The 514,695-nt window shown below is 64.8% G+C and overlaps 14 protein-coding genes across 37 annotated transcripts in view; 10 read left to right on the top strand and 4 right to left on the bottom strand.

Annotated features, from left to right (window-relative positions):
* NOL9 (nucleolar protein 9) overlaps positions 1-15,160 on the top strand; it is an 18,774-nt gene extending 3,614 nt beyond the window's left edge. Inside the window, exons 5-12 of the mRNA XM_045859397.1 lie at positions 1-91; positions 1,366-1,463; positions 7,155-7,316; positions 7,529-7,826; positions 8,179-8,290; positions 10,291-10,468; positions 11,677-11,810; positions 12,077-15,160. The exon at positions 1-91 is cut by the window's left edge and continues 6 nt beyond it. Of these exons, the coding sequence (XP_045715353.1) occupies positions 1-91; positions 1,366-1,463; positions 7,155-7,316; positions 7,529-7,826; positions 8,179-8,290; positions 10,291-10,468; positions 11,677-11,810; positions 12,077-12,226 (1,223 nt within the window). The 3' untranslated portion in view covers positions 12,227-15,160. The remainder of the gene's footprint in view (positions 92-1,365; positions 1,464-7,154; positions 7,317-7,528; positions 7,827-8,178; positions 8,291-10,290; positions 10,469-11,676; positions 11,811-12,076) is intronic.
* A 13,141-nt stretch (positions 15,161-28,301) lies between these two features.
* On the top strand, positions 28,302-64,665 carry PLEKHG5 (pleckstrin homology and RhoGEF domain containing G5). Of its 8 annotated transcripts, none has more exons than XM_045859871.1 (22): positions 28,302-28,316; positions 36,899-36,978; positions 52,550-52,679; positions 53,650-53,752; positions 54,127-54,187; positions 54,478-54,569; positions 54,943-55,079; positions 55,373-55,518; positions 55,929-56,132; positions 56,210-56,398; positions 56,737-56,832; positions 57,507-57,557; positions 57,824-57,973; positions 58,331-58,441; positions 58,581-58,730; positions 58,820-58,957; positions 59,118-59,237; positions 61,874-62,006; positions 62,094-62,209; positions 62,321-62,520; positions 62,992-63,768; positions 64,051-64,663. In XM_045859871.1, the coding sequence occupies exons 2-22, from the start codon at positions 36,955-36,957 to the stop codon at positions 64,058-64,060; spliced, it is 3,138 nt and encodes a 1,045-aa protein (XP_045715827.1). In that variant the 5' UTR covers positions 28,302-28,316; positions 36,899-36,954; the 3' UTR covers positions 64,061-64,663. The 8 variants fall into 8 exon arrangements, with proteins under 8 accessions (XP_045715827.1, XP_045715825.1, XP_045715826.1 ...); XM_045859869.1 differs by lacking the exon at positions 28,302-28,316 and adding an exon at positions 35,930-36,066; XM_045859870.1 differs by lacking the exons at positions 28,302-28,316; positions 64,051-64,663 and adding an exon at positions 35,930-36,066 and having other exon boundaries at positions 62,992-63,772.
* Positions 64,666-65,240: 575 nt separating this feature from the next.
* Positions 65,241-69,485, top strand: TNFRSF25 (TNF receptor superfamily member 25). Of its 3 annotated transcripts, none has more exons than XM_045859361.1 (10): positions 65,241-65,326; positions 65,877-66,006; positions 66,147-66,281; positions 66,622-66,789; positions 66,876-66,948; positions 67,532-67,587; positions 67,684-67,791; positions 68,016-68,050; positions 68,490-68,670; positions 68,858-69,485. In XM_045859361.1, the coding sequence occupies exons 1-10, from the start codon at positions 65,285-65,287 to the stop codon at positions 69,202-69,204; spliced, it is 1,275 nt and encodes a 424-aa protein (XP_045715317.1). In that variant the 5' UTR covers positions 65,241-65,284; the 3' UTR covers positions 69,205-69,485. The 3 variants fall into 3 exon arrangements, with proteins under 3 accessions (XP_045715317.1, XP_045715314.1, XP_045715318.1); XM_045859358.1 differs by having other exon boundaries at positions 68,013-68,050; XM_045859362.1 differs by having other exon boundaries at positions 66,622-66,793; positions 66,883-66,948; positions 67,512-67,594; positions 68,013-68,050.
* A 229-nt stretch (positions 69,486-69,714) lies between these two features.
* Positions 69,715-100,082, bottom strand: ESPN (espin). Its single transcript, XM_045859838.1, has 15 exons — positions 99,627-100,082; positions 96,360-96,553; positions 86,921-87,107; positions 86,616-86,798; positions 86,331-86,462; positions 83,568-83,769; positions 82,338-82,609; positions 79,687-79,848; positions 79,398-79,596; positions 78,173-78,199; positions 76,903-77,048; positions 76,562-76,825; positions 71,965-72,044; positions 71,858-71,869; positions 69,715-70,620 (listed from the first exon to the last, which is right to left on the bottom strand). Exons 1-15 carry the CDS (start codon positions 99,918-99,920, stop codon positions 70,473-70,475), a joined length of 2,502 nt encoding a protein of 833 aa, XP_045715794.1. The 5' UTR covers positions 99,921-100,082; the 3' UTR covers positions 69,715-70,472.
* A 3,633-nt stretch (positions 100,083-103,715) lies between these two features.
* Positions 103,716-107,310, top strand: HES2 (hes family bHLH transcription factor 2). Its single transcript, XM_045859180.1, has 4 exons — positions 103,716-103,896; positions 103,989-104,084; positions 104,291-104,390; positions 104,517-107,310. The coding sequence occupies exons 1-4, from the start codon at positions 103,852-103,854 to the stop codon at positions 104,759-104,761; spliced, it is 486 nt and encodes a 161-aa protein (XP_045715136.1). The 5' UTR covers positions 103,716-103,851; the 3' UTR covers positions 104,762-107,310.
* A 10,443-nt stretch (positions 107,311-117,753) lies between these two features.
* On the top strand, positions 117,754-180,631 carry ACOT7 (acyl-CoA thioesterase 7). 5 transcript variants are annotated; one of them, XM_045858786.1, is made up of 9 exons: positions 117,754-117,905; positions 143,956-144,073; positions 150,964-151,120; positions 155,753-155,844; positions 157,442-157,556; positions 161,280-161,366; positions 166,813-166,929; positions 170,437-170,621; positions 180,218-180,631. In XM_045858786.1, exons 1-9 carry the CDS (start codon positions 117,769-117,771, stop codon positions 180,314-180,316), a joined length of 1,107 nt encoding a protein of 368 aa, XP_045714742.1. In that variant the 5' UTR covers positions 117,754-117,768; the 3' UTR covers positions 180,317-180,631. The 5 variants fall into 5 exon arrangements, with proteins under 5 accessions (XP_045714742.1, XP_045714744.1, XP_045714746.1 ...); XM_045858788.1 differs by lacking the exon at positions 117,754-117,905 and adding an exon at positions 124,005-124,384; XM_045858790.1 differs by lacking the exon at positions 117,754-117,905 and adding an exon at positions 132,635-132,862.
* A 2,851-nt stretch (positions 180,632-183,482) lies between these two features.
* GPR153 (G protein-coupled receptor 153) lies at positions 183,483-194,442 on the top strand. The gene is made up of 6 exons (XM_045858779.1): positions 183,483-183,649; positions 187,464-187,931; positions 188,339-188,768; positions 190,740-190,932; positions 191,545-191,729; positions 192,169-194,442. Exons 2-6 carry the CDS (start codon positions 187,576-187,578, stop codon positions 192,805-192,807), a joined length of 1,803 nt encoding a protein of 600 aa, XP_045714735.1. The 5' UTR covers positions 183,483-183,649; positions 187,464-187,575; the 3' UTR covers positions 192,808-194,442.
* Positions 194,443-196,482: 2,040 nt separating this feature from the next.
* HES3 (hes family bHLH transcription factor 3) lies at positions 196,483-197,527 on the bottom strand. The gene is made up of 3 exons (XM_045858803.1): positions 197,432-197,527; positions 197,240-197,321; positions 196,483-196,859 (listed from the first exon to the last, which is right to left on the bottom strand). Exons 1-3 carry the CDS (start codon positions 197,510-197,512, stop codon positions 196,483-196,485), a joined length of 540 nt encoding a protein of 179 aa, XP_045714759.1. The 5' UTR covers positions 197,513-197,527.
* A 7,382-nt stretch (positions 197,528-204,909) lies between these two features.
* ICMT (isoprenylcysteine carboxyl methyltransferase) lies at positions 204,910-214,461 on the top strand. Its single transcript, XM_045858799.1, has 5 exons — positions 204,910-205,199; positions 205,936-206,024; positions 207,176-207,345; positions 208,131-208,348; positions 211,082-214,461. The coding sequence occupies exons 1-5, from the start codon at positions 205,005-205,007 to the stop codon at positions 211,262-211,264; spliced, it is 855 nt and encodes a 284-aa protein (XP_045714755.1). The 5' UTR covers positions 204,910-205,004; the 3' UTR covers positions 211,265-214,461.
* Positions 214,462-214,579: 118 nt separating this feature from the next.
* On the bottom strand, positions 214,580-224,135 carry RNF207 (ring finger protein 207). 3 transcript variants are annotated; one of them, XM_045858778.1, is made up of 17 exons: positions 223,763-224,135; positions 222,984-223,116; positions 221,682-221,826; positions 221,488-221,569; positions 221,334-221,409; positions 221,122-221,247; positions 220,651-220,697; positions 220,390-220,462; positions 220,229-220,297; positions 219,751-219,819; positions 219,567-219,673; positions 218,863-219,049; positions 218,540-218,725; positions 218,207-218,258; positions 217,780-217,897; positions 216,610-216,690; positions 214,580-215,761 (listed from the first exon to the last, which is right to left on the bottom strand). In XM_045858778.1, exons 1-17 carry the CDS (start codon positions 223,951-223,953, stop codon positions 215,590-215,592), a joined length of 1,914 nt encoding a protein of 637 aa, XP_045714734.1. In that variant the 5' UTR covers positions 223,954-224,135; the 3' UTR covers positions 214,580-215,589. The 3 variants fall into 3 exon arrangements, with proteins under 3 accessions (XP_045714734.1, XP_045714731.1, XP_045714732.1); XM_045858775.1 differs by having other exon boundaries at positions 223,023-223,116; positions 223,763-224,063; XM_045858776.1 differs by having other exon boundaries at positions 223,026-223,116; positions 223,763-224,063.
* A 6,896-nt stretch (positions 224,136-231,031) lies between these two features.
* RPL22 (ribosomal protein L22) lies at positions 231,032-238,660 on the top strand. Its single transcript, XM_045858804.1, has 4 exons — positions 231,032-231,086; positions 233,083-233,187; positions 235,033-235,157; positions 238,460-238,660. The coding sequence occupies exons 1-4, from the start codon at positions 231,075-231,077 to the stop codon at positions 238,602-238,604; spliced, it is 387 nt and encodes a 128-aa protein (XP_045714760.1). The 5' UTR covers positions 231,032-231,074; the 3' UTR covers positions 238,605-238,660.
* A 5,693-nt stretch (positions 238,661-244,353) lies between these two features.
* CHD5 (chromodomain helicase DNA binding protein 5) lies at positions 244,354-296,593 on the top strand. 3 transcript variants are annotated; one of them, XM_045858762.1, is made up of 42 exons: positions 244,354-244,501; positions 253,844-253,971; positions 258,966-259,145; positions 261,226-261,344; positions 261,775-262,013; positions 263,566-263,690; positions 264,994-265,117; positions 265,743-265,909; positions 266,108-266,329; positions 267,369-267,575; positions 267,763-267,974; positions 270,295-270,426; positions 270,518-270,626; positions 271,647-271,838; positions 271,929-272,129; positions 273,938-274,075; positions 274,166-274,287; positions 274,968-275,141; positions 275,508-275,649; positions 276,769-276,900; positions 277,335-277,452; positions 278,742-278,866; positions 279,973-280,204; positions 280,396-280,506; positions 280,833-281,005; positions 281,299-281,473; positions 281,905-281,997; positions 282,186-282,274; positions 282,507-282,640; positions 283,098-283,242; positions 283,744-283,903; positions 285,794-285,873; positions 286,078-286,210; positions 291,076-291,165; positions 291,827-291,964; positions 292,224-292,332; positions 293,780-293,912; positions 294,270-294,465; positions 295,110-295,273; positions 295,395-295,509; positions 295,621-295,673; positions 296,400-296,487. In XM_045858762.1, exons 1-41 carry the CDS (start codon positions 244,423-244,425, stop codon positions 295,626-295,628), a joined length of 5,865 nt encoding a protein of 1,954 aa, XP_045714718.1. In that variant the 5' UTR covers positions 244,354-244,422; the 3' UTR covers positions 295,629-295,673; positions 296,400-296,487. The 3 variants fall into 3 exon arrangements, with proteins under 3 accessions (XP_045714718.1, XP_045714717.1, XP_045714716.1); XM_045858761.1 differs by lacking the exon at positions 295,395-295,509 and having other exon boundaries at positions 291,079-291,165; positions 296,400-296,593; XM_045858760.1 differs by lacking the exon at positions 295,395-295,509 and having other exon boundaries at positions 296,400-296,593.
* Positions 296,594-300,278: 3,685 nt separating this feature from the next.
* KCNAB2 (potassium voltage-gated channel subfamily A regulatory beta subunit 2) lies at positions 300,279-360,112 on the bottom strand. 5 transcript variants are annotated; one of them, XM_045858792.1, is made up of 16 exons: positions 359,983-360,112; positions 337,993-338,120; positions 336,944-336,985; positions 320,640-320,683; positions 320,155-320,192; positions 315,099-315,178; positions 312,539-312,583; positions 312,145-312,189; positions 311,337-311,380; positions 310,643-310,729; positions 306,938-307,023; positions 305,292-305,412; positions 305,112-305,206; positions 304,163-304,283; positions 303,685-303,773; positions 300,279-302,532 (listed from the first exon to the last, which is right to left on the bottom strand). In XM_045858792.1, the coding sequence occupies exons 2-16, from the start codon at positions 338,067-338,069 to the stop codon at positions 302,443-302,445; spliced, it is 1,104 nt and encodes a 367-aa protein (XP_045714748.1). In that variant the 5' UTR covers positions 338,070-338,120; positions 359,983-360,112; the 3' UTR covers positions 300,279-302,442. The 5 variants fall into 5 exon arrangements, with proteins under 5 accessions (XP_045714748.1, XP_045714749.1, XP_045714750.1 ...); XM_045858793.1 differs by lacking the exon at positions 359,983-360,112 and adding an exon at positions 342,770-342,904; XM_045858794.1 differs by lacking the exon at positions 359,983-360,112 and adding an exon at positions 341,771-341,897.
* Positions 360,113-360,303: 191 nt separating this feature from the next.
* Positions 360,304-428,693, top strand: NPHP4 (nephrocystin 4). Of its 3 annotated transcripts, XM_045858765.1 has the most exons (30): positions 360,304-360,485; positions 365,669-365,849; positions 369,378-369,530; positions 376,043-376,215; positions 376,933-376,997; positions 379,325-379,480; positions 382,800-382,936; positions 384,833-385,014; positions 385,479-385,605; positions 393,559-393,741; positions 398,194-398,323; positions 402,756-402,817; positions 403,793-403,906; positions 405,240-405,391; positions 405,509-405,700; positions 406,092-406,279; positions 409,353-409,513; positions 410,406-410,586; positions 413,936-414,061; positions 415,977-416,188; positions 420,377-420,603; positions 420,700-420,871; positions 421,383-421,466; positions 424,296-424,452; positions 424,914-424,999; positions 425,480-425,565; positions 426,486-426,657; positions 427,193-427,372; positions 427,603-427,746; positions 428,257-428,693. In XM_045858765.1, exons 2-30 carry the CDS (start codon positions 365,715-365,717, stop codon positions 428,395-428,397), a joined length of 4,278 nt encoding a protein of 1,425 aa, XP_045714721.1. In that variant the 5' UTR covers positions 360,304-360,485; positions 365,669-365,714; the 3' UTR covers positions 428,398-428,693. The 3 variants fall into 3 exon arrangements, with proteins under 3 accessions (XP_045714721.1, XP_045714720.1, XP_045714719.1); XM_045858763.1 differs by lacking the exon at positions 360,304-360,485 and having other exon boundaries at positions 365,714-366,084; XM_045858764.1 differs by lacking the exons at positions 384,833-385,014; positions 385,479-385,605 and having other exon boundaries at positions 360,361-360,444.
* Positions 428,694-514,695: the final 86,002 nt, after the last annotated feature.

Here is a 514,695-nt window from a genome sequence, read left to right as displayed (position 1 = left end):
TGGACGGCTGCCCCGTCATTCTGGTGTGCGGGTCGCAGGACGTTGGGAAGTCGACATTTAACAGATACCTGATCAACCAGCTGTTAAATAGGTGAGAGTGTTTTTCTTGTTTTGGCGTGTTGCCAGATTTGGGGCACAAAGTAGTTTCAATTTAAGAACCTATGTGGGGCCCTGGCTGGCGTAGCTCAGTGGATTGAGCGCGGGCTGCGAACCAAAGTGTCACAGGTTCGATTCCCAGTCAGGGCACATGCCTGGGTTGCAGGCCATGGCCCCCAGCAACCGCACACTGATGTTTCTCTCTCTCCCTCTTTCTCCCTCCCTCCCCTCTCTAAAAATAAGTAAATAAAATCTAAAAAAAAAAAAGAATCTATGTGGGAATGCCTCCTGACTTTGGGCGGAGGTGGTTTACAACTTCGGACCAGGCCGCTCATCTGAGTGACGGCATCGGCCGTTTCACTGTGTCCCGGGGGGAGGTGGCCGTGTCTCAGGGTGCGCTGGCCTCGCCTGTCTGTGAGCTTGTGGGAGCCCCTCGGTCTCAGAATCTGTGCTTGTCCACATCCAGAGATTCAGAGGAGGGACACATTCTGCTGCTGTTTTTTATGTTTATGTCTCTAAAGATTGTATTTATTTTTAGAGAGGGGAGGGGAGGGAGGAGGAGAGGGAGAGAAACATCGACGTGCAAGAGATGCATCCGTCCGCTGTCTCTCACACGCCCCCTACTGGGGACCCGGCCCACAACCCAGGCGTGCGCCCTGACTGGGGATTGCACTGGTGACCTTCCGGTCCTCAGGCCGGCGCTCAGCCCACTGAGCCGCCCCAGCCAGGGCTGTGCTGTCTGTTAAAGGCCAAGTTTTAGCGGGGTGGGCTGGGACAGGAGTAAAAGACAGAAAACTGTACTTGAACAACGATTAACATAAAAATTAATAAATAAAGGCCAAGTTTCAGGAAGGAAGAAGTTGTGCCGTATTATGGACGGACACCGCGACCCCAGCACGTGCTCTGTTTACGCTTTTCTAAAACACGGACTGAGCACCCCACCGAAGAGCTCGCCTGGCGTGGCTTAGCCTGCATCGCATAAATCTTTAAGATCTGTTGTATGCTGTTGACGTAGTGAAGCCAGCTGAGGTTTTTTTTTGTTCGTTTGTTTTGTTTTTAAGATTTTATTTTATTTTTTTAGAGAAGGAAGGGAGAGAGAGAGAGAAAGAGAGAAACATCAGTGTGGGGTTGCTGGGGGTCGTGGCCTGCAACCCAGGCATGTTCCCTGACTGGGAATCGAATCTGTGACACTTTGGTTCACAGCCCGCGCCCAATCCACTGAGCTACGCCAGCCAGGGCTTAGCTGAGGTTTCTCGTTTACGTTTTCAGCCTCCCCTGCGTGGACTACTTGGAGTGTGACCTGGGGCAGACAGAGTTCACCCCGCCGGGGTGCATCTCTCTGCTCAACATCACGGAGCCGGTGCTAGGTACGTATCCCGTACTCTGTGAATGTCGTGGTGTTACCGAGTGCGAGAGTAATGACATGTAACCAAGAACTCAGGAAAAATATAGGAGGATAAAAAAATAACCGTGAACGTCCCCCTGCCAGGCTCACGGTCTTCCTGTAACGGGGTCTCCAGCCCCCAGATGTTGGAGGACAAGCTGTGACACCGTCCAGGGCTGCGTTTTAGTAACCGGAACTGCGATTATCTTTGTCGTGTATAAATCGGAAGGACACCTTCCTGTAATATTTACATCTCAGCCTATACAGTGATCTAAACTGGGAAATTAATACCGATACAATACTATTAATTAACCCATAGAACTTTAAGAATTTTTAGAGAGGGAGAGAAACATCGATATTCGAGAGACACATTGATTGGTTGCCTCTCTCTTGCCCTCAGCTGGGTACCTGGCCTGCAGCCCAGGCATGTGCCCTGACTAGGAGTTGAACCGGCGACCTTTCGGTTCACAGGCTGGCGCTCAGTCCACTGAGCCACACCGGCCATGCCTAAGCTATAGATTTCATTCAAAACTAACTAGTTATCCTGCTAATACCTTTTTTCTGGTTCAAAACCCAAACCAGGAGTCCACATTGCTTGTTTTTTTTCCTATGGGAAAGTGTACATAACATAACATCATTGGAACCACCCACACGTGTACAGTTTACAACGTAGTGGCATTAAATACGTTCACAGCGTTGTATAGCCATTACGTGTATCCAAAACCTGCTCATCACCCTGAAGTGAGCGCCGTGCAGCGTTCTTGTCTGCGGGGCGCACATTCCGTCCCCCGGCGGGTGCCTGGGACCAGGGCCGCCCAGCGCTCTCCTGTGTGCACGTGCCTGCCTGCCTGCATGCGTGCGGCGAGGCCCGCGGCTGCTCTTGGGCGCGACCGTCACCAGCAGCGCCCCTCTCGTGCTTCGGGGTCGAACGGGGGATGGCTGGACGCAGACACTGCGACACTGTGGCGGCTGGCTCAAAAACTCAGCGACCGACGGGTGGATGTCCTGTACGGCGTGGGTGTGCCAGGCACGAAGGGCCGACTCTCGGGGCGGGTGGGGCGAGGGTTCGTCGCGCTTCCCCCGAACAGCGTGCCCTTTAGACTCAGGAACTGTGTGTATCTGGAGTTTTTCACGAGGTGCCTGCAGACTGTGGTTGACCGCGGGGTAGCTGGGACCACCGAAGGCGACACCGCGGATAAGGGGGTCTGCATCAGCACACAGCGACCCCCGTCCCGCTCTCCCTCAGCCCCGGGAACCTCTGCCCACTCTGCTTTCCGTCCCTGTGGAGTTGCCGGTGCTGGGTCCCTCACGTGGACGGGGTCCTGCAGTGCCTGTCCTCAGCGCAGTGCAGCCCGGGCCCAAGGCTCAGGGCCGAGCGTTGTTCCACGGGGGGCGTGTGTCACGTTTGGTTGGTCCATCCAGCGCTGTCGGGCCCTCGTCTTGTTCCTCCTCTGGGGCTGTTTTGAGCGGTGCTGTGCCAGACGCTGGTGTCTGAGAGTCTGCTCAAGCCCCGCTTTCCGTTCTTTTGGACTGGACTTGCTGGGGGGTTTGGTGCTTCCACGCCTGACCCTTTGAGAAACCACCCGCTGGCCTTCGCAGTGCTGGCCTTCGCAGTGACCACACATTTGACATCCCGTCACCAGCGCGGCGGGTCCCAGCCTCCGGCAGCTCTGGCTCCTTTGACTGGAGCCGTCTGTGTAGGTGCGAAGCTCTGTCTCGCTGTGGCTTTGAGGTGCGTTTCTCTGATCACTAATGATGTGCGTGTTTTCACACGCTCCCTGGCCACTCGTGGGTCTGCGTTGGAGGAGTGTCTGTTCAGGTCCTTTGCCCATCCTTGAACCGGGTTGTCTTTATTGAGTTTTAGGAGTTCTTTGTGTATTGTGGGTATTAATTCTTTGTCAGATATGCTTTGCCAATATTTTCTCTTATTCTATAGGTTGTCTTTTCATTTTCTTGACATCTTTGATGCACAAACACTGTTAATTTTTATGAAGTCAATTTATCTGTTTTTTCCTTTATTGCTTGTCCTATTGGTGACATATCCTCAAAGTTGTTGCCAAATCCGGTGTCATAAAGATTTCCTGTAATGTTTTCTTGTAAGGGTTTTGTAAGTTTCAGCTCCCAGCACCCCCAGCTCCCCCAGCAGGGAGGAGGGTTTACTTGTCCGGCAGCCGGACAGGGAGCCTGAAGAGGAAGCTCAGACCAGCCTCCCTGCTCCAGGATTCCGGGCCGTTCCAGAGCAAGCATGCGCAAGAAGTGGCGCGGCACGCTTTGTTAGTAATTTAGCTGGGGGAACTCGGTCATTTCTGGAAGGGGGCTTCGGCGCCGGATCTTCCCGGACTGCGGACCCTCCGTTTCTGAAAGGGTTCTGGTGTCGAGTTCCCGTCCTGTGTCAGTTCCTGGGTTCCCCGGGGGGTGGGGGGACACTTCCGTTCCGGATGCAGCTGGAGGTCGCAGTCCTCTCCCCTGTGCAGGCTTCGGCTGAGTGACTTGGGGTGTTTGTCGTCTCTGGTCTGACCCACTTTTTTTGGTAAGTTTTTCTGTACGACGTAAAGAAAGGCTCCACCTTCATTCTTGGTCATGGGGCTGTCCAGTTTTCCAGTCCCTGTTTGTAGGAAAGACTCCTTTCCTCATCGAATGGCCTTAACACCTCTTTGCAAATCACTTGACCAGATAGGCGAGACTTTCCCCGGGGCTCTGTTCTGTTCCGTGGGTCTTCTCTACGTCTGTCCTACGTCTGTCCTCATCCCAGCACCGCGCTCACCCAGTCACCGTAGGTTTGTAGTCAGTTCCAAGTCGGGCAGTGTGAGTCCTCCAACGTTACTCTTTTTCAGGGTTGCTTTGGCCCTGGCCGGGTAGCTCCGGTGGTTGGAGCGTCCTCCCGATACGCCAGGGTGGCGGGGTCAACCTCAGGGCACACACAAGAACCCACAAATGAGCACACGAATGGGTGGGACAGCAAATCGACGTTTCTCTGTCTCTCTTTACCCCTTCCCTCCCTTTTTTTCTCTAAAATCAACAAAAATGTAAAACAATTAAAAAAGAAAGACATTGTTTCCACCTTTCGGGACCCCTTGCAGGTTCATTTCCGGTTGAGAACTGCCTTGTCCGTTTCCGTGGAAGAGGCTGTGACGGCATCGACGGGCTGCGTTGAACCCGTGGACCGCCGTGGGTGGTGGTGTCTTCCTGTCCACGAACAGGACTCTTGTGGTTTCTCGTGTCCAATTTAATTTCTTTAAACAGTATTTTGTGGTTTAAATCCTTCATCTCCTTGGTTAGATATAGTTCTAAGAATAATTATTTCAGCTGTTACTATAAATGGAATTCCTTTCCTAATTTCCTTTTCAGATTGTTCACTGCTGGTGTATAGAAACATAATGGATTTTTGGTGTGTTGATGTTACTCCCTGAAACTTGGCTGAATTCCTTTATTCTAGTAGCATTCCAGCAAATTCTTTGGGATTTTCCATATGTAAGACTGTGTCACCTGCAAATAATGATAGTTTTATCTCTTCCTTTTTAATTTGGATGCCTTTTTTTTTTCTTGTCCAATAGCTCTGGCTAGGACCTCTAGTACAATGCTGAATGGAAGGAACCGTCCTTTCCTTGTTCCTGGTCTCAGAAGGAAGCCATCCAGTCTCTCACCACTAAGTGTGATGTTAGCTGTGGGTTTTCCTGGGTTTTGTCAGGCTGAAGAAGTTGGCTTCTACTCCTGGATTGTGGAGTGGTTTTATCATGACAGGATGGTGGACTTGGTGTCTATTGAGATCATCATGTGGTTTTTGTTTAGTTGACTTTTTTTTTTTTAAAGATTTTATTTATTTATTTTCAGAGGCGGGGGAGAGAAACATCAATGTGTGGTTGCTGGGGGTCATAGCCTGCAACCCAGGCATGTGCCCTGACTGAGAATCGAACCTGCGAGACTTTGGTTCACAGCTGGCGCTCAATCCACTGAGCTGCGCCAGCCAGGGCTTGTTTAGTTGACTTTTGAAAGAAGCAAATGGTATTATGTTAGGTTGCTAGGTACATTAGATTTTTAATAGACTGTCAAGAAGAATTCTTAAAACATTTGCATTGTGTTAACAGCTTGATCAAAAAATAATTGTTTAGGCTTAGCTCTTTGACTGGCTTCACTGCCCTTCCCCTTTTTACATTTTCTCTAGTCCATTTAGTAGTGTTTCTCTGTTTTTTTTGAGCCCTTAGTATTTCAGTAGGTAATTCTCAAAACAAGGACACTGCTGCGTAATCGTAATACGACCACCAAGACCAGGGCAGCAGGCATGTTGCCACAGTGCTGTCCTTGAACTTGGCCCGCTGTCCCTGTCCTCTGAACAGGCCTGGTGTGTCGTCAGGAATCTTTAGTCTCCTTCGGTCTGGAACAGTTCTTCCCGCGCTTCTTATGTTGTGTGACCTTGGCGGTTTTAAAGGGCAGGGTTACAGAACGCCTCTGGTGATTGAATGTGGAAGTGGTGCTGTGTTCCCGGGGCACCGCCCCGACACGCCGTCCGGCCGTCCTCTTCCTGGAGGCGTCAGCCCTGCTGCCCGGCCGAGGCGTGCTGGCCCGGGCGCTCCGCTGCAGCGGGAGCCGGGTGCGCTCCTGGGCGCCGTTGCTTCCAGCCTTCCTCGGGGGGTGGGTCCCCTGGGCAGGCCGAGGCAGGAAATGCATGCCTGTTTAAGCCCTTGCATGTCATGTATGCCACACACACACCTGGATCTCTGCCGTTTTCTGAGAGCCCCGAGTTTGCACCATTGTTCCGGTTCCACTCTGACGCCCAGGCCACTCTAGTCGTCTGTCCCCCTCCCCTCCTGTGTTGACAGGTCTCTTCTCTGACGACTAGAACCCTGGCTACGATGGCTCTCAAAATATTTACGTAGTTGCTCAGTCCCTTTGTGTTTGTCCCACCCCTTGACGACCTGGGCCACTCTCAGCTGCGAGCCCCCCCCCCCCCAACCCCAGCCAATGGGAGTCTCACTAGCTCTGTCTCAGGTGGCCCTGCACCAACCGCATGGGCCAGGACCCTCGCCCCACCAGCTGCGTCGTCACACGGCCCTGGTCACCTGCCTGCCGGGGCTCTGGCCTGGCTCCGGCCAGAGGAGGCGGAGAGTGGCCTGGGCTGAGCAGACTGGTGGTCTTGTTAGGGAGCGTGAGCTCCAGCGGTGACTGGGGTGCCTTCGTTTGAGCCCGGCTGGCCTCTGCCAGCTGTGTGACCTCGGCCAAGTCAGTCCCTCTCCGTGTCCTCGCCTGTGAAAATGAGGATGACGAATAACACCGAACCCCTCCTAGGGCTTTAGTGAAAGTTACGGACGGTGCGTACCGTACCCGGACACAGTGCTGTGTTCTCTCTAGTGGTTGCTGCTGCTCCCAATCCCCCCTCCCCAGGGCGTGAGCCCTGAAAGCAGGGAGACGTTCGTCGTGTTCGCAGGTGTGACCAGCATGTAACAGGTGCTCAGTAAACGTTGAGTGACCGGCCTTACTAGGACGTAACTGGAGCTACCTGTGCGGGTACAAGGGAGCCGCCTTTTACTGAGTTGAAAGTTCAGCGTTCTGCCGGTGGCGGCCCATCTGCTCCTGGTGGGGGGGCGGTCTCAGATCCCCCAGGACTCTGTCACGGAGCATGGCCGACCTCGCCCCCTCTTGAGTTGTGGGTTCATGACTCTCATCCCTGTCTTCTTAGGACCGCCTTTCACCCACCAGAGGACACCTCAGAAAATGGTGTACTTCGGGAAACCTGCGTGTAAAAACAGCCACGAGAATTACATAGAGATAATAAAGTACGTGTTCAGCGCCTACAAGCGAGAGGCCCCGCTCATCATCAACACCATGGGCTGGGTGACAGGTGAGCCCGCGGGGGCGCATCTGGCGGGAGAGGGCGGGCGATGGGGCTGAGCGCAAGCTGCCGGCCCGGGGGTCATCGTGGCCGGAGCCCGGTTTTTAGGGGATTCCCCGGCCGATCGCGTCCTTGTCTCGGAGCAAGCACCCCAGTTCTCCGTGGGTGCGCGGCGTGGCTCCGGCACGCTGACACCGCTGCTGTCGCCCGCCGCCTCGCAGACCAAGGGCTCTCGCTGCTCGTGGACCTGATCCGACTGCTGGCGCCCAGCCACGTCGTGCAGTTCAGCTCCGTCCGCTGCAAGCCCATGCCCAGCCTCACGCCCGACTACGTGGACGGCGTGGACGGCCTGTACACGAGGAGCAAGTCCAAGCGCAGAAGCCGAGGGTTCTTCCTGGCCGAGTTTGCCGAGAACTTGGAGTTCGGCGACGAAGAGAAGGAGAGCCCGGTCGTCTTTCCCGGACATAAGCTGATGTGCGTCCAGTCGGACTTCGTGTTCCGGAAAACTCCGAGAAACAGGTGAGCGGGCCACCACGGCTGGAGTGGCCCGCGGTCCTCCGTGTGACCGGCCGCGGTCCTCAGGCTGCACACGCGGCGCGTCCCCTGGGGCGGCCCAGGTCCCAGCACGGCCGTCTCTGTGTGGGGGAGAGTCAGCGGTCCCCGGTGGGGTACCCGGTGGGAGTGGCCGGGTTGGCTCGGGCGGCCGGGAGCTCTGGCCGGGAGGGGCTTGTGCTTCCTGTTCGGCCCCCGGGTTCACAGAAGGGCGGGGAGGGCAGGTACTAAGGTGTACGTGTCATCTGTGTGATGACGAGTGTCCTGTGTGTCTGAGTCAGTGACACCTTTAATTGCCGCCTCGTGATCTGCTTTTCAGGGAGTCGCATAACCGGGTGCTCCGGGACTTGGCGGTGCTGGGCTACCTCGGGCAGCTGCAGAAGCCGGTGCCGCAGCCGCTGCACCCCCTCCACGGCCTGACCCCCTACCAGGTAGGGCCCGAACCGGGCGGCGGGCGGCTTGGTCTCGTTCACTTGGCGGGCGCTTCTGCGGCTGCCGTGCCCCTGGTGCTCCCCTGACCCTCCATGACCCTCCTTCTCTCACTGACCCCTGAGAACCTGCCCCCTGACCCTCCACCGCCCCGAGTGCTCGCAAAGCCTTCCATGCTGGGTTATTGTCAGAAGTGGGTTCTAGCACCGGCGTGTTTGCCTCTCTTGGGGCGTAAGCTCTTAAGAATTATTTTGGGAAGAAACCACCTTAACGTTAGGCTTCCTGTGATGGAAGAATAAAATAACCACAGGTAGCATTCCTTAAGTGGCTTACTCTCGGCTGTGCTGTGCTCTGTTCTGAGCTGGTATTTACTCCCTTTTTTTTTTTTTTAAGATTTTATTTACTTATTTTTAGAGAGAAGGGAAGGGAGGGAGAAAGAGGAGAGAAACATCGATGTGCGAGAGGTAATGTTGATTGGTTCATGCCGCCCACTGGGGACCTGGCTTGTACCCCAAGCATGTGCCCTGACTGGGAATCGAACCGGCGACCTTTCAGTTCCTAGGCCAGCACTCAGTCCACTGAGTTACGCCAGCCAGGGCCTGTGTTGGCTCCTTGACTCACAACAGCCCTGGCATGATACCGTCTTGCAGATGGTAGGACCCAGGCCAGGGACAGTGAGGCCGCTGGCCCAAAGGGCCCAGTGAACATCTGGTCTGTGCCGGGGAGCCCAGAATGCCCCCCTCTCGGTGCTGTGTGGCTTGTCTGGTGTGGAGCCCTCGCTGGGGCCAGGTGCTCCGCCAGCTCCTGATGAGGCGTGGCGTGGTGACATGGTGGCACCCCCGAGGGTCATGCTGGTGTGTCCCCTGCCTCCAGCACAGAGACCTGGGCACCGCCAGGTGGGTGAGACAGGCCCGAGGGCCCGAGGGCCGGAGCGGTGGGCCCGGACATCAGTAGGCCTCCCGAGCCCGAGGGGGCGGCTGGCCCTCGGCTCCGCTTGTCCCACCGGAGAGTCCGAGGCCGTTAGTTCCTGGGGTTGTGCTTGCAGGGAGCTGCTGTGGGACTGGATGTGGGGCGCGTCTGCCAGTGATTCAACCTGCCTTGTGTTATTTCACACGTGTTTTCAAAGTCTAAATAACGTGTGTAGCAAAACACTTTCCTCCTTTCAGCATTCGAAATTGCCCAGAAAGTTACATGTTAAAGGTAGCTGTTTAACTTGTGCTCCGGGAGCAGGATCCATTGCTCTTAATTCATGTGTTACTTGGGGACGAATGGTGGCTGTTTTGTGAAAGGATTTGACTTTGTTATTTTAAAAAAAGTTGTTTTAGAAGATTTTATTTATTTTTAGAGAAGGGAAAGGAGGGAGAAAAAAAGGGAGAGAAACATCAATGTGTGGTTGCTTCCCTTGCGCCCCCTACTGGGGACCTGGCCCACAACCCAGGCTTGTGCCCTGACTGGGAATTGAACCGGCGACCCTTTGGTTCACAGGCCGGTGCTCAATCCACTGAGCCACACCAGCCGGGGCAGATTTTGGCTTTGTTGTGTTGGAGACTTAAGGCGTCTTCGGTCTCACTCGACCACAACTCCTCCAGGACATCTGCAAACTTGTGTCTTGTGCGTCTCTTCAGCCGAGAAAGTTCCAGGCATTAAGTTTAGGTTTTCAGCAAGCGTCGATGGTACGCAAGAGCTCGGCGTAGGTTTCTTAGGTTCTTTGCGTTAGAGCAGTGAGCGCCGGTTGGTGTTTCCGTTCCGTTCGGAGACTCTTCGGCAGCAGCTCGGCAGCCGAGCCTCAGGCAGCCGGCTGGACCGGAAGGGGCGGGAGACGGTGCAGCACGAAGGGGGCCCGCACGCGAGGTGGCGGGGGCTGTGACGCGGGAGCTGAGCCCAGTGCAGGCCACGGGTTGCGTGTTGTGGAGCTGTCCCTGAGACCTCCGTGGTTTTACTAACAATAACCAGCGTCACCCCCGAGACGTAACTGAAAGGACACTCGGCGCTGGCCTTCCAGGTGCCTTTCAGCGCCGTCGCCCTCCGGGTCGTCCACTCCGACGTCGCGCCCACCCACGTGCTGTACGCCGTGAACGCCAGCTGGGTCGCCCTTTGCAAGATCCTGGACGACGTCAGGGGCTACGCAGAGGGGCCCGTCCTGCTCGCCCAGACTCCCGTCTGCGACTGTTTGGGGTTCGGTGAGTGAAGCCCGCCCGCACACCGGCCGCAGCCGACGCCCGTCCCCAGCCGCGCGCTGCATCTCCTGTGGTGGTCCGGGCGCCCCTCGGGCTCCGAGGGCAGTGGGCCTCGGCGCCTTTCAGTCTGGGGTTCCCGAGGACCCGGCAACAGCCTTCTCACTCACGGGGCCACTGGCCCCCCCATCCCTCTGGGGCTCTCGTCCAGTGTCCTGCCGACTCCCCTACTCCCCAGAGCACTGCTCCAGTCCAGCCGTGCCCCGGCCCAAGCCCCTGTGCCCCATGCACTTCTCTGCGTGGGCCTCTTTTGGGCACCTGGGGCGTAGGTCCGAAACCAAGGTCCTAATGGGCCCGCACACATGAGGTTCTCCTTGGATTCTTCCTCCCACCCCATACCACCTCCCACCCCATATACCACCCCGCCCCACCTCCCACCCCGCGCCACCTCCTACACCACCACCCACCCCAGACGGCTCCCTGTTCCCTTGGGTCCGTTCAAGGGCCCTTCAAAGACCCACACTGGTGCTCGGGCCAGACCCTGGGTCCTCCTCGGCAGCCCTGCCCCTTCTCTGTTCTGCACACCTGACCCCCAGGCCGGGTAGCTTCTCTCTCCTGAGCGTCACACCGCTCCCTCGGTGTCCTCGGGTGCCGGTGCGGGCGCCGTCGTTCTGCACTGGGCACTGGAGACGCTTCCTGACTGGACGCCACACTCGGAAGTGTCTGAGTACACCTGGTGGTGGCCCGACCCACCATCCCGGCATTTCTGTAGCACGGGTCCGTCCCTTGGCTCATGATGACAATAAACATCAGTGAATGTTTCTCGAAGGGTGACCCGAAATTAGCAAAGTCCTTAAGTAATTACACGTTTCTGATTTATGCAGTACTGGGCTTCCCGAGAGAGTTTCGGCAGAAGTGGTGTCCCTTTGTGGCGGCCCGCCGTGTCCCCAGCGGACGGCCTCGGCCGGGCGGCCCGTAGGCGGGACAGCCTAGGCTCTGGCCTGAAGGCCGGCGCGGCGCCTCTCAGCTCAGCGAGGAGAGGCGAACGAGTCTTCCGACACTCGCACGCTCCGCCTCCTACGACCTTGCGCTTTCAGAGCAAACCCCAGCTGAAACCAAAACTCTTATTTTGAAAGCCGCTCTCCAGTTGGGAGAGGCGGGAGGTTTGCTCTCCTGCAGGAAGGGTGATTTCCGCGTGCCCTGTCGTCCTCCAGGGATTTGTCGCGGGCTCGACATGGAGAAGAGGCTCTACCACATCCTCACGCCTCTGCCCCCCGAGGAGCTCCGGCACGTGAACTGCCTGCTGGTCGGGGCCATTTCCGTCCCGCAGTGCGTGCTCAAGAGCCAGGTGGGTGCGGCTCCCGGGGCGGCCCTGGGGGGGCCGGCCGTGGGCGAAAGAGAGAGAGGGCCTGAAGGTGGGGCGACGGTCGTGGAACAGGCCGCTGTGGGGGGCCTGCCTTTTCAGAGGGGGACGCCACGCCCACCCGCTCGTGCCGCCTGACGTGTCTGTGCGGTGGAGCGGGATGGGATGGGACCGGGCGGGGCGGCCGCCTGTGTGCGGGGGGCCGGGCGGACCGCACGTGCGTCCACATCGTCTCTGTGTTTCCACTCCAGCGCGGGCCCGAGGGGACAATCCCGTACATCACGACGGATTATAATCTCAGAATTCCCGGGGCATCGGGGGAGATCGGAGCACGAGAAACCGAGGAGACCGGCAGAGAGAAGGCACACCCCAAAACCAGGTTCTATCGAAAGTCAAACTGATGCGGGGAGTAAGGGAAGAAGACGGACTCTGTCTCCAGCCCGACGTGGGCAGACTGGCGGGCTGTGCTGCCGCGGCCGGCGCCCTCCCGTCCTGGGGTTTCCCGCCTGCGTAGCTCCTGGAAGTGCTTCGTCGGTCAAGTCCCTCCTTAAAGCGACGTGGCCCGGCTTGGCCCTGGTCTGCCGTGTGGCTCCTCACACGTGGTGTTGTGTTTTCTGGAGAGACGTAGCAGACGGGAGAGGGCTGTGCACCACCGAAACGAAGAATACAGTCGGTTCCTCAGAAATTCTCCCAGGACCGAGCTGTTGGACTCGGGACAAAAACAGGGAGACCGGGGCCGCAGGAGCGCGCCCAGGACGAAGACGGGCTGGGCGGCAGGGTCCAGGCGCGCCGGGACGCGGAGACGCCCCTTGGTCCTCGCCCCTGATGGCCGGCGGGCGCGGGAGACCCCTGGAGGGGTCTGCCTGGGGCGGGTTGCGGCCCCCGCGGTTGTGCCTGCCCCCAACCCTGTGATGCGACCCTGTGATGCCGTCCGGCTGCTCTCCGGTCCCTGTGGGTCGGGTGTGGAAGGCGGGTCTCGTCTGGACTCGAGGGCTGGCAGGTGAAGCTCGGACTCCAGAGCCTTCACTGTCTCTGTCGGGTTGATGGTTCGATGCTGCAAAAATCGCTCCCAAAGCCGGGAAACCTGTCCTCAGGCCTCTGAAGCTAGATTTGTGCCGACTTCCCACCTAAGACTAAAGACGCAGCTTGGGCGGAGCTGGCCACGGGGTGTTTTGGGAGAGGCCCGGCAGGGCCGCTCTGGGAGAAGGGCCGGCCCTGCACGTGGCTGGACCTGAACCCACACACGGGCCCGGCTCTGGGCCTGTGAGCGTTCTGTCCCAGAGCACGGGAGGCTGCGGATGGGGCTGTCCCCCCGGGCGGCCGTCCGTTCCTCCTCCTCCCCTGGGGCTCGCGGCCCCTTGTCCTCCAGGGCTGGAGTGGCGGCGTGAGCAAGGGGGGGAGCTCAGAGGGTGGGGAGACGCCCCTGAGGCCGCGTCCCCGATTGGTACTCTGAGTCTCTGCTCTCGGCGGAGCATGGTGGAGCAGGCCGTCAGGGGGTTTGTTCCTGGGTCCGTGGGAATCATCAGTCATCGGTCACCACCGCCCATACGTGCCTGTGCCCGCATCTGGTAGACGTGGACGCCCTCCCGGGAGCCCTGGCCACTCCAGGCTGACTAGGAATGTCCTGGAGACCATGGCAGTCTGACTTCTAAGATGCCTCTTATTTGTATTTGAGTTTACCTTGTGCAGGTTTTCTGTCTTGGCCTCGCAGAGAACTTGGAGACAATCTCCCACCATCCACTCCTCGCTCCCGCCCCCCAGTTCCCTGTGTCTTCATCCTCATAGTCACTGTAAGCTACTGGCAGCTGGTCCCAGAAGGAAAGTGCCGCTCTGCCATTTACCCTTTCGTGATGTCCAGGCTTGCCTCTAGCCTCCCCTCCTGCTGGGGGTTCAGGACGACCTCTTGCTCCCGCCCCGTTGGGAAAGAAAGAAAGAAAAGAAAGAAAGAAAGAAAGAGAAAGAAAGAAAGAAAAAACGGATGTCGCCACTAGAGGGAGCCGTCGGCCGCAGTCGGAGCGCCAGACCCTCCAGAGCGGGCTGCCAGCCCTGGAGGCCTGTCTCGGGATTCGGAGGTCCTGGCAGCGGTGGGGGGGCGCTGGTGAGGCCAGCGGCAGTGACACAGACCTTGGGTGTCGGTTTGGCGGTCCTTGCCGGCGGTTTCGGCGTGTTCTCTCCGCGGTCTGTGGGGTTCAGGGTGGGCAGGCAGGCATGAGTCTGCCTTGGAGTTACTCTCAGTCTCGCGTGTGTGACTTCCAAAGCGGCACACGCGCATTTTAAGGAAACTAAAAGCCTGCGTGACTTAGAACGTGAGAGTCCTGGGCCCCTGATTCTGTAAAAGCGCTGCTTTCAAAGAGGCCCTTCTGCAGGAGGGGAGATACGCAGATGAATGACAAGACTCGCAAATTCTAGGGTTCCTTTTCTTTCTCAAACAAAGTCCAGTTGCTCCCACCTGTCCCCGTTAGGTGTGGCGGAGGGCACCCACGGACCCCCTGAGACCCCGGCCTGGAAACTGAAGACTGGGGAATGGGGGGCGGGGCGCGGTGAGCCGGTCCTCCAGGTGCTGTGGATTCCGGCCCGTGGGAGGGAGCAGCGGGCGGCTGCTTAGCCTGCCCAGCGCCCGGCTGCCTGCCTGCACACAGTGTGGGGACCCAGCAGCGTGGGTACAGGGCTCCTTTTGTACCAAATGGAGGGTTTTTTTACAAAAATTGTTTCATTGGTAGACTTTTTTTTTTAAGACTCCGATGCCGCAGCAGTGGGGTGAAGGAGACAGCAGCTCTGGGGGTCGAGCCCGAGGTCGGGTCCTGGCTGGACCGGGCGCCCTTCCCCGGCCCTGCCTGCGCAGGGCCTGAGGCCGGGCCGCGAGCGAGGGCTCGGCTCGGTGGGCGGCCCGTCTCCGGTCCTGAGGCAGACCCCCAGAAGGCAGGGACCAGGGTCGCAGTGTTCACGGTCACGTTGGGACGAAGCAGAAACTACATGTCAGGATCAGAAACCGTCCCGCCTGCCTCACCTCTGGGCAGGATCACCTTAAAGCCGGCTCTCCGGCGCCGGAGCTCCAGAGGAGGGGTTCCGCGGCTCCGCCGACCGCCCGTCCCTGGGGGATTGCCCTCACCCTCCAGCTAGTGCTTTTGAACTTGGTTATCCGTCCACAGGTGCTGAAAGCGGCCCCTAAGCCCGTCGCCACATGGTGGTCGCTGAACGCCCTGATGCCCTCCCCTCTGGTATTTTTCTAAACGGAGTGTGTTCTTTACATCGGTGTCCTGCTGTACATGTGGTTTTCTGCCAGCTTTTTTCATTTAACTTTATTTTGTATCATTAAATATTTTTGAGAACATGAACTGGTGTGATCTCATTACCTACATAGGCCATTGAGTTCCGGGAGATCATGTCAGTGCTTCGGAGAAACGGCGGCAGAAACCCGGGCCAGAGGAAGACACCGGAGGGGCCGGCCCCTCGGGGGGCTGCGCGGGGCAACGGGACACCCCAGCAGACGTCTGCGCCTCCTCCCATGCTAGCAGCAGACGCAGCGGCCGTCCGGTGTTTCCGCTGGGGCCTACGAATGTGGGTTGAGAGAGGGTGTCGTATCCCCTCTGGCCTGTCTGAGAGCATGTTAAAAGGGAAAACATTGCTCCCCGAAAATTTCAAATCAAGAAAGAAGAAAACAAAGGGCGGGAGTTTCCGCCTGTAACTGCCTCTCGTGAGCTTAGCCCCGGTCCCCACTCCCCGAGTCAGGCCCGCACAGCGGCTGAAATAAATATGGGGACCATCTGTGCCACGAGGGGGGGAAAGCCGCATGATTTGGGGGGCCCGTGCAGAAAGGCTTTGCTAAGCTCAAGATTTACAAGGTTTTGCCAGGAAAAGAGCGGTGGGGCAGAGGGTGGGCTGGGGGGGGACGGTCTGCGAGGAGCCGCCCCTGGAGCCGGGGGCAGCAGGTCCAATCTGGACGCGCTGGGAGCTGAGTAAGCAGCCGGGCGGCAGACAATGTGTTGGTCTGGGAAGCCCAGGGTTGCTGTGGCGACCGGCCCTGATGATGCTGCGGTGGTGTTCTGGTGCTCGCAGACTGTGGCTTGGGTTTTGCTAACGCTCTGGAACTGGCTCGCTGTCCGGGACGTGACCGTCTGTCTGCTGGGCAGGGAGGAGCCACCGAACTTTCAGGCCTTCCTCCTCGCCGAGGTGGCCGAGGGGCCGCTGCCGCTGGAACTGCAGAGACCGGGGTCTCCGTGGCGTCGCTGTCTGGGGAAGGCAGGAACGCCAAGGCAGGCGGCCGTGGGAGAACTCTGTTCCAGGGAGCGCACGGGTACTTGGGAGTGGAAAATCCAAGGGGTGGAAACCAGCGGCAGGGAAGCGCAGTGCAAACCGTGGCCACGAAGCCCACACGTTGAAACTTACGGTGCCCAGGGGGCCTGCAGCGGCGGGAAGCCGATTGGCCCTGCTGAGAGCCCCGCGGTTTTCTGTGCGGGCGGATCTGCGGAAGCTGAGATCGGGGCTGAGTCGGGGAGGAGGCCTCCAGGGCTGGGGCTGCAGCTGGGCAGAGGGACGCAGGCCTGCGGGTCTGGCACAAGGCTTGGGGGGGGGCCAGGAGAGGTGACCCTGTCCCAGAGGTCAAGCGTGAGCTCAGCTCTGACAAAGTCCGGGTCACCTCACAGGTGGCTCAGCCTTCGCCCTAGAACCCGTGAGTATGTTTTCTTCCTCTTTTGTCCAGAAAGGAGGGTTGGCTGATGACACGGAGCGGGGAGGGGAGACCTGGGGTCTGGGAGGAGCCCCGGAGGGCCCCTGCTTGCTGAGTCATCAGTCGAGACGCTTTTAAGAACCCCTCCTGCCGCCTGCGCCCGTTTCATCCTCACGGATCTGTGGGTGCGTGAAAGGCCAGGGCGTGGAAGTCCAGGGCCGCCCAGCCCCGCGAGGTTTGGTCCTCAGCCTGTGGGTGCAGACCGCTGTCCTGTCTCCTGGGCAGGCAGAGGAGGGAGGCTTTCCGTCTCAGCCATTGGCTCCACGAAGGAGGGAGAGCAAGAGCTGGGTTTAAGAATTGACCGGCTGGCAGACCTCGCTGGTGTGGCTCAGTGGACTGAGCGCCCGCCTATGAACCAACCAAAGAACCGCCAGTTCGATCCCCAGTCCAGGCACATGCCTGGGTTGCGGGCCAGGTCCCCAGGAGGGTCTCATGAGAGGCAACCACGCATTGATGTTTCTCTCCCTCTCTTTCTCCCTCCTTCCCCCTCTCTCTAAAATAAATAAAATCTTTAAAAAACAAAAACCACCCCCTGGCTGGCGTAGTTCAGTGGATTGAGCCCGGGCTGCGAACCAAAGCATCGCAGGTTCGATTCCCAGTCAGGGCACATGCCTGGGTTGCAGGCCATGGCCCCCAGCAACCGCACATTGGTGTTCCTCTCTCTCTCTCTTTCTCCCTCCCTTCCCTCTCTAAAAATAAATAAATGAAAATCTTTTTAAAAAATTTAAAATTCAGTATTCTGTCAAAAAACACCTCTCTTCCTTAAAAACAGAAAACAATTGCCCTGCCCTTCACACTGTCATGTTCTGTGCATTGCACTTGTGTTGCCATTGCTAGGATGGCGTGGAACGGGTCCTCACCTTGTCCTTTGTAGTGACTTTAAAAAGGGGACACAACCCTAGCCGGTGGGGCTCGGTGCAGCATTGTCCTGGATGCCAAAACTTCGCAGGTTTGATTCCCGGCCAGGGCACATACAAAAGGCAACTGATCCATAATGTTTCACTCTCTTGCTTCCCTTCCCTCTAAAATCAAAAAGCATGTTCTCAGGTGAGGATAAAAAGGGAGGGGGGGACATGAGATTCCTCCTCAGCCGTCAATATGTAAGTCCACCTGGCCACACGCCGGGACGCACTCTGGGGAGGTGGAGTCAGGAGGAGTGTGCACCCCGGGATCGAGCCCTGCCTCAGAACACCTCGTCCCTGCCCGCAGAGCCGTGGCCCGGAGCACGTCGGCTCAAAGAAGCACCCCCATTCTCATCCTGGTCTGCACCCCACCTGAGGCTGGCCCGGGGCAGGTCTCTGAAGCAGGCAGGGGGTCACGGCTCCTCCCTCCGGTGCCCACACGGGCCCCTCACTGCAGGGCTGCCCCCTCCCAGGAAGGGGTCCATGCGGCCCACTTCCTCCCACTGGCTTGCCCTGCAAGCCGAGCCTGCCTGTCCCACCGGGCTCCCCGCCGGGCGTGGCCAGGTGATGGAGGGACCAGCGGTCCACCCTTGCGGGGGTCTGTCACCATCATCCACCAGCCCCCGTGACTGATGTCTGGTTAATTCAAGGCCCAGCACAGCTTGCTCACTGAGGGGGCTTGTCTTGGGGATGGGTGAAAAAGGGGTTGCAGGCCTTTTGGGGTGCCCTCCAAATCACAGTTGCCACGTGGAGGGCAGAGAAGGGCCACCTGCTCTGCCTCAGCTGAATTGTGTCTTTAAACCGTCTGTTTGTTTGACAACTGTGAGTGTGTCATAGCCCCTCATTTCATCACGTGACGTGTTTACTGTCGGGCGGTGAGTACACCAGGGCTTCTGACAGGCCGGCGCGCAAGGTCAAAGCCCGTCCCGGAAGGTGGCTGACGGTGAGTGACGGGGGCTCGGACACGGGACTCGAATGGCTTGTGCGGTGAGAGGCGGGGATGCGGGCGGGTGAGCTCGCACCCGAGGGCTGGACCCCTGAGAACACCCACCCGAGGGGTCTCCTGGAGCAGGGACATCGCCTACGGGGCTGGCCGAGGCCAGCCGGGGAGAAGGCCGGGGTGGGAGAGGGGGAGAGGGGTCAGAGGGCACCTCTGGAAGAGAGACGGCAGGCAGAGTACTCGGTGATGGCTGTCCCCGGGCAGCTGCAGGGGGTGCTGCGGCCCAGGGTGGTCGCGCCGGGCAGCCGGGGACAGGCTGGCAGGCCCTGTCACACCACGCAGGTTCCCCCTCGGGCCAGGGGGCGCTGAAGCGTGTTTATTTAGCAGGGTGGGCGGCGTGACCCAGCTGGCGTTTTAGGAAAACCCTTTTTTTTAGACTTTATTTATTTATTTTTAGAGAGGGAAGGGAGGGAGAAAGAGAGAGAGAGAGGAACACCAATGTGCGGTTGCTGGGGGCCGTGGCCTGCAACCCAGGCATGTGCCCTGACTGGGAATCGAACCTGCGATGCTTTGGTTCGCAGCCCGCGCTCAATCCACTGAGCTACGCCAGCCAGAGCAGAAAGCTGTTTTTGAGAGCAGTTTGGAACGTGCATCCGGGAAGTCTGAGGAGGAGGGTCTGGCTAATGAAGCGCAGAAGGGCCAGGAGACTGTTGCGGTACTGTGGTAAAAGGCGGGCGCCGGAGCCCTTTGTTAGCATATAAACGAATAAACGCACACCCATACACACGTATGTGCACTCTTGGTTCTGCTTATACAAGTAATACATTTTCACTGTAAAGTGTTCAAAGACCCCGACCGGGTAGCTCAGTGGGTTAGAGCGTTGTCCCAATACGCCAGGGCTGCGGGTTCGATCCCTGGTCAGGGCACACACGAGAGGCAACCGATGGGTGCATCGATAACTGGACACCAGATGGATGCTTCTCTCTCTCTCTTTCTCCCTCCCTTCCCCTCTGCCTAAAAATAAATAAATACAATCTGGGGTTTTTTTTAGAAAACACCAGTGCATGAAAGCCTCCCTCATTTCCGAAATGGCTTTCTGATCCGTGTGGCCGCACCTCGCTTCTTACTCGGGTCCTGCGGGGGCAGACAGCGGGGGTTCCGGCTTTTCACTCGTGTGGACGGTGCGGTCGTGAACACTCTTGCGCCAAACCCCTGTGCCCTGGTGAGAGAGACCGAGCTCCCCCACGGGGAGCTGCTGGTGGGGAGGGGTGAGCCCCTGCCAGTTCCAGAGCTACTCCCAGAGAGCCTCTCACTTCCCCACCAGCCCCGTAGGTTGGCCCCGCCCCCCTGCGTGCTCTGCCTGCCTGGCCACCGTCTCCCATGAGCCCGTCCCTGACATACGACGGGGGGTGGCTGGGCAGGTGTCCCCTGACAGGGTCCTCAGGCATTTCTCTTCTCTGTCCACTCCCATTCCTGAAATGCCGTGGCTCCTGGCCGAGGCGCAAGGCAGCTGCAGGCCCTGACGCCCCACCTCTGGGACTTCCGGGGGTGCAGGGCACCCAGTGCATGCCTGGCGCAGACCACAGAGTCCCCCGGCCTGTGCTGCATCCCAGCTGTCCCGCCCGTTGGCCGTGGGGCCTCAGGCAAGGCCCTGGCTTTCTTAGCTTCAGTGTTCCATTGTCTTTAAAGTGGAAATGGTAGCAGCGCATGCCACTCGGTCAGGGCAGAAATCAGATGCGTGGTGGTGTTCCCGCGGGTGAGCGGCCGCCCCAGGGTGTCCTCGTGCTGTGTGTGTGTGTGTGTGAGAGAGTGTGTGTGTGTGTGTGTGTTCCAGTCGGTTCTCAGTCGTGGGGTCTCACTTACTTGTGCGCCTAGTTATTTTCGACTGTGTGTTGGACATTGTATTTTAAAAATTATTTGCAGCCCTGGCTGGCGTAGCTCAGCAGATTGAGCGCGGGCTGCGAACCGAAGCATCGCAGGTTTGATTCCCAGTCAGGGCCCATGCCTGGGTTGCGGGCCAGGCCCCAGTAGGGGCCACGTGAGAGGCAACCACACATTGATGTTTCTCTCTCTCTCTCTTTCTCCCTCCTTTCCCCCTCTCTAAAAATAAATAAACAAAATCTTTTAAAAAAATTATTTGCAAGACAAATCTGAGGCCTAGGACGATCGAGGGTCAGGCTGGGGAGGCCTCGCCCCAGACGCACATCTGCGGTCCATCAGCCTTTCTGCCCGTTTCCCCGGGCCTGTGGGGCCAGGAGAGGGGGGGGGCATGGTCTCCCAGCTCTTCCTTCAGAACACATGAATACCTTGAGAGAAAGACCATCTGCGCGTACCCCCCAATACCCTCCTCTTCTGTATTTTGGCTGGTTTGAAGTTTTTAAGATGAAAAAAATTTTTTTTATTCAGCTTTTTTTGGCTGTCCCAGGCTGGAAGCTTAGCCTCGTCTCCCTAACCCACCCCTGTGGGGAGCAGAGTCCCACGGAAGGCTCCAGATGTTCAGAGGACTTAGCACATCGTCTGTCTGAAGCTGGTGTTGGATCCAGAACTATCGTGTGTGTGCGTGTGCGTGTTTATGTGTGTGTGTGTGTGTGTGTGTGCTGGGACAGAACCCACAACCCAGACATGTACTCTGACTGGGAATCGAACCTGCGACCTTTTGGTTTATGGGATGATGCTCGAACCAACTGAGCCACACTGGCCAGGGCCCATCCTGCCTTGAAAACAGAAAGCACAGGGTCCTGAGAACCCTCCCAGTCTGGGGCAGACCGGACCAGGAGGTCAGTGCCGCTCGAGCACGGGCTAGGCCTCGGGGCCTTTGCACTGGCTGCCCTCTCAGCCCGAGATGCCGTCGTCCTTCCCCAGACGGCTGCACCTCACACCAGTCCAGTCCCCATTCCCGTCACCTTCCTCAGAGAGGCAGCACCCAGGATCATGTGCTCATGCACACGCAGACACTCGCAGCCAGCCTCTCTGTCCTTTATTGCCGGCTTTGTTTCCCTTGAGATACAAATGAACAGGACGCGGTCAGTCCCTTGCCAGGACCTGGAGGGCCAGCGTTCGCTGCAATGCTGATGCCGAGAGAGAGGCTGAGACCCACAGCTGCCCCGCCCTAGGCTGGGCCCGCATCCTGGGCCTGGGGGAGGGGGTGTCAGTCCTCTGTGGGCCGACACCCCACAAGGCCTGTCCTAGGCAGCCTGCGGCGTCTCTGCTGGGGACTTCCAAGGGGGCCGTAACGATCGTTTCCAAACCTCAGGGCCAGAGTTCCAACAATGAGCTAGATGCTTTGAAATCCCAGCTGTCTTGGAAGTCTCGCCTGCCTTTTCTGTGGTCAGGAGCCTGGCCCAGAAGCCTTTGTCCCTTGGACAGACTTGGCCCTCGAGTAGGCCCGGCCTCTCAGGCTGTCTGGCCAGGTTTAAAAGTCTGTGGTGGCCAGCGGCCGGCACGGAGCCTGGAACGTGGCCACGGAGCCATGGCCGCAGACAACACTGGGAAACCAGGCCTTCGTTTCCTCCCCTCCCCCCACCCAGGCTGGAAGACCCTGGCAGCCAGGGGACAGGGCCCCTGGGTCTGATGGGGGTCTCGGTTCCTCCCAGGGTCTGGCCAGATCTGACCCCAAGTCAAGCATCCAGGCCTGTGGGCTGCCCTCCGAGAGGGTCCTTCCTGGCGGCCCCCTACACCTTTGAGGGGGAGGTGGGCCCAGCTGGAGCAAGCCTCGCGGTATTTGGAAGTCAGCCCTGGCGAGAAACGGTTATCGAGGATTGACCCGAGTTCAAGTCCACAAGCGTTCCTCTGGCACCTGCTCTGGGCGGCTGGGCCTGGGCCGCCCCCCGGGGGAGAATGAAGCCAGCAGCTGCCCTCAAGGGGCTCCCAGTCTAGACGGAGACCAGACTCCCTTGTCCTGGTGTGTCACCTGCAGCGGAGCGAGGGCCCGAGGGTGGGGCCCTGGGGCTGGGGCCAGGGCTGGGTCCCAAAGGACCTGAGCGGCCGGGGCAGGGAGCACCGGGGCAGGCGTTTGGTCAGAGGGGCGCCACTCCCAGGTTTGCACGGCGTCCTCACTCTGGGCCACGCCCCCCCACCCTGGCCCAGCAGCCGACCCTGCAACCCTGTGTGTGAGGCCACTCTTCCGATCCAACTCCTTTCACCCCACAGCAACCCTGGGAGGTGGCCGCTGCACCGGGGAGGGGACTGAGGCCCAGAGAGCCTCAGCGGCGTGGCGAAGGCGACACGGCAGGCAGGGGCTCTAGCGGGGGCCGCCCCAGGTGCCAGGCTGTACTCGGGAGGCTGACCTGGCAGAGGCAGAGTGAGGCGAGGCAGGAGCCCCGACAGGATGGGGGTGGCCTGAGCCGGGGCCGGGCCACTCTCGACCCAGAGCTCAGAATGGCGTGGGCAGCTGCTCTGTGGCCAGCCCAGCCCAAGCTGCACTTGTGCCCAGGCTGTGGTGGGCAGATGGGTGGGTGCCAATGGTCGGCCTGCTGCCGGATGGTGACTGTGCCTCCCACCCCCTTGCCTCTGGGGGGGCCGCCTGGGTCTGAGGGGCCTGTTGCCTGGCTGTCCCCCACACTGAGAGAAGCCCAAGGAGGGACCCTCTTTCCTGAGACCTGTGGCCCATGGGCTGAAAGGTCAGGGAGGCGTGTCCAAGGCCGATGGGCCCCCGGAGTCCCGGGTAGGAGGGCATCTTGGGGAGGGAGGAGCTCCGGACTCAGGTCGCCTGGGATGGGCCGCCAGGGCCCCGTGCGCGGCCCAGGGTGCCGGGCAGCTGTGCAGGGAGGGCTGCGGGCGGGGCCCTGGCGCACGTGTAACTTAGACATGTTGGCCGGGGAGGGGGCAGCGGGGGCCATGGAGGGGGTGCGCATACTCTGGCGCAGCCCCTGCCCACCGCCAGCTGATCCGGCAGGTCTCCTGCAGCTCCCCGCCCCATGCAATGGGGGCGGCTGGAGCACAGAGACAGGACCCTTGGGCTCTGGGTCCAGGGCCTGGCCCATGTCTGCGTCCCAACCTGGTGCCCGCCGGGAGCTGGAGAAAGAGCCCCAAGTCAGGGCCCCTGGCTGGGCAGAAGCCTCTGCTTCTGAAGGGGCAAGAGCAGCCAGGCTTGCCCAGGGCCTGGCCGCAGGGCCCGGCCCCTCTGTGCCCGGGGCTGTCTCCACACTCGGCCACCTGCTGGGTCACGCCGTGCACACCCTGTAGGGCTGGGGCGGCCCAGCTGAGTGCGGGGGTGGGGATGCCTCAGTCCAGAAGCCTGGAGCGCCTACTCTGGGGACAGGGCGGAAACCCCTGTCCTGGGCCCTGTTGCGCCTGGACAGCTCTGGGACCCCCAAGGTGAATAAAAAGGTGCCACGAGGGCAGCACAGGCACATGGGGGTCCCCTTCAGGCCCTCCTGGCGTGGCGAGCACAGCCTGCCCTGCCGGGCGGTGGGCCCCCAGGGCCGGGGCTGTGAGGACGTGCTCAGGGAGCTGGCCCCGGGCTGGCCTCGGGCCAGGTGGCTGCAGCCCAGACTTCCACCATGACCTTCCGCAGTGCGGGGCCCAGAGGTGGCTGAGGCTCCAGGCCCGTCCGTGTTCCCAGTCTTCGGAGTGGTCACTCCACAGGGGAGGGCCTGGGCCGCCCGCGCCAGGCCCCACTGTCCAGCCCTCCCACAGGGGCCAGCCTGGGGTGCGCCCACCATTTGCTGGCCTCCATGCCACCCTGGGTCCCCACCAGGGGCCACCGCCACGCTGTGGTCCTGGAGGGTCCTCCGCTGGCCCCCCTGGCAGGCGGCGGCAGATTGTTCTCCTGACCCGGAGCTGGAGGTGGGGTGGGTGGGGGTGGTCGGCGGGGCACCCATCCTCTCGGCTCGGCTGACGGGCGGGTTTGGGAGAGCTGGAGGGCCGGGTTACGTAACGGACGTCTGGCTGCTGGCTCTGCACTCTGCAGGCGACCTGGGAATGCTTAGCGCGGTGCGACCGTGAGGCCGCCTCTCATGCAAGCCGAGGGCTGGCACGGGCGCCGCCTGTCAGCACCGGCTCTGCCCCAGCCGGCACTGCTGGCTGCCCCGGAGGTCCAGACGGGCCTTTCAAAGCACCAGAAGGAGGGAAGGATGTGGTCGCCAGCTCCTGGGCGGCTCAGGGACCGCAGAGGCTCATGGTGGACCTTGCCTGGGGGAGGGGGAGGGGGAGGGGGGAGGAGGGGCCAGGCTGCAAAGATCCCCCCCAAGTCTTCGTCCCTGGGGGGCAAGCACCTGCTCTTCACCAGGCGCCCTGCTGAGCCCCCTGTGGACAGGAGGGAGGGGCTGTCTCCTGAACCACCTCACGGACGGACGTGGAATTGGATGGGAAGAGCAGTGCCCAAGCCTGCCCAGCGAGTGAGGCTGAGGGCGGACCCTGGACGGGCCCTACTCCTTTGGGAGCAGCCCTGAGGAACGGGGCAGGCCGGGCTGGGGGAGGGGAGGGGGTCTGGGGGCTCAGCCCAGGTCTCTGATGGCCGTGGCTTGCTGGGGCAGCAGGCATGGGGTTGGGGGCAGATCAGGCCTCCTGCTCCGGTCCCCCCTCCAGCCCTCCCTCAGCAGCCTCTGGGGGCCACTTCCCCAGCCCTCCCGGGCACCTCTGCCCTCAGGGACCTGGCTGAGGTTCCCCCAAGCTCGGCCTGCCCCTCGCCCAAGGCCCTTGGCAGGTCCCGGACAGAGCAGCCCCCGCTCTTCAGCTCCACGCCCCTCTGTCCTGGGCCCAGCCCCACAGGGCCGTCCAGAGGGGGTGCAGCCACCAGCCTCCTTGCTCCCCTGAGGCCGTCCCACCAAGAAGCCCGGGGACTCCAGAGGATGGGGCGGGAGAGGGGGCCCGGGGCTGTGGGAGGGTGGGCTTCCGGTGTGGACCACCCCAACTCCGGCTGCTCCTCCGTCCCTTGCAGCGACTGTGTCATCAAGGCCAGGTGGCCCCCAGCCTGCCCCCCTGTTTGGTCTGTGTGGTCCTGGGCAGATTGCCCCCGGCCCCGCCTCAGCCTCCTCGCCCCTGTGTGGGGAGGACAGCGCCCGCTCCCCCCCCCCCCCGGGGTGGACCTGAGGACCGAAGGGGACAACGTAGGAGCCACACTCGGGGAGGACCTCTGGCCTGGGGGAGGTACAGGCACGGTCGGTCACGCTGCTGGCCTGGAGTTGGGGGACACAACAATGAGCAAGGCAGCCCCCACCCCCTCAAGGGACACTGACACCTCAGAGGGGCCGTGAAGACCCCCACGGCTGTGGGCCTCCTCACCAGCCATCTAGGTCCTTTCTTTTCTTTTCATTTTTTTTTCTTTTGCCTACCATCTGGTTTCTGCCAGAAAAAGGCTGGGTCCCCCAGCCTTTGCCATCGGTGCCTCGTGGCTCTAGGGCTGGTGTGGCACCCTGCAGCACGGTGGGCCCTTTCGCCAGCCTGGTGGGCTTGCCCTGACCGCCCCGCCTGCCGGCCTGCCCTTGTGTGTAGGGAAGGAGGCATGGCGGGGGCTGGGGGACCTCCGGCCCAGACAGAAGAAGTGTGGGTGACTCCACGTGGGAGCCGGAGGACGTCCTGGCAGACGGGCTGGCAGCAGCCGAGGCAGGGGGGTGGGAAGCAGGAGGCACGGTTGGGGACAGAGAGAACCTGGGGCTGAGGCGCATGCGCCCCAGAGAGCGGGGGAGGGAGGGGTGCAGCTGGGCCTCTGCAGGTGGGTGCTCGCAGGGGGGCAGAAGCTCCCTGTATCGTCCCCCCCCAGCCCCGGAAGCGGAGGGCGGGCAGAAATCTTCGCCCCTCCCCCTCCCCCACCACGAGGCTGCTCTGGGGCTGGCTGCTCTGCAACCGTCACCCAGGGTGGGCCCCCCAGGTCCTGCACAGAGGGCCTGGGCCGGGGGACTGCTGGGGACCACCCCCACCCTGCAGCCCCAGCCTCCGACGGGTGGACACTGAGACCAACCATGGCGGCCGGGGACAGATTGTCTCACTCCCCAAGCTCGGCTTGACACCCCCACACTGGCCACCTGCCCGCAAACACGAGCCGGGCACCCCCGACCTCCTGTAGGCGCAGACACAGGCCCAGGCCACGCGGGTGCCAGGGACCCAGGGCTGAGGGGCCTGCGTCGGTCCATCCCGGGCCCTGAGCCCGAGGAGGAGGGCAGGCAGGCAGATGGTTTGAATTACTGCGCTGCCTTTTGGCATCTCAGCCCTCCGCTAGGGGCGTTCGGGCTGCCTGGACGGCCACCCTGCCCCCCGCCACAGCCCTGGGGTGCCCCCACCCCTGGAAAGCAGAGCCCTCTGCTGCCAGCTTTCCTGCCCAGGCCTCCTGCCTCTCTGGGGCCAGGCGTCTGGTAGGCAGGGCGTTCGCCTCTGCCCCGGCTCTTCTCCCGACTGGACTGCGGGCCAGCTCCTCGGCGACCCTGGAAGGCCGGGGGCTGCGGGAGGGTCAGGCAGAGGCAACACGGCAGTATGGCGCTGCTGGGCCCCCACGAGGCCGACCCACTGCCCCCCCACTGCGGGCCCTGTGCCCTAGGCGGCTGCCCAGGCCCCCAGGTGGCCTTGAAGCCAGACACTCCTGGGTCTGGCTCCAAATCCCGCTGCTTGTGAGCTGAGCCTGGGCCCTCAGCCGCGCCAGAGGGCGACCCCCCTCCACGGGGGGACCCAGGTTCGTCTGCCATAGGGGGAACTCGGAGAGGAGGGCAGGCCCAGCTGTCCAGGGTGCCGGGCAGCTGCGGGTTTTCGTTTTCACTTTCTAAAAAGATAAAAAGATGCCATTTTTTATAAGGCTTGGCAATAAATTGACTGGTAACTTTCACTTTCTGTGTAGCTGTTTGCTGTTTTTAACTCTTCTCATGGTTCTTTTCTTGAGTGGCTCGTACCCCCCCACGCTCCCCTACCCGCCAGCCCTTCCCTGCCCCCACCCACCCCTGGGTCCCCACCCTCGTGCCCACGGTGCCGGGGGCACAGAAGCTCCGTGTGGACATGCCAGAGGCTCTTTGCACGCCTTCGGCCTGCCAGGGCCCCACGCACGGCGCCGCCTCTGGTGCCGCTGGCACAGTCCACGGGTGGGGGCGGGGGCGGCCTGGTGCAGCGTGGCCAGTCCAGGGAGGGGCCGGGCCCTCCGTGAGAGCTCAGAGGGCAGATTCTGGGCCTCGCTGGCTGCCCGCGGGCAGGGCCTGGCCGGCAGCTCCTGCCCTCTGACCCCTGGAGCCTCCCCCAAGGCCTTGGCTCAATGCAGTTGGGAGATGGACCTCGAGCTTCCTGGGGAGGGCGCCGAGTCAGGCGGCCGAAAACCGCTCCGGAGGCCGCTCCACGGCACCCGCACGGGCGCTTCCACTCCTCATTGAGAAATCCTGCAGGCCCAGCTAGGGCTGGGGCTGGGGTCGGAGGTCGGGCGGGGGGGGGATGGGGGGGTGCGCTGGGATTGCTCCCCGGGCAGCACATTTTTCTCCTCTGGAAACTTATCTTAGCCGAGAGACCACGGAACAATTGTACTCTTTTCCGGGCCTCCGCTGCCCCCAGACGGCCAGCCTAACCCAGCCCCACCGCGGGGACTCCGAGGGGGCCGGGAAGTCGAAATTTGTAAAATGTCTGTAGGAGGGGAAGAAAGGCGCTTTGTGTGGGGACGGGGCCCTGGCCATTGGTCAGCTCCAGGGCCCCCGGCCGCTCCCAGAATGCTCCCCGTCCCTGGGGAGGGCCGAGCCTGCCGGCCCAAGGCCAGCCCCAGGGTCCCCACAGCCCCTCTGCAGCCCCTGTGCCCACGGAGTCCGGGCCTCGGGGACCTGGGTCCCCGGGGCCACCCAGCCTCTGAGGGCGCGGGCCTGGTGGGGAGGCCTCCCCAGGCCTCAGCATGTTTCTCTACTGGAGGAAGCGGGGCGCCTATGAGCTGGAGGCCCTGCCCAGCGCCCTGGCCGGGCTGGAGCTGGGGGCTGGGGAGCGCTTCTCCTGGAGCTCCACCCTGGACATCATCGAGGACCTTGGGGGTAGGTGTGGACCCCCTTCCGGGAGGACTGTCCGGAGGCTCCCAGACCTGGTCTGCCCTTGGCCAGAGCCTGTGCCCGGTCACCACGCACAAGACACTGCCAGCTCCTCGCTCAGCAGTGGTGTGGAGGCCAGAGCCCCTCCTGAGGCCACTCCTGGTCGGGGAGAGGGGCCCGATCACAAGGAAGGACCCCAAGGGTCTCAGGAGCGGTGAGATGGGCTTACTGGGCTGGGCAGTGGGGGCCCCGACAGCTGGGCCCAGAGCAGGGCAGCCAGGGCGCCGGGCTTTAGGCCTGGGCTCCGCCTCTGCCCTCCACCCCACGATCGGGCGCAAGCGATGGGATGAGTTCTGGAACCTTCATGTCCAAGGCCCGGACACGTGTCATTTCTCCCGTTACCCCCCTTGCAGGCGAGGAAGCGAGGCCCTCGAAGGGCAGGACAGGTGGTGGGTCTGGTATGCGGAGCCCCGCAGCCTGCGTCTGCGTGCCGACCGGCCTTTCCCCCGGCGTGGGATGCTGGGAAGGCCATGTAAATGGGCATCATGGGGTGGCTGAGAGGACCCCCAGGGATGGCACAGAACAGGGGTACAATCTGGGCCTGACATCATTGCGGCTCACCCCATCTCGGGCCTCAGGCCAGGGGAGCGGGAGCCTCTCCTGGCGCAGCATCCCCACCCTGCGTGAGCCTCCCCTGACCCTTCCGGTGGCCGGAGGGGACCAGAAGTGTGACGGATAGGCCTGGGGTTCGCCATGGAAGGGAACCACCTGGGGTGTGAGTTCCACAAAGCTGCACCCAGAAAGGAGAGTGACAGGGGTCTTTCGTGTGGCAACTTCCCTCCTGGTTCCGGTCTTGCTGGCCGCAGTGGACAGGGGAATGCGGCTGCTTGGGGTGGGGCGCCGGGCCCCGGACACCTTCAGAGTGCGTGCAGGAGGCGGGCAGGGTGGACGTGAGAGGAGGAGCCGGATGCTGGGTGGGGGGTGGAGGGCAGCCAGGCGGGGCTGATGGGCGGGCGGCCAGGCTGGGGGGAGGGCCGTTCTGGAGGCGGAGGGTGGGCTTGGGACAGGGTGCCTGAGGGGCAGGCTGGGGCCGTCCTGACCGCATGTGCTGCTCCGCCCAGCAGGGTCCTGTCTCCCTGTGGCAGGCGAGGTGGCCGAGGTCCTCCCAGGTCCAGAGGTTTGCCTGAGGTCACTTGGCCAGTCCCAGTCACAGGCCCGGGAGGCAGCAGGGTCTCCATTCCCCCACAGACAGGCTGTGCGCCCTGGTCTCCCAGGGCTCCCCCCCTTCCCCTCTGTCTTCAAGGGGAGCCCACGCTCACTCCTGCTGGGTCCTCTGCGGGGTGCCCTGGCCACTCGGCGTGGCTCCAGAGCAGCTTCTGTGAAGCCTGCCTGCCCCCCCAAATCCCCAGGCCAGGCAGTCCCCATTAAGGGGACTTGTCCGGTGCCAGGACTTTCGAAAGCCCCGGCTCCTGGCTTCTCCACGTCCACCCTTTGAGGCAGGGACGATTCGTAGCGTCCCCTTCTGGAAGGGGAGGCTCAGCGAGGTCTGGAGTGGCTGCACCCAGACACGCAACTGCGGCCCTCAGCCTCAGAGCCGAGGACAGGGCGCCACTGACCCCCGCGTCCCTGTGCCCGCTCTGCCCCAGCTGGGAGAGGGGCCCCAGCACACGGTGGGGGGTGGGGGCACGGCATCCGAGCGGACCCCGGGGGTGAGCCGAGGCAGGCCGGGGCGGCGGGCCAGGCACACAGCGGCCTGTGTGGGCTCTGTCCGCTGCAGCCGGCCGGGCCCTGGCCAGGGCCCACAGAGGGTGGGTGGTGGCGAGCCCAGTGCCAGCCCAGCCCCGTGACGGGGGCGGGGCTCATGCCCAGAGGGTGACTGTCCTGACTCGGAATCTCGAGCCCGTTTCCGCAGCCCTGCGCCTGTTCCCCTCTTGGCCACTCTCGGTTCCCCCGAGGAGCCCGGAGAGGAAGCCCGTGGTGGACGGATGGGCAGGTGCCCACAGCAGCCTCAGCCAGAGGAAGTGGCCGGCCGGCGCCAGGCCGGGGGGGGGGGGGGCGGGGCGGGAGCTGTGCGGACAGTTTCTCCAGCCCCAGGAAGGAGCTCTGAGTGCGTCCTCCCTGCTCCTCTCACTGAGCCGGGGGGCTGCGGGTGGGCCGGGCCGTAGCCGGGGCCTCCGGGCCTCAGGGGAAGATGCCAGAGGTGTTCTGGCATTCCGTGAGGGGCGGCGCTGTGGCCCACACTCCTTTCTCCCTAGGGGACGGTCCTCCCCAGGATACCCTGTGAGGCCTTGGGCCCAGTTTCTTGGCCAGGCCACCTGGGATTCTCCGATGGGTGTCGGGGCAGGGTTAGCGGAAGGTTCCTGGGGCCGCTGGCATTTGCCCAGAACATGCCCTCTGGCCGTTGGCCAGGGGTGGGCAAATCTTGGCCTTCCGCAGGCTGCCCTGGTGAGAGGTCCGGCCCGGCCCAGCCTGCCGCAGCTGCCCAAGCACGCAGAGGCTGCAGGGCAGGCGGGGCTCCAGTGGGTGGGGCGTTCAAGGCCACACTGCTTCCAGGGAGTGGCAGCCTTTGTGCGGCCTGGCCTGGGGCTGGGGGATGGTGGGCAGAGGGGCTCTGCCTTCTCGGGTCTAACGGGTTCATTGGAGGGGGCTCACAGGTGAGGAGGGCACCTGAGGAAGGCCAACAAGTCCGGTTTCTCGTGCACTTGTGTCAGCCTGGGGCCAGCTGGGAAAGGGGCCACTGAAGTGACAACGGAGGGACCCATTCACGGGTGCCAAGCACCAAACTGTGCCAGGCAGCATGGGGGCACCATGGGGCGGTGTGGCCCAATAGTTGGGAGCAGGGACCGGGAGTCTCAGGGACCCGGGTTTAAGCCCCGCCTCATCCCCCAGGAGCCAGTTGCCCCGCCCTCTGAGACTCGGTGTCCCCGCCCGTGACGTGGCTCAGCCGGCACGCCTCCGCGTGGAACGGCGTCGCCCGATAGGTAGACGCGCCCATCCGCCAACGCGGATGGTGCTGTTTAAGATTTTTCTAGTAGCCGCATCCCCAAAGAACTAAATCTGAACGAGCAGGGAAAACTCATTTTAATAATCTCCTTGACTTCACGCAGCATGTCCCAAACGTGACCATTATTATAACACGCCATCGGTGTAAGCAGTCACCGGCGAGAGCTTACCTCCTTCCCTTCCCCCTGTCTGCCCTCGGTGATGAAAACCCAGGGTGGATGCCGCACCCTCAGGGCGGACTAGCCTCGCGGCCCGAGCTCAGTGGCCGCCGTGGCCAGTGCCGGTCACTTGGGGTCGGGCGACGCTGCAGGGGTCGGATGGTGAGACGGGACTGGGTGTGGAAGCGGAGGGCCCAGCAGGCGTGAGTGGAGGCAGAGCCACGGGATCGATCGATCCGTGGCGGTGTTCCCTGGGCGACCCGCGGGGGAAGACAGGTCAAAAGGATTAGGTCAGTTTGAAGGTCCTTTCCGGGGCAGGGGGATCAAGGAGGGAGAGATTCATCTGGCATCTGGATACGATGAGACGGACAGGCCCTCCTGAAGCTCTCTGTGTTTCGCTCGGGTCCTTGAGAGCGGGCAGGCCGTCAGTAGCCTGTGTCCTGAAGGATGAGGCAGGGGGCAGAGCCAGGGAGGGCTGGGCCAACGTCAGACGCTCAGCTCCATCTGCTGGGGGGCAGGAGGGAGGCGATAGGGAGTGGTGGGGAGTGCGGAGGGTGGTAGGGTGTGTGCCAGTCCAAAGCAGACACGGCTCGGAGACTGGAGCCATCGCGAATATGGGCTTGCAGCTGCCAGGCTCCTCTGGTTTGCGCAGAGAAGCCAGAAATCTGGATTTTTATGTGAAATCTGACTTTTCAGAGTTGGCAACCGATTCAAATTCTTTTGAAGCACGGTGATCAGCCAAAGAAAACGTGTCTGGAGGCCGGCTTCTGCCCAGACGCCCTGTTGGCCCGCGGGGGTAGAGATCTCGTCGCGGGAGAGGCAAAGCGACACCCTGGGACTGAGATAGAGGTGGGGGCGGGGCTGGCGGGGGGCTCGTCTGCCTGGCTGGGGGGCCTGGCCCTCCCCGGGTCGGTGGAGGCTGGAGGAGCTGGGAGGGCAGCTGGGCCACTTCAGACCCAGACAGACGGCCTCCGGCACGCTGGGGGTAGAGCAAGTTCAGGGTTGCAGGTCTGCCTGGGGCCTGGCCAGGGACGAGCGGCCAGACACCTGTGCAGGCTGACTCAGGTCAGAGGGGTGAGACAGGAGGTGGGAGCCGGCCAGGGGGGACCCAGGGCAGGCACAGCGCCGCTGCCCCCTCCCCCCATTGCTCTAGAGGGCCCTCTCCACGGACCCTGTGCCTCTGTGGGTCCCCTCATTTCTGCTCCCCGACGATGGCGGGGCTCTGTCCACTCAGATGGGCCTTCCCTGATCTCAGGGCTCTAGGAGCCCAGAAGGGGTTGCCTGTCTCAATTCAGGTTCTCAAGAGAGTGAATCTAATTGGCTGCGCTGGGTCAGGTGGCCACCAATCGATCTGCGCAGGGTAGGCCATCGCCGGGTCCACACGTCCCCTAGCCAGGCGTCCCCCCCCCCCCCCCCGCCCCTTGCAAGGCTGCTCACGGGCAGCCTGCCTACAGGGGAGCTCGTGGCAGGCCTGTGGTGGGGGAGACTTGTCCCAGTTCCCCAGACCCGCCCCCACCCCCGGTCCCCAGAGACCCCAGAGCCGCAGGGCCCTTCCCCATTTCCCTGTGTTTGGGGGCTGCAGGAAGTTTAACTGCCAGACGCTGCAGCTCAGCGCACACAGGGCGCTGGGGCCCAGGGGAGCCGGGACCCAGCAGCAGTCTGGAGTGGGGTGGGGGGGAACTCAAAGCCAGGCTGAGCACCTTGAGGGAGCTGGAGCCCAGAGAGGTTAGCTGGGCAGAACCCCGGTGCCTGAAAGAACTTTGGAACCCACACATCTGGGCTCCTCTGGGACCCAGGGGTGGCTGTGGTGGCCCTGCAGCGGCTGTGGCCTGGACCAGTCATGGCAGGGCCTAGAGGGCTGGGCTGGGGAGGCGGCTCCCTGGAACCCTGGTCTGGGGTGCACAGGATTTAGAGCCAGCACCCAGAAGTCTTGGGTCATAGGGCGCAAGAACTTGACCCCGGGCCCAGAGCTGTGAAAACCCAGGGACCTGGGGTCAACAGCACCGGACCTTGTCTGGCGGAGTTTGAGAAGCCCCCCGCAGGGTGCACGGGGAACACCCCCAAAGCTGACAGAGGGCCCAGGTCCCTGTGGAGACCCCGATGGCGGGGAGGGCTGCTGCAGCTGTGGTGAGGGACCCTGCCTCCCCCGCCCCCGGTCACCTGGCGGGCAGGGCTGGGCAGAGCCCGCAGACCACCGGCCCAGGGGCCCTTCGGGGTCCTCACCAGGCCCCCTCCGCCTACTAACGCATTCATTGGTTGCTTCTTGTATGAGCCGGGGCTCAACCTGCAGACCAGCCAATCCGGGAGGGACGATGCTCTAACCCAGGGGTCCCCCCCACCCCAGGCTTCGGACCCTGTCGGTCCCTGGCTGGCACCTTAGGAACCAGGCTGCACACCCGCAGGTGAGCGGTGGGCATGCCTGTCTCCCCCAACTCCCGTCCGTGGACCACCCCCACCCCGGTCTGGGGAAACATTTTCTTCCACGAAACCGGTCCCTGGTGCCAAAAAGGTCGGGGACTGCCGCTCTAACCCGCTGAGCCAGCTGGCCAGCGCTGGAAGCAGAGACCCCGAAGCAAAAGCTGAACTGTGGTTCCGTGGGCTGAGTGCAGCCGGTCAGCTCTGGTGGCCTCAGGGTGGCCTCAGGGTGACCTCACGCCGCTCAGGTCGCCCGAGGGACACTGTGCCCTGGCTCCCGCCCAGCTGAGAAGCCTCAAGCCGCTTGGAGCCCTCTGTGCAGATGCTCCCAAGTCAGCCTTGTCCCCGAGTGCCCTCCCTAAGGGTCCCCCGGCCTGCCAGGTCCCGCAGTGAGCTCCCCAAGGCTTGTCAGGGTCGCAGCTGCCAGTGGGTCCCCAGTGCCCAGCTCTGGGCTCGACACATGGTATAGGCCCTCAGGGGACCTGGGATGTTTGCTGGTTGACTCCAGAAGACACGGGGCCGACACGCTTCCCTCTGCCACAAGCCCTTGAGGGCAGAGGCTGGGTTCTGGTCTCCTCGGAGTCCCCGGCCGACGCATGAAAGGGATGCATGCAAGAGGGCAGGCCCCCTCCTCTGGCTGAGAGGCGCACGGGGAAGGGGCCGCGGGGCCTCTGGGAGAGGGGCCCAGGCGCCACTGGAAACGGGATCTCCCCGGCCTGGGTCTCATCCCCCCCAGAGCTCGGGCAGCCGTGTGGGCGTGGAACGGGGTCTCCCAGCCTCTGTCCCTCGGCGGGGGGCGGGGGGGAGCCTGGGCCTTCTCGTCTCCCGGAGGTTCTGTTTCTGCAGCGCAAGTGTTTTGTAACCATTAAAATGCTGACAAGTATCTCGTGATGCCATTTACATAAAGTACAAGACCAGGCAAAACGCACCCGTGCAGTCAGACGTCTGGACAGCAGCTCCCTCGCAGGGAGCTGGGCAGCCCCCCGCAGGGGGCTTCTGCAGGGGGGCCCGCGATGCCCTGCTGCTCCATCGGGGCGCTGGCTGGGTGGTCGGCGAAACACGTTTCTGAGCTGTGTCCTCCTGACAGCTGCACATCTCTGTGTGTGTTTGCACTTTCGTGGAGTTTTATAAATGTCAGGGAAGCAACAGTAGCCACCAAGCCCACTCCCATTTGTGGAGCCTTGACCCCATCCCTGACAGCGTTGCTGAAGTGGCGGGGGCGGGGGGCTCACCCTGGCCGGGTAGCTCAGTTGGTTAGAGCGGTGTCCCCATTCGCCAAGGCTGCAGGTTCGATTCTCAGTCAGGGCACTTACAGGAAGTAACCAACCAATGAATGCATTGATAAGTGGGACAACAAGTCGATGTCTCACTCTCTCTCAAATCAATCAATAGCGCTAGCTGGTGTGGCTCAGTGAACTGAGGGCTGGCCTGCAGACTGAAAGGCCTGGGGTTCCATTCCCAGTCAGGGCACGTGCCTGGGTTGCAGGCCAGGTCCCCAGTTGGGGGCGTGTGAGAGGCAACCACACACTGATGTTTCTCTCCCTCTCTTTCCCCTCTCTCTAAATAAATAAATAAGTGAATGATCAATAAATAAAATTATTTAAAAAATGAATGGGCGGGGGCGCTTTCCCGGGGGCAGGTGGGAGGTGAGGGCGCGGGGAGGTGTCCTGACCTGCGTTTCCACTTCGATGGCACCGTTTGGACCAGGAGACACGGCCAAGTCCCCTAACATGCCTGTATCCCCACTTTCCCGGAGATGGAGAAAATGTCTCCTACCCATCAAAACAGAGGTGTTGGCCTCCATTTGTGGTGGCTGGGGGGCTATGGGGGGGCGGAGGACGGAGGGACCACGGCCTTTGGTCACACCTGCGACATTCCAGATGGGGGTCGGGGTGGTGAGCGCTGGCGCCCCTAGCAGACACCCCACCACGGGTGAGGGCGGGGCGGGGCGGGGCGCGGGCCTCCGAGGCCGGCCCCCCCGCAGGCGGGGCCACGGCGCGGGCTCCGCCCGCCGCCCACCTGCCCCGCCCCGCCTCCCGCCGCTGAGGGTCCCGCGGCCGCGGTGCTCCGGCCTCTCTGCGCACCCCCGCCTGTCCCCGCCGCCGTCGCGCTCCCCCAGGACGGCCCGCGGCGTCCGCCACCCTGCCCGCGTCCCCGGCCGCCCGGCGCCTCCTCCATGGGTGAGTGCGGGCCCCTGGCCATCCCCTGCCGTGCAGGCCCACCAGCCCCGCCGCCTCCGCGCCAGCTCGGGGAAGGGGCGGGAGGGGAGGGGGCGCCGCGGTGGGGAGCTCGGTGCCCCCCTCCTCCGGGGAAGGCGTGCCCAAGGTGGTAGGTGGACTCCGGTCTCGGAACCAGGGGATCCAAACTCTGCCCCCATGTTGGGGCCCGCGTCAGCAGCACCCCTCCCCCTGGCCCTGCAGGCTAGCCGGGGCGGGCAGCCTCTCTGTCCCCTCGCTGCCCCCTCCGCCGCTGCACCCCAGCCCCTCGGAAGAGAGGCGGCTTGGAGGGGGCCGGATTCTGGGTCAGAGGTGGACAGCGGGTCCGGGGGGCCACCCGGGCCTCTGAAGGGCGTCTGGACAGAGTGCTGTGGAGGGCAGGGGCAGGAAGGGATCCTGGCCCCTGAGAGCCCCCTGCCCCCCAACAGCCCTGCAGGGATCCCCCTGGAAGTCAGGGGCCCCACAAGGTTCCCGAGCCACCCCCGCATACTTGTGGGACAGGGGGAGGGAGCGGATTTCCAAAGCCACTTCTCCCCGTGGAATCTGGACAGCTTCCCTGGGGAGCAGCAACCAGAACAGGGCTCTTCACAGCAGAGATCCCCGAGCAGATAAGTTGCCATTTAAAAGAGAAAGGGACACTGACCTCCTTTGAAGGGAGGTTTGAGGAGGCAGCCCCACCCATCCTCTGGTGGGGAGGCTACTGGGGCCCTGGGGGGGGGGCCTGGGTGCCCCTGTCTGGGGCGCACCCTTCCCTGGGCCTCACCCGCCTGATAACCTTCTGCTGTCTCCCCCGCAGACGCCAGGAGCCTGGCGGCGGAGGAGAGGGGCCTGCGCTGTCAGAACCCCGGCTGCATGGACAAGGGGCGAGCGGCCAAGGTAGGGAGCCCGGGGGCTGCTGGGAGCGGAGGGGACAGGGCTCTGATCATCCTTTCTGCCCGGGCACGGACATCCATGGGACCCGGGCGAGGGTGCAGCTGGCTCAGCCACGGTGCTGTCTGGGTTCACGGGCGGCTGGGGACACTGGGCGGCTGGCTCCGGAGCAGCAGAGGGGGAGGACTGCCACAGCAGGGGCAGCAGCGACGGGGGTGCCCCAAAGCCCCTGCACTGCACTGCAGCCCCCAGGTGACGGGAGCTGTGGCCCCACGTCACGGACGAGACCGCTGAGGCTCCTCTGCAGGGGGAAGGGCCTCCCCCTTCCAGCCCAGCTGGCCCTGTCTCTCCCTGTGCCGCCAGGCCACTCTTCTGGCCTGGGAATGGGTCAGGGGCACCGTGGAACTTCGGGACAGTGACTGTGGCCTGGGGCTGATTGACTGGCCCCAGAGGGCCAGGGCCCGGGGGCTGGGAGGAGGCAGACCCGAGGGATGATGGTCCGTAGGACGCAGCGCTCCTGCTCGTGACGCGCTGGGCATCGTGCCACACGCTTTCTGTGCCTGGTGCGCTGCTTGTGGGAGCGCTGCTGGGAAGACGTCACGGCCTCGTTTCCCTGGTGGAGATGCCGAGCTTGTGAGAGGCCCTGGGACGCGGCTGAGACCCTGCAGCCCCAGAGAGGCCCAGCCAGCGGTCGGACCCCTCCCGGCCCCCATTCGAGAGACGGTAGTCGTGACAGCCACAGGTCACTGCGTCTCAGGCTCCGAGGACTCGGTGTCACTTCCTGCAGGCCTTCCGAGCTCTGTCCTGTCATTATCCCCTTTTACAGAGGGGGAAACTGAGGCTCGGAGCGGCAGTGGCTCCCCCAGGGGACACATTGCTAGGATGTGGTAGAGCTGAGATTTGAACCCAGAGCCCAGACCTGGGTAGTGCCAGAGCCCGTGTCCCTAGCCCCTGTGTAGCTCTGCTCTGCTCTGCCAGCTGCAGGAGGTTAGGAGTGCCACCCCCTCCCCCCGGGCCCCCCTACCACCCTCCTCCACCCAGACACACAAGCGTGCGTTCTGCACAGGAAGACCACGTTTAGAAGGAACAGTCGGAAGGAACAGTCAGAAGGAACGTGGAGGGCTGTTCTGGGGGCGGGGAGAGGAGGGGGAGGCTTCCAGTTGCTGTGGTCACCAGGCAAGGGGGCGGCGTCTGTGATTCAGACACAATCTGCTGGCACGGGTGGTGCCTGGCAATGGGGCTTTGGTGTTGGCTGGTTGCCTCTCCCCCAGATGGGGGCTCCTGGCAGCAAGTTGGCCCCATCACCCGCACCGTACAGCCCGCCACGGGCCTGCACAGCCTTGTGGGCCGCTGCTTCGGGGGTGGGAGGCAGGTCCTCAGGCTGCTGGGGTAGGGTCCGGGCTGTGCGGAGGCGAGGCCTGTGGACGAGAGCTGGTTTCCGAGCAAGCGTGGATCCTCTGCAGTCCGCGGGTCCTCGCTGCAGCTCAGCCCTGGCCTGCCTGGAACCCAGCAGTGCCGGCGGCAGCGTCGGCAGCTGGGGGGTTACCGGGCCTCCAGGGGGAGAGACCAAGCCCCGTCACCGGTGGGACCCACTTTGGGACAAATGGAACCGACTCACATCAGGGGCCTGAGTGATCAGAGGGCGGAGCGCTGGTCAGGGCGGACGTCTGGAGGCGGCGGCCTCTCGTGGAAGTAAAACCACCACTAGGGGAGCAGGAAGGGGCACCGCCGCAGGCGGGAGTCAGAGGCGGCTGGAGGAGAGGGCGAGAGGCGGCGAGGGGACGCCCAGCTTGGTGGCGGCGATAATGAGCACCGCTGGCTGAGCCCTCGCTGAGCCCTGGTGAGACCTTCAGGGGAAGAGCACCGCTGTGACTCCCACGTGACGTGGGAGGAGCCGAGGCTCGCGGGGGTGAAAGGACTTGCCCGCACGGCGCAGCCGGACCGGCAGAGCTCGGCCTGGAGTGAGGGCCCGAGCTCTGGCGCTGCCTCGTCTCCTCTCCGGCTGCTCTAGGGGCGGCTAGCGGGACGCGGGAGCTTTCGGAAGGGGATGACATCACCCAGGCGCCGAATCAGCTTCCAGCATCTGCCGGGGCAGGCCCAGTCCTGACCCTGGAGGTGTCCAGGAAACACAGTTCCCGCCTCCAGGAGCTGGCATCCTCGTCCCGTCCCGTCCCGTTCGTTGGGAGGAGGAAGAGGGACGTGAGGACCGGGCTGTGCCGTACCGACCCCCCCCCGCCCCCCGGGCGGCCCTGGAGGCGGCAGGGCGGTCTTTCCACAGGGCCGGACCCTTCTGCTTCTGGGCCCACCCTGGGGCCCAGGGGTGTTTGAACCACTCCTGGGGTGCCGAGGCTTCTGAGATGAATCAGCCGCCCCACCCCTACTTCCTTCCCCTGGAGTTCAGTCTGGGGGCAGGGAGTAACCAGGATGAGCTTCCTGGAGGAGGCCGCTGGCATCCTGAGGCATGAGGAGGTGCTGAGACGGAGGAGCACCGAGTGAGCAGGGAGCCACGCTGGGGCTGTAAGGGTCGAGCACAGCCTGGGGGCGGGGAGAGGGAGGCAGAGCTGGGTGCGGAGCACCCTGATGCCAGGCGAGGAGGATGTCTGACCCATCTGCCTAGGATAGTGGTCCCCAACGTTTTTGGCACCGGGGGTCAGTGTCCTGAAAGACAATTTTTCCACCGAGGGGACGGTGGCCGGGGCAGGCGGGAGGCAGGGCTCAGGCGGTAAGGCCAGTGAAGCTTCGTGTGCTCAGCCTCTTGCTGTGCGGCCCGGTCCTAACAGGCCGTGGACCTGTATGGGTCCGTGCTGGGGACCGCTGGCCTGGGAGACCCCAGGATGAAGGTGTGTGGAGTAGCCCCCGTCTGTGAGCTCCAGGGTCAAAGCCCACCATTTCCAGCTGTGTGACGCCGGGCAGGTCAGTGCACCTCTCTGGGCCTCAGTGCCCAGGCGAGGTGCGGTGAGGATTGGGAGGGGGCGTGCATGTGTAGCTAGTGCTCCGCACAGAGTGTGGCCCCCTGCACCAATGTACTCGTCCACCCCAGAGTGGGGAGAAGCCCCCAGGCTTTGGACGCACCTTCCCTCCCCTCCCTGAGCCCTGAGATCCCCAGGGTCCTTCCCAGACCCCAGCTGACCTGTGGTTATGGCACATCCGTGCTGTGCCCTGGGCGAGTGGGGCTCTCGGAGTCTGTGGGGAGATGGGGAAGGGTCGCTTCCTCCCTCCTGGGGGCCAGTGATGATGTGAAGGGTGGGCCCGCTCTCCTGCAAGGGGACCACCAGCCAGACAGGGTCTGGGCCCTCTTGAGCTGGGCTCTTCGGTCCGAGTCTGTGGAAGGCACCCCGGGTCACAGGAGACATGGAAGAGGGCCGACCCTGGCCCTGGAGACACTGGGCTACCACATTTGCGGGGACAGAAGGTTTGGGTGTTCGTCCTGGAGATGTACCCCGCAGGGCCTCATCCTCAAACACAGGCAATGGTCTAGCAGCCCCCGGTCACTCAGCAGCTGCTGTGTGCCATGCCAGGCTTCGCCACGGGGACCTCAGCTAGTCCTCACACCCCCACGTGGCAGTGGGGGTGACCGCCTCTCCGTGTAGGAGACAGCCGCTGACAAGCAGGGCGGTGCAGTAACTAGCCAGGGCATGTCAGGCCAGTCCGTCCGCCCCCCTGGAGGAGCTGTCTGTCAGGAGGAGACCCCGAAGGGCCCTGGCAGAGAGATGAGTGTGGGTTCAGGGTAGGCGACCGTTTGCAACGACTGAAGCCATTTCCCCGATGCGTGCGTGTGTGTGTGTGTGTGTGTGTGTGTAGTGAGCACCCCGTGCCTAGAAGTATTCAAGCAGAGAGAGTGGAAGTTGGATTTTCTGACTTCAGAGTTCCCTCCCAGCCTAACAATGGGCTGTGAGGTGGCAGGGATGAGGGTGCATGTGCATGTCAAGGGGAGGGGTGGCCCGATGAAACCCAGGGGACATGTGGACACGAGGCAGAGGAAAGGGTGGATCTGAGGTCCCTGTAGAAGAATGGGCCGGATGTAGTGAATAATGGGACAGGGAGTCACCTAGTCTTCTGGGGGCAAGAGGTAGGGGGCCAGGGTGCTCTCAAGAGTGGCCAGATGCTGGACAGCTGTAGAGAGGGGGCCGTCCATGCTGCACCTGGAGAGGGGGTGGGGCCAGAGAGGCAGTGCCAGTGGAGCTCCCGCGCTTTGGCTAAGGAACTTTGAAGGGGGGTGGGGGGAGCAGGCGACGGCCTGGGGAGGCAGAGACAGATGGCCCAGTGCATGTGACCTGGCGGAGAGCAGTGGCTCTGGTGTGGATCCGGCCCCAAGGAGGGGAGCACCTGCCGGGAGCGGGCTGCAGGCTTGTGGAGGGGCCCGAGGGACGAGGTCTCTGATTGGGACAGTGCAGGTGGGCCTGAGCTGAGGCTCGCTGGGTCCCTGGCCCAAGATCTGTCCCCCGGGGGGGCGGGGGGCCTAGTCACTGCACCTACCTCAAGGGAAGGGGGAGGTGTGCGTGGGGCAAAGGTGCCTGCCGCCTCAGCGGTGCCCTTGTACCCCCATGCCCTCCCTGCACCCCCAGGTCCTAGGGGAGAGGGAAGCTGGGAACCGCCAAAGGGCGGGATGGCCCCTTTTCCAGCCGTGCGGTGCATGAGCCAGGAAAAAAGAGGGGGACGCAGAGACAGGCGGGCGGGTTTCTCAGGCGCCACGGAGGCGCAGTTCAGAATCCAGCCCTTTATAGCGGAGAGGAAGCGAGCCTGGCTTGGGGCGATTCCCAGGGCCGGCTCGGCCTGCGGGTCCCTCCGCCTGGAGCGCCCCGGCCCTTCTTGCCGGCCAGGGCAGCCTCCTGCGGCGGGGCCTCCCCCGGGACGGGCGAGCTTCTCTGTCTTCAAGCCCAAGTTAAAAACCAGGCACTTGAAACTTTCTGGAGATCTGTAAAGGGCCAGCCCCCCTCGGGGACAGTGACAACCGCCTCCCCCCTCTCCGCGCAGCCCGGACCCTAGATTACTCCCGGGGCGCCGGCTGGGCTTCCTGCCACCGCCTGGGCTGCCCCGTCGGCCTCCCGGCCCTTCCCGGGATGCCGGCGCTCCCCCCCCCCCCCCCCCGCCGATCCCAGCCGGGCGCGCCAATGGTACGTCCCGGCCCGCCCAGGTGGTAGCGCCCACGCCGGCCTACCGTAATTCCCCAACGCCCGGCGCCCGCGGATCCACAGAGCCCACCCCGCCCCGCGGCGCCGGCCCCCCTAGCCCTACGTGCCCCCGGGGAACTGGACAATCTTGGCCCGGGCTCCAGCTACAGGGGAAGAGACCCCATGTCTCTAGGTGAGTCTCACTGGGAATCTGGGGTCCCGACGGCGTGGGCCCGTGCGCCAAGGCTCCCCCTAAATTAATGGCTAGAACCCGGAGTGGAAAGTCCCGAGGAGTCCCAGGCCCGCAGGTGGGTAGGATGGGCGCCACTGGCTCTACTTACGCGGGTGGAACGGGCCCAAGCGCCGGCCCCTGTCCCCGCCCCCGTGATTCTAGGGGGTCATTGGCCCCGAGACAGGGCCCTAACGAGCTATGGAGCCCCAGCCCGGGTGTGAGTTTTGTTGCCTGGGCGCCGGGCGGTTGGGAGGCTCTGCGACCCTGCCCCGTTTGGGCCGCTGAGTTTGGTCCCAGGCAGAAAGTCCGCTAGAGGCCGGCAGGGGGCGAGAGTGCGCCTCCGGCTGTGGGGTGGCTGGGGGCAGATGGAAGAGGAAGGGGGTGCAGATGAACTCAGGAGAGGGCGGGCGAGCCTGGATCAAAGGCAGGGAAACGGAGGCCAGGGGTCCCTGGGCCCTGCAGATTCCCCAGTAACTTTCCCCCGGCGCTGGGCGTGGGGGGCGGGGGGGCGCTCAAAGGGAATTTTATTGTTCCTCTGCGCCTGGGCCAGGTTCCGGGCATGCATTCGGACCCAAAGCCATCCCTAGACAGAAAATTCCAGAGAACTAGCCAGTGCCCTCTGTGCACAGATGGGTAGGGGCAGGGTGTGGTGGGCCCCAGGTGCCAGTCTCCAGCAGCCCAGGCACTTGCCCCTGCCCCCGTCCCTCCCACAGAGCCTTCTTGTGCTGGAGAAAGGTGCCAGGAGAAGGCACCAGCTGTGGTGCCAGGGCCCTGGGCTCCAGGGTCAGGCACACATGCGTGGGGAACGGGACAGGGGACCAGGGCCGCTGCCTCTCTCCCTAGCACTGGGTCCCGGCCAGACCGCTCTCTGGGGAGGAAGGGGCCTCGCTGGCTTCTGGGGCCTGTGTAGTGGGCCCGGCCGGCGGGCAGGCTCTCCACACCCCTGCCGCCCTTGGCCCAGCGCAGGGCAGGGCCTTCGGGCAGGCGCTCCTCAGGGTGGGCCCCGGAGCCCAGGGGACAAGGGGTGAGGCCCAGGCCGAGGGGAAGGGAGGGGCTGGGTAGGCCGCTGGGAATGAGGCGAGCAGCCCGCAGCCCGGCAGAACTGGCCCAGCCCCGGCTGACCTGCCCACGCATGCAGCCTCCGCCCCTGGATCTCCAAGGTGCCGGATGGGGCCCTGGGGCCCGTTGTCTCTCAGGGGTGTGTAGCCCAGGTGGGAGCCCTTGGGCAGGGGTATCCCTCCAGCCAGGGAGCCCCAACTGCTGGCTCCAGGCTCATCTGCTGGGGGCAGAGCACGGAGCCGACCCCAGACCCTGCTCTACACCTGCGGTCTCTCCAGGGCAGGGACTCCCTCTCCCACAGCAGACCAGGAGGAGGCCCCAACCGTTGTGGGGGCGGGGATGCCCACAGGCCTCTCTCTCTTCCTCTGGGGCTGGGAAGCTGGTGGGAGGGGGCTCCTGCCTTGGAGACTCCATTATTCATCAGCCCCAGCATCTGGTTCCTGGGTATCAGTTTCAACAAGCCAGTCCTGACTCATGGGCCCGGAGCTGGGGCTGGGCTGGGGAGGGGCCCCCCTCCCCAGAGCGTCAGAGGCTGGGACCTCTTGGGCCTGCTGTGGGGCGCGGACTGTTTCAGCTCTGTCTCTTAGGGATGAGGTGGGAACCAGGAGTCTGTGGGGGGCTCCTCCCTCTCCTGGTGCAGGGTGGCAGCCTCCTGTCCTCCCCAGCGCCGTAGGCTCCTTGACCCCGCCGCACTCTTGGCCCTGGGGCAGCAGGGCCCTGGCCCTGTAGGAGGAGCCCTACCCTGCCCGGAGAACCAAGCAGGAGCACGGCTCGGGGCTGAGCCAGGGCCTGCTCACTCAGGTGACTTCCAGTGCCCTGCCCTGGGCCGGCCCTGGTGGTCTCCATTTGATCTGACCTGGTTGCCCGGGGCCAGTGGGTTCCCCTAAGCTGGCTTTGGAATCTGCCTTGTCCCCAAGGGGGTGGACCTCAAGGCATTGCTGCCCGAGCCACCACTTAGCCATGCCCGAGACAAAGCCCAGGTGTGTGTTTCACCACTTACTAGCTGGTGGCTTTGGGGCGAGCCGCCGAACCTTCCCAAGCCTCCGTTTCCTGGCCTGTTCAATGGGGGCAGTAGCAGTATCTCCACCCTTGGATCTTGCAGGAGAGTGGACAGGACGTGCTGCCCTGACCTCCTGGCACGGGCCTGGCACTTGGGAGGGCTCGGCTGTCGCCTGTGGGGTAGCAGCAGGGGCAGGACCCCCCAGGATCTGATGTGGAAACCGACCTGCCCCAGCCAGCAGGCCGGAGGTCATGGATGCCAGAAGGCAGGAGAGAGCCTGTGGTCGGGCAGCGGGGAAGGCCCTGTTGACCGTCGGCTGTGCGAAGGGACTTCCTGGCTGAGACATTCCCTGCCCCAGTGGGCTCCTCTGCCACGAAGACCCCTCCTCTGCCGTCTGCATCCGGTCACCACCGAGTCCACACGGGGCACCCCTGGGAGCCAGGACTGTTGAAGGGCTGCGGGTGCGGTGTGGGCCCACAGCCAAGGCCCCTGGCCTCCGGAGAGGGCATTCTAGCAGGAAGAGTGACCGCGAAGAAGCGGTCAGAGATGTAAAGTAACTTCGGGTGGTAATAAATACTTAGGAGGAAAGAATTGCATTTCAGAGATTGGAGAGGGAGAGGGTGAGGGGCTATTTATTTTGAGAGGGGGGTGAAGGCCTCCTTGGGGTGGCAGCACTGAAGTCGGGGAGCAGTGTGAGCCGTCGGAGGACCGGGGTCCCTGCTGTTCCGGACAGAAGACCCAGACGGACATGCAGGCGCTGAGCTGGGTGAGGGGCAGGGGAAGGGAGGCCAGCCAGTCGGACCACTATGCGGCCCTCCGTCGCCAGGAGGTGGGGCAGGAGCCAGGCCGTGTGGGGCTTTCATTCTAAGCCACTGGAGAAGTTTAAGGGAGCGAGGGGGGCGTTCCGGTGACCGGGCTTTGCTTTCCCAAAGGTCCGCCTGTGGCGTGGACCGCGAACGGGTCAGGTGGTGGGAGTAGGGGCGGAGCGAGGAACGTCCCAGCCGCTGCGGAACTGCCTCCTTCCTCACAGCCGTCCTCAGAGACGACCCCCTCCTCACCCTCTTTCCCAGGGAGCCACACTGAGGAGGTGGGCAGGCGGGGGACAGCTGGGTCCCCTCACCCCGTGGCTGCTGAGGAGTGTCCCCAGGAGGCCGTTCCAGTCCCCTGGAGTCAGAAACCTAGATTCCAGTGGGCTCTTACGTCGCTTTATCCCCCACACAATTAGAGTGTAAAAGAGCTTTGCACGCTGCAACAGTGTGGACCCCAGCACCAACCACACCGCGTCCCCGTGGGCCTCCTCTGAGCCCCGACTAGCGCCCCCTGGCGGTGGGGCGCGGAGGCGCACCCGGCGGGAGGATCTCGGGGGAAAGCCAAATCGGGCTGCGGGGTTTTCCTGACCCGTCTCACCCGACTCCTGGGGCTCCCAAAGGAATACCTTCCACGCCCTTTCCGCCCAGCGCCTCCGCCCCCGCCCCCCTCCGAGCCTCCACCTGTGGTTACCCGGCCCTCCGCTCCCTCGCCTCGGGCGCTGGCCTGGGCAGGAGGAGCGGGGTCCGCGCCCCAGGCTGCGAGGCGGGGTCTCCGGGCTGTGCGCTGCCGCTAGATGACCCTCGGGAGGCCCTCGGAGCGCCGGATGTGTGGCTGGGCGGTCGGAGGTCAGAGCTGAGAGGGGCGTCCCTGGTCGGACGGGGAGCGGGGTCTGAGCACTGAGGGGGACTGTGTGCCTGTCCCCTTTCTTGTGCTGCAGGCTTCCAGGAGCTCCCCCGGGAGGAGCGAGTCCAAGAGGGGCACTTGGGGGTGGGGTGAGGGCTGGGGGTCAGCGCGGAGGCCGGGCTGGCGTAGGCGGGGCCGGGACCCCGTGGGTGGGGCGGATGTTCCCGGCCCCCTCTTTGTCCGCCACCCACCCCTCCCCGTCCCCGCCGGGGTCCCGGGCTCGGCGGGGGCGGGCGCGGCCGCACAATGGCAGGAAGCGGGGCTCTGCGCTTTGTCCGGCGGGCGGCGCAGACCGCCTCCTCCTCCGGCCGCCATGGGGACCGGGCCCGGCGTCTCCGGGCACCGCGCGGCCTCCAGACCCAGCCCTGGGGTGCCCTCCCGGGACCTGGCGTCCTACTGGGCGGGGGGCCACGCCCGCGACCCGGAAGGCCAGGTATGGGGAGCTGGGGGCGGAGATGGGGCACGCGGTGGCCGAGCCCCCTATCCCGACGCACACTGGGGGACTGGGGCCCTGAGATGGGTGTCCCCACCCCACCACCGAGGGCCCAAGGCGGCAGAGGTGGGTCGCCCACCCTGGTCTTTTGTGTCTGGGGCTGCCTCCGGACACACCTGTGGGTCCCAGGCCCGGCTCAGGGCCAACCCTCCCCCTTTCCTTCCTAGGCCCAGGCCCTGCTACACCCCTCTTGCTCCTGCCCCTGGCCCCCGCCCTTGGGTGAAGGGGGAAAAAGCCACTTCCGGTGCCCCAACCCTGTGGGGCAAGGCCTTGACCGTGCTTCCCAAGGGACCCCCTCTGTGTTTGTGAAGTTCCGGTCCAGTCGCTCGCTGCCTTTTGAGACGCAGTGTGAACTGGCTGCACCGTCCCGTGCGCTCTCCGTCCTCGGGATTTAAGCTGGGCGCTTTGGTTCCTGGGCCCCCCGCTGCCCCTCCCCCACCGCCCTCCGGGTGGGAATGGTGGGCAGCCGGGAGAAGGGCAGTAGGCGCCTGGGTCTGAGAAAAGGGGAAGGGGTCGCCTCACTTTGGTGCCGGGAGGCCCCTGCCCCTGGAGCTGGCTGTAGGAGACCCTGCGGTTTGGCCATGGAGGTGGGAGAGGGGGTGGGGGAGCAGACAGTGCAGGGGGGCTGTGCCCACCCAGGGGGGTTCTGGTTCTCCCTGGGGGTTCCCGGAACTTCAGCCTCAACTAGACCTGCTGGATGAAGTGAGGATCCTCGGCCTGAGCCCACGTGCTGCAGGGCGGATGGAGGCGGACAGGGTTGGGGGGCCGGCCCGGGTCCATCATCGTTAGCGGTAGCAGTGGTAGCAGCGATGGTCATGCACGGTGGAGGCGCTGTGGTAGTGGGGGCACCGAAGCCCCACACGGTGCTGGGAAATGCCTTCCCACGTCTCCCCCAGGAGCCCGGCACCTCCACAGGGTGGGTACACAGTAGGTGCTCAGTAAATATGGGATGAATGCTGAATCCCCCGTAAGGAGTGAAGCTTTGTGTAAAATCTGCCATCTCTTCACCGGATTGATGCTTTTATGAGGTCGTGGCACAGAATCAGGGACTTGGACTGCAAGGGTCCCAGAGGTCCTCCACAGGACCCCTGCCACCCGGAGTGGTTCCTGCCATGTCACCCCCATCCACAGTGCGGCCAGGGCCTGTGTGACTGGCAGGCTGGTCTCAGAGGGCGAGAGGGCTGCAGAGCCGGCCGATTGCGGGGCTGCTGGGAAGAAGGGCTGATGAAGGGCAGGGGCCGTCCCCAGATTCACTGTCAGGAGTGGGTGCTTCTGCCTGGGGGCAGGGGGTCCGAGAAGCTGCAAGGCCAGACCCTCTGTCAGTGTGCCCTGGGGGACTTGAGGTGGGCCAGGCAGAGTTGAGACGGAGGACAGCAGTTTTCACGCTTTCTTTTAAAGATTTTACTTTATTTTTTAGAGAGGGGAAGGGAAGGAGAAAGAGAGAGAGAAACAGCGCCACCTACTGGGGACCTGGCCCAAAGCCTAGGCATGTGCTCTGACTGGGAATTGAACCCACAACCCTTTGATTCGCAGGTTGGCGCTCAATCCACTGAGCCACGCCAGCCAGGGCTCACGCACTCTCTTTAGGTGAAGTAGACAGAACCAGCGGCTTTGGTTGAAGGGAGCCCCTCAGCCCTGTCGTGAAGCCTGAGAACACCGTTGAAGACCACTGGAGAAGGCTGGGGGGGGAGGCACCTGGCACTCGGGCTGTCCTGGGGAATCTGGGCCGTCATGTCCGGGGCTCAGTGCCCTGAGAGCACGTGTGCCCCTCAGCCCGCCACTTTTCTGTCTGCCGGAGGCGTGCAGGGACTCCGGAGCCAAACCACCACTGATTTCCTATCGTCTCCGCAGCCCAGGGGCCGGCCGGAGACCCGCCTCCCGCACTGGGCGCCCTGTCCTCGGGCCCCGAGAGCTGGTGTGAGTGTGGTGGGAATCTGCTCTCTAGGGCTGTACACGCTGGGCTCAGCCCTGGCTCCACTGGCTGTGTGACCTTCGACAAGCTACTCAACCTCTCTGAGCTCTGCAGTCCTCTCCCGGAAAACAGGGGCGATCGGAGTCCCTGCTTCCTGAAGTCAGGAGCCCGGAGGGCAGCCCCGGGGAATACAGGCGACCACATGATCCGTGTGTGTGTGTGTGTGGATCAGACCTGCCAGCCACTCCCTGCTGTCGGGTGTGGTCCCTAGTGTCCAGGCCATCCTCATCCTGTCTGTCGTCTCGAAAATTTCTGATCGGGATCTCCCCGGGCCAAACGCTCTCCAGCAGCCCCCCACTGCCCTGACAGTAAGAACGTGTTTGTTGCGTGGGCAGGAGCGCAGGTAGGGCAGTGCGTGGGGTCCTTGCAGGGCGGACGAGGTGCAGAGGCAACCCTGTGAAGCACGCAGGTGTGGGAAGGTGGGGGGCGCCAACGAGAGGAAGAGGGAGGGTTTGGAGGAGCTGCAAGTCTGGAGGGGCCGGAAGTCGGGCGGCTGTGGGGTGGAGGCCTCCAGGGCGGGAGGCAGCCGGCGTTCCAGGCGGCTCCGGGGGAAGCACTGCAGGCCGAGGGACGGGCAGGTCCAGGGCTCCAAGAGGGGCCGTGCCCGACCAGGTGGTGGGCCAGAGTGAGCCGGGGAGGGGACGCAGCACAGGGGCCCAGTGAGTCCACATGCTTGAGCGACAGGGAAAACCACTGCGGGGCTCTGAGTGGGCATCTGTGTCCCTTCTTTGAGCAGGGTCCACTCTGGCCCCATGGAGGACAGACTGGAGGGCAGGGTGGGAACAGGGAGCCGGTTAGGGGGCGGTTGTTGAAATCCAGTGTGTCGTGGGGGGGGGTGGCCAGTGCCGCCTGGAGAACGCGGCCCGGCCTGGTCGAACCTGCAGGTAGCAAAGGTGGGGAATGTGGGGTCTGACTGGGCGGGGGTGTAACAGAAAGGTGGGAGGTGACCCATGGGTTTGTGTCCTGATGTGCGAGTTTCCCGGGGCTGCCGTCACAAACGGACTCCAGCAGGGCGGCTGTGGAGCACCCACAGTCCATTCTCACGGCTCTGCGGGCCAGACGCTGGAACCCGGGCTTGCGGCGCGGGGCCTGCTCGGGGCCTTCGGGTGCTCCAGGAGAGGGCCCGTCCCCGCCTCTTCCCGCTGCTCCAGGGCCCGGTGCTCCTTGGCGTGTACACTTGTCACTTCCGTAGCCGCCCTCGCTGTCCTGTGGCCTCCCCCACCCCCCCATCTCCATGTCTCTGTCTCTTCGTATGAGGACACTAGTCATGGGACTGCTCCACGGTCCATACTCTGTGATGACGGACCCCAGTGCGACCTCATCCTCACCAATGACATCTCCCACGACCCTGTTTCCAGACAAGGTCCCGTGCTGAGGTTTGGGGAGTTAGGACTGGACCTGTCTTTGTGGGGGGACGCACGCAACCCCTAACATGCACCTAGAAGGCGCTGGGCTGATCGAGCTGGCTGGCGCTGCCTGGAGAAGCCGGGAGTCCACATGCGGAGGTTTTGCGTCTGGGATGCTCGTTGGAATCTAGGGGAGGAGGTCGGAGGTCGGAGGTCGGTCTGGCCTCCTGGCTGAGGTGCTGCCTGGAGAGTTAGTTAGGTCTGGGAGCCCTCAGCACGTGGGGGGCGTTCCCAGTCTTGAGATCAGCCAGGTCACGGGAGGGGGAGGGCGGGAGTGGAGAGGCAGACCCACAGAGCATGGGTCCTGGGGGCAGAGAGACCTCCGATGGCAGATGCCCGGTCCTGTGAGACAGACAGTGGACCTGGATGCCCGGAGGCCACGGGGCCCGAGAAGAGTGGGTTTGGTGCGCCGGGCGGGGTCACCGGCTTGAGGAAGAGGGTCTGAGAGACGCCGGGAGAGCCGGGAAATGCCCCAGTCAGGTGTCGCGGTGCCGGTCGCACGGGCAGGAGTCTCGAATGAATGCTGCCGCCCCGGAGTGTGGGACTGCCGGGGGACAGGACCGCTCAGAGTGCCACCCCCGGGTGACTCATCCGTTTACCCAGAGAAAGGGGGGCCTTGCACAGGACGGCAAGGTCCCCAAACGGCCTGCCGTCGTGGGTGCACAGAAGTCACACAGCTCTCTCTGTGTCCCTGCCCAGAGGCTCCGCCTGCCGTGCCCGCGGCCCTCCAGACGAGTCCACCTGGAGGGGCTTTCTGCCAGACCCCTGGCCTGGACACGTCAAAACTCTCAGTGCCACGGGAGACAAAAAAAAAGGGGCATTTATTCTTTTTTTTAAGATGTTATTTATTTATTTTTAGAGAGGGAAGGGAGGGAGACAGAGAGAGAGAGAGAGAAATATCAATGTGCGGTTGCTAGGGGTCATGGCCTGCCACCCAGGCATGTACCCTGGCTGGGAATCGAACCTGCGACACTTTGGTTCGCAGCCCGGGCTCAATCCACTGAGCTCCGCCAGCCAGGGCGGGGCATTTATTCTTAAAGAAATACCCAGACTCGCCAAATGCGCATGCGGACATGGACTGGCTTCTGAATGGGGAAAACATCGATGTGCACGGCGTGGGGAACTCGGAGGTGGACTCTTCCCGGACGGGACACCGTGTGCCGGGAGCGGCCCCGGCCGCGGCGCCGGGGCGTGCAGAGCGTTCGCACTCCTGGGCGACACCGGGATCCCTGCGCCGGGGGCGGGGCGACGCGAGAGCCAGTGTGGCAGTCCCTGAACGAGCAGGTGAAGGAGGAGGGCCTGCGGGTGTCGTGCTGGCCTGCGACGTTCTGTAGGTTTGAGACATTCTAAAATGCGGAGCTGGGAAGCAGGGCGATGAGAGGAGCGACTGCGGGGGGGGGGGGCGGGGGGGCGGGGCGGGGCGCGTGGAAGCCTGGGTCAGGGAGCTGAGCTGCCCAGCAGCGGCGCCCCACCTTCTGGCACGGGGGACCGGTTTTGTGGAAGACAGTTTTTCCACAGACCCAAGGGAAGGAGGGGATGGTTTCGGGGTGATTTCAAGTGCATTACATTCACGCTCACCTCCTGCTGTGCGGCCCGGTTCCTAACAGGCCCGGACCGGTACCCATCCGCGGTCCTGGGGTTGGGGGGTCCCTGCGGTGGAGGGCGGAGGGGGATGGAGCACAGCTGAGAGGAGAGGGCAGGTTGGTGCGGGATGGGGGGGCAGCCCGAGGATGGAGGAGAGGGCGAATGCTCGGTCCTGTGGCCACACCATGGATGGCCACGGGGGCGCGGATCTCGGGGGGAAGGCCGGCCTTGGGTTGGAGCCGGGCCAGACCCCCCGCAGCCCGGCGCAGGTGGGCAGGCGTGGTGGTGGGGAATCACGGACCCTCGGCCTCGGATGGCTTCTGTGTCCCTCGAAGAGCAGGAACCAGAGTCTCGGGGCGAGTGTTCGGGGCGAGCCGTGGGAGGTCGGAGGAGAAAATAGGGAAGTCACGTGTGGCAGTGGGCGGGGGGGGGGCAGGGGCCTGGGTGAGAGGCAAATTGGGGACCACGTCACCACGCAGCTGCATGGACACCGCGAGGGAACCCAGACGCCTGCCCCCGACGCCTCCATGCCCCCTCCCCACCCAACTCAGGAGCCTGGGCAGGGTTGGCTCTGCCGTGGCCAGGCAGGTCACAGAACCAAGGGCAGAGCCTCCGAGTGGCCCTCGGGGGGTGAGGCATTCTGGTCGAAACAGTGTGCGGGCCAAACCGAGAGGCAGCCCGAGGTTCGGTTCGGGAGCCCTTCCTGCCCACGCTCCAGCAAGAGGCCCTGGCGGCATCTGCCCTCCGGCCGCTTGCCTCTGAGGAGCAGGTCTGCCCCTGGGCGCTGCGTTGCTGGGCAGGGCTTTGCTTCTCCCTGCGCCCCTCCGAAGGGACACGGAACGGTGCTCACGAAACGCTTGTTGAGTGGACCGCTGAGCACGCAGCCCCTGTGGGGGAAGGATGGTGGGAAGTGGGGAGCAGCAGCCCCTTGGGGGCCAGAGGTCGGAGCGGTGCCCTGCCGTGGTCCGGGCCCCCCGCCCAGCGCCCCTCTGCCCTTCGCTGCACAGGTATGCCACCACGCAGACTGCCAGCAGCTGCACCGCCGGGGGCCCCTCAACCTCTGCGCGGCCTGTGACAGCAAGTTCCACAGCACCATGCACTATGACGGACACGTCCGCTTCGACCTGCCCCCCCAAGGTGAGCGCAGGTCAGGGCGCCCGGCCCGGCCCGGCCCCTGGGGTCCCCAGGGTCGCTCTGGATCCCCTGTCTGGGGGCTCGGTGTCTTGGTAACTGTTGGAGCCGCGACAGGACCACGGGAAGGACAAGAGTCGACTGTGAATGAAACACAAGTACTTTCAGGCCCTTTTGTTCAGCAAGTTTTCTCACGAGAGACAAGGCTGGGGACTGTGGCCCGTCTCCGGAGCAGACCCGTCCCTCCCGGGTGCCGGCCTGCACCTCCCACTGCTGCCCTGCCCTTGCCCCTGGCCCTGGCCGGGGGCCAGCGTGGAGAAGGTCCCTTTCTTCTTGTCCCCGGGCAGGGGGCTTCGGGGCCGATCTTCCGGCCTGGAGCAGAGGCGGCGGGGGTGGGGGTGCAGTGGGAGGGCAGGTCAGAGGAGCTTGTAGCAGGAAACAAGAAACCCTCCTGCCCAGCAGGGCCCTGGCCCAGGCCCGCCGCCAGCTGGCTGTGCTAGGGTGCTGGCCGGCCCTTTGTCTCCTGTCTCAGCTGGTCGGAGGCACGGGGAGACTGCCCCTCTGCCAGGGCCCCCGGGGACTTTGGGGTATGGTCACGGGGTGGGGGAGGGGAGGCCCCGCAGAAAGAGCCACGGACCTCGCCCCTCCCGGCCAGCATCCAGGAGGCCAGGGTCCCATCCCTAGGTCACAGAGGGGCAAAGGGGGGCTGCAGGTGACCTTGGGCTGAGAGCAAGCGGGACGTCGTCTGCAGTGTCACCTCAGGGCCCTCGTGTGGTTTTTTGTCAGGGCGCGGACCGATGACAAGCAGTGGCCACGCCCCTCTCCTCACAGAACCAAAGGGCTCTCGGTAGCCCGGGGTGGTGGGGGCACAGGGTCAGCAGGCAGTGGTCCCTCCGGAGGTGGCCCGGCAGGAAGGCTGAGGAGAGGGACCCCAGGGAGGGGACAGGCATGACCCCGCTCCCACTCGACTCCACAGGCTCCGTCCTGGCGCGGAACGTGTCCACCCGGTCATGCCCCCCGCGCACCAGCCCCGCCGTGGACTTGGAGGAGGAGGAGGAAGGCCTGATGGACGGCAAAGGGTAGGTGAGGGGTGGGTGGGCGGAGAAGACACCTGAGGGGGCCCGAGATCAGGGATCCGGGCACCAGAGGCCTCAGAAGGGCTGACTGGAGACCCCTCCCTGTCCTTGGGGCTGCCAGCTTCCTGGAGGAGGCCACCTAGCCTGACCCAGCCCTCCAGGGCATCACCTGACCAGGTACCACTGGGTGTGGTCCCTGTGTTGGCCACCAGAGGGCGCACAGCCCCTTTGTGGGCCCCGGCCGGTCTGACTGCTCCTGAGTTCCCTGGTCACCTGGGGTGACTGAGGTGTGGGTAGCCAGCCATGGCCCACTCACAACACACCCCGGTGGGGAACCAGAGTGTCTCCAACCCCTGACCTCCCTGGCCTCCCTGCAGGGACCGGAAGAGCACAGGCCTGAAACTCTCCAAGAAGAAAGCCAGGAGGAGACACACAGATGTAAGGAGGCCGGGGCTGGCAGAGGGGCTGGGCAGCCTTTCCTTCCCACGGCCGAGGCCGGGCCCGCCTGCTCTGAGCTCCAGGACCGGGAGCGGGCCCAGTGCGTCCCTGCCTGGCCACCCTGCCCGGCAGCCCAGCACTGCCCACCTTAGCCAGGCAGGAGGGACCCTGGCGGCCTGCCTGGGGCAGAGCTGGGCTGGCGAGCCCCTGCACCCCCTCCCCCGCTGGGGCCCCCTGGGGTGGGGAGGGCGGGGGACGGGGCGCAGAAGCCGAGACCCGTGTCCTCTCAGGACCCAAGCAAGGAGTGCTTCACCCTGAAGTTCGACCTGAATGTGGACATCGAGACGGAGATTGTGCCCGCCGTGAAGAAGAAGTCGCTGGGGTAGGCTCAGCGGGCAGACCGTGGGGGCGGGCTGCGGGCGGGTCCAGCCCCTGCCGAGAGGAGTGTGGTGTCCCTGCGGTAGCCTGTGAGCCTGTCCGTCCATCCCCCACCCCCCGTGGGCAGACCCTCGAGGTGTGAACGCCGGCGTGAGGGAGCAGGTGACAGGGCCTCTGTGCCCTGCCTGTGTGGCCTGGTCCCCGGGTGTGGACCGGCCTGTGACAGTGTCTGCCCTCGTGTGTGATAGGAGCGTGTGTAAGCACACGTGCAGGACACGGGGGGTGTGTGTGTGTGCGTTGGGTGGAGCTGGGGCTGTGCCCAGGGTGGGGGTTTGCGTGACTGACCCCTCACAGACACAGCTCCCCTCCTGGGCCAGGGAGGTGCTGCTGCCCATATTCGAAAGGAAGGGCATCGCGCTGGGCAAGGCGGACATCTACCTGGACCAGTCCAACACGCCCCTGTCCCTGACCTTCGAGGCCTACAGGTTCGGGGGCCACTACCTGCGGGTCAAAGGTGAGCAGCAGGTTGGGTGGGAGAGTGGCTGGGCCCTGGCTGGGCCTCCCGGAGGTGAGCGCTTCTCCCCGGGCTCAGGTTCCCGTCGGCCGTGGCCTTGAGCAAGCTCATTACCATACAGGTGTCTCTCCTGGCTGGTGGTGGGTGGTGGCCAGTGCGGGCGGGGTGGAGTTTCAGGGAGGGGCCTTGCAGCTAGGCCTTGGTTTGGATCCCTGGGGGAGAGCAGGCTGGGCCCCCTCCCTCCCTGGACCTGGATGTTGAGGACCTGTCCTTGCCCCCTACTGCTGCGCCAGCCAAGCCGGGGGACGAGGGCAAGGTGGAGCAGGGGGTGAAGGACCCCAAGTCCCTGAGCCTGCCAATCCTGCGGCCAGCGGGGGCCGGGCCCCCGGCCCCGGAGCGCGTGGACCCGCAGAGCCGCCGCGAGAGCCTGGACATCCTGGTGAGGAGGCGGGTGTGTCAGGGCTGGGGGCCAGCAGGGGCCCCTCGAAGTCAGTGGGGGCCCTTGTTGCTCCCTCTTGGGGCTTTAATATCCCATTCTGGAAAGTGGGGCTGGCTCTGAGAGTTGGGGGCCCTGGCTGGATCTAGGGTGGTGGGGTCTGTCTCCGAGAGTCTGCTGGTGCCCAGAGAGCATGCGTGCGTGTGTGTGTTTGTGTGTGTCTCAGCAGATGCTGTGTCCCGTGTCACTGGCTGTGTGTTGTGGGTCACTCTGGAGCTGTGCTTCTAAGCACGTCTGAGCATGTGTGTGTTTGTGTGTGTGACCATCTGTCTCCGCACATGCTCCGGGCTTGTGTCTGCATGGGGCTGTGGCGGCCAGGGTGGGGCTGGCCTTGACTGCCCCTCCCGGGCTAGGCCCCTGGCCGCCGCCGCAAGAACATGTCGGAGTTCCTGGGGGAGGCGAGCATCCCCGGGCAGGAGCCCCCCACGCCGTCTAGCTGCTCCCTGCCCAGCGGCAGCAGTGGCGGCGGCAGCGTCAGCGACAGCTGGAAGAACCGGGCCGCCAGCCGCTTCAGCGGCTTCTTCAGCTACGGCCCTGGCTCCAGCACCTGCGGCCGGGTACGTGGTCCCACGGGCCCTGGGTCGGGGCAGTGGGCCGGCCCTGGCCCTGGCCCCTGACCCTGGTGTCCTTCCAGGAGGTGGACAAGATGGAGCAGCTGGAGAGCAAGCTGCACGCCTACGGCCTCTTTGGGCTGCCCCGGCTGCCCCGGAGGCTGCGCTTTGACCACGACTCGTGGGAGGAGGAGGGGGACGAGGAAGAGGACGAGGATGACGCCGGCCCGTGGCTGGAGGACAGCTGGCGGGAGCTCATTGACGGGCATGAGGTGGGTGCCACCGCACCCCTCCTCCTCCTCCTCCCTCTCCCGGGGAAGGAGGGACCCGATGCCCCTCCTTGGTGGGGCCCTTCTGAGGACCCAATGACGGGATGTTCCACGGGACAGCCCTGTCAGGCTGCTGTCCTCTTTGACCCACTCTGGGGAAACTGAGGCCAGGTGCAACCGCAGTATCATTTAGATGTCTTAGTGGCAGAGGAGGGCCCGGGGGCCTCCGTGTCTGCGCTGGCGGAAGGACGTTCCACCCGAGGTTGCTCACCCTCCCCCACCCCCACCCCCCGATGTGCCTGCCCACTCGGGCTCCCGACCACCCCCTGCCCTTCCCGCAGAAGCTGACCCGGAGGCAGTCCCACCAGCAGGAGGCAGTGTGGGAGCTCCTGCACACCGAGGCCTCCTACATTAAGAAACTGCGGGTGATCACTAACGTGAGTGTGGGCTGCAGGGCCCGGGGCCACCCCTTCTGCTTCCCCGGCCTCCTCTGGGTGCCCCGAGCAGAGCGTGGGCCTTTGCAGAAGGATCAGGTGCCCGGCCGCAAAGGGGAAGGAAAGCCAGAGGCGGCCGCACCCTGGGCAGGAGGTGGTTCCCACAGCCGGGGCCCCGGGAGGGGGCTTCCGGGAGGTTTGGTGGGTGGAGCTGAATGAACACAGGCCTCATTCTTTGACTCGCTCATTCAGCGGGTGTCCCCGAACACCTGCTGGGTGCGGGTGCCTGCAGCCCACACCCTAGACGGGGACACAGCCGGGGGCAGGTGCTGGGCAGTGCGTGTGTAGGGACTTCGACCTGGAGGGGGGGCACCTGCCCTGGGTCCCGAGGTTCAGGGAGGGCACCCTCTGAGCTGAGACGCAGAGGCTGAGCTGGGCCAGAGGTGGAGGAGGGTCCCAGGCGAGGCTGCTAGCCTGGGTCCAGGCGAGGCCTGGGCCGGGTGACCCCGTGGTGGGCCGAGAGGGTTGGGCTTTTTCTCAGAGGGTGAACCCTCTCTGTCCCAGGGTGCCTCAGGGCCTCCTGGGAGGGTTAAGGGGTGGAGGGGAGCCTAAGAATCTGGGTGGGGCATCAGGACTGGGATCACCCTGTCTAAGCTGCAGCGCCCCTGCCCCCGCAGCTGTTCCTGTGTTGCCTCCTGAACCTGCAAGAGTCGGGGCTGCTGTGTGAGGTTCGGCTGGGCCTGGGGGCGGGGAGGGTACCAGGAGGAGTGGACCTGGGCCCCATTGGGCGGGAGGGTCCGGGGGTAGGGGAGGGGCTTAAGGAAGGGCGGGGCCGGAGGAGGGCAGGACAAGTGGGCGGAGTAGGCCTTCTCTGGGGCAGAGCCTGGCAGTGGGAGCGGGAAAGGTGTAGGGTTGACAGGGTGGGACGTACAGGGGCGGGGCTAACGGGTACGGTAGGCGAGGGGCGGACCGAGCGCTCCTCTCGGGCTCCCAGGTGGATGCGGAGCGTCTGTTCAGCAACATCCCCGAGATCGCGCGTCTGCACCGCAGTCTGTGGGCCAGTGTGATGGCGCCGGTGCTGGAGAAGGCGCGGCGCACGCGGGCGCTGCTGCAGCCCGGGGACTTCCTCAAAGGTTTCAAGATGGTACGGCCTGGCCCGGCACAGGCGGGGGTGACACAGGGGCAGCGCTGGGGGGCCGATCCCATCTTCCTGACACCCGAACCTCCCTTGGACCAGTGGCCCCGAGTGACCCCAAGTGGTCAGAGGCAAGGAGTTCTGAGTCGGTCACCCGGGTTTACCCCAGCTGGCCATCCGCCCTTGCTACCTGGTGGAGGGTGGTCACGCTCGCCACGGCTCGGTTTCTTTGTATAGAAAACTGGGATCGTAAGCGTGCCACCCGCCGGGGCGGTCGCCAAAGTGCAGTCTGGAAGAGCTTGGAGCAGGGCCCAGCCCTCAGGGAGGGCCAAGTAACCGGCGTCTCTTCCCCCCTCCCCGCGCCAGTTCGGCTCCCTCTTCAAGCCCTACATCCGGTACTGCATGGAGGAGGAGGGCTGCATGGAGTACATGCGTGGCCTGCTGCGTGACAACGACCTCTTCCGGGCCTATGTCACGGTGAGGGCGGGGGAGCGGGCTGATGGGCAGGGGTGCAGGACCCGGCGGTGCCCACCTCCGCTGCAGCTGCAGGGGCGTGGGCGCCGGCAGTGGGCGTGGCCTGTCCTGAGCCCCGCCCGCGCTGCCCCTCCCGCCGCAGTGGGCCGAGAAGCACGAGCAGTGCCAGCGGCTGAAGCTGAGCGACATGCTGGCCAAGCCGCACCAGCGGCTCACCAAGTACCCGCTGTTGCTCAAGTCAGTGCTGAGGAAGACGGAGGAGCCCCGCGCCAAGGAGGCCGTCGTCACCATGGTAACCAGGGCGTGTCGGGCGGGGCTCCCTCTGCGGCTCTCCGCCGGTCCTTGGCGCTGGGCCTGAAACAGCCATTGTCTGCGCCCCAGATCAGCTCTGTGGAGCGCTTCATCCACCAAGTGAACACGTACATGCGACAGCGACAGGAGCGGCAGCGGCTGGCGGCCGTGGTGAGCCGCATCGACGCGTACGAGGTGGTGGAGGGCAGCAACGACGAGGTGGACAAGGTGGGCGGCCTGGCCCCGCTCGGAGGGCGGGCGGGTGGGCGGGCCAGACTGGACGGCAGGGGCTGTGCTGGAGTCTCGCGTGAGGACTCCTCGCCGAATGGAAGGTCAGCCCTGCCTGACCTCGCCCGCACCTGCATTCTCAACCCCTACCCGCCCCTAGCTCCTGAAGGAGTTTCTGCATCTGGACCTGACGGGGCCCATCCCTGGGGCCTCCCCCGAGGAGACCCGTCAGCTGCTGTTGGAGGGGAGCCTGAGGATGAAGGAGGGGAAGGACAGCAAGGTGACTCGGGGGTCACCCCGTACCCGGGGCCCCTGCCCCACTCGCTCGTGCCCCGCAGGTTTGGACCACCCCTTCCAGGGCTCCCCCCGCCCCCGGGTGTGGTCAGTGGGGCCCAGCTGCCCAGCCACTGGGCGGGGGGGGGGTTTGAGAACTAGTGGCCTTGCGGTCCTATGAGAGATAATGACTGGCCTGCATTTTACCCTCCCCCCCCCCATTCTGGAATGTGAAGCTCTTTTTCATTCGAGTGTAGTTCACGCGCAGCATGATATTAAAGGTGTGTAACATAGTGAGAGTTCACACTGGTACACCTTACAAAGTGATCAGCACAAAAGGCCCGCCGTACGAGTAATTGTGACATTTCTGCCCGTGCTTCCTGGGCTGCCCTTTACTCGCCTGCGACTTATTTATGTCACAACTGTCATTTCTACCCCTTACTGCCCTCGCCCTTCGCCCTTTTGCCCTTTTGCCCCTACGCCCAGCTCTGGGGCCGCCGTCAGGTCTCCTGTGTCTGCGAGTCTGTTTGCTTTGCTTGTTCGTTTGTTTCGATTCCACGCATATGGGAAATGCGACAGCATTTGTCTCCAACTTACTTCATGTAGCATGATGTACTTACTCTAGGTCCATCCAAGTTGTCACAATTGGCAAGACTTCATTCTTCTTTTTAAGAGTTTATATATTTATTTTTAGAGAGAAGGGAAGGAAGGGAGATAGGGAGGGAGAGAAATATCAACGTGTGGTTGCCTCTCACTTTGTCCCTTACTGGGGACCTGGCCTGCAACCCAGGCATGTGCCCCAACCGGGAATCGAACCGGTGACCCTTTGCTTCACAGGCCCGTGCTCAGTCCGCTGAGCCACAGCAGCCAGGGTGGGTTTCATTCTTTGTCGTGGCTGAGTAATCACTGCAGTGGGTGTGTGTACACAATGCATGCACGTGCACACACATGTATACCCACCTCTTTTCCATCCACTCCTCTACTGAGGAACACCTAGGTGGCTTCCGTATCTCGGCTCCTGTGGGTGACGCCGCCGCAGTGAACACAGGTGCATGCGTCCTTTTAAACAAGCGCTTTGTTTTCCTCAGACACGCGCCCAGAGTGGGGTTGCCGGGTCCTTCTTTGTCCGCTGTTCCAGGCTTTGTTTTAAAGTCTGTTCTGGCCCTGGCTGGCACAGCTCAGTGGATTGAGCGCGGGCTGCGAACCAAAGCGTCGCAGGTTCGATTCCCAATCAGGGCACATGCCTGGGTTGCAGGCCACGGCCCCCAGCAACTGCACATTGATGTTTCTCTCTCTTTCTCCCTCCCTTCCCTCTCTAAACATAAATAAATAAAATCTTTAAAAAAACACAAAAACAAAAACCTTTCTTTTAAAAATAATTAAAAAGTAAAGTCTGTTCTGTCTGATACGAGTGTTGCTACCCCAGCCGCTTTCTCTGTTGTGGGTGCTACTGTTGCCACTTTCATGAAACACCCTTCCCTTCCCGTCCCTGTCGGTCTGCGTGTGTCAATCTGGAGTCGAGGGTCGGCGGCAAGTGGACAGGTCTCGTTTTTTCAGCCACTCAGTCACCCTGTGGTTTTTCTGTGGGGCGCTTAGTCAGCTTACATTTATTTACTTATTTTTTAAGATTTTATGTATGTATTTATAGAGAAAGGGGAAGGGAGGGAGGAAGAGAGGGAGCAAAATACCAGTGTGTGGTCGCCTCTCATGTGCCCCCTACTGGCGATGTGGTCCGCAACCCAGGCATGTGCCGTGAGGGGGAATCGAGCTGACGACACTTTGGTTCGTAGCCCGCGCTCAATCCACGGAGCTACACCAGCCAGGACTCAGTTTACATTTAAAGTAATTATTGATAAGTATGTACTTATTGCCATTTTAATTGTTTTCATACTCTACAGTATTTATAAGTGGTTGGTCTCCTACCTTCACTATATGCTTGCCTTTACTCCTGAGATTTTTTTTTGTTTTCTTATTGCTAGTTTTGGCCTTTTCTTTCTATGGTTTTACTTTCCTGTAATGCCGGTTTAGCAGAGATGAGCTCCTTTAGCTTCTGTGCATCCGGGAAAGTCTTGCTCTCTCCTTCAGTTCTGAACGATACGCCTGCTGGGTACTCTTGGTTGTAGGTTTTTCCCTTTCGTCGTGTGGAATGTATCAAGTCCTTGCCCTCTGGCCTTGCTTGCCGTCTGCTCTGTACAAATACAGCGATGGGGTCACAGGCCGTGGGCCATCTGTCTTGCCCACGTGGTGCTGCGTGGGTTCCTGGTGGGAGGCAGGAGGCACATGCCCCGAGCCTGCCAGGGGCAGCCCAGACCCCCCGCTCCTGAGCTATGTTAACCCTTGAGGTACTGTGTCACTCAGAGCCTGCGAGTCACGATTGTAAAATGACCTCCCTCTTCATCTCTCGTGTCAATTTCGTTTTCGTTGAAATAAGTCACAAGTATGTAGCTTGAGGAAAGCAAAGGATGTTGCCTTGCGTTTTGATTTTGCTCTCGGGTCCAGGCGGGAGGGCGGGGGAGGTGTTTGACAGAGTCTGAGCACCCCCAGGAGAGGGGGTGTTGCAGCAGACAGGCCGAGACCCCTCCTGAGGCCCCACGACCCTGGCCTTGACCCCTGGCCTCTGCCGCTCCCCCTCCCCCCGCCCAGATGGACGTGTACTGCTTCCTCTTCACGGACCTGCTCTTGGTGACCAAGGCCGTGAAGAAGGCCGAGAGGACCAAGGTCGTCAGGCCGCCACTGCTGGTGGACAAGATCGTGTGCCGGGAGCTGCGGGACCCCGGTGAGGAGCCCGAGCCCCCGCTCCCGGGCGGGGGCTGTGGTGGGCAGGGCCCGTGGCCTCGGCTGACGCCGAACCCCTCCTCACCAGGCTCCTTCCTCCTCATCTACCTGAACGAGTTCCACAGCGCCGTGGGGGCCTACACGTTCCAGGCCAGCGGGCAGGCTCTGTGCCGAGGCTGGGTGGACTCCATTTACAACGCCCAGGTGAGGAGGGCAGGGCGCCGGCTGGGCGGGCAGGCGGGGTGGGCGGGGCGGCCCCAGCGGCCGCAGCTCACAGCCCGTCCTGCCCCTCTGCCCCTCCACCGCCACCTGCAGAACCAGCTGCAGCAGCTGCGTGCGCAGGAGCACCCGGGCGGCCAGCAGCGCCTACAGAGCCTGGAAGAGGAGGAGGACGACCAGGAGGAGGATGAGGAAGAGGACGAGGAGGAAGAGGAAGGCGGGGAGAGCAGCGCTTCGGCTGCCAGTTCCCCCACCATCCTGCGTAAAAGCAACAACAGCCTGGACTCCCAGCACTGGTATGCTTGCCCAGGACCACCCTGCGGGCCGGGCAGGGCAGGGCACCAGCTCCAGCCCAGGACTCCCGACCCCAAGGCCACAGACAGGGGGCAGAGCCTAGCTCAGACCCCTCGCCCGAATGGCTTCACGTTGTGAACCCAGCGGGGGTGGGGCGCGGTCTGTCTCCCAGCCCTGAAGCGCCCAGCCAGGGCTGGCAAACCATTTTCAATCTGACCACCAACTCTGATGCGTTAGGAGCTGCTTGGAGCTGAGCTGAGAACTCTTAGGCTGTGTCCGGCAGGGAGGGCTCTGGTGGGGACAGGCGCCGTAACTGGTGTCTGTTGTGGGCATTTGCCCCATGCTTGCCGTCCCCGAGCCCCTGAGCAGGGGGGACGGGGCCGGCAGACCTTTGCGGTGGCCGGCACGGGGCTGGGTCTCCTCTGCCTGTGCTCACTCCCTCCGCCCCCGGTCTCCCCACCCCGGCCCCGCAGTGCCTCGGACGGCTCCACGGAGACCCTGGCCATGGTGGTGGTGGAGCCCGGGGACACGCTGTCCTCCCCCGAGTGCGAGCACGGCCCCTTCAGCTCCCAGTCGGACGAGACGTCTCTCAGCACCACAGCCTCGTCGGCCACGCCCACCAGTGAGCTGCTGCCCCTGGGTCCTGGGGACAGCCGCTCCTGCTCCATAGACTCTGCCTACGGCACCCTGTCCCCCACCTCCTTGCGAGACTTTGTGACCCCCGCCCCCGCGGTGGAGCCAGCGCCGCGGCTCCCAGAGTCACCACGAGACCCTTCCCCCTCCCCCTCGCCCCGCCTTCGCCGCCGCACCCCTGTCCAGCTGCTGCCCCATCTGCCCCGCCTGCTCAAGTCCAAATCCGAGGCCAGCCTCCTGCACCTGCTGTCAGGGGCGACCACCCGTGGAGCGCCGCCCGCCCCCAGCCGCAGCCTGTCGGAACTCTGCTTGGCTACCGCAGCCACGGGCACGAGGACTCCTGGCTCCCCGCGGGGGGCTGGGCCCAGCTGGGGCTGCGGGGGCGCCCGAAGCCCCGGCCGTGGCTCCCAGCCATCGGAGATGGAGGACGGACCCCCCTACCTGGCTGGGAAGCCTGGAGGGCCCGAGCAGAGGAGCAGAGACCCGCCCTCAGGGGCCTCACCCAGGGCCCAGCCGGAGCCCCCCCCAGGGATCTCTGCCCAGCACCGGAAGCTGACGCTGGCCCAGCTCTACCGAATCAGGACCACCTTGCTGCTTCACTCCACGCTCACTGCCTCGTGAGTGGCCTGGCCTGGGCGAGACAGAGGGCAGCTGCGCCAGTGTGCTGGCACGGGGGTCACCGCGCCCGGGAGAGGGCGGGGCACTGCTGTGGCTGGGAGCAGGTGGCATCTAAGGATGTGGGTGGAGGAGGGGCCCTGAGGCCTGCCCACCCTCAGGGTGAGGGTGTCCTCGGAGAGCAGTGGTGAGGGGGTCTAAGAATTCTTTGGCGGGGGACAGGGTGGCCGGAGTCCCTCTGAGTGGCATCAGCCAAGGAAGGACTGTCTCCCCCTCCCCCACAGGGAGGTCTGAGCAGAGGGAGGCCCCCGAGGGTGCCGCCGGACCGCAGGACAGCAGACAGCATGCCTTCTGGGGCGCGCCAGCCCCTGTCCCTGCTGCCGCCGTGTGTGCGGGCAGGAGCAGAGTGCTGGGCCGGATCCCCGCCGCCCCCCCAGCCCGGGCTGGTCTGCACTTTGCCGGATGGGAAGGAGACGGAGGAGGGCCTGGCGGAGTCCCAGGCCCGCCGCAGTGCCCCTCAGGACCACCCCCCACAGCCGCCAACTTCACTAACCCGCCCCCACCCCCCACCCTCCATTCCGTGTCCGCTGCTCCCCGAAGTTACCAGCTCTGATCCACTGGGCCGGTCTCCCAGGCTGCCCCCCTCCACCCTCATCTGGCCCCAAGGGGGCATTTGCCTGCCTCGCTGCCCTCTCTCCCTCCCGGACGGTTCTGCCGGCCACGCCAGGCTTGGGTCGGGCGCTCTGTAAAGTTGCGTATTTATTGAGCTTTTCATTCTTTTATAAAGACTTGTATATACTCCACTGAGAAGAGTCCTTTGCTTTTGGAGTCCGCCCCTCCCAGGACACAGGTGCACCGAGCCCCCGCCCCTCCCTCTGCGGGGTAGGGCACCCCTGGGAGAGACTGGGGAGCAGAGTGAATGAGGGGGCAGAGGTCCCCAGACCAGCACCCTGAGAGCAACCCTGTCCCCTGCCGCAGCCATGGGGTCCCCCATCAGAGCCCCACATGGTGCTTCTGGGGACCCTGCCCCCGGTGGTGTGTGAGTTCACGCTGCGTGGGCAGCCTGTGCTGGGCTCGCTGGGGCTCCCCTTGAAGCCCCCTCCGGGGGACGGCCCTGTCCCATTCCCACACAGGACCTGGGCGCGGCGGGCCTCCCACCGGGCTCCAAGGCCCATCTGTAGGAAATTGCCCCAGTGGGTGGCCTCTGGGTTGGGGCGAGAACCCAGACGTAGGGACCCAGAGGCAGCCCCGTCCTGTGTGCACCCTGCCGCCCACTGGCCACCTCCAAGGGAGTCCCCGTGTGCCAGGGGCGGGCCCCTGGGCCCCAGGCTGCACTTCCACGGCCCCTCAGGCCCTGCCCTGAACCCCACCTCTGAGGCAGGTTCACTGGGGTGGCGGGGGCGGGCCCTGCGGCGACAGGCTGGGCGCCAGGCGGAACCTCGGTGGGCAGGGCGGGTGGAACGGGGAAGCCCCTGCCGCCCGCGCCTTCGGAGGGCACAGAGCGGCGGCGCTGGGGCCATGGAGTGGCAGCTTCGGGGTCGCGCTGCGGCGCTGGCTGCAGTGAGTGGGGACCCAAGGGGTGGGGGTGGCCCTACCCTCCCCTGGGCCGGGGTGGGTCCGTGCGGGCAGGGAAGGGGTCCCTGTGAATGTGAATCTCCGCTCCCAGACACGCTGGGGCTGGGGACGGGGCAGCACCCCTCCCCACTTCCGACCTACTTAGAGGCGCAGCCGGGGCGGGCCCTTCCACCGAGAGGAAGCAACCTCCCGGGGCCCAAGGGGGTCTGGTCTGGAGGCCCCAGGCAGAGAGAGATCAGAGTCCCTCCCCGCCTTCGAAGGACCCCTGGGGGTGGGGGGCCCGGTTCTGCCCCCGTGGAGAGGAACCATGTGACGGGTCTGGGGGAGGCCTCCCCTCTGCGTCTTCAAAGGCCAGCCTGGGCATGGGAGGAAGGGAGGGAGTCTCCGCCCCCAACCCACCGGCACCCCTTCTGCTCAAGGAACTGAGAAGCCGGCTGCCCCGGGGGAGAACCTGGGGTTTCTGAGGTTGGGGGAACCGGGCAGGGAGAGCCCCCATGGGGAAGCCACCCTGGGACCAGCAGCACCCGTCCCGCAGGCCCTCCTGCTGCTGCTGCTGCCGCCGCCGGGCTCCCGGGGCCAGGCCGGCGCCCCCGGCCCCCGCTGTGGCTGTGCCCACGACTCTCCGAAGAGGAGCGGTCTGCTCTGCTGCAGGGGCTGCCCAGCAGGCGAGTGGCGGGAGGGGTGGGAGGGGGTGGCAGGCAGGCCAGGGGTGGGTGGGGGGAGGGGGCTGGGAGAGCAGTAGGGAGCCACAGGTGGCGGGGGTTGGGGGCGGGCTTTGACTCTGACCCTGGCCTGGGTTCCGCAGGACAGTACCTGGCAGCCCGCTGTACACAGCCGTGTGGCAATGCCACCTGCCTCCCGTGCCCCCGGGGCACCTTCCTGGCCAGGGAGAACCACCACCAGACCAGCTGTGCCCGCTGCGAGACCTGTGATGAGCAACGTGAGGGGCTGCCGAGTGTGGCGAGGGGGTCCCCTGCGGGCGGGCCAAGGCCACACTGTTTCTGCGGGAAGTGCCTGGCCTGGGCCCCTGTGGAGTGGGAGGCCCCTGCACCCTGACCCTGCCTCGGGAGGCCTCCGAGCCCTTCCGTCCTGGTGACCTCCCTGTCCCTGTGCGCTCTTCAGCCCCTCTCTGGTCTGCAGCGATTCCCTGCTTCTCTTCCTTTTGGGGTCGCCCTCTCTTCGGTCCGTCCCTGTCTCTGTCCTTCCAGGGGTCTGTCCCACCTCTCCGTGGGGGGCTCGGCCCCTGACTGTTCTCCCCGTCTCCCTGCACCGCCCCGCAGTCTCCCAGGTGGCTCTGAGGAACTGCTCGGCGGCGGCGGGCACCAGCTGTGGCTGCAGGCCAGGCTGGGTCATGGAGTGCTTGGACACGCACTGCGTCGGCAGCCTGCTCTTCCAGTGCCGCTTGTGCCTGGACTGCGGGGCCCTGCGCCGCCACCCGTGGGTGCCCTGTGAGTACCCCCAAGGCGGGCATGTGACCCCCACCCTCCCGGCTGCCCTCTCTCCCCGCTGACCCACACCGTCTCTTGGACTGCAGGTTCCAGCACAAAATGTGGGACCTGCCTGCCTGGCTTCTACGAACATGGCAACAGCTGTGTGTCCTGTCCCACGTAACTTCCTGGCTGCCCTGGGCGGGGGGGGGGGGGGGAGCTGGGAGCAGGGTGGGGGTCCAGGGGCAGGGAGGGGGGAGCTTGGCTGGACCGTAGGTGGGCCCCACATCAGGCAAACAGGTAAAGAGAAATCTGGGTTCACCTACACCAGAACAATAAGGATCCCTTTAGTGACCCTTCCAGCTGTACCTTACTATGTGTCACCTACAGAGGGAATTACATTGACATAGTTCCAGAACTTGGGCTGAGATTCAGGGGCTGCCGCCTGTTCCCTGGAGGGTTCCCCATCTGCACGTGGGGATGCTAGCAGGTCCACCCCAGAGCACCTGCCATTTCCAGAAACTGTCCGGGGTGCTGGGGATACAACAGGGCATGAAACAGGCAAAGCCTGGTCTTCAGGGAATGGGCATTCTCGTGACCCTCAGTCTGGTCTCGAAGAAGCCCGATAAATCGTGGCTGTTGATGTTGTTCCTGGGGACACAAGTGACACTTCAGCAGCACTTCAGGAGCATTCGTGGGCAGTTGCGGAGAGCCCCTCCGGTGTTGGAGGCCCTCACCCCCTGCCCCACCCCTCCCCTTGCAGGAGCGCCTCCTGGAGCTGTCCTGGGCCCTGTGCGGCGGTCTGCGGCTGGAGGCAGAGTAGGTGGTGTGCTGGGAGCGCAGTGGGAGGGCCGGGCCGGGCCAAGGGGAGGTTGGGGGAGGCCACCGCCCACCACCGACCGGCTGCTCTCTCAGTGTCCTGGGTCCAGGTGCTCCTGGCAGGCCTGGTGGTCCCACTCCTGCTCGGTGCCACCCTGACGTACACGTACCGCCGCTGCCAGCCCTGCAAGCCGATGGTTCCCGGTAAGCGCGTGCATGCGTGCACACACACACACACACACACTCCTAGGAGCGTCGGGTCGGGGTGGCTAGCCCAGACTCGGCCCTGACGCACAGGGGGAGACTGAGGGAGTGAGTCCTGGGGACGGGGGGCGGGGGGTGCAGAGGAACAGAGAAGCTGGACCGGCACCCAGGCCCAGGAGCCCTGCCTGGGGGTGCTGGCTCGACTCTCTTGTCTCTCTCAGCAGACGGAGCTGGGATGGAGGCCCTGACCCCCCTGCAGGTAAGAATCTCAGGAATGTTCTGGAAGATGGTGAGCAAGCACCCAGGCCTCTGCCTTCTGGAGCTGAGAGGTGGGCCTTATCGTAACCCTCGGTCCCCGGTGCACGGCGCGGCGGCTGGTATGGAGTCCACCTAAGAGGGCCGGTCCACGTTATTAGCACAGGGGAGCGGCCCAGTGCCTGTCCTCAGGCGGCACTCTGTCCTCGGGGCCCACAGGCGAACAGAGGCTAACCGCTGAGTGGGGCGAGGGCCCCCGCGGCCAGGGCAGGGGCAGGGCACTCTAGGCAGAGGGCATAGCTCTTCCACGGGGCCAAGTGAGCGAGTGTGGCCCACCCAGGGGAGGCGGCACTGGCGGGGAGGGGGGGTTGCTGGCCACGACTCTGGCCAGAGTGGCCTCACTAGGGAGGCAGGGCTGACCTAGGGGCTCTCTCGGCTTCCAGGCCACCCACCTCTCACCCTCAGACAGAGCCCACGCCCTTCTGGCGCCACCCAGCGGCAGTGAGAAGGTGTGCTCCATCCAGTTGGAAGGCCACAGCTGGACCCCTGGCCCGCTCCACACCCAGGAAGCCCTCTGCCCAGAGCTGCCGTGGCCCTGGGACCAGCTGCCCAGCAGAGCTCTTGGTAAGGGACTTCAGTGGCCTGAGGCCTTGACACCAAGGTGAAGTCCGAAATGACAAGCTGTGGTTTCCTGAGGCGCCCCTTGCCCACTCCCCGGCCACTGGTTAACTACCTCGGTGGCTCTCCCTGCCCCGTGGCCGTGGCCGTGGCCGCAGACCGCATTCCCACTGGCTCTATGGTCCGTCCCCAGGCCCGCCACCACCACCGCCGCCGCCGCCGCCGCCGCAGAGCTCCCCAGCGCCCCCTGCAGGCTCGGCGGCCACCATGCTCCAGCTGGGCCCGCAGCTCTACGACGTGATGGACGCTGTGCCCGCCCGGCGCTGGAAGGAGTTCGTGCGCACGCTGGGACTGCGCGAGGCCGAGATCGAGGCCGTGGAGGTGGAAGTGGGCCGCTTCCGCGACCAGCAGTACGAGATGCTGAAGCGCTGGCGCCAGCAGCAGCCCGCGGGCCTGGGCGCCATCTACGCGGCCCTGGAACGCATGGGGCTAGACGGCTGCGCTGAGGACCTGCGCAGCCGCCTGCAGCTCAGCCCGTGACGCGGGGACCACCTGCCAACCGGGGGCTCTGGTGGCCCTTGGCGAAGCCTTAAGTACCGTTACTTATGCATGTAGACATTTTATGTCACTTATTATGTATGCCTCTGGCACAGCCCTGCGTAGCAGCGCCAGCCGGCCTCACCCCGCAGCGCCCCCCTGGGTTCCGGTTAAGGCAAAGAAACACCAATGAACATGGATGGCATGGATGGACAGGGGAGGGTCAAGAGATCGCTCAGCTGTTTCTCAGCCTGAGTCTGGCCGAGGCCGTGGTATTAAATATATGAAACCCCCCTGCTGCTTGGTGTTCCCACGGGGCTGGGGTACTAAGTGGCCCACGCTTGGCTTCCCGGGGAGCATCGAAAGGGCCGGAAGTCTTGCCACCCAGGATCTGAGACCCAGGGTGGGGACCAGAGTGGCCCTACGCCCAAACCTGCCCCTCCCGCTTAACTGTGGCAGTTACCCCGAGAGGGAGGGGGAGACAAGTCGCGGCTAGGGCTGGCGCGAAAGAACGGGAGGGAGCCCCAGGCGTCTGAGAGAGCTTTAATGGGGATGCGAGACGGCGGCGGGGGGGGGGGGCGCGGGGGCGCGGGGACCTGGGAGGCAGCAGTCGGAGACAGGTTCGGGGCCCCTCATCCTCCATCGACTCTACCACGGCCGTGAAAGGGTCCGAGGAGTTGGGCCGGGCCGGGGCAGCGCACCGGCTTCCTCACCGGAGGAAGGTGGGGCCCCGGGAGCTGCAACTCCGTCCTGACGGGCAGCTTTCACCGTTTCTGGTAAACAAATGACTGAGAGGAAACCCTCCGCGGGGATGGGAAATGCGGGCTGGGCGCCTATCTAGGTCAGGGAGGGAGGAAAACCCCTTCTCCGAGTGCCGGAGCCTGCCTCCGCCCAGGATGCGCCAGCGGATGCGCCCGCGACGCGGTTCCGGGGTGCGGGGGAGGGGACTGCAGCCGGGTGCACGTCCCCCGGGAAAACAAAGTCACCACCTACGGGGCTGGGAAGAGCTCTGCACACGTTGACATTCAACGAACATGCAAACATATGTAAATAGGCATGCAAATAAGCAGCATCTTTTGCGTCAACGACTTGGGCACTTTTGGGGGAGTGACTACAGCGGCTGCGGCGGTGGGCGCGCTCCAGCGTGGTCCAGCGCTGGGGATGCGAGGGCCCGAGTGGGGGGTCAGGGAGGGGTTACAGCACCGGAGGGGAGGGCGGCGGCTGCCTCCCCCTCCCCCCAGCTCGCGCGGAAGCGGGCAGGAAAGCAGCATCTAGTACTTAGCGATGTCCCCTTTCTTCAAGATGATCTGTCGCTGCCACGGCGCCAGCTTGGTCTCGTCGTAGCCCAGCGTTCGCAGCTTCTCTGATTGCTCTTTTTCGCGCTGCATCTCCTCCTGCTTCTGCCGCTCCTCCTCTTTACTAGACACGGGGTGGGGGCGGGACTGCGGTCAAGGGCGGAGGGTGGGCTAGGCACCGTGACGGCTCACGGGTGGCCAGGACTGGGTTACTGAGGGCAGGGCCCGGATTGCTGAGGACAGAGGGCCTAGTGCATGGTAGGCAGGGCAGCGGATGCCAGGGGCAGAAGTGCTGGGTGACTGGGGACAGGGGCTGGGTCACAGTGTGGCAGAGGGTGAGGAGGGGGTGTTGTGAGGGCAGGGGACGGGATTTGGGGGGCTGGGACCTGAGTTATTGGGGCCTGGGGATCATGTGATTGGGAGACAGGGCCTGGGTAATTAGGGATAAATTGTTCAAACGTGGGGGCTAGATCAGCCCTACTGACAAGGTAGCTGGTGAGCATGTGCCACTGCTGAGCAGCAGAAATTTCAGGACTGAGCCCTGGCTGGTGTGGCTCAGTGGGCTGAGAGCACTGGCCTGCGAACTAAAGGTTGTTGGTTCGATTCCCAGTCAGGGCACAGGCCTGGGTTGCAGGCCACCGCCCCCAGCAACCGCACATTGATGTTTTTCTCTTTCTTTCTCTCTCTTTCTCCCTCCCTTCCCTCTCTAAAAATAAATAAATAAAATCTTAAAAAAATAAATTTTAGAACTGAGATGTGTTACAGGCATGAGACGCACATGGCATCATCAAGACTCAGAGTTAAAAAGTGTGTGAAAGATCTCTAATAATTTTTTATGATTATCTGTTGAAATGTAGAACTTCAGAGTTACAATTACTGGAATATATCATTGAATTCTGATGTGCTGGGCTGTATAAAATACACAATGAAAATCGAGCTCACCGAGATAATTTTTGCCCCTGGGCTACTGTGAAGGTTAACACTGTACATGCGGCTCACACTGCATTGCTGTCAAGCGGCCCTGGGCTAGATTCCTGGGGGCGGCCACTGAGCCTGAGGGAAGCCGGTCACGGTTACGGACAGTGACAGTGGGTTAACTGCAGAGCAGAAAGTCTGGGTTCGTGAGAGACGGGGGCTGGGAGACTGGGGGCACGGTCGGTGCCTGGTTAGAGGCAGATCCGGGGGACAGGGGCTAAGCTCCCAGGGCAAGGGCGGCGGCATTGTTGGGAGCAGGAGGGTTGTGCCACGGGGCCGAGGGACAAGGGGATGCGCTGGAGATGGGGCTGGGCAAAGGCGCGAGAGGACCGGCAGGTGACTGGGTGTGGGGTGGGGGGACGGGTGGGGCCCAGCCCCGAACTCACCGCTTCTGCTCCCTGGAAGGAAAGAGAGACATCAGTTAGTGCCACCACCTCAGGGACGTGACCGAGACACCCTGCCAGGCCCCACATCTTTCGGACCCCCAACTCACCTCTCCTCTTCCAGCTTCTTCCGCAGGAGGTCCCGCCTCCAGGCTGGCATGCTGGCCAGCCGGGCCTCCTCCTCCTCCTCCTGAAACAGAAGCACAGGGCTTCAGGGCCAGCCCGGGCTGGGGGGCCGCAGGGGGGGTGCATCCCGACCCAGGGACCCGCAGGAGCCGGGGACGACAGGACACAGATGGGGCCGCAGGAAGGACCCTTTTGACGCCCCGCTATAGGGCGAATGGGCGGAGGCGGCTGGCCACAACCCCCAGGAGGGTGCTTGTCCCCTCTGCCCCTGTAACTCAGGCCTGTGTCCTAGAGGCGGCGCCGGATCGGTCAGAGCTGCATGGGGGAGGAGAGCGGAGATGAGAGTCCCCACGGAAGCAGGTGGACAGATGGCCCCAGGCCTGTGACCCGCCATCTTTGGACAGACCTGTACTTGGGCTGCCACAGACCCCGCCAGCTCTGAGAGGCTCAGGCTGGCCCCGCCTCCGCCGCGAAGGACCTCCCGGCCCACTCCTGTCCTATTCCCACAAGGAGCAGACACCAGCTCCACCACTGTGGTAGGGGGCATCCAACACAGGCGGCTGAGAGCAAAGTGTTTTATTACTTGCATGTTACAGAGAACACGTCACACGGAACACTGCACACGTGGCTCCTGTGCCCTCAACCAAAGAGGTGGCTGTGAACTCCAGAGAGAGAGAGAGCGCGAGCGAGCGAGCGCCACACAGCCCCAAGGGGGACACGAGGTCCCTCACTCAGAGGGGCTGCTTCTTCCTCCTGGCTCCACGCGGAGCCAGCCAGGCGGCAGGGCCAGAGGGAACGCCTGGCCCGCCCCGGGCCAAGCGAGGCCTATCCTGGCCAACTCCCCACACCCGGCCATGGCGGGACCTCAGGGGCAGAGGCAGCCCGGTCCTGGGCATTCCGGGGTCTCCGAGGCCCCCTTCCGGGGCTCTTCCCGACCGCCTGTGGCCTCCGGAGCACGTCAGCCCGGCGTCCAGACCCGAGTGGAGACGCGTGCGGGTAGATTCTGAGCTGCGCTGCTCAGATGTCAAAGAGCTCCGCCTCCTTCTCCTTCCAGAAGGAGAAGCTGCGGTCGATGTAGCGGCAGATGTCCTCATCGCTGAACTCGCCCATCCCCGACAACAGCTCCAGGGGGTCCTCGGCGGGGGCTTCAGAACCAGGGGGGTCCGACGGGGTCGGGGGAGGCGCCGCTGGCGGCGGTGGGGATGGGGGCTGCGGTGCAGGGCCCGGGACCTCGGGGTGGCCCTCTGGCCAGTCTTCCCTCTGAGCTGGCACAGCCTCTTGGGCGGGCTCCCTCTCCTCCTCCTTGTCTCCTTTCTCCTCTTCCTGCTCCTTCTCAGCCTCTTCCTGCTCCTTCTCGCCCTCTTCCAGCTCCTCATCCTCTTCCTGCTCCTTCTCAACCTCTTCCTCCCAAGCCGGCTTAGTCTCCGGGCTGTCTCCAAAGAACTGATGCTTGATGTCCTCAAAGCCGTCGCTCCAGCCACGCCGGCCGGCCTCCACCTCCTCGAGCACCACGCGGTGGAACTGGCGGATGCGCTCCCACGGGTGGCTCCCCAGCCGGTCGAACATCTCGTAGCAAAGCAGATGGCGGAACTTGCGCTCCTCGCGGCTCAGGCCCATCTCAAGCAGCTGGAAGTAGCCCAGCATGAAGAGGTCCAGCGTGAGGCTGTCGTAGCTCGGGGGCGCGCCGCCGTCCAGGGGCGGCAGGAAGTGCTCGGGCCAGTACAGGCCGTGCGCCAGGCCCGGGCCGCAGGGCTGGCGCGCGGGCACTTGCCGCAGCAGGCTCCGCCAGTGGCCCAGCAGCTTGCCCACCACCTGCCGCTGCCTCAGAAGGCGCAGCAGCCGCTTGTCGGGGCCGTCCCCCGTCGGCGGCTGCGGGAGCTCGGCGGCCTCCAGGGCCTCAGGGACCGGGTCGGCGCCGGCCGCCACCACGCGCGGTAGCAGTCTGCGCAGGCGCGCCTGGGCTTGGCGCCCGCGGCCATGGAAGGTCCACTTGCGCCAGTGCTCCAGGAAGAGGTAGACGATGCGTTCCTTGCGCATGTCGATGTAGTCCTGGACGCCGCGCAGCTCCGTGGGGAGCGGCGGCCTGCGGGCCAGCTGCTCGGGCTCAGGCAGCGCCGCCTGGCGGCCTGGCACCTCGGGCGCATCCAGGTAGGCCTGGGGCTCCTGCGCGGGCGGCAGGCTGTTGGTAGTGGCTGCGGCGCTCGGCTCGCCGGGGCCGCCTACCATGTAGTCCTCTTCGAGAATGGGTTCCCGGCCTGGGGCGCCGGGCGACAGCGAGTATTTGCGGCGCGGGCTGCGCGGGGGCGCGGAGCCCTGAGCGAGCAGCTCGTAGGTGGCGCGCAGGTGCTTTACCGACACTCCGCACTCGAGGATCTCGCGCGCCACGGCCTCGCGGCACCAGCTGAGCGAGTGTGAGCGTCCCAGGCAGAGCGGGCCAGGCCGCCAGGGAGCGTCGGGCAGCGGCGCCAGCGGCAGGCCCGTGTCGGCGGCCAGCAGATCCGCCAGGTGCGCGGGCCGGCCGCCCAGGGCGGCCAGCAGCGTGGCCATGCTCTTGAGCAGCGCGGAGATCTTGCTGCACCAGGCGGGCAGGCTAGCGGCGCGGCCGTGCATGCGGCGCGGGTCAACCGTGAAGCGCGGCGCCGACAGAGCGGCCGAGATGGGAAGCAGTTGCTCCAGCTCCAGCTCCAGCTGCTTCAGGCGCGCCTCCAGCTTTTGCGCCTTGTGCAACACCTGCAGGTTCTCGATTTGCTGCTCGATGCGGAGGATGTCGGCCTCGGTCATGAGCTCTCCGAAGGGCCCGAGAATGCCGTTGTATTCGCGGGAATACCTCCAGCCCTCGCGGGGGTAGCAGCACGAGCTGGCGGATGTCAGCTAAGGCGGGGAAGACAAGAGAGGGGAGGGAGGCGGGTCTCCCTCTGGCCCGGCTCCCGCGACGGCCGCCGGGGGGCGCCCTTTGCATGTCCCAGGTGGTGTAATGGCTCCGCGGGGCTGGGTTTGCTGGGACGAGCCGCGCCTGGCGGGCGGGCGGGCGATTACGCTGGGACGAGGCTTCAGCCCAGGCCGCCGCTCCGGGCGCTGGGCAGTGTCCACTTTGGTCGCTGGCGGGGACACAGTCGGTCGTTGGGCGCTGTTGCAGAGGCGGGGCAGGCCGACGGGGCTCCAACCTGGCTTGGTTGCTCATTACACCACCGAAGAACATGCAAAAGGCATTGAAGCTGTGACGCACCGCGGCCCTCCCGCCGCCTCCAAGGTCCGCGACTTTGAGGCCACATCCCAGCGAGGCCTCTCCCCATCCCAGACTGAAGACCCCCTTTAATGCTCCCCTGTGGCCCAAGCCCTCACTATCCACGACGTCAGCGTTTTAGTCCCCAAGGGCAGACTCTTAAAAGAGGCGTGGCTTCCATTCCCATTCACACCCTGTCTCACACCTAGTAATACGGTTTATAGAGCTAGACTTGCCAGGCCCTCCTTGCCGCCTCATTCCCCCCTCGCTCTTCTTCATCTCAAGGCTGCACCTTTATTCAGTTCCCGGTTTTTCCAGCCCGGGGTGGGGGCGCTGTCCCCACCTCCCCACAGCCCTCCCAGTGCGTCCTGACCCACCACGATCCCCACCACGTACAAATCGGATGATGCCGCTCCCCAGCTTAACCTCCCTCCCAGCTTCTCACTGCTCCGGGAGAAAGTCCATTTTCTTCAAGGCCAGGCGGTGGTGACCTGACTCCCCTCTGCCTCCCCAGCTCTACCCCTTTCCTTCCATAGTGCAGTCACTGAGCCACGCCCCGACTCCCAGACCGCCCCCCCTCCCCTGCCTGCTGGCTCTGTGCCCCAGTCCCCCCCATTCACGTCTTGCTCACCTTCCAGGTCTACCTCAGACCTCACTTTCTCCTTCCCCAGCACCACCCCCAGCCCAGCGGGGGTGGTGGGCTGCCCCAGTGCCCTGCATGCCCCACCACAGCACGGGCCATTTTGTAAGAGCCCAGTTATTTGGGGGCACGCACCACTCTGCTAGGGCACTGTGTTTGCTTGTTGGCTGGCCCTGCAGCCCCCTCCTGCAGCCCCCTTAAGGGCAGACCCTGACATAGTCCATGAATTCCCAAGAGGCTACAACAGTCTGTGGCACACACACAGTGCCCGGGGAACATTTGTTGCATGGACAAGTGACAAACCACCCTGCCCGCCAGTGATGATCCGCCCATCTGACGGATGAGGAAACTGAGGCTGGATGAGACTCTATCAGCGGCTGGGAAGTGGCAACGCAGGAACAGAGCCCAAGCCTGTCTCACTACGACCAAAAGCCTCTTGGCTACTCAGATTGTGGCCCCTGGACCAACGTGAGGCTTGTTGCAGAATCTCAGCCCCACCAGCGCTCCGGAGCCAGAACAGGCATTTGCACAAGATCCCAGGCTGCAGGTAGGGGAGGGGTGGGGAGTCCCAGGAGAGGGAGGTTGACCAGCCCTGCCTTCCCGGAAGGTAGTGGGGGTTGCCTGAGGTCAGAGGGCTGTCGCAGGCTGGGCTGTTGGGAGGGGGCGGGAGCCCAGGCGCAGACCCCCAGGGCCCTCTGGGAAGCGCCGCGCCGCCCACCTTCCGCCTCTGCTCCTCCTCCTCTTGCATCTTCAGCTGCATCTTGCGGACCATCACCTGGCGCTTCCACTCCGGGATGGGCCGGCCCTGCTCGTCGTGCGTGGGGATGAGCGCTTCCACGTCGAGCTGCACCCCCGGCGCTGGGGTGGAGGGCGGCGCGGGTGCCAGGCTGCCGTTGAGCAGGGGCTGGGGCCCCACGGCCGGCGGGGTGGGGCTGCGGGCCCGAGAGGGTGCCGGCGACGCTGGCGGCAGCGGCGAGTCGGGCTACAGGGAGAAGGGGCTGGGCTGAGCGCGGGCAGGGGCCCGGGGAGCCGGGGCAGGGGCGCCTTCGGACCGCCTACCTGGGAGGCCGGCTGACCGCTGCCGGAGAACACCGTGGTCAGACCCTTGCTCTGCGGTGTGGGCTTCAGACTCTTGCCAGCCTTGATCTCAGCCAGAAGCTCCGAGTTGTCACCCGTCGGGGCCATCATGTTGAAAGACTTGGTGCCTATGTGAAGGCGGGGGAGGAGGCGCTGGCAAGGGGTGGGGTGGTATCCCCTGCAGCCCCCACCTGTGCCTCTGCTCCCCCTCTCCAAGTCAGGGCAGGCTCGGAGCCTTCCCCTTGGCACCCGGCAGCAGTCCAGATCCCAAGCCTGGCAGGTGGCTCAGATCTTGGAGGCCCCAGCGTTGGGACCCCCGCTGGAAGTCGGAAGTCGTGCAACCCCGCCATTCTCCCAGCCCTACTCACAGGTCATGGGGCCCCCGCCAGGGGGCCCCTGGGAGTTCATGATGGCTCCTGGGCTGGTCCCAGGGGCTCTAATGAGTGCCCCTGCTCAGCACACTCACTGCCCAGCTCCAATACACCACTGGGGGCCGGCCCCCGACCTTTGTCCCGGGTGCCCTGGCTCGGCTGGGCAGGGTGGAGTCTCTCTCTGGCCCTCTGTCTGCATCAGCAAAGCCCAGTGACCCTTGGACCGAGTCGCCTGAGCCTCTGTGGCTATACAGGCTAGGGGCCCTGGATACCACCAGCCGGCCAGCCCCCGCCCCCCCAGAGCCCCCAGACAGACGCGCACAGACACTTGTTGCAAGCCAGGAGCACACTTATGGCAAAGCGCTGCTCAGCTGCGGCGGGGGGGGCGGGGCCAGGAAAGTGGAGCCCTTACTAAGGATGTGGAGCGGGGGCACCCCGGAAGAAGGACCTGGCGGGCAGCATGCAAATGCCCACAGGGGAGTTTGCATTGACCAGCGAGGCTGGCAGGGGGGACTGAGGTTTGGGGAGGGCTGTCTGCAGAGCCCTAGGATGGTCAGGGGTGGGTGAGGGGACTGGCCACCAGCTCCTGGGTGCCCTGGGCTGGGGACACCAGTGCACAGTGGCAGGAGGAGGAAAAGGGGAAGGTAGCCGGCCAGCAGCATCAGCCAGGCCAAGAATTCACATGCGTGGGTGTGGGGTGGGGTAAGAGGGCAGGGTGGGGCAGAGGCCCCGACTGTGGCACGGAGGACTCCTCGCCAGGCCCCTGCCCCCGGCCCTGCCTTTTCCTCAAGTCCCTTGCCCGTTCAGCCTCGCCCGATCCTGAGTGTGCCGTGTCCCCCACCCTCGCGCCTCAGCCAGGAGCCACGCACGCAGCTACTCACTCTTCCTGTGCCTCAGGACTCTCACTTCTAGGGACCGAGAGGAGAGAAGTGACAGCGGAGTTAGGAGAGGGAGGGCCCCGGGTTGAGGCCAGGAGAGCAGGGACAGTGAGAGAGGGTCCGGGACGACAGGAGGAGGGGACGGGGGTGTGCAGAGGAGGGGTGACGGGACCCGTCTGACCGTGGCTCGGGCCGATCGGGGGTTCCCCAGGGATGGTCTGCTCAGGTCCCAGCCCAGCTGGTGCCCCCGGGGGCTGGACAGGGCTGCCCTGGCCCCGGTCCGCCTAGCGAGAGCCTCCACCTCGACAGTGGGTTGGGCTAGGGCACCCAGTCCGGGCTCTGCCGAGAAGGGGTGTCTGAGAAGCCCAGAGTCTGTTTTCCTTCCGTCCCAGGCTTCATCCCTGCTCCAGGCTACAGAAGGGAGAAGCTGAGCCCAGCGCTGGGGGCCATTCTGCAGGCCCAGCTGGCGGCAGACGGGTGGTCAGGGGCTCTGGTCTGCAGAGGCTGGCGCTCCCCCGGACCCTCCGGTGCCTTTGCACCCCTCGTCTGGAAGATGAGGCTTTGGGCGGTGCCCCTAAGCAGGGTCCCGGCACTGAGTGGCTGGGTGAGAAGGGCACTCCCTGCCAGACTGGGGTGGGGCTACCTCCAGGGCCCTCCAGAAGCCCGGGTGCACGGGGCACTGCCCCATAGTACATATTCAAGCAGCTTGGGGGTCCTGGTCGCCAGTCTAACTCTTAAAGAGGGATGCCCAGGGGAGTCACCAGGAGGGACAGGCATGGTGGGTCGCTGGCCCCAGCTGGCCTGGGGAAGACGCGGCTGGCAAGAGGCCCTGGAGCGTCTGAGAAGGGCTCAGGGCGGGCGCCAGTTCCGGAGGACAAGGAAGGGGGTGGAGGGAGGGGATGGAGACCCGGGGCGGACGCCCGGCAGGGAGGAGGTCGGCCAGCTCCCTGCCTCCTGGAAGCTGCTTCTGCTTCTCAGAGCCTCGCCCTAGTCCTGGCTCACCACCAGGGGCAGCTGCCCCCAGACCCGGGGGGAGGCCTGCCCCACCGGCTGGAGGCGGCGCAGAGAGGAAAGGGGATGTGCCCCAGGTCAAACAGCGCCGTCCTGCTCCCGGGGGGGCGTACTTGAGGGTCAGGTCCTCCCTGGGGAGGGACTGCAGGGCGCCCTGGGGCTGTGGCTCCGGGGCCAGAGCCGCCTCCCTCGCCCGCGCGCACGCGCCCCTACTCACTGCCGGTGGACGAGGAAGAGCGGCGCTGCCCGCAGCCGGGGCCCGCGCCCTCGAGGGGCAGCGGCGGGGCGGGGGGAGGCGAGCTCAGGCCCTCCGGCAGGGGCGGCGGCGGCGGCGGCGGCGGGGGCGGCAGCTCCCTGGACGCCTTGGGGTCCGCGGCGCAGCCGTTGTGCACGTGACTCCCGGGGATCAGCGCCGCCTGCGGGGGGGCGGAGGGGCCAGCGAGTGAGCGGCGGGGCGCGGGGCCGGGGGCGCGGCGGCCGGCGGGTGCGGGCTGGCGGGCACGCACCTCCTCGCTGTGCGCCATGCCCGGGCGAGCGGCCGGCGGCTCCCGGGGACAGCGGCCCAGCTGGCGGTAGTAGTCCCCCGTGCTGGGCTGCTTGCTGAAGGCGCGGGGCTTGCGGCCGGAGTCCTGCCTGCGCAGCCCGTCGTGGCCGTCGCCGGCGCTCGGCTGCGGAGAGACGGCGGGGAGTGGGCCGCAGGCCCTGGTCCCTGGTGCCTCCCGCGCCGCCCCACCCCTGGCTCTGCGGCTGCCGAGGGGTGCCGCCGGCCGAGTTCCTAGACACCTGCTGTCCTCAGAGCCGGGATGGGGCGGGGGTCACGGGGCCTGGATGGACGAGCGGGCTCGCTGGCCCCACAGGGAGGGGTTCTGGGCAGGGGCCCCCAGCTGAGGCTGGAAGGGGCGGGTCCAGGGGCGGGGTGGCCCAGCCCAGACGCCAGGGGGAGCCGGGAAGGAGCAGCTCCCAGCTTGGCCCTCGCTAGAGCCTCAGCCGCAGCCCGGTCCCCGCGGCCACACCGACCCGCCCGTCCGCCAGGTCGCGGCCCCGAGGGAGCCCTCTCGACAGCCCGTGTGCTGCTTGCCCAGGGCCCCCGGCCGCCCAGCCCGGGGCTGGGACTGCTCCTACCTGTGCCGGTGCCGGTGGCCCCCGCTGTGCACCTGGCGGCGGGGGCGGCATGGACCCGACACCTGAGCTACCTGATCCTTCCTCTCGGGTTACAGCCCAGCCCGTGCCCGCCCGCGCCTCCGGGCGCCTAGGAGCTCTGACGGCCTGACATCACCCGCGCCCGCCAATCCCGGGCCGCGGGGATGCGACGGCTGCGCCACACCCGGCCGCGGCCCCGCGCCCGCCTGCCGGGCGCGCCAGATGTGCCCCTGCGCCTCTCTCCCTGCGCCAGGTGCGGCCGCGCGCCGGGCCTTCCTTCCCCGGCTCCGTCCCTCCATCCTCCCAGACGCAAGCGCCGGCCTGACCGCGGGCAGTGAACCCCCTCCCCGATTTGGCCTCCCTGGGTCCCGGGTCACGCCCCCGCCCTTCCGCGGCCGCATCTGGAAACCATCGCCATCCGCGTAAGCGACACCGACACCCTCGCCCAAGCCTCGGGTTTCAGGGGCGGCAAGGCGGCTCGGGTGACAGCTACCCGCCCGCCCCGTCGTGGCTGCCCCCCGCTAAGCCCTGCTCGGGGAGGACAGGAAGCCGCGGGGCCAAAGGCCGAGTCCACGGGCGGGGGCTGTGCCCCGATCCACCTCCCAGCCCGCTCGTCCCTGCGGTGGCCCCGGACCCTCCGCGCCCCACCCGACCCAGCTCACGTTGCAGGAAACGGGACACCGCGGGATTTGTTTTCGGGGCCGGCCCACCCCCGCGGCGCCCCCTGCAGCCCCGAGGCGCACACACCACGACCCTGCTCCGGCCGTGGTCGGGCTTCCAGGCCAGGGGGCTGGGGGCGCTGCGGGCGCACAAAGGGCCCTTTGTGGAGCTGCCCGGAGCCTGCGGCCCGGCACGCACGCACGCACACGGGAGGGGAACGGAGACCGAAGTCCTGGCGCTCTGGCTCGGGGGAAGGGAGGGGGCCTGGGTGGGCCACCTGTCCTGTGGCTTCGGGCAGGGCTCACGAGCCCAGTCGGGAAAGCTCTCTGCCCCCTGCAGGCCTCTCCAGGGCCCCCACCTTCTGGAGATGAAAGGGGAACCTGGCTGAGAGCTTAGTTGGAGGTGGGGTGAAAGGGGGTGGGTAGAGTCACTGTGGAGGCTCTGTCCCTCCCTCTCCTCCCCCGCCCAGTGGCCCTGTGACCTGGGTCACCTGTGGGAGTTGATTACTGAGCTTGGCCCTGGAACGGCTTGCCTTGGACTTGAGAGAGAGCTACATGGTCAGGGCCCCCACAGGACCCTCAGGGGTCTCCACCCCACACTCAACCACCTGAGGGCTCAGGCTGCCCCCCACCCCCAGCCGCCACCTCTCAGAACAGCTTTTCACTGTCCCCTTGGCCAGCACCCCAGCGCCCCCTCTGGGCCTCCCTGCCCAGGACTCTCAGGGCTGTCCAGACCAGCCCCCTGTCCCACCCGCCCCACGCTGGAGCCTCTGAGGGGTCCCAGAGGCCCTTCTGGCCTGGACTCCTCCCCTCCCCCACCGCAGTACTCCCACCTCAGCCTCCCCCCTCCACCTGCGCGGGCCCTCAAGCCCCAAACCGGAAGTCGGCCTCCTCTTGACCAGCCCCCCAGCCTTGATGGACTGCCCAGTCCTGCACCGCACCCTCCCTGCCCCCCACCCCCTGGCCTGCTCCTCCACAGCCGTGCCGGCCGAATCTCCCACCCCGAGGACGCGTTCTCTGCAGACTCCACAACCATCCTGCCACTCCGAGCAAGAGAGGCGATGGGGACCCAGCCCCTTGAAAGGCATGACTGTCTGGGTACATTCTGGGTACAGGTTCCAAACCCTCCCCTGCCCCCAGCTCCCCAGAGGGTGGTCGCTTTGTCCTGCCCATCTCCCTGTGCCCAGTGCCCAGCCCCGAGCCCCCAACGGGGCCGACCAGGAATGTGGACTCTCGATCAGGCCATTGGTCCAGGGACCCCCACCCCGTGCCCACGAGCCCGGCGGTCCTCGGCCTCCGCTGCGCCCGCCAGCCCGGGCCTGGCGCTGGAGGCGGGAAGGCAGGGGAAGGCTCACTACCTCCTTTCCGAAGGCCTGGGTCTCCACGTGGCGGAGTTTGCTCTTGGTCTGCATGTAGATGTCAGCCGCTGGCAGCCCTACGGGGGGCTTGGGCGCGGGGTAGCCCGGTGGGGGCGGGGGCAGCTGGGTGCCCGGGGGAGGGGGTGGCGGAGGGAAGCTGGGCGGTGGGGGGGGCGCCGTGGTTTTCTCCATCTTGCCCTGGGCCAGGCCCAGCTCCGGGCTCAGCATGTCCATGTAGCTCTGTATGTCTGCAGCTCTGGTGCTGGGGGGCCCTGGGGGAGGGAGGGGCTGCTGGCTGTGCGCGTCGGCAGAGGGGCCGTCCCCCAGGACCAAGACCCTCGGCTGCCCATAAGCAACTTGCCAAGCGGGGAGGCGGAGCGAGGGGTGCAGCCCAGCGCGGCCCCACCCTCGTCGTGGCCCTGCCCGCCCCCAGCCCTGCACCTGCTGGGGAGAGACCACAGGCTCCGGGGTGGAGGGGAGGCACCGGGGGACTTCGGGCTCCAGGGTGTGCCTTCAGAGCAGGGCCACCTGGAGGGCGGAGGGCCTGCTTTTCAGAGCAGACCGGGCAGGGCAGGTGGCAGGAATACGGATGGCCACGCCCTGTCTCCGCAGGCCACCACCACCTGGTGGCATGAAGCCGGCATGGCAAGTGGACAGACACCTACGCTCAGGGCGTGGTCAGTGTGTGCGTCCGGCTTTGGCTTGAGCGTTTGCGCACTGTGCATGTTTGTGCGTGAGTGCACACGCTTCTCTCTGTTTGTGAAAGTGTCTGCATTAGGACGTGGGGGGGGTGCGACCCCACGGAGGGTATAGAATGGAGAGTGTGTGCCTGCGGGCAGTGCGGGCGTGTGCGTGCGTGTGTCTGCACAGCTCTGTATGTGCGGTTGTGCATTGTCATCTGGAGGCTGTGTGCACACATGCACAAGTGTGCACTCTTGAGGGTGTACGGTCTGGGGAACAGTGTGTGTGTGAATAAGGATATGTCTTGTGTGGGGTGCATGTGGGTCTTGTCAGGGAGAGACTGTGTGGATGGATGTACATACATGTGTGTTGTGATGGGGTCACGCAAGCACGACCCACTTGCCTCTCATCAGAACTGGTGTCCTCTCCTGGTGACCCGGGCAGCCTCCAGCACCAGCTGTGGGCAGAGCGGGCCGGGGCTGGCCCTCGGCGCCCAGGGGTCTGGCTCCGGCCTGCTCTCCCTCCTCCCCCTCCCCCCGGCCCACTCACCTCGGGGCGGCCGCCGGCCCTTGACACTGGACTGGCTGGAGGAGCAGGAGTCGTAGTTGGAGAGGGTGCTGGCGGGCGAGCTGAGGTCGAAGTTCAGGGGCTGCACTGACATGGTGGTGTTGGGCGAGGACATGCCCGAGTCGGGCTGCTTGGTCTCCAGCTCGGCGGACGGGTCCCTGGACAGCACGCGGTGCTCCACGCTCTGAGCGGAAGCAGGGGCGGCCGTGAGGACCACCAGCCCCAGAGCCCAGCCCGCTCTGGGCCAGGGTCCTGCTCGGCCACGCCTCGCTGTGTGACCTCGGCTCAGCCACGGCCCTTTCTGGGCTTCTTCTCTATCGCGAGTGGGTCTTTGAGGCTCTCCCTAGGCTACGAGTCAAGCCCAGCCCCCCCGCAGCAGGACCGTGGGTTCCCGGGAAAACACTTCTGGCCCCGCCCTGCTCAGGAGGGTTGAGAGACAGACGGGAGAGGAGGCCCCGGGCTGGACCCCCAGGCGGGAAGCCCGTGGCAGCGGCTGGGCAGGGGGCCAGGGCTCCAGTGTATGTGTGGGGAGGGGGCTCAGGCTCTTCAGCTGGTGAGAATACTGACTGCAGCTGGGGGCGGGGAGGGGTGCACGGCCCCCACAGCTTGCAGGAAGGACTGATTCACTACCTGGCCGGCGACCCCTGTCTCCCCTGGCCCCACTAGGCACGTCCCAACAGCAGCCCAGTGCCTGTCTCCCGAAGGGGCCCTCGGGGAAGCAGCAGGGCCTGGGGTGGCCCCACGGAGCTAGGTGGGCATCAGAGCTGAGACCTCCAAGCCAGCCATCCCCCGCCACTGCCGGCGCCCCTGCCCACAGACCTGCCCCCCCCACCCTCCCTGGCACGGGAGCGGGCTGGGGTGGGGGCCCTGCTTACGTTGCCCATGCCGGCCCTGCTGCCGGCAAGCCTTTGTGCTCGCCGCTCCTGCCCGGGCCTGCTTCTCCCTGCCCCATGCCCCCTCCCTGCCTGAGAAGTGTCACAGGCCCCCCGGGAGAGGGAGGCAGGCCTGGCACCAGGTAACGGCTCGGCGGCCACGCTCATTGGCCTGTAATTAGGGGCCCTGCGGGGCTGTTTGCTCTTTCTGGGCCAGTGTCCTCTGTGCCTGGATCTGTTGTCATCACCACCGGGCCCGCCTCGGTGAGGGGGCCAGCACCCCCACGCCTCACACACTTGGGGGGGGGGCAGGCAGCCCTGCCGCCAGGAGCCTAGGGGACCCACAGCAGCGGAGGTGGGGGAGGGGCAGCCGACGATGCCCTTTCCTTGGCCCTCAGCCACGGGCACCTCGGGTGCCTGGCCTGACCCCACGGGAAACAGAGGTTGGGGGTTGGGGGCGGGGCTCTGCAGCCAGGGATGCTGACTTCAAATCCCCCCCCCCACCCCCTCACCCCCCACTTGCTAGCTACTTGACCTTGGGGAAGCCACTTTTCTTTTCTGGAGCTGAGTTCCGTACCGTAATGGGATACAGTACCGCCCGCCCCGTCAGGCTGCAAACATGATTTTAAAAGTGAGCGAGGTGCAGGCACGGTGGCCAGGGAATGCCATACGTAGCCACCATTAGTATTCATTTACTGTGCAGATTAACTGAGATTACACCCCAAAGCACGAGGCAGGGCGCACTCGGGGTCAGGTGTCAGGGACTGGCGCGTGCCGCCGAGTGCCGGCAGCTGCCATCGGGAGGGGACCGGGCTCCGTACCGCCCCGGCCCCCACAACAGAACCTAACAGACCCTCAGACTCTCCCAGATGGAAGAATTCACCTCTGGCGCAGAAAGGCCCCTCCCACTGTTGGCCCCTGCTTGCACACCCTGGTGACGGGGAGCTCACTCACTCTATGCCGACCCACCGCTCTCTCTCTTGGAGGCCCCGTCGGGGGGAAATTCCTCCTCAGGTCCAGTTCACCCTCTGACCCCGGGGCCTTGCTGTGCGCTGGAGTCCCCAGACCCAGAGTGTCCCCCGTGCTCACACACGGGGGGCAGGCAGTCCCCGGGGCAAGGGGCCTCCCACCTGCTCCTCTGCGGGCCTCATCCTGCGGCCCCTCCTGGCCAGGCTTCCCCTCGGAGCTGGCCAGTGTCCTTCTGGTGGCACCTGTGAGGCCAGCCCCCTTCCCTCCCACCTGTCCCAAAGCGGGCCTCGCACCCGATGACACAGAGCCCTGGATTGAAGCCCCCCAAGTCCCAGCGGGTCATGCCACGGCTGTGTAACCGTAATAAAAGAATTTAAAAAGAATAACACAGGGTTCTTGCTACCCAATAGTTCAGCGTAAGTGAACAGATGGGGTCGTGGTGAAGAGAGGTGGCCCCAGGCCAGGCCAGTGGGCTCCCCCACGTCCTAGCTGTGGGCCTCGGGTCCCCCCGAGTCTCCGTTCACCCTGAAATGGGGACACTAACCCTACCTGCCTGGGAGGGCGGTGGCGAGAATTAATCGAACTGTACGTGTGGGCTGCGGCCAGCCGAACGGCCGGTGCCGCTCCCGTGGGGATGTGTCTTGTGATTTCTCCCAGCCCCCGAGCACATCAGCATGACCCTGGGCCTCCTTCTCTGGACCTTGGTGCCTCCGCCCCCCACCCCTCCGCGGTCAGTGGTCTGGGCTTAGAAGTCTCCTGGAGTCACGGCCTAGGGCCCTTCCTCTCTGTGTGATCACGTAGCTGCACCGCGGCCTGGTGCTGGAAGGGGTAACCGAACCTACCTCTGGGGGAAGGGGAGGGTGGGGCGGGGATGAGATAACGGGGAGCAGCGCCCAGGTCATACCAGGTTCTCCACCGTGCGCAGGTAGCGGGTGCAGTGGCTGTGGCCGTTGTAATCTGAGAGGTCGGCGGCTGTGTATCCATCGCGGTCGCGGACGTCCAGCTCCGCGCCGTTCACTACCAGGATCTGGCAGCACTGCAGGGCCACGCGGTGAGGACCCCCGCCGCGGGCCCGGACCCCCGCGCCTGGGTAGCGCGGTGCGGAGAAGCCGGCGCCGGGAGAGTGCGCCCGCCCTCCTGCCCAAGACCCTCCCCTCCCGGCCCCGCCCCGCCCCGGCTTCGCCGTCACCTCCAGCTCCCCGTTCTCGGCGGCGTCGTGCAGTGGGGTCCCGCCCCACAGGTCGGCCGAGATCTCGCCGCCGTGCAGCAGGAGCCAGCTGAGCACTTTGGCGTGGCCGCGGCTCGCCGCAAAGTGCATGGCCGTGGCGCCGTCCTTGTCCCGCTCCGACAAGCTCACGTCGGTGCAGCTCACCTGGGCGGGAGGGGGCGGGGAAAGGGGGCTGGGCTGGGCACCGGGCCCTCCTGGCCCCGCCCCCGTCCCGACGCAGGCCCCGCCTCCTCCCGGGCTCCGCCTCGCGGTGTCCTCGAGCTTACCAGCCACACGATGACCGAACTGTGACCCATCTGTGCCGCAGCATGCAACGGAGTCATGCCGTCGTGGGCGCTCAGGTGCGGGTCCGCGCCGCACTCCTGCACCAGGTACTGCGTCACCTCCAGGTGGCCCTCCTGGCACGCCAGGTACAAGGGCGTGGCACCGTTCTTGATTCGGGCATTCACTCCCCTGCGAACGGGAAGCACCCGCAGAGGCTCTCAGCGCCCGCCCTCTCCAAAGCCTTCTTCGGAACCCCGCCCCCCTCAGGGGGGTTCTGGAGGGCTGGCGCGGTGGGTGGGGCGGAGAGGGCTGAGTCCCTAGGACCGACTGTCCCGACTCCTCCTGCACTCAGGCCTGGGCTGGCCTCCCGCAGGGGGCCCCTCCGGCTTGCGCCCTGCTCCCCCTCTCCCAGCAGCCTGCCTTCTATAATGCACATCTGGCTGAGCTTGTCGCCCCCCTCAGTGAGTAGCCCACCCTTCTGCCAAGGTCTCCAAGGACACGGTGACCCAGCCTCCCCTACCTTTTCAGCCACATGGACCCATACCTACCCTCTGCTCTCTCTGCCTTGGGTCATCCCCTCCCTCCCCCCAGGACACCCTCCCTTCCCTCCTCCCTCTTTGATACTCAGTCCAGATGCCGCCTCCATGGGGCTTACCCAGGCGCCCCTGGGCAGAGCAGGCCTGCCTTACCTGTGCGACCCACATTGCCCTGGGCCCACGGACCACCTTTCAATGCCTGGCTGAGCATAAGTGATTTTGGCCCCTGCCTCCCGCAGAGGTCTGAGTCCCCAGGGGGCAGAGTGGTGAGGTTGCCGGATAAAACACAGAATGCCCACTTAAGTGTGAATATCAGACAAACAACGCATCATTTCTAAAATACAAGTATATCCCCAATACTGCATAAGGCATACTTGCACTAAAACATGATTTGTTGTTCACCTGAAATCACAGTCCAGCCGGGTATCCTGGGTGCTGTTCACCCGAAACCCTACCTGCTGAGGGCTGCCCCTCGCTGCGGGCACGCGGTGTGTGCTGGGTTGTGACGGGAACAGGCAGGTTCCCGCCGGGCGCCCTAACTTAGGTCCCTTTTGCAAAGGGGCAGTTGGGGCTCAGAGGCCGTGACTTGCCCGAGACCACACAGCTGGTGAGTGCCACGTGAGTGCACGTTTGCTGGTGGGATGCAGTGCCTGGCGTGCGCGCAGTAGGCCCACAGGGAGCGGAGAGAGGGCATTCCATCTCTTGGCTCCTTGGGGCCTCCCTGGGGCCTGGCTTGCACCTGGCACGTCCCTCGTCCCCGTTCCCCAGCTCCCACAGGGGTGCCCTCCCTGGGGAGCAGGGCGCCGGCCCCTCGAGGGGAAGGGCTGCTGGGGACCAGGGAAGCTGACCCCGCCACTGGCTGAGCCTCAGTTGCTGTGACTTGCAAGTGGATAGCACGGCCTAGGGTGCAGTTACCAGAGCCGGACACTGGGTGGAGCCACAATCTCGGTCCAGAGTTGCCCATCAACCTCCCCCGCGATTCCAAACTCTGGGGAGCGGCTGGGCCCCACTGTGCGGGATCAGCCTCTGTGCCCCAGGTAGTGCAATTCTTCCTACGACGTCACCCATGTACCCCCTCACTTCATCGATCACCTGCCCCACCCAACCTTCCACGCCCTCCCTCCCTCCCGCGTCCAATTGCCAGCCACTAACACAGGCACCAGGCTGCTCACGGCTCTTCCGTCTGTCCACTCACCCCCCTCTGCTCACCCCCAACGGGGCGTGGCCCCTCCCTCTCAATCCCCTCCCACCAGCCTCCCAGCTGACTTCTCCCTGTCCCTCAAACCCTGGCCCCTGTCCACTTCCTTGACCCCTGGCAGCGCCCACCGAGCAGCCGGTCCCTGCCCTCCACCTCCTCCTGACCCGGGCTGCCCTCCGCAGACTCGGAGCTGCCCCTGGCCGGGCTGACGCTGAGCCCAGCGCCTCACACGTCTGGGGAGGAGCAGGGACCGTGCCTGGCTGCCCCCCATATGCCCCACCAGTGTCAGGGATGGAGGGGTGTCCGCCAGCGGGTGGCGCCGACACAGCACGCACGTCAGAGACCCGCATGCACACCTCGCCTCACGAACCAGCTGGAGCAGGGCCACCGGCCCCCACACCCCGGTGCCAGCCTCGCCCCCACCCACGCACACTCACAGGTTGGTGCCCCGGTAACGGCCCGCTCAATATTTCATGACTGACACTCAGCGGCCTGAATTATTCACCCCGTAACCAAGGCACACAGGGAGGGCTGGGGTCCCGGGGATCGAAAGCTGGAGGGGCCACCGCCCAGGGCCCGCTGGGCTCTCTCTGGGGGTGCCCAAGGCCACGCAACCAGCTCGGGGCACCAGGTCTGCCAGGAGCCCTGCCCCCCTCCCTGCAGTCCCCGCTTGGCAGGTGTCCATGACCCAGGGGTGCCCAGCAGCCTGAGAAGGCCTGAGAAGCTGGCAGGCAGCAGGGCCCCCGCAGCTGGGGCCCCCGGTGTGGAGGAAGTGCTCCGTGGCTGTCCGAGCCCCGCACTGTTGCAGTGGGTGGCTCAGCCTCGGTACTCACGAGCCCCATGTGGGAGTCACAGCTGCAGCCTGAGAGACCCCAGGGCACGGGGTAGGTCTGCTGCTGGGCCAGGGTGGGCAAGGGGGTCCTTGTTACCTCAGCTGGGGGCCAGGGGCGTGGGTGCCCTCGTGTAATAACACTGTGGATGGACAGAAGGAACACATTAATGAGGGAGGGAGGGATTGACAATAGTGGTGGTAGTAATAATGATAATAATAGTCGGTAATAGTGGCAGCAGGCACCCTCTATCGATTTCTCTGCCCCAGGACCTGTGAGGAGCGTGGTTCACACATGCTCATCTTGTCCTTGTAAAATGACCTGATGAGGTAGGTGTCACCACCGTTTTCCTCTTGCATATGGGGAAACTGAGGCACAGACAGCTAAGATCACTCAGTGAGAGAGAGGCACAGGAGGACCCGGGTGTGGGGAGGACCTGGCTGAGCCTCTTCAAGCCGCGCCAAGCTGTCGTTGGCCTCTCCAAGCCGCCCGGGAGGTGGAGGCGACATTCCACCGTGAGACACGCACCGGAAGCCCTCAGCTTCTGCCTGGTGCCAGGCTGCCTTTTAGGGCCCCTCCTCCCCGTGCCTCTGTGCAGCGGGGCGCTGCTGGCCCGGGTGCCCCAGCCTCGCCGAGCAGGAGTCCCTGCCTACAGGAGAGGGGCGGGGATCAGGGGACCTGTGGAGTCCACCCTGGTCCAGCCCATCAGGCTGCAGCCACCGTGACCACCTAGGGGGGAAGCGGTCTGCTCGACGCAGCCCCTGCGCCTTGCCCTGGCCTCTGCTCACCCCCCGGACTCTGCAGCTCACTGCACAGGGCCCCCGAGAGCTCTTCGCCCTCCCGAGCCTCAGTTTCCACATGTGGCAAATGGGCACAACAGCTGTCGGGCCTCCCCATGTTCCTCGTGCAGAACGGAAGAGGGAGCTTTGCAAAGCTGCGTGTTTTTCCTTTGAGGAAAGAGTGCTGCTGTCACTCCCTCCCCTGCCCTACCCCCCCCACCCCCCAGGCCCACAGTACCAGCCCTGATAGGACGAGGCTTGCACATCCTCATCTGGCCTGGCCACGCCCTAGCAGGTGCCCCGCCCCCTTGGAACACCCACTCCTCCCGGCTCCCTGGGGCGGGCCGCACAGGCCTGTGCTGGACCTTAGCCCCTACTCCGCTGACCTCCAGATGTCGGGGTGCCCCCGGGCCTCCTTCCTGAGTGCACTCTCCCCCTGGTGAGGTCATCTACTTTCCAGGGTCAGAGGCCACCTGGACTGGCTGCCCACATCTCCCCAGCTTGGGCCTGGAGCCCGCACCCTGCCCCCACCTCCGCCCACTCGTCCATCTACGCACTGGCCCGGCCCCTGGCCCTTCCCGTGACCCGGGTCACCCCCCGCAGTTCTCCCTCGACCCCCCCTTCCCTCGCTGCCCCTCACACGGCTGAGGTTCCCTAGGAGTGATCGCAGATTTGACTGTGTTCTTCCCCTCGGGGGAAAGGTGACAAGAACACACAGTAACCACTAAGCAGGCCTCCCTCCGGCGCAGGGAAGGGGCAGAGAGTGGGGAGGGGCTGCTGGAAGTCTCTGTCCGGGATCGGCGCCAGCTCCTTGTTCCCGTTGCCACGGGCACAGGGTGTGACCCACCCACGGGACGAGACCGGGTCCCACAGCATTTTCAGGGCGCCCAGCGCCCGTCATTCCCGCCCCCGGGGCGGGTGGAGAGGACGATAGTCTGTGGTGCAGTAAGGCTGCACTGGACAGAGCGCCCCACGGCCTTTGGGGGTCTCCCTCTCGTGCCCTCCAGGCACACCTCCCGGCTTGTTTGAAACGATCCCACATGAGAAATGCAGCCTGACTGAGGAAGGTTCTAGAACAGCCGGCTTTACGCCCAATTCATCGGCGAGCCTGGACTATCTCACGAGGCCTGCTCTTCCCTGCAACTCTGCCAGGCCCCGGGCTTCCCTGTGGTCCTCAGCGTGTTCCGGTGTAAGCCCCCTCCGGCCTGGCCGGCACCCGTTCTTGCCGCCGGGCCACCGCGCTGGCTCTTCGCACGGCCGGCCCCTTTTCTCGTCTGGGTCTCAGCTTGGCTCTCACCTCCTCAGAGAGGCTCTCTCTGCCCCTCCCTCCGAGGAACGCACCTGTCACTTCCTACCCAGCGCCCCCACTTCAGGTGACAGCACCTGCCGCCCTTGAATCGTCTGGTGCACCCGTTTCGTTCATTCTAGGGACACGTCACCAGGCTGCCGGCCACATGCCAGGACGCGCAGAGCGGAGAAGGCAGCGGCGGCGGGCCCCTGAGAGCCCGGTTTCACGGGGGCTGCCGGACCGCAAAGCGCCGCACGCCAGCAAATAGGCCAGAACTTCTCGGCACGCGGCACATGTGCCTGCCCCGGGTCCCTGCTCCGTGTCCTTGCTCGTCCCCTGCCAGTCAGCTCCACGGGGCCCAGAGGGCTCTCGAGGTCCCGGGCTGACGGGGCTGGGTGCTCCGTTGCTGCTCGCTGGGTGAGCGCAGAGGGACGGAGGCGGGTGGCCGGTGCTGCCCCTGCACACTCGGCGGCCGCTAGAGCAGCGTAGCTCCGCTTGCCGGAGGGGCCGGGGAGGCCCCGGAGGGAGTTGTGTCTGCGGTCACTCGCAGCCCGAGCTGAAGGCGGGGCCACACAAAACCTGGGATCCCAGACCCCGCGTTCATTTGACAGCAAGGCAGTGGAGTCAGGCGCCGGGCACAGAGGAGGGGGCGGGGGTTCGCTCTCCTTGGTCCGAGAGGCAGAGGGCGGAGACGCACAGACACGCGTGGAAGGCGGAATGCCGTGCCGTGCCCGGGGGCTGGGGAAACGAGGCGGGAAGGCGGGGGGCGAGTGTGTGTTGCGGGGCACACTACAGTCCGCAAGAGCCAGGGGCAGGCGGTGTGGAGAGGCGGGCGGGGCAGAAGCTTGAACTTGACAGAGGGAGGGTTCTGGGGGCAAGGGTACCAAGTGGAGGGGGCAGCCAGCGTGCAGGCCTGGGGGTGCCGCCTGGAGGAGCGGAGTAGGTGACGGGGCAGCAGCGGAGGCCAGGAGGGCGGACCGGAGTGTGGAGGGCGTCTGGGCCACTGTAAGGAAGCAGCTCCCCTGTGAGTGGCGGGCAGCCTGTGGCTGGACAGGACGAGAGGGAGGGCTGGGGCGGGGGGAACTGTCAGGGCCCCCGTGACCTGACCTGACCGGGAGTCAGGCCTGGACCGGGAGTCGCGGGTGGTGGCTAAGGCTGTTCCCCCCATGGGAGGAGCTTCTCCCGACTCCACGGGTCCCTCCTGTCTCAGAGCCTCCCCCAGGTCAGGGTCCCCGACGGTGACGGGCCAGCTCAGGCTCTTCCCCAGGCACTGCTGCCCCGGTGACCTCCGCCAGTGCCCAGGCAGACCTGGGGGGTGGTAGCTGAGAATGACCGAGCCCCCCACTGCTGCCGTGACGGAAGCGGATGTCCAGCGTGGAAGGGGCCGAGCTGGGCAGGCGGAGCCTCTGACCTTCAAAAGGGGGGCCGCTCTAGGGGGTGAGCCACTCAGTTCCTGCTCAGGATGGGGGGCTGCCTGCACCCCGCCCACTAGGCTCTGCAAGCAGCCAGGCCCCATGAAACTTTGCACTAAGAAGGGGAAAAGGGGGTCCTCAGCAAACTTGAAAGGCCCCAAGGGACCAGGACCCGATGGGAACAGGAGGCAGACCCAGAGAGGGGGTGCGGCGAGACCCACAGCGAACCCGTCATGGGGCCTCAGCAGGTCGGCTGGCCTCCCCGAGACCCCCTTCCTGCGTCTGTCGGCCCCACGAGGCAGGGGCGTTTGTGTGGCCCACCGATGTGTCCCTGGCCTCAGGGTACTGCCCAGCGCGTTGGTTGAATGAGCTGAGCTGCGAAATGGGCTGATTGCAGAGGTCCTGCCTCTGGTGGCTGCCAGGCTCACGCTACTGCCGAGGGCCGGCTCCCAGGGGACACTCAGAAGGGAGGCACTGTTCTGCATTTTCCCTGACTCCCGGCCAGGGCACTTTCTGGTCTCCGTCCTGGACTGGGGAGGTCTCGGGTGCAAAAGACGCTCGCAGGGAGCGGGGGTCGGTACAGATCTTTGGGCAGGCCGGTTCTCCAGCTGGCTGCGACTGGCCGGGCATGAACCCCGGGGGAGGAAGCGCCCGGAGCCCCAAACCCGTCCCCCCAGCCTTGAGATTCGGGCCAGCGGTCCTCGCAGAGCCTGGGGCTTCTCTCCAGCTCAGAGTAAGCATGAGGTGGTCCCGAGGCCCCAGGACCCTTTGGGCAGGGTGGTCAGGAGCTCTGCGGGCTGCCGGCTACTCACGCACGCTACTGGCCAGGAGGGATGGCCCTCCCCACCCAGGGCCTGAAACAGCCCGGCCAGCTCCCACCAGCCTCTGTGCCTCCCGCTCAGGAGAGAGGGAGCCTCTCTCTCCAGGGGCCTCAGTGGAGGGTCCCCCACGGCCGCAGACTCCAAGGTCACGGTAGCAATGCCTTGGCCTCTGGGAGGATTTGCCCAATGGATGTACTGGAGGAGGGGCCGGTGGGTGGGCGGGATCTCAAGCCCTAACGGACACCCGGACGTGCAGCCTGGCACTATCCGGGCCCTCCCCTGAGCCTGCCGGCTCCCCTGCTGCTCCACAGCCTGCCATCGCCATGGCCCAAGGCCACCCGCAGCCTCCCCAGGTGGGATCGAGTTTCCCACTGGCAGGGCTGGGAGCCCTTCCTCCCTCAGCCACCCGCCAGGGAGAGCTGAGCCCTTGTGAATAATTCACAGGCTTCACGGCGGGCAGAGGCTCCCGAGAGTGAGAGCAGGGCCCTGCAGCCCCTGGCCCGGCCGCCTGGGTCCCCGACGGTGCCCTGTGGTGCAGGGCGGTCCCAGCCTCCCCCTCCCCAGGCCCCCACCCTGGGGTCCCCAGGCTCCGAGAGCAGGAGTCTCCACCCCTGAAGTAGGAGGCCCGGTGGGGCCCACCCCTCCCCTACTGGCAGTCCCCGCCCCCCAATTCCCAGCCACCCCTCCTGCCTGAGTCTGGCACCCGCACAAAAGCGCCTCCTTATCAGTGGGGATGCTCGCACCGCTGGTGCAGGAACAGAGCCCGAGCCCTCTGTCCACCGCCCTGAGATTCACGGTGGCCTCTGGGGGGCTGGCCGCTCATCAGTCCAGGCCATCTGGCCGGAGTCTGCCCGGCCCAATCACAGCCGGCACCCGGCAGGGCCTGGGAGGGCTCGGGGTCCCCAAGGCCCCAAGCCGGAGAGGCTGTTCTGGGGCACAGCCAGAGCCACCTTCCCCAGGCTTCTAGGTGAGGAGGGGCCCCTGGGGTCAGCCTGGGGCTCCCCCGCTGCTCACCAGGCCTCCCCAGCTCCTCATCAGCTCTTGTGGGGGCGGGTCAGGAGCCTTCCCAATGGTCCACACGGTTTAGACTTAACTGGCATCACCACCAGCCTGGCTTTGGGGAGCCTTTATGTGAGAGAGGGGGGCTGGCAGGTGCCAGAGTGTGGCCACAGTCTACCCCTCCCCTCTTGGGACCTCTGTGTCCTCAGCATTGACAAGGGGAGGGGTCAGGAGCCTCAGAATCGTCTCTGTGGGGGTGGGGGTGTCACAAGGGCTGGTCTCCAGCTCTAACCGGAGTCGGAGTCCAGGGCCCGGCGCCCTAGGGGTGCCGAGGGTGCCAGGTCGGCAGCCTGTCCTCGAGGGTCTCAGGGCCTCCTCCCCTAAGCCCTACCGCCTGTGGCGTGGCCTGAACCCTAGCTTGTCCAGAAGCAGAGAATTCACAGGAAAGTTGTACCACAAGGCCCCTCGAGGGATGGCTGCGAGGAGAACCCCTGGTCTGGGAGGCACGCCTGCTGGTCCCCCAGTGAACCCCAAACCAGGGAACCCCTCGCTTAGTGAGAGGACGGCAGCCTGGCCTGGGGTCTCAGGGCTGCCCTACCTCCCCGCCCATGGGCCTGGGCCCAACAGGCTGCTGGCCACAGCCGCCCTGCCAGGAGGCCACGGGGCCGGGCCGGCCTCCTGCCTGCTCCCTGGCGGCCAGTGGCCCTGCAGGTGCCCGTGGTTGGAACCTCTCACCTGGTGGCTGCTATTCTCAGGCGGGGCCTTCTGTCACCACTTCTGTCCTAGGCACCCACTTGTACTGACAAAGGTCACTGGTCCGAACCCCCACCTGGCGGGTCCCGGGGGACTCCCGTCACCCCGGCTGCACCTCAGACCTGGCTCCCTTCCTTCCCCAGGACCCCCGAGTCCCCTGCTGTGCACTGAGCTCCCTTATTGCACAGGCCCGAGCCCACCCCGAGGAGACCCCCACCCACTGCTCAGCCGCTCTCTCAGCCCAGCTGCTCAGGCCCCCGGGGGTTTGGGACCCCCACCGCCTTGGTGGTGGGAATGGGCTGGGCGGCCACAGGAAATGACCTGCTGCTCTGTGGACGGCCTGGCCAGAGGGCTGGAGGGCCAGAAGGGGTGGGGGTCTGAGTGGTGTCCCTCCACAGCTGCCCGATTGCCACGCTCCTTCTCTGTCCCCTTCCTCAATCACCAGGGGTCTCGGAGAGGCTCTCATTGCTGCACCCCATTCAGAGCCGCCTTGCAAAGGAGCTCGGGCCAGAGCTAGAGGGAGCCCCCGGGGCAGGCTGATGCGCACCATGGTGGGGAGCAAGGGATTTCGGCCTGGGCGCCCAGCCTCCCAGGGGCAGCTGCGTGCTGGGGGCCGTCTGCCTGCAGGGCTGTGGGGCACGTGACCGTGGGCAGCCTGGCAGGAGGGGAGAAATCTCAGCTTGGGTAAGAGCAGTGTCCGGCCCGGCCCTGTGGCCCCGGGAGTGGTCACTCGCCAGGCATGCTGGAGGGGCATGGCAAACGTCAAGCACCCCCGGAGCCCTGGCCAGCCCCACCCAGCGGCCCCGGGGGGAGGGGTGTCCTTACTCAGGGTGGTGCCCGATGAGAAGCCTCAGGGAGGGGAAGTCTCCTTTGGCGGCGGCGTAGTGGACAGGCAGGGCTCCCGTGTCTGTGGCTGCGGTGGGGTCCGCACCGCCGCGACGCAGCAGCCAGTCCACCACCTCGGGGTGGCCGAAGCGGGCAGCCAGATGCAGGACTGTGGCACCAGAATTGTCTTTGTCCTGTGGAAGGAGAGCCCGTTAGTCCTCGAGGCCAGCCCTGCCCCCGTCTCTGGCGCAGGACCGGAACCCGCGTGGGGGCAGCCCTGTCCAGGAACTTCAGCTCACGAGTGGCATCGCCAAGCCGTCCACGGTGGGCTTTCAGAGGATGGCGGCTCACCACTGTGACGTGCTGGCTGGAAGCGGGCGCTCGGGCTGTGGCATCCTGCTCGTCCCAGCAGGAGCTCCGGCGTCCTGCCAGCACCCTCCCCTGTCACCCGGGTGGGTGCTTAGGGAATGCCTGCACGATGGAGCCAGAGCGGCCGGACCAGCAAGGGGGCGCTGCTGGGGCCATACCGGGTTGGTGTCAGGACCACTGGGGCGCCCTCTGCACCCACACCTTTCTCCCTTCCTCCACCCATCCCCAGGTGCCCACGGGGAGGGGTCTCCAGATTGGCGTACCTCCGACAACCCAGTCTTCCTGCAGAGCACTGTCCCACCCCCCCACGCCGGGGAAACAGACTGCCTTCTTGCCCCGAGTCCGTGCCCTCTGGGGCAGTAAGCAGGGCCTCGGCAGTCAGCCAGTGGTGGCGGGTGTGGGCTAGAAGCAGCCCCCTGGGAGGTGCTTAGGCGAGACCCCCTCCCAGGTACCCCAGAGGGAGTGGGGTGACGGTCTGGGCCCACAAGGGTCCAATGTGCTGTTGTGGACACCCAGGTGTGTGCGTCTGCCATGGGAGGGGCTGGAGGGGGCTGCTTACATGACCTGGGTGAGGAGGACATGCACCGGGAACCCAGGGGTCTGGACTCAGAGGCCGGCCGGCCAGTTTGGGAGGGTGGGCCCGAGCTCCTGGCTCCAAGCCCGTGGGATGATGGAAGTGAGCAGGGAGCTGGGCGTGGGCAGTGGTGAGAGGCGGGCACGGTTTACTAGAATCGGGAAGGACGTGCCCGAAGAGGGCACTGTGGGGACAGGTGTGGCCGAGGCTCCTGTGCGGAAAGTGAAGGGGAAGGGGGTGGAGGGAACGGGGCCCAGGGCACGGCTGGTAAGGCGTGGAGGCTGCGGGGCCGGCGGCGGCGGGCCAGCGGCAGCCGGGAAGGAAGCAGGGTGTGCAGGGTACAGTGTGGGGGGTCGGCAGTGAGCAGCCCGGGCAGCTGAGGACGATTCTGAGACCCCCTCTGTGTGCTGGGATGCCCGGGCAGGGCCAGGAGTCTGGCTCAGCCTGTCCCCTGAGCCCAGGGGACAGGGCTGGCTAGAGGTCACCCAGAGGGGACAATGGTGAAGGATGCCCTGAGTACCCAGAGGGGACAATGGTGAAGGATGCCCTGAGTCAAGCTCTTGAGGAAGGCCCTCAATTCCTCTGGCCTCAGGGACTGGGGGGTCCGAAGCTCCAGGGGTCCTGCTGGCTCCGGCCTCTGGGTGGGGGTGGCAATGAGAAGAGGACCCCCAGGCCTCTGGCCTCTGGCCTGTCCCTGAATCTCCAACAGTCACGTGGGCCCCAGAGGCCTCAAGGGCTGGGGCCCACCCCCTAAATCTGCTTATCTCTCCGGGCTGAGCGGGGCCAGGATCCAGGTCATCCCCCCCCCACACACACACACTTCCACCTCCAACACCCAAGCCTGCTGGGGCTCCAGGGTGGGAGAGCTGATAAGCTGGGCACAAGGCCACCGGCTCGTCCACCTCCTCTGAGGCGGCGAGGGAGGCTTCCGGCCAAGGCTGGACACCGGGATCAGGGAGGCACGCCACCTCCCAAAAGAGTGGGCATGGGCCGTGTGCCAAGAACTTTGATAACAGAGCCATCCGGGAGATAAAGGGCCAAGCCACCTCACAGGAAGGGTGGCAGGGGGGCCTTGCCATCCTGAGGGCAAGGGGGGGCAGGGGGCTGGCCATCTTTAGGGCACAGTCAGCCAGCTCAGTCGCTCCTGCCTCTCCCACATCCAGGGTGCCCAGCAGCCTTGCTTAGTCTTAGTGGTCTGGTTCCTCCCTCCACTGGCTTTCCCCAAAGACCAGAATATCTTCCCGGTCCCCCACGGCAGCCTCCGAGACCCTCTAGGACCTGGCGTGGAGGCTTCCCCCGCCCGCACCCCGCTCCCAACGCTCGCCTCTCTGCATGCGGCTCGCTCTGCAGGACAGGAATGTGCGTGCCCCGGAGCTTTGCACTGACTGTCCCTTGTGCTCGGAACGGACTGGCCACCCGCTGCCACTTCCTCCTCACCGGCCAGGCCTCCCCGTGGAGGCCACTCCTCAGAGGGCTCTTTGCTGGCCGCCGTGCCCAGGCAGCTCCCCGGTGCATCCCACCACGTGGCCCAGCGGTGGCGGATGGTGCCTGGTTTACTTGTTGCCCTTGTGGGTCTGCTGTCTTTGGCCACGGAGGACTGGAAGTTGGGGGGAGGGGCGGGGCAGGAGCGCTCCCGAGCTCGCAGGCTCAGTGCTGTGGGCTCTCCGTTTGAGGCAGGAGAATCACACAGCAGGGCCTGCGCGGCCTTCTGCTCAGGCTCGGGAGGGGCCCCGTGTGCCGCAGCCTGCGGGTGGGGTCTCGAGGCAGGAAGACTCGGGCTGCGCTGGTGCAACAGCTTGGATTTGGGAGGCCGGAAGGGAGGCCAAGATTCCGGGCCCTGAGGAGACCATCATTGCCGAGGTCCACCACCATCTCCCCTCGCCTTAGCTAGCCTTGAGGACACCCCCCTGTCCAGCTGGGGTGGGCTCTCAGGCTCCGCCCAGCCCCTCCAGGCCTAACCCTGGAAGACACGGGCTTGCAACCCCTGGCCAGGCCCCCGGTGCCCCACGCACCGTCCAGGTCTCCCTGCGTGCTGTGTTCCCTGGGCCCAGTCTAACTGCTAGTCTGGCTGAGCCCCGTCCCCTTCTGGTTCTCCATTGCCTGGGCACTTGGCTGGGCAGCGGACAGGACTTGACCCAGCACCTGCCCAGGTACTTACTCTACACCCAGGAGCCCACCTCACCCAAGCCCTCTGAAAGTAGCTCCGAAGCAAGTTCGGTTGGGAAGTGCCCAGCCCCACCCACTCTTGAATGGTGGGGGTCTCCAGGCCCGCACCGGTCCCGCGGAGAAAGCCCCTGGGCTGCCGCGGAGGGACTAGGACCCACCTGCACTCTGCAGCCGCCCTGCGAGAGCAGCCACTGCAGGCAGGCGAGGTGACCGGTGGCAGCGGCGTCGTGGGCCGCGGTGGCGCCGTTCCGCGCTCGGGCCGTGGCGGGCAGGGCGGCCTCCTCCACCAGGAAGCGCAGACAGTGCAGCTTGCCGGCGCGGGCCGCGTGGTGCACGGGCAGCGCGTCCAGCGGGTCTCGAAGCCAGGGCCCCAGCTGGCCGGCATCGCGCAGGGACTCCAGCGCCGCCAGCTCGCCCTGCCGCGCTGCCTGCAGCGCCTGCTCCAGGGCCATCGTGCCGCCCGCGGCGCCGCGCCCCGTGCTCAGCGTGCTCCCCCGGGCGCCATGCGCCTGGCCTCGGACACCGGGAGACCCGCGGCTCCGCCGTCGGGGCCCTGCGGGTTGGGAGGCGGAGCGGCTGCTGGCTGGGCCTCTGCTCCGCGCTTCCTCGCTCGCTCCGCTCCGCCTCCGCTGCGCTCTGGGCCCCGGCCCCCGCGGCACCGGACTTAAGCCTCGGCCCGCCCCCCGCACCACCTCCGTCCCGCCCAGCCTGCCCTGCGCACCGCCCCTCGGGCCGGACGGCCCTGCCTAGGAGCCAGGTGGCCAGGGAATTGACTCCGACAGGTCCCTCTGGGAAGTGTCCAGGACTGGGTTTCCAGTGGTGAAAGGGGTGCTTGGATCAGGGGGACTGCAAGGGCAGAGCCCCAAGGCAGGAGCAGGCCTGCGTGCCCAGGGGCTCCGGGTCTAGGCCCCAGGTGCAACGGCGGCACGCCCCTCCTCCTCCGTAGCCCCACCAGACTGCGGGAGCTGCTCTCAGAGCCTCCAGCGGGGAGGGGGGGAGAGAAGGATTCTGGGTCTACAGGGGTGGGTCCAGGGAGCACCCAGAGCTGCTTCTGGGGGGTGCGGGGAGCTATCCGTGAGTTCGAGGGGCCGGGTCTCCCAATGGAGAGAAGGAGAAGCGGGGATGCACAGGCTGACCGCAGTGGGCAGGTTCGCCGGAGCGGTGACCAGAGGGTGGGGCCGGCGCCCCTCACAGAGGGCCTAGGAAGGCTCCGGGGGTGGGGTGGGGGGAGCGCACGTGGGCCGAACCTCGCTGCCTGCTGGCCAGAAGCCCTCGCTGGGAGCCCAGGAAGGGCTGCAGGGAGGCGAGGGCTGCGCGGCTGTGGGAGCACAGCGGCACATCCTGTGACTTTGAAACAGTTTGTGCCTTGCCTTCCGCCACTCCCCCACCTCTCGCTGGAGCCCCGCGGGGGCCTGGCCTTGGGCTATTCCACCCAGCACCTAGCCAGCTGGCGCAGGGCAGCGCCGACCTGTAGGGCGAAGCTGTTTCCAGGAACCGTGGGAGCCCTAGGGTGGGATTCTGCGCGGCCACGGATACCATTCCCCGGGATCGCCACGAGGTGGCGCTGTGTGGGATGGCCCTCGGCGCTCCAAGGCACCTGAGCACCAGAGTGGCGGTGGGAGTGTGGGGGTGTGTGCTGAGGTGGGTGTCCAGTGACTTCCCCCTGGCCAGACCAGCCTTCCTCCCTCCATGAGACCTCTGGCCCCTCGGGTCTGCAGACAAGGGGAGGGAGGCGTCCTATCCTGGCAACCCCCCCGCTTTGTATTCCTGATGCCCCCCTGGAGCAGCCCTCCTCCAGCCCACCCGGCGGCAGCGGGCACACCCTGAGGTGGCAGGGGTGCTGCAGGACACAGAGCTGAAACGGCTTGTCCTGGGCGCCCCTGCCCGTGCCTCCTCCACGGCCAATGTCACATTGCGCAACTCATGGCCTCCACTCCCCAGGTGGCTGCCCTGTCCCCGGACACCCCCATCTGTCGTGGGGCTTTGTCCTTTTGGGAGCCAGGCCCAGGTGATGGGCGGCTGCTGTGGCATGCGGCAAAGCAAGAGCCCTTGAGCCTCCCTGTCCCTGTTATGGAGGGATGCCTCGGTAAGAGTCACACGGGGGCACCCTTCCTTGCTTCTCCGACTCCTGTAAGGACGCCGCCCAGGCCCGGGCTGAGATCTGGGCCTTCTCAGCCCTCTCTGGGCTCCCACAGTTCCGCTGGGTCCTCGCCAGCAGCCCGCACCGCAAGGACGCATTCCCTCTGCCCACTGCGCCTCCACGGCCTCCCACCCTCCAGAGCTCAGCTTGGGGACCCCCACCCTGGGAGGCCTTCTCTCATTCCCCTGCTGGGCTCAGGCCATCCGCCAGTGGTCTCCCTGCACCCAAGGGTGGGGACCAGGGAGCACCGTGTCCCCACTGTGCCCTAAGTGGCCCCGGCTTCCCTAAGGCCTGAACCCACACCCCCTGGCACACTCAGCCGACTCCCCCACGTTCCCCAGATTATAGAGGACCCCCTTCCTCCAGGTAACCGGCGAACCCCCAGGATGCTTGGGTGGAGAGCAAAGGTGTGTCACCCGCTCAGAGTCCTGCACACAATGGGAGAGCGGAGGGGAGACTGAAAAATGCGGGGGGAACTGGCACTGAACAGGGAATGTGCTCCCCCAACCCAGGTCCTCAAATGGTGGTCCGAGGCACGGAGGGGGTGCTCTAGGGGGAACCTTCCACCCCCGCCCCTTCTCCCCCGGGGCCAGTGTGGAGGACCCCCAGCAAGGATGTAGAGCTGGTGCAGGTGGGCTTGTGGGCACGGAGCGGAGGGAGCCATTGCGGTTGGAGTGACCTGGGGGACATCAGCGAGTGGTGCACAGAGTCCTTAGTCCTTTTCTGAGGCTTCATAGGAACCTGGGCTCCAGGGTGCAAGGGGCACAGGGGCTGAGGCACCCCAGGCCCTGCAGGCCGAGTGGGGTGTGCGACTTACTCTCCTAGTGAGGACGGTCAGGGGGTTAAGGGAGGCGAGAGCCAAAAGGCGCTCAGCTCTGCGCGGGACAGACAGGTGCCAGTGGGTGCAGCTTCCTCTCACCCGGGTCGGTGTTCTGACCCGCCCGCTGGTCTGGGGCCTCGAGGGGGATGGGGTGGGGGGAGCACGGGGCAGGAGGACTTGGGGCAAGCTGAGGGGATGGAGACTCCGCCGTCGTTTTGCGGGGGAGGGGGGGCAGGGGCAGGTCCAGCACCCTGGACAGAGTCTGTTTTGGCTGGGCCCCAGGGCTGCCCCGCCCCGCCCCGCCCCCGCCCCCTGGCTGGGTGGGTCTGCCCTCCTCCGCCTGCGGGTCCACCGGGCGGTCGGGGCCGCCAGGGTGGCGGTTGTCCCACCAGCCGGTTGGGGCGGGCGGCCCCGAACAGATGGGCGGGGGACGCCCAGCGAGTTTGCTGCAGCAACCGCCGCGCCGCGAGGAGGCGGGCCCGCAGCCTCTGGGGCCAAAGCCGGCAGCCGGACGGGCGCCCGCACCCGGGACCGCCCCACCCTGCTGGGCTCGTGACCTCCGCCAGCCCCGCGGGTGGGAACCGAGCTGGTGCCAGCCGAAATGAAAACGAGCCCCGAGGCCTCCTGGGTCGCGTGGGCTTCTCTGGGCCTCAGTTTCCCCAGTCCAAACCGAGGGCGGGGAGCCAGATGATCCCCAACCCGGAGCGCCACCGGGGGTTGCGTGGAGTCCTGAGAGCCCGGCCGGGCAGCCTGGCGAGCGGGGCCCCGTCCGGCCTCGGCCACTTCCCAGGGGCCAGGGCGCGAGCGAGCCGAGACCTTTCTCCGGGTCCCGCCACTTCCTGCTCAGACGCCCCGTCCGCAGAGCGACTGGTGGGGCGAGTCCCTCCCGGTAGCAGAACCCCGCGTGGGAGCGCCCAAGCCCTGGGCTTCGGGTCCCGCCGCCACCGGGTCGCCTGCCCGCAGCTAGGGCGGGCTCGGAGGTGGGGCTTAGACGGAACCAGGGGAGGGGGCGGTGCTGGACGTGGGGTGGTGGGAACCCCAGCGAGGCCGGGCCTGGTCTCGCCGGTGCCCCCCTGCCCGCCGGCGCCGAGGGTGGGGCGCCCCGAGCCCGCGACCCCGCGGCAGGCGGGACGCGAAGGGCTGGAGCCAGATCCCCCCCCCCCAACTCCCGTTCTCCTGTCCCTCCCCCTCGGGCAGGAACAGAAGCGGGAGGTGGGACCCGGAGGCGACCTGACTCCTCGGGGCGGGCCCAGAGACGCCGCCTCCTTAAAGCCGGGCGGCGGGTGAGGCGCTGTCCACGGACGCGTGCTCCGGCAGCGCACGGAGCTGACCTCACCCCAGGTTTCGGTCTCCGCTCCGCCTCGGGGCCCCGAGCAGGTCACTCACGTGCTGGACCCGTATAGGCGCCGCTTGGCCGTCAAGCATGGGGTTACCTCGGAGGGCGGGGGACCCGGCGGAGCTGCGTAAGGTAGGAGCCGGGGACCGGGGACCGGAGACCGGGGACTGGGGGAGAAGTAACCCCTGTGACCCGCGTAACCGCGCCTCTGCGCCCGCCCGCAGAGCCTGAAGCCTCTGTTGGAGAAACAACGCCGCGCGCGCATCAACGAGAGCCTGCGGCAGCTCAAGGGCATCATCCTGCCGCTCCTGGGCAAGGAGGTGAGCGGGGGGGGGGGGGGGGGCACTGCGGCGCCGCGGCGGGGGCCCTGGGGCGCGGGGCGAGGGGGGCGGCCGGGCCCCGGGAACCGGCGAGGAGGCTCCGCGCGGCGCCCAGCGCCTGGCCAGAGCTCGGCGCTCAGGCGGCCTGCCGGAGATCCGTCTCGATTGTCCGTCTCCCTGTCACTCTCCCTGGCGGCCTGTCGCAGAGCTCCAGCCACTCGAAGCTGGAGAAGGCGGACATCCTGGAAATGACCGTGCGCTTCCTGCGGGAGCTGCCTGCGTCCTTCTGCCCCGAGGCGGCGCCCAGTGAGTGACCCCGCCCCAGCCCTGCGCCTCACCTCGGCCTCACCCCGGCCTCACCCCGTCTCACCCCGTCTCACCTCAGCCCCACCCCAACCTCTCTCTGAGCCTCATGCACCTCTCTGCCCGCAGCGCCCTCCGACAGCTACCTCGAGGGCTACCGCGCCTGCCTGGCGCGCCTGACCCGCGTGCTGCCCGCCTCCCGCGTCCTGGAGCCCGCCCTGAGCGCTCGCCTGCTGGAGCACCTGCGGCGGAGGGCGGCCGGCGCTACCCCCGACGGCGGGAGCACTGCGGCCTCGTGCGGCCCACCCACGCCCTCCCCCGCGCCCTCGCCGCCTGCGCCTCCCTGCTGCCCCAGCCTCTGGCGGCCCTGGTAGTGTCCTGGCCTGTCCCGGATCCCCCTGACTGCCCCTGGGGCCCGAGGAAGATCTTGGTGACAACTGCTGTTTCCCAGGGAGGCAGCAGCCCAGCACCCACAGCCGGGCGGGAGCCCGGGTGTTTGCACCCCTGGGGCAGACTGAAGGCCAGGGAAACTGGGCTGGAGGAAATAAAGGGAGAGGCCCTGCCTCACCCCCGCTCCCTAAGGGTGTGTGGGCTGGAGGAGAAGGGGCAGGTGGCTGCAGGGGAGGATGAAGACCCCAACCCCCCCCCTCCCCGTGCAAGTGGCGCTAGGCCTGGGCCAGTCCCTGCCCCCTGGCAGCCAGCGTACCTGGCCCAGCTCTGGTGCCAGGACGAAGGGCTGGGCCAGGAGCTCTCCTGAGCCGGGGGCAGGCACCTGCTGCGAGTGGTCGCTGCCCTTCCGGCCCTTCTTGGGCCTGCCTCCTCCCCCACTCGGCTTGGGACGCTCTGGGCACACAGAAGCAATGTCCGGAGGGGCTCTGCAGGCCAAGGAGCCGGCCGCCCCACTCCTGGGCGCCCCCTGTCCAAAGCCTCCCACCAGAGGGACTGGGCGAGCCAGGGTTCCACGCCGGCAGTGGTGGCTGCTTTGCCAGGTGGGCGGGGGGAAGATGTACGTCCCCAAGCGTTCATTCCACCTGGTGCGTGTGCCAGGTGTGTGGTGCGGAAGGGGTGGGATGAGCATGGGGGCGCCCAGTACACCCAGTGCGGAGACGGTGCCCAGGCCACGGGGCAGCGGAAGGCCGAGGGGTGACCGCAGCAGGTGAAGGACCAGGAAACGTGTCTCCCCGTTTGCTCACGTGAACTGTGCCCCCCTGCTGCTCTCCAGGGTGGGCTGCCGGGAGCCCCTTGTTCTTGAGACTTTTCTTTCTTCCCTTGGAAGCCAGCGGACCTGTGAAGACCCAGGGCGGGGCCCACGGGTCCCTGGGGTGGGGGTGCCCAAGGCAAGCAGGAGTCCCGCTGTCGGCTGTGTTCCCACCATTCTGTGAGGATTCGCTGAGCATCCTCAAGAAGGCAGGTGCCCGCCCCCCAGTGCCTAGGCCACCAGCCTGTGCGAGGGCCTGGGGCACTAGGGGCTTGAAGACAGAGTTGATGGGGGGGGGTGGCCACTAAACCCACAACAACCTTGGCGCTGACTTAGATGGCGCAACGTGGGAAGCTGTGGGTGTCGTTGCAGAAGTCACCGCTGTGATACCAGGGCGACCCCCCTGGTAGCAAGGTGTCCTGCCCCACCCCCCTCTCCGGACCCAGCTGGCTGGACTGTGGGCTGGGGGGGGGGCGGGCAGGGCTGAGTGCTCCTCTGCGCCAAAGGCACTGGGCGCACAGTGGGTGCTCAGTAAACGCGTGGACTAATGAACAGGGGACGTGAGCAGACCATGGTGTGCTGAACCCCAGAGAGCCTCAGCTTCCGCCCTGGGGCCCTGCTGTCCCTTTGAATATCTGTCCGCCAGGCCTGTGCTCCCCGGAGGACAAGAGTCCAAGAGTCGGGGAGGGTGTGGCGGGGGGGGGGGGGGCGTTCAGCTTCCTCTCCGGGGTTCCCCACCAGGAGCAGGGGAGGAGGAGGGGCAGGGAGCCCGGGAGCCCCCACCCCCACGTGGGCGTGGCGTTTCCTCCTGGGGTCCGGGAGCGCCTATCCAGCATGCACCGCGGCGGCTCCTTTTCCCTCTAGGCACTTCCGATACAGTTTTAAACTGCGTTAACAAGGGACCAACCAGAGGCCCCTGGCCTCCTTCCAGCCGCATCTGCCCATTCTTGCTGCTGAGCCCTGTCTGGGCTCCCTCCCGCTGTGTACTCCCAGCGACCTGACCTCAGCCAAGCGGCAGCGCAAGTGTCAGGCAGGAGGTGTGCAAAGAGGCCGGTGACTCACAGGGTCGGGCCACCTCCGGGGCACCTGAGTGGGTGGCCAGCCTGCTCTGGCAGGAAGCTGAGGTCGGCCCAGAGCCAGGGAGAGGTCCTGGGCTCCAGGTGAGAGGCCAGCTTCCCGGCAGGGGTGCGCCAGCGCTGCCTGGAAGGCCTGGGCTGGCCCTGGGACTGGACTTGTGAAACGGGTCGCCAACGTCCTCCTCCCACAGGGCACCTGCTGGCACTCCCTCCTCCGGGCAGCTCCCCTGGGACTCCCAGAGCCCTGCCTGCCGCCCAGGGGGAGCTCAGGGCCGGTCGGGCTTTTCCTGCGTGGGAGAGAGAGAGGCTGCCTCCTCTGAGAGTGTTTCATGATGTTGATGAGGCCGACGCGGTGCTCCAGGGCCAGGTCCTGGGACGCCCTTTTCCGGGACGGTCCCCTGACTGGCTCTCCGTCTGGTTACCACACTTGGTGGGAAGAAAGGGCCCCTGTCCCTCATAAACCAGTGGGTGGAGTGACTCAGTGACCCAGGACAGTCCGAGCGCTGAACTGTTTGGGAGACTCAGGCCAGAGCCAGGCCCCGCCCCTCTGTCTGGCAGCCGCTGGTTCGGAGAGGTCCAATCTCGGTTTCACCGGCGTGGATAAAGAGGGGGTTGCCAAGGGGATGGCTAATAAACATTTACAAACTGCTCTGCTCTGCTGGGCTGCGTCTCCCGCCGGTTCATGTGGACCAGAAAGCGCTGTGAAGAGAGAGAGGGTCTGGGACACCCCGGGGCTCTGCAGAGCCCTCCCCACCCTGCTTCGGGGCGGTCACTCTGGAGCCCATGGTGGGATGGGGGCGGGGCTTCCCCATCCTGTGCCGTACCCTCCTACTCCAAACATCAAGGCCAGATTTCCTTTAAAAAAACACACTGGGTTGCTTTAGCCAGTCCGGAGAACTGATCCACCCAGTGGTGTTATTTCCTTGGCTTTACTTCTCGTCTAGGCCCCTTAAGGTGCAGCCCTGTCTCGGGTGCGCGTGTCTCTGTGCATCTGGGTGGCCACCCTGCAGAGAGCAGCCCTGGCATGCAATGTGGGGGAGAAGGCAACCAGCCACGGAGGGTTCCCAGGGAGCAACTCGTTTTGCTTTGGGTTTTGAGAGGCCTTGGCAAAGCCCCAGGCGCATAAAACAGCTATAATAAAGCCTTGGAAGGTTTCGGGAGCGTGAGAAAGAGGAAACGCCCTGTGTGTACGGTGGTGTCGTGTCACCCGAGACCCACTGGGGGGCAGCAGAGAGCGGCTCCGCGTGGCCGGTCGCAGGATCCGGCTGGTGGAAGAGGTAGGCGTTCCCCCGCCTGCCAGCAGCGGAGGGAGACCTCGAGTCCAGGCTGTGCCTGGTGGTGCTGGCTCTGCTGTGGACGGTGGCGCCCCGAGCCACCTGGGTCGGTGTTCAGTGTGTTCAACCTGAGAGAGCCCTGACCGACTGGGCTCAGTTGGTGGGGCGTGTCCTGAGAAGCAAAAAGTCTCTGGTTTGATTCCTGGTCAGGGCACATGCCTGGGTTGTGGGTTCGGTTCCTGGTCGGGGTGCATATGAGAGGGAACCGATCGGTGATTCTCTCCCTCCCTTCCCCTCTCTCTAAAAAAAATAATAATAATAATAGTAAAATGTAAAGTTAGCTTAAAAAATTAAACCCACGGGAGCCCAGGACAAACAAGGAATGATCCCAGGAGGCAGAAATCAGAGACAGGTTCAGATTTTGTGGGGACGACATCTTGAGGCCCTTTGCAAGAAAACTAATATGAAATCACGGACATAGACTCGGCACGGAGGTGAGCACTCCTTCAGCACAGAAGTGCAAGTCCCGTCGCACCGGGGGTGTCGCAGACCCGCGTGCCATCCTTCCCGGTTCTCTCTGCGCCGTGTCCCCGACCCGCGCACCCAGAAACGCTTCCGGGTGGCAACCCGGCCGCGCCCCCCCCCCCCCCACCCCGGGGACCTTCGGCCGCCTCCGTTCCTGCTCCGCAGGCGGCCTCAAGCCGAGCCCCGTCAGCCTCCTGGCGAGTCCACCTGCCCCGGGGTGGACCCCGGACCTGCTGGAACAGCAACAGGTCAATGCCTTCCGTTCCCTGCATCCTTCCTTACCGGCTATGTCCGAGCAGACAGAGGTTTGCACCCCGCCGTCATTTACGGCAACTTCCCCCTTCACCCCTGCGAGGGAAGCTCGGGGAATGCACGTCCCCAGGGCCTTTCTCTGACTCTCTGGGTCTGCGTCAATAGCCTCATCCCACACACCTGAGCCCAGGTGAATGCACTCCAGCAAAGCCCCCACGTGTGGGCGCGGGGGGCGGGGGCTGGAGGGGCGGAGTCAGTGTTCAGAGGGGACAGAGTTCCCGCTTTGGAAGATAAGGGACTTGCTGGAGGTGGCTGGTGGTGACAGTGATGGGAATATGCTAATGCCCCGGATCTGGGCGCTTAAAAATGGTTAGGATGGTGCCCTGATTGGAGTGGCTCAGTGGACTGAGCGCTGGCCTGAGAACCAAAAGGTTGCTGGTTCAATTCCCAGTCAGGGCGCATGCCTGGGTTGTTGGCCAGGTCCCCAGTAGGGGGCATGCGAGAGGCAACCGATGGACGTTAACTCTCCCTCTTTCCCCTTCCTTCCCCTCTCTCTAAAAATAAATAAAATCTAAAAAAAGAGAGAGAGAATTGTGATGATAGCCCTGGCCGGGTGGCTCAGTTGGTTGGAGCGTCATCCCATACACCACAAAGTTCTGGGTTGGGTTCCTGGTCAGAGCGCATACCTAGGCTGCAGTTTGATCTCTGGTCTGGGTGTGTGTGGGAGGCAACCAATTGATGTTTACTTCTCACATCAGTGCCTCTCTGTCTTTAAAATGAACTAAAAAAAAAGTATTCTTGGGTGAGGAGTTTTAAAAATGGTGACGATATACACGCAGGATAGCACTCCCATCTTTTTGATCGACCTTTGTTTTTTCTTTGATTCCTCCAGTCCTTATTTTCCCAGTCTCGCTAGGATGACTTTGTCATGTTCAGGCCAGGTGCAGAGAGCCGCTGGGTCCCGTAAGGGGGATGGAGCCATGCAATCAAGACTCTCCCTTGACAGGCGCTGACTGGCAGGGTCAGTGGGCTGGGCGTCGTACCTCAAAGTGAAAGTTCGAATCCCCGGCAGGGCACCTGCCTGGGTTGTAGGCCTGGTCCTCGGTTGGGGCATTTGTGAGAGGCAACCGACTGATGTTTCTCTTCCTCTCTCTCTCCCTCCCTTCCCCTCTCTCTCAAAGTAAATAAGTAAAATCTTTTAAACTCGAGCATATTGATCATTTTATTAGGTATAAATGGTCTGAATCCTCCGAGTGAGAGGCAGAGATTGTCAGACTGCCTGAAAACGCACAGCCCTGCTCTCCGCGGCTCTGCGGGAAACCCGCCTCCTTGGTCTCCCCCTGCGGCCGCTTCCCCGCTCCGCCCAGCCCCTCCTGGTTTCTGGTGCTTGTGGCGTTTGGATTTGGCCAGAGGAGCTCTGCAGAGTCTGTGGGGAGACCATGGGGGTCTCACTGGAGTGACGAAGGTGATGCTGGAGAAGAAAGTGTGAGACTAGGGGTCGGAAGGACTGCAGTCCCACCTTGGAGACCAAACGATTAGCGTTGGAAGAAGGGAGAGAAGGAGCCAAACATGGCTAGAGATGACCCCACGATGTGGAAAATGAAACCCCTTAACCGCTTTCTCGAAACTTTCCTCCATCCCGATGTGACGCGTTTAGCCAGCGCCGTGCGGGTAGGCGAAGGAGCACTCTTTAAATATGGAGACTGAGAGGTTCAAGTGTAAACACGGGAGAAGATCGCGGTGGCTAATTTCATGTGTCAACTTGACAGGCCAAGGGTGCCCAGATCAAACATTCCTCCCACGTGTGCCTGTGAGGGTGTGTCCCCCGTTTGAGTCAGGACTCTCGGTAAAGGGGACGGCCCTCCCCACTGTGGGCGAGCTTCACCCTGGGCTCTCGTGTGTGTGTGTGCGCGCGTGTGTGTGTCTGTGTCTCCATGGACCTATATCCTACTGGGTCTGCCTCCCTAGAGAACTCTGATTAACAAAAAAGTACAGTATTAACACTAATCCAAAAAAAGCTGGCATAGCCACATTAATATCAGACAGATAGCTTTCAAACATGAAATGTTACCAACCATAAAGTCGGACATTTCATAATGATAGAAGAGTCACTTCCTCAAGAAGCCATAAACATCCTAACTGCGTAGGTGCTTAGTCATCAAAATACAGGCTTCAAAATATACAAAGCAAGAACGGAGAGCTGGAAGAAAGAGTCAGGCCCACTATCAGAGACGGGGATTTCGACAATGCCACCAGAGCGATTGATAAAACAAGTCGAAAGGCCTCGGTCAGGCCACAGGAGACTTGGCCAACACTCTCGGAATGCAGGAGAAAAGCCGGATAGCACAGAGAGGCCAAGGAACTTCCCTAAGGCCACACAGCCCGGAAACGCCTGGAAGGGGGTTCACAGCGTCTTATTGTTCCAGATTCCTCCCGGTTACCAGGTATGACCCTGTTCAGGACAGTCGCCTCCGGCATCAGGTCCACCGGCGTGACTGGACTGATGCGGAAGGAGAGCAGGTCTGTCTCCCGAGAGACCTGAGCACTGAGGTGGACTCTGGCGTCTCACCTGGACCTGCGGCCAGGCAGGGGCTGGGTCGGGAGGCAGCCCTGTCTCCAGGCAGCTGCTGCTGTGCCTGGACTCCCGGACTCCTGCCGGGCGCAGTCGCAGTTTAAGCGTCTGCCTGGAGCCCATCTGAAGCATCTCTAGCAAACAAGGGCGATGACTTGGTGCATGAAACCAACATTTTTTTTTAAGATTTTATTTATTTATTTTTAGAAAGGGAAGGGAGGGAGAAAGAGAGGGAGGGAGAAACGTTAATGTGCGGTTGCTGGGGGCCGTGGCCTGCAACCCAGGCATGTACCCTGACTGGGAATCGAACCTGCGACACTTCGGTTCGCAGCCCGCGCTCCATCCACTGAGCTACGCCAGCCAGGGGTCCAACGTTGTTTTTGTCCAGAGCCCTTGAGAAACAGAACTATACCCCGTTTTTTTTATTATCATATGTGAGAAAAGCAAATGATCTGATTCTGCCTGGCTTTTGTTGTCATCACGGGGTTCCCGGTATAAATTTGAACAAGGGGAAGTTCATTCTGATGTTTAGCAACGTGGAGGGGGTGGAGGGGGGGGGCAGGTGGAAACCAAAGGGGGTGGGGCCGTGGTGAAGGGGACAGCACCTGCAGGAAGCCGCTCGGCCCCTAGGTGGAGCCACAGAGCCTGAGGCTGAGAGCCAGGCGCCGGGGAAGGGGAGCAGAAACCTCTCAGGCCCGGCTGACACCATGAGGATTTGACTCACCCACGAATGCCCAGGCACCTGGGTACGGCTGTACCTCCAGATGCAGTGGCCTGACCTGCCGAAAGGCAAAGAGATGACTTCTGAGTGCTTCTTTGGGGAAAAGAACCTGTGTCTGTCCTAAACCCAAGTGTGTTTTTCTTCTCCTCCGGGTGATGCCCCCTTTGTTCTCGGCTCGCCCTCTCGGGTTGTGGGTCCTGTCTTCCAACGGGCCGCTGACTAGTTTGGGGTTTCCTTGGAGGGGTTCATTCTGGGGTCGGAGCCCCGGGGCTGGACTTTAAAGGAGCAGGATACAAATGAGGTCACGGGGTCTGTCCTCTCCGAGGCCTCCTTGAGATGCTAGGGGTCCCTCTGGCCACACTTCCCACTTGCCACAAGTCTCCTGCTGGCGAGGTGCTGGGTCGTGTCCCCTCAGTTCAGGAAGCACCCAGCACCTCTGCTGAGGAAGACACACACCTTCAGGGAAACAGCTACATCTTGTTAACACGGAGAGAACAAGGCTGTGTGGGTGCAGGTGCCAGGCCCCTCCCCTGGCTGTGTCCTCTCCCCGCCACCTTCCGTGCCCAGGGGCAGGGAGGGCGGGGGCCTGGCTGTGTCCTGTGGTTCCAACCCCAGCTTGAACTACTTGGAGTGTTGCCCTGGGCCCCGGCCCAAGGCGACCTGAATGTCCCGGGTCCGCCATCCCCGCAGCCTCACGACCGACCCGGGCAGCTGGCTTCCCCCGGGGCTAGTCCCGGAAGCCTGACTTTGTGCCGCCCCTTCTCTGAGCCGGGCGCTGGTCCGGGCGCTGGATGGCATCCACCTGCTCACCGCCTGCAGAGCCCCGCGGGGCAGATCCGGCCGCTCGCCCACCGTCCCCGTGGGAGAACCAGAGCACAGGTGAGGGAGGGTTAACGCGGCACACGGCCTCGGCCTTGGCAGGGGAGGCACCCTCTGTCCCAGCTCGGGCCCACCCACACCCCAGATCTCCTGACTCTGGCCGCCTGGGGAGCTGCCCTCCCCAAGGGGTGACTTCAGTGCGACTTTTTGGACACAGACCTACTGGAAGACCCCTCCTCTGTTTGCTCAGAGGCCCTGCACCTGAAGGAAGCGACCAGCAGAGACACTTGGTGCCCTAAGCGTACCTCCTGGGAGCCTTCCTGGGGTCCACGGGCTGCCTGCTGGCTGCCTGCTGCCTGCCCCCCCCACCCCTCGCCCAGGTGCAGGTCAGGGCGGGGCTCCAGTGAGTGCTGGGCGGTTGGGGGGGTCATGCCCTGGGTTCCTTAAGCCTCTTCTTTTTCACAGCTGAGTTTTCTACGCAAACTTACTCAAGAACCAAACCTCCTGTTTAAAAAAGGATACTTACTGTGTGTCTAATGGGGCTAAGTGCACGCTCATTTTAGAGCACCGGCTGTTCCTCCTCCCTCCCTGCCCAGTCTCACCACCCTGTGACGACATTCCTGATGAAGCCGCACTCGGGCACCGAGTGGCACCAGACCTGCCCAAGGCTGCAAAACTGGTAGGATGGCACCCTCGGAGGGCAGGAATGTGGCCACATCGTCTGTGCCCAGAACCACGCGGCCCACCCTTCCTTAACAACATAAAGAAAAAGAAGATCCTCACGCCCACTTTTCAAGTTGTGACTTTTAACGGATATGAAGTGCATCACGTGCGTATCTGCCGTCTGAGAAACCATTATCGACCCGCCCGGGCAGCACCGGCCCGGGCCCGGGAGGAAGCAACCCTCCCCCTCCTCTTCCTCCCCAGACCGGCGGACTCGCCCCGAGCCCAGGCCCCTCCCTTCTTTGAGAGAGACCCACTGCTTCTTACTACAATCGTTTCCTTGTTTCTCTCTTCAGCCTTACCACCTACTTATGTTTTCCTAACAAATAGAATTAGTCATTCCTAGCAAATTTCATTTTTCTCCAAATCGTAAGAGAAAGGTGATTCAGAAAGTCACAGAGGGGGTGGAAGGGAGGCCGCTGGGCTGTGTGGGCTCCGGAGACAAGGCTCGGAGGGGGAAGGGCCCTGGGCCTGTGCAGGAGAGAGGAGGGCAGCGAGCGGCGAGGCGCCTGGGGGCGGCCAGGGGCTCGGGAAAGGCGAGGGCGCTGTCCTCTGCACATGCCACTGGTGCAGCGGGGCATCATCAGCTCCGGCCTCTACGTCGGGTCCTCAGGCCTCATCTTAGAGCTGCGAGCCTGTGCCTTTCCGCAACCTGCCCCTGTCGCTCTCACCCCCTCGTCCCAGCGACACAAACCCAAAGGGGCAGGTGCTGTTGTCTCCCCCCCCCCGCCCCCACCCCGTGAGAGAGGGAGGGCGCAGAGGGCTGAAGGGCCGAGCTGAGGCCACGCAAGCCCGCGTCTGTCTTTGTCTGGCTTATTTCGCTTAGCATGGCGCCTCCCAGGTTCACCCACGGTGTCACAAACGGCAGGATTTTCTTCCTTTTTTTATTTTTAAGATTTTATTTATTTTTAGAGAGGCCTGCAACCCAGGCATGTGCCCTGACTGGGAATCGAACCTGCGATGCTTTGGTTCGCAGCCTACGCTCAATCCACTGAGGTACACCAGCCAGGGCCTGATTTTCTTCCTTTTTAAAGCTGAACCGCAGCCCATTATATGAATGGACACACAGGGGCGCCCCTCTGTGTCCACGGGGGACTGCTGTCGGGAGTGCCCCGTGGAAACCCAAACCCATGGACCCTCCAGTGCCTGTCAGCCTTCCACAGCCGCGGACGTGGGGCCCACAGAGGCAGAGTGCTGGGTGTGCACCTCATGTCACCTCTTCTTCACCCGTTTATCTGCTGACAGACACTTAGGTGGTTCACACACCTTTGCTATTTTTTACGTTTTCTTTTTATTTATTATGAGACAGCGGGAAAGGGAAGCATGGATGTGTCATTCCCCTTATTCATGCACTCATGGGTGGGTTCTCCTATGTGCCGTGACCAGGGACTGAACCCACGACTTTATTGCATCAGAAAAATGCTCGGACTGCCGCACCTTGGCTGTTGTGGAAGGCGCGGCAAGGAGCGTGAGAGTGCAGATGCCTCCGTGAGATAACGGTCTTGCTTCCTCCAGCAGTGGGATCCATGAGTCATACAGTAGTTCCACCGGTACTTTTTTGAGGAACCTCCACACCGTCTTCTGTAGCAGCTGCGTGCGTTTCATTCCTACCGCCAGCACACAAGGCTTCCCCCGCTCCCACTTCCTCGCCAGCTCCCCTCGGCTCTCGTCCTTTGGATGATGGCACAAACCGATACTGGGTCTCTTTGCGCGTGGCTCTGCACGACGTCTCCCCGTCTTCTCTTCCTCCACATGGCGATTTTTCCCCGTCGTAACTGAATGCACATTATCTGGCCATTTGGCCCTCCGCTGATGAGCCTGCTACAAAGGACTGACCCAGGCTACTGTTGATGGCGTCAGAGTTATCCTCTCCGGTCGGGGTTGTTCTGGGGTTGCTCCGAACCCCTCTGGAGCATATGAGGCCCAGGAGATAGGCCGTAAACCTAGACGCAGAACTGCTGGGTAAAGGGTATGGCCGGTTTCAGCTTCAGTGACCGTTTTTAGCTATTTCCCAAAGAGGTGGTGACGACGGACAGTGCCGCTGTTGCTTCCTATTTGCTGCTCCACATGGACGCGAAGAGCTAACAGGCGGGCAGTTGGAGGGAACAGCACAAAAACACGCGAGTGCAGAGCGGAGGCCTCAGCTCCCAGTCCTTTCCCCCACAGTGACAGGCGTCAACGGTTTCTTCGGTATCTTTCCATAAATAGTAGAACTTATTTAAATGATATATTTAAGTTTTTAAGGCGACAATGTATGGGTGGTGCTTCTAAGTCTGAAGACAGTGGGCAAATGAAGTATCTGTTGCTAAATTCGTTGCTGCTGGTAAACCCTACCTCTTCAATCATCTGTAGGACGTTTACTGAGCACCACTGATGTGCTAAGCGTTCTTCCAGGACCTCGGGAAACGGCAATGAACAAATAGGCAAGAAAATCGTGCCCAGGTGGAATACACATTCCAGTGGGGGGGGGGGCGGTGGTACAGAGTGAACTATGTGTTTCATGACGTGAAGTGCTAAGGAGAAAAAAGCACCAGCGAGGAGGACTGGGGAGTGTTGGGGGATTGTTCATCTCCAAGAGCTGAGGGGGTGGGTCCCTGGGGAAGAGCAGCGGCACACATTCAAGGACTATCAGGGGGGTCGGAGGAGCTGGCGCTCGGGGCCGAGGGGGACAGCGGCAGATGACGGCGGACGTGGGCCGATTCCTGATCCCCCAGGGAGAAGCGGCCCCATCCCGGGCCGTACTGCTTGCAGAGCTGCCGACGGGACGCACAAGGGTGTGAGAGGAAGAGACATCACGGAGGACAGCCAGGCCTCGGGAGCTACGGCAAGGGAGGCAGTGAGGCTTACTGAGCAGGGAGGGAAGACTGTGAGAGGCGAGTGAGCCGTGCCGACACACAGCTGAGTGAGCTGTGGCCCAGGCGGGAGCCCGGGAGTGTGGGGTCTAGGGGAGAGGTCTGGGCCGCAGACATGTGGCGTTTACTGAATGGACAGGACTTCACCCAAGTCATGGGCCCCCGAGTGAGACCCCGAGTCCAAGCACGGCTGCTTCTCCCAAGTCCCCAGAGGCACCAGCAGAGGAGGGTGGGTGGAGTGGCCCGAAAAATAAGTGTGTGCGGAGGCTGGAAGGCAAAGGACATACGTCCCGAGAAGAGAGGGATGGTGGTGGGAGGTCAGGAAAGATGGCTTCAGATATGCAGTAATGGCTTAGCAACTTGGAAGGCGGCCGTGACCTTGATCATTGAACAGCAGAGACAAAACCCAGAAGGGAATGTGGTCCCAGGGAATGGGAGGAGGGAAGAGGAGAGCCGGTGTGTGTATGCGTGAGCAGCTCTGTCTGAGAAGTTTTGCTAAAAGAGAGGGGTAGAGAAGGCCCGGCAGGTTGCGCGAGTAGAAAAAGCTGAAATGGGGAGGTGACAGACTGTAAGGACACAGGTCATGGAAATCCATTAGCACTTCGGTAAAAATAACTCATGATGGTTTTGCTAGAGGATTGGGCCCCCCGCTTCGGCCCTCTTTGAATCGAGGGCAACCTCATAAACAACTGGCAGTCATGGACACGTGATTAATTCTGCAGCACCATTTTCTCATTACAGAATCCAGGATGCAATAATATCCAGGCCGAGCTGCTACGGTCTCTGGCTCCCTCTGGCGTGTTGGCAGCGGGCCGCGTAGCCTGACCCCCGTCCTTGCTTCTGCCCAGCCCAACTCCACAGCTCCGCGCGGCTGTGGCTGCGGCGGCGGCTGCTGCAGAGGCACTGGCGAGGCCTGACAGATCCTGGCTTTCCCTTTTGTGCAGCCACGTGCCTCCCTGCAGAACCATACAGCAGCTCGGCCCTGCACGCTCAGTTACAGGAAACCGCCTGCAACTTCCTCTCTGGGCGGATTTTAGACGGCGAGACCACGACACGCACTCCCGCAGGGCTTTCTGCCGCACAGCAGCCACAGGCCCTCGGCGTCCGGACTCGCCCGCCCGATTGGCGCTCCGTGAAACCGCGCCGCGTGGTGGCCCGGCTGACCCACGCTACCCCACCCCGCCGGCGCCGCCCAACAGTCGCCGAACCTTCTGGAAGCGACGCCGGGCAGCCAGAACAGGTCGCCCCATTGGCCTAGAGGGGCGGGGCGCGCAGGGCGGGACTTGCGCAGGAGAACGCGTCCGATTCGCCGTCCGTGCGCATGCCCCGCCTCAAGAACGCCAAGGCCCCACCTTCTCCCTCCCCCTCCATGGAGCCGCCCAGACTCATTCATTCCGCGCCGGGCCTGCCAGGCACCTGCCCTCTCCTTCAGTCGCCCGCCGCCAACGCCGCCGCCAGCATGTCAGGCCCCGCCGCGGATATCCCTTCCGCCATCCAAATCTGCCGGTAAGAGGGGTGCACGGCGCGGCGAGCGGCCGAGATGCCGAGGCACCGCCCGGGCCTGTCCCGAGCAACCTCCGCGTTCTCCCCGCTCGCGTCCGGGGTCAGTTACCCCCCGCCCGCCGCCCGCCGCTCGCCGCAGGACCCCGCCCACCCCACCCCCTGACCCCCAGCGGCCCGGTGCGACTCCGGTGCCGCAGAGCCAGCGGCCTCCCAGCGCGCCTCCCCGCGGGCCTCTGGCGCATCCCGGGGGCGGCGCCGCGGTCACGCAGGCCCTTTGCGCGATTATCGGAGCGACGCCTTTGCCGGGCGGAGGTCGGAGCGAAGCCCCCGCGCCCCGCCCAGCCCCGCCCCGCCGGTGCCGGAGCATGCTGGAGCCCCAGCTCAAGTCCCACTGAACCCCCTAGTGCAGGCTTGTTCTCTGGGCCGTGGTGCAAAGCCAAGCGGATCTCCCGAGAAGTGGGGCGCAAGTAGCCAGCTTGCTGGTCGGCGTCCGGAGCTCCGCGAGCCCTTCGATGGATGCCCTAGTGGGCGGGGGCTGCAGCTGTTCAGTCCTACTCAGGGCACCGGCTCTGGTTTCGAGGGGAGCCAGAACTAACGGGAAGAACAGGAAATGCCCCTCCTCGCTAACAGTTTACTGCTAAGAAGAGAGAATGGTCCATTGAGCCTGGAAGCATCCTGCACAATGGGGGCAAACGGTCGTCCTCAGCGGACCACCCCTGCCTTCTTCCAGGGGAGCCGGGTGGAGGGAGGCCCCCAGAGGCAGCGCGAGGTCGGGAGCTGTCTTTTCGCGCGCAGGAGGACGGAGGGCAGCCTCAAGGTTATTTCCTCTCCATTCCCTTGGGCAGAATCGGAAGCGGGCGCGCCGGTGTTTGATAGTGGGCTGAGGAAGGGCACGAGCCGGGGCGGCCACGCGCGGGCAGTGGGGCTTGGAGCAGGGCCTGTCCTGCTTCAGGCACCGCCAAGGGTGAGAGCGGCTTCGTGTTGCTGTTCTGGAATGGGTCCTGCAGGTCTGGGCTTCCGACATTATGCTGGAGGAGGCCAAAGTCAAATTAGTTTCCCGTGGATGTTGACCACATCCTGGAAGAGTAAGCGCTGGATCAGCGGGGCGACCTGACCGCACCCCCTTTTCTGGCCTAGTCCAGGGTCTTTGCTGACCTCAAGGTCAGTTTTAGCTTTTCTGGGGAGAAGAAATCTTTGGGGGAGCCTTGCTCCGTTTACCTTGTGACGGTCTGTGTGGCTGTCTTGACCCCACCCACTCCGAGTTCCTGGGGCAAAAAGAACAGGAGTAACTGATATTTGGAGAGAGACAGGCCTGGAATCAGGCTCTGCCTCCTGTTGGCTGGGTGACCTTGAGGTTCATCCTTCGCGAAGGTCTTGTGTCTCCCTCACCTCACCGGGTGTGTCCACCTTCCCGGGAAGGAGGCAGGGATCGCGGCCCCTCTGCCGTGGGAGGAGGAAACCCAGTGCTTCTGTGAGTCGTCTGGCCGCCAGAGCCGCAGGGCAGCTCCTCCCGGGTCTTCTGTTTCCGGCCCCACGTTCTTTCCACTGCGCTTGCCCACAGAAGAGGGTACTGATTTCAGTCTGCTCGGGGAAGGCTGGGCTTTTATTTACCTCGTCAGGATAATACACAGCAGGTCTACTGTCTTTTTTTTAAAACCAGCTTCTCACCTGAAACTTACATAGTGTTATTAACCAGCGTTACCCCAATACATTTAATTTAAACAATAACAACTATCAAACAAAAAGGAAAAAAAAACACTTGTAATTTATGTAATGTTATTAACTGATGTTACCTCGATACGTTTAATTTAAAAAATAAGTCTAAGATCCCCTCCAGCTTCTAACAGGTGATAGAAGCTTTTGGGAGCTTCAGATACATCTGTGTGTGCACAGGCCTGCGTACCCACTGTGCTTTCCAGCTGCTTCTTGCACGTTTGTAACTGCATATCGTCTCTGAGCGGCTGCCTGGCTGTGGGATCTTGGGCAGCGTACCTGGCTGAGGTGAGCCTCAGGTGCCCAGCACAACTGCCAGAGGAGGCAGGGCCATGGTCCGAAGGAGCGGGCTTCGTGACCCCAGACCTGGGGAGCGCGGACACGTCAGGGTGGGGAGCCCTTTAAGGACATCTGAGCTGACACCCTGTGTTGAAAGAGGAGCCTCCTGGCCCAGGACAGCCAAGCCCATGAATTTAACACGTTTCACTGGACACCTCCAAGGAGCAAAGCCCCTTGAGGAAGGGGCAGGGACCTGGAACATTTGGTTCTGGCCTTACGAGGTTTCACAGGTCGGCGGGGAGGGGACGCCCAAACCCCCCCACCACCCAAGACGATTGCGAGTGGTCACATGCTCGGTGGGTGGGAGGGGGCGCTGAAGGGGCAGGGGCTGCCCAGGCCGGCGAGGCAGGAGTTAGAGCCGGCCTCGCAGTCCCAGGCCTGCACTCGAATTCACCTTCTGCACTTTGCCCATCTGACCCTGCTGTGCCCCCATTTTCTGGTGCGTTGTTCTAAGTGTTGAAGAAAAGAAGTGCATTCATGCCTGGCAGGATCACTGGCACGCTGTCAATAAACGGGAACTCTTTTTGTCTCAGAAGTGGGACACAGGCCCAGGCGGCCGGTAGCCTGGGTTCGAATCCCAGCTCTGCCTCTTGCAGGTGTGCGGCCTCGGGCATGTTCCTGCACCGTCCTGGGCCTCCCGCTTCTCGTCTGTGAAACGGGGATAATCGTGGTGCCCGTCTCAGGGTCGCTGTGAGGATTAAAGGGCCGTGGCAGAGCGCCTCGCAGAGGGAGCCCTTTGTCTGCGCAAGCCCGGACTTTGGCCAGCTGCGCCACTGTGTGGCACTGTTCCCTCCTTTGGGTCCAGCCCAACCGGCGCAGGTCTGGGGACAGCGTTTGAAGTCTCACAAGAGCATTTATCCTTTGGTTCATTTGAGGTGATATTAATTAACATTTAGTTAGCAAGTTACATTTTTCCTGTGGAGCTCAGAAGGTCAGGCCCGGGAGGACCAGCAGAGGCCTTTGTCCCCGCTCTGTCCCTTTATGGCAGGGGCGGGGGTGGGGGGGACATGGGGCTCCCAGAGGGTGAAGGCTTGGCTGAGAAGGCTGCAACCGAAGGCAACTGGAGGGTCGTTCCCCTCGGGTGACCTGGTGCCCGGCCCACTGCTCTTGCCCACACGCACGGTCTCACTCCGCTGTGCAGCTGAGTCTCGGCAGGAGTGCGGGGCCCCCCTCGGAGTCCCCTGAGGGTGTGTCCTGACAGGGTGTGTCCGGTCGCAGGTGGCGGGGAGGGTGTGGGCGGGGCAGCGGGCTGCGCTGGAACTTCGCACAGCGAGCTCCTTGTCGGTGCTGCCCAGTAGGGCAGCCACTGGCCGCTCGGAGCCAGCGGGAGCTTGAAATGTGGCCAGACACAGAGAAACGGAATTCTTGGCTGCGTTCAATTACATGTATCTGAATGTAAACATAGCTAGCCTCCTGTGTCCGGCCCCTCCCTTATGGGCCAGTGCAGTATGTGGAAGAATTTAAAAACTGGAATTCCTGGTAGGTCTCCGGGGGCAAAGGTTTCCTAAGAAGTTGGGCTCTGTCTGGGGACCGTTTGGGGACCGAGGTCAGCTCTCAGACAACTGAGCTGACGGAGGCAGGCTGGACACGGCCCAGGGCAGGCGACACCGAATCCTGTATTTGTAGGTAGATGTGCGTGGTCTGCAAGTTATCTTTTGCTTGCCGGTGCTTTTTTTTTTTTTTTTTAATTTTCTGTAATGAATGGTATGCTCAATTTGCTTTTTATTTTTTTAAATTTAATTTATGTATTTTTAGAGAGAGGGGAAAGGAAGGAGAAAGAGAGAGAGAGAAACAATGAGTGGTTGCCTCTCGTGCACCCCCAACTGGGGACCTGGTCCACAACCCAGGCATATGCCCTGACTGGGAATTGAACCTACGACTCCCTGGTTTGCAGGCCGGCGCTCAATCCACTGAGCCACACCAGCCAGGGCTGCTTGTGGGTGTTTTTAGAGGCAGACCAGCCAGGGTGTGTCTTGAGGCGAGGGTCCTCAGTCCTGTGAGTGCCTAGAAAAGTGTGTGGCATCTCGTGGAGGTGCCAGGGAGTGCTGGTGCTGTGGACCTAATTTTAGTGCGTTATGGGGGGGCATTTTCCCCGCTTGGGGCTCTGCCTTTGGGTTTACAGTGGAATTGATACAACACAGAGCCTGATTCCCAGAAACCACATTTGCAGCCAGAATTCTGGAACGTTCCGTAAACTGATGCACAGTGCTGGCTCCCTTCCTACTGGGCTGTGGGGGCCCCTGGTGAGAACCCATCTCTGCAGCCCAGAGAGCCTGTGGTTGGGAGGCCGTGCTCGTCCACTGTCCCGTCTCCCTGTCAGTGGGCCGAGCACCCTGGCATCACCCTTGGCCTGGCACCGCAGCTGACCAGCTCCCAGGTTTCGGTTGGCCACAGGCTGCTTTCTCCTGAGGGCGGGGACTCTCCAGGTGGGGTGGAGCCAGGGTGACCACACTGTCTGTCTCCTGTCCACTTGGCTGTTTCCTTAACTCCCAGAGGTGTCCTGGGGAGCTGGATAAATTATATAGTCACCCTCCGTGGCCACTCTACCCTTGACCCTTGGATACTTACGGCTGAATGATTGAGGAAGCTTGTTACAAATACAGATTTTCTACATGCATGTTATACTTCAGTAGAAAGTCAACAAAACCTTTTTAATCTTTATTTTAAAAAATCTTTATATTTTTCCCATTAGTCCCCTTATACCCCTCTCCCCCAAAATGCAGATTTTAAAGTGCTTACTAGGTATTCGAGGGAACTTGACTAGTAGTCCCGTGATAGTTCATGATATTATGGGATTTGTAGGGATTCGTATCGTATTTCAGGTCGGGTAATTGTTCCGTGGTTCTGGTTTTAAAAGGAGTCCTTACCTTTTAGAGCTGGGGTGCCAAACTCATTTTCACAGTGGTGGTGGGGGGAGCAGGCCACATCAGCCTCGTGGTTGCCTTCAAAGGGCCCAATGTCCTCTGAGGACCGGGTAGAAAAAAGGTTCCGGCGGGATTCAGCCTCCGGGCCTCGCATTTGCCGCCTGTGCTGTAGAGGGAAGGCTGGGACATGTGTGGATGGCAAGCTGTGGTGTCTGATGTTTCCCTCGAACGCGTGTGGAGTGGGGGAGCGGGTGGGGCCAGAGAGGAGCCAGAGTCGGTGGCTTGGGGTTCTTTGGTGGGGCTTGGGGAGTCATTTCCTGTTTTCTTCTACTCTGGTCAATTTCTGATGTTTTTCCACAATTAGAGAATGAAAGTCAGCTCCGGGACCCCCCCACGCAGCAGCTGCCTCAGCTCCTGCGGCATCGGGAGAGCCACTATCTGGAGTGGGGGGCTGCGGGGGGGCCCCCGGGGGGCCCCCTCTTCTCGGGCCCTGCTGTCCGGGAGCCCGGGGCTGCAGCTGCCTCCCAGCCCTCCTGACCCCTGCTGTGGGAAGCTCTTCCAGCCTGGGGCGGGGAGGGGCGGGCCTTGTTCTCAGTGCCCGAGGCCTGCTGCCTCCCGTTGTCGCAGCCTGTCCGACACCAGGGCTGCGGCTGGGCCCACCCTTGTGCTTCGTATGACATGACGGCTGGCCGCGGTGCCGCTTGCAGTCAGCACCAGGAAACCTGGAGGCTTATCTGGATCTGGAAATTGCACAGCTCACCTGGGGCCACTCCGTGGGGTGCTGGGGGCAGGAGGGGAAGCTGGGAGCCGGAGCCTGCGCTGGGCCCCGGATTCTGCTTTGAACCTAAGAGTGGGGACATCAAGGTGGGAAGAGAAAAAACAAGGGCCTCAAAGGGTCAGTGTCTGAAATCAGCCCAGGTCTCTAAAACAAAGGAGCCTGGGTGGGGGAGGCAGCCTGGCCCTGCACTTTGCCCCGTGGGGGCTGGCCTTGTGTTTAGGAGACCAATGTGGGGAGCGGGGGTGGGGGGGTGCGGGGATGCAGGTAGAGACTCAGGCTGTGCTTGCATTACACAGAAGCACCCCCCATGGAGGGGAGGGACCTGGCTTGGGAAGCCTTGGTGGGTGTTGCCCACAGCCCTGCCCATTTCCTCCACACACTCACCGACTGCCTTTGGGTGTGCTTGCTTCTTCTCTCATTTGCTTAGGAGAGAGAGGGCAGGGCTGTGACTTGAGGCGACTCCATGAAGAATTCCTCCTGGAATCACTGAGCTGGCTTGCTGGGGAGGACGTTGGGGGAGGGGACCTGCCACGTTCCAGTAGGGAGGCCCCCCGCGGCGGGGACTGGAGTGGGGCTGCTGAGCCTTGTGCTGTGAACTGTGAACTGGTAACAGGCTGGCCCCTCTCGATGAGGCTGCTGGCCCGCGTTCTCTGCCTCCCTGGGCTCGCGGGTGGGCAGGCCCCTGCCCGGAAATGTTTTGCACTCGGGAGCTGCACCGGGTCACCCCGGAGATGGTGGGCTCCTGTTCCGGCTGCCAGAAGCAAGTCTGGACACGTTGTCTCTGGAAGGTAGTGTTTCCGGGAGAGGCCTGGGTCTTCTTGCCACTGTCGTAAAAGAATTACAGATCAGCAAAGCTATTCGCCTGCAATCAGGGTTTATTGGTGATACATTCTCTCGGACTCTGCCGAGGCAGGCTGCGGGGGGCGGGGCGGCTCCGGAGGGGACGCGGGGGCGGGGGGGGCGGGCGGAGGTGCCGTGTGAAAGGTAAACGTTCAGGGCCACTAGGGTAAAGGCGGTGGACGTGCTGGCTGGCAAAGGCCGGGGTGGCGAGCTCTTCGGGGCCTTTGTTCCGAGCGCCGATACGGGCGGCAGGGTGGGGGTGGAGCAGCTACGTACTGATGGACGGGTAACGGTGGTGCCGGCTCTGGGGGCTGCAGGAGGGGGGGCCCTGTGAACACCCAGAGGTGTTAATGGGCTCCTTCCTCTGGGCTCCGTGGGCCTTTCCAGCCTTTCGGGCCTCAGGATGAAAAGCCCGGTTTCTGAGGCTTTCCTTCCCAGAGCGTGCGCGGCCGGCCGAGACGGGGACCTTCGAGGGCTGACCCCCCTCCCGTTACCATGGGGATTTTGTGATGTCGGAGCTCCCGCCGCTGGGATCCGGCCAGGCCGGGCGCTGCAGAGTCACTGGGTGCGGCGCGTCTCCCTCCTGCTGCCTGTCTCAGTTCGCCATCCACCCTGCGTCAGTGTTGCAAGGCGTTTCCTGGCAACCAGGACGCGCGATTCCGGGGAGCAGCAGCAGCAGCAGCGCTGCCTCGGAGCTCTCCCTGCGCCGTCTTCGTCTCCTGCCCCAGCGGGACCGAGGGGACGCCGCCGTGCCCGCCGCGGTGATGGCTCCCGGGAACCGACCTGCCTGAGCAGGGGCCGCTGGGGGGGGGGGGCACCCCAGACGGACACCTGCGTTGGCAGAAGCGCAGGTGCTCCGGGACTCCTGACTGCCATCCAGGCGGGAGCAGTCGTGTGGGGTCAAAACCGCAGTGAATTATGGGCCACCCAGCTGGAGACGGGGGCTCAGAGACTTGGTTGGTGTGAGAAGGAAAAAAAAAAAAGAACATAAACAGTTTACGCAGGAATGAAATTGCTGGGTTGTGTGGTAATTCAGGATCAAGATGAGAAACATCCAAACTGGAGAGAATGATCATGTTTATCTGAATCAAACTGGTGATATATGACGAGGAGTAAGATCTCAAAGGGTCTTGAGAATGACGGTTTTACAGTTTCTTTCTTTCCTTTTTCTAGAATTGAAAAAAATTTTTTTTAAATTTATGCCCTGGCTGGCGTGGCTCAGTGGATTGGATGCTGACCTGAGAACCAGAGGGTCACCCGTTCAATTCCCGGTCAGGGCACATGCCTGGGTTGCGGGCCAGGTCCCCAGTGGGGAGCATGTGAGAGGCAACCACACGTTGATGTTTTTTTCCCTCCCTTTCCTTCTCTCTAAAGCTAAATAAATAAAATCTTAAAAAAATTTTTTTTCCACCTGGCTGGCATAGCTCGGTGGATTGAGCGTAGGCTGCGAACCAAAGCATCGCAGGTTCGATTCCCAGTCAGGGCACATGCCTGGGTTGCAGGCTATGGCCCCCAGCAACCGCACATTGATGTTTCTCTCTCTCTCTCTCTCTCTCTCTCTCTCTCTCTCTCTCCCTCTCCCTCTCCCTTCCCTCTCTAAAAATAAATAAATAAAATTTAAAAAATTAAAAAAAAATTCCCGCCCCGAAGGTTTGTTGACCTAGGTGCACAGGAACCACAGGCAGGGCTAGTGTGAAACCTTCCCCTGGAGTAGTCACGGGCCTGAGGCTGACCCCCCACCGTGACTGGCCCAGGTCTGCACCGTCCAGTCCGACCGCCCTGGGAGGCCGCCTGCCGCGGAGCCGGCTGTTTCACCCTCTGCGCAGCCCTTGGAGGAGCTGCCAGACCTGCTCTCTGAATAGGCTGTGCCCTTCCGCTCCCCGCCCGCAGCACGAGGGCCTCCCGGTTTCCCCACACCCTCAGCAGCGCTGGTTGTTACTGTCTTTCTATAAAATATGTTTATGTGTCTTTTATTTTTAGACAAAGGGGGAGGGAAGGAGAAAGAGAGGGAGAGAAATATCAGTGTGTGGTTGCCTCTCGCTTGCCCGGAATGGGAGTTGAACCGGCGACCCTTTGGTTCCCAGGCCGGCGCTCAATCCACTGAGCCACGCCAGCCGGGGCGTTATTATTTGTCTTTTTGATTCCAGCCATCCTGGTGGGTGGGGAGCGGTGTCTCATTGCGGTTGGAGCTTGTATTTTCCGGGATGACTCATGACACTGAGTATCTGTGAGCTTGCGGACCATTCACACACCTCTGGGGAGATGTCTTTTCAGACCCTTGCCCTGTTTCTCACTTGGTTTACTTGTCCTTTTATTTCTGAGTTGTAAGTTCCTTTGATACGGTGTACTGCATACAAGTTTCCTCTCAGGTGTATGCTTTATAAAGGGTTTCTTCCATTCAGCGGGTTATCTTTTCCTTTTTTTTTTAAAGATTTTATTTATTTATTTTTAGAGAGGGAAGGGAGGGAGAAAGAGAAAGAGAGAGAGAAACATCCATGTGCGGTTGCTGGGGGTCACGGCCTGCAACCCAGGCATGTACCCTGACTGGGAATCGAACCTGCGACACTTTGGTTCGCAGCCCGCACTTAATCCACTGAGCTACGCCATCCAGGGCCTCTTGTCTCCTTTTTAAAAATTGAGGTATACAAGGGGGTTGGAGAACGCCCAGGGGTGCTTTCCCATTCATCCAGCTCCGTCCACCCTGGACTGTCTTGGCACAGGCCGGCCACTGGCAGGGGACGTGCTAGAGATATACCTGTTGAAAAGTCAGTCCCCAGGCTCTGTGCTGCGGCCTCCTCTTAAGCTGGCTGAGTATTCTGTTACCTTCTGGGCACCAGCAGGTGGAAACTGTAGCCTCGTAACTGATCCGGATGCTCAAGGGTGTGTGGCTTCTGTTTTGGCAATGACACACTTATTTCTTTGTGTGTTTCTTTGCTGTTCTAGTGCTCGCGTTCACTCTGGTGTGGGCGTTTGAAGATTTTATTTATTTATTTTTAGAAAGAGGGTCAGGGAGGAAGAGAGGGAGAGAAACGTTGACTGGCGAGAGACCCAGGCAAGTACCCTGTCCGGGAGTTGAACCAGCCACCTTTAGACTCACAGGCCAGTGCTCAGTCCGCTGAGCCACATCAGCCAGGGCTGGTGTGGAGCTGTTTGATTGTCGTCCTGTGCATCCTTTCATGACAGGCTGGCTCCCTGGCCATGTGCCTCATGCCACCAGGCTCTCCGAGGCGGTGACACGAGCCAGCCTGTGGTGGCCGGCTTGGCCCCAGTCTCCGAAGCACATCCCGGCTGTTCTTGTTTCGGCCATTCCCAGTGATGACTGTTTTTGTCCTGAGATGTTGGGACTTTGGTCAGTAACAATTTTTTTCACTTGATTTTTGCTGTAATTGCTTCCATGTACCTACTAAATTTTTTACATTTGTTTTGCTATAATTAAGGGAATATAGAGTACAATAGGAGTAACTGAGAGGAGGTTTAGTCTTGTGGGAAGGTGCCAGGCTGTCTCCCGAAGTGGCTGCACTGCCACGGTGCCCCCCGGCCGGCAGCAGGAAGGACTCCTGCTGTGCCACTGCGCACTCTCCTCCGAGTCCCGGGGTCCGAGTCCTGGGGTCCGGCAGCTCCGGGAGGGGTGTGGCGGTTTGAATTTGCAGCTCTCTGCTGACTGTCGACACTCAGACAGGTTTAAACTTCTTTTATTATCAATGCAGAATATACAAACTAATTTTCAAGGGGATTTTTTTTTGTCCCAAAGCATATTCACATTAGCAAAATTTTAATTTTTAAAAACTTTTATTTTTTATTGATTTGAGAGAGAGAGAAACATTGATTTGTTGTTCCACTTACCAATGCAGTCATCGGTTGATTTTTGCATGTGCCCTGACCAAGGATTGAACCCGGAACCTTGGCGAATCGGGACAATGCTCTAACCAACTGACCTACCTGGCCAGGGCAGCAGTATATTATTTTAAAGATAAGTTAGCCGATACGCCACTTTATCTTATTTTATTTTTTCCGTCACAGTTTATCTCCCCATACTCTGTTCTACCTCCACCCTCTCCTCTCCCCCCACATGTGCCATTTTATATCTTTTTATTTGCCAAGTACAGGTTGATAGTGTCATTAAAGTCATCAGTTTTTTTAAATGAGATCTGGACTCTGTGCCTATTAAAAGCATATGACACCATAACCCTGCACAGTACTACTGGAGTTGTCCTAGCAGCCGTGTTATAGAAGAAAGCTTATTTTTAGGCCCACAGATAAAATGATGACATCTTCCAATAAGCTTTTAGGAAATATTTGTCATGTTACATGATTTTAAAAGATAAGAAGACAATTACGTGAAAAGAAGACTAATTTAAGAAAACATGCTTTCACGTGTTATATTTTAACATTATACATTTTAATTTTTCATCGCAAAAGTAAGACAATGATTTTAAACTAATAGAAATAAGATATGCTAATTATAAATAAAATGCCTCATTAACGTGAGTTTCGGCCTTGACTGGTGTGGCGCAGTTGGTTGGAGCATCACCCGGTAACCAGAAGGTTGCAGGTTTGATTCTCAGTCAGGGCACCTACCTAGGTTGCAGGTTCGAGCCCCAGTCCAGGCATATACAGGAGGCAATCAGTCGATGCTTCTCTCTTGCCTTAATGTTCCTCTCTCTCCCTTACCCTTTCTTTAAAAAAAAGCCGGGGTTGGGGGGGGAATGAAAAAATGTCCTTGGGTGAGGATTAAAAAAGAAAAAAAGGTGAGTTCGTGTCTAAGTGGGAAGAAAACCCACATTTATCTGCTTTTTTGTGTGTGTTTAAATCCTTGAAAAAGCTTATGCATTTTTGCAGAATTACCACTTAAAAATACTAACAGTGGTGACAACCATAAATGTATACAGATGGCAGCTACGTAATTTGTATGTTGAACATGTGAAATACACGCATCCCTCCGCTGAAGCTCCCGGTGGACCACCTCCAGCACCAACATTAAGGATTCTTTCGTTCCGTCATACAGCACCGACACTACAGCACCCCGCACCGCGAAGGCCCCTGGAGAAGGCACCGCGAGAAAACGCGCCGACCCGCTCGCGGTGGCACCTCCTCACAAGGCGGCCCACGGCCCTTCCCACTCCCGCCCCCCCCCCAGCACTGGCGCGGCCGTCTTCTGTGCCCAAGGGGCGGGGGAGTATTCCAGGGCAGCACAGAGGCGACGAGAACTGCGTTTCTTGTGTCTTGGGGTGTCAGCCCTTAACCGCGTCGTAAGCTCCAAACCGAGAGCCTCGGTCCACAGCAGCGCCCCGCGCCGAACGGTGGAATCCTGGGCGCACACCGGCGCATCCCGCTGACCTGGCTGTTTCCCTAACGCGGTCACCCCGCCCTTGACCTGCTGCGCTTCGGGACCTTTTCCCAACGCCAGCGGCGCCCCGCAGGGTTTGGGCGAATCTGGCGGATGCACTGCACACGCGGAGGCCGCCCCCGCCGCCCCGCCAGGAGCCAGGTTTACCAGAAGCCGCCCCTAGGATGGTCTCGATGCCCTAGGATGGTCTCGACGCGGCGGCTCCTGCAAATTCGCGGTTGGAAGTGTCCGCGCCCAGCCAGCCTTCAGGTGGCTCCCCGGGGGGACTGCTCCGCGCTCTGGCAGCGATTCCCATTTGGCTGGTCGCGCGAGCGTGACTCCCACCTGCCCCACCGCTGCCCCGGACCCTCCCCAGGGCGGGGGGGGGGGGCGTCTTCTCCAGGCGGAGTCTGTGCAGATCTTTTGCCCATTTCCTTCTTTTTTTTTCTACCCCCTACGGGGCTCCTGCCTGTCGCGAGGGATGCCCTCTGACACCGCCAGGGAGAGACTTCGTCACCTGGGGATACCTGAGATCCAGCTGGGGGCGGACGTGCCCCCCCTTCGGAGCCCAAGGAGTCCAGACTCTCACGTTTATCCAGCCAAAGGCTGCGTTCAGGCTCTGAGAAAGCGATCCCAGTGGAAGAGCCAGAGTTAAAAACGCCCATTTTTTTTCTCCTGTCTGTCGTTATCTGACCTTACCTTTAACCCAGTTTCTCTCAACCCTTAACCTTTAGCTCCACCTCAAGGATTTAAAAAACATATATTTTTTATTGCTTCTGCTGTTATAGTTGTCCTGATTTTTCCCCCGTTGCCCCCCTCCACCCAGCACCCCCCCCCCACTCCCTCGGGCCATCCCCCACCACTGTTTGTGTCCACAGGTTGTGAGTGTGGGTCCTTTGGCTGCTCCGTCGCCCACACGGCACTGTGCATCCCCAGGGCCGCTCTGTGACTGTTTGGACTGACTGTTTTTTGCTTCCCGGTCCCCTCCCCTCCTCACCCCTCCCCCACGCCCCTCCCCTCTGGCAACCATCAGAACCCTCTCCGTGTCCATGCCTCTCTGTTCTTCTTGTTTGCTTAGTTTGTGTTTTAGATTCAGTTGTTGACAGACAGGTATTTTTGCCATTTTATTGTTCATAGTTTTGATCTTCTTTTTCTTAAACAAGTCTCTTTAACATTTCATATAATAATGGTTCAGTGATGATGAACTCCTTTACTTTTTTCTTGTCTGGGAAGCTCTTTATCTGCCCTTCCATTCTAAATGACAGCTTTGCTGGGTAGAGCAATCTTGGCTGTAGGTCCGTGCTTTTCATGACTTTGAATATTTCTTGCCAATCCCTTCTAGCTTGCAAAGTTCCTATTGAGAAATCAGTTGACAGCCTTATGGTAACTTCCCTGCAAGGAACTAACTTCTTTTCTCCTGCTGCTTTTAAGATTCTCTGTTTAGCCCTGGCTGATGTAGCTCAGTGTATTGACTGCTGGCCTGTGAACCAAAGGGTCGCTGGTTTGATTCCGAGTCAGGGCACATGCCTGGGTTGTGGGCCAGGTCCCCAGTGGGGGGGGGGGTGAGAGGCAACCATTCATTGATGTTTCTGTCCCTCTCTTTCTCCCTCCCTTCCCCTTTCTCTAAAAAATAAATAAAGTCTTTAAAGCAATAAGACAGATTCTCTTTTTATCTTTTACCTTTGGCATTTTAATTATGATGTGTCTGGGAGTGGGCCTCTTTGCTTCCATCTTGTTTGGGATTCTCTGTGCTTCCTGGACTTGATGTCTATTTCCTTCACCAAATTAGGGGAGTTTTTTTTAAATTATTTTTTCAAATAGATATCCAATTACTTGCTCTTTCCCTTCTCCTTCTGGCACCCCTATGATGCAAACGCTGGACGTCTTGAAGTTGTCCTAGAGGGGGCTTATACTATCCTCATTCTTGGGGTTCTCTTTTCTCCTTGTTCTGATTGGTTGTTTTTTGCTTCCTTATGTTTCATATCATTGATTTGATCCTTGGCTTCATCCACTCTACTCTTGTTACCCTATAAATTGTTGTTTATTTCAATTAGTGTATCCTTCGTTTCTGACTGGATATTTTTTTACGCTGCCGAGGTCCTCACTAAGTTCCCTGAGCATCCTGACAACCATTGTTTTGAACTCTGGATCTGATAGATTGCTTATCTTCATTTTGTTTAGTTCCTTTTCTGGAGTTTTGATCTGGTCTTCCATTTGGGCCATATTTCCTGGTCTCCTCATTTTGGCAGCCTCCCTGTGTTTGTTTCTTTGTATTAGGTAGAGCTGCTTTGACTCCATGTCTTGGTGGTGTGGCCTAATGCAGTAGGTGTCCTGTAGGGCCCAGTGACCCAGCCTCCCCTATCACCCAAGCTGGGTACTTGAGGTGCACCTGTCATGTGGGCTGAGCACACCCTCCCCTTATAGGTGAGCCTGGATTGCTTTCGGCAGGTCAGCGGGAGGGATTCACCCAGGCCAGTCAGCTGCAAGGATTGTCTGACCACTGACCACCAACCCCCGCCCTCCTTGGAGGGTCAGCTGTGCAGGGGTGGATGGCGGTGCTCTGCTGTGGTCTGTAGCTGTCCACTGGGTGTGCAGGCTCTTAGGTTTCCTGGATGGTGGAGGCCAAGGTCAGCCCCTACCTGTGTTTTACTTGGGGCCACCCTGCCTGAGCTATAAAGCAGTCTTAGACGGCTGCTGCTTGTGCTGGGCGTGGAGATTCCCAGGCCAAGCCCAGCTGTGACTCTGGGCCGGCTGCTGCTAGTGCCGGGCCTGGGGCTCAGCGAGGCCGCTGCGGCTTGTTGGAGAGGGTTAGGAAGTTGGGCAGCGTGAGCCAAGACCAGCCATTCATGTGGAACAGCAGCTTGGGGGGTGGGGGCGGAGTCTGTGGGGATCTGTAAGGTGTGTCCAACAGCATTAGCCAGGCTGATGGGGTCTCAGATATGGCACCAGCTTGCCGGCTCCGTGCGGGGAGGGTTTGGAAAAGAGACAATGGCCTCTGCTCGCCTTGATGCCAGAGTTTCAGCTCGCCCTGTACACACCACTGGTGCTTTTTCAGCTGCCACCCCGGTGCTGGAGCTCAGAGGGAAGTGAGTCTGAGTAGGTGAGTATTTGTGTGGGTTCTTTAAGAGGAACTGCTTGGGGCTCCGAAAGTTTCTTCCACTGACTCAATTGCTGCTGGTTTTTGCGGCCAGAAGTTGTGGGGGGACTAGGCCCCCAGGGGGCCTAGTATGGGGCTGGGACTCCTCGCCCCTGAGATATCCCTCCCAAATATTTACCCACCACACGTGGGTGAGGGACCAGCCTGTGCTGCATCTGTGCCCTTCCTACCCGACTGGATGGAGGTGGTAATCGCATAGTTGTCAGACTCCCATTCCGCTCGATTCCTGATGGTTCTGAGTGATGGTTGTTCTCTATTTTTGTTGTAATTCTGATGTGGTTGTGCAAAGAGGTGAGTCGTGTCTGCTTACACTGCCATCTTGACTGGCAGTCCTTGAAGGTTTAAAAAAAAAGCAACTTTAGCCCTGGCTGGCGTAGCTCAGTGGATTGAGCACAGGCTGCAAACCAAAGCATTGCAGGTTCGATTCCCAGTCAGGGCACATGCCTGGGTTGCAGGCCATGACCCCGAGCAACCACACATTGATGTTTCTCTCTCTCTTTCTCCCTCCCTTCCCTCTCTAAAAATAAATAAATAAATATTTTTTTTAAAAAGGCAACTTCGAAAAAAGTCGGCCTTTTATGTTAGAACAGGGAGGTCTGGATTTCTGAGAAAAGCGCACCCTAGTTCCCTGGTTGTGAGGAGCTGTTGGGGTGCGGCAGGCCCTGCTAGTGCCCAGCACGGGCTCGGGCCTGGGTCTCCAGGGTGGTCCCAGGTGGACGCACTATGGCCAGCATAAGACAACCCAAGTCACGATACCACAGTCATGGCTCGTGGCGAAATCGCACCAGCGTGCTGTCAGACCCTGGGTCAGCAACCTCGGTGCTTGAGTTTGGCAAAGGAAGAATTCAGAGCCAAGACTCAAATACACACGAAAGTTTCTCTAGAAAGTCACGGAGGCAGAAGGACTGAGCCAGCTGGGCCGTGTGGGCTCGGGAGCAGGTTCCGGAGGTGAAGGAAGGGCTCCCGGGGGTCAGGGAACAGAGGCGGAGGGAGCGGGGGTCGGTGCGGGGGGCTCCAGGGAGAGAGCGAGCGACCGCCGCTTGCCCGCTCGCGTCCTGAGTTGTTGGTTATCGTGGAGTTTTACGAGATCTTTGTGGGGTTTGGACGCCAGGGTTTTTTTTTTTTTATGATCAGCTATGTGTTTTGTGAACGTTTTTTTTGTGTTCTGAGGCTTGTGTTGACTCTCTGAGCAGCGTCTGGGTTGGCCCCTCCGCTTGGCCGGGCCCAGGAGCTCAGCCACCCCGGGGCCCTTCCTGGACGCAGGGAGCGTGGGAGACGGCCCCAGAGGTGACGGTCCCCGGGGTCTGTCAGCCCTGCCCCCGGCCTCCTCCCTGCAGGGGCCGCGGCTGACTCAGGCGCACGTGGCAGGAGCCACAGAGGCACGGCTGGGACCCAGACCTTGCCCCCTGGGCCGGCCGGCCCTGGGACACCCACACTGCCTCCTGGGGGCACCCGCCGGTGCGGCCTGTGGGCGAGGCTGGGCAGGGCGGGCTGCTCGGTTGGTGCCCAGGACGTTGGCGAGGCTGGAGGGCCCCTCTCCCCTCTCCTTGGCCCCGTCACAGTTGGGCCCGCCGTCCTTCCACAGACCTTCAGGCCCGTGTCTCCGGGGGTGTCTTCCTTAACACCAGGGGAGTCGGGAGCCCGTGCAGGTGCGACTTGGTGTGGCTGTGTGCGTGTGTGTACCTTTGCCCTCGGCCTGTGCCTCGGTTGCTCTCCGATGTACGCAGGACCCACCCTTGCCTGCACACCGGGGGCCCCACTGCCCGTCTCGTGGGCACAAGAGGCCTTGGCTCTGTGCCACGTGGCGCCTCGCCCCGTGGGCAGGTCGGGCCCTGGGTGGGGGCGCGCCTGGAGCTCCCTGGGAGCAGTGCAGTCTGGCGGCCGCCCTCCCACCCTGCCTGGGGCCTTGGCCGCAGTGCTGGCGTCTGGGGAGCCTGGGGCCCTGACTTCCTGCATGGGGCCCGGCTTGGCCGCTGGGGGACTGCCTTGCAGTTGCTGCCACTTCTCAGAGGAATGGGCTGAGTCCCAGTAACTGCCCCAGTGCCAGTGGCTGCAGCTGAAACCCAAGGCATCTGCCAACAGTGCCGGGCTGTCTGCAGGCGACAATGGTGACGGTGACCGGGGGGGGGGGGGGCGGTGGGGTGGGGGGTTATTTACCTATGCAGCTCTCCCAGGGTGTAGTTCCTGTAGCTGCTTGCACTTAAAGTGAGTCATCGGGTCACTGGGACCCAAGTGCGCACCTGTGCGGCCATCCCCGTCATCGGAGTTCGGGCAGCCCCCGCTGAGAGAGTGCCTTCCTGCGTCCAGGAGCCCCCCCCACCCCGCACCCCGTCTCCTCAGCCCAGGCGCCCGAGCGGCTGCGTTTGCAGCATTTATGGACCCGGGAGCTCCTTGCTGCTGTCCAGCCCCTCCTTTCCGCTCGGCACGGCCCTTCTTTGGAGGAGAGCCCTCGGGAGGGGTCGTCTTCTTCCTGCGCCCACGCTGCTGCGAGATTGTCCGTCAGTCCCTTTCTGTGGCCGAGCGGGGCTCCCCGTCCGGATGGGTGGCCGCCCGTCCGGTCACCTGTGCGCGGGCACTGGCGGCGGTGGCGGCGGGGGCTGTGGCGGGGACACCGGTCTGAGCCTCCGTCCGTGTTCTCGGCCCGCGGTCGGGCCGAAGTTGCTGTGCCGGGACGGCTGACCGCAGGGCGGGTCGGCAGAGTTCAAGGGTCAGTGTGCCAGGCTCTGTGAGGGCACGGGCGTGTGAGGGCGCACATGGGCAGGTGCCGGGGGGCGCGGTCGGTGTGGGTGGCGGCCAGTGCGTCCTCCGCGGCGGCGGCGGCGGGGAGAGCCCCCGTCCCTCCGCGTCCTGCCAGCGAGCGGTACCCCCCGTCCTCTGACTGCCAGGCGTTCTCAGGCGCGCAGAGGGATGCCCGGTGGTTTCCGTTCGTGTTTTTCTGACGCCTCACGATGCTGGCCACGTCGTCACCCATGTGCACGCGTCCTCTCTCGTGGCGAAGGACCTGCTCGGGTCTCTTGCCCATTTGAAAAGGCCGGGTCCTCCGCTGTCTCGCCCGGGAGAGTTCTCCCTCGGGCTGCGTCTGTCTCTGCCTGGCCCGGCTTCCTCCTGCGCGGGAGGGGCTGCCCTGGGGGCAGAGTCCGCCCCGGTTCTAGGAAAAGTGAGTCAGCGCCCCTCCGTCCTCTCCCCCGTGCCCACGGCTCAGTGAGGCGGCTGGTCTTTGGGACTCGACTCGAGGTGCCCGTCGCACCACCTCCTGCCTGCCCCTGCCGCGGGGCTGGCGTCCTCGACAACCCAGGCGCGGCCTCCCTGCCTTCGCGGGATGTGTGGGCACGTGGAGGGAGGAGAGGTGCCACCGTGTCTCCTGGCCTTTGGCGGTTCCCAGACGCCCTCGCCAGCGTGTCCCGGAACGGTCAGCTCCAATCAGGACAGCGCCTGCCCCTCCCGACGGTTTCGTTGCAGCCCTCCTCGCTGGAGGACCCCGAGCGAGACGGCTCCCGCCGGGCTGGGGCTGTCCCTGTGAGCGCTCCGGGCCTTGCGCTTTGCCCGCCACAGAACAGGAACCGTAGCCCTGGCTGGCGTGGCTCTGTGGACTGAGTGCGGGCTGCCAACCATAGGGTCGCCGGTTCGATTCCTAGTCAGGGCACGTGCTTGGGTTGCGGGCCAGGGCTCCAGCAGGGGGTGCTCCAGAGGCAACCGCATATGGATGTTTCTCTCCCTCTTTCTCCTTCCCTTTCCACTCTGCCTAAAAATAAAGAAATAAAGTCTAATTGAAACGACAAAAACAAAATGGGAAGCTGCTGGTCTGGGGGCCGAGCCCGAGGCGCACAGCAGCAGCAGCAGCAGCAACAGCAGGTGAGAGCGGGCGTGAGCGCTGCGCGCAGTCAGCCCACAGCTGCAGCGGCAGGCCGTGCCGCCCAGCAGCCTCCCAGTCCTCGTCTCTGCAGTGGGTGTGTTTCCCGTGCTTTTTAGGGATTTTAAAAGGTCAGGGCAGCCTTGGCCGGGTGGCCCAGTTGGCTGGAGCGCCGTCCTGTGCACCAAAAATAGGCCGCGTGGTTGATCCCCAGCTGGGGCGCATGCAGGGGCAACCTGTCGGTGTTGCGCTCGCTCGCGCGCTCTCGCTCTCTCTCCCTCTCCCTCTCCCCTCCCCTCTGTCTCCCCACACTCATCCCCACCTTCCTCTGTGTCTGTCCAAAAGGAATCAATACATCCTCGGGTTAGGGTTAAAAAAAGAAAACACGCGGGGACAGGCAGTGCTGGGTGTGACGGGGCGGGGGGGCAGTCCCTCCCCGGGGCGCAGCGGTGCCAGGCATGCCAGGGGGGAGAGGAGCCAGGGTATTCTTGGCACGGTGTGCACGCATGGGGAGGGGCCAAGTCCAAAGGGCACCGCTTATGAACGGAGGCCCCTGGCCCCGGCGTTGGAGGGACGAGGGAGAGGATGCTTGCGCACCTGCGAGGCCTGTCCTGGAGGGTGCTCCGCAGGTGAGCCGTGGGCAAGCTCCGGGGTGGCCATGGGGGGGGGGCGCTCTGGTGGGTGCACCAGGGTGGGAAGAGCCGGGGTGCCCAGATACATGGCCCTGGGGTGCCCTATGGCCTTGGGGGCCTTATCTGTCCCTGAAGGTGCTGGCTGGGTTTGAGCAGCCCCAGCCTGCGGCCCTCGTGGGGGACACCAGAGCCATTGGGATGGCCCGTGTCCAGCATGGCCTGTGGAAGCAGCACTGGGTGGGGGCAGGAGGAAGGGGTGGGCCACTGCCCCAGCCCTGCCAGTGCCCATGGGTCCTGAGCACCCAGCTGACCTGAGGGGACCCAGGGAGTGGGGTATGTGGGGTGCGGGCCTCCACCCACTCACTCTCCCCTTTGACTCGCCGCAGAGAGCAGGTGGCCCCGGGGGCTGCCGAAGAACGGGGGGTCCCGTGTCCTCAGGATCAAGCACCCAGGGGCCGGCTGAGGGCTCTCTGCCTTCCTGGCCAGGACGGGACCCCTGTAAGGCTGCGGGGGAGGGGGAGACTTTTGGGGAAGGTTTTCAGCCCTGAGTTCTCCCCAGGTAGATAGACGTCTGTGGTGTGATCAGCAGCCCCCCTGCCCCTCGAGCACCCGCTTCCCTGCCTGGCTCCTGGGCTGTAAGCACCCCGGACTGGCAGGGCCCAGGGCAGGCCTGCCCCCCCCGCCCCCCGCCCTGGTGGGCCTGGGGTCGGGCTGGGTGGCCCCAGCCCCCCTGTGCCCTGCAGTGCTGTGGTGTCGCTCGGCCTGGGCTCCCCTGGTCTTTCTAGGTGCAGGAGGGAGGGCGAGGGCGCTGCACCCTCAGCGGTGCCTGGCCCCCGTTTAAGGGATCCTTGGACCGGTGGCCGCGCTCACCGCCGACCAGGGGTCCGTTGGGGCAGGAGAGGCTGTGTCAGCCCAGCACAGTTGGTGCTGTGACCTGACGTTACCTCTGGACGGCTCCTGTCAGACCTACCCGCCAGCCAGCTGGGCCGGCGCCCAGGAGCTGAGGCAGGGTGGTTTGGAAGGGCTCGGTGGCCTTCAGGCTGGTGCGTTCGTGTGGGGCGGCCGCAGCTTCCCCCGGTGGGCAGGGGCCACCCTGTGCCCAGGGGAGGGGCTGGGGATTTTCAGTCTCATTGCTTCCTGCAGGCTTCCCAGGCAAGGGGCCCTGCGTGGGGTGGCACTGGGGCACAGCCGTAGTTGTGACACTCCCAGCCACCTCTCACCTGTGCCAGGGCCACCTCATCCCTGAATTGCTTGCCTCCTGACACCTGTGGCAGCAGAGGTGGAGGCAGGAAGGAGACGAGCAGGCCTCCCCCCCGGGACAGGGAGGTGTGGGAGGGCCGGGGGGCGCTCCCGGCCGCCGGAGCACCTGAGCAGGGAGGACAGGTGGTGCCGCGGCACCTGCCCCTGGAGCTCGGGGAGGCGGCCTGGGGCGCAGCCCCTGGAGCAGGAAGCGGGGGCTGAGCGCCTGACAAGGTGTCGCCGAGAGCCTGCCTCTCCATGGGCCGGGAGGCTTGCGGCGCAGGTTCTAGCGTGGGGCCCTGGGGCCGGCCTGGGCTGAGACCCTGCCAGAGAGATTGCCGGGGCGGGACCCGGGGCAGCTGCTGCTCCTGGGACTTCTTGCTGTTGGGGCACAGGCAGCAGAGGGCTTATCGATGTCCCTGCTCCTCGTAATCGTTTAGAAATTGGGGTTTCCGTGACAACTGACTTCTGGTCGACTCTTCAGGTAGGCAGACAGTCTCTTCCTGGTTGGATCGGGAGGCCCAGGTCCCCCCCACTGGACCAGGCACGGCAGGATGTGGCCATGGTGTTTGGTTGAGGGGGGAGGCTGCCCCCCTCGCTGCTCTGGACCTGGGCTGTTTCGACCACCGTGGCTTTGCAGCCCAGCCGGACCTCCCGTCACGGGTCCCTCGCGTGGGGGCCATTGTGGCAGGTGGTCTGGGTGGGAGCATTTTGAAGGGCCCGGGGGTGGAGGGGAGGCAGCCCTGTGTCCAGTCAGGTGGCTGGCTTCCTGCAGTCGGGGACGCCCGTGCCTGGCCCACCCCTGGTGGACCCTGGATGTTAGGGGGTTAGCCGAAGCCGGGACAGGAAGTCCGGCCTCAGGTGACCTGGCAGGGCCCAATCGCAGACGCCCAGAAGAGTGGGCAGCGAGGCTGGGCGCTCCCCCACCGGCCCGACCCCCGGGCAGCAGCCGCTGTTTCTGGTCTCGCCGTCCTGGCGCTTCCCTGTGTCAGCCGGTGGGTTTCCTGCGGGTGCAGCCCAGAGCCCCGAGTTCCCGGGATCGGCGGGTGCTGCTCTGCAGGCTGTGGTGGGGGGGGGGGGTGTCCCTTTGGTCCTGCCCCCGTCCTGCCCTGGGGGACCCCAGGGACTTTCTCCTGCCCAGCCACGTCTCGCACCCCCACGTGTGGTGAGGCCTGGGGGTTGAGGGGACTTGGCTGGAACCTTCCCGGGCAGCTCGCTGGAGGGGAGAGTGGTGCCGCCTTCCCCCGCGTCCCCCGTGGAGAGGTGGGTGTCCCTGCACGCCTCGCCCTGGCCTTCCAGACTCGGAGGTCCAGGCTGTCTGCTGGGAACCTCTCGGTCCTGCAGCTCCTTTCCGGCAGGAATGGTAGCCCCTCCCCCTCCTCCCGCCTGAACTTGAGAGCCAAGTGCGGGTCCCGTCTCCTGGGTGCCCCTGCCAAGGCGCTGGGCCCCGGGCGACGCCCCTGCAGCTGCCTGGGAGAGAGGAAGGGTCTGTTGCTGCCTCTCCGATGTGAGCCCAGCTCCGCAGGGAGAGGACCCGCGAGATGCCCCCGCCGTCCGGGAGAGCCCACCTGGACCTCGGCGGCAGGCCCAGGGCGCCGGCCCAGCTGTGGGCGCAGGCGGAAGCCCTGTCACGAAACCTGGCTGTGCTTGCTGCTGCCACCTGCTGCCTCGGGCGGCTGCTTCCGATCCCGCTGGCAGAGGAGCAAGGCCCGGCCCCTCGCAACCGTGGAACTGGGTGGCGGTGGCTCAATGCCACGCTGACGTCCCCACCCGGGTCAGGAGCAGAGGGGCTGGCCTTGCACTGAGGGGGCTGTGTGGGCGACCAGGGCCGTCCCTGCGGAGCCTGGGGGGCTCGCCTGCCCAAGCTGCTCACTGCCGCCTCTGGGGGAGGAGCAGGCCCCCTTGGGGCAGGGACGGCAAGGGGTGCAGCCTGCCAGAATTTGGGGCGCTGTGACAAATGGCCACAAACTGGGCAGCTTAAAGCAGCAGAAGCGTGCTCTGTCGCAGTCTGGGGGCCACGAGACCCCCGTCCAGGTGTGTCAGGGCCGTGTTCCCTCCAAGGCTCCTTCCTAGCCCCGTCTGGCTTCTGGTGGCTGCTGGCCTCCCTGTGCTCCCTGCATCGGGGGCACGCCACGCCCATCTCCGCCTGTTGCCCTGGGTCCCGCTCCCTGCGTGTGTCCACGTTCCCTCTTCTTCCGAGGGCCCCAGTCTGGTGGGAGCAGAGCCCACCCTGGCAGCCTCACCTGAGTGGGGTCACACCGGCAAAGACACTCTTTCCAAATAAAGTCACGTTCATCCGCACCAGGGGTTGGGGCCGGGACCTCTTTCTCTGGGGGACACAGTTCAACTCAGTCCAGAGGCTCAGTGTGGGGCCTCCACTGGCTTGGCCACAGGAGGACCTTGGGGAGCAGGGGGCCAGGGCTAGCCCTCGGGGCACCTGCCGGGAGACTGGGCGCACAGAACTCACAGCAGGGAGCGGGGTGGCTCCTCCTGGTCCCCAGGCGGTCCCCTGCCTTTCCTCTCCTGCCGCTCCAGAACCGCTGGGTGCTGTGTCCATCAGAGAAGGTGGAGGGGACCCTGGAGCCCCCCTGCCCCCCGCAGGTGGTCCTGGGGCCGAGGGCCAGCCAGCCCAGGGGGCGGTGGCCGTGCAGAGGCGAGGTCAGGGACGCCCTTGCTGAGGGCGTGCTCTGCAAAAACTGGAAAGATCACCAGGTCATTCGAACAGGTTGCCCTGGTTTCAAGGTGCCTCAGGGAGGTCCCCCACCCCCACCCCAGGGCTGGTCCCCTTCTCAGGGCCAGCAGGAGCTCCCAGTCCCCAGGTCTCCTTTGTCCACTCGGCCCCCGGGTGCAGTCACCTGCCCCACAGTCTGGTGCGTTGCTGTCTTTACGAAAGATTTTACTCACTAACTTTTAGAGAGAGGGGAGGAGGGAGAAAGAGAGGGAGAGAAACTTCGATGTGAGAGAGAAACGGCGATCGATCGGTGGCCTCTCCCACGCACCACGCCGAGTCAGGGCTTGCCCTCCGGCCTCCCGCTTGCTCAAGGCTGGGAGCTGTCTCGTGTGGGTGCAGGTGGAGGTCGGGTGGGGGCGGGCAGGGCGGCCTCCTTGGGTGGAGGGAGGGGTGCGTCTTGGAGACTGATTTCGTTTCCTTCAGATAATTGCCCAGAGGGGCCCGGTCTCTCCAGGGTGGCCGCACCCATCTGCCTCCCACTCCGGCCGCCGTGAGGCGCCGCCCTGCCGTGGGTTCGGTCTGTGTCTCCTCGACGGTGGGCGACGTGCAGCTGTGTGCTCGGTGGCTGTGTGTGTGTGTGTGTGTGTGTGTGTGTGTGGTTTTCGGAAACTTGCCTGTCTAGTTTCTGTTAGAAATGGGCGAGAAATAGAGGCAGGAAGAACTGGACGATCTGACCCAAGTGCCTTTATCTGATGCTGCGCTTACAGGCCTGGTGAGTCTGGACAGAGGGCAGCCCCCGGCGAGGCAGGAGGGGGTACTTGAACGACAAAGCGAGGGGTGTGGGGGGGGGCAAGGGAGGGGTTAGTTCCTGTTCTCCCGGGCGGGGCCTCAGAGTTCCGGGGCGAGAGCGGGGACAGCGGGTCAGGCCGGGCTGCTCCCCAGTCCCAGAGGGTCCGTGTGACCGCCAGCCAGGGCGGCTGGGGCCGGGTGCCCGTCGTGCGCGCGAGGTGGGAGGGTGTCGGTGCCGCCGAGGGCTGCCCAGTGAGTCAGATGCCCGGCAGACCGGCCCGACGGGGTCGTGGGCGGTCTGGGGGGTTGGGCAGCTGGCCAGACCGTGTCGGTGTCTCTGCCCATTGTAAATCGGATTGTTTGGAGGGGGGTCGAGTCCTTGACGTGTTTTGGATATTCACCACTCGCCACGTGCACGCTCTGCAGACGCACGCCCCCCCCACCCCCCGCTGACGGTTGTCTCGGCTGTGCAGACGTCTCTCAGCGGGAGTCGCCCCGTGTGTGTGTGTGTGTGTGTGTGTGTGTGTGTGTGTGTGTTTGCTTCTGTCGCCTATTGTTTGGTGTCAGATCCAGAGAAATCGCCGCCGAGGCCGGGGTCACGGAGCTTCCCGCCCGTTTTCTTCTCGGAGCTTCGTGGGTTCAGACCTCACGTTCAGTCTTCCACCCACGGGCTCACACATGTTTGTGAGTGAACGTTGGAGGAGCCAGGCGAAGCTTCCCTCCGGTGCCCCGGCCACTGCTGCCCAGGGCCAGCCAGCGGGGCGGGCAGCTGGGCGCCTGAGTGAGCTGCCATTTTCTCGGCCGGGTCTGTCTCTCCCGGGCTGAAGGGGTGACCTCTGGGCACGGGCCACAGCCCCCCTGGGTGTCGCTGCTCGTTTCTGAGAGAAGCGCATCTCCCGGCCCCTTCGTGCAGGAGGGTGCCGCATTCTTAGGAAAGGCGGAGGTCGGGGCTGGTGAGCACACGCTCATTGTACAGACGAGGACGGGGAGGGAGGAGGGTTTGGGCAGTTCGCCCCAGGCCCCCAGCTCAACTGCCTCCCCGCTGCGGAGCGGAGGGTGGGGGGGGCCCGCCCTGGGGGCGGCAGAGGGCATGGCCCGGGGCCAGAGCAGGCTGGCAGCCTGCAGGCGGCTGCTGAGCACCTGCTCCGTTGCCTGCCCCTGCACGGTGGGAGCCCCACAATGGCTGTTTGGGGTTCCAGAGGTTTCAGGGAGCCTCCCCGCACTGGCTGCCCTTGGCAGTGGCACAGTTTTTAGTCTCGGGGGAAGTGAGGTGGCGGTTCAGTTCCCCTGGACCTTGAGAGCTCCTGGCCCTCAGTTCCAGGGAATCGTCACCCTTGGGTGCTCACGAGGAGCTCAGCATGCTGTGGGGACGCTGGTGAGCAGCGCCCCCCTCCCACAGGTCCCCGTGCTGGGGGGCGGCTCCAGTTCCCAGAACAGCTGCTCCCCTGGGGCCCCCGACGGCGGTGTCGGGCCTGGGGTTTGCCCCCCTCGCAAGGGGCCACGGCCCGTGTCCTCGTGCCCCCGGCCTCCGCTGGCCGCTGGAGTCGTGGGGGGGCAGGTGGGCGGGCCCTGCAGCCGTGCCGACATCTCGCTGCCTTCGCCAGAGGCCCCTGCCCTCCCCCCCTCCCCCCGCCTGGGTTCCTGGGGAAGGAGAGGAGGCCCTCTCTCCCGTGGCAGCAGGACGCTGCGGCCCCCCGTCAGGTTGCCGCCCCACCCGGAGCAAACACCCGGACAGTTCTTCTCCGGGGACCGCTAGTCCCTCTGGGGGACCTTGTCCTCTCCCCAGGCCGTTCCTGCTCACGAGTGACATCCTTCCCAGAGGCGTCATCCTGCTTCTTGTCTCTCCCCCGCCCAGAATCATGCGGCCGGATGACGCCAACGTGGCCGGCAACGTGCACGGAGGGACCATCCTGAAGATGATCGAGGAGGCGGGGGCCATCATCAGCACGCGGCACTGCAACAGCCAGAACGGGGTAGGCGTCAGGCCGCACCGGGCCTGGGTGCGGCGTGGAGGGTTCCCGTCCCGGGTTCCCGGGAGCAGGCTGGTTGGGGGTCCAGAGGTTTCGGGGAGCCTCCCCCACACTGGCTGCCCTCGGCAGTGCCACGGTTTTTAGTCTCGGGGGAAGTGAGGTGGCGGTTCAGTTCCCCTGGACTTTGAGAGCTCCTGGCCCTCAGTTCCAGGGAATCGTCACCCTTGGGTGCTCATGAGGAGCTCAGCACGTCGGGGACGCCGGTGAGCAGCGCCCCCCTCCCACAGGTCCCCGTGCTGGGGGGCGGCTCCAGTTCCCAGAACAGCTGCTCCCCTGGGGCCCCCGACGGCGGTGCTGGGCCCGGGGTTGCTCCCGCGGGGTAGCAGCCGCGCTGCCTTCGGGCTGGGAAAGGAGTTCGTGTGGGGGGAGCTGCCCTTTCCCTCCACTCCCGGGCCTTGGGGGCTTCCGGAAGCTTCAGCCCCATCAGCCAGGGGCAGGACCCCTTGCAGTGCTGTTTGGTTTGGGGCTCAGCAGGGAGGGAGGGGTGGGCACCCACAGAGACTGAGCTCAGAGCCTGCCAGCAGCCACCTTGAAGCACCTCCCCCTCCCTCCTGAAGAGTCTTGATTTCTAGAATGTTCCCGGAGCCCGGACTTCACGGTCGTGCCTGTGCAGGTGGCAGTTTGTCGCGAACATCAGATCGCCCTGGGTCCACTGCCCTCCCTGCCATGACCGACCCTTGGGTGGCCTGTGCAGCGCACTGTGCCCCCCTCCCAGGGACGAGGACAGGGTTCTGATTTTAGGACTTCGGGGCGGCTCCGGACGTGCCCATGGCCTGCCACGCCCCAGCCCTGTGGGACCGGACATTTCCACCCTTGGGCTGGGGGTGTGTGTCATGTGCCACAGCTGCCAGCCTGGGACCCACAGGGAGCACGTGGCTCTGGGTGCCTGAGGGCCGGGCAGCCACCGGCCGTGCCGGGGACAGGAAGGTCCAGCGCTGGCCTTGTCCACACACAGGTGTGCCGCACGCACACGCACTCATGTGCTTGTAGGAGGAGTGTGTGTGTGGGTGGGCGTGGCCTGGGGAAACGCACCTCTGGCAGGGATGGGGGTGGCGCCTACTCCGCGAAGTCCGGCTCCCCAGTCTGGCTAGGAGTTCCCTTTCATCCTGGTGTCCTCGGGATTCTGGGGCAGCCGGGCCCTGCGCAGAGCGCGCCCTCTGGTGGCCGTCGGGAGGGTGGGCCTGAGACTGAGGGGCTGGAGGGCCAGAACTGGGGCTGGGGGGACACGCCCCAGGTCGAGAGGGAGGGAGGAGGCGGCCGGTGGGGTGGGAGGTGCTGCGAGGACCGTCAGGTGGTCCCCACACCACTCCGGAGAGGCACAGGTCATTCTCACTGCACCCCTTGCACAGCCGAGGAAGCAGGCACAGAGGGGTTGAAGAGGTTGAAGGCTTTCCGGAAGCCTCAATGCCAGCAGGTGGGCGGGGCAGGTGGGCGGGGCAGGTGGGCGGTCTGGGCAGGGGGGAACTAGGCCTCAACCCGGCGCTCTGAGCTCTGGCTCCTCCTCCTTCTTCCCCGGAGTGAGCCTGGTGGGGTAAGGGGGACAGTTTTGACGGCCGGCTTGGCCACGCCTCTGGGCTGCGGGCCCCAGGACGGGGATCTAAAGTCCCGTGCTCAGCAGAGGCGTGCACCCTAGGGAGCACCAGGTGGCTGGGCGCGGGCCTCCGAGGGGCTTCGCTGGGGCTCTGGGTGGGGCCGGGGACACCCCCATACACACTCCCCTGGGGCTTTAACACTGTTCACCTGTGAGGCTCTGTCTCCAGGCCCAGCTGCACCTGGATGCTTAATCAGCCCCTTGACCTTGATGGGCCCCAGACACCCTCCGGGCCCACCCCCAGGAGGCTCTGCCCGCAGCCCCCTCCCAGTGAATCACCTGGGCGGCCTGCAGTTGCAGCCTCTTCCTCTCCCCTCTCCCTCTCCCCGTGGTGGACACTGGCCTCCAACCCTGCTGGCTCCACCTGCTGGACGTTTCCAGATCTGCACATGACACACCAGCCATGCTACAACTCTCCTGAGCAACCGCCCAGCCTCCTCCCATTGTCCTGCTCGTCCCGCCCACCTGCCTGTTCTCCAGCGCAGTCGGAGAGAGCCCGTCACTCCGCGAGTGGCTCCCACCCCACAGAGAGTAAAACTGGGATCCACGGGAGTCCCCGCCCCGGCTTTGCCCGGCCGTCCCCAGAGGCCGCACCGTCTTCCCTCTGCCTGGGCTGCCCTTCCGAGCCCGGGCAGACACCCGCACGGCTCCCCTCACCTCCTTCCAGTGTCTGCACAAACACGACCCGCACAGGGGCCTCCCTGGCGCCTGGCTGCCTCCCCTCCCCCGCTGTGGTTCCCCACCACGCCGGCTCCCCCCACGCTGTGCCTCTGGCTCTTTCATCTTTGGGCCTCTCCCCCGACTAGAGTGCCAGCCCGTGAGGGCAGCGACCCCGCCCATCAGCTGCCCCCTGGGTGCCCAGCATCTGGACCTGGGCCTGGCATGTAGCGGCCCCCGTAGCCATCTGCTGATTGTTGCTGGTGAGGTTTGCAATGGCCACCCGGTGCAGAGCTTTCTTTTTTTTTTTTTTTAAGATTTTATTTTTAGAGAGAGAAAGGAAGAGAGAGGAAAAGAAACATCCATGTGTGGTTGCCTCTCATGTGCCCCCTACTGGGGACCTGGCCTGCAACCCAGGCATGTGCCCTGACTGGGAATCAAACTGGCCTGAGAACCCTTTGGTTCTCAGGCCAGCGCTCAATCCACTGAGCCACACCAGCCGGGGGCAGAGCTTCTTTAAAGAAGCCAGCGACCACCCCGAGTGTTGTCCTCCCTTTCCCGGGGCTGGCTTTCCCAAGGCCGTGCAGAGCTGCCTCCTCTGGGCTGGCGCTGGCGAGGGCGGCCTGGGGTGGGCGTGGGGCTGGTGCTGTCAGGGAATCACGGCGGTGAGAGCCAGCCGCTTCTGGAGCTGTTCGGCCGCTCGCCGCCCCGGTCCCGTACTTCTGTGAGGAGGGGAGACCCCCCTCGCCCCTCCACGCTCGCCCGTTACCTGTGTTTCACACAGAGACTGAGACGCGGAGCAGGGCAGCCTTTGCCCGTGGCCAGGAGCTGGCCAGCCGGCAGAAGACAGGATTTGGGCCCGGGGCCCAGCACCGTTCTTTGTGGCCTTGCTTCTAAAGCTGCTGTCCTGGCTCAAGCCCCGTGCATGACAGGGACCTCTGCCGCACGGGCAGCGTGGTGCTGGTCACCTTTGGGAGCAGGAAAGAGGGGGCTTCTGGGGTAGAAGCTAATCAGGCTACTCAGGGCCACTTCTCAGGGTGGGGGCCGGGCTGCCCCCTCCCCGCTCCTCCCCCCGTCCCCCCGCCCCAGGAAGCAGAGTTACAGGGCACAGACGGGGCCTTGGGGCCAGAGACGCTTGGACACGTGGAGCAGTGCACTTACAGGCAGTTGTTTTGCTGCACCTCACACACTGAAGGCAAGGCCAGCCAAAGGATTAGCACGCACTGCGGGGCGGTGGTCTGACACCAAACCCAGTGCGAGGGTGGCTCCGAGGGGGGCCTGTACCCACCAGTGCACATTGTGAGTTTTTGATGATACCGGTCTTCGTGGGATGCACGGGGGGGGGGGGGGCGGGCCCTGCGCCCTGCGCCCTGCGCCCTGTTGGGTCCTGGGCAACAGCAGCCCACAGTCCAGCCAGGGCCGCCCCGGGTCCCGGTCCGCACCTCGGCCGGACGTGGGGTCCCCAGGCGCCCAGCCGCCTCTCAGGCCACCCTTGCCCGCAAGAGAGCAGCAGCACGTTGTCTTGGGGCTGTGCGATAACAATGTGAGCGTGTGGCGAGACCCCTGAGTGGCTGCCCACCAGGCGGCAGCCCTCGCTGGCGGCGCTTCAAGCCGGGAGAGGAGCAGACCCAGTGTCTCCAAATGGCCTTCCCACTGGGAGGGGCAGGCGCAGGCGCAGGGCTGGCCCCGGCGTCCCGGTGTTACAGAACAAACAAGGGGGGCCTGGGACGATATACTATTACTGAAAGAAGCCCCCAGGTCCGTTATGTCCGCCACCAGAGGAAAGACGTCTCTCAATGCCAGAGATTTGTGAAAAGGAAAGGAAATGTTTATTTAATGCCATACAAACTTAAAGTAGGGACTTAATGTCTTCACCAAAAATCCTAAAGTCCCTTAAAGCACCCACAAACAGACACAGTCCTTCCTTCCTTCCCCCTTTGCCCAGTCCAGAGTACCGTATCTCCTAAAGCTGCAGGGGTCCCCACTCTGGCAAAGGCACGTGGTCCTCTCTCCCCGGACCACGGGAGTCCCCACTCTGCCAGAACCGCGTGGTTCTCTCCCTCAGGGCCGCGGGAGTCTTCACTCTGTTAGAGCTGTGTGGTTCTCTCTTGCAGGGCTGCGCATGATTCTCCCCTCTCCCCTCTCCCCTCTCCCCTCTCCCCTCTCCCCCCCCCCAATGGCTACCGAGTCTCGGTTTAAATCCCGGCACCAATCTTCCTCTGCAACCCCATTTCGGGCTCCTCTCACAATTGGCTACAGCTGCCAGATTCTGGGCAGGTGTGGCCCTGTGGTGTGGAGCCAATTATCTCCAGGCTCTTCTGGATCTTATTACAGATCCCTATTTGAGGCTCCCCTCTGGGCTGCACCCTGTTACACCGGCGCCCGACCGTGTGCTCGGAACAGGGCCGTACATAGAGTGTCCTCGGGATGGTGTCGAGAGGCGCCTGTGTCCCCTGCCCCAGGCCATCCCACGCGTGGTCTGGGTTGCGGAAGGGACACGAGCGTCCTTCCCTGCAAATCCGTGCCACCGAGAAACGTGCAGACCCAACGCACCCTCTCCAGAAAGACCGCCAGCCCCCTCGTCTGCAGCCTCCCCTGCCCCACGCCACCCCCTCAGAGCACCCACCACCATGGGGCTCTGCCCTGGGATTTACCATCTGTCCCCACCAGCCAGGACCGGGGCCCGGGGCAGCCGCACTGACCCCCTCCCCCGGGGCGGGCGCCGAGCGCAGTGCCTGCCCGGCTCCGTACACGCCGTGGGTGAAGGCTGGTGCCTTTGTCGAGGTGGAAAGGCTCAGGCCCCCCCCCCCCCCCCCCCCCCGGGGCTCAGATTCGTAGACGCGAGAGACCAGCCGTTTCCATGAAAGATATCGATGCCTTTGCCCTGTGTGGGGGCGCATCCCCCCACCCTGGGAACCAGCCGCTCTCCAGCAAAGACCCAGGTCAGTTCTGGTTGGGCTCCTGGGGGCAGAGCTTGGAGAATCTGAGGGGCAGCAGCCTGGAGGCTGGTCCCCCATTCCTGGCCGCTCCGCTGTCTTTCCCGCTTTCTGCCAGTGGGTGGTGCTGTAGCCGCGTACATCCACTTCAAATGTCTCCCCCACGCTCCCTCCAAGGGCTGTGAGTGGGTGCCTGGTGATTGCCTGTGCGCCAGGGGGAGGGAGGCGCAGTCACCCCGGCCTCCTGTGTCCTGAGACCTGGCTCTGGGCCGTTTATAGGGGCAGGGCCCGTCACAGAGCCCGGGACCCTGCATGCCTGAGAATCCCCAGGAAGTCCTGTGGGCTTGGGGTGGAAGTCCTGCTTGCCAGGCAGCCGGCAGTTCTCGTGCGGGTGCGGGGCTGTGCGCTGTTGGTGCCCTGGTGGCCGCAGGCAGCTGATGGGGGGACTCGAACTGACGGTCACCCACGAGCCTCGTGGCTCCAGCCCATGCAAAGGCGCAGCGCCTGCCGGGCCATCTCCTGCTCCCGCCCCTCCCGCCCCCCAGGCGGACCCGTGTCCCTCCGCTCAAACACGAGGTGTCCCCACGTGGCTCACCCAGCACAGGCGGCAGGTGCCGGCCCGTGGGGAGCGTCTCTGGGAACGGAGGTCACAGGATGTGCCCTCTCCGCCCCGGAAGCAGTCCCCAGCCCTGAGAGCGACGCCCGTCACAGGAGTAGTTGTAACAAGCAGACGGGGCTGACCCAGATCGCTAACGACAGGATATTCTGCTCCGTCTGGCCATTCAGGGTTTTGTTTTTTTTTTTCAACTGAGCGTCGCCCACTGGTGAAGAGGAGTGAGCGAGTCCTTCACACTCTGTCACAGGGCGCGTGGGCTCCTGCCCCGGGGATCGCAGCGGCCCTGCGGCTGCAACCCAGAGTCGCGTCCTCCCTGGCTGGGCCCCTCGGTCCCCCAGTCCCGTCCTGCATGGCCGGGGACCAGTGCCCAGTGCCCAGGGGCAGACCTGGGGCCCTCGGGTTTCTTTCCAGTGTTGAGCCATGAGAGGGGCTGCCCGTGTAGAGCACAAAGAAAATGCACGTGAAAGGGCAGCGGTCGCTGAGACCTGGTCACAGCACGGGCAGGTGGCTTTTCCTCCTGTGGAGGGGAAGCAGCAGACCGTGCGAGTGCCAGTCTCGCCCTCACACGACCAGCTGAGCACCGAAACTGCACAACGGGGGCGAAGGCGAAGGAACAGACAGCCCGGCGAGACCCCTGTCCGCGGGGGGCGGGGGAGGAGGGGAGGAGGACCCCGAAGCGGGGACCACGGCTGGCTGTGCCGCTGTCTGTGCAGGGCATGTGGTTTCCCTCCTCCGGCCGCCTTTCCGTGGTGCCCAGACTTGCCACGGACGAGTGTGGACGAGTGTGCGTGTCCACTTTCCCTCACTCGGACAGTGCACGTCTCTCGTAGAAAAGCTGGGCGAGAGGAAAAGGCCACCTGCGGGGCCCCCCACTCAGCGTGGCCGGCGCCCTCTCTCGGGAGGGTCCCCCGGGGCGTGTCTGCACCTCCCGTGGCGTCCACCTCAGGGGCCTGTGGAAGAAACTGCCCCTGTTTGGGGGAACGTCTCCGGGGTGGGGTGCGCGGCCCGGCTGACCCGCACCCCGTCTTTGCAGGAGCCCTGCGTGGCCGCCCTGGCCCGGGTCGAGCGCACCGACTTCCTGTCGCCCGTGTGCATCGGCGAGGTGGCGCACGTCAGCTCGGAGATCACCTACACCTCCAAGCACTCGGTGGAAGTCCAGGTCGACGTGATGTCCGAGAACATCCTCACAGGTACCGCGTGCGCCTCCCGGCTGGGGGGCGGGGGGAGGAGCGACAGTGACAGCAGCAGTGCTGACACAGCAGGAGCCGCCTGCACACTGACCGAGGAGGGGCTGGTCGGACTGTTGGAGAACAACCTCCCGGGACCCCGGCCCCCCCCCGTGAACTGGTGCACCTCTGGAGGAGGGAACCGGTAGGGAAGGCTTAAGCAGCGACCCCCAGGTCGGGCGCCCAGAGCCCTGGCCTGCCGCTCCGGTCCCCAGTGTGGGAGCCTTGCCCGCCCTGCCCGAGGCAGAGGGGTGGGAGGGGCGGGGTGCCCTCCGGATCAGTCCCTCTGCTGTCCCCACCCCCGCACCTCTCTCCCGTCCCTGCTCCCCTGCCTGGAGAGCGTGTTTAGGATAAAGCTCACTGGGCAAACCTTTGACTCGGGTTGGATGCGAATATTCCCTTCCTCGCTGTGGTAACCATGGAAACCCCTTTCCATCCCCCCGCTGGGCGCTGCAGAGGAGTGTGGCTTCGGTGCCAGTTCGCACGGGCACCGGCTTCTCTTTGTAACGGGGCTGCTGCTGAGGAAGACAGGCCCCTCGGTCCCCTGGCTGCTCACCCCTGCCCCAGGCCAGCCCCCCCCAGGCCGCCCACCCCAGGCTGCCCACCCCAGGCACAGCTGAGTCCGCCTTGGCTCTGAGGTTGCTGCCCGGGCCCTGCACCCCTGCCGACACCCCTCCTCGGCCATGGCTGCCTGCAGGGCGCTGCGCTGGAGCTCTGCAGGGGGCGCCCAGCTTCTCCCCCGTGGGCCGGGAGCACTGCTGTCCGTCCGCCTGGAGCGCCCGGCGCCCTCCGCAGGCCCGGCTGCCACGAGCACGGCGAACCCTTGGCTGAGCCGGGGCCTGGGTGCCCACCTGTGGCCCCAGGCCGGCACACGGCAGGTGGCTCTGCCACCAACGGGACCTTCTGATGCGGGTCTCAGCCTGCGGCGCAGAAAGGGGTGCCTGGACACTGTCTTCCCACGGGGCGGCCTGGGGTCCCTGTCCCGCCCCTAGGAGGGCCGTGGCTGCGCTCCCTGCCCCCTGGACCCTCGCGCTCACTCGTGGGCAGCCATTCTGGCGGCGTTGTTTCGTCACCGTGGTTCTCCGGCAGCCGGGAGTGAGACGCTGCCCCACCCCAAAGGAGGGTGGGGCCTGCTTTACAGATTCCCAGCAACCCCCTTTCTGTCGTGTGAGTGGAACCCCCCTCCAGGTGTGCGGAACCCCCGAACCCCTTGAGCGGAGTGGGAATGGGGGGAGAGGGGGCAGGGGCCGGCAGAGAGGGCTTCCTGGGCTCTCAGAGCGGCCTCACCTCCCGTCTGCTGTCTATCCCGTCAGGCCCTCAGGGAGTGGGGGGAAGAGGGCGCCCTCACTGGGCGCCTGGGCTGGAGGTGGCCGCCTCACCACGGGAGGAGGGACTGGGTGGGTCAGTTGTTGCATCGCCAGCCGGGGGCTGCCCCTGTGAGGAGAATGTGCCAGGAGGCACAGAACAGGTGGGGGACCGTCGGGGAGGTCCCGCGCCTGGGAACCAGGGCTCACCACTGCCTCCTGCACCTGCTCCTTCGAGGAGCCACCTGTGTTTCCAGGCGGCGGCGTCTTGGCCCGCTCCCGCGGCCCCTCCGCACGCCGGCACTGTGCGTGTGTCGGGCGGCAGCGTAGGGATGCCTGGGGCCCTGCCTTGACCCCCAGGGTGGCTCTTCTGCGCAGCACGGTCCTGCCTGGGCGGGTGGTCCAGCCCCAGGGGCCTGGCCGCGGTGCTGAGGCCGAGAAGCCCCACTGGGGCCGTGGACTTCTGAGTGAGAGCCGTGTCTCCTGCTCCCTGGCAGCTGGGCCCACGGTGGCCATGGACTCGGTAACTGACGAGTGGACGAGCGGCGGGCAGCTGTCAGGAGGGCGTGGGCTCCTGCCCCGAGAGTGACGGGAGGCTCCGGAAGGAGCTGCCAAGAACGAAGGACACGCTCGTTTTCCGAAGGGCCCGCCTGCTGGGGGCCGGTGGGGCCGGAGGTGCAGGAGGGGCTGGAGGGGCGGCGGGGGGGCGGAGGGGCCGGAGGCGCTTGCCGGGCCGTGCTGGCGTGAGGGCGGACCTGCGGCGAGGGCAGCCCGGTGCCCCGAGCCAGTGAGCGTCCTGGCCTCGTGCTTGCGGCCCTGCCCCTCCCCTGCAGATGGGCCCCTGGGCCTGAGTGCCACACCCGCAGGGGGGAGCCGGCTGGGAGGGGCGGGCGTCGCTGCCCCTTTGTGCAGAGGAGGATAGGGCGGCACTGCCCGCCTGCCCGAGATGGGCCGGGGTCCTGGGCGCTGGGGCTTCTCCCCGTGTCTCGGTCCTCTCGCCCCCTGGGGCCCGACGTGCCCTTTCCCGCCCTCCTGTCCGGGCCTCCGTCTCTCGCCAGCCCGCTGTGCGTCTCCCTCGCTGCCTCCCCACGTTCAGGTCTTTCTGTGCTTCCTGCTCCGGGACCCTGGTTTCTGCAGACCTCCCTGTCCTGATGCATCTCTTCCTGCCCCCGTGTCCCCGGGGACGGGAGCCTCTGAGGGCAGGGCTGTGGCTGCCTGGTCCACGGTGGTCCCCCCGCGCCTGGAGCAGCGCCTGGCCTGGTGGCCCTTGGCGAACACAGGCTGGCTGGGCGGGTGAGCCCGGGCGGCTGGGGCCGGGCGGGTGGGGGTTCCGGGCACTCGGCCCAGCAGGGCTGACCCAGGAAGCCGGCTGCGCGCCATCTCCGGGTTCCTCAGCCCCACCAGGCAGGGGTCCCCCGGCCTGCGTGCCCCCTTCCCTCCGGGCCGCGTCGCCTGTCAGGAGGGGGTTGAACAAGCGCACACGCAGGCAGACAGCCAGCAAACCTTCGCCCTCGTGACGGCTCATTCATCTCTGGCAACTGTCAAAATATTACGCAAACTGGGGTGTGATAGCTGTGAACTGCTCCAGAAAATAGCTGGGAGCGCTTCGGGCTTTAAAATAGACGTTTCTCATGCCGCGGTTGCCTTTTGATGGTTGTATTAAGTGATGGAGAAAGTATAATTAGAATGTTTTGCCTCATTTGCTTCATGGCGCTCATTTAGGTCTAGGGGAGGGCCACTTGGGGTTTCCATGGAAACCAGCTTGTCAGGCTGGCTCCAGCTGAGTCAAACTGGAAATCTTTATTCCCAAAAGCAAGTTGTCAGGTTCACTTCCAGTCACGGTGCAATGAAGATATTTTCCGTGTTTGCCTCTGGGTCCTGAGCACCAGAGCCTGCTGTCCCCACGGTGCTGTCGGACCAGAGCCGCCCCTGCCTCCCTGTGGCTCTGTCGACCTCGGCCACCTGGTCGCTGGGGCCGCTACGTTTAGGGGAGGGAGCTGCAGCGCCCACCTTGGGCAGGCAGGTCAGAAGGAACTGCCAGGAAGTGGGCTCCTGGAGGGACCTCCGGGGGTGCCTGGGCTGCCCCCGCCTTCCCACCGCCTCTCTGTCTCCCCCGGGTCACTGTGCTCCTCTGCTGGGGACTCCCCCACGTTGAGAAGGGAATTTTTTAGACATACTTGCCAATACTTCCCTGAAATGACCGGGACCCGGGGGCCTGGGTCTGTCCTCAGAGTGGCACCGAGCTGCTGTGTGACCCTGGATGACCCCGTTGACCTCTCCGGGCACCCAGCTCCTCCCGTACAAGTGGGGGCAGGGCCAAGAGATTTCTTCTGGCCCCTGTTCCTCCGAAGATGGGGCAGGCCCGCTCTGCCCCGAGGACGATGGGCACCCCAGGGAATGTTCTCTCTCCGGTCATTCCGCCCGGCGTGGAAGTCACCCGCCCACAGCTCATCTCTCCGCACCCCGACTGGAAGCTTCCGGATCGGGGAGGTCTGAGTCAGCCAGACAGCGGGTCCAGTCTCCTGGCGGCACCTCCCACCTTGAAGTAGAGAGCGCTGAGGAAGTGTCAGGGGTTGCAAAGATGACCCTGGTCGGGGTGACCGAACAGCTGTGCTCTGGGCTGTGGCCCCGCAGCACCCCCTTTTCTGGGCTGCTCGGGGGGGCCCCCCTCCAGGCTCTGCCCCACCGCTGTGCGCACTGTCGTTTCTCCAGCCCCCTCTGCAGGAGCTCTTCCCAGCATGTAGCCAGGCAGGCGGGGCTGTCAGGGTCGTGACCTTGCGTTCCTCAGCGGGGTGGTCTTGAGCTTGAAGTCAGGGTCTGCTGGGTCTGCTGGGGGAGACCCCCTGGCTCAGCCCGGCACAGCCGAACAAGGGGTGCTCCCCAGGCTGGGCTGCTCCCCTCCCCCCCATGGAACGTCTCGGCAGCCGACGGCCCCTTGGAGGCTCCTGGTGTGTGCTGACGGCCGAACGTCCCTTCCGCCCGAACACCTGCGAAGACGGGCGTGCCTGGCGTCGGGGCCTCCAGGTGCGAGGCCTCCACCTTAGCGAGTGCTAGAAAGCCGATGGGCCTGGGGGGCTTGAACCAGGTGACCTGAAGTCTCTCCAGCAGCCTCTGGAGAGCGGCCGCACTGCAGGGGACCCCCTTGCTGGGGGCCTGTGCTCGCACCTCGCACTAAAGAAGGCCTTAGGGGGTCAGGGGCCGGGAGCAGCGGGGTTTCCGCCCACCTGCCGGGTTCCTGGTGCCCCTGCCCCCCGCCCCCCGGCCTTCACTCACGGCGTTTCCTTCTCCACAGGCACCAAAAAGCTGACCAACAAGGCCACCCTGTGGTACGTGCCCTTGTCGCTGAAGAACGTGGACAAGGTCCTGGAGGTGCCTCCGTTCGTGGTAAGGAGGCCCCTTCCGTCCTCACTGGGGGGGGGGGCAGATGAAGAAGTGTGGTCGCTGGTACGGTGGGGCGGCGTCCCGGGGCGGGCAGCAAATATGGTGGGGGCTGGGGGAGGGCCGTCCCTGTCCGGGGTCTCCGTGCAGGTTTGATTCGATTCAGGCTGAGGGGTGTGAGTGGGAGCTGGCCCAGACCCCAGACCCCAGGACCCCTCCTCCCTTGGGGCCCTCGTCCCCCTCTCCCCCGACCAGGGAAAAGGCAGGTACCGGGCTCTTCTGCCTGTGGGTCTTAAACAGACAGCCAGACATTTCTCCAGCAAAACGGGTTTGTTCTGGAGCAACAGAGAATTACAATCTGCAGGGCTAATGGTGAAACCACCCGCAAACGCGGAGAACAGAAGAGAGGCAGGCTCTTTTATAGAGGGAGGGGGACATGCGGCGGAGCTGTTGTAAGCAGAGAGTCCATTGGAGGAGACCGGGAGGCCAAAGTGTCGTGGCCTCTCATTGGCTGAGTGGTTGCCGGGCAAGGAGAGGACCCTCCTCCTTCCTGCTGGAGGGGTAGCCTAGAGAAACTCGTCCTGCCGGGTGTGCAGAGCACTTTCTCCCGTCTGGGGTGACCGAGGATGGGCAGTGGGAGAGCGAGCCCTGGGACTCGAACTTAAAGGAGGTTTCTGGTCACGGATGGCCGTGCGCCGAGAGCCAGGCCGCCACTGCCTGCCGGCCGCTCTGGGCCCGGGAGGAAACGGATGTTAAGACGGCTCTGGTCCAGCCTCTGCCCTTGGTTCTCCCAGTTTTGTTTTAAATCTCCCATCACCCTCTCAGTGTGGTTTTGCTGTGACAGACACATCTTTGCACGGAGAGCTTGCGGGGGCTGGTTTAGTTTTGGCTGCACATTCGTCGAAAGCGGGCAGCGAAAGCGGGCAGCCTGTCCCGCCGGCTGGGTGGGGGCAGCAGAGCGCGGCTGTGGGCGTGGTCTCCGGAGAGCACCGTGGGTGTGGCCTGGATTCTGCGTCCTGGGTCCAGGAACGAGGCCCGGGAAGGGATGGGGCGGGTGTGGGGTCATGCGTGGCTGAGATTGCCGGAAGTTGCCGTTTTGAGAGGAAAGAAGCTGGGAGCAAGCTACGTGCCCTTCAGGATGGACCCATCACATAAACTATGTTACGTTGATACAGCAAGAGGGGGAAATTCTGTGACTTTTTAAAAAAAGATTTTATTTATTTATTTTTTAGAGAGGGAAGGGAGGTAGAAAGAGAGGGAGAGAGAAACATCAATGTGCACTTGCTGGGGGTCATGGCCTGCAACCCAGGCATGTACCCTGGCTGGGAATCGAACCTGCGACACTTTGGTTTGCAGCCCGCGCTCAATCCACTGAGCTACGCCAGCCAGGGCTGATTCTGTGACTTTCAAACGTCAGAAACAGCGTGATAGAGCTGTTGTGTCCACTTGGGCGTGGACGTAATTCCCGGAAGGATATGCTCTTGGGCAGGGGTGGGGCGACCTGAGACGCGCACCCTCTGTGGTTTCCTCCTTCGTGCGCACCACGAGCTCTCAGAGGCAGGGCCGTCCCGGAGGAGCCCTGAGCACCCGTCTACCCCCACAGTACGCCCGGCAGGAGCAGGAGGAGGAGGGCCGCAGGCGCTACGAGGCCCAGAAGCTGGAGCGCATGGAGACCAAGTGGCGGAACGGGGACATCGTCCAGCCCGTCCCGAACCCAGGTAAAAGCTGGGGTGCCTGGGGGGGGGGTCGGTGGCTGGTTTGTGAGCGTCCTCCTGGGGGGGTTGGTGGGCAGAGAGATCCCTCCCGGGATCACAGCCGCCTGGGACGACGGGAGGGCTCGGCGGGTCCCTGGGGGAGCTTGCTTCTCCCTGACCGGGAGGCCCTCGTGCTCACGGGCCCTCGTGCCCGCGGCTGGGGCTCCGCTGCCGGGCAGAGGGACGCCCGTTCACGGAGACTGGCTCTCGTTCACTCCCCCCCCACCCCACATTTGCTCAGGGTCAGGCTCGTTGGGCTCTCTGCCTCACCCGAAACAGACCGATGACGGCAGCCTTTTCACGCTGGCGAGGAAGCCGTGTGGGCGCACAGACTTCCTTCCCGGGCATCACCTTCCGGTCCGGGCAGGTCCGGCTCTACCAAAATGTCCACCCGCCCACGGTCCAGACAGTCGGGCCAGGGGTGTTTTCCTCCGGAAAGGCCTTTCTTCACCCCCCACCCCACCCCACCCCAAGTCCTTCGCGGAGAAGCCGCTGGTGCACAGACACTCAGGGCAGGACCTCTGGGCGTCCGACCCCACCGACGCGCCGAGCCCTGGGGGCGGGGGTCCTCCAGTGACGTGCGTCACTGCGCCTGCGCACGGCGACACAGTCCGTCTGTGCGGAGGGATCCCCGGGAGCCGGCCCTGGGCCCCCGCCTCGTGCGACAGCCCGGCCGCTGCGAGGAGTGTCCCTGTTCCCAGCCGGGTTCCGCGGGGCAGCTCCCCCCGGGCCCTTTGCGCCCACCTCCTGCCCAAGAGCCCCCCCTGGATCTGCAGCTCTTGGTCCCTTTTAAAACCAGACCCAGATGTCAGCCATCCGTGGCTGTTGCCTGGCAACCCCTGAGGGGCCAGCCTCATCCGTCAGGTGTCTCGGGGAGTCTGGCAGCTCCTTGCAGCCCAGCGCTCCTCCCGGTTCTCCTCCTCGGACTGGAGGAGACGCAGCCGCCCCGCACTCCTCGGTCCGCGGGCCGCCTGGCGGGCCGTCCATTTTGGGGGCTGTCATGTCCACGCCAGAATCGGCCCTGCTGAGCCCCTGGGCTTGAAACGGGGCTCACCCCCACGCCTGGCCCCTGCCGCGGCCACTTCGGGGTCCTGGCAAGTTGGCCCAGCCCTGGTCTCTGAGCTGCGACTGGGCTCCGCCTCCCCGGGGTCAGCCGGGGCCTGCCACCCCCGCTGCTGAACCTGAGAATCCTCGCCTGTAACTCGGCAGGGTTTGCTATGAAGTCCAAAGTGGGTGCTTCTAGGGGGGCCTCCCCCAGTGGTGGGGATTTGGGCCCTCAGTGCTGTGGCCCCCCCATCTGTAGTAGGGAGCGTTGGGGGTAACTTCCAGAGGGGAACAAGCAGGGGGCTCCCACGTCTGGGACTCAATGGGGCGCCCCTCCCCCCTGGAGTCGGGGCTCACGACCAAGGGGGGGCGGGAGGGATGCCGGTGCGTGGCTGTGGCGTCCCTGCATCAGAGTGTTGGTGCTCTCGCTGGCGCACCCCACGGGAGCGTTCGCTTGTTAGCCGTGGCTTCTCGGGTGTTCTAAGACGTCACCGCAGGACCGTGGAGTGACAGCTCTCTGACCAGGTCTAGGTCATCGTCGCCACTTCAAAGGGCTCGTCCTTTGAATAAGCGGTTATTTGACATAACAAAGGCCTTTACATGCAATTCCCTGCTGCTTAAGGTTTAAAAATTCTTCTATCGTCCATGGGCAAATCTCTGGGCTGTCAAAGCAGTTCCTGAGTTTGGGCCAAATTTGAGGCTTTTAGTTCCCATCGAGGCTATGAAATAGTTGCTTTCCTGTATCTTGAGAGTGGGTCACAAAGCCAAGGACAGCGATGGGGTGGAGCCCTGGTCCTCGTTGCCCGTGGCCCCCCCGTGGGGCGGAGGGACGAGCCTGGGGGGCAGTCTTTGGGATCCGGGAGTTCGGGGCTGGCAGTGCTGGCGGGGGCTCTCTCTGGTGGTTGGAGCATCCTCTATGGCCCCTCGGGCCGCTCCCCTCCACCCGATCTCCCAGGCAGGGTCTGGACACCCGGAGCCCTGAAGGCTGGCAGTGGGCATGGCCCTGGGTGCACCCTCACCCTCGGGGACTGTCACTGCTCCTCCTGTAGCACAAGGGTCTCAGGTGTCTTTTCCACTCCTGGGAACATCGGGAAATCGGGGCGGGGCCTCTCCTCCTGGTCAGCCAGTCAGGGCACATCACCATCACCACGATGATGATGACGCTGCTGTTTCCTGTACCCGCCCCGCACAAGGGCCCCCCCTCCCCCCTCCCCGGGCAGAGCCCATGGCGGCCCCGAGGGACCTCACATGATATCGGGACCCGCTTCCAGAGGGCCACACGGTGGGCCGAGAAAGGAGGTGGAGGGCAGGCTGGTGGCCAGAGAGGGGAGCTGAGCTCGGATAGAAGTGGGGCCCGCCTGGTGGCTCTGGCGCTGCCAGACCAGCCCCCGGCTCCAGGCCGCGGCTGGGCCCCCTCCTCACCCCGCGCAGCCCCTCAGAGCAGGGGGCACTTCGCAGGCCAGCTCCCAGCTTGAGCCTGAGTCAGTCTGCCCTGCGCAGCTGGGGACAGCCAGAAAGTGCCGCGCTGGGAATGAGCGCCTATGGCCCCTGCTCCGTGCCGCGCAGGCTGCCCCACGGTGCGAAGTCCCCCACGGAGGGGCCGCGGAGGCTCCTAAGCAGCTGTGGAAGCTTAGGGGGCCCCGGGCGCTGCTCTCCTGCCACCGGCCCCGGGCTGCTCGGCGGCGTCTCTTCCTGCAGACTTTCTGTCTCCGGCCAAATGCAGAGAGGTCCTCTCTCGGCCCAAGATGGGGCCCAGGGGCGGCCCGGCGGGCTGGCCGAGTCGGCAGCTTGGCGTTGCCAGGGTGGGAGCGGGCCACCCTTCCGAGGAGGGTTCCCCAGGCGGGTGGGGAACCCGTGAGTGCTATCGCTCCCCAGAGGCTGCGGAAGAAGGCACGAGCGCCTGCGGCACAGGGTCTGCTCGGGAGCCGCCTGGTCGCCGCACCTGTCGGAGAGTCGGGCTGCGGCGCAGCGCCGCCTTCTGGAGGCTGGGCTGGGCGCTGGCTTCGGGGGGGGGGGGGCCAGCCGCGGCACCGGCACCCCAGGAGGGAAGGATCCGCTGCTCAGGAAGGGAAGAGACCGGAGGGCTGGCCGTGGGAGGGGACAGACCGCACACCCTCGGGGGCTGTGAGTCCCTGGGCTGGGCCAGGGGCCGAGGGCGGGTGGGGTCGGGGTGGGCCTGGGAGGCCGGATCCGCGGCGTCGTTCCAGGTTCCGAGCTTCCGCCTGCCGCTCGCCGTGTGTGTCGAAGCAGAAGTGGAAACTTGGGGGGTCGCACAGCGCATCCCTGCAGCGCTGTCACTGCCTGTTCGTGGAGTCGGGGACAGAAGGCACGCGGAAGACTGTGCTCTAGGCACAGGGCCGCCGGGAGCCCTGGGAGCTTGGCTGCCCACAGGCGGGGGCAGGGCCTGCAGGGGGCGCTGCTGTGCCCGGGGGGGTCACGTCAGGACTCACTCACAGAGTGGCTAATTCATCCTCGAAGGCCTTCCGATGCACCGCCTGGGGCCTGCTCTGTGACCATGGTGACCTTTAGAGATCCCAGGTCTAGGCTGGCGGTCAGCCCTCGGGGACCGTGGCAGCGCTGGGGGCGGGGGGCACCGTCAAGCCGGTCAGCCGCGGGCCTCATCTGTCTCCTTTGCACTTGCAGAGCCGAGCACGGTCAGCTACAGCCAGTCCAGCCTGATCCACCTGGTGGGGCCCTCGGACTGCACGCTGCACGGCTTCGTACACGGAGGTAAGGAGTGGCCCCGGCCGCCGTCCCTTCCCGCTCGCCGGGTCCCCGAGGGCCCCCCGGCGGTGGCGCTGCCGGCTGACCCGGGTCGGGCTCTGGTGTCGGCGGAGCGTGCAGCCCAGCCTTTCAGAGGCTGCGTGAGGAGTCACTGAGACGCCGCGGGCGGCACCTGGTTCTGACCCCTGGCGCGAAGGTCAGACGGACGGAAGGCTCCGGCAGAGGTCCGCGCCGGAGCGCCATCTCCTTCCCACACGTGCTGGGCCCCGTGCGGACGGCGCCGGCTCCCGTGCACCCAGGGAGCTGAGGCTGCTTCCTCTGGCGCGGGCCCGTTTTTCGCCGTGTATTTAAGGAATGTGCACGATGCCAATTTTAGTAGCAACTTTGTGCCCACGGTTTTAAAAAAAAGTCTAACGCTTTTAGCAAGTCCCATGATCTCTCCCAGCGTGTAGAAGTCAGCAGGAGTGGGGGACGAAGCCACCGCCACGCTGGAACTGAGGGCGCGGGTCCCTCCCCGTGTGCATCTCCGGGCGGCAGGAGTACAGGAGTGCTGTCGCCGGGAGTGGGAGGGGAGCCCCTCCAGACGACAGTCGTCTCTGAGCCACCTGGCGGGAGACGGTCGCAGGAGAGCGTGGTGACCCGGGGTCTGAGCTGAATGGGTTTTCATTCAGTAAGTCTGCGCTGTGCCTGTGGTTTAGGCACCCTGCTCCCAGGAGCGCCCCGTTTCCTGCGGTTTCCACACATTGGGTGGCCTTGACCTGGAGGCCCAGCCCCTACCCTGCCCCCACCCCCCACCCCGACACACACACACACACACACACACACGCGTGCGCGTGCAGACCCGGTCAGTGCCTCCTGGCTGGCCCGGCGTTGGGCTCCTGCCTTCCCCGAGTTCTGAGTGGGCTGGGCAGAGTTGTCCTTCCTGCTCTTGCAAGTGCTGGGGTCACAGCCCAGAACTGCCCCCCCCCCACTGCTGGCCATATACCTGCAGGGTGTCCCCGGGACATGTGGGGGGGATGCTGAGGCATGTGTGGCCATCCAGACCTTATAAATGCGCCGGGACACCCAACCTTGATGAGAACACTCGGGAAGCACAGGAACCGGCCGGGCTTCTTGACCGTGATAAAACGCATTGCGGCGGGGGCGGGGGGGGGGGGGCCTGGAGACGCCTGCCCCTGCACTCGGAAATGAGGCAGGGCCCCCCTCTCCCTCCCCACCACGTGACACTGTCTGGGAGATTTCAGCCAAGGCGGTTAAATAAGAGGGAACGTTTGGAGGCACAGGAATTGGCAGAGGAGGAGGGAAGCTGTGTCTTTGCAGACGGCATAGTAACATCCTCGGCGAGCCGAGGTCCTGTGATAAAGTAACTCAGGCGATGAGAGAATTCAGTAAGGTGGCAGCGTATAAATGAACAGCGCTGTAAAAACCTCGCCTGAAATAGAAAGACGACTTGGCATTGTTTGGGGGTGTGTTGTGCGTGCAAAGGTGTTTGTGTCCTGAAGTTACACTACACCACAAAACACTGCTCTTCGGTAACTGGGTGAGCAGGTGGGGTTCGTGGCTGGGTCTGCGCGTCTGATTCGTTTTCTGAAAGGTCTTGTGCTTGTGCTGTCGGCTCTGCTCCAGCGTCCTCCCTCTGGGGCTCTCCACGCCCGGCCCTCCGCCGGCCGCTGCCACGGCCAGCCCGACGCCGGAAGGACACTCGCTCCCCAGGTCCGGGCGGCGGTGGCCGGCTCCTGCGAGCGGGAGGCTTCCGGGCCTCGGCCTGGGAAGGGTGCCAGGGATCCCTCCCTTCTGAACTCTCGGCAGCCCCAGATTCCCCTTTGGCACTTTACTTTTTTTTATTTCAAAAGTGTTTTCAACCGAAGTAGTCGGTGCAGACGGCCCAGATGGCTCCTGACAGCGCCCGCCCAGCTGCCCCTCGCTCGCTCTCTCCGCTGCGGGCCGCCACCGCTCCGGAGCGTCTCTGGGCTCAGCCGTCCCAGGTGCCTGCCGGGCCAAGTAGGGCACTAGGGCTGCGTGGCTGTGTGGCTGCCGCCACGGCAGCCTCGTCGCCGCCGCAGCCCACTCCCGCGCACCACGCCGCCCACCCCCCCGCGGCTCCGTGAACGCGGCGGTCTCCTGCAGTCGCGTCTGCCAGGTAGCTGCGGCTGCCAGCGCTTCCCCAGAGAGATCCGCCCGCCCTCCAGTCTGCTCTGCCTGCTTCTGCCCGCTCTGCACTGTTCTCCCGAGACGGCCCTGCCTCTCCCTGGGGCTGCCTGCCCGCACTCACGTCCTCCCGCGGCTGCCCGAGATGGGCAGGCGGTCGCCAGGACGGGCTCAGCTGCTGTGCTGACGGCCCTGGCCAGCATCGGCTTCGATGAGAGCGACGGGGCGGCCTGTGGTCTCGGGGACCCAGGCCCCCTCCCCCGTGTCCTGCCGCCCCCGGGGGCTGCCCTGTGTGGTGCACGACACCCATCCCTGCGTCGGAGCTCCAGGCCGAGAAGCAGTGGGGGACACCCCGGCAAGGCCCTGCGCCATGCCTGCCTGAGGGGGGAGGGCCCCGCTGGGCACACGGGTGTCTCTCGAGCCTTGGAGTTACTGAGGGGGAACAGAGGGGAGCTAAGGAGCTGTCCTCTGTCGTGGGCGCAGGGCGGTTCTCTGAACATGCGTGTGCAAGGCGTGTCCTGGCTGGCCTGGCATCCTCCCTCAGGACGCAGAGGCGCCGTGATGATGTCACCTCCAGTGCCTGGGGTTCGGGAGGTCCTGGTGACCCAGGGCCCTCCGAAACTCCCAGCTTGGGTGGCATTTGTCTTAGCAAATGCAGAGACCAGGTCCCCCCACCCCGCTCCCTCACCCTGTGGAGAGCATTGGACACCACCTACTGCCACCCCGGAAGTCCCCGGGCCCCCTGCCCCCCCACTCTCTGAGACCAGGGAGGACCCGGCCAGTTTGGGGCCCGCCTGCACCTGCCCCGGGCATATCGGGGTGGTGGACAGCCACGTGGCACGGTGAGCGTGGGCACTGGCCAGCTGTCTCTTCAGAAAGCAGGAGCCCGGGGCAAGCGTTTCTGCCCTGAGCTGCCCGTGGGGGGTCTGACATTGGCGCATTGGTCCGGGCGCCCGGCTCTGCGGGTCACTGCGGTGGGAAGACCAGTGGGGGGCGGGGGGTAGTGACTGTCGAGCAGGTCGCTGGGGCTCCCCTGTCTCAGCTGTCGAGGCACACACCGTCCCAAGGGGCAGCCGCCAGAGGCCCCTCTTCTCTCCCCGGGCCCCCACTGTTGCTCCGGCCCCTCCGCTGCTCTGTGGCTCAGCACCTTGGACAGCTGTCTGCACGCAGGCCCTCCAGCCCTCCAGCCCTCTCCACTGTCCTCTCTGCCACCTGCCCCCAAGGCCCCCTCCCGTCGGGACGCCTGTGAAGTGACTGAAGCCGTGGGCGTCCGGCTCCTCCCCTCCCCTCCCCTCCTTCCCGAGGCCTGGGGATGGCCCCTCCCAGCTTTGGCCGCCTTTCCGTCCTGCGCCCGGTGCCTGGGCGCCGTCCTCCCACCCCGGGACCCGCCTGATCTCCCGCTGCCCTCGGCCGGAGGTTCAGGTAGCTCCCGCCGCCTCCTCGGGGGCCCCCAGGCACGGCCACCCCCTCCCCAGCCTGGTGGCACACAGGAGCTCTCCGGCTCCCCGAGCCCGCCGCTCCCAGCCCTCCCTGCGGGCGCTCCACCTCACCAGCCCGTTCCCCGGCCTCTCCCTTCGGAACCTTCAGGGACCGAGTTCTCGCCTGCACCATTGCTCCGGGCCTCTCCCCTGGTCTCCGGTCCCCCCCTCCCCCAGAGGTTGCAGCGCACGGTCTGACGGGTCCTGCAGGCGACCCCCTGAGGCTGGAGGCTGCCGGCTGCCGGTGCTTGTCTGGGCCGGTTCTCCCTGTGCCGGGCCCCCGTGACCTGTCTTCCCGGGTGCCTCCATCTGCACCTCACCGCCCCCACCGCCCTCCGCCTCTGTTCCGGGGCCCAGGGAGCAGTTGGGCGGTTCTCTCTCCCCAGGCTGAGGTCTCCTCTGCCCGGGCTGTGGTCCCCTGAGCAGCCGTGCAGCTGCCGCTCTGTCTTCCTGTGTCTGGAGAAAGGCGACCTCTCCTGACCACCTGTGTCAGACAGACCCCCACCCCGACCCTGCTCACCTGTGTGCCGGAGCACCGACCACGCCCTGACAGGCGTCTCTCCTGGGGGGCCGCCACCCCCACGGCCTGGAGGCCCACAGGGTGGGGACTTCGGTCCGTCCTGCCCTCTGCGTCTTCCGCGGCACCGGGCACGGGGCCGGGCTCCATGCAGAGTGAGTGGCCGGGGAGAGTGGAGACGGCCCCTGTGTGGGAGGGAGGACCGAGGGACCGGGAAGGGCGCGGCGGGTGAGCCCCCACCCGGAGTAGCGTGTGCTGAGGCCCGGGGATGCGGCTGAGCCTGACACATGCGCGTGGCTGGCTGCCCACCCAGGGGACTGCCCGGCTTTGCCCTGTCCGGCGACAGAGGCTGCCTGGGGTTTGAAAGACGCCTCCTCCCGTGAGCTGACTCCCGGTCCCGCTGTTTCACAGAGCAGCGTCCCCGCGGTGTGACCCCCCGTGCCGTGCGGGCCGCCCGTTACCAGCCGCCGACCTTTAGTGCAGAGCCACGCGGCCGCCACCCCGTCGGCTTCAGAACGTGCCCGCACCCCAGCCCCCGGCAGCCAGCAGCCCGTGCTCTGTCCCTGGGCCTGCCCGTCTGCACACGCCACGCACGTGAAACCACACGGCGGCCTGCCCTCGTGTCGGCTGCTCTCTCTCAGCGTCACGCTAGGGTTCCTCCGTGCTGCAGCCGGTCGGGACTTGGCTCCCTTTTTTTTTTTTTGCCAAATGACGTCCGAGGGCACCCGTGGGCCTCGCTTCCTGCTCCGTCCGTCGGAGGGCGGGCATTCGGGTTGCTTCCGCAAGCTGGCCGTTGTGCAAGGTGCAGTCGTGAAATGTGGGTACAAGCGTGTGCACACGTTTGAGTTCTCTCGGGCGTGTACCCGGAAGTGGAACCCTGGAGTTGTGTGGTGACTCTGGGGTAGCCTTCTGCGAAACCCCCGCTCCCAGAGCGGCTGCCGCTGCACCGCTCTCCGCACCCAGCAGTCCAGGCGCTGATTCCGCCACGTTCTCACCAGCGCTTGGCGTCTGCCTGGCTTTGGTGCAGCCACTCAGTGGATGTCGTAACGCAACTTTCCCGGCAGGACGAGGTCTCTGTGGAGGTCTGGGAAAGGGTCCTCATTCTGCTAGTGGCCCGGAACATCCGCTGGGGTCACCTTCAGATGCTCCCGGTGGCCTCGGTCCTGCCTCACGTTCGCACTGTGTGGCCCCGGCTGGTGGGTTTCGGGGGAAGTGGGGTTTATGCCTCGTGTGGGATAAAACAAGGTGGGAAACAGTCTCGCCCCCCCACCCCCAGGTGTGACCTGCCCTGTGCCTCCTTTCTGTGCAGGCGTCACCATGAAGCTTATGGATGAGGTGGCCGGCATCGTGGCCTCGCGTCACTGCAAGACCAACGTAGTCACGGCCTCTGTGGACACCATCAACTTCCACGACAAGATCAGAAAAGGTAATGGAGCCGTGCCGGCCGAGTGCTGGGGCTCGCCTGCGGCGGCCTGGGCCCTGCCTGGCTCTGCGTTCGCTCCCGCCCGGGGTCGCCGGGGCCCTGGCGCCCACCCGCTGGCCGCGGGCAGCAGGAAGCCGGGGTCCTGTGTGGTCTTCTGCGGGTGCGCCCCTGAGCCCAGGGCTCGTCGATCTGGTGACACCTGTCACTCTAGCGTGACTGGAGCCCTGTCCTGCCCGAGAGTGGCGGGCACTGGTCCTTTAAAGTGCCCCAGGAACGGAGCGAGCGGAGCCCTTCGGAGATCCGGGGCGCACAGTGGCCGTGGCTGTGGCCACCAGGTCTCGTGGCGCATGCTTCCTCTCCTTGGGGGCTGGCCTGTGGCGCGAGCCTCGGCGGGGGCCCATGTGTGCCGGCTTGCCCGCCCCGCCCCCCGGGCAGTGCTGGCCTCCTTCGCCCAACCCTCCGGGACCGCGGCCCGTGCAGCGGGGCCCAGTGGGCACCCCTGGCTGCTGAGTGCCTGGGTGCTGGGCATGACGCCCCCTGAAATTGGGAGGGTGGAGGGTCACTGAGCCCCCCGCCCCGGCGCCATGGAGAGCAAGTGCAGCTCACTCACCCGAGGGGCACTTGGGAGCCTGCAGGGTTCGGGGAAGGACAGCCTGCTGCCCTGGTCGCCTCTGCTTCGCAGGTCCGGGCTTCACCGTGGGAGTTTGCCGAGGGTGGGGACCACGGCGTCGCTGTGGCGTCTGCCCCGACCGGCCAGCCTCGTCCACCCCGGCCTGTCCTCCGGGGCCTCGGGTGCCGTGCTCCGGGCCGGCGGGAACTTGGGGAAAGGGCGCCAGGGCTCTTTTTCTGGAGCGACTCCTGAGAGCCGCTGTCGCTGCGCTGCGGCTCCCCCATCCCGGCGGAAAGCGCATGGACGCCCCACGGAGCCGGCCTGTCCGGTGTCGCCCCCGCCCCTGCCCCCCTGCAGAGCTGCCCACTAAGGAAAGGCCAGTCCCCCGACGCTGTCCTGCTTGGCAGCTGCGCTCTGCCGCCGGGGCAGCTCCCAGGGGTGCAGAGCCGGCCTCAGTCACGGAGGAGGAGGAGCTGCTTGGAGGCCCCGGCCGTGCACCCTCCCTCCCACCTGACGGGAGTCCACTCTCGAGGGTGAGGCTGGGGAGGGGGGTGCGGCCGCGTGGCTGCCCACAGCCCCTAGGGGTGGCCGGCTGCCAGGGCGACCACGGGCTCGGGCCCAGTGGGACGCTGCGTCTAGGGGCTGGTTCAGCAGCCCGGACGGGGACGGTGGGGCAGCCGCTGTGGGCACCCGTGTCTCGCAGGCGATCCTTTTCTAAGAGCTGCTCGTGCTCCAGAGCGCAGAGAAGGAGGCCTTCGTTTTCAGAAGCCTCGTTTCCGGCACACGTCCCGGGCAGACGGTCCCCTCAGGTGACGGGGTGGGGGGTGCCCCTCCGGCTGGGGGTCCCGGCCTCGGCCTCGGGCTCGGGCTCAGCCGGCCTGGGGCCCCCTGGGGAGCAGAGACCGTCTCTGTCTCCTCAGGTCGGGTCTTGCTCCGTGTGTGAGGAGCTTGGGGGGCAGGGGGCCCGGCCTGTCTCTGGGCCAGTGTCCCCCAGGGGCCCTTGGGCTCTGTCACGCCGTGTCACTGTTTCCCAGAGGAAGGTCCCCACGTGCAGGAAGCTGTGATTGAAAAGAGAGAGAGACCGCTCTCCACCGCCACTTACGGGTCAGGTTACAGCGATCCCTTTCAAAAGCCAAAACGCCTCAGTCACTGCCCACACCACAGCCTTTTCACCCCTCAGAGACAGGGACCCTGTCGTCCTGGCCGGCCACGGGCTTTGACCCGGGGCGTCTGGCTGCAGGGAGATGCATGGCAGCCGGGTCACTCGCTTGGGTCGTTGAGGGGCTGGGCTCTCAGATGGGGCTGCCCAGTTCTGCCGTCGCCTGGGGAGGCCCCACGGTGCGCCCCGGGGGCTCTGCGCGGGACCCCGTGCCCGTGTCTCCGACGTAACGCCGCCGGCCCTTGACCCCGTGGCCTTCCTTCCCCCAGAAATGGCGGTTATCTGGCCCGAAGCGCTGCCCGTAAGTATGACGCGGAATGCGGCATGGAACCTTCTGGAACTTTATAACCGGAATAACTGCTCCTGCTTGTAGCCTGCCCACGCACCCCTAACAGTCACCGCCACTGCCTCCCCGCCACTCGCCTGTCTCCCGGGCTCTCGGACGGGCCTGTGGGCCTGTCTCCAAGGAGCCTCGGCTCCGGGGCTCCCGCAGGGGTTAAAGGGCCCCCGCAGTCCGCGCTGCGTGTGGGGAGCGGGTCCCAGTGCCACGTGCTGGACTCGGACAGGGATTTCCTCCAGCCGGGCCCGGAGTGGCGCATCGGTCATGCGTGGGGCAGGGGCGGGGGGGTCTGGCCACGTGGTGCAGGAGGCACAGCCAGGGGTCGGCCCTTTTGCTGGAGGCCCCCAAGGGCCTGGGCGGCCTCTTGGTCCGAACCGGCAGCAGCAGGGATGGCAGCGGCCATCCCGAGTCAGCCCCGGGCACATTCCGTGCCCTCCCCACGGCCACTCTGTGCAGCCAGGGGCAGGGTTACAGGGAGACCTGCTGACCTGGAGGGGGCGGGGCAGAGAGAGGCTCCGGGGCAGAGGGCAGCTGCCCGGCTGGGCTGGGCACTCCTGACCCCAGCGCAGGGGAGTGCAGGGAGTGCGGCTCCGGTGGAGGGAGAGAGGACGCCTGGGCCCGCGTCATGGGGACACGGGACTTTAGACTTCGTCTGGCCCCCGGAGGGTACCGCCGGGAGCTGGGGGGCACCCGGGGCCTCTGAGCACAGGCAGGGCGAGATCTGTCTCAGGGAGAGAGGTGTGCACCGCCCAGGGGAGGGCCTGGCCAGGTCCTGCCCAGACAGCGGGTGGCTGGTGAGCACGGGTCGTGTGGGCTGCAGTGCGGATGGGGCCTCAGGGCATGTGGGACCGCAGTCAGTGGCCGCTTGGCCCCTTGGCCGGACCGAAGCACACGAGCCTATCAGACCAGCCTCGGGGACCCGGGAGGGGCCTGGGGAGCGAGAGAAGGGTCTCCATTGGGGCTCAGCGCAGCGTGGGGGCCGCCGTGTGGCTCCAGTGGGCGCCCGCAAGGCCGCAGCGTGGACAGTGCAGGCTGCGGGGATGGAGCCAGCGCCCACGGGGCCACGGGGGCTGCGAGCAGGTTGGGGGCTGCCCTGCGGGGCGGGAGTGACTGGAGGCCTTTTCCCAGCAGACACCGCCACTCCGGGGGACAGGCCCACGGCCAGGCTGGGGGCCAGGGGACAGTCCCAAGACCCCTTCAGGTCTGACGCCTTCTGTAGATGATTAGATCTGTCTGCCCACCCGGCGGGCGAGCACTCGCGGGCACTAACGTTTCGCTGTTTCGCGTCCTGGTAGTTATTAAAACCTCGCACCCTGCCTAACCGGGAGCCTTCCCACGCCCCCGGTGCGCCGCCGGCCCCCCGGCCCGGCCCGGCCCTGACCTGCCGTCCGTGCTCCGCAGGGTGGGTCATCACCATCTCCGGGCGCATGACCTTCACGAGCAACAAGTCCATGGAGATCGAGGTCCTGGCGGACGCCGACCCCGTGGTGGACGACTTGGGCCAGCGCTACCGGGCCGCCAGTGCCTTCTTCACCTACGTGTCCCTGAGCCCCGAGGGCAGGTCGCTGCCCGTGCCCCAGCTCGTGGTGAGTGCCCCCCCCCCGACCGAGTCCCCCGAGCCCCCTCTGGGCCTCAGGGGCAGGGCAGGCGTGCGGGCCCGCGGGGGAGGGGGGTACCGCGGGGGTGGGACCGGACCGACCGACGAGACAGACCCTTTCGGGGGCTCGACGTTGGCGCTCCCTCCTCGGGGTGCGCTCGGCGCCCTGGGGCCCTGCCCCCGGGAGGGCTCCCCGGCTGAGCCCACCAGACCCCCACACTGCCGCGGGGTGGGGCGTCCGGCCTGTGGCCTTGCCCTCCTCAGCCGCCTGGCCGGGCCCCGCCCTGGGTGTGCCGAGAGGGGCTCTCCGGCCCAGGGAGGGGTCCTGGAGGGTCACAGCCACCCCCCGCCCCCGCCCCACACTTTCGGTCCCGGGTGAACGGGGTCTCGAGGCTGCTGCTCGGGCCGCCTGGGCGTGGGGCTCCGGGGACGGCCGTGGGGTGGGCGGCCTTGCTGGGGCTTCCTCACCTGGCGGACGCAAGGCTGGGTTCCTGGGCTCCCACCGCCCCCCCATGCCCACCGCTGCCCGGCCTGCATGGCTCCGGGACCACCACAGCCTCCCCGGTCCCCGCCTCCCTCACTCTGCCCCACCACGTTCCTCAGAGCGCCCGGCGCCGCCTCCTTCAACTGTCCGGTCCGGTCACCGCCCTGCCCGGAGCTTCGGGGCTCCTGGTGCGTCAGCGTAAAACCCAGGTCCCTGCCGCCCGCCCAGCCTGCTCCCGCCACACGGGGAGCCGCCGCTGCCCTGCTCGGGCCGCCGGCCGCCCTCGGGCGGATCGGCCCCACAGTCCGGGCCTGACGTCACCTCCTCAGAGGAGTTGTTTCCACCCCCATCAGGGCGCCCCGGTCGCCCTCCGGTCTCATCCCTGCCCCGCTTTCTCCAGGGCCCCACCCCACGCCCCACACCCCACACCCCACACCTGGGGCAGCTGATCAGCGGCCAGTAGTCCGTCCGCCCCCTGGACCGAGCTTTGAGGCCTGGAGTGTGTTTGCTCCTAGTGGGCCGCTAGGGCCTGGAACAGCCTTGGCACTTAGTGGGAGCTGTCTGGAAAAAATGCGTGCGTCCCACTGTGTGCAAGGCTCGGCCAAGTCTGGGAGGAGTCGGGCCGTGTGGGTGCGCAGAGGAGCCGGGCGTGCACCTGGCAGGTGGCCTCGCAGCTGGCAGCCCGGGTGAGGTGCGGCCAGGGCGTGGGCGGGGCCCCGGGAAGATGGGGGCGGGGCACTGGGCGCAGTGTTGAGAGGCCTGGGAGCCAGAATCCCCACAACCTGGCATGCTCCCCCCACCCCCGAGGAGCCTCCTTGGAGACGCTCACCCACCCCTGCTCCTTCTGGGGCCTCAGCAGGCCCTGCGGGGTGGGCGGGCCGACGGGCATCCCAAGGCTGCGCAGCGGTGAGGCCCCTGCCTGGCTGGAGGAGCCTCAGCTGCTGCAGGGCCCTCTCTTGCCCCTGCCCCTCCTCCTCTTGCTCTTCCTGGGGCTCCAGTGCGTCAGGGGGCAGCTCCTGAGACCGTGGGGGCCAGGGCTGCGCGAAGGAGGGGTGTGAGCCAGGCCTTGAAGGATAAGGGGTTCCAGCAGGTTGGAAGGAGGGGAGGCGAGAGCCAGGAGCCTTCCTCAGGCAGGCAGGGGCCCGCTGCGTCTCACACCTGCCTGTCACCTGGCCAGCGCTGCTCTGGGTCCTTCCCCGTGAACCTTGGACTTGCTGAGTCGCCTCACCCTGCCTGGCGCCTGGGCTCTCCCGTCGGGCTGGGCCCACACTCTCAGCCTCCCCTCCCCCTCCAGCGCCCGCCCCTCACCTGCCTCCTGTCAGAGGCTCCTTCCTCCCCCTGAGCTCCCCTCCAGGCTGGAGTCACTCTGCGAGCCCGGTGGGTGGGGGGCTGCCTGGGGTCTGCCTTGCCACAGGACAGGGCGCCTGTCCCACAGGCCCCTCCTCTTCCTGCCCCACCACCCAGCAGCCTTGGTGGGATGCCCCCCCCCCCACCCCATCCCCTTGGCTGGTGCTCATGCAGTCCCCTGGCCACGACCTTCGCACCGCGTCTCTCCGGGTCTTGGACCACTTCTCGGAACCTTGCCTGCCCTCAGACGCAGGCCTGCTGGGGTCTCTCCCGGACCCTTGTCACATCTCAGTCCATGCTGTCACCACGACCCTCAGGGGCGTCTGCTGGCAAGGCTGCGCCCCCCCCGCAACCCCTCTGTCCTGCAGACTGAAGTCCCACCACCCACAGGAGTCCTTGACCGTTTCCTCCCGGCCTCTGGCTCTCGCAGGGTGGCCAGGCCCCGGACACTCCGTCCGTGTCCCGCCAGCCCTCCCTGCCTTTGGCAGGACTCGCTGGCCCTGGGCGCTGCCTGCGCGCCCCTGACCCGGGCTCTGCTCCTGCCCCGGGCGGTCGGGCCGGGCCCCGCTCCAGACGCCCACTCCGCGCCGACTTGGCCAGCCCCGCCCCGCTCATGGGCCCCTGCCGGCGCCTCACACATGGTCTGTCCCAGACCGAGCTCACTGTGTCCCCCGACACCGTCCCCCCGGGAAAAAATTTCCCCTCCTCGAGTGTCCTGGGCCTCGTGAGCCTGGGAACTGGCTGGCCGGCTCCTGACCCTGCTCAGCCCCACGCCTGGTGTCTGTAACTCCCCGTCCCCGCGGCTGGGTCCCCCGCTCAGCCCCCAGCCCCCGGCCACCCTCTGTCCTGCACCCCTTCTGCCCGAGACCCAGCACGGCGCTGCCGCCGCTGAGTTCATTCCAGCGAACTCGGGTCCACTCCTGCCCCCGCTGGAACTACCCTCGGCATGGGCCCAGCCACACCGGCCTCGTCCGCTCCCCAGCCCCCACCCAGCCCGTGCTGTCGGGCCACACGCACCGTCCTCTGGTCTGTGATCGGGGGGCCGGCGCTCCCTTGGGCCTCGGTTTGCGCGTCTGTGCGCGCCGCCAGGGCGGGCGAGGGGGCAGGAACCGAGTGCCGTCGGGGGCTCCCTCACTGCCTCTGCTCAGACCCTCCTGCGAGCACTCGGGCCCTGCCAGGGGGAATGCAGAGCCTGTTAGGTGGTGGCAGAGGGGCAGGGCAGGAGGTCAGGGACGGGGGTGTTTTTGAGAGGAGGGCAGTTGAAACTTAAATAAGTTCCTTTTACGGAGATGAAAAGGGTGCATTCCAGTTGGCCCTGGAGTTGGGGGGAGAGGGAGCCGTTTCTGAGGACCACCCAGGTGGAAGGGACCGCAGACACTGGGGGGGGGACTAAAGAGAAGGGGGCGGCCAGGCACCTGAGGCCGCCCAGCTGATACAGAGCGGGGCCTGCGGGGCCCCCCAAGTGGGTGAAAGACCAAAGGTTGCCGAGGGGCCGAGATGTGTTTGTTTGGAAAGGCTGCTACTGAGTAAATGTGGTGCCTGAGTCCTGGGCCCTGACTGTGGTGCTGGTCGTGCCCGGGAGGGGTGCCAGCCTGGGAGTCCAGCAGCTGCCACGCTGCCCCTGCCACACCCCCCAGAACTCGGCAGCCGGGAGACCCGGACCCCGGCCCGGTGGGTCAGGGGCTCCGGGCGGGGGGCCTGGTGCCGTGGGGTCCGGGCTCCCACGGAGCGGCCTGCGGTCAGGGCGCCCAGTGTGGGGCACCCGCGTCCTTCACGGAGCCCGGGAGCCGCGCTGGGCTGGGCCCATCCGTGCGAGCTGGGATGGGGGCCGGAGCGGGAGGAGGTGCTGGGCACGGTGGGCGGGGGGGTCGGGGCCGACACCTCCAATGAAGGCTCTGGGGACTGGGTCCCCCGGGTGGCAGGGGCCGCACCGGCCCGCCGGCGAGCCAGCTCCATGTCGGTCCAGGCTGCGGTTTCTCACCAACTTAAAGACGGTCTTTGATTCTCCGCCGCGGTGCCCTGGCGCCCACCAGGGTTGATAAAAATAGCTCCCGGGTGGGGGAGGATGGCCCACGCCCCAGAGCTGGGCGTGTAGCTCCTCCCCGGCCTCCGTGGTGCTGACACGCATGTGGTCCGTGTCTTGGAGCACACATGTGCTTTGTGAGGCCCGTGTGTGTGTGTCCGGGGTGGGGCCCAGCCCTCCCCCCCTCCCTACTGGCCCTCTGCTGGCGGTCCTTCGGCCTCCTGTCTATTTTTAGCTCCCGTCCCTGGGGCCGGCTGACACGGGAGGCGGCGGCGTTGCAGTTTGGAGTATTTCTTGATGAATATTTTATGCTGGGAAGGGCCTTTGTGCCGCGGCCCAGGGCCGCTGGCCCTTTCCCGGCTAGTTACCAGGAGGGACGAACGCGGAGTGTGAGCCAGGCCGCCAGCCCTGCCTCCCTCTGAAGGCCTCCCTGGGGTCGTGCCCTCTGACCTCAGGGGTGGGGAGACACCCCAGACCTCCTCTGACCAGGGCTGGAAAGTGGCTCGTGCGAAGGGACATGCGGAAACCGTCGAGGTGTCTCCCTGGGGACCTGGCACCCCCGGCGGTGGGGGTTTATTTCACTCGGCCCAGGTGTGGGGGCCCTTTGCGTCTCCAGGAAAAACGTGAGGACCGCGTTCTGTCGCAGCCGAAGCAGGTGCCACCCTGGGCCCAGCACCTGCCGCCTGTCCCCGGTCCAGATGAGGCTGCCACAGCCCCGAGGGCCCCCGGCAGGTGCGAGGGGCGGGGGCCGTGTCCTGGCCTGGCGTGAGGAGGAAGTGTGCACAGCGGGCGGGCGCGGGGGCCGTCCCACCCGTGACGCCGCCCCCGGAGCTCCGAGCCCTTCCAGGGCGTGGCCCCCACGGGGAGTGTGGACGTGGCCGTGGACGAGACCTCATCCCCGCTGGCCCGGCCCCAACCTGGGCTCCCTGGGAGCGCAGGCCGGTCCTCTGACCAGCTCGGCTTGTCCGGGGCACAGACGCCCCTTGAAGACCCACTGAGTCCCCGGCGGCTCCCGCTGGCCGCTCTGCCAGGACGGGTGGCATTTCGAAAACCACCCCGTGAGCGTCTCTGCAGAGACGGCTCTGGGGGCTCGCCACCCAGCGCAGGACAGAGCGGTGGCAGCCCCTGCACGTGGGGCATCGGCCTCCTGCTGCTTGGGCGGCGCGGCTGGGAGTCCACGCCGCTCCTCCCTGTTCCGATTCCTCCAGGATGAGAGAACCCAGGGGCCGGCTCTCAGGGGCACTGCTGGGCTGGGCCCCGTGTGGTGCCGGCAGGCGGCTGCAGCCATGCTGTGGCCGCCTCGGGGGGGTGGGCACGGGCGATGCCGCAGTGGGTGTCTTCCTGAGCCAAACCACTGGTTTTGAATCGTTAGCACAGACACCACACCCATGTGGCGTTGAGGCTTTCCTGCCTGGTCTTCCTTTGTTTGACCGTCTACTCACGTAGCCAGTGCTTCCCAGCCTGCACGCCACCCCCCCAGCTGCCCCAGGCACGGTGCTAGCCATAGATGGGCCACAGGCTCATGTGGCCGGGCCCTGCCCCGGGAAGGGCTCAGCACTCTCTCGGGCGGTTGTCTGGGGGCTGAGCTGGTGCTGCTGGACGAAGGGAGCCCCTGGCGAGGCTGTCTCTGCCCTCACCGCAGTCCTGTGGTTGGGACGTGGGCTCCGCCTGCCCTGGCGACCCCCCTGCGGGCACATCGAGGGCTCGTGAGCCCAGGCCTGCGGCCACTGGGAGCCCACAGGACGGCGAGGTCCCCGGCGGCTCCACAGAGTGTGGTCTCCCGGGTCCCGGCCGCACCCCACTGGGCTCGGCGCCCCGGTGACCGGAAGACGTCGTCATCGCTGTGCGACTGCCCCCGGACTCCTCCGGTCCCCCTTCAGAAGACGGACAGGGCGCACCGTGCGGCCGCCTGGCGAGGAGGACGGTCGGCGTCCCTCCGGCTCGCGGCCGTCACATTGCCCCTGGAAACTGCTCGCACTGCACGTTCGTTTGTCACTGAAAGGACGAGCTATCGACCTCACCGCGGGTGGGACTGAGTCGCTCCCCCTCTGTGCCAGGGCCCAAAGGGTGTCCTCACAGCCCCGAAAACGGGGAACGGGAAACGTTCGGTTTGCACCGCTGGGCTCCGCAGGCCGCGGGCCGCCTCCGGGTGGAGCGGGGCCCAGGAGACAGCAGGCGGCCGGAAGCGCGAGGGGAGGGGGGGAGGGGCCGCCCGTCACCCTGCTGTCCCCGCGGTGGATGCGAAGCTCCGGAGGCCTTGTCCCCCGAAGCTGCCCGCCGCGCCGCCCGCCGCCCAGGGCTGTGCTGTGGGTCGGAGACAGGGGCCCCATGCGGACGCACGCACACGCACATGCACGCACCGGGACCGCGTGTGCGGCTGCAGAAGGCATCTCGCCCCGTCACCTGCTTGAGCCTCGTCGCACGGGCGGGAGCAGCGGCCCTGGGAAGGCAGGCAGCGCCCCTGCAGCCGCACGGCCAGGTCCCTGCGGCCCAAAGCTGGGGTCCCTCGCCGCACCCCCACTGTCCCCCCGCCCCCCGGCAGGCGGCTCCTCCTGCTTGCGCCCTGGGGAATTGGGTCGCCACTCCCTGAGCTGCCTGCGTCCCCCGTGGCTGTCGCCTCTTCTCCCTGACCTGTGCTCGGGGGAGCCCCCGCGGCCGTGGCCCTGCCGGGACTGTCGGGGCAGCTGCCACTGGTCCCCGGCTCCTCTCCTTGCGCTCGGCCCCAGGCCCTTGGAGGAAGAAGCGACTTCCCACCGCAGAGCTCCCCGCCCCCCGCCGCCTCCACCCCCCGGCTGGAAACACAGCAACAGCCAACAACTCACGTATTTATTTACTTTGCCGGAAGGAGGGAGACGGGCGCTGGGAGTCGGCAGCTGGGCCGTGGGTGGGGCGGCGTGCGGGGGGCCATCTGTCGCGTCCGCTCCGCGCCCAGCAGGGAAGCGGTGGCCCCCCTCAGTCACTTGGCTGGCAGCACTGTTTACAGCCACTCGGCAGGGACTCCGCTGCCACCGAGAGTGGGGCGGCCACCCCGGCCCTGCAGGCGTTAGCGGAAGCCTCGCTGCCCTTGACCGTCTCCGTGAGCTGGCCTGGCCAGACGCCATCCGGGGCAGCCGGGCGAGGAGGGCCGTCAGCGCCCTGAGAGGCCGTCCTCGCAGGGTGGGCGCCCGACGCCCTGACGCCAGCCGGGCCCTGCCCCGGGGCCTGGCCGGGCTCCCCGGGACGTCCAGCGTGCGCTGCTGCGCCCTCGGCTGGCCCCCTCCTCCCCGGCCGCGCTGTCCAGCCGGCCCAACCCATCACTAGACAGGGTCAGTTGTTCCTTGCTCCACCCAAGGACACGCTTCTGGATTTGAGAGAGAGGGGACGGGACGGGACGGGAGGGGGAGAAAAACGTCCGTCCTTGCCTCTCACAGGTTCCCGAGCTGGGCATGGGCCTGGCTGGGAACCAGCCCCTCAGCCTTCCTGGCGATGGAGCAACGCCCCAGCCGGCTGAGCCCCACCGGCCGGGGCTGGACGGCGAGCAGCAGGGGGGTGTCAGGCGTCGGAGCCGCATCAGGCAGCCGAGAGGCCCGTGCTGGGCACCGGCATCTCCCCCACACTGAGCGGACGTGCGGATTGACAGTGTGCACCGCCCGCTGCTGGCAGCCCGGACAGGAACTGCCCGCCTCTGGGGCGCCCGTCTGAGTCGCCCATCTGGGACCCGGGCGGCCTGTCAGTGCTGAGGGCTGAGCGGGGAGCGGAGGGGAGGGGAGATCTGGGGGACAGCCCACCTTCGGGCCCTCCCAGAGGACGGATGAGCTTGGGGGAGCTCTGCTGGGCCGCGTCGTCACGGCTGCGCCCAAGGAACAGGTGGGCCAGGGGGAGACCAGCGAGGTGCCCCCCGCACCGGCTCGGCCCCCACGGTCCCTGGGACCCCTCGCTCACCCCCAGACCCAGCACCCTGCTCCCAGCACCGTGCTGCCCCTGCACGGGTGCCCCCTCGTGCCCGCCCCTCACCCCGAAGCTGGTGTCGGGTGTGCGTGCGGTGGGGGAGGGGCCGGGGCTCCCTGGGCCACGGCTGTGCTCGTGGCCAGGCCCGGTCTCCTCTCTCACTGACTGTGGACCCCTCAGGTCTGCGCAGGAGCACCCTGAAGCACGACTCCCGTGCGGCCGCCGCCCCGGGCTGACCTCCCTCGTGCGCCAGGCTCTCGGGTCACAGGTCGTCTCCACGGAGATAATGGCTCCTGGCCATCGATCGGTGGGCTCCTTGCTCCTAACGGCGGGCTGCACTCCGGCCTCCCCACAGGGCTGCGTTCCCGGCACCAGGCCGTTGGCACGGCGTCCCCCTGGGCTGGGTGGCCCCGGGAGCTAGAAGGGACCCGAAGGTCACCCCGGCGGCACATTGTCTGCTGGCCAAGGGGGGCACCGCCTGCTGGAGCCCCCGTCTGGGGCGGCGTGGGCGCTCTCCCTGGGCTCAGGCCCACAGATCCCGGGAGGGACGGACGGACTCTCGTCACGTTGCAGACGAGGAGCAGGCATGGGGTGGAAGGGGCTGCCCGGGGCTGCCCGGGGGCTGGCCCTCAGCCGTCCCGGACCCCCAGCCCTCTGCCCTTTCCCAAGCCCAAGGAAGCCGCCCCGGGGGTGGCTTGGTCTCTCTTGTGGGCACCGGCCCTGCGGTTTGCTGTCGACACAGGGCCCTGGGGGCCGCCTGTGGGTCAGGGCCTCCCCAGGAACCCTCCCCGCACCTGGCCCCCTCGACCCTCTGGCGCTGCCACACTTCACCGTCCGGCCACGCTGCGGTCACCCTCCCGCGTGCACACAGCCTGCCTGGCCTGGGTGTGCTGCCAGCTAGGGGGTCGGCTGCGGGGGCCATAGGTGCCTGCTCATGCAGTGGGTGGGGGGGGGGTCCTGTGTGCTCCCGGGCTGGGCGGGGAGGGAGGGGGGCCGAGGCGCGGCCGCGGGGCCAAGGGGGCAGACAGTGCCTGGTTTCACCGAGAGAGGTTTCTCCCACCCCGCAGCCCCTCGTGTGCCGGGGTTTGGGGGTGGGCACCGGCACCCGAACCCCCTCTCCGACGCGCCCTGAACTGCGGGGAGGCGCGCTCACCCCCCGCCGTGGCCTCGGGTTAGAGCAGCTTTACTGAGACAGCTGCAGGCCGCAGCGCTCGGCCGGTGACGGAGAGCCTTGGGGGGGGGCTCGCGTGCAGCTGCAGAGCTCCGACCGCCTTCACCGCGGTCAGCTCTAGAACGGACGTTCTTGCCCACCAGGAGGAAAACCGCTGCGCCCTGAGCCGCCCCCCGCCCACCCCACCCCCAGCCCGGGCAGCCCACGGGCAGGCGCACATGAGCTGGGCCTTGGCGCCCGGCTTCTCTCCCCCAATTGGGTGTTAGCAGCGGGTGTCACGGCCCCTTCTCCTCCCCGGAGCCAGGGCCAGCCCTGCCGCTCTGCTCAGCAGCGGCCTCTGGCCGCTGGGGAAGGACGGGAGCCCCGCATCTCCTCGGCAGCACCAAAGCAAGCCCCACCGGGGACACGGGGAGACATTCCTTGCTATCCTACCCTCGTGGCCTTGACCTTGTACTCTTGGCCGCGCTGGCTGTTGCCTATTTGAGGCAGGGGTGGATGGAGAGGGGCCAGGGCCCTGGTCCTCGCAGCGGTCCGTGGGCCGGCGGCATCGCGCTGCCCGGGCAGCCGGGGTGGGGCCCACAGCCCCGAGCTCTGAGAGTGCCTAACCTGCCTGCCTGTGTGTGTGCCCTGCAGCCTGAGACGGAGGACGAGAAGAAGCGCTTCGAGGAGGGCAAAGGGCGGTACCTGCAGATGAAGGCGAAGCGGCAGGGCCTGGCGGAGCCGCAGCCCTAGGTGCCGCCCCCCGCAGCCGGGCCGAGCGGCGGGAGCGGCCTGCACCTCGCCACCTAGGAGTCGTCACCCCGTTGGCCACAAACCCGATCCACGCTGAGAGCTGGTGTTGTGTGCAGTATTCGTCCCACAGTGTTAGCCCGTCCCCCCGGAAACCTCACACCAAAGCTTTATTTATGTCACTCGCGTGCCCGTGCTGCGCGGCACTGCCCCCGACCCCCGGCGGCGGCGGTCCCTGGGGCCCGGGGCGCGGTCCCGGGGCCACCGTGCGGTCCTCGAACACTCCAGTGTCGCTAATAAAGCTGCTGTTTGGCTGGACCTCAGGCTGCGTGGTCTTCTGTGCCGGGAGTTCCCACGGGCTCGCCCTTTCCGGGCCCCGCCCCTCCCCCTCTGGCTGCCGGTTCCTGTGCCCCAGAGCCCCGGGCCTGGCAGTGCCCACCCGGGTGTGCCTGGCGGCTTGCTGGCTGGAGGGAGCACCCCGCCCCCTGGGGCCTGCTCCTGTGTCCTGGCCCTAGGGCCCCGCCCAGTGCCCCAGTGCCCTCTGCCTGGCTACTGCAGGACGGCAGCCCGGAGCCTGTGCGGCCTCCCGAGGGCGGTGGCTGGCGGTGGGCTGCCTGTGAGGAGCAGGGAGATGGTGCACAGAAGACGGGGACCTAGCTCAAGGGGGCCTCTTCCCGCTGGAAGTGTCCCCCACGCCTCAGCTCTCCTCTCAAGAGCAAGAAGCAAGGACTCTGCACAGGAGCCTCCTGGCCGGTGCCGGGGCTGGGCCTGATGGGAAATCCCCCCCAGCCATTCCAGCAGAGGGGCTTGTTGGCCGGGCTTGTGGGGCAGGGGTCTGAGGGGCGGTGTGTCAGTAAGGGTCGTGTGGGTGTGCGTTGGTGTGCACGCGAGCCCCGTGTGCATCCGGTCCCGCAGCTTCGAGGCCACTGCAGGGGCCGGCCTCACCTGCAGCTGAGAAAGACCCCTCCGCCAGGCACACACCTGGGGACGGGGCCTGGGAGAGTGCTCCCCACTCAGGCTCGTCCCGAAAATAAAGCCAGGAGACGGATGCTGGCCGCCAACAGCCGCCTCCCTCGGGCCCCCTCGGGCCGGAGAGGGAGCCCAGCTCCAGATGTGCGGAGACACCCGCCAAGAGCTCCGGAATCTGCCTGGGGCCCCGGTGGCGGCTGGAGGGGTTATTTCCTGCCTGGGAGCAGGAGGAGGGAACGGCTCGCCAAGGAGGCCGCAGCAGCCCCAGTGCGCCCCTCGGCCCCCTGGAGACCTCCCCACCTCCACCCATACCCCGTGCCAGCCTCCGGAAGACTGGCAGTGCCCTGGGCCGGGAGCAGAGAGGTCTCCCCAGGCAGCCCGGGCCAGCCACACCAAGGCCTGTGGAACTGCAGCTGGCCACACAGGCCCCAGGGGGCCTGAGCTCCAGGACCCCTCGAGGGAGGCAGGCAGGCAGGCCGGCCCCGGGCACCGACGTCCTCCGTAAGGAGATGGGCCCTGGCCCGAACTCCCTAGGTCAGCCTCGGCCGGACCACTCCTCTGTGGCTTCCGGGCAAGTCAGGCACCTGAAGTGCAGCTCTCAGGGCAGCTGGGGGGAGCCCAGGCTAGCACAGCACTCGCCCCTCAGGGCCCAGGGCAGGGACACCCTTGGACAGAGCGGGGCTGGGGGGCTGGGGGGCGGGCCCTGGAGGCCCCAGGCCTGGGGCAGGGGCACGGCCCACGGCTCCAGGCGGCTGCATCTTGTCTGCCGTGCAAATGCTGCACAAGCTTACTGGCCTCCTCCTGCTGGTGGCCTATTTATAACTGGGGTCACCAGGACAGGGAGCGGGCCTGTCCTCCCAGGTGCCACACACACACACACACACACACACACACACACACACGGCGTGCATAGCTCCCTCCCCCTCCACCGGCCACGCTTCGCTGGGCAGCCCCTCTGCACAAACACCCTCACTTCTGTCTCAGAGGACCGGCTCCAAGCTCCCCCGCCCGGGACCCCCAGAAGCTGCTACTCCTTGCTCTGCAGCTGCTCGAGGGGGGGTGCGGAGATGGTGTGGGGGTCGGGGGGCAGGGGCCGGCTGTGGAGCAGTGCAAATGGCAGCGGCCACATTCGGTGAAGTCCTGCCCCGGGCAGGTGCTGCCCATCCCAGACACGGGGGTGCCCACTCCCCCCCGCTGCGTGGGCAGGGCCGTGCATAGCTGGGCAGCCCGAGGTGACCGTGGAGGCCTTGTGCTCAGGGCGTGGGCGGCCACGGGCTTCCTGGAAGAGGCAGGTGGGGTCCTCTACCTGGACAGGAGGCCAGGATGCCCGTGGCCGCTCTGGTGACTCAAGGGGTGTCCGGAGGCCCTATCAAGGGCACTAACGGCTGTCCCCCCTGATGTCCCCCAGCCTTTGGAATCCAGCCTGCGTCTCCCCTCAAGAACTGCGTGGCTGTGGTCCCAGCTTGAGAATATTTCAGAGTGGAACTGGAAAGGGAGACAACCACTCAGGAGGCCCCGGTCCACTCCCCTGATTCCCACAGTGGACCCCCCAATGCCAGAGGACGGTCTGAATCCTTCACTGGCCCTGCCTCCCCTCTCCCTGCCCGGTGTCTGGCCGGTTCCTAGAAGGACTCCCTGGTTCCTAGAAGTTGCTTGTTCTCAGGGCCCCCACTGGCTGCTCTCCACCTCTGCCCCACTGTTCCCCTTAGCTGTGGCTTCCTCTGGGAAGGCCTCCCGAGCCTCCCGCCCCCGGTCCTAGGTCCCCACTGCCCATTCCTGTCGCAGGCCCTCTTTGCTCCAGGCCCTGGTCATTCTCAGGAGGGGTCAGAGCTGGCGTAGGGGGAGTGTGGACCGACCCAAGAGGGCAGCAAGGGCCCACGGCGTTATCTGGGTGATTTTGGAGGCACTGGTCTCCCTGGGGGGGCTTTTAGCCCCGTGGCGCTAGTGGGAGGGGTGGCGGACCCACAGACACTCAGACGGACGGCCACGGCGGGCCGCGCCTGGTGGGGGGGGGGGCGAGGCGGTCCGAGGGGCGGCGCGGTGGCGCCCGCGGAGGCAGGCGCCCTGCTCCGCCCCCCGCCTCCGGCCGCGGGGCTCAGCCAGCCGGGCGGCGCGAGCCGAGCGCGGTGGTGACGGCGGCGCGCGCGGGGAGGGGGGAAAAGAGGGAGGGGCGGCGGGGCCGAACCCAGCCGAACGGGCGCGCCGGCCACCGGCGGCGGCTGTCAGGATGCTCCGGCCCTCGGGCCGCTCCGCTGCCAGCCATTCGCTCGGTCCCTGGAGACCCGCGCTCGGCCCGGGAGCACGGGAGCCACAGCCGGAGCCGGAGGCGGGAGCAGCGAGCAGGAGCCCCGGGCTCGCGAACGCGCGGTGAGAGCAGCGCCCTGGCTCGGGGGCGAGCGGGGGCGAGGACTTCTGGGCGGGGAGGGGCTGCCCACGGTCTGTGGGTCGCGGCGTCGGTCCCAGGGGCCTCGGGCACCGCTTAGGGCTGCCGCCCGCACCGCACCCCCCAACTTGGGGACCTTTGGAGTAACTTCCCCGGGGCTAGTCCCTTCCTTCCTCCCCCAGCCTCCGGGCTTAGCAGCGCCGCCCCAGGGTCTTGCTTGCACCGGGCGGAGGTGGCCCTTCTGGGGACGCCCACCCTTGCCCAGCGTAGCCCGCGGGGGCCTCTGGGAACCGCAGTCCCGCTCTGGTCCGGCTCCCCCAGCCGTCACTTAGACGCGCCCTCGGGTCTGGGCAGGGCTGGGGGGCCCGCTGGGGCTGGACCGGCAGGCGAGATCCGGCGGGGGAATGGAGAACCCAGGAGCGGGGACCGAGGGGGCGGGGGGCGTGCCGGAGACACCGAGGCTCGGAGCTTCGAGCCCCGCCCTGGACAGCGGCCAGGCCTTGCTCTCAGGGGACCGATCGTCGGTGCTGGGCGCCCGGGCGCCGCGGTCCGAGCGCAGCCTGGGGGCGGCGAGCCGAGCCCGGGGAATCCTTTCAAGTTCTGGGTCTTCTTTGTTGCGCAATCGAGCCCTGGGGCCGCGTGGCCCCATTGGCCGGAGGCCGTGACGTCACGCCAGGGCCCCGCCCGCAGACCCTGCGGAGGGAGTCTTCCGGGCTCGTGGGCCCCGGGCCTGTCACACCTGCATCCTGCTCTTTGACGCGGGGGGTGGGGCATCTCCATCCCGAAAGGCTGTGCGGATGCGTGGAGTGGGAGGCAGGAGAAACTTTCCAGCTGCGGGGCGCGATGCCCAGGGGGAGGGCCTCAGGGGAGGGAGCCCAGCCTGGGGTCCGGCCCCAGGCACCCGCTGTCCGTGGAGAAAGAACAGCAGGTGTGACCTGCGGTCACCGCCCCGCAGGAGGCGGGAGCCCTTCTCCCACAGACCCAGCCCCCTCTCCCTCTGAGTCTGCAGACCTCGGTGTACACGCTCCCCAGGCTCGCTCCAGGGGCGTTTGTCCCCCTCCCCAGAACCGCCCCACTCGGGGGCTGGGCCCTAAACCGGCCGGCGCTTCCCTCGGTGCTCTGCGCTGGGCTCCGTGCCTCCGCGTTTCTCTCTGCGGAGTGGGGCCAGTCGGGCCCACCCTGCATGGGTGGGAGGCTCAGAAAGACCACCGTAGCTAGAAGGACAAAGAATGCTTTGTTCCCGAGCGGGTGGGAGTTGGTTTGTGTGAGAGGCCAGGGTTTTTTGTCAGGCAAACACGACAGCGTGGGCAAATGGCTTTGCTTTTCTCTGCCTCTGTCTGACCGTCTTTAAAATGGGGACGGGGACATTGTCCCAGGACACACGAAATCCCTGGGGGTGCTCACTGAGGGCAGTGTACCTGCTGGCGGGGGGACACACACTTCCTCCCTCCCCCCCCGCAGGGCGGGGTCCCGGGCCTGCAGACCTTCCCCTTGTCCTGCAGGGAGGTGCCAGACGCTAAGCGAGGGGAGCACCCGGCTCGTGAGGGGTTGCACCCAGTGGCAGCCCGTGGCTCCTCTCCCCGCCCCCCGCCCCCCGCCCCAGGGTCGTGGCTCACACACCCTCCTGGGGCATCTCAGGGAAGGCCTCCCCATCTGCTGGCTGAGGGGGCCCAGTACAGGTGGGAAAAGCTGCCGGCCCCTCAGGTGCACGCCGAATCCAGTGTCCTATTGGATAACTCAAGGATCACTGGTGTCTGCAGCCTTCAGCCCGCAGGGCGCCCACACTGTGCCTGCCCTGGCCCCCCAGCAGGCTGCCAGGCACCCTGCGGGGCTGGGGCAGCCCCGTGGCCTCCTCACCCCCAAAGCTGAGCTGTCCCGAGTGCTTGCTGGCCAGGGAGACCGTGTCCACTGGCAGGTCCAAGGTCCACCCACAAGTCCAAGTGGCGCCTTAGCCCTTGAGAGGCAGTGGAGCTCCGCGGGCTGGGAGGACTTCGGTGCGGACCCCCGGGTGACAAGCCCAAGGTGTGCACTTACCGTGTGCCAGCCCCGTTCTAAGCACTTCCCCGGCCAAACCTACTGACCAGCAGCAGCAGGTGCACACGGTCGTGTCCAGCTTGCAGATGAGACAGATGAGGCCCCGCTGAGTCAGGTCCCTGGCAGGCGGGGGGGGGGGGCGGGGGGGCGGGAGCCCAGCAGCTCTTATCCCACATGGTGTGACTCAGTATGCTGAGGTCAGGGATGCTTGCTGGACACCAGAATGGGTGGTTGGAGGGTCTGACAGGGCCACCCCACCTGCCACACTGGGTCTGGGGTGGGGGAGGGAAGGCCATTCTGCGAGCATGGTTGAGAAGGAAGTCCCCTGCCCCAGAAGTCCCCCAAGCCCCCGAGGAGGACCTTAAGGAGTGCTCCGGAATGGACTCCTCCCCCAGGCCAGGTGTCTGGGTGGGCCCCCAGCAGAGACATCGAGGTGGGTGAGACACGCCCCTCAGACTCAGAGGCCCCTCCATGTCCAGGGGCTCGGGCCACAGGCAGACCCAAGTAAGAACCTCGGGCAAGACAGGCCTAGGGCCCTGGCTGTGCTGGGAGGTGCTGAGTCCTCTGCCCCGAGTGCCAGAGTCCTGCGGTGGCCTGTGAGCCACCCCCCCCACACACAGCTGGAAACACGTGGCCACGTGGGTCCCTGAGGGATCACGTGGCCACCGCTCAAGTGGAGCAGAAGCGCAGCCCGCGAGATTGCACAGGCTCCTGGGCGAGAAGGGCCACGTGCAGGCAGAGCGCACAGTCAGCATCTCCCCGCACTGACGGCGCCAGGCTGCCCCGAAGGGTCTGTCCTGGGGGCCCACCTCAGAGGGAGTGGCCCCAGTCCCCACAGAGGCAGCTGAGGGAAGCCAGGCTGGGAAATGGGGGCCGGGGACTCACTGTCCGGCCCTCCAGCAGGATGGGCACCCCCCCAACACGCGCCTCCTGCCCAGCACCTTTGCCCACTGGCTGTCGGCCGTCCTCCTTGGGTGGAGGTCTGGGCCCTGGGCTGTGCCTGGGAGGGGCGCCCATGATGCCCGAGGTGCCTGCAGCGTAACGCTGATCACCACCCGGAGCACCCACTGTGTGTGAGACCCGCCCACCCTGCCACCCAGGAAGGAGCATCCTGGGCCCAAGACAGCGCAGGACTCAAGCCCAGGGACCCTGCTCGGACCTTGCAGCCAGAATGCTTAGTGTGACCCCCCAGCACGGGGAGTGCGGGGCCCTCCGGGGTGTGGAAGGCCGGCTGGGGGCCGCCCTTTCCAGGGTGGGCATGGAAGGGGTCACCATCAGCCCCACCTCACGGGGGAGGGTTAGGGGACTCACCCTCCCAGGCACACCCCATTTTGCCCAGGGAAGTGGGACAAGCTACGCTGAGGGCCCCCGGGATGCCCTGGGGGAGCCTTGCAAGGGCCAGCCTGGGGGGTGGGGGCAGGTGCCGGTGACAGGGCTGGCGGCTGGGCAGGGCCAGGGCCCGAGGCACAAGAAGGCCTGTCTGGGCCCAGCCTGGCTGGTTTCCTGAAGGCGCAGCTTGCACGTCTCATCTGCACCGGGCATGGGTGGGAGCAAGGGAACGCACTTAGTAGGCACCTCCGTGTACGCTCCCTGAGATGCCAGGGACGTGGACAGGAGGTCTCAGAGAGTGGAGCAGCCCTGCCCCCGTCAGGGCCGGACGGGTGACGGCAGCCTGGGGGTTCCCGCCCATCCCCCACCCCAGGAGCCCCGGAGCTGCGACTGAGGGTGTCACTGAGCCCCTCTTTGGCTTCTCACCCCCTGCAGATGGTCGTGGCCCCAGGCGTCGCTGGGCCACCCGGTGTGAGTGCGGCTGCCCCACGCCGCGGCCTGGCCCCGAGGACGATGCCCCGGCCGCCTGCCGGCTCCCGTCGGCACCATGAGTGATGAGCGGCGGCCGCCCGGCAGCGCCGTGGGCTGGCTGGCGTGCGGGGGCCTCTCCCTGCTGGCCAACGCCTGGGGCATCCTCAGCGTGGGCGCCAAGCAGAAGAAGTGGAAGCCCCTCGAGTTCCTGCTGTGCACGCTCGCGGCCACCCACATGCTCAACGTGGCCGTGCCCATCGCCACGTACGCCGTGGTGCAGCTGCGGCGGCAGCGTGCCGACTACGAGTGGAGCGAGGGCCTCTGCAAGGTCTTCGTCTCCGCCTTCTACACCCTCACCCTGGCCACCTGCTTCTCCGTCACCTCCCTGTCCTACCACCGCATGTGGATGGTCCGCTGGCCCGTCAACTACCGGTGAGCTCCCGGCGCCCCACCGGCCGCCGTGCTCGGAGAGGGGCCTGCGGGCAGGCGCACCAAGACCGCCTGCTGCGGCTGCACCGTGCCCCCGTGGGGACCACGCCCTGTGGGGGGTGCCGCACCTGCGCTGTGCCGGGGGCCTGCGGGGAGGCCCAGGGGGGCTGCTCTGGGCTGCAGGGGCGCGCACACGTCGGGACGCCCGGGCGTGCAGTGTCCATTACAGAAATGCTTGATGAGAAGGACATGTGACAGTGTGCATGGGTGCCCCCTGGGCGAGGGACAAAGCCCGCCACGCCGGTTGTGGCTTGCCTGTGACGTACTGGGGGCCAGGGCAGGTGCAGATCCTCCGTGGGGACCCCGTGAGTGACCCCGGGTCCCTCTGTCCCACCCCCACCCCATGCCAGGCTGAGCAATGCCAAGAAGCAGGCGGTGCACACGGTCATGGGCATCTGGACGGTGTCCTTCCTGCTGTCGGCCCTGCCCGCCGTCGGCTGGCACGACACGAGCGAACGCTTCTACGCCCACGGCTGCCGCTTCATCGTGGCCGAGATCGGCCTGGGCTTCGGCGTGTGCTTCCTGCTGCTGGTGGGAGGCAGCGTGGCCACGGGCGTGGTCTGCACGGCCATCGCGCTCTTCCAGACACTGGCCGGGCCGGGGGGGCGCCGGGCGGACCGCCGCGCCTTCACCGTGCCCACCATCGTGGTGGAGGATGCGCAGGGCAAGCGCCGCTCCTCCATCGACGGCTCCGAGCCCGCCAAGACCTCGCTGCAGATCACGGGCCTGGTGGCCGCCATCGTCTTCATCTATGACTGCCTCATGGGCTTCCCCGTGCTGGTGGGTGCGCCCGTCGGGGGCCGCGGGTTCCGGGACGGCCCCGGGGTGGGCACACAGCAGGCAGCGGGTGCTGGCATCCTCACACTGAATCCTTTTTTTTTAAAGATTTTATTTATTTATTTTTAGAGAGAGGAGAGGGGAGGGGGAAAGAGAAGAGAAACATCAATGTGTGGATGCCTCTCATGCGCCCCCTACTGGGCACCTGGTCCTGCAACCCAGGCCTGTGCCCTGACTGGGAATCGAACCGGTGACCCTTTGATTCGCAGCCCAGCACTCAATCCAGCCCAGCACTCAATCCACCAGTCACACCCAATCTTTTTGGGGGGGGGCATTATCCACATCCCCACTTTACAGGCTTGGAAACCAAGGTTCAGAGAGGCAAATGACCCACCCAAAATCAGGGTGGCCGCAGCGGGACTTGAACTCACCTCAGGTGACTTCACAGCCCAGGGTCTTTCTGCCGCACTGCAGGGGGCTCTCTCCCCTGAGCGAGGCCCGTGCGATGCCGAGGGGATGGAGGTGCCCACAGGCTGCCTGGGGGGTGCAGGGCCTGGGACGCGCAGAGTGGGGCCTTGGTGCGGCAGGGTCGGCTTTGGTCCCGACTACCCGTCAGAGCGGGGGGCAGGCTCTGACTAACTGCTGGGGAGTCACACTTGATCCCAGGGCCTGCGGAAGGTCAAGGCGAGGGCTGGTCTGAGGACGGCCTTGCCAGCAGGGTCCAAGGTTTAGTGAGGCTACCTGGGCTCCTGCCAGTCAGGCCAGACTGGGGCCTGGCCCAAGAATGAAGTCCGGACCCAGTAGCCAAGCCGCCCCACCCACGGGTCTCCAGCCCAGCCCCTTGGAGGGTCAGAGCAGGACAGGGAGGGGGCAGGGACAAGGACCAGCCAGAGGAAGGCTTCACTCAAGCAGCCGGGTAGGGCTGTGTCCCTGGGGACATTGTAGGACAGGGGTCCCCAACTCCCGGGCCACAGACCGGAGGAACCAGGGGGCACACAGGAGGTGAGCGGCCTCCTGTCTCCCCCCACCCTCCCGTCCGTGGAAGAATTGTCTTCCACAGAATCGGTCCCTGGTGCCACAGATGTCGGGGACCGCTGTTGCAGGACACAAGCTCCGGAAGCCGATGGTGGGATGGCAGCTTCCCAGTCAGGCACGCGGCTCCCAGCCACCTCCATGTTTGGTGGGCCCAGGACCCCCCAGTATGGACGGGGTCCTCCGTGTGCAGTGGGGCCCGGTGTCCCCAGCCCTGTGCTGAGGGAGGAAAGGAGTGTGTGTGTGAGATTGCCCCCCACCCCGGCTTCTCTTCAGCGCAGGAATGGGGGGCGTTCACGGAGCCCACCCCGCACTGCAGGCCTGGCACAGCGTCGGGAGTCTCGGCCTTGCGCCCTGGGGAGTTCTTGGCTCACGTCTCAGGGGAAGAAACCGAGTCCCAGACAGACTCGGCACCTTTCTGGGGGGGCATGCGGCCCCTGTGCGGAACCTCTCTGACGGGGCCCTCTGATCCTCAGAAACTGCTCTGTTCTTCTCCTCGGGGGTCCCAGGCCTAGACCCACGGAGGAGGGGCGGGCGGAGGAGGGGGCTGGCCATGCAGAGCGAGGAGGGCAGGGTGGTCCCTGAACTGGGAGGCCTGAGCCCTGGCCCTCCGAACCTGTTTCCTCTTCCCTAAAAGGGGGCGGTGACCCATGCCCCACCTCTGTCCTCAGGCAGTCCTGAGGGTGACAGGAGGGATGGCTCGCCCGTGCTGCCTGCAACATTGCGACAGGCCCTGCGTGCTTGGGGCTGTGACTCTTTCCACGGGGCAGCCAGCTGCTCGCCACGGGCAGGGGCTGCTGCGCCACGCTCTGGCCCTTTCTCACCCCGGAGCCTGGGGCTCCGTCTACCGCTGCCATCCAGGCGGTGGCAAGACTGAGTCTGGGAGGGAGGGGGCGGTGTGCTGGGGTCCTGCGGGTGCCAGGCGGAGTGCTGTGCCCACAGGTGGTGAGCTTCAGCAGCCTGCGGGCAGACGCCTCGGCGCCCTGGATGGCGCTGTGCGTGCTGTGGTGCTCGGTGGCCCAGGCCCTCCTGCTGCCCATGTTCCTCTGGGCCTGCGACCGCTACCGGGCCGACCTCAAGGCCGTCTGGGAGAAGTGCGTGGCCCTCATGGCCAACGACGAGGATTCGGATGATGGTGAGAATGCCCTGCCCCCAGGGACCCTCCGGGGGAGGTCACTGGAGTCAATGGGATGACAGCTGCATGGTGACCACCCCATGGCACTGAGGTGATGCCCATTGTCAACTGCCAAACACCCCCTGTATCACCCCCAAATGTGCTGGAACCCCTAAGGGGCCACAGTGTCCCCTGCAGCGCCCTCCTGGCCTGCTTGCTGCCTCAGGCAGCAGCTGTGGACACCAGATGGCTTGTGTTCAGAGCTTCTGACTTTGGGGGTTCCGGTGGCTCCTGCAGACCTGGGTCCCACCTCCCCCAGCAGTGACGGTGTCACCCTCAGCTGAGACCTTGCCACGTGCCAGGCACTGCCCGCCCCTTGTGTGCGTTTAGCTTCCTCCAGCCTCACGAGGTGACTTCAGGACGCACCCCCGTTGACAGGGGAGTTGGCTCTGTGGGTGACCTCCCCAGTCCCACCGTTGAAAGGGGGCAGAGTCAGGATTTGAACCCAGAACCCTGACCTTCCTTGTTTCCACTAACTGGCCCTCTGGCCTGTGCATGTCTGGGGGAGTCCTTGGAGTCACTCTGGGGTGCCCTCAAGTTCCCGAAGCCGTAAGATTCTGCCCCACCCTGCAGATGCCAGCCTGGAGGGTGGCGGTGTGCCCCCGGACCTGGTGCTGGAGCGCTCCCTTGACTACAGCTACGGAGGCGACTTTGTGGCCCTGGACAGGATGGCCAGCTACGAGCTGTCCCTGGAGGGGGGCCTGCCCCAGATCTGCCCGCCGGGGCCCGTGCAGGAGGACAAGATGCAGTACCTACAGGTAGGGACGGGCGGGGCTCGGGCCTCGGGGGCGAGGGGCATCCTGACCTCCAGGCTGGTGCCCTCTGAGGCTGTCTCATGCCTGCAGCCTCCCCAGGGGACGGCTTTCACTCTCCCTAGTGGGCTGGCCCATGTGCGGAGCCAGTGCAGGTGGGACACCCCATTCCCTGTCCCCGTCTCCCCTTGTGCGTTCCCTGGAAGAGTGGTGCATCTGGCGTCTGTGGTATTTCCTTGGGGCTCAGCACGGCACTCAGGGGGCCTTCTCCCCAACCGCAGATGACAACACTGAGTCTCGGAGAGATTCACCCCCGCCCTTAATAGAACTGGGTGCTCAGCCCCAGGCCTCGCTCCTGACCCACAAGCCATCCGGCCCGCGTGGGGAGGCGTGGGTCCCTATTTTCCAGGAGGGCAGCCTTGGTGAACCCCGCCGGTCCTGACAGGTCCCGCCCACGAGACGTTTCTCGCACGAAGACGCGGACCTGTGGGCCGCGGTCCCGCTGCCCGCCGTCCTGCCGCGCTGGGGCTCCGGCGAGGACCTAGCCGCCCTGGTGCTGCCCGCCGGGCCCGACCGGCGCCGCGACAGCCTGCTGCCCTTCGCGGGGGACGCGCCCCCTTTCCGTCCGCGCCGCCGCTCGGCGGAGAGCCTGCTGCCGCTGCGCCCCGCGGCCCGCAGCTCGCCCACCAGCAGCCCGCGCTGCCGCCCCGGGCCTGGCGCCCGCTCCGCCTCGGCCTCGCGGCTGCCGGACGCCTTCGCGCTCACCGCCTTCGAGCGCGAGCCGCAGGCCCTGGGTCGCGCGCCCGCCCCGCCGGCGCGCGTCCCCGACGCCGCGGACCCCGCCCAGCCCCGTGAGGACGCGGCGCCCCCTGGCGGTGCCGGCGCGCAGTGGAGCCCCGGGCCGCGCCCAGCCGCGCAGGCGCACGCGCGGCCCCTGCGGGCGGCCCTGAGCGCGTCCTGGGGCGAGCCCGCCGACCTGCGAGTGGCCGGCGGCGGCGGCAGCACCAGCAGCTTCCTGAGCTCGCCGTCCGAGTCCTCGGGCTACGTGACGCTGCACTCGGACTCGCTGGGTTCCGCGAGCTAGGGGCCGCCCGCGGGTCAAAGCACCAAAGATGCCACCTGCCCAGCGGGGCTCGGCGCAGGGGGGCACTGAGCCCGCCATGGACGTCCGGACATGTGCCCGCCCTCCCGGGGCGGCAGCGCGGGGCGCAACGTGTTCGCCCGAGATGCAGGCACTGCCTGGAGGGGTGGCGGCTGCCCTGGACAACTGCCTCGGGCACTTCATCTCTGGGTGATGCAGAGTGAGGCTGAACTTGGGTAACGGCGGGCTGTGCACGTGCGCAGCTTGGAACAGCTGGGCTGGGGGCTGGGGATCCCCGGGACAGGGCCGCCACCAGATGGAACAGAGCCCGGCTCTGCGCGGGGAAGCCACTGGACTGCGCCCGGCTTTGCCCTCAGCATTAGAACTGTCTCCCCTCAGGGACGGGGTGCAGCGGGTCTCTAAGCACAGGGGCCTTCAGAGCCCAAACGAGCTCTCAGAGCAGGTCTCCCTGCAGACCAGTTCGGCCTCTGGTCCCCCATCTGTGACGAGCAGGTGGCCGTGTTAACTCTCAGGACTGAAGACGTCTGCTCGTCCGAGTGCCCTGGCCGCTGAGTGGACACCATACCTACTTTGACCACTAGTACCGCCCTCTTTCATTACTTCTCATTGCCTGTCCCCACCACGTTGGCCACCTCTGGGACTCCAGCCACGAGGGTCGGGGGTGTGTGGTGGGAACGACTGAAGCAAAGCAAGAGTGGGCTTCCTTTTTCCGGTGCCCATGCCCAGCTTCAGCCCGACCCTACAGGTCCGGCCGGAAGGGATCCTGGCCTACAACCTCCCAGGCTCTGAGCTGAAGGTCTGGTTTCTGGCCAGTGTGCTCCCCCACCCTGTGGGTGGGGCTCCTCTTTCCTGTCCCTCTGGGCAGTCCCCCAAGCCGAGCTCCCCATGGAGGAGCTTACTGTCCCCCAGCAGCTCCGGGCTTTGCCATGGGCCCTGGAGAGGAGCCTGCCGGGTCTTCGGTGGGGGAAGCCCCTAGATATGGGCTAGGGAGAGGCCCCCGAACAGCTGAGTTGGAGGGGCGGGGCCAGTGCAGAGGCTGTCCTGTCCAGGCCCCCCGCCTCCATGCAGTGGCCCCCAAACGGGAGGCTCTGGAGCAGACCCAGGGGCCTGTTCACTGCCCCCCTCCGCTCTGCCTCTGTTCTGCCGGGGTCCAAGCCCTTCTCCTCGCCCCTCGGACTGGGTCCCCGCTGCAGAAGAGGCCCCTGGGAGGGGAGAGGACGTGCTGCCTGGCTCCATCGCTGCTGTGGAGGCTCCTGCAGCGCCAGGCCGGCCCCGGGGTAACCCCGGGGGACGAGCTGGCCTCAGGGGAGCAAGGCACAGGACTGCAGTCCAGCCCGGCCAGCGCTCCTGTGCCTTTCAGGACCGGTATGCCATGAGGTCACCAGCTGGCCACGGTCCCCCCTCAGGCTGGCCCACTGGGGTTTCACTCTATTTCCTATCCAAGGGCAATACATGCAAGGGGACATGGTACTCGGAAGTCCCTCTAATTGTGGTTTTTACCAAATAAAGAGCAGGGAGAACCCCGAGCAGATGACCCTGGGGCTCGGGGCCCCCTCACGTTGCGCAGCTTCCAGGCCCGTTTGCTGCATTGGTGAGCGGCAGCTGGACCCTGGGCTGGGTGGGGAGGGACTTCTCTTTTCATGCCACCCTCCAGCCCAAAGCCAGGGATCCGTTTGCAGTTTTTATGACAACTAAGCAGTTCTCCTCTGTACAGAATCCAATAAAAACTTCCTATCATTTGCACCTAGCACTTCCAGCCTGGTTCCATGGTAACGCCTTTCTAGAATCCAACAGCACCCCTGGCCGGCTGCCGCCCCCCCACCCCATTGTCTCTTCCACTGGGTCCAGAATTCCTCTCCTAGTGCCCTGTTCCTCTGGGGTGGACTTGTCCTCTTCTGGCACGGGCTTTGGTCCCACGCAGAGAGTTTGATAGGCCCGGAGCCGTGCGGTGGGCACCAAGGTCCTAACCGCAGGAGGAGAAGCCCTGCTCCGGAGATGGTCTCAGGTCCATCTGAGAGGTCCATCCAGGAGGGCAACAAGGGCAAGGCAGTTGGAGCCGGGAATCGAGGGACCAGTTGTGCCCTGTGACCAGCCGGCCCATGGGGCTGGAATTCACCCTGGGTCTGCGGTGCGAGATCGCCACCTGGTGCCCAGAAGACACACCAGAGCCGCACCCCTCACCTCCCCAAACACACACAACTAAGGTTGGGAGACGCTCAGGCCGCAGGGAAACGCCCGGACAGCGGCCCTGCCTGCGCCGGAGAGAGCCTGCTGCATCAGGTTGGGGGCCCGGCCGCTCTCTCCCTGCGGTCCTACCCATAGTATGGGCTTAGCACGCGGGCAAGACAGGGGCGGCTCAAAATGAGAACTTAAACAATTTTTATTGATCTTAGAGACACAGAAAAACATCATTTGTAGTTTCCACTCATGCATTCTTTGGTTGATTCTTGTACGTGCCCTGACCAGGATCCAACCCGCGACCTCGGCCTATTGGGGTGACGCTCTAGCGCTCTGAGCAAAATGAGGAGAAATGTTTCACACGAAGTTAGTATTTGCAGTTCAAAAAGAGGCACTGAAGTGGGCATCCTGGAACACAATAGAACTGTCCTAGTTTCTTTGTACCCATTTCACAGATTTGCACTGTCTTTATTCTGAATTTCAAGCTGGTGGGAAGAGGTGCTAAAATCCCTTCCTGGGCACAACACGAGACTCCCGCCCATCCCCTACCCCGAGTTTCCCTTCCCCTTCCAGTGCCAGGCGGGACCCCCGAAACCGGTGCCCAGCACTCCGAGGGCTGTCACTTGTCATGGGTCCCAGGTGGCCCCAGAAACCCAGAGGCAGGGGCTCCACGGAGCCGCCGTGGTCTTTGGCGAGTGGGAAGGGGTGAACTCTCCCACGAGAGGAGCTTGGCTTCACTCCAGCAGCTGTCGAGCTGGCGAGGCGGTGCTCGGGGGCCCCCCAAGAGCTGCGGGGCTCAGCGTCGGGTGCACGGGGAGGTGTTCACATATCAAGGGTGAGCTCCGGGCGGGCTGCGGGGCAGGGGCAACTCCGGGCGGTGCTTCTTAGAACAGCGGGCCTCGGAGCGCCCGCTTAGGCGAGGATGCTGCATGGCACGGAGGGGGTGGGACCCCTGGAAGCCGAGAGGGTCCAGGGTGGGGGCGAGCTGGGGGCCCCTCGCCCTGGGGGCGGGCCCGGCGTGCTTTGTGCCGGTGGGAACCGGGCGTCCCCTGCGGGTTGAATGGGCCGGGGCGGGGCAGCGATTCTCCTCGCTGCGAGGGGTCTGCTCTGCGCCGCTGCGGCTGCGACCTTCCCACCGCGGCGCGGCTGCGGGGCGGGGGCGAGGGCGGGCTGCCCGCCCCGGGCCCTGGGAAAAAGGCGCGGCCCTGGACGCCCCCTCGCAGCCCCTTTAGAGGTGAGAGGAGGAGAGAGCGCGTCCAGCCTGAGCGGGTGGGGCTGGGGTGGGGGTGGGTTAGGCCTGGGGGCAGCCCGGGGCGCCGCGTCTCCGTGTATTTCCCTGCGGGCACGCCGCGCCCTCTGGCCACCTTCACCCCGGGACCAGGACGGGCGCACAGGTCCCGGCCGTCCTCACGGGCGCGCTCAAAACTGCGCCCGCACAGCCGATGGGGGCCCGTTCGAGTCCGAGGCCACCCCTGGGCCTCACCAGGGCCGCCACAGGCGCAGCCCTGACCCCGGGCTCTCGGCGCAGTGGCGAGACGCCGACTGCGAGGCCGAGACGCTGGGGAACGGGACGGGGAGAGCAGCAGGGAGGAGGAGCCGGGGCGGTGGGGACCGCGAGCCGCCGGCGGCCGAATCCGGCACCCAGACGGCCGGGGCGCAGGGGCGGCGCCGCGCCGCGGGCGCCTCCGGGCCGGGAGTGGCGCTGTCCGTGGTCCTGCCGCCCGCGTCCTCGTGCGCCAGGGGGCAGCGCAGGCCGCCGCCGCCCTCTTCTCCGCGCCGCAGAAGCTGCCTCATTCCGGGCAGGCAGCCGCGGAAGCCCGACGGGTGCTCGGCTCCGCTTGGGACCGGCCAGAGCCCTGCGGGGAGGGGAGCGGGCAGGAGAAATGGGGGGGGGAGGGCAGCGTAGACGAGGGGGAGAGAAAAGGAGGGTGTGGAGAAGACCGAGGAAGGGAGGGGAGAGGTGTGGAGGGGAAAGAGAAGGGAGGGGAGGGGAGGCAACAGGAACGCTGCCCGGGCCAGCAGACCTGCTTCCCCTCGGCCTGCAGCTCCACAGCCTGCGGGGCCTTGGCTGCCTCCGCCCTCCAGCAATCCGGGCCCCTCCCTCCTCGCCCAGCTGCCCACTGCCCCGCGCTGCTGTCTCCGTCCATCCCCCCTTCATCTGGCCTTGTGGGTGGCTCTAACCCCAGGAGGCCCCCACTTCCCCTCCCCCCCCAGGCCCTCCAGGGTCCGCCTCTACCTTGCAGCGAGTCCTGGAGGCTGTTCATGTACTTGACGCTCAGCTCCAGGATGTCTGCCTTCTCCAGCTTGCGTTTCCGGATCTGTGGGCCGTGGAGAGGGCTCTCAGCGGGGGCGCCGGGGCTGCAGGAGACGAGGCAGGGACCGCCTCACCCAGCAGCACCACCACCACCGCAGCAGCCCTGGGGCTCACCTGGTGCGAGTAGTGCTTCTCCAGCAACGACCTGAGCTGCTCCAGCGACACGTTGATGCGTGCCCGCCGCTTCTTCTCCATCAGCGGCTTGGAGATCTGGGGGCGAGAGGCTGTTAGAGGGCGGGGCCCCCACCCTCTGGTCCTGCACGCCCCCACTGGCCTGGCAGGGCCCCCACCCCGAGCCCTTTAGACCCCCAGACCTTTCGCAATCTGCCCGCAGGGCCGCTGGGGCTGCCCTGGGTCTCGGGCTCAGTGCCCATGTTTTCGAGTCTGCACCCTCGGGCGGCAGCACGGCCTTTATAGGGGCCCCTCGTTTGCATGTCAATGAGATGGCCCTGGACTCCAGGAATTCTGGAGAGGAGGGGACGAGGGGGGACACACCGGTAAACTCCCCACCTCCCTCTGCCTGACTTCCTTTCATGGCCCAGGATGCCTCCTCCCTCCCTCTCGAGAGAGGGACCCCTTCTACTCTCTCTCAGCCTTTTCTTTTTTTTTACTTACTTATTTATTTATTTTTAGAGAGGGAAGGGAGGGATAAAGAGAGAGAGAGAAACATCAATGTGCAGTTGCTGGGGGCTGTGGCCTGCAACCCAGGCATGTGCCCTGACTGGGAATCGAACCTGTGACGCTTTGGTTCGCAGCCCGAGCTCAATCCACTGAGCTACGCCAGCCAGGGCTCTCAGCCTTGTCTTTATCCCTCTCAGCCCCATCACTTCCCAGGGCCGGGGACCCTCCCTTCCATGCCTGTCCCATCCCAGTGGCCCCGGGTTCTGGGCCCCACCACCAGGCCTACTTGCCTAGGCCTTGCTGCTCCTATCTTCAAGGGTTCTCTGGGGCACCCCCTGGGGCCTTCCAGCGTCCAGCCCCGCTCATGACCGTGACGGCGCACCAGGCCTCTGCCGGCCCGATGAAGGTGAGGCGGCAGCAAGCGCCCGCCAGCGAAGGCTGCCGGCGGTCTTCACGCTCTGTCCAGGCTGGCAACGCTGCATCAGCAGCCCCTGAGGCAGGGACAATGCAGCAATTTTCTGCCTGTGGCCGCTCAAAGCCAGGCGCGGCCCAGGCCCCCGGGGCCACACAGAGACATGTGTCCCATTAAAGCGTGCAGCCCGCCCGCAGGGCCACAGCCTGCCTCCTCCTTGTTGGTGCCTGGGGACTCGGACACTGCTGCGCCGGGATGCGGCCCGGGCTCAGGTGCCCTCTGACTTCCTTAGGGACCACACTCTCCCGGGGCGGCAGGAGGACGAGCTGCAGGCGGCAGCCTCGGGCCAGGGCGAGCCAGGACAGCCTTCCCCACGTCCGGTCCTGGGCTTCCAGCCAGCGCAGGCCGGCCAGCTCAGGCTCAGAGAACACTTACCCTCCCCGGGAGAGCCGGGGAGTTTACTCCCAATGGCCTTCCCTGGGTCCCAGCAAACGGGAGGAGGGGGCGGGGAAGGCCACTGATCATCTGGGAGAGCATCATTCGGCGCTTCTGGAGGTCTGGGACCCGAACCTCTGTTCAAGTTCTGGCTGTAGCTGGAGACCCAGGGAGCCTCGGGGAGGAGGCACCTGCCCTGGAGGGGCTCGGCCCCAGGAGGACTGCAGGGCCGTCCTGGGTTTGGGCGCAGGAGCGGGACTCCAGGAGCTGTGACTGGCGGGAAGGCTGACGCCCAGGGGAGACCCTGGATGGGCTCAGACCTACACCTCTCCCTGCACGGGCCGCCCACAGCCTCGGTTTCCACGCTTCTGAAGTGGGGTTCTGGGCAATGCGTGTCCCCGCAGCTGCTTTCGAGGGCGGGGGGGGGGGGCCAGTCGTAGGGACGCACAAGTCCCCGGGGAAGCCCCCCGGCAGAGAAATGAGCGAACTGGCCTTCGCAGGGCCGCGGGGGGAGGGGCAGGGGAAGTTGCTAGGCTCTGGGTGGGCCTCCCACTCCCTCCGGCGCGGGGATCTGTTCCCTCCCCGCCCTCGCCCGCGATATTGAAGCGCTCTGCCGGGGCAGCGTCGTCCCCAAGTGCCCAGCAGCGTGGAGAACAGAGCCCCGCCTTCCTTTCAGGCTGAGGTTGCGGCCATAGCGGCGCGGAGTGCTCTTCCTCCCTGGCCGTAGGGCCCGCCGGCCACATCCCGGCCGGGCCCCGGGCGCTGGCACGCGCCAGGCAGCTTTGAAGCGCCGAGGCTGGCAGGGCCCGAGCCGCGTGGACGCACTGGCTCTGGCTAGGGCGAGCGGCGGCGCCGTACAAAGGCGCCAGAGGAGCCGCGGGGCGGGCGGGCGGCGCAGCCCGGCACAAAGGAGGCGGCCGAGCGTTAAGGGTATTGTGCGGGCCCCACAAAGCGCGCCCGCCCCCGCCCCCTGGGCCCAAGCTCGGGGCGCCCTGCCGCGCGCAGGCTTCCAGCTGCAGCGCATCTGCACCCAGGCTGGGCGCGCGCCTGGCCCTGGCGGACCCCCCAACCCCGCCTCCGCTCTCGAGCAGCGCGGGCAGCGGGGCAATTTGTCGTCTAATTACGATCCCTCCCCATAAACCGCCGCCAGCGCCTTTCAACTGCGGCGCACTAGCAAACCAATGGCCCTCCGCGCGGCTCTCGCGGCCCGCAGCGGGGGCGCGGGGCCGGCCCCTCTCCGGAGTTAGGGCCACCATAAAGGGGCCCGCAGGCTGCTCCCGCCTGCACCCCGGCACCCACAGCTCCTCAGGCCGCCGCTGGTCCGGAGCCCGTGCCCAGGGATCCCGGCTGCGCAGGGTGTGGCCGCTCGCGTGGGTGGCTTAGTGCTTCTTAAGCAGTGGAAAATTGACCGCAAAATGCTCTAATTCGCAATGTTCTGCTTCGGCTGTGGGAGGCGAGGCTGGCGGGGCGGCGTTCTCCACCGTCCAGCTCCGCCCCCGCTGCCCCCCACCTCCGCCCGCGCACCGCCCGCTGCGCCCCTCCCCCCCCCATCCCCCGGCACCTCCTCACACAGCGGTGTCCCTGGCTAGGCTGATGCCTGGCCTCATTTCCCGAGCCTCCCCCCGCCCAGAGTGCCCGCACCCCGCCACCAATCTCGTTTTAAGCCGACTGAGGGTCGCACCGAACTCGCGGCTGATAGGGGTCGCACCCTCCCTTTTCCCGAGCTCGAAGACAGCTTCTTGTCCCCCCCCTCCACATCCCCGCGCGACCCCAATTCTGGCTCCTTCTGGGCAGCCACTTCCCCCACTAAGCTAAAGGCGAGGTCATTGGACAAGACAGTCGATAAGTAAGTCTCCACGGAGATCCTTCTAGGAGGCCCAGGCTGGGGGCCCAATTCCGCCTCCTCCCCCGCGCTGTTGGCCAGACCTGCGTCCGGGCATCTACAGCTACTCGGGCAGGCCAGGCCTCCGAGGCGCCCCAGGGCCCGGGAGGCGTTCTGCCTCCGAAGTGGAGGCGCGTCCGCGGGTTCACCCCGCGTCCTCTCTGGCAGCACTCGGGATGAAGGGCTTGCGGGGGAGCTGGAGCTGCCCGGAAGGGCACGACCCACTCAGAGGCCGGCCTTATGCAAGCTCAGATGTAGGCCAGCGACTCCCTTTCCATCTTTAGGATCTGGGGTCCCCAGGGCGCTTGGAAAGGAGCACAAGTCCAGGCAGAGCGCGGCGGTGACCGAGGCTGCCCTTGCCGGTCCTGGCACAAATACCTTCTCTAACTGCGGAGGGATCTGGGGGGCTTCCGGGGCTGTTCAGCGCCCTCTGCTTTCTCACGCTCAGGAGTTTAAGGCGAAGAGTACCTGGTTTTGCCTCTGCCCTCCCTCCCCTTTCGGCTTTCTTGGCTTTGGCAAAACTCACACCCCACCCCCCCAGACATTATACATCAATTCAAGTCAGGAAAGGAGGTGGGAAGGGCATTTGCAGGCCCAGCGACATTCCACCAGCCCTTGCGGGTGGCAGCCCTGGGCAGCCTCTCTGCCTCTCGCGGGGGCCCCAGGCCCTTAAAGCAGCTCTCCCTGGTGAGTGCGGCACAGGCCACGTGCAGCGCGGCGACTGGTGGGAGGAAGGCACCGTCCCCCTCCGCAGATGCATTTCAAAGTGGGATGGAGCGATTGCTCCGTGTAATTAACTATTGGGACACAGCGAAAGCACTGGAATGACCCAGCCAATTGTCTCCAGATGGGGTCGGAGAGGCTGCTATTGTTTAACTCTCTTTGGCAGCGTTGGGCTCCGAATAGCTCGGCAGCCAAGGGTCCCCCCCGGGGACAAAGGCTGGGACTCCGGTGAGTGCATCAACACTGAACCGGGCTGGCCCGGCTCCGAGAGAGTGAATTCAGAGAGACCCCCATTGTCCCGGCCCTTTGTGTTTCTCCCCAGCTGGCTCTCATCTTTAAATATTTACCCGGCCGCTTTGTGCGCATGTGACTTACGCACTTTGGGCTGCTGTGCTCATAAATTACGCGTCATTTACCCATTTCCAGACCAGAGACAGGAGGCTTTAATGCCTGGAGCCCGGAATGGCCCCGGGAGGGAAAAGCAAACTTTTGGAGGACCGGGATTCCCTCCTGGGAAGAGCCCAGCCACAGTGGACGGCCTCACCCCACCCCCACCACCACATGGGAACTGGACCAGGCCTGTGAGTGACAAGGGGCCCAGTAGGCCACTCGCAGAGCGACTTTCTGGGGACCCACCAGCAAGGAGGAGGGAGGGGCCCAGTTTCTGAGCTTTTCCCTACTCGGTGCCAAGCTTGGAGAGGAGCAAACTTTTCGTCTCGGGAAGACCATGTGGGTGAAAGTGCTCGGTAAATGCCCACCCTTGCACCTGCCTGCTGCTGGTCGGGCATCCCCTCCCTCACCTCCGTTCTCTCTTGCTCGACAAAGCAATCTGCTGAAGAAAAGGAAGCCTAATTTCATCTCAGCCTGCAGTTTACCTGGGAACCGGCAGGTCGGTTCTCAGGACTCTTTAAACAGGACAGCTCCGGACTTGGCCAGGGGTGGAAGCCACCTCTTTCTGGGGGCAGATGGCAGGATGGGGGGGGGGGTTGGGGTGTGCTGAGGGACCTTCCTGCATGAGAAAGGGCTCCCTTTGTGCTGGCCTGGCAGCTCCTAGAACAAAACACATTCAGATGCTTATTTACAAAAAGGCAAGTGAGGCATCCCAGAGCTGAGCAGTTTTCCTTTGTTTTCTCGGGTTTCGGAGGCTTGTTGTTCCCCTGGACTGGCGGGGGAGGGGCGCATCAAACGGCTGGGTGAGTGAGTGTGTCCGATCGGACTGCTTTCCTCTGTGTGTGGCGGGGGGGAAGGCCTGTGCACGTGTACCCCGGTCTGTGCCTCGGTTTCTCTGTGCGCATCTCTTCGTGTTGCTTTGTTCCTCTGGGCCGATGCCAGCATGTGAATATATTTGCTTACTTGCCTAGTGCCTCCATCACTGGCCTCTGAACCCTGAGCCCTGATAGACTCCAGTGACTTCTAAAAACTCTCTTCCCTCTGGACGGGCCACGTGCGGACTGGCCTGCTTTCCCATCCTTCCTTCTTTAAGGTGGGGCCGGTGGGGTCCCACAGGGGTGTCCAACCTTCTGGCATCTCTGGGCCACTCTGGAGGAAGAAGAATTGTCTTGGGCCACACATTAAATACACAAACGCTAATGAAGACTGATAAGGGAAAAAAAGGTTTTTTTGGAAACTTACGATTTTGTGTGGGGCCTCATTCATCGCCATCCTGGGCGGCAGGCTGGACACCCCTGAAAGGGAAGTGATCGGCAGAGGGGAGAATCTGGATTACCTTATTCTGTCCCCAGAATGGGGATGGTCCCTGGCCAATGGCCAGAGATGGAGTTTCCTGGGAGCGGCTCTCTGCCCCAGGAGGACACTTACTCACAGGAGTGAAGATGCAACGAGCGCCCTCTAGTGGCCCCGAGGCTTCCTGCCGCAGGGGGAGGAATCCGGAGTCTGGGGGAAACCATGAAAAACTGGGGCAGAGGCTGAAGTTCAACATGAAGCCCAGGCCTCCTTCCCACGTGGCACTGCAGCTGGTCGACTTTGGAACTTAAAACATTAAATCTCCTTTCAATTCCGACCAACCAAGTTCAGCACATGTCCTGTGAGCGCCATTGAAACATGGTCCTGGGCTTTGCAGAACTTTGTCAATACTGGCCCGGGAAATCAGGATCCCCATTTTACAGGAACCGAGTCCCATAGAGTTGACTTGCCTGCGGTCGCAAAGCTGCACTGCAGCAGTGCAGGCGCCAGGATTCCAGCCCAGGGTCTCCATCCTTCCCTGAGCCCAGCGGCCCAAACGCCAGGCATCCAGCCAGGTCCTGTGGGGACAGAGGAGGGGGCGGGCCAGGAGCTCAGAGGCTGGACCCCGCTGACAGCAGCCCACAGCCCACCTGGCCTCGGTGCTGTCTGGCCCACTGCTCTGGGCTCCAGCGTCCCCTGGGGCCTGTCCCCAATCCTGCTCACCCTTGCTTCCTCCGGCCTCTGTGGCTGCAAACTCCGTGCCGCCCTCCCTCCCCTCATCCCCTTGGACGCCCTTGCTCTCATTTCGGGTGGCAGGCGGGCTGCGGGCCCCGGAGGGCGCTGAGACCTCGCTGCAGCGCCTCTTCCTCGCAGAATCTGAACCCTCCGGCGCTCCCACCTAAGGTCCCTCAGTGAGGTTCCCCTCCATTCTCCGTCTGCACTTGGCTCCGGCCCCTCTCCCACCCAGCCGTAGTTTTTCCTGGTCATTTGTTGTCTTGCCTTTTTCTTCCCCCACTGCTGTGTAGCTAGCTCCCCAGGTGGGGCGTTATTAATTCACCCTCTAAAAAGAGCAAAGGAGAATTTATGATTATAAGAGTAATATAATTTGATTGTGGGCACTACGGAAAATACAAACACATATAAAGAAGAAAATAAAAGTCGCTCAGAGATTTGCCCCCTGACTTTTACTTTAAACATGTCCCCAGACTCACACAAGTGATTCTGTTTTTCCCAAGTGAAGTCAAGACCACACTGTGAAGTTTTGAATTCTGCCTTTTAAAACACGTGCACATCCTGAGTTGCTCCATCATCCGCCAAGTTGGCGGTCATCCGGCTGCGTGGATGCCCAGGGCTTGTGCCCTAAGGGTAATGTTCCCGTCCCTGAGGCGCAACGTGGGCTCCAGCGGGTGCTCGGGGAGTCTGCTGAGAGCGCGCGAGGGAAATCCGTGCTCGGCCCCTGAGTGCGGACCCCTAAAAGTGGAGGATGGGATCGGCCCCGCTCGCGGCCGCGCGCCGACGGGTGTGAATTTGGGGGAAGACTGCGCGGGGCCAGCCGAGGGTTGGGTCACTTTCTATTTCTCGTGATTTCTACGATCAGAGACGTTCTGGAGGTCTGGACTTTGCCCGGGACCCAGGCGACCTGAGGACCCGCCCCTCCGGCTGCCGCTCGATGGAGGTCACGACGTCCCCTGGCATCTGGGCAGGGCCGTGGGGCGGGGCGGGGCGGTCCCGGACGGGGCGGGGCGCTCCCGCCAAATTCCAGCCCAGCCCTGCGGCGCTGCATTATCGCGAGAGCTCAGAGGCGGCGCGCAGCTCCGGCATCTCCTTCCCCGCCGGCGTCGGCGGCGCAGTGCGCAGGCGCGGCGGGCAGGCGGGCGGGTTTCCCTGGGCTACGGCCGGCGCTGTCGCCCGCTGGTCCGCCGCCCTGCGCCATGGCGGGCTGCGCGGCGCGGGCTCCGCCGGGCTCCGAGGCGCGCCTCAGTCTCGCCACCTTCCTCCTGGGCGCCTCCGTGCTCGCGCTGCCGCTGCTCACGCGCGCCGGCCTGCAGGGCCGCACGGGGCTGGCGCTCTACGTAGCCGGGCTCAATGCGCTGCTGCTGCTGCTCTACCGACCGCCGCGCTACCAGGTGCGGGCCGGCGTCGGGCGAGGACCGGGCGGGCTGGGCGCGGCGCGCGGGCACCCTCCCCGGGGTCCGGGTCGGGGTCGACGGGGAGAGGGGCTACTTTCCCCAGTGTGTCCTGTGGTCGCGAGTTCAAGTGGCAGGAGGGACCGCGACTCACTCGGCTCGGGGGCGTGGGGCCCTCCACCCGGCGGAGCGGGTGCAGAATTGCAATTGGTGCCGTTCAGCAGCTGCGGCAGAGGCGCGTGGGGTGAGGAGTGAGCGAGCCCACGAGTTCTTTTATGTAACTGAAGGTGCGGGGAGACCTACCTACTGTCAAGTCTGAGGTCAGAGGTCCCGCAGTTACGTGGAGGGGGCCGGGCGCTAGAGTCCGTGTGCCCAGACCAGGATCGCCACCGTGACTTGGGAGAATCCTGCCAGTAAATTAGGTTCACACAGTTTACCCACAGCCCTGAGTAATAATAGCAGCTAAAACTTATGTAGCACTTGCTCCTATGTGCTTTACATGGGTAACCCTCAAGGCCGTGCTGAAAGGTAGGTACTGTTATTATCCCCATTCTGTAGATGGGGAAACCGAGGTCCAGAGGGTTAAGTAACTTGCCCAAGGCCACACAGGCAGAGCTGTGGGCGCGGGATTTCCACCCAGGCTCTAGGTGCTTGCTGGTGGCCTGCCTGTCCCGGGAAGTAGGGTGTGTGTGCCCCCAAGGAGAGCGGGTGACGACTTCTCGTGGGTCTCTTTCAGATAGCCATCCGAGCTTGCTTCCTGGGCTTCGTGTTCGGCTGTGGGATGCTGCTGAGTTTTAGCCAGTCTTCCTGGAGTCACTTTGGCTGGTAAGAAGGACTTGGGGGGCAGGGGGCTTGGGCTTGAGGCTAGGGTGGGCAGATCCCAGGGCGGATGGCAGGATGTCATCGTTTCTGTGTCTTATCTCTGGCTGGCTGAAGCTGTCTAGGGTTCTGTGGAAGTGAGGCATCCATCTCTCACCGAGATTCCCACAGCTGGGACCTTGAAGGCTTGTGCCCCTTCGTGGCTTCTGCTGCCGGCGGAAGCGAGACTCTGGCTCCCTCCTCGCAGGTGCCTGCAGCTGCAGCTGCTGAGACGTGCGCTGCCGTGGCGGGAAGGGGCAAGGCTCTGGCTCGTCTTCTAAGGCCTCCGCCGTCTCTGGTTTCCACTAGGGGCGCACCCAGTGCACCCCCCCAGGGCCAGGGAGGATTTCTCCCTACGCTCTGATTTCAGTCTAGTCCCTCACGCCGTCTAGTCCCCGACCTGGGTAGGAACCAGTGGCTTCATGGTGAAGGGCTTTTCTCCCATTATCAACACTGAGCTGTCTAATTCCTTGTTGCTGGAGTTATTTCATTTTTTAAAATGTTAGTATTTCCTGGCTGGCGTAGCTCAGTGGATTGAGCGCGGGCTGCGAACCAAAGTGTTGCAGGTTCGATTCCCAGTCAGGGCACATGCCTGGGTTGCAGGCCATAACCCCCGGCAACCGCACATTGATGTTTCTCTCTCTCTCTCTCTCTCTCTCTCTCTCTCTCTCTCTCTCTCTCTGCCTCCCTTCCCTGTCTAGAAATAAATAAATAAAATCTTCTTAAAAATGTTAGTATTTGATGTACATTTCTACTTTATTCTGCAGTTTCCCACTCTCGTGTTTTCCTGTGTGCGGTGTCGTTTTAGAAAGGCGAGAGGGCCTGCAATGCCTTCGTAACCTGTGTTTGTTTGTTTGTTTGTTTGCCTGTGACATTCAAAAGTGTAGTCCCTTTAAAGCCCCACTTTCTGCACACCTGGGGGAGTAAGACGGACGCCCGAGGTCCACGCTCGGACAGGTGGCGGTAGGGCCTTATCGCAGAACTCAGGGACAGCTTCACAGCCTCGAGTCCATACTTCGTCGTGTGGCTGTTCCCTTACCCCGCCTCGCCGCCCTCTGTCCCCCTTTAGTTTCTTACTCCGAAGGCCCCAGCTCAGCCTGCCCCCTTGTCCTCGGCAGGTACATGTGCTCGCTGGCGCTGTTCCACTACTCGGAGTACTTGGTCACGGCGGTGAACAACCCCAGGAGCCTGTCGCTGGACTCCTTCCTCCTGAACCACAGCCTGGAGTACACCGTGGCCGCCCTTTCTTCTTGGATCGAGTTCACGCTGGAGAACATCTTCTGGCCAGGTCAGCGCGCCCCGCTCTCCCCTCCGGAGGGGCGGCGGGCGGTTCCTCGCCAGCTTGGCGACGGTGACCTGGGTTCCCCGGTCAGGTTTAATCTCCCCGAGTGCTGTCCCCAGGCCTCCGTCCTCACTAAGCTCTTTACGGAGGACGCGCTTGTGGATTTTGCTTCCGGAGTTGGAATCGAGGACATGCCGACCTTTTGCCTTAGGCTTTGCATAACGTAGTGCCTCCTGGGATGAGAAGGCCCTGCCTTTGACCATTGTAATCCTAATTGTACGGTCTGAGGAGGTTTGGATCTCGCCATTTTATGTGGTTTGAGACATTTCCTACGAAGCTTTTGTTAGCAAAAGCCTCTGCACCAGGCGTCTACTCGCAAGTGGACCCTCCCGCAGCAAATTGAATCAGATGTGTGTGGTTCCCAGCGTACAGCAAATGGCCACGGCGGGAAGCACTGGGTCCTCCTCTGTCTCACTCAGCTGTCTGCGTCCCCGGGGGCAGGCCAGGAGCCGCGGCAGGGCGGTGTGGACCGAGAGCCTGCCCGCTCTTACTGGGCTGCTCTGGCGGGGTTGTCGGCGCTGGAGACAGACGAACAGCACGACCTGGGAGGGCGTGCTTTGCTCGTACTCAGATTTGAATGCGATAACAGATGCCCGTGGCCCACGAGCGTGTCTCCCACCGACCCTGCCTTTGGGAAACAGAGTCGTCGTGAGCATCCCAAGGCGGGGGTGGGGGGGGGACTCCGAGGTCCCGAGTCTCCACTTCCCTTTTTGTCGCCTTGTGTCCTGCAGAACTGAAGCAGATCACCTGGCTGAGCACCACGGGCCTGCTGATGGTCGTCTTTGGGGAGTGTCTGAGGAAAGCGGCCATGTTCACAGCCGGCTCCAACTTCAACCACGTGGTGCAGAACGAGAAGTCGGAGACCCACACCCTGGTGACGAGCGGCGTGTACGCCTGGTTCCGGCACCCCTCCTACGTCGGCTGGTTCTACTGGAGCATCGGCACCCAGGTACGGTCCTGGGGGCGGCCGGGCCTCCTCTGCCTTCTCCTGAAACACGGTTGACGCGTCGTTCACGCAGCACAAAACCGCCCACTTCTGGGTGCGCCGTCCAGCGGGTGTCCGCGCGGTCACAAGGCCGCTGCCCTCTGTGAGTGGGGGCCCCTGCTCCCCGCCACGGTTCAGCTGAGAACTGAATAAAAGTCAGAGGAACCGATGTAGCCCTTGACACCTCTCACCGGGTGCTGGAAATACGGGCGTCCCGAGTTGTAAGCTTTTGGGGAGTCTGGGTGCCGTCCCCCATCTGCTGCCCCCCTGCTCTGCCTCTTTCACTTGGGCCTGGAGCACGCAGGGGGGTGAGGACAGAGACGGGGCCGCCGCTTGTGTTCGGGGAGGCCGCCGCCACTGGGGAGGCCGAGGCCGTGTGGCAGGCTTAACGCGACCGTGGGGCTTTGGTCTGACTAGGGCTGCAGAGTGAGCTTGGTCCGTTGGCCATCGTCTCTCGAGTCTGCTCTCTCGGTCCTGGGAGGACCTGGCCGGAGAACATGGAAACGTAGAGCTTAGGAAACTCACCGCCTCATGAGGAAAATGCGGCCTGGGCCCCAGCATTCCAGGGCAGCGCATGGTCCGTGGGGACTCTGGTGGCCCCAGTGGTCACTGCATAGCCTTATTTCATTTATTTATTTATTTATTTATTTATTTATTTATTTATTTAAATCCTTACCTGAGGCCATGCCTTTATTGATCTTAGAGAGAGGAGAAGGGGAGGGGGGAGAGAGAGAAACATTGATCAGCTGCCTCTTGTACACATGCTGCCCAAGGATCGAACCCGCAACCCTCTGGTGTGTAGGATGATGCTCCAACTCACTGAGCCACCTGGCCAGCACACAGCACTTGTTTTAAAACTTGCATTTCTGAAACTTAAAGAGTGTCGCATTAACAGTCACGTTCCCCAGGAAGAAATCAGTTCTGGTTGAGACATAGAGTTGCCATCAGTGCGAGCTATAAGCATGAGGACTAAAGTTTGTTTTTTTTTAACTTTATTTTTTAGAGAGGGGAAGGGTGGGAGAAAGAGAGGGAAAGAAACATCAGTATGTGGTTGCCTCTCATGCGCCCCCTACTGGGGACCTGGCCCGTAATCCAGGCATATGCCCTGACTGGGAATTGAACTGCTGACCCTTTGCAGGCCTGCACTCAATCCACTGAGCTACACCAGCCAGGAGTAATAGTTTATTTTTTTTTTAAATATTCATTTTTAGAGAGGAGAATGGAGGGAGAAAGAGAGGGAGAGAAATGTCAATGTGTGGTTGCCTCTTGAGCACCCCCTACTGGGGACCTGGCCTGCAACCGAGGCCTGCGCCCTGACTGGGAATCGAACCAGGGACCCTTTGCTTCACAGTCTGGTGCTCAGTCCACTGAGCTACACCAGCCAGGGCTAAAGAGTTTTTATACTTCTTCGGCCACAGATCTTTGTACGCTGTGACCCAGCACACACGCGTGTGTAAAAGCGGAACGAGCCTTTCCCGGGACAGCACTGGCCCTGACTGTGCACGAGGCACTCTGTTTTCTCCTCATTGTTGTTCGTAAGGCTGTCTGTGATCTCGTGGCTCAGTACAGCCCGTGGCCCGCGAGGGGGAAACCCGGCTCCAGCTCGTGCGGAGAGGCGTCTGCGGCGGCGAGGGCTCGGGCTCGGGGGCTGCTGTCCGGCCCGTCCTGGCTCTGACGTTGACCGGTTGGCCTCCCTGTGCGCACGAGTTGGTGGGGCAGCAGCAGGCCCCGGGGTCTGCCCCGGGCCGGGCCGCTCCTTGGTGGTGAAGGGCTGAGCGTGGGCTGGGAACGGAGAGCCGTGTTCGGCGGGCAAACGGTGGTGAGAATGAGGAGTGGAAGGCGAGCGCCTGCCTCTCGGTGGAGATCGCCCGCTCGGGGAAGACGCACATTGGCGGGCCGGTCGGCGTGGCCAGGGGTGGGCGCGTGGGTTCCCCGAGGGCTGGATGCGCTCTTGGCCCGGAAGGACTCCTTGGCGATGGGTCAGTGGATGAGACGTTCTCGAAAGTGGAAAAACCACACGGTTCGGAGGTGAGAGGCGGCCCAGGTGGAGGTAGCCAGAGGTGGGGGGTGGGACTGGAAGAGGTGGGCGCAGGTCCTGCGCTCCCACCAGCCCAAGGGGACGGGTTGGGCCTTGGAGTCTCTGAGCATGGGAGTGACTGGGTGGAGGAAGCCGTTTCGGAAGCTCAGTAGGAAGCAGTGGATCAGGGACACGGGCGGGCAGTGGGGCCAGGGGCAGGGACCAGGCCGCCGGGGGGGTGGGAGGGAGCGTGTTAGGCTGTGGTGGCCCGGGACAGGAAGGCGAGGGCTGGCCGCCGTGCGGGAAGGCAGAAGTGGGGGAGCACCAGGTGAGTGGGGGTCTATCTGCTCGTGGGGGCTGGAGGGGGGGCTGTTCTCGCCCAGGTCTGGGGACGCGATCCAAGAGGTTGGTCTTCCCATGCGCGAGCCACCCACCCTTCAGGCGGGAGAGACGGCAGAGGGCACGCGGGAGGCCAGCTGTGACACGAGCTCAGTGCTGACAGTGCGACCGCACTCGCCGGCACGCCGGCTGCGGCCCTCAGTGACCCTGACCGCAGTTTGTGGTTTGAGCGTCTCTCGGGCCCTTGGCGGGACGTCCCCTGGGGGTGCTGGCGGCAGCAGGAGCCGCGGAAGTGCCCGGCGTTGGCCCCCCCGACCTTGCCCGACCTCTGTTCCCAACAGGTGATGCTGTGCAACCCGGTGTGCGGCGTCGGCTACGCCCTGACGGTGTGGCGCTTCTTCCGAGACCGCACGGAGGAGGAGGAGATCTCGCTCATCCACTTCTTCGGCGAGGAGTACCTGGAGTACAAGAGGCGGGTGCCCACGGGCCTGCCTTTCATAAACGGGGTCAAGGTGGAGCTATGACGCCCCGTGCAGCCCGGGACGGGACGGCCTCCGGGCGGCCTCGCTGCAGAGTGGATTTTCTCGATTGTTTTCTATGTCGCCGTCTCCTCTGGAACATCCCTTAAGACCCAGCAGTCAGAAGGCCGTCGGACCAAGGGGCTGCCCCGGCCCCCCCAGCTTCCCGGAGCAGTGCGTTCTGGGGCTGCGTCAGTTGAGGGCGCGGATGGAGGATGCGCAAGGAGCAGATCACAGCAATACCCCGCGGTGCCCCCCGCCCCGGAGCGCCCAGGCCGCGCGCCAGCCTTCGAGGCCCCTCTGGAGAGGCGGACTCGTCTCCCTCTGAACGGGGCTCCTCCAGCAGGAAGGGGTGTGCGGGCACCAGTGCTTCTTAGGGTTAGAAATACACCGACAACCTTTCCTCTAGCTGAAACGCAGCACAGCTCCGACCTCCTCATTTCCGTCCTCGGCGCCCGAGCGTCTGCGCATTCTCAAAGCCACTTCACCTTCCTTGCAAGGCACCTTGCTCTTCGCGTATTTAACCCTACTCCCAGGTCTGTCTGTCCGTCATCAATAGCAGTATAGGTTCGCAGGGGGCTCGGTGCTTGTGGCCCCGCCTTCTCTGGGGCAGAGCGGAGGCGTCGGCACGCAGCCCGGTAGGCCCAGTGGCGTTGTGTCGCCAGGGAGCCTGGGCCCCGTGGCTTCCGGGCCCCCTGCCCCCCGCCCGTCTCCCTCGTGGGGGCTGTCGCCAGCGGCAGGCATGTCCAAGGCCGTCATGTGTCCTTGATCCCAGACATGCTTACCGAATGCCTGCTCTGTGCGAGGCATCGTTAAACGCTAAGAAATACTGCTCCCCATTTATCTGGGATGTTATTATTTTACCATAGCGTATAGTTGTGTGTTTTGATTTAAATCTATTACCTATTGATTTCTGTGTTCTGATCTGAAAATGTCATAGTCGCTAATGCCATCTCAGACTCTCCCAGAGGGGTATCAAGAGCACACACAGCTACAGAGTTCACGCCGACTCGTGAAAATCGTATATAGAGCAACTAATCCCAACTGAGAGTCAGTCCTATTTTTGTTTTTCGAGTTCAGGGAGAGCGGTTGGCTCCATGAGTCGAGTGCAGAGACTTTGCAGGCGCTTGCTGAGTTCGGGCTGGACAGGAGCTCGGTCTCAGCGTGGGGCCCTTCCTTGCGGCTCTGCGGCGGCACCGGGATGCAGGGACGCAGGGATGGGAAGGCGGCGGGGCCCCAGCCGGAGCGCCACCCTGCCCCCACGCCGCACCACGCAGCCTCCGAGGAGCCACCTACCTTTCTGTGCCTAGACCTCCCCATCCGTGGAATGGGGTCACCACCACCTACCTCACAGGGGTGTCGTGAAGACTGAGAAGAACAGTGTCAAATGTTCTTAACGCTTAGGCGAGAGGTGACATTCATGGAACCCACACTGACTGTGTGAGGAAGAGTTGCACAACAGTGGACATTTGACGAGCCGTGCCAGACACCAGAAACGTGGGTTGGAAAGAGCATTTACCGACGCAAAATTGGTGTTCGTTTCTAGAATTCATGGCCTAATTAGTTTTTTTCTTTATTATGTATACCAAAGAGTGTGCGGGTTCGGCGGTCGCCGGCGTGGCACTTGCTGGTGTGAGGACCAGAGAGACCCGCCCAGCGGCCCCGCAGAGGGTCCTGCCGTCTGACCGACTGGCTGAGGCCGCTGCTGCAGCCCTGGCGGGCCCGCGGGACTTCCGGCCCCCCGTGCGGACTCGGGGTAGATCAGCTGTAGACTTGCTCCCTGGACCACACCCGGCAGATGAAACCCCATTTAGGAGGATCGCAGGGGGAGGGGGTGGCAGCCGTCCCAGCCCTCGGAGGGGAATGGCTCGGGGGGCACCGAGCAGCGGGTGGGGCGTGGACCTGGCTTTCCTGGCAGGGGTGGGGCGGGGGGGTTGCTGTGTTTGTGGTTTCCATTGCTGGGGAGCAGCGAACAGCGGCCCCCGGCTTTGTTTGCGGGCCTGTTCTTCCACCTGCTGGAGCTCTGAAAGCCCCCCTTCCTGTCCCCCAGGGGTGCAGAAAGCAGGCCTTGCTGTGTGGGTGCTGCCCCCCGCCGCGCCCCCGCCCCCTTCTCAGCTTGACATTGTTTGGCTTTCAGGGAGCAGGCCTGGGGCGGGGCCCTGAGAACGTTCACACCCCCGCAGTGATCCCAGGGCGGGAGTCAGCAGTTCCTTGGGGATAAGAGATGAACGAACTACTTAGGGACAGGGTTCGCAAGTGATTGACTTCCGTCTGGCACTGAGGCTCAGCTTATTTTTAACCGTGTAAATTTAGCAGTGGCCGTGCGCTGAGCAGAGAATCAGGTTAATGAGGTGCAGGCTCCTGGGCGTTCCCCAGAGCTCTCTGGGCAAAGGCCCCATCCCCAGTTCCCGCAAATTGAAACACCGTCAGGAGATTTCTTTTTCCATCGCAGGCTTTAAAGCGCAGATTCCCAAGTGGAACCCAGGCGGTGCACAGAACAGAGTTACTTTGAAGCCTCCTGAAAGGATGCGTTTTACAGGGAGGTGCAGGCTGGACTGGGAATGGCAGTTACAGCACAGGGTGGGGGGCAGGCCCCAGAGGCCCTCGGTGTGCGCGGCCCCCGGAGCCTAAAAGTAGACTGGATGCCCCCCGCCCTGCCCACCCCCACCCCCAGCGTCCCATCCATCGAGCCCTCTGGACCATGACACGGTGGGGAAGTACCCCTGAGCTGGCTCGTCGAATTAACAGGTTTGGCTCCGCAGGTGTCAGCCGCAGCGCCTTCCGGTGGCAGCCCCCCCCCCCCCCCAACAGGCAGGGTAACCCAGTGCCCCTTCTCTGCACTTTCTCACTGCCTTAGGCAGCTGCCGCCCCCCACCGTTGCTGCTTCTGCAGAGGACCCGGCACTGCCCGCGTTGGGGGGGGGGGGCTTGCTCTCTGTGCCCTGTCGTGCAAGCCTGCCACCCAGGTTGGGTCGCGCAGGGATCTGAGCCGGGCGGGGGCCTGGGCCGGGCAGACCAGCCACGGGAAGCGCTCGCTCTTGGGAAGCCGTCCACAGCCAGGAGAGGAACTAATGGAGTAATTATTCTACTCTTCTTTTTACATGCAGAAATGTTTATTCCCGTGTTTTCAATTGGGTTTTGTTTCACAAGTACTGATAATCCTTTCCGAACCTGAAATAAAGCTGTACTTGGTTTCACTACGAACCACCACCACGGTGTGATTGTGGGATGTGGACCCCCTCGGGTCTTGCCGCTTCCGGCTGAGAGACGTCTGGACCCGCACCCTCAACCAGGGGCGCCTTGCCCCCCCGCCCCCCCCCGATTCGGTTCTGAATCCCTACCTCTCCGAGGCTCGCGATGCCAGCGGCCCGCACGCTGTCGGCCCCCGTGGAAGTAAGTGTGCGGTGCTTCGGCACGGGGACTCGGGGGCCTGAGATGGCAGGTCCAGGGGTGTCACAAGGTCACCTGTGACAGTCACATAGTGACGTGTGGGCCCAGCTGGCATGGGGAAGCCGTTCGCCGTTTGAACCCCTGAACCAAGATGGATGTTTGCTTACAGGTGTCTCTCTGGGCATCGTTTTGCCTCCAAAACTTTGAATTTTAGGTCCCATAGGTTAATTTTCCTTTTGGAAAAGTACCAATTTCTACCTGTGAACAGGGCATCAGGTAGGAGTGGGACACGCCCAGAGAAAGTCTGCCGCCAACTCCGCTTCAGTAAGCCACAGGAGGCGGGCACGGGGTGAGACGGCCGTGGGAGAGGGAGTGGAGGGGCTGTGGAGGGACCCCCTCCTGCCCTGCACGCTGCCCTGGGAGCCCCGCCCGGCCGCCAGGGAGGGGAGCGGGTGTGGGTTTCTCCCCTCCGCTGAGTCAGCGCTCGGGTCCCGGGGAGGAGCCTCCCAGTGGCTCCCGGCTGACAGTGGGGCTGCGATGCAGGAGGAACCGGATTCCTTTCAGGGCGGAGTCCTGTCACCCACGTCCAGAGCTGCACGTCCTCATGGGCGTGCAGGTGGTGACCCCAGGATGGGCCCACGCACAGGCACCGGGAGAGGCTGGACCAGGGAGTGGCGTGAGGCCGGCTGTTCCCTCACTCGCTGTCCCTGTAGGCTGGCGCTCCTCCCTGGTCACTGGTCACCGGTCACCGTGGTGAGGACCAGACACCAGGCTGGGTGAACTCAGGGAAAGCGAAGCGAAAGGATCTGAAACGAGGGCCTTTCAGAGCATCTCTGGGTTTGACGCCAGGAGACAGTCACCCTCTGCCCTCAGACAAAGCCGTCCCGAGGGGAGCCCCCTCTCAGCGGGCTGGGCCCAAGCCCCTGGGACCCACCCCGTCCACTAAGTGGGGTGCTCCCTCCTCGGGGGGCTGTCACCCCCGTTTTTTGGTTTGGGTCCGTGAGCATCTCTGTTTTTCGGTGCAGGCTCTCCTGGGGGGCCGTCCAGGGAGTGGCCGCTTCCTCTGGGCTCTGAGGTCTGCTCCCTCTTGTCTGTGGCGCACACCGGGTCTCCCCTAAAGAAACACTCGGCCCTGAGCTCCGGTGTGCGACACTCCCCACCCCACCCCGGTCACCACGCTGAGCACCAGGGTCGAGGCTCCCGGAACGGCGGCGGGCCTTTCCGCAAGGCCCCGGGTGACCAGGGCCTCGGAGCCAGAACTGGAGGGCCTCCAAGGGACTGTCCTTGCCTTCCGGAGGAGTCTCAGCTGCCAGAGCGCAGCCGTTCAGGCTGCCTCGGCAGAGGCATCTGAGCTGCTCAACGTGGTGCCTGGGGCTGGTGGGGTGTCTGGGGGGGCAGCACACGCCTCGTCACCACCCGCAGCAGCAGCCCCGCCCCCCACCTCACTGCCCCTCGGCCGCTGGGCCCCTGCAGCACACTGCTGCTGCTGCCGCAGCGCGAGCCCCGCTGTGACAGTGACATGGCCGCTGTGGCATGTTCTGTCCTCTCTCTGGCAAGCATTTTGGCGAACACCGTGGCTCCCTCGACAGGGCTACTCTCCCCAGCGACCGTCCTCAGCCACTCTTCTCACGGAGTGAGTCACAGCCGGTGGCGTAGGCGCCCAGGAGCCGAACCGTGTGCTGGCGGCGCTCAGTGGTGTCGGATGCAGCAGCCCCGGGGTGCACTGACCATTAGGGGATGTGGGCCCTGTCCGTCCAAGTCGCCTCTGTCGTCTGTGAGTCCCAGTTTGAAGTCTCCCTCCACATCACAAACCCCTCTGAGCCCGTGTTTTACAAACAGAGGCCCTGCCGAGGGTGCAGAGGGGACGGGAGGGGAGAGAAAGTCCTCGGTCTTTCTCTGTCGTCCGCACGGGTCTCAGAGACGGAACCGCTTGCCCGCCCAGGGTGGAGAGATCGGCTGTACCTGGCCTGGGTCTCCTCGCCTGTGCTGTCCTCATGCACATTCTGTAGATGCTGGGATTCCTCGTCCACGGGTGCCTGAAACCTGTGTGGGAGGAGGCGACCCTGGAGCCCGAGAGGCCGTGGAGCCAGCCCAGCGCGGGTCTGAAGCTCACCGTCCGCGCGAACAACGGACTCACGCACACTCTCGAGAGCCCCCCCACCGGGCCTGGACTTGGGCCCTGAGACTCTGCTTCCCGAGGGCAGGCCTGGGTGCGGGTGGGAGGCCGCTGTGGTCCGGACACGCACCCAGGCGGGGCGCGGGCGCAGCAGGGCCAGCTGGTGGGGAGGCCCGTGTGCAGGGACAGGGCGGGTTGGGAAGGAGGCCTCGCTGTCGACCCTCAGGCTGAGACCTGAGTGAGTGGGGCCCGGGGGACAGTCTGAGACAGGAGCCTCCCAGGCAGAGGCTAGGGAGCGGGCGCCAGTCTGGTTTCTTAGGGGACGGAAAGGCCACTGCGAGTGGCTCGCAGTGCGAGCTGACGTAGTCAGCACTGGGTGGGGAGGGCCCTGGAAGGGCTGTCGGGCCTGGTGCGGTGGGCCCTGTGGGCTCGAAGAAGACCCCTGGCTGTGTGGCAGCCTGGAGGGCAGGGGCGTGTGTGACCACAGGGGCTCGGGTGGGGGCAGCCGTGGAGGCCCAGCAGGGGGGTGGAGACAGGTACGTAACAGGACTTGGGGTCAGGGGGGCGGCCTGGGGGTGAGCGTAAGCAAGGAACCCGGGATTTTCCCGGGCTTTTTCCTGGCGCTCCCGGAGACTGATGTCATTTAGTGAGGGGACCCTGGAGGAGCGTGATGCGGGAGGGAGGGAGGTTCTGCTGGCCGCGGCGGGTGTGACGTGCCCGTGAGACCCCCAAGCAGAGTGCCCTGGGGCGAGGCAGCTGGGGGTGAGCCCGTCTGCCCCTTGGACCTACTGCCGAGGGCTAGTGGTGGGCGACCGAGTGCCCGGAAGCCGGAGCTCAGAGCAGCCCACGCATTCCGCACCTGGCAGATGTCCAGCACCTGGTCTCCCACGCGCCCTGAGTGACCCGTCGTGACTCGGCCCGCTGACTTCCGGAAGGGGCCCTTCCCCGCCACGTGGGCAGCTTTCCCACACACGCCGACGTGCCTGGGCTCCCCCGGGGGTCCCCCCCCACCTCACCTGGGCTCCAGCCGCTCCTTCACCTTGGCGATGGAGCGGACGTAGGGCGTGATGTGCTTGGTGATGGCGGTCAGGCGGGCGTTCTCCTGCTTCAGCTGGACCAGGTCACGGAGCTGGGCTGCGGGGGCCAAGGCCAGAGAGCTGGGTCTCGCTGGCTTTGGAGCCTTAGCCTCCAGCCTCACACCATCATCACGGCTCCGTCCGGTTAAAGGGCGAGGGGAGACACGTGAGGGCATCTGCTCACTGGATTCCGACCTCAGGCGCGTGCATTGTTTGGGGGCCTGTTAGCAGCTGGGAGGTCAGGTCAGGGGCGAAGGGGGAGTGCAGGGGGGTTTTCAGGTCTGGTTAGTGGGTCCCTGCTCCCCTATCCCTACCGGCACAGGGGTTAGCTCTAGGGCGGGGTGCACCGGCAGCGGCTGCCCGGGACCTTCATAAATCTCCTGCTCGTCGGCCACCCGCTGGTAGGCTTCCTCCCACAGCTGAAAGGGAAGGTGAGTCGGACGTCACGTGAGTCGGCATTTCCACTGGTGGAGATTCTGCCCACCGCCCCCCCCCCCCCGGCCACCCAGGGCTGAAAGGCACCCCCAGGCTGTTCCTGTGGTTCCAGGCAGCAAAGACCCAGGTTCCAGAGCCGCCACACTGGGCCTCCCGGAGTCCAGCCAACGGACTCTCCCTCCCCCACCTCGCACCCCTCTCTCCCGGGCGGCCCAGTGCGTGCTGACGGGGGGGCTGCCCGGAGGCGGGCCCTCGGCGAGGCTACCTCCTGGAAGACGGCCCTCATGCCCTCCACGGAAGCGTGCTGCGCGTCGATCCGCGCGTCCACCTGCAGGGCCCTGTGCAGGATGTCGCCCATGATCTCGGCCTTGATGAGCGAGTGGTGCTTGGTGAGGTCCCGGTGCAGCTCCTGGACCTGGTCCTTCAGGCTCTGCGTGTCGGCCTGCAGGCGCTGCAGGACACACGTGTGAGCGCATGGGCGCGTGGGCCCCGCCGGCTGTGTCCCTGCGGGGGCCTCAAGGGAGTGGCCAGGGCCAGATCTGACCACTGCGGCCCGGGCGAGGAGGGGTGGGGCCTTTCCCAGCTCACCCGGTAGGAGTTCTCAAAGTGGCGACAGTGCTCCATGAAGGGCGTGTCCTCCCCCTCTGCCAGCAGCACTTTGGTGCTGATGGACCGGTGCAGCGTGGGCTTCTGGACTGGTGGCCCCAACACCTTCCCTACCGGGGAAGGGCAGCCGGGCACCCCCAGCCCCTTGGGGCCTGAGCCCCCTGCTAACCTGGGGAGGGAGCCAGTGTGGATGTAGAGGAGGCTGGGGGTGCAGAGGGCCCCCCCAACCCCAGCCTCCCAGGGCCTCTCACGGCAGACCACACCCCAGAACCACCACGGGAGCCCCAGAAAGAGCCTGATGCGAGGCAGCACCCAAGACCAAGGGCATCGGTGCGGTGTTTGTGAAACCTGTGGGCAATGTCATGGTGCGGAAGGAGAGGCCGGAAGGAGGCTGTCGGGGCTGGGCCAGAGGGAACTCGAGGGGCCCTCCCATGCACTGGGCCCTGGGGCCCCCGGCCCAGGCCTTTCTCCTAACTCCTCCCAGGCCTGGGGCTTCCTAGATTCCAGCAGGGTCCCCACCCCGTGGTCCTTCGCTGATGGAGGTGCCCAGACGGTTGCTTCCCAGACAGCACGCTCGCTCTCCCACTTGGTGTCGCAGGCTTGGGGTTCAGTGAGCTGGGAAGGGCAGTGCCCCACCTGTCCCGGCCTCTCAGGCACCCCACCCTGACAGGGACCTGGTTGCTCACATGTGGGTGCCGCCCCCAGCACCTGCTGCCCGGTGAGGTCCCGGCGGCGGCGGCAGCAGCAGCGGTTCCAGGCAGCGGGAGAACTCGGCGCGGTGGTCGCTGACGATCTGGGCGAGGAAGACGGGGCTGAGCCTTGGGACCCGCGGGGGCCCCAGCTCAGCAGGCACCCCGCCCCTCCCTGCACCTTGCTGCTCTGTGCTGGCCGGAGGCGATGCGGCTGTGTGGCGATGCCCTGCAGCCTCTCGATCAGCTCCTGCAGGGCGGGGGGTTTTCGGGGGGTGAGGGGGAGGCCCCAGGGCAAGCCTGTCCTTTGCATTCACCTGGTGTTTGTCGGAGGCGGCGGCAGCCCTTCCCTGGGGCTGGCTGGGAACCCCCATGCCACTCCGCCCCAAAGCCCACAGGGGAGCCTGGGCCCCAGCAGGTGCTGAGCTCTGGGGGAGCACGGGCTCCTGTTCCCTCCCCGGCTCTGCTGTCCTTTCAGAGGTACACAGCTGGCCCTACAGCGTTTGTAGGTGACGGTGTGCAGGAGGGGAGGGCAGGCCCAGAGGCCCCTGGCCCAGCCCCGGGGTGACAGGCCGCCAGACCCGGAAGCAGCAGTCCCCAGGGCGCCGGGTGGGTTCCTGCCAGGGACAGGGAGACCCCAGAGGCGCTGGGGCACTCACGTAGCCCAGGTCCAGGAACTGGGCCTTGTTGGCCAGGCTGAGGAAGGAGGAGCAGATGACCAGGTGAACCTGCAGGAGGGACACTCTGTGTTCAGTGCCTGGCCTGGGAGGGGGCCTCTGGGCAGGGGAGCCCGGCCCCGGGCAGCCCGCCCCCCCCTCACCTGCAGGATGGGCAGCAGGGCGGCCAGGTGGGAGAGCTGCTCCTTGAAGGCCTTGTCCTTCTCCTCATACTGGCTGGGGGAGGGGCGGGCAGCCTCATTTCCAGGGGAGGGCTGCCCACCTCCCCAGGGGCCTCGAGGCCCGGCGGTCCATCCTCTGTGCACCCTTCCCTGCCACCCTCCCTGTGCCCCGAACCGCCCTGCCCTCCTGAGGTGGACGCCTGGACGCTCTGCTCCCCGGGGCAGCAGAGCCCTCCCACTCACCTCTGCACGGCCTGCAGCAGCAGCGCTTTCCTGTCGGCCAGTTTGTCCTGGGAGGGACAGGCTGCTACAGGCTGGGCCTGCCCAGCTGGGCCACCTCCCAGCACCCTCCTGCTCCCCTGGGCCCCGGCCACACCTGGCGTGCTGGCTCGCTCTGCTCTGCAGCCTGTCTCGGGGCCGCCTGAGCCAGAGGCCCTCCTTCCTGCATCCCACTGCCGGAGAGTGTCACCTCCTGGGGGAGGCGTTCCCCAGCCACCCCCGGACCCAGCACCTGGGCTGGGGTGGGCCCTGGATTCCCTGCAGGGACTCTTCTGAAGACTGAGATGAACTCCTGGGACGTGCAGCTCAATGGCTGCCTTCGTGCTACACCGGGAACTCTGTGAGGGCTCTGGGGGGCGTGTCCTATGCCGTGGTCATGGCCGTGGCTGATGAGGATGCTCAGCCCGTGGCTGTCCTGTCCTGCCCACCCCTCACCTGCATGCTGCCGAACAGGGAGTGGATGGCGGCTTCCTCCTCCGCCGCGCTGCACCGCACCTCCTCCACCATTGTCTGCAGCAGCACGATGGCCTCCCGCGTGGCTGTCTGCAGGGCCTTCACGCCCTGGGGACAAGGTGGCTTCAGCCTTCTGGGTGGCGCACGTGCCCCCAACCCTGCGCCGGCCAGCCGGCAGGGCACCCCGTGCTCACCAGCACCGCCTGCTCCAGCCGCTCGCAGCCCTGCACGTAGGCCGACTCGAGGTCCACACAGTGGGCTCGGCTCTCCCTGTGGGTACCCCGTGGGTGAGTCCGGCTCAGCGCCCTGCTCCCCGCAGCCCCCTGGCCTCCAGCTCCCTGGACCCACCCCTGCATGTCCCGGAAGCAGCGGATGCACAGCAGCGACTTCTTGTCGGTGGAGAACATGATGTAGGGCTCCGCGTGCAGCGCTGTGGAGGGGCAGCGGTGAGGGCGGGGCAGTCCTCGCCCCGCCCCCTTACCCCCCGCCCTGCCCCTCGCCTCGTCCCGCCCCGCCCCGCCCGCCCGACTTGCCGCACTCACGGCACTTCTGGAGCACGTCGCGGCTGCGCTGGCCTAGGGCCACGATATCGTGGCGCGCAAACATGCGAGCCCGGTGCGTCTCTTCGCGGCAGCGCGCACACAGCGGCTGCCCACACGTGTTGCAGAAGTACGTGGTCTCGGAGTCCTGTGGGCCCAGCGCAGGCTCAGCCCGCCCACCGGCCGGGAGCCTGGGCCCGACCACCGCCCCTGCGGGACCGGCCATCTCCGCCTATCACTGAGCGTGCCAGGACCAGCCTGGGGCAGGAAAGTGGCTCAGCGCAGCCCTCGTGTGTAACCCCGACTCTCTAATAGACCCAGCGTACAGGCGAGAACCCCCAGGCTCACAGAGTAGGTAAGAGGTCCTGTGTGGGCGGTGCCCTGAATGGGCTTGGCCAGGCCCTACGCGGGGTGGGGGCCGGGCAGAACTGCATTTGCGGAACACGGCACCCACAACAAAAATGGGTGTGTGTGGAGACCTCTCAAGCCCCCGCCCGCGACCCCCACTAGTAGCTACATGACGGCGCCCACCCTGGCCGAGTAGACGCCAGATCTGGCTGGGAGAGGAGAGGGGCGGGGGCTTGCAGTGCCCGTGTGCAGGCCAGACCCGGGCAAGTCCAGGCCACGGCCCTGACTGAAACAGCGGCTATGAGAGCATGCGCTCTTACGTTGGCATTCAAGGCCACTTCCTCCCCTGCTCTCCTTTCCTCCAGCTGGTCACCTCGGTGTCGTACAAGTCCTAGCGCTTGCCCTGTACCCTCCCTGCCGCGCCAACGCCCCCCCCCCCCCCCCCCCCCCCCGCTCCTGCAGGGCCATCCTCCCGGAACTGGAGATACCTGTCCAGGTTCGGAGGGCCAGAGTCCCACGTGCCCCTCACAACCTGCCCTCAGCTCCTTGGTTTGTTGTATTTTCCCCCCTGGGCTCAGGGGTGGTGTCACCTCCCCCCCAAACAGCACGCTGACCCTGCGTCCCTTAGGGCTGCCCACAGCCACCCCGGTGGCAGCCGGCCGCAGGGGCGGACCCAGCCCTGGGCCTGGCCCCTCCCTCTCGGTGCCACTTCTCGGCTCCCCTCTGAGTTGGGGACCAATATGAGATGTCCCCAGATGGAATGGCCTTCACCTCTGCCACTGTCTGGCTCTTCGCGCGAGGCACTTGTCCCGAACTGTAGTGCCCCGCCTGTAAAATGGGACCCACGTTTGGGATCCAGGGTGACTTGGGGAGGTGCTGCAGGAACCCCAGTAGGTCATCCCCTGAGGACCCTGGGACCTGGCGCCCTCGCCTCCCCCCGCCCTGGGGTGCCCCTGCCTGCTTGCTGCACTCCAGGTCACAGTTGGCACAGCGCACCACCTCCAGGCTGTCCCCCGAGCTGTCCACGAGGAACTGCAGCAGCCGGTCCACAGGAGGGATCCCGCCGGGGCCCTTCACCACCGTCTGGTGTCTGTGGAGAAGCTGCAGCCAGGGTCCAGAGGCCCCCTCCCCTTGGCTCCCCACCAGTTTCCACCCCCACCTTCCAGGCTGGAGCTAAAAATAGGGTGGGAGGTGGGGTACCCAGCAGGCCCTCATCTGCTATAAATATCTCAGCCACTGCTAGCTCTGACCCAGTCCCGGGCAAGTCCTGGGAGGCAGGGGGGTGTCGACCTGGGGTGGCAAAGCAGAAGCCTGTCCCCAGCCCCCACTCATTGCATCAGGGAAGGTGACTACGGCCATGCCCGTGTCACTTGAGCCGGTATCACGGGCTTAGACTGACCAAGGATTTCAGGGGCCCCAGAGAGAGGTACTGGGAGCCCTGACTGACGCAGTGTTGAGAATGGGCTACTCCAGTAGCAGCAGTAAGTCCCCACAGGATGGGCGCCCTAGCCCCGCCCTTGACCCCTGACCTTCTGTGGGAGGCCCAGGCCTCAGTTAATCTGACCAGCAAAATGCGCAGCGGCAGCCAGGTGCATCCTCCCGCAGGCAGGTGCGGCCTTTCCCCTCCCCCGTTTCTGACGGGATTCAGCGCCTTGCTCCCGGCACCGAGGTCCTCGCCCCGGCAGGGCCGGCCTCCCTTCCCGCGGAGGGCTCCGTTGGGGCCGGGACGCACTCACTGGCACAGCGGGCAGGCGAGACGGCCGTCGGCGGCGCGGCCGCGCAGGCAGCCGGCGCAGACGTGGTGGAAGCAGTCGAGCAGGCACGGGCGCTCGTACTGCGCGTGGCACAGCGGGCACACGAGCGGGTGGCCGCTCGCAGCGTCCAGAGCGCCTGGGCCCTCCGGGGGCGGGAAGATCGCTCCCGACATCGGCGGGGTCTGCCCAGGACGGCGGCCGGGTGTCCGGTGGTCATGGGGCTGAGCGGGCTGCCAGGGCCCGCGGCTGGGTTTGGAGCGCAGGGCGCAGGGAGAATGGGCAGGCAGGCGGGCGGAGGGGCCGGCCGGGCACCCCGCCCCCTCGGGCCCTGGAAGGTCAGGCCGCTGCAGCCGGCAATGCCTCCTACCCAACAGCCAGCCTCCGCCTGCCTCCACCTCTCCCACCAACTCTCACTCCCACCCCAGGAATTTCCCCTCCTGGTGTCCTCAGAGTGGCCGGCAGGCGACACCCCTTCCGCGCTGGACCGCACCGTTGCTCCGCTGCGGTGCCCCGACCACCTGCCTCAGGCTCTGTCCGCTGGGTCGGGCCCCGGCCACTCCGTCCGCAGCTCGGGAGGAGGAGAGGCAGGGAGGCTGCGGCTGCAAAGGACGGCGCCACGCGGGGGTCCGAGGCTCGCAGGGGGAGGACCCAGCTCCGCTCGGGAAGACCGAGTAGTGGCAGGAATGCGGGGGCCGTACCCACGGGGCTTGAGTCCGGACGGAAGTGGGTCCGCGCGGCCCCATTTCCTCCACGGCCAATCCGGGCGACAGAGCGGCGGATGCCCCTCCAGGGACATCCCAGTACTGGCGAGAGGGCGCGAGAAGGCCGGGGTCTCCGACCTCCCTTTGGCTGATTTGGGGCGCTCAGCCGAGCCATTGACCTCTCAGAGCGTTTCATGAGACGCAATGCGCGTGAACTAGGCTTCCAAGTAACTAGGCCGCAGCCCCTCATCAGGTGAGCTCCGGAGAAAGGGCCCCCTCTGCCTTTCTAGGCCGGGCAAGCGCTTGTGCGTCCCAGTGTGATTTTCCACGGAGCGCCCTGCATTCGCGGGTCATCGTCCGCCTTCGCTTCGCACGGAGCTCTGGGAAAACAGCCCCCCACCCCATCCTGTTTTGCCCTTCCTGAAATCAGCGCCAAGCGCAGAGCCTGACCCACAGGAGGTGCTCAGTAAAGTCTTACTCATCAGCTCAGGCTGGTGTAGCTCAGTAGATGGAGCGTGGGCTGCAAACGGAAGGGTCTCCGGTTCCATTCCCAGTCAGGGCACGTGCCTGGGTTGCAGGCCAGGTCCCCAGTAGGGGGAGCATGAGAGGCAACCACACATTCATACTTCAATCTCTCTTTTAATTTAATAAATTAAATTAAAAACAAAGACTTACTCATCGGTTAGAAATACCTGGGAGATAAAAATTCGAGCTGGGTTTTGAAGGATGTGTAGGAGTTTGCTGGGGAGAAAGGAAGTGAAGTCGAGGCAGACACTGCCTGCCCTTTTCGGGCCCTCCCCAGCCCTGGTTCCGTTTGTGCTCCCAGTCACGGTCACGGTAATAACAGTGGCGAATGGGTCCGGGCCAGAGCACTATTCAGAGTTCTCGTACTCCTTAGCCCCGCAACCACCTTGGTTGGGAGTAGGAAATGACGCCCTGGTGAGTGGTAGAGCCGGTAAACAAAACCAGGCCGGTGCTTTAGAAATGAATGATGCCTCAGTTTCCCTCTAGGGGGCAGCAGGAGGTGGGTGTTTGCTCCTGGCACTTAGCCTGGGCTCAGCCGTCCATTCCTGTCTTCCTCTATTAGGACAGTGTTTGCTGAGCGTCTGTCACTCACAGGCCACACACAAAGAAAGGAACACACCGGCCGAGGTTAACGAGCGACAAAATTAACGAGTCCTGTAATGGCAGATGGTGTTACACGCCCCGAAGAAAATAATCAGGATGTTGTGATGGCCAGCGGCTGGGAGCGGGGAACTGAACTGAGGGGCAGCCCGCTGGACGCCCACAGGCAGACAGGGGCACTGAGCCTGGGGCCTGCAGGGTGAATCTCGAGAAAGCAGACACAAGAAACGCCAGGAAGAGTTCAAAGCAGAGGGCACAGCAAGTACAAGGTCCCAGGAGCTGGAATTAATTTACAGGAAAGAGAAGAAGACCATTGTGGATGGAGGTAAAGGGACTCGGAGTGGGGGTGGGGCTGAGGCTGAGGGTGCGGGCTGTGGGGGTGAAGGTGTGTCCCCCGACACTCTGTCGAGACAAGAGATGATTGTGAGTCAGGGGTCCTGGCCCTGCGGCCCTTCTGGTTTGGGAAGGAGGAGGGAGGGGCCTGTGGTGCCAGATTCCAAGAGAAGCAGGAAGAGGGGGACTATGACCTGAGCTGGCTTGGCGCTCAGCAGGCAGGTGTCACCAGGGACCTTGACCGAGCTGTCCGGGTGGCTGCTGGGCAAAAAGCCTGACCAGAGTAGGTGACACAGAACACGGGAGGAGATTGCAGACAGCACACACGGGAAGAAGATTGTAAAGACAGTGTCTTCATTCAGGCTGCCGCAGCAAAATTGCCAGGCTGGGAGACTTCAACCACAGACACGTTCTTCTCACAGTCTGGAGCCCGGGTGGTCGGAGACCAGCGTGCGGTCTGCGGCTTTGGCTCCAGGGTAGGAACCTCTGGCTCCGCCCTCACGTGGGAGGCAGATCCGGTGTCTGTTTTAGAAGGACACCAATCCCACCATGGGGCCCACCCTTATGACCTCATCCCAAAGGCCCCGCCTAAAACTATCGCACCTGGAGTCGGCGCTTCCACTGAGGAACCTCGCCGCTGTCGGGAGCAGGGATGCAGAGAAAAGGATTAATCGTTGGAGGGAAATGGTGGGGGTCAAGGGGTTGCTTTTTCTTGTTTTTTTTTTTTAAGATTTTATTTATTTAATTTTAGAGAGGGAGGGGAGGGGGATAGAGAGAGAGAAACACCAATGTGCGGTTGCTGGTGGTTATGGCCTGCAACCCAGGCATGTACCCTGGCTGGGAATTGAACCTGCAGCACTTTGGTTTGCAGTCCGTGCTCTATCCACTGAGCTACGCCAGCTAGGGCTGCTTTTTCTTTTTTAACAAGGGAGATGGTCAAGAACGGTCCCGAAGAAAAGATATGCTGATGGTTTTCTGGAAGGGGGCAGGGCTGTGGGAGTGACGGTCTTCAGGAGGCGCACGTGTGCAGGTAGATGCCTCAGATGGGGACAAGGACACTTCTTCCACAGTAACAGGAGGGAAGGCAAAGTCTGGGGTGTAGATGTTGCTGGGTGGTGAGACCGGGGGCAGGGTTGCCTGTAAACTCTCTTTGGATTCCTTCAGTGTCCTCGAAGAAAGGGGCGTGGAAGTCGTCAGCTGAGAGGAAGGTTTGGGGAGGAGCGCCTGGCCATGTGGCCACAGGTGCAGCACAGTCACTCAGGAGCCTGGCCATGTGGCCACAGGTGCAGGACAGTCACTCAGGAGCGGATTTGAGGAGTGGCGGCCCCCAAGGGCTAGCTTGGGGCTACGAGTGGTATCTGGAGAAAGCATTCGCGTGTGTAAAGGATTGTTAATTAGGAACAGACTTGTAAACTGGGACAGGGAAGGTGGGGGGGATGAAAATGGGAGTGCTGTGGGAAGCAGCTAGCACTCCTAGGGTGTTTTAATTTTTTTTTAAATTTTTTTGATGGTATTTATTTTTTATTTTTTAAATGTATTTTATTGATTATACTATTACAGTTGTCCCATTTCCCCCTTCTCTCCCCCCCGTACCCCCTCTCCCACCCACGTCCCCCCCTTTAGTTCATGTCCATGTGTCATTCTTATGAGTTCTTTAGCTTCTATATTTCCCGTACTATTCTTGCCCTCCCCCTATCTATTTTCAACCTGCATTCTACGCTACTTATTCTCTATACCTTTTTCCCCTCTCTCCTCCTCCCACCCCCCTGCTGCTAGCCCTCCATTTCTGTGGTTCTGTTCCTGTTCTAGTTGTTTACTTAGTTTCTTTTGGTTTTGCTTTAGGTGTGGTTGTTAATAATTGTGAGTTTGCTGTCCTTTTACTATACATGTCTTTTCTTTATCTTCTTTTCTTAGATAAGTTCCTTTAGCATTTCATAAAATAAGGGCTTGGTGATGATGAACTCCTTTAACTTGACCTTATCTGAAAAGCACTGTATCTGCCCTTCCATTCTAAATGAGAGCTTTGCTGGATAGAGCAATCTGGGATGTAGGTCCTTGTCTTTCATGACTTGGAATATTTCTTTCCAGCCCCTTCTTGCCTGTAAGGTCTCTTTGGAGAAATCAGCTGACAGTCTGATGGGAACTCCTTTGTAGGTTACTGTCCCCTTATCTCTTGCTGCTTCTAGGATTCTCTCCTTCGTTTTTACCTTGGCTAATGTAATTATGATGTGCCTTGGTGTGTTTCTTCTTGGGTCCAACTTCTTTGGGGCTCTCTGAGCTTCTTGGATTTCTTGGAAGACTGTTCCCTTTGCCAGAATGGGGAAGTTCTCCTTTATTATTTGTTCAAATACGTGCTCCATCTGCTGCTTTTCTCCTTCCTGTTCTGGTACCCCTATAATTCGGATGTTGGAACGTTTAAAGGTGTCCTGGATGCTCTTAAGCTTTTCCTCGATTTTTTGAATTATTTCATCATGCTTTCCTGCTTGGTTGATTCTATCTTCCTTCTGGTCCACTGTATTGTTTTGAGACTCAGATTCCTTCCTTTCACTATTGGCTCTCCTCCGCGTATCTTCCTGCATCTCTTTTATGGTAACCTGCATCCTTTCAGCTAAATTGCGCCCAAAATCAACCAATTCCGTGAGCTTTCTGATCACCAGTGTTTTGAACTGCGCATCTGATAGATTGGCTATTTCTTGGTCGCTCAAAAGGATGAGTCCTGGGGGACTGATCTGTTCTGTTGGATACATGTCTTATGTCTTTCCCTGTCTCTGGTCGCTCCTGTTACGGTGGGGGGCGGAGCCTTAGGTGTCCACCGGGGCTGGGCACCCTGGTCGCTAGATTGTGACGTTGTATGTGTGGGCGGGAGCGGGAGGGGACAATGGCGGTAGTTCCGTTCTCCTGGGCTCAGACACCTCTCCGGGATCCTGGGCCGCGAGCTCTGCCCTGGCCCACAATCGCTGCCCCACAGGGTCCGCCAGCCGCAGCTTGCGCACTCAGGGATCACCGCTGCGTTCTTGCACCCCGGATGGCTGTCCCGCTGGTTTCGTGCCAAATTTTCCCCGCCCTCCGCGCGCCGCCGACCCGCGCCAGCCCCGCGCCCGCCCGGCTCGTCGTCCCCTACCAGTCTGGATGTACGGGTCTACTTCAGCTTCTTGGCTGTCCGACTTCCATTCAGATAGATCCTGTCAGTTCTGAGTGATATTCTGTCTGTAAATTATTGTTGTTCTAGGTTGTGCGAGGAGGCACGGTGCGTCCATCTTTGCCTCCATCTTGCCGGAAGTCCACCCGGGTGTTTTTATTAAAACGAAGAAGCTCCAAGGAGGGGCTGCTCTGCTGGGGTCTCCGAGTGACTGCAAACTGGATTCAACGACCGCTTCTGGAATGCTCCGACCGCCACTGCTTGGACCGAGCCAGGGTGCATGACACCGACGGAACAGAACAAGCAGGAAGCGAACAGGGAGAAGTCTCTTCTCCCTCCAGCCTGGTCTCCACCTTGCCCCCTGTGGAAAGAACCTAGCCAGGGGCAGCTGGCTAAGCAGAAGTGTGGTTTGCGGTCAGGAAAAGGAGGGTCGGCTTGGAGCGTGGTGAATGGGCACAGCAGGCCCGCGTTTAGGAAGCCAGTCGGCGCCTGTAGCTGGTATCCAACCACGGTCAGCCAGGACTGGGCATTGGCTAGGTGAGTATGCCACAGCCAGGTAAGGGGCTGGGGGGTGCTTGCAACTGAGCGGTTACATTGCAGGGCCCCAGAGTGTAATCGGTAAGGACAGGAGGGTGAGGGTGGGGGAAGGCATTCCAGTTGTTACACAAAAATTTTAACTTCCACAGTGGAAGATCTTTTTAAAAGAAAGGGATTATTTGGCCATTGCTAGCCAAAAACAAAACAAAACAAAACAAAACAAAAAAAACACAAAAAGAAGACGGGTCTTGGGGCATGGAGGCTAAACCACTGGCGGTGGGGGTTGGTGGGCATTTTTATACATCACAGAGGGGAAGATGGAGCTTGCTCTGGAAGGATTTACATTAGCTCCAGACAAAGGGGAAGGGAGGCACTGAAGCAGGACCAGTCCGGCAGTCTGCGAGGAAGAAGTGTCTGCTCCTGTGGATTCGCTGTGGACAGCAGGTGGGAACGTTTTCGTGTAAATAAGTGGAGGCTCCTAAGTGAGTTTTGGTAATCACAAAAACAGCCACCTGGAAATTACGTAACCCTCAATTCCAGCCGATAAAAGGGAACGTGAGCAGTCCGCTGTGAGAGCGGGTCCACGGCTGTTAACAGGGTAACTGTTCGCTCTCTCTCCTTCTCTAGTGGCTGCGACTTTAACTTAGAACATCTCTAATTTTTCTTTCCTTGTCACAGTCGATGGACGGTAGGTCTGGGGAAGACCCTTGCTACTCGGTCTGTGGTCCACGAACCAACACCAGCAGCAGCATCTTGCGAGGAACGCGCAGTCCCGAGCAGACACCACTGACGAGGGCTCTGCTTCTAACCGGTCCCGGGAGGTTCCTGTCTACTCGCCAGTTTGAGAAGCGCCGGCGGACTCGGAAACTAGAAGGTGATCCGCGCGCGGGTGGCGGCTTGCTTTTCAGACTGTGAAGGGCTCAACCTGGAGCGCACCTGAAGGCGGCTGGCGGGGCCGGCGCTGGGAGACCCAGCCCCTGGGCACCAGCTTCCAAACTGGGTAGCAGGCAGCAGAAAGCCAACGCATCCTCGGGCACTGGGAGCCCAGGGCCAGAAGTCCTTGGCCTCTCCTCCCCAAGTTAATGGGTTCGACTCCCATCCTATTAGCTGGTAGTTTATGGTCTAGCGAGTTTCTCCTTCTTTCCAAGACTTTCAAGCGTAGAGAGTACCCCTGGATTTCTCTTTCGGCTCGTCCGCTCTGGCTCCCCAACTCCGATCTTTTGCTGGGTGAGCGGGCACCCCACCTCCTTCCTCCCTTACTACCTCCAGGCTTGCGCCAGGATGGGTTTTGCAAGCAGGGAAAAGCAATCGCTCCCCGATAGTACAGAACAGGGCCATGAAGGCGAACAAGGGGCGTGACAGAGCGATTGGTACAGCCTGACCCTTACGTGCTCTACGGGCTGCGTACTCTTTGCGTCTGCGCAGTTCACACAACTCCCTTTCTGTCTCCGCGGCCGCCATGGCTCCTATGGTTAGTATGGCTCCGCGTGAGGCCTCTGCGCCGGGACTGGCACGTGCGTCTCCCGGGCCCGGCTCCGCGGCGGCTCGCGCGGGACGGCGTTCTGCAGCATTCGCCCGGGGCTGGGCTGGCAGGCCGGCCAGGTGGGGGCGGGGCTGCCGCCAGGCTCAGCACGTTGTGGGCGCAGGAGGCCGCGGCCTGGGACCGGAGACGGAGACCTGCAGCTCTCAGAAGCCGCCGCTCGGACTCGGGTCTCAGCCTGGGGCCAGCGGGGACCTAGAGTGCCGAGGCTGCAGCCTGGGCCGCTCAGCGGTCCTGGGGGCCCGGCCGGCCGGAGGCAGCTGGGGTCTGGGCCTGGTTACCTGGGCGCAGGGCGGCAGGGAAAAGGGGACCTGCCACCACCCCCGGGAGCCGCGCATCCGGGAACCTTGTGGCCGGGACTCGGGGGCCCGTGGAAATGTGCATGCAAGGTGTTCTGGTGGCAGGGAGGGGCCCGAGTCTGAGCACCCCGGTAGCATCCCCAAAGGAAGTTAAGTTAGTGCGGGGCGCAGCTGTGCCGACCCGTTTTGGTCAGAGCTTCGTTCTTGGCCGGGCTGGGACTGGGACGCGCAGCGCGGCGTCCTCGGGTCACTGCCCCGGGTCTCGCTCCAACCAGCCTCCTCGGGAGAGTTGGACGTCTGCCGTCCTCTTTTCGGGACACCCCAGTTCACACGTTTGGCTCATCGACTCTTCTTGGGTGGGCTCTTGCAAGTGCTGCTCTGCATTTTTATGCTTTTAAAACCATAATGGCAGGTGGTTTTTTTTTTGTTTGTTTTTTTTTGGGGGGGGTCTTGCTCATATTTCCGGGGGTGGATCTTAAAGCAGCCCTTTCGATTGTAACTAGGAAGAGATGTCTGAAAAACAACAAAAAAGTCAGTGATTTTCACAGTAGCTAAGTGTTTGGAAAGTTGATGCAGGTAATGCAAGTTTTAGCTGAAGTACTTTGAAACATAAAGCGGGAACGTTAGGATGTGTTCTTGTAGAGGTCTTTTTAGATTCTGCAAAAGCTGTTAGAGTGGAATTACACGTGAGTAGGTGGTACAAAGACTTATTTTTAAGACTTTATTTACTTATTTTTAGAAAGAGAGGGAAAGAGAGGGAGTGAAACATCATTGTGTGGTTGCCTTTAGCACACCCCATCCTGGGGACCTGGCCTGCAACCCAGGTATGTGCCCTGACTGGGAATCGAACCGGCAATGCTTTGGGTCGCAGGCCTGTGCTCAGTCCATACAAAGACTTTTTAAGATGCTGTTGGCGTTTGTAGGAGGAGAAGGTTGATGTAAACTGCTCTGTGAGAAGGAAGGAGCTGGAACCTTGTAGGGTAGGTGTCGCCTTATGGTGTGGAAGTGCTAATTCATGGGTTAAGCTAGTCAGAAGACCGTGAGTTGTGGGCAGTGGAGTTGTAATCAAGACCTGAAGTTTGCCCTTGTCTGCTGGCACCCGGGCTGCTAGGGTGCAGTGTCACTGGTGCTGCTGCGCTGAGGGGGGGGGTGAGGCGGGGTTAAGGGAGACCCAGCCTAACCGGGGCAGGACCCCCGGTCTGGAGTGGCAGGACGAGTATCGATTATAGATGAAAATTGTTCTAGGTACACATGCAGGGCATGTGCGTGCCTGTGCCCAAACCTTGGAATGAGATAAATATTTATGGAAATCTCATGGCACGTAAAAGGAAAAGTTAGTGTTACTGTGCTTCGTAAACTAGCAGACCTCCACGCCCACGGAGGCTGGGGCGGCTGGAAAGTGGAAATGGGTCACGAGTGCTGGAGTGCTTTCCCCTTCAAAGAGGATCGGTTGCTCCCTCCTCCATTCTTGGGTGGAGGGGGGCTCTTGGCACCCCTGCAGAGGGACACAGCGCCATGGGTTTTGTGTTCATGTGGGTTTACCCACCTCTGGTGTTTCTGGTTCTTTTAATTTTTTTCCTGTGGGTGAGGCTGAATGTGCCTTCATCTCTGTTTGTATCTTTTCCTAGAAAAAGCTTGTGGCGAAGGGGGGAAAAAAAAAGAAGCAGGTTCTGAAGTTCACTCTCGACTGCACCCACCCAGTAGAAGATGGAATCATGGATGCTGCCAATTTTGTAAGTTGTGCCCTTGATGCCACTGGGGCAGTCACGACCCTTGGGAGACTGCTCATCTCTCTCGTGGCTCTTAGGCAGCCCCGAGGCCCTGGCCCTGGGCTGAGCTCTGGGGTGTGGTCCAGGCTCCTGTTTCTCCGTCCTGCCTTCCCGTGTGTGTGTGTGTGTGTGTGTGTGTGTGTGTGTGTGTAACGGGGCTGGGGGCGGAAGCTGTGGCACATCGGTGCTGGGGAGCTACCTCCTTGTCTCGTTTTCCTCCTTTCGTGTGCAGAGGTCTTGCTTAAAAGCTACCAGGGAACAGGTCGACTTCCTCAGACCCACGTGCCCTTTGATGCAGCCTGGGCTGTTGGAGCGCAAGCGAAGGGCCCTGATGCTCAGGGACCAGGGGCTGCCGCTGCTGCGCTGCGGAGCGCCGGGCGGGCGTCTGCTAGGCTTTTCCCGCTCCGAGGGCGCCGAGCTCCAGCGCTTGTTGGGAAGTGCTGGCCTCTCGCTGACTTGTGTTGCAGCTTGTTTTTTTTTTTTTTTCCCCCAGACCTTGCTCTGTACTGAGTGCTTCTGTATTTGCTTGGTCCATTCCTCAAAATTGACCTTAACCTTAAATCTAGGAAAACGGACCGTGCCACATTTTGACTGTGCTTGTTGGTTTCGGCGTTTCACTCTTCTCGTCTGGTGACCACGCTTTTGGAATTCAGGCTTCTTACTGTGCAGAAGCCTTCTAAGTTTACATTGACTCTTCCGTCTGCAGGGCACCAGCTGTTGCCAAGATAATATCATTGTAACGTGAATGATTTTCAAATAAAGAAAATGAAAAGCTTGGCCTGTGGCCGCTGGTGGCGCAGAAAGGAGTCCGGTGGTCCTTGTACACGTGCCTTCCGGGTCCCTGCCCTCTGACGGGTCCTCGTCTGGGTCTTCAGCTCCTTCTCCGCCTGGTGGCTCCTTGCTTTGCTCCGTGGCTGCTTCCCCCCCGACCTTTGTGGCTCCTTCCAGTGTGTGTCTGGTCGCCCTTCCCCTACACTCTCCTGTATGTGATTGTCTTTGTTCCTTCCAGAAGTTTCCTGAGGCTACAAAATATGGGTCACTTAGGAGTCTTAAGGTGCGGTGCAGGAGTCAAGATTTCGGACCTAATCACTTGACCCCATCATCCTTAGCATATCGTGTACTGGAGTTTTGAATAGAGGGTAATAGGAGTTTGCAGCTGGAGGGGACGTCATGTCCTTGTGAGAGAAAACCGGAAGGAACTCTCCCGTCTGGACAAGGACTCCTGAAGCCCGTGGAGGTGGAGGCCCGGCCCGGCTGGCACAGGGCTTTGCTGAGAGCCCATCCGGGGCTCCGGGGCTGCTGCCCCTTCTGCGCCACGCACGTGCCCCGCCCCCCCAACAGCAGCAGATCTGTGATTGTTAGGGTCCCTGACTGTTGTTGCTCCTTTTGTGGAGTTGGAGAGAACTCGGACCCTGCCGAGGCCCGTGAGAACTTCACGCCTCCGTGGGTCCAGGAGCTCTGGCTTTGGTTGCCTGCCCCGAGCTCGTAGCATCTTGGCCCTTGGGTTTTCTCTCTGCTGTGTACCTTTGACCCTCGAGTCGAAGCCTTCCGTGTGGAGAGACAGCTGACCTTGTGTGGGACGGCCGCGTGGGTCCCTGGTGGAGGTTCGGTGTCCTGTGAGCTACGCCACTGAAGTTGGGTAGATCTCAGACCTTGTATTAATAATTAAAGACTTGCTGTCATTTTTCAAAAAAAGATTGAACATGTGAAAAACTGCGTTCAGGGTAAGGCGTACAAGAAGTGAAACATTCCGCTGGCGAGACGGGCGGACCGGCCACCCGACTAACGGTCCCTCTGCCGACCCTGCAGGAGCAGTTCCTCCAGGAAAGAATCAAGGTGAACGGGAAAGCCGGGAACCTCGGAGGAGGGGTTGTGACCATCGAAAGGAGCAAGAGTAAGATCACTGTCACGTCTGAGGTGCCTTTCTCCAAAAGGTATGGGAGAGGCGGGAGCTGCCCGCCCGCACCCCTGCAGGAGGACCCCTTCCCGCGCCCGGGGGGCGGGGGAGCTGCCGCTTGTTGTGTGGTCGTGTCTGCGAACCTCTGGGGTGGGGCCCGGGGCGGGGAGGCAGTGCATGAATGAGTGAGTGAATGAATGAATGAATGCTGTTCGTGGCAGTTATGTGTCCAACTTCTGGTAGTTCGAAAACATTTGTTTTTCTTAGGCTGAAGGATTTCAAACAGTGCAGATGAGCAGACTTGCTTCGATTGCGTTCTTTTCAAAGGCTTTGTTTACTTACTTATTTTAGAGTTAGGGAAAGGGTGGGGAGAAAGGGAGAGTAACATCCATCGGCTGCCTCTCTGCTGCTCTCAACCTGGCCTGCAATCCAGGCTTGTGCCCTGACCGGGAATCAAACCAGAGACCTTTGGGTTTGTGGGATGCTGCCTAACACACAGACCCATACCGGTGAGAGTGTATTGAGTTCTTGGAGATGAAGACATTGCTCCTCTGACTCTGAGCCACAGTGAAGAGATTTTATTTTTTAAAGATTTAATTATTTTTAAAGGGGAACACTTGTCTCTCTCCTGCCCTTGACTGGGGACCTGGCCTGCAACCCAGGCATGTGTCCTGACTGGTGATTGAACCTGCAACCTTTCACTTTGTGGGGTGACACCCAACCGATTGAGCCACACCAGTCAGGGCAAGAACTTTCATTTTTAATTCTCTCTCTACATATTTAATCCTTACCCATAGATCTTTTTATTGATTTCAGAGAGAGGAAGGGGGAGAGAATGAAAGAGGAAGAGAAAGAGAGAAACACTGATCAGTTGCCTCCCATGTCCACCCTGACCAGGGTTCGAACCTGCAAACTTTTGGTGTATGGGAGGATGCTCCAGCCAGCTGACCCGCCAGCCAGGGCTAATTCTTTTTTTTTTTTTTTTAAGATTTTATTTATTTTTAGAGAGAAGGAGAGGGAGGAATAAGGCGAGGGAGAGAAACATCAGTGTGTGGTTGCCTCTTGTGCGCCCCCTACTGGGGACCTGGCCCACAACCCAGGTGTGTGCCGTGACTGGGAATCAAACTGGTGACCCTTTGGTTGGCAGGCCGGGGCTCAATCCACTGAGCCACACCAGCCAAGGTGAATTCTTTTTTTTTTTTTTAAACCTGTGAGTGTTAGTATAATTGTACAAGGACTCCGAAATGTCAGTGTGGGCTGAAGCCACTCTTCAAACCCTGTGGCCCAGCTCCTGAGTAAGAGACACCGTTTCTCTTCCCCAGCTGTGTTACGTGGTTTTTCTCTGGAGGATGAAGCTAAAGCACGGGCCACTAAAGAATTGGATGTGTTGGGGCGGGGGAAGGGGTGGTGGGAGGGTAGAGACGACTATATTCGAACATTAATAAAAAAAGAACTGGGCCTGTGGCCCTGGCTGAGGATCCGGTCGGAGGGCCGCACACCAGAAGGTTGAGGGTTTGATCCCTGGTCGGGGCCGTGCAGGAGGCAGCCGTCCGTGTTTCTCTGTCACACTGGTGTTTCTCCCTTCCTCTCCCTCTGAAGTCAGTGCACATCCTTGGGCAAGGGTTACAAGTAGAGGGGAGAAAGAAAGAAAGAATTGGGCGTGTCTGTATGTAGCTCCTAGCCCAGAGCCTGGCATACACTGAGGAGCCTTTAATCATGCTGTATCCAGGAGTGGGAAATCCGGAAGTGTGTTAGGACGGATTGGTTATAGTTAAGCCTTTGCTTTTATTTTTAATGAGATCAATCAGGAGATGGCTTCAAAGCACGTAAGTGAAGGACTCGCATTCCTCCTGGATGGCTGAGTTGATTTATTTGCAGAGAAGGCGATTTGAGAAAGAGATCGTTGCACCTATAGGGAGGGCCTCCGGGGTCCCCAGGGCCTCCAGAGCCTTGAACTTGCTGGGCTTCTGCAGGGCCCACGGGGAAGGTTCTGGGACCTTCCCTCGACCTGTTTTCCACATTCGCCACCGCGTGCGAGAAGGTCTAACCCCGCTCCCTTGAGTTTTCACGCATTTCCTGTTCTTCCTGTCACCTGGTGACGAGAGAAAGGAGCCTCGATCTTCTGTGCAAGCTTTCCTCTCTTCCTTAACGATTTCTTGAAGCATCCCAGGTGCTCCCAGGCTAGAACAGCCTCTGGCTTGTCTGAGCTTCTGCAGCTTCTTGCCCAGCTCCCGCTCGGCGTCCCAGTGTGGACAGGTTCTGACCCCCTGGACCTGTGACTTACCCACCTCGCCCGAGCACGGCACGATAGAGATAACAGAGGAGAAAGGAGTCCTTTTCGGACGGACACCCAGATGGGTCTCTTTTTACGTTTGGAGAAGTGGGCAGACTTGAGCTGAGATCCTCATCTCCGCGGACACCGCTCTGCTGGCGGGAGCACCGCGTTCTGCCGCGCCCGCGCACCTAACGCGCCCGCGGACGACGTGCGTCGTGCAGACGCCGCCGCCCGCGGTGTGCAGTCATTGCGCCTGCGTACAGTGTGCATCCTCGCTCCTCCCCCCGGTGTCTGGGCTGAAACGTGCGCCTTACGCACGGCAAGGTGCAGTTGCCCTGCTGAACAGTGCGCGTTTCCTGGAGGTGCGACTGTTCTGGCAACGTGTGGGTCCCTGCCGACGTGCCAGCGTGCCTGTGCTCCCCACGCAGTCCTCCTGACGTCTGGAGCGGTGGCCCGTGGTCTGAGTCCTGTTTCACTGAGGGGGAGACAGTGCGTTTGCTTGGTGTTTTAGTCCCGCTCCCCTGTGCGGCTGTGCACTGGGGGGCAGGTGAACTCAGGGCCTCGTACGCAGACAGGTGAGGGGAGAGGGGCTCGCACTGCAGAGCCGGAGCCCGGGGCAGGTGGCAGCCCGTCCTCGGTGGGGTGGCAGGCAGCGAGTGCTCCAGCAGAAGCGAGTGTGTCTGTGGGACAGCCCGGAAGACCAGTCCCTGTGACCCGAGCTCCCTCTGGGGGGCTCACTCAAGGCGATGTGGAGGCCATGCGTGGAGCCCCGTGGAAGCCGCGCCTTCTCAGCGAGGGGCGCCGGGGCTGTGGGCGGGTGCCGGGCCTCCTGCACGACCCCCCCACCTTCTGTGCCCGCGGTGCCGTTGCCCGTGCGGGTGAACTGAGGCTGTTTGTGTTTGTCCGTCGTGGGCCTGTGTGTTTGCCTTTCCTCGCCATGTTTGGAAGGGGGGCAAACACCTTGCGAAGTAAAAGCTTTGAGTGCGGGTTTCGTAAAAGCGACAGTGTTCAGCATGCGCGGAGGCCGAGTGGGCAGCGGGTTCTCAAGTGTCCTTTCTCCGCAGGTACTTGAAATATCTCACCAAAAAGTATTTGAAGAAGAATAACCTACGTGACTGGTTGCGTGTAGTCGCTAACAGCAAAGAAAGTTATGAATTGCGTTACTTCCAGATAAACCAGGATGAAGAGGAGGAGGAAGACGAGGATTAAAACTCACTTACCTGATACATTTTGTACAAGTTCTTGAATAAAACTTAGGAATGAAACCGGTGCTTTTCCGTGTATGTCTGTAGTGTGCCCCGAGCAGAGACTCAGAGGTCACAGTCAAGGGCCTGGCTCGGGCCGCCGCCCCCTCCTCTGCCACTAGACTTCCGCCTGCCGGACGCGCCAGTTCCCGCGGTGGGTGGACGGTGGGTGGACCGCGGTGGGAGAGGAGTCCCCCGGCCCGGGAGGACTGGCCTCGGGCGGGCGGGGGCAGGGGCGGAGGTGTGAGCCCCGGCTGGCTGCCGCACTCTGAAGAGTGGCAGTTGTACCTGGCACTTCCCTCTCCTTCGGGAGGGCGACACGCGTGGGGACCGCCGACTCCGTGAGAGCAGCCCGGTGACGCCCTAGTCCTCCCGTGGGAAGCCCGCAGCGCTGCTGCGGGTGCGGGGCTCTGGGGCCTTTGTCCTGAGTTTTAGATCGCGGATTACTCTGGGCGCCCGTGATTATGATGTATGTTAATCTGCTTTCTCTGTCTAGAAATAAGCCGCGGCCGTTTGGCGTTGCAGCAAACCCTGTTGGACCCCCAGGAAAGGGTTCGGAGAGCAGCTCCAGAAGTCCCGGGTTTTAAATTCAAGGAGAGGGAACAAAAATGAACTTGTAAACGGTCGTTCCCTCTCCAAGTTTTTGCACCATGCTGTCGCTTTGGCTTCCAGCAGGGGGAGCTGGAGGCGAGGACTAGGACGGCTTCCAGGCGTCTGCACTGTGGGGCGGGGCGGGGCGGGGCGGGGGGCGGAGTCCTAGGTGGGGGTTCTTCGCTGCCCAGAGCTGAGTCTGGCCGGTGGGAGGGGGTGAGGGACAGGGGATCGGGAGGCAGGCAGTTCAGGCTGAGAGAAGGTCAAGGTGCCTGCGGACTGCCCTGCCGTGGAGGCCCTGGCTGGACTCGGTGTCGGAAATCACACTGCGAGCCGGCGCAGTGCGGAGTCCTGGCCCGCGTGGTGCTGGGCTGGGGACCCCGCCGCCAGGTGTGCGGAGGCGGGAGCTCCGCCGCCGGCTCTCGGCTGCAGCCGTGGAGTCGTTGCTGGCGCAGTGGGACACTCTTTCCGGTGACTCTGGAAAGAGACCCTGAGGCCTTACGGTGCCCTTGTAAAACCTAAGCAGTTCTGCAAATTGTGGCGTACACAGTCCGTGTTTTTGAAGAGCTTGCCTTACAGCTCATTTCCACACCAGAAACGCGGGTGCTCTGCTAGGGTGTTTGTGCTTTGCATAGCTGGAAATCAGAAGCGGGGGCCCTGCCTCGGCTCCCATTGGACGTTCGGCGCTCCTTGGATTGAACTGAGCATGTTCGGTTTGCAGTTTCATTTGTGGTGAAGGCTCCAGCGTTTTCTATTTCTATGCAAATTTTCCGAAGCGGAGCTGTTTGCACGTCGCTCTGCCCGCACGGAAGGCGGGTCCTTCCCCGTCTGACTGCGGCGGCGTGCGCGGTGGCACCGCCCCTCCCGCGACTGGCGACTGTGTGTGTGACTCGGGTTTGCAGAGTTTACCTGTTTGTTGCATTGGCGTTCCCTGTAGTAATTCTTCGTGTTGTTGTGAAATATTAACCCCGGGTTGAAATGAGAATATACTTAAAAAAAAAAACTGCTCCCAGATTTTAAAACTTGTAATCAAATTGAAACGTTGGGTTTCCTGTGCCTTCTTGAACTCCTGCAACTCAGCTTTGGTCACGTTTTGTATGAAAGTGGCTAACACACGACTACGGTAACTGTGCGGAGCTGCTTTTTTCCCCGTTTTCTGGATCGGCATATTCACCTGCTTAGGAGCAAAGCCTCTGTCCTCATCGACCAGTTGCATTGACAGTGACCTTGGCCTTCATTACGCTTCAGAAGAAAACACCCTATATCCCACTTGCTGCACCCCAGCGGTGCCCCCAGCCTCGGGGGCCCTGCGGTGGGCCGGAGTGGGGCTCTCTGAGTGGAATTTCTTCAGAGCTTTGCAGACCAGCGACCTCTCCTCCCGGGGGTGATGCAGGGTGAGTGTGAGCCACATCACGGCCATCACAGCAGCCCTGCCCGGACCCCGTTCGGGGCCGGTGTCCTCTGCCTCTGGTCTCGGGACTGACCTGCCTGATCGGATACACGCGGGGTGCAGGGACGGGTGGGGGGTTGGGCCACAGGAGCAGCAGGAGGAGGTTTGAGATCATAGAAAAGGCGCTGCAGGTGCAACGAGCACCACAGGGCAGTGGAAGCGTCCTGCCCGCAGCTGGTCACGGTCACTGGTGCCGGCCTTGGCCTGGCCCACACCAGCCCCTCCCTCCCTCCCTCCCTCCCTGCAGGTTCAGTGCTGTTTCCCGGTCAGAAGCCGCAGCAGCCCCTCCCTGGTTACTCCTGTCGTGACCGGGCTTGTCTCACCTTTGTGGTGCCCTTGGAGCCCCCCAGGGGGGCCCGCCGGCTGAGAGACGCAGGTCCTAAGTTCCCCGGTGGTGCCGGCTCAGAGGGGTCCGACCGCATGGGGGGCACTCGGGGGGTTTGCTCCCACCCGGTGGGGTTTACGGCAGTTGGTCAAAACTACAGTACAGGAGGGTTCAGGTCTCAGCCTTGTTAGGGGGATGCTTGATTTCTTGGAAGGGGAGCAGGACCCCAGGGGGGCTGTCCTGGTCCCTGGTTGAGTCACTGATAACCTCGGGGGAGCCTGGAAGTCGGCTTTGGGGGCCCACTTCCATTTTTGCACTCCGTCCTCTTGCTGCTGGGGTCCTTCCTGTCACCACCTCTCCCCACCCCACCTCACCCCATGCTTATGCGGTATTGGGGGCCCAGCCGTGTGCCGGGGCAGGGGGGCGGGGGGGCACACATACACATTCAGCAGTGATCCTTGGTCACCCTGGGCAGAACACAGGGCTGGCTGGGGGGCAGGAGCCACCCTGGGGAGAGCCTGGGCGGGGCGGGAGGGCAGGTTCCTGCCGGAGGCCTGGTCAGCCGCTGCGGTGCCTTCTGGAAGGTAAGGAAGAGAGGCCGGTGGGGGTGGGGCGGGGGGGTTGCCGTCCAGCAAGGAGGCCTTGCTGAGGGAAGCCGCTGGCGGGCTGTCTTCTGAACGCCACCCCCGCGGTGCTTAGGGAGGACCCGAGAGTCTGCGGTCCTGACCTCTCCCTGCCTTGGGGAGGAGCAGAGAACCCACGTCCCTTTTCTTAGGGCTACTTCAGGCCAGGTTGAGCCAGGACAAGCATGTCTTCAGGTTCAGGGCCAAGGCCCTGGTCTGCCTGCCTGAAGAGTCCGTGCCCGCCCCCAGCGCCCCCAGGGGATTTGGGTTGTGGCGGGACAAGGCTCTCCCGTGAAGAAACGGGCTCCAGGGCAAGAGAAACCTTGGTGCTCGGGGCGCCATCCACTGCAGCCGACACCGTCACCCTGCCACCCTGCCGGCGAGGTGGGCTCACCCGCCCCGGAGGCCAGGTCAGGCCCGGAGCTGCGGAGCTGGCCGGGTGTCCCGTGGGGGCTGTCGGGGGGCCGTGATGGGAGGTGGCGCCAGGGGGGCTGTCCTCGCAGCGCCCGGCAGTCAGAAGAGCTCTCCCGTGAATTCCACAGGGGATGGCTAGTCGAATGTCCCTGTCCCTGTCCCTGCCACTCCACGAGTGACAGTAGTCACGTGGCTGTGGCCCCGGGGAGAACAGGGTGGGGAGAGGACCCGGAGGGACGAGGGCAACGCTGACTTGCCGAGTGAAGCGGTTGGGCCTGTTCTTTCTTGAGCAAAGCCTGGTCTTGGGAGTCAGAGCCAAGGGTAACGGGGTGTGTGTGTGTCAGGGGACGGCTCTCTGCTGACGGGAAGCACTGCGAGTTTCTCCAAGGTGGGGGGGCCAGGAGTCCGTGGACGTGCCCTGAGCTCATCCTGCGAGCCGGGAGGGCTGGTGGAGCCGAGAGGGGCGGGCACATCTCGTGGTGGTACGGAGGGTTTTCCCCCGATGGTTACCAAGCCCGCAGAGTGGGGCAGCGTGCTCGGGGGGAATGCACGCTTGGGGGCGCATCAGCGATGGGGGCCCTCGGGCCAGGGACGTGGAGCACGGCCTTGGCCCACCAGAAGCCCTCTGCTCTCCTAGCCCACCTCCCGCTGTCTTTCCCTCGGCCCTCGCAGGCCCTGGACTCCTTCACCTCCTGTGTGGTCTCAGAGCACCCCCGGGGGACGAAGAGGGTTGCAGCGCCTGGCTCTGGGACCCAGCAGGCCGCACGGACCTGCCCTGGCCCAGGAAGGAACGAAGAGCAGCTTTTCCTTGGGACTTGCTGGCAGTTACTTTGGATGGGAAGGGGGAGGAAAATTAGCTACACATCTTGGGCGTGGCTGAGACTCACCCTGGCTGGGGCTGTGGCCACCTCCCCAGGAGGTCTTGCGCTGGGGGGCACGACTCTCCTGGTCCCCCAGAAGCCCCAGGAAGGGAGTGCCCCCTGGCGCATCCGTGTGGCCCAGGTGGGGGGTGCAGGTGCTTCCGAGGAGCTCTCGCCCCTGCTTCTGACTTCCCAAGTCAGGCAGACCCCTCCCTGCAGGTTCCTGACTGCCACGTGGGGCCCCTGCGGGCTCCCCCAGATGTTTCTGGCCCGAAGCTGTGAGGGGAGGGCGCCCATTCTAGGTTGGGGAGCCTGCCACGGAAACCTGGGCTTCCTTGGGGCGGCTTTCGGACGCCCGCAGCTGTGACTGGCGTGGCAGCGCTCGTGTAACACCCCAGCCTCGCTCCCGAGGGCTTTGGCCTCCACCTTCACCTTTAACAACCCAGGGCTCTCTGCTGACGGGAAGCACTGCGAGTTTCTCCAAGGTGGGGGGACCAGGAGTCCGTGGTCCCCCCACCTTCCCGCTCCGCACGCATGTCGCCGCCGAGAGTGCGTTTGGGGCCCAGAGAACGCCGGGCCGCCCCACCCCCACGGGTCTGGGGCCAGCCTGCAGGGGCGTTTTGGAAGACGGCGCGGGGCAGTGGGAGAGGGGTGGGACCGCGTGAGGGAGAAGCCGGCCTGCACGGAGTTTTCTGGAGGAGTCGGACCGGGTCAGCGGGGGAGTGGCCCTTCCCCGAGTGCGGGGCAGGTTTCTTTTACGCCGCTTCCGAAGGGCGGTTAGAAGCGCGCCGGGCCCGAGTCCCGTGCGTGCGGGGAGGCGAAGGTCCCTGTGCAAGTGAGCGGGATGCGCGGGCTCGCTGCCCGCCGCTCTGGGGACCCTGCCCCTGCCGCCTTGGGAATCGGGGTCCGGCGCATCGCAGGCGGGGTGGGCGGGCGGCGGCGGGCCCTGCCCGGTGCGCGCGGGCGGCGTTTCCCAGCCTCCCACTGGGTCTGCTGGCCGAAGACCCAGCTGCCCGTTTGCCCGTCGTGTCCCCGGGCGCGCGGGCACCTCGACGGCTCCCCCTGCTGGAGCGCTCCGTCCCGACCCTGCACCCGGCGGCCCAGGACTAGTCCCCCAACTTGTTCGCTGCTGTTAACTAGTCGCGCTGCCTGAACGATGGGATGGGGTTGCCACAGCAACCAGACTGGACGTCACAATCCGGGCATGTGTGCCGCCCCCCCATCGTGCAGCCGTGCCGCGGGCGCTGCCATCGCCACCCTCGGCCGGCTGCAGACTCGGGCTGCGGGGCGCGAGGGGCGGAGCGGCCCGGGCTTTTCGGGAGCCGAGCGAAGGAGGCCTAGGAGAAGGGGTCGAGACGGGGGGGTGGAGGTTTGGGGGTGTGGGGGGGCAGGCGGCCGCCATCTTCTTGCCGAGGCCGCCTCGCCCGCCGTGCGCACCAGTCCGGCAGCGCACGGGTTAAGGCTGGCACCGCGCCCGGCGGGAGGGGGGGCGCCCACCTCCCCTCCCCCCCACGCCGGGCATGCGGGGCCCGCTGGGCACCGAGGAGGAGCTGCCGCGGCTGTTCGCGGACGAGATGGAGAACGAGGACGAGATGTCAGGTGAGCGGGGCGCCGGCCGCGACTGGGGCCGGGGAAGCCAGGGGCTCGCAGACCGGCGAGGCCCCGGGGCTGCGCTGCGCTGCGCGGGCGGGGCCGGCCGCGTGCTGGTGGGGGTGCCCGGGCTCCGCTCTGCGCTCCCGCCCTGCTGGCGCCGCGCGGCCAAGGGCGCGGGGCTGGGCGAGCGCCGGGGCACGGTGCGCAGGCGGCCAAGGGCGGGTGCGATTCTGGGCCACCGGGGCTGGGCGCGGGCGGAGGGTCGGCGGGGAGAGGGGTCGGGAAGGGTCTGTGCTGAGCACCCAGGGCAGGGAGGGGGCGCGGCACCGCCGGGGTCAGCCCGCGTGCCCTTGAAGGGGGCGGGAACGGTGCTTGGCTCCTGGAGCGGCTCATCCCTCGGTCTCGCCCTGTGCGCCTCTGGCCTTCCCCGGGCTGGCCAGTCTCAGCCTCAGGGCGGGCTGGGTGCGGCCAGGAATGGGGCTCAGACAGCAGTGCTCGAGGACCTTGTGAGCACCCTGGGTGGAGCGGCTTCCTTCAGGGCCCTCATGGGCCCCGGGACAGGGTGTGTGGGTTCGAACTCCCACTCCCCTTCCCCACCTGCAGGGTGACTGCCGCTCCCTAGCACTTTGCCGGAGCCCGAGCGTCGTCCTGGTGTGCCTTGCCCCTGCCACCATCTCTCAGGTGCTCACTGGGCATCAGCGGTCCCACCTGCCCTGCCCTGGCTATGGGCCTGCCTCCCGGGCCGCCCTGCCCTTGCCATCCCTGCCAGAATTCGGCATAAACATGGCTGGTATGTCAGGGGCAACCTTGCGTGACTGTTCTTTAGTTAACTGCTCACCATTTGTTTGGGACAGTTCCCCTCCTGGCACAGCTGGGGAGGGCCTCCCCCTGCCAACCAGCCCCCCTCTCCCCCTGCTGGGGCCCTCTCAGACTTCTTAGCGTCCGGCTCCCGGCTCCCGAGGGACCTGTGGGAGGCCCAGGGGCTCTCCCTGGGGCAGCAGCGTGCCGCCGGCCGCGGGAGTGCCTTTCCCCGGGGACAGAATGCTCTACAGACGGGTCCCCAACTCCTGCGTGTGGGAGGGGAGCAGAGGGGACCCCGCTGGCAGCGCTGCCCGGGCTGCTCTGTGTCTTCCCACTGAGGGATTCCCATCGGCGGCCACGCCCACCGGGGGCCTCCTGCCTCCCCACCTGTTTGCTCGGGTCCCTGCGGCGGGGCCTGGCCTCGCCCCACTGTGCAGACAGTCTGGCCAACTTTGCAGAGCCCTGCCGGGTTCAGAGTGGCGGGGCGTGGTGGCCTGCAGGGGCGGGGTCGCTGGGACAGTCGACGTTGCATGCTGGGTCCGGGGACACAGGCCCATTTCCTGGAGGAGCCCAGAGGCCCCGGCACAGGCTGGACACCTTGACCGCTTCCGACCCTGGAGGCGGGGTCCTTGGCCAGCCCTGGGCGGTGGTGCTCGGTGGGGCTCTGGGCGTGGCCCTTTGTGGCACCGATGGGGTCAGTGGACAGCTGAGCCCGCCCGACCAGGCTGCTTCCTGGGACGTCACTGGCCCCTGGCGGGGCTTCCTGTCCCTCGTACTGAAGACTCTGCCTCTCCCTGGCTGTGTCGGGGCGCCCAGCTCGGGGAACGGAGGAGCCCCGGAGGTGCCCTCAGGCTGGCGGACACCCACCGGCTCTGTCTGGGCCAGAGCCGACAGGGCTGAGAGTCGCCTGCCCACTGGCGAGTCCCCTCTCCCTCCTGCGGGCGCCCACGGCTCCAGGGGTGGGGGAGGTGGTCCCCAGAGGCCCTGGGGACACGCCCACAGCCCCGCAGAAGAGAGGTCCTGCGTCAGCCCCTGTGGCCTGGGGACCGCAGCCCCATCGCTGGCGAAACCCCACTCGCCGCGTCCCCAGCGTGTCCTGGGCCTCTCCATGTCCCTGGTTCGAGCCACTGGCCCTTCCTGCTGGTCCACGCCAGAGCCTCCTAACAAGTCTGCCCTGGCCCCCCTCCGTCCAGCAGCCAGGGTCACCGCTGTGACGCACAGGGGACCCTGGAGCACACGGCTTGTCCCACCCCCCTCTCCCCTCAGGCCCGGTTCGCATGCGGCAGCCACCCCGGGCTCCTGGCTGCTGCGGGCCCCTAGCTCCGTCCTGCCCCGGCCCGGCTGTGACCCCTTCCTGACCTGTGCCCCGCTGCCTCTCCCCCGCATTCTGGTCCCCCTCAGCGTCCCCACCCCAGGGCCCCCTAGCCCTCCCAGCTCCGGCAGGGCCCACCCCGTGCCTCCCAGACCCGTGTTCACGCTCTCTTTTCTTGGTTGCGCCTTCTGGCCCCTGGACCTTCATCGCCAGCTGCCTTCGGGGTCGTCGGGCCGCCCCTGGAGTGGGGCTCCGTGGGGCTCCCTGGGGCACCCGCTCTGCCTGGAGCCTGGCACCGTGGGTGCGCACGCAGGAGATGGTTGCGGTCTCAGGGTGCGAGGGCCGGGACTCCCGGTCACCCCGGGCCCACGGACACTACGGCAGCCTCACCCAGGCCTTGGTCTCTCCCGAGGTGACCCCAGCTGACCCCCTTGCCCTCCCTGCCAGCTGCTCGGCCGGAGCCCGAGGCCATGACCAGCATGGACTTGGGGCCATCGGGTTGTAAAACCCCTCGGTTTGCAGCAGGAGGCGCTAGTGAGTTGGGGGGCCCCCCCCGTCATGCTAGCTGTGACTCTGCAGCATTTGGATTTGTTCCTTGTCAAACCCACGTTCTTGACCCCGGCCCGTCGTCCACCTCCCCCTGAGCAGAACCCTGGTTTCCCACGCCCGGCTTTGCCCGGCTTTGCCCTGTGGCCTCAGGGCAGGCGGGCGAGCCTGCCTCTCGGGGTGGGGGGCCGGTGGCTGGGATATCGCTCAGGGCCCAGGGCCCAGGGCCCGGCAGCCGCCAGACCCCCGGGGGTTCAGGGGGGGCGAGCAGACTGAGTGCCTGGAGTCAGATGGATCTGCTGCTCCGCCGCCTGGTTGGGGGTGGGCTGCCCCGCCCCGTGCCTCAGTGTCCCCGCTGTGGAATGGGGACACAGACCAGCTACCTCACAGAGGGTTATTGTGAGGGCTGGTGACACTGTGCCCTTGGAACCCTTAGGTCACAGTGCCCAGCACACAGTGCCCAGCACACGGTAGGTGTCCCATGAACTGTGACTGTTACAATTAGCACCATCCGAGGGGGCAGCTGACCTGCCTTCCCCGAGGAAATGCTTATGAGACTCGTGCCCCCGCCCAGTAAGCTGGGGGGTGGGGGAGCCTGGGCCGGAGGAGGCCTGGGGTGGGGGGGCCCTCGGTGGGGCCGGAGGGAGGAGGGAGGGGCTTGGTGCCTGGGCCTTTTCCTCAGCAGCTCCCTGCCTGGCTGACCCAGCCCTTCCAACATTCAGCCCGAGGGCGGGGTGGGGGGTCGGCTGGGGGTGATGGGGGACGTTCCCAGAGCTGGTGAGTCCAGAAAGCTTCTCCTCTGGCTGGGCAGCGTGACCACTCTGGCCACAGAGAACCTCGCATGGCCGGAGTCCCCCACGCCCACTGGACTGGACCCAGCTGGGGGACCCCCTCAGGCTTCCTGGAGCTGAGGGGCGGGGGTGGGGGTGGGGTGTAAGATACCCACGATTCCCAGGGTCATGGCTTCTCCACTTTCCCCTCCCCTCACCGGGGAAATGTGGGTTTTGGGGGGTGTCCCAGTGAGACTGCTGGTGTTAACACTCTTCGCTGTGGGGGCGGGGGGGTGGGGCAGAGAGACCAGCACCATTGGCCCAGTGGCTTGTGGGAAATTCACCTTATTCTCAGCTGATTGGACACGAAGCCCCATCTGTCATCTCCTCGGTTCATTCGATCTCCCCCCGGGGGTCCCCCCTCCCAGCCAAACATCTGCCCGTGCAGACATAGCACCAACCGAGGACCCATCCTCCCCCCAGCCACTCACGCACCCCCGCTCCCTGTCCACCCCGCTCCCTGTCCGTCCACCCCGCTCCCTGTCCGTCCACCCGCCGCCCGTGCGGCCGTGCGTCCCGCCCGCTCCAACCGCCCGTTTGTGTGCGCCGCGCCTGCTCCGCCCCGTCCCCCCACGCACACATGCACGCACGCAGCACAGACGTCTGGTCCCGAGTGTCCTCTCCGAGCCAGGCACCCACACGACCTGTGGCGCCTCAGCTCTGGGGACTTCTGCAGGTGAAATTCCTAGGACTCTCTCCCCTCTCTCTTCGGTCCCGTCCTCACTCGCCTGTTCCCGCCCCTTCCACTCGCCCTGTCCCCGCGTCCAGCCCGCTCTGTCTCCAGGCCCGCCAGTCTGTCTGCCCTGAGTCACTGGCGGTCCCTCTCTCCCCCTCTTCTGTCCCCGTCTCCCTGGCCTTCCCGGTGCCGCCTCCTGTCTCCTCCCTCCCCCTCCCTGCCCACCCTGGGCCCCCCACCCCCATCAGCATCCCACCTCCCCCAGCCTCTTAGGGGGACAGACTGGCCTCGCCCCCTGCCCCACCCCCACCCACCTGCCCAGAGCGCTCCGGCCCGATGCTCTCTTTGATGAGACGCCGCCGTGAGGTGATGTCTGGGTTTTGTTAAATGTCATAAATAAATTATTAATCCTCTCCCGGGCGGGAGGACCGCCCCACCCCCGTGATCAGCAGAGGGCCTGTGACGCAGCGGGGTGCTCCAAGGACCGGTGGGAGCCTTGGCAGGGCCCTAGGGTGGCCCTGAGCACCCCTGGCCCGGCAGTGCCCGAACCGGGGCCCCTGCCGCCCGCCCCACCGCTCCCCGCTGTCCTGACGGTGTCCAAGCCCCCCTGGCCGCTGCCTGCCGCGGCCGGGCGCCTGTCGGGCCTCGCCCTGGCACTTGCACGCCCGGTGGCAAACTGTCCGACCCCCTGCGGAGGGCAGTCGTCGTCCAGTGTTAAGGACGAAGAAATGGGCGCGGAGGGGTGACCCTGCCGGGAAGGGGCTGTGGGTGGAAGTCGGCGCCCCTCTCCCCGTCCCTCCCTCCTTCTGGTCACCAGGCGGCCTTGGGCCCCGTTTGGTGCCGGGCTGGGGTGGGGAGTGCAAGGAACCCCTCTCCCCAGGCCCGGGGAGGGTGGTGGGTGCTGAGCTGGGTCCCCGTAGCTGGCCGATGGGCTGGCTTTCCTTGACCTTGGCCATGGAGCTCTTGCCCCGACCCCTGGCTTTGCCACCCCAAACCCTCGACCCCCCAGATCAGACAGGCTGGCTTTTCTGTCCACAATCCTGTGTTTGTCTTCGCAGAGCTCCCTGGGGTGGGGTGGGGGGGCGCGTTTTTGCCTCTGGGCAGGCACTGCTGCTGCCCTCCCCCCGGGAGGGGGAGAGGGGTGAGCATGGGACCTGTGGACTAGCTCCGATGCCCCCCGAGGGACCCCGAGTCTGGGGGGAGGCGGCCTGAGTCACCTCAGTGTCCCCGGGGTCCAGCCCCAAGCTGGGCTGTTTAATTGCTCCCTGAGCAGAGGGGCCGGTCCGAACTCAGGGAGCGGCCTGGCCTGGGGGAGGGACCCACCTGGCTCTGTCACCGGCCAGCTGTGAAATTGAGATATGGGCGAGAGAGGAGGAGATCCTGGGAGCCTCAGTTTCCCCATCTGCACATAGGGGCAACAGTAGTGCCACCTCCCAGGTCGCCGTGCAATGAATATGAAGGCACACGGGTTCCAGCACAGGGGGACTGCGGAACCCCCACTGGTACGTGGTGGTGACCGTGGCCGCGGGGAAGGTCCCGCTGGGCTCCCTGGGGCTGCAGCCTGCCTGGCGGAGGGGGCCTCTGGGCTCAGCCCGGGCCTGTGCCTCGAGGTGGTGAGGGGCCAGGGGTAACTTAGGGAGAAGCAGGACCTCTCTGCGCCCTGGCGGACTCCTCCCCCAAGGGCCCCCCTGCCTTTCCTCCACCCCCGCCCCAGGCCTGCTCTGACCTGGGGGCCCAGCAGGTAGGAGGGGTGACAAGACTGATGGGTCCTGATTATCACCCGGCTTGGGCCTCTGGCGCCTCGGGCTGGAGAGACAGGGCTGGTGCGGGAGGGCAGTGCCGGCGGGCCCGAGGGCTGTGGGGCCAGCAGGAGCCAGCGGGACAAGGAGTCCTGAGGCCCCTTCCCCCTGGGACCCCCCTTGCTGCTGGCTGTGTGCCCTGAGGAGAGGCGCAGGGCCTGGGCCCCCGAGGGGTGGAGGGCACGGGGAAGGGGTGCTTGGACGACTGCTCAGGCCTGGTTCCAGAGAGCTCAGGGCCCCTGCAGAGGAGGGAGGTGGGGCTGGAGCGAAGGCAGGCTGAGTGGGAACCGTGGGTGTGGGGGGGCAGGTCACCTCCGTCAGCTCGGGGGTGTCCTCAGGGCCCCCAGAAGCTGCGAGGGCACAGGAAGAGCCTGTCGGGGATGGGGGTGAGCAGGGAGGGGATCCCATCCTTGTGCGCCAGCCCCAGAACATTCCTGGAGGAGGAGGGGTTCCATTAGGCAAATGGGCCTAGGCCCGGGGGTCTTCAGGGACGGAGAACGGGGCTGCCCGTGGCCCGAGGGTTGGGGGCCTCGTCCGCGGAGGCTTGTTCCGGGCGTGTGTCAGGGCTCGCGTGTGCCCCTCCCCCTCAGGCAGGGCGGGTGCAGCCTGCCGCATGTCTCGGGCTTCCTTCTAGAACCTCCTGCAGCCACCTGTGCAACTCTCTGTTATGCTGCCCAGTCAGTGACCGGGTGCTGGGCTGGGGGACCGCCCTGCAGAGGGGACAGCGTGTGGGGAGGTGGCGGGAGACGGAGGGAGAGGCCCCCTCCCGATTGCATCAGCCCGAGCCTGTTACATAACGCGCCGGGCACCTCCTGGGCGCGGGGGCGGCTCTGCCCAGGCGGTCTCGGTCTCCCTGCAGCGCCGGCAGGCGGAGGCAGCCAGGGGAGCGGGCAGGGCGGACAGGCCTGCTCCCAGCCTGGCTCCAGCCGGCCCCCTTACTGCTGCCTCTGAGACCTCTCCACTCCAGGACCGCTCTGGGGGTCCCTGGGCATGTTTTCAACTGGCTCCAAAAATCTCTGCCCCTCCTGCAGCAGGGCGCGGGGACAGGACAGGGTCACTGTCCAGCCTCAGCCCAGCCTTAAGCCCGCCCCTGGCTGCCTGGCTCTGTGCCCCGTGGCCCGGGCCAAAGCCACAGCAGCGGTGCCTTCCACGTGGTCCTGTCCTCAGCAGCGCCCCCTCAGCGGGTCAGGACCACCATGCCGGCCCTACTACAGGGGCGGCTGGCACTCAGGCCGGGCTCAGGGCACCTCCCCTGGGGCAGTCCCCTATCCTGCCTGGAGTCTGCCTCCCTCCAGGGCTGTCTGCCCAGCAGGAGGGGGAGGGGCTGGCACGGGGGTCCCCGGGAGGCGGTACAAGACAGGGAGGGCATGTGTGCCCCGGTGGGGAGGCCGCGGGTCCCTGGCCACCCTGGGGGTGGGCCCCAGTGCCAAGAGGTGCCCTGGCGGTGGTGCAGCCCCACCTTCCCCTGGAAGGGAGTGGGACGTGTGGGAATCGGCTCCTGGGGCCCTGGGTGTGGGCAGGCAGCCACTGGGCTGCTGGTCCCTAGCACCCTGTGGCAGCACCCACAGTGTGGTAGTGGGAGCCAGGAGACCCCCTCTGCCTTGGGGGCCGGGGTGGGGGCGTGGGGGTTTGGAGGGAGTAAAGGGTTGGGGGTGAAATGGGGATGACCCATGGGAGGACAAGCTGGGGGGCCTGGGTTGGGGTGTCCTGGGTGTGCACACTGCTGTCCCAACGTTGTGGTGTGTGCTCGGCATGGTAACAGCCACCAGCGGGGAAGGTTCCTGGGTGGGCGTGGGGCCCTGTCTCCTTAAAGTGGATTCCCCCTCCTTGGCCGGGGGGCTCTGTTGGTTGGACCTTCGTCCTGTAGACCGAAAGGTCAAGGGTTTGATTCCCAGTCAGGGGACATACCCCGTTTGCGGGGTCAGTCCTCCGTGGGGGCATGTATGGGAGGTGACCCATCCAAGTGTCTCTCTCACACCAATGTTTCCTTCTCTCTTTTCCTCTCTCTCTAAAAGCCAAGAAAAAAAAAGTCCTCTGTGAGGATAAAAAAATACATAGAAATAAACTTGATCCCCCCCGCCCCCCGCTCCCGGTGGCCCTGGCCCTTCTGGTCCTCCATGGGGTCTCCGGGCGGCAGGCCTCAGGCTGAGTGAGGCTCCTGGCTGCCCCCCACCCCGGCTGCTCTCCTCTCTGCCCCGCGGCGGGTGCACGCGGGGCGGTGGGGGGCAGGGCGGGCAAGCGGCCTCTGCGCCTGGGGCTTCTGGCTGGCGGGGGCCACGGCTCTCTTGCGGGCCCTTTTGTGGATTCTTTGGAGGTTCTGCGTTGCTTCTGGAAGCTTCCTTTGCCCCGGGGCAGACAGACGTATCTCTACTTTGGGCGGTGTGTTTTTGCGACATCTCCCGCTGCATTTGCTTCCAAGAGGGTCCTCCTTACTCCCCTGGCTGGCCCCAGCCTGCTTCCCAGAAGCTCAGGGCCTGCTGCCGCGTGGGTGTGGCTGGGGTTGTGCAGCTGTGGGTGTGGCTGTGGGTGTGACTGGGGGTGTGCAGCTGTGGGTGTGGCTGTGGGTGTGCAGCTGTGTGGGTGTGACTGGGGGGTGTGCAGCTGTGGGTGTGGCTGTGGGTGTGGCTGGGGGTGTGCAGCTGTGTGGGTGTGACTGGGGGGTGTGCAGCTGTGTGGGTGTGACTGGGGGTGTGCAGCTGTGTAGGTGTGGCTGGGGGTGTGCAGCTGTGGGTGTGACTGTGGAGGTGTGTAGCTGTGTGGCCGTGTGGGTGCATGTGGCAGGGAGAGGCAGTGTGGTCCTCAGCCCACATTAGGGGGTCCTGGCACCCTCCCAGCCAGCCTCCCCTGCAGACCCCGAGGCACTTGCAGCTCAGCTCTCTGTGGCCCGGGGTGGGTGACCTGTGTGCTCCTGTCCCTGGGCGGTGCCCAGCTGGAGGTGGCTCCAGGACCCCGGGGGGCTGCTTTCCCCCCCGGAGAGTGCATCGACAGGGCTGTCCCGTAGCTGCTCACTCGGGCTCAGGAGGTCAGGACGGTGTTTCCAGAGCCCTGTCTGGCTGGAGGGCGGGTGGGGGCCTGGTGGTGACAGCGTCGTGTTCTGCTGACTGGGGAAGGAGGCAGAGGTCCCCAGGTGAGGGGGTGAGATGGCCCCCCAGGGCTGGGCCTCCGCTCCCTGGGGCCGGGGGCCGGGAGGGGCTGGGTGACGGGCCTGTCTGGGGGTCCTCCGAGGGCCGGGGGGCCGGGGAGGGGAGGCCTGGGGGCTGCGACCTTGCAGGGCTGGCGGCAGAGGAACTGGCTGTGTCCCCAGGCCCCGCCTCCCGCCCCGGGTCCCTGGGGGTCTCCCGGAGGGACGTGGCCGAGTAAGCCCTCCCCTCCTGGCTCTTCCAGAAGAAGAAGATGGCGGCCTCGAGGGCTTTGAGGACTTCTTCCCGGAGGAGCCCGTGAGCCTTCCCAAGAAGAAGAAGCCCAAGAAGCTCAAGGAGAACCGGTCCAAAGGGAAGCGGAAGAAGAAGGAGGTGCGTGGGCGGGGTGGGGCGGGGCGGGGCCTCGCTGGCGCCCCGGGGCCTGCAGGGCGAGCTCCGGGCTCTGGCCCAGACGGGGGCTTCCTGCCTCTGTGCTGTCCCGTGGGGGTGGGGCCAGCGCTTCTCAGCTGGACTGTCCCCCACTGAGGGAGGCCCCATGGACCTCGGGGCCCTGAATTTTCTGTTCCACTCCTCCTCCGATGACACCTCCCCCGGGCCCTGCAGGCCCGTCCCTGTGGGCAGAGGATGGCAGGGGGGCCCTGGGGGGCAGGGCCTGTTTCCTGGTCGAGGCCATGGACGCTGGGTTCCACGTGTGTTGGGCTGGCGGTGGGACCCAGGGTGGGTCCAGGGGCTGCGGGGCAAGGGCAGGGGCCTCCTGCACCCGTCTCCCAGCGCCTCCCCAGCAGCTTCTTGTAGGGACTGGGCAGGGGCTAGGTTAGGACAGCGGGCGCCTCGGGTCCTGTCCTTGGTCTCAGGGCTTCAGGCTGGGGCTCCCCAGTTCCCACACACACATGAGGGACTACCAGGGCTGCCGGGGGCCTGCGGGCGCCCCTGCCCCTCTCCTGGCCCCAGGCAGGGCACGGGGTGCTGCGGGCCTGGGAAGGAGGCTGGGGGAGGGCGGTGTCTGGATGGGTCTGCAGTGTGGAGGGAGGGCAGCGCACGCCCCCTGACCCCAGCGTCACTCAGCTGTCCCCCCACTTCTTCTGGACACACCTGAGCAACGTGTGTCTCCCCGGCTCCGGTCCGTCTGTCCGTCTGTGTCTCCTCCACTGCCAGCCCCAGCTGGGCCCCTGCCCTGTTTACGTCTTGCGGTCTCCCGTCTCCCTGGCTCTCTTCTCGCTTCTTTCCATCTCTCCCTTCTCCTCACCCCCCCCTCCCCCCGCCGCCCCCCCCCCGCCGCAACCGCCTCATTCTTTCCCCGCTCCCTCCCCTCTCTTCCTCGCACTCGCTCCTTCCTCTGTCTCCTGAGACGCGGTTCAGGTTCTCAGAAGGGCTGGAGGCAGGGCGGCCTGGCGCTCTGCAGATGGCCCGGCAGTACCAGGCAGGCCCCCAAGGCCACCCTTGGGCCATCGCCGTCCCCTCCCCTGCATTGCTGAGAGCGGGGCTGGCCAGCTGGCCGATCTTAGAGGGTCTGGGGCACGCTGAGGCCAGAGGGCGGGATCCCCTGGTCCTATGCCCACCCCCCACCACACGGGGGGTTGCAGCCTTTGCTGCTCTCCAGCCAGGCGGCCCCAGGACGGGCGGCGGGCGGGGGTGGGGGCGGTCGGGCCAGCAGCCGTCCTGTGTTTCCGTGTGTGCGCTGGGCGGGGCGGAGACGGGCAGCGAGTCGCGGATTCCGATTTACATAAAATAGCCGGACTGTGGCCAGAACCTGAGCATATGTAGATGAAGCTCCCTGTCAGACCCAGCGCAGGAGGGAGAAATGATTTCAACCTGTACTGCAGCGGTTACCATGGCAACCAATTATTCAGTGCTAAATTATAACTGTTTATAACAGTCGTGAACAGGAAGGCTCATATCCGATTCTTTCTTTTCCCCTCTCCGTCTTGAAGGGCCCCAGATCGAGAATGACCAACTCTCCGAGTCCTTCCTTTTGAGTGTAAATGTCTCATTTTTCGAGACGTGGCGTGTGCTGAGCACTGGGCGTGGAGGGGAGGGAGGGGAGGAGGGGGCGGCCTGGATCCAGAAACATCTGCAGAGCTGGGGAAGAGGGAGGGCGGGTGGGGACGGCTCGCCGGGGTCCCCCGGCCTGCTCTGGGGGCATGCTGTACCCTGCGGGCCTGGGGCTCGGGGCTGGGACCCCCCCGCCTGCCCGCGGCCGCGCGCACGCGCCGCCTGGGCATACTGATGAAGGCAGCTTTGCAGACGGCTTCTGCGGGGACTGCAAGTCCACGACGATTCCTTTCCACTAAGGGCATCCCCGTCCCCATGCCCCAGGCTGCCGCAGCCCAAAGGAGAGCGCCAAGGTCAAAGCCCCAACTGTCGTCCTGTGTTCAAAGCCCAGGGCTGAGGCTGGCTCAGGGCCTTATGGGTCTGTGCCTGCTGCTTCTCCCCTGAACGTGGCCTGGCCCGCAGCCCCCCTCGGTCAGTGTCAACGTACGGCACTGACCCTGGTTCTCTGTCACACTCCTCCTCTTGCCACCGGCGGGGGTGCGTCCCCCTGGGTCCTGCTGATGGGCCACTGCCCTTCCCCTCACCCCTTCTCTGCAAGGGAGATTTTGGGAAGAAAAAAAGAGGCTCAGGTCCAGGAGTGTCCAAACGGCTAAATGCAGAGACGTGCCGTGGCTACAGATGTTGTCCCAGTGGGAAACCAGTCTCCAAAGGCGTGTCCTGCACCCCCATCCTCCACCAGCCCCCCGGGTGTGGGCAGGAGGGCTTGGACGAGGTCCTGGTGCGGGGGTGGGTGGGCCAGGGGGTGTGCACGAGGCTGAGGGAGATGGCAGGGCGCAGAGAGGGTCGGGGGCAGGCAGGAGTGGGGGGCGGAACTAGGGCAGCAGAGTCCTCTCTTGTAGAGGGCTTCCCCCAGCGTGGTGACAGCAGAGGGGGCTGCCGGCCCCTTCCCCGAAGCTAGGGGTCCTGCCGAAGCTCCAGCTCCTCCCTCCCTCCAGGAGGCCTGTGCCCTCCGGCTCTCCCGGGTGGCCCTGGGGTGAACACTGGGCCAGCCCTCCCAGCAGTGCCTGGCGTGGGGCCTTCTGCCCGGCCTGCTTCTCCCTCCCTCCCTCCCTCCCTCTCCCTCTGGCTCCGCACTGGAGTTGTGCCGGCCACTCCTGGTCTCTCCTGCACTTGGGACGTGGCAGTGCCCGCTTCCCGGCACACGCTGGGGTCCACTGCCCCCGAGGCGTGGCCACGGCAGCCCCTCTGTCGGCATCTGCGCCGCAACCGGCGCCTAGCTGCCGGCACGCTCGGGTCTGCGGAGACGGGGCGCGAGGCTGGTGGTGTCCCCCGCCTGGTCGCCCCGCTGCATCTTCGGCTTCCAAGCAGAGGTGGGGTCGTCGTCGTGGGTCAGTGTGTAAGGTCTCCCCTTACATGATCTAACCACCCTGCGCGTGCCCCATTTCCGGCGGGGAAGCTGAGGCCAGGACGCGGCAGTGACTGGCCCAGACCCAGGCTAGAGAGGGTCGGAGCTCTGAGGCCTTCTCCGTCGTGCAGCCCCCCGGGGGAGCCCCGGGGCCCACCTCGGGCCCTTCTTCCTCACCCCTGGTCTGGTCGGTGGGGTCTGCCCCAGGGCAGCTGAAGGCCAGGCCTGACACCCGGCCTCCCTAGGTGTCCCACTGCTGCTGTCCGTGGTGCTGAAGTGTGTGGCTTCTTCCTCCTCCTCCCATCCTTACCTTTGCTGGGGCGAGGAAGGAGGAGAGCCTATCTCTCAGGCCTCTCGAAGGGTGGTCTCTCCAAGCTGGCCGGTCTCTGCACCCCCGGGGGACGTGGCGGTCCCTGTCATACCCCCACCTCCCCACAGGACTGAGGCTGAGCTGGGAGCCGTGGTCACCAGCCTGCGGAGCGGGAGCCGTCCTGCCCCAGGCAGCCGCCGGGACCTGCACTGCCCCTGGGGCCTGGCACGGCCAGTTGGCGTGTGGGAAACACCAGGACTCAGGAGAGGGGTAGAGGCCAGCTGGCGGCCTGCCGGCCGGCTCACTGACTCAGCAATGGGGGGGCGCCGGAGCTGGGAGACAGCGGAGCCGAGGCAGGGTGGGGAGCCTGCGGGCCGGCCCTTTCCCAGCTGTGTCTCTGGTGGAGGGACTGGCTGGGTCCTTACAGGGTGGCCGCAAAGGGCAGGCGCTGGGCCGGGGCCCTCCTGGGGTTCTCCTGAGGACCCCACTCCCCTCGGTGCCCTCCTTCTCTTCCCTTCTCCCACCTGCTCCTTTTCCTCCTCCCTCCTCCCTCCCCTCCTCCTTCTCCCCCTCTGTCTCTTCCCTTCTTCCCCCCCACCCTGCCCTCCTCACCCCTCCCTCCCCACCTCCTTTAGGCCTCTCTCCCCATTACTGTTTCCGAACTCGCTTTTCATCTGGCTGGTGCTCTCCCACCTCCCCCACGCCTCTTTCTGCCCACCTAGGAAACGGCAGACAGCCAGCAGGAAGCAGACAAGTCCGTGCTGGCAACCCGCGCGCCAGCGCCCACCTCCCTCCCCGCAGCACCCGCCGGGAGGGGCTGGGGAGGGCTCGCCTCTGCCTGGAAGGGCCAAGAGAGAGAACAGCGTTCTCTGAGGGGCAGGGCAGGGCCTTCCCGCGGGGAGGCTCGGGGCTGGCACCTCTCTCATCTCCATGTGAAAGGGCTGTTTTGTGCTCATGTGGAAGGGGAAACTAAGTCAAGGGAGCCAAGCCAAGGAGCTCCCTAGATGACCTTGTGATGCTGCAGCCGGGGCGGGGGCGGGGGAAGGTGGGCCTGTGCACGGTGGCTTCTGGAGAGTGCACAGGCCCGTGCCGCTGGGCTGCGGGCTGTGCGTCAGTCACAGGCGGCCCCGACCCCTGCTGCTCCATGGGGGGCTCACGTGGCCGCGAGGGGAAGGAGGCGCTTGGGGCCCGAGTCCTGGCGGGGCCAGTGGCTTTTCTGGCCCACTTTGCTCCTGGGCTCCTGGCGTCACGTCCTGTGCTTTGGGCTCCTGGGTCTGGGTGCCGTCCCACAAGACTTCCAGACCCCAAAGCCCACTGAAGGCTTACTCTGACTGGAGCCGAGCCCGAGCCCCACCCCAGGGTGCCCCCCGCAGGCTGCACAGAGCTGGCCCAGTGGGGAAGCCTGGCTTGGGTGCACGGGTGCACTCCTACTCTGTGGGCCCCCCCGCCCCCCCGCCCCGCCCCCGCCCCCGCCCGGGTCCTTCAGGGTAAGGCCCTCTGGCTGGGCCTTGGGGCTGAGCTCTGAGCGCGGGGCGCCGAATGGCCTAGAAAGCACGGCCGACAGGCTGTGCCAGGAGCCCGCTCCCAGGTGGGCCCTCGGCCCAGCACTCCGGGCTGCCTGCGGGCCCCTGCCGCCCTCACCGCGCCCTGGTCTTGCAGGGGAGCCACGACGAGCTGTCGGACAACGAGGAGGACCTGGACGAGAAGTCGGAGAGCGAGGGCAGCGACTACTCCCCGAACAAAAAGAGGAAGAAGAAACTCAAGGACAAGAAGGAGAAGAAGGCCAAGCGGAAAAGGAAGGGCGATGAGGAGGACACCAACGACGACGGATGCCTCAAGGTGACCCCGGGTGGCGGGGGCACGGTCGCCCAGGGCACACCTGCGTGGAGGGCGGAGCCTCCTGCCGTCACTTCCCCGCCTTCCTGCCCGGCAGCCCGGAGGGCCAGGACCTGAGCCTCTCTCCCAGGGCCCGTGGGTGTGCGTGTCTGTGCGTGTCTGTGCGTGTGCGCTCAGGGCAGGCTGGGTGCCGGCCGGTGAGAGAGGCTGCAGGCACGAGTCTCAGACGCACATTTGAACCCACGGCGGACGAGCTCCGGGGGTTCGGGGTGGACTCCGTCCAGCCTGCCTCTCCGATGCCTTGTCTGCAATCCCGCCCGCTGGCACTCTCTTTCTGGGAGCGTGATGGCCTGGGCTCACGCGTGTCAGGGACCTCTCGCCTGGGGCAGTGTGGGGAAATGAATCAGCGAGTGGCGCCTTTGCCAGCAAGGAGCCGCGGGGCAGCTCCGTGCAGAGCAGAAGGGAGGCCGTTGCTCAGCACAGGTCTGAGGGCCCGCCCGGAAGAGCGCCGGTCAGGGAGGCGTCGTCCCCGTGACCCTGGGGAGGCTGCACCACGGGGGCACCTCCGGGGGGAGGGGCAGAGGACCGTGAGTCAGCCCCGGCCACCCAGGACTGACTGGGCTCCCGGGCTGGTCCGGACTGAAGGGTGCGTGCTCCGTAAATATGAGCGCGGTGGCCGGCGGGAGACGCGGAGACGGTGCCTGTCAGCGCCTGGCACCGGGGAGCCCCAGCGGGGCGGTGGGGCCGGCTCCCGGAGGGATTGCCCCCTCCGCAGGCGTGCCGCGAGCCGCCTGTGACTGGCGCTAGCTGAGGGGCTGGCGGCTCTGAGTGACGGTGCACTCGCCACTTACGGGAGTGAGCCGGGTGATCCCGTGACGGTGTCATCAGCGCACACATGTGCCGCTCTGCGTCCTGGTGGGAGCTGAGGCCTGGGAGCCCCCAGGAAGGGCTGTGTGGGGGGGGACAGGTGGTAGGCGAGGGAGGGGGTTCTGCCCCTGAAGTGTCACCCAGAACAGGGGGCCAGGAAGCCCTGGGCACGTAGGAGAATGGAAGTGGTGGCAGCTCAGGGCTTCTTGGCTACCCACTGCCCCGCCAGCAGGAGGGACAGCAGGCCCAGGGCCTGGATGTCCACACTGGAGACCCAGCATCCCCTGGACTGGGCCAGGGCCTGGGGCCTGGGGGTGGGGTGTGCTGATTGGCCGAGGGGATTGGTGGAGGGGGCCCCCGGCAGGGCCGCCTGGAGCAGGCCGGGAACAGGCGCGCGGTCCGAGCACCGGTGCCGACTCCTTCCCTCCGGCGAGGCAGCTGCTGCTGTCCCCGTTTTACAGACAGGGAAACTGAGGCACAGAGAGGTGAAGCAGCTCACCTCACTGCCGATAGGTGGCAGAGCCAGGATCGGGACCGGCGTCTGTCTCGCTCCAGAGTTCAAGCGCACGCCCACCCAGCAGCCCAACCCCGCTCCTCCCCCAGGCGGCCCAGGGTGGCCCGGCCATCTGCCACCCGGGCAGGCCGTCTCAGGGGCTCACTGTGTGCTCTCAGGAGGTCACCCACCCTTGGGCCTCGGCGCCCCATCTGGAAAGTGAAGCGGCAACGAGGGGCCCTCTTGGGGTTGTCCTGTGTCCCTGCCCTGGCCAGGGCACACCTTTCTGGCCCTGGAAGCTGGCAGCAGCCTGTCCTTTTATGGGGCCCATGCATAGCGGTACCAGGGGCCGTCCTGGGGCGCCCCATTCCCCCCACCACGCCTGAGGCCGCCCTGGGCCTGCTGCCTCCTAAAACCCACCTTTGGGCCGCTGTCGCGCCCCAGAGCCCAGACCCCCGAAACACAGTCCTCCCACAGGGCGAGTCCTGGTCTTCCTGCCCTGGGCACACGCGGGGTCCCCCTAAGTCCCTGCGTTAGCCCCCCAGGCACTTTGCCCTGCACCTCCTAATGAGGGCTTGGGGACTGGGTGTTTTGGGGTGTTCTCAGTGGTGGCCGAGAACTGCTCTTGTTAAGTCACAGGCACGGTCCCCCTTCCCCCTGGGGACGGGGGTGCAGGTTAGAAGGACCCGCCTCTGACTCCACCCCCGGCCCCCGTGCCCGCAGGAGCCCAAGTCCTCCGGGCAGCTCATGGCCGAGTGGGGCCTGGACGACGTGGACCACCTGTTCTCGGAGGCCGACTACCACACGCTGACCAACTACAAGGCCTTCAGCCAGTTCCTCAGGTGGGCCGGGGGCCGGCGGCCGGGGCTGGGCGTCCGTGGTGGGGGGGTCAGAGGGGCGGAGCCGGCTCCTGGGTGGGGACGGTGGTCCCAGTCAGTCCCAGGGGGCCTTACTCGCTCACGCCCCCTCAGCTCTGGCGGACAGCAGTGCCCGCTGCCGGCCCCCCTCTCTGGCCCCTTGGGTCTCACAGGTTCTAGAAACCCAATTACTTAGAAGATTGCCAGCCACGTAAACAAGGAGTGGAGCATTTTGGGGGGTGGGCTGCCGTCTCCAGCTTTGTCTTCTCCCCTGCCCCCCTTTCTTCCCAGTTCTCCCGACCTGGAGCATGGCGCTGGTGCCGCCAACCAGGCGTGGGAGGAGAGGGGTGGGCCCTGCCGGGGTCGTTTGCGGGGGGGTCTCACCCTCCTCCTGCCTCTCCCCCACCCCGCGTAGGCCGCTCATTGCCAAGAAGAACCCGAAGATCCCCATGTCCAAGATGATGACCGTCCTGGGGGCCAAGTGGCGGGAGTTCAGTGCCAACAACCCCTTCAAGGGCAGCTCGGCGGCGGCGGCCGCGGCGGCGGTGGCCGCGGCTGTGGAGACGGTCACCATTGCCCCTCCGCTGGCTGTCAGCCCCCAGCAGCCACCCCAGCCCGTGCCCATTCGCAAGGCCAAGACCAAAGAGGGCAAGGGTAAGCTGCGGGTGGACAGGCGCCCTTCCGGGCCCCGTGGCCTCGTGTAGTGGGGAGGCTGGGGCGGTCTCTGTCAGGGGCCCAGTGCCGTGGTTGGCCTTGGCCCATGTGGCCTTTCTCAGCTCTGTTGCGGTGGCCTCGAAGCTCCTGTCCTGCCTGCCTTTAGGGGCTGGGAGAGAGGTGGGAGGCGGTGCTCGGGGCTTTGGGGGTTTTGTCCTGGCCCCTTCCGACTTGGGCGTGGAGGAAGGGAGGGGGGAGGCCCAGGCTGCTGAGAGGCAGAGCCGCTGGAGTCTGAGGCTGCGTCACTCCCAGGGAGAGGCGGTCTGAGGTTAGCCCATGACCCCTGCTGCCTGAGCAGCAGCAGGTCCTCGGGGTGATGGACGTGCGTAGGCGTGGTCAGCCAGCTTCTGGGGTGTCCTGGAAGGAGGTTCTGGTACAAAGTTGGACTCATGGGGTGTCTGGGTGGGGATACGGGGACAGCAGAGGCTCTTTGCCATGGGAAGTCCCTGGGGGGGCCCTCCCACCCCAGGTTGGGGGTGCCTGGCCCCATGGCTGGTGGCGCAGAGGTCTTCCCAGGGCTGTCCATGGTGGGGTCCCTGGCAGCTCAGCCGGTCTGGGTGCCCAGACTGGGTTTGATGGGGGACCGAGGGTGTTCCGGGACTCCCTGTTTCAGCCCCAAGGAGCCTTGGTTGCCAGTACGATGTGCCCCTTCGCCAGGTCCCTGCAAGGCCAGCGCGCATCGTGATACAGGGCAGAGCCCGCTCCCCGCTCGCCCCCTCGCTGGCCTTTGTGCCGGGCCCCGCCCTGCTTTCTCATTTCCTCTTAGGCTCCAGCTGCTGAGCTATTGATTCTCTGGGCTGCCTGCTCAGAGCCGGAAAAATTGAAATAGATTTTCCTTGGATGTTACAGCTGGGCCCCCAGCCCCATCTCCCTGCAAGCAGTGCAGTTGGCGGAGGGCCCGGGGCGAGGCCACCTGCCTCCAGGGCCCCATCGCCCTGTTCAGTACAGTGGGAGGGGGGCGGCTGGGGATCGGTACTCCCCAGACGGCTGATTGTTCTGTGGGCATCTCCATAAAAACAGCCTCCACCCCGCTGGCCACTCAGGAGCCGGCATTTGGGGGGCGTGGCAGAGGTGAGGTGGGACTTGGGTGGTGTCGGCGTTGCCTGGGTATGGGGGTCACCCAGACCTAGACAGCTTCCTGCCCCATTCCTCCAGGGCGCAGGTGAGGGTGCAGGTGTCGCCCACAGGTGGGTGGGCCCTCGGTGGTCCTGCTGGTGTGGCTCCATGGGGGCAGCTTCTTTCTGGGGAGAGGGGACAGGACAGGGCTGTCCCCCAGATGGGAGAGGGGCATCCCAGAGCCGGGGGCGGAGCCTCGGTCCGGGTCACGCTCTGGCTCCACCCTCGCCGTGCTGTGGGACCGTAAGCGGGCGTCGTCTCCCTGAGCCTGGGACCGCTGGAAAGGGCCACAGCTGAGCGGCCCTTTCCTTGTCTCCTTGCCGCACTGCCGGGAGGGCTGAGTGGACCGTGCCCGCGGTTCCTCTGTGACTTGCAGGGCCCGGAGTGAGGAAGAAGATCAAAGGCTCCAAGGATGCCAAGAAGAAGGGCAAGGGGAAGAAGGTGGCGGGGCTCAAGTTCCGCTTCGGAGGGATGGGCACCAAGAGGAAGAAAGGCTCCTCGGTGAGCGCGGGCGTGGGAGCTGGTCGTGTCTGAGTGTGTGCAAGCCTGGGCTTGTGTGCGTGTGTGTGTTTATGTCTGAGTGTGTGTGTGAGCACATGTGAGAGGGTGGACTAGAAGGTGAGGGTCGGTGTGGGGGGTTGGACAGTGCGCCCACGCGTACGAGGGTGCTTGGGAGTGCCTGAGACGTTTTGCATGCGTGTGCAAAGGTGGGGGTGACTGTGGAAAGTGGGGCTGTCACTCCTTCTCCTGAAGAGGACCGGGGACAGTCCTCCCCTCTCCCCCCACGCTCGTCCTGCTCTACATGCAGGCCACTGGGCCTCGGTGTCCCCACCTGGCCGGTGACGGGTTCAGAGTAGATCCTTCCCGGGGCCCCTGCGCTTGGGGTGCAGAGTGGGGGCTCAGTCCCGGCCCCACTGCCCCCAGCGGCCGCTCCGTCTGGGTGATGGGATCTGGCTTCCTAGGTCTGCGGGCGGCTGGACCCCAGCAGGGGCAAGCAGGCAGGGTCAGGCTGGCCCCCCTGCCCTTCCAGGCCAGCTCTGTACCCGGTCAGATTGACCCTAAGGGGGCCCATCGCTGGAGCATTTTTTGCTATCTCTCTGTGGGGGTCCCCATGGCCCTCCCTTCTCCCTGGGGGGGCACTCACATCCCCCACCAGCACAGAGCACTTGCTTCCCTCACCTCGCCCCATCCCTGTAGAGGGGCAGAAACGGGAGCCATTTCTCTGTCCCTTCGTGGAGGCAAGGGACAAGTCTTGAGTGTAGCCGCCCCGGAGGGGAGCGTGAGCAGCAGATGTGGCCCGGCCTGGGGCTGGTGGCGCGGCTCAGCTCAGCAAGCATGTGTCGAGCACAGACTCCGTGCCAGCCTCTCTGCCTGGCCGTGGTGGCCCTGCTCCAGAAGGGATGTGGGCGTGTGCACTGCGAGAGAGCCAGCCACAGGCAGACGGGCCAGGCCAGGCCTGGCACACAGGCTGTGCAACAGGTTCAGTGAAGGAGACGTCTGGGAAGGCTCCCTGGGGGAGGTGTCCTTCGGGGTTCCCCTTGAGGGGTGTGTAGGCGTTTGGCAGAGGGGGGAGGGCACGGCCTGGGGAGAGGCACGGAGGTGGGCGGTGTGGAGACCGAGGGCTGGAGAGCAGGGCTGCAGCAGGGCCTCTAGCTGCACGCAGGGACCAGATGAACCACAGAGAACCGTGTGCCCCCAGAGCCTCCCTGGGGCCCTGCCCCCACCTCTGCCCGGGCCAGGGAAGCCTCCGGGGATGAGCCCCAGGGCAGGCTCCGGGCTCACGGTCCCTCCCCTGCCCCCGCAGAGCGAGGAGGACGAGCGGGAGGAGTCGGACTTTGACAGCGCCAGCATCCACAGCTCCTCCATGCGCTCCGAGTGCTCCGCGGCCCTGGGGAAGAAGAGCAAGCGGAGGCGCAAGAAGAAGAGGAGTAGGATTTTCCTCTGTCTGCAGGGTCCCCAGGCCGCCTCGTGGGGGTGGGGGTGGGGGTGGGGGTGGGGTGTGCAGAGCCCCCTTTGGGAGACAGAGGGAGGTGTCTTCCTGCCTCAGCCTCTTCCGGGCAGTTCCCTTGTGCTTCCTCAGCCACCCTGGTGTCTGTAGTCAGGAGGGGGTCCTGTCCCAGTGAGGCCGAATACAGGGCCCAGGTGGGAGCCACCCCAGGGCCTCTGCACTGGCAGAGGGGGCACTGGAGAAGGGGGTGCCGCTTGACCTCGCCTGTCATCCCGCCTTCAGTCATCCACTCTTCTATCCCCCTGTCTTCCCCCTGTCCTCCCTCCCTCCCGCCCGCCCTCTCATCCACGCACTGCTACATCCATTTCCTTCCTTCCGAAGTCTCTCCCACCCTTCTTCCCTTTTATCCATCTTCTGTCCATTCTTTACCCTTTTCCTTCCTCAACAACTACTCCCGGTATCATTCACCCTGTCTGTCCATCCACCGGCTGTTCACCCAGCATCTGTGAAGCACCTACTGTGTGCCGGCGCGGCCTGGGGTGGAGACCAGCTGGGCCCTGGGGAGGGGGACGAAGCCTGCATGGCCGCCCCTGCCCCCTCTGCAGTTGATGATGGCGACGGCTACGAGACGGACCACCAGGACTACTGCGAGGTGTGCCAGCAGGGCGGCGAGATCATCCTGTGCGACACCTGTCCGCGCGCCTACCACCTGGTCTGCCTCGACCCGGAGCTGGAGAAGGCCCCTGAGGGCAAGTGGAGCTGTCCCCACTGTGTAAGCCCTTGGCGGAAGGATACCCTGGGCAGGGCGCAGCCTGTGCCCGGCTCCCCGGCCCCCAGCGCGGGTCATCTCGGGGCAGCACGTGGCGAGGTGCTGAGTGGGAGGGAGGGAGGGAGGGAGGCAGGGAGGCAGGCCCACGCAGGTGGAGGGCGTTTCGGCCCAGGGTGCCTCCACCTGTGCTTCTCCCTCAAGGAGAAGGAGGGGATCCAGTGGGAGCCGAAGGAGGACGACGAGGAGGAGGAGGAGGGGGGCTGCGAGGAGGAGGAGGACGACCACATGGAGTTCTGCCGAGTGTGCAAGGACGGCGGCGAGCTGCTCTGCTGCGACGCCTGCCCCTCCTCCTACCACCTGCACTGCCTCAACCCGCCGCTGCCCGAGATCCCAAACGGTGAATGGCTCTGCCCGCGCTGTACTGTGAGTGTTAACGCCCGCCCCGCGCGGAACGCCCCGCCCCGCCGGCCAGGCCCCGGCCCCACCACGCCGGGCCGTTCCCTGCTCCCTGTTAAAGCCCAGAGCGTAAAGGCCCTGCCTCCGTCGGCTCAGAGCACGCCCCCACACAAGCCACGCCCACAACGCCAGGCCAGACCACGCCCCCACCAGGACCAGCCCGCCCATCAAGGCTCTCACCCACCCACTCCAAGCCCCTCCACCGAGGCCACGCCCTCTCAGGCCCCGCCCCCTCCAGGCTCTAGCTTAAGCCGGAGCCCCGCCCACCGCAGGTCCTGCCCTCAGCCTCACGCAGACCAAGTCTGCTTCTCAACCTCTAAGAGCCGTGCAGTTTTCTCACCTGAAACCTGTTGTGAGAAGAGCCAGGTGGTGGGGATCATCCTGACCCTCACCACACACACCACTGTTTATCTGCATGCAGCCCTTTAAGGCTGACTGAGTTTCCAAGGCCCAGGCCTTCCGTGGTCCCCACTGTCCGGCGAGAAGGCTGAGGCTCAGGAAGGACAAGGGACTAGCCTAAAGCCACACAACCACAGAACTGTCCGCTCCGACCCCCCACTCAGGACCTGGCTCCCGCCCCAGGGCTGGGGGTGGGGAGAGGCTGCCAGGCCCCTGGGGCTACAGCCTCAGTCTCTGCAGAGAGGAGAGCACCCCCTCACTGCTGCCCCCCAGTCACCACGTGCCCCCCTTGCTCTGAGTCGTCCCCCAGGCCCACCCCTGGGTGCTGGGCTGGGCTGTGGCCTGCCCACAGTTACCCGTGTGCATCTGGGCTTCTGTCTTGTGTGTGTGTTTGTGTGTTAGTGTGTGTGCGTGTGTGTGCGAGCATGCATGCAGACCCCCATGGCCCACCTCCCGTGCGCACGGCACAGGCGGGCTCCCTAGGACAGTCCGTGTTGTGCTTTCTGCCTCGGGGAGCTGGGTGATCCCCCTGCCTGTTGCCCCAGGAGCCTCGGAGGGGGGTCCCTGCAGCTAAGCCTTGAACTTGGGGACCCTCGTCTGTCCACAGTGTCCCCCACTGAAGGGCAAAGTCCAGCGGATCCTACACTGGAGGTGGACGGAGCCTCCCGCCCCCTTCATGGTGGGGCTGCCAGGCCCCGACGTGGAGCCCAGCGTGCCCCCGCCCAAGCCTCTGGAGGGCATCCCGGAGAGAGAGTTCTTTGTCAAGTGGGCCGGCCTCTCCTACTGGCACTGCTCCTGGGTGAAGGAGCTACAGGTGAGGCGCCTGGGCAGGTGCGGCTGCGCTCAGGCTCAGCTCCCTGAGTGCTGGGTCCGGGGGGGGGCCGAAGGTGAGCTTGGCCTGCCTGGGAGCCTGCCTGCGACATGGGGCGTGTGGGTCAGGGGGACGACAAGGGGGCCACGGCTCATCTCCCTCTGGTGCCTTCCGCCCCGGCCGGGCGCAGCTGGAGTTGTACCACACGGTCATGTACCGCAACTACCAAAGAAAGAATGACATGGACGAGCCGCCGCCCTTCGACTACGGCTCCGGCGACGAGGATGGCAAGAGCGAGAAGAGGAAGAGCAAGGACCCTCTCTATGCCAAGATGGAGGAGCGCTTCTACCGCTACGGCATCAAGCCCGAGTGGATGATGATCCATCGCATCCTGAACCACAGGTGCGTGCCCAGCGGGGCGTGGCCCCGAGCCCCCGGGACACACTACACGCTCCTCCCCTCCGAAGGAGCAGCACGGGGCCCGTACGTGTGCCGTGGGGGTGGGAGCAGGGGGCCGAGGGCCCCCACTGTCAGTGGTTTGACTGGCCAGCTGGGGGTGTCATTTGCACGTGGTGGGAGAACAGTTGTCATCTGCAAGTGTGACACACGTCACACTGGTGGTGGGAGAACAGTTCCAAAGTTAACGGTCGCTTAACCGACAGCCTGAGAGACTGGCACGGACCGCTGCGGGGCTGGGCGGTTGGGCGGCCTTGTGCCTCCGGGTCCCGCCAAGCTTAGTGCGTGGTCCCTGCAGGAGGGTCCTGGGGACCCAGGTGAGCCTGGCGTGTGGGGCACGTATGCACTGGCCCCTCGTTTAAAACCGTTAACGCCACTCAGTGCTGTCGGCCCCGAGAGGTGGGCACTTTATTTCTGCCTGCGTTTGACGGATGCAAGCGCAGGCCCAGCAAGGTTAAGTCACTTGCTCAAAGCCACACAGCCAAGAGGCGGTGGGGCTGGGATTTGCACCCACCTGCTTCCTTGGCTGCTATTGCAAACCCCAGCGCCTCTGTGACGGGTCTGCTGAGTCTGGTTTTGGTTTGGTGGACGGTGGGAGCTCAGGTGCCGGGGGACTGGCAGGGGCTGACAGGTGGGTGCACGGCGGGGCCCTGGGTGCCTGCTGCAGGCCCGGGGCCCGGTACTTTTCACCCTCATCTTCACTCACGGGCTCTGCGCTGGGCGGACTCGGGCTGCAGACTGCAGGCATCCTGAGAGACGGCGGTGGCAGCAGCAGCAGCAGACTTGAAGAACCTGGGCCAGCTGCTCAGGTTCCGGTCACAACGGCTCCCCATTGTCTGCGCTCTGTGCCTCTGTGTGTCTGTCATGTAAAATGGGATAACGAGAGTGCCCTGCCCCGCCCACCACGGCCGCAGGGCTGCTTTGAGGGCCGAGGCAGCTTGCCACTGAGGGCAGGAGAATTTGCAAAAGCCGCCCACCCTTCCCAGCCCTCCCTGAAAATGACCCTTAACAATGAACTCAGGTCCTCTGGGAGAGCAAGCCCGTCATTGGACTGACCCCATTGGACTGACAAGCAGTTTATTTTATTATCTTTTTTGCAAAGATTTTGTTTTTATTTATTTTTAGAGAGAGGGGAAGTCCGGGAGAAAGAGGGAGAGAGAAACATCAATGAGTGGTTGCCTCTTGCATGCCCCCTACTGGGGACCTGGCCCACAACCCAGGCATGGGCCCTGCCTGGGAATCCCTTTGGTTTGAAGTCAACCCACTGAACCACACTAGCCAGGGTTAGTTTGATAAAAACATAAATGGCAGTTTTTCTCTCTGCCTCCAAAGCAGGGCACGTGAATTTCCTCCCAGTTTTTTTACTTGAACAAGGTGTGAGTGACAACCACTGGTTTATTGAGGAAAATGCATTCATTTCTAGTGTCTGGGGCTTGGTCTTTCTCTTGATGGACCCCAGGCTGCTACTGCCATTTGGGGGCCCCCCAGCTACCTGCTCCTGGGCAACTATGTTGCCGATCAACTGAGGTTGGGTGGAGGCTCCGAGGCCCGCCCCGGGTCCAGACACTGACACTCACCTGTGTTCCCTGTGCCTCGGGCTTGGCCCTCAGGCCCCTGTGTCCCGGGCGGCGCGGGGGTCTTCAGAAGATGGTGCCCCACACCCCACCCGTAGGAATCGCATCCTCATCTACTTGGTGCAGCTAGGCCTTGCGCTGGGATGGGCACCGCTCCAGGTCTTTGACTTTTTCCAAATGTATTTTTAAAAGGTTTTATTTATTTATTTTTTAGAGAGGAGAAGGGAGGGAGAAAGAGAGGGAGAGAAACATCAGGTGTGGTTTCCTGTCACATGTCCCCTACTGGGGACCTGGCCCGCAACCCAAGCACGTGCCCTGACTGGGAATCGAACCAGCGACCCTTTGGGTTGCAGGCTGGCACTCAGTCCACTGAGCCACACCAGTCAGGGCGAGGTCTTTGACTTTTTTAAGTTAGAAGGCAAATGCTTCCGGTCATGGGGAGAGAACTTCGGATTTCTGTGTCCAGACCCATGACCCGTGCGCTTCGTGGCCGCGGCAGAGGATGGGAAGGACACCGGCTCTTTGCCCCTCTGGTTCCGGTGGCCCCTCGGCCTCCCCCTCCCTCCCTGTCACTGGCCTTGTGGCCTGCGCTGGGGAGTGCCTCTCGCAAGGCGTGCTTCCCGGGCTCTCCCTGCGGCGGTGGCCGCCGTGCGTGTCCCGCCCTCGTCCATCACCTGCCCGTTGTGTTGCAGCTTCGACAAGAAGGGTGACGTGCACTACCTGATCAAGTGGAAGGACCTGCCCTACGACCAGTGCACCTGGGAGATCGACGACATCGACATCCCCTACTACGACGGCCTGAAGCAGGCCTACTGGGGCCACAGGTGGGCCACGGGGCGGGGGCCCTCCCTGCCCGCAGCCCTCGCCGCCTGCTGGCCCGTGCTCCGCTCATGGTGCCCCGCCCCCCCACCCCAGGGAGCTGATGCTGGGAGAGGACGCCAGGCTGCCCAAGAGGCTGGTCAAGAAGGGCAAGAAGCTGAAGGACGACAAGCAGGAGAAGCCGCCAGACACCCCCATCGTGGATGTGAGTGGGGGCTGGGCGCGGGGTGGGGTCAGCAGGGCCGCCCCCCTGGCTCAGCCTTGGAGGAGGCCGAGTATTCCAGGGTCTCCACCTCGGGCCCTCATGGCCTGGGCGCATGGGCCTCGCCCACGCAGTGGGGTGTGTGCGGGGGCCCTGTCGTTCAGGCCACTTACGCCAGGCTCCTGATGGGACAGGGGGACGAGATCCAGCTCCTGCCTGCGGGAGAGAGAGCGCACGCCCTCTGGGGTCCAGGATTCCTGCCTCATGCCGAGGGGCAGCTCTAGGGGGCGCTCCAAAGCCTTGGTTTCCCAACCCAATAGAAATGTAGGTTACCTGTGCAAAAACCAGGGGGCAAATAGCTTCCATGAACTTTTATTACTTTAGATGAGCTGATTCCAAGCATTTAAATAAAAAAGGGTCTAATTTTAGGAGCACTGCAGCCAATTACACACCATTCTTACCTGTTCTCTGGGTGGAGACCCCACCTCACCCCGGCGAGGGGAAGGGCCCTGGCCCCCGTTTCCAGAACTGCTCCTCTCCCGGAGGCCCATGGAACGCGGGGTTTGGGCTGGGACTGTGGGATGCCAGGGAGAGCGAATGGGTCTGGTGCATCAGGAGGACCTCACGGAGGTGGTGGCCTCGAGCGGCAGGGCGAGGGGTGAGGAGGGCGATGCTCCGGATCAGGCCGAGGAAGCACTCCAGGCCCGCGTGCACCCAATGTGGACTGACTGCCCATCACGTGCCGGGTCCCGGAGGGAGCGGTGCTGAGCAGCACCAGTGTGGTGGCCCCAGCCTGGGCTCCGTGTCAGAGGCTCTCACCGTTGGGGAACCGTCCAGAGAGCAGAAGTACAGGGCTGCTGTGGCGGGACCCGGGGGCACATTGACCCCGGGGCGGCAGTGAAGGAGGGCTTCCCGGAGAAAGGGGCGTGTCCGCTGAGACCTGGAGGGTGGTGGGGTCAGCAGGCGTGAGGGCTCCGGTGGCCCAGGACTCAGGGTGCGTCGGGACCTCTGCCTCCTCTGCAGCCCACGGTCAAGTTTGACAAGCAGCCGTGGTACATCGACTCCACGGGCGGCACGCTGCACCCATACCAGCTGGAGGGCCTCAACTGGCTGCGCTTCTCCTGGGCCCAGGGCACCGACACCATCCTGGCCGACGAGATGGGCCTGGGCAAGACGGTGCAGACCATCGTCTTCCTCTACTCCCTGTACAAGGAGGTGCGGGCGGGCCGGGGCGGGCCGGCCGGGCGTGGGGAGGCCACACCGGCCGTGGGCAGGTGGTCTCACCACGCCCGCCTGCCTCTCCAGGGCCATTCCAAGGGGCCGTACCTGGTCAGCGCGCCCCTGTCCACCATCATCAACTGGGAACGCGAGTTCGAGATGTGGGCCCCCGACTTCTACGTGGTCACCTACACGGGGGACAAGGAGAGCCGCTCGGTGATCCGGGAGAACGAGTTCTCCTTCGAGGACAACGCCATCCGGAGCGGGAAGAAGGTGTTCCGCATGAAGGTGAGTGCCCCTCGTCCCCGGGGGGGGGACGCCGGGGAGGGCAACCAGGGCTGCCCTGGGGCGGCAAGGCCTCCACAGTCCGTCGGGGTCCCTCCACTCGGGGTCTCTGTGTGCCGGCGTGGCTCTGCGTCGCGGGGCCTCTGTAACAGAGCGCCGTAAACTGGGGGGCTCGGACAGCCGCGCTTATTCTCTCCCAGTCCTGGCGGCCGGAGGTCCGAGCCCGACGTGCCAGCAGGGGGCGGGCTCTCAGAGGGCTCCAGGGGAGGGTCCGTCTTGCCTCTCCCGGCTCTGGGGGCTGCCGGCGTTCTCCGGCTTGCGGACACATCACTCCTGTCTCTGCCTGTCCCGTGGCTGCCTTCTCTCCGTGTCCGTGTCTCAGAAAGACACCGTTCATTGGGTCTAGCGCCCAGCCTACTCCAGCCTGAGTGCAGCTTAACTAACTTCCCCTGCAGAGGCCCCCGCTCCAAAAACAGCCCATACCGAGGTTCTGGGTAGATGTGAACCTCGGGGGCACAGGATTCCACCCCGTGTGCCAGCTGTGTGGCCTCCGGCAGCTCACTGTGTACCAAGAGCCTTCTCAGCGGGCTGGTGGTGACGGACCCAGGGCCCGGAGCGCTGGAGGGTGGGGAGAGGGCGTGAGTGCTGGGGGGCGGGGGTGGGGTGGGGTGGGGTGGGCGGGGGATGGAGAGCTCTTGCCCCCAGGACAGCTCTGGTGCAGCGGTTCTGGGAGAGGGACCGGAGCTAGTTCTGCATGCAAGTGTCTGAGGAACGGCTTACTTCTGTCACCTCTCCCAGCATGGTCCCCTTTTGTGGGTGAGGAGACCGAGCCCGGGAGGTTAAGGTGGCCAGGGTCTCGCTCAGGAGGGCAGGGCTGGGCAAACCCAGGCGCCATCTACGGGCAGAGCCTGAGCCACGAGGCTTCTGCCTGCCTGTCTGCCCACCGCCCCCCGGGTTGCTGGGAGGGTCGGCTTGCTCTGGCCAGGACGGGCCGTGTCCTGTGTGAGGGCTGCGCCCCGTGCAGAGCAGAAACACAGGAACCAGCTTTGCCCTTTCTCGTGTGTCTCTCTCGACCTGCCGTGGTGTGTTTATTCGCTATTTGATGTTACGTTTTCTCAGTTTGGGGCTGCCCGTCGGGCCCGTGCCCCCCAGGGCCGTGCCTGGCCCTCGCTGGGGAAGGAAGGCGGCGGTGGTCGCCGGGCAGGGCAGGGAGCAGAGGGCGGAGACCTGTCTGGGGGCGGGGCTGTGGGGCCTCACGCGGACCTGGGCTCCGAGCCCCTGGCGCAGAGTCCGCTGTCCCGCGGGCCTTCTCTTACGAAACAAGGTCAACAATAAAATTATTAAAAAGTTCAACCTGGCCACCGCACAGCCTTGAGCCCCAAGGTCAGGGTCCCCTTCACTCTTCCGGTCCTGGCTCTGCTGTGTGTCGGTCAGGGGCACCTGGGGAGAGTTGTCCAGCCCGGGCCCCCACGAGCTAGCTGTCAATGGGACAGTGACAGTGTCGCTGGAGTGGCTCGCGAGGACGAGATGAGAGGACGCAGGACGAGGCACGGCCTCCGCGGGCACCCGGTCCGAGTGTGGCCATGGGGCCGGTTCCGTCCTCAGCACCGCCTGTCTCGGGTGCGGTGGGTGCTCTGGGCCTTGGCCGATCCCTCTGCCTGGTGGCCGGTGTCCTTCGCTCGGTCCCGGGGCCTCCTGGGGCCTCCCGGGGTCTCGGGCTCCTCCTCCTCGCCTCTTTCTCCGGAGAGCCAGGCCCGCCTGCCTCCCAGCTCTGCCCCCCCGCCCCCACGGGCCGCTTCCTCCCCCTCCAGAAAGAAGTGCAGATCAAGTTCCACGTGCTGCTCACGTCCTACGAGCTCATCACCATCGACCAGGCCATCCTGGGCTCCATCGAGTGGGCCTGCCTGGTGGTGGACGAGGCCCACCGGCTCAAGAACAACCAGTCCAAGGTAGGCGGCGCCCGCCCCGGCCCCAGCCGCCCTGGCCGGGCCTGTCGCCCCTGCCCCCCCCTCCCTGACGGCCCCCTCTTCTCTCCTCAGTTCTTCAGGGTCTTGAACAGCTACAAGATTGATTACAAGCTGCTGCTGACGGGGACCCCCCTGCAGAACAACCTGGAGGAGCTGTTCCACCTGCTCAACTTCCTGACCCCGGAGCGGTTCAAGTGAGCCGGGGGTTGGGCCCGGGGGGAGGGTTGGGAGGGGGGTGTCGGTGTCCCGCGCCGGGGCCTCGCCGGGCCTGGGCTCCGCATCAGTGAGGTGGGAGCGTCAGCGGCGCCCACCTCAGGTGACCTGCGTGGAGGGCCGCCGGCTGAGCACTCGGGAAAAGTCCTGATTTCCCCTGGCCCCTCCCCACGTGACCCCGGGGCTCCCAGGGCCCCTGCCCCTGCCCGCACACCCCGGGCCCATGTCTTCCCCTCTGCAAAGACCGGAAGGGCCCGTGTGATGGGAGGTGGAGGCTGGGGGTGGGGTGGGGACGGGGACAAGGACCGAGTGCTGGTCAGTGGAATCTCCTTCCCCGGCCTCCGTGTCTTCACCTACCCCCCCTCCCATTTTCCTTTTCAGAGTTGGGGGGTTCAGGGTGGAGGAAGGTGTCCCATGTGGCTGACGGAGCTGGGATGTGTGGGGTAACGCAGGCATATGAGGTCACCCAAAGGACACCTCGGGCAGGGCCGGCCGGCACCCCCTGGGCCCAACAGCCAGCCGGCCTGCCCTGCGACCCTCGGACCGGTGGCAGGGGGCTGGCCGGCCTGCTCCCCCACCCCGCCCCAATCCTGACTCCCCCTGCAGAGCCTGCTCTGGCCTGCTCCCTGCTTCCGGCCGTCAGCCTAGCTCTTTCCTGCAGCAACCTGGAGGGCTTCCTGGAGGAGTTTGCCGACATCTCCAAAGAAGACCAGATCAAGAAGCTGCACGACCTGCTGGGGCCGCACATGCTGAGGCGGCTCAAGGCGGACGTGTTCAAGAACATGCCGGCCAAGACGGAGCTGATCGTCCGCGTGGAGCTGAGTCAGATGCAGAAGTGAGTGAGGGGCGTGGCTTGGCCTTCCCAGGGGCTTCCTAGGGGCTCCCCCTGGCTTTCCTGGCCGCCACCCGCCTGCACCAGAAGGCTCTTCAGCCCCACCGAGGCCTTGACTCACCTTTCCCACGCTCTTCCTTCCTGAGGCCTCTTCGCCGCGCTCGGCCGCCAGGGTCTGGGGCTGCCTGAGCTTCCTCGGCATCTCCTGGCGGCTACTGGGTGGCTGCAGGCCTGGGGCTTCCCCTCCGGGGGCTCCACTTGTATCTCTGTCTGTGGGGGCTTGGCCCCCAGCCCCCCTGCAGGGAGCCCTTTGAGAGGCCGGTGAGGCCAGCCGTGCCCAGCCCGCCTCTCCTCGGTGCCCCGCTGCAGGAAGTACTACAAGTTCATCCTCACGCGCAACTTTGAGGCGCTGAACTCCAAGGGGGGCGGGAACCAGGTGTCGCTGCTCAACATCATGATGGACCTGAAGAAATGCTGCAACCACCCCTACCTCTTCCCCGTGGCCGCCGTGGTAGGTGCCCCGTGGCCGCTGGGGTGTGTGTGTGCGTGCCCCGTGGCCGCTGTGGGAGGAGCCCCGTGGCCGCTGTGAGAGGAGCCCCATGGCCGCTGTGGGGGGTGCCCCGTGGGGGGGAGGCTCATGGCTGTTGTGGAAGTTCCCCCTTGGCCATCACAGTCCATGTCCGTGGCCACCGTGGTCCTTCTCGACTTTGAGGACCTAGAGGTGACCCAGGGCCCCACTGTGCCAGAAGTTCCCGAAACCCGCCCTTGGTCTCCCGCTTGCATAGTTCCTCTCCTTCCCCCGGCCCCTCCCATCGCCCATAAGGAATGGGGAGCATTGGGTCACCCCAAGATCCCCCCAGGCCAGGGCTCTTGAGGGCCAACCTGGCTGCACTCAGTCACCAAGGGGGTCAGGAAGGCGGGGGGGAGGGGCCCTAGCTGGTTCTGACGTGCAGCCCGGGGGAGAGAGTGGACCCTGGGTCTCGCCCCCAGCTCAGGCCTGGCGGTCTCTGCAGAGTCTGTGGCCCTATTGGAGCCGCAGTTGTCCTATAAAAGGGACAGCGGCAGCACCTGCCTAGGGGGGTGGGGACCAGACGAGGCAGTGAATGCAAAGTGTCCCCGTGGGGACCGGCATGTCGGTTCCCAGAGACAGAGCCATTGTTGCTGGTGCTGCCTTTCCAGTTCTAATTTAAACCCTCCTCAGTTTACCCCCACCCCCCGCCAAAAGCCAGCGCAGCGTCAGGGGTGGGAGGCCGTGCCTGGTGGCCCCAGGCCACGTTCACCACTCAGGTGTGGCAGGGGCCTGATTGACATTGGCTTCACTGGGATGCGCCCTACGGTGACCATGGAGACCAGGCCACGTTCCTGCTGGGAGGGCTGGCTCCTCCGAATACTCTCTGTGTCCTTGGCCCATCACTGGTGTCCCTGCTCCTGGGGCAGTGTCAGCCGCAGGGAGACAGAGGGCGCGGCTGGTGGGTCCCAGCCCTGCCCGTGACCCAGGCGTGTCCGCTCCTGCTGCGCCTGGCCTGACCCGGACCTGGGCTCGGGGCTCCACCCGTTGCCGGGCCCTCGGCAGCGCAGAGCCGGAGAGGAGAGGGCGCCCCCAACGCCCCGCCCTTGGCTGTGTCTGCAGGAGGCGCCGGTCCTGCCCAACGGCTCCTACGACGGCAGCTCCCTGGTCAAGTCTTCAGGGAAGCTCATGCTGCTGCAGAAGATGCTCAAGAAGCTGCGGGACGAAGGGCACCGCGTGCTCATCTTCTCCCAGGTGAGCTGCCCCCACGCCCCGCAGGGAGGTGCTGCGGTGTGAGTCCCGCAGGCCGCGAGGGGGCGGGCGCTCCGGGCAGAGCATCCGGGTTGTCCGGGGCGTCCGGGGGCATGAAGGGAGCACCGGGAAATGAAGCCCCGGTGGGACGGGCCTGCCCGGCATGCCCGGGCAGGAAGCAGCCGGGGCTTCCCCCTCCCCCGTGAGGCGGGGGCAGGGGGGTCCGTGCTCAGAGGGGTGTTTCTGGCAGCAGGGCCGGTGGAGGGAGTGGCCCTGGGGGTCCCGGTCAGAGAGGCTGTGCCCTCCCCCACGGAGTCCGGGTCGGGGCTGCGGGGGGCCTGCCTGTCTCCCTGCGTAGCAGGGTGCTGCACCCCCGCCCCCCCCCGCTGCCGTGGGGTCCCTGGCCACACCCCTCAGGCACACCCCGTTCCCCGCAGATGACCAAGATGCTGGACCTCCTGGAGGACTTCCTGGAGTACGAGGGTTACAAGTACGAGAGGATCGACGGCGGCATCACGGGGGGCCTCCGGCAGGAGGCGATCGACAGATTCAATGGTACCCCTTCCCCCCTCCCCAGGGCTCTGGGTTGGGGCCCCGGGGAAGCAGTCCAGCCCTTGGGTCCTCCCCGCTGCCCCTTAGTTTCGTGCCAAAAGGAGTTCGTTCCGTGGAGCCTTCCGGGGGCCTGCCGGGTGCTCAGGGGCCCCGCAGATAACGCCGGTTCCGACTCAAGGAGCAGACAAGGGCACAGACAGAGGGGAAGGGAGGCACCGCCTTCATTACTGAATGGAGCTGGCGCCGAGGGGCAGGGGGGCACCCGGGGGCGGCTTCTGACATTGGCACCAGATAGGCCGCCAAATACGAGCAGGGCCAGCCAGAGCCGAGTGCGCGCTCCCGTGGGCTGCTCCCGTGGGCTGCTCCCGGAGGACCGAGGCGGACGGGGCAGGGCCACGCAGTCACACTCGCCCATCTGCTCGGTTCCCGCCCGGGGAGGCGAGGGGAGGGCGGGGAGCCAGGAGTGAGCTTGCAGCGAGGGGAACGTGGCACGGGGGGGGGAGCAGGCCTGCTGAACTGGGCGTCTTCCGTGGCAGGCCCGTGGCAGGCGGCCACGGGCTCCGTCTCCCTGGGGTCTGTGGCAGTTTCCCAGCTTCCACGCTCAGAACAGGGCTGCGGCCCCACTGCCCGAACGCCCCATGCAGCCAGCCATTTCTGCTGCCGGCTCGCGTCAGACCGCGAACCCAGGACGTCTGGACGTGGCCCGGCCACACGTGGAAGCGGGAGTGGCCGAGGTGTCGGGCAGATCGGGGGCCTGTTTGCAGCTTCTGTGGGTGCTGGGGTCAGTCCCAGGTCACCTGACGGAGGGCCCCGATGGGCCTGAGCACCTGTTAGGATGGCTGTGGGGCAGCCGGGCCCAGGGCCGAGACCCTGAGCACCCTGGGCCGGGGGAGCCGGGAGGACCCGGAGGGCCGGGCTCCCCGGGGCCCCGTCAGGGGCTCTGCCTGCTGGCCTGTTTGCTGGCTGCTGGCAGTGTGGTCTCTGTTCATCTGGGCTGGAAAGCTGACTGCTTCCTCATCTGGCTCCTCCCGTTGGGTCCGGGCTCACAGCACAGCTGGGGCTCGGGAGCTCAGGGGGGCTTGAGGGGGCTTGGAGAGGGGGCTGCTCTGTCCTCACCCTGCAGCTTCCTCTGGCTTCCATGCACTGAGTGGGGGGCGGCTCTTTCTAGCCTGCAACAGAGTCCCAGTCCCCGCCCCTGCTTCCCGCCACCTCCCTCCTGTCACCTTCCACCTGTCGCCTCCACCTGCCCCCGCCTGTTCCCTCACCTGCCAGCGCCCACCTCTCTCCCTCAGCCCCTGGGGCCCAGCAGTTCTGCTTTCTCCTGTCCACCCGGGCGGGTGGCCTGGGCATCAACCTGGCCACGGCGGACACGGTCATCATCTACGACTCAGACTGGAATCCGCACAACGACATCCAGGTCTGTGGCCCTGACGCCGAGCCCTGGGGGCCCCTCGCCACGGCTGGTTTTGTGGGTCTTCCTCCCCCTCCAGCGTCTCTGGGCTTCACTTCTCCTGGGCCAGCCCTGGGGGGTCATAGCCCCAACGGGGGCCTGGGGTGGCCGTGGAGGCTTTGCCCGCCCCTCTAGCTCCTCGTTGTACAAAAGACGAAACAGGCCCAGAGAGGGCAGGGGACAGGCCCAAGGACACACAGCGGTCTGTATGGCTGCTAAGCCCTGGTCTTTCCCATCGCCCTCAGGACCGAGGCTACGAAGGGAGGCAGGAGGTGGGAGTCAGTTCTGAGACTCAAAGGGGGACAGTGTGGGATGGGACAGGGGCACGGAGTGGGGGACAAGGCCTGCTGGAGCCGGGGCGGGAGAGAGGAGGATGAGGAGGAGGGGGCAGATGAAGCTGGTGAGGGAGGACGGGAGGGTCGGGGGGTTAAGGGCTGTGGAAGCGGAAGCAGAGACACTCCAATGCCCCTTGGCCCGCCACTTGGGGCAGGGACACGCACGCTGCACATTCATGCTCTTAGGGGCATATACATGAGCTCATGTCTCGTGCACAGGTGTGTGCACCTGCGCACGAGCACCCACAAAGCTGTCGCTGTGCTGGGTCATGTCCTGCAGTGACCCAAGGCACCAAGTCTCAGCCTGGGCAGCTGCCGGGCATGGTTGCCCTCACAAGGCGGCTGTGTGGCTCCAGCAGTCCCATTATTGGCTCACTTCCAGGGAGTGGGGTGCCCGTCTCCCCATGACCCCCATGAGAGCCCCACGTGGCTTCTTCACACCCAGTACACTGGCCACGCAGCCCCTTGCACACAACCCCCCCCCGCCCCCTGCAGTCACGCCGAGTCCCACCGCAGCCACCAGGCCCACGTGAGACTACACTCGCTCAGGAAGTGAGCACAGCGACCCTTCCTGCACATCTCCACGGCCCGCCCCGCTCAGAACACGCCCACGGGCACACTCGTGCGCACCGCCCCCGCCCCCCGTGGTGCCTGGCCACGTGCTCCCGGCCCTGCTGAGCCCTGGGTGCTGAGCCCTGGGTGCTGAGCCCTGGGTGCTGAGCGGCAGGTCGTCCCCAGGCCTTCAGCCGCGCCCACCGCATCGGGCAGAACAAGAAGGTGATGATCTACCGCTTCGTGACGCGGGCCTCGGTGGAGGAGCGCATCACGCAGGTGGCCAAGCGCAAGATGATGCTCACGCACCTGGTGGTGCGGCCCGGCCTGGGCTCCAAGTCGGGCTCCATGACCAAGCAGGAGCTGGACGACATCCTCAAGTTCGGCACCGAGGAGCTCTTCAAGGACGACGTGGAGGGTGGGTGTCCTGGGGCGACGGGAGTGGGGGGCGGGCTGCTTGAGACACTCCCGCTCCGGGGCCTGCCCTGGCCTCCAGCCCCCCTTTCCTCTGCTGCCCCTCCCTGTCTCCTGGCCGGGGTGCACAGGGCCGGGGCGGTGTCCCCAGGCACCGTCTCCCGGGCCTGCAGCCCCTCTGCCTCTGTCCTGCAGGCATGATGTCTCAGGGCCAGAGGCCCATCACACCCATCCCTGACGTCCAGTCCTCCAAAGGGGGCGCCCTGGCCGCCGGCGCCAAGAAAAAGCACGGCAGCACCCCGCCAGGTAGGGGCCGACCCTGCCTACCCCCCAGTTCCTCTAGCTGTGCGTGTGTGTGTGCGTGTGCGTGGCTGCTCCTGGAGAAGGGGTTCCCCCGCCATCCCTCACCTGTTGGGCATTTCGTCGTGTTCCCTGCCCGCCCCTTCCAGCCCCCCACTTGCGAGCCCGCGGACGGCCAGCGGGCGGGCATGGGGCTGCTGCGGTGTGGGTTCGCCCTCCGGTCGTCACCGCGCTTCCCTGGGGCAGCCCCTGCGATCCGTGGCCGGGGGGCCCTGTGACTGGACCTGGGCACCCACGCCTGTCCCTGCACCCCGAACCCCGTCTGCTCCCAGGTGACAACAAGGACGTGGAGGACAGCAGTGTGATCCACTATGACGACGCGGCCATCTCCAAGCTGCTGGACCGCAACCAGGACGCCACGGACGACACGGAGCTGCAGAACATGAACGAGTACCTGAGCTCCTTCAAGGTGGCGCAGTACGTGGTGCGGGAGGAGGACGGCGTGGTAAGTCTGAGGCCACGCCCCTCCCCAGCCCCGCCCACTGAGGCCCCGCCCCACTGTAGCCCTCCCTCCCCCGATCCTGTGTGAGTGAATAGGTGAATATAGTGATTGCACTGGGGGCTAGAACCTGGGCAGATCAGGGAAGGCTTCCTGGAGTAGGCAGGCTTTTCTTCAATTCATCCTTGAGCTCCTAAATGTGAGATGTGGTGGAGGCCACTCGAGGCCTCCCAGTGGGCAGAGGTGCCCGCCCCCCAGCTGGCCGCCCTCTCACCGGGCCCTGGCGCCCGCGCCCCCAGGAGGAGGTGGAGCGGGAGATCATCAAGCAGGAGGAGAATGTGGACCCGGACTACTGGGAGAAGCTGCTGCGGCACCACTACGAGCAGCAGCAGGAGGACCTGGCCCGCAACCTGGGCAAGGGCAAGCGCATCCGCAAGCAGGTCAACTACAACGACACGTCCCAGGAGGACCAGGGTGTGTGTCTGGGCTCGGGAGGGCCTGGGCCGTCAGGGTCCTGCCGGGTCAGAGAGGGTGTCCCGTGGGCAGAAGTACTGGGGAGCTTGAGGGCGGCAGCAGCTGTGTGGGAATGGCCTGAACTGGGGGGGGGCTTCCCAGAGAAGGGGGGCTTGGGGGCAGGTGTGGGGTGGTGGGTGTTCGGGGAACAACGTGGGTGGTGGTCCAGGGACTTCGCTGTGGCCGTGGGCAAGCCTCAGTGTCCCCGTCTGTGAAATATGGTCGATAGTGGCCCGGCCGGCACCTTAGGGGTGGTGTCGGGTGCTGGGCTGGTGGTCGGGTGAGCTCAGGAAGGCGGGTCCGCAGTCCCTGTGACTGGGCTGGGGGGTGGGGCCGCGGGGGGCTGCTGCCCGCACAGCTCACCCGGTGCCCCCGCTGGCCCCGCCCCCCAGAGTGGCAGGACGAGCTCTCGGACAACCAGTCTGAATACTCCATCGGCTCCGAGGACGAGGACGAGGACTTCGAGGAAAGGCCGGAAGGGCAGAGTGAGTCAGAGCGCCGGCGACCCCGGGCTGGGGGTCGGGGTGCGGCTGGCCGACCTGGGGTGCTCCGGGGCATCCGGACAGGCTGGGGGGCAGCATCGGAGGCCATCCCGAGGGGCCCCAGTGCTGGGGGAGCTGGCGGAGAGGCTGGGGTCAGGGCCTCACCCGAAGGTTGCGGTGGGGCTTCCCAGGTGGCCGGCGACAGTCCCGGAGGCAGCTGAAGAGCGACAGGGACAAGCCCCTGCCGCCACTGCTCGCCCGCGTCGGAGGCAACATTGAGGTGGGGACCGGCCGCGCCCCCACATTCCCAGCTCCGCCCCCACCACCTGCTTTGTCTCGTCCTCTCTCAGAGCACAGAGCTCAGCCCCGCTGCCAGCCCTGGGGTCCCGAGGTCAGGTGGGCGGCGGGAGGGGTTGGGGTCCGCCCAGGGTCGCCCCAGGTGGAGGCGGGGCTGGGACGGACCCTGGGCCTGGGTCCCACCCTGCTGCCCGCCCCCCCCCCCCGCCCCCCAGGTGCTGGGCTTCAACGCGCGCCAGCGGAAGGCCTTTCTGAACGCCATCATGCGCTGGGGCATGCCCCCGCAGGACGCCTTCAACTCCCACTGGCTGGTGCGGGACCTTCGCGGAAAGAGCGAGAAGGAGTTTAGGTAAAGGGGCCGAGGGGCTCAGGCTGCGGCCGTCCAGCCTGCACATCCGATAGCGTCTCTGCTCCCCCGGCCCTGCCCCGCCCCGCCCCGCCCCGCCCCACTGGGCTCGGAGCGCCTGGACGGTCACTCCCATCCCGTCCTTGGGTGGCTGGGGTCCCCGCCTGGGCAGGGCTGATTTGCAGAAAACGCTGACCGGCCCCCTCCCCAGAGCCGCTGGGTTCACAGCGGCCAGAGGGGTCTGGGTGACCCAAGGCGAGGGCTGGCCTGAGGGGGCCCCTGGCAGGGGAGGCCTCTCCGCTCTCCGCCCCTCCCTGGGGGCCGGAGCCCAGAGGCCCGGTGGGGAGGCAGGTGATGGATGACGATTCCAGCCAGGAGGTCTCCCCGGGGGTCCTGCCGGCCCTCGCAGAGGGTCCTTGCCGGCCCCCCACTCCCTGAGCCCCAGTACCCCCCACCCCAGAGCCTATGTGTCCCTCTTCATGCGGCACCTGTGTGAGCCGGGGGCTGACGGCGCGGAGACCTTTGCGGACGGCGTGCCCCGAGAGGGCCTCTCCAGGCAGCACGTGCTCACACGCATCGGCGTCATGTCGCTGGTCAGGAAGAAGGTGGGCGAGCTGGCCCCTGACGGGCCCTTCCTGGCGGCTGCCCATGGCCCTGCATGCTCCTAGGGGGGAGGGGCAGAGGGCAGAGAGCAGAGGGCCAGTGCCTGGCTCAGGGCCCCATGGCTGCCCGGGGTCTAGTGGGCCCTTCTTGGCGGCTGCCCATGGCCCGGCATACTCCTCGGGGGGAGGGGCAGAGGGCCAGGGCCTGGCTCAGGGCCCCACGGCTGCCCAGGGTCTGAGCTAGGTTGGGGAGACCGGCTGAGAATGCCTCTCCGGGTGGCGGTTTGGGGGTGCTGGAGGCCAGGATGGCACAGGGCACAGACTGGGGCTGGCGAGGGGCTCAGCAAGGGCGTTTGCAGTCAGCGGCCCACCTGGCTTGGCCACCCCTGGGCAGAGGTGGCGTCTGCCCTAAGCCCGGGACACCCCCAGTCGCACCAGCAGCTCTGAGGCCTCCATGCAAACTCTGACCTCCGCTCTCCCCTCCTCCCCTCCCCCCGGCCCCAGGTTCAGGAGTTTGAGCACGTCAACGGCAAATACAGCACCCCGGACTTGATCCCCGAGGGGTCCGAGGGCAAGAAGCTGGGCGAGGTCATCTCCTCGGACCCCAACACGCCTGTGCCCGCCAGCCCCGCTCACCTCCTGCCCGCCCCACTGGGCCTGCCAGGTGTGAGCTGGGACGAGCGGGAGGGGCACCTGAGTTGCGGGAGGTGGCGAGGCTGCAGCAGACCCCGAGTCCCCCTGCACTCCCCACAAAGCACAGCTCGCCCCGCCCCACCCCTGAGCTTCTGCCTGCAGGCCTGTCGCTCTCCTGAGAGTTTTTCTTTTCAGTGACGGCTTTGAGCTGCGATTTACACATCACAACATTCCTTCCTGAAAAGCGTGCTATTCTAGTACATTCCCAGGGGTGTGCCTCCACTGCCTCTATCACCCCCAGAACAAAGGGGTCCCCACTGGCAGTCACCTCCCACTTCTCCCCAAGCTCCAGCCCCTGGCACCCACTAACCTACTTTCTGGCTCTGTGGATTTATCTGTTCTGGGCCTTTCTTTTAAATGACATCATACAATGTGTGGCCTTCAGGCGCGGTTCTTTCTTTAATCCTCACCCGAGGACATGCTTACTGAGTTTAGAGAGATGGGAAGGAAGGGAGGAAGAGAGAATCATTGATTGGTTGCCTCTTGCACGTGCCCCGACCGGGAACCGAACCCACAACCTAGGCATGTGCCCTGACGCAGAATCGAACCCGCGACCTTTTGGTGTACGGGACGATGCTCCCACCACCTGCGCCACACCGGCCAGGGCCGGGCCTGGCCTCTTTTCCTCAGCCTGATGTTTGCAAGGTCCCTTCCTGTCGAGTGTGTCAGAGCTTCCTCCCTTCTCCTGGCCGGGCGACGCTCCATCGTGCGGACAGACCCCCATTCTGTTCGTCCGCTCGTCACCTGGTGGATTGTGGGTGGTTTCTCCCTCCTGGCTGTGGCGAATAACGCTGCCACAAGTATTCTTCGTGTTCCGGTTTCTGCGTGGATGCGTGTGTTCATTTTCTCGGGCGTGGAGTGAGGACTGGACTGCGCGGTCACGGGGTGTGACCTGCCGAGGAGCCGCCACCCCATTTCCACGGTGGCTGGGCCACCCCCCACCCACTCTTGGCAGCGCGTGAGGGTCCCGGCCCCTCCACAGCCGCACCGGCGTGGCTGCCTGACTTGTGCCTGAGACCACCACCCCGTGGGCAGGGAGCGGTTCTCTCTGTGATTTGGACTCGCGTCTCCCTGACAACGATGCGGAGGGAGAGCACCTCTCCTGCTTGTGTGTCTTCTTTGGGGAAGGGCTCTCGGCCCTTGGCCCGTCTTTAACGGGCCACTTCTCTCCGAGAGTCTTTTCGGTGGTCGGTGCGTTTATTTGGGCCAGCACCCTCTCCCAGTCGGCCCTCTGGGGCCTGGGGCGGACCTGAGGCAGTCCCCAGGGGACAGGTGAGGCCCTGGAGGCTGGGCGCCTCCTAGGACACCCTGCTTCCGGGCTGGCGGGCCCTCTGGAGGTGGGCACTCCTGGGCGCGCTTCCTGGCCCCGTGTGGCCTTGGGCGAGTCGCCGGCCCCGTGAGCCCGTTTTCTCGTCTGTGCCGTGGAACGGGGCAGTGTCCACCTCCCAGGGCTGCTTGGAGCGCACGAGTCACTGCTGTTGGCGCCGTGTTGGAGACTGATGTGGCGGGTGGAGGAGGCGCATGGCCTGTGGGCTGGCCCCAAGGTCGGGCCGCCTCGGACGCTGTCTCCCCCGAGGTCCAGGCCTCCACCCACCTCCCTTCCCTGCCTCCAGGTGGCCTGGCCTGTTGGGTGCAGCCCTGTCTGGCAGCCCCTGGCTGTGGCCTCACTGGGCCCGAGGTCCTCCAAGGACCCCCGCATCGCAGGCCTGGCCTGGGCTCCCGGACTCACCTGGGGGCCTGTCGTCCTCCTGGAGGTGCCTGGTCCAGGGGAACCCCCTACAGGCCAGACCCCACCTCTCTCTCCTGCACCCCGCTCCCTGCCCGAGCCCACGCACCTCACCTCTTTCCTTTGGTCTTCCAGACAAAATGGAAGCGCAGCTGGGCTACATGGATGAGAAGGAGCTGGGGGTGCAGAAGCCAAAGAAGCCCCCAGAAATCCAGGTATGGGTGATGCTGGCGTCTCGGCCCCTGGTAGATGTGGGGTGGGCCTAGGGGCCTCCTCAGGCCTTGCCCAGAGCTGCTCCTGGCTCCAGGTTGGGCTTCTGGGTTAAGAAGACCCCCGTGGGGGGCCGGGAGAGTGGGCCCGAGCGCGGGGCCCGGTCCTTGCCCTGCACTCCGGTTGAGGCCCTGGCCTGTCCTCCCTAGGCCGTGCCAATGGCCCTGGACAGAGCGGAGGGTGAGGACAAGCACGAGAGCTCAGACGGCAAGGAGAGGGCCCGTGAGGAGCGGCTGGAGGAGACGGAGAAGGCCCCGCCCTCCCCGGAGCAGCTGCCGAAAGGTGAGGGCTTCCCCAAGCCCCCCCACCCCGCCCAGGCTCCGGCCTCGTCCGCCCCGGCCTAGAGAAGGGCAGGTGGGCAGGCCGGGTGGCATTCGGTCTCGCCCGGGCTGCGTGCGGGACTGTGTGGCTCCGGCCCAGTGCGTCGGGCCCCAGGGACAGCCGGGGCACAGGTCCGTCCTCACAGCTCCCACGGTTCCCGCCGTGCGTGCACTGCTCGGTGGTTCTGGGCTTCCTCTTCACGAGTGACCTCTGCCTTGATTTGCACGTGTGGTCTAAAAACATAACTTCTATTTACTTATTTTTTAGAGAGAGGGGAAGGCATGGAGAAAGAGAGGGGGAAAAACATCGATGGTGAGAGAGATACTTCGATCTGTTATTGCCTCTTGCACGCCCCCTCCTGGGGACCTGGCGGGCAGCCCAGGCCTGTGCCCTGACTGGGAGTCGAACTGGCCGCACTCAGTCTGCTGAGCCGCACCGGCCAGGGTGTGCGGTACAGTTTCTGTACGACGTTGTCGAAACCGGCTTTCTGGCTTCACGTGGTCAGATTTTGTAAACGCCCGTGTGCTCGAAAAGAGTCTCTGTTCTGCAGTAGCTGGGGGTCAGGTTCTGGTTTGTAGTGCTTGCGATGTTGTTCATGTTTTTAATTTTTTATTATTTATTTATTTTTAAATATGTATTTTTTGTGTTTGAGAGAGAGAGACGAAGGGAAGAGAGAATGTGAAAGAGAGAGATCAATTTATTGTTCCACTTAAAAAATTTTTTTAAATCTATTTTATTTTCAAACAGAAGGGAAGGAGAAGGGAAGGGAAGGGAGAGAAAGAGAGGGAGAGGAACATCAACGTGTGGTTGCTCCTCATGTTCTTCCCATGGGAGACCCGGTCTGCAGCCCAGGCATGTGCCCTGACTGGGAATCCAACTGGCGACCCTTTGGTTCAGAGGCCAGTGCTCAATCCACTGAGCCACACCAGCCAGGGCTGTTCATATTTTTTATATCCTTACTCGTCTTTGGTTTGCACTGATCAGTCACGTCTGAGAAACGTGTGTTACAAATCTCTCACTGGGATTGGGGTTGGTCTCTTTCTCCCGGAAGGCCAGACCTTGGCCTTATGTTGTTGGAGACTGGGGTGCTCGGTGCGTGTGGGTTCGGGTTTTTGACACTTTTTTTTTAAAGACTTTATTTACTTATTTTTAGAGAGGGGAGGGAGGGAGAAAGAGAGAGAGAGAGAAACATCAATATGCGGTTGCTGGGGGCCGTGGCCTGCAACCCAGGCATGTGCCCTGACTGGGAATCGAACCTGCGACACTTTGGTTCGCAGCCCGCGCTCCATCCACTGAGCTACGCCAGCCAGGGCTGACACTTTTCTGATGAAGTGTGCCTCTAATTCTTACGTGAGCCATTCATTACAGTCTTACGTCGGGAGGGGCCTTCTCGTCTCTTCTCGACACTTGTTGCCTTAAGGTTTACTTAGGCTGATATGGATTTCTCTTTCGTTCAGCATATACTCAGCACATTGGTTTGTGTCCCTTTAGTTTAAAAGTAGGTCCCCGTCTTATTGTGACGTAACGTGCCTACCGTACAGCCCACCCATTCAAAGCGCCCGGCCCAGTCGTTTTGGGAGATTCCCAGGGCTGTGTGGGCTGTGTGGCCGTCGGCACAATACACTTCAGGGCGGCTCCGTCACTTTAAGAAGAAACCCGGTGCCCTGGCTGGCGTAGCTCATGGAATTGAGCGTGGGCTGCGAACCAAAGCGTCGCAGGTTCGATTCCCAGTCAGGGCACATGCCTGGGTTGCAGGCCACGGCCCCCAGCAACCACACATTGATGTTTCTCTGTCTCTCTCTCTTTCTCCCTCCCTTCCCTCTCTAAAAATAAATAAATAAAATCTTAAAAAAAAAAAAGAAACTCGGTCGCCATCACTCCCCATCCCCGCCTCCCCCAGCCCCTGGCAACCATGGGCCCACTTCCCGTCTCTGTGCGTCTGCCGGTCCGGCACATTCCGTGTGAATGGAATCATATAAATATGTGCCCTTTCGTTGGGGGGGCTTCTCACGCTCAGCGTCACGGTCTCGGGGTTCGTCTGCACGGTACAGCCTGTGTCAGTGCCTCATTTCTGTTCACGGCCGAGTCGCGTTCTGCTGTGTGTGGCCGGGCCACATTTTGTTTATCCGCTCCCCAGCGGATGGGCATCAGGGTTGTTTCTGACTCTTCTGGCTTCTGCGGATGATGCTCCTGGCAACGTCCGTGCGCATAGGCTTGGGTGGACGTGGGGGTCAGCGGCTGCGTGTTTGCCGCTTGAGGACCCGCCGGCTGTCTCCGTTTGCAGCCGCCGCTCCCTCCGTTTGCAGCCCCGCCAGCAGGGAGCCAGGCTTCCGGCCCCGTGTCCTCCCCACCCTTGTTCTTATCTGTCTTTTTGATGGTGGCCGCCTCGGTGGGGGGAAGTGCTCCCTCAGGCGGTTTCCGTTCGGATTTCCCGTGAGCAGGAAGACGCTGGGCATCTTTTCATGCGCTTACTCTGGCCACTTGTGTCTTTGTTGGAAAAAATGCCCTCTCAGATCCTTTGCCCGTTTTTACACGGGGCTATTTGTCCTTTTATGACTGGGTGGTAAGGGTTCTTTAGAGAGACCTGGACCTTATCAGAGATGCGATTGGCAGGCAGTTTCTTCTGTTCCTTTCCTTTTAGTGTATCTGTGAAATGATGCTCTAGGTGTATCTCTTGTAAACAGCGTATGGCAGGATTTATCATTATTTTTTAAGATTTTATTTATTTATTTTTAGAGAGGGAAGGGAGGGAGAAAGAGAGAGAGACAGAGAAACATCAATGTGCGGTTGCTGGGAGCTGTGGCCTGCAGCCCAGGCATGTGCCCTGACTGGGAACTGAACCTGCGATGCTTTGGTTCGCAGCCCGCGCTCAATCCACTGAGCTACGCCAGCCAGGGCAGGATTTATTATTTTAAACCTAATCATAGAATCTCCGCCCTTTAGCTGGCAAGTTTAATTCCTTTACTCTTATTGTGTAAAAGCTAGACCTTTGGATGAATTTCTAACTATGTGATTTTGTGCTCTATAGTGGGCTTTCCTTCTCTTCTCTTTCTTCTTTCCCTGCCATATCTGGGGTTGACCAAGTTTCCTTGTATTCCCCTCTCCCTCCTGTCTCCTTTGGGAGGTCTGGAGCCGATTCTGTTCGTTGCTCCTACAGCTTCTGCATGCGCCGCTCCCGAGCGCCCTGCGCTGCAGACCCGCTCCGGCGCTAACCCGCCCCGTCCCCATCGCCCGCATCCGGCTGCCCAGGGCCGTTGTCCCCCAGACTCGTTCACGCGCCCAGTCCCAGATCTCCCACCCTCTCGGAGACACGCCCCCAGTCTCAGCGGTTTTGTGTCCGCCTGTTCGTGCACCGTGGCTTTGTCCCGTGTCCTTCCCTCCAGAGTCCACCCCGTCCCCTCCCCCGGCACTTCCGGCCCGTCTCTGTGAACGGCACGTGTGCCCACTGCTGGGTGCGTGTTTTTCCTCTTCGCTCTTGAATGATAGTTAGCAAATCCACGGTGGGATGGGGTTCTCCCTCCCCGCTTTGGAGATGCTGCTCCTTTTGTAGTCTGGCCTCGCTTGTGCCGCCGAGAGAGGCTGCTCCTGGGACAGTTGTTGCTTCCCCAGGAGCTCGGCCTTTTCTAGCTGCTCTGCCGTCAGAGACCACGGGCAACCTCGGCCCCGTGAGGCTGGAGGCCCGAGGCCCCGTTCCCTCACTGGCTGCCCGCTGGGGGCTGTTCTCGGCGCCTGCAGGAGGCCGTGCGCCCAGGTCCAGCCCTCCAGCGGCAGGGCAGCCGTGGCACACCGAAGTCCCAGGCGTCCTTTCCTGGGACCAGCCTGAGGAAACTCCATTCGGAAAGGGCTGGCGTGATGAGGTCAGGGCGCCTGGGCAATCCCGCTTTTATGAGGTCTCCTGCGCCTGTCGTGGGACCTGCCCTTGGACTGAACCCAGCGCAGACCGTGGTCTGTCCTCCTGGGCCGGGCGTCCCAGGGGCCTCTCAGAGATCTGCAGTGACAATGCGTAGTGTCTGTAGTTGTCTGTTTTTAAAAAAGATTTTATTTAGTTTTAGAGTGAGGAAGGGAGGGAGAAGGAGGGACAGAAACACCCACGTGTGAGAGAGACATTGCTAGGTTGATCCTCATAGGCCCCCAGCTGGGAGCCTGGCTGGCAACCCAGCGTGTACCCTGACGGGGAATCGAACCGGTGACCCTTTGGTTCGCAGGCTGGAGCTCAGCCCGCTGAGGCACACCAGGCAAGGCTGTTTCCTTCTATTTACGGCGACTGACAGCTTGCTCCTGTTCTGGGAGTTACGTGCGTGTTTCTTCCACGCGATGCGTGTTTGCCTGACATTCCTGGTGTTTGTAGGAGGGCTGGTGCTCTCGAACACCTGCCGTGTGCAAGAACTGCGAGAGCTGCGGTGGTCGCTGCGGTGGGGAGTGTTTTGGGGGAGGGGTCCTGCTGGGGTGGGGGGTCCATGCCCCATTTTGCCTCTCCGGAGGAGTGCTCCTTGATGACCCTTGTGGACTCTTTTTTTTTTAATTTACTTATTTTTAGAGAGGGAAGGGAGGGGGAGAGAGAGAGAGAGAGAAACATCAATGTGCGGTTGCTGGGGGCCGTGGCCTGCAACCCAGGCATGTGCCCTGACTGGGAATCGAACCTGCGATGCTTTGGTTCGCAGCCTGAGCTCAATCCACTGAGCTACGCCAGCCAGGGCCCCCTGTGGACTCTTGAGTAAAATGACGGGTAGGGCTCTGTGTGGGGTTGGAAAGCCACCAGCCGAGTCCCCTCTGCCCTCACCAGATGCCCCCCACACCCCACTTTGTGCACACCCCGTGTCTTACAGAAGAGGTGCCCCCCGAGAAGGAGAAGGTCCTGGACAAGCTGGAGCCCAGCCCGATGCGCGGCAGAGGGGAGAGCGTCGATTTCAGGCCAGGTCGGGGCTCTCGCATGTGCGCTGCCCTGGGTCCCCGGGTCCCCTGGTGTCAGGGGGGCGTCGTCTGGACCCTGCTGGCTCTTCTGCAGCCTCCTGGGCCCTGTCCCCTCCGCTCTAGGCCCTGATTGGAGCTGCTGGGTGGGGGCCGGGACTCACCAGCCCCGCAGGGGTCAGAGCTGCCCGCTCCTCTCTCCTGACCCCTCCTGTGGCCCAGCCACCGCCAAGAGGAAGGCCAGTGAGGGCAGCTGCCGTGGAGCTTGGCCCGGAGCCCTGGGGCTCAGCTGGAGCCCTGTGTGCCTCTGGTGACGGAATGTGCCGGAGCCGTTGTCCTGTGATCAGACCCCCAAGGCCACGCTGCTGTTCTTGAACATAAGCTGCCCTTTCACTAGGCGGACCTGGCGCGGCGGGGCAGAGGCACCCGGGCTGGGAGCCAGCCCTGCCTGCCTAGACGGGGACGGGCGCTGCCGGCTTGTCCGTGTGACCCCTGTGCAGTGGCACACAGGGGTGCCACAGCGGCACACAGTGCCAGCTTGTCCTGTGCAGTGAGCCCTGGGGGCTGGGGAGACACGTCGCCACTTGCCTTTGGGTCCCCAGCATTCGGCAGACAGAGGCCTCTGAGCAGTGCCTTTGGGATGATGAGTGTGGGTCTGTCCTCCCACAGATGACACCAAAGTTGAGGAGAAGGAGCCCATTGAAACACAGCAAAATGGTGACAAAGAGGAAGATGAAGAGGGGAAGAAGGAAGACAAGAACGGAAAGTTCAAATTCATGTTCAACATTGCAGATGGGGGCTTCACAGGTATTGGAGTGGGGTGGTGGGTGTCACAGCCTTCCTGACTGCTGGGTCCTGGGAGTCTGGGCAGATGGTTATTTTATACTAGAGTGTGAATGGTTGATAGGAGTCCACTGGTCCACTATAAAGGTCCACTATAACCTTTTCTGGTAACACTGGACCTCTAGGAGAGGGAGGATGGTAGGCAGGGAGGACCGGCTTTCCCGGGCCCACCTTGGGGAGGGACTGGGGGGCACCTCATTCTGTCCCTCTGGCTGCTTCCTAGAGCTGCACACGCTGTGGCAGAACGAGGAGCGTGCCGCCGTGTCCTCGGGGAAGATCTACGACATCTGGCACCGGCGCCACGACTACTGGCTGCTGGCGGGCATCGTGACGTATCTTCGGCCCAGCCCGGCCACAGACCTCAGGGGGCCCCTTGTAGACCGCAGTGTGGGGGGTCGGGGGCACGAGGCATGTAGGGGAGGGTCCAGGGCCTCCTTCCTGGGGACGATGATGACAGCGATGATGATGATGATGATGATGATGACGACGACGACGACGACCATAGCAGCAGCTCATCCCTTTACCCCCAGGGCTCACTCCATCCTCACAGCAGCTGTCTGCGAGGGGCACTGTGATCCCCTTTCCACATGCTCAGAGAGGCCAAGGCACTTACCCAGGGACACACAGCTAATAAGTCACAGCCCATCCCCGTGACGCCACAGGCAGCTGTGACCTGAGCAGCCCCCAGCCCCTGTCTGCCTGGGCCTCACACCCTGCGGGGGTGGGTGGCGAACACCGCAAGCTAGCGAAGCGTGGGGCCCAGCGGCCTGATGGAGCAGGGAAGGGGCAAAGGCCGCATGTGGGGTGGGGGCTGCGCTGCCGGGGGGACGGTTAGAGGAGGTGACATTCGAGCACAGGCCTCCTGGAGGCAAGGGGAGGGCTGCCTGGCGACCCGGGGACAGTCCCCGCCGGCCGCCTCCCTGCCAGCCTCGAGCGGGGCCGGCTGCCGGGACGGGAGGTGGGATGTTGTGGGCAGCAGCCGGCGGACCGCCCCTGCTTGGAGCTGGGGAGTGAAAGTGTTGCGGGGACCCCTCTGCTCTGCCGTGGCAGCAACAGGAGCCACGGACAGTACGTAAACCAGGGAGCGTGGTCGTGTCTCGATAAAACTTTATTTACAAAGCCAGGCCGTGGGCCACCGTTGGCTGGTCCCTGTCATGGAGGCCAAGGTGTCGGAGCCAGGCTACCTGACGCTCATAACCGGGGGGCTTGGGGCAGATGACATGGTGTCTCCTGTCCCCTGAGGAGGCTTCGGCGGGGCAGGGGGGGCCCTTCCTTACTTCTCCCCAGCTCTGGTGGCGGCCGTTACCCCCTGGCACCCCTTGGCTGGCAGCTACATCACCCCAGTCTTCCCGGTGTCTGCATGCCTGTGTCTAAATGTCCTCTTACAAGGACACAGGTCACCGGGCCGCCAATGCTTGCCCTGTCTCAGTGTGACCGCTTCTTAACTTGCGTACCCCCACAAAGACCCTGTTTCCAAGCGAGGTCCGTCCGGGTCCCGAGGGTAGACCTGGAAGATGTCTTGCCTGCCCTCCATCCCCCACGTGGGTTGTGGGGGGGCAGGAGGAGTGAACCCCGAGAGGCCTCCAGGCCGTGTCTGTGCCCCTGTGGGCGCCTGTCAGGGTCTGCCGACGGTCATGTCAGGGTCATCGACACGCTCGTCCGGCAGCCCAGGGTCATGACTCGCCCAAGAGCACTCAGTCGGGACCCGGAACCGTGTAGGCCCCGCCCTCCCCACCCCCCGCCCCATGGCCAGGTTTGTCCTTAACGGCGCCCGCCCAGGCACGGCTATGCGCGCTGGCAGGACATCCAGAACGACCCCAGGTACCTGATCCTCAACGAGCCCTTCAAGTCCGAGGTGCACAAGGGCAACTACCTGGAGATGAAGAACAAGTTCCTGGCCCGCAGGTTCAAGGTCCGAGGCTGCGGGGGGTGGGGGGCTCCCGGGGGCGGGGTAGGGTAGGGAGTTAGTGAGTAGCAACCCCTTCTCCGTGTATCTGGATGGGGGCCAGGCTCCCATGAAGTGGGGGGCGTCATTTAGTCCGTCACTTAACAGGGTGCTGGGGCCTTGCCCTGGGTGCTGGGCGCGGGGAACCCGGCTTGGTGAGGGCTCCCTGATGTGGCCAAGAGATCGATGAGGGGGGACTGCTGGGTGGGGGTGTGCCCTTCCGAGGCTCTGCCCAGAGCCTCGGGCTGGGGTGGGGGGCGGGGGGTGCTGATGGAGAAGGGACCAGGCCGACACTCAGTCCCCCCACCCCGCCCCGCCCCGCAGCTGCTAGAGCAGGCGCTGGTCATCGAGGAGCAGCTCCGGAGGGCCGCGTACCTCAACATGACCCAGGACCCCAACCACCCGGCCATGGCCCTCAACGCCCGGCTGGCCGAGGTGGAGTGCCTTGCCGAGAGCCACCAGCACCTGTCCAAGGAGTCGCTTGCCGGGAACAAGCCCGCCAACGCCGTCCTGCACAAGGGTGAGCGCGCCCGCGCCTCCCGGCCAGGAGGGGCCTGCCCCGCCGGCCCCGCCAGCCCTGCCAGCGGGCTGTCCCTGTGAACACCTTGTCTCTGTAATCCTCCGAACACCCTTGGGTGGCCAGCTTTACCACCCGGTTCTAAAGACGGGGACGCTGAAACTCGGGAGGGTGAAGGCGGTGCCCAAGAGTTCCCGGATGCACACCTTGGACCCTCATAATCCGAGCCTCCAGGAAGCTCCAGGCTGGTTCGGGGGGGGGGGTTCCCCGGCTTCACTGGCCCCTGCTCGGTTCCGGGGGAGGCTTCCTGAGGCCTCTCTGCCTGTGGGCCCCCCCACCCTGTTCCCAGCGGAGGATGGGGGCTGCAGGCCGCTCTGGGGGCTAGGAGACGGGCCGGGGCCTGGAGCGAAGCCCAGCGTTTCGCCCTCCTCGCTACAGCCTTGGGGGGCCCCTGGGAGAGGCCATGGGGAGCCCCACTCTTCTCCGTGGTGGCGAGTCTCTGCTCTGCAGGCCTGAGAGGGCCAGGTGTGGAGTGTCCCCCCCCATCCCCCCAGCCCAGCCCCAGTGCAGCGACAGGGCCTGGTCAGCGAGCACCAGCCTGGGCGGCGGCCCACCCTCTCCCCTCCCCCTCCCCCGCCCCCCCCCAGTCTTGAACCAGCTGGAGGAGCTGCTGAGCGACATGAAGGCGGACGTGACGCGCCTGCCCTCCATGCTGTCCCGCATCCCCCCGGTGGCCGCCCGCCTCCAGATGTCGGAGCGCAGCATCCTGAGCCGCCTGACCAACCGGGCCGGCGACCCCACCATCCAGCAGGTCAGTGCCCCGGGCCGGGCCAGGGTCCCCCCCCGCCTCTGCGCGCCCTGAGCATCCCGGGCTCGGGGCTCGGGACCGAGGTTCGGGACTGTGACCTTTCAACCCGAGTCCTTGCCTCCAGGGCGCTTTTGGCTCCTCCCAGATGTACAACTGCAGCTTTGGGCCCAGCTTCCGGGGCCCCGGACCGGGAGGGGTTGTCAACTACAACCAGATGCCCCTGGGGCCCTATGTGACCGGTAGGTGCCCGTCTGCTCCGGGCCGCATGCACCAGGCGTCCCGCGGGGTCCCCGCCGGCCGGCCGGCCGCCGCCCCCCGGGGCAAACCGAGGTCTCCTCTCTCTCCGGCAGACATCTAGCCGCCCCGGGACATCCCTGTCTTGCAACGCTCACCCCCAGCTGAGGTAAGGCCGCCCCTGGACGCCCAGCGCCCCTCGCGCCCTCCTCGGCTCGGCAGGTCGGGCCTGGCCGGAGTCAGCCTGGCGGTGACCCCTGAGCCTCGGGGTCTTCGCTGCCTTCTGGGGCTCTGAGGGTCTCGCCAGTGTGCCTGGAACCCCCCCCCGGCCCCGCCCCAGCCTCCTCTGCCCCGGGGACCATCTTGGGAGCGATGCGTCTGCCCAGGTCTCCAGGTCACAGGGGGGTGTGCTCCTGTGCGAGTACACGTGTGTCCATGGCGGCGAGTCGGGGACCGCCGCCTGTCCCCAGCCCAGAGCCCTGCCTCCACTCTCCTGTCTCCAGGGCCCTGCTGCCTGGCGGGCGCCCCGGGACATTCCCTCCTGTCCCGCCCGTGCGCCCAGCCCAGGACCAGGACGGCGCTTAGGTTGGGGGGGGCCAGGAGAGGGGCGCTTCTTCCACTCCACCCCGGCCCCCACCAAGCCCTGACGGTCCCGTGCGAACTTCGCTCCAGGATGGAGCTGCGGAGGGGAGGGGTTTCCGGGCCGGCCGCCCCCGGGGGCTGTCCACTCCTAGGGCCCTCTCGGGCACCCTGGGGGCCTTGGCGAGGGAGTCCCCTCTGATTGCAGCTGCCCATGACAGGCAGCGGGCGGGGCGGCGACAGGGTGTGGGATGTCCCCCACGATGGAGACCTGACCGCCTGCCTCCATGTGTGACCCGCGATCTGCCTCTTGCAGCCACGCCTGCCGGGCCGCCTGCCGGACCCCCACAGGGGAGAAAAGCTGCCGCCTTTTTAGGAGCCGTTGTCACCGTGGGACAGGAAGGGAACCGGAGTGACGCCATCGCCTGGGGGATGGGGCCGGCCCAGCTGTGCCGGAGCCCAGAACTGCCACCGCATCATAACCCAAGCGTTCCCCCCAGCGCCACACCCACACCGCACGGGACGCGCCCCCGCCCCCCCCGGGCCCCCTTTGCCACGGCGACTTCTTAGCGGAGATTCTGTTTATTTGTACATCTCTTGCGCTTTCCTATTGAAGACTTGATTGCGTTTGTCCGGGTGAGAGTTGAGTGGCGTGCGGAGGAGTGGAACCTGCAGCCCGCACGCCTCTGTCTGTCGTCGGGCCCCGGGCTGGACGGACCCCGCCCCTCCCCGAAGCCCCGCCGCTGCCCTGGACGTGACCCAGCTGGGAGGACGGAGCGCCGCGTCGGCCCCGGAGCTCTCGGTGCACTCCTGTCCATCCTGCTCACCCGCTGCTGTGTCCCCTGCCCGTGCGGAGCCCCCGGTGCGGGGCGGGTCAGGACTGGGGGGCAGCCGCCCAGCTCCGTGGTGGACACCTGGCTGATGCCTGGGTGATGACAGGAACTCCCCCTCCTGCCAGGGCTGGAGGCCACCGGGTGTGTGCGGTCTCCTGGGGGGAAGGGCGCCAGCAGGTGTCCGTCCCTGGACTCTGTGCGCTCCTGGGAGTGGGGGAGGGCCCGAGCACGCCGGCGGCAAAGGGGCTGTAGAGCCGTCCTCTCGGCCCCCTGCTGGGCGTGGTCCGGGCAGGTTGTCGTTAGTGTCTTAGCTGAGAGGCCGCAGCAGCATGGAGGGTGGCGCAGGGGCCCTGGCCCTGCCCTGTGTCCCGGGAGGTGGTCACGCCAGGTCTGGGCCTGCAGACGCGGAGGGGCCAGGCTGCCCCGGAGCACCGACTCATCCCTGTTTTTGTCTGTGGAGACGACTCGACCCAGGCTCTGGTCACCCCTCGCAGGGCCACCGACGCCCTAGATGTGTTCTCAGAGGGCTTGAGAGAGCTGCACTCGGGGGGCAGGGGACTGTCCCTCCTGGGGCATCCCAGGCCCTCCTCTGCCCGGCCAGGGTCCCCGGTGACGGCCCCAGGCGTGGGGTCGGGGGTGGGCCAAGGCCGAGCCTGTCCGTCTGATGCTGGGCCTGGATTTTGGGGCCTTGGGTTTCCTGGGGAGATGCCCTGGGAGAGGATGCTGTTTGAGTGACAGGCAAGCTGGGCCTGGGGGTGGGGGTGCCGGGAGGGGGCTGGGCTCAACTCCCCGGGCCAGGACTGGGGCCGGGGTTTGGCGGCTCCCCTTGAGGACCGCCGGGTGACTGGCCGGCCCTCATGGAGCCCCAGACATCCTCGTCTGTGAATGGTTCTCTCTGAACCCCGGAGGGCTGGACCCCCAAGGCCCCTTTCCCCTAGGCAGCTCTGCACCCCATCCTGGTCAACGTCTCCCAGGCAGCCCCGGGCCTGGCATTGCATGTGGGTGGAGCGGGGAGGGTCCCGGAAGCGGCCTGCAGGTTTGCAGGGCACACGTGGCAGCAGCCGGCCCCGCCCCCGGGGATGGCGAGGTCCTTCCCGCTCGCTGTGGCTCACATGCACGTGTGTGTGTGTCCTCCCGGCCAGTGCCTCCCTGCAGAGGCTCCTGGCTCAGGCCACAGGCCAGGGGACCGCCGTGAGCCCTTCTCTACCCAGGGCCCTGAGATGTTCCCCTCCCTGTGGTCGGCTGTGTGGGGAGCAGGGCCACAGCGGACCGTCCCGAGTGTCGGGCTGGGAGGCATATGGCAGTGGGACAGGCATCTGCATCTCGGCCGCTCTAGCTCAGGGGCCTGCGGTCTCTCCCTTCCGGCCCTTCCTCCCAGGGGCCTCTGTCTCCTCTGTCCCCTCCATCTCTGCCCCTTCCCTGGCCTGACCAGGGTCCCCGGGGCTCTTCTCGCCAGGCCACAGCCGGGCACCCACCGCCGCCCGGCCCCTGCACCGCTGGTTTCCGGGGAGGCTCCGGCTCTCTGTGACCGGCACCCCGGGGGGCCCAGGAGGGGGCCTCGGACCTCTGGGGAGCGAGTGTCTGCTCACTGCTTTGGGAGAGAAGAAGGATCTTAAGAATGTGTTCTTGGTTTATCCGTTGTCCCCGCCCCAGGGGGCGGGCGGGCGTCTCCGGCTGGGTTTGGTTTCCGCTGCTGGCAGAACGAGGGTCGCGGTGAGCCATGGGAACCCCGACGTGCGGGCCGGCGGTTTTGTTTCCAGCCCCCTTATTATTTAAACCAGTGCTGAGTAGGCTTTCTGTTGAACCATCTCTGGGCCACAGTCTCCGAAAGCGTCACCTGTGGGGCTCCCCAGCGACTGGGGGAGTTTGGGGTGACGGACTGAGTGTGGACGGCCACTGTTCACCCACGCCCGCCCCGGAAGCACATCCCAGGACCCCGTGGCGGGAGACCCGCCCTACAGGCCGTCTTCAGAAGCTCCTTTGTTTTCTGCAAGTTGCCACCAAGGTCCCGCTGATACCCACAGCTGGTACGGGTGCCGCCTCCACCAGGGGACTCCCTCCAGGGTCCTCTGGCGCCTCCTCTGCCCAGGTGGGGGGCTGGCTGTGGCTCGCCCCAGTGACATCTGACACCCTTGTTCCCAGGTGGCGGGTTCCAGGGCTCCCGTGGGTCCGGGGCCTCGGGACGTGGGAGCAGGCAGCGGGGGAGGGGCTCGGGTGGGACGCAGGGGCTGAGGCTCCAGGGTCCCGGGGTCTCCCCGCCACACCTGCGGCCGTCCTGTGCTCCCCACTGTCTTCGTGGAGGGGCCGCTCAGCCCCGTTTTCTATTTCCGGAAGTTTACAGGTTGTGGTCTATCAGCCCAAAGTCATTGGCGTTGTGTTTCGGAGTTTTTTCTTAGTTTTTCAGATTTTTTTTTTTTTAGACAAAGTATTTTTTTAGGTGCGATAACCCAGAAAGGGCCCGTCGGGTGTGTGTGTGTGTGTCCTGAACCCCTGACATCGAGGTGGGAGCCTGAGCCCCCGCACGTGGCGACGAGGGACGGGACCCCCCCCACCCCCGGGCAGTACCTGGCCCAGAGGAGGGGCCGGGCCCCTTGCCCTGGGACAGTCCCAGGCCAGCCAAGGGGCCAGGGGTGCTTCGGGCGGGTGGGACGGGTCCCAGCAGGGGGGGGTCCCGGCTGGGGGTGGGGCTGGAGCTTCGGAAGGAAGCCAAACTCCCTGTAAGCGGCGACCTGTCCCACCCTTGGGGGGCTGTCGCGGACACGACCCCCCTCACTTTGTACTCTGCGTGTATGTCTTGGTTTTCTGTGTTTTAATAAATCCTTTGGGAAAGGACCGGATCAAAGTGTTTCCTGGAGGTTCTCACTGGTCTAGTGCGGGGGTGAGGGCTGGGGGCCGGAGAGGGTGTGGGGGGGGTGGGTGTTGTCTGAAGCCACGTCCCACCGGAGAAGACAGCCCCACGGGGCTGAGGGCCTGGCTGGGGAGGAAGAGCACCCAAGGAGGGGCGTGCGTGGGTGACACCTTCCCCTCCCTCCTGTACCCCTAAACACACGCCCCACTGACCCCACCCTGTGCTCCAGCCTCTGTCCCCAGCAGGCACAGGAGCTTCCCAGCAGCCGGTGTGTGTGTGGAGAGAGACCGGGATGGGGGTGGGGAGGCGGGCGGTGTCGTGGTCTGGGTCCCCAGCCCCTGCCTGTCCTCCATGGCCCATCTCTCCCCACCACCCTTGGCCCCACCCAGGCTTTGGGGGCCGTGTGCTCGATGGTGGCTGCACCCCTCAGCCCCCCCCGGCCCCGCCCCCCCCAACTGCCCGGCCCTGCCCTGAGTGCTGCGCATCACAAATGAGGGCAGCAGAAAGCCGTGGACCCGACGACGGGCTTGGGTTTTATTCGGTCATTCCATAAATACAGTGCCGGGGTCTCGGCGGGGTGTCGTCTGGAAGCACAAGGCGCGGGCCCTCTCGCCTGCGGGGGGGGGGGGGGCGGCACGTAGCTGAGGGGACCACAGGCATCGAAAGAGGCGGGTGGGAGGAAGAGCGTCATGGACGGGGCTGGAGGAGGACAGAGGCGCCCTCGGGGCCTCGGCTCCTGCCGCAGGTGTGGGACGGGAGATGGCGCTCTGTGGTTACCGAGGAAGACAGCCCCGCCCCAGGCGGGCCCAGGCCGCACCCTCCTCTCCAGGTTCTGCCTGCCTTTGGGCTTCCGTCCAGCTTCCTTCCCCGACTCCGGCACTCCCCTAAGCACAGGGCCCCCTAAGCACAGGGGCCGTCCCCCGGAGGCAGTGGGTGTGGAGGAACAGGACACCTGGGACCCAGGGCCGGGGCTGCTGGGCCCTGCTGAGCTCCGTCCTGGGGGCCCTCGTCTCCCTGCGTTTGGCCATTCAGCCGCCAACAGGGGCTTGGCCTTCCCAGGGGTGGCTCGAGGGGCAGCCGTCCCCACCGCTGGCCCGCTGCCAGCCTGGGCCCTGTCCCAACAGTTAGGGGGCCTGGGGGCGGCAGTGTGGAGGGGCCCAGCACGGCGTTGTCCCAGGGGGAGCTTGTAGGAGACTGGCTGGAGAGGAACCCCGAAGGCCCCGGCTTACAGGGAGGGGGAAGGTGTTAGACTCCAGGGTCAGCGCAAAGGTCAGGGGTGGGAAAAGCTGTCCGCCCTGCCCCCTCTTCGCCTTTGAGGTTCTCTCCAAGCATCTCTGGCCCAGCCCGCCCAGCGCTGCTGGCGGCCCCTGGAGAAGGGCGGCCCCTGGGGCGGCCTTGGCTGTCGGGAAAGCAGGACTTGCTGTGCCCGCCCCTGGGCTGAGTGAGAGGTGGGGGGGTGCGGGGTGTGGGGGCCGGCAGTCTGTCCTGCCTTTCCTCTCTGCCCCAGGGGTGTCTGGCACTGTTGCCCATCTGCCCAGGTCACAAGCTCTGAGCACAGAGACACTTAGCACCCCAAGGGGGGACGCGCCAACCCCACATGGTCCGAGGCCTCCCAGGGGCTTCTCTGGGAGGGGTCCCGGGATCTTGGCCTCCATTCTGGGGTTGCTGCTGGGCGTGCAGACCCGCAGCCACCCCAAAAGGGTCCGAGCCTGTTCCCTCGGCACGCCCCCAGGCCACCCTGGGCAGGGAGGGCAGAGGCCCCCTCTCCTGCGAGTGGTGGGCAGCCGCTGTCCAGCTCAGCACGCGCAACCTCGGGGCCTCTGGGGCAAGGACAGGGGCGGTGGCTGGGTGCCTGGTGGGGAGGGCAGGCGGGGCCCTGGGGGGACCCAGGCCGGAGCCCACTCCACTGGCCCCCTGCCCAGCGCGCCGGCCGCCCTGGCCAGGGGCTCATCCACTGTGCAGGGTGTAAGACGTGGGGCAATGAACTTGAAACCAGACCCCCAAGCGTTTTGTGGGTCCCAAACTGCAGAGCCAGTCCCCCTGGATCCCCGCCCCTGCCAGCCAGGGAGGAGGCAGGGGTTAAGGGACAGCATGGAGGGCGCCCTGCAATGAGCCCCCCGGGGCGGGTGGCGGTGCAGAAGGGGTGGGGAAGCGGCCGAGGGTGGGCCCGCTGGGAAGTGCCTGGAGCCCTTGGTCCGCGGCAGACCCCCCCGCGAGGAGGCCACAGGGAGACCGGGCGGGGTTTCCTCTTCCCTTCCCCCAGCACCGGGGTGGAGGGGGGGGGTTCTTGGTGGAGGAGAGGCCGGCCCTGCCTGCCCCCAGGCCCCACTGGTCCGCCTGGCCAGGCCCTGAGGGGTCTCCGAGAAGGGCCCCGGCTGGGAGGAAACGGGCTGGTTTCTTCTGGGAGGGCGAGCGGCGGCCGCAGGCTTGGGTGGGACCTCGAGGCTGCCCTTCGGGTCCTCAGTGCCGTCGCCCCGGCCCGCCGTGGGTCCCGAAAAGCAGGGGATGGAGTGTGGCAGCCACCTCCGGGATGCCTTCCCGATGACGCCCGGGCGCGTGGTCGTGGTCGTCTCGATGCAAACCACGTTCCTGACTTGGCTTCAGACAGCGTAAGCGAGCGGAGAACAGAGACACGGGCGGGGGGAGCGGAACGTGTCCGGGCCGGCCGAGGGGGCGTCTTAGGACCTGTAGTCCTTTTTGCTGTAGGGTTTATTGCCCAGAATGCTATCGATCTCGTGGGTAATGGAAGACGACAGTTTGGGAAGGACCTGTGTGCCAGGGCGAGAGCAAATCAGAATTCCATCGGGACCGGCTGGGGGAGGGGGAGGAGGGGGAGGGGAGGAGAGGGAGGGGAGGGGGGAGGGGAGGGGGAGGGGGGACGTGCCCCCCCCCCTCCCCCACCCCCCGGCCAGGCCCGTCGGAATGAGGTGCAGCTGCTTCTGATTCCCAGCGGTGTGGGCAGAGGGGGGGGTCTGCCCTGGTTTACACTCGGCCCCTCACACTCGGGAGAGCTCTAGACCCTCCTGGAAGGCATGAAGGGCAGACCCCACGGCCAGACCTCTGACCTCCACCCCCTAAACTGCCTTCCCCAGCCTTCCCCGCTTGCCCTCCACGGGACGCAACCCAGGGGCGTCTCTGACGCGTTCCCCTCACACGAGGTACGTCGGCCAGTGCTGCTGGCCCACCTGGCAAATATCCCGGGCGCACCCACCTCTCCCATGTCCACGACCAGGGTCGCCCCGACCCCTGTCGTCCCTTCCCAGCACGTCTCCCTGTTCCCCAGTCTCCCCTCCACTCAGCAGCCAGAGGGAGGGACGCTTTTAAACCCCGGGTCAGCCCCCGCTGCCCCTGCTCTGCTTGGGATGGCGGGGTTCCCACCGCGCCCAGGATCACCGCCGAAGTCCTCAGAGGGCACGGTGCCCCGGGGGCCGCTCACTCCCGCCTGCCTCACCCCCCACCCCCCGGGCTCACCCCCACCTCGGGCCTCCCGTCGGCTGCTCCTGCTGCCTGGACGCCTCTCCCCCAGGTGTTCGAATGGCCCGCTCCTCGGCGCCCCAGTCTCCAAGGCTTTGCTCCCATGTCCCTTCGCCCCAAGCCCACCCTGACAGCCCCTTCCTCCGGGCCCACGGCTCTGCCTCCCCTCCGCCTCACCGGACACCCCGCCCTTGCTCTAGCCGCCCCCTGCCCCCGCCCCGCCAGCGCTGATGGGACACCCACTCTCATCCCCTTGACTCTCTCCTTAATTCCCCGTGCACCGCCTGTTCCTGCTAGAGCACCGGCTCCTCCAGAGCAGGGCTGCCTGGTGGCGGCTCGCCGACAGAGCCCACGTGCTGGCACGTAGCAGCAGGCGCTCAGCGAGTCCCTGCCGGAGGGATGGCTGGGGGGCCCCGGGCCCGGCACCCTGCAGGTGCCCCACTCACCTGGATCGCGCCGATGTTCTCCAGGAGCTGGTCGGCGCTGGAAGCGCCCAGCAGCACGGAGCTGACCCCCTCGTTCCTCAGGCACCAGGCTGGGGGCGGGGAGACGAGGGGTGAGGGAGACGCACCCACGCCGGCCCCCTTTCCGGCGCCGCCCTGCCCCTCATGGGGCCAGAGACCCCCGGTCAGCCCAGCGCTCAGCAGCGCTGGGTGGGGGCCCTGGGGGAGGCCCGGCACAGGAGGACACCCTGTGGAGAGGCGGCCCACATGCTCGAGGACCCCCATCTTCTCCCCATGAGTGTGGAACCCCCATTTCCCATGGCTGGTTGACAAAGGGTTGGCCCAGGCATCAAGGACTCCTGATGTCTCCCAAACCACCCCCACCCCCAGCCCCGTCACCTAGGGCCGCACCCCCCAGTCCGGTCACCTACAGCCACACCCCTGGCCCCCTCACCTAGGGCCGCACCCCCGGCCCCCTCACCTATGGCCAGCTGCGGGAGGGTGCAGCCCAGGCGCTCGGCGATGGCCTGCAGCTCCTTCAGCTTGGCCTGCTGGCGCCGGCCCTCCTCACTCAGGATCTTGTCCTTCAGCCACTGGTAGCCCTGGGTGAGGGTGGGGGTGGGGGAGAACCGGGTGAGGCCGGGTCACCTGGGCCTCGAGGACGGCTGACCACTGGAAGCCGGGCCAGCACCTGCCCCTGTGCCCCCCTCGCCCCACCAGGTCCTGCTGTGGGCGGAGCTGGAAGGGTGGGAAGCCCGAAGTCTGTGGGTGCCCCCAGGAGACTGGGCCCCCGGAGCCGGTGGACCCACTGACCCCCCTTCTCCCAGGAGGCCTGGAGTCCTGGGTGGGGAGCTGCTGCTGTTGTTCCAGCACAGAGGGGTGCGGCCGGCCGGCCCCCGCCCTGGGGGTCGCGTGCCTCTCGGGGACGCCCTGACCTTGCAGTGGGCTGCGGGGTGAAGGGGGCAGGCCTTCTGCCCTCGCACCGGGGGCCGGGGCTCCGGCGCCCGATCTGCCCTGGCCCGGCTTTTCTCTGCCTGCTTTGCCCCCAGACCCTGCATTCTGGAGGCTCCCCGAGCCCCTCTTAGCGGTAAGTAGGCGGGGCACTGGTCCTGGGGAGTCACCTCTGAGGGACAGCTGAGGAAGCCCTGCGCCCCGGGCCCTGAGCGTGCGTGTGGGGGAGGGGCATCCCAAAGGCACCTGCGGACCCGGCCCAGGTTGTGCGTGTGGAACTGAGGAGGACGTGCAGGGGGTGCAGGGACCTCTTCACCTGGGCCCGTCCCACGGGTGGGCAGCTCTTCCACCCACGGGCTCAGGCCAGCCAGGGCTCCGAGTTCCCCTAGCCTGAGCCACCCTGCGGGCGGGGGGGCCCCGGGGGAAGGGCGCCCGGCACCGAGGCCTCGCCTCGGTCAAACGCCTGGCGCCGCCCTTACCTTCAAGGACGCCCTGGAGTAGGGCGGGATGCCGCTGTCGTACTTCCCGGAGACGATGCCGCAGGCCAGAGGGGACCACGTCATGGCGCCCACTCCTGGGAGAGGAAAGCCAGGTAGGTGAGGGCGCGCCCTGGGTCCCCGGGGCGGGGGGGGGGGTGCAGGGCGGGGCGGGGCGCCTACCGATCTTGTGGAAGAGCTCGGGCAGCTGCACCTCCACCTTCTCGCGCTGGAACATGTGATACTCGGCCTGCTCGCAGATGGGCGGGATCAGGTTGAACTGCCGGGCCACAGAGTAGGCCTCCTGCGGACACGGAGAGGGCGCCGCGGTGACCGCCGGGGCGCCGGGGAGGAGACGCGGGGACGTCCCAGGGGAGGCTGCCCAGGGGCCGGCCCGCCCCTCCCGCCTCTCGGCTTTGCTGGGAGCCTGGGGGGTCCCTGCCGTGAGGTGGGAAAGGGGATGATGGGCCGTCGGACCCCAAGGCTGAAGGGGTCGGTCGAGGGGAAGTATGACCTGCTACAGAGGCTTGGGTTCTGGCGTTACTGGCTGGGCGGCCTTGGGCGAGGGGCTCACCCCTCTGGGCCTCAGTTTCCCCATCTGTCGTGAGGTTCCAATGGGCTAGGGGCGCCTGCAGCCCTCATGACAGTGGGCGGGCGTCCCGTGTGTGTGCTGGCCCTGTGGCCTCAGCTTTTGTCAGGGCTGCCACTCGGGACCTGGCCCCCGGATGATGGCACCCGCAGAAGCCGCGAGGTCGAGGGAGGGAGAGTGGCCGCGTCAGCCCGTTTCTGGAACGTGGGGCTTGCGGCCCCCATTCCGCAGAGCTAACGTCTGCAGACGGCCCCGGGGAAGGCCCATTGGCCGGCCTGGGTGGCCTCTCCCCTCCCTAACCCTAACCCTAACCCTCCGGCCGGGGCTCGGCAGTCCCATCCGTGAAATGGGGAGAAGGCGCCGCAGGCCCCGGGCGGCCTCAGAGGGACGTGTGTGCTCGTGAATGCCGCGGCCACAGCAAGCGGTGCGGGGGCCGCCGGGGTGGTGTTTGCCCAGAAGTGAGCATCCCGCTGCATGTCTTAGACGCGGGGGGAATCGGGGACACTGGGGCGCAGGGGTTCGGGGGCGCCGGGAGGGACTGAGGCTGGGCGGGGCCTGGAGCCGAGGGCAGTGGGTGGGTCAGCCTGCGAGGGGAGACCGGCCCCGGGCCTCTGCCCACCAGCCCCCACTCCGGCCCACGCGCCTGCTTCTGAGGGGCACAGGGCGCCCCGCTGACCCTTCTGGGACACCCCAGAAATGGCAAAGAGCATCTGCCGTCCTTCGGTCCCGGAAGCTTCCGTGGAGGGAAAGGACAATGAGGGGGTGCTTTCCGGAAGAGCCAGGGAAGGGGAAACATGGTGGGTTATGAGATGGGTGCCCAGGGTCCCAGCAGCCACCCACGTGCCGAGCGGCGTGGCCCGGGCATTCATCTCAGCGTGAGCTGTGTGACCTCGGGCGTGTGACTCGACCTCTCTGTGCCTCAAGTGCACACCCGAAGGGCAGGGCAGCAGCGCCCACCTCACGGGACAGTGCCCGACAACGCTGTCACTGAAGCTCCAGGACCTCTGCGAAGAGCCACACGCCTGCTCTCCCAGCGAGTCCTCGGGACAGCCTCAGGGGGCGGCCCCCCGGCAGTCCCGTCCTACGTGTGCGGGACGTGGGGCTCAGAGAGGTGAAGCCCCCCATGGTGACACGGAGCAGCCCCGCCCAGCGCAGAAGCTGTGGCCGCCACTGGTCACGGTGGTCCGCCAGGGCCCGGAGCTCCGCCCACGGGGCAGGGAGACGCCGGGGGTCACCGTACCATGATCTCCATGGAGCTCCAGCGCGACGTGCCCCAGTACATGGCCATCCCCTGGTTGATGACGTGGGTCATGGCACGCACGGTCTCTGTCACGAGAGAAGGGGAAGCTGCAGGTGCTGGGGGCGGCTGCGGGCACGGGGCCCAGCCTGGGGCCGTTCTGCGAGTACAGGCCAGGCGCCGGGAGCAGGGGCGGGGGGCCGCAAAGACGTCTTGCAAGCAGTGTACTTCCCGGCTCCTCCTCAGGGGTGGCAGGGGGTCTCCGGGGCGGCAGGAGGAAGTGAACCTCAGTCCGAGACGTTGGTCTCGGAAACGACCTCCCCGAATAGGTACAGGTGTTACGGGGTTTTGGAAAACTGGGTGCTGAGGGGAATGGGGTGCTCCTGTGGCAGATGAGAGGGATGAGGGGAGGGGAGGGGAGGCCAGAGACTGTGACCCAGAGGCGAGAAGCAGGGGGTTCTCTAGTCCGGGGGGAATCAGGAACCCCGATCCCCAGGCGGAGCCAGGGAATGGATTAAGGTGACCTCAGAGGGGTGGGGGGGGCAACAGGAAGTGGACGCAGTGTCTGCCCGTGGCTGGCCTGCTACCTCGGGCTAACCCCCATGCTCAGCGGGATCGGGGGAGCCTGAGGGAGCGGTGACGATGGCATCGGTAGGGACACAGGGTGTGGCGTGGGACCCCGGGCGGTCCCAGAGGTGGGGGCTGCAGGCTGGAGCTCCTCTTGAGTCCAGAGGAGCCAGAGGAGATGTGGACGGCCCCGTCTGGGCCAGGCCCGGGCTGCAGCCTGTCCCCCAGCCCAGGACAGGGCGGGGGTCTCTGCTCCTGGGACAACGGGGCCCTCCCGGGCAGGCCGCGGGCCCGCGGCAGGACGGCCACGGTCTCCACGTCCTCCGGGGACACACCGAAGGAACGCTGCGCAGCTGAGGACGAATCGCTGAAACCCTGGGCCTTTCCGAATGAGAGAGAAGGGACCCGCCCCCACCTGCACCATCCAGTCCTCCTACGACTCTGGAAAGACTCGGAGAAATCCAGCCCAGGCTGTCGCAGCTCACGGGGGGAGGGGGGGTCGTTTTAAAAGCAGAGCCTGGTCTCATGTGTTTGAGTGTGTAGTGTCTCCGTGCACTGGGGCAAGGGTGGCTCCCCCCAAGTTCCCCCAAGCCCCATACAATGCTTGCAAGTCCGGCTGCCCGAGGCAGAGTGGGAAGTGGGGGGGCGAACAAGTGTTTCTAAAACGAGGCACGACACGGACCCCTGGCTGCGGTCCCCGCCTTCACAAGGCTGCGGCGGCTGGGGCTCCAGGGGCGGTGGTCTCACTGGACTCGCCCAGGACCCCTGAAAAACCGCACCTGGGCTCCACACCCACAGGCCAGGCCCTGTCCTCCCTCCCTGCCCAGGTCGGGGTCTGGGTTCCTCGTCGCCCATCCCAGGGGGGTGGGCTGGCTGGCAGGGGAGTGCGGACCCATGGGGCCGCTGCTGTAATTGCCGACACCTGTCAACGTGAAGGACAGCGGTGTCTGGTTGGAGAGGCCTGCGGGTTCCAGGAAGGCACCTGCCCACATTGGAACCCCGAGCCCTGGCGCCCCCTGCCGGGTCCTTTAGAAACACGCGGGGGGAAGGGGGGGCCACCTGCGACCATGCAGCGTGAGTGCCGGTTCTTTTCAGCCAAGGCTCAGGCCCACATGCTGGCGCGGGGAAGCCGAGGATGCCCCCCCGTTCCCAGCCTGTCTCCCCGGCACGGCTCCCTCCTCACCAGGGGACTGCACGGTGCAGCGCCCTTCCATGCAGAGGGGAGCCCGCCGGCCCCTGGGGGTCAAGGCCACGGCGGCAGCCTGAGAGGGCCTGCGCTGGCCCGAGAGAGCAGGGGTCTGGGGCACAGGCCCCCCGGGGCTCCCCGAGGGTCCCCGGCAGTGGCGGGCCGGCCGGGCGTGGGGCCCGCACACAGGAGCAAGGCACCCTGCCCTTCTGCCCAGGCGTGACGTCGGGGGCCCCCGACGTCAATGGACTGTTAGCGACAGCCCATCCCCCTCAATATTTAATGCCACTGGATGGAAGCCGGGGGGGGGGCAAATCCTTGCAGCTGCCCGTCCGACCCCCTGGCATCTCCCGCCGTCACACATAATACACGGGAGGGGTCAGGTGGCAGTGCCAGGTGGCAGGCGGGAGCCCTGCCGCCGTGGAACACAGCCCACATCCCGGGGAGACCGAAGCCTGCCCGCGGCAGGGGGTCCTGGGGGAGTCTTAGCTTAGGGGCAGGCGGAGGCCGCCCCCAGGGTCGGGTTTCCTGGCGTGTGTGGGTGTTCTTCAAGGGGGACAATGTTCCATTTCCGTGTGGGGGGGGAGGGTCAGGCCACGCAGCCAGGGCTGAGAGTGGCAGGTGGCCCAGCCCGCCCAGGGACAGGAGTGCCACAGCAGCCAGGACGCCCCACAGGAGCCTGCGCAGAGCGCACAGGGCGGCTGGCGCTGGGGTTCCCCGCCGCTTCCGGCCAGGGCAGGGGCCTACCGACCATGAGCTACAGAGTAGACGAGACCCGCGGGGGCCGCGTATTCTGGGGTCCCCGGGGTGCGTGCTCCGGTGGGAACCGGGCCTCCCCCAGCCCATGGAGGGTCAAGCTTTCAGGCCCTGACCGCAGCACCCCCAAGTCACGAGGGGGCCCTGGCAGACGCCGGCTGCCCCGAGGACCGCAGCAAGGCCAGGCGAGGGTAGGGGGGTGGGGGGGACATGCACAGAAGGACGGAGGGGTGAAATGACAGCCTGGCCTGCGGGGGGGGGAGGGGGCTTTTCCTGCACTCGCAAGGGGTTCTCAGAGGGCACTCCTGGTTCCCCTATGCATTTTATGGAGAAGTTCGTCAGCGAGGAGAGTCGTGTAAATAAAACCACTGTCTCATAAAATGCAGCTCGGACACGGGAGTCAATAGCCGGGCCCAGGGCACGGTGTACCTTCTATGATGAATGTCCTGGACTTGGAGGAACTAAATGGGTCCCCTGGTGATAAAAGAAAGATTTAAAGAGACCAGAGTTTATAGCTGCGGGGACACGGAGAGGCGTGCTGTGACAAAGGGCACGGGAGGGAGGCACAAATCACTCTCGCCGAACACTTGTTTGGTTTTTAAAAAAAAAAGCACATATATACACACACACACGCGCACGCATGCGCCTATATCGACAAATGAAGGAAAAAAAAACCCGAACACCCCTGGAGTTTCCGAGTCCCTGCCGCAGGAGAGCGCAGACCAGACGACACCCGAAGCAGGAAGCTGGGGGCGTGGCGGGAGGGGGGGGGGGCACGGGAGCGGAAAGGATGAATTAGCGCCTAAGAAACCAAAACCGCTTTCAAAGCCTGTGCGGCTCCTCTCCTCCGCGTCAACAGAACACAGACCCCGAAGCTGCCCGGGAGAGGGACGGAAAAGAAGGAAGCATTTGCCACGCGTCATCGTGTTGTGTGATTCCACTTAGTTACAAAATGCTAACAGCTGAGAGAACATTCCACACAGTTCTAAACCAGGAGGGGTGGGGGCCCAGGTGTGCACCAGGTGTGGGCCCAGATGTGCCCGGGAGCACCTGGGGAGGGCAGGGCATCGGAGGCGGAGCTCGGGTCCCCCACAGCCCGCTCCCCCCACCTGGAAGGCCTGGCCTCCTGGCCACTGGCCTGTGCCCATGGCCCCCGGAGTCTCGGGCTCAGGACTTCCCGCCCGCGACCGAGAACCTACCTTCCATGGGCGTGTTGGGGTCCGGGCGGTTGGCAAACACCACGTCCACGTACTCGAGCTGCAGCCGCTCCAGGGAGGCCTTCAGACCTGGGGGCGGGGTGGGAGGGATGGTGTCTGTCTTCTCAGACTTTTGGGCCCTTGCCCGTGCCAGAGAGGAAAGGGACAAGTGGAAAGGGTTGGGGACATGTGTGGGCCATTGCCACCAATGGGGCTCCGCTGGGTCAGGGGGACATGGGAGGTCTGCAGGCCAAATGTCCTGAGACTGAATGAAGGGGGACCCTCCTGGGCTTCCTGGTGGCCCCTCCGGGTCGCTGGGCGAGCTAGGGCCCCCAAGACGAGGGGGGGACCTGCGGCGTCTATTGCCCCCAAGGCTGACGGGGTCTTAAGTGCACCTGTTGGGAGCCAGCACCTGGCGATGGCTCCCAGGGGAGCTGCAGAGTGGGGTGCTGGGCTGGGGGGTGGGCGGCAAAGCACCCCCGAGGTCTCCTTGTTGCAGGATGGACATGAACGTGGACAGGAAGGGCAGGAAGACAATGCAGCAGGAGGGAGGGGACGGCGGGACCAGTGCTCTGGGTGCCGTCCCCAGGCCGGGGGGGCCCTGGGCCGCATCATCGGAAGGGGGATGGGCACCCTCACTTTGGCACCCGGAGGGACCCCGTGGGTTTCGGGCCCCCGGTGAGCCGGAGCCCCTCACCTTCTATGATGTGCTTCCGGGAAAGGCCCCTCTCGGTCTCTGCTCTGAAAAACAGGCGACGGTGGGCAGGGCGTTGCAAACGGTTTCGGGGGAAAATGTTTGTGATGTACCCACTAGGCCGACAAGGCAGGTCAGCACGGGCCCCACGTGAGCACCGGCTCCACCTCGGGGACGGGCGCACGAGGCCGTGGGGTGCACTCGTGGGCGTGTAGGAGGTCCCGCCACCCTCGGCTGGCCTGTGGGGGAGGAGGGCGGCCTCTGTGTCCGACCTGCTCTTCTGCCGGGCTCGGGTGTTGGGCAAAGATGAAGGAGGAACTGCATTCACAGTCCCCAGGACGCGGGTTTTGTCTGGCCCCAGAGAGAAAACCGAACTGGACCAGCCTGGGGCTGGACGGGGGTGTCTGTGCCCCGGGGACGTGCAGCCGTATGGGTACGGGCGGTGCACGGACTTTCTGTGTTTCCCAGAATTTTTAGAATGTTACCTTTGCCGTTAAAACCAAAAAAACAAATCCATGAAGTTAAAAAAGAAATTAAACGAGGTTCAAGTGAAAGACAAAAGCAGCCGAAGCCGCTTTTCTGGGACTTGGCGTGCCTTCACAGGGACGGCGCCAGCCAGGGCCGAGGCCGCACGAAGGCCAGCCCACCTGCCTCGGGCACTGGGGACCGGGGACGGCGCGAGGCCTGGCTGTGCTCCCAGGGCGCCTGGCCGGCCCGGAGGAGGACACCCCCACTCCCCCGCCTGCTCGGTCAGGAGCGTGGGTGGGTTTGGGGGGACCGCCGCCGCTGCCATCGCCCAGGCTGCACCTACTTTCCGCCCCAGAAGATCTTGGTGGTGATGACGAGGCTGGAGCGTCTGCGGACACAGGGGAAGGGGGGGGTGTTACTGGCCTCGCCCCTCGCGGGGTCCTTCCCACCCCGGCCGCCTTCAGCTCCCACATCAGGGTCCGGGAGCACTAGTGGGAAAGGGGGCACCCCTCTGTCACGCAGTGCTCTCGGTGGGTTGAGCCTGGACCCTGGGGCTCCCCGTGGCGTCAGGAGACAGCCCACAGGTGCCACTCACTGACCAGGCGACTGCAAGTCGGGTGAGGGGCCCAAGGGAGACCCGGGTGCCCCTCACGGAGCCCCTCCCCTCCTGCCAGCTCCTCAGGGTCCTTCCCCGGGGGTGCGCCCTGGGCCCCAGCCCCAAAGACAGCAGACGTTACCTCCATCCCTTCTTCTTGATGATGTTCCCCAAAACCACTTCCGCCCTGTGGGAAAGACCAGACGTGGAGACGTCATTCTGGTGCCATGGAAACGTCCAGCCCCGCCCACCGTGACAACCGGGCCCCCGGGCCCCCTGGACGGCCAGGCTGTTCGCGTCCGCGTTTGCTCGGACGGCTGGTGCAGAGAAGAACCCCCCAGAAGGTGGCTGTGGCACGAGTCCCCACCTGCCCTGTCTGAGCAGCACCCCGTTCCCGGGCCCCTGGAGGTTCACCCGGAAAACGCTGGGCAGCGCCGCATGGACGGTTTCCAGATGAAGATGTTTTTTAGAAGATACATTATTCATCTGCTTTCAGAGACAACCGATGGGGACTCGGGGCCGGGGGCTGGGGCTCCAGCAGGGTGCTCCAGGGCGTGCGTGCGTGCGTGCATGTGTCTGTGGGTGTGTGGTCCTCACTTCTCGCTTTTGAACAGTGGAGAGCCGCACGCCCTGCCGGCCGCTGCCTGCGCCATCCGGCATCCCTTGGGGCGCCCCCCCCCCCACCCCGCCCGCCCGCACCGAACTCGGGCCAGCCGGCGCCCGGGGCGCCGCTCCAGCCCTGCCTGGCGCGCTGCACGGATGGGTCTGCAACTGTTACATTTTTAACTTTTAAGAACTTTTTGCTTGTAGCAAAATGTTCCTGAGCAAAAAAACCACCGAGGGAGCCTGATCCAGACCCAGGGCTGCCATCCAACTATAAAAGCGCCTGAGTCATCCGCTCGGAGATAATGGGCTCTGGCCGGCCAGCGGTCTGGCACACGCTCAGAGGAAAGTTCTTTTGTTTATGGTCTGCACGCACAGAGAGGCGCTTGCCCTGGGCCTCCTCCTTTGTTCCTCGGTCCCTCGGTCCCTCGTGCGTGGGACAGAGAGTCGGGAGGGGAGGGAGAGAGAAAAGCAGGCCGTGGTCCTGGGGTGCGGGAGGGCAGCCAGAGCCGACCGAAGCCCCCCCGCTCATGGCCGAGGATGTGGTAGGGCTGGCACCGCCCGGCAGGGCGCAGAACTCCTCCGGCCCTCTGGGCGGTGCCCCAATTAGTGTCAGCAGGACAAGCAGGGGACTCAGCGTGCTATGCAGCCGGCACCGTGGTTCGCCAGAGGGGCAGCGCCTGGCTCCGAGCAGCGTCTCCCTGCCTGTCCCTGGGCACGGCGCCCGGCTCCCCCGTGCAGGTGGCCGAGGCTTTGATGGGGATGAGCGGGCAGGTTCACAGGCCGGTGGAGCGGAGGGCGGGATGAGGGCGGTGGGCTCCAGGGGCCACGACCCCCCACGGGAAGCTGCTCCCCGAGTCCTTGGCTTCCGCCAAGGGGCTTCCGGGAGGCGGGACCCAGTGTGCTTGTCCCCACCCTGGGTGTCCCTTAACGGGGGGAGGGGAGCACAGTCACAGAGAGTGGGGCTGCCGTGGAATGCTGTGCGCCGGCCGGCACAGGGGCTGGGCGGTCTGCAGTTGCAGGAGGCCGCCCGAACTGCCTGCCTCCTGGCACGCCCTCGTGGGCGGCCCGCCCGCAGGTGCGGGAGAGGGCACAGGCCAGGGTGCTCAGGGTGGGGCTGCGCCGCGGGCATGGCCTCCTCGTTGGGCTTCACCTCTGACGCTTGGCCTTCGCTCCTCCGTCTGGAAAGTATTTCCCTTTGATGGGAAGCGGCTGCCAGTTTGGAGGGGCTGGGAGGGGCTGTGGTGTCAGGAGGGGCAGTGAGCTGCTAATGGGGGTTGGGGGGACCTGGGGGTCCCCGTGGAGGCTCCCGGGGCTGTCCGACCCTCCGACCCTGGGTCGGCACTTGAGCTTCCGGCCCCAGTGGGGACGGCAGGCAGGTCACCCAGAGCCGCGGGAGGCAGGCGCGGGCCCTGGGGCCAGCCCTGGTGCAGCCAGCCCGCGGACGGGGACGGGGCTCGCCCCAGGCAGGGGGACCAGGAGGAGCGGGGAAGAACGCCAACTCATGACTTCACAGACAAAAGCCGGCTTTTGGAAACCCGCCGCGGGAGAGTGGATGATTGGATTACAGGCCGTCTTCCAAGCCGAAGCCAGCGGCCTTGGCTGGAGACGGCGTCTATGTAATTGAGGAGGGAAGTTCACTGCCAGCCAAGACGGGAAGTGCTTCCTGCTGGGCTCGGCCCGCCAGGTCCTGTGTCCCCGGCTCCGAGGCCCTGATGCCCCGTGGCCCTCACCGCACCGCTGAGACACGAGGAGGTCAGGGGTGCAGGGCTGGCTGCAGGTCAGGGGCCCCGCGGGAGAGCCCGGGGACAGCGTCACCTTGGCCCTCACCCGGCACAGCATCTCGGGCACCGGAGGGACCGAGGCCATCTCGGTGTGGGGACACATGGAGAGTGTAGCCAGGGACCAGTGTCCCAGTGTTTTGAGATTCTGGCCCCGTGCAAACAACACAGCCTGGAGCTACTCAGAGCTGGAAAAGCACGTGGGGCGGGAGGCGCACGCGTGAACCCTCTCGGGACGGGGGCCATGGGCCGCGGTGCTCCCGCCCTGCCCCGGGGAGCCGTGGCCGCGCGACTGTTCCCGTGAGAAAAGGCACGTACTTGCCGGCCGCGTAGACTTCCGCTGTGTCGAAGAGGTTGATGCCGTTGTCGTAGGCCAAGGTCATTAGCTGCTCCGCCATCTGAAACGAGAAACCAGGGCTGTTCTCGCGGGCGGCGCCGTCCTGCCGGCCGGGAAGCACCAAGAGGCTCCCCAGGCCCTGCCCCGGGGTCCCCCGTCCTCTCCCGCCAAGGGACGGGTGTGGAGGCCGAGCTCAGCAAGGGACCCACAGAGGAGAAAGAAGGGAGATGCAGAGGCAGCTCTGGGCCGTGGCCTTCCCTCGAGCAGGGACCCCCTCTGTTGGGGCATCACAGGGCTCCGCGCCTCGACCGGGGTGAATAGTGTCCCTTCAAGTTCACGTCCACCCAGGACCTCAGCTTGTGACGTTGGGTGGACACGGGGCCTCCGCAGCTATAACTAGTTAAGTTAAGACGAGGTTACAATGCATTAGGATGGACCCTAAGTCCAGTCCAAGGGTGTCCTTGTAAGAAGAGACACACTCGCACAGGGAAGGGGCTGAGTGGAAGCGGGCAGGTACCAGGGTGGTGTGTCCACCAAGGCCAAGGGTGGCCCAGGACGGCCAGCAGCGCCCCCAGGAGGGCTGGGTGAGCGGGATGGGACCAGCCCCTTTGCAGCCTGGGCGGCAGCTTAGCCCTGCCTGCCAACACCTTGATCTTGAATTTCTGGCCTCCGGACCGTGAGAGGACGGACTTCCGTTGTTTTAATCCCCTCGGTCTGCGGGGCTTCGAGACGGCAGACCACGGACACTGGCAGCCCACCACGGGAGCCCACCGCGGGTCTCGGCAGGATAACTGCTTCCCAGCTACAGCCAGAACGATGCGTCCCGTGGCACCGTGGTCCGCAGAGCCCTCCCCAGAAACTGTGTGAGTGTGGTGTTGTCACTGCTTGCGGGCAGAGGAACTCCGTCCTCAGCTAGCGTGCTGGCCCGGCCCGTGTCTCTCTGATTCCTGCAGGCGGGGCCTGGCGAATGGCCACCGACGGGGGGCAAGGATCAAGGAGCAGGGTGGGGAGGGGGAGGGGGAACCTGCCTGCAATTGACAGCTCCCATCCCCCAACAGAGAAGGGGCTCTGGACCCTGATTGTGCTCTGCACGGGGCAGAGGTCCTTCTGAGGGTCACAGGTGCAAACTCCACCCCCCCCGCTTCTCACGGCTCAGCTCAGAGCACCCAGCAAGCCCAGGGTGGGGTGCATAACACTCAAACCCTCAAAAACCGCAGGACAGAAAGCCGGCCAGGCGAGGCTTCCGGGAGCTTCTCCCAGAACCACGCTCAGAAGTCCCACCTGCCAGGCAGGTACGGAGAGTGAGGCCGGAGGCCGGCGTTGATGCCTGGGGCTGGGGGCTCAGTCTCTGCCCGTGGGAAGGCGGGCCGGTACGAGCAGATCCCTTGGTTTTTCAAGAGAAGCCCGACATCCGGGATATTTCGGTGGCGGGGTGTCCGATTTTCCAACGTGGACAACGAGCCCTGAAGACTTCCAGTACCAAGCAGGCCAAAGCTAACCCCCGAGAGTTAGCGGCTGGTGTCTAAGCCGGAAAAAGCTCAGGGCGTGTGACCACCAAAGCAAAGAGTTTTCTGGAAACCACGTGTCGCTGAATAGCAGAAACCAGGCCTGGGCCGCTGCCGGCCGACCACACGGGGCTCCGGGAGCAGGCAGGACAGCACGCTGGCACGGAGGAGGCCCACCTCCGCTCACCTGCCCAGAAGGACGTGTGCACGACCCTCGGATGCTGACGGACAGACAGAAAGAGGAGGAGGGACCCTGGGAGTTTCCAGGGCTGTGTCTCCTTTTTTCTTTTCTTTTCTTTTTTCTTTTCTTTTCTCTCCCTTCCTCCCTCTTTCTTTCTTCTTCTTCCTTCCTTTCTTCCTTCTTTCTTTTCTTTCTTTCTTTCTTTCTTTTCCTTCCTTCCTCCCTTCCTTCTTTCTTTCTTCTTTTTCCTTTCTCTTTCTTTCTTGCTCTTTTCCTTCCTTCTTCCCTTCCTTTTCCTTCCTTCCTTCCTTCCTTCCTTCCTTCCTTCCTTCCTTCCTTCCTTCTTTCCTTCCTCTCTCTCTCCCTCCCTCCTTCTGCTGTGATTTGGGCGTGCTTCCTCCTCCGGGGTTTGCTGTGGGAACACAAGCGTTCCCCAACAACATGGCAGCTGCATCACAATCCCCACGCGCCGGGCTCTCTCGTGGGCCTTCCCTTTGTCGTTGTCCAGACATGACTCCTGCAGACGTCCCCTCTGGGGGTGCCGCCTGCCTTCCGTCTCGGAGCCTCTGTTGTGTGGCCAGTCCGTTCCTTCCGACGTCCGAGTCCCGGGAACCGGAGGCAGAGGGAGCCTCCGGAGAGATGTGGGCCCCTCGCCGCCGTCACCCCCGGGGGCCCGGGACTCCGTCCTGCCCCAGTGCGGCTGCCCCAGAGCCCAGGCCGGAGGCCAGAGCAAAGTCCCGGAGGCCCCGTGTTCCGGACAAGGGAATGAGGACGCCCACCTCCCCAGGCGGTGGGGGGCTGAGTGGGATGATCAGCGTAAACTTCTTAGCTCGGGCTGCTTGGAACGCACGCTCTGGATGGGGTGGGTGGTGGGTGGAGGGGGGCGGTTCCACTGGAGCAGCAGAGCGAGGTCACCGCAGGGGCGGGGGACCTGAGGCTGGAAACCCGACTGACCAGGGCAGCTGCCGGCTCGGCCGCGGGGCCTGAGCTTCACTCCCTGTCCCTTCCTCCGCGGCGCGCTCCTCTCTGGCGGCCTGCGGGAACCTCACTGCCTGGGACGACGGCCCCACAGAGGACGGATGCCGTGTCCCCAGGGACAGGGGCAGGCAAACCTTTTCTGCTGAGGGTCGGAGAGTAAATAGTTTAAGCTCTGTGGGCCCGACGGTCCCTGCGGCAGGCACGCAACCCAGCCTCGTCTCGGGAAAGAGCCACCGACGCTGGGTGGGTGGACGGGCGAGGCCGCCTGCCCTCGACTTCGCAGAAGTGGGCTGTGGAGTGCGCAGCGACAGGGTCAGCGAGCGGTCACCAGGGGCCGGGGAGTTTACTGCGTGCTGGGTTCAGAGCTTCTGTTTGGGGCGGCGGGAACCCCGGGACAAGGCCAGCGGGGAGGGTGGCGTGGCAGAGACAATGAACTTCATGCCATTGAATGACTTGTACGCTTCACGATCGGCATGCTCGATTTTATGCGATGCGTGTTTTTAACCACGCTAAAAAGGGTTAAAGTGGCAAATTCTATGTTTCATGTATTTCATAAAAAACAAGAGGCTAAGAACATAAGAATAGCGGGGGGCTAGATGTGGCCCGAGGGCTGCTGCTCCCCGACGGGGGCGGAGCCTGGTTGAAGAACACCCATTCGCCCCAGCCGATCCCCCGGTCTCTCGTTTCTGCACCCCCCTGGCACCCGGGCGCGGCACCTGGCACACCACAGGTGACCCTAACAACAGGATCCCGTGCCCCCCTTCCACGGGGCCGCCCAGCGGGAATGCCCGGTGGGCCGAGGCCTCCCGGGGTTTGGGGAGCCCACGTGTTCCTCCACAGCCCGGGGGGGGGGTGCCCTGCTTCCTCGGGACGCCCACCCCGCTGGCTCAGCCCCGGCAGGCAGCCGGCTGAGGCCCAGCCCTGCACCGGGCTTTCCTCATCGGAACGTGGTGAGGCGGGCCCCTCGCACTTGACACATTGATTTTTTTGGACACTAACTGCAGGATTTAACACAGAAACGCTGCTTGCTCCCACGCTCCATCATTTTCGCCTGCCAGGACCTTTGGGGACCCCGAATCTGTCATCTATTGTATCCGCTGTCCACCCAGCTTTTCGTCACCTGGACACGACTTCCAGTGGCTTCACACATTGTCACTAAGTCCCTGATGGGGCCGCGGCAGGGCAGCCGGGGCTGCCATCGGACGGTCAGTCAGTCAGCCAGTCCTCTCTGGGCGCTAGGGCCTGTCGGTGAAAGGTCGCCTAGGTGGACAGTCACCATTGGCCACTGCTCTGCAGCTCCCCCACACGGACACGCCGGACAGGGCAGCTCACGCACGTGGAGCTCTGCCACCTGTGACGTCAGCAACCCTGTCGACAGGGACCTGGGCAAGGCAGCACGACTTGTTCCCGGGACCCGTGTGGGCTCCGGGGCCCTGGCTTCCCGTCTAAGTGCTCAGAACCGGCCTCGGTGGCTGGAGGAGACAGCTCCCGGTGCCGCAGCACCTCCCGCCTCCACCCCGAGATCGCCCGGACCCGGACCCGGACCCGGACCCGGACCCGGACCCTCCCAGCCAGGGCACGGGGCTCTCGAACCCGCTGCTGCCCCCACAGGCGAGGGGAACGAACACACAAATTAAAGGCAACTGGACTCTGACGGAAGCACGGCTCTCGCTGTGCAAACCAGCCCAGCGACCACAGAGAACGCAGGTCTCACGTGAAGTCACGCATTGATTTTGAAACTCGACCTTCCTGACCGAGAGTCGGACGGATGGGGTGGGGGGGCTTCTCGTGGGGACGGCCGGAGCTGTCCACCCACTCAGTGTCCCCAAGTGCGCAGCCGCCGGGGGACGCGGTGTCCCCTCCAGGATGGACCTGGAGATGCCCGCGGCTGGCGGCGGCTGCGGGAACTGTGGAGCGGGAGCCCGGCGGAGCGGAAATCTGCTCGGTCTCCAGCCCGCGGGGAGGCCAGCAGAGCCTGCATTCTCAGATACCCCAGCACACACGCGCTGAAGCTTCAAATCCGCTCCGTAGGAGGAGCTCAGAACCGCGTCGGGCTTTACGCTTTGGAAAACCTGCGCTCCCCGAGTTTTCCTGGCACGCTGCGGGTGCAGAGCCTGAGCCTCTGGGACTTTAAGGGGCTTGCTGAAGCCCCAAGTCACGCCCAGCTGCTAGGGCTGGCGCCGCTGCTGCAGCTCACCCTTCCCGCCCGTCCGGGGCGGGCGCGGGCCAGGGCACCCCGGGGAACCAGCCGGGAGGGGAGCCGTGTGGCTTGCGGGAGCACCGGGTTGCTGGTGCTTAATTTAACAGACTTCACCGCCTGCACGGAGGGGACGCCGTCCCGGAGGTCTGGGGAAGCAAGGGAGCCCGTCTTACCTCGTCAGTGATCTGGCCTCCAAAGGTCACCCATGTTCCTGGAAGGAGACACAAGGGCTTCAGTGAGAGAACCGCCCCGGGGGGGGGGGGGGCTGACTCGCCCCTCCCCCGGTGCTGGGCCTGAGGCTGCAGGGGGCGGAGAAAGGGCGCCTGTCTGGAAAACAGTGAGGACAGGCAGGCCCTCGCTCTCGATGGGTGGTGTGTGTGTGTGTGTGTATGTGTGTGTGTTGGGGTGCACAGTGTGTGTGCAGGGCGTGGAACGGTAGGGTCATCGAGACCCAGGAACGGGGCTCACATCTTGAGAAAGAGGGAAAAGGCTGTATCTGGACCCACCGCCCTCTCCTAGGCACCCCCTCCTCATTACCATGGTAACCGGCCCCACGGATCCTCGCTCTGGGGACCGCTCCCCCCCCACCCCGCCCCCCAGGCCTCCCACAGCCCCCGCTTCCCCGGGTGGCTCTGGGCCAAGCGGCCCCCACACTCACCGAGCCCCAGGCAGGAGACCCGCAGGCCCGACTTCCCCAGGTTCCTGAAAAACGAGCACCACGTGAGTTCTGGGTGGTCAGCGGGAGACCCGCCAGCCAGGCTCGGCCCCCCGAGGTTCCCGGGGCCAGCTCCAAGAGCCACGCCCCCTCGCCCCAAGCCCGTGCCGTTTGGAGGCGCTGACGGTGAGGGGGACCTTCAGAGGAACCTGCCGCTCGCCTGCCCTGGGAGTGAGGGCCGGCTGCCCCCTCCCCGCACACCCGGGCTCAGCCTCGGGGCTGGGATGGCCACGCTGGGGGCCAGGCGGGGCCCCCGCAGGGAGACACACTGGAGCAGTGTGACCGTCTCCCCGCAGAAACGGGACTGGTTCCAACCCGCGGTACCGGCCTCGGGCGTCCTCCTCGCCTCCCTCATTGGGTTTCTTGCCCCGTGTGACTTGGAGCGTTTTGCCCCCCGCGCTCCGAGCGGCGGAGCAGAGGTCGGCCCCGTGTCACAGGCCACGCGGCCCAGGGTCTGTCTCTCTGCGGTAGGAGTGGGGTGGGGGCTCCACGGTGGGTGCCGCTTCCTGGGCTGAGCCCCAGCCTCTGTGTGACACCCCCGCCCCAGGCCAGGGCCACGGAGGGGACGAGGCCCAGATACCCCAGCGGCCAGGGGTCTTGCCCCAAAGGAGGACACGCATCGCGGCTGGTTTCTCTGTTGGGGAAGGCGGGCGGCCCGGGCGGCGGCCCTGAAGCCAGAACTGGTTCCAGACCCTGGTCCGCCCTTGCCCGCCGAGTGCCCTTGGGCCTGCCCAGCGCCCCCCTGTGCCCGTCGTGGGGTGGGCTCGCGGCCCCGCTCTCTCCGGATGCGCGGTGAGGCGGCACAGGGCCTGGGGCAGGTGCTGACTCTGCCCCGTGCCATTTCCGAGGCAGACGGCACAGGACGCGGGGCGGCGGCCTTTGTCCTCCCACGGACACCACAGACAAACCAAACAGGCCCCAGGTGGGAGGTGCTACACAGGGACGGCAGCCTCCCCTTGTCTTCCCCCGCAAATCAGTGGAGCAACTGACCTGCTGGTGCCTCAGCAGGGCTCGGACCGTCCCCCCCGGGACAGCCTGCCTCTGTGACTGCCGGACAGACGGACGGGGGGCAGGGGGGGCTCGGCCTCGTCTCCGGCACACTGGGTCACCACGCCAGGTGTGCTCACCCGCAGCTGCGGGAACGCCCACGGCGGCTAGAGAGGACCGGTGCCGGGGCACCCGAGCCTGGCGCGTGAGCGGTCTGGCAGCGCGGCAAAAAGAGCCGGAGGTTCTGATCGGCGGTTCCCAACAGAGAGCGGGTCAAGGACCCCTTTGAGAAAGCCGTTCCCTGGACACGTGCGGGGACACGGAAACGCTCAGGACTTTGTTTGCGATGCCCCGGTGTTCACGGAGACAAATCCAGGTGCTGGCCTGGGGCCGCGTGCCGGAACGTGCTGTGTGTTCGGGGGGCGAGCGGCTTCAGCAACAGACAGGTGAGGACACGCAACAGGGGGCTGAGCCCACCTGGCCTCTCGCCCACTGGGTGGGCCAAGTTTCTCCCCCGCCCCGTCCCCCCACACGCCAGGGCAGCACCCAGCGCACGTGGCTCCCCCGCTGCCCCTCCCCCCGCTGCCCCCAGGGACCACGCAGAAAAACTAGGACGCCGCGCAAACACCACAATTACCCCCAGCAAGTTTCCCCCGCTGACATGATGGTATTCGCTCTGCCACCCGCTGCCAGGCCCAGGGAGAGGAAATGCGAAGGGACAGGGTGTCTCCGGGCGGCTGCGAGCTCTGAGCCCGCTGCTGGGGGGGTGGGGGGGGGGTGGGGGGGGGGTGTTCTGGCTGCTCCATGGGGGTGGGGCTCTCGTCCAATCGCAGCCCTATCTGGACCACGGCTGGACGGACGCTTCCGCTCGGACTTTCAGGACCGAAATGTCATTCCCTACAGACTCTTCTCCCCTAATCAGAACTTGACGCAGCGAAAAAGTCCTTAGCTAAATCTCTAAACCCCAGTAATGTCGGTCTTCGTGAAAGCGGCTCCTGTCTCTCCTGCGGTCTGTAAAAATGTGATGGAGGGCTTCGCCTTGCAGGGAAAAGCGTGGGGCCCGCCCCCGGAGGCCCGCACCGCCAGACACACCCCCGAGACGCCGGGCAGGTGCGGACTCCATGACAACAGTTCGGGAGGACTGACACTGGGTGTGTGTGGTCCTGCTTCCTCCAAGGCTGGGCCCCCGTTTCTGCCTGCCGAACCCATTGAGCATCTGGGCGGGGCCCAGGGTGGAGACGCAAGGGACAGCTGGGGGTCCCTGCCCCCCGACCCTCTCCACGTGCAAGACACAGCGAGGCGCCCTGGCACCCGGGGGGCCTGAGCCCCCCGAGAGGGGACATGTGACAGCCTGTGCCATCCTCACGCTGCGGCTGAGCCTGGGCAGGACTGTCCAGGTGCGGCTCAGGGCCCCGCAGAGCCACAGTCCTGCCTGCAGAGGAGCCTGGCCTGGGGTCTGGTAGGGGCCGGGGTGGGGGGAAGGTGAGTGCCGTCCGCGGTTCACCCAGCAGCCTCACTGCGAGGACACCTGACCTCCCACGGGGCAGCTTCTGGGGCCCCGTGCGTCCAGGGGAGGGCAGGGCCCTATGGCCAGTTCCCGGGGTTCCCGGGAAGAGGAGGCATCCCAGAGCCGATGTCGGGGGCTTGGCTTTTGAAAACCCCGCCCCAAACAGAAACAAACAGAGGCAGAAGGACAGGAAGCCATCGTGCCCTCCCTCCCTCCACCTGCCTGCAGGCGTGAAGAAACTTGGGGTGACCTGAGCCTCGATTTTAGCTCTCACCCTGCCTGCCAAGGCTAGAACAAGCCCCTTCCGGCCTCGCAGTTCAAAAACTGCCCAAGTCCGAGGGCATCTGCAGGTTTTACAGGGGGAGCAGGAGGGGGAAGGCGGCCCCCCACCCAGCAAAGCTGTCTAAGCCTCCTACCTATGTTTCATCCCCTGCTGCTTCACGCCGGCGTCACCGGCGCTCCGGTGGCTCTGCACCGACAGCTGTCCCAGGCTCCGGGCCACCATGGCCACAGCGCGGAAGCGGCCGCGGGTGCCCAAGCTGGGGCTGCTGGCTGCCGGCCGGCCTGGCCGCTCGTCGGGGCCCCGGGCCTTGAGGCTGTGCTCGGAGCACGCGAAGGACACCTGCATGGTGGCTGGTGGGGGGGTGGCTGGCACTCAGCTCCCGGGCTGGGGCCCCCTCCTCCCGGGCTCCGCAGTCATCGGCACTTCTCCGCCCGCCCGACAGGATGCCGGAAGGCGGAGGGGCTGCGAGGTCTTCCTTCCTTCGGGAGCGAGGGCTTCCAGAGCCGACGATGGAGAAAAGTGGTTGCAGCCTCCCGGGCCAGGGAATCAAATTTCCAGAAACGGGCTGGAGGAGATGCGTCAGAGGGAACTCGGCCGACTCTCACGGGCTGCCACCTTCTGCCCCCTCACCTCTTCCTCGCGGCTGAGGTCCCTCCACTGCCCCCACACTGGTCTGGCTCTGGCCGCCGGCCCCCAGCAGTGTCCAGCAGGGCTGGGCTGCCCCTGACTCCTGGCCAATGAGCGACACGGTGGCCTCTGACGGGAGGAGGAGGGAGGGCCCCTGTGTGGGGCAGCGGGCAGCGGCCCGGGGTTTCGGGGAGCAGCTGCTTCTGCAGGCTTCCCTGGGTCTCTCGGAGGCAGCCTGGCGTTGGCCTCCTGGGGCTGAGCACCGGGGGCAGCCGGGTTTCCCACCAGGCCAGTGAGGTGGCTGGTGAGAGGTTCAGGAGGCGCCCGGTGAGTCACTAACGAGGGGGTTTGCACAAGCCGCCGCCCTGGCGGGTCGCCGGGGGTGGCACTGGCCGCTGGGTCAGGATGCGGAGAGGCAGGCTGTGCTGCCAGCGGACGTGAGTGGCGGGGCTCGCGGGCTGTGGCTCTGGCCGGCTCCACCTGCTTGTGGGTCTTTGCCCAGGAAAAGGTGGCTCCCCTGGGGCCTGGCACGAGGAGAAGCCAGAGTGGCGGAGGGAAGGCCACTCTGTCTAGATGACAATGACCCGGGGGTCAGGGACCAGAGGCCTGAGGAGTTCTGGCACTTACACAGGACTCAGCTCGCAGCAGCTGCTCAGCGAATACTTCGGGAATGAACGAATGAACGAACGAACGAATGAACGAACGAAGACCCTCCATCCCATCCTCCTTTCCCCCACGTGTGGCTCATGGGGCTCTCTGAAACCCAGAGAGATGTCCCCGTTGGCCCCCAGTGCGACACTCCCGTCCTGCAGGGTGGCCCTTGCCAAGGCTGGCCGCCCTCTGGGAGGGGCGGGGCTGCCCCGCAGACGGGGTGGGCAGGGTTTTGTCAAGGCTCCCCAGAGCTTGTCACTTTCCACTCGCCCAAAACTGGGGTCACGATTCCCAGTCCTCGTAGACAGTCACAAGAATGAACGGGAGTGGAACGCGGAAAGTTGAACCCCCTGACTTGAACGTGCCACAGTGAAATGTCACCCCCAGAGGCCTCTCCTTTGGAACGTGTTTAGGTGGAGACGGGGGGTGAGTCCTAGTTGGCTGCAAATGGGCCTCAGGCGGAAGCATGGGGCGTGGAGGTTCAGCGTTCACCGACAACCGATCTCTGGGCTCTTTTCCTGCCTCCCCCGGGGCCTGCTGTTGCTAAAGCAGAGCAGCCAGTGGCTGCTGGGATCGGTCAGAGGCGCAGCCACCGCTCTTAGAAGCTCTGTGTCCCTGGAACGCCACCGAAGGCAGCCTCCTGGACCACAGGCTTCTGGCTCAGCCACCTGGGCCCCTATCCCGCGTGCCCAGGATGGCGCGGAGAGACGGGAAAGCCGGGGTGAGGGCGGGCTCCCAGCAGGAGGGGCAGACACCCTCCCTGCACAGACGGGCCCGATCAAGAGTGAGGACGAGGCCCTGGCTGGCGTAGCTCAGCGGATTGAGCTCGGGCTGCGAACCAAAGCATTGCAGGTTCGATTCCCAGTCAGGGCACATGCCTGGGTTGCAGACCATGACCCCCAGCAACCGCACATTGATGTTTCTTTCTCTCTATCTCCCTCCCTTCCCTCCCTAAAAATAAATAAATAAATAAAATAAATATAATCTAAAAAAAGAGTGAGGATGCGGGGCTGCGCCTGGCGGGGCCGGTGCCCCGCTGTACCGGTCAGGCTGCCCTGACTGTGCTGGATGGAGGACGGTGGGCACCCAAAGGTGCCCTTCGGCAGAGGAGGAGGGGCGGATGCTGACAAGGTGGGGGCTGTCCCAAGCAGCAGTGGCCCGGGAGGCCCTTGGCCCCTGACGTTTCTAAGAGCAAAGGGCGGCAGACTGGTGGGCTTCCTGGAGGAGGTGCTGTCTGGTGGGTGGGAGCGGAAGGAGGGCTGCTCAGGGGCTGCGGGCCGTGGCTCCCCCCAGCCCACGCCCCCGTCCGGCCCAGTGCTGCCAGCCTGCAAAGGTGACGGCGGCCTTCTTTGGAACGGGGGTCCTAGTAGATGTAGTTAAGGTGAGGCCGTGCTCGACTGAGGGGGCCCTAATGCCATGACTGCTGTCCCTGCAGAGGGAGACCCAGAGACGGACCTGCACACGAGGGACGGGGTGCCGGGCAGGGGGAGGCAGAGGCTGGAGGGGCGTGTGTACAAGACGAGGAACGCCAGGGGCCGCCGGTGCCCACCAGGAGCTGGGGGCGATTTCGGGGCAGGGGTGGGGGAGGGGGCGAGGCCCTGCCCACGCCCACGTTTCAGACTTCTGGCCTCTGGGCAGCGGAGAATACCTCTGGCCACTGGCTGTCGTCTTATGCCGCCGTCCATACAGCCCTTTATTACGGCCGCCTACGGCCACTCAGCGCCACCGGCCTGTGCTTACAGGACTTAGAATGTTCTGGGTGCCAGGAACAGATGATGGCCCCGCTCTCAGTGGGGTGCAGAGGGGCAGAAACGAGGGGAGAGAGAGGGTGGGAGAGGTGAGGCGGCCCATGAGTCAGGATGGACGGTGGGCGTGGAATGGCTCCCTGGGCGTTGATTTGGGCCAGGTGGTCGGGAAAGTGTCTCCGAGGACGCAGGCGCCCCTGGCGGGGGTAAGCGGCCGTGTGGACGTCCAGGGGACGCACCTTCCAGGCAGAGGGAACAGAGTGTGCGAGGGCCCTGAGGAGGGATGGGCTTGAACCCCCTGGGTGGGAGGGAGGGGGTCAGACGAGGGCCAGGCAGGGCCTTGTGGGGAGTGGGGGTTCATTCCTGGTGCCGCGGAGCCGGGGAAGGACAGGTCTGGGGTCCACAGGCCCCTGCCTGCAGCCACCGCCTGAGGCCACACCTCCACCCTCCATCTCCGGGGCTAGGTGGTGGGCGGGGGGCACAGGGAGGGGCAGCTTCCACAGGGGCGTGTGGGTTTAAGAATTCAGGGCGTTTATTTTAAACAGCAAGGCGCGGGGGCAGTTAAGAAATGGGGGACGTGAACAGAAAAGGTCCTCCCCGGCTGCGGGGCTCCGGTCGGCTGACCAAGCACACGGGCCCACGGCCACGTCTCCCTGGGCCGCTGAGCCTCCCTCGTCTGCGGGCGCTGTCTTCCTTACGTTTAAGACCAAGTTCAACCGGGTCCCGGCCCGGCCGCTGACAGGGATGGGCAACTGTGGGACGGCTTTTATCTGGGATCTTTAATAATGGGGGGCCACCCTGTTTCCCGATAACCGGACCCCCTGCTGCAGCAGGATGGGGTCTGCCAGAGAGAGACGGGCTCCCCCACCAAAGCTGGGGTGATAAGCGTTGGCCTGCCCAGCACTACAGGCAGATGGTGCTCCGGTCAGCTCTGCGCCTCTCCTCCGCAGCAGCCCCCCCCCGCCCCGCCACCCAGGGAGTTCAGCCTGGTTCAGATGGGCTCCTCAGGGAGCTGGGCAAATGAGAGGTTTGTCGCCATCCCCCCATGTTAGTTTCTCGGGGCTCCCATGACCACGGGCCACCAGCCAGGGGTGCTTCAAACCACAGAAATGGGCTGTCTCCCAGTTCTGGAGCCTGGAAGTCTGAGGTCGGGGTGTCGTAGGGCCGAGCCCTCTCTGAGGGCTCTGGGGAGGCCCCTTCCACCACCTCTCCCAGCTTCAGGGTCACGTCACTCCGGCCTCTGCCCCCACCGTCACATGGCCTCTTCCACGCGTGTCCCTGTGTGACTCACACGGACATAGATCACTGGGACTTAGGGTCCACCCTTCTCCAGAATGACCTCATCTTGAGTCATTGCATCTGCCCTGTTCCCAGTACACCCCGTTCCGCGGCTCTGGGCAGACGTGACATCTTGGGGGACAAGACCCACTTCAGTGGTGCGCCCTTGATCACGGGCTGTGTCCACGAGGGAGGGGGCTGGGGCCTCCCAGGGGGTGAGGGGTGAGCTCTGGCCACCCTGCTTGGTCCCCTTTCCCGAGTCGTGACCCCGTCCCTTGGCCCGGAAGGTTCTTCCCCACATCTTCAAATGTCCCCCCTCAGAAGGTGTGGGTCCCAGCTGCCCCCGGCTTTCCTCCGCCTCCCCCCAACCAGGATGTTTGTGCGGCCTCTGGCTGGCAGCCTGGAGCCAGGGAGACCCTCCGTAAACATTTGCTGCATTCACGAAAAGCGCCGGTGCCTGGCCAAAGACAGAAGCCGTGGAGTCTCCCCCCTCCCCCCACCTTGAGAAACCCCCACCAGACTAGGACTGCCCTGCAGCCCGGCCAGCTGGCCCTCGGTCCCCCCCTCGAAACAGCCGGATATGGAGCACGGAGCCTTGAGAATCCTGCCACCTAACGGGCTCCCCGCGGAAGTGTTTCCGTTTCTGTAAATCACAGCCTTGCGCTCAGACGCTGAGCCGAAGGCCCAGACACTGTGTCCCCAGGAGACCGTGTGACGGCCCAGGGCCGGCCTCTGCCCCACTCTGCACAGACCAGCCAGGTCACTCACCCCTGGGCCGGGGCTGGGAGGAGCCAGAGACCACGCAGGCCGCCCACAGAAACCTGAAGGTCACATAAACAGCGAGTAACTGTCTAGTGTAGGTATGTCCCAGATACCTCATGGGACACACTTATGCTAGAACAAAAGTTGGCTGTTTGTTTGAAACTCAAGTGTCCGCGGGCACCCTGTATTTATTGGCATTTGCTGAGTCGGTCGACAGCACACAGATGGGGCAGGGAGGGTGCCTTTGGTGACTGGCTCCGGCCAGGGCTCGTCCCTGGGCGGCGCGGGGCTACAGAGGCGATTCAGACGGGGAAAGACCAGCCCTGGGCGCGGGCCCCTCCCTGAGGCCGGCAGCCGCGAGAGCAGGCTGGCAGGAGCGCTGTCCCGGGTGCTGATCTCGAGGCCGAGCGAGCGAGCCACACAAACTGTCCTTCCGCGGTTCCGGACAGCCCCACCTGCCTGTCACCTGGTGAACACAGGGACGCCCTGTCCGCAGCCTTTGCCATGGTGGTCATGGGTGCAGTTGCAGCAACCAACCCGGGGGCCACCTGGGGAAGACCACGTCCCACGGGGGACAGCCCGGATGGAGGGCCCAAGGCAGGGAGCCCACCCTCACCCCAGCAGCCACGCTGGGTGTCCAGTGCCGGGACGGATTTGTCGGACGGATCTGTCCTTTCAGACGACGAACTAAGCTTTTGCGCTGACCTCTGTGCCACCCCGCCCTGCTGATCACTCTGTGCCAACGCCGTTGCACGGAGAGAAGAAAGAGCGCATCTACCCCTCTGTCAAGTTTTTTTTTCTAGAAAACACTCTTTTTCAGGCAGAATGCACCAAACTCTACGGCGCTGGTCTCTGGGGGACAGGACCACGCAGGCCCCTGCTTCTCCCTTCACACGTGTCCGTGTGGTTGGAATTTTTAGCACGGGATGTCGACCCCAACGTACAGTGCAGTTGCCAACCGGGTCTCCCAGGCCGCAGTCCTCCGGCTGCACCTGCCTCCGGCCGCGCCGGCCTCCTGGGGCGTCCCAGGCACTTCCCGCCGGCCCGCCGGCCCTTACCGGTACTTCATGCCCGTGCGCCGGGCGGTGCAGCCGTCCAGGGAGAGGCCGTGCATGCGGAGGAAGCTCTCCATGTTCCTGGCCTGGGCGGCTGCCCGCACCTCCCGCAGCCGCTGCAGCTCCAGCGTGTCGGTCTGGCGGACGGGGTGCAGGGCCCAGTCCGAGTGGCACCTGCTGCTCACGCTCCGCAGGCTCTCGCTGTACGTCATGGACAGCATGGTGCCGCCCAGGAGCCGCCGCCACCGCCGTCGGGACGGGGGAGGCCGAGCGGCGACGGGGCAGAGAGCGTGCCGCTGTTCCCACGGCCCGGGCTGGACGCTGGCCCCGGGGCAGGGCGGCTGCAGAGACACATCCTCCAGTGAGAGCGGCCGCGGAGGGCTGCCGGCGCCTGGGGACTGGGCCTGGCCCCTGGGAATAAACACCTCTCGGCACGAGGTTCTCAGCTGCCAAGGCTGCACGGCTGGGGACTCTGGCTCGGACCCCCGCTTCCCGCCCCGCACCGCGAGGCAAGCACGGGCGAGGCTGCATTCCAGGCGGCAGAGCTCAAGGTGCTCGCAGTGAGAATGGGGGTACGGAAGCATGCAGACGGCCCGAGGCCCAGAGCCGAAGGCGCGGCAGCACAGCGCACCCTGGAGGCGTTACCGGGTAAGGCCGGGGAAAGGGATATGCCTGGGAAGCACGCCTGTCGCTGAGCAGATGCCGGTGTGATTGTGCCAGGGGACCTCGCCCCACCGCTAGCCTTGTCCGGGGAAGGCCACCCCCACAGGCACTCCGGCCTTGGGGACACGCCGCTGTGCCAGCAGCGCGAGTTCCTGGGCCCCGGGCTCTGTGATCACCCAGGATGTCCCAGTCCACAAATGCCTACACAGGGAGACCGAGTGGGTGCCTTAAGGGAGAACGACGGGGGGATGGGTTCAGTAGGGAAATCTCAAAGCTTAGACGTGAAGAGCCACTTCCACACGGTCGCCCTGAACGATGACGACGCCCCCTCAGAAGCTACAGACGGCACCAACGCCCGCCAGCAGGGAGCTGGGCCCGTGCGTGAGAGCCCGCCAGTCACAGGGGAGCCTGCGCAGCCTTCGAGGGCCGGGCGTCTCCACGTGACGCCACGCGGTGAGTCCCGACACAGCGGTTCAGGCGACGGAAGGAGCGTGCGTGTGGAACGTGAACGCTCGTGAGAGCTCGCGGACGCAGCGAGGGAACCGGCGCAGGGCCGGCTGCAGCCGCGGGGGCGCTTCCCGAAAGCCGGGGCCCACGCCAGGCGCCCGGGCCCAGCCGGGCCCGGATCAATAGCCATTAGCTTTCAAGACAGTGCCCACGAGAAAGCACCCAGGTCTGGTCTGGCTCGGGAAACCCAGCCAAGGCCCCAGGGCTGGGACGACAAGGGGCTACTCGTCCGGGTTCCGGACAGGGGGGCGCCGCCGTCCCCCGTCAGCGAGGTGTGAGACGGGGCCCCAGCTGTGGGGGTGCAGGGGCCAACAATGCACAAAGCGGGGCGCAGGGCGCGGGGGCTGGCGGCAGGCGGGACAGGCCTCTCGCGAGAGTGCACGTGGACACGGGGGTGGGTGATGAGGGGCGGCTCTGCAGGTGCCGAATGTCACCAGAAAACATCTGCCAGGAGGCAGTGCGGACGCGAGTGACGGCCTGGTCTTGCAGAGAACACACGAGTGCCCGAGGTGCTGGGTGTGGGCGGGGGGTGGCCAGGGCTTGGCCCGCAGGAGGCAAACCCAAGGCCCGCGGGCCGGATCCGGCCCTCCGCCTGGTTTCATCCGGCCCGGCACCTTGTAATTCTGCCCGGCAGCTGTGCCGAGCTTGCGCTGAACTGTTAAGGAGTGATTACACCTATATGGTCCTGAAATGACACTCGGCCCTTTGACGGCAACCGCGAGGCTGCTGTGGCCCCCGGCGAAAACGGGTTTGACACCCCGTGCCGTTAGAGCGTCTCCCTGCTCGCCGCCCTTCCTGACCACAGCTCCGGGAGCGGCCTTGCTGTGAGTGTCCCCTGGTGCCGCCCCGGGCCAGGGGCTGCTGGGAGAGGTGGGGAGTGGGCGAATGTGGCAGCCCCTGGGCAAAGGGGGGAAGGCGAGGGCCTGTTGCCCACGGGGGTCCGTGGCCAGGGGGCCACGCACAGCTTGGGAGGAGCTGGGGAAGCTGGGAAGTGTTTCCCCTTATAAGGCCCTCGAGGAGGGCCTGGCCCCACAGAGGGGCCTGCTGGTCCCCAGTACTGCAGGTTTGGAGAGAGCAGAGCCAGGCTCCCCACCCTTCCGCACGCTGGGGCTCGCTCCGCTCCCCTCTGAAGGCAACCGGAGCAGGGTCAGGCCCTGGGACAAAGGGGACCCGGGAAGACACGACCCGAGGAGGGAGGGCAAGCCCGTCCTGGGGGCCCCTGCCAGCCCTCTCGCTTCCCAGAGCTCAGAAGTGCAGTGACCTCCAGCCTCCCCCTCTGTCCCCACCCCATCCCCACCTCAAGAAAAACCAGCCCCCCCTCAATAGCCATGGCTAAGGACAGCTGCGCCTACAGCCTCTTCCCGAGCTGGGTCCGGTCTGCCTTCTGCAAACCTGTCCTTGTGGAGGGCCAGGGAGCCCTGGGGGAGCTGACAGAAATGACCCCCGGGACACGGAGAGAGGAGAGGAAGAAAGACGTGAGCCTCACGAAGTCTGGGGAGGCAAGACCACCCTGAAGAGCCCTCCCCTGGGATTTCTGAGCTGAGGGCTGTGTACCAGAAGCCCCCAAAGCATCAGGCTTGGGGTCCCGAACCGTCTCTTTAAGCAACGACATTCACACCAGCCACGGTTCCCGAGAGCGGGAATGCAGAGGGAAGCATCACTGTCACCGCTGGGGCGCAGAGCCTGCAAAGCAAGGTGCCGCCTCGCCTCGGAGCAAAAACAAAGCTGCCGGTGCCCCAGGGTGGTCAGCAAGCCAGGCCCCGCCGGGCAGCCGCAGCTCAGCCCCCTGCGTCCACCCAGCCCCCAAACGTGCTGTTGCCATTCCCAGGAAAACGGACGATGCTGAGTCTCAGTGGGGAGCCCCACAGGCTGGGGGCTGGACACCGGGTCTCCCTGGGCGGGAGGGCAGAGGGCGGCGCCCGCAGGGCTGGGAGCAAGCAGGTGCCCGCAGGTGCGTCCCCACCCCCGCTGCCGCCCCCAGTGCTCATCTTCCAGCGACCCAGGGCCGGCTCTTGGGCGCAGTTTTCTACTTTAAAACAATGGAGAGGGTCTAACTTCCCATCAGCCCGGTGCACCCCGAGGACCATCCCTCCCCTACTCTGTCCCCGGACACTTGTCCCCCTGCTGCACCCCCCAGGAGGCGCTGCCGCTGACTCCAGGCTCTGGCGGCCACTCACCTGCCTTCCTGGCGTCTGCTTGTGGCAGAGGACACAGCCTAGTTTCTGGGAGGAGCTGGGGCGGCAGCCCTCTCATTAGGGAGTGTCGCTGCAGAGGCGAGCGGTGAGTGAGAAGCGTCCCCCAGGGTTCGGGCTTGGAGGCAGCAAGTCCATTAGTCCTATTAGAGGGCGTTCTCCACTCGGCCGAACGGGCTGAATAATTCAGGAGTGCCGCTTCCCCTAAAAGCTCAGGGAGGTGCAGATGCGCAGCACGCTGGCCGGCTCGGGCTTCGGGGCTGGCGGGGGCCTCGGCCCGGGTCCTGCCGTCCCTTCCAACCCACCCGCCGTCTCCACGGCGACCGAGGGCCAGCGGGCGACAGGATCCCGAACCGTGGGGTGGAAAGGGGCTGCCCGGGCTTTCTGTTACTTGAGGACGGGGCCCAGGTGGGCAGCCCTGTCCCCACCACATTGCCAGCGGTGGTTGCGGTAGGGGAGCCGGGGTCCCCGTGGCGTGTGACCGCCACCCGCGTGGAAAGGGCTGAGGTCTGAGGAGACCCCCCCTCAGCACACCTGCAGATGCCCCGCCTCCCTTGCACTGGGATGCGCCCCAGTTGGCACTCAGCACCTATACATGGCCAGAAGTTTCTGGAAGCTTGTTATTGGACACTGCTTGGCTACTCCACCAGGGAGGGGTGCAGGGGCCCCTCCTCATGGTGCACAGCCTGTCCTGGAGTTTTGGGGGAGATGCTTTGAGGCTGAGCTCTGGGGTGAGGCTATGCTGACCTCCCATCCCAGGGTCATGACCCTAGGGGTACCTGGGGTCACCCCAGGATGCCAAAAAGTCTCAGCATGACATCACTTTCCAGCTAAAAGGGTGGCCAGCGCGTGCGGGAATTCGGACAGAGGCTGAGCTCTTTCCCCCACGACACACCAGCAGACAGGATGGCTCTGGCCGGGGGACAAGGCGCACGACATGCACATGTGTGGCCAGGAGGGGACCCCCACGGAGGGGACCGGCAGCGCTGCCGCCTAGAAAGGCCCAGCTGGGGAAACGGTGGCTTTTCTCGAAGGCCCGAGACCGCTGCGTCTGTCAGGTGTGGTGGCTTGAGGTGGCCCCGGGCCTCGCCGGCGGCCGGCGGCCATCAGCCTGACGCGCTCTGAGGGCCGACCCTCCCCTTGCTCAGGCCGGTGCTCCTCTCTGCCAACGCGGCGTGGCTGCTTCATGGGCCCGTGGGCGTGGCTCTGGATGCCCCATTCCCTCGCCCTGCCCCTCGCGGCTCTTCCTGGGGCTCCTTCGGTCTGGCCGTCCTCCACCTCTGCTGGCCGCCCACACCCAGCCTCTCCCTGCTACCCACTTCCTTCCTGCGGCAGGGCCGGGCCCCTGCCCTCTGCTCAGCTGATGCCCACGGCTCCCCGGTGCGCCCTGGGGCAGCTCGAGCCCCGTAGCTGGGCGCTCCAGGCCCCGCCCCCCCCCCAGCAGCCTCCTGTCCGCCCCTGCAGGCTGGCTGCTCGTCATTCTCCGTGCCGGCCCCGGGGGCACGTCTGCGAAGCCACCGTTTCCTGTTCTCTCGCACCTCTCTGAGTTGTGGCTCAGGTGTCGCGAATGTTCTTTGTGGTTTCCGCACTGAATCTGGTCCAGACTGCAAGGTCCAGCCTGAAGCCCCGCGCTGCTGCTCAGTGAAGCCACCCTGACTCTCGGTGGGCCGCGACCCCTTCCTTCTTGGGACCCCCCGCAGCTCCTTCAACTTCTTCCAGGGGCGTTTTGCATTCTGGGTACCCCCGGAGTATGTGGGCCTGGGGTAGGTGGCATCACTGTGGCCGATCCTCTGTCCCTCTCTGTACCATGGGACTGGCTCCTCCCACGGATGGGGAGGGGAGGGGGTATCTTTCCTGCCCTCTGACATGGGGCTGGGTCATGAGGTTTGCTTCGGCCAGAAGAACGAGCAGAAGTGACAGTGTGTGGGTTCTAGCCTTGGCCTTCAGAGACGTGACAGGTGTCTGCTTGTGCTCTGGCTTTTCTGCCGTGAGGATGGTCCTGGGATGTCCCCCCGTTAGGAGGGGCTGGAGGATGAGCAGCTGGACCCAACCCGCAGCTCAGAGCCGAGTCCACCCTGGATGGGCTGACCCTGGTCCTTCCACCGACATACACGCGAGAAATGAACGCCTCTTGCCGCACAGCAGGGAGTGCTGGGACTGTTTGTCACGCGGCATTCTGTGTAACAGCTGACGGATAGGAGGGTGTGGGCGGGGCATGCCTGAACACCTTCGCCCTGGTCTAGACAGGCGCTCCCGTACTGACTTAAATAGCCACCGACAGCCTTGCCGGGGCCTGGGTGATGCGGAGGCCCCATGGGAGTGGCACCCAGTGCGCTGGACAAAGATCCCACCCCCTCAGAGGGCTCATCAGAGGCCCCACAAAAGACACCCGAGTGTCCGTGTGAAGAAACCCCTCTCTGATCCAAAGGTAGGGTGGCCAGTGCCCGAGGCATCGCCGCGGAGCTGAGAGGTGGGAGGGAGGTGGGGACTCAGGTCTCCAGCAGGAGGACCTGGTGGGGGGCAGGCTGCCCATGGGGGGGGGCCCGCAGAGGGTGGGCCGGACATTGGGTCCGTGGTGTCCGACGGGTCAGTGGGCGGCGCGGAACTCTCTCCCGCTTCATCCTGACAGCTCCCCCCTGGGGGCCGGCCCTCTCGGCTGGCCGTCTGACTGCAGGACCTTCCTGCCTGCCCGTCTCCCCCACTCCTTTCCTCCCGGGAGCTGGGGGGTCGGAGAATGCCGCTCGAGGGCACGTTTGGACTCACAGGCCGACCCTGCAGCGACGAGTGCCTGGAGCCCCCTCTGACGGGTCGGGGGCCCGGCACGCAGACGCCACGGTGAATGTTTCGTCCCATAAACGCATGCGCGGGCCCACGTGCAGCCCTAACGGTTTCGGGCAAAACCACGCCTGGCTGACATCTCAGCAGAGCTCTGGGCTCGGGCCGCCGCTCTCCGGAGCTCTCTGCAGTGAGGGAGAGCGCACGGGGACAGCAGCGGCGGCAGAACGAGCCCAGGGACCCAGGACCGCGGTCACGGCCCGAGGTGTCGGGGCTGCGGGAAGGGAAGAGCCACATGGGACCCAGCCCGCGCCCTGCACCCGCTGCCCGAGCTTCCGGGTGCGTCCTCGCAGGAGCCGCCCCACGGTCCCGCCACAGTAGGTGTGTGCAACGCCGGTGCCTCCCAGGCCCGGACGCCCAAATGCACCACAGACCCCAGGGCCCCGTCGCCAGGAGCCACACGCACCGAGTCCCCACACAGTCAGTCCCAAGGGCGGCGGAGCGGACCCGCGGTCCGGTACCCTGGCGTGTTCCCGACAGGAGAAAATGCCAAAGGAAGTATGTAGAGTCGAGAGACTTCCCGGGAAGCACGTGCCCTCCAGGGGCACCGTCCCTGCTGTGCGGGCGGGGAAGAGGCCGCCCACTGCCCACAGGGAGAAGGGACAGCCGGAGAAGGCCCTGCAGCCTGGCCTGCCTGGCCCCTTGGCACCACGTCCCTGGGGGACACCGCCTCTTGCTCTCGGAACATCCGCCTCGCGGGCAAGGACACGCATCAGGAGGCCGTGCGGAGCCGGCCCCTCCCTGAGCGGGGTCCTGGGGGAGGGGCTGGCCTTGGATGACTCCCAGGCAGCAACTCAGCTCCACCCCAAGGGAAAGGGGGTCTTTTACTCAGAACCCAGGAAGCGCAAACCGCGATGGGACAGCGAAGCTTTACGGTGGAGCCCGAGAGCGAGCGAGGCAGGTATCACAAGTCCCCTCGCTCAAATCAAAGCAAATCCCAATCGATCAGCACGCCGAAGCCGGCTTCACGCCTTCCATCAATCAGGACAGTGCAAATGCCCGGGGAGGTGGCTCCGCGAGAGAACAGAGCCAGCCGGACCTCGTCGGGGCGTTTTACCTCGGAGAAACCACCGCCGCACGGGCCTGGGCGCACGGCCCTCCCGCCCGCTCCCCTGCCCTCAGCTTGCGGGTTTGCGGAAACGGAGGGCTCGTTACCTGTAAAACTGGAGCTGTCTTTTGGGGCTCCCATACCGAGTACTGCGGGCAGCAATGGGGGAGAGAGGAGGGAGAGAAGAGAGTCCACAATTGGCATTAACCACAGGGAGGTGCCCGCCCGGATGCATCCGCCACGCGCGCGGCTCCGGCCCCACCCCGCCCCGCTCCGCTCCGCGATCCACTCGGCGCGGGCCCGCAGGAAGGTGCGCCGGGCTCCAAGCGCTCGGCGGCAGCGCCACCCAGTGGCGCGCGGGGGCAGAGGCCGTTCTGCCGGGACGGTGGGGTCCTTCCGCGCCTGCCGCGCTGCGCCGCGCAGCGGGAGCTGAGACCAGAGGTAAACCCTGGGGGCAGTCTTGGATTTGAACGACATATGCGCCCGAACAACAGTGGAAAACCCTCGAACCGAGAACCATCCGCCTCGCCGGCAAGTCTGCACGTGACTGTGGGTTCTTCCCAGGGTCTGGAGGAAAGAGGGACGCCCCTTTTCCCTGCGGTTTCCAGGGGCACCCTCCGTGGCTGGGGCCCTGACCATTATCTGGGAAGGTCCCTCCCGTTGCTCCGGGACTGACCGGCCCCCCCCAGGATTGCACCTGGGCGCCAGGGTTTGGGGACCGACCGTGTTCTGGGTTCTGTGCTCGGGCAATGCCTTCTGCCGCCCTCCCTGGGGTTCCGCCTGGGATGCAGCCGCCGGAAACACCCGGAGCCGGATTTGGAAGTGGCTCCTCAAGGGTGCCCGCCCCCACCCTCCCCAGCACCCCGACGTGTCAGATGAGAGGAAGAGAGGCCAGGAAGGGCCTGTCTCCTCCAGTGGAACACTTCAGGAGTGGGGGCGGGCCCAGACAGGGGACTAATCCCGGCTGCATCCCACCTGGGGAATCTTGGGTTTTCCTCCCCACTTTGGCCTTAGGAGCTTCTGCTCCTTCCCCTGGAGAAGGCGCCCACCCTCCGCACCTCTCGGCCCCGTGGGCCTCACGCGGGCCTTCCCTCTGCGTCAGGGGGACCCCTCCTGGAGTCGGGGCGGACCCTGGGGGCCTGGGGGCGGGGGTCACCTGTAGATCATGCCGGGGGAGCCGGTCTGCCGCAGGGAGAGCCGAGCCGGGGAGCCCGTGGTCGATTCCGGATACATGGAGCTGGCCTCACTTGCCTGGACCCGCGCGCTTCTTCACGAGGGCAGGTGCTGGGGGGAAAGCAGAGGAGGGGGGAGCTGGTTACAGAAAACCAGTCGGGTCTGGCCAGGGGGCTCTGCGAGGATGTGGGCCCAATGCAGGGGTCTCTGCATGTCACCCGTCAGACAGACAGAGAGACACACGGGGTCTCAGACGAGGCCCATGCCGGGGTCCAGTGAGCATGAGCGTTTGCACCCCATCTCTCCACTCTCCCACCCCGCCCCTCCTGGGGGGGCCTCCCCCTCCCCCCCTCCCCGGCTGCTGGGCTGAGGCTCTGGGCACAGGCTTCTGTCGCCCACAGTGAAGGGACAGCAGCCCCGAGGGAGTCTGTGGACCCGGAACTGGGGACTCTCTGCCCCACACCAGGACAACCGTCCCCCAGGCCCATCCTCGCTGCCTCACCCCCCCGACCCCTGCTCCAGCCCCCTGGCGCCCCCGCTCCACATTAAGGAGACAGCTTCTCACACAGCCTGTGCCACCCCTGTGGCTCAGCTGAGCACCAGACCCCGTGACTTGCTCCTGACGGCAGCACGTGGCGCAGGCGAGGGGACACCACTTCTGCGATCAGGCGACGTGGACCGTGCCTCTGGTCTTGCCCGTGCATTCCCTCCTGACTCGCTGGCTCTGACCGGGCGGGCTGCTGGGCCGGAGAAGGCCGTGCGGCGAGGGCCCGAGGGCGGCCTCGGTCCCATGCGTTTCCCGTCTCCCTCTCCTCTCTCTGCTCCCGGCCCCTCTCCCCTCCCCCCCTCTTCTCTCGCCCACGGCCGCTTGGGAAGAATCTAGCGCATCCAGGAGAGAGAAGAAAGTGAACAAGTGGCCTAAACCAAGATCCTGCGAAGAGAGGTCAGACGTGAGCCTGTGAATCGGGATGGAGACATGAAATCACAGAAGACGCTCTCTGAGCGGGCCTGGCTGGGCCGTCCAGGTGTTCTGGGTGACTGAGCTGCCATCTGATTGGCGTGGAGGGAGGCCGGGAGGGTACGGGAGGTTGGATGGTCGGTCCCCATTCCTCCCTTCTTCCGGCGTCCGTGTACCTTGCTGCCTCCCCCCACCAAGTACACCCACAACGCACCAGCTCTGGCCTTGGCCATCGGGCACCAGCCCCGGAGCCTCTGCCATCGCCATGGACAGACGTGCCCCAGGCCACCCCGTGGGCCCAGACTGCACGTGCCACCTGGTCTAGCGGGCGACATGGAGCCACCGGATCCCCGAAGACCCACCGTGGCCGGCCACCAGCACCCTTCTGCCGGTGGGCGGGGCCTCAACCCGGGCACTCTGGGGAGCACATTCTGGGTCGTCCTCGGTGCGTTCAAGTACGATTCCCTCCCGTGGGCGGCGGGGGCCACTGCCGGTGCCCAGAAAACAAGGCCACGCTTGTCTCCCTCCGCAGATTCTGGAGCTCAGGGGAGCCCCGGTGGCTGGACCCGTCCCCGAGCGGGAGGTGGTGGGGGAGCAAGTTAGCGCGCTGTGTGCCGGAGGGGCGACGGTTCCTACAGCAGAACCTTGCCGGAGCCCGCCACATGCATTGCTGTCTTCTTCTCGGGCCGGGCTAGGACCGACCCACTTCCGTCCTCCGGGTGGCCTGGGACGACCCATCCCGGGTCGGGAGGGTGGCGGAAACTCACTTTGTGGGTCCTCAGGCTTCGCCGCACCGTCCGCTTTTCCCTCGCTGCCTCTCCGCTCCGCGCTCAGACGGCCGCTGGTCCTTCCCACTTCCCCGGAAAGGGCTAACCTCTCGTGGGCGCAACAGGTGTGACTCCAGGTCATGGGGTGGGGGCAGGGAGGGGCTGTGCTTCTTAGGCCCCCTGTGGCCACATCCGAAGTCTGGATCATTCTGGAAGTGTGAAGGTTCCGGAAGGCTTGTCCCTTAATAGCTGAGGTCGTGAGCACGACAACATTGTACATGGTATCCACTGCCACGCGACAAGCAGCTCACCACGGCACGCCTGTGTCCCACAGCACGCCTGTGCCACGTGGCGGTTTCGGAGTCAGGAACTGCGGACAGACGGGGTGGCGGTCTGACTCAGGTCCGTCTCGAGGCTGAGCCGGAGGCCAGCTGGGGCTGCAGTCCCACCTGAGGGCTGGCTGGAGCGGGGCGGGGGGGGCTCCTCTTCTCACACGCCTCGTGCACGCGGCTGTGGGCATCCGGCCTCCGGTCCCCGTCACCCGGATATTCCCCCGGAGGACAGACTCGAGAGAGACCAGCCGTGATGTCTTTCGTGACTGCGGCTCAGAGGTGTGTCCTACTGGTCGCAAAGACCAACCCGAGTGTGACGAGGGGCGGGTGCGAGGCCCGGGCTACCGTGGAGGTGACCGCACAACAAGGGACTGTCCCCCACGGCGACTCCCTCCCCACGTGCCCTGAGACTCCGGGGATGTCGGCTCTGGTTCACCCCAGGCGCGCCCCAGGGCCCAGGGGGCGCCGGGCACGTGGCAGCTGCTCAGTGAACGCTGGCAGAGGGAGGGAGGGAGGCAGACGGGGTGGGCTTATGCCACGGCCGGGGCGCCTCGGACATCCCCGGTCGTCCCGGAGGCCGCGGGGCTCGGGGACGTCCCTTCGCACGTCGCCCTCGAGCGTGGCTGTGACTTTCCCACAGGATAAGCCCCCACCTCTCCGGGGCCGCAGCGCGCACAAACCACCGCGGCGACTGTGTGCCTCAGCGAGACAGGAAGAGGTGTAACCGCTCGAAACCACACGAGCCGGAAGGGCGCCTGCATTGCATAATACCCCCTCCTCCCCGCCCCCCCGCCCCCCGCCGAGCCAGGCGCCAGACCCCCTTCTCTCGCTGAGCAAGGCCGGGGCCAAGACCGAGTGCCCCTGGCGAGGGCGGCTGCCGAATCGGCGTGCACGTGGGGCGCTGATCCGGGGGAGAAGCCGAGAGGCCCCGCTCCTGGGAGGGGCCTGGAGACCCACAACTCCGTGCCCAAACGGCACCCCCAGGCCCTGCTCAGAGTCAGGTGGCGGGAGGAGGGAGGACGGGGTCACGGCCAGGGGCCCTGCTCTTTGCCACAATGAACGAGACCTGCCTTTCCTCCGAGTCCCAGAGGCCTGGGCGGCCCGGCGACCCACACCGACCGGCCGCTATGCAGCACGGACCTCACGTGGCCAGATTCAAGCAGGAGCATCCGGGCCAGGGAGCCCCGCCGAGAATTTCTTTAAAAGGTCGCAGACGGAACATCCCGGTCTTTCCAGGGGCAACGTTCGCACGCCTGCCCTGAGCACGGACATGGGAGCCCCACACAGTGTCCCGGACCGCGGTGGGGGGGGGGCCCTGTCCACACCTCCCCGACGCCGCTGCTCAGGGAAAGGGTCGCTGCCGAGAAGCACCGGCTTTCCCAAAGTGACACTGAAACCCCCTTGCACAGCCCACCCAGTCTCACCCCGCCTCCTGCCCCCGCCGGCCGGGGGGCGGGGGGGGGGGCGGCTCCCGCTGCAGCAGGGCCCGCACAGCGATGGCTGGGGGTCTGCGGGGGGCTCTGCCAGGGGTGGGTGGCCCGGGCCCCAAGTCTTGGGAGCAGCCACCCTACCTCCCTGAGAGGTGACAGAGGCTCTGACCACGGGGTGGCCCCCCCAGCCCCCGATCCGGCGAGCGCAGGTGGAAGGGTGCCGCGTGGGGCTCTCCCCTTGCTCCAGGCAGAGGGGGCTCAGGGCTTCACCCACCTCGAGAGCTGCAGCTGGTCCGGGGGAACCTCAGGAGCAGCCCCCTGTGCTGGGCACCCCTGTAACCCAGTGCCCGGGCCACGGCCCCTCAGTCATTCATTCAGCAATAGGCCCAGCTCCCCCTCCGCCCTGTCAGCCTCCTGCTGTGACCACGCCCTGGGTCCAGAAGCACAGAAGAGCCAGGTTGATGGGGAGGAGGAGCCTCTCCTGGGGAGCACCCCAGCACCCCGGCTTTGCTGGGCAGGGAGGGGGCCCCTCAGGCACCAGGGAGCTCCCTGCGCAGCCCTGCCCCCTCCTCCCCTGGATAGTGACGATGGGGTGCCTGCACCGTGGTGCTGGGGCTCCAGGCCACCCTTCCTGGACAGGACTGCAGGTGGGGAAGGGCTTCTGGGGTCCTCCAGTGGCCTTGCACTCAGCCCTGAAGAGGGGGGACCCCTTCATTTTGTTTTTAAGACAGGGACCCTCACTTCCTCGACTGGGAAACCACGTTCCACCCAGAGGTGGCCAGGGGCTCCCGGGAGCCAGCAGACGGGTGGGAAGCCCTGGTAGCTTGCAGGGGCTGCTCCGGCAGCTGGCGCCACCTCCCACCCCACGGTGGGGACAGAGGTGGCCCTGGGGTGCCCTTGATCTCCAGGCACCTCGTTGCTCCAGGGATGAAAGCAGCTCTGGTGGCAGAACTATGTCACGGTCGGACAGCTCCGCTGGCTGCCAGCTGGCGCCCTCCCCGCCACTGGGCCGTCACTGGGTCGCGGCATGCCCTCGCACCGGGGGGCGCCTGCAGCTGCTCTGCCGATAGGTGACCATGCAGGCTCTGCCCGGTTCCCCAGGGCGTCTGCAGGGGCCCCTTGCACCCCAGCTGCAGCCAGTCCTCTAGGGGGTGTGGAGTCTAGGGGGCTGCTGGCCCGACGCACCCTGGACGGCAGGGGAGCACTCACGGCCTGCTCTGCACGCACCCCAAACCCATCTTGGGAAACGGGGTCCCTGGAACCCCCCTGGTACCTGCTCCTGGGTCGGAAGGGCGGGAGGCAAGGCCATTTTGGTGGAAGGTGAGCAGACACGGGTCCGCGGGGCCAACCAGGAAGTGGGTGGCAGGAGGCGCCACAGAGAGAAGGACGCAGGGCAAGCCCGGGCCCCGGGGAGCCGGGGTGTGGCCTCCAGTCCCGGGCTCCGCGGGGGGGGGGGGCCCTCGCCCAGCCTTCCTTTTACCGCCACCACGAGGGCAGGAGGCTGCACCCCTTCCTCAGGCAGGGAGGGGGCAGGACAGCTAGCTGCCAGCTTGCCCTGGGATGTCTGAGCTCCTGTTGACTGGTGCCAGAGCTGTCCTCACGGCCCTGGGGGGGGGGGGCACTGCTGCTCCCCCCTCTTCCAGTGACAACACTGGGGGTCAGAGAGGCCAGGCTGGGCTTTGAACCCGCCGGGACCGGCTGACTCCACAGCTGTGCTCAGGGCTGGGCCCTGCTCAGAGGCCCCCGACTGGGCGGGGAGCTGGTGGGGAGGGCTCGGTCCCACCCGCATCCCACCCCTGGGCCCAGCGCTGCGCCGGGACCCCACAGGCACAAGCAGACGATGTGGGGGTGGGGCAGCAGGGGGGACCGGGGAGGGGGTGCCCCCGCTGTGGGTCTGTAGCCTCTCCCTGCTCTGCCTTCCCTTCCTGGGGGCCCCCTGGGGGAGAGCGAGGCAAAGGGAGGGCTGGGAAGGAACAGCCCCCACCCCCCCAGGCCCCACCGGCGAGGAGGCTCTGCAGCCTTGGTGGGTCGGCAGCCAGCTCAGCGCCTATGCATCGCTCAGTCCGTCGGGGGGTGCCACTGGGGGTCTCCGGCGGGGCCACGGTGGGGGGAAGAGGAAAGGGAAGGGGGGCCTGAACAGTTCGGCGCGCTCAGTGAGTGCTCGTGACTGACGGAGGACAGCAGAGGTGTCGAGAGGGGCTCCGGGGAGAGGCCAGAGGGGGAGAGAGGGGAGGGCGAGGGCAGACGGGAAAGGGGAAGAACAGAGACCCCGAGGGAGAGTGGGGGACCCGTGCGGCTGGCTGACCCCTCGGGCCGCGCCCTCTCCGCCTCTGACCCTCACGGGCCAGAGCGCTTCTGCGGACAGACAGGCGGGGCCCACGCCTCCTCGGGTCTCCCCACGGCCGCACAGCCCAGCAGGGCCCGAGCGGACAGAACCCGTGGGCCTGGCCCCAGGCCGGGGCTCCTCCCTCCTCCTGCACAGCGACCTCCCCCAGGGGGTCCCCTCGGCCTGACTCAGCATAGGCGCCCTCTCCTGCCAGTGGCACAGCTCGTCACCACAACCCCGAGTGTCCTCCGACGCAGACTGAATTCCCGCCCTCACGGACCTCGGAGCAGCAGGCGACAGTCGGGCTGCCTGCCACGTAGCCACGCGCACCCGCCCTCAAACCGTGGCTTCTTTCCTGACCCCTACGTGTAGTTCGAGTTTCCTTGGGGGCCCGCCAACTCTTTTTTAGGGTCTCTGTACCCTGGGCCAGGAGTGCAGGCGACCGTTGAAGGCTGGGTGGTCAAGCTAGGAATATCTCCCTTGGTCCCCAAGAAGTGCGCCTTCCGCACTGGGGTGCCTGGGCCTCGGGCTCCAGCTGGGTCGAAACGTGGCAGGGAGCTGCCACCTGGCCCAGCTGTGCCCACGCGCTAGATCCCGAGTCGCCTGCTGGCCAGGGCGGCCTTGGCACGGCCATCAGCAGAATCTGGGAAAGTTTTGTTTCCCTGGCGGAGAGGCATAGACTCTTCTGGAATGTTCTTCCTCGCGGAGGAGGCTGTCTACGGCAGGAGTGAGGCTGGGGGTGTCTCAGGTCAGATCAGGGGGTGAAGGAGGCAGCACCAGGCCCTGGGTGGGGTGACTGCGGTAGCAGGTAGAGGCCTCAGAGGGCTTCTAGATACTTCTACAACTTGAGCAGCAAGTACTGACGGAATCTGCCTTGCGGTGACTCCCGGTCCCCGGAGCCAGGACCCTGGGCCGTGTCTCCGGACTGTGGAAAAGACGGGGTTCGCATGCCGGGATGAGAAGCAGAGCCCGGTCCAGTGCCCAGACACCAGCCCCCTGCGCAAGATCCCCACCCAGGGGAGCGCTGAGCAGATCGCCCCGGGGACAATGGAAGCCGAGGGAAAGGCCCCTGTATTGGCGTGAAGTCAGCTCCCTCCCTGGTGACTGCTCCCCGGCGGGCCCTCTGCCGCTCTCTGGGGACCACAGGCCCTGCCTGGTCGCGCAGCTGTCCGTGGCACTCGAGGACATCTGGCATTGCCCGCCCACGCCACGGAGGGTAAACAGCATTGCTGCTTTCGAAGCTTCCGCAGAAGGTTTCCGACTCAATCACTAACAGCCGTACTTGGGGCCGATGTCAAGCAGCAGGCTTCACGCAGCCGTCCCAGGGACTCCCACGGAGCCTCACAGGCGGCCGGGTGCCGGTACCCACTGCGCCGACGAGGGTGCCGGGCCGAGGCCAGCTGGCCAGCAAGCGCCGGGCAGGAATGTGATGCTCCAGGGTCCCACGCCAGTGCCTGGGCACCCTCAGCACCCGCCCTCCGTCTGGCCTCTCTCCAGGCCATTCAGCACCCGGGGCGCGACTGTACCCCGGTGACGTGCCCGAGCGGAGGAGCTGCACCAGCTGCTCTGCCCCTGAGCCTCGCCCACTCACTCTCCGGTCCTCTGCAGGAGAGGCCTGCTGAGCCCTGCTCCGGGACGGCCCTGCCTCCGTCGCCACCACGCCTCGTGGAAGGCCGCCCTCGCTCCTGCAGAGACCGGGCCCCAGACGCCTGATGCGCCTCCTCTGCTTTGCACACGGCCCTTAGGGCCACACACCCGCCCCTCCTGCCCACACTCACTTCCTGGGCGCTCCTCGGACGTGACCCCCCCCCCGTGTGGTTTTCACCCACGCGTGCCACCCTGCAAAGGGCTCAGCGCTGAGCTCCAGAAGGCTCCCCGTCTCCGGGAGCTCGTCCGCCTCCCGTCTGGCGCATCTCGGGTGGTGCAATGACTCCCGAGCCCACCCTGGGATCATCCTGTGAGATCGCAGCCTGCTGTCCGGGATTGGACGCGCTAATCCGCCTTAATGGTGGCACCAGAAGGCAGACCCGTCTCGGGGGCTGCACCATCTGCGGTGCTCTGCCCGTCCCGGTCCAGAGCCTCCCTATGGCGGGGGGGTGGGTGAACGCAGGAGGCGCACCAGTGCCCGGAGGGGCCCTGTGCCACCGCCTCCAGTCCCCACCCCCCAGCTGTGTCCTGGGTGACGGGTCTCCCAGAGCCTTCGCACAAACTGGAAACTTCGAGGTTGAAATCTCCCTGCACCTTTGTTTGCTGGGAGGCTCCTCCCCAGGGACATGCACATTTTCCAAGCATTCAGGACAGGCCACGTGAAAAGACCTCATGGAATCCAGGACTTGGCCCCGTGGACCACTGAGCGGACCCCCTTCCGCCAAGGCCCTGCCTAGGGCACCCCAGTGTGCGGCGGATGCAGCGCAACACCCCGAGGCTTGACGTGGCTGCACTCCAACTCGTGGAAGCCAGGAGGGGGCGCCTGGACGATGTCGCAGGGAAAAGGAGGTCCCTCCCGGCCCTGCTCAGCCCCGCCCTGTGGGGTCCCTCCTGCTTCTCCCCCTCAGCTGTCTGGGGAGCAGAGTGGGGTGGGTGGCCCGCAGGTGGGCTTGGGCACCCCGCCAGCCCCCGGGAGTCAGGGGGAGGCGCCCTGTGTTCTGACGGCTGCAGCTGTCCACAGGTGGCAGACAGGGGCCAGCCCACATCTCCCTTTCGGAGCAGCTAACCACGGCGACTCCACCGTCCCTGCCGAAAGAGGTCCCCTGTGTAAGAGAAGCCTAATTACAGCAGACAACATCTCTAATCAGCAACAACATCTCTGAAGCCCCAAATCAACGTCAGCATGCGAAAGCCCCAAGGAACAGAAGATCCCACCCTCCGTTGGGAGGCGGGCGGGGTACTTCCCAGGATGCCCGAGCGTGTGACAAAGACATCTATGGCAGGGGACAGCACACTGGTGCAGGGAGAGCCACAGTCACCCTTGAAGAGGCCACATGGGCCAGGCGCTCCCGGTCACAACTCTCCAGCTCTGCTGCGTGACAGCAGCAGAGATGATATGTGGGCGGAGGGGCGTGGCTGTGTGCCAATAAAACTTTATTTAAAAAGACAGGTCGGGGGCTGAACTTGGCCTTTGGGCCAGAGTTTGCAGACCTCTGACCTATGTCATCAAAAACAAAGCGATGCCCTGGAGGGTGCGGCTCAGTGCATTGCTTGCCGACCTACGACCCAAGACGTCTGTTGTGGGCCGGGTCCCCAGTTGGGGCCCCATGAGAGGCAACCACACGTTGATGTTTCTCTTTCTCTCCCTCTCTTTATCCCTCCCTCCCCTCTCTCGGAAAATAAATAAAAAACAAAACAAAACAAAAAAGTGACATCCATGGAAATGAATTCAGACAGATGTGACCATGTTCACAGCACTTGCAGAAGCTCTGTCCCTTTGTGGGACATTCTGTGTCAGGAAGGGGACCCCTCAGGTCACAGGTGACCCCCATGCTGCCTGCTGGCCGAGCCCCTGGCTCACTGCCCCGCAGGGGTGCGGGGGGGAGGGGAGAGGCGCCAAGGCGCTGTGCGCTCTGAGTCCTCATTGACCTGCTTCTCCTTCGCCAGTAATTCTGGCTGACCGCCGGGTCCCAGGCCTGATTTACCTGTTTCCAGGTAAACACGGAAAGCCCCCCACACACACCCCCATGCCGCTCTCTGCGATGCGGCTCGCGGGGGACAGCTGGCGGCGGACGAGGCCGCCACCTCTGAGGCCGGACTATTTCTGGTGACTGTGCCTCGTTTATTTTTTGACTTGAGTTGCTCAGGCAGACTGTATGTTCTGGTTCTCGCCACGGCAATGAAAGGGAACGAGCGCGGTGTTTGTAAACCCTGCGCGCGTCCCCTCCCGATCAGCGCAGATGGGCCACCTGCCCTCTGTCTGGGTTGCGAACACAGTTCAGAGGGGCCGCGCCTCCACCGCCTGTGCGCGGCGACCGCCCGGTCCTGGGAGAAAGGCCGGATTCCAGCGGTTGGAGGCTCAGGCCGTCCGCGCGTGCTCCCGGCACCGCGCGTGGGCGGAGGAGGTGCAAGGTGCCCGGCGGAATGCACCAGGTGCGAGCGCTGGGATAAGGGTTTTCAGGTGCGCTGGTTCACTTGCCCCGCCCCCAGCCGTGGGAGGGCGGTGCTAATGCTGGCCAACCAATGAGGGAGGCGGAGGAAACTGAGGCTCCGAGTGGTGGTGGAGGCAGCCTGCGCGCGTCACCTGGTGCGCCGCGGTCCCGGGAGTCCGGCCCCGAACCGTAGCCCTGCGCTGCCCGCCTCCCCGCAGAGAAGGGGCCACGACGGCCTCCTCCCACGACGGTGAGCCCATCTGCACTCTCCTAGCTCTCCGGGTGGCGGGGCAGACGGGCGGGGTCGGGGGCAGAAGCGCGCGCAGGGGTCTCAGCAGAAGGCCGCTCGACGGTGCAGGTGGGAGCCAGGGTGGCCTGGACCTGGGCGGAGGGAGAGGCGACCCCCAGCTGGCGGAGTCCAGAGGCCCCGACCAGAGTAGTCCCGCAGGTGGGTGTGGGGTGACCCCCAGGTTTCTGGAGAAGAGCTGCCGGTTCCTGAGGCGGCGTGGCTGGGTGCAGCAGGGTGGGGGTGTCCGGGGCCAGGCTGCGGCCGTGGCGTGTGTCTGGTCTGAGATGCCCCCAGCCATCCAGGTGGGGCGTCCGCGGTGTTCTCTTCTGGGCTCCTCCTCAGTCCCTGGCTGGAGCCGCTCCCCCTCTCCTGCAGGCGTGGTCCCTCCGCCTGGGACACTCTTCGTGTCACTGGTCCAATGTCACCTCTCCAGAGAGGCCGTCCGCCTGGGCGAGCTCTCTCCAAAGTGTCCTGTCTGCCAGGTCAGCACGTGCCTTTGGGTTGTGACAGGTAGCTCGGGGTTTGCCTTTCGTGCAGGGGCAGCGAGTTTCTTTCGAAAACAAGCTTATTTAAGAAACACGTTTAACGGACTAAAAGGAAAAATGCAAGCTCAGAAGCAGGACTGGCCGTGTGGACATCTGACCTGAATCCTGGGGGGGGGGGGGTGGCCCATCACGGGAGCATGGGAACACCTGCCAGAGAGCGAGACACAGAGAGAGAGCGGGGGGGGAGAGGGAGAGAGGGAGGGAGAGCGCCCCGGGTAAACCACAGGCCTCCCGCGTCACCCCCAGCAGTCCCGGGAGGAGGCGCGGGGGGGGACTCCACCGCAGCGTCCCTGGGCGAAGGTGAATTCCAGGTCACACGGCAGCTCCTTCTTTTCTTTAGCAGCGGTTCCCCGTCCCCTCGGTGGAAGTGGGTCACGGTCCCTTGTCTCCCAGGAAACTCATCCAGAGAACCCGGGGAGACGCTCTACCCCGCGGGCCGGTACTCTCCAGGACTGCCCAGGCAGACGCTCCGGCGGGGGCGTCTGCGGGGCTGGTGCATCCAAAGGTGTGTGCGTGGGTGTGCACGTGCGTGAGGGCACGCACACGCAGGCCCACTCTGTCCGTCAGCCGGGCGGTCTGCAGCCCAGCCGTGTGTCCGGATGGATGCCTGGGTAGGGCCTCCCCGGCGCACCGGCCGGCGCTCCAGCCTGGGCCGGCCGGACGGTGGTGCTGGGCTTCCCGTGTGCGGACGTCCTCCGGGGCGGCCTCTCCGTCGGGGCTCAGGGGGAGGTGAGGGCTACTCGCAGCGGGAGATCACAGAGGCACGTACGTGTGTGCGAGTGCGTGTGCGAGAGTGCGAGCATTGGGGGGGCACAGAGCTCTCGGGCAGCCGTACGTGGGGTCTCTCATCCTCCCCCACCCCAGCTTTTTTTTCGCCATCGGTTGCTGGTCTTTTGACACCAAGAGCACGTCTCACCCGTTCTGGTGTCGGAACCAGCTGACCTTGGCCTTCGGGGAAGACAACAGAGGAACGAGGGAGGTCCGTCCCTGGCGTGGGCCCACGGGAGCAGGCGGGCCACCTCCACCAGGGGACAGGGGCTCCCGCTGCAGGACAGGGACCCGCTCACGGCCTGCCTGGAGGGCGTCTCCCTGGGGAAGCCCAAGCCCTGCCCTTCACGCTGAGTGGGAAACAGCCCACAGGTCTCACGGGCCCACAGCCAGGATCCCCTTCCCACCAGTGCCAGTGAGGGGGCCCCAGGGAGGCCGTGGTTCCCGGCTGCCACACGCACAGCTCCCTGGGAGGCGGCCACGCGATGCCCGAGGACTCACATGGGGCCCAGGGCCCCCGTGGCTACCACTGCCACGGCCGCCACCACCAGCATTACCATCACCACCACCTTTACCATCACCGGCAGCACCACCTGTACCATCACCACCAGCACCACCTGTACCATCACCACCAGCTCCAGTACCAGCACCACCTATACCAGCACCACCAGCATTGGCACCTTTACCAGTGCCACCACCTTTACCAGTACCGCCAGCATTGGCACCTTTACCAGTGCTACCACCTTTACCAGTACTGCCAGCATTGGCACCTTTACCAGTGCTACCACCTTTACCAGTACCACCAGCACCACCTATACCAGCACCGGCACCTTTTCCAGTACCATCAGCATCACCTATATCAGCACCGGCACCTTTACCAGCGCCACCAGCACCTTTTCCAGTCCACCAGCACCACCTACACCAGCATCGCCAGCACCGGCACCTTTACTAGCACCACCACTTTTTCCAGTACCACCAGCACCAGTACCACCAGCACCGCCACCATCAGCAGCACTGCCACGACGGCAGCATTTCTAGCCCTTCCTGGGCCGAGGCTGCAGCAGCAGCGACTTGAGTACCGGCTGGAGCATCAGGATTGGAACCTCTGAGCGGGATCATCAATCAGAGGAGGGACAGAGCGAGGGGGAGGTCCGAGGATGCACGCCGTCCCTCTCCCTGCAAGGACAGCGGTGACAGCGATGCCCAGTGTCTGTGGGAGGGCATCACTGTCACCTACTGTGGGTACTGCCCCCTGCTCCCGTGGCGGTACCCACAGTGGGGGGGTGGGGAAAGGCCGCGTCCCCTCATAGCCGGGCGCACAGCGGAGCCGCGGTAGCAGAAGACGCCGCGGAGCGCGCTTCCAGGGATGCGGGGAAGGCACAGCCTTGCCCGTGGCGACTGCGTCTCGAAGCCTGACTCAGCAGTTGGGAGCAGCTGACACGGGAGGAAGCAGAGGCGGCCCCCGCGCTGGGTGGGTGGATGGATGGACAGATGGACGGGCTCCAAGCTGCTTCCCGGGCAGAGAGCTGGGTTTTAACTGCTCACGCCCCAGAGTGAGAGAAGGCCTCAGAGATAGTCTCTCCACGTGCCCTGGACACTCTCGGCCCTTCCTCAGGTGTGACCGGGGCCTCTCCCTGCCCAGACCCCTGGGTGAACCCGCACCGGGGTGGGGGCGTGGGTGGCGGGCAGTGACCAGGCAGGGCAGCCTGTTGGAGAGAGCCGTGGGTGGTCCCATGTGCCTGGCCGAGTTTCTGGGTAAACACGAGAGAGAGTGGAGCCATGTACTCCTGGCCAGACCTACATGGGGACCCTCTGGCCATCTCGTCCAGCAGGGCCCCTCTCCTGTGCTTAGCACCATGCCTGGCACAGCATGAGGCCGCTGTCCCCGGCTGACCCTGACCCACGGGGACTCCACATGCGGTGGGCACCGGAGCCCTGGACAGCGCTCTGATCCCTGCGCGTCACGTAAGTGTCAGTCGGACCCCTGGGGGAACTGCAGGGGCGCTGGCCCCCTTTGCGGGGGGATCAGAAGCCTCAGAAGGGTGCTTGCTAGGGGGCATGTCTGATGGCTCTGGGGCTCCCTAAAATCCCCCCAGGGGTCACACACTGGCCTCCTGAAAAGGCACTGACCTTGGCCTCCCACCCACCCCTAATGGGACCTGCTGGCCTGTCACCCTCGGGTGAGCTTTAGTAACAGGCAGCGGACCCTGGCTTCCCGTGGCCCCTCCAGGCTGCTGAGCTCCTCGCTGAGCTCTGCCTGCAGGTGGGGCCTGAGGAGGCCCCGTCCTCACTCCCACTCCTTTGTGCGTGAGTGCAAAGCCCCGGCTCCAGGTGTGACGGTGGGCTTTCGGCAGGGGCGACCCCACACAAGCCGGCGGGACCCCACGTCCGTGCTCTGCCCAGTCCCCAAGGGCAAAATACGGTAGAGGGGAAAGGAGCTTCTGGAGGACGCTGGGGCCGGGGTGGTCTCCGGGGCAGAAACCCGCTGCAGTGCGCGGCGTCCCCCGCCCTCACCTGAGGTAGGTCAAAGTCCTAATCCCCTGTGCCCGTGACCTTCGGGGGCAAAGGGATCTTTACAGGTGGAATTAAGGAGGGGGTCCTGCAGGAAGGTCCTCCTGGATTAGGGTGGGCCCCCATCCGACGACAGGTGCCCTTGGGAGGAGAGGCGAGGCACACACGCTGACAGAGGCACCGTGGCAGCAGAGCCGAGGTGGCAGCGATGCCGAGGACTGCGGGCAAATGCCAGCGCCGGGGACAGACCCTCCCTCATGGCCCCCAGCAGCGGCCAGCGGCCCCCACCTTGATTCCAGACCCTCGGCCTCCAGACCTGGGGAGAGCCAGCCTGGCCGTGGTGACCGGCCCCTCCGTGCTGAGGCATTCCGGGGTCTGGGAGACGGACACACCCACCTCGCCTTCCACGCCCTCTACCTGGGGCAGGTTGTGCGGGAAGCAGAGAAGCGACCTTATCTGGGGGCCTGGGCTCACGTCCCCGGGTCTGCCTGAGTCCCCCACCTCGGTGGTGGTGGCGGGGGGCGGTGAGGAGTCCGCAGGGAAAACACCCGCCGCCCTCTGCATCGGCGTCTCTGGCGGGTCCCCGGGGCCCCCTGCTCTCCAGGGGGGTGTAAGAATAAATAGCAAATGGTTCCAAAGCGGATTGCGTCCGGCGCCACGTGGCAGTCACGGAAGAGCCACGCCGTGTCCAGCCAGCGGCGCGCCCTCGGTCTGAAAGCCCGCTCTCCTCCGCGCCCGGTGGCGGCTCTGCCGTGTTAAAGCCACGTCGAAGGGGACCGCCAGGTGAGCGCCTCCGCGGTCAGGCAACGAGCAGGAGAACGGGATTTTAAATGGAAAAGCTGGCGAGGCCGCGATGAGGCCGCTCCACGAGATGCCGCGGCTTCTGGGGCACGTGGCGAGAAGGGCGGCGTCTGGGCTGGGTCCAGAAATCCTACTTCTGTGACCGGGTGACAGAGGACATGAACTTGGGCACACGAGACGTTCGCTGCAGCCTTGCTGGGCAGAGCGAAAGGCGCTGAGCCCCCCGGAGACACCGAGAAAACGAATTACGGGAAAACGAGAGGCTGCAATGGGGTCGGTCGGTTCCCGTGTTCGGGAAAGTGCTCGTGCTGTAATGCCCAGCGGAGAGAGGACAGTGCCCGTGTCTCTGCCAGGACAAAGGGGGGACACACAGGTGTGTGGGGGTGGGGGATCGCTGCCTCAGACCCAGCGGGGCGCCTGTGTGCCTGGGAAGGCAAAGGAGACCCCGCCCCACCGCTGCCGCGGTAGCGGGGGGTCCCACAGAGGATCTGCAGCCTGAGCTGGAGCAGGGCGCTGGGCTGTGCCTCAGGTGGTACTCCCCCTTTCTACGCATCCTGGCGGCCCTGGCCCAGGGTCGAGGCCGAGGGCCCAGGGTCGGGGTCCCTGGAGGTCATCTGCCAGCTCTGCCCTGGGGCGCTGTGTGAGCCAAGGCGGGGCGCAGCCCCGTTCTTGTCCACAAAACACAGGCCATCAGAGCGCCCGCCCCCAGGCGGCCGGGGGACTGAACGTGAACGGGTGCAAGGGCTAAGCAGAGTGACCCTTGGGGGCCATTCTCCGGCACCACTCCCTGCGGCCCCGATGCGTCCCCTGCTCTCATGCTCTCTGTAGTCCCACTGTGTGCCGAGCCAGCAGTGAGGCCGGGAGGAGGAGCCCTGGCCCCCATGTCACAGGTGCCTCATCAGGGCAGGACACGGAACCGCGCACCGAGGAGGTTGTCTACGAGAGGGTGGCCCGGGCGGGCCCTGCCCACGGACCCGGTTAACCAGCAACGCGACTTTCCTTCCCACCAACCTGCTGACCCCCGAGCGCGCAGTGGCCGCACAGCTTCCTTTTCACTCGCTGTCCGCTTTCTGCAGAGCCCCCGAGGTGGCAGAGTGCAAAGGTTACGAGAGGGGGCTTCCGTGCCAGAGAGCTGGGTTCGGATCCCGGCTCTGGCTCGTGTGCTCTCCGAGACCTCAGGGCAGTCGCCCGGCCCGGCCGAGCCTGTTTCTGCACCAGATAAAGGGGGACAATGGCGGCTACGCGCCCATGGACAGTGAGGAGTGAATGAGTTGACACAGAAGAGGGTCAGAATGACAGGTGCGCCTGTTACTGGGAGGGGAAGTGGCAGGTGCCTCTGCAGCCACGCCGGCCACGCCTGGCAGCCGGCTTCCCCTTCTCTCGCAGCAGAGCCCGCCCCCCACCCCAGCAGCGGGGCCACCTGTGGGCGCGGACACCGGCCGCGTCCTCTGCTGCCTCTCCTCTCGGGCACTGGATGACCCGGGCTTTCTCCTGCCCGTTTTGACCTTGACCTTCCCTCTCAGACCCTGCGCTCACGGCCACTCTGGCTCTCCCTTCTGTCTCCTGCCCTCTTGGCCCCAGATCCCAGCGACCTTGCCCACTGTCGGGGCGGTCACCAGTGGGTGGGTGGCAGTCAATGCTCATTTGAACCCCAGGTCCGCCCTCCCCACACCCACAGGCACGACCGGCTGCAGCACAGGCCTGGGACCCAGCGAGGCAGGCACGGCACGGGCGGCAGCCTGCGCTCGCCCAGCCACAAAGTGGGGGGATCCCAGACTCTCCTCTCACCACCCACACCCATTGTGGCTCAGCTAGCTCTGCGGAGGCGTGGCCGTGATGCCCTCCTTTCCATTCACTGCTCAAGACACTGTTACGGGGTCCCGCTCCATGAGACACGCGGGGGGGCGGGGGGGCTGCTGCGGCGGTGGAGGGGACAGCAGACCCCGCACTCGGGAGGCACCCCGGGTCTCCTCCGTGGCCTGCCGGTCCTTGCCCCTCGCTGTGGACATGTTCCACTCTCTCGGTCCTTGTCCCCGCACGGAGGTGTCATTGCCTTGCTCCAAAGCCCCCAGGGGTTCCATGTCTGGTTTTCTGGACCCCGTTCCCGCCACCCTCAACGCCTGCCATCGTCACATCCTGCTGTGCTGCCCCTGCATCTCGGCCACTGTCCAACCTGCTTGGTCGTCCCTCAGGGTCTTGCCCAAGCAGGGCCCCCCCCACCCTGGGGCTCCTTTGTCAGCTCTGCTCAGGTGGCACACCCCAGTAGTCCCCCCTCCCCCCAGAAGGGGCTTCCCTGCTCGGCTGTGATTCCTCCACCCCTTCTGGCTCTCGGCCCCGCCCACAGGCAGAGGTGGGTGGGGCCTGCTCCTCATCGGCCAGGTGGTAGGCCTTCTCCCATCGTCAGAATTTCCAGCTTCTGAACTATGTTTACACCTGATTTATTTTTCAATGTGCAAACTCGTGAGAGTCTCCTTGTCTCTGCATTTTGGTTCTTTCTGACTCTCCTCCACCCAGAAGGGCTGGGAAGGACACGGTTCCCAGGCGAGGCCAGCCACCGTGGAGCGCTCTGAATGGCAAGACTCCCCAGCAGAATTCTAGACCCTTCTGTCCTGGGCTGCATCTGACGGCTGGTGGACATCAGGGTCGGAGTTTGCTCTGGAAGGTCAGAGGGCGGCCGAGGGACGGGGCATGAAGATGCGTCACGGTAAGAGGGGGAAGGGGCGTGCTCGGAGCGGGCTCTGGGGCCCTCGGGGCCCACGGGCACTGCAGATCTGCCCGGCCCTCCGGGGGACCTGGGGTGAGGGAGGACGGGGCAGGGCCCGTCCCTTCACTCACAGGGGGGCTCTTCTCTGCAGACGGATGGCGACAGGCACCCCCCCTCCTCCTCCTCCCTTTGGGAAAGCGGTCGTTGGGCTCTCCCAGGCTGCCCCCCTCCTGAGGAGCTGCGAGTGAGACCATTATGTGACGCAGAAGGGGACCCACGTCACTCTGCTCGAGCTGTCCTGGGAGCCACCAGGTGTGGCAATGCCTTGGGCTCCCTCTATGACTAGAAGTCACAGACTAAGTGACATTGACTGAGAGTCCGTATGTGCCATGGCCTGTCCCCATGGTTTTTCTATTCAAGTCGCCTGGATTTCACCAATCCAGAAAAAGGGGGACGCAGAAACGGCGCCAGGTGGCTGAGAGGGAGCGAGGCGGGTCCTCAGACAGCTAGCCGCCCACCCCCCCAGGGTCCGCGGGTCAGGACGGTGACAAAGGGCCCCGGGGACGAGATCCAGCGTCTACCGGACCTTGCTCACGGGGGAACCGGCCCCAGCACGAACAGTTTGCTGGTTTGTCTGCGAATCTGGCGCGGGTTCTGCGGAGGACAGACGCACGCCCGGCTTTCGGCTTTGAGGTGGGCGATGGATCCCCGGCGCATGGCAGCCACGGCGGAAAACGCCCGCGCAGGGCCGGCAGCCGGGCCTGGAGCCGCGGGACAGGGCCTGCCTCCTCTCTGCTCTCTCCCGTCCCCCCACCCCGTCTTGTCTGTGTCCTGCCTGGCGAGGAGACAGTCACTTCTGCAAGTGCCGTGTGTTGGCGTGAGAGGGAGGACGGGCTGCCTGCGAGGAGGTGGCTCGGGAGGCAGGCGCTGGGGACTGGGGACACACACAGGCCCCCACTCAATGCCCCGTGTCTGGGGTCAACCACGCGGCCACTGGGCAGAGTGGAGCGTAGCCTCCTGGGACCCCATCCCCCAGGGCTGTGAGCTCGAGAGCTGGGTGTGTGGGCACACCCTTGGGCTGGGAGGTGCGGGCCCCGGAGCTCACACCATGGCGCGCAGGGAGAGCAAGGCTGACCCTCTGAGCCCCTCGGCAAAGGGTGAGATGCAGCCCTGCCCCCGGCCACCTGGCCAGGAGAGGCCAGCGCCTGCGGAGGCCAGGCCTCACGGAAAGCTGTGAGCTCCCCACTGCAGCGACGGATGGTCGGGTGGGTGGTGTTCCCACCGGGCCCAGGTGCGCACTCTCTCAGGGGGCCCCTGCTCCCTGTTTCTCTCCTGCTCTGGCTGAGCTGAGCACCACACCTCCCCTGAGTCACCCCAAAGAAAGGCGGGCACCCAGCGAGTGCAGAGCGGAGTGCGCTGGGGTTCCTACTCATCGAAAAGGCAGGTTTCCATGCATGTCCTTTGGAGCTGGGATTGAACCCAGACATCCGTGGGGGGTAAGAATTCCCCAGGGGGGGTGCCCACCTCAGAGTCTGGGCACGGCAGGAACAGGGTCAGGCTTGCCCACAGGCCGGGAGGCCGCATGAGTCTCCCTGCCGCCCTGGGCCTCGGTTTCCCCACCCTGGCTGACCAGCCTGCCTTGCGAGGCCCGTGTGAAAGGCGGTCGGAAGCACACGTCCGGCAAGGGCAGAGCCCCTTCTCCCGTCCGTCCTGCCCAGTGTCCCAGCCCCGACATCTCGGAACCACGGTGGCCTTGCTCTGGGGGCCTGCCAGGCCAGGCAGGGGGGCATTGCCAGACTTCCCTGTGGTTGGCAGCACCTCCCGTTTCCAACAGCCCCCCCAGTGATGTGGATGCACCCCCCCACCCCCTGGCATTGGTCCCCTCCATGCATGTCAGCAGCACCTCCAAAACGGCCTTCCCGAAGGATGGCCGACACCTGTCCATTCACAGGAGCTGGTGATCGCCCTCTGGGAGAGCCAGAGCAGTGACCTGGGCTCCAGCTGGTAGGAAGGGAGGGGTCTAAGCTGGCCCCGCCTCCCCACCTCTGGGCTTCGGTTGACTCCTCTGAGGGGGCTGTGGCCAAGACCCTCGCAGCTCTCTGGAGCAACAGGCCCAGCTGCTGGAAGGGGGATGGAGGGAGGTGAGGTCGCCTGGCCCTAGACACCCCCAGAGGCCGTCCTCCCCAAATCTGCCTGCAGCCGACCCTGTTCTGCCCCCTTACTCAGGGGCCCCAGGAAACTGCGCTGGGTGCTGGGGCCTCTGGTGATGTGAAGGTCACTGAGATTTAGTCAAGGACTAAAGACACACCGCTTCCTGTCGGAGTCCCCACCAATGCCACCGGTCCCTGGGGCTCTCCGAGCACGGGAGGCCTTCCCTCACCCTGCTGCTTGGTTGCCACCGGCCCAGCCCCAACAAACAGGCCAGTCTAGAGGGGCCCCTCCCGGAAACTGCTAAATCAAGACTCACTTCCTCCTGCATCACTTGGGGTTTAGAAGATCCGTGAAAAAAAGACAGGAAAGAGAGAAAAGCCACATGGTGTGAAGCCTCTTGAGCTGCCCGCCCCCCCCCCCCAGAGCGCTCTGCCCCGCTGCCCCCCAGCGTCCACGGCTGTGACCCTCGCCAGGCAAGAGACGGTGTCCCCGCTCGCCCCTCCTCCAGTGTGCGGTCACTGTGGTGCCAACTTCTTCCCATCCCCGCTCCACATCCAAACACCAAAGGGTTCACGACACCGGGTTCCACACTTTCCATGCCCCCGCCCCACCCCCGGCCTGGCTCCGTCCCCAGGCGCCAGCCAGTGGTGCCCACAGTGTCTGTGCACCGGTGAGCAGAGACCCGGACCTTAGACTTGTCCAGGAAGCCTCCAGCAGGCTGCTTTGGAAGCAGGAACGTGCTGTAGCTCAGACCCCTCAGTGCCACTGAGGCAGGTGGGCATCCCCAATCTGCACAGAGTGACCTGGGGGCCAGTGCCCCCCGGGCCCCCACCTCGAGGGCACAGGGCCGGAAGCCCAGGGGCTGATACGAGCTCTGCAGGTGGAGCAGTTTGCCAAGCAACAATCAGGGGGACAGATGGGACTCTCCACACGCAGGTCCCCAAACCCTGCGACGTGGGGCCTCAATGCGGCTTCCCTAGCAGAGCCGGAGCTTGCTCTTGGCATTGGTAGGGGGCTGGCGTTTTTTGAGGGGGAGGAGAAGTTGCGGAGAAAGAAGAAATCCTGAAACAACAGACAGTGGGACAGCTGTGGCCTGAACTTGGTGTTCCTGATCCCCGGATGTGGATGTATTAATTTCCATAAATGCTAATAGCCCATTTCCCCAAGAGCTATTACTTATGTCGTCTCCCCCTGGATGCGGTTCAACACGGGACAACAAATGAAAGGGAGGAAGAGGCGGCCCCCACCCCCAGGTCCCTGCTCTCCACCCGGGCAGCAGGCAGGTCTGTTTCCTAAGGCGGCCCTGCTGCTGCAGGATGGAGACCTCCAGCCTCCGGCCCCCCAGCCTGGTCCCTGTCGTGCCAGGAAGCAAAGAAAGTTTCCGACCCCAAAAATGCTGAATCACAAAGTGAGGCTAAGCAGGAAAGTGGGGGCTGGGAGGGAGAGGGTGGCCAGGGAGGAAGGCAGGAAAGGGTGCTAAGGGGCTTCCCACCTGGAGCCTCCCCCCACCCCCAGGATGCTCTGGGCAAAGTGTAGACCCCATGAGAGCCTCCAGGACTAACGCCAGGAGCGGTGCTGGGGTGCGCCTGGGTGGCAGGGTGAGAAGGTGGGCAGGTACACAGCTTCTGCTACTGCGGCACGCAGCGGTGCAGGCGCTGGGTCTCTGTGTCCTCCGGGACCCGCAGCAGGTAAGGAGGTGGGAAGAGAGCCTGGAGATGTGTGAGAAGCACAGGGAGGAAGGTGGAGGGTGCAGGAAGGGAGTGCCAAGGTCCTGGGGAGTGGGGCAAGGTGGAGAGAGCGCCCACGGGAGAGACTGAAGCAGAATGGGTGGGAGGATGGGGACAGGGACCAGAAGGGAAGGGCAGGGTGCGCCTTCAGGGGCAAGAAGGTTGAAGGGATTGGAAGGACTGGCACCTGGAGCGCTCCGATGGGGCTGCGCAGAGGCGGGGAGATGGGATGGGGGTGGGGGCAGGGAGAGGGGTGGCTGCGGGAAGCAGAAGGGGTTGAGATGGGCCGAGGGGACATGGAAGCGAGGGGAGGGATGAAGTTTGGGGCAGGGGTCGGAGGTGGAGCAGGCAGATAGGGTAGGCAAGGGGGGACGGCATGGGGGAAGGGAGATGATGGGGAAGAGAGATGATGGAGAAGGAGGTGAGCCAGCCGGCTGGAGAGGAGGTGAGGACGGAGGCGGGCGCGGGGACGCGCTGGGGAAGAGGAGATGGAGAATCACCGCGGGCCTCGCGGGTGCCCGCGGCTGCTCTCTCGGTGCATGGCCGTGGATAGCGCAGCCCGCCGGGGTCTCCCCCTACACTCACCTGGGGGCTCCAGCTCCGGATCCTGTACACCGCTCCGGATCTTCCTTCCCGCCCTGCCAGTGCGACTTTAGCGCCCCCGAATCCCGCTCTCCCCGCCAGGTTCCGCCTGCAGCATCTTCACCTCGTGGGACACCCGGGGGCCACGCCTCTGACAGCTTATGATTGGCTATAGTTCACGCCAGTCACATTCCCATTGGCTGAAGGATTGCCAAGCATGCAAATTAGGATGGGCCCGCCGCGGCGCTGATTGGCTGGTGCTGACAAGAGAGGGGCAGCACGACTTGGGCTCTGATTGGCCGACGGCTTTGACGCGGGGCGGGTTCTCGGCCTGAGCGCGCGGCGCGTCGCCCTGCAAGGCTCCTGTTTTGGTGGCAGCGGCCGGGCGTCCTTTTGCCGTTCCTTGGTCTGCAAGGCTGCGGCCCCGGTGGGCAGCAGCCAACCGCGGGGGGCTCTGGGTTCGTGGTGGGTCTCTTCCTCGAGAACGCGGGCTTCGTCGCTACGGGGTGAGCGCGGGCGCGGACGTGGCGGGCTGGTCTCCTAGGTAACGCGGCCCGCGGCGGGCGGAACCACGTTGGCTAGCGCTGCAGGGAAGCCTGGACGCCGCCATGGGCCTCTGAGGCCGCTTTGCGGGCCGCGTTGTAGGGCTCGGGGTTATAAGGATGCTCCGCACGTCTCTCCGCGGAGATCCGGTGCGTGCGGGTCACTGTGGCCGGGCAGGGCGTAGGGCTGTGCCCGCGAGAGTTGCATCTCACTCCCCTCGCTTGACACTTGGTTCATTCCGGGTCGCTGGGGCCGGGGCGTCTGGGACTCCTTGGGGTTGAACCTCCGGCCTCTGCCCCTTGACCTGGAGTCCCTCTATAGCCCCCCAGCTGAAGGCGAGCGCGGTACTCACAGCCTGGGTTTTACGGAGACCGGATTTGGTCTTCCCAGATTCGGCGTCCCCAGCGGCCTTCTCCTACCGGAGCCCTGTGGGGGACCCCTGCTGGGTGCCTGCCCTGGGTGCCCATCCCCTGTGGCTGCCTGTGCCCTGTGGGTGTCTGTCCTCTGTGGGTACCGCCACCCATGGAGATCGCCAGACCCCCTGGCTCTCGCAGGAGGCTCGGGGCCCTGGACCAGCAGGCACCTGCCTTCACCCTGCTGTCCATCAGCTGACCTCCTGACTGGCTCGGAGCTAGCTCACCACCCGGCCCCTTTCTGTGGCGTGAATGCTCGCTCTCCTGCCCGCTCGTCCTTCAGACTCAGAGGCCCCCCACCTACGCGCACCTCTGCCACGCCTGTCTCCCCAGACAGCTGTGCGCACGGACCAGCCCCCCTTCCTGGCTGCAGCGTTCTGTTTCAGTTGAAGTACCTGCAGGAAGCGGAGCCTCGGGCTTGCACTTGCACTTGCACAGTCAGAAAAGGCGGATTGGAGATGACTGTCCATCGCCCATCGGGGTTCTAACCCGGGTCTCCAGCACGGCCTCTCTGTCCTTTCCACAGCGCACCACCATGTCTCTGTTCCTGCTAACTTGCATTGTCTTCACCCCTCCAGGGGCATGCCAGGGGGGCGGGGGGCTTGTCTGCTGTGGTCAGCATGGTATCTCCAGGGCCTGGAACTCAGCAGGTACTCAAAGACTATTTCCTGAGCAAAGGAGTTGCAGGCAGTGCTTACTTAGGTCTCCACTTACTCTCCCTGAAAGTTCTTCAAAGCTTTTGGGTCTCGGTTATTCAAAATCTTGTTCGTTTCCGGCAAGGAAGCTCCCCTGGGCCTGGACAGCTCCTCACAGCTCCTGCCCCTGCCTGGCCCTGGGCTTGGGCCCAGCTCACCTGTTCCACTCTGGGGCTCCCTGCTCTCAGACCATCAGAGAGCAGGCTGGGTGTCACCCCGTGCTGCTCCCTTGTCCCTTGTCGGATCTTTAGCTTCTTGAAGTCAGGGCCTCTGTCGGTCTTCTTCACCATGTGTGAACTGGAGCAGGGCAGGTGAGCTGGACAGGACAGGTGGAGCATAGGTCTGCAGAGGCAGAGGCCTCACGGCGACTTCACAGCTCCTCCTGGTGCAGGTGGGAGGGCAGAGAGGCAGCGAGGATCAGCCTGTCCCCTGGCCGGTGCTCTCGCTCCACACACTCTGGCCTTTGTCCCCTTGCCTCTCCCGGCCACGGTGGGAAACCGGGGGGCTGGTGTGGTTAGAGGGGCTTTGCGGTCAGTCACTGCTGGCGGGATGACTTTGGAGTGGCTGTTAGACCCGTGAGTCCCCCTTCCCTCCCCCGAGGTGGGAGGGTAAGGGTGCTTCTCGTACAGCGGTGTTGGAATGGTAAGTATGGAAGTGTCTGTGAGTGCCTGGCGCCTCACTGGGCTCTGTCAAAGCTGGCACGCTTTCTTTGTGTCCCCCCGGCCCATTGTCCCCCTTTCTCGGAAGAGCATGGAACCCTCCTGCTTTCTCAGCATCGTTCCTCTAGCCCCAAAGGCCGCTCTGCCCTCCCTCCACAGCCTGCACTCGCAGTTCCTCCACGGCAGAGAGTGAGGGTTTCCGTCATCATGAACGGGGTTTTCACTGGTGCTGACCTCGTGCAGCGCAGTCCTGTGGGACAGCAGTGACCGCGCAGTGTGGTGACCCCCACGGCAGGATCCCATGTGGGGGGCACTGCTGGGGGATGGGGCCCTCACCCTAGGAGGGAGCATTTGATCTGACTCCTAAAGGGCAAATAGGAATCACCCGGGGGCGGGGGGTGTGCACGCACATATGCACGTGCCTGTGTCTGTCTGTCCCTCGGGAGCGTGAGAGGGTGTGACCTCCGCGAGGAACTGAAGCAGCACAGGGTGGAGGTGGAGAGGAGGGAGGTCCGGGTGGCAGCTCTTCTGTGGGGTTGGGAGGAAGGGAAGGGCCTGGGCGTCGGCCCCTGCAGGAGCCCGTGTCTCAGGTGTCCCCTCTCCCTCCATCGTCCGTGCAGACCGTTGCTGCCCGCCTTCCCCTGCCCAGCTCAGTGTTTGGACTGGATGGCTGTTTCTTCTTCCCAGTGCATGTCCCACTGGTGCATCCAGGGGCCGTCCCGTGTGCTCCCCATGAGGATGGACTAGGGCGCGAGAGTTCTTCAGCAACCCCCGCTGGCCCAGGGTGGCGTGGGGCCCCACAGTCGCGCAGGGAAGGGGAAGGAGGTACTGGGACTTGGGCAGGTGAGCCACCTACAAAAGAGGCGCGGTCCCGTGCTGGGGAACCGCGGGGAAGGCAGGTCTGCACGGCTCCTTCCGGGGGTTCTCATGGTGCGTGCCCCGCCGGTGCTCTGAGGCTGGGAGGACTTTGCGGTTCAGCTGCCCCTCAGTCTGTTAGAACACGCGTTTTGAATGTATAATTGTTCCCGTTTTATAAGAAAAGTCATTGAGAAACAATGTTTCTCTGCAAAACAAACGTGCTTGGGGGTTAGCTGTATGGAAACTTCCATTGGCTTTTGTGAATATTTCCCGAGGTCTGACGGTGAGCTGGGTGCCCCGGGCGCAGGAGAGTAGCTCCCTCTGTGGGCAGCTGGCCGGCGAGCAGGTGAGCCCAAGGGCAGGTGGCACGTGCCGTGACCGGGGAAGCGCAGGGGCCTCGTGGGCTTAGGGCCCGACCCTGGAGCCTCCCAGAGCCCTCCTGGGCGGGCGGCCCTCCCACCGGCTGTCGGCTGTCGGTCAGGCCCCTTCTGCTTACAGGCTGTGGGCACCTGAATGAGTTCCGTGGCTTCTGGAACAAATTAGCATGAAGCAGTTTGCTTAAAGCAACACAGACCTACGCTCTTCCAGTTCTGGAGACCGGAAGTCAGAAATCGGTCTCCCTGGGCTGCAGTCAAGGTGTGGGCGGGGCTGATTCCTTCTCAGGGCTCTTGGGGGCGGGGGGGCAAGTTTCCTTCTTTTCCAGCTGCCAGAGGCCCCTGCAGTCCTTGGCTCGTGGCCCCTTCCTCCACTTTCATTCACGTCTCCCCTGCTCGCGCCGTTGCTCTGAGCCTTCCTGCCTCTCTCCTGCGGCCCCTCCTGACGGGCTGGGGCACGCCTGGCTAACCCAGGCCCGTCTCCCCACCCCAGGGTCCTTAACGGATCCTGTCTGCAAGTGGCAGAAATGTGGGCCGAGTCTGGCACCTGCCAGTGAACTTTTCACCCTTGGTCACGTTCACGCCCTTCGGTCTGTCTCTCCCTTTGGATGGATCTGTTCCTCCCGCGGGAGTTTCTGTCACAACGTCTCGTCTCGCTCACTCGGAAAGTACAGGTGGTGAGTTATGCAGATCTCCCCGATATTGACACATTGAATGATACAGTTTCGAAAGATCGCTTTCGCTGCCAGCACTGCCCGTCATCTCATCAGAGAGGCCCACACGCAGCAGGACGTGGCCGGGCTCATGGCGGGGGACGCGCACCTCCCCCACTGCAGCCGTTGCCTGCAACCTGGTTCCGGCCCCAAGTCTGCCCCGGAGTGACAGGCCCATCTTGTTCGCGCCGGAGAGGTGCCTGCCAAGCACGAGTCTGAATAAGCACGTTCTGTTTCTCAGCCGTCCTCTCGCGTAGAAATGGCGTGGCCGTGCAGACCAGGCGGCGAGTTCAGGTCGCAGCCTGCACCCTGGCAGCCGGCGGAGCTGGCCGGGGGCGGGCGGGGGGCGGGGAACCACTGCCTTCGCGCCCCGGCAGGTTTTTTTGTTTGTGTTTCCCATTTCATCGCGGGAGAGCAAGAACGCGCATCCTCAGGGTCGAGAGGAAGTGCAACTTGCACTTTTCACTTTCCCCGAGGACACCCTTCAGTGGAGCTGATTGGTTTTTGCTCTGGGTGGTGAGGAACAGGATGGCCAGCAAGTTTCACGTGGATGTTATGAAGATAGCTTTGACCTTGTGGCACCCTTGGCTAGCCTGGGGAACCTCGGGGGGTTTGGGGACCACGTTTACAGAAGTGCTGGCATGGGAGACCAGCTCCCTGCCTTTTCTCCTTGCTTGTCGTTTAGCGCGCAGAACTCAGCCACTTGTCAAAGCCGAGATCTTGAGACTCTGTGTCAGCCAAACAGGCTCTCGAGAAGGTTCAGATCCCTGTCCAGTGGGGAGGCAGGTGACATCCCAGGTGAGCCAGGTCCCCTGGACGCCTCCTGTACCGCTTGGAACCTGTCCCCAGCTGGCTTCAGCAGCAAGAGACATTTCCTGTAGCTGAGCTGTCCTGGGCGGCTGGGTCCACTGGACCCCCGGGCCTGCCTGTGCTTGCTCTGCCGGCTTTTCGTGTGTCTGAAGGTAGGGGCTTCCGCGCCAGCCCCTGGCAGTCTCAGCCCCATGAGCGCTGCGCTCCAGGGGCTGCAGAGAGGAGGTCACCCCTGGCCCACCCGCAGACGTGTACAGCATTGGCTCCGACCCGGTCCTGTTCCCCAGTCCTGTCTAAGATGGTGCTCGTCTCCGGGGCCCGGCACCCCTGTGCGGTGCTCCACCCCCACAGCTGTACAAAGCAGCCCTGTGGGTGTCAGTCCTTGTGCCCGTCACGGAGCCTGGGTGGTCGTGCTCTGCTCGCTCGCCAGCGAGAAGGACCCGTTTCCCCGGGGAAGGCGGCGTGGGTGCCAGTCTGCACCACCGGGGAGTAGGGGGTAGGATCTCGGCGGGGGGTGGGCTTCGGGGATGCTGGGTGCCCTGGGATTCAGTGGGAGGCAGGAGACTTTTGGAATTGCTCCGGGCACCGTGGCCTTTCTAACTTGTTTTTTTGTTTGGACACCAGTGGCGCAGGCGACCCTCGAGGCCCACGTGACACCCGGACCGGCGGAATGCACGACTGGCGCGAGGCGTTTGAGCACAGCGTGCTGGTCCCTCCCCACCCGCAGCGCCTGCGCCAGCCCCTGAAGGAGTCCACGGCGTTCCAGTGCGTCCTGAAGTGGCTGGACGGGCCGCTCATTAAGCAGGTGAGGAGCGCGCGTTTGCTGGGGGCCGCACACCGCCGCTGTCCCGAGAGGCGAGGCGATCGATTCCCGCTTGTTTATCCGAGTGTCCTGGCTGCGCCCATTACCGGGGGCCTTGGCGCCGCGCGGAGGCGAAGCGGCCCGTCAGCAGGGAGAACACATGACTCAGCAGCCGGTCAGCACTTCTGGCCCGGGTGGAGTCTTCTTTCTGCCCCATCGGAGCAATTGGAAAACCCAGGTAATCTGATTTCCTGGGCTTTTTCCGAGCCAGGTTGTTGGCCAGAGGTGGCCCTGTGCACAGCTCAGCACGGCCGGGCTCCGGCCTGGCAGGGAGAACGGGGGGCCGAGCCCCGGGCTGGGGCCTGCCACGGCCGGCTGCCCGCTCGGGCCCCGGCTCCGGGCTCCGCCTCCACCTGCGCTGCCCACAGGACCCCGCGGGTGGGGTGGTCCCGGTGAGGCCCGCAGGGGTGGGCGGGAAGGGTCCAGGCCTGTCTGTGCTGTGAGGACACGCAGCCGCCTAGAGGGTTTGGCTGGGCAAGACCGTCCTGTTTCACCAGTGGAGCTGGCCCTCAGGCCCTCAGAGTCGTCGGGGCGCTGGGTCTGTGGGGAACGCCCCGTTGTTGAGTCACTCACGCCCTACGCGACGCCGCTCCAGACCTGGGCTGAGCCCTTGCCGTGCGCCGGCCGCCGCGTTAGGGCCCGTGGCCGCTCCTGCTGTCACGGTGTCACTGCTCGGGTCCTGGCTTGTGCTCACTCACTTGGTCCTCACGGCCGTGCTGGGGGGTAGGGACCACCAGCACCCCGTTTCCCAGAGGAGGAGGCAGAGTCTGGGGGAGCGCAGTTGTTGCCCCGGCGACACAGCTCTGGCCGGCCGGCTGGTGTCCAGCGGGGGCACTGGCTCCCGCGGCCCCTGTCTCCCGGGAGCTCACTAGCGAGTGGACGGCAGTCTCCCTGTCCCTAGGAATTTCATGAGGGAAAATTTATTGGTTTTCTCTTTTCATTTTATTTATTTATCTTTGGAAAGATAATCCCCGTAGTTCAAAGTTTCCAAAGGTACAGAGGACAGTGGATCCTCCCAGCGTCCCCGAGGCACCCAGTGCCCCCCCAGATACGGCCAGCGTGCCCTGTTGTTTGTGTGACTTCCCAGAAATTCTAAGCAAATGCGACCCGTAGCTACACCTGTGTCACCTTGCTTTACAGGAGATACTCTTCATGATGTGTCTTACAGTTTGGCCATGTCACTGCTTGCAGAATTTCTTATTCTTTCTCAAGACAGCACGGATCTCCTTGGATGCAGGGGCCACCGTCTAGCTCTCCGGGCCGCGCCGGTGCGCACTGGGGCTCCTCCCAGTCATCCGCCATCGCAGACGCCGCCGCCATAAATAGCTTCACTCGCATTGTTTTTTTTTGCACGTGGACATACATGTCTCTTGATCCCAAATCATGTTAAAAATCACCACGTGAGACCCTGCGTAGGTCGTCGATAAGAAAGCACACTCTACGCGTGAAGACGTGAACCACGCGCGTGAAAGGGGAGGGAGGGCCGCGTGAACACTGGGCGTAAGGCAGCGTGGCGGCTTCCCCGGCTTCAGACGCAGTTGATTGCGAGGCCAACAGTGTCCCCCGAGCTGGAGAGGCGCTCCGTAACGACGGGGGTGGCGGCAGACGGGGAGTCCTGTGTGCGCCTGCGCCTGCGCCTGCGCCTGCGCCAGGCCTCCTACGGCGCCCCCGTGTGGTGATGGGCAGGGAGAGCTCGGCGCGGCTCAGCAGACGGTCGTCTCCGCAGCAGAGACTTACCGCGGTGGAGGGTGCAGAGCAAGGGGAGTCGAGGGAGAGGCGTGGGGGTAGCCTGGGGGGCGAGGGCGCGAGCGTCACGGGTCCTCTGCCCGTGGGGTCCCACAGGGCGCACTCAGTCCCCTGGCTCCGCGCTGTGACGATGCCCGAGAAATGTCGCCAACCAGGGAAGCTCACGGGAGACTCAGGCCCGGGGCCTCTGAAAAACTCGGGGTGTTTTTGGGACTGGTCACACAGGCACCTCGCGTCTGCCTAGCCTCTGCCTGAACCCTGGACTCCTAGAGCAAGGCAGGCGTTCCACAGAAACCACTTTGCACAACCAGGTTAGCCAGGCAGTCGCCACGCTTATCAGCGAGGGCGGGGGGAACCCTCCCGAAATCTGAGTTCCCGGACGCCCGCTGGGGGCCAGGCCGGGAGCCAGCCTCCCACCACGTGGCAGTCCCCTGCGGCAGCCTGGGCACGCCACCCGACGGCGTGGCGTCCAGGTACGAGCAGCGCAGCTGGGGAGAGTGAAGGGAACCGAGTTCGGATCACCGTCATCACTGGGTACGCTAAGTTCTCTTCTCTCAATGGACCAAAACAAATCATAGGGATTTGGGAGATCTGAACAGCACCCTCAGGCACCTCGACCTGATGGTCGTCTCCGAAACGCTGACCCGACAGGTAGAAGCCCCATGGTCCCCAAGTGTACGCGGGACATTCAGCGAGATGGGCCGTACGCGCGGCCGTGAAAATAAGTCCCAGGAGATTTAAAAGGATTGAACTGATAAAGAATGTGTTCGCCGACTAACATGCCATTAATTTAGAAATCGTAACGATAAGGTAGCTAGACGGTCTTCCGATAGTAGGAAACTAACACTGCAAACTGACCCATGGGTCAGAGACGTCTTCACAGAGACATGATTGGAGCCGAGTGATGCAGGGACGCACCCAGACATGTGGGATGCAGCTAACGCGGTCCTTTGAGGGAAACGTGTAGCTTTATGCGGCTGATTGAAACAAAAAAAGGTATAAAGTCAGGGACCTCTGCTTTTCCCTTAAGAAGCTAGACAAAAAGAACGAAGGGAACTACAGGAAAGGGGAAGGAGGGAGGAGGGAGTCCTCAAGCAGAAGCCAGTGAGTGAGGGCGAGTGACACGCCAGTCGCGCAAGGACTGAGGACCACACCCTGCGGCGTGGGGCTCTGGAACCGGACCTGTCTTTACAGTCCTCGGCCGCTTTGTCTATGGCTGCGGCCGCGCCTTCTCAGCCCTGAAGAGCCGCCTCTCCTTGGCCAACACCGTCCCGAGAGAATCCTGGCGCGCTGGGGGTCTAGAGTTTGCGGTGTGTCAGGAAGCCTTCACTTGGTTGTACATGATAAAACACCCGTCCAGAACAGCTGAAGCTAGCCGTACGCGATTAACTCACACAACAGACAACCCCGTGGTGACAAGTTTCAGGTGTGGCTTGATCCAGGGGCTCATGTGATGTCGCCTGGACTTCTCCTTTGGGTCCACATGGAGTCAGCTGCATCTGTGTCTGCAGCCCCAGCCTCTTGTGTCTCCTTGGCCCTGGACGAGTCCCAAGCCCACGTTCGTTCCCAGGCATGTCTGTTCCGAGAGGCAGTTCCTGGGAAGGAGATCAACCCCTGAACGTGGGTGGAGGCTACCCGGCCGGTTCTACCCGCGTGGGCACCGGCACCCGCAGGGTGGCTCGTGACACTGAGAAGCCCTCAGGGCAGACCCTTTCTGTCTTTCAGGGAGTGCTGGAGGTGCTGTCAGAGGTGGGCTGCCACCTTCGCGTGTCTCTCTTCGACGTCACCTACCGACACTTCTTCGGGAGGACGTGGAGGAGTGCGGGGAGGCCCGTGGAGCCGCTCTCCAGGCAGCCGCCCAGGATCGTCTTCAATGAGGTGGGTGGGCAGCAGGCACGCAGGGCCCTGGCTTGGGGACGCCACCGAGCCTCCGAGCCAGCGCCACGTTGCGGGTCCCAGGGCGGGCACGCGTTTCCAAACAAGATCTCGTGGGGCGGCCACGTGCCATAAACAGGTGCATGTGCACTGCTCCGGTTGCAGCCGTGTGTGTGTGTGGGGGGGGGGGCAGGCACATGGGGTCTTGTCACCTTCAAGGGACCTCGGAGTGCTTCGAAGAAAGTTAGGAAATTCTGGATCTCATCTGATTACCTGTTTTTTTCTCTGGGGTCCCCTCCTCCTTCTCCTTCCTTCCCTTTCTTTCTGCCCTTATTGGAGCAATTTTAAAACCCAGGTAGTCTGATTTCCTGGTTATTTCTGGGCCAGGTTGTTTGCAAGAGGTGGCCTTGTGCACAGCTCAGCACGGCCTGCCTTCGGCCTGGCAGTGGGAACTGCGGGGCCAAGCCCCGGGCAGCCCGGCCGGAGCCCCGGGCTTGGACGTACCGCAGCCTCCTGCCCCGTCGGGCCCTGGCTCTGGGCTCCGGGCCCACCTGTGTCTTCAGCTGGCAGGGGACCTTTCTTTTAGGGTGAGGACCTTGAGACTTAGGAGTCAAGTGGGCTGCCCAGGTAGCAGGTGGCGGAGCCTGGCCTCGGACCCACGCCCTCTGCCTCTGGACTGGGCGGTCGCGTGGACGTGGCTGGCGGTGGGACTCGGCACATGTGGTTCTGCGTCTGGCCGCCCTGCGGGTGGGCGTCCTCCGTCCTCGTTCAGCTGCCCCCGCCACAGCCTTCCTCCGGGCCCGCCGTGTCAGGCCGCCGTGCCGGTGGCGGGCGGGGTGCATGCGGTGCTCGCTGTGCGGGGCCTGCGGTCTGCCGGGATGACGCTCACCAGCAGGCCGCGGAGGACGGGCAGGTGGGGGCAGTTCCCGGAAGGAGACCAGTGTGTTGCGGTTCCGGAGGGGGGCCTGCTCAGGGGGCTGATGTGGGGGGTGCCCTCTGGGAAGCCGACGTTAAGCTGGGCCTACAGGGGAGGAGAGGGGGCGGCAGGCGTGCGTGGGGGAGCTGGGGGTCGAAGTGGGCTCCCGACGCACCGCGTCTGTGGGTGACGGTCCCAGGTACTGGGAGGGCCGTGCCGTGTTGATTTGATCTTGTGTACACAGTGAGGCCCGTGGAGACCTGCAGCTGTGACGGTTAGTCTGGCTAGTGAAGGTGGCAGTGACCCTAGCCGTCCTTGGAGATGTGGCTGTGCCCGAGGTGCCCCTTTCCTGCCGGGGGTTGTCCTGGCCCCGTTGTGAAGTCGTGGGGGCTCACCAGGCACGTGCCGAGTCACGTGGAGTCAGGGCCGTGTGGCGGGCGGGCGGGTGCCAACAGGTGCCCTAACGTAGCAGGCAGGAGCCGGAGGCAACGCCCAGAGGGCCGGAGGATGAAGTAAGGCCACGGTCAAGTGCGTGTCCGGGGGACCGCAAGTGTGCCTGATGTGAAGGTTGTCGAACAGCTTGTGCAGATGCCTCTTAAATGTCTGTGTGCCCCGCCGTGCCCGAGAGAGGGGTTTGTGCTGTGAATCTCCTGCACGCCGCGGGCAGCTCCTCGGCGCTGGCTCAGCACAGGGAGATGGAAATGGTTCAGATAGGAAACGGTTCGTTGGCCGTGGCCAAGGCCCTGGTGTCACTGGTAACCTGGCCTGGGCTCAGCCTCTGTCGCCCTAGCGGGGCCTCCTGGGCCTCCTGGGGCCGGCTGTTGGGATGTCTCTTTCCCGCATGCACCGTGAGGCCCAAGGAAGCCCGGCGCCGAGACGGCTCGTCGGTGGCTGAGGACGGTGGCGGTGACATTGCCGTCCTCTCCCGTAGGGTCCCACAGGCCAGGCCATGGCTCACAGCACGTTTACGTCGTTTTGTCCCCAGCACCTCCTCTGGGGGTCGGTGCTGCGACCCCTCCTTACAGAGAAACCCGGCAGCGTGGGTCACGAGGCCACGCGTGCGCGCGAGCGGGCGGACCCGGTGGGCGTGTGCGCGAGCAGGTGGGCCTGGTGGGTGTGTGTGCGAGCGGGTGGACCCGGTGGCCGGCTCCACAGCCCGCGCCGTGACTGCAGGGTTGTCCTGTGGCCTCCTGACCCCACGTGTCCGTGGGGCAGAGCGCTCCCCGTGTCGTGGGACGGGGCTGTGCTCCGAGATCCGCACGGGGATGCTTTGGGGTCGCTGCCCTTCTGAGAGGAGCCCCCACCCCCTCCGTGTCCTCCCCTCGGTCTCGGGCTTGCTGGGGAGGAGGACGCGGCCGGGTGCTGCGGGGTGACACGGCAGAGAGTGCTGGGAGGAAGCCACCGCGCCCCAGCTGCCGTGCCCTCCGTGAGCAGCAGGGGCTGCTGGTGCGCCGGGAGCGAGCCCGGCCGGGAGCGAGCCCGGGCTGCTGAGCAGCGTCCCGTGCTCCTAGCCCTTCCTCTCCTGCCCTCGACGCTCAGAATACCGGAAAACAGGTTTTGTGCAAGTTCACGTGGCTCCAGACAAGTCCCCTTCACCGTGTGCGCGTACACTCGTGCGTATGTGTGCGTTCGTGCAGTTGGGGGCTGTCCCTGGTGGCGCCGGCAGGTGGGGGCAGGGTGCTGCTTGTGTGGCTGTGTCATCTGGGGGTGCTCTGCCTGCCCCCCTATGGAAATGGAGGGGACTCAGAAATTTGGTGGGGATCGCTTTCTGGCTTCACAGGTTGCCTGTGTACTACTACTGGCTTCACCGGTCAGCGTGGGGTGGTCTGATTGGTGGTCGCCGCTGCCGGCCGCAGGGGGCCACGCTGAGACGCCGCGTGCCCGCCCAGTTACACACGGGTCAATCGACCGTCCTGGGGTGCACTGGGTTTCACTGAGTTGCCAGGGAGTTGAAAAGATGCAGCCCTGGAGGAGAGCTGCTCTTTCGTTACTCTAAAAAGAGAAACCTGGCCTTGACCCGGAGCTGGGGGCTTCTCAGTGGTGAGTTCCGGGCGCGGCCCACTCCGGAGCCCAGCCGGCCGCCCAGGGCCCCCTCAGCTCGGAGTCGACTCTTGGGCTCCCCTGCCCTTCACCCTGTCTGGGTGGCTCATGGGTCCTCCAGCCTCTCAGAACGTGTCTTCTGAAAAAATAATCTGGCCCTGGCTGGTGTGTGCTGGCCTGTGACTCAAAGGGTCACCGGTTCTATTCCCAGCCAGGGCACATGCCAGTGTCGCTGGCCGTTTCCCCAGTAGGGGGCGTGCGAATGGCAACCCCACATTGATGTTTCTCTCCCTCTCTCCTTCCCTTCCCACCTCCAAAAAAGTAAATAAATAAAACTCTTTACAGAATAATCCGGGAGGCCACACTGTGCAGTTTCTACATTTTCTTTCTGAGACAGACGTAATTCTCCCTTAAATTCTTTCCCCAACTCACCACGCTCAGCCTTGCGGTTACAGGCTCATTTGTCCTGCTTCATTTCACGACTGGGCCGGGACCCTCACGGCTCTCGCTCTTCGCAGACGGCCGAGACCAGGACCGGGGGCCCTCCCTCCCCGGGCCCACGGCAGCCCGGCGTTGCTCGGGCAACAGGCCACTCCGCTGCCCTCCTCAGACACGGGGGCTTGGTTGCTTCCGCTGCCCAGAGCCCCCGCCAAGAGACCCCAACGCGAATGTCCTTCCTCGTCAACGAGAGCCATGTCACTTCTCCTTCAAAGCGGGGCCGAAGGGAGTGTCAGGGCGACCCCGTGACACCGCAGGGAGCCCTCCAGCCGCCTGGAGCAGCCCTGTCCCCCCGAGGGCCAGGCTGCCGTCCCGGGGTGGGTTGTGTGGCGGGAGCCGTCGGGGCCGCGCGTGGAAGCCGAGTCGGCAGGCAGAGGGGAGCCACAGCGCGTGCCCGTGAGTTGCCTGCCTTCCCGAGATGCTCTGCCACAGGCTCGTGGGAAACACGCTGCGGAGGCCCCACCAGCTCAGGGCTGGCTCCTCTCTCCCCGGCCCTCTCGCCCACCACCGCGTCTCCCGCGGGGGCTGAGGCGCGGCGTGTCGCTGGCGTGGCCCGGGGCAGTGCAGCTGCAGGCGTGCACCACAGCCCGCCGGGTTCGGTCCTGGCGTGGGCGTGGGAAACGGCAGCCTGGCCCTGAGGCAAAGCGGCGTCTGTGTGTGTGAAGACGAGGACGGCGAGACACGAGCGTTTTAGAGATTTATTGACCCGTGCGTCCCGCCCGGGCGCAGATGCGTCGCGTGTGGTCGAGTGAGGTGTGGTCCGGGCTGACGGGGCCCCCCTTCTTAAGGGGCCTGCTCTCGGGGTAATGCGATGGGCTCTGCTCAAACCTCGAACCCCGTCCTGTCGGCTGACGGGTGGGGTCTGCCCTCCAGGCGCACGGCCTGGCGGCGGTAATGAACTGTCCCCAGGCTGAGGGGCTGGTGTGCAGGTTTTGCCCTGCTGAGCGCTGTCGGGGTTTCGGCCGAGCCCCCGTGCGTGCTGTGAAGTGGGCAGGGCACCTGGGCACCAGGTGAGCCTCCCGAGGACCCTCCGGCGGGTGGTGGAGGAGGACGGGGGAGGTGGGCGGCGGGGGAGGACGGGGGAGGTGGGTGGTGGAGGAGGACGGGGGAGGTGTGCGGCGGCTGGGGGGATCGAGGTGTGATTTCATCCCCAGGCAACTTTCACCTCCGCGGAGCCTCTGAGTGGTCCGTCCTGAGCAGGGTTTGCATTTCGTGTCTCCCTGACCTCGCCTCTGCCTTTGACCTCGGGCCTTCTCGGGGCTGGCTCGCGTTTCCCGAGATCCTCGGGAACTCTCTCACGGGGTGCTGCTCCCGGCCCGGAGGGTCGGAGAGTGACGTTTGGGAGAGAGCGTCTGTCCTGGCCCGTCAGGGTGACCCTGTGACCTCGTGTCTTCTTTCCACGTGCCGCGCTTCCGGTGGCTGCTGTCCCGCTGGGAGCAGAGCCCCCGGAGCCGGACCCCCCCTGGGCTCTGCCCTGCGTGTTCTGTCTCAGGGCAGTTACCTCCGGGGGTGGGCGGGAGGGAGAGGGGGGAGCCACGAATGGCACTTGGGACACGCCGGAGAGGCTGTCCCCCGCCTGCGGGCAGAGCACCTTCCCGGTGACCCCCGACTGTGGGATCGAGGTGGCTCTGCTGCACGGTGTAAAATGCCCGTCCCTCTGCGGAAAGGAGCAGCGGGCAGCAGCGCCCGTAAACGCGACGTGCACAGGCGCAAGCGTGCAAGGTGAGCAAATGACACGCCCCACTGTCCGGCGAGGCTTTGCAGCCGGTTCTCCAGGCTTGGGAACAGGAACATAATTCTCTCTTGGTCCAACCACCTGTCAGCTGTAAGTGGTCATTATTTCATCATTTTGCAATAAAAGATAATAGAATAACGATTTATACCTCGCGGCCGATGTTTTAATGCGTCTCTCCGTTATGCCGGGCTGACAGTCTGTGATTACAGCAAGCGTTTCCTGGGTGTCACCGTGCTAATGGCTCGTTAACGGGATTATTCCACGTTTAAATCAGCCGCGGGGCCCCGCCCGGGCCCGCCTCACCGCTTTCTGCCCCGTGGGGGCGGCGGTCTCTGTGCGCAGCCGGTGACCCCGGCTTGCTCGCTGGTGCCGGGACACACGGAGTCCAACCAGGGCCGACGCCGAGCTCCCGCGGCGCGTGCTCCCTGCTGATTCACAGCCTCCGTCTCTCTCTTCTGCGTCTGTGACATTCGTGAGTTTTAAATAAAGCCAACTGCGGTGGGTTTCACGCAGTAGGAAGAACACAGCAGCAGGGCAAGGAGTTTCACTCCCCGACGGAGCTGAGGCAGCGGGTGGGACCTTCCCGCGTCCTCGCTCGCTGGGCCCCCGCCACCGAGAGCCCCGGCTGGAGGCCGCCCTCCGTTCGCACGGCCAGAACAGGGGAGGTCCCGGTGGCGCCCTTTCCGAGGCCGTTGGGATACTGTCTGCTGGGCGGAGGTTCCCAGCAGTCTGCTGAGAAGGTGATCCTGACGCAGTTTTGGTCGTAAAAAGGCGTTAGTTGGTCTCTGACCTGGGGGTGATTGCATAGCACCTCCGGAACCCTGCGACCCCGCTTACACAGAACTAGTTCAGACGCACGCTCGTGACAGCGCCCCATGAAACGGCTTGGAGCCGTCACCGGCAGGGCGCGCCTGCGGTTCGTACGGCGAGGGTCACGTCAGCCGGCTCAGCGGATGCGTCTGCGGGGACTTGGTCCGTCTTCCCCGCCATCTCCGGGGTCCTGCTGGGGGTGCGGTGCCTGCCCCCTCCCCGGCCTCTTTCTTCCCTGCGGGGCCCGGCACCTGTTGGCACCTGTCGTGGGTGGGACTTGCCCAGAGCAGAAGCCAGCAGCCTGGTGTCCCGGGTGTGGGGCACTCGGGGTGAGAGGCCGTGGCCCTGAGGGTGTCTCTTTTCTGAGCCTGTCATCTTCCCTGGTGGTGCTCCGCCCGGCTGTGCATGGCGTTTCCGTGGCGATGGCCAGGGGCACAGCCGCGTCCCCTCTGTGTCCCGCTCTGCCGGCGATGGCGGCGTCCGGCCTCTCACCTCGCTTCCCATCTCTGTTCGCAGCCCCTGTATTTTCACACGCCCTTGAACCACCCGAACATCGTGGCCGTGGTGGAAGTGGTCGCCGGAGGCAAGAAACGGGATGGGACCCTCCAGGCTCTGTCGTGTGGGTTCGGAATTCTTCGGATCTTCAGCAACAAGCCGGAGTCCCCCTCGTCTGCGACCCAGGACAAACGGTGCCCGCCTCTGCCCCCCACCCCCGCCCCGTCCACGGGCCTCCCCGGCGTTTCCCGTGCTGACCGAGCCCTTGGTCGTTGGCCGCACTGGGAAGCCCCGCTCTCGGTGGCACCTGCTGCGTGTCCGCGACGGTGCCCGGGGCTGTTGCTGCTTCACAGCCATCTCAGCACGTTGAGGTCGCATTGTCACTCTGGACCGGCCCTCCCAGCTTGGCACCCCGACGTTTTGGGCCGGAGAGTGTCGGCTGTGGGGGCTGCTCAGCAGTGTCCTTGGCCTCCACCCATTGGGTGCTGGGAGCGTCTCTCCCACAGTGACAGCCAGACGTGTCTGCAGGCATTACCGGATGTCCCCCGGGGGGGCGGAGCAGAAGCACCCGGGCAGGGAACCACTGCTCCGGAGAGACAGCTGTGGAAACAGCTCCGTCTCTGTCTCTCCTGGGACAGTGCAGTCATTTCCCTGGCGTTGCTCCCTGGGGCCCAGGTTCTCGGGTGCGCCCGGACAGTGCTGGGCGTGCTGGGGGTGCTGGGCGCGTGGGGGCTGGTGCTTCCCCAGGGTGTGTGTTCTGCAGGGCCGCGGTCGGGCAGCGCTGGGCAAGCTCTGGGTGGTGTGGTGGGGGTCGGCCCCCCCACGCTCTCCTTCCCAGAACAGCACTGACGTTTAAGAGAGAGGCCGGAGCCAGGGGCACTGCTGACACGCGCCCGGGCCTTGTTTTGCAGGCTGAGGCTGTACCACGGCACCCCCCGAGCCCTGCTGCACCCGCTGCTGCAGGACCCCGTAGAACGTGAGAGACTGGCCGTCGCCGGGCCCCCCCGAGCACCGCCCCCTTCCAGTTCTCTCCCCGAGCTTCCCCAGTGGACGCCGTTGGGCGCGATGCGCCGTGGGCTTGGGCTTTTGACATAATGGGATGGCTGGCCTGCCAGGAGGGCATGGCTTTGGGGGGGTGGCCCCAGGACGGGCGGGGCCTCATGGGAGTTGCCCGGTGGGAGGGCTGGTGACCTCCTTGCCTCCAGGGTGACAGCTGTGCCCCCCAGATGGTAGCTACTGTCCGGCACTGCCACCGGCTGTCACAGGAGGCCGCTGACTGCGAAGTCCATCGGTCATCTCCCACACGGCCAGGCCCTTGCTGCGCCTGACCGAAGAGCCATCTCTCCGTAGGGACATCCGCCACAGTGTGGCGGCGCTGGGCTCCTGTCTCCCAGGAGGCCCAGGGGTGGCGTGCCGGGAGGGACGTGCAGGCCCCCTGGCCACGGCCACGGGGAGGGTGGGCGTGAGGGGCAGCCTGTGGACGTGGGGGTGGACCACCGGCCACTCCCAAGGCCGCGCGAGGCCCGTGCCGACTGTGCCGGGGGCGGACGGCCACGCGGTTGCAGGTGGGTCTGTGTGAGAGCGGGGCTTCCTCCCTCTCGGAGACGCTGCCTGGGTCCCGTGACGGGAGTGGTGTTCGTCACGGAGTCCGCGTGAAGGAGTCACACCAGCCCCATCGCCTCCACCTCCCACCGAATTTTGAAACAGGCAGAAACTTCATTTTAGTGATGAAGATTGGCTGTTAGGTTATCTCTCAGTTGAATTTAACTATCACCTGGCCGGCGTCTTCTCCCCGGGGTCTCCCTAGAGTCAGGACCGTTAGGTGGCGTACACGCCACGCTGCCGTGGCGCCCGTGGTTTCGGGTGCCGTCGGAATGTCTGGGGGGGCCGCGCCTGCACAGGGAAGCCCGGGGAGGACCGGCCACGGGCTGCGAGCGTACCCCCTCGGCTGTCATTGCCAGAAGTGCGTGGTGTTTTCTCGAGTGGGTGATACACTCACGTGGTTCAGGGTTCAGCAAGCACGGGGAAGTACAGAGAGGGTCAGAGGGAGGTCGCTCCTTCACCTGCGCCCGGGTGGCCCTCTGAGTTCCGTGGGTCCTTTCGGGGTGCCCAGTCCTGTTTTCAGTTGTGGGCACACGGCTCCTTTTCCTTGTGGCGCTGGCCCTTGCCTGCCCCCGTAACGATTTGTCTTCGAGAATGCGTCATGTCACGTGTAGAAAGCCCCTCTCTCCCTTCACGGTTGTGCGGCACTGGGGGGGTGGCCGTGCGGGACGGACTCAGGCCCCGCAGGGGACACGAGGGCCGTGCTGGGGAAGGGTGCGGGTTGGCGCCACGCTGCCCCTCACAGGGGTGCGGGTGGTCTCCCAGGCAACCTCCCGCCCACGGGACGGCTGGGTCCCAGGCAGGGCTGTGCAGTCGCGATTCCGCAGCGTTTCCCCTGCGTGCCCTCCACAGAGGTGGTCGGAAAGGGCCTCAGGGGGCATCTAACGTTTTAAAGTGAGCAGAGCCCGTGTTTGGCATGGTGAGGTAATCATGAGTGCAGTAGGTCGCCTTTAGCTCTTTTCTTAAGAATCATATAGCGTGTTTCAGGAGGTGGTGAGGCCCCTGTCAGTGGAGGAAATCAAGCCCAAGTACAATCAACCATTTGGTGGGAGTGTCTCAACCCCAAGGCCCTGTGCTTCCGGGGTGTGCCCCTCCCTGCGCCCCAGCCCCTGCTGGTGGAGCTGTTCCCTCTTTCTCCTGGCGCGCTGGGTCTGAGCTCCTTGTCCGCGCTCCCTCTGGGACCTTTCCCTCCCCCTGCTTTTCCCAGCGCCTTATCAGAGCTGTCCTTGGGGTTCGGATCTGCTCTGCATGTGTTATGCAGGTTGATCGGCCGAGCCTTAGCCCTCCCCCCAGAGGAACCGGCCGCCCTTGTGGACAGGGCTGTGTCTCGGAGGCCCCGTCCCCAGGCCCGGCCTTGCCGCCTGGCGGGGCCCCAGGGACACCGGTGCTGCGGCCGGGGGCGGCCCCGGCTGGCTGAAGCCTGGGAAGGGCCTCCGCCCTGGGGAAGGTGCGAGCCGGAGACGGTTGTTCCGTCGCGGTAAACACAAGCATCTCTTCCTTGCAGTTTTACCGGAGAAAGTTACTAGAGATCCCCACCCCCCCCCCATTCTTTGCTGAACCGACAGAGTAACCCCTCTGTCTCCCTAGAAAAACACTTTCCTGTGTGTGGTGTCCGCTCAGGTCTGAGGGTCTCAGTTTGTCTGCTGACTTGACGGAAGAGCCCTCGGCTCCAGCTCTCACAGAGGCGCTTCCCCCCCCCAGAAAACAAGCACATGACCGTGATCGAGAACTGCAGCCTGCAGTGCACCCTGCGGCCGCACCCGGCCCTGGAGCCCGCCTTCCACCTGCTGCCCGAGAACCTGCTGGTGTCGGGGCTGCAGCCCATACCTGGCCTCCTTCCAGCTCACGGGGACACGGGTAAGGGACACGGGTAAGGGCTGCCTCGTTTTCCCCACTTGTCGGTTCACGGTCCTGCCTCATAGGAATCGGGGTCCGTTGGGCAGGCGAGGACCAGCGGGCTGTGGTCAGCACCTCTCAGCAAACAGCCTGGCGGGGGAGGAGGAGCAGGAGGAGTGGGGGGAGGAGGAGGAGGGGGAGCGGCAGGGGGAGGGGGAGCGGCAGGGGCAGCAGGGGGAGCAGGAGGAGGGGGCGCAGGAGGCGGCAGCGCCATCGCTGTCCGGAGTCCCTTCCTGATCAGCCTCTCGTCCCCCTCGTCACCTCCGCCTCCTTGCCTCAGGAGGTGCTCCTGCGAGAGGAGCAGTCGTGTGTTTATGTCCGTGGCCGGGAGAGCACTGTTGCCACGTGTCACCTTCCTAGACCTCCACGTCAGTGGCTGGATTACTACTATTTGTAAATTGTGATAAAGAGACATAAAATGTATGTTTTTTTGTGTGAAGCACTCAGTGGCATCAAGCGCATTCGCACTGTTGTGCAAGCACCCGCCATCGCCCTCGAGCGGTCCGTCCTCCCAAACTGAAACCCCGTCCCCACTGAGTGCTCGCACCCTGTCCCTGGCTCCCTCCCTCCGTCCCTCTGAACAAGACTGTTCCGGTCACTTCGTATGGGCGGGGTCCTGCAGTATTTGTCCCTTGTGGGGGAGAGGAGGGCCTCGGGTCCTGGGAGACGGAGAGAGCCTCGAGGGCATCTGCTGGGCTTGAGGGAGAGACCGTGAGAGCTGCGGCTCTGAGACCCCGGCCGTGGCCGGCGCCCTGGCCGGGGCCCTCGGTCAGCGCCGTGTGCCGGGTGAGGGTGCCGGGCACGCCCTCGGTCAGTGCTGTGTGCCGGGATGAGGGTGCCGGGCACGCCCTCGGTCAGTGCCGTGTGCCGGGGTGAGGGTGCCGGGCACGCCCGCTCTGCGCTCTGCGTCAGCCTCTCGGCCCCCGGGCTGGGCCTGAGCGCAGCATCCCTGCGGCCGGCCAGCGGGTGTCAGCAGAACTGCAGGTAAACTCGGAAACACCGACGCTCAGCCCAGACCCGCTCCCGGGCCATGGATGGGAAGAGCCGGCCAGACGCCCAGACGGCCCGAGTTCGGTTCCTAGTCTCTCGCGTGAGGCCTCGGCGTCCAGGCGCCGCGCTGCGGAGCGGAGGTTTGATTGGGAGCGTGGTTCCAGCTCCTCGCCCGCAAAGCTCACGTTCTCAGGAGAGGCCTGAGCCCCGTGGCCCCGCTGGTGTGGAGCGGCCATGCCTGGGACACGCCGGTGCGCAGTGCCGTTTACGTGGTGGTTTGGAATCGGTGGGAGCAGAGCCCGAACGCGCCCTGGCGGGCGAGGGGTGGGGGAGCCCAACTGGCCCCCGGCGGGGGCCGCGCCCGCTGTCCTGGGGAGAACGGGGGGACTGCTCGTCGTCAGGGCCCCCGGTGACCAGAGAAGACGCCCGCTGTGCCCGACCCCTGCTCTGGGCAGATGGATGCCTTGCATGGCCCGTGTCCCTCGGCACCATGTCCCCGAGGTCCGTCCGTGTCGTGGCGCGGGCCCGGGTCCCCCTCCCCCCCGAGGCCGAGCGGTAGGCAGTCCCGCGGTGCGGACGGACCACGTTCGGTTTATCCGCTCACTCGTGATGGGCACCTGGTCGTCCCCACCTTCGGCCCGTCGTGCGTCAAGCTGCCTGCACTGCACTTGCGCTTGGTTCTGCGTCCTCGGGGCTGCTGCGGACACTCAGGCATGGTGGAAGGAACGCACACACTTTCCCAGAGGCGCCACGCCTCATGCGTCCTTGTTTCGGGGAGGATGTGGAGAACCACGGAGAGGGAAATACTATCACCCGTGATCACCGCCTGCAGGTGCGTGTGTGTGCGCACACACACACACGTAAATGCACGTGTTGAAGTAGAATGGGCATCAAGAGGGCAGGCTTACATGTTTTTCTTTTCTCCACTGTTACGGTTACTTTGTGACCACTAAATTGTCTTTGACAACTGGATTTTCGTTCCCATTCCATGTGGATGCGCAGCTTACTTAAATTCCCCCATTTCTGAGCATTGGGTTGTGTCTCACTTTTCTCTAGTGTAAGTAACGCTCTGATGAATGAATGCCTTGCTTCTTTTGCTGAATGGGTGCAGAAAGCGGCATTACTGGGGCAGAGGGAGCATGAGGATACTTTGTTTTAATGAGTCCTCACCGGAGAGAGGATATGTTTATTGGTTTAGAGAGAGAGGGAGGGAGGGGGGAGAAACATCGATGTGAGAAACATCGATCGGTTGCCTCCTGTACATGCCCTGATCGGGGATCGAACCCACGACCTAGGCATGTGCCCTGACCAGGGGGATAAAACCCGAGACCTTTTGGTGCCGGCGACAACGCTCAACCGCCCGAGCGCCCGGCCAGGGCTGCCTGTGGGGACTTCAGGTCTCGGTGCCAGGAGGGGGAGGCCGACCTGTCCGTCTGTCGCTCGGACCCGGGCCTCCGGCCGGACAGCACCGCGGCCTTCCCTCTGCACTTTCTCCCCCTCCGAGTCTCGTGTCAGCTCCTGTTTTTTTAAACTTCGGCATTGCCTTTTCAAAGCTAAGACCGCGTGCAGAAACCGCTACGTAATCCTGAGAGCTCTGAAGGACAGAGAGGCCCAGAACGGGGACGGTCCCGGTGACGGGGACGCGAGGCCCCCACAGGGCCGTGTGTTTAGGGAAAGTAGCAGGCTGTGCGGGCCTCCCCCTGCGCCGGCGGACACGCAGGCCCCCCCCGGCAGCCGGGGTTTTCACGTGTCCTGCTCTGCCCCGGACGCGGCCTGGGGCCAGGGGCTGGTGTCCCCATCTGTGCTCAAGGAGCTCGGGTCCGAGGACGCGTCTGCACCAGGACAGGGCCTTGTGCCCTGTGGCGCCGGCCCGGGCCCAACTTCTGTCTCTGCGCGCGGCTGAGGACGCCGCCTGTTCCCAGGGGTTGGAGGTCAGTGTGGCGAGGTGAGGACGGCTCCTCTGGCCGAGCTCTTGCTGGAGGGGACGGAGGCACAGAAGGGGGGGCTGCACCGATGGGAGCCGGCGTCCCCCGCATCCTGTCATCCGTGCTCTTGGACGGCCAGTCACAACGCTGGCCCCGGCGGAGGCTGGGCCGGGGCTCGGGCCTCAAATACAAGGTGTGTTTGTGCCGTCAGGTGAGCGCCTGGGCCAGCACCGCCCTGGGTTCTGACTCCGTGTCCCGTCCACACGGCCCCCCGCCTCCTTCCCCACCACCCGCGGGGCTGCTCACCGCGGCCCGAGCCTCCGAGGACCGCCCACCACGGACCACGCGTGCTCTCCTCGTTTCAGGGGACGCCCTCCGGAAGCCCCGCCTGCAGAGGTCGGTCACGTGGTACTTGGACGAGGTCTTCGTCACGCTGTACCCCTCCCTGGAGAAATTCGAGGAGGAGCTGCTGGCACTGCTCACCAGCGACCACGTCCGGGAGGTACTGTCCGCCGAGGGCAGGGGCCATGCCGGTGGCAGAGCGCAGCCTCCGCCGCTGCCCGGGGTGGGGGCACCGTCCCCGCGCTGGGGACCCGGGCCCGTCTTTCCCTGTCCGTGGCGGAAGAGGGACATCCAGACTCTTGTGTTCGCTTTGACGGGGACGAAGGTGGTGTCACTTGGAAACATGAGCTGGCGTCACCTGGGACATACCTTCAGCTGGCCCCGTCGGATAAACGAGTCGCCGAGTGAGGGCAGGGGGGCACGGACTAGCCGACTCCTGCAGAGGGCGTTTCGAGGGCGTCCAGCTCTGCCCACGGCGGTGTTCGAGTCCCGGTCATTTCGCCCCGTCCGAGCAGACTGCTGGTCAGGTGCCCCCAAGCCCGTCGGGCTCAGCCCGCCGCGTGAGCGCGCTCCCGTCCGCCCTTCCCCTGAGAGCCCGTGGGGGGCGCCCGGACACGGCGGGGCCTTGTCTTCGCCTTGTCGTCGGGGCGGCGCCCCGTGCCCAGTGCGGCCTCTGAGCACGTGGCTCCCTGCCCTGCTCGTCCTCCGTGCAGGCGCCCTCGGGCTTCCGGCCCCGGCGCCGACCGCCTGCCCGAGGGCCCCTCCTCCGGCCAGACCCCTGCCGGAGCCCCTGGGCTCCTCGCCTGCCTGCTGGTCAGCCTCGGTCCCCGCGGCCGTGTTCGAGCCGGGGGACGGGGACGCGAGTGGCTCAGCACCGCACCCGCCGGGAGGGCAAGTGGCGGCACGCAGTCAGTCCTTTATTCATCGGTCGTGAGCCTGACCGCTGTGGTCCGTCAGTGCCTGCCCCACAGCCTAGGCAGTGAGCAGTTATTAACCACGCGCACACACACACACGCATGCACGCACACGCACAAGTGAGGTGGCCGTCCTGGGAAATGGAGCTCCCGGTCACGTGGTCCCATGTGAGACAGAAACACCTGGGGGGGTCGAAGTGGCGCTCACGTGTTCCCTGGGGTTCCCGCCGCTCCCTCACTGCTCAGAGCGGGCTCTGCTGGCGGACGTGCTGGGAGAGCGCCCTTGTTGCGTTTCACACGTTCCCGTAAAACCACCGCTTTGTTGTGCGCCCCCACTGTCCGTGGGCGTCTGCTGCCCGCTCACCGGCGACACCGCGCCGCCTCCGCCGGCGAGCCCGCCCCGCTCAGGGACTCGGAGGCAGCGCACACGCCCGCTCCGCGTGATGAGCGGGCGGCGGGGAATGCTCGGAGGTCCAGGCGTCATCCTCCTGCAGCCCCGTAACTTAATCAGCAGCAAGAGCCTGGAGGACTGTCCTGGCTCATTTGTTAGCGCGCCTGCACATTTTTTCTGAAGATGAAACACTTTAATATCCCGCGCCCACTTTGGGGCGGATTCCTTTGATATTGGTTTACGACCGACTGCCTGAACAGGTCCCCTTCCCCGCGGCCTGTCCGCCCGCGGTCTGCAGTGCCCGAGCCCCGCGGGGGGCTGAGGCCGTGAAGCCGGCTGGGCCAGGCGCCTCCGCCAGTGCCACCCTCCATGGGGGCTCCCGTGCCTCGGACCCCCGGCCCTGGGACCGGTGCTGAGGTCCTCGGCGGCCAGTTTGAGAAGGGCAGCTCAGCCTGGGAGACTCAGGGCACGATCCTGGTGCCCGGGCATCCGAGGGGCACGGCTTGGAGAAGAACATGCTGCCCGAGGAGGTCCCCAGCTACCCAGCAGACGCCCCGCGCTGGCCGGTTTCGAGTGATGGACTCACCTGCCCTTCGCTGGGACTCTCTCTGACGGAGCGCCATGCGATCTGGAAAGGGCTGAGACTTCTGTCACGGCCTCTCCTCTCTGCGTGCCCCTCCCCGGGGACTCGGGCGGCGAGCCCCTCTCCCCTCTGCCCAGGCCTGATGCCGGCTGACCTGTGCTCTTGCAGGGCGGCGGCCCGCTGGACGGCGGCGCCCTGGAGATCTCGGAGCGGCGCCTGTGTGTCGGCGTGCACAGCGGCCTGGGCTTCGTGCACAGGCCGCAGGTCATGGTGCTGGTGCCCGAGCGGGAGGTGGCGCTGACGCGCTCGGCCAGCTTCAGCAGGAAGGTCGGCTCCTCGTCCAAGGCCAGGTACCCGCCCAGGGCCCCGAGTCCGGCCCCCGGGGGTTAGGAGGGGTGAGCAGGCGCCCACGTGAGACGAAGTCGCTCTTGCACGTGGGGCGTGGTCCCTCCCGGGTGCCTGCGTTCCCTCTTGCCAAGCTGTGCCCGTCGGCAGCAGGCCAACCACCTCAGCGCCGTGAGGTCTGCTGCTCTGCGCGGCCTGTGCTTCCCGGCTCAGGGCCAAAGGCACCTCCGAGGGCGGCAGCCGCTGGCGCTGCGGGCGGAGCCTCCTGGGGGACCGGGCATACAGGTCCCGCCTCCGGACACCTCGTGGGCCACTCGGAAAAAGGGTTCCCTGTGGGCCCGGAGGAGCTCAGAGGCCCCACTTCCCTGGGGCGGGGCTGGCTGCGCAGGGGTGGTGACGGTGGGGGAGGGGTGCGGGGCGGGGGAGCTGCCCCTGACGGGCCCCTGCCGCGTGCTCCTGTCGCACGCAGCTCTGGCAACCAGGCTCTGGTTCTGAGAAGCCGCCTGCGAGTGCCCGAGATGGCCCGGCACCCCGCCTTCGCCGTCGTCTTCCAGCTGGAGTACGTGCTGAGCGGCCCCTCGGGAGTGGACGGCAACGTAAGGCCCCCCCCCCGCCACGGCCCCCCTGGCCACGGCGCCCCCGGCCACGGCCCCCGCCGGTCCCCACCGGCACAGCTCCCCCGCGGCGGTGCGGTCACGGCAGCAGCCCGACAACCCGCGAGGGACAGGCTCCAGGAAGCCTTTCACCCCCGTGGCAGCCTCGTCCTTCCGCCTCTGTGCTGACAGCGTGGGATTTGATGCTGGCCGGTGGGGGAGAGGAGAGGGCTCTGCGGGACGTCCCCCCCCCCCATCCCCGGTTAGGGACTCCTAACTGTCGGGCTGATAATTGCTTTGAACAATGAGGCCGTTCGCTGCTGCATTTTCCGAGGGACGCTAAGCATGGGCAGGCCTGAGTCTGCGCTGGCGGCCGCGGTCTCTCCCAATGCGCTCTGCTCGGGCCTGTGCGGTCACTGCGGATTCTCGGGGTTCGGCCACCAGACTTCACGGGTGCAGTCCGTGGAAAGCCCGCATCGTGCCATTCTCGAGATCTGTTTTTCTGTTTGGAAAAGCAAACACCATGTAACAAGTCAGTCGGAGACTGAGGAAAGGGGCACCCCAGTTACCTCCCGAGGGGTGGGCCGGCTGGCGTTACGGCGCGGCTGACGGGGGAACAGGAGGCCCGTCGGTCGGCCGCGGGGCGAGCCCGGGAGGGGACGGCGTCAGGACACAGGCTGCTGTACATGTCCGTCTGCTCTGGTGGCCGCCGCCGGCCTCCCCGACGTCCACACCGCGGGTCTGTGTCATTCAGGGTCCTATTCAGGGAACGGAGCTAGAGGCAGGTGTCCTACAGCCAAACACACGGTCACGGTCATTCTAGTGACACTCTGCTCTTCTTTATCGCCGGGAATTTCAGGTAGCGGGCGGCTGTGCATCTGCCGCGTGGGGCGGGCGCTCTGGGCTGGGGCTGGGCCTCCGCCACGAGGGACGGGCCTCGGGGCCGTGACCGGAGCCTGGGGGAGGAAGTGTGGGTGCAGGTGTGGTGTCCCCGGGTGTCACCCAGTGGGCTGGGGGCATTGGGAGGGTGCTGGCCCCGTGCAGCGTGGGCCTGGCACCTCGATAGGGGACTCCACGCGGCCCTCCACGCATCATGTACAGTGAGGCGATGTTCCCTCCAGAATGGTAATTAGTCTCCTTACTGTTACAAAGTCCGTGTGCAGCAGCTGGGATGTCCGGGGTGACACTCCGTTGTTCTGGAACTCCTCGCGGGGGCGTGCTGCTGCTTCCCGGCCAGCGCCCTCGGGCCGTGGCTGGCCGGGGCCCCTCCGTTCTTTCGACTGGCGGTTCATCTCAGCCGAAACACGGGGCTCCACCGTGACCCACCTTTCGTGTGCGGTGACCGGCCAGGGTCCACCTCGTCCTTCCGCGTGTGGCGTCCGGTTTTCCCGGCAGCACTTGCTGAAGAGGCTCTGCGTTCCCCGTTGACGGTCAGGGCTCTTGTCCCCAGTCACCGAGGGCAGCTCTCTGGGCCCGCCCCTCCGCCGCTCCGTCCGTCCGTCCGTCCGTCCGTCCATCCATCTGTCCGTGTGCCTGCCTGTGCGCGGGCACCGCGCGGTGCTGCTCGCTGCGGCTCTGCGCGAAGTCCTTTCCCGACGCTGTTGGTCTGCCCGCTGGGGCTGGCCCTGGAGGGTTCGGCGGGCTTGAGGGTGGGGTTTGCATTTCTGCAGGACGCAGCGCTGGGGTGTCGGCAGGGGCCGCGCTGACTCTGCAGGTGCCTTGGGGAGTGTCGGCGTTCCTCGCGGTGTTCGGGGTTGCGGTCCGTGAGAAACCACACCGGGTGGTTCCACTCTCCCCCTTCCCCGTCTTCTCTTTCCAGCGACGTCCGCCGTGTGAGTCCCCCTCCTCCTCGGCCACGCGGCTCTCCCGGCTGTGGGCCGGGTCGAGGCGGGGAAGCGCTCTCCTGCCTTCCCCGGAGGAGGGGCTCTCCGCCTTGCATCGGGCGCGGTGTTTGCTGCGGGCTTCTCGCGTGTGGCTTTTATCACGTTGAAGTGGTTTTCTTCTAGGCCTAGTTGTTGAGTGTTTTTTTTATAGCAAAAGGGTGTTGAATTTCGTCAACCGCTGTTCTGCGTCGGTTGAGAAGATGGTGTGGTTCTCCCACTCTCTGTTCTGTCCGTGGGGCGCGCTGCGTCGGTCGGTGTGCTGCATTTCGTGTGCGGGCCCGTCCCTGCGTCCCAGGAGCAGAGTCCTCCGGGTCAGGGTGCATGGTCCCTGTACTGTGCGGCTGAGCCCTGCTCGCCGGTGTGTCGCTGAGCATCTTTGCGTTTGTGTTCACGAAGAATATTCTGCAGTTTGCTTTCTTTCTCTTAAAGATTTTATTTATTTATTTTTAGAGAGGGAAGGGAGAGAGAGAGAGAGAGAGAAACATCAATGTGCGGCTGCTGGAGGCTATGGCCTGCAACCCAGGCATGTGCCCTGACTGGGAATCGAACCTGCGATGCCTGGTTTGCAGCCTGTGCTCAATCCACTGAGCTACGCCGGCCAGGGCTTGCAGTTTGCTTCCTGGTGGTGTCTTTCTCCGGCTTGGGTGTCAGTTATGCTGGCCTTGTAGGAAAAGTTAGGAGCTGTTCCCTCCCCCTCACTTTTTGGGGGGAAATTTTGGGAAGGTACTAGTATTAGTTCTTCAAGTATTTGGCAGAATTCACCCGTGAAGCCCCAAGGCCCAACGCTTTTCTTTGTTGGGAGATGTGATTACGGATTCAATCTCCTTACCAGTTAATCTGACCAGATTTTCCGTGTCTTGTGGTTCAGTCTTGGCAGGCTGGTGTTCCCAGGAATTTGTCTGGTTCTGCTGGGCTGGCAGTTAGCTGGAGAAGGCTGCCAACCATCGGATGGCGGGTCCCTCACAAATGCGACATTTTACTTCTTTCTCTTGGCTTTCATGATTCTCTTTGTCTTTTCAAAGTTTGGTTATAGTGCAGCTTGGGGCTTGGCGTGGGTCCCTGTGGGTCCCTCGTGCTCCGAGTTCTTTGGTGTTTATGTTCATGTCTTTGCTCCAACTCGGACGGCTGTGAGTCGCTTCTTGCTCACACCGTCTCTCTGTTCCTTCCTCCCCGTCCCCCCCCCCCCGAGGCCCCCATGACGGGGGTGTCATTCCCCTCGGCGTCCCACGGTCCCTGCAGCGCTGTTCACTTTCCTTTCCTCTTTTCTTCCCTGTTCTTCAGACCCAATACTGTGTATTGCCAGGTACAATGTGTACCATGTTTTGGGGCCAAACTTTCAAGAAGAAAATCTTTTTAAATTTTTTTATTTACTTATTCACTTTTAGAGAGGGAAGGGAGGGAGGGACGGGGGGAGAGACAGAGAGAGAAACATCAATGTGTGGTTGCTGGGGGCCATGGCCTGCAACCCAGGCAGGTGCCCTGACTGGGAATCGAACCTGCGATGCTTTGGTTTGCAGCCCGCGCTCAATCCACTGAGCTACACCAGCCAGGGCTGTTTTAATTTTTTAATCCAGTTATTTATTTACTTATATTTAGATAGTTGGTTTTTGTATTATAATTTTAGCATTTACTTTCAAACACATTATGGCCCCAGAAAATTTTGTGTAACAAATACTCACAAAACCCAAGAACAGGTACAAGGCACAAGACATTTTAATGACTACTGTCTGTGTATAATGCACATTTTAGTTTTTCCCTCAAAATTTGGGCAAGAGAAGGGCGTCATCCACGGCGACACTCGGTAATCTCCCTGGTTTCATCCTCCCGTGCGCCGACCCCTCCTAGCTTCCCCTGGTCCGCCGTGGAGCCTGCCTCGGTCCCGTGTTCCTGCCTCGCCCCACCTCCGCCTCCCGCTCCCCGCACGTCTGCAAGGCGGGTTCGAGAGCCCAGGCGTCTCGGGGCCTCCGCGGCGGTGCCCCGCCCAGAACGAGGGGTGTCCTTCCATAGTTCCCGTCTGTTTTTGAGCCATTCTGGAGTGGTTTCTAAAAAATACTTTGAAAAACGCAGTTTAAAACAGTTGAGCCGTTCTTGTTAAGTTTATTCATAGATATGTAGTTTTTGCGCTGCTATTGTAAACGAGGTTTTCTTCTTTATGATATCTTCTAGCCTAACGAGGTAGGGCTTTTCAGTTTTCTGCTTGTGTGGTGAGTCATTTTTTAAAAAATTACCAGCGCTTTATAAAGCTCGTATGTGCCACGCAGGGTTTTAGAATTAAGCTTTACTTTGAGATGCCTACAGACGCCCGTGCAGCTGTAAGACGTGAGCGAGAGGCCCGTGTCCCCTTCACTGACCGGCCCCGGTGGCTGCACTGTCGCGTGACGAGCGCGGCTCGGACTTCAGGGCCAGCCGGCCTGCGTTTGCTCGATCCTCGCGTGTACTCCGAGTCCTGCCCGCGGCCTCGGCCTGCGGTCCCCTCCTCGCCCTGTGCCTTCATCTGTTGCCCTCTCCTCTCCCGCTGTGGCCAGGGTCACCCAGTGCGGTGGGGGTAGGGCGGGGTGTGGCTGTGGACGGCTGATTCTTCACTGCGTCGCCAGGCGGGGGTCTCAGCCAGAGAGCTGCTTCTCCGGAGACCCCTGGACATTGCCGTGGGGAGACTGGGTCCATCTCGTGTGCACCCCTGCCCTGGACTCGCGCTGCCCCGGGGCAGGGGGTCCACTGTGGACCGAGGAGGGGAGGGGCAGTGCCCTGGGAAGGGAGGCCCAGGCCCCAAACCCAAGCCCAGCGGGGGAGGGCTCTGCAGGACTCAGTTGGGGACGGAGGGAGGCCCAAGCCCGGCCCGGGCACCTTCTCTCCTGACCCTCCCCCTCGGGTCCCAGGATGTTCGGCAACCAGGAATCTGAAGAGAACCTCGTCCCTCGCCCGGCGTCCAGCTCCGAGTCCCCGGAGCTGGTATGCGTGTGCCCAGCCCCCCTCCCCTCCCAGGACGGCCCCGGGCCGCCCACCGTGCGCGGCTGCAGCCCCTCAGCGGTCTGCCTTCTGGGGCCGCGGTGAGGGTCACGTGCACGGGGCGTGTCATGGTCACGCCTGCACCGTGTGAGTGCGCACACGCCTGTGCCCGGCCCAGGGCCCCGAGCTGCCTCCCTGCCCCGCTCCCTCTGTAATACGGTTCCCTCAGCTTCTCCCCGCTGTGTGTTCCTGGCGGCGTCTCCACTCCTCTGTGACCTGTGTGACACCAGGGACATCAGGGGACGGTTCACACCACGGGGTGTTTTTATCCATTTGCGTTCAGCCAGAGGCCCCAGAGTGGTGGCGGCCCCCACCGGGGGTTCGTCCCTGGGCTTGCCTCCGCCGTGGTCTCGGGGGCAGGGACCTCCCCCGGCCCTGTCGCCCCTGCAGTGTGTCACCGGGCCGTGGGGCCGCGGTGCCCGGACTCGGTGTGGCGGGAGCAGCCTGGAGGCCAGCGTGGGGCCCTGGGCGGAGGGAACCTCGGCCCCGTGAATGACTGGCGTTCAACCTGCTGCCGAGTGAGTCTCAGGTTGCTCTGACGACGGAGGCCAAGGGCACTCGGTCCGGTTCCTGGGGCTGCTGGAAGAAATGGCCGTGGTGAACTCTGTGGCTTAAAACAACGGGCATCTTTTCCTGCGCAGTCTGAGGCCGCCGCTCCCAAGTGAGCTCCGCTGCGCCCAGGCCCGGGTGTCGGCAGAGCTCGGTGGAGGTGGGGGCGGGGGTCCCGCCACCTCCAGGAGGTGTGGCTGCGGGCATTCTGCGGCCATGGCCACGCTGCTCCCCCGCTGCTGCCTCTGCCTGCGGCGGCCTGGCCTCTGCGTGTGTCTCCGCCTCGCGGCGCTCGCTGCGCCGCTCTCCCGAGGACGCTGGTCCCGGGGTCAGGCCCCCGGGCAGCCTCGCTCTCCTCCGTCTCACACCACCAATTAATTAAGTTTACCGCCTGCCGGGCGCAGAGTCCAGGGGCTGGGGGGGGTGTGACTCCTGGGGCCGCCGTGCGCTGCCCCGCGGGACCCTCGACTGCCGCTTTCCCAGGGTCAGGGGTCCGTTTTCTGCTTCGCCCGTGCAGGGACACTTCCGCTCCGCGACAGACCCGGCTCGAGGTCGGGGCGCGCGCCTGTGGCCTTCTGCCCGCTGTTTGCTCTTCTGATTAAGAGCCTCCGTGGAAACACGTCCGAGAACGTTTTATCTTCCGTTTGCACGAAATCAAACCCAGTTTGCAGGATGAGACGTCAGAAAGTAACGGATCTGATCTCAGCCACCGGAAGCCACTGACGGGGAGCTGCGTCCCAGGACCAGCTGGGGGCGCCGGCCTGCTCCTCAGAGCGGGGGAGGGGCTGTCCGGGAGGGTCCTGCTGGGGTGTCACCCGCCTGCTGCTGCTCTGGAGAGAGTGCAGGGTGACAGGCGGCAGCCCGAGGGATTGCCCCGGGGCCTTCCCTGCCTGCCCAACCCCCCACCCCCCTCCCCGTCTCCGGAGGGCCAGTCCGTGACTCACCGAGCGTCAGAGGTGAGAGACGGAAGGATGGAAGGTGGGTGTACGCGCACCTAGCAGGAATTCCACCCAGCAGAGAGCTGCATTGATTGCGAACCGAAAACCACGAGGAACTGTGAAATTGGAAAGTTAGGGGTCAGAGTCCCCCAATTTGAAAAATTAAACCAGAAGGACTTACACAAATAGCATGGAAACTTGGATTTGATTTTATTTTGATTTTATAATAAGCTGGATTTTATGGACGGTTGTTTACCAAAGTGGCCCAGATCTTATTGAATAATCCGTGCCGTTTTCTGAGGCCTGTTTCCCGGGTACATTGGTGATACTTTTATTCTGGAAAAGCAGCGGCTTTGCGAGCAGCCCCTCACTGGTGCACAGCCCCTGCCCGGGGGGACCGTGGGCGTCACCGCCAGCCGCCGCTGGGGGAGGCCCAGGTGCCTCGTCTCTGGCGGACGGAGGCGGGCGCTCGGGGCTCTTACTTCGCCGAGTTCTTGCTCGCCCTCCCGGGACGTGGATTTCTCCTTGTTGAACTGACAGGGACCCACCGTCTGCTCGCCGCCGTGACCGGGGCAAAGGGTGGCCGTGGCCTCACCTGGGGCCTGGACCTCGGCTCCAGTCAAGGGTCAGCGGGTGGTTCGAGGTCCAGCGATGACGGGGACGCGGGGAAGTGGGACGAACTCGGAGCCACCTGCTGATCCGGGTGCTTCCCCCGCCCCCAGGACGTAGAGGGTGCGACAGGGCGGGGCACCGCCTGGCAAGGAATGGCTGGGACACCGGCCTGGGCGGGGCGTGCGGGTCTCCTCTGCGGGGACCCGCTCACGCGTGCGGTCTGTGTCGGGGCCAGAAGGGGCCTTCTGTGTGTGCATGTGTCGGCCCTTCTCGTCCCGGTGCAGACGAGGTGGGCTGTGTCCGGCCAGAGACACAGGGGGTCGGGGAGCCCAGCCACCCCCTGAGCCTCGCTTTCCAGTGGCTCCCGACACAGCTGCAGTCAGCCGGCCCCCGGCCCCTCCCTTCAGGGAGGCGCCCTGCACCCTTCCTTCCGCCGGCCTGGGCCTCCACTCCTCCCCAGGGCTGCCTGCCTCCGTGACTATGCCTGCCGCAGGCTGGTGGTCAGAGAGACAGTGGGACGGAGGGCCCCGCCCCCTGGGCTGCTCCGGGGCCGTGAGGATGCACCGTTCCCTGGCCTGCCGCATCCCAGAGGGCCAGCTGGTGCTGTGCTGGGGTGGGCGGGGGGCGGCAGGGGGCCAGGCTGTGCTCACAGCCCACGTGCCCGCCCACCGCCTTCGGGCTCTTTCTCCTCCCGGCCCCCCCCCCCCCGCCGTGGCTTGGCCTCCTCCAGGTGGGGGCTCCGGGCCAGGCCAGCGGGCTCTCAGAACAGGAGGCTGGCTTCCCTGCGGCTTCCTGCGCTCTGCTGCCGTGGGACGCCGTGTCCCACTTCTGCCTCGGGCCCTTCCCGTTGAGACGGCCGTGAGGCTCCCTGGCCTGGCCTCCTGCTCCCTCCGGTGAGAGCGCCCCCACCCCCTGCCCGCGGGGATGGTGTGGTCACTCACGTGCCATGTGTTTTGTTTCCTTTCCAGGCGGCTTCTGCCACCTCCCTGGCCAGCCTGGCATGCACGCACACGGTGCGCTGGGCCGTCTGGAGGCCCGGGCTGGAGGCCAGCTCCGGGAGCCTGACGCTGCCTCTCCAGGGCGGGATCCAGCCCAGCCCCCTGCACTGCCTGGTCTACAAGGTGCCCCCGGCCAGCATGAGCTCCGAAGAGGTGAGTAGTCAATGCTTCACAGTTACGACTCTTGTTACCAGGAGCTTTTAGCAGGCGCCTGTATGTCCAGAGGTTGGCACATGTGGTTGCTGATGTTTCACGAGGGGAATTTGTTCGTCGTGGGTGTGCCCTTAAAGACGTGTGATTGCTGAGCTGCCGTGAGCTGTGAGCTCACGGAGGCCACCTTGACCTTGGGTCTGTACATCGCTCTCCACGTGCGTCAGTCTCTCGGGTGACCGGCAGGGCTGTGGTTCTTACTTGTACGCACTTGACAATGAGATCCACGCCGGTGCTGCCCGAGGCTTTTAGAGGAGGACTTGGGAATGCATGGCGCCCTGGGGGGTGGGCCCCACGAGGCATGAGGGCCAGGGAGGGAGCCGGGCGGCCAGCGCGCAGCCCAGTGTGTCCTGGGGCTTGTCACTCACACCCGCCGGCCCCCGGCTCTCCCCGGCCATGGGAGGAGGGTGGGACTACAGCCAGAGTTGGAAAACCCCACTTTTGAAAGGAGGCCGTCTCTGAACCGTGGTGTGGGGAGCACAGAGGGAGTGGGGCACAGCCAGGTGGGGGGGTGTGTGAGGGGTCTCGTCTGTCCCCGGGTCACTGGTGGCCTTGCGGGGTGGCCAGCAGTGACCCAGGGGGCCACAGACACTGTGGGGAACCCTGCCCCAGCTCCGGTGTGCCGGCGGCATCCTGTCTGGGCACGCTGGCGGTTCTTCGGCTTCTGCCCCCGAAATGCACCCAGCCTGTCTCGGCGACAGCCCCTGCACCTGTGACGTCAGGCCGCCGGACACTGGGGTGGCCTGTCCTCTGCCCCTCCCCCAGCTACTTCACCTTACTGGCTTACACCCCCCCTGGGAAAATCACCCGAGCCCGTGGGGCCGGCAGGTGAGTGGGAGTGGCAGGTGTCGATCCACGGAAAGCAGGAGTGGGGAGAACTTACCGTGACTGGCGACAGCAACCCCCAGAAGGGCAACAGAGACGACACCGCGCTCTCCGCCTCTAGAGCTCCTGCAAGTGTGTTCGATGTCGAGGCCACGGTTACAACAGTGGTTTGTGGTGTACGTATATGTACACACACACATGTAAACGAATGGCATGTGTAGTTCTTTTACTGTGTGTGTGTGTGTGTGTGTGTGTATAGGCAACTACAAAATCAAGGGGACGGGTAAGGAGATCTGCGTGCTGATCGGGTGTCCACATCCCACTTGAGGTAATAAAGTACCGACCCTGAGCAGCCCGAACAATCACTAAAACTATGACACAGGGAGACAGTGAAAACCCCGCCAGACAGAGAACACGGAGCAACTCCAAAGGGGTCAGCAGGGGGGAGCGGGGATGCACAACCGAAGGAACGGGTGATGGCGAACGGCGGCCCCCAATCCTGACAGACGAGGGCGCCGTGAACTGGGAGCCGTCCGTCGGAGCGCGCCGCCCCGAAGGCGGAGACCGTCCGGTCGTGGGAGAGAACCAGGTGCACGCAGACGCTGTGGCCGGGCGCTCCCTGCAGGGGCAGTGATGCGGGTCGGCGGGCGGCTTGGTGAGGGGCCGGGAGGCGTCCCGTGCCAACACTGAGCCGGCAAGACGGGAGTGGAGGCCAGGTCGGACGTGGAGCAAAGGAAATAAGTGTCCGGGGAAGGAGGGGAGATCGCGCGTGGTAAGGGGGTCAGTTCACCGAGAAGACGTAGCGCCCTAAGAGTGTGCGCGTCTGAGGCGGAACACAGAGCTTCGGAACGCGTCAGGCGGCGGTCCTGGGGCTGAAAGGCGGGGCGGACGAGTCATGGGGCGGCCTGGGCCTCCTCCTTCGGGCCCCCGGGGTGGGCTGCGTACCCGCGGCCAGAGCGCGGCTGAGACGCAGGCGAGTGTCCTGCCCGTCGCCCCCAACCACCGGCCTAAGTGACATCGGTCAGACGCCTCCCCACCGCCAGCAGAACATGCATTCTTCCCAAGCGCACGTGGGACATTCACCGAGACCATGTCCTGGGTCACACGCACACACGCATGCACACACACACACAGCTTTAACAATATTAAAAGAATTGAAAATGTACAGGATAGATTCTGTGATTGTAATGGAATTACACTAGAAATAAATAACAGAGATAATGTGAAAAATTAGACACTTGGAAATGAGACTATACGTTTCTGAATAACCCATTGTTTAGGAGGAGACCTCAGGGAAGGGGAAGATAATATTTTGAACTGAACAAAAATGAAAATACGACATATCAAAATTGTAGGATGCAGCTAACGTGGAGATTTATAGTGTTAATGTTAAGTGCTCGTATTAGAACAAGAAAAGGGTCTCAAGTCTATGGTTTAATCTCCCACCTCTAGAAACTAGAAAAAGAAGAACAAAATGAACCCAAAGGAAGCAGAAGAAAATAACAAAGCTAAGAGAAGTCAGTGAACTTGAGAACAGAAAAACAATAAAAAAAAAAGGAGAACACCAAAAAGACCAGAAACCAATCATTTGAAAAGATCAATAAAATCGATGAACTTCTAGCGAGACTGAGGAAGCAAAGAGGGAGGACACACCCCGGACCCCGCGGGCGTCAGGAGGGTGTTGGGGCGCACACTCTGTGAACCCCTGACCCCACAGATCCGACAGCGTGGACGAAGGGGGTCAGACCGTCCCGGACGACCAGCCGCCGAGACTCGCCCAAGCTGCAGTAGGAAACCCGACATCAGTTTCGAGAGAAATGGAAATCATAGTTAAAAGATATTTTGAAACAGAAATACCCAGGCCCACTCGCTGTGGGTTCACCATTTAAAGGAGCCACCGTGCCGATCCTGGGGGACCCCTTCCGGAAAGCGGAAGAGACGGGGACGGCTCCCAGTCCGTGCAGCGAGTTACGCCGGCATCGGAAACGGAGGAAGGAAACTTCGGACCCAGATGCAAAACACAGAACCAAATATCAGCAAATCAAACCCAGCCACGTGGAAGACAGCACACCTCGACCGGGCGGGGGTCTGCCCCGGAACGCAAGGCCATTTTCTTTTTGAAAATCAGTAACTGCAGTTCACCACAGCCACAGCCTACAGGAGGAAAACCGTGGGATCGTAGTGATTGACGCAGAGACACATTTGACAAAATTTAGCAGCCGTTTATGTAGACACTCGGAGCAAGAATTCCCTCAGTCTGGTCCCGGGCGTCCACAAAGCCCTTAGTTAGGTCCCGCGTCACAGTGGGGGGCTGAGCGCGCCCCTGGGGCCGCCGGGGCTGGGTGGCAGAGGTCCGCTCGGAGCCTTCAGAACCTGGCTCAGCGCTGCCCTGGGTTCTGGGGGTCCCGGCCGTGCAGCCCGGCGAGGGCACACAGTGGAAGACGCAGATTTGGAGAGGAGGAGGCGTCAGAGCTGTCCTCCCCTCGGACGGACGGCGAGGTCGCCCGTGCAGGTGACCGCCAGGCAGCGACAGGAAGCTCCTGAAGTGCGGGAGTGAGTTCGTCGAGGCGGCAGGGCACGCCGCCGGAGGTCCGGTGTAACAGTCACCCTCGTGTCTGCGCACGGGCAGTGAGGTGCTGGGAAGGCAGCCTCACCAGTCGCTGTTCTGTGCGGAGGCCCCCGCAGCAGTGGGGTCCGAGCACGCGGGCGCCCCGCGCTCCGTGCCTGCCCTCGTTTTCGTCGTGGCCGCCCTGCCGTGCAGTCGGACGGCCGAAGTCCCCGGAGAGCTGGGACCGCTTTACCGAGACTCAGTGTGGTGGGGCGGACGCGGAGTCCCAAGCGATCCCTCCGTGGCTGAGGCCGTTTCCGTCGGAACCCCAGCGGGACGTCCTGGAGGCGCAGACAAGCCGGCTCTGAGGCGAGTGCCCGAAGGCACGGGAGGGAGAAGAGTGAGGACGACCGAGAGGGGAGCAGCAGCCGTAGCGCGGGACGCGCACTGGTGGGGGCGGGTGGCCCGGAGGCCGGCGGAGGGGCAGCAGGGGGCGCGGGCGCTGCGCCCTCCCGGGTCTGCGGCAGCTCCCTGTTCTCACCCGCGCTGGGAACAGCCCAGTCTTGACGGGTGGGTAACGGGCAGGACACGGCACGGCACGGCAGGACAGGACGCTCTGCTTGGCGACGGGAAGGAGTGACCGGAGACGCGCTGAGTGAAGGGGGCCGTCCTCACGGTCAGGTGCCACGGGTCCCGGTCACGTGCCCTTCTTGGCAAGCCAGACACGAGGGGCGGCGTGGCGCAGGGCTTGGGAAAGTCAGTTTTCACCGGTTAATTTACAGGCACATTCGGAACGGCAGGAATGCCGCGATCCCTGTGCGCGTGGGGGTTATTCTGTGGTGCCGTGTGGTCGTCTGGTGTTTTTACGGCCACGGCTGGTTGCCTTCTGCTCAGAAAGTTGCCTGACTGCAGCCTAAGAGTGCGTGGGTTGTGCCTGGGTGAATCCTCCCGGTAAAAGGGCACCGGCGATGGCTGCCAGCGACGATGGCGGCGAGGTCACCTTTGCTCTGTGGTCGTCGCAGGTGAAGCAGGTGGAGTCAGGGACCGTCCACTTCCAGTACTCGCTGAGCCTGGACGGACACCCGGACGTGCCCACGGGACACCCCCGGGCGGAGCGGCGGCCCCCCGGGAAGACGGCCACGTCCCCTTCAGGTGAGTGCCGGCGGGGAGCTGCCTTTTCGGGCCCGCGGCACGGCCCCCGCCTGTCCCCGGGGAGAGGCGCTCAGTGCAGTGTGGAAACGCCGGCCAGGCCGTGGACACGGCGGCCGTGGGTGGGTGGAAGCGGGTGGCTGCGCTCTGCTCACGGCGGGTGCGGCCCTGCGCCCCGCCCCCAGTCAGCTCCGCTGCTGGCGGCTCCTGACTCGGGGTCCTGGAAGGTTCTTTCGGTGACACTTAGTGGCCGCGTCACGTGGCCGTCCTGCCGCGGGGCTGGAGACTTAGAGGTGGGCCGAGAGCCGTGGGCTGCGGCTCCACCTTGCCTTGTTCATGCGGCCGTGAGTTGGTTGTTTTCAGAGAACGCTTTCTGCGTCCTTGCAGCCCTGTCCTTGAGTGCGAGTCCGGGACCTCGGTCCGTGGCTTTAAGGGAGGGGGAGGGGGTCAGCCCTCAGCCGGGTGACGCTGCTCCCTGGGTGGCAACGTGTCAGGTGCGTGCGGGCGGCTAAGGAGCAGCTGGGCTTCGGCTTCCTGTCGGGCGGGCCCCGCCCCTTCTGCTGCGGCCGGCGCCTGGTGCGCAGGGCCCCCTGCTCCGTGCCCGAGGCCCACCCAGCCAGCGTCCTGCCTGGGGTCCCCCTGCGGTGAAAAGGGGTGCGGAGGCTAGAAGGGCGTGGGGGGTGGCTCGCCGTGAGTGAGCCCGGACCCGGCTCCGAGTGTCCAGAGACCTCGCCGGCCGCAGGAACGTTCGCGGTCACGGGTGGCTGGAGAGCTGGGGAGACGGGGGGTGAACGGGTGAGCTGGGGGCGGGGAGCTCCACGTGCGTCCCTCCCCCGGTGGCTGCCCTGTGACGGGGCCGCCCGCCAGCCTCTGCCGGCCGCAGGCCCCGGGTGCTGGGCGAGGAGCCCGTGCCTCCCGCCCGGGAGCGAGTTTTTACGAGACACGCGAGGCGCTGGGGCCACGGGACCTGCCCCACGCCGCGTCTCCGCCGGTCTGCGGTGAGAGCCGTGGAGACAGGCAGACGGCCGAGCGTGGCCGTGCTCCAGCAGGACTTCGGCTACGACCACGGGCCGTGGGCCAGCCCTGGCCGGCCGGGAGGTCGTCACGCGCAGGGCCCTGGTCTGCAGCTCCCTGTTCCGCCGCGTCTGCGTCAGGCACCGGGGACGGGACGACTCAAAGCGGCTTAAACAGGACAGGGGCCATACGGGCTCAGGTGACAGAAGACTCCCAGTGGTCGTCCGTCCGTCCGTCCGTGTCCCTCCCGCACCCTGTCCCCTCGCCCTGGGGCGCTCAGCCCTGGCCCCTTCCGGGAGGGTCTCCAGGTGGCGGCCCAGGAGCTGCACGCCCACCCTCGGGCCTCGGGGCCCCGCAGAGGGACCGTCCTTTGGTCATGTGCCCCCCCCCGGGCTGCCTCCCTTGCTGTCGCCCCGTGGGCGCCTGGGGGGGCCGCCCTCTGTTGGTGGGGGGGCGGGCCGTCCACCCTGACCGCACGGTGGGACGTCCTCTGGGAGCCCCCACCCAACCCCCCCGACGGGAGCCGGGCTCGGGGCAGGGCTCGTGCTGCGAGGAGCATGGTGGGTGCTCGGGGTGCCCTGGGACCTCCCCGCCGAGGCGGCGGCGCGCTCCGGGCCTGAGATGGACCCCCTCGCCCCCGAGACGGGCGTCTGCCGGCCGGCCGGCTGAGTCGACACTCTCCTCTGGGTGGGGCGCCGGGGCTGCAGCTGGGCGTGCCGGGGGCAGGGCCGTGGGCTCGTCCCCAGGAGTGGCCTGGCGGGGGGGGCCCGGAAGGGCCTGGCACTGAAGTCCGTGCTGACGTGCGGCAGCAGCGTCACTGGCTGTTCGGCCGCCGCCGGGGGCCGGCAGGTCTGCGTGGACGGGGCCCGGTGGCATCAGCGTGACCGCCCTCAGCCCGGACGCCAGGCACCGGAAGGCGGCTGCCTCCCCAGACCCGGTGCCGCTGGCGGGAGTCCTCGCTGGTGTTTAACGTACGGTGGGGATTTCTTGCTTCAGTATTTCACCCACCTGTATGGGCCCTCTGGAAATCTTAATGGTGTGCGCTGTCACTTTAAGTGAGGTGCTTGGGGTTTTCTGCTCTGAGTGGTCCCTCTCGTTCTTCTATACAATGGCAAGGGAGCCAGGGCCCCTGCGGCCCGCTCGCGGGAGCGTGCCGGCAGCCACTAGGGGGCACTGCTTCTTCGTTTTTCCCGGCGTGGAATCTCCCTGACCCACATTTTGCTTTCGAATGTTCTGGTGGCGTCCGAATTCCGTGGCTCCGGCTTAACAGCCATGAGACCCGCCGTGTGGAGGGGCCGATGAAACCGTGTCCCGGGCTCCTCCAGCACCCCCACCCCCCCGCTTCCTGTGCCCAGAGCCTTCGGGGGAGCGCCGCCGCCCCCCACACCGCTGGGGCGGGGCCTTTCAGATGGGTGTGCCCCGGCTCCCCAGTGTCGGGGTGCCGTGGGGCCCTGACCGGGACCTCCTTGCCGGGTCGTTCGTGGTGCTGGTGCGTTTTCTGTTGGCCGGGGCCTCCCTGGGGCCGAGGGTCAGTCAGTGGCAGGCGTCTGCCCCACGGCCAGGCCAGCACGCCCTTCCCGGCGCTGCCTCCTTCTCCAGGCAGGCAACAGCCACGCGGGCAGCGCCCGGCTGGAGGCCAGGAGGGGTTACTGCCCCCGCCCGAGCGTTCGGGTTCCCCCACCCAGAGGCCGGCCGGGCTCCTCCCAGCAGAGGAAAGTGGTGCCGTTTCCTGCAGTTTCCCCTCATCTCCTAAGTCAGCCTGGGGGATGGTCAGGCCCCATTTTGGGCAGAACAAAGGACGCTCTGCTCGCTGCTGCGTTCTGTGCCCCTCTCTGGACTTCGGGGGGGGGGGCGCGGCGAGGCGGCCGGTGGGCCGGGGCTGCGGGGCATAGGGGCAGAGCTCCGAGATCGTTGGGGAGGGGCCCTCGGAACCCCCTCCTGCCGTTGCCCCCGGGGAGGCCGAGCTCCACATTCTCCTGCCTCCCCCCCGCCCTGCTGAGCTCATTTCGGCAGCCAGAGGTTCCTGGGCCTCGGGTGTTCCAGGGTCCGGGGTCTGCGTGACCTTGGCTGGGTAGAGGGGAGCCAAGCAAGCTGCCTGCTGGCTGGGGGGCCCCTCCTGAGGCGGAGCCCCCTTGGCACCCCCTGGCTGTCCCCGCCCCCTAATCCCCCTCAGCCCGGGGTGAACCCGCCCTGCCTTTCCCAGGGGGCAGGGAGAGGAGGGAGGAGGGAGAGCCACGGGCTGGGGTCAGGGCCACAGGAGGGTCACAGGAGGCAGGGCTGGGCCACCTGGGGCGAGCTGCGACTTCTCAGGGGTCCAGGCCGTCCTCAAGCCCAGCAGTGTGGGGGTCATGTGCAGTGGACAGAGTCCGGTGGCTGAAGGGAACCGTGGTGAGTGAGGCCGGGAGTGGCGGCGAGGGCAGGAGATGGGCCGTGGTCCTCGGGGACCCCAGGCGGGTCACCGTGGCAGACGGGTGCCTCTCTCACGGCTGGGTCAGGAGGGGCTCGGGGTCAGGCCGGGGCAGCCCCCGGGGGGCGGGGGCAGTGGCGTGGGCGGGGCAGGCACAGGCGTGCAGTGCGTGTGAGGTGACCGTGAGCCGACACTGGTCCGGCCGTGCAGGGTGGGGGGCGGGGCGGGGCGCTTGGCCTAGACCCCCCCCAGGGCCCGGGGACAGGGGTGGGAGCAGGACAGGACAGCAGAGGCCTGGCCCTGCCCCGTCCTTGCGTGGGGACGGCGCTCAGCGGGGGGCTCCTGCGGGGGAGGCTGAGACCAGCTGGGCATCACCAAGGTCAGAGGACACTCCTAGCCCCTCGTCAGGGGACCACGTGCAGGGCCGGCCCGGACGCCCCCTGGCACCGACACGGCCGCGCCGCCCACGCGGGGGACTCGGGGGCCAGGCTGTGCTTAGCGGGCCTCGGCGTGGCCGGGTGACGGGGCAGGCAGGCAGCCGTGCAGCCCGGCGGCGGTGTCTGCCGGCACATTTCTCGTTGAACGGACCGGGGCTCTGCCCAGCCAGGGTTGCGGCGGACCGGCTCTCCGAAGGCAGGTGCGTGAGCAGGTGAAAAGATGGGGGCGGGGCCAGGTGAGCACGGGAGCACCTGACCCGTGGGCGCTTCCTCCTCTCGCGGAGCCGCACCGAGTGAGCCCTGCAGAGCGGGGGCGGGGCGGCCGACGGGCGGCGCCAGAGCGCAGGGTTCCTTCTCCGAGGCGGGGACTTGGGAGGAGCTGCCCTGGGTGGGGTTCACGCACGCCTGAGTCTTCTCCGCTAACGTGGCGACTGCCTGGTCGCTGCTGCCAAGCTCTGAGTGGCAGCACCCGATGCCACGGGAGGGGGGTGCCTGTCAGGCCCTGAGCGGTTGGAGCTTCAGGTGCCCCGGGCCCCGCCGAGGCTGACGCCACCCTGTCCCGTGTGCTTCCTCCCAGGCCCGCCAGTGCCGCCGCCCCAGGGGCTGCTCGCCTCCCAGGACTCGCCTGTGGGACCCGGGGTAAGTGCGGCCCGGGGGCCTTTCGGGATTCCGGGGCCCGTTGTTCAAAGGCTCTGGGTACAGGGGTGTTCTCTCTGCGTCTTTAAGGACCGCTGATGCCTGTGTGCTTCCCAGGGCTGGGGGGTGTTCCCTGGGGAGGTTCCCTGGGGGGCCTGGTCCGAGGCTGCTGTCGGGGGCGGGCCCGTCCATGCACGGGTGGGCTTCCTGTGCGGACAGGGAGCTCTGGCTCATGGGCCGCTGGCCGGCCGGCGCGGCGCGGCTGCCCCTCTGGAATCTGAAGGCCGTTCCATGCCCTTGAACGAGGCCAGGCCCCGCCCCCCCCCATCCCGATGACTCTGTCTGCCAGCCTCACCCTGGAAACCGACTTTCCGGAGGAGCTGAGTGATCCGGAATCAAAGGCTGTCCCCAGGACGCGGGTTCAGTGTGTGCCGCGCAGCTGGGCAGCGCGGTCAGACGTGGATGTTGTGCTCGCCTGGAGACACGCGTGTGGAGACGGCCCCCTGGCCTCCCCGTGGGGCTGCCCCGGCGTTCTCCCTGTGGCAGTTTCCTCGGGCCGGGGGTTCAGGGGCCGCAGGACAGCGCTTCTCGCCTCCGGGGGCAGGAGAGGCGCCTTGGCCGCAGTCCATCCAGAGACGGATGGATGGGGGGTGAGACCCGGAGAGGGCCCACGGCCGCAGGCCGCCCTGCCGCCCACGGGCACGGAGAGCCCGTCTCTCTGGCCGTCTCCCTTCTCCTCTTGCTTTTCCGTGTTGCTGTTTTTATCCCAGTGTCACGGTCCAGCGGAGATGGTCTCTCTCACTTGCTCGGGCGAAGGGGGTCAGAGAAGGTTTGGGGTTCCAGAGCCGCCGCTGCTCGGAGAGCGCAGGCCTCAGGGCTCCCCCCTTCCCCCCGCGGGTGTGGCTGGTGCTGCAGAGGGGGCTTCCCGAGGTCCTCAGGGGGCCTCGTACCTTCTCACCTGAGCTTCCTCCCCCGCAGCTGTCCCTCTCCCAGCTGGCAGCTTCCCCACGGTCCCCGACTGCCCGCCGCCCGGCCAGGCCCTCGTCCCAGCGGCCCGACAGCCCCGAGCCCTCGCAGGCGCAGGCGCAGGCGGTGAGTGCGCCCCGTTCCCTCCAGGCAGCGGCTCCAGATTCCTGACCCTGGGAGGGCTCTGACTCGGCCACCACGCTGGCCCAGGTGGGGTGCCCGGGCCCATCGTGGGCTCTCTGGGACACAGGCGTAGGGACTGCCCAGGCTCCAGAGACCTGCCGCCTCCAGTCCGGTGACCGGCGAGCGTGTGGGCGGGGCCGTCCTGCGCAGGCGAGGCAAACCACCCTTAGGCCTTGGGGCGTGAGAGGCGGGGGACCCTGCGTGGAGACGGAGGTAGAGGCAGCCCGGGCCACCCGCCTCCAGGGCCCTCTCCTCCTGCCGGCGGACAGGGAGCGCGGGGAGGCCTTGCCGCCTCCCGACGCCGCCGCGGCTGGTGGCCTGAAGTGGGCCCGTGCCCGTGCTGACCGTGGGGCGTGCACACGGAGTGTGGCCTCAGACACGGGCCGGTTCCTGCAGACTGCGCCTCCCGGCTCGCGCTGCAGCCCTGCCGGCTCGCGCTGCAGCCCTGCTGGGGAGAACACTCAGGAGCGTGTAGTGCCGTCCCCTAGGCTGTGGGGGCGGGGGGAGGGGCGTGGGTTTGCAGCTCATCCAGTTGTTCAACCAGGTGCTTCTCGGCCTCACGACTGTGAACCTACTTCTGCTGCCGGCCCGCCCCCCGCCCCCCTGTGCATCTGGCTCCCGTGCTCGAGAGGAGCTTGCGTCTCTGGTTTTGCTGGGGCTGCTCTGGCTCTGTGGCGAGTTTTCTGGACGGAAACACAGCGCGGGGAGCCACCTCGAAAGAGGGCGTCCTGGGTTCCGGAGAGGCTTTTGGCTTAGACACGCGCCCCCTGCTTTGGGGGAAGCGGACGGCACGGGTGGCGGGGGGACGAGGACGTCCCTGCGCACCCACGGGCCAGGGCTCACGCGGCTGCCTGCTGGGCCGGGTGCAGGGGGCCTCGTCTGGGTCCACGAGCTCGGGGGAGGGGGGCGGGGGGAGCCTAAGCTCCCTGCCCAGCATCCACCTCTCCACGGCCCTGAGCTGTGCACAAGCCCCGCGGTTCCTGCCTTGGTGCTTTCGACTCGCGGGAAGTGCAGGACGCCCAGATCAGCTCAGGTGCCAGATGAAAACAACTGTTTCGTGCGAGCACGCCCCAGAGGCTGCGTGAGGCACACTCGCCCCGGAGTTGTTCGTCGTTCGCCTGAAATGAGGACGCACCTGGGCCTCCCGTGTTTTTATCTGCTGGTGCTGAAAACGTGACAGGCAGTTCGTGGCTGAGCCCCCATGTCCGAGCGCCATGTGGGCCGCAGGGCAGGGTCCGTGTCCCTGGAGCCTCACCGGGGCCCTCGCTTTGTGCAGCAGGAGACCCCCTTGGAGGGCCGGATCTCCCACCTGGAAGCTGACCTGAGCCAGACGTCCCCGGCCCCCGGCCCGTGTGTCGCCGAGCAGTTGCAGGAGCTGCCTTTCGCCCCGGTGCACGCCCCAATCGTGGTGGGGGCCCAGACCCGGAGGTGAGGGGCGGGGCTGTGTGGGGGGGGCACCGATGGTCCCGGAGCGAGGGGCCGGTTTGCCCTGGTGCTGCCGCCCTTCCCCAGGGGCGGGCTGAGGACCGTGGCTCTGGGTTCCAGCTCCGGGAGGAAGCTCTCGAGGGCCGCGCTGGCGCTCCTGCAGGCCTCCGGCTTCCCCGAGGTCCTGGACGCCCACCAGCAGCCTGTGGAGGCGGTGGACCCCGCAGACCCCGTGAACTTCGACCCTCAGAAGGAAGAGTCAGACCCTCTGCAGAGCAACGAAATTGTGCTCCAGTTCCTTGCCTTCAGCAGGTGACGTCTTCGCCCGGCAGCCTGAGTTCCCCGCCCCCTGGCCCGTGCGTGTTTCGCACGGAATGAAAACCTCCGTGTGGCTCCGACCCACAGTGCATGCTGGGTGGGGGTCTCGGGCGATGAAGGCCTGCCGTGAGTCTCGGTTCCGCCTTGGCCGAGACCCTGCTGCGCCTCGCCCTCGGGGGCCTCCCCTGCAAACTCGGACAGCGTGCTGCCGGCCAGCCCTCGGGTGCCGGGGTGGCTCTGACAGCGGGGTTCTCCAGCCGCGCCTGAAGGGGGTGGGCGAGGGCGGGCTCCCCCAGGCCACAGGAGAGCCGGTCACGTGGGCGAAGGAGGCAGCGTGTCCCCGGCCGAGGGCACTTGACTGATTCTGCGGCTTTGCCGGACTCAGGGTGCCCGAGGCCGACCCGGAAGCGCCGTGGCCCAGCACCGTGTATTTCACCTTCCAGTTCTACCGCTTCCCGCCCGCGACGACCCCGCGGCTGCGGCTGCTGGAGCTGGACGGAACGGGGACGTCCGGCTCCGGCCCCGTGTCGCACATCCTCGCCCCCGTCGGCCAGGACGGCGCCTTGGACGCCGGTGAGTGCTGTGCCCGGGGGACGCGGGGAAAAGCCGCGCGGAGCCCAGTCTGCAGGGTGTTTTGGAAAGCCCTGTGCGCGAGGATTCTCACGCGTCTGCAGGACGCGAGAGGGAGCTGTCTCGGGTCAGCTCCGCAGCACCGGCCCGTCCCCGCGCCGGCCTCTGTCCAGGCCAGCGCTGTTTCGGAGCAGAGCCCAGAGGTTGTATGGTTCCGTCTGCACGCATTTCCCTGTGGGTGCCCCGAAAACCGGACAGTCCTTCCTGAGAAACAGGAACTCCGTAATACCATCCCACCTAAAAGTTTAGAACAGTCCTTTAACATCACCAGACGCCCAGCCAGTGTTAACAACGTTCCGTAGAGTGTGCAAGGCAGGGCGTGAGGAAGGTCCACTCGAGGGGTGGTGACTGTCCTGTCTCTCTGTCGGGGGGGGCCACTGCCCTCCCCCCGGTCATTTCAGTTGTCGGAGCAGCCTCATGCTTGTCCCCCTGAGCTGCCGGTGGCCTGCCCTTTGGTTTCGAGTTGCAGAGGTGACATTTGTGGCACCCCCCACCCCCTGTTTCCCTGGAGACTGGGAGTTAGATCCAGACGCGGGGGCCGGCGTGCACTGTTGTTGGTCCGAGTCCCCTCTGGCCGGCGCTGCGCTCCGTCCCTGCAGCCGCGCACCTGCGGCTCCTCTCTGCCCTGTGTCCGCCGCCGTGGCCATCGGGCGGTGCCGTGTCAGTTCTGGAACACCTCTGTCGTTCCTCCGCCCGGCGGCTCCCCCCGCCCCCCGCACCCCCCACCCCCGGCATCGTTATACACGGACGCGTGTGAAGTGCAGTGGACTGAAACGCGCCACATACAGTCCTCGGGACGGCCAGGCGCCCCGTCTTCGGCCAGTGCCCGGGCGCGTGAGGGGCGGAGCTGGGGCCCGAGCCGCTGCTGCCTCCTCAGCAGAAAGTAACAGGTGGGACAAGGCATCAGAATGCTCATCGGGGAAGTGGTTTGACAGCGTTGACACCCAGCGAGGGAGACAAAGGCAGACTCGGCGCCAGGACGCACACGCTCATTGTGTGGTGATTAAGAGCCTAATTCACTCGGAAAAGAGACACTTCGGAATCGGTGAACTCCTAACGAGCCCGGCCTCCAAACATAAAGGGAAAGTTGGCAGACTCTCTGAGGAGGAATTGACAAGCCCGCAGCCACGAGAGATTTTGGCACGCTCTTCCCGGCAAATTGGGAGATCAAGCAGAAAGAACAGGGACGCTGTACAATGCAGTTGGAAAAGAGGGTCTTACGAAAACCTGTGCAACCGATTTAGAGAACACGCGTTCCTTTCAGGCACACGCAGAAACTCACACGGACCGACGACACGCGTGCAGACGTGTGGGCTTCGGGTCACCAGGCAGGCACCGCCCTGGGGCGGGAGCGTCTCGGCCAGCAGACCGCGGGGCAGGAGGCGGTCCCTGCCCCCCCCCCCCCCCCCCCCGGAAGCCCCGAACTGCTGGACTCTCCAAACACCTGAAGACAAGCCTCTAATCATTCCGCGGGTCCCCGAAGAGACTGCAGCGGGAATGACTGTTTAAAACTGAAGGACAAAATAACGTCCCACACCAACGCTGACGGGATGGCAACTACAGGGGAATTTGCAGCTTCAAGTGCTTACACTGGGAGAAGAGAGAGCGTCTTCTGGGGCGCTGATCTTGTTATTCAACCCGAGAGGTCTGGGGGAGAGAAAACAACAGAACAAACCCAGGAAAGGAGGGGGAGAAGTTACAAGAGGAGCGTGACTGCGCAGGAAACAGAGACGCCGGAAGGGCTGGGCCCTGTGGGTGGGTGCCGGGCCGCAGGGGCCCGGGTGCTGCTCCCGCCGCCCGCCGGAGCTGGTGAGGGCCGTGGGCGGGCGTGGGGGCACTGGCCCTGCGACTCGGTCTGGTCATTTGAGACGTGGCCTTGGGGATGAGCCTGACGTCATTGCCAGCTTTCCCCGCCCTTGGCCTCTGTGCTGACCCCTCACTGCCCCCCGCCCAGGAGGTGCCCCTCTGGGCCCCCTGGTTGTGGTCAGAGCCCGGGCTGTGCCCCTGGCCTTCCCTCACGTCCCTCGGGCGCACGGCCTGCCCCCACCAGGGCTGTGTCCCCGTCCCGGCCCGCTCTGCTCCTTCCACTGACAGCACTGTCCCGGTCTCGCGGGGAGCCCAGGGGACACGCTCGTGTGGGCGCCCACTGGGCTGCGGTGCCCAGAAGCGGGTGAACTCCTCAGCCTGGCCCCCAGGGCCTGCATGGGTGCTGGGTGAGCCCTTGCCCCTTCCTCCTCAGGGTCGGTATTCTGCCCGCTGGGGGGCTCTGTCGACGTGGTTACACTGTTGATGGAAAAGGGGGAAAGCGGTGTCTTGAATACGACCCCAGCATGGCCGTTCCCTGCACTCCGACTAGTGGCGAGTTCAGTGGCAGTTTTGTCAATGTGGAGTTGATGACGGTGCCATTCGGAGAGGTGACGGTGGGCAGTGGGTGCCCCCCTCTCAGTGAGAAGCCTGGTCGCCCGCAGTGGGCCCCGGACGCACAGCGCTCCCGCGGTGGGGCTGCAGCACGGAGTGATGGAGCTGGGGGGGCGGGCGAGGGCCGGGGTGAGGGCCAGGGGTGGAGGGGGTGTGGCTCTGGGTCTCCCGGCAGTGTGTGCTGAGCTCCGCGGGCGTGAGTGTGAACAGCCCAGCTTTGACGGGAGATGTGGAGTTATTTCTCCGTGACGCCCGTGTGCCCTGGAGGACAGACCCCCTGGCCGGCCCCGGGGGCCCGAGTTACCCCCCTGGCCCGGGCCCGTTGCACGAGGACTCGGTGAGGACCACGGGCCTCAGGCTGGGAGCCGCTGCCCGTGTGGGTCGGGAAGCCGCGTGGCCTCTGGGACGGGGCACCCCCACCCCCCAGTGCGTCTGTTTGGGCACCGTGCCCTGTCTCTGACGCGTGTGTTTGTGAAGCTGCAGCTCCGACGGAGGCAGAAACCGGGCCCCGTGGCCGGAGCGGAAGCCTCGTCCGGTGTAAAAGGGGGGAACGGCTCCAGCCACACTTGGCCTCATCGGGGGCCTCTCCACCGCGCAGGGCCTCCCGGCTTCCGGCTGAGCTACCTGGTGGGCCCGGGGCTCCTGAGGCCTGGGGAGCGGCGCTGGTTCGCCCGCTACCTGGCCCTGCAGACGCTGCAGCTGGACGTCTGGGACGGAGACTCCCTGCTGCTCGTGGGGTCCGCGGCCGTCCGGATGAAGGTAGGTGGCGGGCCGTCCGCGGGCCGGGCCGCGGGGCGGGGGTGCTCCTGGGAGGCCTGCCTGCTTGTGGGTTGGCCGTCGTCCAGCGCCGGACTGTGGTGTGGCTTCCTGGGTCACAAGCCAAAGCACGGCCGCGCTCCCCCCTTCCCGAACGGACGGAACCAGCTCCCGTGCGAGCTGCCTCCTGTGACCCCGGGCTCCACCGGCTGCTGTTCGCGCCCCCCGCACGCCAGGTCCCGGGTCTCTCCAGGCCCTTTCTGTTCTGTGACCGGCGCCCCGAGGGTCAGCAAGGAGTTGACAGGGCAGCTCCTGGGCCAGGGACTGGGGCCCCTCCCATCTGCCGCGTGGCGGGGGTCCCGAGAGTTGCTCCAGCCACGGATGGGGTGGGAGAGGAGACGGTCTCGCGTCAGCACGTCCCTTCTGTTCCATGTGGCCGTTCTCCTTCCGAGGCCGCCATGGCCCCTCACCCCGCCCCCCCCCGCCGGACCCCAGCCCCTGCAGCCGGGCCTGTCAGAGACCCAGGGATCGGAGCCCCTCACTCCTTGCTCCTCGGGGCCCTCACGGTGATGAGCTCACGGCTCCGGACTGTGGCGGCCAGGCTGTGTGTGGGCTCCCCTGACGCCGTGTCCTCTTCCCCCGGGGCTCCGGCTGCTCCTCCCTCCGGAGGGCTGACCCGGGCTGTGTCCTCCACGCCCGGGACCCACGCTCCGTCTCCTCTCCCCCCCACGGAGGGGGCTCCGGGGGGGCGGCTCCCTGGTGTTTGCTCGGTGGGTTAGTTGTGCTGCACGTCACTCAAGAATTTGTGGGACAGACCCGGCCGGCCTCAGGGGCTCGGGTTCTGGGGGAAGGTGGTCCGGCCCGGCCCCCCGACCCGCGCGTCTCTCTCCTGCAGCACCTCCTGCGCCAGGGCCGGCCGGCCGTGCAGGTCTCTCACGAGCTGGAGGTCGTGGCAACCGAGTACGAGCAGGAAGCGATGGTGATGAGCGGGGACGTGACCGGGTTCAGCGGCATCAAGCCGATCGGTGTCCACACGGTGGTGAAGGGCTGGCTGCACCTGACCTTGGCCAACGTAGGTAAGAGCCCTGGCGGCGTGGTCTGGTCTCGTGTCCTTCCCTGGACAGTCAGTCATCTTCCCAGCTGCAGTGCAGGGCAGTGGCCACATCGTGGGCGTCGGATACTCAGTGGGAATTCAGAAACACCCTTACTGGCTTGGCCACTGCGCCTGCCCTTGGCCACTGTGCCTGTCCTTGACCCCTAGGCCTGATTTGACCACTTAGCCTGCCCTTCTGTACCTGTCCTTGCCCCCTGTGCCTGCCCTTGGCCACTGTACCTGCCCTTGGCCAGCCCTTGGCCACTGCGCCTGCCCTTGACCCCTAGGCCTGACCTTGACCACTTAGCCTGCCCTTCTGTACCTGCCCCTTGACCACTGAGCCTGCCCTGGTGCCAGTTGTTCGGTGTTCCTGATTTCTGGTCAGGATTTGGGGTCGTCAGTTGTTCTGGCCAGCCCCCACTTTGTTTCTCGGTACTGTCCCTGGGGCCCTGTGACAGTCCTCCGATGAAGTGATTGGGGGTGGGGATTCTCACTGGGAGGTCCACCCACAGAACCGCCTCCTCACCAAGGAGGAGGGAGGGAGCAGTAAATGCTGCTGGACTTCCCTGCGGCGGGGGGACAGAGGCCAGGGGGCGGAGACACGCACCTCACGTCCCCTGCTGCCCTGAGGGTGGCTCTCCAGGGAGACTGAGCCTGGGTCTCCCCCTCCCACGTGCAGGGCACCGGGAGTCCAGGCCGGGTGTGACCTTCTGGGCGAGAGACCAAAGCCCCTGACGGGCCAGGAGACGGCGGCGGCCCCCAGGCGGAGGGCCAGTGCTGGCTCCTGCGGGCTGGCGGAGGAGCCCATCAGCCTCCCCAGAGGGCCGGTGGAGGGACAGGGCTTTTTCTGGGCAGAACTGAGAACCAGACAAAACCAGCCGTTTGCGGTGCGGAGCTGGGTCCGTCTGGACGGGACCGGGACCTCTGTTGTTTGCTCGGGGCGGCTTTTCCGTCCCTCAAAACCCGGCCCGCGTGTGAGGCCGGGCCCCGCGCGCCCTGAGCGGCGCGGGAGCGGGGCCGCCGCAGGTGCGCACGGCTCATTAAGTCGGTTCCGAGGTTCCCGCCGGCTTGTTTACTGATGTAGGATCCGCGGCATCTGGGAGCACAGACAATGTGGAAACAGCAAAACTCAATTAGGACCCGGAGAAATAAATGAGCCACGTGCGGGGAGCAGACATTCTTCCGCAGCTCACGGGGCCCGGGGAGCTGCCGGAGCTGCAGGCAGCGCCCGCGCCGCCCGGCTCCTGCCGGTTATTCCTGTATTTAATTCACCAGGCCGCAGCCGTGCGGCGACTGGGTGTTACAATCTTATCTCCGGGAGGAAGATTAGCTCCATTATTTGTTATCTTAAATTGTCATTTTCACGCTCTGCCTGCAAGGGAGAGATAAGCTCGTGGGGAGGAGAGCCTGAGACGCCCGCTGGAGCGCCGCCTCCGGGCCCGGGAGGGCTGCTAACGAGGGGCCGACGCCGCGCCCGGCGCCCGGCACGCTGCCCCTGCGCAGCTGCGCCGCCGCGCCCTCCGGACGTTCTGCACTTTGGGGGGGAACATGCAGCTTTTGTTTCGTTGTCAACCGGGCTGTTGGGCCCCAAGCAGCCGGCGCAGCCCGGCGGGTCCAGTGGGGGCTGTGCAGCCTTCTGGTGACGACGGGCCCACGGGTGTCCCCGGGCCGGCTCGGCCTCGCCCGGCGGCAGCGCTGGGAGGCTTCTGCGCTCACAGCACGCGTGCGCGGCCGCGGGAGGAGGCGTCGCCGCTGGCGCCTGGGTCTCCTGTGAGTCTTTCCACCGGAGGGTGCCGCTCTCGGGCTCGGTGGCTTTTGGCTCAGAAGAGCCTTTTGACGCTCCGGCAGCCTGCACGGAGGCGCGGTTCCTCTCCTGACCCCAGAGGTCCTGGTCGCGCAGGGGGACCGCTGGGATCTGCCGCCCTCCTGGGGGCCCCTCCAGGAGACGCAGGGCTGTCCACGGTCACGTCCGTGTTCTCGGGGCTGCAGGGGAGCCGGGTGGGTGCCTGCGACAAACGGCCGGGGTTTGGGGTCTGACGGTGGGGGCTGGTTCTGCCCCGCGGGGTGGTGCGGGAGCTGCGTCAGGATCCCCGCGTGCCAGCAGGGTTGCGGCCCCCCTAGCGTGCCTCGGGCCCCACCTGGGACCTCTGACCCACCGAAGGGGGAACGGCAGCAGCGTCAGGCCGGGAACCGTGCCCCGAAGGTGTTCAGCGGCTCTTCCCGAGCGGCCCCCGAGTCTCCGTGCAGACGTGACCTCAGCTCAGCTGGCTGGTTGTTGCTGCTTGTGAACGAACCAGCGCCCCAAGTACAAGGGCAGGAACCCCGGGATCCCCTTTGTCTGTTCAGGAGGGGAACGTGTGGTCCTGCCGGTCCCACTGCCGCAGTGACCGTCGTCTGCCCCCACCCTCCCCCGGGAGCCTGAACTCCGAGCCTGCTTCCCGGCAGGCGCTGGGCTTGTCCCAAGGCCGAGAGCAGCGGGTGGACCTGAAGAGGCGGAGGGGGGCTGGGCAGGCAGGGAGCGGTGGGATGGGGGCACCCAGCAGCAACTGGGGTGGCCCTGGGGACCGCTCCCAGCAAGCCCCCCAGGGGCTCCTCGCCTGCAGGTCCTCGGCTGCACCTGGGGGGTTGAAACGAACGGCAGGAGCCTCGTGCGTGGTGCACTTGGGACCGTGGCCTCACCAGCAGGGTGCTGCCGCGCCCTGGGGTGGCGTCCACGCAGAGAGGCTGTGCGTCCCAGCCGGGGTCCCGTCCTCCCGGAGAGGCGTCGCTGCGGCGTTCTGCGGCGGGCCCTCCCATCCCCTGGTGCTCAGACGCTGGCAGGTCAGCGGGCTGCTTCCCGTCCCGCCCAGGGCAGGGGGGCTGCGCTCGGCCTCTGGGCAGCACCCACCCCCAAGCCCCACCGAGCACCCGTCCCTGCGAAGGCTTCGTCGGGAACCGGCCGCGGAGCCTCCGGGCTGCGGAGCCGCTTGTCCCTCCAGGAGCACCTGGCCCCGGGCGTGGACGCGAGAGTGCACAGCGGCCTTCCTCGCTCTCGGTGACACTCGGGTCACAGGCCGCGTGGCTGCTGGGGCCGACCCGCCCGCGGGAAGCTGGCTGCTGCGATCAGGCGCCCCCCGACGGGGCTGAGGCCGCCCCCGGCAGGAGGGGGTGCGAGCCCAGGGGGAGGAGTGCGGAGGAGAAGGCGCAGAGCCGAGAATGGGGTTTGGGGGCTCGTGGGTCGGAGGCCCGGACGGCCCGTCGGAGAGCCGGCCTGCGCGTGGGCCCCCGCGTGGGCGAGTTCCCCAGCCCCCTTGTCTGGTGTCGGTGTGTCATGCCGGGCGTTTCTCATTCAGGCCACTTGTGCGAACAGAGAGGGAGACCTTCCGGCTCGCTGCCCCCTTCCAGGTCGCGGGTCATCTCGAGTGACGGAGCCAGCCGCTTCGAGGGAGGCAGCCTCCTCACGCGGGGGGGCCCGAGACGTGAGTGGGTGTGGCTGGCGTGGGAGTGGGGTGGGAACCGGGGGGCGGGGGGAGGCTATGCGTGTGCGTGTGTGCGTGTGTACGCACGTGAGTGTGCGCTGTGGTGGACGCGCCCCTCTGGGTCCGGCGGCAGAGCTGAGGGCCCCCCCCCCCCCACCGTGGGCCCTGGGCCACGGGCCACGCTGACTCCCCAGGCTCATCAGACACCAGGCGCCCCGGACGGGGCTCTGAGGGCCGCCTGGTGTCGGTAGAGAAAGCGTGACCCTGTGAGCGGCCTGGGCTCCGTGAGCTGCGCTCCCGCAGGGGAGGAGCGAAGGAAAGGTCAGGGGGCACGTGGACCGGTTTTCGAGCTGCCCCTGCGGCTCCTGCGCTGGGAAGAGGAGGGTGAGCCCCCCATGCAGCTGGGTGATGAGGCCTGGGCTGGCGGCCACAGTTTCCCAAGCGGGGGGTTTCTCCTCCCCTTAAAACGACCCCAGACCAGAGCACAAAACACTTGTCGTTGGAATGAAAAGGGGGCGTGTCCTTTAAGTGGTGCCACCCGCCCCTCCCCGCCCACCCGCCACATGGCACCTCTCCTGTGACCCCAGCCTGCCGTGAGCTTCCCGTGATGCCGGTCCTCTGACGTTGTTGAACTTGAGCCTGTGCCCCAGGAGGGTCAGGGCCATGGCTGGTTGGAATGGGGGGGGGTGTTGGTTCCATCTTGGGAGGGCGCTAGGGTCCCACAGGTTCCCCGAAATTCCAGCCAAACCTCTGTGGGCCCTCACACGTTCTCTGGGAGGGCCCACATGTTTGCACCCCCCCACCCCGTGGTCTAGGCTAGCTGAGCGCCTCGCGGGCCAGCTTCCCCATTTCGGTGTTCCAGGGACCGAGGCCCAGAGAGGTCACGTGTGTGATTCTCACCCCGGGGCCAGCCTTCTCGGCCCCCAGCCGGCCTCTCTGGCCACCAAGAGAGTAGATGAGGGGCAGAGTAAGGACCCCCCACGCTCCAAACAGAGGCTGGGGGTGTTCATGGAGCCCGCAGCCCGGAGGCCAGGGGCTCCACCGGGCAGCTCGGGGCGGCGATGGCTGGGGGTTTGCCGAGCAGATGGGGAGCTCCTGGTCTCTGGTCGGTCCTCTGGGCTCTCTCTACCCGGACCCGGGGCCAGCCGCTCCGCGGGAAAGCCGGCTCCCCTGACCCTGGGTGGGCTCTGGAGTCGGGGGCCCCCTGGCCCGAGAAGCCTCTTGGTGGTCCCTGGCCTGGCGGTGGGGCCGCTCGGCCCCTGAGTCTATGTTCCTGTGGCTTTGGACGTGGGGGGGGGGTGCTTGCTGACCACCCCGCAGCCTGCTGGGCTCCCGCCCTGGGCCCTGCCTGCGGGGACCGTGGGCCTCCTGCGCTCGCACTGGGCCGGCCCGGCCACCCTTCCCCGCCTGCCCGTGCCCTGGAGACACGGCATGCCCTGGGGCAGCCGTTGAAGACGTCGGCACCAGCTCGTGGGCTCGGGGAAGCCGTTCACCGGCTTTAAGCTGGGACAGTGGCAGTGGCACGTGTGTGCTTGTGAGGGAGCGGGAGGGCGGGCGAGTCGGGGCTGCTGCCCCACCCCGTGGAGCCGCCATCGGGGGCCACAGGTACGTGGGGCGGAGTGGGGGCGGGCGGGCGGGCGCTGATTTCCTGGGTTTCCGAGAGTCAGGGAGGGCCCAGCCCTTCTCCCCGGCCCACCGGCGCCGGGTCATGTGCTTGTCTGGGCACCTCGAATGTCAGCCTGTGACGTGGCGTGTGCGGCTTTGTTCCCGGTTGGGGGCGCGTGAGGGGCAGCCACCCATCGATGTTTCTCTCCCTCTCTGTCTCTCTCCCTTCCCCCCTCTCTAAAAATAAATAAAATCTTAAAAACCCCGGATCCGTGCACTGTAACCTCTGGCTCCTCTCTGAACCTTGCAGGGAAGAGAAATGTGGTCCAGGCACAGAAGCTGACCGACCTGGACAGCGAGCTGGCCGCCATGCTCTTCGCCCCCACGTGGCCCAGGGGCAGGGGGCCCCAGGGCGCGGGGCAGGAGGGTGACGCTGTGCGCAGGCGCAAGCTGGAGCGGATGAGGACCGTGCGTCTGCAGGAGGCAGCCAGCGAGGGCGGCTGCCGGAGGACCGGGGTGCTGGTGAGCGCCTTCACAGGCTATCCCAGGGCGGTGGGGGGCCCCCCCACCCCCGCCCCCAGGCTGTCTGCTTCCCCAGGTCCCCAGGGCAGGACGGCAGAGGGCTGGGCTTTTCAGCCACCAGGGGGCGCGCTCCCGTCAGCGGGACCTGGGAGCTCCTGGTCATGGCGGACTGGTGGGCTTCCCCTGCAGACTCTGTTTCTTATCGGTGTGGGGGCTCCCCAGAGCCCTGGGTTTGAAGAAAGCTTGGCAGCGGATTCCGGGGGCCCCCCAAGTTTGGGGTGGGGCTGTGGCCGACGTCTCCATCCTGGGCGGTCAGTGCAACCCTTCTGACCTGGCAAACTCCCCTTTTTGGCCGAGAGTCTGAAGAAGACCCTGCGATATTTTGCAGCCAAGAAGTGGGAGGTGGGAGTGGCTACACTGGACAGGTTTGCAGCGTGAAGAAGCCACAGGGGCCTGAGGAGGACCTTGAGGTCTCCCCCAGGCAGGTGTCTGGCCGACAGTGTCCCTTCCTAGGGGCAGAGCTCTGCCGATGGCCTGGCCGGTGGGTGCCTGCTCCCCGGCCGTGGGAGGCCCCCAGGGGTGGGGAGAGGCCCCCGCCCTTGGGTGTGGAATGTCGGGAGGCAGGCAGAAATAAACCAACCAGCCAAGGGCTGCCCGTCTGCGTGGGGGAGCGGCCAGGAGAGAGGACGGGCCGGGTCGGTGGGCAGAGGGGCAGTGAGCGCCATGGCTGTGAGGGCGCCTTGCAGGGGCCGGCAGGGCTGGGCGGGCCTCCCCACCCCTCAGGTCACCCGGGAACACCGCAGCCCCCGCCCAGTGGCCGGGTCTGGCGTGTGGCAGGTGCTCCGTCCAGGCAGTGGCAGCACCGTCGTTAGTCGTTTGTTGTCATTAGTTCCCTTGTGCCCTAGTGTTTGACAGGCACCGACAGAGCAGGGACCCCCCCCGCCCCCGTGTGCCACGAGGTTCCTTAAAATACGCACACACAGCTCCTGACTGTTTAGTCAGGGGCCTGGGCCTCTTTTCCCCTAGATTGTCAAAAAGAAAAAGGTAACAAGCCAACATGATGGTAGCTGTCTGGTGCGAATGAACCAAAATTACACCTATTTTCCTCGTCAGACCGGCAATCAACCATGTCTGTCGGCGTGCCACACAATGTAGCAGCCCGCGTGTTGCGGGACGAACAGGGGGGCGTCCCATAGAGACACCGGCAGCTCCGATGCTTCCTCGTGGACGCAGCAGCCAACTGCGGGGAGCTCAGACTTCCAAGTACAAGAAAAATTTCCCTAAGTTCAAACACTTTCCTGGGCCGGCGACCCTGGGGAAATCCGAAGTGACAGTGAGCTGGCTCACCCAGCCCGCGGTGGCCTCTCTCCCCGTGGAGCTGGTGCCGGGCTCTGGAGGGAGGGCGAGGACGCCGTGGTCGGAGGGGAGCGGTCAGGGGCCGGGGCGAGGTCTCGGGGGCTGGAGGTCGTGCGGGGGAGTGGGGAGCAGCTGGCAGCCGGCAAGTGGTGTCTTCCTGCCCCGCCGTCTTCCGAGGCGGCTGCTGCGGATCCGAGAGCGGCGGTGTTGCGGGGCTCCTGGGTCACGGCGGTGCGGCCGGGGCAGTTGGTGCGGGGCCGGACGCCTGCACGCGAGTCCCTGCTGTGCCGTGGGACAGCCACAGGCCTCTTCGTGAGGGCCACTGGGCTGAATCCGTGTCCAGTGCTCAGGACGGCGGCTGGGCCCAGCAACTGTCACTGCCCAGTGTCAGCCTGGGGGAGCCCCAGGCCCAGGCCCAGGCCCCGGCCCCCCCGGCCCGGGCGCCTCCTCCGGGGACCCAGGTGGGCAGTGGGCAGGTTACCTCCTCGTACAAGTACTGCAGGAGAGGGGGGACAGCAAGTGGCGGAGCGCCCGGCACATGCGGGCGAGGCGGCAGCAGGTCCCTGGGGCCCTCGGCCTGGCTCCCGGCCCTCCCGCTCCACCTTGGGGTGGGTGTCCCCGCACAGCGAGCCCGGGACCCACTTGGTAGCTCTATGTTGAGGCAGTTGCCGCAGTAACAGGACAGTCCCAGGAAGAGTCTCTGTGGGCTCCCCGCAGTGACACTGCAGCAGCTGGGGGCCGCCCCTCACCCCTCGGGCAGCCCAGGAGTGGCCGAGGTGCCACATTTCACGTGGTCCCTTGTCAGTGCCACGGAGGAGAGCGCTCTGTCCCAGAAACCCCGGCAGGCGGCCTACGGTCTCACTGCCCAGATGGGGTCGCAGCCTGTCCTCGGGCCAGTTGCTGGGGCCTGCGGGATTTGCGGACCGGGCGCTGGGGCCGCAAACCCACCTGTCCCTGCCTGGGCCTCAGATGGGGAGATTGGGCAGGAGCCCAGCAGAGGAGGCCAGGATGTCCCCCGCTCCACTCCGGGGGCTCCGGGGAGGGCTGGTGGCGGAGACCTGGCGTGTGCCTGAAGGTGGGGTGTCCCGAACCCTGGGCCCGGACCAACCGACAGGCTCACGCAGGCCGGGTCGCGCCCACCCGCCGCGGGCGGTTCCTCCTCGCCGACCGTACCACCTGGCCGGAAGCAGCGGGCCCCAAAAGGCAGAGGTGGCAGGGGGCAGGGCCGTGCTGCCTGGTGGATGCTCTGGAACTTTCTGTCAGCTACGCCACCCCGTCTCTCATGGCTGGGCTGGGCTGGGCAGGGCTGGAGCAGGGCCAGGGCTCAGGCTAACAGCTTCCTTTGAGGTCTGGGAGGAGGCACCGAGGGGCACACAGCTGCCCTCCTGGCAACCTCAGGGGCACGGGTCTCGACCCAGGGCTTTTTAAAAAAAATTTTATAAAAGACTTTGTTTACTCTCAGAGAGGGGGTGGGAGAGACAGGGAGAGAAACATCAGTGTGTGGTTGCCTTTTGTACCGTCTTCTGGGGACCTGGCCCGCAGCCCAGGCATGTGTCCTGACTGGGAATCGAACCGGCAACCCTTTGGTTCGCCGCAGGCTGGCGCTCAGTCCACTGAGCCACACCACCTACGGCTCAACCCAGCGCCTTTCCCCACCCGGCCTGTGGGTGTCTGGGGTCCCCACTGCAGGTCGCAGGGCCACCCTCGGTTGCGTGTGTCGTCCAGAGATGTCTGGGCCGCTGCCCTGTCCCGCCCACTGGGGGCCTGCTCCTCCGAGCAGCTCTTGTGAGACACCCACCCAGGGGCGCTCCCCGCGGGCTCGACCACACCCCGTCCCCCCGTCCCCCCGTCCCTGGGCAGACTCGAGAGGCTCGGCTTCAGCCCCTCGCTGGCTCGGGAAAGGCCGAAGCTGTGCGTGTGGGGAAGTCGGGAAGGCAGCCTGGCCCCGCCTCCGGAGTCACACGCAGGGGTGTTCAGTCCAGGCCTCCTCCGTGTTGGGGGGTCCCCGCATCGGCCTGGGCTGGCCCCAGCGTTGGGGCAGCCCTTCTGGCCTCAGACCTCACGGGACAGCCTCCCGCGGGCCTCGCCCGTCAGTGGAAGGCTCATGGGGGAAACGGGGCCCCCTCCAGCCCGGAGCACGTCTGGTGGCCAGGGCCGCCGACTCGGGGGGCATCTGGGGGTGAGGGTGGACGAGGCCCCGCGGCTGAGCCCCACCGGGGCAGCACGCCAGTGGCCCGGACCCGGCTCGAGGCCAGTCGGGGCAGGACGCGTCCCCTCCCAGGGACTCTGCCTGCAGATGGGGCTCCTGCTGCCGCCCTGGGGACCCGGTTGGCCAGCCGGTCACCCGCACTGGTCTTGAGGTCGTCCTTCTGTCTTTTGTTGGAAACCTGTGGTTCTAATGCTGCTCGGTGCCTGGTACCAGCCTCCTGGGTGCGGGGGGCGTCGGGGGGCGTCGGGGGGAGTCGAGGGGAGCGGGCAGTTGGCTGCAGCTAATCGGGAGCTTGCAGGGCAGACCCCACCTCCCACCTCCCACCTCCCACAGGTGCACCGTGTGGGCGGGGAGAAGCCAGGGGTGCCCGCCGACGTCCCCGTGGAGGGATGGGCATACCCTGCTCTGTTCGCTCTCCCGCCCGACCCCCGTGTGAGGCGGGGTGGGGGGCGGTGGTTCCAGGAGAAATGTGGGGTTCGGGGTGGGGTGGGGTGGGGGGAGGTGGCTGGAAAGCAGCCGCAGAGGCAGAGAGGGGTGGAGGCCCCGGCCCGACCCCGGCCCGACCTCGGCCCGACCCCGGCCCGACCCCGGCCCGACCCCGGCCCGACCCCGGCGTCTCGCAGGCCCTGCAGGACGTCCGCGCGCAGCAGGCGCGGGACCTGCAGGTCATCGCCGCCTACCGGGAGCGCACGAAGGCGCGGAGCATCGCCAGCGCGCTGAGCCTGGCCATCACCACGGAGCACACCCTCTGCGCCTCGCTGGGCACTGCCGAGTTCTTCGAGTTCGCGCTCAGGAACCCCCACGGCACGCCGCAGACCGTGACCATCGAGGTGGACAACCCCGAGCTCAGGTGGGGCCCCTGTGAGTGGGGGCCTCCCCCCCGCCTCCGGCACGCGGCGGCTGGGAGGGAGGGCGGCCTTGCTCAGCCCCGCGTCTCCCGCCGCAGCCTCGTCCTGGACCCCCGGGAGTGGAGGCACTTCAAGGACGCAGCCCGCCTGCTCACGCCCGTGGAGGAGGACATGTTCCGCCTGCGGGGCGGCCTCCCGCCCCAGCTCTTCCTGCGCCCCCGGGAGACCGCCCACATCCCCTTCAAGTACCAGCTCTTCTCCGTGGCGCAGGTGCCGGCGAGGGGCTGGGCGTCAGGCACCCGGGTGGGGGGGTCCCGTCGGGCTGTGGGCACTTGGGCAGCCTCTGAGTGGCGGTGCACCGACAAGCCTTGGGGCTGCCCCCCCACCTGTTCTCACACGTGCGTGTGTGTGTGTGCGCATGTGCACCTGCATGCGTGTGATGGGGGGCACATCACCCGTGTGTGTTTGGGCGGTTGACCCTTGAGGTCAGTTCTGTGGGATAACGGTCACCCCTTCAGTGGCCTGAGGAGCCAGCACAGTGGTGAGGATGCCCAGCCTCTGGCTCCAGGCAGAGCGGTGAGTAAGGGGACTCCTTCCTGCCCCACTCACGGAGCCTCTGCAGCCTCTTTGGGGCCATGAGGCTGGTCCTAGCCATCGCCGCCTGGAGCGTCACTGTGGGAGTCTGGGAGACCCTGGGTGGCCGCTGCTCCTGCAGGTGGGAAGCGGTCCCGGCGCTCTAGGGCCTGTCTGAGACCCGCGGGCGCTGACTGGTTTCCCACAGGCCTCTGCTGACCTGGCACCTGAGAAGGACCCGGAGCCCGGATTGCCCGGGAAGCCCAGCACGATGCCCACCAGGCATGCCAAGGTGAGGGGCAGACCCCAGACCTGTGACCCCATGTGCTGTGACCCTCTGGGACCCGCTGTTCCCCAGGGGCCACCCGGGCTCAGCCCTCCACCCTTCTCACACCTCCCCAGGGGAGGGGCGGGGGCTGGGAGCAGGGTGCTTGGCGGTGGGCCTCCACGTCTGAGGTGGGCAGTGATGGCATCAGCCAGGTGCTACCGCGGCTACCGGCGGGCGTCCGGTGTGCGGGCGTCTCCCTGGCCACTCACTCAGCGGGCCCCGGCACCCACTGTCCTCACGCTGTGTCTGGGTGCCCGCAGGAGCCACAGGGGCTGGTGGGTGACGGTGGGGCGGAGTGACCAGCTACGAGGTGTGGTCATCCTGCTGTCCGGGCGAGACCGTAGGCTCCGCCCTTCTCAGCTGTGACCCCCTGCGGCCGGCCGCCTGCCCGCCAGCACTCCGGTCACCTGACGCACGTTCTGCGCCAGGCGGTCAGGCTGCTGATGGGCTCCTGCGCTTCGCTCGCCGGCTCCTGGCAGCAAAGCAGTGGCGGCCCGGCCCCCATCGCGGCTGGCGTGTGGGCGTCTCAGCGGGGACTTGGGTCTCGTGTGCGGGGGCTCTCGTCCATGAGGCACCCGTGCCCGAGCTGTCCCCTCCTGGGTCACTGCTGTCCCCTTCCAGTGAGCTCCGGTGCCTTGCTCTTTAAACTTCCTACTTTGAGATGATGCCAGCTGGAGAACAGGGGTAAAGAGCCCCCACCCTCACCCGCTTTCCCGGGTGTGGGCACTGCAGGCCGCTGCCGCCTCCCCCGCCTCCCCCGCCTCCCCCGCCTCCCCCGCACACTGTCCCTGGCGGCTTGAGGGGGGCCTCTGCTCCGTGACACTTGGAGCCCGTGTGTCCCCAAAGCGGGGACCGTCCGGGCCGCAGCTGCCGTGGGGCCCTGCAAGTCAGGGAATTGTCCCCGCCCTGCTCCTCAGGACCTGGGTGCATGTCCCAGATGTCCTGTGGGACCGCGAACACCCCCATGTCCACGGGGCCTCTTCCTGCTGGCACCCCAGCCACGCTGTCCTCCCCTCGCGGCCGTGGGACCGAAGCGTGCAGGCAGGTTCCACGCAGAGTGCCCCTGAGTTTAGACTTGCCCGCCGTTCGCTGGCCGTGGCCTTCGGCCCAGGCGCTGAGGGCGGGAAGGCCGTGGTTGTGCCGTGCGGTCCTGGGGACCTCCCGACGGGAGGGGCGCGGTGTGGAGTGTCCTGGCGCTGGGGGTGGCACCGCTTCCCTAGTTGACGCGGGCGTCTGCTCTGTGAAGTCGACTAAGACGGGCGTCGTGCTTGGCGACCAGAAAGCAGCGGACGGGGCTGCATGTCCGTGCCGTGTTGCTCGTCACACACACGGCCCCGGCCTCACGTCGCCGAGGACGCCGCCGGGGCGGGCGGCGATCGCGGGGTGGGGTTGGTCGGCGCTTTCGGGCCTCACGGTTCCCCTTGATGCTGTGCGTTCGCCGGCGTTCTGACCTCTGACCCAGACGGCTGTGCCCTCGCCCGTCGGCTCACTCCGTGTGTTTTTACGGCTCTTGGGCACGAACTCCCGTTTCAGTCAGTGGGTCGCCCCTCGCTGCTGTCGTCCCTCGCTCCGCGGCTCACATTGTCCCCGGCCGGCCAGTGGCAGCTGCCCCCGGCCGGCCCCGGAGTCCTGGGGCGCGTCCCTGTCCTTGTGTGAGCACCCCCGTCCCGCCTGGGGCTTCCAGGGTCACCGCGTGCTGCGCCGGCTCCGGTTCTGCAGCGGCCGCTGATCTGAGGCTCCTTGGGCGGAGGGCGGGGTCGGGAACCAGAGCTGGGCGCTGGGCGCTCGTCGCCCCTGGGTGTGCTGGCGCAGAGCGTGCTGCGGAGCCCCTGCCCGGACCGCCGGGGGGCGGGGTGGGGGGTCTCAGGGGGCGGGGCGGGGCGGGGCAGCATCTTGGGCTTCTGCAGCCGCCCCTTCCTGGCCCCGCAGGTGAGAAATCCGGCTCCGTCACCTGCGGTGCAGCTACCTGTCTGCTCCGTCCCCCAAGTGTAGCCGACCTGCTGGCCATGCTGGTCAGCCCCCCAGGCCCTGACACCGCCGGCCCGGGGGCCGGTGCCCGGATACGTGCGTGTCTCGGGATGTTGGCGCCCAGCCCGGATGGGACAGGCGAGGGTCCCCGAGTGCCGCTTTCCGTCCCGCGTCCAGACGGACGCCACGTCCTCCTCTCTGGGCAGTCACGCGTCAGACTCGGCGTGTAGCTAGGTCTGCGCGTTCCGTTCGCTCTCGGTTCGTAGAGATCCTTTAAAAATAATGCAGTTCTTAAGTGAATTAAACGCATTCGTGTGCGTTCAAGACCCAACCGGGGGATGGGATCTACGTGGGAAGCCCTGCTCCCGTTCCGGTCCCCCGTCCCTGAGTGTGCACGTGTGCACATGCGTGTGCATGTGTGTACATGCGTGTGCACACATGTGCGGAGCACGAACGTGGTCCCGGGACCTTGGCGGCGGGCACACAGAGCCCCTCCTTGTCCGCTCTGCCGCCAGAGCCCTGTCACGGGGGTGGGCGTCCCGTGTGCCCGGCCGTCCCCAGCGAGGGACCTCTGAGTGTCTCCGGCCTTCTCTGGCGCGGACAGTCACCCACACACGGTCTGCTGAATCCTTCTCCGCAGGGTCCGGTCCGGTGAGCACTGTGGCGTGGACTCTGTGCCCCAGCCCTGATCGCACCGGTGTCACCGTCACCTCGGGGGGCTGAGTGGACCGCAGAGACCCCGTCTGTGTCTGCGGAAGGGGGCCCGGGCCACGCGGCCGCCCGCCAGCCCGGTGCGTCCTGACGCCGCGCCCCCCACCCTCGCAGGTGCTGTTCCGGGCCGGCGGCGGCAGGCCCCTGGCCGCGCTCCACCTGACGGTGCAGCCCCAGCCGCACGCGGTGGACCAGGTCTTCCGCTTCTACCACCCCGAGCTCACCTTCCTGAAGAAGGCCATCCGGCTGCCCCCCTGGCACACGCTTCCAGGCAGGTCCCGCCGGTCCCTGCGGCCGGCGCTGTGTGGCTTCGGCGGACGGGAAGGGGGGTGTCCCGCACAGGTGACAAGCGGCGCCATCGCGCCGCCCTGCGGTGCTCCGGTTCTGACGGTGTCCGGCACGTCTGTGGTTCTGCCTCCCCCTCTCCCCTGAGGTGGCAGGGTGCGCCCAGGGCTGGCTGACCGCACCCTCCGGGGGTCCGCGGCCCTGGGGCTCGCCTGGGGACTGTCCCTCCCTCCCCTGCCGGTCCCCGCCTTCTGTCTGGTGCCCGCGGAGCTCGGCGAAGCCTCACGCCGGCGCCTGCTCCGGGCACGGGCGCTGACTCCTCGGCCGCTGCCCCCAGCCCCGTGCCCGGGCAGGGGTGGGCGGGTCGCGTGGCGTGCCCCGTCCCCAGCGCCCGTGCCTCCCAGGCCTCTCGGGAACGGGTGTCTGTTCTGGCGTTTCCTGCCCCAGGCGCCCCCGCGGGAACGCCTGGCGAGGAGCCCCCGGTCCACGCCCGCTGCAGTGACCCGAGCGTCATCTGTGAGACCCAGAGGGCGGTGAGTCTCACCGGGCAGCCGCGCCCGTCCCCGCACTCGGCCACTGCCCGCACCCTGGCCTGCGGCCGCCTCATCTGCGGCTTCTCGCCGAGGCGCTGGGGGCGGGTCCCCGCCCTGTGAGGGCTCCGGGAGCGAGTCTGCGTGTCGTCGGCTGTGGGCCAGGCCCTTGGCTTTCCAGGGCCAAGCGAATGAAGTGGGTGTGGCCGTCAGGGCGCGTGTGAGCCGCTACTGTGGACAGAGTCACGGCCGTGTGGTGGGGTGGCCGCTCGGACGCAGTGTCCTGCAGAACAGGGGCTGTTGAACTCCAAGTAAAACCCAGAGGTTAATGGCTTCAGTGAGAAAAACAGTGAATTCTGGGCAGGGCAGACGATCGGCAGAGTGTCGGGGTCTGGTTCACGCCTGCTGTGGCTTCGTGGGGACGGGGGGGCTGGGTCAGGTTGGGGGGGGCGGCGCTCCTGTGACACCCCCGCCGTCCGGCAGGGCCCCGGGGAGCCCAGGGACGTGTTCCTGAAGGTGGCGAGTGGGCCGAGCCCGGAGACCAAGGACTTCTTTGTCGCCATCTACAGGTGAGGGTGCTGCCCTGCGGCTGGCGGCGGGGTGGGGGGGGGTGGGGGAGGGGGAGGCGGGCACTGGGGCGTTGGAAGGGGGCCAGTGCTGGGTCTTCCGCAGCCAGGGACAGGCTGGCAGGGGCCTGGCCAAGGGTGCCTGCTGCTCGGGGTGGCACCGAGGGCCTGAGGGACGGCAGGTCCAGTGCCCAGTCCCAGCCCCGTCCCCGTCACTGTGTGCCCTCTCCGAGCGTGAGGTGGTGGGGCAGGGTCCCGGCCCCTCCCTGGGAGAGGGAGGGTGCGGAGGCTGATGGGGTTGGGCCTCCGCCCCCTCCCCAGCTGCAGTGGCCCCGTCCCCACCCCGCCCTTGTGAGCTCCGTCTCCCACCCGCTGAGAACCTCCACAGCCACAGCGGGGCGCGGGGAGGTGCCGGCGGTGCTCCCCAGGGCGGGGCGGCGGGCGGCCTGCGCGCTGCGCCCGGCACGGGCGGGAGGACAGCAGCCTGGAGCCCCCAGGCCGAGCCCGAGGGCCCGAGTGGCTGAGCCCGTTTCACAGTAGAGAGTCCTCCAGTCCGGGCAGGCGACCGGGGCTCCACGCTCCGGCCGGCGTCGCCTCCAAGCCCTGGGTCTCAGCCCGAGGCCCCTTCCCCCAGCGCCGCCGTGGGCCTCGCCTCAGGCCTGGTGTGGGGCCTCAGCTGCCCAGGGCGCCTGTCTGCGAGGCCCACGCCGTCCCTCGTCCCCCTCGTCCCCCTCGTCTCCCTCGTCCCCCTCGTCCCCATGCGGTCCAGGTGCTGCCTCAGCTGCAGCCTCTCACTCCGCTGGAGCGGGGGCTGCGGGGGGACAGAGGCCGTGCCCCGGCCTGTCCCCCCCCACCCTGTCCCCCCCCATCCTGTCCTCCGGGCAGCCGTCTCAGCCGCCCCCCGCCCCCCCCGTCCCCGGCAGGGACCGCTGGCTGGCCACGCCCGCCCAGGTCTGGCAGGTGTACCTGCACTCCCTGCAGCGCGTGGACGTCTCCTGCGTCGCGGGCCAGCGGACCCGCCTCTCCCTGGTCCTTCGGGGGACTCAGACGGTCCGGAGGGTGAGGGCCTTCACCTCGCACCCCCAGGAGCTGACGGTACGGCCTTTGCCCGTCCTCACCGCCCCCGGGGAGGGGGTGGGGGGCGCGGGGCCGCGGCTCAGTGGGTGGCCCCGAGGACTTTGGCCGCAGCGCCGTCCAGACCACAGCGGCCTGCGGAGCGTCTGCACTCAGGCCCTTCAGCAGACGTGCCGTCGTGGGCGGAGGGGCATCTGAACCCCGAAGGCTGGGGCTTAGATCACGGGGGCGACTCTCGGTAGTGGCTCTGGGGTCAGGGCAGCCGCAGCTGCCCGCCTGCATGGGAGGCCGGTGCCAGCACCAGTTCAAGTCGCAGGGGTCACCGCCACCTGGAGGGGCCTTGCCCAGCGCAGATGGCCTCTCGGACGTGGCTGGTGACACCCACTGTGACGCTGTGGCACTGGCCCCGACGGGGGGGTTGGGTCTGGCTTCAGGCCCGGCCCCTTCACTCGGCCACGTGGCCCCTGACTGGGGGGCCCCCAGCAGGCCCTCTCCGTCCCCGGGGGCGGCGCCGGGAACGGCCTCGCCCACCTGCCCCTCTCCGTCGTCCTTGCAGACGGACCCCGGCGGGGCCTTCACGCTGCCGCCCCACGGCGTGCAGGACCTGCACGTGGGCCTGCGGCCCCGCCGGGCGGGCGGCCGCTTCGTGCACCTCAACGTGGTCGACGTGGACTTCCACCAGCTCGTGGCCTCGTGGCTCGTGTGCCTCTCCTGCCGTCCGCCTCTCATCTCCAAGGTCGGGGAGGGCGGTGCGTGCGGGCCCCGGGGTGCGGTGCTGTGTCCCTGCCGGTCCCCTGGTCCCTCGGGGTCCTTCTGGCCGGGGTGGGGGGCGGGGCTGCCCCTGCGCACGGGGCTCAGGGGGCTCTCCTGTCCTGCTCATGGGGACGCCCAGCCGGTGGGGCCCCACGCGCGGAGCGGGTGTGGGGCGCCTGTAGGGGAACCCCTCCGACAGCCGTCCCCCCACAGGCCTTTGAGATCACCATGGCCGCGGGGCAGGGCAAGGGCGCCCACAAGCAGATCACCTACACCAACCCCTACCCCTTCCGCCGCACCTACCACCTGCACAGCGACCACCCCGGCCTGCTGCGGTTCAAGGAGGACACCTTCCAGGTGGGGCCCTGCGCAGGGCGGGGCGGGGCGGCCCGGAGGCTCTGCTGCTCCGTGGAGCCCTGGGGCGGGCGGTCAGCACCACGTCCAGGAGCAATACCACCCAGCACGGCCTTCCCCAGAAAGTCCGGGGGCGCGCTGGGCCTGCCGGCTCCCGTGTGGTGCCTGACGGTGGGGAGGGACGCCCTCGCTGAGCTCCCCTGCCTTTGTGTCCGAGACCCCCGCATCTAGGGTCTAGGCACCGTTCCGGGGGTCTGGGGGCCCGGTGACCCACCCTCCCTGTGGTTTCCCCACCGTTTTATCCAGAACCGCCCCCAATTTACTCTGACCCACCGTGAACGTTCTCAGGAAAGTCCGGCAGGTCGCAGCACCTGCCCCGGCAATGAGGCAGGTCCCGGCTGCAGGTCCTCTGTCGGCCCGTGGGACCTGCCGTGCCGGAGGAGCCGTGTGGTGGGTGGGGGTGGCCGGAGAGGGGCGGCTGGGCCGGGTGCCCACCGCAGTGCTTGTCCCCAGGTCGAGGGCGGAGAGACCTACACCATCGACCTGCGGTTCGCGCCCCGCCGGAGAGCGGGGGAGGAGGAGGTTCTGATCCACATCAACGACCACGAGGACAAGAACGAGGAGACTTTCTCCGTGAAGGTCGTCTACCAGTAGGGGGCGCCCCGATGGTGCTGGTGCTGGTGCCGCTGCCGCTGCCGCTGCCGGGCACAGCTGGCCCGTCCCGCTGCTGCCCCGGCTCCTCAGCCAGGACGTGCGCCCGCGGCCACACGAGGCCCCGTCGGGCTCCGCTGCGCACGGGGCGGCACCGCCCGGGACGTTCTCATCTGCTCCCAGCGACACGTTTTCTACGGATCGTCTCAAGTGATAAAACTGTTTTCCTACCGGGTTTTGTACAAACGTTATTTGCTGTATGACGTTTTATACCGGAAATACTTCGTATCTTTTTAAAAAGTGACTATGAAATAGTGGACTTGTACACGTTTTCTTCTTTGACAGTTTTCTCGGGTGTTTCTGGCCGTCTTCACCGTTGCCAGGTGCTCTGTCTGCAGCATAAGCCTGTGGAGGGACAGTCAGGGGGCGGGGGGGGGGGCGGCGGGGGAGGGCGAGGAGGAGGCGACTGATGGGCTCTGTGGTCACGTGTCCTGATTCTGGCCCCGCCCAGAAAATCCACGGTGACCGCTCCATTTCTGGATCCCCACCTTAACCCTGTTCTGGAGGGCCCCCCTCCACTGTCGTGTCCCCCGGGCACGGGTTCCGGGGTGCGGATGGGGACACTCAGGCCAGACCCTGGGGGCGCGGCCAAGGCCGGCTGCGAGGGGTCTGGGAAACGTCGCCCGTTCTGGTGGTCCTGTGTCCAGGCCGCGTGGGGGTTGGCGTGGCCGAGCAGGGCGGGTGAGAGCAGGGTGGGCACACGCGGCGGTCTTTGCCGTGGCCTTGCTGGTGGAGCCGGGGGCCGGCCGGAAGCAGCCCGGGAGAGGGGCTGGATGGGACTTGGTGACCGAGTCCTTATAACTGAGAACCTCCTGCCGTCTGGGGGCGGGGGCTCGGGGTGAAGAGAAGCCCAGAGCCTGAGCTCTGGCAGCGGGAAGGCAGGGGCCGCGGCGGGGGTGGGGGTGGTCAGCCTGCAGACTTGAGGGGGCACCAGGCCGGCCATGGAAGGAGGCCCCATGGGGTGGGCCTTGGCGTCGTGAGCCAAGGTGGGCTCCTGCCATGGGGAGTGATGCCCGGGGCTCCGATTTGCTCAAAAGCAATGATCGTCTAGGCAGCCCGGTGGTCAGATGCCCCCCCAGGGAGGAGGGGACGTCAGTGGCCCCTGAGAACCCTGGATTGCAGCCCCATCAGAGGGGTTGGGGTCGGCCCACACGCTGGGGAGGGGCCTGCAGCTCCGCCCAAGTCTGCAAGAGTCACGTGGCGGTCGGACTCTGGAGACAATCACTCGGGCGCATTCACGTCTCCGTCCCGACGTGCTGACGCGCCGCCCTGCGCCCGCATCTCCACTGCGGTTTGGACGCCTCTCGCTGTCTTGTCTGGAAGGGGGGCCTCCGCGTCTGCACCCGGGCAGGTCCCAGCAAAAGCACGGCCACCCTGGGGACTGCTGTTCCCTGCGGGGCGACGACAGGCCTCGGCCCACGGTGGCGCCTGCCCAGTCCGGCTCTGGCTGTGGTTTGCAAGGCCTCGCCACCCACGCCGCCACCTGGGCCACTGCCGGTCCGTCCCTGCTTTCCTGCCCCCACCAGTTCCTGCCGCGCCCCACAGGCCATCGACCCCCCGCTGCCCGGGCTGCGCTGGCCTGGTGAAACGCCCCAGGTGCTGTCCCCGCAGGTGGCTCCACTGGAACATCTGTGACGTGACTCTTCCCGCTCACTCTGGGCGGGGCGGTTGGGAGCATTCCTCCTCTGTGCCGGGATGCGTGAAGGAGGCTTGGGCGGGGGGGGGGGGGGGGGGGGGGGGAATCCCCGCTGCTCCTGGGGTCGGCAGGTCAGCGGGAGGTCGTGGTGGGCGGGGGACAGAAGGTCCCAGAGAGAGCAGACACCCCGGGGACTGGAGGTGGAGGGTGGCTTCTCGAGACCGCGGGAGAGGAGATGGCCCTTCCGTCCTGCTCCGGAAGGCCGGACGCCCCTCACATGGGGGCTCTTTGTAGGGGTCGCTCCTCCTTCGAGACCCCTCCCTCCCCATCAGTGACCGCACTGGCCACATCCTGTCCCGAGAGGCTCCCTTCCCTCTGGCCCCAGGCCTCCCTGCCCTCTGTGCCAGCTCCGTACGGGGGACGGGCAGAGCTGGGAACGTGCCCCAGCTTCACTCTGAGCAGGCACCCCGAGGTGCTTGTCATGCCCTGAACAGAAATAGCGTCCTGGGCCCCCCCACCTTTGAAAACTCACTGGTGCAGCTTGGGCGCTTGTGAGGGAAGGGAGGCTGGGGTGGCTGCCCTGGCCAGCAGGGTGGGGAGGGGGCAGGACGTGGGGAGGGCGTGCCCTAGGGGGAGGCAGCATGGGACCCTTCCCCTCCACGTCCCCCCACGTCCCCCCACGTCCAGGTGCTTCCAGAGGCCGAGGCCCTGCGAGGCCAGCTGTCCCGGGCGCAGGGTGTGTGGGGGCCGCAGTAGCTTCCGTCCCCCAGCCTGGGTGCAAAGCCTGATGTGAGGGCGCCCGGGCGCTTCCGCTGGGGGAGGGGACTGTGAACAGCTGGCCACAGGGTCCTGCCGGTGCCCCTGCGGAATGGGCTGTCTCAGCTGCGGACACGCCTCCTCCACAGCCCCTGGAGGGGGCGCCGGAGAGCAGTTTTCTGCGTGAGTTCTTTCCCTCTGCCCCTTCTTCCTGCTCGGTGTCGCAGAGCTCTGTCCTGGGCGCAGGTGGGGGGGCGTGATACGGGGACTTGTGCTTTTCAAAACTGTTTGCCATTCGGAGCAGTTTCTTCCCTCTCTTTTCCCACAAAGAACAGAGACGTTTCAATGACAGATCCCTGCCGGGGCCCACGGCCCAGGTCGTGTTCTCTGTGCCCTCTCTTCCTCGACGAGCCCGAGGCGGGCGCAGCGACGCCCTGGATGGGGACCTGCTTTTCAGGGGAGCCTGCCTGTGCACCCGTGGGCCTGCGTGTGCATGCCTGTGCGCCCGTGTGCACCCATGTGCATGCCTGTGCGCCCGTGTGCACCCATGTGCATGCATGTGCTCCCATGTGCGTGCGTGTGCTCCGAGCCTGCGGCCTGGGTGGTTCCAGGAGAAGGCCGCCCGGCGCCCCTGCGGCCCCCGGGCACACCCACCTGCTTCCCGGGAAGCGTGCTGTCTCCGTCAGGAGCGCTTTTCAGCCTGTGACGAGCCTCCTCCCCCTCTCCCTCCGCCCCTCCCATTGAAAGCCACTTCTAACTAAACGGCGTCAAATGAAAGCCAGATTAGCTCCGTGGCTTCCCGAGTCTGATAATGATTTAATGTTATGTTTGTCGCTGTTTAGAAATAAATTAAGGCGCCTTTGAAAATCGCTGCTGCGGGTTCTAAGAGGTCGGGGAAAACAGCCGTTATGTCTCTTTAAGAACCGGCTTCCCTCCCGGCGTGCGGGGTCCGGGCGTGGGCGGCTCAGACCCTCAGCCACCTGAACGGAGCCTTCCCGCGCCACCGTCAGGGCCGTGCGCGGAGGAGACCGCCGCAGAGCGGGAGCGAGGTGGGGAGAGGGTGGGTGACCTCGGGACGCAGCCCAGGCGGGCCGGCCACAGAGCTGGCGTCCTTCAGCGGTGGGGCCCGTCGTGGTCAGCCTCTGCTGGCCCCTCCTCTCGCTCCGCCGGCCATCCTGAGCTGGTCTGCGGCTCGGGGCTGTGCAGATGAATTGCACGGCGAGAACTCAACCTTGAAGTAACTGCACACCGAAGTGCTGCGCTGCCTCTCCACGGGAGACAAAGTCACGAGACCGGGGCTCTGATGACACGCACGGGGAAGGAAGAGTCAGCAGAGCTTCCTTGTGGAAGACACAGGGTGTGGGGGCCTGGGGCCCAGGACTTGGGAGGCCAGGGGCCGAGGGGCGGAGTCTCCAAGGCGGGAAGGCAGAGGTGGGTCCTGAGGGAAAGGGACGGTGCTGTCCTCCTCGCAGTGACCTGGGCCGGGCTGTCTGTGTGGCCTGGGGGGAGCCGGGGCGGTGTGGACCCGAGGCCGGCTCTTCCTCGGCTTCTGCTCTGCAGGGGTGTCCCTGCAGCCGCCGCATGTGAGCGAGGGGCCGTGACGCCCACTGGCCGGCTACGTGGTGTGCCGGGCCACACCGCCGGGCGGAGGGGGCCGGGGGTCCCGCCCAGGTGCCTCCAGGATGCAGAGCCGCCTCCGTAGTTCTTGGCGCCGCCTGTGCAGCTCCTGGGGCGCCTTCTGCAGCAGGGCACACCTATCTGATCACGTGGCCACTGACCTGGAAGCCCCACCTCCCTGTCCCCTGAGCCAGCAGGCAGTGCCTCCTCCTGTCAGGCAGTCGGCATCCAAAGGGGGCGGGCCGGGGTCTTCCTGGCCTAGGGTGCTTAGGCTCCGAGTGGGTGGGGCTCTTCCACAGTCGGCCCCCCCGACCAGCTCTGGGAAGCTTGCATCTGAATCCCACCTGAACGCGGCTCGGCCAGAAGTTCCCTTTCCTTGCACCGCCACATGGTGCGAGGCAGGGCAGACAGCCGGCGCCGGCCTGGTCCCCCGCTCCGCTCCGGAGTGGGGCGCAGAGTCAACAGGGCCGGCTCAGCTCCGACCAGCCCTCCCCCGCCCCCCACGGCCCCGGGCGCACTGACAGCCGGGGCTCAGACTCCCTCCCCAGCAGCGCGGCCCGGACGCCCTGGGGCTGCGGGGGCGCTGCTGTCCTCGCGCCGGGGTCCGGATCTGGCAATGCCACCACTTTGCCCCGCGCACCTCCTGACGGCCTCCTGTCCTGTCCCGCTCGGGCTGCTCCGCTGTCAAAGCGCCGGGTGAAACCGGTCCCCTCCAAACCCTGGCCTCACTCACTCGGAGCATCTGAGGGGAGCCGGGTGCCCCGCCGGCCCCCTCCCCGTAGCTTTGGGAGCCCCAGCCGGTCCCGCTGCGGATGACATTGAAGAGTAGGGTCCGTGCAGGTAGTTCCGATCTGTCACCCACGAGAACCTGCTGTGACAGGAGGTAGGAAAGCAGAGACAAAAATCGATGAGGATTTGCAGACAGACACGGCTGGAAACGATTCATTTCTAGGGGCAGCATGGCCCGGAGGGGAGCTGAGGTCAGGCCCCAGGGAGGCCAGAGCCAGACTGGGGATCAGAGCCCCGAGTCCCAGGGAGCAGCTGCCTCCCCCGGAACCTGCCCCTGAGCCCCCACAGGGCCTGGGGTGGGGCAGCTGGGACAGCCTGACCCAGGCTGGGGCCTCCGGCTGACAGGGTCGGGGGCTCTGGTGCGGTGGGGTTGTTTGTGAGGATGGGTCCCCTCTTGGTGCCGGGAAATCTCCCCGGGCATGTGGCCCTGTGGGCCGGCAAGTGGGCGTCTGCGGCCCTGCCAGGAGGCCATGCCTGTTGTTCGTTCATTCATTCATTCATTCATTCATTCATTCATTCCCTAGCTGTGTCTCAGATCTCCCACGTGCTGGGCAGTGTCTATCATCCCAGACACAGCATCCCATCTGTACCCCAGCACCCAGCAGGTCCCGTGCCTGAGTGACAGTCCCTGAGGTCAGTGGGCTCACGGAGGTGGGCCCCAGGTTCCTGGGGGTCAGGCAGACGGTGGCCCCGGCCTGTCTGGGCTGTGGGGTGGGGGCAGTCACAGGTACAGGTGCTCAGAAGGAGCCACATTGGGTGGGACGGGATTCTCCGTCCTGCCGTGGGGGCTGTCTGCAGCCGCTCCCTGCTCTGCTGTCCGGCGCCCAGAGCCTGCCCCGGCGCGGGGAGACTTCAGCCCCTGCTCTCTCTCCACGGCACGCCGCCGAGCTGACGGGTGGGCCCCTCGGGGTCTGTGCTGGGTGCCTCTCCGCCACTTCACTTGGATGGAAAGTGACAGCTAATATTCCTGAAATGAATACTGGGGGGACTTCAGTCTACCAAGAGCTCTGCGCAGGGTTATTAAAGGAGATTTGCTGAATAATTCCCCTAGAAAACTAATATCTCTGAAGGGTATGGATGAGCCCTGGTCTTTCCTCAGCTCCACGAGCCAGAAGCGCCCGAGGGGCTCCGTGCCGCGTCTGGGGGCCACAGACCGAGGTTTCCACGAGGCCACGGGTCAGAGTCGGGCTGGCCGTTCCAGGGTCACGTGGAGACGACCTGGGGCTGGAAGTGATGTCCAGGCGCTTGCTCACCGATGCGATTAGGGCACCCCAGGCCCAGCGCTCGGGAAGCGGCATGAGCCCAGAACTGTGACGCGGGGGCCCCGGCAAAGCCCGTCCTGCTGGGCCTTCGGACTCATCCCCTCGGACAGGGAGGTGGGCTTCGGTCAGGGGCCGCCCCATAGGCCTGCTGGGTGCCTGGGCACGGTCCGGGTTAGCTTTCTGCAGTGCGCGGGGCTGTGGCGGGGGGAAGGTGTCTGGGGGATGAGGGTGCGACCCCCATCCCTGGTGGCCCTTTGCAGGTAGACAAAGGGGCTGGGCTGGGTCCCAGCACCTGCAGGGGGCCTTGCTGGCCGGGGTGGGGCAGCTTCCGGGGCCCATTCTTGGAGACACGCACCCGGCCTAGGAGACGGAAACAGGTCCCTGTCCCCCGAGCCCAGGCTTGGACCCAGGTCAGCGAGGGGCTGGTCCGGCCGCCCGTCCTGGGCCGCCGCGTGCCTATGGGTCTGAGCCCCGCGGTGCAGAGAGGCATCCTGCAGCCCAGGTGGGTGCGCACTGGGAAAAGTTACTTTTTCACCAGCAACTTTATTGATTGGGGTGTTTGAGTGTGTCGGCCATCTCCCACTATCGGCTTCCAGTGGGTAGAGGCCGGGGTGCTGCTAAACATCTTCCGATGCATCAGATGGCCCCGCAGCAGAGAATTATTTGACCAAAACGTCAATAGGACCAAGAAACTTCAGAAACCGCTTTTGACACATTCGATCCATCACAGTGGCTTCTCCGCTCACTGCACAGATCGTTTTTTGCATTTCAGTTGCGTTTTTCTTAAAATAATAAAGCACGCTATGCCAAAAGTGTTGCATTCCTTCCTCCATCTTCCGTGTCCACATGGCTGCACGAAAATTCACCCATTTTGATATGTTTTAAAAACTGCTTGCTGACGTGACAGCTGTCACAATGCGGTCTGACACAGTTGTTTCAGTGAAGTTAATGCACCACTAGAGCCGTCATACGGAAAAACGTACTGGACTTTGTGGCCAGCCCAGCACGCAGAGGCCACGTGCCAGCTGCAAGCCAAGGCCCCTGGCGGTCCTGCCTGCTCTGTTCTCGGCTCCCTGGCCTCCCCCGTAAAAGCCCACACCCGCCCGCCAGGGTGGGGGGACCGGCCATGCAGAGCTGAGACGGGCCAGTCCAGTGGGGGCCCCTCCGCCCGTGGGAGGCGCCAGCCACGGTGGGCTGAGTCTGGCTGACCTGGGCAGAACCTCCCCACTGACCCAGAGACTCCTGAGCCGTGACACAGGCTGTCAGCGGGAGGTTCGGAGAGGCTGGCTACATAGCAGTGGCTGGCAGATCTGTGGCGGGGGAGCCCGCCTCCTCTGTTCGTAGCTCAGAGGGTCCCCGAGCTGACCTGGGGCTGGGCGAGCAGCTGCAGCTGCTGTGCCGCCGAGGGTCAGGCCTCCGCTCTCCAGGCCCAGGGGAGCCGTTTATTTGTGGGTCACGCCGATCAGGCAGGACCAGCCTGGGCGGCCCGCCTGTTTCCACCCCAGGGTGCCAGGGTCCGCGGACGGCTGGGGAAGAGCCCTCTCTGAGTTCCGCCACGCTGGGATGCATTCCGGCCGTGCTGCCCTTGGGGGTCACCGTGACCCCGGCCTCAGGGAGGAGGGTCAGTGCCATGGCTCTGAGATCCGAGGGCAGCCACGTCGCCGCGCCTGCCACGGGCCCACTCCCCACGGGCTCCGTCCCCCGACGGCAGCCACCCCTTCGCTCCCTTTAGCCGTGGCCGGGTCGGAGAGCCAACCCCAGGTTTCGCGCTGGGTGCCTGTGAGGCTCAGGTTTTGGGGGGCGGGGGAAGGTCTGTTCCGGAGAGAGGGAAGGTGCAGGGGTTCCTGCCAGGGAATCCCACGCATGAAGGAATCACTAGCGCCTGAAGAAGGAAGCTCGGGGCTGAGTTCCCAGGAAAGACGTTTAAAGTGACACTACGCGCAGTTGGGTTGGCCAGGGAGCAGCTGCCACTCGAAGGCTGTGAAACCGCCCTCAGAGCCAGGGGAGCCCACAGTTCCGAACAGAGTCCCCACACGTGTGCATTTGATTGGTGGAACCGATGTTGCCCTCTGAACTCAGCTGCAAGGGCTTCTGGGAAATGTAGTTTTCAGTCTTTCAGCTTCCACAGTCCAGGAAGGCTGTTCAAAGATGACGCACAGAGTGAGCCAGCACCCCACACCCACACCGCCACCCATTCCCGGGCGTTGCATTTCCTCAGGGCGGCACGGTCCGCGTGCCGCGTCGCGCTGGTCGCCCTCGCTGTCGGACCGGGGCAGGGGACCCTCAGCCCGGGGGGTTCCTGACGCAGTGGGAGCCATCTGGCTGGGGCCGGGTGGGCCCCTGGGCTGCTGCTCAGGCCTGACCACCCGGAGCCTCTCTGCCCCACCGCACGCTTCTGGGACTTGCTGAGTTTGCAGCCAACTCCGGGGCTGAGGGTTTCCTTGCTGTGTGGTGCCGTGTATCTCTGACTTTTTTATCTTTTATGTTAGCAGGGGCCCCTCCTACCTGGTTTTGAATCCTACTCTGTGCCCTCTGTTCTCCTCGGTGAAATGGGCGCATCTGTGTCTCGCACGGTGCAGGGCTTTTCTGAGGGTCGCGGTGATGACGCTTACGGAGCACCTGGTGCCTTGCCTGGCCGGGGGGGGGGAGTGGGGGTGGGGTGAGCACTTCATAAACGTTGCTTTTTGTTATTATCGTGTCTGTCCTCCAGGTTATGGTCTACAGCGATGGGTCGCTTACAACAAAACGCTTTGTCACGTTCAAGTTTAATTTAGTTCGCGAATGAATGTGTTCGTGAACCGGCAGGAGGTTAAAAGTAGCTGAGGTGCCGAGCAAGTCAGGAGCAGGGTTTTGCACGTCAGCGGGGACAGGCGAGCTGGCAGGAGCCTGCTGAGGCAGATGCGAGCCCGGTTAGTGGGCCAGGAGGGCGATCCAGGCCTAACCTCCAGGCCACCGTCCACCGTCTCCGCTGGGCTATCCCGTCATTGCTCCTCGCCGGTCTCCGCAGGTCCAACCCCCAACCGCCCGGGGCTGCGGGACGTCTGGGCTCCTAGCCGATGTGCGTTGTTAGGGCAACCGAGTCTGACGTTCAAGCACACTCAGAAAAGGCGGTGCGGTCAGCAAAGTCTGGGGCCATCCTGTTTCTCCTCGCAGTTTCAGTACTAATGTGCATGCCCGACACTCCTGCCCATCTCCAGGAGAGAGGGGAGAAGCCCCCTGAGATGGGGGAGGGGGTTGCTGCCTTTGAGAGAAGCCCCGTCTGTTCTCACCTGGGAGAGGAGAGAGGCGCTGTGGGGGAGAATGGTCCGTGTGGGAGGGTGTCCTGAGCTGGTCGCCCCCCCGGCAGTTAGGACCCCCTTGCTCTGGTGAACCCCTCCTTTGGATGGCTCAGGGAAGCAAGGACATCTGAGCTGCTGGTTCTGGTCACTCTGCTTATGGGACAGTCTTGGCAGATGGTGACACTTTGTCCGACTTCTGTCTTCCCTGGCCAATTTCCCAGCCAAACTGCACCGGTTCATGGCGGCCCAGGGCCACCCGGGCGTGTTTTGGAGAATTTGGACACTGGTCTCATAGTGTAAGAAGTTGGGGAGTGGGGGCTGTCAGGACAAGAGTTGGTCTGGGAGCCCCGCCCCTGCCTCCTGCTTTGGCCCAGCCCTCCCCGCCGCCCCGCCTCCCGCAGCCGCAAGGGAGGGGCAGGAACCTGCATGATCCACTGAGGCCACTGCGGCTGGCGGGGCTGGCAGTGCAGACAGATCTCTCTTCTCCCCATCCCCCACACCTGAGCCTCACACCGAGCCCCTTGGGCGGGATGAAACGCCACACCGGCCGGTGTCGGTGGGAGAGAGGGAGCTGGGGTTCCTACTTAGGGGAACATTTGTACCCATCCATACCCGGGGGTGTCAGGAAGGTGCCCAGTCAGGTCTGCCGTCCTGCTCCTGGGGAGAAGGGCGGGAGGGGAGGGGACGCCCCTCCCCGCAGCAGCGTGGCCGACCCCTGACGGCTCTTGCCTTGCCGTCTTCCTGCGTGCACTGACCGCATCAGCATTATTGTTCTTTAAATGCGCTGGGCTTTTAGCAAAACACATTTATTTCAAAAGGGAAATGTACGTGTCTCATCATCGCCCTGAATGAAACACCAGGACCCACTGATCAAAAGTAGGTGCGAACTGCAGAAAGGGGAGAAAACAGCGCTTTTAACTGTAGCAGACGCTGGCTTCTACCTGCGGCTGCTTTTGTTTGGGTCTGTTCTCTGCAGCCCTCCCCTGCCTCCCCCGCCCTCACTTCCCCTCCCAGTGGTCAGAGCTCCGGGGGTGCCCTGCCCTGGTCCCTTCCGGGTCTTCCCTGCCCTGGTCCCTCCTGGGTCTCCCTGCCCTGGTCCCTCCTGGGTCTCCCTGCCCTGGTCCCCTCTGGGTCTCCCTGCCCTGGTCCCTCCTGGGTCTCCCTGCCCTGGTCCCTCCTGGGTCTCCCTGCCCTGGTCCCTCCTGGGTCTCCCTGCCCTGGTCCCCTCTGGGTCTCCCTGCCCTGGTCCCTCCTGGGTCTCCCTGCCCTGGTCCCTCCTGGGTCTCCCTGCCCTGGTTCCCCCTGGGTCCCCCTGCCCTGGTCCCTCTGGGTCTTCCCTGTCCTGGACCCTCCTGGGTCTCCCTGCCCTGGTCCCTCCTGGGTCTCCCTGCCCTGGTCCCTCCTGGGTCTTCCGGGCCCCCCACTTGGGGAGCTGTTCCCGGAGCCGGCACTCGGCACGGAGGGGGATTTGCCCACCCCGTACCAGGCTTTGGGACGGCCTGGTTTCGGCTCTTCTGGATCTGCAGGAGGAGAGAGGTGGGCCTTGCAGGCCTGAGAGCCTCCCCTTTGGGATGGATTGATTCCCCTTCGAGGTGGGCCGCTCCCCACAGGCAGCTCCAGGCGCCTCTGTCTCCCGTCCCTGTTCGCCGTGGACGCTCTGGAGCATTTCCAGGTAGAAGACAACTTTATCGCCCTTGTTTTCCGGGCTAGAAACTTGGTTTCCGTGGGTGGGTGTGGCTCTTGCTGAGGACAGCAGCCGCCGGCAATCGTGCCCCGGGCGGTGCTGGACTCTGAACCTGGTGCTTCCTATGCATCGTCCAGTTAACGCATCCCAGTAACCTCGGGGACGGCATCCCCTCCCTTCTGGGGACAGGAAGACTGAGTAACTCAGGATGTGTTAGCCCCTCACCCGGGGAGCCCACCCTTAAGGACCCGAGCTTAGACTGGAATGCGGGGCCTTCCAATTCCAAGAGGCTGATTTCTGTCTGCAGCTTTGGTGGCCCCTCGACTTTGTCGAGCCCTGAAAGCTCTGGCAGCTTGTTCATATTTAGCTACTTGGCCCCATTTCCAGTCACTAGGATCAAGTTCAGACGTCCATGCACTTGAACTTGTTGCACAGAGGTTCTGGGGCCTGTCCGGGTGTGCCCCCTCGTGCCGGGAACTCACATGCGGCTTCCGCCCTGTGGCCTCCTGGTCCCCTGGTTCACATTCCAGAAAGTACAAACGATTCTCCTGCGCGGCTGATTTCCAAGTGGAATTTCCAAGTGCCACCCGGACTGCAGCCGTAATGGCATGTGGGTGAACTGCTTCTCCCTCTGGGGGACATCTGGGAAGTCAGTCACGTCTCTGTCAGGGTTTCGGTGACGGTTTTTCCGCAGAACGTGCTGTCGCTGATATGCACGGGCCAGACCTCAGAAATCCTACGTGCCCGCATCCATGCGGTGAGTGGTGGCCCTGCGGTCACAGAGGGGGACTGGACTCCGCTCAGAGCCCTTGCTGGCCGAAGCCAGAGGGAGCCTCCGTTCCTTAAAAGGAAGAAAAACGACGCCTGGCCGTGGCCTTCCGTGCTGGCCTTTGTCCTTCCCGGCAACGCCAGAGGCCAGGCGTCCAGACGACGTTGCCACAAGCAGAGGGAGCCTGGGGTTCTCAGTCCCCGTGTGGGAGAGACGCAGAGGAGCCCCCGGGCCTGCTCTGGGCCATGACGGGGAGGGGCAGGAACCATCGGGAGGTAGACCCAGAGGTGGCAGCGGTGGCTGCAGCAGCCGGGGCCGACGGCCACTCCGTCCACTTTGCCAGGGGCGCCTGTGCCCCAGAAACCCCTCCCCTCCCCGGTCACTGATAATGACGACTGAGACGCTGTGGGCTGTGCTGGCTTTAGTCACTTAGCACTTACTGGGGCAGATGCTTGCATGTTCTATTTACTCTCCAGGATGGCTGGAGGGGCCGTGGAGTCACAGCTCCATGTCACAGACCAGGGCACGAGGGCCCAGCACGGTTCTCACAGGAGCAGGACCTGGGGCTGCAGTTGGAGGCCCGTCCGTCCGACTGAGGGCCTCCCTTCGCGCCATCACACCGGAGGCATCCATCCTTTTAATCCGGTCACATCCTGGGAGACTTCAGAGGCCAGGCCAGCGAGCGGCGTTGGCTGGCCCCGGGGTGCCCAGGCCGAGCCACGGGGAGAGAGGGGCATTTAATCAGGGGTTCCAGGGGACTCAGGTTCCGCTGTTTCTTGCCGTGGCGTCTGCTTCGGGGACGGGAAGCAGTCCCGGGCTGCCCTGACTGACGAGGACCACACGGCCCGCGGGCGGGTGAGATCCTTCTTCCGCTGGGTCCTCGCTCAGCCAGCTTTCCCTGACGTCCAGCTTTCCCCAGCGGAGGCGGTAGTGTCCCCCCCGCCCCGGCTTCCCCTTCCTCTCACTTCACGTGGAGTCAGCGAAGCAGAAGCCCAGGCCCTGAGCCGATCTGATCGATACACCGTCCTGCCTCCGTCTCGACACGGCCTCTGAGGGCCTTTCCAGACGAACGACCTCATTGTCAGCCACGGAGCCCGTCCGGCCAGGTCCCCGGGGCACGTCCAAGCTTGCGGCTGAGTGAGGTGCCTGCGTGGTTTCTCCGCTCGGGCTGTCTTGACTCAAACATTGAACTCTCCAAACCCAAGCCTGTAGATCTCCTACTTTCTGATTCAGGTTTTTCTGCTTTGAGCTCACAATGAATTTTTAACAAGGCATCTCGTGGCTCAGGGATGGGTGAAAAATGGAGGGAAGCAGATGAGTGAATTCTTCAAATGTTTCTACAGATTCCTGCAGCCGATTTTGGATCCTGGCCTCTGACTTTGCTCCCCAGGGCCGTGCTTGCTTCTCAGGTTCACCCTGAGGATCCAGAATGAGGGGCGTCTTCAGCAGCTGCAGGAGTTTTTGGACGGGTGTGGGGAGCTTCCTGAGTGCACTCGCCATCCCTCGATGTCTCTCAAGTGGCTCGAAGGAGGGAGCACGGGACCTGGAGTCAGTGTTCTTGCTCCGCCACTTACTCGGTCCCTCAGGCAGGGACCCCCTACAGTGGGGGGAATCGGAGTGTCTTGCCCAACAGGGCCACTGTGGAAAGGGAGAAGGAGGGTCTTGTGGGGGAGGTGCTGGGCTTTTCCCTTTTCTTCCCACCCCTTTCGTCTCTCGTGCCTACAACAGTGTGCAGAGCAGGCATCGGCTCCACGGCCCGTGCATTCATCTGGTCGACCAGCGCTCAGCGGCCGCTGCCACGTGACAGGCGTGGCTCTAAGGGCTGGGAGACTCCGGTGAACAACAGGACAAGGGGGTGACGTGCTCGAGTCAAAGGCGGTGTCGCTAAGGACTGAGAGGAACGTCTAGGAGTACACGTGCCAGGGCGGGAGAGGGGCAGGGTGGCCGAGCTCGGGCTCCGGGGGAAGATGGCGTCGGAGCGAGTGCTTGGAAGGGAGGAGGGGTCGGTTGCCGGTGTCTGGGGAAGAGGAATGGCCAGGTGCAGGGAACAGCTGGTGCGACAGACCCAGGTGGCATCACTGTGTCCAGGGGGCAGAAGGAGGAGGCCGGAGTGGGAGCAGGGGGATGGTGGCAGGGAGAGCAGGTGGGCCTGTGGGGCCGGGTGGGGTTGTTTGATTTGTTGTGGGGGACCTGACAGACGCTGTAAAACATGGCGCTGGCGGATGGGCGATGAGTCACGGCGGGGGTCAGGGGTGACGGGCTGGACGTGGGGAGGAGCCTGGGTTCTGCGTCTGTGCAAGGCGGGGCCAGCGGGGTGGACAGGCAGGCCCCTAAGAGCTTCGCGTGGCTCATCTCATCCAAACCGCACGTTCCCATGTCACAAACGGGGGGACAAGGACATGACAGCCGGGGGCCCCGACCCCGAGGTTGCAGTGCTGGGAGGGTGGCGCTGAGACTCCCAGGCAGGCGATGATGCCGCTGGCCCCTCCCTTTGCCCACGCCTGCACAGTGAGGGTGTGGAGCCGATGCCCGCACAAAGGGGCTACGGACCCCGAGGAGGGGCCTGAGTGGGGGAGGAGCAGTCAGCCCCGAAGGGCGCCCCGGACGCTCTGCGTGGGAGGGCTGGGGAAGAGCCGTGGGCCAGGAGCCTCTGGTTTCTGCTGTTACGTCCCAGGCTGGAAACGCTGGACTGTTAGTGCTTCTGCAACCTGCGGAAGCACCTACTCGAGTGCTGGTAACACGGGACAAGTCCTCGTCCTCAGAGCATGGTGCTTGGCCAGATGGGGACAGAGTTGCTGCTTCTTTATGCCAGCGTCTCCCGGTCACCTTCAGAGATGTCCCTGCTGCTAGATCTCGGCCTAGAAGCAAATTTGTCTGCAGCTCAGGGCCCCACGTGCGTTGAGTTTGCACGTGAGCGTGCATGCGTGTGTATTTAGAAGTCTGTGTTTTGGCCTTTTCTGTGCCCACGCATTTGTGCCTCAGTGCGGGTTGGACGTGCCTCCGTGTGTGCCCGTGTGCACGTGTGAGATGTGTCTGCACATGTGCCTGTGTCTCTGTGTGCCCACATGTTCCTTGTCACGACAGGAGAAGCCCTGTGTGTGAGGGGTGCCTGGGGGGTGGGTCCTCCCCACTCACCGCCTCCCTCACTGTCTCCGTCTCTCCTGTTTATAGGTTTGTCATCACAGCCCTTGTCTCCCTTCTGGGAACCGCCTCTCTTCGTGCCGGCCGAGCCGTTTCCCTCGGCCTCGCTCTCCTCAAGGGCTGTGCTACCCGCTAAGGTCACACGCATTTGCCGAATAGCAGGAGGTTCAATGTGGGGTCTGAACATCTCTTTAGCAGCACGATCCTTCTTCATTTCATAATTGCCCACTCTAAATGGATTCATTTAGGAAGGAACCTAACAGGTAGAAACAGAACGCTTTATTTGTCCTTTATGATAAAGGAGCCACTAAATTAATTATGCCAACTTTCATTTTATTAAGTACAGCATTCATTTTGATTTAAGGATATTTTTACCTCTCCTAGTGCTTTTAAGGAAGGTTATGGCAAAAGGAAAAAAAAAAAGGTCTATTCATCTCTGCAGTATTTTTGGTTGCCTTTCATAAATTGTCTAGATTGCATTTTAAGGGAGTGGAAATTGGATCTAGTCTTTTTTAAAAAATTGCAGAAGCCAATTAGCTGCTAAAGTGTTTAATATGAGAAGCACTCAGGTCTACAATCAAGTAGAGCCTTCTTAAAGCTGCTTTTCAGCTCAGTTCTGCCGTCTTCCCCCTTATTTTCCCCTCACTGTATTTTCCAAAGAATGCTTTCCTTCACTGACCCTGTTTAGACCTGAGCCACTTCTGAGGTGCGTGGGGCCTCAGAGCTCCCCCCTCCCCATGCTAGTGGGGGACCAGGCCACCCCTCCCCCCCGCCCGGGACTCTCTCTGGCCGCAGGAAGAATGCCTGGGCAGGGGGTAGAGGAATGGCTTCAGAGAGCTGCTCACTGCTATCTCGAATCTTCTTTATTCTTCCAGTTCTTACTTCTAATTGTCAAGGTTGTAAAGCAAAGCCGAAGGAGGCCAAATCACAGGGTGAACTAAAAAAAGCTTTATTGATAAGCCCTCACTGAGTATCAGGACAGACACCGCTGGTTTCTTGCTGGAAAGTTCCTGGTGGGCTGTGACCTGGCTGCACAATCAGAGGTGCCCCAGATTTCTGCCTCTCTGACACCCCCACCCACTTCTCAGCTCTTTACTTCTGACTGAAAGTGGGGGTGAGCCAAGTACAGCCTGCAGACCTGATCTGCCTTCTTTGGTAAATTCCATCTTTTGGAAGACAGCCATGCCTGTTCGTTTACGTATAGTCTGCGGCTGCCTTTGGGCTACAAGGCAGAGGTCAGTAGTTTTGACAGAGACTGTACGGTCGGCAAAGCCCAAGCGTTAAAACTTTCTCATTTAGGAAGCTTGGTGGATGGCGAACCCAAAGCTCTGTCCATGGTGCTGCAGACACCCGCCCTCGAAACCAGATGCTCTGTCCATGGTGCTGAGTACGCTTCCCCGGACCCGCCCCCGGCGCTCTGTCCAAGGTGCTGAACACTCTAGCCCTTTCCTTGTTAAAAGCATCGTTACTGGAGACCAAAGATGATTTCTAGGTGGGTGAAGACCACCCAGCATGCGCTTGGTGTAGGACACACTAATGTTTGGCGTCTCTCCAGCCTTCTTGGAGTGAACAGGTGGAGGCGGCTCTTGTCGAGGGACGATTCCGTATGTGTTTGCTTTTTAATGAAGAGAAATGGCTTTGAGAGCATTTCCGCAGCTAGAGGATATTGTATTGGTGCTGAAAGGAGATTCCAGTCCTGGCATGTCCATACGTTACAGTTACTTGAGGCGCCTGAAGGTCGATTAAAAGTATGTTTATGTTTTCATTGCCGCTCTGTGACAGTGAGGTATAATATTTAGGCAGTGTGGTCATATTTATAGACTAACTGTGGACATAAACTTCTTGTTTTACACCCGAACTGAAATCAATAACGAAACAGAGAAGCATCACATCAACTCAATCCTGAAAGGCTCTTGAAGTCCATCCAACTTGCAGGAAGAGGGATGAAAGCAGTCAAAATATTTAGTCCAGCTAATTTTTCCAAGTTTGGGAGAGGGTGTAGATCATGCAAAATAAGGGTCGTTTGAGGCTTGTGTCCAATATTTCTGGCCTCTTATAATTAGTCTCTCTTTCTCCAAGGTGACACATGAAATGGGGTGTCATCAAGGTCTGCATATGTTGGTATCCAACCTGCCAAACACAGAGAGGCAACCTGGAATACACCTATGTTGATTTTTGGGTTAAAATATAAACAAAAGTTTGGCTGCCTAGCCCCATAATTTAATAAAAAACTACACACAACAACATCAGATACCTCTATTCCTAATTTGCTCAAATTATTGCTGTATTCCTGGGGGAAAAGTGTGACTTGGTGTTATGCAATCTCTTCAGCACCCAGAATTGCTCAGTGGGCCGCTATGCCAGGGTCAGGTGGGAGGCCACGCTGATGCCGATTGGTGGTCTTATTTGAAGGAACAAATGCTATGGAGGAGGTCATGTGTGGAGCAGTGAGAAGGGGCCCCAGGGAGGGGCGGGCTGCAGGGTGCCCTGCTGGAAACTGGATACGGCTTCTGAGCGTATCTTAGCTTGTGCCGAATGATCTGCCCCAGGCTTTTCCAAGCACTGTACTAACCTTGTAAGAACTGGGTAAAATAGGGACCAAGTGGGAATATTCCCAACTATTTCATTGTTGAGATATGTAAAAAAGTCTCTTTTTTTAAAAAAAAAAGAAACTATGGGGTCTAGTCCTGCATTTTTATCACTGTTTAAAACTGCCCTCTAGAACCATTTGTAGGTTGAATTCTAAAGTGCATAAGCAGGTTGATATGTCTACATTTGGGTGAATCTCCTACAAGGACCAATTTGCATGCAAAACCTTTAGGGAAAACATCTAAGTGAAAAAAGAAATGGAAGGATATGAATGAGCAGAATGGATGGATGGATGGATGGAGGGGCAGAGGGGGAGGATGCATGGCTGGCTGGGTGGGCGGATGCATGGGTGGGTGATGGACTGAAGGATGCATGAATGGATGGGTGGATGGATGGAAAGAAGGAATGGCTTCTCTGGTGAACTGCAGGAACCATATTGCACCCCGAGGCTCTGATGGAAACCGGGAAGTCTCTGACCTTTGTCACTCTCCGCATTCCTGCTTTGCTCTGACAAAGCGCGTGCTGGGTGTGGGCAGGCTCAGCTGTGAAGCATCTTGATAAGCCCTGAGGTCCCTCCGAGGAGGGAAACAATCTCTGCCCACCAGAAACTCCAGCAGAGAGTGGAGGCTTCTGAATAGGCTCGCGCAGCTCCTCTTAAATGGTTCATGTCTAACCTGACGGACTTGACATTTTCAGGAGTATCATGTGATGGCAGCTGATGTCTAAATGCATGTCACTGATAAGCGCTGCTTCCTGCAGAGGGGTCTGCGACGTGGGTGGCGTTCGGTTGTGGCAGGCCAGAGGGGAGAGGATTTGTAAAGATGTTCTCGGAGGGGAGGTTTTGAGGTTGTGGCCCCCACTATCCCTGGGCTCCGTGGCTGAGGGAACGGGGTGTGTGTGTGACTCACGGTGGTTGGGGGTGGGGGATGCTGAGTGCCATGAGGTCGGAGGTCAGTCGGTACAATGAGTGTTTTCTCCTGGTGGGGCTCGGCTCTGGCTCGGTGGGGTCCAGGGAAGTGTGCCCGAATCCTGGGGAACAGAAGGGCCCCTGGCCCAAGAAGGCAGAGAGGCAGTGACCCCCGAATGGAGGGAGATATGAGACTTCTGGGTGGGTGAGCTGAGAACTGCATGGAGAATAACAGCGCCACAGGGTTTAGGAATCTGTGTTGGAGAAGATGGGTTTTGAACAGGGGCTGAGAGAAGCACAGCTTAGCTTTCTCGGGGGTTAGAAACAATGAACACATGCCCACCCTGGGCCTCAGCAAGAGAGATGATGGGTTCAGGGGGTTCAGGGGGTCCCTCTGGGCTTCAGAATGAGGAGGAAGAAGGGGGTTCAAGGCATAACTCTCAGGCCTGGTCACCCCCTCTCTTGGCACGGAGGCCCCCAGCTGTCTCCCTCCCTCTGCCCCCAGGGGTCTTGGCACCCACCACAGGAGAGGCTTTAGGGTGCTGGGTAGCTCCCTCAACAAATGTCCCATGCCTCTGACCCCAGGGGCCTGAGCTGCCGCGGAGACCCCCATTTGCAGGTCGGGAATTTTAAGGGACTGTCCCCGCCACACAGCTGCAGAGGGGTGTGGGGGCGGCGGGCCTGGCCCCCCGCCCCCGGCTCTGGGCCCTCTCCCCTCCACCATGCTGCCAGCGGCTGCCAACGAAACCAAAAGAGGGGCGCATAAAAGAGCTGGGCGAAGTCGCACCCCCAAACATAATGTGAGTCCAAATGCTTTCGGGGTTCTGGGGAGAACTAGCCCAATGCTGCCCTCGCTCAGCTGATGTTTCTCCCACTTTCCCGAGAGAGCTGTCGTTGTGCCTGATTGCTCAGCACGGAGCCTGCCGGTCGCATGGGAGGCGCTTTCCTAGGCTGGGGTGGCGTTGCAGGGGGGCGAGGGGCGGGGGAACTGCACACCGACATCCTAGGGTCTCCCTGGGGACACCGGGCCCCTCTCTGCCCAGGCGCCGCCTCAGCTGTGCTTCCTGTTTTGGGATGGGTGGGCGGCACCCGCTTCGGCTGACAGCAGGGCGCCCCTCTTCGAGGGAGGGCCACAGCTGGGAGGTGGGGTCTTTCTGCTCCGTGCAGAGCTCTCGGAGGACCATGGGTCCCCGCGGTCTCCTCGGCCCGCGCTGCCTGCACCCAGCAGTCTTGGCACAGGGGACCGTGTGGGCCGACTCTGCTGGCCACACCGCTGTCCTGCCCCCTCTGCCCCGGGCTGCGCCCCGGGCTGTGCTTCTCCTTCTCCGACTTGGTTTCCCAGCCTTCACGGACCTCGTCTTCCTGACGGTGGGACACGCAGCTTTTCTCTCGAAGGGAGAGGTGGGACTCTGGGTTCTTCCGTGTGTCCTAGCTGACTCCGCACCCCCGGGCTTGACTTGCCAACCAGCGGGGGCACCACCGAGGGCGTGGACCCCGGTGGCGGAGGGGCGGGGTGGGGGGTGGGACACCTGGAGGTCTGGAGGCCTGCAGCGCTCGCTCCGGCCCCTGCAGGCGTGGGGTTGACTGTATCGGACATGGACCGTGGATCCCTCGGCGATGCCAGCCAGCCGTGGATGGCATGTGCCCTCCAGGACCAGCCCGCCACCAGCCAGACCGGCCTGGCATGAACCAGGGTTCTCTGGTTCTTTCTACCACTTCTCGGCGTGGAATCTGACACTCTGAGCACCACGTGGGAGACCAGAGCCCTGGACGCTGCCTTGACGGGTGGGAACCCGGACAACCTGGGCGGGTAGTTCCTCCCCCTCCCCCTCCCCCGCCCAGCTGAGTAGTCAGGGCAGGTGTGCTCCTGGGCGCCTGGCCAGGGAAGCACTGACACCCGCCAGGGGATGTGAGGGTGCGCACCCCGAGCGGGGGGGCAGCCGGCAGCCCATGGCGCGCCCCCTGCCTGGCCTCCCCCTCCCCGTCCCTCCCCCCTCCCCCGGCGGCTGACCAGGGCGAGTGCCTCCCAGGCAACGTGGAGTGCGTCAGGCCTTGCCGCCTGTTTGGGTGGCTGGAAAACCCGGCCGAGACCTGCTCTTTCCGTCCGGCTGGGGGCGGAGGGGCGTTTGCTTTGTCCCAGCCTCTCCCGGCACCTGCTGGTGTACACGCCACTCGGGAGAACAAACGACCATCTGTCCGTGTTGTCTTTGTGCTTCTGACAGTCGGGACACCCAAGGGACCTGGATGATGCATCAGGAGGACAGAAGGTTGTATTCCCTGTGATGGACGGAGTGAAGGAGAGAGGACCAGAGTGTGTGTACATCCACGTGTGCATGCACATACATGTATACCACATGGGTGCACACATGCACGTGCACTCATGTGCATGCCTGTGCATGCATGCATTGTGTGTGTGAGTGCACACGGGCCCATGAGGTACACATGTGTGTGTGTGCGTGCACAAACGACCTGCCTTCAGCGGGGTGCCGGAGGGGAGCCCGGCGTTGTTCCGGAGCCTGGCTGCACGTCGGGGCCCGGTGCAGCGCGGCCCCCGCCCGGGCCTGGGAGCCCTCGGCGTGGCTGGGACGCCTCCTGTCCCCACCCACCTCCTCCTTGCCTGCTCCGCTCCGCTCCGCTGGGCTCCCTGGGGCCCCTGGCGTGCGTTCCTTCCCACAGTTCTGACAACGCGCCCCTCCTCCGGCTTTAATTAGGTTCCATAAAACATGTCCTGCTGCGAGTTCTGGTTCAGCAATTACTTCGTCTTTCAGGTCCAGAGAAAGCCGAATCTGCCCCGTGAGTCACTTAGCAGGCCGGCTCGCTCTGCAAGGGCTCAGTGCCCTGCACAGCCCCCACCCCGTCGGCTCCCGGGGACGCCGCTGGAGAGTGTGTTTCCGCTGTTGCGGGAGGTGGTTTGCTGGTGCTCGTGCATGTCGTCCGGATGCCCGGCGGGGCCTTGGCGCTCCGGCGTGGGCGAAGCTAACCTCTGTGAGCTGAGCAGCCGGGCCGCCAGGAGCCCCAGGGTCCGGGGGCGGTGGACCTGCAAACAACCGGTGGAGGGCGCCGTCCACCTGCTCTGGAGGGGCGTCGGTGGGGGCGGGAGGGACGTGGCCAGGACCACCCCGGTCTCGGGGCTCTGGGCTCCAGCGGCCTGGCCGGGAAGATGGGGCCCTCACAATGGAAGGGCAGAATGAACCCACAGGGCTGGCTCTGCTGACCGACACGGTGAATGCTCGCCGAGAGCCTTCCCGTCGGTGTGTTAGCCTCACTGTGAGCCTGAGCGTGCCAGGCGTTAGGTGAGAAGGTCAGAGGAACCCTGGCTGGGGTGTCCCCTTCAGCCCCGCAGGGTGAGGAGGAGAAAAATCCCACAAGGAAGCCCACGCATCGAGGCTGCGTAGGAGGGGCCGGGGCCCTGGGGGGGCTGTGTGACTACTGACCAGGACGTTCAGGGCTGGCGTGACAGTCCCTGGACCCCAGCGTGGCTGCTCCCAATACCAACAGCAGGCAGTAGGTCCTGCTGCCGCCCTTGGGGTCCCGCAGGGGGCCCCACAGTGGAGTGAGGGCGCAGAGTCCGCAGAAGAACAAGCCAGGTGCCCTCCCAGCCCCGCAGCTACCAGCTGTCAGGTGTGTGCTGGGTTCTGTCGTGTGGTGTGGCGTGAACGGGCTCCATTCCCACCGTCTGGCACTGGGGGAAACGAAGGGGGTGACCGTGATGGTGATGTGGGTGGGAGAGGCGTCTGGGGTGCCCCTGAGGCTCCCCCTCCCTCTGAGGCAGGACGGGTGGCTGCGAGGCTGGGGCGTGGCCTCGGGCTGCAGGGCGGAGACCGGAGGGGCCGCTGTGCTGACGTTCTGTCATGGGCTCACGCGGGGACCGCCGGTCCCTCCCTCAGACCTCAGCTGCAGGAAGGCAGACACGGCCGGCCCGTCCACCCCTGCCGCCCTGCAGTTGGCACGGCCCCGGCTCCGTGTAAGTACTTGTCGGACAGGTGGAAGGCGAGCATGGGCTTAGATTTTGCGTGGCCGTCTGAGCTCTCCCCTGACCTTGCTCCTCCTGGGCGGCCCCCAGCGGCCTCGCTGTGCCCTCGGCCCACCCCCCCCTCCCATGTGACGTGCCCTTTGCAGATGCCCCTCCTGCCTCCCACCCCTTCCCTCCCACGCACTCCGACTCTTGTCGGCCTGCAGCTGCAAACCCGTGTGTGCGGAGAAGGCCAGCCCAGCCGGTCCGGCTGCCCAGACCCTGACCGCTCAGAGGAAAGGTCCGGCCCTTGCCCGGCTGCCGGGGGTCACCCTCGAGGTGCTGGGCTGTCCTGCCTTACGGGAGTGCGTTTGTTCACCTGGGGTCACCTGGGGTCACCTTGGGCCACAACGAACTTGACCTCTGCAGGAGCTGGAGGTGGAAGGTCAGCCCCCCAGGCGGTCAGCCACGACTGCACGCCCTTCCCAGGGCCAGCTCTGGACGCCGAGGCTTGGCTGAGCTTCCCTGGTCGGTAGCACTTTGTCCGCGTGTCACCCATTACAGGGACATCCGTCTGCGCGTCCCTGTCGGCCTGGTCTCTTTGGCGGTGGCTCGAGTCTCTGAGCCTTCGCTGTAGCAGCCCATGACCGTGACTCTTCCGAATTCTGTGACTCCTGCCCGGGAACCGGTGAGCCAGGGGACAGGCGTGGAGCCGGCCGAGCGCGGCGTGCCTCTGGCGCGTGGGCCGAGCGACGTTTCCTGCGACTTTCACTTCGGACGGGATTCCACAGTTGCACCGACGTCGCCAGAACAGGACGAGGATGTCTGGTCGTCTCGACCCCAGTTCGACCCCCGTTCACGCTTTGCCCGACCGACGGGCCTTGTCATTCTCCCTCTCGGCCGCCGGGCTCCACTTCCCTCCGCTGTCCCCGTGGCGTCCTTTACGCTGGTCCGTCTTCCCCTCTTCCAGGGTCTGCGCCAGGGCCAAGCCGTGCGTTCCGTCACCTTCAGCCCGGATGCCTCCTCGGCCTTCCTCTGGGGCTTTTGACCTTGACCTTCTAGAAGATGACAGGCCCGTTGTGTGGTGATGTCCCGGAACCCGAGTTTTCTGTCTTTGCGGCGTGTGCGGGCTTGGGTGGGGCACCCTGGGCCGACAGGCTCCTGGGGCTGTGCGGGGTCCTCAGGGTTGGGGCCGGAAACCCCGCCCGGGCCAGGGGGAGCTGGGGACTTCCCGGGCGCAGCACCCCCTCCGCCTCGGTTCCTGGGAGTTGTCCCCTCGCAAGTGCTCTCTCTCCTGGCCCGTTCATGAACCGATTGATGTTACCACTTTAATGTTTATTCGCTTTGTTTACGCCGCCTGTACATTTTTATGCAGTAAGCTTACTTCTTGCCCATTGGTTTGTGTGGGTACGGACTCACGGTTTTCTGCTTTCTGACGGGCTCTAACCCGTTGTTGTCATTGTTCGCTTTTCTGCTCAGACTGTCCCGGGTTTGGCCACGGGCGTGCCTTCCAGCTGGCCGCCGGGCCCTCCCAGGGCACCGCCTCCTCCTGGGAGCCCCTCCCCACCCCCACTCGCCCTGCTCCTGCCTCCGCCCCGGGACCTGGTGGCACCGTCTGCTTTGGCTTCTCAGATGCGACCACACTTCCGAGTCCACAGCTGGGGGGGGGGTCTCAGGGCAGGATTTTCACGGAGGGAGGGGTCGCTCCCAAAAGGCCCATGTCCGGGGAGCCGGGACAGGTCGTTTCGCCTTCCCAGCCACCCCAGTTTGCTGTTCCAGGCCGGAGTGTGGCGGGGTGAGACCCAGGCCCTCTCCCCGTGGGCTGGGCAGGTCGTGCGGATGGACACGTCGGTCGGCCCTTCTTCCCAGGCAGGGAGCCGGTCGTGGGGGCGTCTTCGAGCCTTTTCAAATCCAGGCCTGGAGTGGGTTTCCAACCGGGCAGGCCCTGGCCAAGGGGCGCCCGACCCCCTCCTCCTGTCATGCTCCCAGGGCAGTGGCCCAGGCGTCCCTGCGGGGCGGAAGCTCAGCCAACACTGGCTCATCCTTCCAACCCACGTTTGTGTGTGTGAGTGCCTCTGAGCTGTGACGTGCGTGTGCACGGGTGCCCCCCACATGTGCTAGCACGCACACACAGATGCATACAAACGCGTGCACAGTTGCACGAACCCATGAACCCCTGCATGTGTGTGCATGCACACATGTGCATCCATGCATTCATGCACATGAATGCATGCGTACCTGTGTGTGTGCACATGAGTGTGAGTTTACACGACTGTCCGTGCAGAAGGCTGCATGAAGAAATCGCTGGCCAGCTGGCCAGAGGCGTCACGCGCCCGCTGCCCTGAAGAGCCTCCTGCTGCTCCCCCCGCCCCTGCCCCCTCCCCCGGCAGCAGCGATAGTTTGTCAGGGCTGCAGAAGGCGCGCACCTGCTCCGCCTAGAGAAGGTGCCAGGAGCACGCACGGGCGCATTTAGGAGACTGACTCGGGGAGAAGAGGAGCTGTGGGGGAGGCGGGCTTTCGCACCAGGCTCAGAGACGGGCCGAGCCCCCCCCCCCCCCACTCTGAGAGCGAGTCTCCGTCTCCAGTGTTCAAGCCCCCAGCAGGCTCCTGGCAGGTCGGGGGGATGGGCTGGCCCCTGGGGTTCCTCTTACTCTGGGGGGACAGCTTGTTCAGACAGGGGAGCAGCCCTGGCCTGGTTTGCCTCGATGCTGCCACCCCCCGGTCAGAGCTCTAGTGCCCGTGGGAGGGCCCTCGGAGTGACGCTGAGGCTACTTCTCACTGAAGTGGAAATGACTGACTAGGCCTGCGGTGCGTCTCCTTCCGAGTCTGCAGTTTTCTTCCTTTTTACTGTTTGCTGAGTCATCCCATCAGATGTGCCAGCCTCCACGTCAGACGATTTTGTGACTTCTCATTAAATTTTTGCAACATCCTTGGGTGTGTACGTGCATGTGTCCTACCCTTTTACGGGAAAGGCCGTGAGGCTCAGAGGGGTCAGTGGTTTCTTCTGGAATCTGTTGCCTTGGAGAGAGGCTGCCAGCCCAAACTGCATGCCAGGCCCACCTGGGGCTGAAGAGCAAGGCGCGGTTGCTTCCTGCTCTTGGATTCCAGGCCAGGGGCTTCCAGCCACAGTGAACTGGCCATACTCACCCCCGCCCCCCATTCTCCCTCCCTCCTTCCCATCCCTCCCACCCCTTCCTGGAAGAGGTGTCCCTGGACCGTCCCTCTCAGGCTGCCGCCCCAGGGCCTTTGCACCTGCTGTTCCCACTGCCAGGGACACTGCTGTTCCGGAGTTGCCACGAGTTCCCCCTGCCCATCGCCCTGCTCTGATGCCCGTAGATTCAACGGTTAATCCTTTGCCGCAGACCCCATGTAGAACAACCGCTTCCTAAAGACAGGCGTGGCTCCCTCCTTGGCCAGACTGCACTCTGGCCCCGGACAACGGGAAGGGGAGGGGCCAGCACCAGAGTCAGGTGGGTGCTGCTTAGACGCGGCTCCCGGCGCCCAGGCTGCAAATGTGGGGCCGAGCCTGCTGGCTGGGGGGCCTCAGACTCACACCCGCTCACAGGTGTGAGCACCACCTCACTGTCGGAAATGTCCACGGTCCGTGGTGCCGCCTCACATGCTGCAGCTCCACGGGCGGTCCTGGAGCCGGTGCCGGCCTGGGTCAGTGCAGAGATGGAGGGGGAGCTTTGCGGCAATTTTCAGGGTAATTTTATGTCTGCTGAATCTAATAAAAAATGTGGGCATGTATTTTGTATCTTTTCTCATTTCACTTTTTTCGCCATTCATTTTTACTGTATTTTATAAAAGCGCTCGTTCGTGACAAATTGGAAATAAAAAAATACGTGTCCTTTTCCACGGAGGGCTGATCAGCCTGCTTCAGAGGACGACCCCACTTACGGTGGACGCCCATTAGGGGGCGCCTGCGGGCCCACACAGCGGTCTGCACAGAGCGCTGTGGGGATGGGGGCCCCTGGGGTGACTCGGGGCTCTCGAGGGTCACCAGCACTGCTGCAGGGACAGGTCCCTGGAGCCTGGGGGCGGAGCCAGGCTGTCCCGGGTGGGGGCCGACCAAACCCACGTAGCCCCCTTTGGTGGCGTTAGAATGTAGTCTCCAGTGGACACTCAGAAACACTCACTGAGGGAGAGTGTGGATGGACGAGGAATGGCCCACCCAGCCATCTTCCACTCTTCTGTTTTCACCGTTCATCCGTCCACCCGACCACCCACCCATCCACCTGACCACCCATCCACCCATCTACCATCCACCCGTCCACCCACCCACCCACCCATCCAACCACCCACCCACCCACACGCTCCTCTGTCCGTCCACCCAGCCGTCGGCCCTTGAGCGGAGCATCCGGCTTCACTGCGCCCCGAGTCCTGACCCAGAGGCCCCGGGAGATAAGAAACAGCTGCTGTGTGAAGCCCCCAAGTCCGTACAGTTCGCTCAGCAGCCACGGGAAACGGCACCGGGACGGACGTCACGCCACTGCCTTGAGAAGGGAGAAGCGGCCACAGTCAGTTTAGGGTCGATTGGTTTATCTTATTGATTGATTGATTGATTGGGGGTGTCAATTCTAGCTCAGGTTCCAGGCGGCCTCTTCTCCCTGCTCTGCTGCTGTGGGGAGGTCTCATCCCGGGTGCCCGGGGGCTCTGTCCTGGACCCTCGCTCTGGCCCTCACGCTGCCCAGCCCCCCCCCCCGCCCCCCCCATGGCCTCGAGGCCCCAAAGACGTTCCACGCGCTCGGAGGAGCCCAAGACCCAACGTCCCCTCGTGCTGATTCCGGCAGACGCGAGTTCAGGTTCTGGCTGACTTGCGGTTGGCCGACCCAACTGGCCACACAGATGATTTAAATAAGACGCCCCTCCAGGGAGGCCGCTGGAACCCGAGACCCAGCGAAAACGTGTTTGAAGGAGGGCACAGGGAGCTGGTGCTCCCCCGGTCGGAGCTGAGCTCGGGGCTCACCCGACCTCTGACCTCTCCCGGGATGGGACGGTGCCGCCTGGCGATCCGCCTTCCTCACCCCAGGAGCCGGGAGGGGCCGCGCTCGCGTGGCCCGGGCGCCGGCCTGGCGCGGGGGAGGCAGGGCAGGGGCGGGCGGCCGCCGTCTCTCTTTCTGGCTTCCATTTCCTCCGTCCCTCTTCACTCGTTCCAGGGGCCGGGGCCTGGGTTTCCCCACCGTCCCCATGGCCACGCCCGCACCTGCGGGTTACGCGCCGCCTGCTCGGACAGGCGCCCCCTCTCGGCGGCAGCTCGGTGTTCCCCGAGGGGAAGGTGTCGGTCAGGTGTGGGCTCCTGGTCCGATGAGCTGCACTCGGCGGCGGGACCGCCGGGGGCCAGCGGGCTGCCAGGCCGACCCTTGTGGACGGGACGCACCGCCCGGTGGGGACGGTGATCTCCGCCTCGTGGGCAACGGTGTCGATGGGACAGCGTCTGCCAGGTCCCCAGCCACGGCTGAGTGTCCGACCCTGGTGCCGAGGCTTGGAGAGTGCTTCGTGGTCGACTGGCCAACCCCCTGAGGTCCAGACGTCCCCCTGGGGGGCCCGCCTCTGCCCGAGACCCTCCAGGGTCCGCAGACCCACAGCGCAGTGGGGTGGCGGGCCGCCCGCGATGGTGGCTGCAGCTGCGCAGGGGTCAGTGTCAGCGGGCCTGCCTGGGCCACGCCCATCACGACGCTGTTCCCGTGGAGACGCATCTCTTCCGAGGTCGGTTCCTGGACGTGAACACTCCCTCCTGAGCCCGGCGGCTAGCGGGTCGCCTTCCCCTGGGAGGGGGTGATGCGGGCTGTCCCCACCAGAGGGTGCAGCCTGCAGGTTAGGACAAGTGCCGGCGTGTATACCTGGCGCGGTCCCCTGAGGTGCAGCTGGCTCCACCGAGCGGATCCCTTGCAGACGGAGCGGTCAGTGGTCAGATACAAAACTTCCACCCCACGGGGGCAACTCCATGAAGCGCTCCAGTGGCCGCCAGACCGAGGACTTCTCAACGGAATCACGGCTGAACAACACGCGCTCTCGACAAGTTGCCAGAAGGGGACAACAGGCCTCGGCGCGGAAATGACACAGCCTCAGATGATCGCTGTTTGGACACAGTGCGGCCGGGGTGCCTGTCGTGGCCGCCGGGGGGCGGAGTGGGGCGGGGGCGGGAGCAGGCGGTGCCTCCCTGGCGGGTTCCCCGGGAGGGTGCAGGAGGGACAGCAGGGGTGGGGTGGGGTGGGGTGGGGTGGGGGGGCGGTGGGCACCCGTCACACCCCTCACTTCCGAGAGCGCAGGCCCGCTCCGCTCCCGCGCAGACCTGAGCAAAGACGCAGCACCTGTGGGCGGAGGCGGGCGAGCCTGGCCACACCCCTGACCTCTCCGAGCGGCCCCGCCCCCTCCCCAGGTCTCCGGGATGAACGGCGAGGAAAGGTCCACGGCTTTTTGTCAGCAGCGGGCTGTCTGAGCCTCCGGGGGGTGGAGGAGGACGCCCCTGGCCCTCGCTGCCCTCTGCGCATACCTCCCCCTGTCCCACCCCGGCGCCCCGCACGGAGCCACAGCGGGGGCGGGGCGTCTTCACGCCCCTTTCCCCTCCTGAGCTTCAACTTCTCTCCGGGCAGATATCACGTTTCACGTCCAGCTCCAGCTCCCAGCACGGCACCAGGCACATCCGGGGTCTTTAATGAACGATGGTGTGGCCCTGGCCGGGGAGCTCAGTGGGTTACAGCGTCGCTCTGATGCACCAAGGTTGCGGGTTGGATCCCTGGTCAGGGCACGTCCGAGAATCAAGTGACAAATGCATACATAAGTGGAACAAATCCGTGTCTATTTTTCTCTCTTTCCCTGCACCTTCTGCCTCTCTCTCTCTCAAATCAATATAAAAATTAAAAGAAGAAAAGAAATGGCTGTTTAATGAAGCGTGACCAGGCTGAAAGGGCCGCAGAGCTGGGAGGACATGAAGCACCGCGTCTGGGCTCTGAAATGCCTCTGTGTGTGCGTGTGCACGTGTGTATGTGTGCACACACGTGTGTGGTCCGAGTGCTGGTGTCCCCCAGATCCCTGTGTGGAAGTCCCCCTCCCCCAGGGTGAGGAGTGGGGAGGCCGGGCGTCTGGGAGGTGATGAGGTCCTGAGGGCAGATGTCTTGCCAGTGGGATCGTTGTCCCCAAGCGAGGGACCCGGGGAGCTCCTGGCCCCTCCCGCCGCAGGAGACCCTGGCGGTGCGCAGCCTGGGAGGGGGTCCCACCAGAACCGGACCCCACAGGCCCCCTGACCTGGCACTGCCAGCCCGCAGAACTTCGAGAAATAAGTCTCCGTTGTCCGTGGCTCCCGGGTCTGCGGCGTTTTCTTACAGCAGCTGGAAGGGGCTGAGATGGCGGTGAAATGCAGACCACGTAACGTTTACCACTCCGACCATCTCTAGCATAAGAAGGGCGTAAAACGCATTCACACAGTGGTGCAAGCATCCATTTGGGAGGGAACCTTCCCGTCTCCCCCAGCCGCACTCGGCCGCGCTCACCACTCAGTCCCGGCCCCCTCGCCCAGCCCTGGGCCAGCGCCCATCTCCTTCCTGTCTCCGCGGATCCGGATGCGCCCCTCTGAGAACCTCTGTGAGCAGGACCAGCCGCACACACACTGCCCTTTGGAGCCTGGCTCACTGCACTCTGCGGGATGTCCCCAAGGTGCATCCGCCCTGTGGCACCTGTCAGCATCTGCTTCCTTTCTAAGGCGGAAGCACACCTCCTGTGTGTCGGAAGCACACCTACTGTGTGTCGGAACATGTCCCTGGAACTGAGTGAATGGGCCGTGACGTTGGCTGGACCCTGGGCAGGTGGCAGCATGGCTTTGGAGCTGGGCTCCCCCGGTGTGACGAGGCTCTTCCCCTGCTCTGGGCCAGACCAGGGTGCTGTCTGAGCCCCGGGAAGTGGGGCAGAGACCAGACGCCGTGGGTGCTAAGGTTCTGGGAGGGGAGGGGCCCCGCCACTCCGGGCTTCCCCTGTTTGGAGCGGAAGCATGGGAGAGCTCACCGAGAGGGGGCTGGGACCGGCCCTCAGCCTCCCGGCCACAGACCGCCATCCAGCTCTAGCCAGGCACCCTGGCGCCTGTCCCCCTGCACCTGGGCTTCTCATAGTGGCTACCGGGACCAGCTCCGTGGTCCCAACCTTCTGGCGATGCCCCGGGCCTGCGCCTCCTCCTCAGCAGCCAGGCACAGCAACTCTCAGTGACAGGGTGCTGGGCCCAGTGGAAACCACTGACCTGCAAATCAAGGGCCCCAAACCCCATCACTCGCCACCCCCCCAGCTGCCTCTCCCCCCTCTCTGGTGCGGGGGGGGGCCTGCCAGCTGCCCTCAGAGCTGCCAGCTTAGAGATCAGTCACGTGTCCGGCCACCCGCCCCTGTTTCCTGCGGACGGAATTTATCTTCCCATTTGTGAAAGTTATTTCTTTCTAAAGTAATTTCCCACTCTGCCCCCCATTCTTCTTGCCTGTGTTGTGAATGTTCTCATTGAAAGTGAGACCGGGGAGCTATTGTGAGCCCGGAGAAGGATCAAGGGCTATACCAACGTGTCAAAACGTGCCGTGACGAATCGGGGCTATTTTTCGGCAGAGACGTTCTGCGGGCCTGGATTACAGTCCTGGCGGCTTCAAAGCGCAACACGTTCAAAGTGTTTTCGTGTCTTTGATCGGGAGGTGGCGCGTCCCCGGCGTTGGGAGGGCGGCCTGGTGGCCAGCGACGGACACTGGCGTGCAGGGGCCCCTGCGGAGTCCAGCCTGCACCCTCGGGGAACTGTGTGGGCCGCTCTGTCCCCACAGCCCCGGGAGGCAGAGACGAGGCCGGCCTGCTCCGTGGCCCAGGACCCCGCGGGCCTCGGCCTGGGAGTGCTCTGTGGCTTACCTCAGTGTGACCTCGGGCTGTGACCCCCCCCTCTGGGCCTTGGCCCATCTGTGGGATGGGAAGGCTGGGCTCCCCGAGTGCCAGGGTCCCGTGGGGTCCCGTCTTCTCTGAGTGGAGCATGGCCAGCGCCTCTCGTTAACTTAAGTGGGGGGGACCGGGGGATCGGACCCCCTCTCTGTTTCTGTTTTAACCGCTGGTCTCGCCCCAGTGGCTGCCTTTCTACCTTAAAGGACATTCTCTCCTGGGGCTGACCTCAGCATTTTGGGGGGAAAACTTGCCTAATCGTCGCCCCTTGGGAGACCAGCGTGAAGTCCAAGGTGGCTTCGGACGACAAAGACTCGTGGCTCCAACCAGGGGGCGGGCCCAGCAGTCGGGAAGGGCACCCACGTCCTTGGGGAGGGGCGGGTCTTCTGAGCCGGGCTCGTGGTCACACCGGGGCAGTGGCCCTGACGTGTCACAGGCTGTTCCTTCCCTGTAGGCCCCTGTGTTGCTCCCCCGGGGGGTGGCGGCTGGCGGCTGGTGGACGGAGGGTCTCAGCCGGCCTCTGTGGGGGAACTGGGGAGACGTGGGAGCCCCTGCCCACGTGTCCACACATGCAGCCGGCCTTGCTGCCTCGGTCCTCCCGTGTCTTCCTCTCTCCCCGCCGCTCTGTGCCGACCCAGTGCCGGGCCCCGGGGGCAGGGAGGTGCCCCGATGCCTGAGACGCAGCTGTGCCCACGAGAGCCCAGAGCTGGCCCCCAGAGTGACCAGAACTCAGGACCCTTCTGGGGCGGGGGCCACCAAGGACAGCCCCCGCCCCCAGACGTCCTTCTCTGCCGGGTCCTGTGAGGTCTCCGGAGCTTGGAGCTCCAGCTCAGCTAGCACAGCACGAGTTGGGGCCCTGGGGCGGATGGGCTCGCCCCACCTGCCTCCTGTCCTTGGAGGGCTGCTCCCCACTGCCCCCTGCCTTTCTCATGGTGGCTCTCGGGGTCCCTGGGGGCAGTGGGGGCCAGGGCTGCTGCCCCTGCAGAGAGAGCCCGGGGAGCGTGGTGTGGGGCTGTCGGCTGTGCTGTGACCCCTGCCTCCGGCCTAGAGCCGCAGCCCCGGCCTTCTTCCTGCCGGGAGGAATCGGGCGTCCTGTGGGGACGCCTTGGAGGGCCGGGGGACGGACGCGTGTGCCCTGGGAGTGGGCCTTAGAGGGGTGCTTGTCCCCCGGTGTCTGTCCTGCGGCAGGGGTCCCAGGCTGTGGGTCTCACCCATAGAGGGCGTGCGTGTGTGTGTGTGTGTGTGTGTGTGTGGCCGGTCCAGAAGGTATGTAGCCGTGAAATGTGAAATCCAGAGACATTTACTGAAGAAGATGCAAGATACAGGAAACACTGTACACGGGACAATGACGCCTCAGTCCCCTTCAGAGTAGTTCCTCTGGGACCTCACACAGCTCTTTCTCCCAGTCGCCATCAGCGGCCCTGCTGTATTTTCCTGGATCTCATGGATGTTCTGAAATCTCTGCCCTTTCAAAGGTGACGTCAGTTTTGGGAAAAGCCAGAAGTCCCAGGGCACCAAATCTGGGCTGTAGAGGGGCTGAGTCACCCGGGTGATTTGATGTTTTGCCAAAAACATCTGCGTGAGACGTGATACAGGAGCAGGCGCATTGTCCGGTGAAGCTGCCCGTCACCCGCTGCCCAGAGCTGCGTCCTCCTGACTCGTCCGAATAGTTTCCGCGGAGGAATGAATGTTCGAGCTGAACACAAAATCTGATGCAGGTTCGTTGTTCTACTTGCTCAGCCAGTTTGAAGTGACGGCCACACAGTGCACGTGCTCAGTCAGCAGTGTCTACCGCCCCCACCGACCAGTACAGTGAGGTCCTCATTGTTCACACGTGCGCATTCCAGTCCACTCGCCGTGGCTGCCAGGCCACGCCGATGTCCCACAGACTGTTCTCATTATATTAACAATGGCTGGACTTACACTTTTTCCAGACAGACCATAATACCATTGGCCATTCCGTGTTTAAAAACACGTAAACAGCCCTGGCTGGCGTGGCTCAGTGGATTGAGCGCGGGCTGCGAACCAAAGTGTCGCAGGTTCGATTCCCAGTCAGGGCACATGCCTGGGTTGCAGGCCATGGCCCCCAGCAACCGCACATTGATGTTTCTCTCTCTCTCTCTTTCGCCCTCCCTTCCCTCCCTAAAAATAAATAAATAAAATAAAAAAACACGTAAATAAATGTTCAGCACCTATAAAACAAAACAAAGCCCATGTCCCTTTTGCAGAAGGAAGGCCTGGCCTCAGCTGGCCTGTGGCCCCCCCGGGCCCAATCGCCTGACCGGAGGAGCAGGTGCTTCCTCTGCTCCGGACGCCTGCTCTGGTCCGCACAGGGGTCCCCCCCACCCCCCGCAGCAGCCCCCCGTGCCGAGCCCGTGTGCTGGCTGTGCTTTATGGTCCGACTTTGGACCTGTCACTTGCACTGCCCGGCCGGCTCCGTGGCCCCTGAGCCTTTAGACTCAGCCCTCAACGGCAGAGTCGGGGTTAGGCCGGGTCACCCGAGTCCGGGGGCCTGTGCTTGGCATCTAACTCTGCTGCGAGCCGGCTGATGGGACCGAGTCGAGCCGCTTGCCCTGGTGGACCCTTGGGTCCTCGTCCGTGCAATGGGTCAACAAGCTTCCAACCTCCGGGAGCTGTCGGGAGGCCTGAGTGAGAGAATACTCCGTGCAAACAGGCTCCGCTGGTTACAGCGCCGTCCTGATTCGCCAAGGTTGCGGGTTCGAGCCCTCGTCAGGGCACGTTCGAGAAGCAACCGACCAGTGCATAAATAAGTGGGACAGAAATGGATGTTTCCCTCTCTGAAATCAATTAAAAAGTGATTCATATAAACAGATTAGTCTGCTGTCTGTCACATGGTAATGACGATGACTTTATTATAATGATAATATAACCCATAATTTATGCCACAACACTGTAATACATAACCATTATAACGTAACAACATAATTTATACCCTAATAATGTAGCACACAAGGCAATGATTGTCGTGTCTGTCACGCTATGGTGGGAGTTACAATGTGGCAACAGCAGCCGCTGCCCTGGGCGCTGCACCCTCACCGGCCGGTCTAAGCCTGCCCGCGGGCCCTGGGGTGCGGGCTGCACCATCAGCCCCCTCCCCCCGCTTTACAGATGACGCAGCTGAGGCCCCGAGAGACTGAAATACTTGACCGTCACCCGGTGGGAGGTGGCAGGGCTGTGATTTGAGCCCAGGTGTCTGTGCCCTCGCCGTGTGCACACCCACGTCACGCGTGTCCCGGGACCCAGGTCCCTTAGCTCCGCCTGGTCCTGACACTCTGCAGCGCGTGCGGCTGAGGCTGTGCCGGGGTATTCTTCCAGCTCCGGCGGGTGCTGGGGACAAGCCCGACGTGCTGGCATGGCGGGAAAGCGGGGCGGTGTGCGGAGCGGAGGGTGGCCCGCCCAGACCCTCAGTGACTGCGACCTTCTGGGTGGAGCAGGGGCTTGCAGCCCCCCTGCCCCACCGGGTGCCCGCTTGTGCGCCAGCAGCCCTGCCCCCACCCCGCTCCCAGGCCAGTGCCCTGGGCGGAGCTTCCCGGGGTCCTCCGAGCTCCGCCCCTTCGGCTCCTTCCTGCCTGGGCAGGCCTTGCCAGCAGAGTGCTTGCAGGCTGGACTCAGTCCCCACATCCGATGCCGGAGGCCCTTTCCAAAACCCGAGGGGACGGGCTGCAGGCGCAGCGTGCCTCTCACGCCACTTTCAGCGGCCGAGCGGGGGGCCGCGCGGGAGGCGGCCGACGGGCGGCGTCCCCGCCAGGGCACTGGGCGAGGGTGTCCCGGCCCCCGACGGGCGTGCAGAGCCGAGCCGCACGGGGAAGGCAGAGGTCGCCGGCCTCCTCGTCCCTGGCCCTCACTCCAGTCACCCCTGTGGGGCCAGCGACAAAGAGGGAGGGTGGACCGAGTCCCCAAGGGCCGGGCAGTGCGGCCCGGTGGTGAGACGGCTGCTGGGGCAGAGCCGGGCCGGTCCGCGCAGGCTCCTCTGGGCTTGAGAGCCCTCCCGCTGCAGCGGCGGGGGGATGGGCGCGAGCTAGAGAGACAGAGAGTGAGAGAGAGAGTCTGCACGTGAGCACACGCACACGCACACACACACACTCACTCACACACACACTCACACACAGAGCGGCGTCTCTGGAACCCTCGGGGCCAGTCCACCCCTTGCAGGTCCCAACCGTGGAGGCCGAGGCACCCCTCTCTTGCCCCGCCCGCCCGTCAGCGGTCTCAGTTGTCAACCCGGGCGCTGCACTGAGCGCGGAGCCGGGGACGGGGACTCCCCTCCTCACAGCGACCCCCAGGGGGAGGGGTTTGTTTTTTTTTTTAAAGATTTTATTTTTATTTATTTTTAGAGAGGGAAGGGAGGGAGAAAGAGAGAGAGAAACATCCACGTGCGGTTGCTGGGGGCCGTGGCCTGCAACCCAGGCATGTGCCCTGACTGGGAATCGAACCTGCGATGCTTTGGTTCGCAGCCCGCGCTCAATCCACTGAGCTACGCCAGCCAGGGCTGAGGTGTTTTTTTAAAAAATGGAGCTACAAGCCTCCTTTTTTTTTAAAGTTATTTATTTATTTTTAGAGAGGGGGAAGGGAGGGAGAAAGAGGGGGAGAGAAACACGGATGTGAGGGAGAAACATTGATTGGTTTGCCTCTCATACGTGCCCCGACCGGGGACCGAACCTACAACCCAGGCCTGTGCTCTGACCAAGAATCAAACCTGCGACCTCTCTGTTTACCGGACGACACCCTCCCAGCTGAGCCACACCGGTCAGGGCTGGGGTAGGTGTTCTCATCCCTGTTTCACCGAGGGTGACCCCCGTGGCCCGGTGGGCTCCCGCACAGCTGCGGACACGCCTCCCAGGTCCCAGCCCACCAGCCGCTGAAGTCACCAAGGGAGCGGTCATTGACCTGAACTCTGGTTGCCGGGTGTTGAGGTCGGCTGCTTCCTTCTTCGGCGTGAGTGTGTCCACTTGGGGTTTGCAGACGTCGAGCTCTGCCCCCCCCCCCCCCTCGCGCCCGCTCCAGGCTGCCCAAGCGGGACGGGACGTCCTGCCGTCCAGCCCCAGACGCTCTGACCACACTGCCTCTCCGGACGAGTGGACACATTTCCGGAGCAGTTTCTACGAGTTTGCAAGAAGTTTGCAACGGGCCGGCCCGCCGCTCTGTGTGGGTGCCGTCGGGGGGGCCCTGGGCTGCTGGCCCCCCTGGCAGGCGGCTCTCTGGCTCGAGGGAGGCGGGGCAGTCCCGGAAGGCCCAGGCGACGACCTGTTCTCTGGGAAATTCTCCAAGAGGCCGGAGGTGCGTTCCAGAGGAAGCGAACGATCCGGATTCCTGTCCCCGTGGGTGAGCTCTGGCGGCGATCAGAAGCCGCTGCATTTGTTCCTGGGCTCGGGAGACATCAAAGCCGCCGTTGGCAAAGGTGACTTCATCTCCGAAAATGTCCCTCAGGAAACTGTCAGTGCGGGGGGGGGGGGGGTGAGGGGCAGAGGGAGCTGGGGCGTCTTTCCTGTCCTCCCACGGGACCCGCGGCCCCTCCCCCTTACTCCGGCCCTGGGGTCCAGGCGGAGCCGGCCCGGGTGGAGGCCGCCGGGTGGAGGCGGGTGGTCTGGGGTGAGGCTGGGAGAGAGGCAACCGCCATCCGGTAGCTGACTGGAGCCCTGACTCTCACCCAGCCCCTCTGTCCCCAGGGCCCGCGTCTGTGCCCGGAGGTGGTCCGCTCGCTCAGCGCTGGGGGCCGAAGGGGGCTTTGCTGGAGGGAGCCCCTCCCTCGGCCTCTTCCTTCCCCCGTCGCCTGCCCGGTTCTGGGGGAGCGGGCAGCCGTGGGCCGTGTTTCTAGAGGACCGGGACCTCAGGGGCACGCTCTTGACCCCGTCTTGGGGGCGCCCAGGGGTGAGCGTTGAGACGAGGATGTGAGTGCGGGGGACTGGGGGGGTGCCGACCTCAGGAAGGGCTGCAGAGAGGACCCCTGGGGCTGAGGCCCTCAGGCCGGGTTCCCCGGGCCTCCGAGTGGCAGAAGAGGACCCTGGGCCCCGGCACGTGGGAGGTGTCGCCTCCGCCCAGCAGGTCTGGGCAGCCTGAACCCGGCCTCTCACCAGCGCCCTGACCCGGCAGACAGCGCGCCGGGGACACACGTCCGAGCTCCCCCGGGGGCGGGACCAGGCCCCCCAGACCCCACACCCGTGAACGGGGCCCTGTTTGGAAACAAGGCCTGGGAGACGTAATCAGCTGAAGACCACGTCGCACTGGGTTAGGGTGGACCCTCATCCAGTGACCGGTGTCCTGACGAGAAGGGGAGGGACCGAGGAGAGAGGGAAGACACCCACGTGAAGACGGGGGCCGAGACGGGGTGGGGGGGGATGCGGCCCCAAGCCACGGAGCCCCCAGAAGCCGGAGGGGGGCAGGGAGGCTCCTCCCCCCGAGCCCCAGAGGGAGCACGGCTCTGCCGGCACCCGGACTGCAGACTCCTGGCCGGCAGACTGTGGGGTACACTCCTGTCGTCTCCAGCCCCACAGTGTGCGAGCCTTTCTTTCAGCGGCCCCAGGGGACCAGCACAGCAGCCGAGGAGTTTGTCGGGGACACTGGAGCCCCAGCACTGTCGGCCCGAGGCAAGCAGGGCAGGGGCAGGGGCAGGGCAGGGGCAGGGCAGGGGCAGGGGCAGGGGCAGTATCAGGGGCAGGGCAGGGGCAGGGCAGGGGCAGGGGGAAGGGCAGGGGCAGGGGCAGGGGCAAGGTCAGGGGCAGGGTCAGGGGCAGGGGCAGGGGCAGGTCGGCTACGCGGACGTGGTCCGTGCCCAGGGGAGGTGAGGGGCCCTGCAAGTCTCTGACCCCGTCCTGCTTGGAAGGCAGCCAGGTCCTCTCCTGGAGGGTGGGCAGGGAGAGCCGGCCGGGGGCTCCGGGAGGAGCTGGGGCGGGGTGAGAGAGGGGTTCCTGCTTCCACACACGTCGGAGTGCTGCCCACCCCCCCTGCCCGAGGCTGGTGGGGAGGCTCCCTGGGTGGGGGTGGGGCCGGCACGCAGTCCTGGGAGCGGGGAGGGGCTTGGACCAAAGAGCCCAGGCCAGAGTCGTGCCTGCACCACTGACGTCCATCTTGGTGCCTCAGTTTCCCCGGCAGCACACGCCAGGATCCAGGGCTGGAGGTGACAGGAGCCTTTGCCGAGGACAGCGAGGAGGGGGGGAGGGGCTCTTCCTGCCCAGGGTTCCCGCCCAGCACCCCTGCGGAAGATGAGCTCCCGGGGACATGGGACAGGGGACAGCCGGCAGGGTGGCCTCATTTCCGGGGGTGCCCCCTCGTCTCCTGGCTGCCGGAGGCTCTTCCTCCAGCTCCCGGCCCCCTGCCCCTCGAGCCCTAGATTTCTGGAAGCTCTTTGGAGAGGCCGATGTTTGCAGACCGGCCAGAGGTATTGATTTATGCCTTAGCAACCCTTCGCCTCTACGATGATTAATATTTGACTTGCGCCCTGGGTTTGTCCTGTTTCTGATCTCTTCCTAACTCATTAAATCTTCCTTAATCAGGCCTTTGGCTTTACCCTTTGGAGCTCGTCCTTCAGAGACGGCCTCCGGTTCCGCTCCTTGGCTCCCGACCCACACGTCTGTCTTTCGGAAACACAAAAACACGCTTGGCGGCGGCTGCAAACGGCCCTGGAGCGGGGGCGTGGCTCGTTAAATGTCACAGCTGCCCTTCGGCCGCGCTGGCTCCTTCCATCGATCGGATTTGCATGTGTGGAAAGGGTCAGGACCCCTGTCAGGGGACGGGCGCCTTTCCCGGCTGCAGGGCGCAGGGGCCTTCGGCTGGAAGGCCGCCGTTTCCAGAGGGTGGCGGCCAGGTGGCCGGGTCAGGGGCCTGGGGTCGGCGGCCTGGGGTCCGCGGGGGCCTCGCTGAGCACGGAGGCTGCTGTCGGCCGCTTCCCTTTGGTTCCAAGCAGGAGCCTGGTTGAAAAGGTGCCCCACCGCCCGCCAAAAAAACAACAACAACAACCCAGTAACGAGGATGAGCTGAGCTTCAGGGAGCACTGAGCATGGCTGGATCCTGTGCTGAATGTGTTTTATTCCTTTTCACAGTCGACTCCCACAACACCGCTGGGAGCGGGGTGCCCATTTCGCAGGTGGGAAAACTGAGGCTGGATAATACGCGCGGGGGACTCAGCAGCGCAGGGGAGGCAGGGACCCCACCCAGGCACCAGAGCGGGCCCTGCTCCTTACACCACACTCTGCCGCCCCCTACAGAGCGCTCTTGCTACTGCATCCGTGGTAGAGACCCAGGATGCTGCCAACATCCCACCACCGAGGTGGGTGGCCACAAAGCCTTATCACCCCGGGGGGCCGGGAGAGCCGAGGTGGAGAGGCCCTGTCGGACAGGGACCTCAGGGACCTGCTGTGACCTCAGAGGGCCGGTGCACTCCGGGTCCTCGGCTGGCTCTGGATTTACTCATTAGTGAGGTCTGCAGGTGGCCAGTAGGGGGCTCCCCCAAGGAAGGGTGGGTGGGGGGCTCTCGAACAAAGGGCAACAAAAAGGGCCGGTGTTCTCCCTGCAAACAGCACACGCCGTCTACTTGGGCTGAGGCTTGGGGACGATGCAATTCGATCACAACAGGCCACATTTTCTCCGCTTCCACTGACAGGAAAGGCCCAGAACACGCAAATCCATATGGGTAGGGAAGTAGAGGCAGGGCTGCAGGGCCTGGGGGCCTGGGAGGGGCGGGGGCCAGGGGCTGGAGGGCAGGAGGGAGGCGGGGGCGGGAGAGCAGAGCACCTTCGCCTGGCGCCCAGTGCCCCTCTGATTTCTCCTCTTGTGTCCTCAGCTTCCCACTGTGCAGCCGATATTACTTAGGTGTTTGTTAGGATGGCAAAATGATCAGTGTCCCCCCCGCCGCCTCCATGTTTCCTGGTTTTTGTATAACACATTTATGATGCAACAAACAGCAAGCCGCAACCCAGACGCTGCGGACAGACGCCGCACTGGAAAGCAAAGGCAGGCGGCCCCGGAGTCCCAGCGAGCCGAGCCGAGCCCCTGTGCAGCCGGCGGCCGCGTCCAGGGCCCAGGGCGGCGGGCTCCGGTGGGTGCGGCTGCTGGTGGGGCACAGCCCGCCGTCCGTGGACGCTCCTGTCCTCCGCAGAGGGAGGCCCTGTTCCCCCCGCCTCCGCCTCTTCTCCGGAAGGGCCGCGTGAAGCTGGAGAAGCTGGGGTGCCTCTGCCGCCTCCCTCCTGCCCAGCGGCTGGGGTGTGGCTGGCCTTAAGCGTCCCTTTCTGGGCTGGGATCGGCCCCCCACTGGCTCGGTCCTCCTGCAAAGGCCCTGGGTCTGAACGGGGCGGTGGGCGGGGGTGGGGGGCGGGAGGAGAGGTGTCCGCCGGAGCCTCTGCTCTGATCTGGCTTTCCCACCGCCGCGTCCTGTCACCCTCCTCTGGTCCAGGAGGGCAGCCTGCTGGTCTCCTGCCCACCTCGGCGACGCGGGTCTGTCTCTGCCCTGGCGGCACATGGGGCACCTCGGGGCCACGCTCCACCGCTGCCCGGACAGTGCGAGGAGGACCGGTGAGCGCTAATCTAGGGCAGCCTTGGCTCTGCAGAGGAGGCTGCCGGGACAGACACGGGGGGCAGGACTGAGCTGCAGAATCTCAGCCCCCACCCACCCCCCGGGGGCCTGTTCGCAGACACGGAGCCCCCTTGAGTGAAGGGGGTGCCGGGTCTCCTTGAGGGAGGGCCCCGCCATAGCACCACAGATTTATACTGTTGACTTTTCTCCCAGCTTTCCTCCAAGGAGCCTGCCGCCTTTTGCCGGGGTAACCGCCCTGGGAGGGGCCTTTCAGGGCTGCTGGGCGTGGGCTCAGGGTTGAGGCTGAGCCGGGGCCCCAGAACACCCGGTGGCCCCTGGTCAGACTAGGACTCAGGGAGGCCAGGCAGAGGGCTGGCTGGGAGTGTCTCCGTGGGGCTGTGCGTCCCCGCCCTCCCTGCGGCTGTTTTCCGGGTCTGGAAAGTGGCCTTGGAGGAGAGGCCCTGTGTCTCCTCTGCCGGGAGGAGAGAGGTGCGAACAGAGCAACACGGGCGATGTCAGAGGTGATGAGAGCAAAGAGGGAAAACAGAGCAGAGCCGGCAAGAGAAGGTGGGGGCTGACTCAGCGTGGGGGGGGAGCTGGCTGGGGAGGTGGCCTCGAGCAGCGACTCGGGCTGGCGGAGACGGCAGTGTCACCTTCCTGGCGGCGTGAGCAAGGCCGGGCCCGTGGGAGGTGCGGGACTTACTGGCGAAGGCACGGACGGTCGGGGGGCAGGAAGTCCTCCTGAGTCTGGCCGTGGCTCCGTGAGCACGGGGACTGCGGGGGTGCTGGCTGCTCCTGTCCGGTCCGCCAAGCTCCACCCCCTGGTCGTCACTGGTCAGCGTGCCACTCTCCGTCCGTCGCGTCCCCCTGCGTTGCGGAGGCAGCCTGCCCTCGTGACGCGGAGCGCCAGGGCATTGGCAGCCGGGCGTGTTCAGGCAGCTTCTCGCGGCCGCTGTCCCCCGACACCGAGCCTTGGACGCTGCCTCCGTCATTGCTCAGGGCCTGACTCCACCCACCCCGGCCTCCGGTGACTCTCTCAGAGGACCTCGTGCCTCAGTGATGACAGTCTCAAATGTGAGCCTTACTCAGAGCAGGCGGGGAGATGGGGACAAAGTGTGCCCTCTGGTTCCCCCGTCACCCCCACTGTGTGCAGCTGCACAGTGTGAGCCTGGCCCCAACCACAGCCCCAGCCCTTACTCCAACCTTAACCCCTAACCCCTAACCCCAATCCTAATCCTTAACCCTAACCCCTAACCCCAACCACAGCCCCAGCCCTTACTCCAACCTTAACCCCTAACCCCAATCCTAATCCTTAACCCTAACCCCTAACCACAGCCCCAGCCCTTACTCCAACCCTAACCCCCAACCCTAATCCTTAACCCTAGCCCCTAACCCCAACCCCAACCTGCCCCTAATCCTTAACCCTAGCCCTAACCCCAACCACAGCCCAGCCCTAACCCCAACCCTAACCCCCAACCCCAACCCTAATCCTTAACCCTAACCCCCAACCCCAGCCACAGCCCAGCCCTAACTCCAACCCTAACCCCAACCTGAACCCTAATTCTTAACCCTAACCCCTAACCCCAACCACAGCCCCAGCCCTAACCCCAACCCTAATCTTTAACCCTAACCCTTAACCCTAACCCCTAACCCCAACCACAGCCCCAGCCCTAACCCCAACCCTAATCTTTAACCCTAACCCTTAACCCTAACCCCTAACCCCTAACCCCAACCACAGCCCCAGCCCTAGCCCCAACCCTACCAGTGGCCCCTCCTGCAGTCACTGCATCCTTACAGTGGGGCCTTGTGTTGAAGCCCCGGACTCTCAAACGCCGGCACTGGCAGGAGGAACAGGGAGGGCCCCACGTGCACAGTGACCGTCCACCTGGCACTGGACAGAGCTCGGGGCTGACCCGCCGGAAGGCAGGGCCGCCATATTGACTGGGGCAGGAGAAGGGGCAAGTAGGGAGCCCATCTGTCCAGAGGTCGAGGCCCACAATGGTCAAGCAGACCACTGAGCTAGGAACAAGACCCCCTTTGTGTGGGGTCAACGGGGACAACGTGAGGAGCCATCAGGGGCCCCCCTCTCCTCTGTGGGGTGGTGTTAGAGCAGGCCTAATAAAGAGCCTGGCCCTGGCTCGCATAGCTCAGTGGATTGAGCGCAGGCTGCGAACCAAAGTGTCGCAGGTTCGATTCCCAGTCAGGGCACATGCCTGGGTTGTAGGCCACGGCCCCCAGCAACCGCACATTGATGTTTTTCTCTCTCTTTCTCCCTCTCTTCCCTCTCTAAATATAAATAAAAATAAAATCTTAAAAAAAAAAGGCCTGGACTTTCACCGGCAGCAGGCAGTAACGGGGTCGCTCACGCGGGGAGTGGGGACCCCCACCCCCGCCCCGCAGGAGCAAGGAGCCCCCGGCAGGCGCCAGTGCAGGCGGACCGCGGGGCCGCGCCCCCCCAGCAGTGCGGGGGCAGCGCCCTGCCTGCTCCCCAGGGGCCGGAGAGGGGCGTGTGAGGTGGGAGGTTCAGCGAGGCCCAGAGTCCCGACACCCTGCAGCCACGAGTGGGTCTCACAGACATAACGCTCCCGTCGAGAACCAGGGACGCCTCCAACGTGTGGGAGAATGACGGTCCGTAGACACCAGCACCCAGAGGGTGACGGCGTGAAAATCCCCTGACAGCGGTTCTGAAGCAGCCGTGACAAAAACGCTGCGTGAGCAGTTACGGGCACTCTGGAAGCACGGGACAGAAGAAGACGTCTCAGAAAACGCATACACGGACAAACACACAAAACGAGGGTCCCGCCACAGACACGGGGGCTGTCGGCGAAGGGATACAAGGTGTGAGAAGAAACCAGAAGGACACAGTGGAGCAGATCAAGGCAGTGGCGGCAGGGAAGGGTTGAGCGGTTGGGCCCCGGACGGAGCGAGGAAGGAAGGGAGAAGTCACTGCGGGCCCCGCGGGCCTCACAGGACAACAGGGAATGGCCCCAAACCACTGTGTGCACACCCGTCTGACTGTGTGCGCACCCGTCTGACTGTGTGCACACTCGTCTGCCAACCTAGACAAAACGGGCCCTCCCCTCAGACACACAAACACTACAGCTCACCCAGGATGAGACGGGTAATTTGAACAGCTATAGAACGAATAAAGACATGGATTGGCAATTTAAAAATGCCCCCAAAAAGGTACTTTCCAGCCCCCAAAGTTTTTCCTTGAGAATTCTGCCGAACATGGAAAGAAGACTTAATATTAGTCTTACACAATCTCTTTTAGAGAAAAGAAATGGAGAGAAACATCCCGACTCACTTTCTGAAACGAGGGTCACTTGTTACCTGAACCAAAGGCAGGACGGAGAAAGAGGAAGAGAACCGTGTACCAGCGTCTCTCGAGAATATAGATTCAGACATCTTCGTGAAATGTTACCAAATAAACTGTAGCTCTCCACAAAAGGGAGTCTACATCACCCTCAAGGAATTCCAGGAAGGCAAGGCTGGTGTGATATTCGAGGACCTGCCCACACGACCCACCGCACCAATAGGCTACAGGAGCAAAACCACAAAAATCACGCCAGTCGATGCAGAAAACAACACGTGACAAAAACCAGACCCCTCCGCAGGACAGGAACTATTGGAACAATGGGAATAGCGGGGACTGTCCTCAGTCCGATGAAGAGCATCCTCAGCCCGCCTGCCACAGCTGTCTCGTGGGCGCTGTAAGAGCGAGCACTCGGTCCCGATTCCCCCAAGTCAGGAGCAGGTCTGGCTGTCCTTGCTCGCCTCGGCCCGGGCAGCTCCTGGCGGGGCTGCAAGGCGGGAGAGGGAGTCGACCGCACGTAGACTGGAGAGGAAGGAGTAAAGCTGTACTGCTGCTGATGTTATTTAGACAGAATGTTCCAGGGAACCCACCAAAAACGACTCCTGGAAATAGTAAATGAGTCCGGCAAGGTGGCAGGATGCAAAATAAACACACACAAAATCGATGCTTTTCGATATACTGGCAGTGAACACGTGGGCAGTCCTATTTACAAGTGCTCAGGAAAGAAAACGTTTGGGTGTAGCTCTAACAAAGCACGTGTAGAAGTTGTGTGCTGTACACTACACGATTCTGAGGAAAAGCAGACTTCCGGCCAAGGTGGAGGCGTAGGTAGACACACTGTGCCTCCTCGCACAACCAAAAGAAGGACAATGACAAATTTAAGAACAAAATGCAACCAGAACTGACAGAAAATCAAACTGTATGGATGTCCGACAACCAAGGAGTTAAAGAAGAAACGTTCATCCACACCGTTAGGAGGTGGGGGGACAGGCAGCCGGGTGGAGAGGATCTGTGGCAAGGTGGCAGCTGGGACAGGGCGAGGCTGCAGCTGGCAGAGCAGGTGGTCCTACATTTGTGTGTGGATAAACTGGGAGGAACAACTGGGGAGCGAGACAGACCTTGCAACCCAGGGTTCCAACATGGGGAAATAGACTTAAAATCTCTACTGAAAATACCTGTGGGGGTGAGGCAGTGGGAGAAACTCCCAGCCTCACAGGAGAGTTCGTTGGAGAGACCCACAGGGTCCTAGAATGCACGCAAACCCGCCCACCCAGGAATCAGTGCCAGAAGGGCTCAATCTGCTTGCGGGTAGCAGCAGGAGTGACGGAAAGTCAGCTGACAGCCAAGCAAGCAGCACTGTTCCCTCTCTGGCCCCTCCCCCACAGACAGCACCACGACGCAGTGACGTAGTTGCCCCGCCCTGGCAAATAGCCAACGCCCTGCCCCTTCCTATGTAACAGGCACGCCCAGCCCCGCCCCCCCAAAAAAAGGCCCAAATGAAAGAATAGATCAAAGCTTCAGAAAAAATAAAACTAAGTGATGAAGAGATAGCTAAACTATCAGATGCAGAGTTCAAAACACTGGTGATTAGGATGCTCACAGAATTGGTTGAGTATGGTCACAAATTAGAGGAAAAAGTGAAGACTATGCAAAGGAAATTAAAGGGACATGTATAGGGAACCAACAGTGACGGGAAGGAAACTGGGACTCGAATCAATGGTTTGGACCAGGAGAAATAAACATTCAGCCAGAACAGAATGAAGAAACAAGAATTCAAAAAAATGAGGAGAGGCTTAGGAACCTCCAGGATATCTTTAAATGTTCCAACATCTGAATCATAGGGGTGCCAGAAGGAGAAGAGCAACAGCAAGAAATTGAAAACTTATTTGAAAAAATAATGAAGGAGAACTTTTCCAATCTGTCAAAGGAAATAGACTTCCAGGAAGTCCAGGAAGCTCAGAGTCCCAAAGAAGTTGGACCTAAGGAAGCACACACCAAGGCACATCATAATTACATTGCCCAAGATTAAAAACAAGGAGAGAATCTTAAAAGCAGCAAGAAAAAAGGAGAGAGTTACCTACAAAGGAGTTCCCACAAGACTGTCAGCTGATTTCTCAAAAGAGACCTTACAGGCAAGAAGGGGCTGGAAAGAAGTATTTGAAGTCATGGAAGGCAAGGACCTACATCCAAGATGGCTCTATCCAGCAAAGCTTTCATTCAGAATGGAAGGGCAGATACAGTGCTTCCCAGATAAGGTCAAGTTAAAGGAGTTCATCATCACCAAGCCCTTATTATGTGAAATATTAAAGGGATTTATTTCAGAAAAATAGATCAAAACTATGAACAGTAAGATGACAACAAACTCACGACTATCAACAACTGAACCTAAAAAAAAAAACACACTAAGCAAACAACTAGAATAGGAACAGAACCACAGAAATGGAGATCACATGGAAGGTTATCAGCGGGGAGTGGGAGGAGGGAGAATGAGGGAAAAGGTACAGGGAATAAGAAGCACAAATGGCAGGTACAAAATAGACAGGGGGAGGGTAAGAACAGTATGGGAAATGGAGAAGCCGAAGAACTTATATGTATGACCCATGACCATGAACTAAAAGGGGGGAATGTGGGTGGGAGGGGTGTGCCAGGCAGAGGGGAATACAGGGGAGAAAAAAATGGGACAACTGTAATAGCATAATCAATAAAGTATATTAAAAAACCAATTCTGATGAAAGTGGATCTAAATGAATAGAGGAGCATATTTTGTTCGGGGATTGGAAAACTCCGCATTGTAAAAATGTCATTTCTGCCTCGGTGCATACGCTAGTTTAATACAATTCCTAACAAAATCTCAACAAGATTTTTTTCTTGTGGGCACGGACAAGGTTATCCTAAGATTTGTTTGGAGAGGCAGAGGAACCGGAAGAGTTTATGAATCTTTGAAGAGAAGGGTGCAGTCAGCCCGGCTGACCCCGGACGTGTTCCGAGGCCCGCAGGGCCGGGCCGGTGTCGGCAGGCGAACGGGAAGACAGCGGATCGATGGGGCGGAACGGGGGCCCGGATGCAGGCCCGGGCAAACACGTGCCGCTGATTCTTGACAAAGAGGCGGCAGCAGGTCAGGGAAAGAGAGGCGGCCCGTTCAGCAGCCGGTGCTGGAACTCGTCTGCTCTCAAGGTCAGACCTGCCCAGCAGCAGCCTGCAGAGACCACGCATGAGGGTGCCAGGGTGCCCACGTGTGGATGCATGAGGGCAGAGCAAGACAGACCTGGCCCAGGAGCAGCCCGGGGCCGGAGGTACCCCAGTGCCGGGAGAGCAGAGGCGGGGCCTGTGTACATGCCTGTGCACACATGTGTGCATGCACGGGCACACATGCACACACACACACACACGAGTGTGCATGCATGTGTACACAAACACACATGCGCACAGTGCATGATTGTGCATACATGCATGTGCAAACACGTAGCTGCACACACGTGTATGCAAGCACACAGGCATGTGTGCATACGCACACACACACACACACACATGCACATTTGCATGTGTGTGTGTGTGGTCTCTCACCTCAGGGCCACTCACGTGTCAGCCCAGCCCACGAGGAAAGGCAGGCCTGGGGATCTGGTCCCAGCCCCTCACTTCCCTTTCCTGGGGGGCCTGGGGTGCAGGGAGGGACGAGAAGGGGAGAGCTTTCTCCTGGTGCAGAGCCCGACACCTGCAGCAGGGGTGCTGTGCCCATGGGGAGGGAGCAAGGAGCCCGCGCTGAGAGGCTCGTTTTGGGGGGGCGTGGCAGTGGGCGCTCCGGAGAGCCGCGGGAAGGCGGGCGGAGCGTGTCAAGCGGCACGCTCACAGGGCGGGGTCTGGGGGAGCGTAAGTTCCCTCCTGTCAGCCTGTCTGCGGTAAACATCTATTGTTGCTTCGTAGGAGCAACCGAACATCGCTTGAGCAGTTGGCCCGGAGCGGCGACAAGTGTTTGGATGAGCCGCCTGGCACATCGCCCCCGACTGGGCTGTGTTCTCGCGTCTGCGGGCGCCCAGAGGCTGTGGGGGAGGTGTCCACGCTGCCGCCGGGATGATGGCCGGCTTCCTCGAGACTCCTGGGCCCCCGCCTTCGCCGCCTGAGCCCGTCCTTTCGGGGGGTGTGGGCTTTGCGGGCCCTCCCGGCCATGGGGCACTCTCTGGAGCCCATCCCCGCCCCCCAGAGCCCCTGGCCCAGAGACTCCTGCGTGTGGCCCCATGGGGCTGCTGTGTGCTCACGTCCTGGCTCGGGTCCTGCGGCCTCTGGGCTCCCGGGCGTGCCCCTTGTCCCCGAGGGCCTGGCAGTAAGGGCAGCTGGACACCGGGCTCCTGGGCACACCCCTCAGCCTCCCGGCCCCTCAGTCCCATGCAGGAGTGTTGCTGCGCGGGGCCGTCGAGGAACGGACACCGCGTGAGGTCTCTGCGGCACCCAGGGCGCATCCTGGCCCGCGGAGGGCACTGAGGTCGTGTCGGTTACGGTTGTCGTCGTCACCGTCTGTGCAACGGGGCTGTTGGGGGCAGGGCAGTGGCCTCGGAGAAGTCCAGGTCTGAACCCCCAGGCCCTGCAGACGCGTCAGGTCGGGTGGCAGAGAGGAGTCAAGGTTGCTCGTGAGCTGACCTTGACGTAGGGAGGGTGTCCTGGGTTATGCAGGGGACCCGGCGCCATCGCAGGAGCCCTGGGAGTGGAAGGAGGCGGCAGGGGGTAGAGATGACACGAGACGGGGTCAAGGGCGGGGTCAGAGGGACCCTGGGGCGGGTGTCCTGACAGAGCAGCCCCGCCCACATCCCGACTCCTGGCTATGACAGCGTGTCAGCCCGCCCCCAGAACCGCACGGCTGGGAGGTGGGTCCTTTGTACGACCGGCAGTGACCGTTTGTACGACGGTGACAGAAAACTACAGGGCACTTCTCCGCTCTTCTCACCAGAGACGGGGCTGGGCAGGCGGGCGAGGCCGCGGGGCCCCCCCGTCCCTGCGGCAGCTGGTGGTTGGAGAGCACGGGAGCTGCAGGTCTCCCCGGCCCATCCAGAGGCAGGCCCCCCACCCATCCTCGTCATCTCCGAGGGCGTGGATCTGAGGGTGGGGCTTGGCGCTTTGGCGTGGGGGCAGCCTTCAGCTCCCAGGGTCCGATCCGATGGCAGCCCTTCCCGGTCACCTCGCACCCTCCCGGACGCGCAGAGGCAGGGGCGTCCTTGAGTGTGCGAGGCGGGAAGCCCACCCCCGCTCGCCCGGGGCACAGAGCGGGCTGTGGCTGCGTGCTGAGGAGCACCCCAGACCTCCTGGGGTCCGGGTCCAGGGACAGTGCGCGAGCGGAGGTGGCTCGGGGACACGGCTCTGAGTGGCGCGTGTGCTCAGCCGCAGGGAACGGGAGCGGCCGGCAGCCACTCTCATTACGAGCCCCTCTCCCGCTGTGCCATCCCGGCTTCAGAAGTTCTGCCAGCGCACCGGCAGGGGAGGGGAAGCCCTTCCCGGAGCCGGCTGTGCTGGAGAGCCCGTGGGGGCATCCGGGGGCCCTGGCCACCCCGCCTGCTCTGGCGTCCGCTGGCTGGGTCAGTGGGGCCCTCCTAGGGGACCACCTGAGCTCCCCAGCCGTCCTGACTTCGTCCAGGGTCTCCAGCTGACCCCTCCAGGAGCAACCGCCGATCTAGCACTGCCCCCGGCATGTGACCTGTGTTAGATCGTCAGCCCCCATCTCTCAACGAAGTGGGCACTGCCATCGGGGAAACTGAGGCACAGAGAGGTGATTAAAGTTCCTCAAAGCCGCACAGCCAAGAACGTAGCAGAGCCGAGACTCGCCCTCGGGCGGAGGGGCTGTGGCGCTCCCACGTGAGTCCAGTGGGGGGCGTTGAGGTGGGGCGGGAGGGGTCCTGGGTCTGGCTGTGAGTCCCAGTCCCTGGAGCAAGAGGTGCCTCCAACGTTCATTTCTCTCCAGGATTTAGGGGCACACCGTGACACTTACGTTGAAACGCAGGACAGCACGAGGAGTGACATGCAAAATGAGCCGGAACTTTCAAGTTCGAATAGGAAACTCAAAGAGGGCGGGGTTCGGGGTCCCCGAGCAGCCGGGGTCTGGGTCCTCCCTGTTTTCAGGGCCTCTCTAAAGGCGGCAGGGAGCTGGAACCGGGGGTGGGAGCCGCGGCGAAGGTGGGGTGCCCGGCGTGTGGGATTTTCAGCGGCAACTTTCTTGACGCCCCCCACTCCGACCCCCCCCAACCCCAGGGAGGGTGCTCAGGGCCCTTGGGGGACCGGAGGCCACCCCGTCTGTGGCCTCACCCAGGCCCTGGCAGGGTCGGGGCTCGGGGTGCAGCTGTGGCCGTGGCCCCAGGTGACAAAGAGGGGAGCGCTTGTCCCTGAGTGGAGGGGCCCAGTAAGCACCTCTAACTGGAACACTTGTTCTGCCCCACGGGCTCCCTAAGGAGCTGGTCCGTGGGGAAAAGCGTGGGATCTGCGTGGAATTTGCAAATGTCCCTCTCCTCCAGGGCCGAGAGCTTGTCTCTGACGAGGAGAACTCAGTGACATCAGAGGAGCTGGATCCGAGGGCCAGACATGAGGCCCCAGTTAGGACACCCCCTGGTGAGCGGTTCTGGGAGCCCCGTAACCGCCTGTGCTCGAGGGGGGTTCAAAAAGCTGCTTCCCGGGCGGGGCTGGTGCTCCTGAGGACGCCGGCCTTCCCTGTCCCCATTCTCTGCGCATTTCAGGGTCCTCCCCACCCACCGAGCCCTCGACCCCGGTTGGGCTCCCCCCACCCCACACCCCACACCCCAGGACGAGGTTGGGGGCAGTGGGGCTCTGCCTGTCGGAGCTGCCACCACGCTCTGCTGGTCCCAGGAGCCCCGGTCGGGCCGCTGGTTTGCCGGGGCTGCTGTCACTCACGGAGCACCAGGCTGGGCGGCTGAAACAGCCCACCCCTGCTGGTCTAGAGACATCCGAGGCCAAGGTGTCGGCAGGGCTGGTCTCTTCGGGGGGCTGTGCAGAGGAACCTGCTCCCTGAGCCCCCCTTCCGTGTGCGCCCCTACGTCCGGACGCCCCCTTCACGCTGGATGTTCCCCGAACGTTCCCCGACCCGTCGTGTTGGACCGGGGCCCTCCCTCATGACCTTGTCCTGACTCGATCATCTGCCAAGACCCCGTTTCCAGATCAGGTCACAGTCACCGGCACTTGGGGTTAGGACTTCAGCACCTTCCGGGGGGCACAGGCGACCCCATACCGTACATGGGAGGAGCACCGGTGCCTGGCAGGGAAGAGATGGCCAGCGATTCCAGGCAAACGTGCTTTCCACAAGACGCCCGGGCCGAGGGCTCTGTCCCAGGGGCTCGCTCGCCGCTCTGTCCGGAGACGGAGGGAGGGTGTTTTTCTGAGAGGACGGAGGGTCGGGGGCCCGGTGCACCATGGGAGGCGGGTCTTTGGAAGCAGAGAGCTGAGCCCCGGCTGTGGCTTTGGGGGGCCTGGGTTGAAACCCCTCCATCCTCCCTGACTCAGGAAAAGTTACTTAATCTCTCTGACCCCCTTTCTGTTACTGCAGGGACCTGTGTGTGTGTGGGGGGGTCTCTGTGTCACTGTGGTTCTTTGTTGCCCGTAGGAACTGTGGCTGTCACTGCCAGAGTTTGGTGAAAAGGAAAGGAACTATTTGTTCAAAAGTTACACAGGTTTAGAGCAATGGCAGAACTCCCCCAGAACACCCCCAAACACCCACAGTCCTTCTTCCCCCGCTTTGCCCGGCCGGGCCCGCATCTCAGGGGTCCGAGTCTCGGGGGAAGGAGCAGAAGTCCGCGGCTCGGCCGGACTCCCGGTCCCTCCCGCGCGTCCATGCCCGGCGGGCAGGCCTCCCACGGTTCCCGGCACCACCGGCTGTGTCGGCGCCACGGCCTCCGGTTCTTAGTCCAAACCCGAGGGGCACCTCCTCGTGGCCAGCCCCGAGAGTCCTCCCACCCCTTCCCTCCCACAAGGTCCCTCCTTGCCTCCCCTGCTCCTTCCGGACCACCGAGGGCCAGCTCCGCACGGCAGCTGCGTCTGGCTCTCCTGCTCCCTAAGTCTCGTGGTCAAGGGAGCCCCCTGTCCGCCCCCAAAACCGTGTGGTTAGACCCCAGTACGGCCGCTGAGCCTGGGTTCAAATCCCGGCGCGGCAGGATTTGAACCCAGCTCCACCTGCCCGCGCTCCCGCGGGCCTGTCAGGTTTCTGCCTGTCTGGGCGGCCACAGTCAGTCTGGGCAGGCGTGCCCTGTGGCGTGGAGCGAACCCTCTCCAAGCTCTCACACGCAGGCGCCGTGACCAGGGGGCGCCGCCTCCCAGCTACGCCAGGGTTAAAGCCATGCCCACCTCCCTAGCTCAAAGCTTAATGTCTATGAAACTAACCAGCAGTTACAGATATGCAAAGTAACAGTTTTTGCACATCAGGTATGCAGGTGGCCAACTGTTGGTTCGCAAAATAACTCTCAATGGCCCTGCTCCCCCTGTCCCATCCCCCAGTCCAGTCTTGTGGGGGTGGGGATATCCTGTATTTCTATGTGTCCTGGACACCCCAAGTTCTGGACACCGTTACAAACCTTTAGTTTGGGGGGCCCTGGCTGTCATTCTGGGAAATGAGGGCAACGGCAGTGGCTGCTAAATGAGAAGATGCAGGAATAGTGCCCTGACCAGCACCTGACCCCCAAACTCTGGACACAGGGTCGTGGGGTCCCTGCTTTCGGTTGTGTTGTCCCAGGCACCCCGTGGCCCGTGCCGTCCCAGGCTAACCTCACGTTGCGGCCCCTTGGGAGCAGCCTCAGGTGTCCCAGGGCCCCGCCACCTGGAGGTCGAGCCTGGGGGCCGGGGGGGCAGGGCGCGCTATGGTCTGAATGTTCACGCCCCCATGTTTGTGTTGAACTCTAACCCCCAGTGGGGTGGGGTCAGGAGGCGGGGCCTCTGGGAGGTGGTGAGGTCAGGAGAGTGGAGCCCCGGGGAAGGGGGTTAGTGTCCTTGTGAAAGGGACCCCCGTCTGGGACGTGAGCAGGTGGAGTCTGTGAACCAGGGAGCCGCTCGCACCATGTGGCTCACCTGCTGGTCTCTGGGACCGTGAGAAGTAAACCCTGGTCGTCGGCCAGCCCCCAGGTCTGCGGTACGTGACGCGGTCTGTCCAGGAGGAGTCCAGCCAGGCAATCTAAAAATAGGGGCATTTACTGAAGAAGACACAAGAAACAAGAAACACTGCACACGGGACAAGGACACCTCTGTCCCCTTCCAAGTAGGCACCTTGGGACCTCACACAGTTCTTTCTCCCAGTCACCTCCAGCTGTATTTTCCTGAATCTCATCGATGGTCTGACATCTCTGCCCTTTCAAAGGGGATTTTAGTTTTGGGAAAAGCCAGAAGTCCTAGGGCGCCAAATTGGGGCTGTAGGGGGGCTGAGTCCCCTGATGTTTCACGAAAACACGCTGCAACAGATGTGATGCACGAGCAGGCGCATTGTCCGGTGAAGCTGCCCGTCACCCGCTGCCCAGAGCTGCGTCCTTCCGACTCATCCGAATAGTTTCCGCGGAGGAATGAATGTCCGAGCTGAACGCAAAATCTGATGCAGATCCGTTGCTCTCCTCGCTCAGTCAGCTTGAATGTGACGGCCACACAGCACACAGGCTCACTCAGCGGCGCCTGCCGCCCCCACTGACTGGCGCAGTGAGGTCGTCATTGTTCACACGTGTGCACATTCCCGTCTATCCGTCTTGGCTGCCGGGTTCCATCGATGTCATGCAAACTGCTCTCGTCGTATTAACGAAGGCTGGACTTTTTGCAGGCAAAGCTCGTCTGGATGGATTAACGCAGGGAGCGTGCCCCTGGGGGTGTCCGTGACAAGGAGTGGGGCGGCACCCAGCTGTTCTGGGGGCCTTGATGGGGGAGGAGTGTCTCCTGGGCTCCCTTTCGTTTGCCTCCGGATCTCCCGGGGCGAGTGGGGCTCCCACATGTCTCCCTGGGGGGCTCAGCTGTGCACAGAAGCAGCTTCAGGGCTCAGAGCTGACCTGGGCGGGGGGCCCGTTGCCCCCTCCAATGTATGCGCACCCCCTCTCCTGACCCGATAGCTGGAGTTCCTTCCTCGGCGGGCTCTCTCCCCCCCGGGCTGCACCCAGCCTGAAGGAGGAGACAGCCACCCGCTCAGCCCGGTCAGCCAGTGCTTACTTGTCTGTTAGGGATGTGAAAAGGGGCCGAGGGGCCTGTGGGCCCCTCCCACTGCCAGGGCCACTGAGTGCTGCCCCCCAAAAGGAGGCCAGTGGGGTTGGTGGTGATGCTGGTTCCCCCCTCTGGCTAAGGGGGTGGGGATGTCTCTGGTGTCCCCAGGGTTCCATGCTGGGGTGACGCTGATGTGTCCCTGGAACCCTCCCAGAGAGCGCAGCCCACAGCCCCCTGCAGCCGGAGACCGTGTCCTGGGCGGCAGTGTGACCCCCTCTGACCCCTGTGCCAGCTGCGCCCCGAGACCCCCACTGGCCCGCGGCTCCGGCGCGGACACTCGGAGGAGCTGAGCTGGCCGCTGGCCCCACTGGACGGCCCCGCAGGGGTGGGTGCCTCCTGCGCTGACTTCCCGTGGGGAACTGCTGGCTGCTGCTCACCGCCCCTCGCTGTTTGAGCTGAACATCCTCTTATTTGGAGTAACACTGACTTACGTGCTGAGTGGTTCGAGGGGAGGCGAATTTAATAAGGTGCCAACTGAGTAAATGCCAGTCGTTTTAACAGTGTAATTTGAATGGCCAGGTGAGTCAACGTCTGGGGAGAGGCACCCTTCCGGGGCCTGCTGTCTTTGCGGGCCTGCGGGTGCCGCCCCACGACCTCGCCCCCAGAGCCGTGCCCCAGCACCCTGAGCCCCACGACCCTGCTGCACGCGGGGGCCGGGGTCTAGGGCGCTGGGCGTGACGGCTGTGCCCGAGAGCCCCTCCCCATTAGGCAGCATCAGCACCAGCTCTGTGCTGCCTTAAGACACGAGGCTCAGGGCCCGGGGCCCCTGCCCGCGGCCCCGGTCAGGGCTGGGGCCGCAGGGCTCTGCACGACCCTTGGGCCCCGCTGGGGTGGGCCTGGGGCAGTGTCCTGTGCCCGACCTGCCATTTGCTGAACTTTGGGAAGGACCCCGGGCCTCAGCCCAGTTACTGGTGGACCGGAGCGGCTTCGAGGTGCCCACTGGGCGCCTGGGCGCTGGCTGGCTTCTCCTGCCTGCTGCTGCCTCTCTCGTCACTCCTGACCACCTGCAAAAGGTGCTGGGTGCTGGCTAAGCTGCCCCTCCCACCCCACTCCGGCACCCTCCTGGGAGGCTGTCCCAAAAGGGCCCCCTGGACCAGCACCTTCCCTCCTTGGGATCTGGGAGAAAGCCCCTGTCGTGGTGCAATGCCCCACGGCTGCCACCAGGGGTCACCAGACCCACAGCGGGCTGGCGGGTGGATGCTGGTGGCCCGGGCGTGAGGTGGCAGGGGCCGGCAGCCTGGGAAGAGGCCAGCAGCAGCCGGGACGCAGGTTCTGGTCAGGGTCTTTCTTAGAGGCCAGTCCTGACGGGGCCCTGAGGTCAGCTGAGCTGTGGGCCGTGGTGGCCGGAGATCCCTGTGGGATCAGCAGTCTTGCAAGAACTTTGGACTCAGGGGGGTCCCTGGACCTGACCCCGGTGGCTCTCCGGAGACAGGAGGGGCCCGGCGCAGGGCTGAAGAACACGCTGGCCCTTGCGGCCATCCCGAGCTGGCCCCGAGTCCTGAGTGGACGCGGCCTCCCCGAGCCTCGGTGCCCGGCCCGTGAGACAAGGGGAAGCGATGGAAAGGCCGCAGGAGGAGCCGGCGCCGGCGCGGAGCCCGGGCCTGGTGTGCCCCCGGTCACGACGGCCGCTATCCCGCCAACAGAGTTGTCGGGGGCACCGTCCTGCCGCCGCCGTCTCCTCCAAGATGCTGCGCGGCTCCTGCTGGCTCTTAATGTTCCTAATCTCCTGTTGGTTATTCCTGGGGTTTCAGCTAAATAAGCATTTCCAATTAAAGCTCTCGCCTCGGCTCCGAGTTGGGTTGCCACGGCAACGCGGGGGGGGGGACTTTTCTTCTTCCCTGGAATGTGCGCACGTGTGTGAGTCCGTGTGGGTCTCTGCCTGTGTGTCGCTGTGACCGAGCTCGCTCCTGCGGCCCGGAGCTGGTGGCGGGGAGAGAGGGCACGGGGCGGGGGGGCGGGTGCAGGTGCGACGCCGAGGCTCCTCCGCACGGCCCCTCTGCCCCGGCAAGGCTCCGTCTGAGAGTGGGAGGAGCGTGCGCTGTCTCCCGGCGAACTCGGCCTCCCCAGAAACGGCCCCAAGGCCTCTATCCAGCCGGGACGGTGGGACGGTGCTGTGTGGGGGAGGGCGGCCCTGCCGGGTCTCTGGAGCATCACGGGGTGGGGGGGGGTGTCTGTCTGTCTCAGTGTGTGTCTCTCTGTGTGTGCTTGTGTCTGTGTGTCTGTGTGTGTCTCAAGTTGGCCCTGGGGCTGAATCTCAGACAGAGAATTCCGAGCTGGGCTCAGGACTGGGCTGATGGAGGCCCGGGAGGGGCTGAGCGGCAAGCGGAGTGCAGAGGCCCCACCTGCAGGCCGGGTCCTCCGTGCCCGTCTGGCCTGCTCCCGGGACCTCCCAGGACGGAGGCGAGCCGCCCCGTGCTCGGACTGCTGGGGTGCTTTCAGGGGGAGGTCTCAGGTTAGCACGTGCAAAACTACGGACATAAGTAAGTAAATAAATGAACAGGAGCGAAAGGGAGAACTCGTGTGCACACAGGAGACCCAGGCACGCTCATGCACACTCACACTCACGCACAGATGGGTGTGCGCACACTCGGCGGGGCCCACGGGCTCCCTGCCCAGCAGGTCGGGGGCTCCTGGAGAGGTGGGCTCTGACCTGCTCCAGGTCTGCGCTGCCCTGGGGGGCCTCCCTCTGCCAGGTGGAAAGGGCGTTTCCCCCAGCGGCCTCAGGGCAGGGGCGACACAGCTGTTCCCCGGCCGAGGGGAGATGGCAGATCAGGGACTGATCTGGTGGGTCCCCGCCCACTGCTCCATCCAGCAGTCTATCCGTCTGTCCAACCGTCCACCCGCTCCTTCCTTCCTTCAGAAGTGTCCTCGTAGAAAGTGCCGCTCAAAAGGTGAAAACCATTGCCGTGAAAACACGGGCAACAATGGTGCCCTCATGAGTACCTCCACCTGTCTGTCCATCTGTCATTTACATGGTCTGTCTGTCATCTATCTATCGATCTATCTAATCTCTCTGTCCGTCCTTTAGGACACGGCCGGGCTCTGGCCATGGGACAGGAGCAGGGGCTGTGTGTCGCCCGTGGGGACAGGGTCAGAGAGGGCCCTGGGTGGGCCCCATTCCTCTCCCTCCTCCGGGGGCTGCCACCTTCCGGGTGTTTCCTGCCTCAGCGCCCAGGGCCCTGGAGCGAGTGGTGCTGCCTCGGGCAGACCACGCTGCCCCCAGCGACGACCGACTGGCTGCACGGACCCCTGGTGGCAGAGACAGCCCGGCCCCAAGAGGAGCCACCGTGGTGCTGGGGGCCCTCCCTGGAGCTGGGCCTGGCGCCGCTGGCCGACGGAGGCGAGGCGGCAGATCGCGTGTCCGGGGCTGCTGCCGATTCCCACCCCCACCCCGGGGCCGCCGGCCTCTGTCCGACTCCACCCTTCCGCACCTGGGACTTCTTCGCAGTATCTCTTTTTTAATTTACTCGAAAAATTTGATCCGTTGAAAGGTGAAAGGAATTGCACTTTAATTTCCACCGCTGTGATGGGTAGGGAGGCCGAACATCTGTGTGACAGCTGTTCTCGTTGTCACAGCCGGCCGACGGCTGTGTGCTGGGGACACGGAGAACACGGTCTCCGAGGAGTCCCGCGCAGAAGGGCTGGGGCGGCTGGGCCACAGGCGCGCCAAGCGGCAGGGAGAGGGTTCTGCGGTGGGACGAGAACGCACCGCAGGGCATTTGTTTCGGGAGGAGCAGGGCGCCCACGGCGCCGGGCCTGCACCCGAGGGGCCCGGGGCGGGCGGGGCGCCGACAGGGTCCCTCTGGAAGCCCGGAGGCTGCGTACCGGTGGCTCCGTGGGCTGCGTCCTCTCGGGTCCCAGCTCGGCCCCGGTTATAAACGCCCCCGCCCGCCTTTGTTTCGGGTGTCCCTGCTCTGCAGGTGGGTGGGGGGAGCCAGGTTGGGGGTGGGCTCCCACAGGCCGCTGCCCTGGAAGGCCGTTCACCACCGAGCTCACCACGTAGCTCGAATAAGCCCTTCGCCGGGGCTCGTCCAGGGCCCAGGCCTTTGAAAGGGAGCTGCTTATGTCCCTTTGGGTCAGTCTCCAGTGCTGAGTTTGCTTTGGGATGGAACTGACTGCGGATGTGGGGGGTGGGGGTGGGCTCCAGGGAGAGGGTCTCCCGCCCTCTGCGCCAGCCTGGCAGAGTGCGGGGGCATCCGCGGCCTGCCGCTTCTGGTCCCACGTCGGCACGAGCATGCCCTGACCATGGCTGTGGGGGAGCGCTCGGGGCTGTGGCACAGGCGATGGAGGCTGAACTGCAGAGCAGCAGAGAGCCACAGGGACCCCACCTCAGCCAGAGGGCAGGACAGGGGAGACGGGCAGCCAGTCCTTTGTGAGGATAGAGGAGCCTGGTCTCACTGGTCCGCCCACCTACCCCTCCACCCATCATCGACCCACCCACCCACCCATTCATTCACTCATCCATCCGTCCATCCATCCATCCATCCGTCCATCCATCCTCCATCCACCCATCCATCCATCCATCAATCTGTCCATCCATCCATCCATCCGTCCATCCATCCATCTGTCCATCCGTCCACCCACCCCTCCACCCATCATCCACCCACCCACTCATTCATTCACTCATCCACCCATCGGTCCATCCATCGACCCATCCACCCTTCCACCCACCCACCCTTCCACCCACCCACCCTTCCACCCACCCACCCATCTGTGTCTGCAGCTCCCAAGGGTGTTCCCTACTCAGACTCCCCTGAGGAGGTAATCTGGGACCGAGGCTGTCTTTGCCTCTCCAGGACGTGCCGAAACACGAGGGCCCTGGACAGCCGAGGCCGAGAGGTGAGGAGCCCTGTCCTGCTGAGCCTGCTCCCTTGGGGGGACAGTCGTGATGCCTGCCCCAGAGGGACATGTCAAGTCCGGCGTGGACAGGAGCCGCTCCTCTCCACCCGCCCACCCCCGCCCCCGCTGGGAGGTTGGAGGAGGAGCAGGGGCTTCGCAGGCCTGGGGCGTTGCACCGATCTCGGGTCCTTTCCGAGACCCTCCTGCGGGTCTGGAGTGGCCCCCCGCTCCGGCGCAGGCTGCCCCACCCCGCTGCGGGCACAGCCCGAGGCCCCGCCCCCAGCGAGGTGTGAGCGGTGACTGACAGCCGGAGGGGAACGTGAAGTGCCGTGGCTGCTTCATTGTTCGCCGCTGATGGAAAGCAATCTGCATTTCTAGCTGTTAATGAAGGATTATGGATGTGCCAGAAAAAACCCACAAAACCGTTATTCTTTGCACTCGGCTTGTTAATTAAATTCCGAAGCTCCATTTTCAGGTTTTAATTAATAGCGCGGGGTCCTGCTCGGCGTCTTGTCCTCACATGCGGCCTCTCCCCCTCTGGCCCTCTCCAGCGAGGCCCTGGGGGCGGGGATCTGGGCGGCGGGTCCCAGGGTCCCCACCAGCGAGGGAGGGGGCGGCCTCCCGGCCCTGGACGCCTCCTCTGACAGCGACCGGGCTGCCTCGTGGTGCTGCCGCCAGCTCAGACCCGGGGGGCCCTTTCCTGCTCCACGTCTGTGGCCCCTCCCTCGGTGGGTCATCCTCACGCCGGGCGGGGTGCAGGCTGGCCGCGGGAGGGGTGTCTGCCGTGCGCACGACGCTCTCCCCACGACGGCGGAAAGCCCTGCGGGGGAGTGAAGCGCGGGGAGGGCCTCAGGCTTCTTCCCGCCCGCAGGTCTTCGCGGAGCGCCCGCAGGGGCTGGGCGGTGGGCTGCAGGCCTGGAGTCGGGGCGAGGGGGGTGGGCGGCGGTTCCGGCGTCTACACGGGTGAAGGGGAGGCGTCTGACCCACACGGTTCTCGGCCGGCCGCCCCGCTGCCGGACCTGGGTCCTGGGAAGGGCGGGACCCAAGCTCTCCTCTGGCGTTTCTCGGCGTCCCAGCCGTGCCCACCCCCGTACGGGGCCGTGGGCACCGGGTGTGGTTTGGACAGAGCCAGGACTGCGAGGCAGGCTCGGAAAGCGATGGTTGTTTATCCAGCGCCCCCGGCCCTGCCCTGCAACCCCAGGCACAGGCAGCAGAGGCCTCCCACGTTGCACCCCCACAGAATGCCCGCGGCTCACACAGCACAGCAGCGCGAGGAAGAGGTCAGGGGAGGCTTGTTTAGGGGTCACCCCGAGGAAGGGCACCACTAAAGACCCCGGGTGCTGCCCGGAGGAGGGCTCGGGGAGACAGCTGCCCCTTGACGCGGGGCTGGGGGAAGGCTTCAGGGAGGCGGCGGCGTGCTGTCCCCTGAAGGTCGCGCTCCGTCTGCAAGAGGACAGCAGACTCGGAGCGAGGTCTAGAGAGGCAAGCCCCTCAGCACACCGAGTGTCCCTCCCGCCAGAGACGGACGTCGCCCTCCCGCGGGCGCGGTGGGGCGCCGGCGCCTGTCGAGGGGATGAGTGGGGGTGCACCCCTGTTTGTCTCTTTCGAGAAGAGGCCCTGAGCTCCCCCTCTGGCCAGGGGCTGCTTTGCTCTTCGAGGGAGACGTGTCAGTGTCTGCAGATATCCTGGTTGTCCCGGTGGGTTGTGGGTAGAGGTGGGGGATGCACCTAAATGTCCCACCGTGCACAGGACAGGGGCCCCCCGACAAAGCTTTAGGAGTCCCCCGCCACAGGGTCAGTAGAGGTCAGGTAGGAAACGCTGCCAGTCCCGCAGGGGCATGAAGGGCTTTAGGCTGGAGCCTGCGCTGGGAGCTGAGCCCCTGCGGCCAGTTCAGACCTGAAGCCGGTCCGACAGGGAGGCAGGTCTTTGGTGACGGGTGGGCTCAGGAGCCCGTCGGCCCCCCTCACCCCGGATCCCCTCCCGGGAGAGCGCTGCTTGAGCCGGTCCCGGCACTGGGCCGGCCGCAGCCTGGAGTCTGGGAGTCTGCTTGTGTCTCAGGAGGGGCTGTGGAGGCTTGGCAGGTGCGTCTCAGAGCCGAGTGCTCTAACGCTCCTTCAACAGTAGGGAGACGCGTTGTGAGTCGTCAGCGCGGGGGCAGGGGACGGTCTGTACCCGTGGAGTCCCAGCTGGGACGTCTCTGCCAGTTGCTAGTAACAGAAGCCCAACCAGCCGGTGGAGACAGAACCTTCGTTCAGGAGCTCAGACAGAGGCCCCAAGGCCCCCCTTCTTTCTTCCTGCCTCAGCTCTGCCCCTTTTCCATGTCCTCATCCGAGGTGCCTTCGTGGTGGCAAGGTGGCTGCCGCTGCTCCAGCCCCCGCTTCCTCCGGGCCTTTCTCCCTCCCAGCAGGCTCTGTGAAAGTTCCAGGGCATCAGTGGACTCAGCTGGGGTCACATGCTTGTCCCTGGACCAATCACTGTGGCCAGAGAAGTTCAGTTCTCTGATTGGCCAGGTCTGAGTCCCATGTTCACTCTTGGAACCCAAACTCAGCGTGTGGCAACGGGCACGGTGGCCAGAGAACCGTTAGGAAAAGGGAGGGAGGCCACCTGGGTGACAGGGTGCAGGTGCCAGCGAGTATCTAGGGCAGCACCGGGGCCCGTGACAGACCAGAACCCAGGGGACGCTGCCCGTCCTTGCCCAGGCCCCCTGCCCGTTCAGTGCCAGCCAGGGCAGTGCCACCAGAGCCGACTGCCGCCCATCCGGACCTGACAGTGGAATTTCTGGCTGGCGTTTACCTCAGACTTCATTGGCCTGATTTCCGGTGGTCTTGCAGCTTTCCACCGTTTAAAGACTCTTATTTAATGAAACGTAACCGATCCGTGCAAACACACCGCCGGCCCGGACCAGCTGGTGCCCACCGAGGTCGGACTCTGCTGGACACCGGCCAGGGCCGGGGCAGACAGGCAGGGGCTGGTGGGTTTGGGGGGCTTCTGGCTTGCTCTCCCCTCCGGAAACCACCCCGACCAGAGGGTACCCCGTGACCCCCGCCCCCATCCCTCTCCGGGCTCCTGAGGTCCTGGCACCTTTTCACTGAAGGATCCCTCGGCTCTGCCTCCACTCTCCCAGGCTCAGGAGGGTCTGCAGGGCTTCCGGGGACAGCGGCCTTTTAAGGACGCCCGGGTGGGGTGGGGCTGTGGCCTCCCCCGGGCCACGCTGGCCTGGGCTCCCTGTGCTCGCTCTCTGTGAGCGCCTCCTGCACTGGTGCACAGACGAGACCCCCCTCCCCCCGCCGCCCTGGGCGGAGCTCGCCCCGGTGCTGGGCGCGGTGCTGGGGCTCACAGGCTCCGTCCGCCCGTGAGCGTGGGGCTGACTTTGGACGCGAGATTTAATCCGGCTGCACGGCCCGTCTCGGGCAGCCCGGGCGCCTCTGCGGGCTCGGCAGGTGCAGTGTCTGCGCACCCTGGCTGGGCGCCCGAGGCCCGCGTTGCTGCTGTTGTTGCTATTCTCAGGTCTGTGACGTTTACTATCTCGGGCCTGAGGACGGCAGGCACCTGGCCAAGTCCCGGGAGTGCGGTGACAGACGCGGGCCTGGCCCGTGGGGCAGACGAGTGGAGAGACGCGATTGCAATGCAGCGGGACGTTCGCTTTTAAGCCTCTCTCGCTCCCGCGGGATTAAAGCAGCCCCAGAGCGTGATGAGCACGTGGGGGGCGGGCACCGGGCCCAGCCCGGCTGTTTCCTGCCCAGGGCAGTCCTGGTGAGCTTCCTGGAGGAGGGGCCGCTGAACGTCTGGCCTGCCGCCTCTCCTGGTCCCCGCTGGGGGTGGTGGCCCTCGGGCCTCAGGCTGGGGCCGGAGTGTGCTGGGGGTTGCCCAGGGCTGCGTAAAATTACCGGGGCCCGGCTTGCTCAGGACCACGGAGTGCCCGCAAGCGGTGACCCTGTGTCATGGAGGGACGCAGAGGCCGGCCTCCTATCCAGCAGCCAGAGTGGCCTTGATTCCACGGGGGAAGATCCGGGTTTCCAGCAGCCATCTGTCCTGGGGGCCCGGTCAGAATCCTTCGGCCCCAGGACAGGCTGTACCTCAGCTCTGCTCCAGCTGGTCAGCGGCGCCCCCGCGGCCTCCCGGAGACGGCGGCCCTGCAGGACCCGGGTTTAGAAGCTGAGCTCTCCCTCTGGCCGACCTTTCTGCTTGAACTTGCCGCTCACGGGACACGTTACGGCCCGAGGTTCATGTAACCGAGGGGTAAGGGGGACGGTGTCTGAGGTCCGAGCTGGGGCAGCCCAGCCGGTCAAGGTGGGTCTGACCCATGACGTTCCAGCCCCAGGGCGGCGGTCTCCAGACCTCCTCGGCCACCCCGGGGGGACTGGCCGTGAGTGTGACCGAAGGGGACAGGCAGCTGGGGTGTCAACCCCCGGGCTCACACACACCTGGCACCGTGGCATCGAACCGGAGCCTGCTCCTCCCTGTCCTGTCTTCCTGCCTGTCCGCTGCCTGCAAGCCCTCGGCCGCCTGCCTGAGCCGGGTCCACGGGACCGCCCTCCCTCGAACCTGGTCTCCCCGTGACTCGGGCTGTGATTTCGCTGCCAAGGGGGGAGGGAGGGAGTGGCAGCCCGTCCCTATCCCCCCACCCCGGGGCCAGGGAAGTGGGTTAAAGACACCATCTCAGAGCTCCCTCGGCCCAGGGAGTCTCCGGCTCACCTGAGACATCCTTCCACATGGGCATCCACGCGAGGCCTCCGTATTCGTTTCCAGCCGCTCGGCTCTGAGGGGCGGCGGCAGTAAAATACCGCAGAGACGTGGCAGCCATCGGGGTGCCGGACTGTGGGAGGGGCCTCACACAGGAAGTGGGTTTCTATAACGGAAACCTGGGCGCGGATGCTCGGGAGGGGGACCGGGACCCCCCAGGGAGGCAGGGCGGGTGTGGGAGCGTCAGGGTGAATTCCGGCCCGCGGAGACAGCAGCGCAGTGAGCCCGCGTGCGCCGGTTCCTGTCTCTCCCCCACTCGACTCCTTCAAGGTCAGGTCATTGCCTCCAGTGAGTAGCTGAGGACACTGGACCCACGGAGGGAAGAGACCGCCCCGAGTTACGTGGGCAGTCACTTTGGGGACACTCGTGGGTCAGGCTCTGTCTCCCTGTGTCTGAGTTGTTCTTCGGCACCACCGTGGACAGGGCCCAGGCAGCCACACTGGCTCTGGGACCAAGGTCAAGTGCGGGCGGTGGCGGGGCTCAGGTGCTGACACGCGAAGGTCTGGTGGCCTGGTAGGTCTGCTGTCCGAGGGCGAAGGGGCGTCCCACGGGGGAGGTAAGGGGGCCAGAGAGGAGAGCATTCGGGACGCAGTCTCCTGCTTGTGCCAGAGCCCAGGGCTGCGGCTGGGTCTCTGTCCCTGTCCATCTCTTCCCTAAACAAGTTCCAGGGGCTCTGCTACCGGCCGGGTACTGCCTGGGGGGCCGCAGCTGCAGCTGCGGGCGGGAGAAACCTGTCCTCACTGGGCTCTCCCCCGGTCCCTGGCACAGAGGACATGGGGGCAGGGGTTGGGGAGCCGAGGAGCGGGTAGACCAGAAGGACAGACTAGCACTCGGCCGCCCCAGAAGGCTCTGAGCATCGGAAACAAGAGGGAGCGGGCAGAGCTGGGAGGTTTGGCTTTAGCCCGCCCTCCCTCTCGGCTGGGGGGCACGCACAGTGTCCCACACAGGCTGGCAGCAGCCGCCTGGGCCCCCCTGGACCCGGCATGGGTACAGGCCCTTGCAGGCCCCCGGGGCAGAGCATCCAGGGAGCCTGGCCCGGGCCTGTCTTGCCTGGGGTGCGGTCATGTGCTTTTCCATTGGAACCCATTCCAGCCCACCCAGCTGACCAGCTGAAGACTTTGGCCTCAGTTTCCCCATCTGGGAAGGAGGAGTCTGCCCTAGGCGACCCCTGAGGGCTTGCCTTGCTGGGCAAAGGGTCCTCTGGTCTGCCATCCGCCCGCTTCCAGACCAGCGCCTCCCGCACGGTGATGCGGCGCCCTGCTCCGCCAAGGGCAGTGAGGTGTGTATCTGCCCGGGGGGCGGGGGGTGGTGGTTCCGGGGGTGGGGTGGGGGGGCTCCTTTCCTCCCCACTGCACTGGCAGTGACGGCGGAGCGTTGGGACCGCCAGGGCCATTTTACTCTTATTTTATTTCTTCCTGAAGTTCCACCCCCCCGGAGCACCTCCGAGAGCTAATGCCATTCCCTTGGCAGGAGTGCGTTTATTGAAGCTGTCACTCACCGCGGAGCCACTCCAACGGAGCCACGCGGCCGTCTGTAATTTAAAGGCAGACAGGCCCAAACGGCCCGTGCAGACCTTGCCGCGGGCGCGAGTTAAGGACGGGCTCTCTGCAAAGTGGTCGCCTAGTAAGTCTGCAGCCCTAAGTGACTGAGCTTCCTCTCCGGGCCTGTCTCCCTCCCTCCGAGGGCTGGCGTGGGGCTGCCGCGCCTCCCCCCGCTGTCCCCGCCCCTGCCAGTGTGGCTGGCCGTGGTGAGCCAGCCCCAGGGCCGCGCCCTGCTGGGACAGAAGGCTGCGTTGCGATTGACCTCGAGGGGGTGGGATCTTGATGTTGGCGCTTGAGGCCGGGGCTCACGTTTCCCGGACGGCCGTCTTCCCCCGTGGCCTCTGCTCGCTGCTCCGCACCGCGGGATTCTGGGTTGGGAGGGTGGGCGCTGGCACCCTCACGTGCAGGGGTTTCCTTGCTCCCTGGGTCCTGGGGCCGGACCCACTCGCGGGTCAAAGTTCTGCACGGACTGAGTACCTTCCCCCTGCTCCGTGGGCCTCTGTGTCACCCAGAGAGACACCGTGTCACCCACTTCATTGGGAAGCCGGGCAACAACCCGCCTGGTGACCCAGCGCCGTCGGGGGCTGGGCTGAGACAGGCTGGGTGCCGACGCCGCGCCCGAGAGTCTGCCGAAAGTGCTCAGAGCTGCACGCAAACGAGGACAGCCTCCGCTGAGGACCCTCGACACGGTGTGTTTTCCTAAACGCAGCCGCTCCTCGACGTACAACGGGGGGCCCTCCCGACGAACCCGCAGTAAGTCGAACACGTCCGTCGTAAGTCAGAAGTGCGTCTGTCCGGTGCCCTGGCCTCGGCCCGCCCCCGCTCAGCGCAGGCCCCTCCCGCCAGCCTCCCGCGGGCAGGACCCGGGCACGGAAGCCTGTTTTGCGGTGACGTGTCGAGCGTCTCCTGCGGTTTGTTGAATGCAGTATCCGGAAAACGCCGGCAGCACAGAGCGTGGCAGAGTGTGGGTGGCGTGGCCGGGGTCGCGGGGCGATGGGGAGCGGCGGCTCGGGGCTGCCGTCCAGCCCCAGGAGAGAGCGGCACGCCGCAGAACGCTCGCCTGAGAAAAGACGGAAATTCAGGATTTGCGCAGTACGGTCCCTACTGGCCGTGTGTGGCTTTCCCACGGTTGCAAAGTTGGGAAACTGTCGCGTGGGACCGCCATGAGGCCGGGACTCTGCAGACGAAATCTTTTCCTTGGCTGAGGTGCGGGTCAGACCAACTTGCTGAATACCGCTTTCTCGTGTGGGCCTCCTTTTCTTCATCTTTTCCTTTCCTGAGCCCACCCCTCCGGCTGGGTGACGACGCCTTTCCCACGAATGACGGGGACCAAGTCGGGGTGTTCGCAGGGGTGCCTCCCCAACCAACCACCTGAGACAAGGACGAGGAATTCGCTGGCCTATGAACTTGAACCGGGGGCAGCAGCCTGATAAAGCCGGCCTGAGGGAAGGGGGGTCTGCACGCGGTCAGCACCCCCGCCTCCCCGAGCCCCGCCTCTGCCTCCCGGTGCTGGCTCTGGTCCTTCAGGCGAGCCGTCTCCCAGGTCAGGAGCCAGGGCTGCAAATGGGCCTCCTTACCCCCTCTCCTCCGGGGCCGGCCAGGCCTCCGTCTGTTGCTGAGGGAGAAAAATCCCAGGACAGGCCGCTGACCGGGCGGCTCAGCTCACACACCCACCCAGCGACCCCTCGGTCTGGCCTCAGGTTTCCGGTGCTGGGAAGGGCACCCCCTACCCTGTGACTGCATCCTGTGCTTAGACCCCAGCAGAGGCAGGATGGAGGAGGCGCAGAGGTGGCCCAGGGAGGCAGGAGGAGGGGGGATCGCCCGAGACCGGGAAACTCTCGTTTGCATCTCCTGGAGAATTTCCTCGGGCTCATTGCGGGAGAGAGGAGATGCAGGAGCCTTGGACCCAGGTCATTCAAAGGGTAACCTCCGGGGAGGGGCTTTGTGCTTCTTTTCGGCAGCAGCCCCCGCCCCCTGCCCCGCCCCCCTCACCGTGAACGCCCCCAGGCCGTGAGCATCCCCGCAGCTGGGACTGGCCCCCCCCCAGGTCCACAGAAGCACCGGGTTTTCGTTTCAGCTCCCCCCTGTCTGGGGAGCGGGTAGAGCAACATCCCAGCGCTTTGGGCTGGAAAGCAAGACTCTCGGGGAGAGTGTTCGGGCTCCTCAGACACACGTGTTTCCACGCGTCCCTGGGCCCTGCTGCTGGGAAGGTGCCCAGGGGAGCGGGGGGCGGGGGCGGACGGGCGGGGGACCAGAGCGGGGGGCTGGACCGGCCGCGGAAGCCCAGGCGTCTTCACGCACGAGGCCCTGGCTGGAGGGGCGCTTTGCTTTGGTTTGCTGTGGCCTTGCCTGTGTGTGTGGGGCGAGGGTCAAGCCACAGTGTCTCCAGGGGGCACGCTCAGGGCCCTGTCTCTCCCCGAGCTCCCAGGGACTGTACTGGGGGAAGGAGAAGCAGGAGAGGAGGGGATGGGTGAACGCAGGGTGCCACCCCACCCGGGCCCTGGGCCCTTCTCTCTGTCCCAGGGCTGTGGCCGCTGGGCGGGGCTGGTCTGTGCTTCCTTCTAATCCTCGGAGATAACACGGGGAGCGGGAGGAAGGGGGCGGCCAGGGCAGGGGTGCCCTTCTGGGGCAGAGCCCACACTTGAGTGTCGGAGACTTGGAGACCCGAGGGTGGGGTGAGGGGAGTGGGGGGTGGGCAAGGGGGGTGGGGAAGGGGGAGGGCTGGACCCACGAGCGCTGGCCGGGCCCTGGACCTGCTTTCCGTCTCAGCGCACAACCGACAAATCGGGTTCCCAGGTTTAATAAGTCAGAAGGTCCAGATGTTCCCCCTTGTACGTTACAAATGTTAATTATCTTCTAATTACTTATTAGCCGAGGCTGCTCTGGCAACAGGCGCCCCGAAGCCCAGCCAAACGCGCCCGGAACCTCAGACGGGAGCGGATTAATGCTTGGCCCCTGGCAGCGGCTTCCGGAGCTCTCTCGTCGCCTGCGGGCTTTTTTTTTTTCTTTCCCCCCACAGTTACTGTCTTCGGCGGGGAGAAGCCCACGGCCCCTGCCCTGGGGACAGGCCGGGCCTGGCACTGACTGTGCCCTCGGTTTATGTCACCGAGGGGCTCAGCCGCGCCGCGCCCAGGCCCGGAGGGTCAGGGAGGTGCAGGGCCTCGTCCCGGAGTCAGAGGCAGGCCCGTCTCCAGGGCGGGCTGGCCCCTTGCGCTTCCTCCGAGGCCTCGCTCCTGCCTGCTCCTCTGGTGGGGCCGCCGGACAGCTGCTCCGGGACCTGGGCCAGGCCGGCAGGGAGGGTGCTTCCCTGCGCCGCGCCGATGGGCAGCTGCCCTGCCAGCTGCTCCAGGAGGGGGCGTCTGCAGTGTCGGTCCCTCTAGCACCCGGTTTGCGCCCTGACAGCCCCCGGGGCCTCGGCACTGAGGAACTCTAGTCAGTGGTGGGACCCTCGGGTGCCGGAGACCAGCGCCTGCCGCCGAGGCACCCCCGCCCTGGCAGAGGGCGGCCAGCTCCCCCTCGCTCCTCCCACCCGCCTGGCGCAGAGACTCGGCGGGCAGGACGGCATTCCTTGTGCAAGGACCCACCCCGTCGCCTCCCAGGGGATCTGCACCCGGTCCGCCTGCAGTGACACACACGGTGTCGTCTCCGGCCGGGGCAGCTGTACAGGAGACGAGGACCCGCCTTTCCCTGGAGTTCAGGGGGCACTGGTTTCTGTGGAGCCCGTGGGCACTGGGCCGTGGTTCTTCCAGCCGCACAGCCGGGCTGACGTGTCAGCACCACAGCCGTGGGGCGAGGGGTGCAAACCTGCACAGCACCTGTAGCTGGGCCATGTGTTCATTCATTCACTCATTCATTCATTCATCTGTGCATCCACCCATGCACCCCCCATTCTCCCTCCCTCCCTCCCTCCCTCCCTTCTGCCTCTCCACCCATCCCCTCGTCCATCCCCCGACGCCCCCCACCTGCCTTCCTCCCCAGGAGACGTGGAGCACCAGCCAGCCCTGCGCTGTGATGCTTAGGATGTGGGCTCCTGCAGGGCCCGGGGATGTGGGCGTGGCCTGCCGTGTCCGTCAGTGTGCTAGGGCTGCCCCCCAAAACTATCAAACACCAAGGGGCTCGCACAACAGAAATGTATCGTCCCCCGGTTTTGGAGGCTAGAATTCGAGACCAGCCTCTGGCTGAGAAGGGCGTTTGGCACCAAGAGTCCTGGGAGGTCTTGCTGGTGTCCTGCCACCCGCCCTTCCGGCTGCAGCCCCTGATGGAGGCCAGCCCGCTGTCCCCTCCCGTGGAGGACCCCGGGGTCCTGATGCCCTGTGCACACAGACGCTCCCAATCCCTCGCCCCTTCAGGCGTCCTCCTGGGGAGGATCTCTTTAGAGCAGGGAGCCACCTGTCCCCAGGAGACTCACAGCGGGACCCTGTTCTCAGTGGCCTGTCACCCACCTGGAAGCCCTCTCACCCTCCAGCCTCCCCGAGGCAGCACCCTCCGCCCCCCTGCCAGCCTTTGCTGCAGAATCATCCCTGGGAGCATGTTGACGTCTGTCTGTCCTGCAGACTCTTGGGGACCCAGGTCAAACCCTTCCAGGATCGCCTGGAAGCTCCTCCCCCTTCCCGCAGGTGAGGGCGGAGCCGACCCCTCATTCCCAGGGCTGTGGTGTGGGGTGGGGCTCACAGCAGACAAGGCACCTCTTCAGCGCCGGGCGCCGCACCCTCGGGGGCGTGCAGGCTGCCCACCGGGACGAGCACTGCCCGGGCCCCTTGGACAGAGGCTGTTGGCTGGGTCCCCTCCGGAGGTCCGGGCGCGGCAGGTCTGGTGCGGGCCCAGGGGACCTGCGTCTTTAGCTGGCACCCCAGGTGAGCTGGTGCCGGGCCCCTCAAGGACCTGGGGTTGTAGTTAGGGAGGAAACATGCGCGCTCACCATGGCAACCCCCAGGGCTGGCTCCCGAGCCTGGCAGGCCCCCGGCTGCCACAGACCCGCGGCGTACAGGGCTGTTTTGTTCTCCCGCCGTCCGCGGCCACGGCGAGAAATGCCTGTAACAGAGCCGTGCGGTCTGGAGGAGGCACGCGCACTTTCTTGACTAGATTTCCAGGAAATTTCATGAAAGGCCGACTTTCTTTGAGAGCCTGGCCCCTGTACGTGCCAGAACGGAATCACGGGGAATTGATATTCTCCAGGACTGTGCGGGCCCTCCCCCACCCCCCGAGGTTCGGAGAGGCTCTAGGGGAAAGGGGGGCCCTTGGCCCCTCCTCCCCCTCCCACCATGGAGAGTCTGAGTCTCAGCCTCTCCATCTTCAAAGGCACAGCATAAATTAGACAAAAAAGGCTTCTTAAATAATATTTAACCTCAATATTTGACAACTGCGGTCGAACTCATGTGGTTGCTGAGCCTTTCCCGGTGCTGGCGGGAGTTCCAACCAGCAGCGAGGTGGGCACGGTGGCGGGCACGGGGCATCACCGCCCAGACCCCCAGGGCTGCCTGTCGGCCTCCCCCCCAGCAGCGGGGGTCAAGTTCACAGAGGCAGAAAGCAGAACGGTGGGCGCCAGGGGCTGGGGGCGGGATTCAGGCTGGTGTTGAGCGGGGACAGAGCGTCAGTTTGGGAGGTGGCGTTTGGGGGGTGGAGGGGTGGCACAGCGCTGTGGGTGTGCTCAATGACCCTGCACCGCACGCTTGAAGCTGGATGTCATCTCTGTCCGCACAACCGCAATGACAAAAGGGAAAAGACTCCGGGCCTGCCTCCTTCTAGGGTCCGCTTCGCCAATGCCTGTCCTTGAATGGGCTCGGTTCACACCATTATTGGTATGTTAGGTCTCTCTTTTTTTTTAAGATTTTATTTATTTATTTTTAGAGAGGGAAGGGAGGGAGAGAGAGAGAGAGAGAGAGAGAGAGAGAGAGAGAGAGAGAGAAACATCAATGTGCAGTTGCTGGAGGCCGTGGCCTGCAGCCCCGGCTTGTGCCCTGACTGGGAATTGAACCTGCGACACTTTGGTCACAGCCTGCGCTCAACCCACTGAGCTCCACCAGCCAGGGCTGATATGTTAGGTCTTCAAGACCACATTTCGCCGTTTGCTTCGTGGTTTTGTTTCCCTGGCACACCTTTCTAGCCCTTCTCTGCGTCGCCGGGGTACCTTCCAGATCTCGCCGTGTTTGCTGGGAGCGTTTGCAAGTGTGTGTCTTTGTGGGGCTTTGCGGGGGTCTCCAGGGGCTCTGTCACACCGCCGTCACCCACCTGTCGTCTCCTGGTGTTGTCACTTCCACGGTTCGACTGCCGTGCAGAGACCTGGCCCCCTTTCCGGTCCCTGGCCGTCCCCGTCCACCATAGAATCGTCTCACGTGTCCCCCCACCATGTCCACAGAGCCGCCATGAGGCAGCCTTGCAGTTTTTGCTTCAAGCTACGAGCGTCGTCAGAAAACCGGAGTTGAAAAAAGAAGAAAACTATGTTATTCACCCCCCTCTCGGTGTCCTGGCCCCTTCTTCCTCGCTGGCGTCCCCAGGTCCTGTCCCCCGGGGTCTCTCTGCCCCGAGCACCGCGGCTGCCCTGGGTCCGGCGGGCCTGCTGCCGGCAGGTCCCGTGTTCCTCCTGTCTGGGCGCGTCTGGGCTTCTCTCTGTTCCTCCAGGGATCTCACGGGTTATCGGATTCCGGGCCGACGGTTCTCTCCTCCCAGCACGGGAAACACGGTGCGTCCCTCCTGACGTCCGCGGCGTCGAACGAGAAACCCGCCCTCCCGCTGCGAGCGTCCCTCCCGCGCCGGGCTGGTTTCTCTCGGCCCTTCCAGGCTTTGCCTTCGTCTGTTACTTCTCAGGGGTTTGGTGGCCACCGTCTCGGCCTGGGTTTCTTTGGGTTGGTCCCGCTCGGGGTTTGGGAGGGTTAATTTGGGCATCGATGTGTCTGGGTCACGGTGCCCGGCCACGGGGGTCACCCACTGTTCTGGATGTTTCTGGGCTGGGGTCTATGGACGACACCAACAGTTACTCCACAGACCTCAGAGTGAAGGAGATGGGTGTCCCCGATGGGCGGGGCTCCGTCGACTCCCTCGGGGGCTGGAACAGGACCAGAGACGGACCTTCCCCGAGGAAGAGGCGGTTCTGCAGCCAACGCCGTTGGGCTTGAACTGCAGCACCGCTCTCCTCCGGGTCTCTGGCTGCTTGCGCACCTACTGTGCTCCACGCAGTGCTGCTGATGCGGGTCGTGGGGTGGAGAGCAGGCCAGAGCCCGTCTGTGCCTGCGGGGTGTGTGCCGTCTCATGCAGAACAGAGGCAGGAAGGACGTCGGCAGACACACAGGGGAGACTGGGCAGTGGTTGGTGTCAGAATAAAAACGGACCCTGGTGGTGAGGAAGAGGAACTGCAGGTAGGAGATCTGAGGCCGGCAATCAGGGTAGGCTTCCCTGAGGAGGTGACATTTCAGCGGAAGGGAGTGAGGAGCCCCAGGCAGAGGGGACAGCACGTGTAAAGGTCCTGAGGCAGGAATGAGCTTGGGGGTGTTGAGGAGGGAAGGAGGACAGTGGGAGAGGGGGAGAAAGGATGGAGTGAGGTCACATGTCATGTGGGGGAACTTGCCCTGAGTGGGAGGGAAACCCATGCAGATTTTTGAACAGAGAAGTAGCTGTGTCTGATTTCGTGTTTAGGAAGACCGCTCTGGAGGGATCCAGAGAGACTGTGGGCGGGCATGTGTGACGGGGAGGAGGCCGGGGAAGTAAGGACCACTTTCTGCCTGGCTGGAGCTCCACGTCAGGCAGGCCTGGGAGCGAGGGGTGGGAGGGAGGCCTGGACGGGGATGGTTGCCACGGCAACAAGAGGCAGGTAGGAGATGCCCTTTGGAGGTGGAGGGACTGGCCTGGCAGGCTGTGCTGGAGACCTCCAGGACTTTTCTCACGTTAGAAAAAAATCAAGCAAAATGAAACCCTGGAGTGAGACCAGGGGAGCCCCCGTGTTTCTGGAGAGGGATGTGCCCCTGCCTTCCCGATGGGTGGAACGGAATCTCCACCGTTTCCCCTCCGCCCTCCTCGGGGGTCCTCGCCCCCGGAAGGGCCTCGATGTGTAATGGCTGGGACTCTCTCTGTGGCTGTGTCCATGCGGGGGGCCGGGCTGGGGCAGCTCTGCCCGCTCCGGACGGCCACCACCTTGTAAGTGAAGGCTTCAGGGTGAGACTGCCCCAGGCCACGGTGGACCTCGGCAGCAGGCCCACGGGGTTCTCTGTGCGCAAGGCTGCAGGGCCCGGAAGCCGCAGTCCCGGGTCCCCAGTGCCTGCCGTGTTGTGGGGGGGGGGGACTGCCCTGAGGGTGGGCGTGGAAGTGAGGGTGGGGTTGTGGCCCAGAGACCGAGGCTGCGGGGCAGCTCCTGCTTCTGACCCTCCTCCTTGTCATACCGGACACATCGCTTTTTGTTTGTTTATTTATTTTTGAGAGAGAGGGGCTGGAGGGAGGGAGAGAAGGCGAGAAGGAGAGGAACAGCAATGTGAGAAAGAAACATCGTTGTGGGAGGGAGACATCGATCAGTTGCCTCTCCTACGCACCCTGACCGGGGACCCGACCTGCAGCTTAGGCGTGCGCCCTGACCAGGGGCCGAATCTGCAACCTTTCACTCTTCAGGAGGACACCCAGCCCGCTGAGCCGCCCTGGCCAGGGCCAGTTAGCTTCTCTGATGGCGGCGTACGCGCCTGACATTAAGCCTGTGATTGCCAGGAGCCCAGTTCAAAGTCGTCCATCCCCAGAAAACACACTGCAGGTCTGATGTGTCAGATAAGCCGGTACAGAGCGAACCCCTGAGCCCCGACCCCGACGCTGGCAGAGCCCCGGGCCCACCTTCTGTCCCTCTGTCTGTGACCTTCCTGGGTGGCCCCGGGCGAGCCGTGCACCCTGCAGGGCCCGCGAGGAATGAGCCTTGAGTTTTCGAAGTTCCCTGATGGCTGTCACTGGGGTGCGCCCCCTGTGGTCATAGTTAAGCCCCTAAGAGCCTGTCCAGCTGCAACAGTGGCTCCAAAGTGGGGCGAGTCCGTGGGGCTCCCTGCAGGGGGTGCGAGCTCAGGTGCGTGCCCAGGCACTCCTGGCCAGTAGCGCCACCACTGGTAAGGGTGCGTGTGTCTGTATACATTGAATACTCCCTAGAACAGCTTTAGATCGACAGACAGCCGCGAAGACAGCACAGAGAGTTCCCGTGGACCTGCCCCTGCCCCCCCCACTGTAAAACCTGACATTCCTGCTGATCGTAACCATTCGTGAATGGTTACAACTAACACACTCCTTCACTGTTTCTCCCCTGATGTCCTTTCTGCCCTCCAGGCGGCCCGTGACATCTCGTCGTCACGGGATCAGGCCCGCTCATAGGCACTCCCGGGAACTTGGACGCAGCAGCAGCAGAGACCCCCACTCCACAAGCGGTCACATTCGGAGGTCCCGGGGCGAGGACTCCAACCCACCTTTTCGGGGAACACAACCTGTAACGGGGAGCGCGGGGCAGGTGCGAGAGGCAGGGGCTGGCCGTGTCTGCGATCCGGGAGGAGGGGGAGGTGGTGGAGCCCGGTGTGGTGGCGGGAGGAGGAGCAGGTGGCTGGTGGGCGGCCGTTTGGGGTCTGAGTGCAAGAACGGGGGAGGGGGGGCCCAGGGCAGGGCCTGGGCGAATCGGGGTCTGCTCAGAGTCCTGGGAAAGGGCCCCAGGCGGGCGGCACCTCAATTCCGTTGTCGTGACACTGGCAGTAGCCTCACTGCGTCAGAGGCGCGGGATCGACTCCAGCCTGTGCCCGAGACACGTTCTACGCTGTTCTTGACTGCCTCCCCCTTGGCCCGGGGCGCACATTAAACCTAATTTCTTTGCTCTCGGTAAAATCCAGCCCGCTGCCTGTCAAACACGGAGGACTCAGAACTCACAGAAAAGTAGGAACAATAGGACAAAACACATAAACGCCAACGTGGAGTCCCTCCCAGTGGCTGGGTGACTTGTCCCCCGGGGCGGGGTGACGGAGTCACTGCGAGAACTCCCATGTCACATTAAAGTGTCAGCTCCCCCAACCTCAACACCCTAACCGTGTTTCTCTGCTCACGGAAACAGGCGTTTTGTCAGCATTACAGCTTGCGTTTTTTTGTTCGAGGAGGGTTTGCGTCTCTCCTGGAATTCTGCTGTCACCTGCTAGGACAGGCCCCGGGCCTGCCTCTGTCCTTCTCCCGGTCGTTCATGGGGTCTGGGCCATGTCCCCGCGGCCCCACCTGAGGTCACTGTGAGGCAGGCGGGGGTCCCTCCAAAGCACGCAATGGTGCTGGTGACAACCAGCAAGGGTGGGGGCACCTGCCTGGCCAGGCGACTGGGTGGCCTCAGCCCAGGGGTCCCTGCTGCTTGTGAACGGGGCGCCAGGCCCCGTGGTTCGTCTCACCGGGTCCTGGTCCCTGGGGGAGGGGCTTGCCCGAGTCACGGGTCAGGAACTGGCTGAGCGGGGGTCCGAGCCCCGGCCACCGGGCCCTGGGGTTCTGCTGCCCTGCGCCCGGTGGGGCTGGGCCCGCTTCCTCCCTCCAGTTACACCCAGGGTGGGGCCTGCTCGTCTTCACTGTCAGCCTGTCCTTCCCAGGGGCCGTCTGTCCGTCCGGCTCCGGAAGGTAGATTCGCCGACATGGAGAGGAAATGCTGGCTGCGCACGCAGCATCTCACCAGGACACAGCATCTCACCAGTAACTGCTCAGCCGTGGAGACGCTGGGCCCATCTCACGGGCGAGGACACCCAGCCGGCCGTGCCAGGGGAGTGCGGAGTGTCAGGTGTGAGCCCAGCGCCCGCCCGCCCCCCACGCTGCTGCTCGGGGGGCCGGTGGCCTCGGGGGACAGAGCCGGCTGGAGGTTCTGCCACACACCTGCGCTCCTCCCCCCGCACAGGCTCACGCGTGCACAGAAGCCCCCTCACCCCCACACAGTCCTCACGCACTCTCACACGCATCCCCACGCACGGCAACACACACACCGACACACTCACAGGACCCGCACGCTCGCGCGCACGCCCAGGCCGGCTCAGGCCCACGCCTCGCCAGCTCTCCGCACGCTTCATGAGCGTCTCTCGGCGGACGCGGCCGACAAGGTCTTCCTCGCGCCGGCGTACCGACCCTTCGTCACGTTCCGTGCCGTCCCTCCCCCACCCCCAGCCCCTTGTCTCTCTCTCCGCTCCGGCTCCGTGTCCTTCCGCCGTTCGGCTCGCCGCTCCGCCGCATTTTTCACTGTCTCGTTCCGGGCGCGCCGCTGTCACGGGTGACCGCAAACCGTGTTCGAGGGACACGCTGACTCGCGCAGGCGGTGGCAGCAGCAGCAGCGGCCCGGCTCCGGCTCCGGCTCCACTGCGGGCGCCTGAGGATCCCCGTGGGGTCCCAGCCTCGGCCCCCCGGGGGGCGGTGTCCATGGAGACACCCCGTCCAATCGGGTGTGGTTGGGGGGGGTGAGCCTGGGGTGGGGGCGGCCAGGGCCATGGGGTCACAGGCGCCCTCTCGCCTGAGACGCCGAGATGTCTTCTAGGAACCACTGTTCTGGGGACCCCGAGAGGCTGCGCGCACAGGGAGACGCTTGTCGAGGTTTGGGAACCGTGTCCTTATGCGGAAAAGGGTGCGTTTCACGCCCTCCCCCAGGGGGGAAGCTATTCTCGGAGAAAGGCCGCGTGCTCGGACCCGCCGCAGATGGCGGAGCGCCTGCCGGAAGGGGAGGGGCCCCGCCCCCTGCCCCCCCAACCCTTGTCTTCTCATGTTGAACAAACATGCCCTTAGTTCTATTTTTACAGCAAATGCTACATTTCCAGATATAAATACAGAGGGGCCCGGCCGCTCGCAGTCCCCGACCAGCGCCCTGGAGCCCTGGGTCCGGCCAGCAGGGCCCGGCGCTCAGGGCCTCCAATTAAGGTCTGCTCATGCCCCGCCCCCACCCTGCCGCCCCCTGCTGCCCCCTGCCGCCGGCTCAGGTGCCTGTGAGCGAGAAAGACAACACGGCTGCAGCCCCCACCTCCCGACCCCCAGTGGTGGGGCGGGCAGACGGTCTCCACGGTGAGCACGCCCATTCGGAAAGGGGCGGAGTGCGGACCCTCGGAGCGCACCGGCGTGCCCTGGTTCTGAACCTGCACGCTCCCCCTGGGGCTAGTGTTCGGAGGGCCCGCCTCTCCTGTGGGTGGGGCGTGGCATGTTCTTCCACCAGCCAGGAATGTGCTCCTGGGGGCCGCCCCTTGGTCCCCAGCAGCCCCTGGCTGCACCCACCGGGGTCCCAGCCGCATCAGGGGCAGGCCTGGGGGCTCTGCTGCCGTTCTGTCCTGCGGGGGAACAGCTTCCCCGGCCCTCTCCCCGCCGGGAGGAGGGCAAGGCTCACTTTGTCTCCCGGGCGCTCGTGGTCCACAGGTCACAGGTCCTGGGTTCCTGGCTGTCCGCAGGGCCGGTGCTGTGCCCTGGAGCTCTCCCGGAGACCGGCTGACCTCCTTGTCTCTGGTCCGGGCGCCGTGGCCACAGGTCACAGGTCCCGTGTTTCCCGGCTCATCCGGTGCTTCTCTGTGCCCTTGGACTTAGTCACAATGCCCCTGAGCTATCAGGTCGAGGGCGACTCTCTCCGTGGGCGACTCTGCTCAGCTGGGGACCTACTGGGCGCCATGCCCTGGCCAGGCTGCTTCCCTGAGCCCCCCGATCTGTGACTCTGTCTCTGGACGTGACACCCGTGCCCTGACTTGGCCCCCCACGACCCGGCTCAGCTGCGGTCCTCCCCTGGGGCTCCGCACTGTCCCCAGACGTCCACTCCCACTCCTGGGGTCGGGGAGGAGCAGCTCTCCCGGGGCCTGCCAGTCCCTGGCCCCGGGGGTCCCTGCGCCCCCGCCATTCGAGTTTGCGCACCAGCCACAGCTTCAGAGACCTCGCCTCCTTCTTGTGACGTCTCGCCAAATTCCAACAGCAAGCTGCACATGATAGTCTCATTTCCCAGACCCCTCCCCTCCCCACCACCCCCGGGGGCAGCAGCTTCACTGGGTACGTAAGGTACCTGTCACCGCAAGTGGCAGTCTTACCAAATAACTCGCCACCACGTAGCAACGGGTGGGGGTGCTTGGGGGTGTGGGGGCACAGGATGCTCAGACCCCAAGCTCTCTGCAACAGCGCCCATGAGCCCTCCAGGTCTCTGTGTCTTTGCGCCCGAGACGCAGCCCTGACTCTGTTTCTGCTTTGGGGATTCAATTTACTTCTTGAAAAGAAGGATGCTGTTTCCTTTTCAGATGGCTGCTGTCTTCCCAGGAAGGACCGGGCGTGAGTGCTCTGTGCCCAATGCCCCCTGACCCCTCCTCCCCCGACGGGCTCCTGGAGCAGCTGGCCAGCTCGGACAAAGGACCGAGGCGACCAGTGGAACGCCTTGTCTGCTCTGGGTGCGCGGAGCCCCCCCGGGCAGGCCCCCTCCCGGCTTCGGTGCCGTGCAGCCGCCCGGGCCCGGCGTTGTCCGCCGGCTCCCTCCAGAGGCCATCGCCTCCTCTCTGGGCATTTTCAAAGGCGGCGAACAAATCAGGCGGTTTTAAAACAGCCTCACCCGGTGTTCTCGCCGCTCCTCTGGTCGAGGTGCTGAGGGCAGATGTGGCGGAACCGCCCAGGGGCCGTTTACTAAATCAGCCGGCAGACCCGAGTGACCGAACGCAGCACGTCAGGTGCGCCGGGCAGCGCGCTGATGTCGGGGTGCACAGAGGCATCAGCCCGGGGCCCCGCCTTCAAGGGGCACGGGGTCTGGTGGCCGGGCGAGACGGGCTGGCTCCGTGGAGCTGCCGGTGCGGGACCCCGTGCCACACACGCAGAGGGGTCCGAGGGTCTCAGCCCCCCGGCGGCTGGGCAGGCGTCACAGGGGAGAGCTCGCGCACTGTGGCGTCCCCGGACAGGCCGTGTCTGCCGGGCGTGGCAGGCAGGGGTGCGAAGCCACGCTCAGCGTGCGAGCGTCTCAGGCCCCGGTGCCGCCCTGCACCCTGGGGTGGAGCCTGAGACGCTGCGTCCTAGCAGGCGCCCCGGCGAGGCGATGCTGCTGACTGGAGGACCGAGAAGGCGGAGACAGGCGGGAGGATGGAGTGTGTCGGGGTCGAGGGTCAAGGGTCAAGGGTGTTGAGGGTGTGGGGCACACAGGGTTGCGTGGGAGCAGCGGAGTGTGGGGGCGGCACGGAGCAGGAGAGGCGTTCTGGAGAACGTGCAGAATGGGTCCCGGGAGTGGGTGGGGGCAAGGCGCAGGGGCGGGGGCGGGGGGCGCCGGGGTGTGCAGAAGAGGGAGGCTGGTCGTCAGAGAAAACCTGGCCGCCGAGACGTGGGGATGGGCGGCCACCAGGCCTGAGGACAGAGGCGGTCACTGCTGTGTTTCTGAGGGCCACACTCCCTCCCGTCCGGGTGGAGCTGAGCCAGCAGGCTGCCCTCACTGGGCCGGCTGCCTCGGGGCGGAGCGGCACCTTACGGGCCGTCAGCTTCGACCCTCTCGGAGGAGGGAGCAGCAGCTCCTCGCGGACTGACGTGTGTGTGTGTGTGTGTGAGTGTGTGTATGTGTGAGCGGGATGGCGGCGCTGCAGGGTGCTGGCCAGCCAGCCCGTGGGCCGAGAAGGTGGACGTGGCCAGGAAGGCAGGTGTGGGCGGAGGCAGGCCAAGGCTCGGCCGTGCCTCCCGGGGCCGCGGCCCCAGGGACGGCGCTGATGTACTGCAGAGGCTGGGCCCGCGAAGGCTGTGATTAACTGAGACGGGACAAGAAGCTTTAAACATTTGACGACCGATTTGCATAATGGGTCTTCGCTCTGAAGAAGGGGAGAGTGAGCCCACGGCGGGCTCCCCGGCCTCCTGGCAGGGCTGTGCCTGCCGCGCGACATGCAGTCGGCGGGCGGCGTGTCTGACCGCAGAGCCTTCCTGCGGAGGGTCGGGTTACGGCCTCTTCTCTCCGGTTGCGCCAACCACGCAGGCTCACGGCGGAAGGTTTGGAGATGCGGAGATGGAGCGTGGCGCTTTAATATCTCGCCACAGGGAGGGCCAGGCGGTGATGGATGGGTGTTTCTGTTGCTTCCTCGGAAGTGGTCCCCTGACAACCTGTCTCCTAGCAGCGCCAGCTTCCTCGGAGTTCATAAATTCCTCTGGCAGCCCCGCGACGGCCCGGGTGCTTTTATTACCGAGGGCTAATTGCTCCGTCTCCGTGGGCTCGCGGGATGGAGGAGGATGCTGGAGGCGCGGACTGGGAACGGGTGCCGCAGAGGGGGAGGGCCCCAGCCCCGGCACTGCCCCGGGGGGAGAGGGAAGGACCAGGCGGGCGGTCACCGCAGGTCTCTCCTGGGCGCTCCCTGCCGCCCCGGGCTCTGCGGTAGGCAGGCCACACACGCCTTTGTCATCTGACCTTTCGAACGACGTCTCACGTGGGTGCTGTCGTTGCACCCGTTTGGCCAAAGAGGCCCCTGAGGCACAGAGAGGTTAGGCGGCTCGCCCGAGGTCACGCAGCTGAAGTGGGCGTCGGGGCCGAGGGGCCATGCAGGCGGCCTGAGCTTTCACCCCACTGACGTGGCTGTCCTCACAGAAGACGGTGACGGCTTGGTGGGCGGGTGACTCCGATGGCCTGCTGGAGTCCACCCTCGTGTGGCCCCTCGCCCTATGGTGTGGGGGGGACTGGGGATCGGGGGGTGCCCTTCTCTGGAGCAGGTTACGCTACATGGCGGGGTGAAGAGGTTTTGTAGGTGTGATTAAGGCCCCTAATCAGTTGACCTCAAGTTCACGGACAGGGGGCTGGTCCTGGGTGGGCCTGACCCAATCAGGCGTGTCCTTTACCAAAAGGCCCAGAAGTCCCTCTGAGGGGGAAGGGGCCGGGGAGACCTGAGGTGGCAGGTGGCCATCTGCTGACCTCAGAGCAGCAGGCCGCCGGGCTGCAGAGGGACCCTCGGACGAGACGGGGGGTGGCCCCGGAGCTGAGGGTCTCAGCCCTGCAACCTTGAGGACCCAAATCCGCCTAGCAACCCTGAGTTTGGAAGAGAACCCCGAGTCCCTTGCGTGAGCCCAGCCCTGGCTGTCTCCCCGATTTCAGCCTGGTGAGACCCTCGGCCGGGGAGCCGGCTCCCCTGGGCCCGGACCCCTGGCCCGTGGAGACAACAGGACGTTTGTGCTGCTGTTGGCGGCTCGGTCGGGGCCGCTCATCACGCAGCGTAGGTAGCTGACGCACACGCAGAGTGACCAGAGCAGAGGCTGGATGGCTCGGTAGACGCCTGTGTCGGGGGCCCTGCCCGGTGCTCCCTCCCAGGAGCTACCGGCCTGAGCCGGGGCGGGTGCCTCTGGAGGGGCGGGTGGCCGTGCGGGCTGGCGGGCCAGGCAGCACCTCCCTTCCCCTTGGGCTATGACAGGTGCCCAGACGCTTGTTACTTAAGAAAAGCCAGCTGAGCCCGGATTCCTTCCCCAGCTACCAAAGGCTCTTAAGTAGTTCCGGCAGCCATGGGGTTGTATAAGTAGTTTCCCTCTGGGCTTGGAGGCTTAGACATGAAAAGGTTTTGTCCCTTTTGCACGGCGGCAGGGTGCGGGGGTGTGGGAGTCCCGCGGGGCCTTCGGTGGCGGCACACAGCACCGCGGGCAGCCCTAGTACCAGCCCCGGAAACATGCAGTCGGGGGGATGGGTAATGAGAGGGGGTTTGAGGGGCGAGCTCTGCGTGGCTCGGTGCAGCCAGGAGACGGAAAGGGGGTCGGTCGTCAGCGTGGGAAGTGGAGGGGAAGTGTGGCCCTGGTGTCCCTTGAACAAACACCCTCGTCATATTCCTAAGGCCTTGTAAGTCTGGTTGCCACACCCCCCCCCAGGCTCTGCTCCTACAAGTCACAGTGTCCAAGCCACGCCCTGGGCTCCGCAAGACCCAGCCTTGGAAGGACTCACGTGGACCTCAAGACGAGCCGCTCTGAGCCGGAGGCATTGCCGTCGCCACAGCTGAGCGGGCAGTCCCCGGGGCTCTGAGGAGGGGGCCGCAGCCCTGGGGTCAGGCCCGCCCCCCAGACCTCAGAGTGAGATTTTGCCTGGAGCCCCAGTCATCTCTCCCCCGCTGCCTGCCCGGTCTCTTCTTGCTCACCTGCGAGAGCCACCTCCTCCGGGAAGCTTCCCTGGCTGCAGGCCGGGCAGGCTCCCTGTCGACCACTGGACGTCGCTTCCAGAGCAGCAACTACGACTGTGTTTCGCCACCTTCTTGACCTGCCGTCTGACTCGCTCGCTGGCCTCCGAGCTCCAGGAGGGCAGGGACAGTGTGCCGTGAGGCCCACTGCCGTGTCCCGGCGTCCACTCCAGGGCCGGCCGTGTGGGAAGGACGGTTGCAAAGCCAACCAATGAGGAGATTACTGGGAAGGTGGGTGAGGGGCAGCGCAGGCCTCCAGGGAGGGGTTGCCCGATGGTTTGAGGGAGCCCCTCTCCTTTCCCTCCATCCTTGTTTTGAGCCATGTCCTCCCAGAGGGTCCCCACCTCCCCTGGGAGGAAGCTGGGCCCGGAGAGGGAAGAGACCCTTCCAGGGCACACGGCGAGCTCCGGGTCCGGAACCAGGCCCGGGGTTTTCCTGTGACCTCCCCTGGTCTCGGCAAACGGCCCCGCGTGGGAGGTGACATGGGCCCGCAGAACCCCTGGGCGTTCGCACCCGGGCCCATCGGTAAAGCCTCCTGTCTCGGACGGGAGGGGGCGGTGTGTGCGCCGTGCTCCCTGGGGCCGGGGCTGGGGTGCTGAGGGTGAGCTTCCAGGGGCCCAAGTTCAAGGCGGTGTGCACCTGCAGGGCTCCTGCCCGACTCCCAGTGTGAGCCCCTCCCACAGCTGCGCTCTCCAGGCTGCTCCCACCTCACCCGGCTCCAGCTCCGGCGCCCGGTCACACGTCCCAGCAGACGTGGGATGTGACGCCGAAGGATTGCAGACGTGGGAACCGCGCCAGATATCGCCAGCTCAAGAGATCCATCCATCCATCCGTCCATCATCCATGCATCCATCCATCCATCCGTCCATCATCCATGCATCCATCCATCCATCCACCCACCATCCATCCATCCACCCACCCACCATCCATCCATCCACCCACCATCCACCCACCATCCATCCACCCACCATCCATCCACCCACCATCCACCCACCCACCATCCATCTACCCACCATCCATCCACCCACCATCCATCTACCCACCATCCATCCATCCACCCACCATCCATCCATCCACCCACCCACCATCCACCCATCCATCCACCATCCATCCACCCACCCACCATCCACCCATCCACCCACCATCCATCCACCCACCATCCATCCACCATCCATCCATCTACCCACCATCCATCCATCCACCCACCATCCATCTACCCATCCATCCATCCACCCACCATCCATCCACCCATCCATCCATCCACCCACCATCCACCCACCCACCATCCACCCATCCACCCACCATCCATCCACCCATCCATCCATCCACCCACCATCCACCCACCCACCCATCCATCCATCCACCCACCATCCACCCACCCACCATCCACCCATCCACCCACCATCCATCCACCCATCCATCCATCCACCCACCATCCACCCACCATCCACCCACCATCCACCCACCATCCATCCACCCATCCACCCACCATCCATCCAATCCATCCATCCATCCACCCACCATCCATCCATCCATCCACCCACCATCCATCCATCCACCCACCATCCATCCATCCACCCACCCACCATCCATCCATCCATTCACCATCTACCCATCTAACCAACCACCCACCCTCCCACCCATCCATCCATAGATTTATCCATGCACCCACCATTCATCTGCATTCATCCATCCAACTTTCCATTTTCCATCTCTCCATCTACCTACCTACCTCAGTAAGTTTGTATCATCAACCAATCTTCTATCTATCTATCTATCTATCTATCTATCTATCTATCTATCATCTTCCTTTTCCTCTACTTCCTCCTCCTCCTTCACCATCTATCTTTAGATACAGGTCAGTGCCCTTTTCTCTAGTTAATGGAATGACCCGTGATGACCTGCCGTAAGCCCCCACCTCAGGGCCTTTGCACCTGCTGTCTCCGAGTCCTAGACTGTGTCTCCCTCCACGTCCAGATGTTCGTGTCTCTCGATGCTCCAGTCTCAACTCTGGTGAACGTTTTCTCCTGCGTTGACTTTTCCGGCTCCGCAGCCTCTGCTTTTCATTGCTAACGGCACCCTGCTTTTTTTGAGAATCTCCTCTCTAATATGAACAGCATGAAAGGGACAGCAGAAGTCCCAGGGTCCTTGCATCACCCAGCAGGCACGTGACCCAAGCAAGGCCGACCCGACTCTCCCAGCCTCACCCCCGCCCCCGCACCGGGATTTCATGCTCGTGCAGAAGGAGGAAAGGGAGAGAGACGGCATTCATTCTAGAAGCTTCACCAGGAGCCCTTCACGCTGCTGGGCTTTGTGGAGGACCCTGTTCTTGCCGAAGTCCGGCTCCTCTCCCATCTTGGAACTCTCTGCTGCCCCCCCGAGACCCCTTTCACCCGAGGGACACACAGGTGGTGTCCCTTGCTTGCCCAGACGCCCCCACAGAGAGACCTCTGCAGAGAGGACCCGGATGACTCCTCGTCCTCCCGTCGGGCCCCCCACCGCAGCCTCCCCTCGGTTTCCTTCCTGGCGGCCGGCCCACCTGAGGCTGATTCGTGTCCACCCACTGGTCTGGTTTCCAGCCGTGACTCTGGGTGGCCGTGCGTCTGTCCCTCCCAGTGGAACATAAAACAGGAGCTTCCTAAAGGCAGAAGCAGCGTGTGTCTCCATCATGATTTTCTGAGTGTCTAGCACAGTGCCTGGCACACAGTAGGTGCTCAGCACATAGTTGTGTCATTGGGACGAAAACCGGAAGGTGCTGCCAAGCACGCCGATCTTCCCAGAGTCTGGACCCCGTGGGCCGCCCCGGCTCGCTCGCTCGCTGTGCTGGCTGCTCACCCACTTCCTGTGGCGCTGAGACGACCACAGACGCAACGACGCTTGGGACAGGAAATGGGAAAACCCCGCAGAGCTTGCAGTGGGGGGCATCGGCTCCGACGTCAGAGAGACCCGGGCCCCGCTGCTGCCTCCGCCCCGCCCCTGCTGGTCGGGCCCCGAGCCTCAGTGTTCCCATCCTTAAAATGGGGGCGACGACGCCCCCATCCCAGGGGTTCTGCGAGGACTCGCTAAGGCCGCGTGGCAACAAGTGTGTCACGGGGTGCGGCGTGCAGAGAGCACTCGGTAAATATTGGCTGAGGAAGAGTAAACTCATCAGTGGCGTGGGAAGCCGTGTTTGTGCTCAGAAGAACTCGCTTCCCCTCGGAATTCTGATGAGCCGGGGCGCCTCCCAAACGTCTGCGGTCCCGCCCCCTGTTACTGCTCCGCGGCTCCCCCCTCCCCCCTCCCCCCTCCGCCCGTCTCTGCCCACCTGGCTAATCACAGGAGCTATTTTTACATCTGACGTCGCGGAAAGGTAGCAGATTAACAACCCCAGAGACGTACATCACTTCTATTAATATTAAACAGGGTATTAATTTCACCGGCAGCTGAAACATTAAACATGGCTCTCCATTAGCGGTCATTATTTTAATCTCCAGGAGCTGTCTGGCAGGTTCCAGGAATAGGTCCGAGCCGGTCCTCTCTGCCTCCTCTTCTGAAATTTGCTGGTGAATCAGGGATCGCGGTGTTCATTTCCCCGAGGGGACGTGGGTATAATTATAAGCTCGTATCTGTTCAGGGAGAAAGCGTGAGGAAGCATCCCATTCGATTCCCTCACTCAACGCTGGAAGCCCCCTGAGGAGCAGACTGGCTGTGTGTGGAGGACTCTCGGGGGGTGGTCTTCTGCCCGAGACCCCG

This window comes from Phyllostomus hastatus, unplaced genomic scaffold, assembly GCF_019186645.2.
Source record: "Phyllostomus hastatus isolate PE091 unplaced genomic scaffold, TTU_PhHast_1.1 phas_scaffold_182, whole genome shotgun sequence".
Taxonomy (NCBI): domain Eukaryota; kingdom Metazoa; phylum Chordata; class Mammalia; order Chiroptera; family Phyllostomidae; genus Phyllostomus; species Phyllostomus hastatus.
The sequence above is the reverse complement of the archived record's forward strand: the minus strand, read 5'-3'. Positions and strand labels throughout refer to the sequence as shown.

What these genes read in the sequence shown, in the direction of transcription:
- CHD5 (XM_045858760.1), top strand. Translation starts at nt 244,423, where the DNA reads ATGCGGGGCCCGCTGGGCACCGAGGAGGAGCTGCCGCGGCTGTTCGCG. An exon ending in GGAAAGGCCGGAAGGGCAGA is followed by an intron (nt 281,998 to 282,185) that starts GTGAGTCAGAGC and finishes GGGGCTTCCCAG; the next exon opens with GTGGCCGGCGACAGTCCCGG. An exon ending in TGTCGCTGGTCAGGAAGAAG is followed by an intron (nt 283,243 to 283,743) that starts GTGGGCGAGCTG and finishes CCCCGGCCCCAG; the next exon opens with GTTCAGGAGTTTGAGCACGT.
- ICMT (XM_045858799.1), top strand. Translation starts at nt 205,005, where the DNA reads ATGGCGGGCTGCGCGGCGCGGGCTCCGCCGGGCTCCGAGGCGCGCCTC. An exon ending in ACCGACCGCCGCGCTACCAG is followed by an intron (nt 205,200 to 205,935) that starts GTGCGGGCCGGC and finishes GGTCTCTTTCAG; the next exon opens with ATAGCCATCCGAGCTTGCTT. An exon ending in GGAGAACATCTTCTGGCCAG is followed by an intron (nt 207,346 to 208,130) that starts GTCAGCGCGCCC and finishes TGTGTCCTGCAG; the next exon opens with AACTGAAGCAGATCACCTGG.
- TNFRSF25 (XM_045859362.1), top strand. Translation starts at nt 65,285, where the DNA reads ATGGAGTGGCAGCTTCGGGGTCGCGCTGCGGCGCTGGCTGCA. An exon ending in CTGCAGGGGCTGCCCAGCAG is followed by an intron (nt 66,007 to 66,146) that starts GCGAGTGGCGGG and finishes TGGGTTCCGCAG; the next exon opens with GACAGTACCTGGCAGCCCGC. An exon ending in GGCTGGAGGCAGAGTAGGTG is followed by an intron (nt 67,595 to 67,683) that starts GTGTGCTGGGAG and finishes CTGCTCTCTCAG; the next exon opens with TGTCCTGGGTCCAGGTGCTC.
- RPL22 (XM_045858804.1), top strand. An exon ending in TCATGGATGCTGCCAATTTT is followed by an intron (nt 233,188 to 235,032) that starts GTAAGTTGTGCC and finishes CCGACCCTGCAG; the next exon opens with GAGCAGTTCCTCCAGGAAAG. An exon ending in GAGGTGCCTTTCTCCAAAAG is followed by an intron (nt 235,158 to 238,459) that starts GTATGGGAGAGG and finishes CTTTCTCCGCAG; the next exon opens with GTACTTGAAATATCTCACCA.
- RNF207 (XM_045858778.1), bottom strand. Translation starts at nt 223,953, where the DNA reads ATGTCGGGAGCGATCTTCCCGCCCCCGGAGGGCCCAGGCGCTCTGGAC. An exon ending in CGACGTGCTCCAGAAGTGCC is followed by an intron (nt 221,570 to 221,681) that starts GTGAGTGCGGCA and finishes GCCCCTCCACAG; the next exon opens with CGCTGCACGCGGAGCCCTAC. An exon ending in GGCGAGGAGACCCAGGCCAG is followed by an intron (nt 215,762 to 216,609) that starts GTACAGCCGATC and finishes GTGTTTCTTTAG; the next exon opens with GGGAGACCCGGTGTGCGCCA.
- HES2 (XM_045859180.1), top strand. Translation starts at nt 103,852, where the DNA reads ATGGGGTTACCTCGGAGGGCGGGGGACCCGGCGGAGCTGCGTAAG. An exon ending in ACCCGGCGGAGCTGCGTAAG is followed by an intron (nt 103,897 to 103,988) that starts GTAGGAGCCGGG and finishes GCCCGCCCGCAG; the next exon opens with AGCCTGAAGCCTCTGTTGGA. An exon ending in CTGCCCCGAGGCGGCGCCCA is followed by an intron (nt 104,391 to 104,516) that starts GTGAGTGACCCC and finishes CTCTGCCCGCAG; the next exon opens with CGCCCTCCGACAGCTACCTC.
- NPHP4 (XM_045858765.1), top strand. Translation starts at nt 365,715, where the DNA reads ATGCACGACTGGCGCGAGGCGTTTGAGCACAGCGTGCTGGTCCCTCCC. An exon ending in CCAGGATCGTCTTCAATGAG is followed by an intron (nt 369,531 to 376,042) that starts GTGGGTGGGCAG and finishes CTCTGTTCGCAG; the next exon opens with CCCCTGTATTTTCACACGCC. An exon ending in TCTGCGACCCAGGACAAACG is followed by an intron (nt 376,216 to 376,932) that starts GTGCCCGCCTCT and finishes CTTGTTTTGCAG; the next exon opens with GCTGAGGCTGTACCACGGCA.
- ESPN (XM_045859838.1), bottom strand. Translation starts at nt 99,920, where the DNA reads ATGGCCCTGGAGCAGGCGCTGCAGGCAGCGCGGCAGGGCGAGCTGGCG. An exon ending in CCGAGAACGGGGAGCTGGAG is followed by an intron (nt 86,463 to 86,615) that starts GTGACGGCGAAG and finishes GTGGCCCTGCAG; the next exon opens with TGCTGCCAGATCCTGGTAGT. An exon ending in GGGCCGGCGGCCGCCCCGAG is followed by an intron (nt 82,610 to 83,567) that starts GTGAGTGGGCCG and finishes TCCCTCCCCCAG; the next exon opens with GGCCCCCCAGCACCAGAGCT.
- HES3 (XM_045858803.1), bottom strand. Translation starts at nt 197,512, where the DNA reads ATGGAGAAGAAGCGGCGGGCACGCATCAACGTGTCGCTGGAGCAGCTC. An exon ending in AGAAGCACTACTCGCACCAG is followed by an intron (nt 197,322 to 197,431) that starts GTGAGCCCCAGG and finishes CACGGCCCACAG; the next exon opens with ATCCGGAAACGCAAGCTGGA. An exon ending in CCTCCAGGACTCGCTGCAAG is followed by an intron (nt 196,860 to 197,239) that starts GTAGAGGCGGAC and finishes CCCTCCCCGCAG; the next exon opens with GGCTCTGGCCGGTCCCAAGC.
- ACOT7 (XM_045858788.1), top strand. Translation starts at nt 124,224, where the DNA reads ATGAGGCTGCTGGCCCGCGTTCTCTGCCTCCCTGGGCTCGCGGGTGGG. An exon ending in GGACACGTTGTCTCTGGAAG is followed by an intron (nt 124,385 to 143,955) that starts GTAGTGTTTCCG and finishes TCCCCCGCCCAG; the next exon opens with AATCATGCGGCCGGATGACG. An exon ending in CCAGCCCGTCCCGAACCCAG is followed by an intron (nt 157,557 to 161,279) that starts GTAAAAGCTGGG and finishes TTGCACTTGCAG; the next exon opens with AGCCGAGCACGGTCAGCTAC.
- KCNAB2 (XM_045858796.1), bottom strand. Translation starts at nt 323,818, where the DNA reads ATGCAGGTGTCCTTCGCGTGCTCCGAGCACAGCCTCAAGGCCCGGGGC. An exon ending in CAGCAGGGGATGAAACATAG is followed by an intron (nt 320,684 to 323,606) that starts GTAGGAGGCTTA and finishes CTCGTTTTTCAG; the next exon opens with GAACCTGGGGAAGTCGGGCC. An exon ending in GGAGCTCCATGGAGATCATG is followed by an intron (nt 305,413 to 306,937) that starts GTACGGTGACCC and finishes CCGTGTCCGCAG; the next exon opens with GAGGCCTACTCTGTGGCCCG.
- PLEKHG5 (XM_045859866.1), top strand. Translation starts at nt 46,401, where the DNA reads ATGGGGACCGGGCCCGGCGTCTCCGGGCACCGCGCGGCCTCCAGACCC. An exon ending in CCAGGAGGAGACACACAGAT is followed by an intron (nt 54,188 to 54,477) that starts GTAAGGAGGCCG and finishes GTGTCCTCTCAG; the next exon opens with GACCCAAGCAAGGAGTGCTT. An exon ending in GTGAAGAAGAAGTCGCTGGG is followed by an intron (nt 54,570 to 54,942) that starts GTAGGCTCAGCG and finishes CTCCTGGGCCAG; the next exon opens with GGAGGTGCTGCTGCCCATAT.
- GPR153 (XM_045858779.1), top strand. Translation starts at nt 187,576, where the DNA reads ATGAGTGATGAGCGGCGGCCGCCCGGCAGCGCCGTGGGCTGGCTGGCG. An exon ending in TCATGGGCTTCCCCGTGCTG is followed by an intron (nt 188,769 to 190,739) that starts GTGGGTGCGCCC and finishes CTGTGCCCACAG; the next exon opens with GTGGTGAGCTTCAGCAGCCT. An exon ending in ACAAGATGCAGTACCTACAG is followed by an intron (nt 191,730 to 192,168) that starts GTAGGGACGGGC and finishes CGGTCCTGACAG; the next exon opens with GTCCCGCCCACGAGACGTTT.